This window comes from Pseudopodoces humilis, chromosome 1 (genome assembly GCF_049639895.1).
Source record: "Pseudopodoces humilis isolate 2021_Gansu_Grassland_sample_001 chromosome 1, ASM4963989v1, whole genome shotgun sequence".
Lineage (NCBI taxonomy): Eukaryota > Metazoa > Chordata > Aves > Passeriformes > Paridae > Pseudopodoces > Pseudopodoces humilis.
This window is the reverse complement of record NC_142200.1, coordinates 138,477,939-138,939,063: the sequence shown is the minus strand read 5'-3', so window position 1 is coordinate 138,939,063 and position 461,125 is coordinate 138,477,939. Positions and strand designations below refer to the sequence as shown.

The 461,125-nt window shown below is 38.0% G+C and overlaps 1 protein-coding gene across 14 annotated transcripts; it reads left to right on the top strand.

Moving 5' to 3' along the window:
* Positions 1-11,915: 11,915 nt before the first annotated feature.
* PARD3 (par-3 family cell polarity regulator) lies at positions 11,916-458,135 on the top strand. Of its 14 annotated transcripts, none has more exons than XM_005518684.3 (25): positions 11,916-12,073; positions 61,662-61,763; positions 163,567-163,747; positions 193,291-193,469; positions 208,317-208,448; positions 242,573-242,664; positions 245,611-245,694; positions 253,792-253,917; positions 255,291-255,670; positions 265,738-265,877; positions 267,374-267,502; positions 271,344-271,382; positions 283,776-283,964; positions 284,440-284,610; positions 294,556-294,706; positions 301,229-301,418; positions 306,177-306,325; positions 307,370-307,414; positions 313,339-313,566; positions 320,169-320,385; positions 342,517-342,627; positions 360,428-360,682; positions 443,079-443,199; positions 452,475-452,602; positions 456,044-458,135. In XM_005518684.3, the coding sequence occupies exons 1-25, from the start codon at positions 11,954-11,956 to the stop codon at positions 456,435-456,437; spliced, it is 4,053 nt and encodes a 1,350-aa protein (XP_005518741.1). In that variant the 5' UTR covers positions 11,916-11,953; the 3' UTR covers positions 456,438-458,135. The 14 variants fall into 14 exon arrangements, with proteins under 14 accessions (XP_005518741.1, XP_005518742.1, XP_014104051.1 ...); XM_005518685.3 differs by having other exon boundaries at positions 306,177-306,328; XM_014248576.2 differs by lacking the exon at positions 208,317-208,448.
* Positions 458,136-461,125: the final 2,990 nt, after the last annotated feature.

Genomic DNA, 461,125 nt, shown 5'->3' with positions numbered 1-461,125 from the left:
TCTGCCCCCAGGGAGGGCAGGACTACCTGGATGTGTGAGTTACTCCTGGGTAGGCAGTGTAATCCTCAGAGCAGATATTCAGATATGAATATGAGCTCAAGCCTCAGGACAGTGAGCCGAATTTTCCTGCAATGTGAAGGCAATCAGACTCAGGATGGATCCGTTCTACTCCACTGCGGATGATAAACATCATTTGGAAATGCGCTCTCTTATAAGTGAAGGGTGCTGGACTGAAGGCTTTGTCACGGGAACACTTTTACTGAAAATGACCACCAACACTCTGCTGTGGCTGATGAAACTGGTAACTCTGATGTGTCTTATATCTCACTTCAGAAAACCTTTGACTGACTGTTCCAAACAGAGCCAATGGCTGGATGGTGTTCTTTGACTGGTGGAAGCTCCAGTGCAAAAACAAATATATTCTTCTTCTGCCCTTCAGTAAAATCCCCAGAATTCAATGATACAAAAATATACTGCATTTCATCTATTTGTTTAAAGTTTCCACAACAATTATCAAAATACTGTGGGGCAAGCCAAGAAATAAATTATGTTTCAAATAACTATCTTGTTTCTGGTTAGTAAGATATCGCAATATGCAGTTTCCCCCAGGCCTTTCCGGAGTTTGTAAATATTAAAAAAAGTGTATTTTTCTCCAAGAAAGTACAACAGAAGACAATTCAGAGCTGAGTTTTTGCCCTCCACTAAGAAGCTAATGGTGTCCCTGGTTTGATGTATAAGAAAGCTTATTAATTTCCTTAGCTGTGGTACTAAAGATATATTGAATAATTTTGTGTGCATGGAAGTGCTGACTCCACAGCAGAATAGGCATACACCAGCAAAATTATGCTCTTAATCCTTTTGCCTCTGTACAGTACTGGTTCTGTGAAAAGAAAACTTTGCCTAGTCATTAGTGCTGCGAAACAAGTGTGCTAACAATTATTAAATCAACCCCCCTCCAGTCAAACCAGTAATGTTTTTTTCCACTGCGTTAGAGTAGACATAAAGCACTACACAAGTGAAATCTAAAGCAACATCTTCCATGTCTGATAAGTCTGGCACTTTTCACCATCACTAAAATTATCTCCAACCTCCCACGCACTAAAACAGAGCTTTACAATTAGTTCCACAAGTGCCAGTGAGAAGAGTCTCCTAATGATGCCAACAGCTACAGTCGAGTTTATCCTTCTGTATTTGCAGAGACAAGGGTTGGATCCTTCCTGCTTCCACTTGTGCAGCCTCAGGGAAAGGTCTCACTCAGCCCATATGTTCAGATATTTGGTTTTGTGTCCCTTCTGTGGGCACTGTGATTATAGGGGAGCTTTACCTTTTCTTTAGTAGCTGAAGAATTTTGAGACCACAGAGGACTGTAGCTTGCTGCAGGGATGGCTATTTCTCAGCTCTGGTGATTAGTTGCAAGAAATATTTAGAGAGGAGCAAACTGCCAAAGGAGAAAAAGGCTGCATTTAAAAAGATGAAGAGAAAGAGAAATCATGGCAGCGATGGGAGGCCAGAGCTGCAATGTTAGCAAAAAGAAGCTCCTGCAAGGGCTTTATGCACACAGCTCTCACATCCCTCAGCCGAGCATGTGTTTGTGCTTGTATTAGGGATGAAAAGATTTTTTTTAGTAAGCAGCTTTGAATTATTGAATATATCATGGATCAGTATACATAAAGAGGAAACAAAAATAGAAGAAGGAATATAAATATTGCATAAGCAATACAGAAAACCTGAAAAAATGTCAAAGGGAATAGGTGAAGTTATGATCTGATGAAACAGAGAAACATGCAAAAGTTAGAAAAGTCATCGTATCTTAAAAGCTTGAGACATTAAAAGAGACAAGAAAGTATATTCAGTGCATAGTAATTAAAAATGCAAGAATGTGCCGTGAATACAAAGCTGTTCTGTAAAGATGGGCAAAATATATAAAATATTTTCATGATGAACAGCAGGAATCTGAATTCCCAGTCATCACAAGAGAAGAGCAAATTCAGGTAATAGCTATATGCAAGACAGGGTGCCAGGCAGTATGGAAGAAGGAAGAGACCTACACATAATAGGTTTTTTCCTGTCTGAAAAAAACCCTAATCTTGAACAGGTGCATGAGCAGAAGGATCTGACTGATGATGGAGAGGATGAGATCAAACCAAAAAAGTCTCAGGAAAAAATCACTCCCTGCACATGTCTTTCTGATGAGGCTGTTATTTAACCAGTGGGCCTTGTGGCAGAGGTGCAATCCTAAGCAAATATTAGGAGTTTAAGTACTGACCTAAGTCACGTAATGTACGAGCAGTCACATTGACTACCTTACCTTTACCAGTTTGCCCATGTACATGGCATTAAAATATGCCCATGTATAGGCATTCAAATCAGCCATTTCACTGTTAAATTCAATGCTTACAGTACTGAGCTAAAAACCGTCAAATTATAAGGTAAATTTGTATAATACACCTTTTTCAATTTTTTGATACAACCTAGGTGGTTCAAGCACAGAGAGAGATCCAAGTATATGAAAATATGCTGAGACATATTCATTTCTGGAATTAATACACTGTAAAAAAACATAAGACATTTATACAATATTGTTAACAGGAAAAAATGTTCACATACATTGATTGTAATGGGGAAAAAATGAAGCAAACTTAGAGAACAGGTGGAAGCAGAAGTCAAGTATACACTAAATATGCTAAAAATTCCGACTAGATCTAAACCAGGTTGAGATCTACAGATAGTAAGTGGTTAATATTTAGTGTTTCAGAAAATTTGGATGGATAGACTCAAATGGATATTGGATAGACCCTCAAGCATTGCTAACACCTCTTTTGCCTGAACCATGCTATTCAAGGGGTGTGAAAGGCTCTGGCCGGGTCAGAGTGCCTGTCTGTAATGGCTCCCCACGGTGCTGAAAGAAGCAGGACAAAATATCAGAGCTATTAATCTTGGAAGACAAAACCAGACACCCTGGCAGAAAGGGCACCCTCACGGAACGGGCAGCCCAAAGCTGCAACTAGTGACTGCTCTGCCTCCTGCCATGGACAAGGACAAGTCAGCAACACAAAAAGCAGCTCTTGAGCTGCTCCAGTTTAGTAGCTGGGATTTTACTGTACGTTGGCTGTTCAGGCACCTTCAGACAGTGCGAGTGACACTGCTGTGATTCAGAGTGTGTCATCTGCCTGTGAAGTCAGTGACCTGCAGGAGAGAGGGGGAGAAATCCCCAGGCAGGATAAACTCTCCAGCTTTAAGGTACCTGTGTCCATTGCTGCTGCACTTTGCAACAGCAAGAGCTGAAAAACATTAATTCTCTCCAACTCCCTGCTTGGTAACTTTAGACTTTGAAATCTATTTCAGGCGGAAGAGTATAGAGAAAGCAGCATTCTTATTTCAAGCTGTGAGCTGGATAAGTATTGGATTCTGCAGGAAAAAGGTTAAAAAACTTAAGCAGTGTATTGATAAATCTTGCGAGAAAGAAAACACATTTGCAGAACCCCATGTCAAACAAATAGCCTACCATGTTACCAGTTTAACAGCTTAAGAGGAAATTGCTCTCCCTGATAGAAAATAGTTGTTTCACCCCAGCAGATTCAAAGGATTGAATTTTTGCAACAAACTGCCTATACGTAATTAAACTCTGTTGGCTTCCCTATGTGCTGGTTTTGGCTGGGGTGGAGTTAGTTTTCTTCATAGTAGATGGTATGGGGCTATGTTTTGGATTTGTGCTGGAAACAGGTGAAGTTGTAATTTCTGTGGTGTGAGAAAGACAATTTTTGTGTCCTTGAGAGCAATTACAGCTCTTTGGATATAATGCACTTGTGTACCAGTATCAGTGTTTTATTTCCGCTGTCTTTTTGTATGAAGCAGTATCCTGTACTAGTGATTCTCTGTACTTCAAGTCATCAATCTGAGACATAATTTATTAGTAATTTATTTGTAATAATTTTTTTTTCCAAAAGAGAAAATAAACTTTAGATAACTTATTGAGATATATATATATATATCACACTTATATTCCATATGAAGGAAGAGTTTTTAAACCTAGAATAAACTGAAATCCTAGAACAGATGACATGATAGATGGACGTGCAGCGTCAGCTGGATTAGTGTGGAGCCACAATGTGAACTTCTGGCAAATTAGAAGGCTCCTGAGTTGCTAATTCCAGCTGCAGGAAGATTGGTAGAGCTAATCTTGTCCATCTGATCTATCTGTTTTGGTTTGGATGTATGAATTAATCGGCTTTAAATTCTTCTCTCAAATCCGAGCACACAGCCCCTGCTGACGGTAGCAGGACCTGTGCTCAGGTGTGGTCCTGAAGACCATTCTGTAATTGTAATGTGTGGGAAATCTTGGTTTTTAAAGACTCTCCTAAGTGTTTCCTTGAGCCCTGGAATGTCAGTTGCTGAAGGGCCTTTTTGCCCAGTGAAACAAGACCAGACCTGAGAGAAGACTTCTTTTTGGCACTGAGCAGTGGCTCTCTATATAATAGCTGCTCTATTGCTGCTCTTCGAAGACACTCCTGCAGCTTGTTCTAGTCCATGTGTTACCGTAGTCAACAACAGATTAAACCCAAAAGATTCTTATCAAGTTTTTTGTTGTCCTTGCTTTCAGTTCTTCTCACCTGTTTCACCTTGATGGGCCTGATATCCTACCTCTGTCAGAGCTAGTTAGTTGACTTTGTATGGGAGAAGACAGCTTGGCTTTGATTACAGATTTTGAATCTATGCAGATCAATTTAAGCTTTTGAGCTTCTTCTGTGAGGAATTAAAACTTATGCTGTGTAATATTGTACTGAATTTTGGAAAACCTACTCATTTACTGTCATTTTTCAGTCTTGAATAAAATAGATTACTGCTGGCATGTCACAATCTGTCATGTATTTTAGCTCTTGGGGATTCTCCTATTTCATGTGAGTCTTCCTTTTTACTGATCTCAGCAGCTGCAAATACTTTTAAGCAAGACAAGGAGGGAAGACAATAAAAGGATGTGAGATGGAAAGAGAAGTGGGACTGAGTATGGAAAAGAGAATAAAATAGAGGAAGAGGAGGGGAAGAAAGGAGATTTTGAAGTTAATGAAGGGAAAATAAGAGAAATTAAAGAGTGAAACAGGTCACTTGTCACCTCTTTCTGATTACTTTTTCTTATTTTTTCTCCTCTAAGTCAAGAACTATCTTAAAAGCAGTGTTCAAATTTCAGCTGTCTGCTTTTGCCCCATTCCTCTCTCAAGTACTTGACTCTGGTCATAGCATGTATTTGGAAATTTTTGGAAGTTTTCAGTGAGTAGTTCTGCAGCAGCAGTGAAGGTAACCATGTGTATCCTGGTCACACTCCCTGCAAGGAAATGTGTAACTCATTCCCTGCTGGTCCTTCATGCTTTGACACTTGCCTGCTGGCCTGTGCCCTAGAAAAGGCTTTCTGCAGGTGCTATGGGACTTTGCTCTGGAGCAAATATTTATGCAGGAGTGATAGCATGTGTTTGCACCAGGAGTGTATTTAACTCCATGGGTAACAGAGATGAATGTATTCCAAGTACATGTCTGTATTTTTATCCTTCTAAATTCCTGTGCAATTGGAAGGTCTCTGCTGTAATATCCTTACCCCATGCAGTCCTCCCTGTTACCATCAACACAGGGAGAAGCTGAGCAAAGGATGTATTTACCTTCAAGCTTTATCAGTGTTTTCCTGTGAACATCAAGATAACATGCTTTTGAAGGCTGTGATACTATCCCGTGCACTTTCAGTCCAATGAGGATGAGAACAGGGTATAAAATTGAACAGAGATCCCTGAAGAGGAACACCAGCTGAGAAATATATTCTTAATATGTTTATAAACCACATGAATAGTTTACGTGGTAGAATATATGTTCTATCATGTTTTGATAGGCCTTTTGACTAACATATCCCATGGGTGTTCCTCTTCATGTCACAGGAAAGTATTTTTTCAAGAATGCTCATCAATAGATAAAACCTGATAGTGGCAAATAATTTGGCATAGCTTCTCTTCAGCAAATGGGTTCCTCTGGCAGTATCTGAATTTTTTCCAGCTCTAGCAAGTACTTGACAAATGAGCCCACTACTGTAGCTCTGTGTTGATATTGTTTATTCGTTATTTGGGTAGAGTAGATAAGGCCTGAGGGCTTGATTCAAAGCCCACAGTAGTCAGTGAAAAGACTCCACAAGCCTTTTTTAGTCACTGGAATTCTGTATTTCATGTTTCAGAGCTTGGAAATCTGTGCCAGGAACTTCATCAATAACTGAAAGGCTGGAAGAAAAGCAAAGAGCAAACTTCTGGACAGGCAGAATGAAAAAAGGAGAAGGAAACCATCCAATAAATTCATATCAGAAACAAAATGTCTCCAAGTAGCTTTTATAGGTGAGGCTTAAAAGTGAAGTAACCTCTGACATTTTCAAGGAAATACCAGGCTTCTAAAAATTTTAGGACAAAACTGAAATGGACATCCTAGAGTCTTAAAAACATATATTCTACAAGTACCCTTTAGTTCGGTCCTCTGTATATTAAATACCTAGATTTCTGATGCTGCTTTTAAATCTCTCAAATTCTGCTGTTTTTAACTGTTTTATTTTTACAGTTTTTAATAGTGGCTGGTAATTGAAAAGTTCCTGCAAGTTTAATTTTACTAATGATATGCTTATATGTTTGTGTTAAATATTATAGGGCTAAACAGCAATGACCTCTCTATTTAGATTATCTAGTATTTTCCATGGTGGAAAATATCGTGTTTAGTTTTTAATTTTTTAGTTGTTGGTAAGCTTTGATCACTGAATGCCTGAAGCAGCCCTTTGAAATTGGTCAGGGATAAAATTGTGAATCTGTATAAGTGCCTTTTCTTTGTCCTGTGAAATTATGCAGGGATTTTCTGGTCTCAGCTGCTGACACTCAGTGTTCCCGTTCTCCATTACCCTTTCCTCTGTAAAGCTTGATGAAACTATGACTGATGATGGACTTTGCGTATAACTAGCCTCACATCCCCAAAGAAAACCCTAGGTGGCTGGAGTCTGCAGGACAGCATCAGTGGCTGCAGAACAGCTCAGTGGCATGACAGAAGGTGACAGATCATTCTCCTCCCAGTGCAATCCCTGTGGTGGGCATCACTCATGGCAAGCACAGATCTACAAACTCTCCATAGCCCTAAGGGCAAATAAAAGGAGCTGGCCAGCTCCAAGGTGTGACTTGATATGTGCTCTACAGTACAGGGACATTCAGAACCCAACCTGTATTATTATGTGAGTATAATTCTGTTCAGCCCACAGCACAAATACAGTATGTGGTGTGAGAGCAGGCTACAGCAACTGGTGTGAATGTTTTCCTTAAGACATTGCATAGCTTTAGCACACACAAAGACTATTTTGGTATCTCCTGGCAATGCCGCTTGTGTGCTCTGGACACCCCCAGTAACTTTACTCTTTTCATACAGGTTATGTTTTTCACTTTTTGGACCTCTAACGATTCTGAGTCCTTACCTGTGTATTGCCTTGAAGGGCCCACATCAAGAAGTATCTCAATATATTTTAGTTCAGGCCTTCCCAGATCTCAGCTCAATATGCCATTAGTTGATATAAGTTAGAGAAAGCAATTCCAACTAAACAGTTCCATGATGGCTGAAAACCACCAGAGCATTATCAAGAAAACTGTTCAAAATCCTTGAACATAATTCTTTTATAAACGGCATAAGACCAGTATAGATACAGAAAAAAATAGTGAACTTATACTCATTCTTTAGCCCAAAACACCTTCCCACTACCCGAAGTTGCTTGAGCAAATGTTGGAGTCCTTGGAAAGGGTAACAGGCTTGTGGTTTTTCTTGAAAATCATACACTGTTCTTTGCTACAACTTCCTTCTTCTATTATACCACAAAGAAAGTTCTTGTCTTCCCAAATTTGTGTGTCTGCATCCCCTAAGTCTAACATTAATGTATGTGTGATTCTGTAACTATCTTTTACTGATGTGAGGGCTTTTCAGTCCCCAGATCCCAGACCCTTTTGAGAAGTTGTAGAAAATAAGTTTTTATTCAGTTTCTTTTATTTTTCTTTCTTTTTTTTTTTTTCTTTCAGACCAAAGGTAGCCACAATAACTTAATAAGCTTTAATGATTTTCTCATTCATAAAAGAAAATTATGGGAAACATTCCCTTAACTCCTTTGTGGAAGAACCAGCAGTATGGCAGGAAAAGAGTCACAAAATATAACAGCTGAGAAGTCAACCCACTCCTACAGCTAAAAGGTTATCCATGGAAAGAACTCAGTCACAGACATGTTTACTTTGATTAGATTTCTGCCTCAGAGTAAAATGTAAACAATTCAGAACTTTAAATTCAGATTTTTGAAAAAGCAGTTAAGGGTTTACCTAATAACTCAGCAGAAGGGTTACAGCAGGTAGCTATCTGAAATCATTAAAACCTAGTACTGTTTGGTATATCCCTAAGGCATTTTCACAAATGGCACTTTTTAAAAAAAAATGTAATTCTTCAAGGAATACTCTTGCTCTTCCATTTGACACTGGTCTTACTACAGAACTGAATGAACTTTACTTGGCTTAAGGAAATATCTATATTTAAAATAGAATAAACTTAAAAGATACTGTACATGGAATCGGTGCTTTCTCATGAAACCAGGGAATATCTGTATGCCATGAAAAGACTACTAAACCTGAGCACATCCAGAATTATTCCATAAAAATTCTTTGAGGTAGAGTATACAGGTGGGATAAACTGTGAAATAGCTCTGGAAATCAGCATCATTCCAGTGTCTGAATATTTTAACATTCACATAAAAAAGGTTTTTGATAATCTGCATTTAATTGCAAGATTCTCACTCCCTGCATGTTTGCAGTGTCTATGCAGGGGCTTTCAACTGGCTGGCTGTTTTGAACAGAACCTGACTAGTGATAGTTGCAAGCTCTGATTCCCTCCATCCCATGCTCCATCACCTACTTCTTCCCACAAGACAGATGATGTCTTCATGGAAATCCTCCAGCAATGTACCATTAATAAATGAATTGACAGGTTCTGTGGTATGTTAGCTCAGGAAAGCTCAACATCCAGAGCTAAATATGTGCCACCCATATCGTAGTGTGGATAGGAGTTGTATTTTTGTAAACCAGAAACTCTTGCCAATTCTTCTCCTGATTAGTATAATCCTTTTCTCATAATCTCTTATAATAATGTTTTATATTTCATTTATCTTACATAATTAGACCGCATACAATTTCACAGCCTTGTTACATTTGTTTTTTAAAGTTCATTCTTCCTTTCAAGGAAGAACAAAACAAACAGTATATGTGGTAAATTTTATTTAAAATGTTTCCAGAATGATGTATGTATAACTTGTGTATCTAGTGGGGAAGAAACTCAAATCTTGGAGGTTCTCATTCCTGTTAGGTCTATCACTATCCATGTTCTAGTCTTTAAGTTTTGGCCTTAAATAAGATCCCAGGATAGACTTGTTTTTGTGTACTTCATTACAGAATTTTCCCGTGTCACACATTTAACAGAAAAACTATCAATATTTCTTTCTAAACTGTTGGAGTTTTTTTCCAGGAGACTGTTAGAACAGCTGGGAAAACTGCCAAAAAACTTGTTAAAGACAGTAAGAGCAGGAATTAAATCACAGAAAAACATGAAAAACCTGTAGCTGTGTTTGAACAGCGGAACTGTTACTGTTGACCAGCAACAATATTAAGCTTTATAAATAAAGCAATATCAAGTTTTAGAGCAGTGTGGTAAAGCTTCTAACATGCAACATGATGTTTTAGCAGATAAATGCAAATAACAACTGAAATATAATGTGGAACATTACAAAGTCTATGCCATTGTAAAATTTTTGTTAAAAACAGTCTGGGAAGAGCCTCTTTTGACTTCACATTTTCACCATCCTTTCTGCAATTTTCTTAGGTGATGTATATTAAACCAAGGATTTATGGCTCTTTCATCCTTTCCCAGCAGCTCTTATGATCACCTAGAAAGTACAGAAGCAGCAGGTTAGAGTACATTTTCATCTTTTTCCAATAATAAACTTGATGAGCTATGGCCATAAAACTGCAGAGTGTACTCAGTTGTCTCAGTCATGAGCTGTAAACTGTTTACACCAGTTTTATTTCATTTCTGCCTTCCTGAACTCCCACATGCTGCTTTTATTCCACACAAGTGAATATTGGGGATATGACAAAATATAACATGCCAGGTGTGCTTGTTTCTTGCCTTAAAAGACAGACTATTTATCATATATAATTCAGATATATTAATCCAGATAACTCAGATGGCTAATGGTAATAAAACTGGCATCTAAGCTAAAAATTATCTGTAGGTCAGCAAATGGATTCTTTGATTTTGTGAGTGTCCCAAAGCTTTCCAGAACTGCAATTAATATAGAAGGTTCTATGGATTCCAGAGAAATTGGACAATATGCATGGAACCAAATTAATATAAACTGACTCCTCCATTTCTGTACTGGAAACTCCTAAGTAGAATGCAAAGGGTTAGGGATGCCATACTCACCCTTGACTTAACTGGGCAATAATTTTACCTTTGATGTTTTAAAAACATCATTAATTCTACTCCTTAGGTCTGTACCTACTAAACCGCAGACAGCTTTGCCATTTGTATCAGGTTTGAAGTTCTTAAAGTTACTAATGCTATTGCTAAGGGAACAAGAGCAGACTGCCAGCTGGGACAGCTGCTGAGCAGGGAGCACCAGAGGACACGTGCTGAGTTGTCCGGTGTTATAGAAGGATGTTGATATTATGTGCTACAAAGCTTACTTGAATTTCACATCTTTAGGGCTGTGTATAAGTTCAGGAAAAAAAACAAAACCTAACAAACCAAAAACAAAAAAAAAAAAAAGAAAGCTTCTTTCACTGCCTTCCTGTCCTCCAAACTCTGCTTTTACTCTAGTTAAATTGTTTCACCATTTCTACACAAAAGATATATATTGCCAGGCCACACTGAATGACCAATTAACTCTGCAATTCCATTGTCCTCAGTGAAATCCGTGGAAAAAAGTGAAAGGTATCTATAGACCCCTATGACTTCTGGCGGCTTTGCGGAGGAGACTGCTCAGCGGCTCCTTTGAAGCTGGTGTCACTGATGATGCACCAGTTTTTGCACAGTGTTGGTCCGGTTGAGTTAACAGATGCCCGACAGACCAGGAAGACCATCTGATTTCAGCCGTGCGCGGCGGCTGCGTCCCCGGACACCGGAGGAGCAGCAGACCGCCGCGGTGTCCTGCCGGGCACCTTCTCCGCGGTGCCATGCCTTGCTTTCCCGGGACCCGTGCACCTGAGGCAGGGCGACAGCAGGCAGCGCCCGGGCAGGAGCAGCAGCGGTGCCCGTTCTCCCCAGTGCCCGAGCCGGGGCCGAGAGAACAGCATTTCGCGGGGCTCCTTGTGCCGGTGCGACCCCGGCTCCGCATCCCCGGGACCCGGCGGGGCAGAGCGAGGCGGGGGCAGCCACACCCCCTCGGGCTCGATCGGGGCACTCGCTCCGACCGTGCGCGGGGCCCTCCGGTTCCCCCGCCCCGTCCGCGCTGCCGGCACCCCGCGGAGCCGGCCGGCTGCCCCCGCCCCGCCGCACCGCCCCACGCCTCCGGAGCGGGGGCCAGCGCCGCCGCCCCGCCCGCCGCCGCTGCGCGCCGGGGCAGGAGCCGAGCAGGTGGCCGCGGGCAGCGCCGCGGCATGTGAGCGGCCCTCGGCCCTCGGGAAGGCAGCACCGGCCCCCGTCCTGCGCTGCCCTCCCTTCCCCGCACCTCCCCGGTACGGCCGCGAAGCCGGGGCGGAGGTAGGGCGCCCGCAGCGGCAGCCCAGCGGCGGCCGGGGGCTGAGCGCCGCGCCCCGCCGGGGGACGGCCGTGGCGGAGGGCGGAGGGGAAGAAGAAGAGGAGGAGGAGGAGGAGGAGGAGGAGGAAGGCTGCGCGGGGCCGGAGGGACGCGGGAGCCCCCCGGCCGCGCAGGATGAAAGTCACGGTGTGCTTCGGGAGGACGCGGGTGGTCGTGCCCTGCGGGGACGGGAACATGAAAGTTTTCAGCTTGATCCAGCAAGCGGTGACCCGGTACAAGAAGGCGATCGCCAAGGTGAGGGGCGCGGGGAGCGGCGCCCGCGATCAATATGGCGCTTCCCGGAGTGGGGAGGGAAGCGAGGGGGAAAGTCCGGGCTGCCCCGCGGGGGGGAGCGGCGGGGGCGGGGCGGGGGGCGGCGGGCGGCGGAGCCCGCGGGGAGCGTGTGCCCGGCGCCGCCGCGGGGAGCGGGGAGGGGGGCTCGGCCCCTCCGCAGCGGCCAGCGCGGCCCCTCCGCGGCTCCCCGCGGGCCCCTGGAGGGCCTCGGCCCTTTGTTCGCCGGTGCCTGGCGGCCCCCGGGGGTGTCGGTGCGGGGGCCGCCCGCACGCGGCCGGCAGCGCAGCGCGGGGGGCGGCGGTGCCGGGTCCGCCCCGGGGCGGGTGGTGGGGCCGGGGCGCCGCGGGCCGGGCGGGAGCCGCCGCGGAGGGCTGGAAATCCAGCTCCAGGCTTCCCGGCCCTCCAGGCCCGGCGGGGAAGGCGGTGCGAGGGGACCCCGCCGCAGGGGCGTCCGGCGGCGCCCCCCGGGCCACCTCCGCGCCGGGCCAGGCTCCGAGCGGGCCGCAGCAGCGCGGCCGCCCGCGGCGCCTCCGCGCCCGCCGCGCCGCGGGGAGGCTGCGCTGCGGGACGGCCCGCGGTGCCCCGGGGTGCGGGGAGCGCCGGCCCGGCCCGGCCCGGCCCGGCCCCCCGCGGGGCTGAGCCCGACACCCGCCCGCGCCGGCCTCCCGCAGCTCTGTGTTGAAATCCCTGGCAGTTGCAGACTTGGCTTTCCCTCCACGGGCAACTTGTTGGGCTTTGGGTTTTTTCCCCTTACTTTTTTTTTTTTTCAAAATTTTCTTTCTCTCCTCCCCTCCTCCCTTTCCCCCGCCCTCTCCGTACTTTCTTGTTGCTGCAAACTTCTTTTTAATCAACTGGTTTGTTGGGCAGTATGACCATCGTTGGTTGAGAACTTCAGCAGTGCCGTTCCCCTTTCCTGTGCCTTATCGATTCAAGAAGTTTGAATGTGCTTCTCCCCCTTAGCCCTTCTGAGACATTTTACACTTCTGAGCCTGGAAGTTTTGCTTTGGCAAATGTAGACTTCTAGGCTGTCTTGAATCATGCAATGGAAGGAATATTGTGAACGGTTCATTAATTGGTTTGAAGTGATTCCTGAACAAATTTTTAAAATCAGTTTTTTCATAGAGAATTCTAGATGCTGGGAGGAGAAAAGTAACTGAGTAACCCTCCCCACCTGATTCCTGAAGAACATGGTTTTGAAGACAGCAAACATTCTGATTCTGGCTGGAAAAAGAAAAAAAAATTATTCTCTAGGATATGGCTGTGGCTGCATACCAGCTGTCATTCATATACAGCAGTTAAAGCACATGGCAGTCTACTTGCATATAGGATACTGGGGCAGAAAGTACCTCTCTAGTTAAGGTAAAGCAGTGAACAGTAAAGTGAGACTGTGGAACACGTAATGCCTCATTGGGCCATTCGGTGAGATGTGTTTGTAACATTGGTTCATCACTGTTGCAGCATTAAGAAAAGGAATTATTTTGATGTGTTTTGTTCCAAAACTGTGGCCCGTGTAACTCCTGTGGTATGGACTGCATCCTGGCTTCCAGCTATTAAGTCGCATTAAGGGATGGCAGTTGCATTCTGCAGCATAATGTTAAACCTGGGAGGGATTGAAGTTGTAACTGCAGGAGAGACACAGCACAGTCACTAGATAAAGGTTACATCATTGCAAATTTCATTTCAGGAAAAAAGTGGCCCAGCTGTGGAAGCATGGGAAGGAAAAAAAGTAGCTCTGAATGGCCATGCACTTATTAAAAAGGCAGTTTGCAGAGGGACAGCCAGACTTTGACTGGCCCTTGGTATCAAAGGCTCTGCATCCTGGATTAAAATGACATGGTGGTTTTATTTATTAGTATTTATATGGTGGTTATGCTAAATGCCACTGGTATGGACTTGAGGTAGCTGCAATTACTGAGATTGTTTCTATTATATGGAAATTCCGTGGTTGAAGACAGTAGCAGTGTCCGTGGGCTTTCTCTGAGTGTTTTATATGGTCACCGTCAAACCTTAGTTTTAACTTAAAATTGCTGAAGATTTTCTGTGGTGATGTCTAGTTAGTAAGGAACTGGATCTTATAGTAAGTAGGTTTTGTAAATAGGTGTATAGTGCAGTTTGCTGTGCTTGCAGTAGAGTAACATAGTAATTTTATGGTTTGGATGTCAGAATTACACAGATGACTATTTTTGTAGCAGTTAGATGGTTCCTTTCTGTGCTAGTGTAGCAGATGAGCAAATCTTCACTTCATAAAGCCACAAGAAAGAGGACAAAGTAATTCCTAGCTGAAAGGATTGAAAGTATATGTGCCCATATGATCTCAGTCTGGCAGCTTGTGTCAAGCTAACACTGAAATCTACTTCACCACCACTATGCTCTTACGGAAAGAAGTATATCTGGTGGAAGATTATTCAAAATATTTGAATGTAGTTTATGGTTTTCATACTTACAGGAAAACCAGCATTTCTCATCCTGCAAGAATGTGTGTGTCTACTGTATGAAGCAGTTCCCTCAGGAGAGCTCCTTGAGAACTGAGTTGTCAGCCCTTCCCAGGTTACCTCCCGCTTTGTCACGGTTTCCCGGTTGTGATTAGCAGTAAGTGATCTGCACAGTGCACTTCTGATGTCCCTGTGCAGTCGTAGTGAGGCAGCCCAAAACTGTGCTTGTGGTATGCCAGGAGTGAAAAACTTCAAAATTTGACCTCAGTGTTCTCGCTTAGTATTATTGAGGTTGAAGAGACATGTCAAGAATGGAAAAAGTACTTAGGGAGAACAATCCACGAAATAGTAAGGTTCTTCTCTCTGTAAAACTTTAGGAGTTCAAAACATAAAGATAACACAACTGCAGGTAACTGCAGTTAGTGCTGTGTGCTATGTCTTTGATCAGGATTCATAAATCTGCAAAAATGAATTATGGATTAACACCGCTGACAATGCTAAGCCTTTGTGTGTGGAATTAGTTATTAGTAGGACAGGCTGTGTTTAAAGGCTGGTGTAGGTAGTGTGTGTAAATTTTTCTGTTCTTTTGCTTTCATTCCAAGACAAGTTTTGTGTCTGAAATATGATGCATTCTTTTTGTAGTTTGTGTTTGTGGGAAATGAACAAGCAAGTGATAAGAGATGTTTGAAATGTCCACCTTGTTAAGGGCAAGTAGAGTCAGCAAAATCGATCATGCTTAATGAAACCCAGTTTTCATGGGGGCAGCTAATGGTGCACTTCTGTGTTGCTGGATGGACTGATGCAGCCTCTGGCACAATCTCTGCCTGAGTCTTAAAGGAGTACAGCTTGGGCAGGGGATGGCTGGCCAGAGGAATGGTAGATGCATTTTCCAGACCCTGCTGGTCAAGGGTTGTGAACATTTGGAGTTGGTGTAGTCCTAGCAATTAAATTAATGATTAAAAGCTTGCAAGAAGGTAAGAGATTTAAGAGGTTAGGTCAGCTGTATCTGAGTGGCTTAACATTGATGGCAAGAGATGATGGCCTGCACCAAAAGGGAGAAAGCAGACAGGCAGTTGAGATGAAACATGCTTATCAAATATTGAACTAGTGTTAAAAGGTGGAAAATTATTATAAAAATGATATATGGAAAGGAAGTAATTCTGCATCTTGTAACTTTGGTTTGATCTAGATGTAGCCAGAGATATTTGTGACTTTTTATGTTGACTTTTGACTGTCAGCATAATCTTTTGTGCTTTGTTTTTTGGGGAGGATATGGTAAGCATTTTAACTTACCTTCTTTTTCTTACAAGTAAAAATAGATATGCATAAGCAATGGGTAGATATAATTAAAAGAAAAAAAATAAGTGATGTAAACGAGCATGGTAAGCAAGAATACAAAAGAGGAAATCGTTGATTTGCTGGAGTTGTTCATTGTCACGTTCAGTCCCTAGAGGCATTGTTTGGTCTCCATGATAGTTCAGGCTGATGCCCTGCATATCATGAGCTTGTAGTGATGTTCCTAGACCTTATATATAACCCTCATTTTCCAGTTAAGTTAAAATTAACTTATTTTCCAGTTAAAATGAGTACATTAACAGTTTTCCTGCTGAATCCTGCTGATTTTAATAGAGGTCTTGAGACACCTTTCCCCTCTCTTGCCAAATGTTATAGGAGATGCAGTTTTGTGGGAGTTTTCATGTTGCATGGAACAATACTCTAATTGTTAATTTGAAAACTGCAATGCACTAATATTTGTGAAAAGAAATTGTAATCTGGTCTTTGATAGTGTTAGAGGCTGTTGCTGATAAGAGACCAGAACTCCAGGAAAGTTGGCAGTGTAAGCAAAGGTAACAGGTGTCAGATGACCATATTCTCATTTAATTTGTATGTTGGGGGCTTAGGCCACCCAGAGCTTAAAGTTCCATCTCTTTGGTAGGTCTGACATTCATCAGCAGGGAATTGTGAGGGAGGAAGGTTGTAGCCTGAGTGATTGTGTTTGTGAAGCTGGCTTTTTTTCCCCTGTTTTTGATTTTATTCTCCCCATTGCCAGCTAACGGGGATTATTTGCTTAAAAGTCAGTTCTCAGACAGCCGGTTCTCTGCCAGGTACACAAGGGCAGCGTTGATACAAGTTATGTTCTGCTGAGCAAACAGTTGCACAGTTCCTCATGACTGTGTCACTGGGGCATCGTTTGTAGAGCCTAATACAGGGGTGGGTTGGTATGAAAATCTGCTGATTTTACTTGGGCTTTGTATTGTTTTTGGCTCATTCCCTCCTTGAGCCTGACCACTAGGTTTTTGCCACGGGCTTAAATGGATCTGCCACAATGCCCATTCAGTGACCCCTTTGGCAATAGTCGAGGGCAGCAGTGGCTAAATTTAGCATAAAAAAGATTTGAAGTTCTTTTTGTACGTGCGTGTGGGTTTTTTTTCCTTTTTCAGATTTGGATTTCATTTTTCTTTATGTGCGAATCTCAAGCCTTTTTTAAGTAGAAAGAAATCTTACATGATTTTTACAGAAATTGTTTTACAGAAATACTTCCAGAATATACAGGAATCCTCCGTAGGATTCGCAGAAAGGAACCAAAACACCAAAAAATCCCTGTAGCCCCTGCTGCTCAGTTGGCTATCAGTTTAGTTCTAGCTGACACCCCCAGGATGATGTTTCTGGGCTCTGCATTCAGTGTTGGCTGGGTAGTATTTCAGTGATTTACCTGAGGTCAGCCAGGATTCCATGGGACTCCTGGTAGTTCTCTTGAGCTGGCTCTTGACCTCTTCGGTGGTGCTGGGCTCCCAACAGCGGCAGTGAAACCCAGCTGATGGGTTATTCTGCTGAGGTTTGGTAAGCAGCAGTGGAGAGATGGTAATTTAAGGAGGAAAAGTACTGAAATGGGTCATGATTGCTTCATATTTAGAAAGCTGCTGTGTGATCCTGCAGGTGTGGTGCAGGAAATGCGAGGCTACAGTGATAAATTCTCTCTGCTCAATATGGAAAACTTCCTATTAACCTCTTCTCTCCAGTTCCCTCTGTGTTTTCAGCCAAATCAATGGGTTTATGTCATTGGCTCATCTGGAAATACAGATGACTCTTGCACACATTGTAAGAGAAGTTGCAGGGTGAAGGTAGAAATGAGCCTTTGGAGCGAGCGTGGCAGTGGCTGCGGAGGTCCCTTGTGTGGGGACTTTGCTGTACAGCAGTGCTGTGCCCCAGGGCACCTGTGGCTTGCAAGGCAGGAACTGCACAAGCCCTGCCATGCCCTCTCTGCCAGCTCTTGCCCCAGTTCCGAGCCATCCCTGCAACAAGGGAGGAGGCTTGTCTTGAAAAGACCTGAGGGAGCTGGACCCCTGTGATTTGAGCAAGCTGGCACTTGGGATTATTCAAAGCTAATAAAGAAGACTATATTCTGTAGTGTTTAAAAAGAGGGTCTTGAGCAGTGGACAGTGTGTAAACCTTCAGCTTTGAAGATGATTTCAGGGAAGGATGTTTGTGGTACTGCTGAGGCTGCCTGGTGTGAGCAGCACCTATCTCCAGCTGGACAGGATGGCTTTCAGTTTGGCATTATGTGGTTTCTCAGTGTTTCACTATTACTTAACAGTGATCAAAGTGAAGTGTGTGTTTGTGGAAGAGTGGCTTGAGAGTGATTTCCCCGTTGAGCAAAGCACCATTCAGCTGCTGAGCAATTCCTGTAGCTCTGATGGGAGGGCTGTGGAGGAGCCTGTGAAAGTGCTCAGCACATTTGGGGAACAGTTCCTGGAGGCAGTCTGGGGTTTAGGGAGCTGCCAGCCTTTCTTCTCCTGGGCAATAGCCTTCCACCAGTGGAAAGCCATCTGATTCTCATAGCTTTTTACACTTGAACTTCACTTATAACAGTCACAGATGTTTTAGTTCTGTTATAAAAACACCACTGGAAGTAACACTTTCTCAGTTATACCAGACTATGACATCTTTTGGTTGTGGCACATTTAATCCGGTAAAGTAAGATGGAGTAAATGGGGAAGAAATGCTGGGGATCTTAGTTATACAGAATACGGTTCATGTAGCTTTAAAACAATTTCCTGGTTCTTCAAAGGAAAACAAACCTTTTCATCCAAATATAAATTGAATGGATAAAACATGCAACAATGCTGAACCAGTGCTTATGTATATTGAAAATAAAGTGGAATTCTTCTAACATCAATCCAGAATATAGCACAGATGTTCTCACTCAGAAATATTTTCTGAGCAGTAAGAAAATAAAAAGTGAAGCAAAAAGTATTAAAAAATTCTCGAACATACTTTAGGGCATCTGTGCTTTATTTTTATTTCCTCCTTTTTAATATACATTATATATTTTCTTTGTTTCTTTGAGGTCATTTTGATGTAATGCTCAGCAAGTCTGGTACTGGAAAATGGATAAAAAAATACCAAAAACCAAACTGCCTTTGAGCTAAGTTACATAATCCAGTGGGGCTGTTTAAAAAACTGAGAAAGTTAAAAACAGCAGCACAGACATACATAATACTCGTTGAAATGACTAATATTACTGGTGAAAGATATGAGTCAAACTTTAAATTGGGGAAAAATAATTTTAAATTAACAGCAAATATTAAGGCCTTTTTTGTTTTTGGGAGAAACACAGTTTTTCTTGTTACAATATGTCAACAGTGTCAGGGTTTTTTCTCCTGTGGGTATTAGTTATTTTCTCAAGTAAATCCCAGATGTTTGTTAAATTTTTAATAATTTTAATAATTTTTTTTTTTGTTTTTTGTTTTTTTTTTAAATCAGGTAGCAGGTACTTGTTGGCAACATTTTTCTACTTCAGTTTACAGTGACAAAGTGATGCTCATTAAAGACCATTTAGTCCCAAACAAGAAGGAGAAATGCATTCCTGCTTTCCTGCTAAAACTCTTGGACTGCATCCCACACCCTACATCTCAAGCCTGGGATGGTGCAGGAGAAGAGGAATGAAAACCAAAAGAGTTTCTGTGCAAGGGGATGATCCTTGCTGCCCAGGGGCAGAGATGAGCATCCCCCGGAGCTGGGCCCTGGGGTGCTGCTGTGTTCCTGCCAGAGACCATGTTCTGGTGCTGGACAAGTTGGCTGGGGTTGTCTCCTGGATTGTTGTGCCTCCAGGACAGGAGGCAGGACTTCTGTGTTAGGACTTCTGTGGTGACAGAAATAGGCCTGGCACAGAAGGGAAATGACTCTGGACAGAGGGATGGTCTTCTGTGGGGGTGGAAAAAAGGATGGGATGTCCTTGGAGTTTGGTGAAAGGAAATGCTTTTGAGGTATGGAGGGATAGCTATGACTCCTGTTGTTTTTTTTTTTTTTTTTTTCCATGTGAGTGGGAAATGGGAGTTTGCATGGAAGCAAGACACTAATGCAGTACATTAGGTAGAGACAAACAGAGAATGCCAAAGATGGGAAGAAAGGGTTAACTTGGTGCCCTGGAGGCAAGTGGTCCATTTAACAAGAGGATGAAAAATTGACCTCAGTGGCACAACAGATATCACCCAAAGGCTTTATTTTCAAAATAAACCTGTGGAATTCATTGTAGGAAACCTTTCTTTCTGGGCAACAAGCTTAGTGAAAGTAGTGTATCCCTGATTTGGTAAGGAAAATAGACTCTGTTTTGTAAGAGCAATGTCACATTTTTGGCCATACTCTCCACATTTGCTCATGCTCAGCCTGCTGCTGTTGCAGTGAAATTATGAGTTCGTTGCAGGAGGAGCAAGATGGTATATCATTAGCAGTTTTCTTTTTAAGTGGCAACATTTACAGGATTTTTTTTTTTTCCGGGTGTGCATGTCTTTACAGAAACAGAATAGCAATTTAAAATGTTTCTGGTGTTGATGTTGTATTACTAAGGAAAAAAAAAAAAGGTTATGTGGGTATAAAGTATTTTAAATGGAGATAGAACTTCTGGGAGTGCCTGTATGTTTGTGTGTGCACCCACTTAGGTGTTTTCATTTGTTTGAAGAAACGTAGCCGCATTTACTAAATGGAAAAGTAGTTTCACCTTACCCCATCTTTTTTGCATGTGCTTTCAAAGTTGTTGAGTTACTCTATCTTCCCCCTAGGCAAAGGCCACATAATGTTTTTTTTCTCCTCTGTTAAATGTCAAAAGCAATATCTTACTTGTGAGAACCTTGCAGCAATACAGCTCTTTGTGCGTGTAATGAGCAACTTCATTCCAAGTTCTTGAAGATCTGAACAGGAAGGAGCTGAATTCAATAAATATTGGAAAAATTACTTTTAGGGATGCTGGAGTGTCTCTGAGACACCACACATCTGAAGGTTTTGTTGCTGTAACAACTTAAATGACAGTTGAAAAACCCCAATAAATTGGAAGTTTTTGAACCTTTTGCTTCTTTAATAGGCTGCTAAATGAAATAACAAAGCTTGACTTAATTCAACCTCTCCAAGAACCTGTTGGACCATATGTTATTTGTGTTGTTTTAAGTGTGCATTTGTTTGTGCTGTCAGTTTGCCCCTCTGCCTTCCTGTGAAGAGCCTGTGCCTGCAGCTGTGAGCACCAGGAAAGCAGCCAGCCACCAGGTACCAAAGGAAGAGTTTAGACAGGAGGGCTGTGGTGACCAGCCATTCCTGGTGGATGAACTCTGGCCTCAGCACTGTGTGCAGCCTGAGGAGGGAAGGGATTGTACTCACCTTGAAATTGTCTCTGGCAGTAGCAGACTGCTGGAAGACTGCTAGCCTGAAGTGTTAGGCTTTGCTAAAAGTTAAAAAGTGTTGTGCAATTATAGTAATTTGGAGAGTATTACCATAGTAGGAGAGTAGTCATCTCTGTACACCTCAGTGATTCTGCTGGGTGTTTCTGGTTTTTGCTATAGAGATGGGTGCTGGGTAAGAGAAGAAATGCTGCTGCTTTTGCAGGGAGATGAGGGGAGGTAGCCCAGCAATGGCTGTGGCTTTCCTGGAGTGGGGGAGCGGCTTTTGCAGGGCTCCTGCGAGGGGTGTGTGTGCGAGGGGCTCAGCGAGAGGCAGCAGGTCCGGTTTGCATCAGGGTGAGGCTGTGCCCAGGGTTAATCCCTAACCTCTGACAAAACTGCTGCTTCTCTTGTGGCATTGTAGGAACGAGGTGCCTGGGGATGGGGAAAGGAGACCCAGCACGAGAGACTCCTCCACCCTCACTCAGACAAACTGAGTCCTGTTTTCTGGGAATGGTGCAAGTTCAGAGCATTGTTGCCAAATCCTGTATTGAACATTTTTTAATGTAATTAATAATACTAATTTGAGAAGATAGGTTTGATGGTTTTTGCTCTCACGAGTTTTTTTTAACAGGAGCAAGAGCAACCTCTTTTTAGTTTTTCTTCAAATGAAAAATAGCATAAATAAATGCTGTCTGTAATAATCCTGGAAAATTTGAAGTCTGCACTAAGAGATATCAAGAAAAAGTGGGCTGGCTGAAGTAAAGTAAAGCTTTTAAATTCAGAATACTGTGTTAGCATAGGCTCTCTTTGTAAAAAGGCCAGTTAATGCGATTTTAAATGACTATATGTATGTATGTATGTATGCAAAATATTTGTATATTTAAGAACTTCTATTTGATGAGAAAACTATATTTTCTGGACTTAACTAACCTGGCCTTAAAAGGAAATGTTATGCTCTGTAGGTAAAACAGGATATTTAACTTGTGGTTATGTTAGGCAGAGGAGTAGTCTCCTCACCCTATACACAGTGATCATTCAGGGACACAATCCTTTCTTTGGTAAACTAAACTCAGCTGTTAATGTGTGTGAAATGTTACTGTAATCAATGTCTTAAAAGTCTCTCCTTTATTAGCATGGCTGTTTGAAGTAAATTCCTGATGACCCTTTTGTTGATTTTGCCTTGCCATAAAATAGCTGTTGTTAGCTGGAAGCCACAGGTAATGAACATCTTGTATCGTATCTTTTGGTGTTTATGGAATATTTAGCTGAAAAGGCTTCTGGTCCTTACCCTGTCTCTGTGGAGGTAAGAAGTTTCTTTTGCTGGTGAAATTCCTTAGCTGATAAATGGAAGCAACAGTGTAGGGGAGTTAGCTTGCACAAAGAGCTAATTTGTGCTGAGTTAAATATTCTTTTGCTATTTGAATATGAGGTAATTAGCTTGAATGTACTGCTGTTTACCTTTTAACATCTGGAAAAATCTAAACAATCTGATGAAGGGAACTGTATCCTAAATCTACTTCCAAAAGATTTTTTTTTACAGTCATGTATTTCAGACTTGACTAAATCTACTTTTTGTGGTAGTGTTTTCCCAGTGGCCAGTGACCTGGGAAAAAGTGCTGAACTAAATGGTCAAGGAAAGGTTTGGGCAAGGCTCTAGTGCTGTCCTGTGGGCTATTCAGGGTAATCAGATAGATCCACATAATTGTCCCCTTTCTAAAACTGCTGTCAAGGTGGACCTGTAAATGCTTAGGCATGCATACTACTCTTCTCAGTTGCAAAAATAATCACAATATTTGCCAAATCCATCCACTGTACTTGAGTCCAGGTAGTATAAAATGTATTTTATTCTAAATTACCCCAATTTCATAGCTCAGAACTTGCTTGGTCTTATATCGGAACAAAATAAAAAGGCTTTTTAAATTTGCTTTATGTGAAAGTTATTAAACTATTTGGAATCTGTAAATCATAATAGCTAATTTTGTAAAATGTATGTCTTGTTTTCATGGAATCATAGAGTGGTTTGGGTTGGAAAGGATCTTAAAGATCACCTGCTTCCAATCCCCTTGTCACAGGCAAGGACACCCTCCGTTAGACTGGGTTACTCAAAGCCTGATCCAACCTCACCTTGAACACTCCAGGGATGGGGCACCTGCAGCTTCTCTGAGCAGCAGGGAAGTTGCAGATTTTATGGGTTTTACGGGTGGTCTGTGTTTCCCTTTATAAGACCATGTATTATGTCTGTGATTAGACAGTGTGTAAAGGCCGCTTTAGCTCTAGCAGCCTTCGCAAGCTGCTTCTGATTCAGTGAGCCAGTGTTTTGTTGCCTTCTGAAAGACTTTGTTTCCAAAGGTTGGTGGATGCCAGAGACATGGTGAATAGAGAGAATTAAGACACAATGAGTCCACATTTTTTTCTTGATCAGTCTTGGGGATTATAGTTGTATGTGATATTGGGAAAAAAACAAAAAGTTTGTCTGTAATTAATTAGTGTTTTAGAAACATGTTGTTTATAATTCAGAATTTTATGGTCACTTTTTTCAAAAAGTGTGCTGTTGTTTCTGAACTTCAGTGTGGAGTGTGATAATTCACTTTGTGTTTTGTGTTACTCTTCAGTGTAAGGTAGAAGCTGAGATAGGAAGCAGAGATCTGAACTGGGTTTATAATCAACAGCCCTTTGCAGCCTGCCTTTCACCTAATGGGCTGCTAGGGAAGCCAGCCTTTGGGGAAGATCACTGCCTTTGGGTTTGTGCACTGTGCCTAGATGCAATAGATAAGAGCGTCAGTTCTTTGCAATTGCAAATTGTGTATTTCTCAGCATGAACAGCAAATCAGAGACAGCCTGGTGCTGCTCACTTGCTTTGCCGAGAGGGAGGGGCTGTGAAATCAAACACTGAGTTCAAAGATGCCAAGGTCTGTCTGTTTTAGCTTTGTGGCTCCCCTCTCCCTCTTTCTGAATAAGTAGGACTACAAATACAGCATGATATGTAAAAGCAAAGCTGTGGAGCCTTCCCCCCCCCGCTTGCATCTTTATATATAGTTCATTCTGCAGATCAGACTGTCACACCTGCTACCAGCCTCCTTCAGAGAGCAGATTGCAGCCTTGCAATTTAAGTGCTCCTAACATATGTTGGTGATACACCAGCAGGAGGACAAGGCTTTTAGCTTTGATAGCTTTCCCAAACCATTCTGCTGGTTTGGGAATGTTGTTAAATGGACAAGGGAGAAACAAAATAACAGAGTAATTTTGAAAAAAATACTAAAGTAAAAATGCAGGATAAAGTGAACTAAAAGCAATCTGCCACTTTGTTTATTTTTTTAAAGCATGTATTTTAATACATATGCTTGGTATAGAACTCCACGAATAAAACTTTCCCCTTTGTGTGATGACTTACTCTGTTGGTCATTGCCATGGTGTTGAGTTTCCACATCTGTATCCAAACTCACTGGTGCTGGCTTGCTGTGTCCCATTGCCAGGCACCAGCTCTGTTACTGCAAGGCAAGCAGAGGCTCTGATTTATGATGAGGTTGGGCTGCCATGGTATATTCCACCCTAGTAGATGAATAGCTTTTATAACTTGCTTTCATTGTAGAATGAACTACTTCAAATATCCTAATTTTTAACATGGAGGTAAGGTTATGCATTCAGGTTGTGCAAGTTGTTACAAAAAACTGAATGTTTTGTGTCCCTATACAGTTAAAAGATTGACTAACTCAGCTCTAATTCAGAAGTCAGAGCATCTTCAGAGAAGTTTAATGTGGCTTGAGTAATACATTGTAAAAAAATGAGAGGTACTTTTTTTTTGTGAAAACTATTGCTTAGTTCATTTTAGCAAATTTCCTGGTGCACAAGAGCCCGAATTATAGAAAGAGATATATGTAGAAGTGAACAGGAGAGACTAAAAGTGTCGTGGTTCAGATTTAAGAAACAGGTACAGTGTCTTTTGGTTCCTTTCAGAAGCATTGGCTGAATCTTACAGTGAAGATACAGGAAATACCTGGTTATTTTTGCTTTCCTGATGCTGTGATTAGAGAACAAAAATGTATGTATCAATGCGCTGCTTCTTCAGGTATGAAAGAGGGGCACAGAGTAGAAGTGGGCTGCTTTTTATCACTGCTTCCTGAAGACAGGCCTGCATTAACTGGAAAACTGTGTAGGTTTATTCCAAATAAAGATGATGGTGCATGGGATTGCTCACCTGGGAGCAGCGTAGTGTATTCCCGTGGCTCATTCCCTACAAGGACCTCATTAACTGCATTTCACAACAGCACAATGTTAATTGCAGCAAGTGAGTACTGGCATAAAGTCCTTCTGTGGTTTTCTCTGCATCTTTCTTTGACCTTAGGAAAGAGAAAAATGCTGTACTGGTTGTCTGTGCTGCAGCAAAGCTGCGATGCACCCATCAGTTGTAAGAGCATGCAACTCCCAAACTATCTGCAAGGAGATGGCTCTTCAGCACCTACTTCTCTTAACAGGGCAATTTTCTTCTTTGCTTTGCCACATTTCCCTTCAAAAACAAAATTGGCAAACAAATGTCATAGCAGGAGATTGGCAAGTATGGATTTATCCCCGCAGGGTGCATAGAGAAAGAAGGCACAGGGGGTCACTGCCTGATCCAGGACCACACAAGCAGTTTGGAACCAAGTTGGAAATAAAGTACTAACCTGCTGACTCCTTACTTGCAAGACTGTCTTTGCTCTCTAGTAAGGATGTGGTAAAATGTTACTGTACTTAGTCCTTTTCCTATTCTGTAGCTCAGACACTGTATGAAAAGACACACCAAGCTTCCCAAGCTGGAAAGAGAGTAGCTTTTGGTAATTGGCTGTTGGGAAGAAGGTATTTTTGTTTTAGAAAAGTGTAGAGTCCGTCATGTCCTACTGCTTAATAATATCTGTTTCGTAACTAATTTTTTTTCAAATTTTGTTGAAACTTTCATATAATATCTGTCCTTGACAGAGTAGGATATTGATTCCAGTATTGTTTCAATGTTTGCAACTTAGAATGTAAGTAAAGGAAATGCTTATGTTTGACTTCAGTATGGCTATCTAAAGTGATTTATGAATACTGATTTTTTTTAAGTTCAGGTGACACACTGAAGCCAGAGGAGGTCTGTAAGTGATTTATTTGGTTTGATATGAGAAAATTGGAGAAGGGGGAATATTAATCCATGATAATACATTTTGTATCTGTTTTTAATTTTTTTTCCCTTCATTAAAGTTCTGAAGTATTCTCTTAATACAGAAGTGTTGTAAATAAAGTGGACATGGTCAAGAAATCTGGGCAGTTGGTAAGTGCTTTAATAGTGTTCAGCTGATGCTGGTAAGAAAGAAATGCCTTCATGCTTATGCATTTTTTTTCTTTTTAAGACTGATGGGGTTAATTGCCTTGGTCTCAACTTAGCTTGTAGACTACTGTGGTATAGATGGTGATTTAAAAGGAACTCAGTCTACCAAAACTTTTAAATCGCCTCTGCATACAGTGCTGAAGAAAGCATGTTTTCCCCTTGTTAGGTGTAAGCATTCATGATTATAATGTCACATTAGGATTTCTATATTATGAATAAGGAAATGTGCAGGGCTACAGTAGGGCCAGAGACAGCAAACTACTTGCTGTAGTACAAATTAAATAATTATAATACTAAACCCTGAAAATCGGGGTTTTGCAAATCGTATTCCACCCTAAACTAGTTCTTTTAGAATGATTGGTTTGAATTTAGCAAGTGATTTAGCTTTTGTATTTTAAAAAACATGCTACAGCATAACAGCTATTTATTAATACTGCTTTTGTTGAAACCCTCAGATTTTATTAACAGCTGTAATAGTCATTGTGTTATCTCCAGCATTCTGCAAAAATGTGGCTGGTGGACTATGCAATTGGGGGTATTTATGAAATAATTTTAGATGGTATTATAACTGTTTTTTATCTTTTTCCTCTAGAACCTGTATTTTTAAGTGACTCTGTACAGCTTTGATAACATGCTGTTATTAGGCATGGAGAACCTGATTTCCAAGAAATCTTGTAGAGTATCTTAAAGATTTACATGAATTATTTTGTGTTTCATGTTGTTTTGACATATCCCTCTTATTTTAGACAGCGCTCTGCAGCAGAAAGCCCCTGAGAAAAGAAAAGCTGCTTGTATTTAGATTTAACAGTCTTGAGGCAACAGTGCTGATGCTTTGCTTCCTTTGCTGCCACTGGAAACAACTGTTCATGATCTCTTCAATGGTATTGCTGTTCCTGGCTTTTTCAGAAAAATTCATTCTGTTCTACTACATTCTACCCTCTATTGTTGTCTTCTGGTGTTGTTTCTGATTCTTGCGATTGATTTTTGCACAACAAAGTCCCCTTTTTTTGAATGTGCTGCATGCACATCAAAGATGCTAGTTTAGGTTTCCTTGTCCTTCTGCATTTCTGAGTTTTATAACGATACTATGGAAAGAAATAATGATACTTTGGTACAGTACTTCTAGTACAGTATATGTTTTATTTTTAGGCTGTCCACTAGCTGTGTTTCAGGCTGTGTTTGAGCTTCTTTTTTAGCTGTTTTAAACTCAGTCTGTTCTCGATACCAGAACAGTAATCAAAGAACTCTGTATTGTCCTATTAATCTTGCTGATTAACTGATGAGTTGCTCCTTAGGGCATGCAGTAGCAAACAGAAGGGGTGGCTGGTGTGCAGGAATGATCACAACAGCATGCTTTCGCTCCCGACTCTCTCCTGCACTGTCCTCATACGCCTGAGCTCGCCCTGTGAGGAGGATTCACATGGACAGATTTTTAAGCTACCAGCAATACTGTCATGGGAATCCTACAAATGCTACTGAGTCAGGACTTTTAACAAAAAGTTGAGTTTTATTGAAAGCAACTGAATTGCAGTGAGTGGTGATAAATGGATGTATGGTGGTAGGGCTCTGCCAATTCAGATACTGCTTTTTTTGTTAGCCCTGTACTTTGTAAGTGGGATATGTTTCCAAATGAAGATTGTTCTGATAATCACTTAAAAGGCTATTTCTGTTTCTGTTACATCCCAGGTTGCACTTATATTGAATTTGTAAACCATTAAGTAACTTTAAAGTATTTATTTAAGAGCTAGTAATACTTTTTTCATGTAAACACTTTTACTTAATGTTAAGAGGGTGTATAGTCAGCATTTCATCAACAGACAGAAAATGCATTGGATGAGCTTATTGCCAAGCAAGCTGGATATAGAATCAATATTGGAAAAACAACCCCTGAAATGAGCAATGTGAAGTAGAGGAAATAATTTAGTTAGAAATGGAAATTGATAATTGGCTGTATTATATATCTGTATACTTTTCACTGAAGTACATCCGGTAAAATCAGGTATGTTCATCGATTTACAAATTGCTCAAACATGACTGTGATCTGAGTCAACTGAACTCCTTTCCTAGGAGAAACTAACATATCCTGAGGATCAGAAACCCTGAAGGACACTTCTTTTTTGAATCTTACGCTTCCAGGCAGAAAGCGAAATCCTTTCTTTTTTACTCCCCTCCCCCCCCCCTCAAATCTGGAATTGATTGTAGCAGTGGGCACTGTGCTTTCACAAGCACGCTTCCATACAATTGTGCTATTTGCTGGCTTCTTTATCAGTCCAGGGCAAACTGTTCTATCTATTTCTTAATGGTACTTCCTCTCTATTACACTTGCACAGTGCATAGGCATGGTTGATAACATTCAGCTGGATTTGTACAAAAGAATAAATAGGAGTCATCTCAGTTCTACTGGCCACTGAAATACCTTATCTGCTTTTCTGTTCTAAAAAGCTTATCCACATTTTCCCCTGTATCTCATCTACAAAGCATAAAATCTGTGCAAGCATCCTATAGTTTGTGCTGTATGAATCAGTAGAGAAAATAGTCTGCTGCGTGTCTGGAATTTGGTATTTACCTATGAAACCTGGAAGGTAGAGCATCTGTAAAAGAAAATTGTCTCAACCCTTCTTTTGCTGTACTCTGTGAGAATATTATGTTTAGTAAATATACTTTTGAATCTTGAAATGAGCATATATGGTACCAGGCCACTCAGGGAAGTGGTTACTTTGTTGTGGTGTGTTATGTGATCGGATTTGGTTAGAAATTGTGTAGAAGTATCCTGAAATCAGCAGAACTGTGTCCAGGCAAAGGGATCTGCCAGTACAGATACTTGTAAAATTCTGGAGCTAAAATCTTAGTGATACCCCTTTAGCACTTTGTGACTTGCAGTTTTTTCAGGTAGCAGCCCTGCAGCTGGATGCATACAGTGCCATGAAATGGCTGCAGTGCAGCTCCCCACCATGAGCAGGGGTGGCCTTGTTCCAAGAGTGGTCCTGTGCAGTTCCCAGCTCTGATCAAGGCTGGTGCTTTGTATGATGGGATCACTGGGATTACAGCAGGCAGTGGGGGTGGGAAGGAGAGGAGGCAGAAGGGTCTGTTTGTGTTGGGAATTCATGTCTGTAAGCCTGCTCTTTGAAAGTGGTGAATGTCACCGGTGTCACTTGCTTGGGTCACTGCAGTAGTGCTCGTGGAGGGAATTGCTCCATGGGTGATTGACATCCAGGGACAGAGGGAGCTGCTGTGTTATCCCAACTGTGTCATTACCCTTCCCAAGGCTGCCATGAGTGAGTGAGGTGCCTGACTAAGGGACAGCCCCTCCTGATGACCTGTCAGAGGTTGTCAGACTTGGCTCTGCTGGCCTTTGAAGGACTGCAAGTGAAGCTGAAGCCAGTGCATTTATAGGTAAATGGCTGAGTGAGGATGTGCACTGTAGTTTCAGTATGAATACAGAACATGACATTTCATTGACACAAGTCGATGTGGTGGGTCTTGGGTTTTCAGGAGTAGACTATCTTTGAATTTTCTGGTGGCATTGGAGATCCCCATGTATCAAATTTTTCTTTACATACGGATAATGGCAGGCTCTGTGATGACAATTATCCTTCCTGTTCTGGATAAATATTTTGAACTAAAAAATAATTGATATAGAAAACTGAAGAGAAAAAGGGTAAAGTAGTAAGACACTATGTTTGATCTTGCAATGGTTTATCTTCTGGATAACCACAGGATTGAATTTCATTGGATTTTAGTTACAGGAACGGAGTCCATAATTAAGGAGTTAAGTGCATATCCTGAGAGTCAGGTTACTGACATTTTGAGGAGTTACTTAAGTTAGCTTTATTTTTATTCAGAGGTGGAACTTTTATGGGTTTGTATTTATTTTGATATTTCTTTTATTGTCACCCTCACACTTTCTGCATACACAAAGATTGTTCTGAAGTAGAGTTTAGTTGCTGTTTCATCAAGAAAGAATTTGAATTTTGTCCTCACAAACCTCCACAGTTTCCAGAATGTGTTTGGAGTGGCTCCCTGAAATGCTTTCCAGTGACAGAGAACCTCTGCATGGGTAAGATTCCTCTTTGGTGGGGGTACATGGAAATGCTCAGTTATTCAGAAATGCCTCTGTAGTAGTTTGGGATGAGACTGAAGTTTCATTTTGGGGTGATGTGACATCAGTTGCTGTTGGTAGCCTGCTTCCTCTCATGGGCAAAGGTTGAGATTTCAGCTGTCGGGCAGTCTGGGGAATGTGGTTCCCAAGTGAGGGGGCTGCTCTTCAGTTGCTGGTAAATTGCACGAGTGTAAGGATCTGCTGGATTCCTTTCTAGCAAAAGAAAACCACAATGATGTAAACCAGTAACTTATGTGCAGAGTTTTGTTTTCTGCAGTTCTGCTGAACCTTGTTCATACTCCTGAGCAATGCATATGCTTTCTGAAGGGTCTTTGCCTGTGTGGCTTAGGGCTTACCAATATTACAACTCTTTGAGAGTAACCCATTCACTGGTGAATGGTGTTAGTGATTCAGATACCTATTTTCAAGGGCAAAAGAAATAACAGAAAATCTGAGCATGATTTTTTTGTTGTTTGGCAATCATTTTTCACACAAGAATTGATGCTTTTTTACCATTCATAAGCTAAAAAATGTCATAGAACAAGCTTTGATATAATTTATCATAATCAAGTACTGTCATATCTCATGATCTTTACTACGCACTGCTGGTTAAAGGTGTCTCCTTGCAGTTGGAAGGAACAAGAAATGGAACAGTGAATCAGCTGGGATGACAGCTGAGTCAGGCAGCCGCCCTGCTCACGTGATGGAGTGTGTGTGTGGACTCTGAGCACAGCAGGGCTGCGTTGAAGCTTCAGGTGTGTGTTGAGACAATATGTTGGACTTGGATCCTCATGCTGAGGTGGGGGTGTGTACCAAGGTGTCTGTGAGGAAGAACACAAAGGTCACATTTGCATGAATAAGGAGAATAAAGATGTTGAATTTTTCATTGAAAAGGCTTGTACTTGTCAGGGTTTAGTCACAGAGAGCATTTGCCACTACGAGATTTAATGTCACAGTGTGTGAGAGCTGTTGCATCTAGATGTGTATGCTGCTATCTCCAAAACCCTTATCCTTGGTTTTGTTTCATATTCTGTACTGAGAATTAAAGCCCTGTTTGGGAGACTTAGGTTGGTCTGTCTTACTGTCAGCTTCTTGTGGATGGTTTAAGACACTTTTGTAGCACAATTTCTTGCATTAAATGCTGTTGTTTTACACAGAGACTATGCACAAATCTCCAGTTGCAGCTCTTACTGATACTACAAATCGATATCCTCATATTTGGGTTATCTTCATCTCCTTCACCTTGATATGTAAGGCAGAGTTTATGTAGCCTAACTATTAATCTACAAGATTGGAGTCTGCATAAATTCTGTTCAGAGGCAGTGCAGAGAAGTAAGTGTCTTTAAGATGTGATTCACCTGTCCAGAAGTAGCCATGTGAAATAGCTCAGTTTTTAGATTTTCTGGAGCTGGCTGCAGCATGCTGCCATCACTTTGGCACGCACATTTCCAGTGTGGACTGTCCAGGTGGCTCAGGTGGGTCCCAATCATTCCATGTGTCCATGTCACAGGCTACTTTTACACTAGGATGTGATCTTGCTGAGTGGCTGCTGTGTGTAAAAGTAAATACATACATGGAAAAGCCACAGCTACCTCCCTGAAAATTGCTGCTAGGTCACTGTGTGGCCACAGGTAGGTTGCACTGTCCTTACATGGGATAGAAATGTTGATGGCTTGCAGGATGTTGTGAGGGCTAGACAATATCTGTATGAGATGATGCTTATTAACTCATTCCTGAAGTATGGACTTCCCTCTTAGCTGGGGACTGCTTAACTCCATGGAGCTGAGCCATGTTGAGAAAGGTTTCTTTGTTACTGGGAGGAGGAATTGGCACACTCCCACTAGAGGCATTTACTTCTATTCCATCAATAATTTAATGAATTATTTTTAAGGTCAGCATCTTCAAATTGTTTAGAAAAATCATGCGTATATTTTTCTAAATAAGCTCAGATGAACTTTCAAAACCCACAGGTTTAAAGAAAAGGAACATAAGATCCTGTTCATATCTATCATCTAATTTTTCCCCCTTACTGCTTCCTAGTTTTATAAAACTTCACACTTTTTACATGTTCCATTACCTAATTTGAAATTGATTATTTCAATCAAATAATGTATTGAATTGTGTTTCAAGATCAGTTTCCCTGCTCTTTCTGCAACTTTGAAAGCAGACAGCTAAGTGGTGATCACATAGAGGCAAATAGGTTTTGCACATGCCTTACTCTTACAGATGAAATGTGAAGTATAAATATTAGGAACTCTGGAAAAAGTGCAAGAGAAGTACCAGGGTTGTATCACAACTTTTGTGTAGTGAAAAGTGGTATCAGCCAGATGCATGGGCATGTTGCAGCACATCTAGAAGCTGTTTGAAAAGAAATCAGGGCCATTGTTCCTTATACTGTAAATATTTTGTAACTCTAATTAAAAAGTATAAGCAGAAGACAGTTGTTCCTGCAAGTAGGTTGTTGTTATATAGTGTGTTGGGGCAAACAAAGTGTATTGTTTGGCAATTTATATAATGTAACTTAAAAATGAAGTTTGTAGTGGAATGCCCTTATGGAGGTAGTCAGTGTCAGGTAACCCTAATCTACAGACAGCCTCTTACAAAGATAAGCAGGTCTAAAATATGCAGGCAGTTACTTGCACTGTTTTAGAGTAAAGTTGATGTTAACAGCTTGCCAGTGTTGGTAAACTTGGCAGTAAAACTTTTTCCAGTTCATTTCATAGCATGAACACTATCACACACAGGTTGTCATAGTATGCTGGATGCAGAGATACCATTTGTGCTCTTGAAGGGTAATGTTTCCACTTCAGGATGGGCAGGCATCAGGAGCTTGGTACCACTTCTGGTGTTCTTGAACTGAGATTTTTATAATCCCTATTTTTATGATATTTATTGCTTGCCATTGCTCAGCAAAATACTGAAAATTGTTTCAAGGCTGCAAACTTAGCTCTTCTGTTGAACAGCTTTAACTGCCAGAGCTGTTTTGTGTTGAAGTTAGAGGAATATGGAATATTCATATGGAATATGAAAATACATTTCTCTTGGTTGCTTTGCAAGTCATATCCTCGTTTATGTAAGCAATGGAAAACCCTTCTCCAAACTGGTGTTTCATAGCCTAGTGATCATAGAATATGTTTAGAAAGACTTTTTTTTTTCTTCTTTTTAATTAGGAGAACCTTCCACAAGAACCAGCTTATTTCTCAGGGCTGGGTACTGGTATCTTACCAGGGAGCCTTCTTCTTGTTTCTGCACTGCTTCTCACTGTAATCCTTAGTAATTCCCTGCTGTGTATCACTGATTTATTATTGCTATTATTACTGTTTTTCCCAGTGTGAGTCTCACCCAGTGTTTTTCCCTGCAGTAGTTAAGTGAGTGTTTGTTGGGTTGGCAGATGAAGGGCGGGTGCTGGTGGGCACTGGGCACTCAGGAGAGTGGGTAGTAGTGCAGAGCCCTGTGAGCTTTGCCAGTTCTTCTTCAGTTTCCATGTGGCATTTTCCCAGCCTTTCCTAGTGAACTCTGATACTTATACTTGCATGTACTGAAGTTCAGGTAGAATATTGTTAACATGTTGTGAAGCCAGAGGAGCTGCTTATGTGGTGGTGACACCATTAGGTTTTTTAATTTGGCACTGCTCTTGTACTTTAGGAAGATGGTTCACAGCTGGGAAATCTTGTTACTGTGAATCCAGGTGGGATTTCTCAGCATTTTATCTCTGCCTAGTGTGAATAAAGCATCATGAATAGCAGTTCCCATGAAACAGTAAAGCTGAGTGTGGTGAGTTAGTGATGAAGTATCAGAGAAACCATTGGTTCAGCCAAATTCTGTTGAAAGGTAGAAGATGCTTTGACATCTGCAGTGACCTGTGAAGCAGTTGGGTTGGTGCATTGGGTATTGAGGACAAAAAAACAAGCACCTTTTCAGTGCACAAAGCTTGTCTGATCAGTCCTTGCTAGCATGAGAGTTCACACCAGGTAAATCCTAAAATTTCTAGTTTATTACTTGAAGTTTTTAATTTGTCAGAATATTCACTTCAGACATTTGCACAAATTTGAGGTTCTTGAAAGTCCTGGTGTGCCAACATTGCCAGGCTGATACAAGTGGGCTTTGAACATCTTGATGTTAATAGTGGTTTGAAATGAAGTATTCAAATGAGAAACTCCCAGCCTTAAACCAGACTGCTCTAACATCTTTTATGTTCTGCATCGTGGATGTTCAACATAGAATTTTACTGTGAATTATTTAGAATATCTGTGCTCATTAGGTGCTGGTATCTGAGTGAAAGAAATAGGGCTATCTTGCATTGTAAAAATATATACAATTATCAACACTGGTCAGAAAAAGGAATTCTTCCAGGGAAAATGTATTGTCTCTTTCAATTGTATCTCTTTAAATTGCATTGCATTCAGATGTTGCTTATTCTACTGCAACTTAAAAGATTTTTTTTGGAAAAAACAATATGGGGAAACTCTGAAAAAAAAATGTTAGGAGTAATTGCATATTTCATCAGGGAGGTTAGTGTATACAGTTGCCTGTAATGACCATAAGTTTTGTCTTTCTCATTCCCACCATTCCTCTTTATTTGGAATGTGCTTTGTGCCTTCTCAGCCCTATAGCCAGGGTTTTGAATAGTGCTTTAAAAACTGCCATTGCTTTGTAAAATGGAGTAAACTTGCAGAACCAGTAGGTAGCTGGACTGTGAGGGATTCTCAGTTTTAGGGGTTTGGTGTTTTTTTTAAATGGATACCACCACTGATGCTGAAATCTATAGTAGTTTTAGGCTGTATGGATTTGTCATCCTAAACAGGTTTTTTGATCCTAAAACAAGACACACGTTGACTTATCACTTGTTCTTGGAGCCTATTGCAAGTTGAGGAGTTGACTCTCGTAGAAGCAGCAGTGCTTCCCTCCTTAATGGACATGGGGAGGGAGCTTGTGCGTGGGTGTCCCCCAGGGCTGTGGGGACATTGCTTGCAAGGGGGGTGAAGAGCCTTCTGCTGAGAATGTGTTGGAGCCAAAATGGAACTTTTTGGGTGAGGCAAGCAAGTGGTCGCTCTAGGAGAAGCTTTGGAAAATGTCAGTGGTAGCAAGAATGGGGAAGAACCTGATGAGCAAGTAGGTTAGCTCCCAAATAGAGAAGGGTAGCCAGAGGCAAGGAATAATAAGGCCAAGGATAATCATCCTTCTGGTAATGCCTGTACTGGAGAGGGAAGAAGGTTCAGTTATGGCCCTGCCAGCAACACTTTGAAGTGGACCAGAAACTTCTGTAGCCTTTGGACAAAATTAGTGAGAAAAACAGTTGTGAAAGAACTTTTTTTCTTTTTGCTTTTGCTTAAGAATTCACTGGAGAGGGCTGGGTGAAGGGAGAGCAGTCTGTGGGACTGCAGAAACACTTGTGTTGTGCACGAAAAAAGATAGGAACCAGGAAGGGAAATGTTTGTAAACTGCAAGTTTGCAATCATGGGAGAGCTGGAGGAAGGCAAAAGTTGTCTGAGTATATACACCAGGGTGAACTTGTTGTTGAAAGCAACATGCAGTCAATTCAAGTTCTTCTTGAGCTTTTGAAGGGATTACCATGCTGGTGCTGCTGGGGGTAACTCCAAAAAATTCATGACCCAGAAACTACCATTAAGAAAGACTGTCCTTTCCTGCAGGCACCTCTTTGTTTCATTTGATTCACATTTTTGTAGTGAGGGCATAAGTAACACCTAAGGCATTCTGGCAACATTTTTCTATATTTAAACACTTGCACATTTGTTTCCCCTCCCCTAGTTAATAAGAATGTTTGATATTCACATTCCTCTTTCTGCACAAAGGAAAAATTGGGGCAGCAGAATGCTGGTGCTCCTGCTTCAAGTACTGTGGACCTACAGACTCCAGTGAAATCAACGGGAGGAATATACAGAGGTTTTTCCAAATCCAAGCTGTGTGTTACCCACCTGCAATTCTTTTAACAAACATTGGAGCAAAAATTCCTGGTTTTTGTCTATCACTGTCCTCTGCCTTTCAGCAGCACAGAAGCTAGTAGATCTTCCCCTCCTCCCATCATTTATACTTATGTCTACTTCCTTATAAATTATTGGCATGTTCTCTAGTTAATTCTTTGATGACAACAAAAAGAAGCTTGTGTCTTGTTTCAGTAGAAAGCCATTTCCCTGAGGTGAATATCTCATTGCTTTTGCATTACTGCATTGGCTCAGCTTCCATGTTCCCTTCTTCTTGCTTTGTAAATTGATTTAAAAATAAAATCATGAAGGACAGAGACAAAATGTTTTATTTTGCTACAGGTATTGTGTTGCCTAAGTGATACAGCTGAAAATGGAAGGAGAACTACTGAAGGGACAGTGCAGAGGACAGGCAGCTGCAGAAACCTCTTTTCCACTATTAATGCTGCAGCCTGTCAGACTCAACAAATGACACCAAAACATGTCATTGCTGGATCTGTAAATAGGTCTGTGTCGTGGTTTTAAACTAGTGACTAAAAAAATTACTTATTTCTTGCTGTGACATATGGATTAGAGCAAGAGCAAAACAGGCTTAAAACTTAAAAAGGAATAAAGAAAGTTTATTAACAAACTACAAGAATAAGAACACCAGAATAAACTTCCAGTAAACCCTTTTTATCCCCTACTACCCACCATTCCCTTGTTCACATGACAACAGAGACAAAAAACTTTGGAACTTTGGTGTTTAAAACAGTCCCAATTCTTGCTACAGTCTTTTCATCAGTCTTCGTAGAGAAACAAGTTTTCTTCTGCTAATCTATGTAGTTTTCTACAAGAAAGCTATTTCCTGCTATAGCTTTCTATTTTCCTGATGCCAGCTGCCCTGAAATCTGTCATCAGAGTTTACTCCTCCCATTTCACATCACTCTGTGTTGTGTATGGGCCATGGGTCTAGGGATGGCATTTTAAGGATGAGTTATTCAAAGGCAAAAGTCTTCTTCATCTGTCTTTGTGAGCTTCACTGGAAAAGTTTTCTCATTGCCCCCCAAGGCTTCAAATTTTCGCTTCACTCTGTTCCAGCACTTCACTGTATCACAATTACTCTACTTTTTACTCAAAATCTACACTTTGAACACTCTATTCCTCCCTATATACTCTGTCATGAATTAAAGGAATTTTTTCAAGACCTTATTGTCCATCTCCATAGCTTTAACAGAAAAATATTTCAGCTTATAAAGCATCTCCTTATTCTCTACCTTTTCTGAAGCTTAATTCTTTTCTTTACTGTCTCTGATAGTTTATAAAGTCTCTTTACATGTTGATTACTCTCTTTTTCTCTCTCTGGATAAAAGGATTAATCTGCAAGTCTCATCTGGGTAATGAAAAGGTTAAAATCTTGCCCAGGCTTTGTAGATGGTTCTGTGATCTCTGCCGGAGCAGCGGCTGGAGTTGTCTGCGATGGAAGATTCTTCATGGCTGCTCTGGAGAGTGTGGTCACTGTCTCAGCACGCCGCAGGTCCAGAGCTTTTTTTTCCTTTCTTCACTCGGCAGTCTCTGGTGAATTCAGTCACAGCAAAACCTGCAGGGACCGGCCTGGCCCGGCCTGGGCCCGGGGCAAGCCCCACAGGCCCCATCTCCCCGCCGGGAGCCGCTGGGCCCAGCCCAGCCCCCACCCGGCCGCATGGGCTGGGCAGGGAACGGGAGGCCAGCCAGAGCTCTGTTACCTTTCACAGCCAGAAAACAAAGAGAACAAGAGAGCTCTGGCTTTACATCTTAAGGTAGGGTTCACAAGTTGATCTCACTTTTCAATGGTCAAAACTGCTGTCAATTCTTAGAAATGACTGATAATTGGTCAGGAGGAAAGACTCCCATCAGCCACCAGCAGTTTCAACTTCTTTAGCTCCCAAAGCTATCTTAAAGGTAAAGCCACCCCATGACAGTCTGCTATGATGTAAAAATCTGCTGTTTTCCAGGTGGGTGTTGCCCATCTCTCAGCAGTGCACAGTGGTGTGACTGCCCCTCTCAAAGTGGAGAGATGGGCTTTTGTTGCATGGTCCCACTGAAATGCACACACAGCATCTGAAAGGTGGGACCTCTCCCCATCCTCCCTGGAACTGTGATGCTTTGCTGTCCTGTCAATTAATAAATGCTCAGGTGTATTAACTTCATTTATTCTCTTGTTTATTTATTGACAGAGGCATTTAAGTGTAAACAACTACATTCAATTTCAGTGTTAGTTCTTCGAGGCAGTCTCACTATTTGTGAAGTTACCTGCAGGGGTTTCTGCTGCTCATGAGAAATGTCAAGATTGTGCTACTAAAATATTTTAGTATAAAATCAGCTGTTGTAAAAAGACTTTTCTGATGTGACTTTTTTTTCAGTGGAATCAGTTACCTTAGGCTGAGAGGAGATTGCTATTTCAACCACTGAAAAACTTTGAGAGAATTTTCTATATTTTTAATTTCTTTTTTTTATTCAGGAAAAACCAAAAATTGGTAAATCCTTTCCATGGAGTAGTATGGTTTGTTTTACCAGAAGTTTTATTGCATGTCAAGATTTACAGGTAATTACAGAAGCTTATTTGAATCCCATGGGGGCAGATAATGCAAGTGTGAAGGTTGCTCTTCTTTGTGCTTCACTACTTTGTTAGGGACACCTTGATGGAGAGAGTCCTGTGCCCCTGATCTCAATGCACCACGGGTTTCTCTTAACTACCCAGTGACTGACAAAGAACTGAATTGCAACAATACATAGAATTGAACCAAGGCTCAGGTTCACTGGGAAGGTTGGTAAGTGGTGCCTTGTCTTCTCTGGGGTCCTGTGCACCTGCAGTAGGTGCAGTTGTGGCTGTGGCCCCTCCATCTTCCCTTGGCTCAGTGTGTTGGGCAGTCAGAGTGCCAGCAGTGCTCCCTTACCTTTCACCCTGTACTGGACTGTGCCCCAAATCCCATCTCCCTGCTGCAGCATCCTGAGCTGAGTGTTGGGACTATTCATAGTGTTGCCACCTGACCTGCATTTGCAGATTTGTTTGATGTTTGGTGCCCAGAGCAGCTCCTGGCTGGGCTGTGCTGCTGGGAGTCACCACAGCACTGAAGATTATTGGTATTCGTGGCAGGTGGCATTGGTGTCCTTTTAAAGTTTGTCATGTGTTGTGAGCATCACTTGTACTTCTGCACTGGTACTGTATCTGTTTAGTAACCATGCACATGTCATTAACAGAGAAGATAAACACTATATATAAGAAACTTTTGGAAGCTTACTGAAGGGACAGAATTTAATGAAAAATTGCTTTGCGATATTTTGCTTATATTGCAAAATTCTCACTTGAGGTCATAAAAGTGAGCGTGTTGCTCCAAATTTTCCAGCAGCAGTATTCCCAACCCACTCTGTAACTACAGAAGGCACTAAGCATCCTGCCCATTTTGTTGGAACAGAGCTCTCTAGAGTTCTTGAGAGACAATTCTTACTTTATAAATACAACATTATGCTAAATGTACTTTGAAATGAAAAGCAGGTATTCCCAAGTCTACTGTTTAAGTACTGTTCTTGCAGAGATCCATTTTTCTCCTGAATCTTTTGGTACTTCAGGATAGCTGTGAAGTGAAAAAAATCCTTCCAACAGAACAACAACAAGAGGTTAAAGAAAAGCACAAACAAAAAAACATCTGAAAGAAATCCCAAGCCCCCCAACATGTACTGCCCATATCCTCTCCCCCTATTCCTACTGTACTCATATTTTATTTTCCTTCTCAAATGATGGAACTGTATTCTTTCCAGATAAGATGGGTGAAGCTTGCCCATAATTTTTATTTTCTACGTATGAACTTCTTTCAGTCTAAATAAATAAATAAAAAAATAATACTGAGAAATCCAATTGTTTACATGTATTTTGGTGTGTTAGGAAGTGCATGATGTATTTTTTAATGGAGGCAGGAATATGCAGAAAATGGGAGAGAGTGCAGAATGTATGTGGCTGTTGCAGAGTCCTTTTTGCAGTGCATCGTGGCACCAGTTCTGAACACAGTCTGTCTGCGTTTCAGAGTGAGCTTCCTTTTCCTAAAGCTCTGCACTGGAAATAATACTCTGTAAAGTATAAATGCACACTGAGGGACACCAGGAAGGGAAGCCTTGACCCCACTTAAGTGTAACGCACAGCATTGATTCCTGCAAGAATTGCTTAATCATAAGCTTTAAAAAAACAAAACAGCTGAACTTGTTTAAAAGTCAAGCTAGTGAAAACAAACCTCAGTCAGAATGTAGTGGAAGGCTTATAAATGTAACGATGATATATGGATGCACCAGATTTTTTTATCAAAGGAATAATTTCATCTTAAAGAAAGCACCTGGGGGAACAGAAGGGAATTGGAAGAGCAGAACAACTTACAGTCACCAATGTTTAAATTTCCTTTACCCATCCTTGCTGCCATACTTCAAACTGCATTTGCAGTGAGGTGTGTTTGTGTTCACAGTCCAGCAACTCTGGGTGTTACAAACAAAACTAGATATGCAGGATGGTTCTTTTTTTTTTTTTAAAAAAAGTAGTCTGCAGAAGTTTTTAAGACCAGAAAACCAGTCATCTGTAGTGCCAAGAGCCAAAGTGCAGATTGGATGCTCATGAATGCTTCACGAGGAGGGGAACAGTGCCTTGGCCCTGCTAGCTTTCTTGTTGGTTTTGAGTGACTATACTGGGGTACAACCTGAAATACAGCTGAATGCAAAATCATTTCCAATAGAATATGATTTTTTTAGCAGTGAACTCAATCAAGTCAAAGAAGCTGGTTTACATTCATTTTGTTTTTTACCATTTTTGTTATGATTTCTGTACAACATGACATAGCAGCTAAATTCTTGGGTATGGAGCAGCTATCTACACTGTGCAGCAGAACCTACATTTTAATGAACTGATAGCTATTTCTCCAGCTAACCTTTCCTGTTTTAAAGACTCCAATAAATCAGGTACTTTTTGCTATGCCTTTTGTGTAATTAGCTTTATAACTTGTGTATACAAAGCTATGTTAGTAATACTCTTAAAAGTTGAGGCAAAGCAGACAAAATATTTTATTTGCTTTGTCCACAGATTCACTTCCCATCATTGTTATTTGACAGTTGATTTTGTTACTTTCTAATATTTTTACCTAAGAACCCAAACAAACAAATAAAACCAACAATAGCAAAACAAAACAAACAGACAAAAAAACACCAAAAAACAAACTAAAACAAAAAATTTCTGTATCTTGGAGGACAGACGCATCATTTTGTAGAAGTGGCTGCTATTTATGATTTTGGGCATTTTAATTTTCCTTACTATTTAAGAAGGTTCAATATCAACAAAATGAGTAAGTTACCAGAGAAACTTAGTGTTCTCCTACAAGAAGTCTTGGTGTGAAGTGACTCTGATGCTGGAGCCCTTTGGTTTGTATGTGGTGAATGCCAAGAGATTGTAGCAAGTGTGAACAATTTGGGCAGTAGTGTTGGCAGGAGGGGGAACTTTGGAGCTCAGGTGTTTGGGGGATGCTTTGTCTTCAGGATCGTTGAAATAACTGGGTGCACATGACTGCGGAGTGAACTTCTTTAAGCCACAGGAGGACTGCCTTCCGCTTTGTGTTTCTTGCCTTCCAGTAATGATGTGTAAGGAGCTGGTCCATGCTACAGGCCTCAACAGTGCATTATGCTGGGAATAACTTCTTGTTCTCTCATATAAACAGTGGGGATTTAATGTACAGAAATGGCTGCTCAGCAGTAGCTGTTTTGCACAGTGTATTTGTGAGGATGTTGAAGACTGTGGCCTGGTTATCTGTGGTTTCCTGGTTTATGGTGGCTGTGGCATATGGGCTGTTTCCTCTCCCAGAGACAGGCAGTATGCATCCATGATTTCTGCTATGGTATCTTTTCCTTTGTCTGCATGGTTGTAAACCTTGCTTGGCAGAGGGCTTGGAAAATCTACATAACTTAGACTTTTTTGGTTCCCCCCCCCTCCAGTAGGAATGGGGAGGAAGCTGGGAAAGATCTTGTTACACTTTGCCAACCTACAGTGAATTTGTCTAGTGAGTCTCCAGTCCTCCCCTGTATGTTCAGTGATAGTTCTTAGTGAAATGGAGGGAGATCTCTGTGCCTTGCTGGTTTTGTTTATCTGAGGTGCCAGGTGCTGGCTCTGGCAAGAGGAGTAGCAGTTACCAAGCACTGTTGTTGGAACTGTTGGCCAAAGTGCCTGTGAGTTGAATTTGAGGCTATTTTATAGCTGCTGAAGCCAACGTGAGCCAGTGCTACTGCTGGCATTTCTTTCCCCACCCTGTTTTCCCTGCTGTGCTTTGTGTTGCTGCAGAGGCAGCATTTGGGAGTTGCTTACTTGCAGCCCTTGGAAAAGCCAATTAAGGAGAGAAGAAACAGCAAAAGGAAAGGCCCAGGCTGTACTGAGGGATGTAGGAGAGAGTTTGGGAAGACCTGGGGAAATGAGCTTGCTTAATGTGCTTAATTGCCAGGGACCACTGGTCACAGCATCCCTTGGGGAAGTCACACTGGCTGTGGGTCAGCATCAGGTGGGTTGAGAGCAGTGTCCCAGCAAGCTCTGGCTGGTATTTTATGCCTTGCTGATGCCATGCTGTCCTGAGGGGAATGTGACTCCTAGTCTAGCCTGTTGGGCACCTCTTCCTTGCCTCTAGCTTGGGGCTGTCCTGTTCCTCTACCCCATTCCTACAGTCAGTCACCCATGCTGCTGAAGGCCAGACTTCTGCAAGTGGTGGCAGCATGTGAAGAGATTGCCCCAAGTAGGCAGTATTAGAATTTTGTTTTGAAGACTGAATAGGTAAATACTAGATTATTGAACATGTCCTGGTTCTCCCTTCTCCTTTCTGAAAGCAGCTGAAAAAAAAAAAATCTGTATAATGGATTACAAAATAATTTCTATCTAAGTTTTATTTTTTTGAAAAGGAATGATTTTCTAATATTAATTTAACTACAGTAAATGAAACATTTTTTTTTCAATATAAACAGGAACAGAATAAGCAACAGAAATGTATATTAAAAAACCTTAATAGATGGGTGGCTCAGATCTTGGCCAGTGGTGTTTTTGCAGGGGCAGGAAGTACTGTTGTGCTGGGGAATGAAATATATGACTTCCAGTTGTTTCTGTCCTGCACGTCATAGCTGAGCAAACTTCTAGTAATAATATTACACTGAAATTCCTTTATTTACCCCTTCTGTCCTTGAAGTCATATGCAATATGTTTGAGACTTTTCCTTTAGTTGTTCTCTGATATAAACCAAATCTGTTCTCATCTGCTGAAGGAGGTGGTCATATAAACTAATGAGCTGGCTGTTGTACAGACATCTTTCATGTTATGACACACTTTCACTATTTATGCATATGTGCCAACAGCCCTGTGTCATAGCACAGTGTCTGCTTTATAGCAAAATGACAATTTTCCTCTTTGCACATTTCATGGATTAGGAATCAAATGTATTTCTGAACTTCATTTATTTGCTTTTCTTCCCAAGTGCTTCTTGCAAGAATTTCACTAGAATAAAACGTGATGCTCTATGCCAAGTTAAAATGTTTTCTGAGACTAAACTAGAAAAACAATGCAGATGTCCTATACATATCTTGGCAGAAAGCTAGGGCTTTTTATAGAGTATCTACCATCGCAGCTCAAGCTTGGCGAAACATTCCTGTAGCCATATGTATATGGCTTTTCAGGCAAACAGTAAACAGAGTTTAATGTGGCTTTCAGCACAGACTGAATCTCTCTGGAGTTGGGGATGCTTTCTTCTGACTTCAGTGCCATTTGAGCCAGACCAATTATGCGGTTGCACGTTTGTCTTGGCCTTTCAGGGTAGTCTCTTTTGGATTTAGTCTGTAATCAGAAGAGAATGTCAGAAACAGAAGTCTCAAATAACCTTTTCCTTTTGCCTGTAAGACTGAAACAGGAGAGACTTATGTAGGCAGAAATAATCTAAAGCTAAATACAAAGTAATTGCACAAAATGCTTATTATTCCACTGTTTCTGGGCTGCCCTATGAAAGTTTGAACTGCAAGTTGTAGTCCAAAGACAAACTGTGTTTTCCAGAGTTTGGCTGAGAAGATAATGAGTTTTTCTTTTAGAGAATGGAGATCTTTTAGAAATGACAAATTCTGAGTTTTCCCCACACCCTCCTTTTTTTATCTTTTTCCTGTAACGTTTCTGTGCTGTGCTTAGAGCTTCTTCACATCTTCAAAAGATGGATGAGCATCACCCACTGAAATGATCCTGTGCCCTCCCTTCTGCTTGCTGTAGCTAACCCATGCTTCATCCATATAATTTAGACTCCTAAGGCTTCTTGGTGTGGGACAAAGCCCCAGAGTCTCTAAGGGATTTGTGTCATTTTCCCAAAGATTGTTTTACTGCTGGTTAGAGTATACTAAAGTTTATTTTTGGTCTGAAGCCAAATATTCTGTATTCTTTTTTTGGCTTCAGAAGTAAAGGAGAAGAACCCTTCTGCCATGCAATGCAAGCAGTGTAAACAGGCATGAAGGCTTGTACTTTACTCCTGTCAGAGAAGTGGAAAGTGCTTCTCATTTAATTGAACTTGCACGAAAATGGGTTGGGTGTTCCAGAATTAAAAGTATCTAAATTAGCTCTGACAACTTATGGTTGCCTCCTACTTGTGAAACACCCCTGTCCACACTTTTCTCTGGAAATAATAAAATTAATTTTAGGAAATCTGCTGAGGTACATCAGTAAAATTTCAACTGGATCAACTGTGAGCTGTAAATTTTCTGAAGCAGATGGTCCATCTCTGGCAAAGCAGGACTCTGGTTCCTGCTGAAGTCTCTGGGTTCTGTGGTAATGTCAGTAATAAGGTGGGGTGGAGGAGGAGATGGCAGGGATCTTCCCCTGTGCGTCACCGCATCACCCGCTCACTGCTCACCTGCAGTTGAGCTGCCAGCAGTGCCGGCGCTGAGCTGGGCATGCTCTGCACACCCCACCCAGCTCTGCTTCTCTTCACATTTTTCACAAAGTACCTATAGCCTCACCTGGCTTTGATGCTCACAGAGAAGGTGAGCTCAAAAAAAAAGTGTTGCAGCTACATGTCTAATATTTGAGGTCTGAAAAATCCTAAAGAAAATGTCACTTTTCTTTTTTGCCCTATTGGATTGTCATAGTAGTGTGAATAAAAATGCATACACCTTTTTGGTAGTGACCAAGGTCCAGATTTTTCAACCTGAATATAGATCTCTGTGCAGACTGATATATGCAGTTGTAATTATTTATTGTACTGTTTCTGATATCTGTCATTTGTATATTGACTTAATTGTTTCAGTGGAACATTTTTCTTCTGAATGCATGTGAGAATGAAAGCTTAAGGACAATCTTTTCTGTTCGTTTGTTTGGTGTTTGGAAGAATAGCTGTTCTGAAAACATGACCTTTTTCCTGTGAATCTTGAAGGTGGCTTGTAGCTTATCAAAGGACAAGTGCTAAACTACTAAAATTTCAAGGAAGTCTTATTTTTAATAAAAAAAAGAAAAATCAGTAATCCAGAAAAGACTGATGTAAAATTCAAAGTTTAAGAAATTTTATTAGATTTATCATGGGGTTATAAATTACCACCTTAAAACATCCATGTGCTAAATTCAAATTGATTTAATTTAAAAGATATGACTTGTTCTGAATTATCATCATGAATGTGTCTGCTTTTACTCTTTCTTTACAGACCTGTGCAGAGAACAGCTTGAATATGTTCTATTGTATTGTGCAACAAGATTGTACTTCTCATAGGAAGCATGAAAAACTCCAGAGTTCCAGAGAATGTGTATTTTTTCCTTGTCTTTATATTTGAGGAGATTGTTTAACTATTACAGTATTGTTTGATCTCATCTGATGTAGATAGTCCAAAAAGAATGTTTTATACAAGCTTTATGATTCTAGAAGTTTTTGAGTCCAAGGCAGTTTAAATTATCCTTTTTTTTTTTCTTAAAGCTAAATGAATTTTGAAACAATCATGGTTTCAAGTAATAGAACTAGCTAGTGAATACATTTTTTGTTGTGTGAAAATAAGTAAGGTTTTTTTCCCCCAACATGGTAATGAAAGGGATAGCTTTCGTGAAAAATACTTCCTAAAATGCATCTGTGGGAACTGTTTCAGAGCCAGTCTCCATGGCACAGGGATGCTCAGCTGGGAGGAGAGAGGACTGGCAGCAAGGTCATACTTTGTAGAGCTTTCCATAAACCTGCAGCTTTTTCAACACAGATGTTGAATGTCTTAATCACTGACACTGAAGTCTGTTCTCAAAAAGCTTTGGATCAAAGAAAAGCTTTGAGTAAGCTGACATTTTTACTTCAAGTTTGGTTTGCACAAAGCTGGCGTTTAAGAAAGCTTTCTCCTCAGGGTGAGGAGGATTCCCAGTATCTCTAAGCTGGCTAAAATATTTATTTTTACAAATGGCAAAATTTTACTTTATTGCTAATTTTTGCATTTTACTTTGTGTTTCTTGATGAAAGGGAACTGCATTCCTAGTGTAACAACCTGCAGCATGTGTAGAAGAACAGAGGGAAATGACACCAATTTTTTTACAAAATCAGAAGAGTAGAAGGTGTGTGAACCATCCAGCTAAATAAAATGTTATTAAGATTAAATTTTACTGTGTGATGCAAACCTCCTTATGAAGTCCACACGTGTGGATTTGGAACAGAATTTGGACTAGCTGAGGGTGTTGCTGTGAGTCAGTGTCCGATTTCCAGCAGCTGGGAGAGTCCAATCCCTTCCTTTGTGTGCTGTGTTTGTGTCCCATCACCTACCTTATAGTCATGGGATTTATTACATGTACTCATATAAACAGTCTGGTTTGTAAATTGAGGCCTGCATGAATAGGTTTCTTGTCTCTCCCTTTTTCTCATCACTAATGCATGAAAATGCAGCAAAGCTTTGAGTCCCCTGCTTTAGTTTTAAAGGAGTTGAGGTCTGTGTTTTGGAAATGCTGCCTGTTTGGGGGACAGCAAAGACCCTGGCTGGTTTTATCATCCTCTTGCAGCTGGTACATCTTGCTCTGTGTCTTAAGCATTGAAAGTTCATGGCCTCTGTATATCTGAGCAGCTCACTATACAGACCAGCATCTTCCCTGGGAATTCTCCCAGCAGCCTGTCTGGTGCAGCTGTGGAGCAGCTCAGTGCCCAGGTGCTGTGTGTAACCAAGTTGGTGAGTGCAGTTGTTTGTCTCATGTTGTGTACTGGGACTTTAGTCTGTGCATGGCTTGGAGTGACATTTCTCTAGGAAAAAGCCTGTTAAAGCAGCTGTAAGACTTCCAAGCTGAGGAACCCTCCTTTATAAAGCAAAACTCCCTGTTTCTGGAAAATAAAAATGATTTTATTTAATGGAATAGTTTCAATTGTATAAGTATACATAATTATTCTTCTGAATCAAAACAGAGTACATGAGCAGACTGAGAATCCAAGTGAGGGAGTCTTCTTCAAGAACAGTAGTTTTGTCTTTAAGGACAGGAGAGTGGATTTCATATACAAGAGTGAGTGTGTGTATGTATGTATATATATGTATACACACAAGATTGTTATTTTGATGCTTTCAAGCTTCTATCAATCGAGACATCTTGATATTTAAAAAAGTATGAGAGGTTTAAAAAATAAAAAAATATTTCAGTTATTGAAACTTTCATTGTATTTTTAACAGTGCAGTTGCTATTAATATGGAAGAGACAAAACAAAGGCTTGTTGGTTGCTACAGGAAAACTGGCAAAGTTAAATTAATTTATTTGAAGTGTTCTGCAAAAGTACATGGGTGGAGACTTGTGTTTAGATGAAATGGTTTAAAACTTTGGTTGGCTTGTGCAGTCCTGGCTGTTGTTAAGTGTATGCTATCTAAACCACAAGCTAAACCAGTCCAAAAAAGATGCCATATTTTAGTCTCTTTCTATTCATTGAGGTATTTTCTTTTTGTTCTAGTCTATTACAGAAGAACACACAGTTTTTTCTCTGTAATGTAGTTTAAGGCACTATCTCCATGTACCTACCTGTAGCTTTGGTTGTGCTCTGATCATTCAAAGCTAGCTAGAGATAATACAACCACCTTCTTCTATCTGCATTTGGGCAGAATATCCATTGGAGAGATCCCCAGGTGCTTAATATAAACAGGTTTTCTGGAAGAAAAGTTGTGCAGCTTCTAAGAACCTGGGTTATTTTTGTTTTTTTTATCCTCTGCACCTTATTAGACAGGGTTTGTTACTTATTCTTTTTAGTCCACACTGTATGTGTTTTACAGGAGTTAATTACGAAAATAGAAGTTGCAGTGTTTTTAAAAATACTGCTTTTCTATGAACAGATGAGCTGCACCTAAATGAATCATAAGTTTTTTCTATTTTGTAGTTGTTAATCAATCCTGTGTGAAACTTATTTTTGCCATGACTTATGAATAGTTCTTTGATTCTCTGTATGTATACAATATAATTAGGCTGTTACACTGAAAACATTTTCAATAAGGCTCTGAAAGCACATAAAGAACTGGAAACTAGAGGTTTCAAACTCAGGTTTGACTAAGTAGAAGGTGCTCTCTAATTTATCTACCAGAAAAGAAGACAGATAATTACTTGGGTTTTGCCAGGTTTGAAGGTATAATTCTAGGTGGAATATTATGGTGTGCTTGAGTATATTTCTAACATTGTTCCTGTGTGTGCAATTGTAGTAATTTCTTCGTACCTTCTGTGAAAATGGACTTTGTTAAAATGATGGGAATTTCTAATTTAGACCACAGTATAAGTTATGACTGAAAACACCACAGTCATGTCATTCTTATATTAATCGAGACTTCTAGAGGTGCAAATTGAAGTGATCTGAGCTCAAAAAATTAAATAGTTTTTACGATTTTATATGTGATAAACTCACAACTCAGCTGAAAAGACTTGAAGGTTTACGTCTTGTTCAAAATAGGGCTTGGCATTGCTTCACTAATTTTAATAGTTATTTTTTATTGCTTTCTTTTCTGGTTGAGAAGACTAGCTGGTTTTGCTTCTCTCTTAATAAAGTCTTCTGCTTGAATTTTGACGAGTGCAGACATGCCGTTAGAGATTTAAGCGATTCTGAAAGATGTATAATGGGTTAGAGTTCAATGTACTGCTGTTAGCTGCTCCCTATTGCTGGAGGTGACAGGGGAGAAGATAACTAAGGAAGTAAAAGGATTTTTAGTGCTGATCACCATCTTCCTGCATTAGTGGGTTCATTCTTGGGGCTTAACGTGGCACGCGTTGCTGATGTTGATGCTAAAGCAGCTGGGTCTGGGAGGGGATTGCAGTGTCTGCTTGGGAGGAATGCTGCTGTGGTAAATGGAAGGGGCACACTTCTAAATAAGTTTTTTCCAATAGCTGTCATCTGTGTTTGCTTTAAGCTTTTGGAATGCTCTTTATTTTCTGCTGCTGGCCAGGTATGGAAGTGATGGTGAGTCATAAGGAAATGTAGGTGGTGATGGAGGAGAAGAGCGGGTTTTGAGGAGCAAGGGGGGAAGTTGTGGTGCACCTGGAAGCTGCAGCTGGCAGGTGATTTTTTTGTATTTGGAACTGGAAGTGAGACTGAGGGAGGAGTTTGAAAATGAAGAGAATCCTCATTAAGTCATGAGTAAGGTTCCTTCATTAGGGTTTTCCTGTTACGGGCTCTTGACTTCTCAAGAGTGTGGCAGCAGGATTCTGATTATACTGGGGCTAGCCTCAAGCTTAGACCTGAGCTTAGTTATTGATTTGAAAAAGAGGATTACTGCTGATTTGTGAGGAAGAATTGTTAGTGGTGATCTCTGAACAAACCATGGATGTGAATTAAAATGTTAGGAAAGGTAAAATGTGGAGTTGGTAGCAGTTAGCATTAGTTCTGCCTTTATTTTCCTGGTGAGGTCTGCAGCCATATATGATGCTAGTTTCTTTATTTAATATTAAACATGGGAATAACATACAGCATGGTCAGTCAGTAGGACTACAGCCATAGTAAACCTTAGGGTCAATTAAAAGAAAAGTATTTATCTTCAGAAGTAATGAATAAATTTGAAAACAAAACAATAATCCTTGAGAGTATTGTTTATAGAAGTTTAGTTTTAAGGTACTTCCTCTCCTTCACACTACCATGAAATTCTACATTGCAGATTCTGCCGTGGGTTAGCACCAATCAGAACCTTGAATTCAAAGAGAATTGCAGATCTGTTTTATTTAACCTTATAAAATAAGCATGATTGTAGTAGTTGCACTTATATAGTGATTGTTCTTGAAGTTTCAGAAAAGTATTGGGCATGTTTAGAAAATAGCGACTACATACTTAAATCAGTGCCACTAGAAGGAATTGAAATTACAGACCTTCAAAGAATATTGAGCAATTTGGAAAAGTAATAGCTAAACATTATTGCTCAAAATTGTTCCCTGCAGATTAAAATGAGACCTGCTTTGGTTAAAGTATCTTGAAAAGTATTTAAGAGATAAATTAATAGGATACCATGATTATTTCCACATTGCTTTTACAGATGCTTACTGGAAACCACTTTTCCTTGGTGGGTTTGACGTGGAGGTACCTGCTCATGTGTCCAGGAGTGTGTTAAACACAGATACTGTTCCACAAGGTGTCCCTTAGAGGCGAGATGGTGGAGTGGTGCTGTGTGGAGGTCCTGGCCTCATGTCAGCCTACTTAGGCAGTGTAGAGAGCTCTGTCCATGAGCTAGAATGTGCACAGAGGAGAGGAGGACACAGGTGGGGAATAAAGTCTTGAGAGCGGTGTTATAGATCACAGGGGAAAGTCCTGAACCTTTCACTATTAGCAGGGTTCTCCTACAAGGCAAATCAGTAGAAATGCTCCATATCTCTATTGTCGTGTTGATTTATTTGTAGGTGTTTTTCAGCATATGTTAGTTTGCTATTTTATTTGTTCCATTTACCAGCTTGATCCACCAGCCATAGGTGACACGTTACTCCTCCTCTGAAGCAGGCAGGGAATTGCCCAAGCACGGTGCTGCCTGTACGTGCTGTGGTGCAGGGAGTGTGGGGGATCTCCTCCCACGTGTACCCTGCTTCCAGCAACTGCAGAGGGGCAGGGAGATCTCGTGGGTACCCCTGTGCATGGCTGACAGGGTGTAAAGCACCAGGGATGCTAATAAATCCTATCAAAACCTATGATAACACAGCTGACCTAGATTGAGATAAATTTTTCTGTGATTCACATAACTTGCGCATTCCTTCAACATGGTTCAGCAAAGCTGTTTATATTGCAAAGCCCTACCCACCAACCCTTGAATTTGAAGTTCCCTGAGGAATAATATAGACATGAGGACAGAGAGTGGTATTTAATATTTTGTCTTAACTTTATATTTACCATGTGTTAGAAATTTGAGGCAGTGTATGTAATAATGATTTTGCAACTTTCTGTATATTAATAATTGTTTAGAGTTCACATGCTACACGATTGACTGTGCCCATTTGGGAGCATATGTCAGAACTGGTTGTTTTCTATCTTTTATGGTACTTGAGATTAATGGCCTGCAAATGAAAATCTTATTTCCAGCACATTGCTGAAATAAATTAGGCTCTTGCTCTTAAGATGGATGTCACTTGGATAGACAATTCTACCCTCTTAAATTTTCTCTTGAAACATTTTACCAGAATCACTTTTTTTTGTTTTGTTTAATCAGCATCTATCACTAGTAATAAATCTGTATGTACAGATATATATATGTGGTTGGTTATTCCAGTAAAACCCATCATTCTGGTCTAAATCTAGTAGTGTATTTGCAGAGCTGTTGTGGTGGCTGAAAAAAACAATGAACTACTTAAATCCAAGTAATGCTGCAATGATGGGTGGAGGTAGATGAACTCTTAGAAGAAACAGAAAGCACTTCTTTCATCAGATTCACTTATGGTTCATTTGTCAAGCTGCAATCCTAAAATGTTCTGCATTTCTTCAGTATTGTTGCCCAGATTCTAAATCCCCACATACAAGATTGTGCACTTGTATAATCAGTACATTTCACTGCATATTCATGAGCTATGGGTTTCATTACTGTAATTCGTACCTGTCATCTAGAGTTAATACTAATAATTAAAAATTTAATCAAGAAAATTTTGTTGCATTGTTTGTTGTATTTACATGCAGATTATGTAATAAATTCTGTGTTACAGAAAAAATAATCTGAAAAGGGCACATTTACCTTTCCTTACTTGTGGATTTACCACAGTTGGAGTTTGTGGCAGTGTTTCAATTGATGTCTTGGATTTTCTTTACATGGAATTGAAATAAATCCCATGTAAAAGCTTTATTTTGCAGTTTGGGCAGGACAGTGTTAGTTGGTGATCACAGCATGGACATAATGGAGTTCAGAGATGCAGTGTCATATTTATCTTCTTCCCCTTAGCAAACAGAACATAGTTGCTCACAGCATAAACTATCAGTAGTTGTGGTGAAAAGTGTGTTAGTCTTTCATGGCCAAATGTAAAGCTTTATTCTTCATTTAATGATTCTCAAATTTGGTTGCCATGTGCATTCTAGTGGCAGCACAGAGCAACTTTTCCTCTTTTGTGGGTGCCTGACTTGGTGCTGGTATCAGAGTGCAGGTGCTGACCTGGACCTGCCCTTTGGTGGTGGCACCTCCTAGTGGTTAGAGGGCTGTCTGCTGTGGAGAAATGTCGTGTCATGAGTTTTGACAGCGAGCAATATTTCCAGTGTAGTAGTTTTGGAATAGGCTTCCAGGAGACATGTGAAATGTGGCCAGAACCCTAGGACCTGGGAGTGTTGATCAGCAGCCAGGCTGACCATGAGCCAGTGTGTGCCCAGCTGGCAGCAAGGCCATTGGCATGCTGGCCTGTACCAGCAAGTGTGGCCAGCAGGAGCAGGGCAGTGATTGCCCCCTGTACTGGGCACTGGTGAGGCCACACCTTGAGTCCTGTGTCCTGCTTCGGGCCCCTCACTGCAAGAAAGACCCTGAGGTGCTGGAGCATGCCCAGAGAAAGGGAACAGAGCTGGTGGAGGGTCTGGAGCACAAGGCTAAGGAGGAGCTGGGATTGTTTAGCCTGTGGAAAAGGAGAGCCCTTAGCTCTCTACAACTGCCTAAAGGAGGTTGTAGCAAAGTGGGTGCTTGTCTTTTCTCCCAGGTACAAGCAATGGGATGAGAAGAAAAGTCCTCAAATTGCACCAGGAGAACTTTAAGTTGGATCTTAGGAAAGGTTTCTTCATAGGAGATTTATCAAGCGTGAAAAGAGGCTGCCCAGAGGAGTGATTGAGTCACCATCCCTGGAGGTACTTAAAAGATGTATAGTTGGATCACTTAGGGACGTGGTTTTGTGGTCAGCTTGGCAGTACTGGGTTAACAGTTGGACCTGATGATCTCAGAGGTTTTTTCCAACCTAAGCAATTCTATGATCCTATGTCTAGTCCTGCACTAGAGAAGGATCCCATGCAGTGCCACAGGCTGGGGCTGGGGACAGTGAGTGGCCAGGAGCCAGCCCTGCACACTGGCAGCAGGAAGTGTCAGCAGGGCATATCCAGGAGACAAAGGAAGGGATCATCCCTCTCTGCTCAGCATGGTCCCTGTCCAATTCTGGATTATCCTGAGGTTCCTTCCAATGTGAATTATTCCTTGACATTAAGTTATTGAGGCATATAGAGATTCTGTTCTATTTAATAGGTAATGAAATTATGCAGTACATAGAAAGGTTGATTTAAAGCAATTAGTGATATGATTTCTCATGGATTGGTATAGATTTCTTCTAGGTAAAGTGGATGAGTTAAATAAAAATTCCAGGCTTTCATGATGCATGGGGTAATGCATTAATAGAAAGAACTTGCATATCCTTGGAGGGTAGGAAGACAGGAAGTTCACTGCTACAGTAGATCTCGGACTACTTTCCTTACAGATTAGGAAATTAGAATTTCTTTTCAGAAAAGCAAGGATTTCATATATATATATTCAAAAGTTTATGTAAACTGTAAAGTGGCTAGCAGCCAAATTTACCATTTTTAATAGCGACCTTTTGCCACTTCAAGCAAAATTAAGTAGTTCCTTGATGCTGTTTTTTTGTACTCCAAAATAATGCAGTAGATAATGAGTAATGTAGCACAACTCAGTATGTAGTAGCGTTCCAGCTGACCATATTAGCTCAATTAGCGGCTTTTTGGAGGCATTTAATTGCTGAAGTGTATGACTATTTGGTTCATTTTTTTGGCTATCAGACTTCTCTACTGAGGACTGACATTGATAGTGTAATGTGATTAACTTTTAAGTAAATCTTTGTTGAAACTGAATACAGGATGTGTGAAAAGCCTAATATTACTTTTTCTTTGCTTCATAAACACCCTTTCTAACATTTCACTGTGTCAGGAAGAGTGATATTTGCCATATGTTCAGATTTTGTCTTGGATGGATTTCTGGTAAGCTAAAGCCCTTTCAGCAAGGCTGGGAAAGCATTGCTGAGTACAAAAGTGGAGCAAGATGCTTTAGTGATCAGGCTTGTGTGTTTCTCTCTTTTCTATAACTGGTTCATATCAGATCAGTGTTCATCCCTTGGTTGAAGAAGTTTTGTATAATGTATGTTTGAAAAAAGTTTAATCCTAGGCCAAAGTGTCTCTTTACAGCATGATGTGTAACCTTCCTGAATGTGTATTCCTCTTTCTCAGTAGTACAGAATAGCAAGAAATTAACTTTAGTGTGGTTCTTCTTCAAAACAAAGAGCAATTTTACAGGTTAAGGATCAAAAAGATGAAAGGGATAAGGCTGATTTTCTACTGTACAGCATTCAGCTATTTTCTGTTGTCATCTGTAGTCCTTTCTTTTCTTGACTTCATGGGACATGGGGCAAGTGTATATGAATGTGCTCTAAAATTCGTGTTAGATGCGTGATTGCAGGTATAGCGAGGTCAGAAATGGAAAAGATAACTCCCTTCAGCTCATCACCTGGTAACTTAAGAATTGCTACAGGTATCAGCTGCTTTCTGAGCCTTACTGGGCTGCTTTCATTAATGTTAAGTATTTTTGTGGCTTGTGCCCTCGCCGAGACAGTGAAGGTACTTATAGTGTGCCAGTATTGCCAGCTGTCCGTGCTGCAGCATCAGAGTACTTTAGAGAGCACAGTTGGCTTTGAAGCTGATTCTCCCATTGCTGCTCCTGTGTGTTATACAGCAGATCTTCGTGCTTGAAATTCGAGGAGACAGATGATGGGATGGGGATGCAATTTAAACCCGGGGACTTTTCTTGCTGGCTTCTCAGCCTGTGGAACGTAACTGGAAGCCAGCTGACGTTGCAAGCGCTCATGGCTGTCTTTTGGCACCCGAGTGCTTGTTTGGATGGTTCCTGCCTGCAGCACAGAGCTAGACAGGGAAATGAATGAATTTACTGGCAAATTTTCAGGCGTATTAGTTTTTTATTAACCATAGTTTCCTTTCAGACTGTTAACACGCCCAAGTGCCATATGCTGCTGAACAGACAAGTCCAGTACACACCCCAGCCTGGTGATTTAGTTGGTTTTTATCCGTGTGTATTCTTGCTACAAAGGCTTTATCTGTTCTCAAAATAGTCAATCCAGTGAAGATAGCCACACACATGGCCTTGTAGTCTTGAAATCCAGATGGTTTTAAGCAGAAACTAATAATATATAATCACTTTCTCTTTATTTCCATAATGACATACTTTGATATGCTTCTGCTCTGTCCTTTGTCCTGGTGGCGAGTCTGTTTTCCTTTGAGAGTTACACTGAAATACCTGTGCACAACAGTCCAGCTGATAGTGGTTTTTAAAAATCGTATAAGGATCTGTGTTAAAGCAAAAAGCTATAAATTATATATAAATGTATAATTTCAGTTCTAGAAACAAAGTCTTGATAGACACAGAGAGCCTCTGGGAGCTCAGCTTGGCAAAGCCAATCCATTTCCCAAGAGTGTTGTGTGGTAAAAAATAAACTTCCTATCTGGGCAAGAACAGATTAGAAAATATAGGAGTGTGAGGGGAAAGATGCATGATTTACTTGATTTCCAGATGTGCAACAAATTGTAGTGGCAGCTGGTCTGCACCAGCTGAAGGGAAACACAGTTGGGAAATGTAGGCAAAGTTAAGCACAAGGTTCTCTTGGGGTGAGCTTGTTGTCCTCCCCCAGCAGTGTTCTCTGCAAGGGCTTCAAACAGCTCACAAGAAATTACACGCACACTCTTCTGCCACCCCAGCTCCGAGTATGTAATTGTAGCCAGGCAGATTAATGTCATTTTCTGATGCTTCAGGACATCCTGCTGGTGACAGGTGAGATTAAATCTCAGTAGTGGGCACAATTAGTAAACACTAAGCATTGTTCATCAGGCTTTTAGGAGCCTGATTTTCTGCTTTCTGTTAAATAGATTGCGACTTCTCAGAGGTTTGTGGTACTGTCTTCTTGTAAGATAGGCACAAAGTATTTTATTATATTATTAAAAGAGTAATCTTGTTTACTGTTACTTTTAATGTTAAATATTTCAATATATTTTTGGAAAAGGTACATTTGTGAAAACGAAGACACATACTTAGATGTAAAGGAATAAAAAATCTTCCTATGCCATTTATAAGAACACATTGCTGTTTCCATTCTAATTTCTAGATATTGTTTTCCATATATGGTCCTTGTTTCCATTATGTGGGAACATGAAATTGTTAGTTTCAGAACACTGAATGATACTACTTAAACAAATGATTTTCTCAGTTTTTCCTTTGTGCTTTTTAGAAGTAATTTTATGTAATAAACAGAATCTGAATGGTTACATTCTACTGCCCTTGTAATGTGCCCTTGCTTCCAGTCTCAGTGCTGGTGTTCACTTAGCAAATATTTATCTTCCATTGCTGAGGATTAGAAAATGTGGTGTTCATGATCTTAAATTATGAGTACCTTTATAATTATCATCAAGTTGAATAGTTAAATGGGTGTAGACAGGAAACGGGAGATCTGACTTGCTTAGACTTGAGCTGAGTGATGCAATATTTAAATGAAGATACTATAAATCAGGTTTAGCGTTACTTCTGTCCTCGCATTCAATGAAGTGAACTTGCTGGTTCTTCTACATGAACTAGTGACAAAGGCATCTATGCACCTTTTTAAAAATAATTGTACTTTCCTAACTTACACATTGGTGGAGCAGCGAAGCTAGTGAATTCTCTATCACCGCTTGTTTTTCTGTCTAAATGCATTGCAGATTTGGAGAGTGCAGTACCCTTTTACACAATCACAGCAGTGAAAGAATATAAATGTGGCTTTGTTTTATTGACAAAATATGAAAATCTGATTCTATTATACAGACTCAGATTTTGAAACAACAGCATCATGTCTGACTAAACTGTAACTCTGAAGCAGGTTTCTTGAAAAACTTGTGGGAGAGTTTAAAAATTTTGTTTCATTTTTTTCCTTTTTTTTTTTTTTTTACAGAAACTTGAATTTTGTAGACTTGTTATACTTTGCATTTTTTTCTTTTTAATTACTAGAAGATATTTCCTTTTAGCTTGTCTAAGCGCCCTGTTGCACATGCCCTGAGCAGATTGCTGTGGGTAAGTATTGGTGGCAGTCCCTCGTTTTTGACATATCACTTGAGAGCCCTGCACTGCCACCCAGAGAGGGTAATCCCAAAGGTGTTCAGATGTCCTGAAGGAGTGACTGGACCACTTTGCCCCACAGATGAAGTTAAACTCTGCAGTAAACTCTGGAACTAGCTAATTTCCACTTCAGGAACTGGTCTAAGCCAAAACAGTGTATTTGACTCCTTCAGAAAATGTTTGAGCACTGTATTACTGCTATTGTGTAGGGAATTGTGTGTATCTGTTTACTGGCTGAGATTAAAAAATGCAACTTGACCAAGCCACGAATACAGATGCACTTGTAACATCCACGTAGGAGTACTTAAATTCCAATCTGTGTCAAGTCTGGTTCAGTCTCTTTCGTATTTAGCAGACAGTGCATATGAGCTGACTCTAATACAATGTTGTGTTAATTTTACATCACAGAATAGGAATTTAAATGTGAACATTTAAGCAGTTCTGTTTTTTCATGTTGTTTGGTTGAATAATATGTAGAAATAATTGCTAAAACTTAGAACCATAAATAGCTGTGGATTTTCATAACTTGGTATAATCACTAGTTTCAATGTTGTTTTCTTTTTTTTTTGTTTCTATTTCCCCCACCCAGTATGCTGTAACTAATCTCTGTACAATGTGAGTACTCCATTCCCTCCTAGACCTCTCTTCCCTTCCAGTCCTTCCCCACCAAATCCTTGATTTATGCAAAACCTTTAATAGAGTAGAAGGGCCTCAAGAGAAGACTGTTCTGATGTTTGGAGAGAGCTTTAATGAAAAGTTGCATTGTTATTTCATATTTACTTACCAAATCCCGCCAGAGTAAATTCTTGCCAAACTAGTTTTGTATATTTCTTGTCTGGTCTTGCTCACGTATTGTTTTGTATCAGGACCTTGTCTGACAGGAAAAGCGACCAGAACAGTTCAGGCTATGGCAGTAGTAATAGGTGATGCAGTAAAAATGAAGTCTATCTAAAACTTCTTATGCAATACTGAGAAACTTTTAAAGGAAGTAATTAGCAGAAGTCATGCAGCTTATATATCAAAGCTATTTTTAAGTAGATTGTTCATGCTGAAATAGCACCATAGTGATTTAGAAATGGCTGTTTCTCCTATTGATTCTATAATTTTGAATATTTTTTTACATTTGCCTTGGAGGGAGGAAATAGTTGTGGTAGGAAGCAAAAAACAAGGATACATAGATATTGAAATTGTAGTTTTAGCTTGGCTGCTGTTTGTTTTGACGGATGTAGTCCTGTCACTGAGCCAGTATTGCAGTTACTTGTTTTCAATGTTTCCATTCTTCATTAAGAAGAAGCATTTGTAGGAAACAAAATGGTGAATTGGGTGATGTGTGAGGGATCAGGCTGTGTTAAAGACCAAACTAGGTTTTCCATTTTCCATCTGCGATTTTGCAGTGAAAGCTGGCTTTATGGTTCGATTCTAGCTTAGCTTTGAGATTGAGAATCGCAGCAGAGGAAACCTGAGTCAAGTCCTTTATGAGTGCAAGGTGCTTCACAGCTTGTCTGTTTGATTGTCTATTCTATGCCTTGGTCTTTGCAAATGTGTTTCAGTCTTTGGTGTAGATACGAGAGGCAGAGGAGACTTTTTTTAATGGGCTGGAGGATGAGGAAAGATCTTTTTCCTTTTAATTTGAGAGCAGAATTTACAAAGGCATCTCTTGAGCAGACTTCCCTTTGAACATGTTTGTTAAGAAATGTTGAAAGATTCCTGGTGTACACAGGTGACTTTGTCCAGCCCTGTGTTATTTATTTGAGTATTCAGACTTAAAAGTTTATCCAAGTATTTGCATTATGTACCTTTTTTACAGAGCAGGTTTGTGTGTTAGCTAGCTATGTAGGCTGCTCTGTATGCATGACAGTGTAAATAATGTAATACCATTTTTAATTATTCCTTAATCTTTACTGTTAAAAAATGTATGCTATCTCTTGTAATATGCTACAGCAATAAGTCTATTTAGGGAAAACCCACATACTAGAAATCCAGTTAATTGTATAATAAGTGCTTGCTTAGAAGAAATGGAAGGTAATGTTATTTAATACTTAGAGAAATCAGAGAAAAAAGTGTGTAATTTAATTTTTGAAATGACTAACCTAATGACTGTAAAATGTAATTCTGGAATCTGATGATGATGACTTCCAGCACTATTTAAGGAGGATGTACTTATACAAACAATTAAGTTTCATAGTTATCAAATGTCTCCAAAATATTTGACCTATGCATATATATATAATGTGCAAATAATAGAGTTTTAGGATATTAAAACCAAGATGAGTATCTCTTGATGTTTTTTCATGTAGCATGTTCTGTCAGGATTTAAATGTATATATGGATTTAGATGAATTCTGGTAGTTCCATTTCTTGTCCTGCTCCATCTTTAAGAAATCAAAATATTTTCAAGCCTTTTAGGGTGGAGGTTATTTATTTATTTATGAGTTCTATTTTTAGTGTGGGTGGGTTTTTGTTTAGTTCAGGTTTGGCTTTGGTGTGATGTTTTTATTATTTTTGTTTGTTTGTTTTGTCACTTCTAGACACCATACCTGAAAAGGCTTATGCTAATTGCTATTTTTAGGAAGTCAGGAACTCTGCAAGTTGATGCAGGTTTGGGTCCTCCCAGCAGAAACTTCGTGGAGCCATGCCTTCTCAGTGAAAAGCAAGGAAGCTCTTTTCCTGTGGGGCATTGAACAACAGCCTGGGGTGTTGGGGGGTGTATTTGAGAAGCAGGATTATGTAGCATGATCAGGCTGTGTGTTTACAGGCAACTTTCCCCCATTAGGAGACAAATCCTTTAAGACTAGCATGTTGAGTACTAACCAGCACTTGGGGCATATGCTGGAGACACTGTGGACACAACTTATTCTCTGTGGCTTCCTTTGCTATCAAAAGTAATAATAAAGACTATACAGCCAGTCTTCCCAGTTATTGCTAGAGACATGTATCGACACAAAGCCACACCCACACATTTGTATGCATATATGTGTGCATGTATGTATCTGTGTGTATATATAATTTTTTATTTTAAATGTGGAAAGTGTTCTTAGTATAAGTTTAAGATACTTCATTTACCAACTCTAGTGAAGGACAGGTAGAAAGAAATTTGATGGTGTTTAAGTATAGGTTTGTGCCTTTTATATCTGTTCTGTGAAAACCTCACACCTTTTACAGCTGCATGTAACCTTTTGTGCCTGTTGACCACTGTCTTACATGCTTTATTTTGAGGATAATGTATGTTCATTTTATGGAAGGAATATTGGGAATATAATGTGCAGTAGTATTGGTAATGTGTCAGAATCCTATCTGTCAGGGATGGGATTGTAACTTGTGCAGGTCTGATAGAAGAGGGAAAACTACATATCTAGTCTGAGGCAATTTAAAAAAAACGACAACTTGGGCTTTGCATCTCAATTTACATTTATTTACAGAAATATGACCTAAATAGATGTTTGATGTCAAGCATTTGTAGGATTGCGATGCTCACCATATGGTGGAATAAGATTTTCCTGTTGGCATGCAGTAATCTGATACCATTTTCTTCTTCGTTTATGCAGGATCAAAACTACTGGATACAAGTTCACCGGCTGGAGCACGGGGATGGTGGGATCTTGGATCTCGATGACATTCTTTGTGATGTAGCTGATGACAAAGACCGTGTAAGTACAAATCGCTACAAATGTAGCATGGCACAAACTGTACATCAGCACATCAGTGGTGTGTGTTTCCTGCATGTGTCCCAAAGTGGGAGTCAACACAGAGACATTTTTTATGTAGTTTGCCTGACAGATGTGAGAAATTGGCTGCTGTCCTGGGGTTTTTTTAAAATTGAATAATGGGTTTTCCATCCTTTCTGGTTCTTTAACAGTTCAAATAGGAAAAGGGGGCTGCAAAGACAAAAAAAGGCCTCAAACAGTAGAACTTTAATGCACAAAAAAAAAAAAAGCATCTGTAAGGTGATGTTGTAGCTTTGTTTTACCACTTGAATATGTGCAAAAAATCATGCTGGTTTTAAACTTGAGTTTGGGTTTATTTTTTTGGGTGTTGAGTTTGGTGTTTGAGTGTTGGGTTTATTTTTTCAAAACTCGTTTTTGGAGGAACTGCTAGTTACACAGAACTTTAGACAATAATTATGCACTGCTGGGCCTTGAGTGCTTTTATTTTTTAAGTAGAGCTTTAGACTACTGTCAACTAAGAGGCTTTTTGTTTATTGGCTATTTGTTTGAAGTTATAGATAGAAGTATCTTTGAATTACTTGCTCAAATACCTGTAGGTAAGAAACACTGTGGCAAACTGTAAAGTCATGTAAATATGCCGCTTTTCTTTGGAAAGGCACAGGTGTTTGCTGAAGCTCTTGAAAGCATCAGAGCCTGATACAGACTTCAGCCTGGAAACATGTTTCAGGACCACACTCCTTCACAGAGAGTATCCTTAACTGCCTCTGCTGGAACAGGCGCTGTCAAGGCTCCTTGAAAACTGGCCAAATGATGACTCTTAGGCTAATTTTTCAGAAATAGATACTTTGCCTGTCGTTATTTCTTGTGACAAAACTTAATTGACATGGTTATTTCAACCAGGACTTTATAAAGAAAAATTATGTGAGGAGTCTTGGGACATGAAGACTCCTCACTGTCTGAAATGTTTGGATTACTCAAGATGTATAGAGTAACAGTGCTGAGTTTTCAGGAATTTCTTCCATAAAAATAGTGCCCAGATAAGATTTCATAAAAAGCTAATTAAAACCTCTAGTTGGTTATCTCATATTGAAAGTGCTCAGCTGCATGATTATTTTGCTTTCAGGCCTCAGGGAGGCTGGTGCAAATTGTCACTAAATATAAATACAAATATATATATAAATATATAGATATATATATACACAGACTTATTTGAATAATGCGGTTCTTAGCTCCTCACATGCTCTTCCCTTCAGAAGTTTGAATTCTGGTGACTTCAAGACCTTATTCTTTGGATGTTACCGTGCCTTGCTTCCTTCAAGTGGGGTAATTCCCCACAGTGAAACTCTGTGGGTGTTTTTATGTGCGTGACTAATAGTTGAAAAACTCTGACTGCAATTGAAGCAAGCAAAGTCATTATTATAATATTGTTTTTGTGTACAGATGGACAAGATGCTTAGCAATTGGTAGTATTTATCTCTGCATTTGCCAAGCTCATCTCTACTGATGGCACTTATGAGTTAAATTTCCTTTTTTAAAGGACTCTGTGGCATTGATTAGGAAGGTGCAATATAAACATGCACTGTGCTATACTGGTTTATATCCTTGAATTTGTCATTCTCACTTGACCTTCATGTTTGTGTCTTTTCAAGTATTTTGGTCATTAGTCATTGTTTTTTAGTTTCCTGTAGTGCATTTCATGGCTGACCTTCCTGGCTCCCTTTAGTTTTGGGTTGTTAGCTTTGCCTCCATAGCAAGTGTGTTGACTGGTTTTGTGTTGCTAGAACCGAATACAGGCCCCATTAATTCAAGGTTTGGAATAGATTTCCAGTTAGGGATATTTTGTAGCTGTACACTTAAGCATAGCTTGTAAAAAAGCATTTAAACAGATGGTGTCTAAACATGTAATTAAATGATTACTGAGGTCTGTAGGATTAGCTTTGCTTAAAATTAAACATTTGCCTATATCTCTCTTCTTTAAAATAGGGACAAAAATGTCTAGGATATTGGAAAACTGAACACTTAATGTTTTAGTGTTCATTTTCACAAGGAACTGCCTTATATTCTTGAAGAGAAGTTCTTTGTGTTATTTACTACCTGAACATCTGTATTTTTGAAAATCAATTTTCTCTTATTATGGTTCTTTAGACTTAAGGATCAGTAATAAATGTAGTTTTTGTCTTTGGTGGTGCTTTTATGCTATAATTGTGCAGTGTCATATCAGCACAATACAGAATGCAGAGCAGCTAAGGACCACTTGTCATCTTGATGGATTTACTGCTCTGTGTAGTCAACTGCTGTGATAAAATGAAACACTTAAGTGATGTGAAGAATATATTTACTCCTATTCCACTGTCTCCATGGAGAAAATGTTCTGTCCTATAACAAATATAAAGACCCTTAGAGCAGCTGTTCTGAATGGAATGAGAGAAGTATCTTTGATGGAATCCTTCATATTAGAATGCTGCATAGTAGGGTGGCTTCATTTAGCTGCTTCTGTCCCTGTATTTTGTTATTCTTTTGTCACTTACTAAAACAGAATGGATGAGTAAGGGGTAGTTAGTTGCTTTTTGGAATAATTCGTGATGCTCAGTGTTGTTCCTCCTTAAATAAAAGGAGCAAAACATGAAACAAATTACATGGAAAAACTGATTTTGCTAAGATGTTTGTTCCTTTGTTCCTTTCTGAAACAGCTTTTCTGAAGCCCTTTATCATAGTTCATTGAGAAAGTGCATAAAACACTCTAACTTAGCCAGCAGAAGACGTGGACATTTATATCACACAATATCAGTGCATATGAAGTTGCTTGGTTAATGCAGTTAATGGTAATAACCTTATAAACAAAAATTTAAGTAATGGTCATTTGAATTTTGTTTTTTTTTAGAAAACTTCTAAAAAGTTATTGAAATGTAATTTTTTCAGGTTTTACTGTGGAAATATGGATAGTTTTCAGTGGAAACATATCAGTGTTTTTTACATTTACCTCTGTATACACGAATACAAATGGGCTGACTTGTTACTGTTTTTGAAAAATATTTGGCTACAACAAATAAGATTTTATTTTCAGCTGGCATTTAGTCAGTAGTCTAACCTACTTCTATTATTTAAAAAATACAGGTTTCTTGTGTGTTTAGTGATTAGACCAGTATTTTAAAGAAAGATTAATAGCCTCTTTTGTTCGGATTTCTGTAACTTGCAAAAGTAGCCCTCTGTATGAAGACTCTCAGAAAACATATGTCATCTTGATAAGTTTCCAACTTGATGATAGCATACTTGATGACCTCAGTTCAGTTTTTAGTAGGCAGACGTTCTCAGCAGCAAAAGCAAATCCAACTGCAGAAAAAAGCCAGAACCCAACCATCCTTAACTGTGTTTTCTTCGGCTAGACTGAGGCACGTAGACACTTTAGTAATTCTCACACTTTGGGTGTAATTTGGAAGTGCTTATTCTGAGATCTCATAGACCCTTCTTTATCCATGAAAAAAATATTGAGGGAATTGTGGTGTAATCTTATTTAAAAAAAAAAAGCAACCAACAAACCCAAAGTATGTGTATGAATATAAGTTGCTCATATTTGAATTCTCACTGAAATAGGAATTTGTATTTTGAACAACTTGAAAAAAAAATTCTTTGCAATTATATGTAATTTTCTTATGAATACAAATGCTCAGGCTGTTGCTCAGTGGGAAGCTTTAGAGATTAAAATGTCTGTTTTTGGTGTAGCTATATTGCTGAAAAAATCAGGTTTTTTTTCTTCCCAAGAGAACAACAGGGATCTGCCATTAACAGCCACTGGTTGTGATGATCAGCTGGGCAAATAGAGCTACTTTGAAACAAGCATTTCATACCTTTGAAGGTATGAACCAAATGTCAGTTATTCGTAAATTCATTTGCTCCAATATACTTATTTTTTGCCATATTAGTTTGAGACTAACAACGTGTAAATGTTAAAGGCCTTGGCATCTTATAAATTCCTTTATCACTGTCCTGATAATTCCGCACTGGTTCTCAAAAATAACCATAGTAGTTTGGTATATATACTCAGATTTACAGCCTGGCTTTATTTCTCTAAACTAAGGCAGGCATGGGTTTTCTTTGCTTGACTTAACATTTTCAAATATTCAGTCAGCTCTTCACCCTGCATAATTCATGCTTACGCCCACTGAGTCCAGAGATAAGAACCAGAGGAATATGGTTTGGTCTTGTCTGGAGTGAAGTCTCACGCTTCCCACAGTGTTTGTGTGTGTGGTACTCTATCTGGCCCAGGTCACTGGAAGTTCAAGGTGATGTTGGTGCTTAGTGCTGCTTAGACAAACTTTGAACCTCCCAGAAAGACACACAAGAAGTTGCTGGTTTGAGTGGAATACTTCTGGTGAGAATGGGATGGAGATTAATTTCATGGATCTGTGCTGAAACGGAATTAGTAAACATTCATGAGCTGGAGTCAACTGTGTTAAGTAAGCAAACTACAGCTGAAATTCAGTGAGATCAATTGTGCTTCATTTGCATCTGCTTTTAAGAGACTTACAGAGATTCTATTAACATTATTATGAAGTTAGTGCCTACTTGCTTCAAGCGTGAAGAAGTGTGAAGTCTTCTAGTGGGAAAAAGTCTTTGAGCAGCTTCTTCACATAATATGAAGGCATATTAGGACCTTTGCCCAGTGTTGTGGAGAGGAAATGAACTTTTGGGTTTTGTGCTAAAACAGATGGTCAATTCTAAATAATACTGTTGTTTTGTTTACTCCCTCTTGGAAAGCTCTGTTGAGTTAGAGAGGCATGTGATACACAAAAATGTGGGTCTGGAAAGGATGACTGTATTTTGTTTGTAACAAATGTTAACTGGAAGCTTACACAGAAATAAGGCTATTTTGAGCAAATGCATTATAATGTTAAGGTTAAAGGCTAGCTAGGGACTGTAGGGCTGTGATTGCAGTATCCTACTGCTGTTGATTCTTGCTCTCTCACTCTTATTTTTTGAGCCAGTTATGCAAGACCCCATTTCTGTAGTAAATTCAGGGTAGGCCAGTGACAGCTGTTACAAAGACTGAGATTCTGGTAACCCTGTGCCTGTCCATTCACTCAAAAATGTTAAAGAGCTTTTGAAGTCAATGAAAGCTGTGCAGATAATGTTGTGTTATCTTCAGATTTCCATCAGCACATAATCAGAATACTCAAAGTAGTGTTGTTTATTCTAAATTTTGGGTATCTCTGCCCCATTTAAGCAAACTTGCAGCTGAATTTACATGTGACTTCTCTTTGATTCTGCAAGTTAAGAATTTAACCCTAAAATTGTGAATAAAGAATAACAACTTTTTGTGCTTGTTTCTGCCATTAACAGATTAACACCTGGAGTGAATGAAGAAACTTCTTCTCCAGGTCCCATGCAGCAAATCTGACAAAGCTTCAAAATTGCCAAAAAATTACTCAGAAATGTGGTTCTTAGTATTTACAAAACCATGATTGGTATACCCTTTCTCCCCTCAAAACCTTTCTATCAAATTAATTTTCAACTATTGCCATGATGATCTTCTGCCACAGTGTGCAGCTTCTCTCTTCATGTTCTGTGTCTTCATTCCCAGTATCCCAGGAAAACAGAATGACCTTGAAACAATTTGTTGTTACTCACAAGTGACTTGGCAAAACATATCCTGAGCATAAGGCATTCTTTTCTTGTAACAGCTTAAAATAACTGCTCGAGCCACCAAGCTTGGGAAAGTATTGATACTGGGAAAGAAAATCATCATATAACAACCCTATGATTATTTTCTGTTAAAAAACTTCAGTTCTGGAACAATGGGATCTTGATGTCATCTACTGTTTGGCAGTGGTTTTTATTTTAATTATGCTTTTAGGGATTGGCAGTTTTGTATTACTGAAACTCTGAAAAATTGGTAAAAATAGAATGTGTCCATTTAAACCAGGTGTTTTTGCATTAACACTATTGATTCATTACTGGGATGGCCACATGATGATTTTTAGGTCTGTCTTCCTGATAAATCTAAAGTAGACAGAGTATTTACACACCATTTATTCCCAGCTGCTGTTTAATGAAAACATATTTGAAAACAACATACTCAAAATATAAATATTATATTCTGACAAAGAATGAAATTTAAATGCTTGTAGTATTTCTAATAGTAAACTAAATTTTAATTTCAGTGTTCATGGATGAGACTGATATATAATCATATATCCATGGAAGTGAGGAAATAAAGGTCATAATACATGAATATTGGAACATGAATTTTTCTATCTCTAAGAGATATTAGATGTAACTAAATGCTGTCCCGTAACTGTGGTTCTTAGTTTTTCACCTCTTTCAGAACTGTTCATCAAATTGTTAATCTCATAATCACTTAGTTTTTTCTAGCTGTGTTGTGACGGTATTTTCATTCATGATTTTCTGTGTATTTTTGGGATAAATTGCAATATTCCAATTCCTTTCCTGTAATGCTGAAACAGTTGTATGGATGCACTAAGAACTCCCAGGTAGGAGAGGATGGACATCTGTAAATCCATAAATCCATTTCCATGGAGATCTGAAGAGCTGCAGGTAAATCTGACTTCTGAAAATTGAATATTTTGCTAAAAGTTGTTCTCTGAGGAGTAGCAGGCCCATGCATGAAGATGATTATACTGGGGAAGTTCATGACAGTGTTATCAAGAAAGTATATATATACATCTCACAAATGTGCCTGTATTCTCAGCAGAAAGACACACCTAAGCAACAATGACTGGGTTAGTACAGTCAAAAAATCCCACAAACTTGGCATGGAATAAGAGGGTTTTGTGGATCTATAACTGGTCGGGAAGATGGAAAATAGAGCATGTATTGTTCAATACATTGCAGTTGTTCTGAAGGAAGGAGAAGGGGAGATTTTAATACTGGAGTGACAAATTCCATTGTTGTGTGGGAAACCGGACATGGATGGTGAATGCTGATCATGGAGAGTTGCAGAAGCATTTAGGGAGTTGACAATAACATGGTGGGTGCAATATCATCTTGGCAGTGGTGATGTGCTTTTGGAGAGAGACTGCTTTAACTGAATATACAAACTAATGAGTTCTGAGCTTGCTCTTATATTTGGGAGAATGTTTCTGATTTTGCAATAGACCTCTAGACGCAGTGGCTTAAGTGCAAGGTACGTAACCAGATCTCAGGTGGCTTCCAGCAGTTTGCCCTGTCTCTGCCTCTCCCCGGTATTTTCATCCCAGTCCTGCTGCTTGGCTCTTGAGGGCTCTGGCATTCTTTGGATCCCGTCTCATAGCAGATTTGTTTACTCAAATGGCAGAAGACTCTTCCTTGCAAAACTGAGTATTTTTCTTCTATTTCATGAATATTTTAAGTTCACCAAAGGACCTGGCAAGCTGAGGAGGAAAGGGAGAGGGCTTTGCTGCTGGGAGTGGTTGAGGTATGAAGAAATAAGAATGGGAACATCAGTGGGATGAGACCTTGCTTTTCAGTGCAGCAAGGCTGCCAGTGGCTGTGGAGCTGCTGGAGTGGTCCCTGTGGTGCAGCAAGGGGTGCAGAAGAGAATGGGTGGTGGGATCTCTCTGCTGTGTGTGCTGGTGGTGAGCCCTCGGCCTCCTCCAGCACCAAACCAAACAACTGAAAAGGATTTTGCAGAAATAGGATAAAGCACAGAGCAAATGCCAACACTGACTCCAGGTACAAATTAACATCCTCCACTAGCAGTGTTTGAATGGACCAGGACCTCAGTCTTGACATTGTAAGACGCAAACCCTATAGATGGCTGTAGAATCAGATGTGATATTGAGAAGTAGTTCTTTGTTTTTTTCAATGCAAGATCTGGGGCATCAAGTGAAACTGTCATAAGAGTAGCTGTTTGCAAAAAGTTTGCAAACTTTCCTTGACCTTAATTTTCATCAGAATATCTGTGATGTTTATCAAATGCTGTAGATACTTCACGAAGTTTAGGAGAATATGTTTTTTCTTGAGGTGTTGTGGTTTGCAAGCACATAATACTGAATTCTCTGCTTATTTTAACTCTTCAAAAAGATGATACTTGTAAATCATGGAAACTGGTAATTAAGGTAGGATTTAAGTTTGTGAGAAAAAGTTTCTTTAATCTAAACTTTGGTGAAAACCACAGAATGTGTTGAAATGATGATGGTCTCAGAGTGTCTAATATTAGTAAGACTGGAGGTCAGTATGTGGTTACAGATAACAACTGCTACAGTATTATAAACACATCACAATTAAGAGAGATTTTGTACTAAAAATATTTAATAATAGGTTTTTTCTATATCTTGTAGTAATTGCAGATTAACTGGTTAGATACAGTTGTAGATAATATAAAGCTGTGCTTTTGAATCCTTCACAGTGCGAATCTCCACAAAACTGTGCAGTGAATCTAGAATTAGGCCATTATGGCTAATAAATACTTAACATTCTGATAGCTTTTGGTTAATTTCAGCAATATCACTGTGTCCTAGAGATATATTATTCATCCTACAACAAAGGAAGAAATTGCAGGAAAAGTTACTTATGGGGATTCATTAACACTACTCTCTTACTCCTTGATATCAGCAGGTCTTAAAGGCTGTTCCAACTTCAGAGATATTTCCTAACAGAGGTGGTGAGACTCATACACAAGAGGACTGACCCATATTAGAGCTTAATTATAGTAATGGATAATCCTGCAACTATAAATTATTCACAGTTGTTTTGTACGCGAAGTAGCATCATGAATAAAATAAGGAAAAGTTTCTGGAAAAGACTTAGGACAATGCTTGAATATGTCAAAGGTAGTTTTCCTCCTTGTCTTTCAACATGGTTTAAATGGTTTCTAGAGCTTGGCCCTTTGCATACGTCTTGCTTAATGGAAATCAGTAGCAGCAATTCTCGGGGCTGTACACCCTAGTAGAGTTCCTTAACTAATACTTTATGTAAGAGAAACATTCCTACCTAAACAGAGTCCTGGTACCAAAGTTGCAATCTCAGCTATCTGATAAGATTGCCACACTGCCACTAGGATGAGAATTCATTATCATCCTATCCATTGATACCAACAGGTCTTAAGAGACTGCTGTAACTCTGTAGTTATTTCCCTGGAAGGACAGTACGGTTTAGAGTCAGGTACTTTATTTTCTAGCTGACTTAGAAGTTGAAGTATCTCCTGGGTTTGTAGCATGAATAGTCTTACTGACAGAGAGAAGGGAATATTAAATTAGATGTAAACAGGGCCCCATATGCATTTATTGGGGTGGTTACTGCACGCTGAAGGTTTCTTCAGAAAGGGCCTTGCATCCAAAGAGAAGAAAATAATGCTGTCTTATTTTGGGGAGCTTTCACCAGTCTGAGTTTCCAGTTGACTTCCTAGCAGTAGCCCAGAAAGGAAGGAGTTAAGAAGATGCTTTGAACCCAAAGTCTTCTGCTTCATCCCCACACCCTGTTGGTGTACTTCCACACCCTGTTGGTGTGCTGGGAACTACCTCCCGTTCACCTTTAGCGTGCTCAGCAGGATAGTCACTAAGTTTTCAGATTAGCATCACTGCTGAAGCCTGTTTGAGTTTATACAGCGAGAAGGAGTTCTGCCTGCTCTTCAGTGACATACAGCATTGCAGGACCATCGTCTTTTTTCATTTCTATAACCTCTTGGAAGAACTGAAACTGTTCTTTGGTGGGCTCCATTCCTCGCAGGCTGCCAGATTTCCTGTAGGATTGAAGACTGTTTCATACAAGCTTGGTGGGAGCTTGATGATACTGAGTGTTTATTCTTGTGGGATGCTGTTTACTTGAAGGTGATCGTACTTTGGGTGAAATGGCAGACATACCTAAGAGGAAAATTACAAAGAAGTCATCGTCTTTTTCATATGATCGCCGGAGAGATTCAGTGAAAGTTAGGAGACAGTCCAAGTCTCTTAGCTTCAAGTCTGCTACATTGGGTGCTCAGAAAAGGCAGGCACAGAAAAAGCAGGTTTGTATTTGGATATTTCTCCAAAAAAAATTCTTGCTTTCTAAATTTTTATGGCGTTTTTAAATCTTGCTGTCTTAGTATGAAGTGGAAAGCAATCTCTGTGTGTGTGTAGGTAAAGCTGGATTTTTTTTTCTGTAATATTTCTTAAGAGCTAGATAGATTTATGGTGTTAATTTTATGCTGAGAAAAGTCTGCACATTTTCTGCTTTTAAGACATGATTTATGATTTCTGTTTTGTCTCAAGGAATTGCTCCTATAGTGCAATATGTGTCCTGTGAGCTTTGGTAGTGTTTATTGTGCTGAAAAACATGATGGGTGCTGAAACTTTTGAAATTATTATTCAGATTACAGCTGTTCCACTGCTCTTCATTGTTATTATTTTTTTTTAATGTTGAAATGTACCAGACTGAGAGCTTTAGGGAGTGAAATATCTTGCTTATTCCAGAACAGGTAATGCAAGTCAACAGAAGCACCTGTTCTGGTGGGACCAGTTCTTAGGTTAGAGGGCAGTTTAATGCCTTGGCAGTGCTGCTCTGCCATAGTAAAAGACTTTCATACACAGGTCTTTCTTTATATTTTGTTGCTGGGATCGAATTAAATAAAATTTCTCCAAAGAGAAGATGCAAGTGTGAACTGTCTTAAATGGAATAAAAAGTTCATGAAATGTCTTTGTATACTGATCCCTAACATTTAATCCAATATGGAAGGAGTATGGGGTCACTAACTCTGATCCCAGTCTGCACCTTCACTTCTTGAAAGGTTAAATGAACTTTACAGGAAATTTTTAATTAGCTGTGTACAACTTAAAGCACTTTGACACTTTGCAAATAGTGTTTCTTCAAGTGCCTTGAAATAGACTAGATTTTCAGTAGCACAAAAGTGAATTTCTTTCAAGCAAGTAGTTTTCAGACCCTGACCATTCCAACTGTGTCTAAACTTTGAGGGCATATATCCTTTCAGATTTAACAGAATGTAAGTTATTGTGTCCAGTCTAAACTTCGGTATGAGATTAAAAATATAATGTATTTTATGTGTTTGGGGTCATACTTGGTTTTATCACTATTTCTCTTGTTCTTGGAATGTTAAAATGTCTGTTTACATAGCAAGAAATTTACTAGTAAAATATTAGAGTACTCCAGCTTATTGTGATTCTTTAGTGTTAATTATAGGTATAGCTGAAGTTGTTTTGCTTGAATTTGAGTTCCAGAAGTTCTAATGAGGAAATGTTTGAAGAAATCAGGAAAACCTTCAAAAGCACTGCAAGCTCTAACAATCCTGCTGCACCCCCACCCATTATTTGATGTGTTTTTAGAAGTAAAAATAATAAATCTCAATTTTATGAAGACATAAAATACTAGATGACATCTCTGAACATTCAGGCTTATTGAATCTTTTGGGGAACTAAGCTACTGAAATTGAGTTCACAATTTCATTTGTGGGTGCAAATCAGTGAGTACCCTTGTATTTTAATTTTTGCAGACCTTGAGGTTCTCGAGTCCACTCATCTTTTGGATGTCTGCCATGGTTACTGTGTGACCTCTAGTGGTTAATGAAAAATATACTCAATTACTGAATTCAGGCTGTTGCTTGAACAAGTCCTGAATGTGTATTCATGTTGGTTTAATTATTTAATCTTCTAAATTCTATTTTTATTGAAAAGAAAAAAGTATCATCTTCTTTAGATAAATCTTTTATGGTGTCACTTAAAGAAAAAGTGCTTTGCTAAAAATTCTTATTCATTGGGATGTGTGTCTGAACTGCAGTACTCATAGATGCAGAATTATGGGAGTAGTTTTAAGAGACCTTTACTATTTTGGCGTGGTTACAATATGTCAGTGGGTGATACATCTGAAATGCAGCACTCTAGACAAAGGTCCATTTTGATCAATTTTGTGTATTGGAAAGATCTGAATAAGGGCCTTTCTTCCTCAAGAACATATTTTTTTCCCCTTCTAAATGCTTCAGTTAACTGTAAGAAAAGTTATTTTTTCATACAAGCTTGGTCTTGTTTCAATCTTCAGATCATTATAATTGAGACAAAGCCATTCTTACCTCCCCTCTGCCCTCCCCCTCTTCCCACAAGGGCAGCTACTTCTATGTATATTGGAAATGCTGTTGAAAACAAAACACAAATGCATTTGTTACCGTTGAACTTAAAAAATTATGGGCTTGAAGTTACCAGAATCTGGTCAGTTTTCAGCCACCCAGACCCAACTTTGCTCAGCACAGGGCAACTGGTGGTTACACAGACTCATTCCAGGCCTGGGTTATTGAGTGAGCACTAGTTCAGTTACAGCACCAGGAGAAATGTTACTTAAAAATGCTTTTCTTTGTTGATTGAGTTTCTTTCTCATTTTTTAAAAATCGTTTTTATAATAGATGTTTGACATCTGAGAATATTTAAGACTGTGCTTTGGTCTTTGCTGTTTTAGGAGACAATAGTAGACTTCGCTGCTCACAATATATGTGGTTTTACTTGGGTGGTTCCCTGGAGGAACAAGACTCTGCTTCTGCTTATACAGGCAGGCATGCCAAAACTATTTTTTAAATGTTTTGGTAGATTGATACCAATCAAAGTCTCTCAAAATCACAATATGTTGCAAAATCCTTTTCTGCTTCCTTGGCCTTAGTATCACTGACCTCCCTTTTTTGCAGTTTAATTTCTTATTTTCCTTTTTTTGTGGTTAAATTTCATTTTGGCCCCTCCCTAATGAAAATCATTAAATTACTGGTAAAATAGTAATAAGAATCTGAGAACATTTTTTTAAAAAACATTTTTTACATTTTCTGAATTACAGTAATGTAAGAAAATGTTAAGGCAAATTGCTGCGCATCTCTTGCTGTTCCTTGGGTTTTTCTGTTTGTTTAGCTAACTGACTAGAAATGGAAAATCATAAAGTGTTCAAACCCAACAGTATCAAATATCCTGTTTGATGTAGCAATGAACCTCTTTAAAGATAATCTTCCCATCAAATTATTTATTAGTACAGATTGCTTTCTATTCTATTGTTTTTCCTAGGCTTTTCTGTGCTGAAGTAGAAAATCTGATGGTAATTACATTCACTGGCTGCTGATATTATCATATTGGTTGATCTGGATAGAAATCACATTCCAGAAATATGTAGGCTGTTCTTCTTAGGTGTATAAGTATTATGCAACATAAGGTAAAAAATATTTGATAGTTTTAGGAGAAGTGGTTGCCTTTCATTATATTTTGAATGAAGTACAAAGTCAGTTGCATGAAGTATAAACTATAAGTAAAAATTTGAGAGCAAAATCCTAATGTGGAGGGGAACATAAAAAACAGATCCAGTTTTGATTTTAGTTGTTGTGTGAGAGCCTCTCAAATCTTATTTCTCTTTGTCATCACCAGCTGACTGATTACTGGGACATGGGCTGCAGCCTCAGTGAATTAATTAAGATCCAAAACTGTTTTCCTGATAACTATTTATGTGTTGCATACACCATTTTGGAACCTGGCAAAGTTCCATGCTCATAAAAGGCTTGCATGGACTGCAGATTTGTGGCTTATTCACTAATACTCCTGTTTTTCTTCCCTTGAGTGCTACAGAATTGAGATGAAAAACCTTTTTTCCCTTTTCTTTTAAGCTCCGTAATTCCTGAACCATGTGGGGTTCACTGCCCGCTATCCCAGATGTGGAACAATACATACAAAGAGGGTGTTGTTAGAAAATCTTCCAATCCCTGTGTTTAAATATGACTCAGTTAACAAGAGTGCTCCAGATCCCTTGTTATGAGCATCTGAGAGCAGGCAAAGGCCTATGAGTTATACTTTCTGCTGTCTTATTAGAAAGAAACACTGAGAGGAAGACTGGCACTGGGAAGGTTGGCGATGTGAGGGGAGGGGGGTTGCCCAAAAGGGTAATGGTTTTTCACTTCAATATGTAGTAGATGTGCCAGGGTCAGGACTATTGGTGCTCTGGTGAACAAAAAGCCATAGCACCAGTTACCAGCAAATGATTTGCAATCACTTAAGATAACTAAGCAGTAAAGAAAAATGAATTAATCTAATTTAATTTTCAGAAGTTATTTTTGAAAACCTTTATCTGTGACTGCTTTTCATCCTATCTTTTACAAGAGTTTGTTTTGAATTCTCTGGGGAATCTCAAATGCCTTCTCTGGGGAGAAGGAAATCAGCTTTAAGTGTGAGTCTGAGGATTTGTTTTGAAAAATTTGATCCTATTTTTAAAAAAATGAAACCAGACAAGCATGTAAAGAGGAAAAACATGTGATAGGTGTAACAGAGCACTGGGAGATAAGACTGTGTAGGTTCCTCTGGCAGCTGGGCTGCTAGTAGAAAGTTGGCCTAGCAAAACTTATTGCCTGTGGAGCCTGGCAAGCTGTTAACCATAGTGGTTAGCTATTATTAAAACTGTGGTTGCAACAGGGTGAGGCGGGTTGTAGCTGGTGAAGTAGGCACACCTTCAGTTAAACAGAGTAAAATCGAAGCAGAGTGAGAGGTTTAGCCATTGTGAGACTTGAATTCATGTTTTCCTTTTCTTACTGAGGCTTGTTTATGGAGATTGTGTTTGATGCGTGTGTTGGAGTTCTCCCTACAGCAGTGTAAAATCATCGTGCCTTGATGGCATTTGCTGTGGTGGTGTTGGTTAGTGCCCTCCTTGCTGCTGATTTCCAGCGCACTGAGAGAGAAGTTGTCCTCTTCCAGAGTCATGGGTTCCTTCTCTTGGTGTCTTGTCCTGGAAGTTATTATGGTATTACATACAGTCATACCATCTCAAGGAATATTTCGTTGTGGTGTTAAAATAACAGCATGTTGCCAGGAGGTTTTCAAATTTAATTGGTGATTTCTTTAATGCAAGCAAAATATTAGGCTTTATTTTGACAATTCAGAGGTTGATCTCTAAATTGAGCTATTATTTTTAATTCTGTTTGAGTAATTGTTGTTATAGCTCATGTAAGAGCTAACATGATTATCTCCACTTTCTGGTTCCTAAAAGTGTGGCTTTGCGGCAGATTTTAGCTGAGCTAAAGACTGAGACTCTGGTGGTGCTGCAGAGGAGTGTGACCTCCCACCTTCCCTGGCCATGCTGTGCTTCCCATCTCTCCCTGGCTTCAGCACTGGGAATTGTTGGTTGTGATGGGTGGGGTAAGTCTGCTGATAGCCCTGCCAGAAAAAAAGGACAGGTCAAAGGAGAAGGGGTAGTAAAATGGCCTCTGCTGCAAGGAGCAGTCTGGATGCTGGGAGAAGCTTTGCTGTCAGCAGAGCTCTGGATATTACAGGAGAGAATGAGTCTCCGTTAGCAAAGCTGGGTGAAAAAGGCATTCAGAGGTCCTGCTAGCCAAGGGAGCAGAATAGCCAGCTGGCCATTCCATTTGGCAGTGCATGACATTACCCAGTGCTGAGAGAGGAGGAGGTAGAAGGGAATTTGTTGTTGTCCTTGTTTCTTGCTTGTAGCCCACAAAGGGCTGGTGGTGACCCATGGAATACTGGGTTAAGTTTGGCCAGATGCAGCGTGCTGAGCTGGTGGGTTCTGTGCGTATTCACCAAACTTCTCACAGCTGGAAATACTCACCCTGCCTCGGCTGAATGCTTTTTATCTGCTGTTGAAATGCAGGCACTGAGGAGATTAAGAAACAGAGTCATAGAGCTACAGAATGGTTAAGGCTGGAAGGGACCTCTGGAAGCGTCAAGTCCAACCTCTTGCTGCAAACAGGTCCTGTGTGGCCTGGATCTGAGCATCTCCAAGGTTGCAGATTGCAGTCTATCTGTGCACCTGTTTCAGTGTTTGCTGACAAGGTGAAAAATTGTTTCTAAAGCCTCATCTGACTTCCTGGTGTTGCAATTAGCGTGACTGTTGCATCTCCTCCCATTTCTGGGTCACCTCTTAGAAGTTCCCAGCTGTTTTCTTTCTTCCCTCCCATTAGATCACAGATGACAGCAACAAGCTTCTCTTTTAGCCTCCTCTTTAGACTGATTAAGCCCAGCTTTCTTGGCATCACCTTGCAGATCCTGTGGTCCAGCCTCCACTGGACTGGTGACTGTCACAGGATGTTCCAGCTACACTTGTGCTGTCACAGCCTGGTCTGCAGGAGCTGCCTTCACCACGAGGGTACACTCCTCCCTCGCCTTCCAAGTGCCGCCCAGGAGGGATCTGCCCACCCTTCTGCACAAGCTCAGCATCCTGCTGGCACCCAGCCAGTACTGCTGCACACTGATTATGAATTTAAAATTCTTGGTGACATTCCCTGATTAGCAATGAAGCAGCATGCATGCATATTTTTTTTGCTGCTTATTGCTCAGCATTATATCCTCAAAATGGGGATGATGCATTTCAAAAGGCTCTTTTTTCAGCTGCAATAATACCTTTCTAGGATTAGCCATTTTGTTCCAAATCAGAGGGGAAAAGCCTGCCAAATACAAACTAGATGGGACTAAAAAAAGAAGAATGATTTCTGGATATATGTATCATAACACTCAACTTCAAAATGCTCATATTCTCAGCACTTTGACAGAAACAGAAAATTACAGTTTTAGTGTCCTCCAGTACTTAAAAGTACATTTTAAGTGCTATGCCACTGTTTTTGTGGAATGATGATGCTTGCATGGTATACAATGGTGGGAGTTTCCTGTGCTGTATAAGCACTATTTTTGCATGTATTTTGAACAGTCACTGGAGTTTTGAGTGAATGGTTTTCATTTTAATACCGTTAGAAGAAGTTGTGTTTTAATGTTACAGAATTTACTAATGCAAAAGGATTTTATCTCATTTCCAACTAGGATGTTGTCACTTTTGCAGTAATAGCAAAGTTTTCCCCCTGTTGTCCCTTACAAGAGTGAGTGAGCATTTGCCTTACAGCAGGTTAATTTAATATTTCTTGAAAAAAAGGAAGTAAAATTATTTTTAATTATCTAAAAATATGTCCCCTGGCTCAAAGTATACTTCTCAGATAGAAAGCAAGCAGTATTTTGCTTTCTCAGCAATTTCTGTCACTTGAAGTGTGAATTGATCATGGAGGTAATAGCACATGGGGAAAATCCAGTGGGAACTGTCTGATTTCATGTGTTTCAGTTCAAACACTTACGTTCTTTTGATTTGTAGACTGTAATTTTCACTGACAGTATTAGAGGCTTTTAGAAGAACAGCCTCTGACAGATAACATCCATCTAACCAGCTGCTGCCTAATCTGACTTCAGGCTGAATATTGTGTTATCTGATTAATTTGAAATACAGTAAATATTAATGACTGTTCATCTGTTATTTAAAATAAATAGAAAGTAGTGAGAGAGTGATGCTCCCATTTCACGCTTCTGCTGTAACTGGCTTCTTGTCATCTGTGACTGACAGCTTTTCTTCTAGGGTACTTTCTTTGCGAAAAATCGATGTTGTTTTAATTTTCTCTTTTCTCCCACAGGCTTTATTACTCTAGTTTTCAGGAGGGTCAGAAATAGTGAGATATCTCATGTGGTCTAAGTTTAAAACTGAAAAATCAAGATCTTAGTTTCCTTGTCAATCTTAGGAAAATTACCTTTTAGATGAATTAGATGGAGTCAAGTAATGGAAATAAAAAGCAAAAATAGTGAATTACTGATTTAGAATCACAGAATCAAAGAATCCTTTAGGTTGAAAAAAGCCTCTAAGATCATCAGTCCAACTGTTAACCCAGCACTGCCAAAGCCACCACAAAACTGTGTCCCTAAGTGCCACATACGCACTTCTTTTAAATACCTTCAGGGATGGTGATACAATCACTCCTCTGGGCAGCCTGTTCTCATGCTTGATAACCCTTTCTGTAAAGAAATCTTTCCTCAAATCCAGTCTAAAGCTCCTCTGGCCTAACTTGAAGCCATTTCCTTCTGTTCTAGCACTTGCTAGTGGGGGAAGAGACAGACCCCCACTTTCCTACATCCTCCTTTCAGGTGGTTCAACGAGTGATGAGGTCTCCCCTGAGCCTCCTTTTCTGCAGGCTAAACACTACCCCCAGCTCCCTCAGCTGTTCCTCCTAAGACTTGTGCTCCAGACCCTTCACCAGCTTTGCTGCCTCTCTCTGGACACACTCCAGCACCTCAATGTCCTTCTTGTGGCGAAGGGCCCAGAACTGGAAGCAGGACTCAAGATTCACCAACACTGAGTACAGAGGACAATCATGGCTCTGGTCCTGCTGGCCACACCATTGCTGATCTAAGCCAGGATGTCACCAGCCTTCTTGGCCACCTGGGCACAGGCTGGCTCAGATTCAGCACTCTCAGGTCCCTTTCTGCCAGGCAGCTTTCCAGCCACTCTTCCCCCAGCCTGGAGTGTTGCAGGGGTTGTTGTGACCCAGGTGCCATGTCCTGCACTTTGCCTTGCTGAACCTCAGACCACTGGCCTTAGTTCATTGATCCAGCCTGTTCAGATCCCTCTGCAGAGCCCTTCTGCCCTCCAGCAGATCAACTCTCTTGCCCAGCTTTGTGTTCTCTGCAAACTGACTGAAGGTGCCCTCAATCTCCTCATCCAGATCATTGATAATAATATTAAACATAGAGATAATAGAGATACTGTTGAGCCCTGGGTAGCACCACTGGCGATTGGCTTCCAGCTGGATGTAACTCCGTTTACCACCACTGGGTCTGAGCCTTACTGTTCAGCCAGGTTTTTACCCACAAAGGGCACACCTATCCAAGCCATGAACAGCCAGTTTCTCCAGGAGAATGCTGTGGGAAATGGTGTCAAAGGATTCAGTAAAGTCTAGGCAGACACATCCACAGCTTTTCCCTCATCCAGTAAACAGTCACCTTGTTATAGGATGAGATCAGGTTGGTCGAGCAGGACCTGCTTCTCATAAACCAGTGCTGGCTGGGCCTGATTCCCTGGTTGTCCTAGATGTGCTGTGTAATGGCACTCAAGACACCTGCTCCATGACCTTTTCTGGCTCTGAGGTCAGGCTGACAGACCTGAAGGTTCCTGGATCTTCCTTCCTCTTTTCTTTTTGCTCTAGGTGAGCATCACATTTGCCAGCTTCCAGTCACTCGAGACCACCCTGGTTAGCCATGGCTGCTAATGAATGATGGAAAATGGCTCTGAGACTTCCCCCAGCTCCCTTGGTACCCTTGGGTGGATCCCATCTGGCTCCATAAATGTGAATGTGTCCAAGTGGTTTAGCAGGTTGCTTCTGTTGGATTATGGTGGTTTCATTCTCCTCCTCATCCCCATCTTCCTGCTCAGGAAGGAAGCATGGGTACATGTAGAACTGCTCTTTAATATAAGACCGGGGCAAAGAAGGCATGAAGTACAATGGCCTTTTCCTCATCCTTTGTCACTATGCTTCCCTCTGCATACAGTAAGGAATGGAGATTCTCCTTAGACTTCACTTTGTTGCTAATGTATTTATAGAAGCATTTTTATTGTCTTTCATAGCAGTAGCCAGATTTAAGTGCTGGTTGGGCTTTGGGCCTTCAAATTTTCTCACTGCATAACCTCACAACATCCTTGTAGTCCTCCTAAGTGACCTGCCTCTTCTTCCAAAGGTCATAAGCTCTCCTTGTTTCCACCTGAGTTTCAGCCAAAGCTCTCTGTTCAGTCAGGCCCATCTTTCTCCCCAGTGACTTGTCTTTGAGCGTGTGGGGCCATCCTGCTCCTCTGCCTTTATGGTTTCCTTCTTTAAGAATGTTCAGCTTTCCTGGACTTCTTTGTCCTTTCTTCAGTACTGCTTCCCAAGGAGCTCTGTCACCCAGGCTCCTAAACATGCCAAAGTCTGCTCTCTGGAAGTCCAAGGTGTCAGTTCTTCTGCCTGTGACAGTTCTGCCTCTTTCATACATCTTCAAGAATGGAAAACTATAATTTTCTGATCTCAGTGCCCAAGACTACCTCCAACCATCACATCACCCATCAGTCCTTCTCTGTTTACAGACAGTAGGACCAACAGGCACCTTCCCTAGGTGACTTCCTCACCAGCTGTGTCAGGAAGGTCTCCTTCCATAAGCTGCAGTTGGCTCCAGGACTGTTTCTCTGCTGTATTTCCAGAAGACATCTGTTGAAGTCTTCCACGAGAACAAGGGCCAGAAACTGTGAATCTTCCATCAGCTGCTTATAAAATATTTCCTCTGCAACTTTGTGGTTAGGTGGTCGTGTGACAGATTCCCACCGGGATATCTGCCCTGTTGGCCTTCTCCATGATTCTTCCCCATAAACATTCAGCTCTAGCATCACCATCATTTAGCTCTGAGCAGTCAAAACTGTTCCTAACATATACAGGGCTGTCCGACTTCTCCTTCCTTGCCTGTCCCTTTTGAAGAGTGTAGAGTCAACCCCTGCAGCACTCCAGTTGTGTGAGTTATATTTCCATGATGGCAAATATGGCAGCTTTCCTCCTGCACCAATGGCTTTTATCTCCTCTTGTTTTTATATTCAAGTAGAGTGACAACTTTTGTAGGAACAAGAATGTTTCAAAAGTCTTTCCTTGAGTGGTTTCTGAAGCATAGAATAGAATTTGTGAGCAAAGATGGAAAGAAGTAGTGCAGAACAGGGTGGTGGTTGTGGTTATTCCTACTGGTCAGAAAAAAAATTTACACAGCCTCTTGACTTTAGATCTGCTGTATGCTATACACATTAAAGAGATGGTTAGAAAAGTTACTATAAACTTAAAAACACTTTAGTTGTTCCTGTGCTGATCATGTTTAAAATGAGTTATGGAAAGTTATCATAATGTAGTTTTCTACATCATTTGCTAATTCCTTAAAAAAAAAAAAAACCCACAAAAGAAAAAACTCATAAAACTGAAGAAATTCCACTGAATTTTTTCCTGAAAAGAAAACCCAAGAAAACTGAGGTAGCAATAACTCCACCATTGGTCTTTCATTGCTTTCATTCTGTTTTTATTGAGAGCAAGATCAAACATGAAGTGTTCGTGTTTGAGAGAACCACAGTGTTCCACAGTCTGTCACATTTGAAGTCAATTTGTTCATTAAGGGCTGTTCCAATTTTTACAGTATTGTAAACTTTAAATATTGCTATTAAACTGTCTTAGGTTCTCTTCTACAGTCCTTGCTTTACTGAGTTACTTCCTCTGTTAGTGCTTTGGCATTTTCAGGCAGACTATATCAATTTCTTTGTTTTGAATATTGTTAATCTTGTTGCTCATTTTTCATCAAAAATAGCTTTCATAAATCTGTCAGCTGTCAGAAATAGAAGTCAGCTTTGAAAACTTTTAAAATATTGCGATGCGTTTTCATTAAAACAAGTTGACAGCAGAGAACATGTTTTTTTTTCTTGATACCATCACAGTGCTTTGATGGATGACACTGGGCAGTGTTTTTTTCACTTTATGACATTGTTCAGGCACAATACCAGCATTGCAGATACAGACTGAGACTCCCAACTCTTCCCTATCAGCTCCTGCACCTGTTTGCTCCACAGACAAGCGATGGAGCATTGGCACCAGCACTTGCACACAGACATGGACAGATTTGCATTAGGGGAAACAGATACAGAGCAATGTTATAATAGTTTGTCTTCTTAGAATGACAATGATTTCCTGAATTATTACTAATGCTGATGCTTGCTGCTACAAAACAATTCACTGAACTGCAGTTCTGTACATGTAAAATATGTTCAGTTACTGAAATACAGTGAATTAATTTTTCTTCCTCCTTCCATGCTCCATCAGAAGTTAGGTGGGCTGAATACAGACACTTAACTCAGATGCAAATGAACTAAATAACTTGACCATTGCCTTTGGCCTGATGTCTTGGAGTCGGTATTTAGGCACCCGAACAGCTACGTGTGGATTACAGAACAGGGAATTAAACTTTTTTTCCCCCTGTTATACATCTTAAAAGAGAAATAGCTGACATCTACTAATTAGTAAAAACTTAAGACTTTAATCCTTCCAAGTGATAAAGTGGTGGTTTAGTAAGCAAATAAACTCTGTAGTAAATTATTTAAATCTTTGGATATGGAGCCATCCTAGCTTGGGAGTTAAAGGTTTGTGACTTTAGGCTGCAGGGTCCAACCTCTGAGCAGGGTAAGTCTTCAGGACATTTCTGTCTAGCCCTCTGCCTCTTGGCTCTGTTTTCTTAATTTCCATTCTCAGTCTTCTGAGGGGCCATCAAATGCAAAAGAGTGTAGGTATTTGCTAATAATGTGAAGGATTGTTCTGTAAAGGTGTTACAGAATGTGTGTGTGATGCTTGCAGGTTTAAAGATCAGGATAACCATCTTGATGTTCCCATTCATTCCCTTCCCCACCCCCTTCCTTTTTATGGCTTCCAAAAAGCAACTGTATTTTCATCTGCCAAAATAAAAAAAAAAAAATGGGCTGTTATGTGTATACTCACTTTTCTTCTATTGGGAAGTAAAATGTTTGATTAGCCCCTCTGAATGTATTGCATCCATCTTATGGAAAGGGCTGTGTTACCTTAGATTTCCATAGGACCTCCTAGATACTGTATGGATATTGAATCCAGGTTAAACAAATACTTGAAACTGCTCTTACCTGTTCTTAATAATTTCCAAATGTTACAGCTTGGTGATATGGAGCTCAGATAGGCTCCTTTTAAATCACTCCAGAAGTTGATAGGTATTTATTGATGTATTCAGTGAATTTATGTTTTGGTAACTTGCAGAGATTAACACATTAATCTTCTGCTGCACTTTAGTAAACACTTCATAATTCTCATTCCCTGAAATTGAAAACCTGTTGCAAATTCAAACCTAGCTTGTCTTTGCTCATGCTGTTTAGATCAGCATTTGGGTTGGACTCATAAAATGTCGCGGCTGTATCTCATGCTTTGATCAAACAAAAAAATACCTTTAGGCTTACTGATTTTGATTCAAGTTTCTCTGTTATAATCCTAAAATTGTACCATAGGAATGATAATCTGAAGAAAATTGTCCCTTTAAAAAACTTCTAGTTATATAAATTTCTAAAATGCAGCCTGAATTTTTAAGTAGCTTGTCCTTTCTGTTTGTTTTCAGGTTTCTTTTCATCACTACTTATTTTCTTAATTTTACTGTTAGGAAGCTGGTTTTACAGAGAGACTGAAGTGGAATAGCATATGGTTTTCTGTTGCTGTTGAGGGAATTATTCTTGGAGCCATGACAAAATTAATAAGAGAAAAAAGAGCAATAATTTTTTTTTGTTGGTTTTACTTTCTGCTTCATTATGTGTTTAGTTCAGTAGATAAATTAATAGCAACATCTGTAACACAGTGAATTAATTTAATAGAAAAAGTTTGGAAGGAGTAAATTAGTGACATGGCAATGAGCTTCAGTGTAGATGGAATTAAGACAGAACCTATATATATATATATATATATATATATATATATATATATTTAATGAAAAATTTTAAGATGATAGATGGTGGAAGAAAGTAGGAAGTCTATAGATTTTAAAAAAGAGCATTCCAGTACAGCATATAAACAGAATACCCAGAAATCCCAGTGATCTAACTGTGGAAGGAGAGAGGATAGATAGATTTCTCTTCTGGAAGTCAGCAGAACAACTGGGGGCCTCTGGGAAAAAACTGATCTTCTACTCATCCTGTAGCTGGCTGTGTTTTGACTGTCACAAACATCCTGTGTGACTTTGGGCAAGTCTGTTTTGGAGAAATTGTTGTTATGGTACACCTTGGTAATGAGAAGATGGAATGTTGCACAGCCAGCTCAGATTTCGTTATACAATACAACTGCGTGTAAGCAGGAGTGGAGTCTGAGTTGACAAAGGAGGAAACACAAAGGAAGATTTTGCAATTGGTTGTTCTTCTTACATCCTGATGTTTTTATGAATCTGATCTTGTCTCCACAAGGTCGATGTGTTTTCTAACTTGTATGTTTGTTAGTATAAGCCATATTTCATAAATCTCTTTGGGATACTCTGGTGGAATTAGGATGATCCATTATGGTATTTCTTACTTGGATTTGTGACAGGTGTTTGACAAGTTCTGTCCCCAAAAGCTCTAAAGACTTAACCGCTATGGAAAAAGGGACACGTTTGTCTATAGCTAACAAAACAAAACAAAAAAAAAAGGTAGGAAATAAAATGGAAGGGTAAATATCAAGGTTTTATTGTCAGCAGTAGAAGGTTACCAGCATTGTTTTTCAGAGGTGGCTGAGACTTGTGCTCTTAGACAGAACTGTAAATGAGCTGTAGAGGGAAGCAAGAGATGGCAACGCTGAGGGATGAACCTAAACTGTTTGGAATGGTAGAGAAGGCATCTCAGTTTCATGTCTGGTGATCAGAAGACTGTGTGATGGGCATTACAGTGATAGATGAAATAAGTTCAGTTAAATATTGTGGGTTTGTAGGGGGTTATTTTACCTCTTTTCAAGTTTATATCCAAAGTAATGAGCTTTGAGATAGCTGTTGGAACTAAGAACTAACTTGTGCTTCCAGTTTATAACTCCAAATATATCTGTCATTTGTAACAGGGGGTAGTGTAATTTTTTTTTGTTTCTACATCACAAAATTGATTCATTTGTAATGGTAACTTCTTTGTATAGGTTTTCTGTAGAAAAAAATTTTTTTGTTAATGATACTTTAGTTGTATTTAGCTTTCTGTATTGACATCGGTAAATGAATCTGTAAAGTATAACTTAATTTTTTAAAAACATAAATCTTACTTTCTACTTTTCTAAGATTGCAGTGCTGATCTGGATATAGCTATGTATTTTGCATGCTCAAGTAAAGATGTTATTTGTCTCTGGATTTACAGTACAGAATGATATTCAACACACTTTCATTAAGTGACTAGTTTATACAGTACTTTTAAATTTATATTGATATTTACAGTGGTGTGGATTTTTTATAGCTATTCAAATGTTTTTTTTTTCTACTTGTACTACACTGTAATTGTTATTAATAAGATGGAGAGATGTTTGTATCATCAAGTAATTTAGCAGCATGTAAATGTATTCACTGAATGTAAATATGAGCATTTGTTTGTATTCTGTCCATAATGTGATAGAGTACTTCTTCATCTAGTATATCTATAGTGAGGTCTAAGTGAATAATAAAAGAGGACTACAGAATTCCAGTTTCCTTTTTTTTTTAGGACTGAGAAAGTTCTGAAATAGTCTAAGCAATTATATTGGTGTAAGTGGATTCATGACCCAGTAAGAAGTACCTCCCTGTCATCTCTGTCCATTTAAAACTCAGTATATTTACCCCAACCCTGGCAGTTTTTAAAGCCAGCTTGGGTAATGCCTTGAGCAATCTGATCTAGTGAGAAGTGTCTCTACACATGGCAGGGTGAGTTGGGACTTGATGATCTTTAAGATCCATTCAAACCCCTTAATACTCTGTGATTTTATGGTTTGTAATATGCCTAATTTGTAGTATTCAAGACAATTTTCAATATTAGTAATTAAACAAACTATATGAAAACCTTTTCAGATATGTTTGCCTTGATCAGATGCTCACAAATGTGACAGTAACACGTCAGTGTGTGATGTCCCTCCCTGAAACTTGACTGTGACTAGTGTGAGGCTCCTCTCCTTGTTTTTGGGGATAGGTTTTGTCTCTGAATCCTGCTGGAGAAGCAGCTGTAGTTTGTGTCCCCTGACCCCTGCTTTGGTGGAGCCACTCTGGTTATTGGCCACTGAGGGAGCGTAGGCAGATTAGCAAGCGGAACTGAAGTCAGCTGCTGCAAAAGCTTTGTGTCCAGATGCTGTCAAAACTCCAGTTCAAAGAAGTGTCTTTAAAAAGGTGTCAAAGGGTGCCTAAATGCCTAAATCCCTTGACTTTGACAGACTCCAGACATCTTGCCCAGTGCTGTGAAGTTGTTTCGCAGAAATGATTAAATTGTAGGAGCATGCTTGTTACCTGTGCCTGCTTCTCTCTCGCATCACACTCTGGTAGCGAGCCTGGCCTCGGCCATCTCAGTGGCTCTTCTTGTTCCTCTTTGTCCCTGCTGGGGACAAAGGAGCCCAAGGAGTGCATGCAAAACTGCGGGATAGAATAAAGCAGTTTCCATTAACAGCGTGCAATTAAGTGGGGGATGATGCAGGTCCTGGCTAAGGGCTCCTGTTGCTCTGAGCCTTCTCTGTTGGCTTTCCAGTCAGGTTACCTGTGTTCTGTTTTACTTGAGTTCACGCCAAAATGAAATGGCATCCAGCTACCCTAGTTGATATTTAATCTCCTTCAGCCTATATTGTGTGTTCCAGGATTGGATTCCTCTGGTTTGTCTTGTCAAATAAACATCAGTGTTTAAGGATGTTAGGTGGGTAAGAGCACTAGGTGAATTACCTGCTTCTCCCTGTTAGCAGTCTGGCAGTTCACACAGGTAGTGCCAACACTGTCACAGGTACTGGGAAAATTGTGTTTTCCATTGAGTGGCTACAGCTATGTAGAAACTTAAGTGTGTTGAGCTGCTTAGGTTAAATATTTCACTAAATCTACTTAAGTTATTTAAATAAAATACTTTTAGAATGAATCATTGCTTCAGATGTTTTCAACAGCACCTGAAATGGGTACATTTAAAAAGAAATGTAGACTATAATAGATTTTCAAATTATGAAATGGATATTAGCTTATAATATTCTTTCCCTTTTAAAATTTTAATAATGGCATATTTTTCATGTGAAGTTAATGAGCCCTGAAAGTAAATCAGGACTGAAACTAAGGTCATAGTATCCTTATTTTTGTTTGAAGTAAATGTTGGAAACTAGTATAGTTTTAGCTTAGTTTTATAGCTGCATTTATATGTTTCTCAAAAACATGGTGCAGAATTAAGTGGTATGGGGATTTAATCTCAAATACACACTTATAGTGTATTTTTTTTCCTTCTGTGTTTTAGTATTTTCTGATTTAAGGGAATATACATATCTTTATATATCTGTGGTTTCTTATACTTCGGTAAATTTTATTCTATAGAGATCATACATACAATTCACAGCATACCATGCATTAAATGTTTTTGTATAGATAGCTTTTCAGCACGAAACATTGAGTGCTTTAAGATCTGTTACTTTAAGATTCTGAGTGGGTACTGGGTACTGAGATAACAGTAAGATGTGATTTGTTATGGCACTGAATATTACACATTACTGTAGCAATTGGCAAAATTTCCTTCACTCCGTTTATCCCATAGGAAATATCTTCTTGATAACAGCAGCATTTATTCAAAATAGAGAGTTCTACATGGTTCTTTGCATTGTTTTTGTGATAAAGGTTAACTGGTAGGTCCTAATATGAACTTATATGTTGAGTGCATTCATGTATTTTAAGAATGTTGGCTAAAACTGTGATCCTGCTGTTGCAGGGACATATCTGCCTTAAGGTTGCTACCCTGAAGAACAGATCCTAATCTGAAATTTATTTATGTGTGCTTATCTGTGTCTGTGTACACAGGGGAGAATGTTGCACCTAACTTGAGTAGAGACAGCTTCGATCCCACGCGTGTTTGTGAGAGGTTACTTGTTTAAAATTCAGCTGCAACTGTATCTTGATTAAGGAACTGTACCTGTAGCATTTACACACAGGCTTTTTTTTCTCTTTTGCAAAGGACAAAATGTAACATTAGAAAGGTCCTGGGTATTATTTTCTGATCCTTTGGAGTTCAAATAATAGGCAACGTGCAAATTGTATGAAAATGAAGATGATCTATATTTTTGGGCAATCGTAAAAGATCTTTATAAAAGCCTCTTTTTGGCAGCATATTTACTATGGGCAGGAGAGCATAAGCGTGGTGCTCTCCCAGCTGCTCTGCAGTGCCTGGTTTGCCAGCTGAGTGTGCCCCTGCCAAGGAGGTGCAGCAGTCAGGGGCAGGGAGCTGCTCCACCCACTTCAGACTTCTGCCTCCTGGAGTTGTCCATATGAATATTCTCTTTTGGTTCTCAGCATGTGTGTAATTAATAGGAGAAACTACTTGAGTGAGCCACAGACAGGTACAGGGCATTGTGGCTAGCTGCCTAATTATTGTCATTACGAATCATTGGGAAGTTCCTGGTGTGCATTTTCAGGAACCTAACAGTGAGGGAATATGTAGATTTTGATGGATTTGTCCGTTGTATTAAAAGATGATTAAAGTGATTAGATGTGCAGTGTTGAAGCATTAATTTTCTAAACATATTTATCAAGGAGAGGTAATAATTGTAGTCTACTTGATAATATTATACCCATCATACTCCTTTAAGCTGATTTTTTTCCTGCAACTGTGCCATATTTTAATTAACATATTTGAAAACAGGTATGAAAACTTGTGCATTTATAATTATACTTTCAATATCAATATCATTGTGTTTTCAAGGTGTCTTTACCATACAGAAAGGGCCTAGAATTAGGGTAAGTTTTAATGATCCTCAAGAAAAAACTGGGGTTATATGTAAAGCAGATGACATTCCTTTTCAGTGGGGGAAAAAGAAGCAGCCTGGATGAAAACTAACTCTTCTGTGTGGACTCAGGGCTTTGCTATGAAATGACTCAGAGTGAACAGGGTGCTTTCCACAGAGGTACGCCCAGAATAACCCACTCATTGCTCTCTATGAATTCTTTGAGCCCAGAAAAATCCCTTTGTCCATCTTGCTTTTAAGAAAACATATTTCATTGTGGTGGCTGTATTTGCCATTCCGTTCACTTTCCTGCTTCTGAGTGGAATGAAGAACACGGAGACACGAGCTACCTCTTGTGTTCAATCTGTTTAATTACACTCAGGGGCTTCTTCTGTTGTTTTTTATTTTTTTATTATTTTTTTTCCTTCCTCACAAAAGGCTGGGCAATTAGTTTTTATTCAGATTTCAAATAATTTTCTGAAAAATCAAAAATATCTATATAGTTATTTTGCTCTTATGCAGAGAGGTAGATGAGGCAATATTTCTACCTGTATGTCTTTTAGTGAGATATATATATATTTTTTTTAAGATCTCATTATGGAAGAGGTGGTCTTCATTTTGCATTCATGAAAATTAGTATACTTTAAAGTTACCAAGAATATGAATTTACAAAGCTATTTTTTTAAACTTTCTATTAAAATGTTGTAAAATCTGTAACTTCTTCAGAGACATGTAGGTCACTAAATAACCATAGGTGCAGTTTTATGACATACATTTTTTTGTGTTTGTTCAATAGACAACAAAAAGTGCATAGCAAATGCCAACAAATGACTGTGACTATTGGGTATGTTTTTTTCCTAAGTGTTTGGGAAATCTTTGTTATATTTAAAAACTGTTTAGGGAGGATCTGGCTGGCTAATTTATAATACTGGTGTATCTGTTTTGTCTTAAAGGATTCAAATATGATTATCTTCTGTAAAAGGAACACATAATGCTACAAGCTTTTATAACATATGATCTAAACTATCAAAATCATGTCATTACTTGAAAATTCAGAGTTCTCTCTTCTCTTCAGGAAGATGTTGTTACAGTGTATAGCTTTTTGGCCTTCTGGATTTGGGGACTCGTAGACATTTTTCTTTATTAATTCCTGAATTTCTTCTTTCAATTTCTTCACTTATTCCAATTATTGGAGACACATCAGATATATGAATCTATTTTGAATCTGAAATTAAGAAAAAAAATAAGAATTTCTATAATTTTTGGAGGACAAGGACTACTAATTCTGATTTGGGGTGATAACAGTATAATTCCAAAAGTAATTTCATAACATATTTGTCTCCTTAATCAGACAGTTTAAAAACTAAAAATACAGTTTTATTTCTAAATTAGTGCAGAACAGCAAGGTACCAGGAGAGTGACTGGTGTCAAGTGGAAGTTTATTACTTGAATTCCAACACTTGATCCAGATCAATAGAGCTGCAGATTTGTAAAACTGTCTAAATAAATACCTGAGAGCATGGTGGTGTGTTAAAGAACTTCCTCCTGCAGCTGGAGAGTAGCACATAAGAGAAAGAGTGAAATACTCTGTTGTTTGTAAATGTTGGATTTGGGGACTTCTGTCCAACTTTTGTGCATCTGCCTGTGTGTAAACATGTAGATAGGCTCTCTGTAACTCAGTAACTCTGGAACTGAGGTTTTTTCAGTGGATATCTAGTACCAGCTGTAAATGAGCATGCAAAATATTAACAATGTATGGAAGATAATCACAAGTATATGGACTTTTGAGTGCTTGACTGCAGTCTCCTCCATGATGATTTAATATGGATTAAACCCCGCAGTTCCTGTTTACGTGTGAGGTTAACTTCTCAGATGTTTAAAGCTGTCCCTGTTAATAGTTTGATCCCCCTTTTATCCTTAAATTTTTGCTCTTGGATGCTTTTGCTTTCTTGTTACTGACAGGTAGCTGAAGAATATTTTCATTTTCTTACTGGTTCATTTGAGCTCTGAAATGTTTTTGTTACCTACAGTGTAGCAGGAATATATGTGTGTATTTATATATAAAAATCCCAATATATATACATAAAAAGATACCCTGTATGTATACATACATATACAATATGCATATAATATATACATATTATACATATGTATATATGTACAATACATATATGAATTATGTAGTGCAAAATATTTCTGCTGGATCTTTCTGTGCGTCTTCAAATGGCAGTTGCTTGTAGAGAGGCATAAGCATTAGTTTGCTTCCCATTTCAGTAAACTCTTTCATTAAGCACAGTATTTCTTGGTTTTGCAGTCTACTTTCCAGTTCTTTATTTCTTACAGCATTTTATATGTGACAGGAGATTTATACCACTATGCAGGCTTGTATGTATTTCACATGGCCTTGGAATATGCTTTTAAGTGTTACTATTTTTCTAGATACGAATGCAGTTTTTTTCCCTTATGTTGTCACAAGATGGTGAGCCCAGGTGCCATTCTTGAGGAGTTTTGATTTTCTGGGATGGTGTATCCCTGGCTCCTACTGCAGAGTTCAGCTGGGGGTGCCGAGTGGAAGAGCTGGCTCACTTGTTAGTTTTGTCTGGAAACACTTTCCCACTATTTATCTGCTGTGCACAAGTTTAACAGTTAGTTTGTGCACAAAAGCCAGTGGAGATCCCTTATGAGATTTGTGGGTGAAGGTTTATTTAGATGAGGGGAAAATGGCTTAACGCTTGCTTTCAGCTGAGATGTGGAAGCAGCAAGCTTTCCTTTGATGCTCTTGTCCAAGTTCCGGCAGGGCAGGATGGAGACGCCTCCTGGGCTGACCAGATCATGCAGCTGCTGCTCTTAATACTGGTAAATGACACCAGTTTTACAACATACCCATTTTCAAATATACACATTTTCAAAATTAATGCACAGTGAACAGTTTACACTTGGATGTGGTTAGTTGTTTTTTTAAATACACTGCATTGCAGCCTTGAGTTTTTCCTAATTTAAGCCTTTCACTGAGTTTTTTTTGCTATATTCGGTATCTCAGTCTGAATTAAGGCAGTGGAATGTGTGGCTGCTGTGTGCATGTGGCTCTGGTAGGGGGGCTCCTGGCCAAGCCCTGCAGATAGCATTTATGTTACCATGAACCTGTCTCCAGTAAATGCTGCTCATCTCAAAGCAATATTTTACCCTGGAAGACACTATATTTAGTGCTGGACAAGTAGATAAAGACACTCCAAGGAGGAAGAAGTATTTCACTCTTGTTTTATATATTTAGGAAGCTGCTGCTGCTTTTTTCATTTCCCTCACTTTAAACTGTTTTATCTAATTCAGGATGTTTCAAGTTATTATTCTAGACAGTCACTTAAATAAAAATAAACAATTTAAAATACATCATTAAAAAGTATGTTGTTCCCAAAATGGAGTCAATGATGTGTCCCACAGGACCAGAAAATGAACCTCAGAATACTATGGACAATTTAAAATGGGCAGATTTAATTATAGCAGGAGTGTGCAATTACTGAATGAGGTATGAGAGACATGGGAAATGTTCCCATCTAAATAATGACCAGAATGTGCTTGTTCTAATAATATTCCATAACACATTTAGGGCCCTAAGATTACAACACTTTCAGGTTATTAGAAGCGATGATAATAGTGTGTTTTATTGCCAAATTACTACCATACTCTCTGAGGTATGAAGTGATATTAATGACCATTTTCAATAAGGAATAACATTTTGCAACATCAGTAGCATTTAACCATATTAAAATATGTTGTGTTGTGCAGTAAAGCCCTAGGGTACAGAGATGAAAACTAAAGGGTTTAATTTTGAGATGCAGTTGGGAAATTATTTGGATATTCAAAGAAGCTTTAAGGTGAAAATACATTAATGAAGTAAGTTTTTTTAATTATTTGCAATAAATAAAAAGTGCATATATGTTACCTGATTGTAATTTTGGTTTATAAAAATGTTAAAATCAGTGCATGGCTTATATTCTGTTCAGTGTGCTATATAAAATTTCAATTATCTACATGTCTGTTAAATCTAGAAATGAACCAATAAAAGAGAGAATTAGTACATATACATAAATGAATGCTGCTTGGAATGCATATTAAAAATATTTTTCATAACAGAGGAAGTTTCATAGAATAGGTGACAAGATAACATTCAATTTCTCTGGTAGCATATTCTCTTAATGAGGAGCTGTGTGTTCATACAATTTACCAACAGCCATTCTTTACAGATTTGTCTGCCTCTTTAACTGTAAATATTGCAATGTTTGTTTTGCCAAGGTCAGATGCTCAGACTTGGTGACATTATTGTCATTGATCTAATCAACTGTAACTCTCATACCATCTGGTTAAGTTATTATGTTAATTCCAAGTAAATAAGTTAATTCCAGTCACTCAGAACTGCCAAAGATGGGAATTTTTATGATGTCAAAATATGTCTCTGAAGCAAAATAAACCCTCTGTACATCTTGTGTGTTATGGAATGTTGTAAAAACTAAAGATGTATTTTCCTGTGGGAGCATCACTTTCATTTGCTTAAAACAAATCTGAGTTTTATTTGAGTTGTAAAAATAAGGAAATCATATTGTGGTTTTATAGTTACTGTAAAATACCATAAAATATTTCTAAGTTACCGTCTTCTGTTGAGTCAGCAGCTGAAGAGTTGCATATGATACACATTCTAATTGTATATGATATCATTTTATACTATACAAATACTGTTAAATGGGCTCCGTAGGATACATTAAAGATTGGTTTGCAGCCATGATCTTGCATTTAATGTCAGATCTGGAAGTGTCAGAATCACAAAGCTTGGCATGGACCTGTACAGAAATAATGTGAAGACCTTGCTGTCTGTTGACTTAGAGCTCCAGTTCTGCTTAGAGATATGAAAGTTAAATCTGTCTTTAATTTTGTGCTAGGTCATGGGAGCTTCAGTTCTGTTCTCCCTTAATGTACAAAGATCATGATCTGAGTGAAAATCCAAGAGGTTACCTTTTAGAAATCCTTGGAATTTGTTGGAAGTTCATCATGAGAGTGTTATTCTCATTATGACAATGTGTCTTCATAAAATGAAGAAGCATTCAGGGTTTAAGCTAGAATCTGTGTTTTGAAACTCTGGATTAGAATCACAAGATTCTGATGAAATATTAAAATCCTGAAATTTTAGTTAGGACTTGAATGAATCCAGGTTCAGCTGAGATTTGATGTGTATCTTTTCTTTCCATACTGTTTTGAGATGGTCAGTTTGTGGCTCTTGGGGCTATTATCTCACAATTATTTTGGCATTTAAGATTAAAATAAAAAGTCTTGTCCTCATCATAAACAAAATCTTGGTTAGGCCATGTCAGGATAATAAAATCTGGAATCCCAAAAGTCTCATGGTTTAGAGCTGTGGGGCACTGCAGAGGTGCTGTCTGGTAGCTTTGATATGGGAGCATGGCCTTGGGAGCTGTTGTGTCTGAATGAACAGAGTAATTTGAAGGGCTCACAGGGAGGTGTTAATGTTTGGGAGCATAATATGCAAATTATGTGCTTGGCAACGTGGTGTGTAATGCAATTTGAAATGGAGCCTTAACTAGTCCAGTTTTATGCATAATAACTTAAAAGCAATATAGAGACTTAAATATTAAGCTATTTATGTTACTCTCACAGTTTAATAAGGTTTATTTGACTGGATATTGTTTAAATAAAAGCAAGTCTGCATATGGAGGTTCACAAGTAGATTAAATGCTCTTTTAAGTAGTGATAATAACTTGTTTTTGGTAAACACTGGTAAGTCTGAAATGTATATATGGTATTCTGATGGCAGAAACAAGTAAATGAGCTCTTTTCTCCCATTCTGTATTCTGAAGTGCAGTCACCTGCTATGAAGTAAAAAAATTAGAGTGGTATGGGACATCTTCTATAAGCAAAATTTATTTAAGCTAGAAGAATATTTTTAATGCATTTAGTTTGGCTGTAACATGTCTCTGTATACAGGTTTTTCTCTGTATTTCATAAAAAAAGAGGTGTAGTAACATAGCAACCTTTTATTCATCCAGAAGGTTTTTAATGATCTGTCTCAGTAGGAAGAAGCCCCAGTATCTTCACAGGAGATGTGTGTGTGTGTATATGTAAATATTTTTAATGCACACCAAGAGGAGCCCCTTTTTCTGTGCCCCTCTGCGAGATGAGTGCACTGAGACACCTCTCCTGTTATTTCTGGGTCTTGGAGAAAATGCTCTGGGATATCACTGAACTATTTACTTTCTAACAGGAAAAAAAGATGGACTTAAATCTGAATAGAAAAAAGGAGTCCACCGGCAGAACATAGTTGCTGCCTCAAGACAGGAAGAAAATGGGAGCTATGGAGGGAGATGGAGCTGAAGTGATACTACTCCTACCAATCCTGGAAACAGTCCAGGAGTTCTTAATTTTTGTTGAACTTGTTGGTTTTTGTTATCCCTTGCTCCCAGATAGACACAGCTGTGGCTTGGAGTAGCAGTTGGGGTTCACCCACGTAGGAGGCAGTGTGGAATACTGTGCAGGGAGGAGGTGGGAGAGGGAATGCCCATCCCATTGTCTGTGCTGTGCCCTGTGGAGCCCAGGCTGATGGCAGATCATATAGCCCAGGGCAGCTCTCCGCTTATGCTGCTCTGCTGGGGGTCACAGCTGGAGAGAAGCAGCTGTCCAGTGTTGGCAGGGCTGGTTTGGACAACTGCACCTAGCCTAGGAAGAGGGGTTTGAGAAATAGAAATACTTGCAATAGTCTTAAGACTGTGTCAGACAGAGATTTCTGAATTTTCTCATTTATAAAATCAAAGTATTCTTAGTGTACTGCAGCCAGTACTGCTCTCATCACAGTCATTATTTAGGTCCTGGAAGCACAAGCAGCCTGCTGTTGTTTAATTTACTGAAATAAGTGTAATCCCATAGTGAATAACTGAAATTACTGGATGTAGCCAATAGCATTAGATAGCTCACAAAGTGACATATAGAGCTTTGGTGAAACATAATCCTTTTGTTTTGGCTTATCAGAAGATTCCTCTTGATATTCTGCATAAAATTTTATCTGTTCCATATCAAACAGAGCTGTGGGTTTTATAGCTTAAGCAGTGACATTTCTTTCAAAATGCTGCTTGTGTGACGGATTTGCACGTGCTGGGATTGGCAGCTCCATTTTCTGTGTGGAAGATGCACTAACTGTTCAGCAGAGGTCACTGTGAGTTTGTGCGTGAGACATTTTAATGCAACTTATCACAATGTAGTACTGAAAATATTAATATTATGACTAGGAAATTCTTGTGCCTGCATTCGCTTTGAAATGAAACTGTGTGAATTTTAAGAAATATCTTTCTTTTGTGAAGTAGAAAGTGCAGGTGATTGCAAGATTTCAAAGAAACCTGAATAACCTTAAGAAATGTGGCATGTGTCCAGAATTTAATCATCTTTAGTATTACTTATCAAGATTTTTCCAAATGATGACTTCTGTAGAAGTCCCTCTTCCTCCCCCTTCTTCTAAAATGTGTTGCTCCTCCAATCGCCCATGAACCAGGTGTGTCTGTCCCTTGCACAAATGTTTTACACCTTCCTGAAGCTCAATTTCCCTGCACTTAAAAGCCCCAGATGAAGGCAGAAAGGAGCATGGTTTTCCTGTTTCTTTGTTGACTTACTAAAGGCAGCATTGAAATCAGCTGTTATTTGCCCAACAATGTATGTTTTGTCTTGTTCCCTTCATCATCACAGTAAGCTTTTTAAGTTTATGGCAGAAAAATAACCTTTTGCTGTTGTTTTCCCTCTCAACTGTGTGCTCTGCCATTGTTGTGGGGATATCAGTAATAGCTCTCATCTGCTGCTGGAGAATGTTTTCAAGTTACAAACAAACTAAACCACTCTTAGAGCTTCTGAAAAATGCTGGTTTAAAGCTTTTTGTTTTCCTGCTACCAATTGCTAATTACAGCTGTGAAAACAAATCCTTGGAGAAATCTCAAGAGTCCCCCTTCTTCTAAAGACAACTTCCGATTCTGATTAACCAGAAGCTAATGAGGCTTTCAAGTCTTCTGGATTTTTCACTTGATCTTAGTTCTTCAAGGGCTTATGTAAGCTTTTTATGGAAATAGTGCCAACAGATGTTTGCAATTTTGCATCCGCTGCAGCTCTATCACTGTAAAGGTTTGGGAGACTCCAGAAGTTGATTAGCAGAGAAAAGCAAGTGGAGTTAGATTGGTGCTACATGTTTGGATGGAACAAGGAGCTCTAATTCCATTCAAGAAAATACAGGAAGGAGGAGTTCATTCGAGCATCGCAGGGTGGAAATGGATGTTTGTGAAATTTACTAGGAGTCTTTTGTTAGATCTGCAAACAGGGCCTTGTCTAAACATATATTCTCATTTTATGCTGGCCCTTTATCAGTTTTATTTTTTGTCATTGCAATGAGGTGAAGTAAACTGGAAACCCAGCATAGTGAGCCTAAATCATGCCTGTGTTTGTGACTTTGGAAACTACCAGTTTTGGTGGTTGCCAGAAGCAGGAACTGTATCATTAGTCACAAGCCTCTTGGTTCTGTGGCTTTTCAGTTGTACTTCGGTTTAGTCATAGTACTGTATTTTAAATACCAAAAGACCTCAAGGAGTTTCCTGAGGGTGGAAGGACATGTAGTGATGAATGATATTTGTGTATTCCTCCTGCACTCTCTGTGAAGTTTTCTGAGTATGCCTCATTCTCAAAGAATAACCTGGGGCAAATATAGATGGCAAAGGGGTTGATCTGTGCCCCACAGGACAAAGAACTGTGGCTCCAGCTTTGGCAAGGACTCAGAAACTCGGACACAATCTGCAGTTACAAGTAACCTCCTTGGACAGAGCCTATCTGTGCCCAGATAGGAGTTCGTAGCCAGCAAGTTGGAGGTGGAGTATGAAGCTCCCACTCCTTTTGAAGGAACTAGATACCACAAGGCAAATGTGTACTGCTATAATCTTAGCAAAAGTTCTGAAGCCTCAAAATGGGAGGTTTGAAAACAGCATTGCTGGTGTGACGTTCTCTCTGTTCCTTTCTCTGCAGGGTAATGAGGCTAAGTTAGCTAACACAAAGTGCAATAGCAGTCCTGGGTCAAACACGTATGTAAAATTTGTGAGCAGAATTTGAAAAATATATGTAAAACTGTCAGTTCCCCCCTCCCCCTGCAGTGTTTCTTCTCTGAAACTTTATCTGTATATTGCTATGTCTCATGTGAACATTGCATGGTGCCTTCCAGCTGGGTCTTCTGAAGATAAGCTGTACTAATTAGGGTAACATTAAGGTAGTAGCTGGCTGTAACTCAGTAAGATGGATAGTTTACTGTTAGACCACACTTTATCACAAATTTCCCTTTGACTAAAATACAAAATATAATTTTTGATTTGTCCTCTTGAAATATTCATGTTTGTCTCAGTAAAGATGAGGGAACAGAGGTAATGCATTTTTGGAGATGTCTGCATGGATAGAGGAAGGCTTTATGCAAAGCATTGATAAAAGACAAGGGTTTGTTGTCCACAGCAGGTTAGTCCATCCACAGAGCACCATTCTGTGGCAAGCCTGTGCTGAAGTATTCCTCAGCTTGTAATAGTTCAGATGTTGCTGTGCAGGTGCAGCTGGAATTCCTGGCACAGGTATTTCTGAAATAAATAACTGCAGCTGAGCAGATGCAAATAGCTGATCTTCCTCATAGTGACCTGACAAAATTTACAGTTTATGGCTTTTTTTCTGTTAAAGAACTAAATGCTCATTGGAGTCTTCATGTCTTCAGAATGGAAAAAATTTGGTCTGGCAAGCTTGCTGTTTTTGTTTTAATTTTTATTTTTTATGATTTTTTATTTTTTAAACTTAAAGTAAGAGGACATAAGGATTGGAAACAGGCAGCAACTCATCATATGGTCTGAGCAATGCTCACCTGCATGGCATCAGGGGCTCAGACAATGTGATCCTTTCAGTTATTTCTGTTCAGCTTTTGTCAGTAATCAGAACATTTTGAAATATTAAAACAGAAATTGCCAACTCATCCTCTACTTCATGATAATATCAGTGTATCAGTTTTCTGGTCTGATTCCCAAATCTGGTAAACAAAATAGAACCCCTTCACTTGTGCTGTATTTATGGAAAATAGCTATGATGTTAGGCTTTTCTGAATAAGATGGATAAAAGATCATAGTAGTTTAGCTTATTGATGCGAAGATATGAAGAAGAATATTGTGACAGGAATATAATTTTAACTCTGCTGTTAAAAATAAATTGAAAATGTTTCATGCACGACACAAGCGGTAAAGAGAATTCTGCTTGTTAGAGCTAGTACCTATTGTGTGTGTATTAGACACATCCAAGATATGAATAAGTTTGATAGAAGAACAGCTTGTAACTATCTTACTGAAATGTATTTTTATAACTATTAGTGCTGTGATGTGATTCTGCAGTCTTTTCAATGAATATCCATAGTTCTTAGACATGTATGTAGGTAACAGTGAAGGAAAACTTGAAAGTCAGCAGTAGTTGTGTGTTTCAAAGAACAGTCATATGGTTATTAAACAAGTGAATCCTCTTCCTGACCTCAGCCATGTTGTTACAGTCTTTTAACAAAGGTAAGGCATAGAGCATCTTCAGAGTCTCACATTATAGACATGGCATTGCAGTGACTTACAGCTGCTGCTGTTTGCACTGTGGCATGAAACATTGTTCCTAATCCCATTCTCCTCCTCTCCATATCCATGTAGAGAGTAAGTCATTATTATTGTTATTTATTTATTCTTATTTGTTTACAAATAAATTATGAAAGATAAAAATAAAAACCTCACCATCCCATTTTTTGGTGACCAGCTGCTGTGACCAGGATTCAGCTGAAGGGAAGTTGAGAAAAGTAATAGAGCAACTTCAAAAAAAAGGAGTCTTAATCCACATACTTGGTTCCTTAAATTTCCCCCCTACAGAACTATATGTTTCTTTCAAAACAGTGTGTTTAGTGGCCTTTGATATGCAAAGTATTGAAATGGTGATGAGCAGTGAAATAAATCTTTCATTTTATCTCTGCTTTGATTAGTTATTGACATTTTGTCTCTTTGTGATCCTCCACATATTAATATTTAATATGCAAAAGGCTAGGGAATTCAAAATCTATGCAAACCATCCATATTCTTCCCAGCAATAACCTTGCATAAGAAGAAATATGGACCAGTTATAAGGAGAAATAAAAGGGCAATTCCTCTGGGCTTGGGTTGGTTTTAGTTCTTTGTAGGTTAAGCTCCACTTGGTGATAGTACTGAGTGCTTTCTACACCTTTTCAAATGTAGATATTGAACTGGGAGTGAAGTTAACCTTCAAACAATTACATATTCTCCTTTTGCAACCAAGCATCAGTTTTATTGCTGCTTTGGAAATGTCTTTATTTATCTGTGTATATATAAGGATTTTGTAGCAGTTCTCAAGCAGTGTCTCAGCTCTGATTTTGTAGATAATTATGATCTTTTCTGAAATAGTCTTTTGAAAGAAGTTTTGGATGTTGCAAGTAGTTAGCTAAATTGAATAGAATTTGGAAAGTTTTTTTTTGGTCCAAATTTGGTAGGCATGTGAAAACTGCTTCCCAGCTCAGGATCACTAATCCAGTTTGTTGATTTAAAAGATAAGATTGCTTGACTGTAAATTTAATTTCGGCAAGGTCATTGGAAAAATTTGGAATCACCTAAACTGGGAAAAGGAGGAATGTCTGTGTGGAGTACAGGCTCGATCTGCTGAAATGAATTTTCTCAGTGGAGAAGGTAAAGGCTTTCTTTTATCTCATTTTTTCTTTTGAGGTTTGTTGCCTTACTACATGCATTCATAAGCTTTCAAAACAATCAGAAAACTGGAGATTCTTCTGAAAACCTACAAAGGAAAACCAAAAAGCTCTAAGAAAACTGGCTGATATTAGTGATTAATGTGAAAATTAAGATGGTAAACAGCTCAGCATTAAGGCTGCCTTAGGCTGTGGTAGTATACTATGGCAGCAATCTGTAAAAAACCCCAAAATACTCTCTTTGACAAAGAGCCACTTTCACTGAGAAGGCTAAACAATTTCTGAAAGTGTCTGCCACTCTATAATATGTACATAATCTTGTGTATTTGTCAGTGGTAAATGGATTTGCTTTTAAACGAACTAGCATATTTGCAGCTAAATTTATTTGTCCTCCTGCTGCCTCCTGCAATCAAACATCGTAAGTATGACTGGTTAGCATCATAAACTTTTTGATAGGAATGAGTTGACTGCTGCATTTCCTTTGGCTTGCAGGGTCTTGAAGCCATCAGTTACCTTAATGCAATCCACTGCAGCCTTGGTGGACACGTCTGTGAACCTTCACCAGAAGGTGGAGATTCATGTTCCTCCTCTGACTACTCTGAGCCACCATAGTAACCGCATGTCCAATGGCATTTCTTCCAGACTGGAAAGCCCACACCAGGAATGCTACAACATTTTGGACAAAAATTTGGTGCCTTCTTTATAAAAATAACTAAGGAGCATAATTTGACGTAAGGACTGAATTAGTGGGGATGAGAGCTGAGCAGATGGCTTAATACTAAGATTTATGAGTCACCTGATATGCTGAACATTAAATACATGCATGCAATCTTCCTATTCTTAGGGATCTGTACACTTCTAATTCCTCTACTACCCTTATTTTGGTGTCATCTGGCCTTTTGTGACATGTATTTTTATACAAACCCAGCTGAGTAATGAAATACTTTTGTTATAGGTTTGCAGATGGAGCGCTAATGAAAGGCCAGCTGATCACTGTAGAAAGTCCTTTCATTTGTGTTATCACTGCTCTTTAGGAAATGACAGCCTCTGTTAATTCCCTGGCCAGTGGAAGAAATCATGTAAGGACTTACCTGCTTCAGTGCAAAGCCAGCTGGCCTCAGTGCTGAGCAAGGGTGTTTGAACTGACCTGAGTGCCAAGGATCAGGTCTGCAAATCACACCCCAAAACTCCTGGCCTCAATGCTCTCTTAAATGTCAATTTAACTTTCTGAGTGTTGGGCCAAGATTTATTAATGACTTTTTGCTTTATATTTATTGCTTTCATTATTAGAAATTCAGTATATTAGATGCTTCAATTATTAGGATTGAGTTTAACAGAATTTTCATGTAATAGAAAAAAAATAGTAGTTTTCTGGATGCCTTTTTTCCCCTTCTTCTTTATACCCATGTCATGGCTTTTTATTTTGAGCAGGGTGTGGATATATTTTCATTTCTCTTGGCTACGTGCCTTTCCCACCCAGCCTCACGAACAAGAGGGAAGATCTTTCAATTTAGAAGTTGGCAAAAATAACGGAGCAGCAAAATTCTACCCTTGGGGAGAAGGTTAGGTGTTCTTTTAAGAATGTGAGAAAAGCAGCAGGTTTTGCCTTAAGGTACATGGGGTGAAAATTGTTATCTTTGCATGGGATCTTTCATTAACACAGAACAAAGGCAATGGATGGGAAGATAGACAGAAAAGTACTACTACTTGTAGGGAATATCAGCTTTCCCTTACTATGGATTTGGGGCATTTTGGATATTCCTTATGTATATTAACCTGGAGTTTTATAGCTGGTAATGAATGGTGTTTCTGCTTTTCTAAAATTCACTTTTCATCTTTACTACTCTTTTTCAGGAGCCCTGACATCGCTATGAAAAATTACTTTAATCCAATATAGTTTAAATTGAAAAATCATTCATCGGTGAGGAGGTGTGATAACAAAATGTATGGGAACAACTTCTTATTTTCATATTTTATGAATAAACCAAATACAATAGATAATTCAATTACGAAAGATCAGAGAGTTTTAGTTTTGATCAGAGGGTGCACTGATTTATGCCATTAACCAATTCAAACACTTGCATTTGTCACAGATCTACTGTGGCATATGGAGGATCCCAAGGGATATTTGCTGAAACCCAGTAGGAGCTAAAATGCAGCTTGCAATGAACTGGGCAGCAGCAGGAAAGTGTTGGGGAGAGCAACGTAAGAGGAAGATGAGCAGCAGTCTTGCATGCTGTGTTCTGGAGCAGCATGGCTTTTTGGGTCAAATAAATATTAGAGTTAATGCTTCTGTTGCAAAGTTTCTGTTTGGCTGCACTCTAACAAAGCATGTGAGACAAGTCTTGTCTGTGGGTGTTTGCAGATTTTGAATTCCAGGTTGACATGCATTAGACTTCATGTTTCAAAGCATCTATTGTGCTGAGGGCTCTGGTAATAGTAGTGAGTGTGTGTGTATTTCTGTGTATCTACTTAGACATAGTAGGGAGAACTCCTATCATGCTGTCTCTGACAGTAATACATTACTTAGCTGTAATTTCTACTTTGGTTTCTGGTTTATTGATTGGAGATGGTGTAGGCTGTTTCTAGTGGGAAATGCTGGTAAGTGCAGCAGGGGTTGAGAAATGGTGCCTTGACTGCTAGGATAAAGAAACCTGTATTATTGCAGAGGTCACTGAGGTTTGTTAGAAAATGTCTGCTTTCTGGAGGGTGTATTTATTACAATATTTAAGATGGGATATACTAACTGTGATGTCTGTATTCCCAGAAGAGCACAATATTCTGATGTTCTAATGTCACTGTTCCTAGTTAAGCTTTGTCATTATTTATAGGGCAGAGTCAGTGAGATCAGCACTTTAGTGAAGTTTCTGGTCACAGGAGTTTTCATTCTAATTATGTAATTAATATGAATTAATTTATTAACTTGCAGATGAATGAGGATTAGCAAAATGATAAAAAGTGAAAAAAACCCTATTAAACGCCTCTGTATTGTGCTTTATTTTTTATTGTATGCACAGACCTGGACTATACCATCCCATTTGATGGTTGTTTCACTGCAAGAATTTTCTATTTCACTGAATTTCCTATATGGATAAAACTATTGACCCTGGTAGGATGGAAGTAAAAAAAAAAAAAAGTTCTAAAAATAAAGCAAAGCTAAATGACATACTGTGATTGGATAGTTTTAAAAAATGAAATTTCAGGGGATGTACATAATGTATAATGCATATATTGGTAAAATATTTAACATCTGTTTTATATTACTTTCAGTGACACCACTACAGCATTTTCTCAAGGAACTTAAAATTGCTAGCACAATTACATAGCTTTGAGTTACCAGGCTGCTTGGGACTTGAACATCTGTGAAGTAATTGTTTCTCTGTGACTTTTAATTTTTTCCCTATTTCCTTGAGGGTTGGTTTTTGGTTAATTTGGTTGTTTTTTTGGTTTTGTGTTTTTGTGTTTTTTTCATAGTGACAGTTGTAGTTAGCTGCCTAATTGCAGAGTCATTGCAAGTCTTCCTTCTTGAGAGGCTTGTTAATGGCAGTAATTGATTAACGAGAAGCACGTTAAGGTGTCATTATATAACCACTGAAACGTTTCTTTCCATTTCATGGTCAGTGGCTCTTGTTGACCCTGCTGATTAGATCATAAATGCAGAAACGTCCTCCTGGAAGTTCTGAGGTTCAGCTAAGGGCAGCAAAGAAGATGCTTTTAATGCTGTATTATTGTCAGGCCATGTTCAAAAAGAATACAGAATTTTATTGATGCATTTCACATCTGTGATATAAATTGTTCCTGGGAAAAATATTGCTCGCAAAGGTAATTTGGAGTATCGGCACAGAAGAATATAGACATTCAATGTTTATTCTCTAATTTAAAGAACAGGTATTTGTGTTTCTCTTTCATAATACAGGATACATATGTATAAATGTGTGTGTATATATATATGCCTGAAAACTTCAGACTATGGCAGAATTAGTCTTTCACTATTGATTTTTTTGTTTGTTTGCCTCCTACACACAAAAGTCTCTACCTTTATGTGTAAATAATCCATAGGTACTAATAGTTAGAATGATGATAATTACAAAATATGACTAAAATAATTATATAACCAAATGAAGCACTTCCATGATGCAATGCTCGAATTAAGGCTTTTTATGTACATTTTAAGCTTTCACACAGTAGTTTACAAGATTTTTCCTTTTTGAGTGTAATTTCTTGTGTCTGTGAAATGCAAACTGGAAACCACATTTGGCTTCAGCTGATTGTGAAGAGCTTAGTTCTGCTGCCCAAAGCTCTGTTAATGCTGTATCAAGTAGAAGTTGAGTATTTCCTTCAATATTACTTTGCATGCAGGCAAGCAGGAAATAATCCTCGTGTTTAACCAGTGCTGTACACAAGAGGAATATTTTCAATTATTGACTATGGAAGAGCTCAAATGTTGGCTGATGAAGGCTTTTCTGCCCCATTCTACTGAATTTACACATATTCCACTTGCTCCCTTTCAGTCTCTTCCATTTTGCCCTGCTCTTGTCTTGGCTCCTTTTATCTGTGTAGTTCCAGTTCCTCATTCTTACTCAGGACCTTTTATCATCTGGTCCTAGTCTCTTCTTCTTTCTCATCTTTGGAAAGATTCTTTCTTTTATCTGCTTTCCTGTTGTATCAATTTGATACCGTTATTAGTAAAAGTGTCTGCTGTACTTGGCATAAGAGGGAAATAAAATCAACATGCCCCAGCAACTGACGAGACTTATGGGAAATTATAATCTAAGTTAAACAGTGTACTAAAACTTGCTTTTATTTCTAAAGAATCAGTTTCTATAGATTCTGTCAGATTTCAAAAGCATAAACATTAGAAGCCCTGCATATTCAGTCTGTTTGGTTTTATGGCTTTTGTGCAGCCCAAATGAAATGTATTCAGGTTAGCTGGTTCCCGTGTTGCCATCCTGTCTAAACTTCCGGGCTAGAAAATTGATAAGTATCTGATAACCACTGCAGAGACAAAACAGAAACATAAAGATCATATGTTGTGTAATCATCCTGATTACACTGAGCAGTACAATGCTGCAGGTTTCACTAATCAAGATTAATTGTGATGTAGGCTACCTGAACTGTCATGTAGAGTGGATTGTAATTAAATAAAAGTATAATCATTTTAACATTGTGCCACTAATATGTATTTACAATAGGTAGTATTTTTGAAAAGACTCTTTCTCCATACAGTGATTAGGAAGCTGAGTTACATTTTCTAACTGCACAGATGTTGTTAAAAGCTCATATTTCAGGCCATAAAGACTTATTATATTTGAGGTTGTACAGCAAGAGAAAAATGGTTTGTACATCTGTCAGCTATGTGAGACATTAAAACTAAAAAACCTGGAATGGTAGAGATGTATGGAAAGCCTCGCTTGTATGTATATATACATATATTTGTTTTAAATAGGTGGCAGATAATTTATAGAGGGGTATTGCTAAGAAAAAAAATGCTTTGACAGGTCTTGACAACTCAGAGGGAGAAAATATTTAATAAAGTGTATAATAAGAGAATCTCCTCTGTTTCAGCATTCTCAGCATGAGCTGACAGGTCTTAACTTGACTTCTTTCACATGATAGCTTTCCATTTTTATCTAGAATGGATTGTACAAATGCTTTTCTTTGAGGCCTAATGAACCAAAATATTTTGGGGTATGTATACTCAGGTTGTTTTGTGTAGGGGCCTAAATCTGTATTTCTGAACATTCTGTTGTGTATTCTGTCAACTAGAAATATAATAAGCTTAAATATTTCTTCTTTCCATAAGGAAAAAGGTGTGCATCCTAGGCAACCATACAAAAGCATAAAAATAAATTTAGCATGCAAGTGGCTTTCTGCCCATGTACATACAGAATGTTCTTGTGAGTGACTTTTCCCTCTGCTGCTACTGTTTCTGACTCTTGACCATTGCTTTTATTAGATACTGCTTTGTTGGGTGTCCATGCTTCCATCCTCGTGCCACTCAGCAATAACAGAGTACAGACACCTCCAAAGACCTCTAAACCTGCTGGCCAGGTGTGTTCTGTGCTGTCCAAGGCTCTGCCTCCCCGTGGCCTCCTGCTCAGGCAGGATATTACTTAGAGAAGGTTCTTTACTGACCTCACATGGGTTCATTGAGAGCCATGCTGGGCTTGGGAGGGTGTCAAACACTGGGAAGGAGATTGTACTGATGCTTGCTTGGGGAAAAGCCACGGTGTCATGAATAGAGCAGTCTTGTGCACTTAGCTGAGATTTTATCTGGGAGCACCAGCTACAGTGGGCTTTTTCTAAATGTAATTTTCTTCTAGAAGATTTTTAGGTTTAAACCAAAGGAAATTAAATTCAAATGTGCTCTCAGATATTATTGAGTCAAGCAAATAAGTGGATAAAAGCAGGCAAGCTCTTGCAATGTCAGAAATCTTTCCCCATCCCTCACAGGCTGTCCGGGTTGTCATGGGTGTGCTGCCTTTTGTGTGATCTCCAGGATCAGGTCCTGCTCTGTACTCTCCAGGCCTATATTACTCACTGGGCGGGCTTTAATGGAGTGACCCATAAGCAAACACTTGGTGGGGGTCCAGTTCTGCTTGGAGGGGACATTTGTGAGCCCCATTCCCAGCAGTCCCTTGTGGTGTGGCCACCCCAGCAGGTAGCACTCAGCTTTGGATGCAGGGTGACTCCCAGGGCTTTCAGAGAGCACCCTCTGTTTGCAGCCTCAGGCAGGCTAGAGGACATCCCTGTTACTCTGTCATTTAAGTCGAGGCAATGAAAATATATTTCCTAAATAAAACATCTCAGAAAAAAATTACTGTTTTTTAGGGAAGCATAATCATAATTAAAAACCACAAAGCATGTGGCGTTTTTTTTAAAGGCTCGTATCAGGAAAGACAGTATATTTTTTTCTCAGAGCTGGAAACATAACAGAGACACTTCTGAAATGGGTCGCTTTTATTTATTTGGTGTCTGTATGAAAATGTAAGTATCGTGCTGTGTGTCAGACACTACTGAACCTGCCACATGTCCCAGCTCTTCTCCTTGGGAGTGAGTAGCTTTATGCGACCTCTGAAAATGATCAAAACTGTCTTATTTTGTGGCTGACTTTGAAGATGAGTTGCTCTAAATTGCTTGTGCCTCAAACACTGCAGTGTCAGTGCAGGGCTCTAAAGAGGGGCAATTTCTCCCCCCATTCCTGAGCTGCTGAGCGGGTCAGAGGTGTGGGTTGCACAGCTGAGAGAGGTTGAACTACCAGATGGAAACCAGAAATCATCACTGTGATTAAAACCATCATTTATTCGACCTATATAACCACACATTGTCACAAATTTGTATTTTCCAAGCAAATGTGGAATGAGTATTATTTATCCAATCATAGTAAATGAGGCACTGTAAATTTCCCAACTGAATACAATTAAAGCATGTTATTAAGCCTCAGCAGAGGCTTAGTTCTGCCCAAATTCATGAGGCTGTGAACTTCGTAACTGTAGTTGAGTATTGACACACTGTGGACATCTAGGTCCTTTTATGCCTTCTATTTCTTATGTAATGGTGGATGCTTTTGGAGGGTACCCTGAAATGGTTGGCAGTTTCTGTACTCGTGCCTGCTCCTGCTGTCATCTTTTTTTCTTAAAGAAGACTTCCATGTATTTCTATATACATAAAACACATGATTTCCTCCCTGTAGACACAGTTCAGTAGAAAACCTGAACAAGGAACAGTTACATTCATTTCATTGCAACTATTTAAACTGAAATTTAACCTTGAGTATTAAATGCTTTGTGGAGTCTGGGTTTGAATGGGATGAAATGATTGCAGTAGGAAATGGATCCTTCTTGGCACTTTCCCAGGCTTCCAGGCTTGTAGAGGTGTTGCTAATTTTGTGTGTGGTTAGTCGTAGAGGGTTTTGAAACAGGAGAGAATAAAATCAACTTACAAGATAAAATGCTTCTTTTTTTTCCTATTTTCTCCTTACGGAGGATGACCAGATAGTTAAATAACCAACTTTTCCTAGCTCTAACTTATGGAAACTCGGGATTGCCAGGAAGTTATGGTATTACCAGTCAAAATAATAATTTGACCAAGCACTCATTATATATTGTTGCTGAATTCTGATTGTGGGGGTAAAGAAAAGAAAGACCTCATTATTTTCCATCATCCTATTTCAGCCTTTGTGTTACTGATGTTCTTCATTCATCTGTTTGACTCTTTTGCATTGCAAATGTCTCAATTCTGCTTCCTTTTAATGAAACTGGATGGAAAAGAAATCATAATTTCCTTACCCCTTATCTTTAAATGTTTTATGATTCTTTTTAATTGTTAATTTTGCCTTCTATTTGAACTGTTTCTTTTCTTGGCTTTTGTAATAACAAGGATTTCCTTACAGTTTCAAGAAAGCTTTAACTGAGCTAAACAAATGTATACAGTTTCCCCATGATCGTCAAGTTAGTGATGATAGTGTCTATATGACATGTACATATATAATTTGTACAGATATATACGCACACCCCTGTATGTTCTAACTTGGGCTATTGTCTCTTAAATTCTTACATGAACTGTTGGTTGACTTGTTCCTTGGAAGCTGATTTTCTTTTAAAGTGGAAGCCTTTCTAGGAGATACAGTAAAATGAGATTATGGTTAGATTTCCACTGAGTAATCTATATGGATTGACTATTGCTGAAGGCAGTTTTATTTCCTGTACAAAAGAAATGTGACTTTCTCTGCTTGGGTTTATTACTTTTAAATTAATGTGACTAGTGTAAGTCTGATAGGCTTAGTATGCCAAGTATAGTGCAGCTATTTAATACTTCAGTGAAATGTACTGGAGCAAGTGGCAACAAGGCATTTTACAAAAGTAATCATACTGCTGAAACCACCAAAAGTCTATGCTATGTGTTGGTTAGGCTTTGATTTTTGTGAACAGATGTTCTGGTCTTCAGAGATGGTTACCACTTATTTAAGAAAATTCCTATGTGATCTGACAGGGGGTCTCCATTTCAGCTCGGATTTGATATATTTTTTTTCTGTCTCTCTCATAGATTCTCTGCATCTTGCTATCAGTCCTTCTAGTAACATTGCAAGTTCAAGCAGTTAAACTGCAATAAGCTCTTTAATCTTACAAGACTAAAAGAAAACCAGGCAACATCCACATAATTACATATTAGGATAAAAAATTATGGTTTTCACAATAAAAATGCTTTTGGGAGTTGCCTCATTAAATTAGGCTTAAACATTTGGAGTTTGAGTTTGTGTGTAACAGCCTACCGAAGGGGCTTGGAGGAGGTCAGGTTTGAGCAGCAGCTCTGTTGTGCAGATGTTTATTTCAGCTGGAAGCAGCTGGCTAGTTTTAGCAGTACAGGACATGAGCTGGGGGCAGTGGGCACTGGAAGGGCTGGTGGGGGCTGAGTTAAACTGACTCACACCACTTTTTCCTACTGAGTTGCTTTACAACAACAGATATGCTGGAACAAGGGCAGGAAGGAAGGTGCTGCCCATCTTGGTATATGTTTGACTAGTAGGGGAAACGAGGTAATGAAAGAAGAAAAAAGATTTGAGGGAAGGGAGCAGTGGAAATAAACAGTAATAAAAATTTAAAAGAAGTTAATCTTGTCTTTCTCACAGAACTGTGAGAAAAACCTGCAATGATTTCACAAAAACCTTTGTTAGTCAAAAGTGTTATTTTTTTTCTCCTCCCTGTTCTCAGTTAGAGTGATAACCTTATTCAAAGTAGCAGTTTTGATGAAAATTATAATTTAATAATCTTTTGCTCACCTAGTAATTTTCCTGTACTGGAAAACTATCAGATTCCTGCTACTGCAGGGCTTGTAAGTCCTCTACAACTAAAAAAAAAAATGGCAAACTTTTCCTGTCTGATCAATTTTTATGGGGATGGCTGTTAGCCAAGGAGTAGATGAATGAAGCAGTGACTTATTTGGAATTGTTTTTACTAGTAATCCTTTTATAGGTACATTTTTGACAGTTGTCTGACTGAACAGAATTATGTAGTTGAATCAAAAGAATTTCAGACACAGACTCCTTGGTTTGGGAAGGGCTTGGTGTTCAGGAGGAATCCATACCTCCTCACTTTTGAACTGTGATCTGTTTGTGTTGTGATCTTTCATTTTTTTGAGTTGTGACCTGTAATGCTGGCACTTGACAAGGCAAAAGACAGGCTTCTTTCCATAGTTAGTAGAGGTCTAACTTTTTTGAATAGTGTCTTGTAGCAAAACAGCAGCACTTATTTAATTAAAATCTAAGTCATAACTGATTAAAGCATTTCACCCATATCTGTCTTCAGATGAGAAAATGTAAGGAAATGAAAGTCTAACTTTTCTCACCAGCTTGTTATAGTAATTAATCAAATTTTCTCTAATGAACACAGTAAAACTTCATTGCTACGATTTCCTGTAAGCTTTCTTAAATAGTTCTTTGGAGAAGGAATTTTAGAAGAAGCAAGATCAATTCAGCTGTAGTGCTGTTTTAAAGGGGAAGACTTTTCCATGATTATTCTCTTCTTATTGTTTTGTTTTTTTCCTAACAGAGTCTTTTGCACTATATATGAAGTCCTTTGTTTGAGAACAATTTGCTTTTTGCTTTAGAGAAGTGACAAGATTTAATCTCTAGTTCCATTGTGAGGAGAAAGAATTAATAGAAATTTCACTGGAAACACAGAACAACTGAAAATATGCCAGTTTTAGGCAAACAGAAAACAAAATGAAGCCCATTCTGTACTTTCATGTAGAGAAGTTCTTCTGTTGGGAGAGAAAATGAATGTTAAAATTTACCACTGATTTTGAAGAGATGTTTATACATTGGTAATATAGACACAAGTTTCTTGTATGTGAGAAATTGATACAAAGATCTTCTAGATGTAACTTTGTTTCTTTTACTTAAGGAAAAATAATGACAGATGATTTTGGGATAACACATAATTAATCATTACAGAATTTTGTTTTGTTTTTGACACAGAAAATGAAGAAAGCATTGTTAATTTCAACAAAACAATTTTTTTTATTCTTAACGATAATCTTCTGCATCACTGGCTTTACCAGAACACCATGTTTTCTCTCTTTACATACAATATGTATATACATTTGTCTGTATTGGCCTTAAATGATTTAAGCAGACCTCCACTTAGTTGTAAAGAATCCTTCACAGTGTATTCTAAAGTTTGCAAAAGAGGCGTGGCTTGCATCATTATTGTATACTTTATTGAGGCTTGTAAAAATGTTGCTTGGCTCTTTGGAGATGTCTTGCTCCTCTTCAGGTGGCTTACTTCAGAGTTTATAGACTTAAATTTATTTTTAATGCTGTGATATAGGATCTCTTCTTATTTTTACATGTTTAAATTTTGCCTTTTCCTTCCAAATACACTCCACTGCTTGTGACATCTGACTGTTTCTCATTGTCTCTTTATGTTGGTCATGTTGCTATCCACTGTGAGCTTGGCTGCTCTAAATACAACTTTCAGAAAAGGTTCATTATAGACACTCGAGATCAGAAGATGTAGATACTGTTTTAATCTATGTTTTACTGCATTTTTAAGTCATTTACAATAAATGTAGTTGTCCGCAAGCCTGGGCTACTGATACCTCACTTCTGTATTAAAATGCTGCTTCTTTACCTTCTTGTAGCAGGTGCTTGGACAGAAAAGTCTGACATTTTCTGTACAGCCTTCCTCTTGGGTGGGGAACTCTAACAGGAAGGGTTGCTCAGTGTGATTTAACATTTTTATTCTTACTTTGGGAGTGTGCGGGCATGAGTAGACAGCAAGCGGAGAGCACTGCTGAGGTGGGCTCTGAGCTTCTGTTCCCACAAGTTCATCTGACAGCAGAGGGAGCCTTGAGTCGCACACCTGAATTACATGCATACATTTCAATTATGCTGACACCAATTACAAGGGAATTTTTCCCTGGCACAAACATATTGGGACTGTTATGGAGTTGTGGCTGGCAGTACCTCACGTCAGCCACCAAATATTGAGCCTTCTTGCTTGCAGACTTAATTACAAATCCATGGTTTACTTTTGCAATCTGTTGTGCTCAACAGTTCTGGGACTGGTGATAAGTCTATCAGTTTTTACTAAGTCACTAACACATCACCAGCATTAAATTCTAAATGGCATCTTCTGTGTACACTGCCCAGGCTATCTCTGATAAAACATTAATCATTTCAAGGTTCCATTCAAACCCATTGATAGAAATTGCAAAATGTAATTTAGCTTTGAGAATAGAATTAATGTTTTCTAATAGCTCTAACCTATTTTATGATTTATTGGTTCCACTGCTTGAGGGTTTTCATAATCTAAATTGGTGATTACAGATGATATACAATATTGTGTATCATAAATAGGAATTACGTGTCTGGTGAAAATGATAATGGTTTTTTGTACCTTGCATGTATATTAGTATATTCAGTAGTATATTAAAGCCTGTTTTAGAATTGGAAGATGATTTTACCCACATATTTGCCGTTCCCATCCTGTTCAGTCAGTGAATCTGCTGCATCCTCTAATTTGATAAATGTGTTGCATCAGAACATCATAAAATTAAAGGTGTACTTGTGGAATCTTGTTTTCTATAACATACTCTTCTTTAAAACATTCTTCTTATTTTTTGCTTGTTTTTGATGAGACAATTAAGACTATAATACTGTTTATGATTCCTGAGGAAATTTTAGCCCAGTGTTCAATTGATTGGTGATGAATTTATTAACTGGTTATGTCTGGGAGGATTATTTTTGCATCGCCAAAATTGGATGGTCTTGGTAAACATGGAGAAGATGAAGTTAACATCTTTGTGGACGATGGGAGTTTTATATACTCTCATTAAAGATTTAATATGTGCTGTTATTTTTCTTTGCTGACCCAAATTTCCACCCTGCAGTGCAGATGGCTGGTATTGGGCTGCTCTTTCTCTCATCATGGGATTGGGCTCTACAGTCTTTGTCAACAACTAGTGGTTTTGAAAGGTGCTTGCTGTTGTAGAACTTAAAAATTCCTTGTCATGAAACAAAATAATAGAATCATAGAATGGTTTGGGTTAGAACTTTCAAAGGTCATCTATTCCAGCTCCCAGCCATGGAAAGGGACCTTTCACTAGACCAGGTTGCTCAGTGCCCCATTAAACCTGACATAGAACACTTTCATAACTTATCTGAAAGTGTGATACCTATAGGAAGTTGCCTGGAACAGCTGGCTTAAAACAGTGATCTGTAAATTCTTCCCTTAAACATTTGCTTTAATTTAAATATTATGAAGAATAGATGTTAGAATACCCCAAATATTGCTAGCTTTTCCTTTTGTTCTTTATAATGTGAAGATATGAGTAAAAGTTAATGTCAAATTTAAGTAAAATTAATGGTGGAGTGTTTTTTTGATAGTAAGAAATTGTACTTTTAAACAAGGTATTTCTTATTGTCAAACAGCACAAATCAGTGTGTATTTCTAATTTATTGTCTATACCTCTAATTATAGAGAAACTTGCTTTAGACAAGAGTTTCAATGAAACAAGGAAGTCATTTATTACATTCCTCTTAGAATCTGTAAAGCACTCAGCTTTCATGGTGATGACCATTTTTTATTATTTTTATTATATAAATACTTAGATAAAGAGAAATGGGTGCCAGCAGTGAATTAAGTAAAACCCCCAAACTGATCAATAACTCAATTTAGTTGAGAATTTCTTTAGAAAATACAGTGGTATTAATCAGGCGAGAACACTTCAAGTATAAAATTTGATTTTCTTAGTGGAAAATCAGTTTGCTTTATCAAAATCCTAAGGTCTCTTTTCCCCTTTCTCTCCCCCTCATGCAATTCTTCTTCTTCAGTAAAGCTAAATCAGATTTGTCTGAAGCAGTAATTGGTGATTATCTCTTAACTGCAAGACACAGTTGAGCCTCTTTGGTTAATCCTATCTTGCTTGCCATCTATAGTGAGTCACAGCATGGCAGGGAGGAGAGAGCACTGCCATGTGATTTCATTTTTCCTATGAGGTGTAATTTTTCCATTTTTCCTATGAGGTGTAATTATGTCCGAGAGCTCTGAATTGTGGGGAGAAGGACAATTGGACCTCACCAAAGAGGTGTGAAATGGTTGGGGTGGAGAATGATTTCCTGCCTCAGTGTAAGGTTCTGTGGCATGTGAGAGGGATCCCAGGTTGTGTTCGCAGAGTCACAGAAGCATGCTGAGTTGGAAGGGACCCTCAAGGATCATGGAGTCCAACTCCTGGCCCTGCACAGCACCACCCCCAACAGTCACACCAGGTTTGAGAGTATTGTCCAAACACTTTTTGAACTCAGTGTGGAAACGTAAAAACCCTTGTGGAAAAGTTTCTATAATTTTTAAAGCTTTCTTGTGTACTCTTGCATGATCTGTTCATTATTTGGACTAATGAAGTGTTGTGAAATGAAATTTACCTAATGGAAAAAATCCCTACTTTATTCTACACAGAAATTAAAAATGAGAAGTGAGGATTATTTATACTTATGCAATTTTCTATATTCTATTAAAAGCCTGGGTTTTGCTTCACACTTGAGGAAAGATTTATCTGCACTAAAGCATCGTATTATTATTGTTGTTATTATTAACAACGGGGTAGTCTAATAAAAGTTATCTATCACTTCAAATCCTGACTAGCTTGTTTTATTGATGCATCTTAACATCACTTTGTCAAAGATAACACAGTTTCTTGTAGAAGTAAGTCTCTTCTGAGAGATGTGTAGAACCTTTCAAATGACCCCTGTTGGAGCCAAAAGGGTGATTTATAATTTTATTAGCAGACTTTTCTCTTCTGGACAGCTTCATTAGATGTTTTATGGGAAAAGAAGTGTTTTAGAAATCGAGCCATTAGTTTGTTCTTTCACATTTATATCCTAGAAAACCTGACTGCACCCTTAGTGCCAGGTTCTTGGCTCCTTGGCTAGCGTCCCTATTGCTATCAGAACAATCCTGTCTAGCATGGGAAAAGCAAAATAGTAATGAGGTTGCAATTTCATAGTTTATGAATTCATTGTGCATCCTCTCTCTCTAGTCTGTGTTGCTTTCAATTTTGGAGAGCAGATCAATATGATAACTTACATATCAATCTCTAGATAATGTTGCATAAAACTAATAACTGTAAAGGAACTTTTTCATAAATTGCTGATATTTATGTCTTGTGCTCTTTTAAAGCTTTTTTCTCACAGTATTTTGATATGCGCTTTAGTGATACTGTGGTGGAAGGAAGATATTTTTATGTAGGTCTTTGATATGTAATTTTGTTAGTGCAAGTATATTTATATATATGTTTCTTCCAGAACTTCCCATTTTCAATTTACTATACATTTGAAATGATGTTTTAATATTCTAACATCAGCAGAATGCTTCCATATTGCTGTAGAAAATATACTGAAAATCCCTGCTACCTGGTAAAAATCTATTAGTTGTTCCAAAAAAGCATCTTGACAGTATTAGGACTGTATCTTGTATGTTTGTGTAATACAGTAGACTGAATTTTCAGGCCATGGGCAAATGTTGTGCATGCAAAATCCATTTTTAGCTACTTTGTGACTGTCCTTAAATCCTGTCTCTTAAAATGTCAGTTGAGCAGAAGCAAAGCTTCTAAAAAGGCTGTAGCGCAACATCTGTGATTTCAACAAATCTCCTGCTTCTTGTAATTGGTGCATTGCCTGAGAGTGCCTGAGATGCAGCCAGGCTCAAAGGCTTATGCAAGGTTAACATGGAGACATTCACATCATCAAGGATATGTTAAACAGAAAATATTTAAGAGAGGGGGGAAAATAGTTTATTTGTTAATAATTGTTATTAGCATTTCATAACTAAATAACTTCATACAGATCTCCCCTTCTCCGCTCTTCTTGAGATCAGCCGGTATATATAGTTAAATGTATGATATGCTTGACATTCCTTGTGAGTACCTTCTAACTCTGAGAATTCTGTGAAAAACTCTTTAAGATCTGCAAGCAACTGCCCAGTCCTTGTAGGGGAAGGTATAGCACCGTGAGCACCGACAGTGCTGAGATTCTCTGAGTAGTGCTTGCGCCTCGTCAGCCCTGTGGACACCTGTCAGGGAATTAAAGATCTCAGTTGCCTCCAACACTGTAAAGGCCACAAGAGGGAACTTGCCGTGAGATAAGCCACCACATCAGGAGAGTGAGATAAGTGTAGAAGAGAGGAATTTGCAACACAAAGGTGCTAATTCCAAACCTGGCAAGAGGTGAGGTTTGGTTTGCACATCCTTAATGCAACTGGACAAAAATTTCACACTGGCGAACTGGGAAAGGAAGCAACTGTTCCTATACATATCACTCCAAGTAATGGGAGTGGCATCTATGCTCTGTGGATCATATGAAAGTTGGACTGTATAGAGGTGGTACTCCTGGAAGAACAACTCTGGGACTGCCACCACCAAGAAGCTCAGGGTAAAAGAAGGACCAGTTGGATGCTGCTGGATCCATGGGTGGTGGTATCTTTCTACTTAATCTCTCTCATTCTCCTTTCTTTTTCTCTCCTTCTGGTATCCTCTTTGCCCCCTTCCACCTACTTTCCTATTCCTTTCTCTCTCTCTGCCTCACATTTACTGTAAACAGAAGCCATACTGTTGGCTTTGGCTTTTGGTCTTGTTTGCACCATAACTTGGGCAGAGTATTGTCTCCCAATAATTGAATTGCAACAGCACCATGATGTTCTGGCATAGGAATGAAAATCAGCCTACATGTCCTTAATTGTTTTATTTTCCTCTTGCTCTTCTTGCTTTCTGTACTTGGCAGTAAGATTTAAAATTCCTTTTCAGAAAGTGCTGAAACTACTGATGGTGTGTAGTTTGTTTTCATTTTGTCCTGGACAAATTGCAGTAGTAAAGAAAAGGTTGTAATTTAGGTAAAGTCAAACAAAGCGATTTTGTCCTTAAGAGACAAAATAGTAGTAACTGATACAGCTTTTTTAGGCCAAGGGGGTATGACAGTAGTCAAATTTTTCTTCTGATTTCTAGTAAGCGGGAAGCTGTCAAAGCTTGCTTTATTTTCTGGAAAAATGTTCACTTTCTTGTGAGACATTTTTAGTGCCTTAAGCAGCATAATTACTGCTCTTCTAAAGAACAAGGTTTTGTTTTGTTGAATTGCTAATTGCATAGTTTTACTGAGAATTAGTATTTGCATTTTCCTCCCATCCCCCCAACGGTTGTAAAAAGACACATGGGGTTTTCCTCCCCCCCCCTTACATATTTCTTATATATTAGACAAAATTTGGAGTGGGTGAACAAGGAATAGTGGGCAAATTTCTGACCTGTTACTCTTAATTCCTGCAAGTCTGTCAGAATGCAATTTCTGAAAATGGGTAACAATTAACGTAACTTCAAGCTACTTTTTGGGGCAGAATAGCAGTATGTTACTTCCAGCATTTGCATTTCAATACTATTGTGTGATGGCGCATGATGAACCTGGCTGGTGAGGTCAGAGCAACTAATTTCCTGCTGATGTGGGTTTGCTTTTCAGAAGTGGTGACAGAATTAAAATAAATTCTGTGGCCAGGAAATGTTGCCATCTCTGGTTGTGTGCTTGTAGATTTTGAGAATGTATATGTTCATGGATATTATGTGCTGCATATGAAATAAATAATTACCTGATTTGGTTGTTTGAAATCTGAATTTTTATTTCTTAGATAATTACTGAAGACACAATTATATTTAATTGGTTGAATTTTCAGTTTAATAAGTATTTTTGTAATTGTGGCTTCTTTTTGTTTCGTTCAGAATTCAATGAGAGATGAGATTTTTCTTTTTTTGGTTAGTCATTAGTATTCACAGCTCTATCAGACTGCAGTTCAAACTCTTCCCATGTTTTTGTCACAGAAGATGATGGAGCAAGGTTGCTTAGAAACACTGAGCCACACTCGCAATGGGAGATATCAATCTGTTCTGTGTATTCACCTGCACATGCAGGGCAGAAAATTGAGTTTTTCTGCACATTATATTAATTCATTGCAAGTTTGTTTTATCTGTAATATGCTTAAATATAGATAAACAGACATTTTGTTTCATTAGATATAGTGAGAAAATGTACACTACAGATTTTTTTTTTAAATGGTCAGTTCAAAGTATGAGAATTCAGATTTTCTTGCATGGCTTCCAAAAAGAAAGTGTTACTATTCCTGGCTGAGTTAATCAACTTGTCTTTTATTGACAAGTTGCATAAAATGGAGATTATTTCATGATCTATTTAAAACAATTTTTTAGAAGTCCCCAGCTTTAGTCTTCAGATCAAGAAAATACGTCTGCTTGACTACCAACAGCAATTACATTTTTCCCTAATCTAGTGGAACTCTTGATCTTTTTAAGACTGGCCTAAAAATAAACCAAGTCACTCAAGTTATACAATTTTTGATCTTTTCAGCTATGAGTAACTTTGCCTATTTTTAGATCAGCTGTAATTGTACACTAATGTGCTGGAAAAGATAAATGTAGCTTTTAATCACTCTAACTTCTAAGCATTTCAATTATTACAGTTATTAAATATGCTGAAAATGCATGTATTTTCTCCTGTGAGGCTGGAATAGACTTTAGTATATTTTCAAGAGGCATAAAATTTTTGTATCACTGTGCTCCTACCTCTCTCTTTAACATACAAGCCGTTGTATAGGATAGGTCATTGACATGGGACCTGCTGTATTTTCCTTACTGTGTGCTGAACTCATCCTCTTTACATCTCATGAGCAAGAAATCAGGTGAAAAGTTGCACAACAGTGCTTCTGTAAAGCTATTACATTCTTGTGGTTAGTTCATACTAATAACACAATAGAAAATTAATAGTATAACTATACTGGTACCAGTGTAGCAACAGACCAATTAAATGGCAAGTGTGAATAAGCAGGAAATAATTTAATTCTCAGATTAGTTTTCACTAAGATTTTAATAAAAATCAGAATGAAGTAATATAATTTATTAAAGCATGTTGCATGTTACTAATAATTTAATTGTTCTGGTGCCCGTAGACTTAGATATTTTTAAGCTGTCTCCTTGTCTGAATTTTTTGCATGCTTAAAGTTCTTGAGTGCGGCTTTTCATAAAAAATATAGGCTTTAGTAATAAACCAAATACAACCCCCAAAACAAAACAATAATTTATTATGACATACATCCTTTGGAGTTGTTACAGGAAAATATTTGGCAAACTTACTTTTTTTAAAATTTATTATGAACATAGTATAGTGTTAAGGAGGAAATATCACTAGGACTTTATGGTGCCATTGTCTCCTCTACCTTCTCTTTAGGTCACAAGAAAACAAGATCCCAGAACTATGGCGTTTGTCTTTTTACACTTCTGTTTTTTCCCCACATTGTACTGTCACAAACCTTTTTATATTTTTGTGTTGAACACTTATTCACATTGTTATAACATTGTTATATTCTTTTTAATTTGACTCTGCATTGATTTCCTAATCTGTGCAGCTGATTTCCTTTCTTTCTGTTGATGCAGCAGGTGGCTGTATGTTTGAACACAGATATGGATGAGTTATGCAGATATCTGGGCTATTTTCACTCCTGTAGTTTTTTACGAGGAAATAATATTTTGAACATATGTGCTTGTAATGCTACAAAGTCAAAACATCATCAAGTCAGGCAGGTAACTTGGCAGTGGTAAGGACTCAAATCTTTCCTGTAGGTAACACCATGGAGATGGGGTTTCAGGGGAATAGGTAAAGCGTACTCCTGTGTTAAGAATGGATGAATCTATTACTGTGGCAAAGTAAAATGTGCATTCTTCATTATACTTTTCAAGTTGTTCAGACTGTCCATGAAAACAATCCAGGATAGAAACCATCCATTCCAGTACTTGCTAATGCAACTTCCCTACAAGGCTGTGCTCTGAATGAAATCCCAGCAGAAAGTACAAAATCCCTATCTGTATTAATAAGAGGAATTCTCAGGGGAGAGTCTGTAGATTGGGTAAGGCAAATCTGTGAGGAAGCAGAGCCAAAAATATTCTCACAAGTAAAACTGAGAGGGAAGCAAGTTGAATATACTCTCATTTTCTTCTGAGTTTGTTCTCTATTCTTGCACTGTGATGAGTCCTGCCATTTCCTTACTGCAGGGCAGGAGCCACCAGCATTTTATAAAAGCAAATGTGCCCAAGCCTCTGCCTGCTGCCTTCAGGCTGCAGTGCAGAGTGTCTTTTTGCAATGTTTGCTATGAGCTGTTAGCATAATTTTAGAGCATTTGACACCAGATAATGAGGTCCAGTATTGCAGGTTGATTGTTTGGGTGGTAGGGGAAGGATGGGATTGGCATGCTGTATTGATGAAAATGGAGTTGGCTATTACTATAGACTCTTCCTGTGTATTTGTTAGTGAAGATACAGATAAAGCTGTAGAAGGAATGATGACTGCTGTTCTCATGTCCCTTACTCTCCGTAATGATTATTTGAATTCATATTTCATAGCTCTAGGGTAGGTATCTTTTTCACCTCTTCTGACATCTCTTACTGCTGACCCTCAAAAATCCCAGAACCACCCCAACAAAAAAGCAACAACAAAACCCTAGCAAAACCAAATAATCAAACAATCCCTTTAAGATGCTGAACAGCAGGCACAGAATTCAGTTTTTGGTATGACTGTGGGTGACAATGAGGTTGCAGAAGTATTTTTAATATACTTGAACAAGGTTTTGTTATCCATTTGGTTCTTGGTCTTAGTTTAAAGAAGTTAATACTTAGTTGTGGATATATGTTTGTAGCTTCTTATGGCTACAATGATCATATATAACTAAGGTAAAATTTAATGCTGCCTTCTCAACATGTTTACTAACGATAATTTGGGGGCTTTTCCTTCTGCTAAAATCAGAGTGTAGGAATTTTTGGAGTCATCATTTCTGTGAGCGCCTCTGGAAGATGAGTTGTAGATGGTACATGGGAGAGAGTTCTGTGTCTGTTTCAGGAATGAGAAGGATCCAGTGGTGAGAGCTCAAACACACTGCAGTAGGAAATGGGTGTACAGAAACCTTTTCTTTCTCTCTTGCTAAAGGGTAGGAATCAAGGGAATACATATTTAAGGTGGAAAGATTTTAAGATCTTAAATAAATTTTAAAGCTAGAAGGCAGCATTATGTTTAAATCAAAGTGGCTTTACTTTGTTAGGCAGAGGTAGTTGTTGTCTTGAGCCCCCAAGTTTTGTATGTGTGCTACAGAACCTCCCATTATCACTGGCACAGTAAGACTATCTTTTTTTCACTTTCTCTAATGCACAAGTTAGTTCACAAATGGAGCTTGTTTAAATGAGAAATTTGGTGTCATTATCAGTCAATATATCAATTGAAAGTGAGTTGTGCTTTGCTGATATTTGGGAGCTTTTATGAAAATAAAGGCCTCTGCCTCTATGCAAAACACATACATCCTTTATTGCCCAAGAATTACTTAATTCATTTTGTGTTTTGTGACATTTTACTTTTTTTCTTTGAGGAAAACCAATTGTTTTTCTAAAACAATGCATTGTTGCTGTTTTTTTCAAAGTTAGAGTGAATTTTTTTTTTATCCTACTTCTTTTGGACAGGGCTAAACCTATAAAATTTGCTGAAAATTTCTATGACATACAGAAAGGAATAATAACTCGCACATTTTCCCCGTATGCTATAAGAAAGATTTATGATTGTAATATGACCCTGTGAATTGAGCCACTTTCTGCAGAATGTTGTTTCAGCACCTAAAGCACCAGGAATTATTGGAATGCATGTTTTGCATTTTGATTTCCATCCTATAATGCTGACCTTTAGTTTCTCTTCATTTTTGTCATGTTTGCCTTCCTTTGTGCTTAATGGGTATCGGTGTTGCTTTTTCTTCATATTGATAATAGCTTTCAGTAACTTCTGTCTTTGTTCACTGGGAGAGATAAATAGTTTAAATCTTGATTAAATGCCATGTTAGATGTTGAATTATTATTAATAAACGCCCTGCTTTAAAATCATGTGTAAATCTGAGTGTATTCTTTATGTTCCTCTGGAACTGCTGACTGTGTTCAGTATGCATTTCTGGTGCAGCTTTGATTTCAGAGTGAAATGGAAAACATTGTGAGAAAAGGGAATATTGATTTTTCTTCTAGTTAAGCAATGGTTTTCCATGTGGCAGAGTTCAATTATATTATACTGGTTATTGGACTATTTAACATATGCTTTTTTAGTGAAGTGATTCTGAACAGTAATGTCCTATATCTTAATTAAACCAATATTTTGAGGGCAGTTGGATAGAATATACATTTGAAAATGTAAATGTCAAGTATATTGTACCAAGGCTTATCTGTTAAATACTGTGAGGTTACTGCCCAGATGAGGCTGCTGGGAATAGAAAAAATTGTTCAGCCTTTTCTTTTTCTGTTGATGTGTAATTGGATCATGATGTTTGTCCATTTGATAACTACTGTAAAGTGTAAATTAGAGTAGGTTGGAAGTGGATGTTAGAACATGTTATTTAAATTTTTAATTACTGAGTTGGAGTAGGTGCTCCATGGGAGGTCACTCTGCAGGCCTCTCCCAGAAGCCTTGTCAGAAAATTCCACTTAAAGGTAGAGAAAATGCTGAAGGAGAAGTGTCATCAATGGCAAAGACAGCTTAGTCATTTAAAGGAATTAAATACACTCTTTAAAGTAGGTGAGAAGCTGGCAGTGTGTAATGCAGGCAGGGTTTGTGTTCTATGTATACACTTCTTATTTTGAGGTATCCTGATTTTGTGCTGTGTGGGCATGTGTGTGTAGGGAATCAGTTTCAGTGGGTAGTGATACATCCATGGCCTGTTTGGGAAGCACTGTATAGATTTAGATAGGTGGGTTGCAGTTTCTATATTGATCTAAAGCCATTGCAAATAAAAATGAAATGAATGGCAATAGGATCTCATTAACCTTGTTGATTTATACATGTTAAAAGCTCTGAAATACTGTCTGCAAGGTCTTTAGCTTCCAGCTCTTTTTCCCTTTCCTCATCCCCAAGTGGGTACTAGTGCTGCCAGTGCCATGTGCAGTGAAATTAACTGTATCAGTGCAATGCAGACATGTTTCTCTATAGCTTGAAATATTTTGATCATTCAGGAAGAATAATATAATTTTAGATTGCATATTTCTGCTTCTATTAAATAACAAGGACAGTTCTGAGTTTTAAAAACTGATCAGGACAGTGATTCATGCTAAAAGTCCTGTAGGGACAATTCACAACTACTTTCAGAAATGTTTTCAGATTGGATAAGAGTATGGTGATCTATCTATCTATCTGTCTGTCTATCTATCTATATCTATCTGTCTCTATCATCTATCTATCTGTCTGTCTGTCTGTCTGTCTGTCTATCTATCTATCTATCTCTACTGGTGCCCTCCCAGTACAGTGTATCAGTATGACAGAAATAAATAGCCTGCATCTTAGATACTAGTGGTTTTGTATTCCACTTGTTTTTTTCCTATTTTAATGTAGATTCTCTGAACTATTCTTAAATGTAGAATATGAAAAATTTAAATCTCTTTGAAGTTAGCAGAAGAAAGCAACTTCTCAACTCTAGATAAGCAATCAAGATAAAAATATGATAGTTTTTGTTTGAAGGATAAGAAAGAGGCTGTCCTGGTATCTCAGAGCTTCTGTGTTGTTTTGCAGGATGTGACTTGAGCACACAGTGAGGATATCTGTAGTCCTGTTTCTTTCTTAAAATAATGCAGAGAGGCTGGGGAGAAGAACAAAAACCAAAGGCTTCTTCTAAAGTTTGGTGGCATTTCCCTTCATTCTAGTAGTACTTGATTGATAGCATACGTGTGCACACCATGGCTGCCAAATGCTGATGCTTTTGTTTCTCTTTTGGCTTTGGTGCAGATCTGACGTAGCTCAGACTTGGAAGGTTTTTGTTCACCTGGGTTAGTAAAAACTGCTGGCTGAGGGAAGCTTGTTGAGTGATCAGGAAATTGACTGTAAACCTGTTGTTTTGGGAAAAGATTAAAAAAATCAAACAAAAGCCACCACGCCTTACTTCATGAAGTTACTTGAGATCTTTCAGGAAGTTATGTTCTAGTCTATGTAGAAACAAATTAGCATTTCCAAGCAGGTTAAAAGGAGGAACCAGCAAGACTGTCTTATTTCAGAAAGATTAACTGAGGCCCTGGAATTTTTGAACATTTTGTGATATTTCTTGAGTTTCTTTTTTTTTCCCTAACTCGAGGGTCCCAAAAATGAATGCAGAAAGAAATATAGTTCCACTTGGTTGCTGTTGTATGATCATTCTTCTAAAAAAATGCACCTAAATTTTTGCCCCTTGCTTAACCTAGGCTAGAAAGATATGTCCTTTCTGTCTTAAAAATGAGATTAAGATCTATTTTAAGTATTTTGCATAATAAATGTAACCTACTGTCCTTTAAGCACATAGAGTTCCCATATTCACAAAAAAAAAGAGAAATATGCCAATTTAATTTATAACCAAGAGATTTTTTTTCTTTTGACCATCAGTACCTTTTGACCAGTGCCATTAATACTGACATTATAAGAGCCTGTGTTTTCTATATAACTACATGAGCAACTCTGAATGAACTAGGTTTCTTATGCTCTGACAGCTTTGTGATTTGCAATCTGCTTTGCTGTCTTCTGGTTAACAGAACATCCCCTCCTAAGCAAGATTCCCATTGATGTCTTGCTCCTCCAATGCACTTTGCACTGATAATGTAGCTCTGTGGAGGAAATACTTCCACACAGATGTTACATGAAAGACATGTAGGAAAAGTAACCTTTTAATCTGATCGATGTGTTGCTGTCCCACATGAAACCCAGGCCCCAGCTCTGTTGACCTTTTTTGCATGCCAGGAGCTAACTCTGCCAGGTGTCCTATTGAACTTAGGTGAATTTTCTGGGCACGTGAAATTGTGTGCCCACATACATTGGAAGTTTGTGCTTACTCTCTTGTGTTAGTCACAATTCATATGGCTGAGTCTTCTCAAGAGGGAGTTATTACAGATCTTGAGCTGAACCTTGGCTTCTGCAAAGCTAATATTCCCACCAGAACTGAAGTATGAAAGACTTGTCTTGTGTGTCTTGTTGCTGCTTGCAGCAGTGGTGGGCTTTGCTGTCTAAAAGCTCTTTTAACACTTCGCCTTGCTAACTGAAGGCAAGATATAGTATTGCAGCATTTTCCCAACAAACACTTCCTGGTTTTTGTAGTTACCTTTGCAGACCCTTCTTGCCCGTATCTCTGACAAGTTAATGCCATGAGGAGTCCAGCTATTGCCATCTTGATGGTAGAAGGGTGGTGCCTGGCCTGCCTGGTTACAGGGAGCAAGGCAAAGACAGCCTGTGGAGGCTGTGGGTTCATATTTGTCTCTGTTGGTGGGAAAAGGGAGAGGTTCTGAGCTGCAAATAGAGAGCAGAAAGGAGTCAGGAGAAACAGCAGGAATTCTGCTTGCTGTATTTTTCTTCAATTTATTTTTTCTTATCTATATTTTTTATTTCTCCTAAACATTACTGAGAATGCTGGACTGGTATTTCTTGAAATATTACACAGTTTGTTGCCTCTTTAAATTACAGTGGTTTACTTTTAGTCTTAATGACATTTGCTGTCTAGGGAGATTCTGAGAGTAAAGAACTAGTAATGCTGAAACTCACACGGCTGTTGATATATGGAGGTTAATGTCCTGTCTCAAAATTTATTAGACCATAATCAGTTATAAGGAGTTTGAGACACATGATTCAGGCATAGCTATTGAGGAAAATTCAGCTTTAAAGTGGAAGGAGTGTTCAGCCCTTCAGCTTCTGTGTGGACCGTGGCAATGTAAGTGCTGAGTCCTGCACTTGGGTCACACAAACCCTCCCCCTTGCATCACTGCAGGCTTGGGGAAGAGTGGCTGGAAAGCTGCCTGGTGGAAAAGGGCCTGGGGGTGCTTGTCAGCAGTCAGCTGAACGTGAGCCAGCACCTGTGTCCAGGTGGCCAAAAAGGCCAGTGGCATTCTGGATTGTATAAAATATGCTGTGATCAGCAGGAGCAGGCCAGTGATTGTCCCTCTGTACTCAGCACCAGTGAGGCCACACCTTGAGTCCTGTGTCCAGCTTTGGGCCCTTCACTACAAGAAGGACATTGGGGTGCTGGAGCATATCCAGAGAAGGTCAGTGAAGCTGGTGAAGGGTCTGGAGTGTAAATCATATAGGAACAGCTGAGGGAGCTGGAAGTGTTTAGCCTGGAGAAAAGGAAGCTCAGTGGTGACCTTATCACACTCTGCAATTCCCTGAAAGGAGGTTGGAGCCAGGTAGGGGTTGGCCTCTTCTCCCAGGCAACCAGCAACAGGACAAGAGGAAATGGCTTCAAGCTGCAATAGGAAATGTTCAGGTTGGACCTTAGGGTGAATTCTTTCACTGAAAGAATTGGAATGAGTTTCCCTGGGGGAAGGCGGAGTCACCATCCCTGGAAATGTTCAAGAAATGACTGGATATGACATTTAGAGCTAGTTTAGTTGACAAGATGGTGTTCAGTCAAAGTTTGGACTCAATGGTCTTGGAAGTCTTTTCCAACCTTAATGATTCTGTGAATTAAAATAAAAAATTGGTCTCAGTCCATGAGCTGTTGGGACATATGCCCTGATGTTGGCATTAGCTCCTTTCCATGAATATTCTTGTCTTGGCTTCACATGGGATTTATCTGGGAGATGTTTGGTCATTGTTTTGTTGGCCTTCAAATGTGAAAACCAGCCAGTTCAAGTAAAACATGGGGCGCTTGTTAGGGCAAACTAGAGATGAGCCAAGTCTTGTGTCTGACAGCAACAGGAAGACAGTTGTTTTAGCTACCATTCACTGGTGATTTTGCTGAAAAATTATGTACAGCGTTTCATAATCAGTTATGGTCTTTGAGAGATGCCAGTCTTTGGTAAACTTGTCCCCTTACTTTTTGTCTGGTATTTTGTAGTTATGTGAGGGTGTATTACTAGAAATTACTAGGTTTTTATTTTTCAGGCAGTGTGCTACAATTTGGGATACCTCTGTCCTTCAGTCAGTTTTCTTCTCTGTGGTACTGTTCTTGTCCACACAAATGCCTGACTTACTTGTGTCTTACTACTCTGAAGAAAAACCAGAGCAAGACATTCCAGCTCACAAAAACTACATTCTGAATGAGTCTGTTTCCAAAGTACTGTTCAGACCTGAGAGTGTCCTGGGAGTGCCACGTGTGCAGACTGGAGCTGGTGCTGGGCTCTTTGTTACCTAGAACACGTATTAACTGTATTTTATGTATAAAAACATCTTTGCATACATATGGCCAAGAGAACAGTTTATTTCTGAAAAACAGCTTAGATGTTACTGCTGCTTACTGATTCTGACCTAGGAAGTCTTCTTGAGGCCCAAATTAAAGTTTCTTTGGGCTTGTTTGTGCCTATGACATCATTTATGCAGACTGTGGGCTTCACTATAATGCCAAGTATGAAGCAGCATCTTGTGAAGAATTATTTTTGAACAGCTAATTATAACATTATAAGTAAAAAACATTCTGTATTCATTTTCAGCAGACTCTTCTTTAAAGTTTCTCATCAGTTAAATTTAATTTTATGCTCATATCAGCCCTGGTGGTAAATACTCTTTTCAACTATATTACTGCAACTTCTGAAAAAAATCTTGGGTTTTTGTTTCCCCTGTTCATATGATGATACTGTTAGGCAATTTTTCATCTCTTTACACAATCCCTCTGCTGGAAGTGGACTCTGAAGAACTGTCTTGGAGACATGTTTTGCTTTCTTCTGGTTAATATTTCCTAAATTTTCCTCACAGATCTTAAAAGAGGTCTTTCAAATTTTCTTAAAGGGTTCATTACTTGAAATCAGCAGGGAATAAAAGATATTGATTTGGAAATAATGACTGAAATTCCTCTGTACTTTTTTCGGGATGCATTTTGTATTATCTTACACAGTTTGAATTCTGCGAGCACTGTGACCAGCCTGAAGATAGAAATGGTTGGGCAGATAAGAAATACAGGGACCAAATTTCTGACATATTGGGGCAGGTGGTGCTTTTGAAATTGTGGTTTTAGGAATGTAAAAGGTGATGTCCCTGCTGAATAAAATGTAGAACTGGAATTGAAGAATGTAGGTTTCTGTTCTACATTTTACAGATTTCTGAAGTCACTTGCATGGGCATTTAGTCTCTTAATAATCTGTTACAGACGCTATGAAACATTGGCTTGCCTTGGAATGCTAAGTAATATAATTTGGACATTTATGTGGAGATGCAAACATACTATCAAGTAATTTTATATTAAAGCTTACTTGTCCAAGAGAGTCAGTAGGTGAAACAGATACCTTGGTAGTTTCACAGGCTCTGCCCTAGGGCTCTGTCCTTAGCAATCCATGTCTGTACCCCATTAGTGTTGAGGTGAAGTTAGAGTTACACTGGTGTGACAGCAATTCCAGTTATTGAGGAGCAAATATAACTGTGTTTCTGGTATCTTCATTTTTAAGATGAGCTGCAATGGGTTCTGCCAGGATTTGCCAGGTTAGGTTATTCATTAGAAAGTAGAAAACGAGACCATTTTTTTTTTAAGCATGATGTAAACACAAAGTTGCAAGGCCTTTCTATACAAACATTTTGTCATAGCCTTGTACAACGTTTTTTCACTTTCTTTGATTTGCAGAGACCTTTGGAGTGTGCTAGTGAAAATACAGACTTCCTGTCAGTGAAAACTTCCTGGCACATTAACACTTTCTGATTTTCATAATTTGTTTTTGCAGGCTATAGACCACCAGGTGTTCCAGACCTGGAGGTGAAAGTCTGTTGTTCTAATGTTTTTTTCTTGAGTGCTTCAGTGTTTCTATGGTTTTGCTAAATCCAAAAATGACTGAAATTTTGCTTCTGGAAGACTGGAGTATATGAAAGGAGAAAAATAAGGTTCCATCTTAGTATGTTTTCATGAAGTGATCAGCATACTTGGCATGTATGTCAAGTCCAAGGGCTTTAAAAAGTGTTTGATAACTATAGTATTGAAAAGGTCATAATACAGCAGTGTGCAAAAATGTAGCTAATCATGTACTCATGCCAAAATCTATTGCTGCAGATTTCCAAGTACTGGATTTATTATTAGAGAAGGTGGACTTAAAATGAACTCTGAAAGATGCCTTACGGGATGAAGCCAAATACATGAGGACTTAGAGAAGTAAAGGAGGAAGCTAGTCTTATTGTACACACACAAAGTCCTGTTCTCAAAGATGATGTATTCTTTTGACTTTTGTACATTATTGACAGAGAACATAGAATGGAATTTATTGGTTGATAAACTAAAAACAAAAATTCACTATAGCATTTTTCATGAATGTATGCCAGTGTTTGATGTTTGTTTTCCTTCCAATTTTGACTAAAAAAGAGTAAGTCTGGCATTAGGATTGAATTTATCTAGTAAAATGTTGGAATCCAAGTCCTATTTGTTTTCTTTTTGGCACCTTAAAAAGGTGCATGTTTTACATAAAAGTGGTATCAGAAATGGAGTAACTAAAGGCTTTTTATTTCAACATTTATTCCAGGAAAATGAACAGGGTGTAATAAATAGCCAGTAGGGAGAATGATAATGGAAGAGCAAGTCAAGGTATCATATTTAATGCTTTACATATAACATAATCTAAACTATTTGTTTTCTTGAATGCCCCTCAGGTCAGTGTTTGCCAGCTTTAACTGGCTAGTAAGCAAACCCTCTGAGTGGTTACCAGGCTCTGTGGACCTCATCATGTTTGGCTCTCCTTGTTGGTTTCAGTTTTAATTTCATCTAAGCTCAGAAGAACTTTTGAAGGGCTCTTGAACAGTGGATTGATGCAACCTGTGTCTGGGGAAGTATAATGGGAATTGCATTCTATCATCTTGCATAGGCTAAGGATAATTTCTTGCTACTTTTCTATGGATGGGAAGGTTCTGGGTGCTTTTCACCACCCTTGCACCTGATGGTGTATTTGTTGTTTAGTAATTGTGGATTTCAGCCTTTGTTTTACAGCTCTCAGCATATAATTTTCTTTTCAGAGAAACAAAAAAAACATTGGTTTAATAAAAACATTTTCAATAATTAGACACATTAATGCATGTCCTTTTTATTGTGATATTAATGACACATAACTCCCACTGAATTTTTCAGCCCCAGTCAACTATAAACTTAGGAGCTGTGATTTTTAGTGGAACATTTTGAAATATAAGCAAACTGAAAAAAATTAACTGCTATTACAAATCATATTTCTCTGCAGAATTGGTATAAAACTGTACTTTAATATAGAAAATCACACTGTGGATCATATGGACCATTTCTAAATGGTATCTGCATCTGTTGTGTTTTTCTGCTAGCAGCACTTCAGAAGTGCTTTTTTGTTGTTCATGTGTGGTACTTTTAGTTTCTGTAAGTGAGCAGGGTCAAATCTTACTGCTGTTCTGGGAGAAATTTTTTAAAAAAATCGTTTATCTGGATATTTTGGCGGATGGGTAAGAGAGTCTATTAAAGTATAGAATAATAATCTAAATTATAGTGCAGTTGTTCTGTTAGGTGCTGTAGGAAGCATATCCTTACAGTAAAAAGTACCCATTAAGTATTTTTGGAGAATGTATCATTCCTTTGTTGAACCCTGTTCTTTCATAGCAACACTGTATTGGTACTATATAATGAGCAGCAATCCTGTACTTCTCCCCCTTGTGCTAACCCAAAATAAAACATTAACCTGTGGGGTTTTTATTGCTGCATTATTTCTGTTACTTCTCACTCCATTAAGAGCATCAAGCAATAACCAGGCAGTGGTACATGCAGAGACAGTTGGCTTCTGCCAAGCATTTGAACACTAAAAATATTGCTTTGAAATTGCCATAGTTACATGTTTTCCATAAATGTAGACCAACAGACTTACAAACTTGAGAGAAAAACTTTTTCTGTTGGTGGCTGAAGCTGTTGCTCACGTAAGGCCTTCAGACATTACTGAATTCTGGAGGCCATGATTTTGCACCAACATTGGAAGGTGTGTGGACCATTTTCCCTCCTGTCATGGTGTGCTGAAACCACCTGCCCACGTTTTGTAGTTTGCTGCTTCAAGTGTCATCCCTGTAGACCCTGAGATGAGGGAGTCCTGGCTAATCCAGTAGCTGCAAGAGACATCGTAGTTATTTTGTTGAGCAGAGAGAACAGACAGATAAGACCCTGTGCTAATGCATCACCTCCAGAGGTCTAGTATTCATGCAACTCATTAAAATTAGAATACACATTTATGTTAGTGGGAGACTGATGTGGGAAGGATTGATGTGTCCAGATGTGTCCTTCTTTTCCAAGAATATTTGTACTGGCTTATGAAGTAGTTTACTTTTCTCTATAAATGTCGTTTCTATAAATTTACATGAACTGAATACTCTGAGGCTATGGAGTGGCTTTTGCTGGTGTCTTTGGTTTGGTTTGTCAGCAAACCCTTTTATCAGCTCTTATGTTTGTCAGTGCAAAATCGATTTACTTTTAGGGGAAATCAGCTGGGCTAGAGGTAAGCAAGTAGGAGAAAAGTTTAATTTGGTGAGCTTTGATGAATATTGTATTGCTGTTTATGGCCTGAAGCAAACATCATTCAACTTAATAAGACTCATTCAAGTGTATTGAGTGGGATGTGGTTGTTTCCTGTTTTGTTCTTTTAGAGACACACAGAGTTCAATGTGTCAAATTATATCTAAATTAAGGGCAACAGTCCTTGAAAAAAAGGTGTTTTTTTTCTTTGGACTTGCAAACATTTCATGGTTATCTTGCACTCGTCTACTTTTCATTTGCCTTTTGTATAAAATATTGTTTTCACCCTGGATTTCTTGGCAATTTTCTGTTATTAAATCACTACACTGAGATTAAAATCTATTCTTTATCTGAAAGATATATTTAGGTGGCACATGTTTTGTATTTTAGTGCAGCCCGTATTTTAAGATGAAAAAATAGTTGCTGCTTACTGTATTAAAAATGCCTGTTAATATTAGAATCAGTGGTGGGTAGGGGTGTTAGTAATTGGCAAATAACATTTCAGCAGATACAGAAGTGTCTGTGAATTATCAAATGAAATACTTTATTTTTAACAAAATAACTGGACTTATTATTTCTAGAAAGAGGGAGTAATAAAAAGGGGAGGCAAAATGTATTAATAATTTCCAAAGTTGTCTCATAGAAACATTGCTATATTTGATTGTTTATCACAATGAATGCATCAGATTTCTATTTTCAGACTTTTTATTCATTTCATTTTATCTGACAGTTGAAATAATTCAACTAGGAAGGATGGATACATACAGATGGACTGTTTGGCTACTCTTCATCAATGGGATTTCCATTTGGCTTGCTTGAAGTGCCATACTGAAAACTTTTCCAACATTTGTTTTGAGATTCCTGACTGCTTAGCTGTCACAATAGGATAGTATACCTAGAACAATACAAGATTTGAAAAAGTTCCTTATATTTTAGTAGTCTTACACATTTTAAAGCAAAAGAAAAACAAAAACCTGTGAAAAGATGTGGGCTGTGTTAAAATACCCAATTCAGTGAAAGATGGGTTTTCTTCAGGTATTACACTTTCAGAAATTTAGAAGTAGCTGAATTTTTTTTGACATTTCCCTTGTAAAAAGTGCAGGGGGCTTCTCCACACATGCAGGTATTCCTGGTTCTTGCTTACCTTTAAACATGTTTGTTCTGGAACAGGATGGCTGCTTAGATTCTTGCTAACTTCATCTGTGAGGTGGAAACAGGAGTATAAAACCAAAAGCAAATTATTTTTCTAGAGCTAGCATGTCACACAAAGAGCTATTCACAAACTCCTGTTGAGCTTTAAGTAGACTCCTGTGTCAGATCTGAGCACTAAAGAGCTTGACTGTAGATGAAGGCTCATCAGTTTTCTCCAAGTAAATGAAGCTGTTTGTATGGATTATTACTTTAGGACTGAAATATCAAATTGTTCCGTTGGGGAGAGGGAGGGCAGAAATTGCATGCTCCAAATCAAGAGATTTCAGTGTATGAAATACACAGTGGGTTTGTTCTCAGGATTGTTTTTTGCTTATCTGAAGAATTATTTGCTACAAATTGAGCAGACTTTGTTGTAATTTATAACTATATTTTTATATTTTATTATTTCTGCTTTGTCATTTTCTATCCTTTCTCATGTGAAAGTGTTTCCTGTAATAAAGAAGTAACCTCACATACTGGCTTATGCATGTGATGGAAACTAATGATATAATGATATATGCAAAAGTATTTTTTCAGTGTCACAGAAATGTGGAAAGAAATTAGAATGACTGGTTTTTTTTGCTTTGATTGTCACTCCCACTCAGTGTCATAGCTTCTACTAGCATTGGCAAAATCTGCAGCAAGGTACACGTTGCTAATTGCAGGGTTGGAAATAAGTAGATCGTAGGGACTAAGACTACTTGGATCTCAGCTTGGAGATAAAAATAGCTAGGAAGTTTTGGGGGATGGTGAAGTTGAAGACCTGTGCTCGTTCCTCATACCTGGAAGATAATCAGTAATAAGGAAAGTCCTGAAAGCCCTGAAGGTCACTGTGTACCACATCCATGTCCCTTGTGCCAGTACAGAGAGACAGGAAGCAAGGAAAGAAAACACAATGTTTTTTTCCAGGCTATTACCTTAATGAAATTATTTTGGGGAATTGCAGGGTAGAAATAGACTACTGTTAAGATTTACCCTCATGTTACTCACCTGTATTAAAAATCCCATCCTGTAAATGTAAGATATTTATTTAGGCCTTTCTGTTCAGACCTGTAGTAGTATTTGCTCTCAATAGACATAGATATCCACTTGCTACATGGCTTTCAGTGTGACTGTTGTTTTTATGGAGAATATTTTACAGCAAAGCTAGCAGGATTACTTTACTAGTGAGTCTTCATTTTTGAAGATTTCAAGGGTCCTTTTAAGTTTAAGTTTTCAAACCTGCATAATATGTGGACTTTCATAGTCTGGTTTTCTGTCTGTTTAACCCTCTAACAACCTATCTTAACAACCTCTAACTACCTATCTTAACAAGTTAGGTATTTCCTGAAAGGGTAAGTATATACTGTTTAGCTCTCGGGCTTTCATTTCGCTGTCTGAGGAGTATTTTCCTTAGCGTTTCAGAAAGGAAGGACTACGTAAGAGGCACGTTTCTCAGAAAATCAAACTTTCAGCTCAGGCAGCCTTTGCTCCCACACAGGGGAATCATACGTGTTTGTGTCCTCCAGGTGACTGGTGAAGAAGGGCCTTGCCCCGGTGTCTCCTGTGCCAAGTGCCTTTTGAATCCCCTCATCCTGGGAGCTGCAGAAGGGAGTTGTTGCTGCAAGGAGTGTACAATGCTGCCAGTTCCTTCCCTGCAAATCTTGTTTCTTCTTGTCAGTGCCATGCTGATCTTGCTCTGAACTAGCTGCAAGACTCCTGCAGCCTCTGTGCCCCCATGGGAGCTGCATAGGCTGGCACGGTGTGTGCTCCACATCGATGCAGGCAGGCATTCCCAACCCTCTCTAGGCAGGGTCTTCATTCTGGTCACAGACAGAGCCTGGAAGGACGCGATGCGCAGGGTGCTCTTCCTGCTGGCATGCCAAAGGGCTGAGGGCTTTTGAGAAATGCTAGTGGCATTGTTCTGTGCAGAGCTTTCTGAAGCCTGGACACCTGTTTGAAACCAAACTTTCTGGTGTTTCAGATGAGGAACTTAGTGGTGCTGATTCATTTACTTTACCATTAGACAGAGTCCATTAATCACCTCCGTCCTGAGGGCATGAGTGGGAAGCTGCCAGGCATGGGGACCTCTTCTCAGCTGTAGGTACAGTCTGGTGTTGTGTGGGGATCACCATCTGCACAGAGGCTACTCTTTGATGCAAACCTCGTTCCCTGCTATTTTTAATTAGATCTAGTTTAAAGTATAATATTCTTCTAGTGGGAGAGACAAAAGAGGATATTTTATTAGGTTACAGCATAAAAGTGCCATCTATCATGTGGCTCTGCTAAAATAGAATTAACCAAATTTTTCATGTTCCCGTGTCTGGCCTGTCTTCTGAAACATGGTATAGTTTTATAGACCTTGTTCTTGGTCACGTGGAGACTCTGTTTGGGTGGAATAATCATTCTTTATAAATATGAGATAGATTTGAAACCATTTTGTTTATTAATTGTGCATTTGTATATGTTAGGTGTGATAGATTAGCATTTAAGAAACAAAGAAAAAAAACACCTAAGGAAGTTTAAGCTGCTGGAGGGTGATGGGAGTTTTTCTCCTGGCCAATAAATGGCCACTTCTGAGAACTGACAGTAATTTTGACCATTGAAAAGTGGGATCAACCTGCGAACATCACCTTAAGACCTAAGCCCGAGAATTTCTTTGTCTCTTTGTTTCCGGCTGTAAAAGGTAGCAGAACTCCAGCTGGCCCCCTGGCTCCTGGCCAGGCCATGCGGCCCGGGCGGGGGCTGGGCTGGGCCTGCTGCAGTTCCCGAGCCAGGAGATGGGGCCTGCGGGGCTTCTCCCGGGCCCAGGCCGGGCTCGGCTGCAGCCTCCTGGGAAGCTTCCAGAGGGGTCCCTGGCTCTAAGCGCCGCCGAGCTGAAACCTGGCACCATGAACACCTGCGGCTTGAGCAAGACTTTAACTCTTTTACTACCCAGATGAGACTTGCAGATTTAATCCTTTTTCCAGGAAGAAGGCAAGAGAGAGTGATCAGCAGGTAAAGAGACAACATAAACTATCAAAAACAGTGAAGAAAGGAATTAAACTTAAGATGGAGAGAGAAATAAGGAGATGCTTTAATAAGCTGAAATATTTTTCTGTTAAAGCTATGGAGGTGGACAATAGCGTTCTGAAAAAACTCCTTTATTTCATGACAGAGTATATTGGGAGAATGAAGTATTTCAAAGTGTGGATTTAAGGAAATAGTGCAGTAGTTGTGATCTTATGGATGCTGGAAGAGAAAAAGAAAAGTGATAGTTGTGGAAGATTTATAGCCCTTAAAAGGCAAAAATAAAATTTCTGTTTCCAGTGATGCTCACAGAGACAGATAAAAGGAACTTTTGCCTTTGAATAACTCATCCTTAAAATGACACCCCTTGATTTCATGGCCCAAAAACCTACCTCAGAGTAGTGTGAAATGGGAGGAGAGGACTGATGACAGAATTTCCGGCCAGCTGACATCAGAGAAATAGAAAGCCATGAAGAAAATAGTTTTCTTGTGAAAAACTCCATAAATTAGCAGAAGAAAATTTATTTTTCTGTACAAAGACTGATGAAGCGACTATAACAAAATTAAGACTGTTTTAACCACCAGGTTTTTTTGTCTCTATGTTGTCATGTGAACAAGGGAATGGTTGGGTAATAGGGAAAAAGGGTTTCTTGTTGCAGTCCACAACCTCAGGATCTTGTCCAGGGAAGCCGCAGGGTTCTGGGGACCTGCATGGAACACCAACGAGACGGGCCTTTGTTCATGAAACCATTTATTCAGCATGGGAACAAACTCAAATCCAGAACAGAGAGCCCAGAACAGAGGCTGAGCAGGGGTTTTTGAGGGACAGAACTCTTGAGGGTCTCCACCTTTGAGGGTGGAGTTCAGGGTCAGGGACCACTAGAAACACAGCAAGGGAGAAACCCCCCAGTGACTCAAACCCAATCAGAACTCCTGGGCCGCCCTTCACAAGGGGTTTGGGGTGGGACAATGCTTATCTGAAAAGTAACTCTTTGTCTCCCTGGGGCACGTCGCAACAGTTTCTGGAAGTTTTTATTCTGGTTTCTTATTTTTGTAGTTTTTGTTAATAAACTTTCTTTGTTCCTTTTAAGTTTTAAGCCTGTTTTGCCCTTTTTCTAATCCATATCTCACAGCAAGGAATGAGTAAGTTTTCTAGTGATTTTTTTTTAGGTAATGCTTTCAAACCATGACATTAGGTCACCCTGATTATAGACTGGACCAGTGATGCCTTACTCATCTTGCTTTTTTATTTGTCATGCGTAAGGTTTGGGGGGAAAAAGCAGCAATTGTAACTGGTTGTGAAAACTGATTATAGTGTCTTTGCACTCAGTTCTGCCTTTTACTCTGCTTTCCTTCAGTTTGCTTTCATGCAGTAACATTGTTTGTAGTCACAACTTTTTTTGGGCTAGGTGTTGCTTTGCTCGGTTCTTAAGCTGGCCCTCTTTTCTGTTCCAAGAAGCCTGCAGTGGAGGAGGCTGGGGTAGCCATCAGCATGCTGGCCCTATGCAAGAAGTGTTGGACTTCATCTGTGGAGTCAAGGAGGTCTGGAAATAAGTGTTCTCATTTCCCCCTCTAGAACTTTAGGACTCTGTTGTGTGCTGATTCCAGAACAGTAGGGGAGGTAGGTGCATAATGTAGAAGCAAAACCATTGTGTCTAATTGTCCTAGAATCTTAATTTGAACTAAATATTTCTAGGACTTCTTGAGTAATTTCTATGTTTCTTAAAGAACTAACTGCATTTTAAACATTATTATTAATATGCTATTTCTAGGTAGTGTTGGGGAAATACTGTTAACATCATAACTTATGAGCTTCTGAGGTCTAGTGTATGTTTCTTCAATTTAATTTGGATTTTCCTGACTTGGCTCATTAAAGCCCCTGAGAGAGATTTACATCAAAATTAATTATATCAATGGTTGAATTGCTTACGTAACTCAGAGAACTCCATTTTGAATAGGTTTGTAAGATGCTGGTTAAATAGTATGCTTGGGTTTCATAAAATGAGCTGGTATAAACCCTATGGGTTCTCATCCAAGATAGCTTTAATAGAATCACAGAATCAATGACTAGGTTGGAAGAGACCTGAAAAAGCCTGAAAAGACTATGAAAAAATTTCATAAAAGCTAATTCAAGTTCTGTACCTGAATTTTATTTTTTTTTTCTTTTGTTCCTGCTGTAGTCTCTCTGGTTACTTTTAGAACATGGTACGTTTTTGACTTAAAATAACCATGAAGCTGTAAGTTTGGGTTTTCGATTTCTATCCCTCCCCGCTCCTTTCTGGGGCAATGTAGACCTATAAAATATGAATTCTAATGTGTAAGATTAAGTACCTGGTTTGAAAGGCATGATACAATTACAGTTCCAGAACTTTGGGCTTTTATAGAAAGATTCCTAATCATGTCATAGAAAGTGAACATGTAAGTCTTATTTATAAAGTACTTTGATATATTTAAATGGTTTTGAAATCTTATTTAGTTATCTTTTTTTTTTTTCTTCCCAGAAAGGGGCATAAAATACAATATAATATGATTTAAATAATGAAAACCAGAATTACTTAAAGAACAGAACATAATAGTATTGTGGTCCTGTTGTTTTATTTTACTCTAAACAGTTAGAGGCTAAAAAACTATTTATCACTTTGCAGTTGAAGGGAAAATACTTGATGATCCTACTGCTTTGTGAGTGCACAAAACTTATTTTCACAGAAGGAACTGTGTCCCTTTCACTGAATGTGCCTTGAAGTTCAGAGAAAACCATCAAAGTTGAGAGCAGCTCTTTATAACTTTTGTCAGCGCTTGCGTTGGGCACTGGGACTTTGCTGAAAGGCCAGGAGAGTTTTCCAGGAGGAGAGAGATGGGAGCATTGCAGAGATCTGTGTGCTGGAGGTGACCAGAGCTCTGAAGGAAACCTCAGTGGCTGGTCTGCAGTGAGAGTCTGAGGGTGAATGTTGAGTCTCTGGCACTCTAGCAGAACCAGAGCCGACTATTAAAATATGAAATATGGGAACTTTGAAGCTGATCCTTCAGGTGGCAGTTGCACCTCGCTGATGGATGACACACACTGTCAGAAGCTCCAGGGTTCTTTCAGAGTTTCTGTAACTCAGAAAAGGAAGCAGTGCAAAAAATTACTTTGTTGGTATAAGTAAATAGTCTTTAAATTTGAAAATACAGTGAAGTCTTTAGAGCTAAATAGGGCTTTTAGGGTTATTTCTGTGGATATCACATATGCTGGATATTCAGACTCATTTGAAACATATTTTGAAGTTTGTGTGGATCAAGTTCATACAAATTGTAGCAGAAAAAAATAGTGAAAAGCTTTTTAGTTTTATAATTTTGAAGTTTTGGGTTGAAATGCACTGCTTGAAAAGAACAGATCTGATCAGATCTGAACAAGTGGCATAAACAGCACTAAATCCCAGAGCCTGGATTTAGATAATTTTCAAAATATTTGTATAAAATATTTGTATTATAAATGTATATTTAATTTTGGCTTAAAGAGACTAAGAAGAAAGGCTGTGTGATTTAGGATGTCCTTGAGCTGCAGGTCATGAGAGAAGAGAGACATGAAATATTTTTGCCCTGTTCTTATGGCATCTGCTGTTGCAGGTTGTTAGAAGCAGAATACTGGGACGGGTGGATCCAGGACATCTGCCTGTTCGTTTTTTTTTTTTTTTTTTTGTGTGTGTGTTGTGGGGGTTTCAAAAACTCATTTAGAAAATGCTTAATTTTCTAGAAATGTTTTGAGAATTGCTTTTCCACATGGATCTATCTTTAATATACATTGAAAGTATCAGTGGACTTACCCACTCAAGTGTCAAAATGGCCTGCTGCTGAATGCTAGTACACAGTTAATTTGTTTTAATGCCATTTTTATGCGCATGCTGTCAAGGGATGTGATTTTATGATCAAGCAGTATGGATCCCTCCGGATGGTTCTAGGCAGTAAGGATGCTCGCAGGAACCCACTGAAGACAAGTGTCCTTTGGCAGCTGCTGACTGCAGCACCGAGTGGTGGGGGCTGCCTGGCTCCTCCCTGGGCGCCAGTGGTGCTGAGATTCGCCTCAAACCACACTGGATGTGTCTTTAAAACTGTAATAAGTACAATTTTCAGCTCAGTTCTTCTCTCACTAGTGTACTGGGAGAGATGGCATCTCACTGACTTTTACTTTGTGGTTTTTACCACTGGTTGAGTGTGCAGGGAAAATAATCTCCCTTTTCTTCACTGTTGCTCCGTTGTTCTATATTTTTCAGTTATTATGCAGAGGAGATTGTGCTGTCTAATTATAGGTGAGCCTAGTTAAAGTAGGCAGTCTCTGTATAGGGAACATTTCAGCCATGGTGTTTGTTGTTGGCTTGTTTTTAAAGTGCAGAGGTTTGAAAGGTGAATGCTTTTATTTAGTGCTTCTGGGTTTAACTGTGTTATCACAAATCTTACTTGCTGTGAATTTGCTGTGCACTGAAATGACATTACCTGTTTGATTTAGTGTGTATAATTTAAAATATTAAAGTAATATTAATGTTTTTCAATAACTGCTCTCTCATTTATCAGTATTTTGATTAATAAAAATTAATATCCTGCATCTTCCTAATGGAATAATTAGGATATTTCAACATAGCAAAAAGAAATCCAACTTAAACCTATTTCAACAAGAAGATAACCTAATTTTCCCACAAAAGCCTATAAAAATAGGGGAAATATTTTTCCTTCCCATTTCCCTTTCTAGCTTGTCTTCTGAACATCAGGCTAATAACTTCTTGCCATGTTCAGAATATTTCATTTGAGTTCTGACAGTAATAACCATGTTTTATTTGGCTGTCAGGGGCCCTGTAAGATGGAAAGATAATGTGTTCATTCTCTGTCCAGTGGGAAGAAAATACATTGACTGTCTAAAATAATATGAGAAGAATGAGAGCTAGTCAAGTTGATTTTAGGGAAAATAAAAGCAGTATATATATCTATTTTCAATGGTACATTGCAAGTGGTTGGTTAGATGGGCATGGGTAATTTCTTGGGATTTCTATAAAACAAACCAAAATAAACACAGCCATGTCTCTTTGTGAACACAGACAGCCACTTGCTCTGGAAGTGCTATCACTTTGAGATGCCACCCTGTTTCCTGTATTTTGAGATTTGAACCTTTTCTTCTCCATGTCATAGGAGATTGAAACTATTGCGAAGTCTGCAGTGAAATACAGCCTTTAATTGGGAAATACACTTCCTGGGACATGTGATTTAGCAAAACTGACTTGAGAAGTTCTGTTTCAGGGGATGTGGCTACATGTCCATCATGGTCACAGCACTGTAGCAGTAAGGCAGATGTGTCCTTCTCACCTCTTGCTGGGTTATGGCACGTGGAGAATGCAGTCTGTGTTTGCTTACTCTAATTTTAATTTTGTTTGCTTGTTGTCCAGTTGCTGAAAGTCAGAATATGTTCCTGATTTCTTGCCTGGTGGCAGTGGTGTGAAGAAAGGAACTGCTGCCCATATTAATACTGCTTTTCTTCTTTGTCACTCCCAGCTGCCTGAATCTGTTCTCCACATCAGTCACATAGTCTAATACTGTAATCTTTAATGTAAAATAGCTGATGAATGTGATTTTAAAGTGTTTGAAAAGATTCATATTTCACAAGAACACAGTAGGTGGATCATTAATAATGGACAGACAAATCTGGAATCCTAAATCTAAAGAGACACCTGCTTTTTCAGTCCCGTCTGTCTGCCAAAGCTGCTGTAGTGGCAGTTCTGCCCTAGTTAAGAAGTTCTTTCCTGGTTGATTGTCACAGTGTAAGTGGGTGGGGAATTCTACTAAGGAAGGCAGAGTTATACTTGGTTGCATTACTGGGTCGTATCTACAATGACCTGCAAACAAAAATTGGGCTGTGTTCCTTTTAAGTGCCTGTGAGGGGCAGTTTCAGCTAAGAGTTGCATGGGGCTTTGTTGCTAAAAATCAAATCGTCACTTTAATTTTCTGATTACGGACAATTTCAGGGAAACTGGGGCAGGCAGCCCCTTACGATTTTCAGCTCTTGTCTAGACTGCGTGTGATTCCTGAGGGTTAGCAGTGCTGTGGGCCACACTAGGACCTGCAGGCAGTCAGTGATTATAGTTACATATGTCATGTAGATGGTTCTGGGGATTATGAGTACCTTTAACAGGACTTTTTTCTAACTTGATTTCAGTGGTTTAATTAAAACGATGCTGTAGCTTTCCACGGTCCTCTGTGTGACACCAATAAACACTTGACTGATTGCCTGTCTGACTAATTCAGCTGGACACTTGTCAAAATAATCTAAGATCTTTTTGTATATACAAGAGTAAAGTTGTCTGACCATCCAAATTTTTGTCTCTAACACATGTATTTTTTCATTTGAGCACAGTCAACTCTTATTAGTTTGCTGAGTCAAAGATGGGAAAATGACCTATCACATCATTTTGATGCAGTTTGAACTACTCCTTCAAAATAAAAATCAGATCCTGGAATGGATGGTGTTATGAGCACTTTGTAACCTTTTGTTTCTTGCTTTTAGATAAGGCTAAAACATCAGACTTGGTCTGGGGAGCGACTGGTGAACACTATTAACAGCCCTGTCAATTTCATAAACTTATGTTTTTGTAGCCTTTTAGTCTATTGTTCCTTGATTTATGATCAAGAACAATAATAACAATAAGGAACAAGGAACAATAATGTGGTTAAGGTAATGCACTGCAGGCAATACTACTGTAGTTGTTCCTCTGAACATAGATTCTGTAGATTTATCCTTAAACGTTGTAAATGATACTTGGTGTCAGTTCTCGTATTTGTTAATGTCTAATAGTTTGATAATTGGAAGCACAACTCTTAAGTGGAATTATACAATGTTCTTTATGTTTATTATTATTTTCTTCTCTCCATTCTCATATGTCTTTGCAATTGAGTAACACAGGTGGGAACGTATGTTTCCTAATTTTAGGCATCAGAATTATGCTAAAGTTAAACTGGTATCCTCATGTATATATTGCTAGTGGAAGATAGCTACACCCTCCAGAGAGCCGTTCAGCATCAGGCACACTGAATTGCTGCTGGTATGCAGAAACTGGTTTCTCAAAACAAGAATCTACAATTGGTGTCTGAAATGATGCAATGCTTCTCCAGGAAAAAATATTACCAAAGGAATTTTTTTTTATGGTTTAATGTTAAGGTTAATTTGCAAAATTAAATCTGCTGGATCCTGCATGACAGGATCTAAATAGAGTGAGCTGAGTGTGTAGGAGACTGTTTGGTACCCAGGTTGCAGGAAATGTGTCTGGCTACTGAATTAGTACTTGGTGCTCCTTGCTGGTAGCTGTTCTGCTAGCAACCATGCAAAATCCCAGACTTTGGGATATCAGAAAAACATTTTCCAGAGTGTGTGTGCAAAGTCAGTACTATGGGTTTAGCTGACTTTGGTGACTAGGTTCTGGCAGGAGTGACTGAGGTGCCTCCCTGAAGTAATATAGTCTGAATACAGTTACAGTTTGGATCTTCAGAGCATCTTTTAGTTTGAACCACCAGTACTGGTTCCTACTGCAGGTAAATTACTTAACACAGAATGTAAAATTTATGCATAGTCTACATTTTCTTGTTTGATGAATTAGACCTTGACAAAGAGGCATGAGGAGGAGCATACAAAGGATCTCTATAACCAACCAACAGTAGCCCATGGTTTTAACTGGTAGCCCTCCTCTTTCTTCAGCTGTGGTATCACAGGTGGTATGTACAGGTGCTGATGTTGGCCAGCTCTCCTTACACTGGTTTGGAAGGGTGCACATGCTTCTGAAATCAGTGCACAAATTGCTGCACTGTGGAATTGTGCAAGTGTCCTGCCCTTCCCTGGGCAGTCAGGAAGGTCCTGTCTGGCTAATACCAAGCCAACAGTTGTGGCCTGTTTGTATGTATATTTTCTCAGACCAAAAGTTACCTGGTAGGCTCTGTACTGCCCACTAGCTCCATGCTGCGGGGCCCTTCTGGAGAAAAGTTTCTCCATCCTCAGTTTCAGGGGTTATGGTGGAAGGAGATCCAGTTCTGGATTTTTACACCAACCAATTCCCAGGTTTTGGGGAGCACAGCAGACAGATGATACATTGGTGTGAAATTTTTCACTCCAAAGTTGGTCACTGGTCTTAAATTAGTTTTTTTTTTTTACCAAAGGGGTCAGTGTCACAGCGGGGTTCTGAGACCTGTTGTCTGCATCAGCTGGTTTGAGCATGGGGGAATAAATGGGGATGGGTACGATGGAGTGCCCAGAGATATATTTTAATTACCACAGGGACTGTATGGTCTGAGGGGCTGCATCCGAAGACCAGGGGATGTGGTGAACTTAACAATAGACGGGGTTCCCTGGGGGCAGGTGTCTGTGACCACAGGACAGGGGTTTTGACCTTAAAAGTCTAAGGTCCTGCGTATTTTGGGATGACTCCATTAGCATCCCCCCAACACCCCGCCTTCCAAGGCCCCAGGTTTACTCCCTCCATGTCAGGAACCCAGTTCAAGGTATGACCTAACCCAGCTGATTAGGTTCCCACAGGTCAGAAAATGACAGATGATCTGGGCTTTCCAAAGAGGTATTTAGGGATTAGAGGAAGCAGGAAGTAGAAGCATCCCTTCAGGTTTCACCACCAAATGCCTTTTGCCAACAATGAAACTTGTACTGTTTCCTTGTCTGACTGTGTTCTGTAGGGAAACCTTGTAGGAGGAGTTTCGGAAGCTGGTCTCTGTGCTCCGTTTGAATGGTCTCTCCCTGACAGAGTTGCATGCAAGATATAATGGACTTTGAGTGAACCTCTTAGAAGGAGAAACCCTATTCCTAGTTTGATGTTATAAACTAAAAAATTGGGTCGAATGTATGTTTCTGATGAGAATTAATCACAGCTTGAGTACTTCAGTTGAGTGACTCTTTTAAGTTATGTAGGCATGGGGGTTTTTGTTGGTTTTTTGTTTTGGATTTTTTTTTCATTCTTCTGTATTACTAGATTTCTGGGATCAAAGTGAACATGGTGAAAAGGCAAGCATGCTGTTAAATCGGTGTGGTTTTTTTTAACAGGATTTAGAAACTGTTCTGACAGTTCGAATTCAGGGCTTTCTCCTCGGAAGTGTTTGCTGGAAGGTGAATGGAAAAGTACGTTGGATCGGCAAAGTGTGAATTAGATTCCAATGTACTTCCAGTGCAATATTCAGAGTATCCTATATTGAACTGTTGATTGCTTTTGCTCACAACTCTCAGAAGTTTTTTGGGTTTTTTTAAGGGGCTTGGTCAGTGATCCTGGCTGTTCTGTGCCTTTGAAAGCTGAGCACGCTTTGCTTTTCTTCACTCACCTTTCCCTGTGGTTTTCCACTTCTTTGCAGTCAGCTGAGGGGGAGCAACCTCCCCCTTACACAAACGTTATACATTCCCTTCTGGGCTGGACATGTACCATGGCCCCTGTTTTGGGAAGCGTGGAGTGTCAAGGTGCATTGTGTGAATCCAGAACGCAGGACATGTATCCAGAAGACATGACATGCACAGTGTTCTTGCTTGAAAGAGCAATGCAAAACACTGAATTGAGTTCTCAGAAACACTTGTCTTCTTGAACATCTGGTGCTTCATCTCTGCAGTGATTCACACTAGGGCCACAGTTTCTTCTCCAAGTTATGGGTAGGTTTACCCGCTGGTCCGTGACTGTAGGAATTCACATACTTAAGAAAGTTCCTTTACTCATGAGCTTTAGGGATAGGAGTGGAGTGAAACAAGCATGTAAGTAGTTCCAACTAGAGCTAAAGTTTACTTGTGGGAAGGATTGTTGGAAAATCAAAATAATGATGCTCAGTTGTTTTCTCAAAGGATACTTAACATACCAAAGCCTTGATTGTATCCTCCTGGCATTTTCAGGATCCAGTTTGCTAAATTAGAACTGAAAGAATATAGCTGTTAACAGGCCCGAAATAAACTCATAAACCAGACTTTATTCATGCAGGGCAGCAGATAAAGAATGAACAGAAATATGTATAAAGATCACAGCTTTCTGACAGTGATAGGAGAGTGAGGAGAGATTAGGCACAGTACTGCTACTGGGGGCAGAAGTAAGTGGCCTCAGAAGAAGTGTCTGTTGTGTCTGCTTCTCAATTTGCTCAATTTATCTCCTGAATTTCTGGTTTAAACTGATGGCTTCTAAATCCCACCATGAAGGGGTGGGGGAGGCTGCTTTTTGTGTGCTGGCTCTGAGATACATCGTTATTACCTGTTCTCTGGTGGTAGCATGTGTAAACGTGAATCATGTGCTTTAATTCCGGTGCTGCATCCACTGCATTCCTTCTGAGCTGGCCCTGAAATCTCCACTCCTGCATCCCATGCTATCAGTTTTCACTTTGCCTTGGCATTGCTGCCTGTGCTGCTCCCACCTCTGCCCTTGTTACCTTTTAATGCTGCCAATATACATGCTTCCAGAGAAAAAAAGTACATTACCTGTCCACTGCCTGGTGCAGGGAGCTGTGATACAGCTGTTTTTTATACCAATGCTTACACAATTCTTCCCGTACGAAAATGCACACATGTGTATTCTCCACTCACATTTGAGAAGCACCAAAGCATCTGAGATAATAAAATATCTGTATTGGACAATGCTAAACTATCAGTGCCAAAATAAAAAAAAGACATGTTCCAGTACAGAGTAACTTCTCTTGCCTCTCTAGTTTGTTGTTTGCTTTTTTCTTTCTCTTTTCCTCCTATCTCTCCTTGATGCCTGAATGTGAAAGGATGGTGGAGACAATCCAGGTGGTGCTTGCCTTTCCCATCTCAGAAATATCTGTACCAGAACATCCAATGTAGATGCCTAGTGGGCATAGGAAGTGAGTCCATCTTTGGAGCTCAATGTAATAATGGCATCCTAAGATTGTTGTTGTTACTGAGGTTAATTTTGAAAGACAGTTGTGATTGGCAGCACGTGTGGGTGGACTGGGCTGGGAGATGTGCAGCCCCTCTGCTCTTTGCCTTTTGATTTTGCTCTGCTCACTGCCAGGCTGAGGGAGAATTTGTGGGAGTTGGCATGTAGTGATAACTGCATTTTCTTTCTGTGTGATTTCTAAGGGAATTTAAAATTTCAGTTTGGATTGATCTTTTTACATGTTAGCTGGGGGCAAGTGCTTCTGCACGTCCTGGTACCAGCACAATGGTCTGACAGATTTACATTTGTTTACATTTTTAGGCAGCTGCACTAGTCCACCTCTGAGGAGTAATCTCCTTTTCTTCTGAATTAGTTATTTTGGAATTAAATGTAACATAGAAATATTACATGTTTGAAGCTTGAGGATTTATCACTTGGAGTTTTAAGGGCCTTAGCACAGCTCAAGTACTCTTGGTAAACTAATGTAATTTAAAATTTTAATTTAGATCAGCTTAAAGACAAAATGTTTTATCATTGATCTGTAAATTGTATTGGCTACAGCTCAAAATGCTAAATAAAATCTTTTCCAGCCATTTGCCACTTCTCATAAGGAATTTGATAATGATAATGATAATGATTATGGATATGATAAGGAGATGTATTGTGTCTGTTCATCATATAGTTTCAAGCCACTGCTTTCAAATATGTGTGCCTAAAGTTAGGTCTAACCAAAGTGTATTTCAGTACCTGTGGTGTTTTCTGAGGAAGATGTTACAGCCATTCTTTGTGTCCAAAAGTTGGATCACTTTTAAGGGCCTTGCCTGATCTTTACAACAGTCAGGTCAAGAGTGGCTGGTATTGTAGAAAATAAGAAGATACAAGGAAATGACAGTTCCTTTCCTCAAATTATTTTAGTATGTTGAACTTATATGTACACACATGGGCAGACAGAACAGGATATCTATGGTAGTTAGCTCCTTTTCCAGGGGCTGGTCTGGGAGCTGCTCGTTTGTACACTGGTAGTGCTGGAGCTTCATGACGAGGAGGTTTCCCTCCTCTTCCTCCCACCCTGGCAGCCAACTGTTCTGCTATTTTTCTTGCTCATCTCTCCATCAGATGTGCATGGCCTGCACACTGCCTCTCTCACACTCTGTGTGCTTTGCATTTTTGCATTATATCCCAATTTGCTCTGCGTTCTCCCCAAGACGTTTGGGGTTCCCATCTCAGGAATGCCTGCCAAGTTCTGATCTCAGCATCTGTTCCTGACATTTTCCAGATGCTCTAATTTTGGGGCCTTTTAAACCATGACTTTTCTGATTCTGTTTTTCTCTGAAACCCAAGTAACCTGATGCACAGATACGATCATGCAAGTGTTAATCTAATTGTTAAACAATACAGTTGTTTTGGAAAGGACACTTTTGACCACAAGAGTTTTTGCAATTGCTGGTATGTGCTGAATGTAAATTAATTCATTGTGCCTGGGATAAGGTTACCTATGTGTAGCTGTGGCTAGATGGAGCTGTCAGAATACGTAATGCAGTTTGATTTATGTGCAAAGGCTACAAGTGTTAGACTTTCCTGGTATGTGCTATTCATTTTACCTGCTATGGGGTTCAATGGTATTACCCTTTAACTGTTTTAGCATAGGTGATGTAATGTTTGGTAATTATTTTGGAAAGCAGAGAAATCGTCTGGGATACAACAGTTAGGAAGCAAGACTTAAATACCGTTTGCTTTCAGTGAGGGGCAACATTATCCTAAAGCAAGGACATTTGAAAAATTAACAAATGCATAAATGTTTCTGATTAAACATGTACTTTTTTGTTTTAGTGTGGGCAAAGTTCTTTTAATAAGTGAGTAGTCTCCAGTGAGGCAGGTAATTTAAAAGTGGTCTTGCACATGAGAAAAGGTGACCCCTAACGAAAACTGTAAAAACTGTTCTCAGAAGCCATGCCATCTCTCATTTTCAGTCTTTGCCTTTTAATAATAATTGCTAAGATGTTTTAATTAAAAGCAGATCTGGGAGGCATTATCTGCTTCCTCTGTTTAGTCCTTTTAAATGTTAATGACTTTTGACTGCATAATTTACTCAGCTACCTGTGTTAGCCTTATGCAATGTATCTGCTTTGTGTGGCACCAAAATACAAACTGCACCCCAAAAAGGCTTTCTAAAAATTCATAGAATTGCGAAAATTAAATGTGGCAGGAGAAGTGCAAAGAAAGAAGAAATAAATGAAGATTTAATGAGACAGTCAGAAAAGCTATTTCAAGATGGCTGGAGCTTCCCAAGAAATTATTTTTTTGCGAGAGGTAACCAGATTGAATTTACTTCTGCTTCTGCTGAAAGACATTTAGAGAACAGTGGAAGGTAGGAGGCAAGATTGGAGATAGCCTTGTAGCTTGAGGACAGTTTCTATCAAGCAGGATTGTTAGGTGCATGCAGAAGAATATGAAAAAAGAAAGGAAAGAACAAAAGATCTTGCCTTCCCCCACCCCCAAAATTGCAACCTTTAACTTATATTTGTAAAAATTAAAGGAAACTATAAATTAATCAGAAGAATTTCTTTGTCTGTAGGTTATAAATAAATAATCTTTTGCTACATGAGTCAAACAGCTTGTTTTGTGTGATGCTTTTGAATGGAGACTTTGGCAATCAGATTCCACGCACTCTTTAACCTTGTGCAAAATTTAATGAAAAACAGAGTTACTACTGAATATACTGTTTTGCCAGCTCGACAAAAGATGTTAAGTTCTGCATATTTTTGCATAATAAAGATGAGTGTTGACAGTGTAATGATCCATTTGGCACAGATAAAATCTTGAATGATTTTAATAACCTTACAACAATATTTGAAGTCGCTATGAAATATAGACACTTCAACCAGGGACAGGCCTGCTGGCCTGGTATGAGGTGTCAGCTACTTTTATAACCTTAATTTTTCTGGGAGAGAAGCGAGGAGAAATATAGGCTGGATGAGCCCTGAGGAGATGGTGGAACATTAGGGCACCTACAAAATGGAAGGGATCTGTTTTGAGATTTTCAGTGCAGTCCCTGTCCACAAGTTGCAGCTGATGGGTTTTGGCAATGCTTGTGTCTCCTTCCCTAGGCTGCACTACACTTTTATTATGTGTTGAAAAAAGCGTTTTACGGATATGGGGTGAGTCAAGGTAAAATGTAGGAATGATAGTCTGGTCCCAAGTTTGGTAGCTTGAAATGATGATGCATGCAACTGTAATTTTCTTTTGGGTATTTATTTATTTGCAAGGTGTTTTGTTTGTTTGTTTGTTTTATTAATCCATGTCATGTAGTTGCATTGGTCCCAGTTCCACGGTGATTTATGTTCCTATTTCTTTGGTTATAATGCGCTGCATCCCTATGTAAAGATGGAGCACTGCAAGGTGGAGGCTTCTGCAACAAGTAGTCAAGAATCACAGACCGATGCAAAATTATTGTTAGAGTAATATCAGAGACGTGCTTTACTGGTCATTTCTGAATTTTGAAGAAAGAAAAGCACTTGACTACCAGTGAATATGTTTTCAAGATGGATGTGATGGCATTAACCTGCTAGTTTCCTTCTGAGTTTCTCCCTTCTTACTCTTTCTTCCTGCTGCTTTTTTTTCCCATTTGTGTTCATAAGGACTTAAGAGGACAGATTTGAAAAGTTGCCAGGTGGCTTTTAAAAGAAGAATCTCAGAATTACCTGGGCACCTGATTTCTAGCAATTTTATGGGGAGAAAATAAATGGAATGCCCTTCCACAACCTTATCTGCCAAAATACTGTTGAAAAAGTGACTCCAGAATATTTTGAAAATGGTTTTGGCATTGGGAGCCCAGGTTTTAGTGAATATCCCTGGGGCTGTGCTACCAAGTCATTGAACCTGGTATTTTGTGGGAAATAAACTAGTGTGTGGTAGATGGAAATCCACCTGGATGTGGATGAGCCAGGCTTTTTTGAAATAGATACAGAGATCACTGTAATCTTCTTAGCCATAGAAAACCTAAAGGTGTTTAGGCAGATTCTCTCCTTTTCTGGACTATCAAATGTTATCTAACGGAGTGTGTTTTACTTAAGAGCAGAGCTCTGTATTTGGCATAAGTTCACATAATAATTGTGATGAGTCAAGATCCTATCTCTGGGGATTGCCACAGGATGGGACAACCTCCACAGATCCCCTGACATGTGTCATTTACAATCAGCCCAGTGCTGTTGGACAGCTACCTTTTATTCTTAATTTTGGATATTCTGAATTATGGATATATGAATTATGGATAGCCCTAATGTAAGTTAAGTTGCAGTGTTTTCACTATTGTTACATATTAAAGTAATAAAAACAGTCACAAGGGATCAAGCAGTCATTTGCATTTAGGATATTTTAGAACCTTATTTAAAGAAAGGAGGCAAGAATTATTGTCTAATGTGCTGGTTATTTTTGTCATTATACAAAATGAAGAATACTGTTATTGTTGTCCTAAATGTTAATGTTAAATGATTCTCTCTGACGTGTTGGTTTGTCTTTTTTTAAAATCTAGATAATGAAGTTAAAAAAACCCCATCATATCTCATTGTTTTTTCAGACCTCTGAAAAGTTAGGGGGGTGGGGAGGGTATGTGTTATACAAAAGGCATAAGGCACACAGTTTTACCTTTTGAACAGACCTTGACGTTTATTTAAAATAAGCCTAATTTAATCGGTATTGTATTGCACACTGAAGATAATTTAGGCTAGTGTCAAGGACAAGTGTTATCTATTCCTTTGTTGTAGTGAGGTATTGAAATAATGAGTGGAACAGAAGGGAATCAGAAAATGTTTGAAGTTTTTCATCTGTGTCTCTAGATGGGTATTTTTAATCACATTCTCCTGGCTTTTGCATGCAAATTACACTGAACAGCACACACTATGTAAAATGAAGAGCTGTATTTTACAAAGTCCATTTTCTTGAAGTTTAATAAGCTTGCAAAAATTGTCCTGTGCTTTAACTAACTAGTTACCTTTTTGTACCTCAGCTGAAATTAAAATCTTAGAATTTAATGCTGCTGTTTTGATCCTGTAGCAGAGCAATGGAGGTCTTTTTTTGGAGGTATCTGAAACCATTTCTTTTTCGGTACTCAGTGACTGCAGCTCCCAATGACAGATGAGACAACTGTTAAGATTTAATACATTTTTATTTCAGCAATATATCTTGCTATGTGACACCAGCCCCTCTAATAACCCAGTGTCTGGATTACTTACTGCATAGCGTCACTGCTTAACTGCTGACCTCTGTGGCAGGAATAAAATACTGAACTCCTGTACAGTCTGTGCTTTTGACTTGGAAATCTGCAGACCTGCAGAGTCATCCCATACCACAAGCTCAGTACATGAAGTACAGTCAGGGTATCGTTTTGAGCCTTGTCCTGTAAGAAGGCAGACTTTCATAGTGTGCTCTAAAAGTGTAAAATTGTTTTGAAGGTAATACTGACATCATTGTCCTCAGTGTGGTTCACATGTACTCATTTGTGCTGATGAGTCAAAAATGGAGGGGATGAAATTGGCTTATTCACACGTTCAGATGTGACCCAACTACTTCCCAAGCACATCACTCTCTCTTCTGAAATGATGTTTTCTTCATGCACCACTTTAAAGCCAGGATGGATAGAATTCTTTCCAATTTCTTTTTAAAATGAGCTAAGGAGATACCGTGGTAAATCATACATTGTGGTAATTTTGCAGAGTACGTCCTTAGCCGTGAACAAGAGGACTGTTGGTACAAAGGATTTTGGAAGAAATATTTTCTGTATAAACTGAGGATTTAAGAAAGTAACAGGGCAGCATATACAGAAAAGTATTGCATGTGCTTTCAAAGGAAGCAATGGTGAAGAAACAACCCATTAAAAAATACCGTGATAAAAACCTTGTGATTGAAAAACTATCCTATTTAGGACATTTATTTTCTCCAGCTGTTCTCATAGCCCAAACAAGCATGGATTTAAGCATTTTTGTACCTCTTATATGGAGGGCTTGTAACAATTGTGGGAAGCAAACCTCTACTAAGCATAATATCTTAATTTTTGCTGAGAAGCATAAAAGAAAAAAATTATTTAGAAGAAATTGGGATTATGTTCTCTCTTCTTGCATTCTTAACCATAGTTCTGCTTTTTGTTGGAAGCTGGGAAATGTCTTTACTCCATAATCTTAACCAAACCAGTTTTGCAGTGAGATGTGTCTGCAGCATTTCTCGTGTTTGGACTCCATGGCTGACTCCATCCTCCGTGAGGTCAGGGTGCAGTGATGGCACTGCCCACCCTTTCAGCAGGGTTTAGCTTAACAGCTGTGTGTTACCAGCTGCTGATGAATGTGTCCACTGAGAGGCTGGCATCAGTGGCTAATTGCAAGAGCTTGTGTAGTGTTCCTTAGCATGTCTACAGTTAACAGCAGAAATGCAGCTTTCAGAAGCATGACCAAAAGTGACAAACTGGGGCTTCTAGACCTGTTCCTGGCCAGGTGAGCGTGCCCTGCTGAAGAGAAACTCACGTCCTGGCTGCATTGTCATTCTGCCCGTTGTATCAGCTTCATGAAATGTGGGGTGTTTCTGCATTTCTGGGTTGTCTGTAAGAGCTGACCAGCATTGATGCCTTTGGATGGCCAAGATCCAGCCCTGGTGCTGGACTTGCTGTGTCCATGCAGTAAGTTTAGCCAGGTAAGCACGACAGAAGGGCTTTGCAGTATATTCTTTGTTTGCTTTGTCTGTCCTTGTGTTTGTCTGTTGGTCTGTACCTGTGGGCTGGCGGTTCAGCCCTCAGACAGTGCATTGTATGTACAAGTGATGTCTAGTACAGTCAAGGGGTGAGGTCATGGAGAGCCAAATCCATCCAAGCAAGCAGGCAGCTCACTGTCAGCTACTGCTACTAGTCCTTGTAATAATTTTAACTCTGTTCAGTTGTTGTTTTATTTCTTTGTCTAAGCCTCAGCCTGATTTACACCATGGAGGTCAGGTCAAGAGCAATTCAGACAGAATATACACAAATACCTTTTCCAGGGTGCCACAGTCACGCTTGCTTTTAGGCTGTTGCCCAGCCATAAGGAGAAGATGAAAAAAGGAAATATTTTAAATATCCATAGTATGAATTTAATATTTTAAATATTTTAACACTTTAAATATATTTTAGAAGTATTTTTAGTAGCATGGGAACTTACAGGATAGTACCTAAAACTGCATTTAATTCCTACTGGGAGAGGATTAGATTGCAATTTAATATTGATTCTAGAATTTCTCTGATCAAAGTGCCATGGGAAATGAATAATCTAAAGCAATGTTTTAATAAAAAGCGTGTATATTTACTTCAGAATAATTTCTTAGATTTAAAGAATCATGAAAGCAGAAGATTTTAAAACTACCTGTAAAATTAAAGTATCCTTCAAATCAATAGATGAGTTTAGATATTGCAGATATGATTTAACTTGGTGTGTTACGTTGAGTGTTTGAAAGCGAGGGGTGCTTACTTAGTCAGCAGGTTTGGGAATGACTTTCCCTGAGACCTATGATGTATTTTCCAGCACTGGTTATTTTATCTCATGAGGTTTTGAGGGAGTGGATTACGTTCAGCGTAGGTAAATGCAGAGTGCTGATGTGGTCTGGAATTACCCCTCTCAGCAGTATGGGCTGGGAGGCTGCTTCCTGTGGGACAGGCCTGGTGGAGAACCTGATGAATGTGGATCAGCAGTGCCCTTGTGGTGAAGATGACCAGCTCCACCCTGGGCTGTATGAGCAAGCCTGTAGCCAGCAGGCTCAGGAAAGTGATTAGGCTGGACCTGAGCTGGCAATGTGCACTCACAGCCCAGAAAGCCAGCCACATCCTGGGCTGCATCCAAAGCCCTGTGGGCAGCACAAGGGAGGGGGCTCTGTCCTGCTCTGGTGAGACCTGTCTGCAGTGCTGCATCCAGCTCTGGGGTCCCAGCACAGGAAGGGCATTGACCTGTTGAAGTGACAGCACCAAGATGATTAGAGGGGTGATGGAGCACCTCTCCTATGAGCAAAGGCTTAGAGAATTAGGATTGTTCAGACTGAGAATTTAAGAGTTTAAATTTTATGAGAATTTTAAGAGAAAGCTTAAGGGTGACCTAATTGCAGCCTTCCAGTACCTGAAGGGAACCCACAAGAAAGAGGGAGAAGGATGTTTTACAAGGGTATGCAGTTACAGGGCAAGGGGGAATGGATTCAGTCTGAAAGTAGGATTGGATTACATATTAGGAAAAAATTCTTTACTTCGAGGGTGGTCAGGCACTGGAGCATGTTACCCGAAGTTGTGAATGCCCCATCCCCAGGAGCATTTAAGGCCTGGTTGGATGGAGCTCTAGTGAAGGGTCCCCCTGCCCATGGCAGGGGGGTTGGAGCTGGATGATCTTCAAGGTCCCTTTTCACCCAAATAATTCTGTGATTCTGTGATTATTTTTCATGCAGTAAACTGATTGTGAAAAGTTCTTTGGCTCCCTTCCAGCTATTTTACTTTGAAAAGTTTTATGAAAAGCTAGTTCTGGTTTCATGGCTGAGGTGATTAATTAGGACAGGTAATGATTTTCTTGAAATTATAGAGGTTTGTTGTTTGTGCTATGGCTTATCCTAAATTGAAATGGTACTTGCCCTTTTTCTCCTTTAAAAATGCTTTGTGGTGTCTAGGTCTGTAGAGGGGATGCCCACATTGCACATCACACCCAGCACAGAATGACCCTAGATGCTGCTATTTTGCTAGTTGATTTTTTTTTTTTTTAATTATCTGTGGGTAGTAGTGTATTATTGTGAAAATACCTATTCTGTATTTTCTCTTACTAGCTCATTGAAGTGGTAGTTATATTTAAATGGGTTTTTAATGAGCCATGTAGAAAAGTGAAGCTCAAGGAATGATAAGAATTTGGGTCTGCCGTGGGGCTATTAAAGTCAGTTCAGTCATCAGAAAAACCTATGAATTGGTTTTGTATTTAGTTTCTTTCATTTCTAAATAATAATTGGCTACTCCCTTGCTAGAGATTTTCCTGAATTTATGTTGGTTTTTTTTTTCCCCTTACACTCATCTATTCATTCAGAAGCCACTTGTGTTTTGGGATGGTACGGAGTCTGAGGTGCTATTAGCTGAAATCTGATTTACTGCTGGGCCTTATTAAACAGCTACTCCTTCTGCATTGTAACATGGACTGAGTAATACATAGACTGCCTTGGGTATAAGTGGTTTTTGCCAGTCCTCAGGAGTTGCTAGAGAGCTGTGCTTATATTCTCTTTCCATCTCCCTCACTTGTGCTGTTTGCAGAGGATGTGTGTAGCCAGTTCTGTTGGTGCCTTGTTAGTTCACTGTACTGTCTTGCTTGAGACTAGAAATGCTTTTTGTGAGGAAAGATGCCATATTTAAATTGTTTGCCAGCCTTCTCTGTGTCCTCTCCCCAGTCACTTGCTGCATGTCTGAAAACGTATGGCCGTGCTGTGAGAGGGGTTGAAATCTCCCTTATCAGCAGCCCGTGGCTGTCACAGTGAGTGCAGACAGACTGACACAGTGGGACTGTGGGACAGGGCTGGGTTTAACCCTCTGGCATCGGATGTTGAAGGAAATGCTTGAAGTGGCTACTTTAGAGGAAGGTATTTTCACAAGGCTAATTTATATTTTAGAGTCTCTTTTGAACCATCAAAATCTATTTTTAAGGACCGTAAGTCCCCTGTGAAAAGGTTCCGTTTTTAAGCATAAACTGATAACCAGAATCATTGATACCATTGGTGCCTCACGAGAGGTGTGGTTGAGCTGCTCCATCACTTGGAGCTGTCTCAGGTCTATGCTCTCTGTTTTCCTGGAGTCAGAAAAATGTCATCTTGTGTGAAAGGCAGTTTTGTCCATGGATGGCCATCCTGTAGGAGAGCATAAATGCCTGAAGACCATAGCAGCTGTGAAAGGAAAGACCACATCTGGAAGTTGTATAGACCAGGAGAGGAAGTGCAGGGTTCAGCCAGGGGGATCCAGATACTGTGGGTTGCTAAGCAGATTAACTACTGAGCAATTGGCCACTGAACAGCCAGAACAAATTAGGAACAGTCTTGCATGAAATGATCTCCTAAGTGTCCTTCTGGTGAGAAGAAACCAGATATTTAAAATGGCTCCTAATGATCTAAAAAGGGTGAGTGATTTCAGTTTCACTCAGTGTTAAAAAGAGTGGATAAGAATTGTAGAGCCTCTGTAAAACACAGAGGGTATGAAAGCCGGAGGATCAGTTTCTGTCTTTCTAGCAGGAGAATGGAGCTGTAATCCTCACTGATAATAAAATAAATCTGAAATAATTGCTGGTGCCTACCCATGAGCCAGTATCAGATTCATCAATAAATATCACCAAAGAATTAGCAAATTTTGGACAAGTTCTTAGGAATATGCAAAATTCAAGTGATCTTTTTGACAATCTTATCATAGTGGTGGAAAAATACAGCAGAAGTTTCTAGCTTTGTGCATTTCTTTGAAATGGAGGATTTCTGGTTTTGTGGTTTGGTGCTGAAGAGAGATGACCTGATCAGAGCATTTGATAGTGATGAATTGGTTTATGTGATAGTAGTACTTAATGAAAATATAAACAGCCATTTCTGGTGGAAATAGTTTTTTAATCCAGTTAATTAACATTCAAGTGCTTAATCTAGTCTATTAATTAAGACTGCATATGTGTTTACTAATTTTTAATTACTTTAGAATAGATGGAAATTGTAATAATTAATGTTGGAATGCAGACTGCTGCTGCTGTGTCAATATTAAAATAAATCAATCTTCTTGCCTTTTATTTATTAAAGTAAATATAACCTGTTCAGCATCATGTGTGGAATCCCAGACAGAGCAATAGAGAAGCTCATCCTCTCTTTTAGAAAGAACAAGATGCTGGATTATAATTAATTCAGTACAGCCTGGTGTTATAGAGGGCAGAATGCAGTCATAGCCTGGAATGCCTTCCTCCTACCCCAGATACAAAGGTACCTCAGTAAAACTTTGTTTTGATATCTCAAGCTGTGAAATAATTTCTCTATAAGGCATTTGCTTTATGCAGCTAACATATTTATATATAGCAAAAAAAATATATTATGTTACTCTCCATTGTCTGTCTGGTGTGGAAAGACTATATCAGTCAAAAGAGAAGAGCATCAAGTTGCTGGTTTTTAAACTGTACTAATATATTTTTTTGTCTTCAGCGGATAAGGATGGCAATAAAAAAATCCCTTACACGTCTTGAAATACACAAATGATCACAAGTATGCTTTTTATAGGGATAATTGTTGAGTTTTACTGCAGTTTTGTATTTCTAAAAGAGAAAAACTGTTGATCAAACACTGAATGCTGTTGCTTTTTAAAATAATTGTATCTTTTGTTGATAATTCACACAAAATTGCTTGTATTTCTTGTTGTGAAGTTCAAAAAGTAGTTTATGCAGTTGACCATTTGAAGACTTCAATTCCATTGCTGAAATGGGATTAACCTTCCATAAATTATGATCCAAACAAAGCTGCTGTCTTTATATCTGAATGTATTAATAAATATTTGAAACTTATTTTTTCTTGAAAAATGTTGTATACATACATATATTAGGGACCAAACTCTTATATTATTCAAACTGATGACACTGCCTGTGCCATCTTACTGTGATAAATAATGATAATAAAACTTCTCACCTTCCTGTTGTTTTTGCCATATGACAATAAGAAATGTAAGTATGCTAACCTAAGTTAAGCTGTCGTTTATTAAATTTGTTTTGGGGTGACAAGTTGGTTTGTTTTTGCTTGATTTTATTTCCTATTTGCAGATTTTTAGTTCAGTGATTGAAAAATGCAGATAGTCCTGTTGCCTCAGGTGATTAAAAGTACTGTAACCTATTAAACCATATTCTTATGTCTTTGATGCATTCATGTTGAGGTCCCATGGAATATGGGGTGGATAAAATATAATTATTTACTAACTGTTGTTGATATGATATTTGGTCTGTGGTGTGGATTTTTCTTTCACAAAGGAAAATAAAATTAAACCAAATGGCATCAGCATTCACTGAATTTTGATGGAAGTTCTTTTAAAGAGCTGATAGTGGTCAGCTATCAGTAGCCATTTTCTTTATTAATGCATCATTATGGTTTGTTCAGTCCTTATCCTGTTCATTTCTGCATAAGAGTGGATGTTATGATGAGTTTCTCAGGTCACTGCAGGTGATGAGATCTGAAACTGAAGGATAGAGAACACAAGGCACAGCTCATTTCAGGTATGGAAATAATAGAGTGATTCTCAAAAGATTAGGGTAGCTTCAGTCATTTATTTCTTATTAAAGAAGAAAAGGATCATCACGGAAGCGGTCTCCTGCCAGTAAAGATGATGTTTCCAGAAAAGATAGTCATCTTAGTTCTCTTCTCTTGCTGTAAATCTGACATCTAAAGTCCAGCAAAATACCACAGACTTAAGGCTGATAAAAGCTGGTCTAGGAATGTGTGCTCCATTCTTTGCCAAATTAAAGACATCTCTGTGGCCTTGAAATGTGGCTCATCAAGAGGCTTTTTCCGTGGCACAGAGCAGTGTTTATCGCTGTGGATTCCTGCAGCAATGGATTCTTCATAGCTCCAGTGACCTACTCCTGTGGTTCCTTCCACATTGTGTAAGGTGTCTCTGAAAGTTTTTTGTTTTGTTTCTTGTTCTTGCAAGGACCATAGTCAAGGTGTGATCTGGGCCTCCAGCAGTACAATTCCTCTCCTTGAATAACCTCCTTTGATTAAAATAAAGGGTGTTGAAGAAATCAGAGATAAATGCTTGATATCATAATATAGTGCAAGATGTTTTGGCTGTCCTTGTTTCCCACAAGCTCACAGTCTTGTAGAATGGCATTCCAGGGTCTGGAAATCAAGATTCCAGAGTGTTTATTTGCATAGTCCCAAAGACTTTCTAGCTCATTATGAGGATTGAGCTACTGTAGTCCAGATGGCTACTGTACCATTGTAGTGCTGTTTTACAACAAACTTCCTAACCTGTGTTCCTAATGCTAATTAGATAATTTGGGGAAGACTAACATGGCTTGTGTTTCTTCATGCTGAAAAAATGTTACAACTTGGTATGCCTTTTAATGGAACTGAAGCCTTTTGAAGGTTTGATGCTGTCAAAACTGTGAATACCTGCAAAAAACCTATCAGATCAAAAGCTAAGCTTGAAATAAGAAACATTCATTTTTAGATGTTCTGAAGTTATAGATGTAGACTGTCTGGAATAGGCAAAAAGCTGGAGGCAGCTTAGAGTAGGAGATAATATATATGGAGATTTATGTGCACATACCTTTTTTGCATATATATATATAAAATTTATGTATTATATATATATAAAAAAATACTTGCAGTTGCATGCATGAAAAAATATTTTTCTATCAGCCTCAAAGGAACAAAATGTAATTGGGGGATTTATCTTGATACATGACATGCAAAGGACAAAAAGATTTGATGTTTCATGCTAGGATTCTTAAATGATTTGTCTTTTGTTGGAATAACTTACAGATCTTCACTTGTGGATTAGTTTATTTTCAGTTGCTGGAGATTGGTAATTAGCTTGCTATAAAACAGTAAGAGAGTTATGAGTAAAGTTTTAGAAGCATATTTTTGTAAGCAATGATATTTCATATTGTGTTAGAAAATTAAATTTCCAATACTCTTGAGCTACTGACATTTTGGTGTTGTCAGATCTCTTTTGTGTGTAGATTTCTCAAGCATAAAATAATGACTTTTATGGTAAAAACATGTTCCAGCTGTCTGCAGCTGCAGTCTGATTTTCCTGCTGCTACCTACCTTTCAACTAGCACTGGAGAGAGCATTGATCCTTTATCCATTACTAGTTTCTTCTTTCTGTTTTTTGCATGCCTGAGCCTAAATTTGCATTAGATACGGAATTATTGGCAGAAGTTTACTACTCTGTAATTTCAGAATGACTGGTGAAAAAGAGTAAATGCCTGAAGAGTACTTCCAAAAGCTGAATTCCCAAATGGTTTTCACTTGGACTTAGAGATGCGGTTTTAAATTTTTTTATTGATGCTTATGTAAGTTAAATTTGAGTAAAGGGACTATTATTAAAATCTTTTGGCTAAGATGGTGCTGAAATTGCTTTAAAAAAAAGAGAAAATGACCTCTGATGCTTTTTGGTTACATAAAGTTCTAGCTGTTGTGCTAACAGAATAAACAATTTGCAGAGACCAGGATAGGTTTAAGTTGATTTGCTCTGTTTACCCTACCAGTTTGGACAGAAGAATATAATGCTTTCTTGGAAATGTCTTTCAAATATTATATTATAGATTAATTTACAGGCTACAGAATGCTCCTATCCTTAAAACTTCTTTCTTCATCTTGAAAATTAAGTTCTAAAATGAAATGTGTGTAAGAGCTAGCATTATCTCTTTCACTATGTTACCAAGGATAAATTGGGATAAATTATTTGTTTCAAACAAATGCATGAAATCATCTATAGTGGAAAAATATCTCAGGTTTATCAAAAATCACTGTCGTGTTTTCCTATTTTTCTTGCAGCAGTAAACACAGATTTAGTAAAAATTTATTAAATTAGAGACTTGGTAAAGTTCTAAATGGATCTTGAGATTTCAAACTTTTCTTGGAGAAGTTGATGTCAAACAGATACAGAGTATCTCTATAAATCTGATTAAAGAAATTTCGCAAGAGAAGCCCACAACTTAAGTCGTAATAACAGGTGATAATAACAACTAACATAATAACATCTTAAGTCATAAAAACAGGATCAATAGGTGAAAAATTAAGAGATGGTGATGACTGATTGTGATTATAACACTTCTTTGGCTTTGCATTTTGTCTGTAGCTTTGTTGTGTGTATCAACATAACTTCTTGAATGTTTTTATTCTGTAAAACTGTGGTTTTGCTCATGATTTGACTGCAGTGATGATGTGTATAGAGGTATCTAAACACAGATACTGAATTCCAGTGCACAGGCATCAATCCACACTCAGTAAATTTTCTGCATTTCTGGGTAAGATGAAGTGGTTTGCTGGGGAAGGTGCAACTCTTGCTTTCCTTGTTGCCATTCTTTCTGTGGCTCACAGTAATAAGTTTTGCGTCCCATCAGAGCTGTTGACCCTTTGTAGTATCCACTTAATGTCTGCTTTTCCTTGGGCTGATGATGTTGTGGTCTAGGCATTGATCGGAGTCTCTGCTGATAGACACTTCTTGCTCTTTGGTGGGAAGAAATGATGAAATGCTGATCTGCAATGGCACTTTGATGGTGTTGAGTTTTTTTTTAACAGTAGATTAAATTGTCATTTGCAGCTCGTGGCTGTATTTGATGAGCAAGATCCACACCATGGGGGTGATGGCACCAGTGCCAGCTCGACAGGCACACAAAGCCCGGAGATTTTTGGCAGTGAGCTTGGCTCCAATGCGGCATCGGCCTTTCAGCCTTACCAAGCAACAAGTGAAATTGAGGTCACCCCATCAGTCCTTCGTGCAAGTGAGTAAATGTTCTCTGTATCTCAATGTGTTTTGTCTAAATATATAAAGATGCCAAGTGCTGTTACCCATCGATGCTGCTGGGAAAAATGATTCATTATCTGTCCTTATCGAAAGCTGATCAGAACTGAGAAACTGCGTAAATGCTTCTTGCATGCAAGTAAACAAACCTGTTCTGTTTTAATAAATTATTTATAAATTGCTTTTAGGAGCCATAAGCTCCTTCTATGCTGCCAGTTTAAAATTGTCCTCACACTGAAAATCACAGCAATATCTCCAAATGTACTTGCTGCATGGTGTAATTTTGGGTTTCCCAGTTCTGTTCCATTTAATGAACAAAATGGTAAAAAGAAGCTAAAGATAGGAGCACTTTCTATTTAACCTGTCAATGTTGCTAGGTTATGCTGTCACCTTTCCATAAAAACACCTGCTAAAATGTGCATTTACTATGTTGCAAAAATACAAAATACACTTTAAAAAGCAGAAACTACATCCAAAAACATCCCTTTACTTTGTTTATTTAAGTGTGGTGAACACTTGTTGGAAAACCACATAGCAGGAATTACTTTTTGCATTTCTTGCTCAAGAAATGAGTGGGTTCTCATTTCTTGAAAAGAAAGAAATTTCTTGCTCAAGGTGGGTTCTTTGAATATTTGAGCTTATTAAGAAGAAAAATTATGGAATGAAATTTACTGTGTAATTTTCATTGTTGTTAAAAGTACCATGCAAACAAGACAATGTGGATAAGGCATTGTGTCCTTTTATGTGTAGTGTCTATCATTTTGCTCACTGAACTTTTGAAATAGGGTCTCCACTCCAGAAAATTCTTAGCAGAAGTTAGTATTATCAGTCCATTGATATTTTACAGATTCTTTAAAAGAACCAGTGTGTAATTTCCAGGAGATTGATTTGGTGTAGTGTTTTTTTAATGGATAAAATCTGTGTTTAAGCAGTCAGGTAAAATGCAGATAGAAAAGTTACCACTCTGTTAAGTTTGAGGGGTTTTGTACTGGAATGTTTTCTGTAAAATTAGGGGAATAGCATTTAACAGTTAGCTTACAAAGAGCTGAATGTGTGTCTTTTTAAGCTGTAACTATGCTTCATTTCAACACAGAATTAAATTAGGGAGGGATTAATGGCAGAATAAAGAAGTATCGTGGAATTTCAGGACCCTTACATTTTGCTGTCACTAGAGTATGTCACTGCTAAATGCACATCTCATTTCCATGCATAAGCCAAAAAACTGTCCTCCTTGGTTCTCAACTTAGCAGGGGTTAGAGCAGGCAAATGCATACATATTTTCTCCTTTGTGTGATTATCCGGTGTATTATACAATACATGAATTTTAGCACATCAAAATCATATAGTACAGATAAAACTCAGTGATATATTGGACAGCTCACTTATCTTTGGTGTCATTCTGGAAAATACATGGAATGCTTGGCTAGTTCACTGGTTGCTAAGATGACCAAAAAGGGGTTTGAGACCCTTCGTTACAAAGGTCTTTAGAAATACCAAAGACTTCTACAACTGTTGGTAAGGATTATAGCTCTTTGACACTTTTTATAGAAACATGTACAAACAAAGTACGCTAAACAATTTGTAATAAATATGTTATCAGAAATCAGAAATGTTCTCCTATCTAATTCCTTTTTTTAAATGTTGACAGATACATTTTGGTTTTAAATGTTCCAAACCACAGGCTTGGAATCCCAGTGCAGTAATATTATCCCATATTAAACATACCTATTTCAGGAATTTCATTTAAATATACATTGAAAATGGAAATACTATCCTTATTGTATTTCCTTTATAACTTGTGAAGTGAAGCATAGCATACAAATGGTATTCTCAGTATTTCAAATAATTATCTTCTTACTGTGTAAGTTCTATTCAGCAAATAAAACCCATCCAGTTTTGCGGTAGATGCAGATCCTGATTATTACATGTTGACAAGGTCATATATCTATTAATTGGATTGGAGATGGGATACAAAATTGCTGTAATTATTGTAATTTTCCAGCTAATTGCAGGGTTGGCAGTGAATATTTTACTTCTAACAAATGAAAAACAGTATTCCATTTGAAATTGGTTTATAGCATTTGGGACGTTTTGTTTTACATCTCTGGTGCTTTTTGCTGTTGAGGCGGGCTCTACTCCATGGCGGTTCCTGCGTGGCCGCGCGCTTCTGTGCTCTGGTGCTGCTGCTCACCTGCACCCTCTGCTCCCAGGCAGCAGCTCCGTGCATTAGGCTGGGGCTCAAAGCCTGCTGAGATCCTCCTCTCTTTGTTCTGGTTGCCATGCTACCCCTTTTGTTTGTTTATAGATCACACCATCCCTCCTCTCCCAGCAAGAGAAAGGTTAGCTAGATCAGGTCCAGCTGGAAAAGTAATATTCATCTGGAGTCCCTCTTTTCCCATGCACAAACACAGCCACACAGCCTGTACTTTGCATGTTGGGGAGGGTGTGTGTGTGTCAAATCCAATTTTCCCATTCAATTTTTCCATAAACATGGAAACAAAAATGAGGCTGGCCCGTACCCCCCGTGTTGTTTTGCACTACACAATTCTTCAATACAAGCAGTTGATTTATTTATGTTTCTTATTTAGCTCTTTCTTTTTTACTGCTTTTCTGTTACCCAAGTTAAACAACTTCTTGTTGTATTTCATCACTTCAGCTGCATCTTTTTTTCTAGCATACAGTACACAAGGCGTTTTTTGTGTTGTGCCGGCGTGTTTTCTGGGAAGAGGTTGGAAGCTCACTGCAGAAGATTGTTAAAGCAGACTGATGTTTATTCCCTGCTGAAATAGAAACTGGAGGCGCAGGTGAAAATTGCCAAACCTAATGAGCAATTTGGCAGATAAGACAGGATGTCAGGCAGTGACAGTTCAGCAGCGGGTGCACTGCCTGTGAACCAGGTTGTTTGTTTCACAGTACTGCATTTAAATATTGTAAATAAAATCCCTTTTCAGCTTCATGGGATATTATGAAAAGGGTCATCTCTTTGTCTTGTTTTCCTTTTAAATTATTTAGCTTGCTCAAGAACTAAGACCACCCTTGGTTATTTGTCTTGGTGTGATTATGTGTAACAAGTCTCTCTGAATATTTTAGCAGTTACAGTGACAAAACATTTTTAATACATAACATTATTTGGAAAATATTATAAGAGAGATGGAGAGGTTTGAAGAGCTGATATTTTTTTTCCTTAAAGGAAATAAGGGGGTTTGGAGATCCTCTTTTTGCTTCAGCTGTTTAATGGAAGAATATTGAGAAAATGAAGCCAGATTCTTCTCACATAGGCACATTATTGCTGGAGAAACAAGCACAAGTTTCAACAAGGAAAATGCCAGTTGGAAATAAGGAAAACCATTCTCACCTGGAGAGTGAAGCAAGCTACTCAGAGAAATTGTGGCATCTCCACATGCTTGGAGATGGAAGAACTTGACTGAACATGGCCCTGAACAGCCTGGTCCACCTGGTCCTTTTTTGTGGACTGATTAAACCAAATAACCCCCAGAGATCTCATCCAACCTTTGTAATTCTGTGATTACAAATCAAATTAATAAAAGTAAACTATTTGCTTATTGAAACTATTTCTTGTAAAAGTGAATGATGTCCACAGTGATACATTTAGCAGACAGGTGTACAAGCATATTGTTCATATACAGCTTCCCACCCTGGATTGTATTGTACTGCTTTGTGCCAGTGTGACACAAATCAGTTGCCTGTGCATTTTAGAAGACAGCTGCTTTGTTTTCAGGATGTCTTGTAGGTGCTTCAGTTCCTTAAAAATGAGATACAGGGTAATTGTAAGGTTCTCCTAAAGGCTGGAGGGTCAACATCTCCCAGAACACTGGCCAGAGAGCTTAAGAAATTACTAAGAGCTAGCTGGTATTGGTGCACTCCAGTGAATTATATGCTCAGGTGATCTGTATAATATATTTTAGCAGGACTCTCAGGACTTTTAGCATCAATTTCATATTCTGGTCACAGAACCAGACCATGAAAAAAAAAATCTAGATGAGAATATCGTGAAGTGAGTGCACAGCTGGCTGTGAAGATATACTAGAAGTGCAGAGAAGCAAAGAAATCACTGCAGCTTCACATCATTGTTTACCCAGCAGTGTGGCTGTTGCTTTAAGGTTCCCTGTGTGCAAGTGTGCTCTTACCCTGCAATCAGCACAAGTCTATTCCTCGCAGGTAAGAGCATGCATGCAGACTTTGACTGGGAATTCACTGCTATAGTAAAGTTCCTGACCTTGCTTGCCTTTGAATTTGTGTCTCTTTTTCTGCTTTCTGAGTAGTTTTTAGTTGCTCATTGACAAATTAGTAGGACATAAGAAGTATTGTCCCTGAGGGCTTTCTTAGTTTAAGGACTGTTTAGTATTTTAAGAAATCTGAACTGGAATATAAAGTATTGCATAAAAAACTAAGATGGAGTTTCAGGCACAGCGTTTCATTTCAGCATTGACTTTTGATACATTTATAAACGGTTTTGAAATCAGTGAGATGGTCACTGCCACTGCATCTAGGAAGAAAAAGGTAATTTACAAGGCAGCACTAATGAACAACAAAGTTCACAATACTGTTAGAAGAATCCTGGCAATATGGTGCATTATTAACAGTGCAGTCGGGCATTGTGCTCTTCCATCAAAAGATCAAATGCACATGCTGTTGTGGGCTCGCTGTTGTGTGCAGGAAGACTTAATCTGGAGTGACCAGTTGTGGTGCCAGCCGTGGGGAAATTCTTAACAGGTTGGAGAGAGTCAAAAGAGAGCAACAAGAAAGTGTTGCTTTGGAGACTATAATGAGTTGGTAGGACTGGTTTATGTAGTTAAGGAAAGATAAAAACTGGTACGATCCAAGTCTTCAAATGTGTTGATATTTTTCTCTTATAAGAGAAGGAGAGTTGGTATTTCCTGGGCAAAAGCCATTTTTTGTAACCCATAGGGCTAAAAAAGATGTTTACACCTCATGTAGTGAGGCAGTATTTGTGGGAATGGTTCAGAGGTAGGTTCTGCATGCTGTCCTGTGATTTGAGGCAGGAGGGCTGCTGGGGACAATCTGTCCTGCTCCTGGCTAAGCCATTGGTTTGTTTGGTGACCCCAGGTGAGATGTTTCTTGCGTCCATTGTAACAATCTGTATGTCTTTGCATCTCCAATTTGAGTGTTCAAAAATCCAGTGCTAAACAAACCATTTAAAGATGGGAGTGCATAAATGTGTGAATTTCAAGTACTTTAAAATTGCATTATATAGGTCACTTCACTGATTTGCTACAAGTATTTATCTAGAGTACCAAATGTATATTCTAAGAATTAATATGTAAATATTTATAAGGTAAGGGTTTGGTTTCATAATTTGGAGCACTCCATATTAGTGTGTTGGCAAAGAGCTGCAGAGGTGAGGTCATATTTGTTTTGGTCTCAAAAATGATGATCATTTCAGCACTCTTTCCCACATATGGCCACTAGAAACTTTTTCATTCTTGTTTATGTCTTCTTGACTCCTAATTCAACTTCGAGTCATCTTTATGTATGGAAATAAAGATATTTTCAAATGTTGAAGAACTAAGGAATTGAGAGATCAGAAATGGAGGAAGAGAAAGATGAGTTCATCAAAACCCAGATGTTAGGAGCTTTATCAGGTCGAGTTATCTCTAGGATTAAATTGCTGATTACAAAATACAGAGAAAGTTATCCACATTTATAATGAAAGATAAGGGCTTTACAGACAGAGCTTGCTGAAGTCAGAGGGAGGTTTTCTACTCGCTCTGTGAAGTTTTGGATCAACTTAGGTTTCCACAGTGTATCTCCTTGGTCACATTCACTGGTATTCAGATGTCTGTCATTCCACTGAAGTTCCAGGAATGAAATACAAAGGATTTCCAAACCATCACTTCCACTGTTACTCCCTTGTCAAGTTCTCCTAGGTTTCTTTTATTGTGTTGCGTAATGCAAAAAGAACCTTGAACCAAGGCTTGCACCTCAGCTTTTGGCATCTGAATAAGGAAGGTTTCTCATGCATTGGAGTTTGAGAAGATTGAACAGAGTCTGTTTCCTCACCTTCTGATGCTCTCACCATTCAGGAATTCTTATCACATTTTATCCCTAAAGCTCTGTGAAGGATATGATTGTTTAAAAGCCAGAGTTACTGAATCAAAAAATCAGTACCAGGTGCTGCTTTCTTCCATGAGGCTAAATTTGATCTTTGTACAGCACAGTTCTGACTTGTGATCTCTAGTTGGTGTTTTCTCCAAGTGTAGTGCTCTGCTGTTAATTTGGGATTGTTGAGCAGTTTAAAAAACATGTGTTTTTGATGAGACTGTGACACGTTTGTAAAAACAAAGATTTTAAACTGCTTAAGTTTCTAAATTAACCTTTAAGATCTTCAGTCTTCTTGGTATACCAGCAAGCAAAATACTGTTGCTGCTAGTAGGATTAAAAAAAAAAAATCCCTGAAACCAATAAATTTTAGAACTTGCTGATTCTCTAGAGGAAACTTGAGTAATTGTGCTGCATTTCAAGATGTTATTCCATATGGTGAAGACTTCTATCTACAAGTACTAATAACAAGAAGTAATAAAAATACGATATTTTATCTGATACCTGGTTAGAGGTATCAGATAGCTGGAGAATATAGTACAAGAGAGATAATATGAAATATTACATGGATAATAATACGAAAATGTAAGTGTTGAATTTGAATTGTTTAAGAAGTCATGTTTGGATATTAGTCTAAATTTGATACCTTAAATAGATTTAATGATCACTTGAACAACAAGCTATTATGGAAATCAGAGTTATATTCTCAGAATATTTCAACACTTATGTGGTGCTTGTTGGGTTTTATTTTCCCTTTCTTTAAATGAAAGGAAACTTTTTCCTTAATGGAACTCTATTTTTGTGTATGCAAAAATATGATGCCATTTTATCCCATCAAACATTGCAGTGTAGCTGCTCAAGTCTGTCATATTGTGGTATCAAGGGTTTAATACTATTGAGAAAATGCTATATGTTTATTTAAAGAGTTTTTCATCACACATATCAATAAGTATTATATCAGTAAATGTAATAACTCCTAAAATAGATATTTTCTTGATTGCTTCTCTGTTTCTTGTAATTTCCTTATAAGCAAATGAGGAGCACAGTGAAAGCAAAGGAACATGAATTTGAAATGAGCAGGGAGTTCTTTCTCACAGTACAGACAACCACCCTGTGAACTAGTTTGCTTTCTGAAGGCATATGTACACATTACATTTTTTTACCCAACAGTTTCTGAAAACCTTATGCAGTATTTATAGATACTTGTTCTGAAATGTGATAAAGCAGTATGCTTCAAGGCATCCTTAACATCCAGAGCCACTGGATGCAACAGTAACTGGTATCCCAGTTGTGCTTTGCTTTGCTTTGAAGCGACAGGAATGGTGTTTGAATAGGTATGGCAGGGTGGGCAACTGACATTAATTACTCACAAAAAATCTTCCAGCAGGAGAGGATGCAAAGTTTATCAAATGTACTGAATTACACACTTGGTCCTAAGCAGGCTGATCTTGTGGGATTGGTGTTTTAGGGCTAATGAAGAGGGGTGTGTGCTAGGGGCTCTGTGCCGCACCGTCTGTGGTGCTACCGTGTGTTCAGTGCATCAGCTAGTGCATGTCTCATCCTGCAGAAAAACATGTGGATATTTTTGATCACAAGCCCAGCATTGTAAGGTATTACACTTAAAGTATATCCGTTATTATTACTGCTAATTATCATTATTAATTGTTCCTTATTATTATTGCTTAACTTACTTTAGTGTAAGAATTGTTGCTTGCTTTTGTTCATAATTCACAATGGATCTTCTTGCTCCCTTTCTTGTTACATTTGCAGCACATTAACACTCTTTTTTTTTTTTTTTTTTTTAGATGGGTATGTGTTTTGGAGATAGTCCATGTCTTTGGGTGATTACTGGAAAAAACTTGCTTTAAATTCTGTGTCTTTTGACATGTTCGTTTGAGGAGGATAAGAGAGAGACAGATGGCTACTGGTTGAATAGGGTTGTTTTTTATTTACTGTCCTGCCCTGAAAAGGGCTGAAACATGATATTGAAATAAAGGAGTGGGTGAGAAATAACTTTTCATTAATTTATTGCCTTATTTCATACTTGAAACAAAATTTGTTGTTTCTCCTAGCCATCTCTTGCTGTAAATCTTAAATGAGTTATGTAATTGAGTGCCAACTTCAGAATGGTGTGGGTTCACATTAGGGGCAGATGAAGCATTCAGGGTGAGAATTAAGTGTATGTATTTAGAAGAACTTTCCTTTTTTTGACCCCTGGCACTGGATGCTGTGGAGGTGACAAGCTCAGCTTGAGCCCATGGACCTGTTCTGGGCTGAGAGTGAGGCACAAGCCCAGCACCTGCTCTCCTGCGGTCACAGCTTGGCCTGGCTCTGTGTCCCCAGTACTCTGCAGCCAGGGACCCTCAGCTCAGCTCCCCTTCCGTGACACTGCAGGGACAGAGGGGATCCCCCTTCGTGACACAGTGCCACCTTGCTTTGACTGCCTGGACTGATGCCAGAGCTGGGCACTTTGGGGTTGGAGTGGATCTGAACTCGGGCTGTGTTCCAGGTCTGTGTTTCTAGCCTCTGTTACGGATTTAGGCAACTAATTCTATCAATAGTTTTGGGTTGACAGAAAGTAGAAATTATTGTATATGCAGACAGGGAGCTGGGGACCATGTGGGTTTACAAACAAAAGCAAACAGTGGTGTTTAGGTTAAAATGTTACTACTGCTTGCATGCATACGGTAAAGGGCTGTACAGAGTCAGCAAGAGCACGCTTGCATTAGCTTCCAAGTATTGTGTGTGTGAGTCAGAAATGAGGCTTCTCGAAGCAAACTTTGATCAACCATTAAAACCTTATCCCGAGGCATTGGATTTGATTCAGTTCTCTGTACAGCACTGTTCATATTCACAACTGAAAGTAAAATTGGACTCTTGGCAATTGCTGGGCATCAGTCTGATGAATCAAGCTGATTCAAAGCAGACGTGAGGGAGGAGGTTAATACCAACAGACTCCAGGTTCTGCATCTGAGCTAAATGCTCAAGGCAACACAGTATCTGATTCTTGGACACCTTAGGGTGTGCTCATCTGACCTGTTTTACAGTTTATTCAGGGTGAAATGCACCGCTGGCTACACTAGGTGCACTGGCTAATCTCTCTTGGGAGAGAAAAGGAGCTGAGCAGTTCCAAAATAAATGTCTGTGAATCCCGTTCTGCCTGTGATTTAGCTCACACTGTGAAAATAATTTATTACATGAAAAATTAAAAAAAAAAAAAAAAAAAGAAATCATCATGAAGTAGGATGTTGCCTTTGTTGCCTTAAAAAAAGGTAATTTGCAAATTTGGAAGAGAAATGTTAAATGGCATTTTTCAAGCAAACAGCTTCTCAGTTTTACTTAATGAGTAACTTTGCATGGAAAAGTTCTTATACAGCCCTAATTATTCTTGGGAAGTGTATTTGTACTGTGGACAATATGCCATGAATGCAGAAAGTCCCATGTTAAATTTTTTTTCAGAGTAAGATTGGGTTTGAGACACTTGGATGGAATTTTATGGTTAAACTAAATGCTAAAAAAATAAAAATGGGTTTAACCAATTTTATGGTTAAACAGTGCCGTCTGCCTTAGGTCTGTCACTGGTATCTGGTCACTTTGTGGTGCTGGTCCCAAATGCGTAAACCTCTGCAAAGGACCAGCTGTAGTTTTTCTTGCCATGTGTTCTCAGATGTTGAAGCACCACAGGTGCCATGTGGCACTGAAAGCCAGCCCAGATCTGGAGGATTAAAAGTGATGTGGAGTTAATGAGGTCTGAAGCACATGAGTTGTTTTCACTTCTCTATGCAGCTGAGTGTCTCTGTACCCTGTTCCCTCACACACTGTGCAGGTGTTACAGCCATCCTGCCTTTCCTGATGTTCAGGGTATCCTGGCTCCCTGTGGACTTGGGAAAGTTCTCTGCATACACACTCAGCCTCTGGAATGGGTGGCTGTGTAAAGGACCATCCCTCACATATAGACCATTAAAGGAGATGTGTTTGCAAGTTTACAGACAGAATAATGACGGGCAACAACTGTTGTAACTGTTTCAAATGAAATAATATTTGAAGCAATGCTAGCAGTTCTTTTTAGTAGATCATAGAAGAACAAAATTATGTTCACCAGTTTCTAACAAGTTGTAAAATGCACATATGTGCCTTGTTAACCAGCTTTATATAATACACAACTAAGTCTTTCAGTGTTTTTGTAAGTCCTGACTTGATCTTTCTGCTTTTGGACTTTTTTGAGGTTTTCTGCATATGAAAGCTTTCTCCACCAAATATAAAAATGTTAGCTTCTATTCCAATCCATTTTGAGCTCTGATGTTTAAGACTTTCATTAGATGACAGGGAGATTGTAGGTCAAACACTGCCTGACTTTCGCAATGATTTCCATCTCAAGGGTCTTACATTCTATAGTCTCTTCATGTTTTATTTAAAATTTTAGTTGGGCTCTTGACTCATGGAAAAATAAATAAAAATGAAGGTCTTACTGCAGTGAAAAACCCATGAAACTGCTCTGTCAAATGAACTGCATGACATTTATCCATGGGTAATATCCATTAAGTGAGTGAATAAAGTTACTGCTCTAGTTTGACATAGTAGGCAATATTTCTGTGAGTATTGTACATGTAGATGATTTACCTCTACCTCTGTTTTAAGTTCACCTTTAAAGTAATAAAACACAAGTGGGCCAAGTCTTCCCGTAATTCTGCTTTCCCATAGCTCTATGTTATGTTACTTAAAACATAACATTACAGTGTAATAAGTATTTTCAGTTCTTCCACCCTTAAAGGATGGGGGGAAAATCTGTTTGCAGTTAGTGCTGGTACTGAGATATTATTTCTGGTTTGTGCTTCGGCAGTGATGGGGGGAGCAGGATGTGCAGCTTGAGGAGAGGTCACTGCCAGGGTGCTGCTGCAGGAGCTTGAGGAGGAGAAGCCATGTGTAAGCAGCAGTGGAGGGAAGGAGGAGAAAATGGAATTGTTTAAAAACATATCGCCTAAAAAGTGAAGGGTGAAAAAGCTTCAGTGAAACTGCAGCTGGAAATACTCAATAAATGTTTGTTTACTGCAGCTTGGTCTGCATATTTCTTCTGTTAGCTTAAAAGTTTATCCTAAACTGTGTCTTGGCAGCTGCCGTGCAGTAGTGTGTCATGGTGGTAGCAAATCCAGAGAACCCATAGAAAATGGGGGCAGCAGAGCGGTGCACGCTTGAGCCGTGTGCCCAGTGGTGCAGGGAGTGAGCAGCTGCGCTCGGGGTGCAGGCTCTGGGTTTGCCGTGGGTCACTGGTGCCCAGAGCGTGCCCCAGAGCGCAGGCAGAGGGGCAGTGTGTGCTGTGCTGGGCTCAGGCCCTGCCGTCCCCGCTGCAGCTCACGGCTGCCGGGTGTGTGCCGGCGCGGTGAGCTCCGCAGGAGAGCCCTGCGTGCGTGGCTGATTTCACGGCTCCGTGGGAGCGCCGTGGAGCTCCCAATGGCTGTCTCTTCAGGGTACATTGTCACACAGCTGTTTATGTGCTGTTTGCCTGGGTGGCTGCTGGTGTACAAGCCAGCTTCTAGCAGTCTAGATTTTGTGCATGTGAATTTTTTGCATGGGATTCCTATTATGGGATGAATAGAATATTAAATTACTCCTCAGACCCTGAAGGCAGTACATCAGATTCACTCATCCTGAGCAATTTGTGCTATGCTGTATGTACCATATCCCAGGTTCAGTTTTTCAGTTTTCCCAGGGCTGAGATTTTGTTCCATTTGTTTCTATTTTTCTTTTTCAAAGTCGGAATGTTTTACTAAGGGTGAAAAATATTTTTAATGAAGTATTTTAATTTGCTCTTGTGTTGTGGGCTTGTATTCTACCCTCCCCTCATCCAGATTTTGCCAGATGTTTTAAATATCTTCTCAATACATCTGCTTTCAACGTTTTTCTGCAAATCCAATTGTGTTTAACAGGCACTGAGTCCTTGTGAATCCATGTTGTATTTTTCTCTACTTTATGCCTCTCAGATCTGGCAGATGTCTTGAGTTCTAGGGCAGCAGGTTTTCAGTGTTCTCTGTATGAAGGCAGATAAGATTGGTACATAGTTAGAATTTCCTCAAGGATCAGAGTTTCAGATATCTGTGGGAGGAAGGCATTTCGTTGATCACATGTTTTTACAGAATTTATTAAGTTTAGTAAGTAATTAAATCCAATAATTCATCTTATGCTCTATCAAAGGGGGTGGCTTTTGTAAGGAAAGTTGTATTTGTGGGGCTATTTTTGCATTTCCTTTTTTTTTTTTTTTTTTTTTGCATCCTTGTATATGTAATATTTAAACCAAATACAGTGTTTAAAGTATCTTTCCTTGGAAAAATTTCTTAAAGTCATAATTTTAGCTAGAGGGATGGTAATTTTCACCCGTTTATATATGTGGTTAATTCGGTTTTATTTTCCTTTTGATCAACCCAATTAAATACATTTATTTCATTTTAGTCATAACTATTTTATTACTTTCACTGCAATGTAAACTGTTTGCTCTGTGTCTCCTTCCTTGATGTTTTCCTTCACTATTTTTTCTGTCATTTGCTTGTAAAATACCTGAAGGGTCATTTTTAACAATGAAAAGTGAGGAAATGTCAAAGGTAGGGCTGCTGATGAAGGCTCTTTGTTTGCTCTGTGCTTTCTGTCTGTAGTTATTAAGCTGCAGAATGTGAGATGCTCAGCACACATGATGGGATAAGGCTTTAACCTGAGAGAAGGTTAGCTGGTGACTTGATGCTCCTTCCTTCTTTGTCCATTTGCTGACTTCCAGTTTGAGAACCTGGTGCATCTGGGTTGACTTGATGCCTCATGGAAATTTTAGAAAGGAGACAGCCACTTTGTATCGGCCTGTAATCAGAAACAGAAGGAGAATGGAAAAGAGAAGGCATGAAGAATTAAAGAACAAAGCTGCATGAACCAGGAAAGGGGAGGGGGGAGTGCAGGAAGAGGATCTAGGGAAAACTTACCTCCCAGGGGACAAATAAAAATACATAACTGTTTCCTTGATGTTACTTTGCTGTATAAACAGTTACCCTAGGACCCATGTAAATGATGTATGACTATGAGAGAAAGTGAGTAAGTTGCTGCTGCCCTCCCGCTCACCCTTTCTCTTTGCAAAACTCTCTGAAGAACCTAAGACCTGGTCCATGCCAGAAACTGAAGAAAAAAAAAGAAACAAAAATAAGTTAAAGACATGAAAAGGAAGGATAATCCCACATGATTACACTTTTGTTATTTCTCAAGTGTTAATCACAAAATGAAAAATGGTAGTGTGTAATGTTAGATTTGTGTAAGTGCATGATGACATTTCGAATTACCTTTCCTGAAACACAAACTGTGTATTGTCTGACATAGAAGACATTCACTGAATTGCGGAGCTTTAAAAATGACAGTCCTGGGGCTTTGATGGATTCTCTGTCTCCTGAAGTCTTGAAATTAAAGTCAATATTTTTCTGTATTTCCAACAGAAGTTAAAAGACTAAATGCAGACATTATTGCATGGTGTACCTGGGCTTATATAGGTGTTTGACAGGATGATCACAGGGTGTCTTCAGGATTTGAGTTATGAGTCTTGTTTGGAGTCTCACAGTAGTGCTGCAATGAGTGTAGCAAATGATTCTTTACATACTTGGACCTATGCTTTTCTCATTTTAAGATCCTTCTGTATTCGTTCTCTTAACTTTTTATTTTCTTATTTTTTTTGGTGCAGTTTTTCCAGCTGCATTCTCTCTCATTGTTTACATTGTCCATTCCAGACAATTCTGTAGTCTTCCCATCCTGTCTGCCACAGAAATCTGTATATACTGCTCCAATACCCGTTGCTCATGCAAACCATCCAGCAGCCAGGTTTCTCATTCATCCATATCCTACATTTTGTTTGTAGGTGGGGTGTGTTCACTTGGTTAGGTTTGTTTTGTCTTGCTTTGTTGTATCTTTTGTTGTTTTTATTTAAGGATAATAAGGAGAAAATTAATTCATTCTTTTTTTTGCATTTTGTTTTTGATTCAGCTCCTCCTTGGTGCAGAGGAAGTGCAGACTAAGGAGGATGGACAGCATCTCTTTGAGTCACCATGGCTTGGGCTGGTCATGTTCTCCTGTGGGACTGGCTAGTGAATTAGCTGTTACCCGGGAAACTGAGGCTGACAAAAATTCTGGATTAACTTTTAATGCTTTCTTGGCCCTTTAGCAGAAACTAATCTGTTTTGGCTCAGCTGAAAAAAAAAAGATGTTCTGAGCCCTTTTCTTCCCAGAGTATTTATTCTTTTTACTGTACTTTGTGGCCAACTGCTGGCATAGCTGTATTACAAAAAATTCCTAAGACTGTATTTTGCAACAATGGCTTCAAGTGTGCTCTGACTTAATTAGTAGGAAAAGCCAGCTTATATCTCTGGCTGTATTAGGGGCTTCACGCTGTTGTGTGTGACTGCTTATTGTTGAACATTTAATGCAGAAAACAGTTTACCTGACAGATGTGTGGGGGGGGGTGGTTTGAGAGAAAAATAGGTTAAATATCTAAGTCACCACATAAATGCTAAGTATGATTATAAAATGCAAAAACGATGATATAGAAATCTGTGAGGCCAGCCATGCAAGACTGCCTGTGGGCCTAGGATTTTAGTCCTTTGCTTTTACAGCAAGAGACTAGAAATGCTTATGCAATATTAATTCAGGATATACAGCAAATTGGCATTTGGAAGCATTCAATTTTCCTCATAATTGTTCTCCATTCACTTGGCCGATTATCAGTAATTTCAGGGAATTAAAGATGCTCTTTTTAGAAGTTTCTAGTGAACTCTTTAGAATTGTCAAACAATAACAAACCTGCCACTTAGGCAGCAATTTTCCCTCTTGCTGTCCTCACACTGATGTTAGATTGCTGTTTGGAAAGGCTAGACAAGCAAACTGCTGTGTAGTAAATCAGCAGGAAATTTTTTTCAGCCTCATGCTACTGAGTGAATTTTGTGTTTGTTTTCTCTGTACAAAGACTTTAATCCTTCAGTTTGGGAACAGAGAGGTTGGTTTTCTTTGATAGCAAATCTGATAAGGTGTATTTTGTTAAAGAATTTAGCATTATATTTTTGTGGATTAAGCTTGTTATCCTTCAGTCATCTCTAGGTGAAACCCACCAGAATACAATTCAAAGCATGTGATGTCCAGTTCTTCCCTTTTCCTCTGCTATAGAATGAAAAGGGAAACAAAATAATTAAAAACCCTCAGAAAAGGGGCTTGGGAAGGGCCACTTACTGAAAAGATGGCACTCTGTCCTCTCAGTCTGGGTCACAGGAACTCCTAAAGCACAAAGTGTGCACAGGGACAAGAATTGCAAAATGTCTGTGGCCAGAAAAGGGACTGTTTCAAGGTGATCTGTGACAGATCCAGTGACCCAGTGGAGATATTATGTACCTGCCTGCAGGCTTTGGATGTGCTGAGCATAATAACCTCTCAGTCCCATGATCTCTGCCTCTTCCTTTCTCCTGGAGTTAGCAGCCAAGGAGTCAACATCCCAGTGCTGTCCCTGTGACAGCCAGGAGTGAGGAATGTGGACATCTGAATGCATGTGGGCTTGGGTAGCTTTGGCTCCCATTTCCAGCCCTGCTGAGGTGTTGCTGCTGAAGAGGAGCAACAGAGCTCAACAAGATGTTTAACTGCTTTTCTTCTCAGATATGTGGAAACAGCAATAAACTCTTCACATTTGATAGGTGGTTTTGGTCCAGCATTTGTACTTGAGATAACCCAGCTGCTTCTGAGGAACATGAGAGCAGTCTTCCTTTGCGCAAATGGTTCTGGTCATCACAGACAAAGCACAAAAATCTGTCTGGTTTATTTTAATCTTCCCTACATTAGAATTGTCATACTAATCACACAAGAAAGTACAATGATGGTTGTATTCCAAGAGGTAGTAAAAACTGAGGGAAGTTAGTGTGGCCTGCTTGATGCTGGGCATGGAACAAGATGCAGCCCAACCTGGCCCCCTCTTGAGTGTTTTGTAATACCTGCAGCCAGGAATTGTTCTTTCGTGAGTGGTCCTTTGTCTTGTTGGCTTTTGTGTGATAAAAACCCCCACTTTTATTAGAAATGTTCAGTTGTGGAGGGGATGGAACACCCTCCATTATTAAGATTCAAGCTTCTTTTCCCACATATGTAAAGTCTTGGCTTCCTTTTTAAAATTGTTGGGATGGTTTGCATTTTGTATGTGTTGCATGACCAATGGCTAAGCTTCTCTCCTAAGTTTGAACTTGAGAATTAAAATGTTAAGCATCCTTTGGAAGTATGTTCAAAAGCTTGAAAAATACAAAAATCAAAATCTCATCTGACAAAAAAAAAAAAAAGTGAACTCTGTCATGAATTAATAACTTTAAAATAGTTCTAAACATTCCAGAGAAGAACACAAAGTAATGAACTTGTCCTCAGAAAACTATTTAGTTTCAGGAACATTTAAGAAGTATTTTTCATGTTTATGTGAATGGTATAAAAGATAATGTTTTAGTTTTTCTGCAGACAAAATCCCAAGTGAAGATAATACGTATCTGTATGAATACAAGTTTACTTTTCTGGAATGACTTTAAAACATCTTCAGGAGCATTCTCTGTTTTAGGTAGCCTTTGTATTTGTAGTGATGAATAAGTATCTTATATGTTATTTAATGCAGTAGATTTTTGATGTCTCATATGAAATATTAAATACACTAGCTTAAATACATATAGTTATAAAAATACTCTGCCTTCAGAGACTGCATAAACACAGGTAGCTAAACAATACTAACCTAATTTTCTGCTTTCTTATTTTACATAAAACACCAGATAACTACTTTTATTAACCAGTAAAGTGGTTTTAGTCAGAAACATCATTTTTAATGTAAAAATTATATAGAATGAGAATATTTTGAATTAATTTTCAGATTATTAAGTAATCACTTCAAAAAACAGGGATGGTTCCTGCTGGAAGCACATTGACTGTGTGGTGCACACTGCAGAGAAGCTGATGATCTTTGAGAGCCTATGGGTGTTCTTGAACTCACAGTCATTTGTGTATCTTCCTTATGTTTATTCTGTGAATGGCCAGGTGTTTTGCACAAGCCATAGTGATAGGAAGGTCTTATTACTAGGAAGTGAAATTCTAATATATTAACTAATTAACTAAGAAATTCTAATATATTACAAAAATTATGATAATAAGACTTACTTCCTAAACCTCTTTGCTCTCAGGGAGGTTAAAGTAGCTCAATCAGTACAGGAGATGGTTCTCTTCTTTCTGTGGCTTTCTTTTAGTGGCAATGCAAAGTAACTTTATTTTGAGGAGTGGAAAATTTTGAGGAATTGCATTCCACAGAGCCTTTGTGAAGAATTAACTTAAACTAAAATTATTATTACACTGAATTTTATTTTTGGTTATTAGATTTGGTTATTATGGATATGCAGGTACAGGGTGGGTAGAGGAAGCCCGTGGATGCTGAGGACTGGATGCCATAGTGCTCTTGCAGCTCTCCTTTACGTCCTGGCTGGTATCTCAGTGCAGCTGGGACAATTAGCTAGAAAAGTAGCTCTTCCTTTACACCTCCGTGTTGCCTGTTGTGAACAAGAGTGACCCTTCCATATTCCTGCTTTGCTCCTGGATGCATTTTCCTGTGGACTGAGGTTGTTAGCCTTGACACTGTGGGGCTGTGTCTGGGTGTGTGGCACTCAGGGAAGTGAGCTCTCTGTCCATCTGTCCACGTGAAAAGCAACCCTGGCCATGGGCTCATGGGAATTAGAACAGCTGCAGTTCCTTTGTTTTCCTGATTTTTCTTCTGCCCATCCTTAGATAATTTGTTAACTTGCAGTTTTTCTGGAGGGAGGTCTTGGGAGAGAGCGAGGTGCACAAGTGCACAAGGCGCTTGTCTGGGTTCAGGTGCAGAAGTTGCCAGACCAGTTGTAACAATATGTTTTCTTCTACTTAGTGTAGAGTGCAGAGTGTGGGAGGTTTTGCAGAGTACTCTTGTCCAGCTGACTACTTGCAGGGCATTTCCAGGATAATCTGTCCTGGGTTATTGATTTTCCTTGGAATCTGTTGACATTCTTCATGTTTAAGCAACAACCTCCAGTTATTCATGCTAATGGAAGAAGACCAAATGAGATATACTGGTAGTCCACTCTTTTTCTCATTTCAGTGTATCAATGTATTTTGGGCTGCAGAAAAAGAACTACTTTAATAATGTCCTTTGAAGAATGAAACAAAATGAGAATTCCTTAATAGCCTAAAATGAATAGTAATAATAGTAATAATAATAACAATAAGTACTTATAGATCTTGTAAAATAAAATTTGTCTACCTCATGTATCCTCTCTGCATGCAGATACTTGAAATTATTGTAGCACATTCTAGGATGAGACAAGAAGGGAGCCTTGTAGTGTGGAAACAGCTTGGAAAAGTTAGCTGCTGGGAATCTGACAAATTCTGGCACGAAGTATATACCATAGTATTTCAGTAAATATCTTCTGTTAGTTCTGGCTAAAGCTGTTTCTCCACTAAGAAAGATGATCTTCATCTCTGGGCTAGAACCAATCACAAACTCTAATGGAATTTGGCAACTGCAAGCATGAAAAGTCATTGATCCAAAAATTCACGAACTGTCTTTCATGTAGCATGATTTCCTTTTGAACCTCAGTTGAAGCTCTTTCTATTGGCTTATTCTTGGTTTTGAACTTTTAGGAATATTTTTTTACTCTCTTCAGATTTGGCAATGTGAAATTAAAAAATGGAGTGAGAGGCACGTAATTAAGCATGCAGCATGTTTCCAGGACTGTATAAGGAGAGGAATGGGGCGGGGGCAGAGAACACCCAAAAAGCAGAGGGGAAATACATTTAAAAAAAGGCAGGTGGCGAAAGACATTACAAAAGTTTTTTTAGGTGTAGAAAATATTCTTCATTTCCAAAAGAGAACAATTTATGCTCTCTGTTGTTTTAGGGGACTTTGAAAAGTACATGTAAAGAGGCTCAACTTTGCACATACTTCAAGCAGCACTAGTTTCCTCCTGTTCATTAGGCATGTTTTGAAACCGTAAGGGGATATTTAGATATCTAGAAAAGAATTAAGGATTAAGAATTAAGGTCTGTCATCCAGTGGAGAACAGCGGGCATTATGTGTTGTCCCATTGTGGGCATTGTCTGAACAATTTAACAACAGCTTCCAGTGTAGTCTAAATTGTCTTACTGTTTGGCTACTGGGAACATTGGAGTTTTCTGCAGGTGATCTTTAACATTAAGAATTAATGAGAAGATTTTAACATGTGTTGAAACTAGAGCTTCTTATTTCCCACTCTGTGTTTGGAAAGACCTTGTTGGGTCACCATTAGTTTTGTGTAATCACCAAACTTTGCAGGTTCTCTAGGTTCTCTGACCTACCCCAGTGAAAGGTCAGGCACAACATCACATGTACTTGCAGAGAGCAGCACTACCTGCCCTCCCATGTCATGCTCATGGCAGCTCTGCTGCTGTGTGTCCCCTGTGGACGAGGACGGTTGGTGGCATTTCATCTCATTACTTAAACACGCAAATGTTTGATTTGTCTGTAGGGATTCAACTTGATACTTGCAACTGAATGACAGAAAATAATATTCTTGAGATCTTTATGGTCTGTGCTTTGCCTTTGAGCTGTATTAGACCCTGCGTGCAGAAGAGCCTTCTGCTAAATATTATTTATCTGAACACATGGGGTGGCATGACATGGCCTTTTCCTACTTCTGCTTGAGATTTTTGCTCTTCTTGGTGATCAGCAGCAGGTAAGAGTTCAGTGGAACGTTAACTCACAGATATTTGATAATGAGAGCATGTTTCATGAGTGTACCAACATACTTCTAATAATCCTAGTAAATGTTTCTGTCGTGGAAACAAGAGCAAGTGCCATTAAAATTGCAGAAGCTGTTGGTAATTTTTTAATAGTTCAGGACTATGTTCACTCTGTCTTATTACAGATGTTAGCTGTAAATTTTGTTTGCTGGCTTGGAAAATCAGTAGTGTGCATAAAAGCTATTCCTTCTCACGTTCTATTTTTTTTGGTATTTTGTGCATGTAGATATGCACATATAATTTCTGTCCAACAACCCTAACCCTTTAAATGATTGTGGCCAAGTTTCCTCGGTTGTCATAATATACTTCAGTTTAAATCTGTGTAAATAATTTCTGTAATGAAGCTACCTGGATTTTGTGTAACTCAGTTTCAGATCCACCTCCAGGCACTGATATCCCCAAATCATTGCCTTCTCCAGCTTGACAGTGGCCTGTGATATGCAGGATTGTTTTTATATCTCAAAAAACCCCTCAGCTCAGTTCTTTATGACTCCTGAACTTCTCTGCAGTGGAGCAAGGCTGGAGCCAGCCATGCTTACCCCAGCCTGAAAAGGAGGGTTGCCAAGTGCCTGCTCAATGGCAAGGAACTTCTCCACACAAACATGGAGAAATAGCACATTAACAGCCAGACACGTCCAAAAATTGAGCATTCATCTGGTGGCTGGCAAAAAAATGCCTCCTCCCTTACTGCTTCAAAAATTTAATTTTTTTAATTAAAAATTTTAATTTTTGAATGACTTCAAAAATTAAACAACCATCATACGTAACTTTGTCATAATTCCTGTAATTAAGACACCAGTAGGATCCCTGCTTCCACCCTTAATTTACCATACCCTGTGTGCACACTAGACTGTTCAGTGATGGTGCCATCATGATGTCTTACTAATCCAGAAGTTTGGGTTTTTTGCTTTCCCCCATTCTGAACATTGGTAGAAATGCTGCAGGTTTTAATTTCCTTCCCAGGGAGTGTCTGGTGTGTAGGATTTTCTTCACTAGGCCCTTCCCACAGAGGGGATGCTGATGGACAGCCTGCAGGCTCTGCAGCCCTCTGGGCCATGCAGGCCTTTACTTTTCTGTCAAGTCAATTTGTGATGTAGTCCATGAGCCAGTGGATGAGGCATTAGGTTTTGATGGAGAGTAGGGAAGGAGAGAGATTCCAATACCAGCTTTGTAAGGACTTGTGTAGTGACAAATCTCTTGCTAATTACCCACATACCTGCTGATTGCCGTTAAGCATGTTTAACTCTTTGGCATCTGCAAACGATCCACATAGGAATTCTCTCTTCACACATGAGGTCATGCAGTGATGTATGAGGCTGTGTTGGCAACAGATGTTGAAAGAAACTTCATTGTCTGATAAGTCAGAAATGGACATAGACTAACAAGGAGTACTGAACCCCTCATATCTGGTGCTGCAGGGTCCTGCACTTCTCCCCACCCCTTTTCCTCCTCACATAAAAGCTCAGTGGTGGTCTGGGGGCCAGAAGGGGGTCATGACATTGGCAACCACAGCAGGTTTTCTCTGACTGAAAATCACTGATGAAAGAACTGTCCTGTGTATTATACACATTATAACATTCCTTGTTCTTCCCAACTGAGCTTTTCAAGTTACGATCTAAATCCTATTGTTGCATCTATATTTTTTCTCTTGTCTCCAGGAAAATGTTGCAAACGTCTTCCTTCTTTTCTGAGCCTACCCAAAGCATTTAGACCATAAACAATCAACAGTTTTCATAGCACTGCATTATGTTCAGCAACAGGAGGAATTTTTCCATTAAGTTTCAGGGGATGTTTCAAAGTTGTGGTAAGAAAAAATATCTGCCAGCTTCCTTCCTGACGTGCTGAAGTTTTATCAACTCAAAGCAGCCAGGAATTTGTTCCTGTCACTGTAAACTCTTGCTTGCAGTGCAGAATGAATGAAGATGTGTAATACAGTGTCTTCATTATAATATAACTAAATATCAATCATATTATTATTAGCTAAGCATGATCTTTAATGAAAGCAAAATAATTTCAGCAGCAGCAAAGTAGATGATGTTTCCTACTGTTACACAACTGTTTGAAAGAGTAAGACATAATTTTTTTGCAAAAATTTTGGCATCTGGGGGACCAGAAGTACATTTTTCTTACATATGTAGCAGTAGCACGAATGTAGGTAAAGAGGTAATCCAGCATGTTTTAAGGAAACTAAGAATGTACCCAAAACCTGAGACTGCAGCTCATTAAAATACACTGAAACACAATTTTTTGACAGAGATGACTAGAACATTTGTAAAATCTGACATTTTTGTCTTCTCTTTTGGCATGCAAAGATATTTGCATTTTAGAAAAGAGCCCAGAGAAAAGAGACGGAGAGGGTGAAGGTAATTAAATTTTAATTTCAGTTTTAAAGATCTTTCTCTAATTAGCTTTAAAAGTCAGTGTCTAAGTAAATTGAGTTTCAGGGTACAATCATAATTTTCTTCCTGGATCCTAGTATTCAAAAGTAAGAAGAATGAATATTAGAGAAAGAGAAGGAAGATTATTATTTTAAAGGCTTTTCAAGATAAGGATTTAACATTAACTCATTATTAAAATATGACTGTGGCAGGTTGTTTTTTTATTTCTGAATTTCAAAGTCATTGAGCAGTCATGATTGGGAAAATGGAAAACTTAGCTTCCATTAAAAGAAACTGAAAATTATACCAGGAAAGTAAAGACTTTTCTTATTTCTTCTGCTTTGTAACACAATTTTTTTCCGGTGGCTTGCTTGCGTTCTTTCCTCTGTTATCCATTCTCCCAGTTTTGATCACAGGCATGTTAACATAATGTCCTGTGTTTCTTAAAGGTGTGCTAGCGTGCAGTGGGCTTCGGTTTGTGTGTTTTACACAGCCAATTGTCTTTTCTCTCTACATTTCTGTGATGGCTGGGGACACAACCTGCTGCCTTCATCTGCCATCTGCCAGACCACACTGTGCATTTCAGCGCCGTGGACCAGCCTCTGCCCCACTCCTGGTGTGGCTGCCTGCCAGAGCTCCAACTGCGTGGGGCAGTGCTGGGAGGAAAACAGGCTAATGGTGACTTGTCATGGTTTAATGTGCAAATGCTTATAAACGTGCCATTTTAAAGCTAAAGATACAAGGAAACAGAGAGTATTTGATAACATTGAAAATATGTCTGTGAGAAGTACATAAGCTGTTGTTTGATGATGAATTGCTAGAAAAACAACTGAAAACAGTTGGTTTGTACATGAAGTAGTTATAAATATCTGGAATTGTGTGAAACAATGATTTTTTTTTTCTCTGTAAGAGCAGTGGAAGTCTTGTTATTTAACCAAGAGTTCTGAATGTAGAAAAATTAATTTTAGAAGTTGATCTTTTTATACATAAACATATTTTCAAGTAGAGAAATGCTAATTATTTAAACTGTGTCACCTTTCTTGTAATTCTGAAAGGGAAAGCCATGAATACAAAATACTTGGCATTTGCAGGTGAATACTATGTAATTCATGTAGTATTTGAAAATGTTGAAGCATTTGATAGAAATTTAAGTGTCTTGAAATGTGACCATTATCACTTCAGTATGGATTAAAAATCAGCATAGAAATCTTAAAAGTTGGAGGCAATCTTAGTCTAGAGATTGTTGTCCAGTACACCTCCTGTCACTTTTAGTTTTATTTAACATCTTTAAATCTGGGAGAATCAGTACTGCAAAGATATGTTAATTAAATTTCCAGACGTTAATAGGCTGGGAAAATAGGATAGCAGGAATGAAGGAAAGATACATAACCCAACAGATATGTACTACATGACTGAATACAGTTTGATTCAGCCTGAATAAATAGAAGCTAGTGTATAGGAACAGTGATCTAAACTGAACTTATACTTTAATTATCAAGACAGATGCTGAAGTGAGACTACAGAAGAAGTTTAGGATTTCTGTGGATGTTCTGGGTTGATACTATGACAAAAAAATACCCAAATATGATTACTGTTGACTACGTATTAGCATCAAAGTTCAAAAAAATGACAGGGAGGATTTAAACAGCGCTGAGGGTATTTCATAAGAGAAATACACTATTCAGGGTGCCTTCTGAACAAGTTAAGACTGGAATGATATTTACAAAAATGAACAGCAATAGAGACTTAAAAGAGGCAAAGGTTATGTGCTGTGTAGCAGTGTTGAGAGGAGAATTGAGAGGTCTGTGACATATGAAAAGAGAGTTTTTTAAGGGAAGGGGAGTAACTAGTGACAGGAGGATAAACTTGGGGAGAAAAGTACAAATAAACAAATTCTGGGGATTCTTACAGTTGGAAATGCTGAAAATTATTTTTTTTGGAATGGATTCCAGGAGAGAAAAAAACTGCTCTGGGCAATGAGGAGAAAATTGGTGGTGTGTGTATAAATAAATAAGTACATGAATATCCTCCTCCTTTGCTGTGACGTTCAAAAGTATGTTTCTAAAAAGATCTGCAACTGTTGGTAGCTTTGCAGTGCTCCTGTTCCATATCCCTCCCAGCTGCCGTCTCCCTATAGAGTGCCTGTTTTCTTCTGCAGGACAGATGGTGCTGTTTTCCCAGCAGTGGTTCTTCACCTCTTGGAATGGCTTAGGGGTTTTTTTTTCCATTTCTAATTCAAGATGCCTACATTTGATTTGCACTGTTTTGTTAATCTTGTAGAGAAGTGCTGGCTTATGTTAGCTGCTGCTAGGGTTTAATGTAGTTTGTAGATAAGTTCACAATCAGCTGTTTTTTGTCTCCAGCTGTTTTTCTTCTATCCATAGTCAAGTCTAGAACAACCTCAGTGGTCTTTGGAGGTTACCATCACCTTGTCTTTAGAGGTTTGCAAATATGAAAGTTGAACTGATACGGGGATTTGAGCTTTGGAATGTCATAAGAGGTGTTTGGCTCTTGCTGTGTCCAACTGAGTGGAACAAGGAGATTAACTGAACCTACTGAAATTGCAACCAGAACTCCAGAAGCTGTGCTGGAGTGTGAAACTCAAGGCTAATCTAAATATTTTTCAAGAGATATTTCAATTAAATATAGACAAAGCCTTAGTTTGTAGTTCCAAGTACTTCAAGGTGAAAGAAGCAGTCCTGCTTTCCTCATCTCCAGGATGACCCTAATTCATCCTTTCTCTTGGGCTCCAGATGAAGATTTGAGCAGAATGATGAGCTGGATGGGTGGTGGAGGCAGCAAAGCTGTTCAATTTCTATCTCCCATTCCCAGACTAGTTTTTTGACGTAGGATCTGTTTTTGTCTTGAGTATACAATGCACCCTGTTGTGCATACATATCTTTGGGACCACTTAATTTCAGGAACTCTGTCTAACCTTTTTTGGTTAAAAGCTGTTATTTCCCACAGAATTTTTTTGGTTTTACTGATTTTTCATTTTCCCAGAGATGTCTCCTAGAGTGTGGAGAGGAAAAAAAAAAAAAAAAATCCTCTTCTGCTCATCTGTCATGAGCCTGATGGTCTGTGTGAGATGGCCAGAAATCTAAGATAATTTTTTCATTTCTGTGCCTTAAATCCACTACACACCAAATTGCACAAACTGCACAGTGGCACAGGGGGGCTAAAGCAGCAGTTGAAACCTTCACAGAGTAAAATTTTTATGGCCATGCTATATAAATATAACTATGTATTTTTCTAGTCATGCTCTCCAAGCTGACATCCAAGAGGAAATTGGTATGGGAAGGTATATATTAGCTCTGCTCTGGGGGACCACTATCCATTGTGCTGAGTGCCTGCATGCAGGGTGACATACTCAGCTTTATGGATGAAATTTGCCAGATCCTCAAATACTTTCACTCGTGAGCATATTTGAAAATCAGAGAAGGTGATGACCCTTTTAAAATAAAAATGGAATTGCTGGCAGGAAGGGAAGGTACAACTCTGTGTTCCTTACATTTAAAGATGGTTATAAAATGTGTATTGGCTTTTTTTATAATTTATAGTGAAACTGCTGTTGCTTTTAATAAAATGAGACTTCCAGTCAGAATTTCATTATTATGAATGTGAGCATTTTGTTATACAGCTTGGATCTCTCCTACAAATAACCATTTTCTAGAAGAATTCTGGCTATATACATAACTTAATGGGATTCTCTGTCAACATAATTCTTTCTGAAGTTGACTCTTGGTTGAATACTTCAAGTCCTTGAATATGGCTCAAGAACTGAGTTAGTGGTAACTTTCAGGGGTTTTAATTTAATTTTTCTTTATTCCTTAGACTTTTAAAACTTCCTGTAATTCATTATTAGATTTACCATTTCAAGTGCTTATTTAAAAGGCACCTTAGCTGCAGAAGCAAATCAATATTTACAGTGCATTAGTGCCACAGAGAATTTGAAGCCTTGTGATTAGAGTTCATTGCTGTTTTATCCACTCTTCAAAGAAACCACAGACTTCAAACAGTATCAGCCATCATCCTGGAATCAGTGACATTGCATTGGTCCCATGTGTACTTTATCTTGTGGTTTAATTATTAAGTTCCTTTCCTTTGATTTTCCTTTTAATATTTCAAAGTATATCCTCTTCAAATCTATAAATTCTAGTCAAATTCTGTAAACTAGAGGATTGTAGCCAACAATATATTGGTTAAAAAAAAATCTGTTCAATATATTCTTTTATGTTGTTTTAATGGAGAGTATCAAACCCAGGTTAGAACAGTCTCTCAGAGCAGAACTGAAGAGAATGCAGGAGATGATGTTTACAGCTTGTGGTTAACATTGTGTGAACAAGATTTAGTTGTTGGATTAAGACCTATTGACCATTGCCAAGCAGCATGCATTAGAGCCAGCTCTGTGTGCCTGTCCCCTTTCAGTAGTAAAAAAAATTATGACATACGTTTAAATTTCTTGTTAATTTGGGAAATACGTAGATTAAACACACACAAGTTTTTGTCTTCAATATAATACACTTTATTGAAAAATTTGCTTAGTAAAACAAATCACTTTTCCTTAAGTATGGAACCTTTTCCATGAGAGTAGACTAGAGATCATTTGTATTTTTGTATTGACAAATACTCTTTTCTTTTCCTTAAGATTTGATGAAATGTTCAGTAAATGTCTGAAAACATCTTAAAAGCTAAACTTACTAAAATGAAACTAATCATACTAAAGGTGGCTCATCTGTGAGTCAGTTTTGTAGAGAAGCTTCTCATGTTAATGTTCTCTCCAAGGCATATTAATATTTGGGAATTCCATTGTATAATTGACTACATGTATTTTGAAGAGTCTCTACTCACCGTTGTGCAGACTGTGAAGTTTTCACTACAAAGCAAAAGCCAAGGCAGAGCTAATGGCTTGCTCCTCTCCAGAAATGCTGGCTTGATTTCCTTTCATTCTTTGTTGGCAATTTGGCTTCTCTTCTTGCAGAAGTTCACCCAACTGAACTTTTGTTTTGTCAAGCAATTTGAAGAAGAAGTGTAAAAATACAAGAACATTTTGCTATCACCGTGCTTATATATAGACATACAAGCATAAGGAGCAAGTGAACTCATGTTTGAAAATTGCAATTCTCTGTTGTGGGGTGGGTAGTGAAGGCAAACATGATAATATGCACGGGCTGCTGCTTGGAACAAATATAGATTGGTATTTTTCTTAAGTATCACTACATACTACAGAGCCCCTTTTTGGCTCAGGCTGATCTAATAAAGGAGTGTGTGTGTTCAGGGCTGTGCCAGCAGCACGGGCACTGCTGGGTAGGGGTCACTTCATCCTGTGTGCTGGGGCACTGCTGGGAAGGGGTCACTTCATCCTGTGTGCTGGGGCACTGCTGGGGCTGCAGCTGAGCCACCTCTGCTCAAAGATCTCCCGTGGTTTGATAAGGCACTGTTTGTGTGGTTGCCGTCAAGGGGAAGAGGAGATGATTTGCCTTCACCTGCTTCATGAAAGCTGAAGTATTGGAAACCAGGCAATCAAAGAAGAACCCTCTATTAGTGTCTGTGAATATGTACTGAGAAATCAAATTCTTAGTAGACTTAACTCTGACCATTAATACTTTCCTTCATGATTAGTGAATATGAAATATTCCTTGAATTAATTCTAGTTCCATTATGCACTTACATGCGTATCTATAAATATGTGTCTACATATTTATAAAAGAAAATGTTTTATTTGCTGGAAATTACCTTTTGTTATGAAAATTAAAAAAAAAAAGGAAATGAAAGCAAAGAGAGAAATATTACAACGGTTGTGGGGAAAAAAAACCACATTAATTCTTTGTTGTTCTTTTTTACCAGAATGAACATGAACTAGATTGACTGTTTTGGTGTTTGGTCATGTAACACTTGTTTGTATCTCAGCAGCAGGAGTCCTAGCAGATTAAAAAAACCTCACATGTTTTCATTGTGTGGCATGACTTACTGTATTTCTCAGTGTCTTCATAATGCCCTGCAAAATAAGATTCTTTAATATTATTAAATATAACATTAACGTGAAGCTATTGTCAAGATTGAGACAAGTCATTTAACAAACAATTCCTGTCGCTGTGTTTTCCTGTTAGTATTGCCAGGCATGCACCCTCAGTTTCCTTGGGAACTGTTTCATCAGAGCATTAAAACCTAAGTCCTGGTTTTTATTCTCAGCTGTTGCCCATTGTGCCTTTCCCACTGACTCAACTGCTTAGGTGCCATCGATTTCACCTTTTTTCTTTGCACTTTGCATTCAGACTTCCCAGTGCTGCAATAAAGAGAAATAAAACTGATAAATCAGAGCCTCACTGTTCTGATGCTGTGAGTGGGAGAGTACGAAGAGGTCACAAATTCAGGTAGTGAAACTTCTGTTCGGGCAAGGAGAGGATAGATGTGTGGGTATTTGCTATAGGATAATAAATGAAATTGGAAAGAATTAGGCTGTACTTCAAAAGAAACTAACTTTAATGTGCCATTAAAATTTCCAAAATAGATGAGACCTCTACATATATTAAGGAAAAAACCTTATTTCTTTCCAATCTGTCTATCTTCCTGCTGCATCATTTTTTACTAATGAAATATTTTTCTCCTATCAGTCGTGCCAGCTAAGGAAGGCTAAGGGAGTCAGGGTAAATCAGCACAGATCTTGTTTGAGCTGTCAGGAAGAGGCAAAGGAGGAATGCAGTCTCCTCCCTAAGTTTTGAGAAAGAAATGCAGAGTATATTTTAGAAGGTCAGGAGGCTGCCTTGGCTGGCCTGCAGCTTTCTGGCAGCACTTTGTGCCATCAGTGCCCAGACTGCAGCCCTGCCAGTGGGGTGGGGGACGTGTTGTCCAAGTCCACCCCTTACTTTGCCACCAGGCTTTGGCTACTCACTCTTTAAAATACCTGTATGCCACCATAACCTCCTGATTGTTCAAGTTTGTGTTGCATCTCTTTATTTTCCATGACACCCAGCAGATAGCTTTGTGCTTGGAAAGTCACTGAGCTGTGCTTGGTTCAAGGGGTTGGTTTTCCCTTCACTTTCTCCTTGTGCGGCCAAGCGCAAGGCTGTGGTTTTGAGGGAACAGACCTTGTCCTTGAGGAGCTATGCTGAGGTCAATAACTCCTTACTCTGTGAAACCACATTTGGTCGCAGCCAACCTTCCAGAGCTTGAAAAAATATTTTTCCTTTGTCAAAAACATTTTAAATCTAGTCAGTGTTTATTTACTGTCTGTTTTATTCTTCAGATATGCCTCTCCATGTCCGACGTAGTAGTGACCCTGCACTGATTGGCCTCTCAACCTCTGTGAGTGACACAAATTTTTCTTCAGAAGAGCCTTCCCGGAAAAACCCTACCAGGTGGTCCACAACAGCAGGCTTCCTCAAGCAGAACACCCCTGGCATGCCCAGTGCTCACGAAAGAAAGGTATATTTCTGTCTCCCTCTTAGTAAATAAATTACAAATGTGCGTGAATCTTGAATTGTTTTCTGCTTCCCTTATCTGCTCCTGGTTTAAACTTGTGTTTTCAGACCTTGTCCACCAAACTCTATTAGCAGCAGCGAAGTGTTTGAATGGCAAGTGTTCTGCCCTTTGTGGAATCTCAGTGGTAACCATAGCAGGGACTCTAAAAACTTGAATTTTGCCCTTCGCTGTAGTTGAATCTCTGATTACTCACTATTCTGCAACGTTTTTAGGTTTCAACTTTTTCTTAATGCTAGTAGGCCATATCTATAATAATTTGTGCTGATCTCTGTAGAAGGCCTAATGTCAGTGAATAATCTGCATGCCCACAGCTGGTCTGGTTTGTTTTGCTAACACAGCATTGCTAATTTGTACTTTCTGAGGCTCTACAAGTAATACAGAACACATATTGCAAATGAGTTCTCTCCTTGATAACAGTCATAAAAATAAAACAGTGGAATGTTGTGTATTTTTCCTTTCATTTTTTCAGTGATTTCAGTATCTCTGCATGAATTGCATTATTTGCTAGAGAAGTCAGCAAGAAGTGCTCCTCTCAGTGCAATATTAAAAAAATCAAAAGAATCATGCCCTTTTGTACAGGTCCTACATTGCCCATAATTGTGATGGTAACTTGCAGTCAAACTCAAAAAGAAAAATGTATATTTTCTAAAAAATATGAGTAATTTTAAAATAATGTTGCACTTTTGGTTGCCATTCTGACTACACGGTGCAAAGTCCTTGTGGAAAATGTGCAGCTTATTATAGGTTTTATTGTTTTCCCCTCATTCCTGTTAACTCTGCGTTGTATAAATGCAGACTAACTCTCAGCAGTCAAGATTCACACACCCCAAATAAAGAAGTCTTTATATACTGCTAATGAACCAAACTATTTTCACTGGGCCTTTGGTCATTTCAAAAGAATCCATAAAAGCTCAGTGCTCATAGGCATTGGGGTCCCTGTGTCAGTTTAACTTGGTATTGTTAGGTTTCTGCTTGATCAGGATTTCAGGCAGGTTATAGTATGTTTTCTGTCACTTGCACTGGTGTGGCACAGAAGTGTGTGCTGTTTTGTAAATATGTGTTTTATGCTATTCTGATTCAGAGAAGAAAAATTATAATCTAATCTGTTTGAAGTATTAACATTTTCAGTTAATTTTTGTGAAATGATAATGAGATAACACTTTGGTACTCCAAAGCATAGATATGAAGGGCTATACTATAATCAGATTTCTTTGAGTGTCTGAAGTTAGCAGAAATCGGAGAAAATTGAACAGCAGCTAATCTTTCACACTAGTCTTCTTGCATCATTAGTTGTTCAGCACGTACTTTTGATTTTTGTGAAAATATTTCATGTCTATTGGAGCATGGTGACCAAACTGGAAAGGAATGCATATGACGTCATGTAGGGATGGGAAGCAAGGCACCAGAGAACATTAAATCAAGAGGATTGGAAAGAACTGAAGTTACATTATAGATTATATTTTCTTTTATAATTTTGAACACTCTATATGTTGATAATTTGAATAGAGCAGATCACTGTTTTTAATAGATAAGATGCAGTAAACATCTGGAATTAAATAATTGCTTATGCAATGTGTGTTCTGAATTAATCCTGAGTTCATTTATGCTAGACTGATTTTTCTGTTTTCAGTGTCTTGATTTCTTCATGTGAGTCAAGATTTCATAGCCAATCCTATTTCTCTTAAGAATGGGTATTAAGAAATCTCATTTCCTTTCACAGTATTAGCAACAATTTCATTTGTGTTATTATTCTAATTGGCAGCATTTTTGAAGTCCCTGTCACCAATCTCTTACCAAAGTACTAACAACAAATTTTTACAAATGTATTTGTGTTATTTGAGCTATAACAAGTCCTTAGTACTTTTCTTATGTTAGATTGTTTTCTTCAGCTACTCGGATAACAAAAAGATGGCTGTGCTTTGTTCCAGACTGTTTCATTGATTATAGATGACAGAGACATTTTGAGAACAGCAATGAGAACAATCTTAATTTTCTGCTCAGCGCATTGGGTTTGAGCACCCATATATCTTTTGTGAGTGGTTGGCACTATGTAATGTTTTCACTGCAGTTCTCTTTCTTGACAGCACAAGAACATATGTTCTTGGGCTGAGATTTGCAGCACAGTTGTAGATTAGCAACTTTGCCCCAGCAGTATCTTGCAGAAACATGAAAAAGGTTTCTGGGAGAATTGCCAAAAGCTTCATCCACCTACTGACTCTAAGAAGTGACATTACTTTCAGCCCGTCACCTCTAAAGAGAAATAATTGACAGGTAGAAACCCTGTCCAATTTTTGGAGGAATTAGCACAGGGAAAGCTGTATGTGTCTGGCAGAAGGGATTTATTTCTCAGGGACAAGTGAGAGAGGACATCTTATTGTTGTTTGTTTCATTTTGGGTATGAAAAATTTGGAATATCAGGAAAACGGGCAGATGCCCAAGCTGAGATGAAGTGAAGGGGTGAGAGTGCTGCCATGCACAGAAGGCTGTGAGGAGCCAGGACATATGCCAGCAGTTCTGGGCAAACACAAAGGGAAAAGGGTGCTGGGGAAGAGCAAAAATACGGGCTGTTTGTAGGATCCTACTACTGTAACTGTAGTGCTGCCTGTAGTTACTAGAATAAATGAAATGAGACACCAGCATCTCTTGTGGCCCTAAGAAGAGAATGACCAGAGAGGGACAGAGTATGCTTGGAGGGACTTGAGTTGATCCTGCAAAGATTAGGATGTGTGTTGAACGTGAGATGCATTTCTGTTACAATAAGTAAAATGTTGTGATATGAAATCCTTGCCCTAAATGGGGTGTGCATTCTCATCCATTTTTCAAATCATCTTGTTGTAAAGAAACATCTTTTTTGTTATCAGGATATCATAATATGCTCTGTTTCATTAGAATTGGAATCTCTAATTTCTAATTTCTAATTTCTACTTTCTATGTTTTTCACCTCTAAGAGCAACTGGAAACCAAGTGGTTTTTTGTCCCAAGGTACTAATTTACTTGCAGAATTATTGATTATTTGCAAGTTATTGTAGTGCTGTTAACTGTACTTAGCTAGGTCATTCCTGAGCTAGTCCTTCCCATGAATGGTTTCAACCAAATGAATAGGTCTTCCTATCTGTGAAATATTCACAAAATTGGCTCCGGACCACCTCTAGTTGCAAATCCGCTTCTTGGGATTTATTATTTTAAAACTTAACATTAAAATAATTTTTTAGATACTTTTGTGTGTGTGAAAGAGACATGTCTGTATTACCTAGTCACACATAGCTTGACTTAATCCTGTCTCTTGCTACCTTGAGCCATTCTAAGGAAAAAAGACTAAATCTCTAAGTAGAAATCTCATCTCGGAGGCCTGGAGTAATACCTGATTTGCAACGTGTAATTTTGTTTGAATTGTATTGAACTGTACAGCTGAACAGATTGTACACAGCTGAAGCATATCATATGTGCTTTTTCCCACTGTAGTAAAATCTTTTTTGATATTCTTGTTTTCTGAGTAACTGTTGATTTGAATCACATTCTTAGTAATTCAGTACCAAAGCCTATTGGCTTAATTAGCTGTCCTTAATAGACGTGAGTGTATTAATGAAAATCATGTTTCATTCCCCTTAGATTTTGTGTTACAGTGTTGGAAGAGTGTAAATACAACAACCAGTTATATATAAGTTGCATCTTATAGTGACTGTGAATTAATTATCCCATATATTTTCAGTGTGGTTTTTTTTTTAAATTTACTACTCCATTTGTGGTGAGAAACGGATTATCATTACAAATTAGTTACCTGCCTGATCCTGCCTCTTGGAAAGACTGAAGGCTTGTCTAGTTAGCCTGCCTTGCTTAATGCAGGGATACACTGTTGATAACAGGCTTATGACAAACTTCCCACTGTGACTTTTCTGATTTTGATTCATATGTTGCCCTGTCAGACATAACAACATTGGTACAGCAGAAAGAATTGAAAATGTAGGTTAAAAAGGAGAGCTCAAGAGAGAGAAAAATGTTTGTGCATGGGCTTCTGTGCCTCTGGCTCTTGGGTTCACCCACCTGCAGCAAAGCAAATGGCACTCAATGTGCTCTGTGGGGTGGATCAGCAGCAGCAAGCACATAACTCAGTATACCTGGCACATCATTTTGTAATTGCTTTTTTCCTTTGCTTTTTGTCTTTGCTGTTTAGTCAACAGCCAATTCTTTTTCTTTTTTGTTGTTAGATGGGTTTGTCCCTATATGTATTTTGAGGTGGAATATCACTGTGCCTTGTAGGAATAATGATTTTTTCTGGGATATGCTTTCTTCCTACTTGGAAACCTAATTTTTTGGGCTCTGTAAATTGCAGAGAAAGAATTTGAAACTTCACATGAGTGCTCTAAGTCTCATCTAGCATCAATTACCTTACCTGCAAAACACTGTGTTTCCCACATCTCCTATTGCAGGAGTTTTGCTGTTCCCGTGGGTTGAGACTGATGAATACAAATTTTCAGATTGGTGGGTTGATGGGTTTTATATTTATGTGAAAGATGCAATGTTTTCTAATTCTTTTTGTAAACAGAATGAAAAAAATTCTCTAATGAAATACGTTTAGATAGGAGAAAAGCATGCATTTAAAAAAAAATTCAACAAGAATGGTATTTCAGTTTTAAAATGAAATTAAAAGTGAAAATAAATTTCATTTACTTTGAAGTCCTTTTAAACACACCTTAGTGTGAAGTTTGTTCTGTCACTGTCAACAAAGACATGGCATTTCAATCGAATTTAAGTATAATTCAGAGGATTGAAGAGCCCTGTATTAGAATTGTGTGTTGGTGTCATTTTATAGCCAGGAAGTTTAAATGGCAGAGTGTAAATCTATTAAATTAACTAGGAAAGGTTGTGGACTAAAAGACTGGGCATCATTCTGGGAGCCAGAGACCAAAGTGTTGCTGATGTTTCTTGGGAGCCTTAGTCTCTGCTTTTGACTCCTTCAGAAGGGAGGTAGTGTACCTGGTAAAAAATACAGATGTAATACAGATGTTTTAATACAGATGAATCTGCTAAGGAGAAGTTCAGGATATCTGCAGAAACCCTGGCATCTCTATCATGAGAGCTTTTAAATCCCCACATGATGAATACAGCTTACTGCTTTTGATGTAAAAATGCAATGTTTTAAACAGAAGTTCTGAGGGTTTCAGTAGCCATGAATATTTCTTCATCCAGGTATATTTAAGCAGGGTTTTTTTTTCCTATCCAATGAGATGGTCATGAGTTTTGTCATTTCAGATGTGATATTGCACAGACTGAGAGGGAGGGAGAATGAGTGTGGGTTATCCACAGGTGATGAAATAAAGTGTTTTAATATGTAAAATGTTACAGGAAAGTGATTAATGGAAAGTCAAGAAAATAGAAGTTACATACATCAGTTTTCTTCCTTTGTAATAGTAACTTGTTGCTGACAGCTTGTTGCATGGTAATTGAATATTTTAGAGGAATTGTACCCAAAGAGAGTGCAATATGAAACCAATATAGAATGTGTTGTTCTGTCCTTGGTTGTGTGTAAAATTCATGACTTTCACAGAATCACAGTTCAGCTGAAGTTGGAAGGTACCTCTGGAGATTGTTGAGTCCAGCCTGCCTGGTCAGAGCAGGGTCAGCTAGAGCAGGTTTCTTAGGTCTGTGTCCAGTCAGGTTTTTGAGTATATATATCTCCAAGGATGGAGCCTGCACCACCTTTCTGGGAAACCTCTTCCAGTGTACGATCATTCTCAGAATAAGAAAGTTGTTTTTTTATGTTTTGGTGGAATAATTCATATTTCTTCATGTGCCCTTTGCCTCAGGTGCTTTTGTGAATACCATGAAGAATTGTCTGACTGTCTTTAGCAGAGTAGCTGGTGATATTTTAATGCAATGAAAACTCTATGAAAGAGCTCAAAATTCCAGAATTTCAAAATGTGTAAACAAATATAATGTTTCTTATCTTCACTGGCAGGTTGGGAATAAGAGACATAAAGTGAAAATTCCTTGCCTAGTGCACAGACATAGCAGCCAGTGTTCCTCATTTGATGGGATGTTGTTTCGTTTGCTGAGGACTGTGTACATGGACAGGATTCAGCTGTTGGCATTCAAAAGTCAGTCATGACCACATGTTAAGCAGGGAAAAAGCCAGCAACAAAATCAATAAATCCGAAGTGAAGGTGTAATTTTCTCCATCTCCTTTGTTGTTTTACCTCTTTTTGCTCCAAGTCATCCATTCGTGGATGCCCATCTGTCAAATCTCCTCTCTGTTCCCCTAAAGAGACAGGTATCAGTGCAAGAGCTGAGAGCTGGTGAGTTTTTTCTACTTCTGCTCCCAGGCTGAGCAAGTCTGTTAAGCACACTGCCTTTGTTTTTCATCAGTAACGTAGGAAGGATGTGTGTTAGTGTCCCAGTGCGGTGCCATCCCATGCCTTGCTCCGAGTGATGGGTGAGGAATGTCTGGGTGAGCAATGTCTGCTCCATAGGTGGGGGGACATGGTGCTGCATCATGAGCTGGGAGTGCCAAGGAGGGTCAGGATGAGTGAGTCTCTTGCTTGTGATAAAGGAGCAGTGGAATGTGCACAGGTTGTTTGTCTTCAGTAAATGCAGTGTACAGCACCTCTCTGGGAGCCACTGAAAGCTATACTGAAAACACAAAGCTCTCAAGTACATGGTATAGGAAGACATATATTCAAGACATTTCCTCTGCCATTCTTCTAAGTGAGGGTGTACTTTGTAAATTCCCATGTTTAAGTGTTTGTCTCTATTGGTTTTAATTTTTTATGTTTTTGTAGCTCTCCCTTGGTTTGAGGGTGAAAGACTGGTCCTAAAAGAGTAGGTTGATAAAACATTGAGTAAGTTTAAAAAAAACTCCAACAGTTAGATGTTCAGGTTTAGTGGATTTTTTTATTTTCAAAGGTTAGAAGCACATGTATGTTCCTTGGTAATTGCTGTATCTGTGTTTTGACCTGCTTTCATCTATTTTGTTGTAACCTACAACCATGCAACCATATACATTTGTCATTCAAGAGCTTATGCAGATTAAAATATTTGTCTGTCTTGCTTTCTGATTATCAAAGTTGTGTATTGGTGCAAAGCATGTTTGGGTTTTGGCTGAATGTGTAGCTAGCAAGAAGAAATTTAAAGTACAATTCTGGTTGCAGGCTGGGCTACCCAGCAGTCTTCAGACATGAACCTGCAAGTTTTAAACAGTGAATATTTCATAATTTTTTGCTAAATTTGTTGCATTTTTAAATTAACTTATCTCATCTAGCAATGAATAAAGACAAGGCAACCAAGCAGTATAAGAATAAAATTCAGTCATATGTGTAACTAATCAGTGCAAAGGAGTAGTAAGGGTGGGGAGGAGATGTTAATCTTTAGTTAGTGGGGAAAATCAGCTCCAGTAAATACAGGAATTCATAATCACATTACTATTATTGTTATTATTATTATTGCTATTATTACTATTATTATTTATTTCTGTTCTGACTAATTTTGAGGCTGAAACAGAGGTCACTTACCCTGGTTTTGTTTCACAGCCTGGTGGGTTGATCATTGTGTGCTACCATCTAGTTTTATTGTCTCTTTATAAATGAACTCTTCAGCTTTTATATACAGATGTCCAACTTAAGAGCATTGCCTGCTGAGCATGTGAAGTAAATGAAACATGGACAAAAGCTAAATCCATAAGATTAAAAAAAATGGGAAGCTTTTCAGTGTGAGGAAGATCAGTGAGACTGCAAGTAGCCGAGGGTGTGTGTGCTGCTGTAAACTCAGATAAAAGAGAAACACTGCTACAAGCCCCTGGCCTGGTTCCTCTCTAGGCTTTTCTCCACAGATCCTGGGAGGAATTCTGGCCAATTCTGAAATGAATTGGCAAGTTGGATGAGGTGATGGATGCTTTGCTGGGAGCCCAGTGGAGTTCCTGGTCCATATAATCCCACATGGAGGAGAGCAGTGGTGTGGGTGACACTGAGGAATGGTTGGGCGTGTGTGAAGGTACTGCAGGTTTGGGACATTGCCTTTGTGCTTCTGACCTTAAAAACCCAAACCTGCTCTTCTCCAAGCTGGCCAGTGTAATGAAGAAAGGGGAAAATCCATTAGTTGTAGAAGACAGACTGGTTACCCCATAGCCCAGCCTCCTTTCTTCATTTCAGAACATCAGATGCAAGTTTCTAAACATACAGACAGCCAGTTGCAGCATTTTAGTGGTATGGCAAACTAAAATCGTCTACTCAACACTTAAAAGGCTACTGCTGGTAGTTTATAAGATATTCTAAATTTCAAGATCTAAATATAGGGTCTTCATGAAGTTTCCTATATCGCCTTGTTTCCTGTTTCTCTTAGCTTCTCAAGTATATTTAATATTGGCATTCTATTTATTAAATCCTATTTTCAGAGACTGCTTTGAAATTAATTAATTAGCAGCTTTTTTCCCTTTAATTTCTTGGCTCTCCCAAGAAATCAAATGAATCATGTCAACACTTAAAATAAACAAACAATTTCACAAACTGTATTTTCTCTAAATCCAAATTGGCATAAAACATATAAATTTGGGTACAAAAGCAGATATCTGGTGAAAATGGCAGGACTGTGCATAATGATATTATTGCATTTAAACAGATACCTATATCGATTCATGTATAGGTGTATATACATAAAAACTCTTCAGATGCCTTTAAAGTGGCATAGGAAAAGAGAATATTTACTTGAATGAAAAATAGTAGAAGAATGGTTTTCTTCAAATAATGTGTAGAGGAATCAGAGCTGTAGCTTCACGGCACTTTAACTTAACCGGTTCATTGGTTTTTCTTGAAAATGGAACTGTGGAAAGCCATGTCTTTTTAGTTACGCTTACAGAAATAAAAGCCAGTTTCTGAATTATAATTTCTGAATATAAACTGCTGCATATTATTTGAGTGTCTTTGCATTATCCCTTGTGGGGGTTTATTAGGAGATTAATAAGTAAAGAGTGAAAGGAAGAAGCAGCTTCTTTCCTGTCCCTCCATCTGAGAAATAAGAGTGCACACTGTTTGGAAACTTCCGGCTTTGCATGTGTATGTGCAGAGATCATGACATTTTTCATTTTTGTGTTGTAAACAAGAGAGATCAACAGAATGTTTTCGATAGGCAGTGTCATGTTTTTTAGTATACTCTTAATTTAGCCCATATTCTTCAACACTGAATGTTTACATATAACACCACTTGCACAGAAAACTGTTTATCATGGCCCATAGTTACTGCTTTTTTTTAAGGTCAGGCCTGGCTTGTCAGTCAAAGGATAACATGGAATATATAAATTGGAATAGCACAACTCTGGAAATTTCTGAATGTAAGGTGATAGAACTTAAGCCGAAGACTGGCTTTTCAATTGCTTTTTTCCTTGTTGGCATCTAATGAGCTCTTTTAGAAGCATAATACATTAATTCCTTTCATGGATCTATACACAGAGGGTCATTTCTGAGACAAGTCCAATTTGAAAATATCCAAATAAATATGGAGTGGTCATTCTTCTCATCTATTTTCAACATAAATAGGGCATGCAAGCTCTTTATTAGATTACTATATTTGTATCTTCTCCAAATCAGTTTTCACCAGTTGGAAATGACCCGTGTTCCGGGGTCAGAGCTGACAGAAGGCATGAAGCTGTGGTAATTCTTTAATGTGGGAGTCCTCTTTTACTGTACTCCTTGGAGAGTGGCCTCAGATCAAAGGTTTGTGATACTGGGTGACTGTAACTCATTCCTTCTCTCCACTAAATGGCTGGGCTGTATCTGCATTATTGCAGCTTTTGGGGTCATGTTCTTCAGTACACATCAGGAAAAGAGCAGCCTTGGAAAACTGAATCTACTGGGAATAAGAGGAAGCTCACCCAAGCAGTAGTGTCAGTTTCCTAAGACGGTGACTGGTACAATTAGTTGGGAGGTAAACTACTGACATTTGGGAGAAATTGTTGTTAAAAGATGCTATGTTAATAGAGAGAACAGTTCCAAATTTGACATCTGTGTAAGTAGGGTTTTTTTTTCTAATGGAATTTCTGTTCATGCAGTGTATCTTTTGGGTTTATTAATTTTATTTATGTAACCTATTTTCCACATAAAATAGACATTATTTGTGCAGCCTTCTTTGTTTTTTGGTTTTGGTTTTTTTAGTAATGCGGATCCATTTGGTCTTATCCCATATTTTTTTGTCTAAAATTCCATTGAAAACCAACCATCAAAACTCAACCAAATTAAAAACTCCAGGAATCTATTTGCTAGACCATCAGACAGCATGAAAAATGGGTGTGTATATTATTTCATTTATAAACAGATGTTTTCATCAGACAGAGTTACTTACATAAACTGTGTGAATGTTTTTGTAATTAATTACAGTTTTTAGCACCCTGTCTGAGAGTTGCACCAAATTGTTCAGGGTCTAATGTGGTCATAGTGGAGCATTAAAAGAAAAAAGGACAACCTTTGTAACCTTTACAGTGATTCAACCATAATTGCCCTTATTGACATGCATTTGCCCAAAATGTTTCAGGTGAAACAACCTCAAAAGACTAAAAACAGTAATTTTCTTCATTTCTTATCACAAATCCTATCTCAGTCTGAGGCCATCACAAGGAACTAAACCAAACAAACAAGCAGCCTTTCCCAAAATGCATAGGATACAAGGAGAAAGACTGGATAGCAAAAAATGATCAGTGCCTGAAATGATTTCTCTTAGTGACAGTCCTAAAGGACACATGGGTTGTTTGCTGTAGAAATAATTGAAGTGAGAACTTGCTTTGCATTTTTGATTTGTCTTTCAGAGAATTACATTGAAGAGGTCTTCAGTGTATTTTACCCCTGTTATAATGCTGTCTAGTGTAGTATTGTTTTAAATAAGCAACCAAAATTTGCCACGCTTTAGGCATTTAGGAGGTGAAGCAAAGGAAAAACCCAGTTTCTTCACTATTTGTAAAGTAGCAAATGGTTTAGTAGATGTGGAACTGTCACCACACCATGTGGGAAATGATGCTGTGGGTTGTGATGCTGGGAGTTTGCAGGGGTACAACTGTAAGTTAAAAGCACAAGTGAGTTTATGCAATGACAACTAGTAATTGACGTACACAAATCATCCTAATGCGTCATTTCGCTTACAAGCTGCAGAGTCTTTGATGAGACTCTTGTTACATATTGCAAATAAAAGTGTAGCAAAATTGCTTCATTTTTCCTGTCCCCTTTCACCCACTCCTTCAGCAAAACCCCACAGGGACACCATGCTGAACTAAATTTTAAAGTGTTAGATTATGTGTCCTCATTAAAATTACTCCAAAATGCTGCAGTCAAGTGTAGTGGTGGTATTATGACTTGGCAGTTTTAATATTATATTGATCAATTTCCATTTCAAACATGATAAAGCTGACGTGGCCCATGGTCCCCAAAGATGTTTGGGAAAGAAACTTCTTTTTAAAAAATTATGGCATTTAATTGTAACTGATGATGCACGTCAGCCCTGGAGGGCTTACAGCTTCATTTCCAGAAGAAATGGGGACTCCCCGTGTGACCCTGATGGCTTCTGTACCATGAAATCTTCCCCTTTATGGTATTGTAGCTAAAAGCGACACACACCTTTTTCAGCTGGATGTTGGGAGCGCATGCTAAAGCTAAAGCTAGATCATGCTGAAGACAAGTACAGCTTTCTGGATTGGCACTTGAATATTTTACACAAAAAATCCCAAAACAATATATACGTTAAATAGCAGCATCACAGCTGTCTCAGTAAATCCCAATATCTGAGCTGCAGCGATGTTTTTTCACCCATACCTTTATAGTTTGCCAGCACAGCTGTCTTTGAATTAGCTCCGGCAGTAATGGAAAGCCCTGCAAGTATGGGGTTACAGGTAGCCAGGAGCACCCTAAGGCTGTGTGGTGTAGGTGTCTGTGAGAAGGATGGTGTGTGGCAGTGCTGATCCTGCTGCTCCTCCTCTAGCTTGGTGCTTGTCCCAGTGCTGTCACTCCTGGGGTGCAGAGCTGTTTGCCAGAAGGCAGTAACAAAGAAAGGAGTGGAGGGCTTGTCTGTGGATCTTCCAATATTTCTCTGTTTGGCTAACACCAACATAACTGTGTGTGATTGCAGCGCTGGTATTTTATTCCAATCTGATAATAGCACTATTTTGAACCTCTGAAGAAAGGTGAGAGGTGAAAGTGCTGAGAAACAAAGAGTTACAGAAACTACATCTCTCTACCATTCTAGCTTTTATTCCTGCAGTCAGAAAGAATTGCTGAGAGACTTGGATGTCTTCTGTATAAAATGAGCTGATTTAAGTCTTAGCAGGAGAAAGGTAATCTTCTACAGAAGGGAGCTACAAGCAGAAATACTGTGGTAGGTGGGATGAATGTACTCTTCCTGTCAGCATAGATAATATTAGGCGTAAACTCTTGGCAAAATCCTTGACATTAGTATAGATACACAAAACAGAGGCCTAATTTAACTCTCTTGGCTTAGATAATTTCCCTGACATTGAGTGCTGTGATACTTGAGACTTTTTGCAGCACAGATTTCCAGTGTAGACTTTGTGCGATGTGACTGTTCATTTTGATTCTGAGACCTGGTGACTGAGTGATTTAAGAACAGCACATCACTACATGAACATCTTTCCTTCTCCTCTGCTCTTGCGAAACACTCCTGTGCAGGCACAATGGATGCTGTGTGGAGAGAGGTCTTTGTGTTTTATAAATAAAAATATCTTTCTAAAAAGTTTCTGTTGAACATTGTAAGTGGGAATCAATAAAAAATGGAATTATCTATAAAGTACAGAAATACAGAAAACATATTTCATAGGAAGAAATTTCTGTTCATTCAGACTAGGTGATGGTCTGTCAGGTACTGGGTTATTGTTAGGTGACAAAAACTCATGCACCAACTGTATGGGTGGTTTTGTGCATAAAATAATTTTTCATTATTTCTTTGTCAGATTCTGAATTTGTTGTTATATCTGCCCACCACTTTGAACAAGAGAAATTGTTCTTTTGGCTTATAGGAACTGTGCCACCCCTGTCACCTGAAGAGGAGAATTGAATAAGAGAAGCAATAGGAAAAAAAAAATCAATTTGTACACACTATTCCCTGGCTTTTATGGCATTTGCTGTACAAAGCTGACTTCCCCTTTCTAAGCAAAGCACTGAGCAAGTTTCTAGTTTGCTGTGTGGTTAACCAGCACTGGATTACTGGCTTGTTTTTAGTTGCTGAAAAACACAAAGTTTTTGCCCATTTGTGCAGAGTAAAGTAATTTATGATGGTTATTTGTTATGCTGGTTACCTGTGCAAAAATACTTTTACAAGGTTATCTTGTGCTGGATGAATTGAAGCTTTAATGTCTTGAAATGGAAGACTATTTTATACCACAGTGTCTTTCAAGAAAATAAGTTATTATAAATTAAGAAAGCTTAAGTTTAATATGTCTGGGAAAAGACTGGTCTTGCACAGGAAGCTTTTGAAAACTGCTGTATTTCACAGTTACACTAAGACCTGAATTTCTAAGCAAAGCCTCTCATATATTTCCAAGAAATAAAGTTGTGAAGGACAACTGTAAGGGAATTGATGCTGTATCTAGAATATTGGACTAATATTGTTCCAGGACAAAGAAATATCAGTATGGCAAACAGGGAAAGGAAATATTCATGCTGATGGAATGAAGTATTGATTTAAGAGGGGGTCAAAAATCTGCTCTGTGCTATAAATAAAGAAAATAATAACTTAGCTGCAAATGTGCACTGGTGTTTGTTTATTATTTTAGAGGGTTTTGAGATTCCAAAAAGCAGTTATATTGCAAAATATGTAGGACTACAATCCTGTTTTAAAAATAGATACTCTCTCTAAATTATCTGATTTGGCATGAAGATAGACAAACAATGACTGGAAAAAAATACTCTGTTTCTGAAGAAAGCATACTTCTATATATTATTGTGTATTTATAATTCTCTTTTGAAAAGCTAAGTAGAATTTTAGCTCCATGTATTATTTCAGTTGGAAGGAGCTAAGCTATGTAAGCTATCAGTAACACTGATTTTAAGCTAAAGGTAACTCCCGTCATTAAGAATCTGCCTCTATGCTTATGTTGGTTTTTAGTGATCAGACTGGCTAAGGACTAATAACCTTTAGAAGCTGAAGAATTTGTAGAGCTTGTAGGAAAGATGTGCAGACAAATTCATCAATTAAAAAGAAAGAGAAAAAGTATCAGTCTCAGTAGGATCAGTGTATCTCTGTCAGCACAACCTCCATCTGCTGCTGTTCTACAAATGTGACTGTGTTTGTATACCTTCAGGCAAACCAGGCAGAGCATTATTATGTGAAATAATAAATTCAAGTTTTGAACTCTAAAATTAATTCTAAAGGACAGTACCTGGAGCAGCTAGACTGCTTTGATTGTAAAATTGATTACATACAGAGACTTGGAAAAATTACATAGTGGCCACTGGATGGGCTCATTTGGTACATTTGCTCTCAGTGAGAATGAACTGAGGAGCATGATGCCCTGAAAGCCTTGTTGAGTATGTACTTGGGAATCTGTGCACTACAGGTCTGAGGTTGGAAAAAGAGGAAGGGAAGCATGAGTGGGTGGAAGATCTGCAACTCCACCAAGGCTTTCTTTGGGCGTCCCTGGCATTAAGGAATGGGAGCTCTTGCCCTTGAGTGGCCGAGCAGTCGCGCTGTGCATGGGTCCAGTCCTTGGGTCCAGTCTTCCTTTTGTAATAGTTTAATAACCAGCTGCATTGTTAATGTGCAAGGACTGGTTGTTTTTTATAAGACACTTTTTTGTTTCTTTTAAACTAGAAAGATGAAAACTACAGAAGCCTACCACGAGATTCTAGTAGCTGGTCTAACCAGTTTCAGAGAGACAATGCTCGTTCATCGTTAAGTGCCAGTCATCCCATGGTGGACAAGTGGCTGGAGAGGCAAGAACAGGTAATATATATGTATATATATATATATTACTTTATCAGTCTAATCTTTATGCTACTCCAAGCTATTACAAGGAAGTGTATTCTTACCTGACATAGGCTCCCTAAGCATGATAGAAGCACCAGCAGTATGCTGACTAAATTTGTATGGGATTCCTCCTGCATCAAAAAAAACCCTGCATTGAGACTGAAATGGACACCTGAAAATAATTTAATTTCTGGGTTCATAAACACATTCCTATAGTATGTGGAGTGCTGCTGTTCTTCACAACTGATACCAACAGGGGTATTTTAATTAGTATTATTTGGATAAATAAACACTGCCATTGAAATCCAATAATAATGCTACATGATAGCCAAATGTGGGTCAGTTTTGGCACTGCACTTTTAAATACTTGTTATTTTTAACACCATAAAACATATTAATTATAAATCTTGAGACAGTATTATATTTGTTTAGTGTATATTTATAATGCTTTTTATCTTAGGCTTTTTGGAGACATTTAGCAGTTCCAATTTGTGGTTATTTTTAATCTATTTATTTCCTAATTTATTGATAAGCTGGTATTCACAGAGGTTTAAAGGTCTGAAATTCAAATTACCTAGAAATCACTTCATGTCTTCGTATATGCCTGAAATTTTCAAAGAAGTGTCTTCAGATGTATACAGAAAATTCATCTTTAATATGGAAATTGGAAATACAGCAGCAAGCTCATATGTAGGGTAGTTCAGTTTTCATCTTTATGCTGTGTGCCATGAAAATCTGAATTTTTTGCATTGGACGAAAATGTACACATTTTCTATTTTACAGCAATAGGACATGAACCCAGAATTTGCTTTATACAGAAGAGCTTTAAAATGAAATTTGCCATTTGACACAGCCCAGGCTTTGTTACACTGTACTGTGTGAATGGAGGGAAAGGTTTATAATCCAGCATTGTGCTGGTGTCCTGGGATTTATCTCCTTTACCCCCAAATCCCTTACTGATATTTGAAGTTTGGCATTGGCAAATCATAGCATACTCCAAACATTCTTTATTCAAGCCCATTTTTAGTTTAAAAGGAGTTTAAATAATATCACAGAGCATAAAAAAAACCCTAAACCTTCTCCCAAATGTGAATTATTAACTACTTTTATGGCTCGTAATTATCTGCAAATTAATTATGTTCTATGTTCTGTGAGAAAATTCTGTCTTTAGTCTTTTTATTCTTTCCTCTGCACATTTAATGCCAGTGTTCCTTCCATTGCTGTTTTCCTCCAAGATGACAGAGCGTTAGGTTGGATGAAGAGAGCTGCTGTCTCTGTATCAGCCTGTGTTGAAGGGGAAAGTCAGTGTCCAGAGTTGAAGGCACCTCCTGTGTTGGTTCTGCTTGTTTGATGTTGAGGCGTATTTCCATGCATCATTAGATTTTTACTAAGGCAGTTAATGAAACTGTTGTCTCAGCAAAAGAAGTTGGATTAGAAATCTTAATAGTGATCATCTTGTAAAATGTTGGGTACATGAAATTTTAATATATGATGTTTCATATTAAGCTTTGTGTTGATTTTAGTCTCTGAACAGCTTAACTAGTTCAATTTGTTCACCAATTAGGTAAATAATTTGCCACTAGTGGTAGACTGGAAACATATTTGTTACCAGAGTTAACTGTTTGCAGTTTGAAATTGTAAATATGATGTTTCTTTAGAGCAAGTTCTCTGCTTTTTGTTTTTGTTTGTTTGTAGTGGTGTTTTTTTTTTTTATCGAGAGAGAGGCTTTATTCTATGAATATGTTAAATGATTCTGCATGTACCTGGAAGATCAGGATCCTTTTGCAGTTTCATATCAGCAGGATAATTAATTAGATTGAAACCTGTTTAGCAGGATACATACTGGAGAAGAAAGTCTGTTGGGAGAGTGGGATGCACTGTAGGGAAGAAAGGAAGGGCCTGGTAGGGGGTGGAGTAGCTGCAGACAGAGATATTCTTCCACACCTTTTGGCATTTTTAATACCTTCTTCAGTATCCTCTGTGGGATGTCGTTTCCCACTGGTTAAACCGTCACTTCTGAGAAGGGGAAGCTCAAGCAGCGAGGTTGCAATCTGGCATAATCAATTAATTTAGCAACTTCCAGTCGTATTCCTGTGTGCTCAGCAGAGCTGTGGAGGGCTGGAGTCCCTGCCAGGACGTGCATGAAGAGTTGCAGACAGCGCGTCTGGCACCAAGGGCAAGGCAGCAACAGGGCCAAGAAATCTCTAGGGCTGAGCCCATTACAGATACCAGGGGTATTAATAGTCCTGATCTAACCTGCCTTTATGGCTCTTCAGAGAAGATGGTAAAAAACATTGGGTTTATCTTGCAGATTCCAGAAACCTTCTGTGGGATGAAGGCTCTTCTGTCTGAACTCAAATTACTTCTCTCAAAGCTGACCTCATCTCTTTCTTTTGAATATAACACAAGAAAGAATTCCAGGGTGATCTTTGTCACCTTCTAGCCTAAATGAACATTCACTGGAATTATGTTTTGAAAGTCTGATGTGCTGAAGAAGTACAATTATTTTTGTGTGGACCTCATTTCCTTTAAACAGTACAAGAGAGCAAACTGTAATTCTGTAGCATCACAACTCATGCTGAAGATGAAATGAGAGACATTGTTTCTAGGAAACCATTATAAACCATTATAGCAGGGAGCAGAGATTAATAAGGGCATAGAATTAGATATGTTCAAGTAGGTGTTAGAGAAGTAGTTCTGTAAACCTGTCTGGGCTTTAGCACCTAAAAATGGAGGAATGTATGAAGCCCGTTAAAATTTCTGGCAGTAGTTACTTTTACTCATATCTGTTGAGTTTTACTTGGGCTCTAGTAAATTAGAGTTCAAATCATATCAAATATCCATCAAAAACCATATCAAATAAATGGAAAAGATTGTCTGGTTTATGAGTACTTTAAGGTCTTCTGGTTGGATGTGCTGGTTAGCTATATCTGCCTAGCAATTGTTCCCAGTTAGTTCCAGAGCCCTGTGGTTGTCCACTGGGCAAATGATCCATGTATTTCTCAGTAACTTCTGCGTTTTTCTCAAGCCCATGAGATAAGTTATATGAAACTCTCTACAAAAGAATTATTTCACCACTATGGAGCCAAAAATGCAAAATCAGTTTCAGAATACATTTAGAAAGATAAGGATTTTTAAGGAACTTTTTACAAGAGCACATAGTGATAGGCCAGGGGGGAATGGCTTTAAGCTGACAGAGAATAGGCTTAGATTAGATATAAGGAAGAAATGTTTCACTAGGAGGACAGTGAGGCACTGAAACTATTTGCTCTAATAAGTTGTGGATGCCCCATCCCGTCAGGTCCAGGTTGGATGGGGCTCTGAGCAACCTGGTCTAGCAAAAGGTGCCTCTGCCCATGGCAGAGGGGCTGGAGCTATAGGTGATCTTTAAGGTCAATTCCAACTCAAACTATTCTGTGATTCTATGATTGTATTTTTTATTCTGTCACTCAATTAATTCTTTTTTACAGATTTTCACAGATTTACTAGGAAAAAAAAAGTGCAATCTTTAATTTGATTTTCACCTATCTTTAAAAAAGAAAAAGCTGGTTTTTATTCTTCACCTTGCCCTCCACAACACCTTCCTTTTTCCCACAGAAACCATACTTTAAAGAATAGTTGAAAAATCTTATTTTCTCTGAAATTTATTCATATATGTGGTAATGTCTCTTTTATTTGAGAACTCTTTCTTCCCTCAGTTCATCTCAAGACCTGCTTGGGCCCTGATCAAATCTGGCCTCATGCTGTTTCATACCAGGGAGACATGAAAGGGAATGAGTGAAAGAGTTAAAGTTTTCACCAACTCCTTAAGTTAAGGTACACAGAAACTTTCTCTCAGGTGGTCATTTTTGTTTTATTAGCCAAAATCGGAACTGACAGCAAACAAGACACCTTGAATGAAACAGGATATTCCTTGCTCAGCTGGTTGGGAATGGGTGAGAGGACAGCAGGAGAGGAAATCATAAAACAGCCTCATTTAAGTATGAAGCAGTTGATCAGATTTGCAAGTACAATGAGTTTAGTATAGTTTACTTAACTATAATTCTCTCTCTTTCCCTCTCTCTATATATGTATTTATACATTTATGTATTTGGTGTATTTATTGGTGCATGAAAACAAGGTAGGAGATGGAGTAAAAATTTCATAGTTACTACTGAAAAACATGTCTGATTCCAAAGTGCCTGTAGCTTTCTGGTCCAGCAAAAGCCAGAGACTGGAGCAACTCAAATGCATTCTGAAATGGCAAGAGGAGCTGGTTACTACTGCTGTCTTCTTAAGCAGAGCTGTGCTGCATAGAACACTTCCCTAAGTTATTTTTGTTCATGACATCTGTCCATAGTAATCTGGTACAGTTTCTCTGGTTCCCGTTGCAGCAGGATCAGACGTGGAAGCAGCAGATGGGTCTTGTATCTCCAGCTGCAGAGTACCTACCTTCAGCTTGTATTTTCAGCAAAATAAGGCCTGCTTTTGATATCATTGAATATGCTCTCTTCAAACATTTGGATACTATAAATTAATGCATTTCAGCACTGTCAGTTTTAAAAAAAATATAATCAAAGCTTCAGAGGCAGGTTGGTGATTTAAACCACTAATTTCATGTGGATTTGTCAAATTTTCATGTAACACCAAACAACCTGTTTCTGTTTCATGCCTTAAGGAAGAAGGCAGCAATACTGCTCATTTATTTTGTTTATTTTTAAATGTTTTATAGAGTTATAGCTAATGTATATATTTTGTTTTCACTAGTGTACCTCTTCTGTTCCTCTCCTTATCTGACCAGGTGTATTTTGACTTTTTTTCCCCCCCTAAGTTTTATCTTTTATTGTGACTGTAACTGCAGTGGAGGGGTCTGTGAATTCTGTTTCATGGCCTGAAGATGGGGGAGGCTCGGGTTGAGGTTCTTACCTCAAACTCCTCACATGTAGAGGTTGAAACTGCAGTAAAAATTATTATAATTATAATTATAATATAGGAGTTATTGTATAGGAGTTGAGCTTTAAGATTGGAAAAAAGGGATAGCTAGGCTTCAGTTAGGGGAATCCGTTCTGTAGCGGAATTAGATTATCCATTCTGCTGTAAAATGTCAGGGTAGAGTCTATTGCTTTCCTCTCTCCAAGGACCATGGACTTCATAATTTGTCTCTTGTCGTAACAACTTCAATGAACATACAACCCTGGCAGCATATACATTATAAAATACAAAGATGGTTTTAAAGCTTATCAAACTCCCTATAAAGGATATGTATCACTAAAATAGAGAAATGCATGTGTTCAGAGCTCTAGGCATAATGCAGAGAGCTCTCTTTTTTGGGGGTCGTCAGTGGAGGTCCCACATGAAAAGAAAACAATGTGTGTGTGGAACCGTGAGGTTGCCCAGCGTTTGTGAAACTAGGCAAGAACACTGAGGCTGATCATGGGAGGAGTAAATGTAACCAAATGTCTTGTGTTAGCTTGTTTCTGGCTTGGCATATGATTTAATATTCAGCAATTGGGCATAGTTGTAACCAGTGGCAGGTAGAAGTGACCAGTGCACTGGTGGAGGATTTGCATAAGGTTTGTGTTAATCAAAGAGTTGGTTGGATGACCTCAAAGTGCCCCTGCACGAGTTCAAAGTCTCCCCATATCCACTTGCAAATAAAGGTTTTTCACTACTTGAGATGGGTTCTGGGTCCTGTGATCACACAGGCTTCCCTCTGATATGGCTGCCAACACCCTGACTACTACAGTTTTGCAGTTTGTTTCTTCTGTATTTCATACTGTGACGATGGTGAAAAGCTTGTTTTGGCCAAAGAATATTTTCTCTTAGCTGGTGCTGCTACAGGTAATTAGGTATTGACTGCTCCGTTTATTTCTTTATATTGGCAAGATATTAACTATTTCTGAGCTCAAATGTTCAGATGAAATGTAAGCTATCAAGTGCTGGCTTCTCAGCCTCCACTCAGCATGAACAGGGACAATTATAACTCAGTAAGGGCAGTGTTTTGAGGCAGCCAAATGCCCTGTCTGGCTGCCAGATGAGCATCCTGACATCTTGGAGCTGTTACTAAATACATATGTAATAATGTTTTCCTTATTTTTTTCTCCTTTTTTCTTTGTCTAATCACCCCATGGAATATTTTGTATATATAATATGGTCAAAATTTTTATGTAATTTCTAATAGCATTTGACTTCCCATAAGACTGTTGTGGTATTGGGGTGTCACTGGTCTGTGATAATTACCACAAGTAATTATTCTCTAGATTTGTTTCAGTGTTCTTCCCCATTTCTTTTATTAGATAGAAAAAAACTGGTGTGCATAGTGAGCTCCAAAATGAGAAACCTGTATTTCAGTGATCATAATGTGAACACTTACAAACCTGTATTTCAGTGATTATAATGTGAACACATACAAGCCTGTAGTTCTGTGATTATAATGTGAACACATACAAAAATGACCCAAACTCCTGTTGTTTACCACTGGAGTATGGATCCAGGCTGAGGTGTGCATGAGCTCAGCTGGTCACTGCCAGGCTGGATGTGCTGAGCTGCTTCCAGCAGCTGGTGATGGGCCCAGCTCCCACGAACCCGTCTCGACCTGGGAATTGCTGGAGTTGGTTCTGTTACTTATCAGAATGCTTGAAAAGAGGCAGCAAAGGAGAAACAAGCTCTTACGGTAGGCATGTAAGTTCTCTGTATTTATGGTTTCTGCTTTTAAGGTTAAAATATTCACCACGTTTTTCTGTGGTGAGAATCAGAATCATAGGTCTGTTCTAGGTATAGATCTGACTTGATTCAGATCCAGATTTCTAAATCTAATTGTGATTTCCATATTTAAAATAAATTTGGTTTTTAAGTCCTATCTTGATCTTTTTCTGAATTTTTTGTATTCCTACACCCATAGATGAGTTTTTGTGTCTCCCAAACTCAAAATAATATCTGTGTTTTCCTGCATAAACCTTAGATATGAGTATGTTAATACAGATGTTTGTTGAATATTCTCTGAATGTTTGTGTATAACCACAGAAACAAGCCTTAAAGAGAAATACTTCTTTTTATGCCGAATGCATCAGTATGTACAGAGATAGAATCAAATTTCAAGATACAGCCAAGGCAGAATGTATTAGTCATAAGAAAATATTAATGTGGAATTTATAAGTCTGTGCACTGTCATAGAAAATGGATATTTCTGGACATGATCATAATTGTATATTTTGGAGAGAGAAGACTCTTCTTATTTGTCTTGGAGTCATGAACAGATTTGAAATTGTTTTTCAGTGCTGAAGATTTCAGTTTATATGAGGTAGGAGGTTGGAATAAACAGCTTTATTGCTTGGGGACAACTGTATTGGTGATGCTTTTATAAACACTGTTTCATGCTGGCATCTGTCTTGTTCTCCTTTCAAAAATAATATGTCATTTCATACTGTGTATTAAATAGGTGAGACAGTTGGGGGCTACAGTCTACTTTCAGTTATAAGCTGCTGTGTAGATATGAATTCAGAGGCAGAATGTAACTCCATATGTGTCCACATTAAAAAAAATTAAAAATTAAAGAAAAGCCAAACGAAAGCCAGAAATGGCAATTTTACAAAAATACTCATGGTTTTTAATTATTATAGAACTAGACATGCAACATGTTCAGGTGTGTGTATCCTCACACTCAAACACTCACTCTCAAAGATGTTTAAGTATAAGCAGGCAGATGATGAACTGAAATATAAAGAATCAGCAGTCCATGTTGGAATACACCTGGTCATCTTGTCCAGCCTTTTGTGGGAAAGAGAGACTAGGTGAGACTACCTGGTACCCTGTCCAGTCCTGTCTTGACCACCTCCAGTGATGGGGACTGTATCACGTTCTTAGGGAGGTCCTTCTGGTGATGGATTGTTCTGATTATAACAAGATCTAAAAACCAAATCTGAACCAAGCCAAAAAAACATCACCACCAAATCTTCCTTGTATTAAGATGAAATCTTGCTTGAAGCAACTTGAACCTGTAGCCCCTTGTCTTCTCCTCCTGTGGTTCTCTTTGTGAAGAGCCTCTGTCCTCTCTGTAGCTACCATTTAAGTACTCAAATAATGTGATGAGGTCCCCCTGAACCTTCTCCAGGGAGAAAAGACTTAACTTCCTCAGTCTCTCTTCACAGTGAATGCTCACCAATCCTTTAATCATCTTCATGGGCCCCCTCTGAATCTTTTCCAGTGCATCCTTGTCTTTCACAGGCTATGGCAGCCAGAACTCGACACAGTTCTGCAGGTGCAGCCTGACAAGCGCTGTGTGGAGCAAGATGTCACAGCTTTGTCTCTGCTACTGTCTGCTATGAGACCCTCTCTGTTTTGCAGAAACTTCTTGGAAAGTGTTGTCACACATGAAAGGCATTTTCTGACTGGCTAGTAACCATAGACTGCTATTTTTCTGCCCTTTTGGGCCAAGCTATTTAAATAATCCTGTTGTTATGGTAATTTATGGTAATGAATGTACCATACCAGCAGTATAAATAATATTCTCTAAAATTGCAGAGAGATGCAGTAGGAAGCTTTCAGTTAATTACTGCTCTTAGTTTTTTGACTGTTTTCTAAATATTTTGTGGAACAATATTATCTGATTCTTTTTGGACTTCTGTCTGACCATGGCAGCAATGACATCTGAAAATCCATTAATGACCCTGGAAAAGCATTTTGTCAAAAGGATGCGTCCGGTGTTTTTTTTCCTTCTTTGATTTCTTTCTTCATGCTGTGTAAAAGGTTTGTCTTCTCATATGTTTACTTTCTACTCCAGGTGTATATAATGAATCCCCACTACTTGTTTATAACGAAAATGCTCTCTGTTTTCATAATGTGCTTGGTGGTGCTTCAGTGCTGTGTCTTCAGTAGTCCCAATGGGAATGTGGCAGGAGTCAGCCCCGTTGAGCCCAGCTTGGGGTGGTGATGGTCACAACTCTCCCCCTGCACAGCCCTCCCTGACTGGAAAGAGTGGGGAGAGTGGCCCTGGTATGGCCGAGGGAGCAGCACTGAGCAGGAGCCGCAATTACAGAGTGCCAAAGTAATGCAGAACTGAAATACATTAGTAAAATTAAAATTTGTCCTCATTCCCTCGCTGGGTAATAGAGTTAATGAAAATAGATCTAACCAAATTAAGATAATTTATTTCATTAGTTTACAGCGCTGTAAAACTTTTCAGAGCAGTACAGCCCTTCAGTGCAAACCTGAAATGGATGCAGTTCCACTGTTCACTTCAAAGACCACAAAGGTTAAAACTTTTAAGTGTATTAAAGCAATTCTGTTAATTGTGTCTATAGAGGATTCTCCCTTGCCCTTCTTGGTAAAGTATTCTTAATTTAAAATTCACATTATGCTCGTTCTGCATTCTAGCTTTTAACCAAAGTGTAAATATGTGATTACTTGTGTCTTCAAGGCTTAAAAAGAAATTATGCATTTTTGTTTCAGAAGGTGGTACTAGTAGTACATGATACTGATATTTTACCTTTTTTCCCCTTTCATTTTGTATTCTTATTTTCTCGGCTCCACCTTTCTCTTCTTCCAATGTACCTGCTTAATGGTTTGTAATACAAATTGCAATGGGACAGGATCCAATTCCTTGGAAGGAAAGAGGTGCCATCTCTAAGCTCCATTCCCTAAATCCCTTTTTTGTTTTATTCTGTGCAGTCTCAATGCTGTTTTTTTCTATATTCTATCAGAAAGACACCATTCAAAATTAAAAGATTATCCCAGATGCTGTATTTTTCTTATTTTGTGGTGTTTTTTGTTTTTGCTTGTTGTTTTTTTTTTGGGGCAGTTTGTTTTGTTTTGGTTTTTTTGGTTTTGTGTTTTGTTTTTTGGTTGGTTTTGTTGCTGTTAATTTTTCAAAGAATCACAGTGTGATTTGGCTTGGAAGAGACCTCTGCAGATCATGTAGTCCAACCACCTGCTAAAGCAGGTTCACCTAGAGCAGGCTGCACATGATCATATCCAGGCAGGTATTGAATTCCTCTGGAGAAGGAGACTCCACAAACCCTCTGGGCAGCCTTTTCCAGTGCTCTGTCACCCTCAAAGTAAAAAATTATCTTCTTGTTATTTTCAAATTATAAGAAAATCTAAGACTGATAATTTACTTGGTTTTGTTGTCAAACCAAGGTTTTATAAACCTGAATTAGAAGCCAGGCTGGTCTTAGATTATGCTACACATTAATTTAATTTTTTAGTTGACCTATTTCACACTGTAGAATTTTCTTGACATTAAATGGAAAAGCAGGTGCCTTTTTCTTGGTTTTTTTTTTAATACTCTAATTTTCTTCCTGATACAAATTTTCTTCTAAATGGCTTATATTACTTATTTTAAAGTAATATTTATATTATTGATTTGTAGTGGAAGTTTTAGTCCTTCCTACATAAAATAAAAACACTTCCTACACTAAAATAAATTTTTCTGGACTGGAACATAGATGTGAGAGCTCTTGGCTTCTCATTATAGTTTTTAGGGGAGGTAAAAAAGTTCAGGTAAATCACTGCTGAGAGCTGCAAGTCATGTAACTCCAAGCAGACCAAAAATAAAGACAAAGCGGTTATTTTGGGCAAGGGAAAAAGACAGATTTTGTATGAATGGGAAACATATCTTTATTTAATGTATTGAATAATAGCAGGATGATTTTCATTTTTTTCTTTCAATGAATTTTTCTTTCACCAATTGTGAGGAAGGAGCTTTCAGAAAAGGGCCAAGTCCTTTCTGTTGTGGAAGTGATAATTTATCTCCCATTGATGGAAATAGGAAAGGTGCTTCCTCTTTAAAATCATGTGTGGACAGGTCATTTTAATGACATGGTTGCACTTTGCTGTAAATGTGAATGATACCGTGTAACTTAGAGTTAATAACTGAGTTATGTGGAAGTAATTTGTCTGGGTTTTTGTTTTATTTTGGGTTTTAAATTTAATCTTGATTTTATTGCTTAAGTATGAGCATTTCATTATTGGATGTAGTACTCTCCGGCTGGATTAAGTGGTTACTGTAATTTATAGGATACTTTGAGAAATGTCATGATTCTCATGAAGCGACACAGCAAGATTTAGAGACTGCAGCAACTGAGTGAACGGAATTACGTAATGTGACCTAGATGATGTGAGATACCATAAGATTTTAATTTATTTCCACAATATAACTGGGTGAGAAATGAAGATAGTAGACCAGCCCCACCAGTTCGTTCAATGACTGATTTGAAAATAAGTCCATTCTAAATTGTTCTTGAAACTACTTGGAGTTGCATATGTAATGGTCAGCTTCCTATCCAGGGCCAGGGAAGGGGCATGCAGGGAAAACAGGGCTGTATGAAGAAGTTATTTACTTCTACATATGTCACATACAAAACAGAAAAAACAAAAATGCCTATATTTTTTGTAAATACTTTCATTTGATCTGATTTAATAAAGAATTAAAAATCTTTTCAGAAGACCTGCCAACTGCCTTGTGGCACTGGAAAGGTTTTTTGCTGGATCTCTGTGCCAAAGAAGGAACACCAATATGTAACTGATGCAATTACTCTGGATGAGGGAAGTTCCATACTCAGAATACCCAGAATTAAAGCAAATACAGCGCAACTAGTGTTTCCATGAGGAGGAAATCAATTGGATGAACAAAAAGAGTTTCATAATAAACAGCTTTCTGTAATAAACAGCTGTAAAGATTTTACTTAAAAAAAAACAAACTACCTTTCATTTTGATCTCTTGAATATGCTATTTTAAGAATAAGTATTGTCACCCAGATTCCATTTTAAGGTATTACTTTCATGCCATCTGCATGTGGTTACTTCAACTTCATTTGGATTGGAATTTTCTATGCTTCTTTTTCCAGCCAAGAGTTGACTATTTATGAATTTGAGAAAAATTAGTTGGCTGTTATTTTCATTTGTCATTGAAAATACTGCTTGTTTTCACAGTTTAAAAATCAGGGCAGTATTCATATAAAATTATTTCTGAAATGGGAGGGGAAAAAAATTGCCCTTTGGTTTGTGTACTGCAGGCTTTTTTACAGACTATGGAATAAACACATGAGGGAGGAGTGAGGTACCCAGTATGATCAAAACCTCTGGTTCTCCTACTATTTCTTCAAAATACTAGGCAGGAAGCCAGTGTTCAGTCACTGTTTCAAAGCTTAATTTCCTCTTACTTTTGTGATACCCTCATTTGTCTTAAGAAATCTTCAGTTTCCTAATGTGTAGGAACTCATAATTGCTTATAATTTCCACTCATTTATCCAAAGCACTGACTAAATTAAATGTCCTAAAAGAAAGTGGCCATATCTGTGAGCATCTCTGTTTAAAATTATTGAAAGTTGCATTGAGTATTCCATCATGCCATTTTTATTTATCTTGGTTTTCTAGGCAATAATTTTTACAACAAAGCACTGACTTCATAAAGCAAGCCCATCAGTAGTTCTTCCTTGTAGTTACACTTTGCCACTATAAATAGCTTTCTCTTTATGAAAGCTCTTTTAGCTCATCCTCTCATCAGAACTGATGGATTTTTCTGGTGACTTGAAGGTCTTTAGAACTGTTCTCCATGCACAAGACATAGTATTATATTTCAGTAGGATAGCGTGTATTATAGCATTATGGGTGGGTGAAATTAATGTAGCTCAAGGACTCTGACAATTTTTTTCTCTAAATTAACAGATGTCAGTCTTACAGAAAAACTGAAGATTGGGTAGGAGGCACTTCAGCTCCATACTGGTGTGTCAGAGGACAGCAGAAAATACTGGGATGTAGGCTGGGAAATATGTAGGAAAAAAAAAAGTTGATACATTAGAATCAATGTAAAACCACATATCCACCTACACCATTGCAACAGCTCCTTAATGATTGTTTAATTTTATGGCTTCTCATGTTTGAGACACTTTGTGCACGTAAAATAAAAGGAGGCACAGTTGAAGAATTGTGCCCTCCCATGCTGGCCCCTGGGGTTTTTGAGCATGTTGGTGTCAGGCACGCTTTGACTTGTCTTCCCCCAAAGCCAAACCTCAGAAACCTTGGGTGAAACTAGAACAGTGCTGGCATCTGCTGAGTGCAGCTGAGACTGTTTTGGGTGGTGGGAGTCACTCCGAAACTGCCCCTGGGGCTGTTTCAACAGAGCACACTGCAGCTGCTGGGGCTCACTCTAGCTGGGTGTTCTGCTGAGAAGTGGTACCTCACTGGGTCATCTCAGCCAGGAGACTCTACAAAAGATAAAGTTCATTTGATTTGTGATGCTATCCTTGTTTGCCAGTTAGAACACAGCAAATCTTCCTGTTCATTTTTATAGTTCAGCTTTGTTACTGCTCATCAGCATAAACATTGGAGTTAAATGAAGTGCAGGTCCATACTTGTTTGTATACTAGAAATACAGAGCAATTTTTTAAGTGCTCATCTTTAGGAACACTACTTTAAAGTGTTGTCATTGATGACATGCACATATATACATATATGACCTTCTGTAGGTTCACATGTGTGTCCGTATATAACTTCTACAACTTTTAAACAAAGCTTTTTCATGTAATTTTTTTTTTTAAAGCATTCATGTTTCTGAGTTTCCAGTTATTTTCCTTGTAGTTTGTGCTTACCTTGATAGCATCAGTAATTGTTTTAGATAAGAAAGTGCCCAGTGTAAACTTCTGCATACTGGAAGAGGTAGTAAATAAATATAATGTGGTTTTTTTTTTTAATTCGACTCTGTTTCTTAGCCTTACAAAAAGCAGTGGACTTTATAGTTATGTCTACAGCTAGCCTGAATTGACAGTGATGGCATAAGATGCTGGGTCTGTTCAGTCACACAGACCAGCATAAACTGAATTCATTTAATAATCTGGAAAATCAGTCTTACATCATGTGTTTTTAAAGTAATAATAGTAATTATTCAAATTTAGATTCTAAGAAGATCTTTCAAGAAAGGCTGAACTTCAAGCATATGCATGCTGCACATCAATTTCTGGATTTTCAAATCCTGGATTACTTTTCTTTCCCTGTTTTTATACCAGTAGTCTTAACTGGGATGGCTTTTATGTAATTGTGGTGATTAAAATCTAGGAAACCCTAAATAATATTGGGGGTCAGCAAAGCTATGAGTGTGGTAGTGTTTAACAACATGGACTCTGGGAAGCACAGTCCTCCTTGCATCTGGAGCAAGAAGCTTGAATATCATTTCAAGAAGGAATGTTTCAGAAATGCTCAAATAACCAGTTCATGTTCAGTTCTATACTACAATAAATCTGTAAATGGATTCTGCAAGTCACCTCTCTAATCTCAGTGACAAAGTTAATTTTTCCCCCCCGCCCTGAAGACATCAATTTCACAGTGTGGGATAGTTTAACTTGCTTCCCTTCTGTGTTAGTAGACTGGCAGAGCAGATATCACCGTCCCTTACACATCATTTTTTTCTCCATACAGTACAGTGTACTCTGGGGCTGTAGCACAGCAGTAGACTGGCCCAGGAATCACAATCTGGGATTATTGTCTTTGTGTATCCTCAAGGAGTAATATTTTAAAGTCACTGCATCTGTTGGTACTTAAGAGCATGATTTTTACGTTTAATTTTTGCCAGTTTTTACCATCTGTGTGTCTGTTTTTTGGCTCCTCACTTTAATTTTTCAGTTTAATTTCTCAGTTGCGCTGGGATTGCTTTCTCTTTCTCACACATGCTCTTTTTGAGTCATCCATGAACTTATATTAAAAAAAGAAATTATTTACAGCAGTTGCATAATAAAATTCTTGGCCTTCATATTTTGATTTTTTTAATGATCTCTTTATATTGAGACTCCTAGTAAATGCACGTCATTTTTGGAAGTGAAATAACTTATTAGACTTTGTTTAAGTTTTAAGAAATTACTTTTGGATTAAATTGAAGCATTTTGGCGGGAAAAGCTAGCTTGGTCACATTCAACACATTCTAGTCTTTCATACTCATTTAGTTTTTAATGCCCAGGAGGGAATAATTTTCTTGAGAAATCTGTGTTATAATCATAAACAGACATAATTCAGTAATTTTCTCATGAAACATTGGCTGAAGTTCTCACACTAATGACTTGAAGCTCACACAAGCGGGAAGTTTTTTGTTTAAATTCCAAGAAAAATACTAATGAAATACATTAAAATAGAAACAAAATATACATGCAGTATGTTACAGGCTGTTTTCAATAAAAATGATGTATCTTCATCAATTGAATGTCTCACAAATTCAGGCATGTTCTCGCATTTCAAGAATGTTCTGATAGTACTTAAGTCATTTTCTCTGCTTATCCCTGATAATTTTTTTACAAAAAATTACATTGTGCAAATAATTTTTTAATATAGAAGGGTAACTGTATAGCTTATCTATCAAATGTTTTGCTTCTGTATGTGTTTATGAGTACTGAAAACTCCACTGTTGCTCTGATCTTCTTCTTGACTTAGGTATTTTGCTTCTCACTTAAAATATAACACATTCCTTATGGTCAAATTTAGTGGCATTTTAAAAATATGATAGTTTCTTTTCTGCTTCTTTCAAATATTTGTAACTGAGTATTTCAGAGTTTGTATTTACCTCCTGGTGTACTTGCTTGCTCTTTAGTTGATTTTTCAAACCAGAATATGGACTTGCTTCCCTTTTGATCTTTCCCCAGCTTGGTTTCTAATGTATGTTTTGTGTAATGGTGCACAAAACACTGAGTAAAGATTACGTTAAAATACCAGCACTAGCAGGTAAAAACATGTTCCTTTTTGAATATGTGGCTCCTATAATCTATAGTGTCCCCTCTCTTTGTGTGGGCTGCTTTGCATTATTAGCAATACTCTAGATTATCAAAAGACCAAAGAAAGTAATACTTTGTTCACTCGAGAAACTGTTTTTTGAAAGGAAGTGTTGCTGTGAATTTTCAAGGAGCAGAATTAGATATCTTCTGTCTGTATACACCTCTAGCTTTTCCTAAAAACACTGTAGCCACCTTTTACTATGTTACAAAACTGGAAGGACATGGTGGTATTTGAGCTTTCATTCCTATTCAATTATTGTTGTGTCTGCTGTAAACTTTTTTTTTTTTTTTGTTATTGTTGTGTGTTCTGGTTTTTTTGGGGGGTTTTTTGTTGTTTGTTTTTTTAGAGGAAGAGGACTGCTAGTGCTTATTTTTAATTAAAATACGTAGTGATATTTTCCGCATTTACTAGTAGAGATTCAAACTGTATTTGAGTGGTACCAGAAATGATTAAAATTACACTTTTCCAAGTTTGAATTCCAAAATTTTCCCCAGCTCTAAGTGTTTTATTACTGCCAAGTTTGAATTCCCAATTTCCTGACAAATATTCTGTTACTGTAAGGAAAGAGAAAAGCTGAGGGAGAAAACAAGTATCCATTTCCTAGTGTACTGTGAAATGAGCAGTTTTTAGTACTCTGTAAAAAACATGGAGTTGATTTAGAGTTGATAATATGTAATCAAGAGACTGCTGATTATTTTTTATCCTGTGGCTTGACTCTTAAAAATTTGTGTGTTTTCAGTTGTGAGTATAAAGTGAGAGTAAGAATCAGGATGCTTTCCATACTATGATCTGTTAGAAAGTGCCAGTCACCTCTGCTGTCTTTTTTTCTTGCCTTTTACGTGGAAAACAAGTTGTCTCATATTCTCATGAGATGGAGCTGTAATACCATGAGAGCAAAACCATGCATTCATTGGTCTTTCCATAGTGTCAGTTTACTTTGGGCTGAGAGAATTCAAGTAGTATTAAGTATTCCAAATGCAATGATGAGAGCAATCCATCTGTTTTCAGCAGTATCCCCTCTGAACTGGAACCATGCTCTTACCTTGAATTTTAACTAACTGTGTAAATCTAAGGATAACCTATGTTTGAATGCTATACACTAAGCTGTGCTTTACTGTATATTTTAAAAGGCTTGTGGGAAGCTCGATGTAAACTTTCGTCTTAGGTAGTTTCCCAGCTGACTGGTATGTTGAATTAATTGAGAATAGGAAAGGCTGGTTCAATCCATTTCCATCCCTTGTATCTCAGTCATTTTCTGCAACGATGCGTAAGGATTGATTGCCATAGCAACAGTGTTTTAGCTTGTACTACTTTGAATGTGGTTAATGATAATAGAATTATCTACTCATTTTAAATCCTGTTATATTATTAGGTCATCTGAGCCATCCTCTTGCTATGTATTGAGTTATTCCCTGTAGCCTATCTTGTAGTTCTTTGTCCATGCTGCTTTTACATGTGTTGAGCAGTGGGGATTCTGCTTCTTCCCTTGGGAGACTTTTGAAATCTGATATATCACTCCATTAAGAATTTCTTCCTGGTATTTAGCCTCATTTTACCTTCATTCTTCCAGCTACATGGATTTTTACCACATGGAAGTTCTGATATTGTCTTCCCCATCCAGCATTTAATCCTTCTTATTTACCTGTATCAGAATATAACAGCTCAGTATTTGTGTATTTCCTATAGGATTTTCTTATAGGGACAAGCAGGTTTATAAATACATCCTTTGTTCTTCTTTACTACCTCATTTTGACAGGAAACTCTCGAGTACTCAGCTACTATTTAGATTACCTGAACTGCATAGACAAAAAGCCTCCAACTTTGCCATGTTTAACTCTGTTTGCTGCAGCATATACACCGCTGGATGGATGGTTCTTGTGTGTGCATCTGTGCCTCGCTCTGTCTGATGTTCATAGTGCTCTGTGGTGAGTGGGAAGATGTAGTTTTTGTCTCATAAAGCTGGAGGGATGTTCCTTCATCCTTGCTACAAGTCAGCGGAGCTCCCCTCTCTGTCTGTCCTTCTTGTATGGCCAGACTAGTGGTAGATGAGCATTGGTATCTCTGTTCCCCTCCACATCCACAGGTTGCACACTTTACTCTCCAGAAATTTACTGGGTTTCTAAATGCTTTCTTCCTACATGGTTTTTCCACCATAAAGAGAAATCTTTTCTAGTCATGTCCAGAGACTTACAAGTGGAAATGCAGTTGTCTACTCCACTTCAGGCATTTCAAACTCTGTGCTATGTGTAGATCAGGCAGACCAGGAATTAGTTGAAATTGAATAAAATGCAGTATAATATAAATATAAATATTATATAAAAATATTATTATAAATAATATAATATAAAAATTTCCATATAATGGGACTGTGGGTTGGCTGCCTATATATTGCATCATTGGCCCACTCTGTGTTTGCTTTCACGAGTGTTGTTGTGGAGCTGGTTAATAAGACAGAGGAGTAATGTAATCTTTCCAGTAATCTGTTGTTTTCACTGCTACTTATGCTTTTTGACTAATTTTCTTCATTAATATTTGATTTTATAGTGTTGCCCATTTTCTTTTGTTTTATTCATCTACAGTATAAAGAAGTACTTATTACATTAATATTCATCCATGCTACCCCAAGAGGGCAAAAGGCTAAAGGGAATTGCTATTTGAAATTACTTCTTGAGCTAAATTTGATGCAAAATTATTTCATGCTGCAGTTAAAACCAGATCTATTAAATATACCTCAGTATTATCGCAGACTAATTATTTAATGTATGGTTATTTTTGCTGGGTTTTTTTGTGGTTTGTTTTTGTTTTTGAGAGGTGCTACTTTTTCCAAGATTCTTACCTTTGAAGTTTAGGTTAGATTGCATTTCTCAGAATTATTTTCCATTTATTCGTGTTTCAGTCACCAGGTTTTTCAGTCCTCCAGTGAAATATGGTGAAGTCTCACAAAACTAATTGTGTTTTGAAAGATTGTTTTAAACCTAAGTTGTATTTCACTCGCAGATTTGATCACTTTGTTTTTAACTTACTCTTCCACTGTTTAGAGTACATGTGTACAAGATATTTATGTTTTGTTGTTTGTTTTTAGTTTAATCGAGCTGCAAAAAGATTCTAAGTATTAATACTGAGGAGTCATTCTGGGCCTGTAAACAGATGAGGATAGACCACAAAAAAGAACAGTCAGTAACCTGCTAATTATGCTAAATGAAAATTCGTAGGTTTTGAACAAATCTGTTTTGTTTCTCTGTATTTCCTCTTCAAATAATATAATCTTATGAGAGCCCTATGAGCTTTATTAATTTCAGTGAGGAGCCTTTGAGCCTTTGTCACAGAATTTTCTATTTTTTTTTTTCTAAATTGGTTTTGCCTTTATAGTAAATCAGTTTTAATAGAATAGAAGATATCATGGCCTTTACCTTGTTTCAGAGGTTCAGTCTCTGATTCACTCAAGTCCTGTAATGATAAAGCAGATAATTTTCTATTTCCCATCTAGTCAGTACTGGTAGGTCAGTGTTGTCCTTGCACTGCCCTCTGCAAGAGCCAGAGCTGGCCATAGCAAGGTGCTGGACTAGCCCAGCTAGATTGTCTGAAACTTGATGTGTTTTGGGACACTGGAAAGTGGAAGTGGCCAAAGATCTTGCCCAGGGATGTAGAGAAAGAAGCTTAATTTCTAAGGTCACTTCTTCCTGAAATCCCAGTATTTGCTTGTTCTTCAGGTTTCTTCAAGCTTTCCTTTCAGAGTTTGAAGAAAACAGCTTCAGAACGGGAAGGTCATAGGACTTGTTTCCATCTGGTTTCCTAAAAGTATTTTGTTTTCCAGGTTCAGAAAATAAGTGTGAAGAGTTAAAGCAAATAAACATTTCTTCTCAGAGGGCTTAGACTGGACTAGCTTAATTGATTGGCTCATCTGGGATTCAAATGTAATTTATGGGAAATTGACAAGTTCCTGTACCTTTTGAAACCTTCAATATGGCTTCAGCTAGTTTGTAACTGATTAAGTGGTAACTAAGAAAACCTTGTGTCAAAATCAGAATGTTTAAATGTGGGGTTTAACATTATCTATGCTTTTGGGGTTTAGCAGTGTCTATGCTTTTTAATCCTAATCAACAAATATTTTTCTATCTCCTTACTGAATTTTGCTCCCCCAAATTCTACTGTTTACCTTAAAAAAAGTGTTTATGTAGACATATGCATACACTTTATGCATAAAGTGCTATGACACTGAAGAGAAGCATTTGGGTACATGCTTCTCTAATGTGTCTATGACTTCTTTATTTTCACCTTTTTTTGGGGTGGGATGAATGAAGAAGCATTCAACCACAAGATGGGTTTTTTTTCCCTTTCTGTTTATGCGTCTCAACTTTTAATACATTCAAGGAATAGCATTTAAAAGAATAGTTGTGCCTCTGTCTTAATTTGGTTTCCTTTAACGATGACAGCAGAATTTTAGTAATTCATATGAAGTTGTTTAGTAAATGCTTATGTGGTGACAAATGATGTTCTGCCGTAGATTAGAAACTGGCAGGGAAAAAAACAAATTACATCAAATAGGTCAGCAGTGTTCAAGGGCAAGAGGGATTTATTCCTGGAAAGCCTGTTCGTTTTGAAAGAGGGGGAGCTGCTGATATAGCAACTTCAGCAAGCAAGACACAATTATTTAGGTTAGTTGAAAATAGGTAGGATTTTGAAGAAGGTAATAAAAAGAGGGATGATATTAAAAGAGAGATGGACATAGTGCAAGTTACTGAATGCTGAAATGAGTGCCTTGAGCTGTTTTTGGGACTGCATATGAGCAGTATCCTTTCAAACAACAGTCTGAGGCCACAGCAGTAGAGAGATTTTTAGTCATCTCTGCTGCTGAAAGAGGCAGTCTTGGCCATGCTTTGCTTCCTCCCTTGTGCCTCCCTAAGCTTTTATGAGGCTGTTAATTAGACTGAACTGGACCAGCCTGGGAAATGTAACCAATTAAAATTGTTTCTATTAAACATTAATTTTAATTTAGATCTTTTGTATAATGATACAAATGCTTGAATAAACTGAAAGGAGAAGGTGGACAGAGGGATCCAGTGCCAGGCATGACCATTTCGGGAGAGGAGGAGATTGCTGCTTTTAACAGCCCACATCTGTGGTTTGTGCTGGCCTTGCAGGATAATGAAATGCCAGGCTGAGGTGTTATTATGGGCTGCAGGATGGAAATACAATTGCTTGGAAATACACTACCACCATCACACATGCTGAATTCAGTCCAAACTGCTCTGACTTGGTGTGGAAAAGGAAGGGAAAAAATAGCAAATGGAAATAAGATCTCTGAGAAGTTTAAAAACAATTAATCTTTTTGAGGAGCTGGGATCTCTTCTATTGCTACAAATGGCATTAAATGAGTTATTTGTTGAAATGCCCTCCTTTTTGTAACAGGTAACTACCTGTTACAAAGTGCCTCTGGAGCTGTGGTCGTAGCAGTTGTGTGATGTCCTACACTTTGTTCCTTGGTACATTTTAGACAAAGAGGTTGTCTTTGGTGGTCCCTGGATAGCTTAGTGAGGTGGTGATGATGAAGTTTGGCTGTTGATCGTGTTTCATCACCTGTTGTGTAAGGGTTTTGAATAGGAGCTATGCATGTGTGTTGGTGCAGGCCCAGGACCAAAGTGCTCTGAGGGAGTCGGTGCTTTTCTCAGCCACTCTCCAGACAGCATCCTCCAAGAGGTGATGGGGCCTGTGGTGTGGTGCTTTTTTGGTTAAGTTCAGGAGTACATGTAAATATTTTACATTTTTTTGTAAAGCAAGGCTCTGTTTCAGAGACATCACTCAAAACTGAAAGCATCTAAGACTGGATATGAATCTCAAAAATAGGGAAAGAAATCTTTGGTTCCTCAGTTTCCTCAAATATATAATTTGGAGAATAACCTTTAATCTTCTTCCAGTGAGTGCAGTGAAGCTAAAGTCATTATTGTCCATGAACTTATTTTTCCATACTGTGCTGGAGGGTACTACTAAAGAACTGAGTAGTATTTATTTTAAATTTGATTTAATGCTTTTGATTAAAAAATGAATAAAATTGTCATAAACCAGATTGTAACCCTGTAGGCACTTGGAATGGAGCATTTGTAAATGAAGCATTTACTGAGAAGTTTGAAATTGTTTTTCATGTTGATTTCAACAAAACAAATTGAGCAAAGGACAATGAAAAATGCTATAGCATTTTCTGTTATTAAAACGGTGAATTTTTTTGGTGCCTAAGGTAAAATCCATGTTGTGCAAAAGACTGAAAAGGAAAATTTTACAGTGTAACAAGGAAACTCAGCTGAAGCAATTTTAGTGGAGTTTCTCAGTGGAATGAGGTGGAAAAAAAAGTGGAATGCAACTGTGAATTCAGCAAAAGAGAAGTAAAAGATGAAACTGCAAAATTATGAAATCTCGTCACTGAAAATTTCATAGGAGCTGAGAGCATGCTTGGGTGCCTTGTCCCTCTGCATCAAGGCCAGGTGTCCTGCATCACCACCACAGTGCTGGGGTTCCCTTCCAGGTTTTCATTCTCTGGGACTTGGGGCCAGAAGCTTGCCTGGCTTTGTTCTTTTAGGCAGGAAAGGGACGAAACAGTGAGACTTAATGTTAAGATATAGGCACGTTAGGGCTCCTTTAGCTCAGGTGTGTTTGTCCATCTACTTGATGCATAACACAAAAGACCTTTTGAAACAAATGTATAGGTGTTTTTACTTTTAATCAGTATGAATATAAATTAAAAAAGTTATAAACCAAAGCTCTGTTAGCAAATCCTAGCAAATCTTGAGAAGTGGAGATAAGTCACTGTCTAAATGAGAGGAAACCCATGGATTTTTCTTTAAGGAAGATGATAAGATATTAAAATACCAGTGGAATTGAGGGCACCCTCATTAAGTTTGCTGATGACACCAAGCTGTGTGGTGTGGGTTATTCTCTGGAGAGAAGGGATACCATCCAAAGGGAACTGGACAGGCTTGAAAGGTGGGCACATGCCAACCTCATGAAGTTCAGAAAGGGCAAGTGCAGGATCCTGAACCTGGGTTGGGGCAATCCCAAGCACAAAATACAGGCTGGGTGAAGAGTGATTTGAGAGCAGCTTTGAGGAGAAGGACTTGGGGGTGTTGGTTAAGGAGGAGCTGTACATGACCTGAAAATGTGCATTTGCAGCCCAGAAGGCCACACATGTCCTGAGCTGCATCCAAAGCACCGTGGGCAGCAGTGAGAGGGAAACCTCTTGATTCTGCCCCTCTGCTCTGCTCTGGGGAGATCCCACCTGGAGCCCTGCATCAGTTCTGGGGCCCCCCATCATAAGAGAGATACAGATCTGATGGGGCAAGTCCAGAGGAGGCCATGGAGATGACCAGAGAGCTGGAGCACCTCTACTGTAAAGGCAGGCCAAGAGAGTTGGGGCTGCTCAGCCTGGAGAAGAGAAGGCTCTGGGGGAACCTTATAGCACTTCCTAGTACTTAAAGGGGCTTTCACTAAAGCTGGAGAGGGACTTTGTAGAAAGACATGTAGTATAGGAGAAGGGGGAATTGTTGAAAAATGAAAGATATTATTTTAGATATTAGAAGGAATTTTTTTTTGCTGTCATAGTGGTGAGGCACTGGAACATCCAGAGAAGTGGATGCCCCATCCCTGGAAGTGCTCAAGAGCAGGCTGGATGGGGCTCTGAGCAGCCTGATCCCATGGCAGGGATTTTAACTTAATGGACTAAATGGACCATTTCAAACAAAACTATTCCATGATTTTTATGACTTTTATGGTTCTTTGGGCAAAATTAATGGGGATTGTTAATAACACAAAACCAAAAGCTTTGAAAGTTGCATTTCCTAAAGGAATACAGAACTCAGAGAATATGTCCTAAGTTTAAACTCCCACCAATGTGCAGACTTTTGCCCTATTGGAAAACAGATATTTTAACCCAATTTCTAAAAAGCCAAGTCTTCAGTGAGCTTCCTGATGTAATTTCTGAACAGTTGTGAGCCATGCTGAGAAAAAGATCCAGAATTGAATTTTGTTATTAAGATGCCTGTGTGAGTAAAATGATGTTTTGTGTGACGAGGAGCAGAGTGCTATACTTTTACCTTGCTTCTAAATTGACTCTTACGTTCAGTGCTCCAGGGGATTGAACTGTTCTGTACTTGGCTGAAGCTAGTGAAATCCTTGCATGCTGATACAGATCTGCAAATCAAGCAACAAGGGACCATTTCAGATTAAAAAAGAAAAAAAGAAATGAATAAGGATAACAGAGCTATGAGACCTGTTTGAAAATTGCCTAATGACAAATTCAAGTTGCTAAATAAGAAATGCTTTTTGTATCTTTAAAAAAAAAAATCCTCAGAAGGATGAAAATCACGGTCTTTGAAAAGGTGAGGTGAATAATAATATATTCAGGAGTGTTACAGGGAAAATGTGAAGTGATTAATACAGAATTGTCTCCTTTCCTTTGTCTCAGTATCAAGGGGAAACTATGTGACTTATCTATAATACATCTCTGCAGAAGTCTTTTAGATCTCTAAACTTATAGGTGGAGGCATGTACACTTGGTTTTCTGCAGGGAAAAGTGTGTCCCAATTTCATGTTTCCATTGTCATTTTTTTTCGGCCTTTAAAAATCACGCAGGACTTAATGATTTTTTTTTTTTCCTGGTGTCTGTATACAGCATAAGCTAACTTGTCAGATTAAAGGGAAAAGTATTTAAAATTCTGTTGCTCTACATTAGTTACAAGCAGGTGAATTCAGTGTGGATCTATTTATAGGAGAACTAATGGATGTGCCTAACTTGACCTACTTTAGACTACTCAACAGAAAGAAACAAAAACAATGTAGTTGTAGCACTGCCATGTAATCAGTTTTTTTCCTACCTTAAGAACAAAATAATGTCTTTGTTGTTGTGGCCTTCTGAATGCATACATCTATTTAGGAGCATATCTATCTATAACTATATCTGCTTAAATCTATCTATATGTGTATATATTTATTTCCTGGATGCCATAGTAACAATCCATGTTAGGAATATATTGTGGAGTTTTTGATAAACATCAACTTCTCTATATCAAATGAATGTTTCTGGTCCTGAAATCCCAGAACTGTATTTATTACCTGGCATTGTGGAGTAGGAGGAACTCAAGTTCTAAAAGAAGATTAGACTTCATTTTGTAAAAGTCACCCCTGTTGTGAAAAAAATTCAAGTGAAGCACCTTCTACCAAAGCAGGGGCAGTTTCCTCTCTCTGTGCAGGTATTGCATGAGTTAGCAAGGGGTGGTCTCTAGGAGCAGTCTATGTATCACTTACCATGATGAAAGGGAAAATAAATGGTATATGAAGACATCAACCAGAATGTGTTTGTTACATGCCAAGTGCCACACTTAAGTTGGTTCACCATGTGGGGATGTCTCTGTAATTGAGGTAATTCCTGCATTATGCAAGGTAGATGTTAACCAGGCCTGGCCTTTGGGCTGAACTTTGCAGGGGAATTAGATTATACATTGACCTATACTTGTAGCCTTGTTTCAAGTAACGCTGATAACTGTTTCCTCTAGAGATACTTCCCATGATTCTGACATCTAAGTAAGACTTCCTATTTAATGTGAACCCTAATATTTGTTTTATATTGGTGGTTTGTATGTCAGTCTGTGAATCGTATGAGAAGAATATAAAATTTCAGAGATTTGAACATGGAAATATTTTGTAGATAAGCCTTATTTAAAACAAACAAAGAACAGATTTACACCTGTGAAACAGGTATGTTTTGAGCCCTGAGGAAAAACAGAAAGTGGAATAAAGACAAAATGAACCCATTTTTAAGGCAGCAATCAGTTTGAAGTAATTTGTTATAGTTGTACGTGGGTCTGTGAGAGAGTTACTTCTCTTTGTAATACGATGGACATGTCTATAATTTGTTATTGATCAGATCTTCAGAAAGCTCTTTGGATGCTTTGCTTAATATTCAAAGTGTGACAATCCATGCTTTATATATTTCAAATATGTAGCACATGAGAGGTTAGTGCTTTATTGTTGCATCAAATCTTTTGGCTGATTTTATAATTACATTTGGTTTTAAAGATTAATTTTAGTGGGTTCCCCAACAGGCAGCACTGTAAGTGCTGGGAACCCTTGTCTGGTCCTGCCAAATCTCTTCTGGCTATTCTTGTTAGCTGTGGTTGGTTTTATTTACAGGTTGCTCTGTAAGTGAACTGTCTGACAAATTCATTATGTGATGAAATGCCTTGAGTTTCACAGTTCTTCATGTACTTGGCATCTAATAAAATATTTAAAAAGTAGGTTATGCACTGCAGGTGTTACTAGGTGCTAAGAAAAGGAAGAGATGAAACACATCTGGTATCCTTGAGCAAGAAGCGTTTTGTGGCTTAGTATCCTAAGCTGCTGCTGAGACATTTGAGATCCATTTTAATATTTCTGCTTTTCAAAGTGTCACATCCCAGAGTCTTATATTTGCCTTTGCAAACATGTAATATTATCCCCATCATGTTAATAAGGAAATGCACTTTCAAGTGGTTTTTGCCGTTATCATATAGCAAGTCAGCGTAGGAAATTAGAAAGGACCCAATATTGTCTTCATTTAAAGTCTCTCTTTAATGTAATGAATATATCATCAATGTGTTCTTGAAAGTTCAGTGTGGCAACACTTTACCCATTTGCCAGTGAACAGAAACTTGGGGCACTATTTTATAATGTGCTTATGAGTGTGTTACAGTGGTGCATATTATATATGGACTTAGAGCTGTTGCAAAATGAGTGCAAAAATAGTTTTGTGCTCCAGTAATACTTGAATCTTCTTTAAAATGTCTCTTAAATATGATCTGGTGGGAACAGCTACATATTTTTGTTATCCACTTAATACTTGCCATCTGTAGAGGAACCTAGATGTATGGATTTGTTCTGGTAGCTATCACTTTGCAGCACATCTCCTCCCTCTGCCTCCCACTCTGGATTGTCAGTGGTCCAGGAGAAGTCATTGAAGCAATCCAGACTGGGATGACCTCAGTCTGGGAAAAACGAACCCTGTAGTTTTCAGTCAAACAGCAAATACAGTCTGTGAAATAAAATTACAATGCACATTGTGAAATGTTTGGGAATTGGTGGTGCTTTAGACATTACTAATGGGCTATTTTCTTTCAGATCCCATTTGGTGCTCTTTTCCTTGCATGGGGTTGCCAAGTGGCATGTGTGTTTGCAGTCTTTGGCTGATATTTTTTTCCCTTTTCCTCAATATTCTTTTCTCTGCTGGTAGGCAGAGACTATTCAGATGCATGAATTAAGAAGCACATTTGATCAACAACAAAAAAACCTTTTGACTTTTAATGCATTTCTTGCTGTTTGTTGATAAGCTACCACTGTAAGGACATACCCAAGATTTTCTTTACTGTGAACAAGCAGAAGCAGCAAAATGTCTCAGGTTAAATTCACTAGCAGGAAAAACCTTCTAAACCTACTGAAGCTCCTAAAAGGCCCTCATACTTTTTTGGTGCTGTCTGCAGTGCCTACTGTAAAAATTACTAGATAGTGCTGCAGTTAGTTAAAATCTTTTTTAATGGAAACTCTGCTACATGGACAGGCAGGATTGTGCTCCTGCCACCAGCCTGACTTGCTGTTTGATAGAGGTGTGTGCCACCAAATCATTACAGAATATATGTGTGACATTTCAGTGATGCATCACAGGTAGCTGAGCCCCTGAAGACCACTGACTTGCAGGAAGCTCTGGATTGATACACACTGCAAAATAACTGAGGTACTACAGGACTTGTCCAGCTGTTATTCACATTGCCAGGTTTTTAACACATATTTTAAGAAGCCATTATGAATGAAAAAATGCTAGTTATTCGAAATTGAATGAATTGTCACATACATTGGCCAAAGGAAGGTTGTATCAAATTATATTCATTGCTCTCTCGTGTTCTCCTTTTTGGACAATAGGAAATCAAATTAATCTCTCTTTAAATCTGTAAAAACATTTCCTTTTAAGGCACTTCAAAACAGAAATAGTGCTATCGTGAAGCCAACCAGGCTTAAGGCTCAGCTTGATCAGTTTAATAAATGGGAAATAAGAGATGATTGCCTGTGATAGCAGGGAATGAATTTGATATTCATCAGAGACCTGAGAAATCCCTTCCATTCTGCAGTCCTCTATGTCTATATGATATCTATTTGACTGAGCAAGGCAAATTTCATTTTAGAGTAGTGAGGCATATAAAAACTATGTGAATATTGTCATTTCCAATTGCAGGGTGACCATCTTGCAGAAGGATGTGAGTAACATAGGGATTATTGAGATGTAAAGAGAATATTAACTTACATATATATATGTGTGTATATATATACACATAAGATTAAATAATTCCTTGCATGCTTTTTTTTTTTGTTTTCAAATGGATGATGATTTAATGTAAGGTTTCTCTCTCCCTGGATTGCTGATAATAGCAGTGCACCAAGTGCAGGGCTGTTGTGAATTACACAAAACTCTAACTTAATTATTTGTGCATATATATGTATGTTCAAGAGGGAACATGGCGTATTTTTCATATTCAATATTTTTTGGATTTTCTCCATGTTGTCTTTGTAACTGCTCTTCAGATTTGATTGAAAATTGCCATTCTCTGGAGATCTGGCCGGTTAATCAAAAAGTGAGAACATTAGCACAAAAGCCTGATGCTGGTGTATTTGTGCTAGTTAAGACACAGGAAAAGAGGTCCCTTAGGAGCTGTTTCCCATCAAGTGTGATCATACAGAGAGAGAGAACCTACTTTATGCTGCAAGAACCAAACAAACATTTATGAAGCGCAGCTGCCAGGAGACTAATAGTGAGTATGTCTGTTCTTCCATAATCATTACAGAGAAGTGCAAGAGTCTGAAATGGGAAATATGAAGGGAAGGGCATATTTTAATAGCACAAGCTTTATTTTATTTGTGTCTTGGCTGAGGAAAAAAAATATTGTCAGGAGCTTGTCATTATTGATAATCTGTCCTTTTCTGCAGTAAAATCTAAAGCACCTGTTGGGTGTTGGATCCTTTCAGTTTGTTATTTATTGGACTTGCACTCACTGTGCTGAAATAAAAAAAAAAAGGTAGAAAACAAACAACCCAGTATCCCTGGGGAAGCGAATCTCACTGTGATGCTCACTTGAGGTAGTGCTGTCTCCAGCCAGTTCTCAGGCCACACAGCCTCTACTGAGGAACTGAGCTGACTGAATACCATACTCATATATGGTATTAAAACAAGATACAGAAATAATGTTATCACAGCTTATCAGTATTACATCAGCTCAATAATATCTGAGGTTGAAATCGGTCACATTCTTGAAGGAGGAAGTAGGAGGAATTTCGAAATGCCAAAAAAAACCCCTCTCTCTTTGCTTTTAATTTCATTGAAGTCTGGGCATTGAAGACTTCCAGAAAAATCTGGCTTCTTGCATACTGCCAGCTCAGCAGGTAAACAGCTTTATGTCCATGCAAGTTGTTCTTTCATCATTTTAAAATATGCAAACAGTATTGACATCATATTTCCTTTGGATGAGTGTGATAAAAGCAATTCCTAATTCCAAAGAAAAATTACTTAGAAAAGTTACTTTGTAAAGATGATTACTACAGCAATAGTGACATATCAGTGCTTTCCTAATCATTATGGTTCATCTTGCCAGCTTCTTAAGGAGTTGGGAAAATGCACAAAACTGTAAAGGAGGCCCAGACAGAGCTTTCTGTCCTGCCCTTGTGCAGATGCATTTCAGTGTATCTCTATCTGTTTCCAAAATCAGTTCTTTAATCTTGAAGCACCTGTACTGCAGGCTGGCAGTGCTGCGTTAATGGTTGGACTTGCTGGTCGTAGAGGATTCTTCCAGCTGAAATGATTTGATGCACAAAACAGTTGCTGTTTACATTATAGGTGTACTGGTGGTCAGTGGAGCAGAGTCAAGGAATGCCAAGGAATGCTGAAGTAATTTGAAAGCAGAGCTTAAACTCTTTTATACAGGCATTATCACTAAAATATGCACGATAATAAATTAATTATTATATACCCCTGAATAAAAAAAACCCCAACCAAGCCACCCAAGTGAAACACCTTTACTTCCACGGTTTTTTTTTCCCCCCAGTTATTGGTAGAATGGAGGTGTTGCTGTTGATTTTGAGAGATGGGGTTAAGTGTTCAGAGAAGATAGATTTATACATAACCATTACAGGCCTTCCAAGCCCATTTCCTGTTGGGTCTGTCTCGCTTTCTCAGAGCAGGCACCTAGAAATAAAGGCAAAAATGAAACATGTAGAAATTTAATATTTAGACTCTGTGATTGCTATTGAGTTTTCTTTAGAAAATTGTCAAAAGACAAGGGAATGTGAAGTTCTGCTTCTGTTTTGGGGAGTTCATAAAAAGTGTATTGAACAGCAGAGATGAGTGGGAAGGTGCTTCTTTGAAGATGAAGTTGTGCATTAATTGGAAGCAGGAGCTCATATTTTGGTAATAGACATTAAAATTTCCAGTAAGACAGGGAAAGCATGGCTGGTTTTGAGCTTAGGAAATTACACTAGGCAGATTTCATTCAGAAATTTTCTGAGAAAGTGTAATTCAAAGAACTGTTTGGGTTCATATATATTGGATAAGGTTCTGTTGACAAGAACACTGCTGGCATTCCTTAACTCTGCAGATTTTGTAATCCTGAGTGGTGATAGAGAGACTGTCTTCAAAAATAAAAACCCAGTTTGCAACTTTTCATATGTATTTCATTAACACTGTGCAGGTGAACTGTGAAATGGACCTTTTTATAGGGAGAACTTTTAGCACTAATAGTCCATTTTGAGCAGTCAAGATAATTTTTCAGTTTTTGCATCATTAATTTTATTACAGAACTTAGAAAAATAATGATTTCTTTTTAGTTTTCAAACAGTGGGAAATTGTACACTGAGCACATCAAGATAGGGAGAAGTACATTGGAAGAGCTGCTTTAAATTTTCCTCTGTGCTGTAAAGATGAAAGGATCTTTTAATTACTCACTTCAGTTTTGGAAAAAAGCACATTCTGTCTTTAGTAGCTGTGCATTAAAAGCTGTATCTTTCGATATAGCAGGTATCAGTGGTTTTATATAGAGAAAAAAAAGCCTTACACTTTTGGGAGCTTGCTCAAATCAGTTATTTCTGAGAACTATCTGCAGTATGTGGGTTCACAGAAACGACTTCCATTCTTGCTCTGTTAAATGTCCTTTTCTTTGTTTACCTCATCCAGGTCAAATTTGCCTTTCAGAAGAAAACTGCTTTCCAAATAAAGAAATAATTGCTTGATGCAAAAATTTTCACAGCTAGTTAGTTATTTTTCATAGTAAATCAGAATTTTAAGTCAGATCCCTCTGCAGGTGTCCAATTTTTCTCTCTGTTCACTTCAGTGTAAATCAAAATCTGTGTTATTTTTAGAAGAAAAGAGAGTCTGATTACTGTCATATTAAAGATTTTTAAAAGGGTACATCATACATCTGTTGATCATGGTAGTACTACTTTCATTAGGATTATGATTCCTCCTCTAAGCACCTATTTATTGGCACATGCATGTTTCTGATCTGTCTGCTGTCCAGGAAAAGCCAGACAGAGGCGTGTGGAGCTGCTGTTTCTTAATTGCTTGGATAACTGACAGTCAGTGTGGTTCCAAAACTTGCCGTGTTTATGATTCTTGAAACAAAAGGCACAAAATATAGATGTAATGGTGCCAGATAGCATCTGTTTTATGTAGCTTTTGATTTGCAGTTTCTGATTTGCTATACCCCAATAATGAAAGGTGCATGGAGGCAGGAGGCAGATGAATTGGCTGTTTTCTTTGACTGGCTGCTCTCAAAGTCAGGCAGAGGAATGCTCCTCTCCGTGGCAGGAGAAACCTCTGGACCATCAGGTGGGACAGAAAGAAAGGAAACAGAATGTCCAACAAGTGGAGAGGCTTAGGTCTGGTGGGAATGAGAGCAAAGATACTTTGAGGGCTGGGAAGGGTGGGATGAAGGGTTTGTACAAGGATTTAGCTCAAGCATTGTGCAGGAGCTGTGTCCCAGGAGGGCACTGAAGGCAGGTCTGTCAAGAGCAAGTGCAAAGGACTGCTGCAAACACTGAGTGGGGCAAGGGAAGCTGTGGACTCTATGTCTAACTCTGAAACAGAGAGCCTGTAGAAATTACAGGCCACATAGCTCTCAGTCCTGCCTGAGAAGCTAGCCTGAGAAATTCATGGGAGTATTCAAAACAATCCTCAGAGACAGAAAACAGCCTTTCCAGGTGCTGTTTGTCTGTCCCTTGTTTTCTTTGCAGGAGAAAGTCAGGGGGTAGTGTGCACCACTGACCAATGATGGTAGTGTAGTGGTTTGCTGACCAATGAGAGTTTCCTTTCTGGACTTTCCACGTATCGGTCTATAAAACAGAGCTGAAGTAATAAACTACCAGATATTCTCCTGATCGACTCCAAGAGAGTCTGTGTCGTTCATTCCCAGCCGTTCCTAATAGAGCGACAGGAAGCTTTGTATGCAGACTTAAAGTAGTCAAGAGAAAAGCTTTTGGGACTAAAATGTGGTGTATAGGACCCAAGTGTTACTAAATGAATGATGCTTACATTGCACATATATAGATGTCTGCTAAAATGACACAGCATAAAGCCAGACATTTATTTTTTGGCAGAGACATCTACAAATCGGATATCATTTCAATCTCTTCTTCCGTGTATGTATATATATATATACACATTTTAAAAATATATTTATAAATATATATGTACTTGCATGTTTGCCTGGAAAAAACCACACATTGCCAAAAACCTTAATATTAAGGATGTCATGTTCATCTGTGATAATCTTTTGTCATAAGTGAGATTCAAAATTTGGTTTCATCTGCAACTCTGATGAAGCGTTCTCTTCAGGCTAGTAATAGCTTCAGTGCAATAAAAATACATAGTTTTCTACAACCAACAGTGTCCCTAACTTCAAACCAGGAAACCCATGGCAACAGTGATTTGCAAGATGCTGTATGAAACAAGATGTGGAATGCCTCTTTTCAGTATGAAACAACTCCAAATGTTCTGATTTTCCTTTATAAACTTTTTTTTGCATGTGACCTTAGAATTGGCATGGATATTTGAATATTTATTTAATTTTAAACTTTATACAGTGGTACATATAGAACTTTAACTGATACAAGTAGATACACAGTTCTAGGTTCAAGATGCTGGTTAACCTTTGAAATGTATTATTTACCTTGTGCTTAACAGAGAGAGAGATAAGGAGGTGCACATTAACACCTCTTGAGACACAGGATCATCCATCTCCCTAGTAGCCTCACAAAGCATGCTGCTTTCCAGGATGCACAAGGCAGATCCATAGCCCGTGGAAGCCTGATGCATCCAGCCTCCTGCTTTTGCAGATTCCCTGTGAAAATCTCAATTGGACATTACCAACTGTGTCTGCCTGTCTTTAACATCCTTTCAATACTTTTATAAAGTTGTCTTATAAACTTATATAAGTTGTCTCTGTGTGCTAAACACATAACCTATCATGTATTACTTCACTGACCTGATGGCTCTGGCTCTAGAGTCTATGTCTGAAACCTGCTGTTCACACTCTAATATTTTCTGTTTGATTACATGGGTATTTAAAAGTATAAGCTTCCAATAATTAACATGCATATGAGAACGGGTTTAGATCTTCTTACTGGAAGTCCTTGAATTACCCTGGTCTGCATTTGGAAGTACAGCATTCACAGCTTTGACATTGAAATTATACATTTGACGAAAATTGTATGTACTTTTCGGAAAGTGAACTAAAAATCAATTGGTTAGCATTAGATCCTCACGTAGCTATTTGATGTCAGCCTTCTCTGGCAAGCTATTAATAAAGGCCATGATAAAATGTTTAAAAAGCTCTTGGTACTTCATGGAGTTACAGAAGCTGCATTTTCTTATACTGTTTTTAAGTCTTTGCAAATGAGTCTCAGTGATCTGCCTTGTGTGTTCAGTCAAGCTCCCAGTAACCTGCCCAGGGAGATCCTGGGAGGAGTTTCACTGAACACTGCTGACCATCAGCTGATTTTGTGCTTTTGGTTGTCAACCTTTTAAAAAAATGCTGACTGGGATAGCTTCTGTAGCACAGAAGTTTTATAACTGTGGTAAAATTATGATATAACATTGGCCAAACTATAAATATCATTGCAAAAATGCATAAAGTGACAAATCCAATTTAGAACAGTTTCAGACAGAAGAGGAAAGATTTTTGTAGTTGTGGAAGCACAACATTTCCAGTGCACATGTGGTAACCCCAAAAATCTGAGAATGGTAAAATATCATTACTAAAATGAGTTAATAAAATTAAATGTAGGTTTAAATAACTTATATATTTTTTAATATCTAGGATGAAGATCGAACGGAGGAGGACAACAGCAGAGTTGAGCCTGTTGGACATGCAGACACTGGTTTGGAGAATGCTAGCAATTTTTCCCTGGAGTAAGTTACTGGCAGAACATATTGTTTTAACAAGTCTTAAGATTGAACACAGACTAGTGAAATACTCAGAATAATATGAGTGATACTGCTCTTAAGAAAATGGGGCAATCTTTTTTAGGCCATGTGTCATTTTGGTTTTAAACAACGGACCTCTTTAAAACAGATTTTAAACACTTTAAAAAGCTTATGTTAAAGATGAGCGTTGGAAACTTGACATTTATAAGTAGCTGATGCTACTGCCTCAGAAAAGATGCTTATTTGATGGAATGTTGAAAACTTGATAGAAGGAATAGGGTCAGTGCTAGTACAAGCTGATCAACAGGCAAGAATTTCAAAAGGGAAAACCTTAATTCCAGTCACTAGTTCACAGTCTCTAGGAAGATGTGTTGGAGTCACAAGATGTGTGGTCAAAAACCTCGTACTTCAAGAATGGATGAAAACTGGTGTTTTGTTAGCTCCACCTAATTTAAAAATACACTCAATGATATTTTATGTCATCAAAAGATACAGCAAACTTGACCTTTTGCATTTCATTGAAAACAACTGATCCATACCTTGTTATGGAATTAATGAAAAAATATCCCTTCTAGCCTTAGATTAAATATTTTAAATTTATTAACTTAAATTTTAAATAAAATTAAATCTTCTGCTTCTGTTATTTTTGAATTAAATTATGAATTAGGGGCAGAGGATTTAAATGTTAGATAAAGATCATGGTCACATCTGTTAGGCAGTAGAAACATGCATTTCGGTTCCATTTACAAAATCTGTTACATTGTAAATTCCAAATGCTGTTTCCTAAATAGAATTTGCAGAACTTCTGTCAAATGTAATGCTTCCTGGTGTTGCTTTTAAGTAACTTATTGACTTCTCATCATATGGTGCTTCATTTGTTTTGTTTTGATCTCTTACTTCTTTGCATGTTTGTTTGAAGCAGCTGGCCCAAACTTCTGAGAAAATCAGGAAGCCAGATTGAAGGAATCTCTCTTAGGAAGCGATCATTTCCACTTGTTTTCTGTTTTATGGAATTTAACATTTGAATATGGGGTAGTTTTTTTTAAATAAAGAAAAAGTGTAAGAAAAATGAGCGCTGAGATGTTAAATGTGCATTTGAACAAATGAAAAATGATGGACTCTAGCACTAGAACAAGCTAGTTGGAAAATAATTTATTTTTTTTTTAAATATAAGCTGTGTTTCCACTTACACAGTTCTAGGTGCATCACACAGATTGTCACTTGTATTTCTTAGCCCTTAATTTTCTTCTAAGCTAATAGCTAAGTCAGAAAAAAGTTGATCACAGAGAATCACAGGCCTACCAATAGGAAACACTATCTTATGGAGTTCCTTTTGGAGGTCAGAGCAGTTGCTTGAATCCTGTGAGCTGCTTTGCACACTAGTCAGTGAAAACTTAGCCTTAACATACAGTGAGAAGGAAATGAAGTCAGCCTATACAGAAACTGCACATGGAACACTATGAAATGCTGTATTGATCGCAGTTTTAAAACATTGGTCCATGTCTGAAGAATAAGACGTTTTTGGCTGAAGTCTCAGCTCTCCTGTTGTTCCACTGCTTTCTTGAGCTAACAGTGACAGTAAGGATAGAGACCTTCCATTTATGTTATTTAAAAATCAAGGTAAAATTCAGACACCAATTGGGGCATACATCAAATATAAAGGCCATCTTAAAAATATATTAGAAAGATTTAAGGTAGGAGAAATGTAAAACAAACTGTAACCCAGGATTTGTGTTGACTTCTAGAAAAGAATAACTTTTGGTTATTCTCAAATTGCAGATTAAGAACTGCAAGCTTTCATGATGGGCCACCATATGATCAAGAGCTTATTGAAGGAAGTAGAAAATCTTTTACTGCTATCACGGGGCATTTGTCTTGCTCTTTGCTCCATTTCGAGATTAAATTTTATTTGTGTTCTTATGAGGAACAAGCTTTTCAATGATCTGTGTGTATATATATCTAGTGCCAGGAAATATGGAAAAAATATGTAATACCAGAGAGAGGCATAAGCCACAAATTTAGATTGTGGCTTCTGTTCAGATCTCTCACTTCCAGTTTTACTGAGAGGTTTGGCCTTGGCGTATTATTTTCTCATTTGTGTATTTATAGCTCTTTATGCTTCATGGGCTATATTCCACCTTTCCAGATGTGGGCATGTTTCAAATGCATTAATAGATTTGGTCTAAATCTATTTCTACAATTTTTACATGTCTCTTTCTGAACCTGTATTTTCTTCTTCTGCTTTTTTCCTCAGTACAGCAAAAGTTATAATTGAAAACTAGATGCATGGTTGCTTCAGGGGACGTCTGGTTGGTTTTGAATGCTACAGTTAAATCTTACTTTGGAAACTTTGCTTAATAAGGAGATGCAGGAATCTTCTAGTAAAAATACACAGAATTACAATAAAACAGATTAATGTGTTTTAAAACTGGAAGGATTTAGCCAATTAAAAATTTAATAATTCTCATTTGGTTATGAGGTAGTTATGGGAAAGCTAATGTTAAAATGTAGTATTGGCTGTAAGATAAAAAAGTAAAAAATGCTAGTGCTATGATGAGCTTTTGGGTTTCTGAGGAAAAATTGTGTGTGGCATTTAAGGTATTTCTGCTCAATGTTCAGTTTAACTTCAGAGTAAGAAAGAAATAAAGCAATATGCATGCATTGATGATGATGAGACCTATTTTTATGTATTCAGCTAAATTTAAAAAAGAATTCTTTGATTTTTCTCGGTTCTCTTAATTGAACTATTTTTGATGATTGATCTCCTTTCATGCCATCAGATTAATCTTCAGGTACGTAGTATTCAACTGTGCTTTCATCACCATGGCTTGGTTTCTGGACTGGTTTTGTTTTTCTGTGTATGTTTGTGTGGGGTTTTTTGGTTCCTTCACAGTACATGTTCATATTCCCTCATTCATCATTGTCTCACAGTGATATGGTAAAGCTCGTAGAAGTCTCCAATGACGGCGGGCCTTTGGGAATCCATGTAGTGCCTTTCAGTGCCCGAGGCGGAAGGTAACGTATCGTGTAGGATTTTATTTGCATTGTAATTTGCTGTGCTTTATCTTGGTTATGTTAATTTTGGTATTGTGTGCCTTTGCCCTCTGTACAATATTGTCTGTTTTTCAAGAGGCAGTCTCACTGATTAAGAAAGGAAGAAATGCAAGTTTAGTGACCCTGCTTGCAATGGACTCTGTAGTTTAAAGTCTCTGCTTAGGAGTTAGAATTGGGAGTTGTAATCTTGGGGGAAATTGAAGGATAAAGACATTTGCTTTTGGACTCCTAAAATTTATAAACTTCTGCCCTAATTCAGGTGGATATTTGTGCAACATATCCTTGCTGACTGTTTAAAGCCACAAGTTCCCAAATAACAGCAGGAGTCTAAACCAGAAGCGTTCTGTGCTTCTGCTTGTTAAGAATAGGGGAGAAAACAATTGCCACGCATTCAAAACTTCATGTTGTCCCATCTGTTGGGGTTAAAGTGAAGTAGCAAAACCAGCTGAAACATTCTGTTTTGGGGAAAAGTGAACCTCTTTTACAGGCTCAAACTCCTGAAGTTTGATTGTTCACAAAAAACAAAAGCAAAAACCCAAAACAAGCAAGCCCCCCCACCTGCCCAACCCCTCAAACAACAAAAAAGGTGTAAAGAAAGTAGCTAACATAAAAAAATACAGGGTGGAGTATTAATTATTAATTAATAAATAATAATGACTAATATATTATTTATGTATTATTAACACATTATGAATGTATTAAGAAACATAATCTGTAATTCTTACTTTGCTAATGTAGAATTTTAGTGTTTAGGGTCATGAAGATAATCTCAGGAAGAAAAGCTAAACTTTTGTATTAATTAGTGGTAGATTTGAAACTTTTAAGTACCTTGAAAAATGATAATTTTTCATCAATATATGCAAATTTTATTTTTGTGTTGCATATTCTAAGTACACACTGTATTTTCACTCTTTAATGAGGAGAACAAATATATATATATATCTTAAAAGTAATCTTTGCACATGAAAAGGGGTGTTCTCATGTCTGTTGTCCCAGTAGCAATTTCAGTTTTAGAATTAAAAACTAACAAAATAACAAAACTAACTTGCTATACAGTTATATCTCTCAAATATTAATATGCTGTTTTCAGAAATACTAGAGTATTTTAGGTATTTTTCCTTCTATACTAAATACCTTCAAGGGGTGTTAAACACAGTATAAGAGCTTTATTTGCAGTTGTTACTTAAAACCCAATGCTTTCATAGTCACACTGACATTATTATGAGAAAATGTAATTTTTTTTTTTTTTACTTTAAAGCTACTTTGTCTGGAGACTACAAGTATTAAGAGCAGCTTTCTGTGGAGTGGGGAATTCTCCTCTTCATAATCTGAAATTCAGTAAATTCAGTGTAGGGATGGAAAGGGCATGAGTGAACAGTACTTCAAACATAACTCAGAAGTAAATCCGATAGAGTTAGAAATGGTTGAAATGTTCATACAGTTATCTGGGATTTTGACAGTGTGAAGGCCAAGGAAAAGACAAGAATGTCAACTGCTTACTAAGTAGTTGTTTAATAAAACTGATGTTAAAATATATATTTTGACATTTTGAATATGAATTTTAACTCAAATAAAATTCACTTCCAGCCTGTTAATGTGGTTGTCAAGTCTGAGGCAAAGCTTAAACTGTTCATACATAATGAGACCATGTTAAAGAAAAAAGCCATAAACACAGAAAAAAAATACGTAATTTTTTTAAAAAGAAATTTAACTATATCATGCAAAATTATATGATAAAGTTTTACTACAGGAAAGCCAACTTGGTGTTAAATTCCAGTTATGCTGTGTTTTCAGTTATTTTTCTTGTAGTTCCTTTCTTTTGCTGTTGAAAATGTTACTCAATAGCCAGTGGTTATTAAATCAATAACTTGAAAAACTGTAAAAACATATTGTGCAATTCACCTTTTTTTCTCTCTATACAATAAGCAGGAGCCTTCTTCAACCAGAAAATTCACACCAGAAAATCCCTCCCTAAGGAAACACTCCAAAACTCTAAAAATTATGCACCATAACTCTGCTCATTACTTCTATTGAGAAAATATTTGACTTTTTCATGGTCTTTTGTGGGTTTAGAATAAGAATCTTTTAAGTATTGGCTTTTGATCTTGAATAAAATCTGTAAAGGTCTCTGCCTCATCTATATAGATGCTACAAATTATTTCTGTTCCCAGTAAAACTGAGGCTTTTTAAATGAAAAAAACCCTGAATTTCTCTGGGAAAAGTGCTATTGGTTTTTAAAGACATGGTGAAATGTTATTCTATGTATATGTTTCCTTGTTATCCTTCTGGTTTTGCCTCTAGAAATATATCAGTCTTTTATTGGCCTGTTTGATCATATGATTTTGTTAAGAGATTTTGTTCACCTTATCAGAAGGGAGGAGGGTATACATATTCATCACCTTATGGTTGTGCATTTTTTAAGGATAAAAGTTTTGTTTGCAAACCGGCTGGCACATTTTTACAATGTCATCGATGCAGTGCTGAGCAGAAAAGGAGGCATGAAAATGAAAGTAGAATGAAGGAGGGAGAGAAGGCAAGTGGCAAAGTGTTCAGATAAGAGTAGAAAAAAAGAAAAATAATGAGAAAAATATGGAAGGAAAGAAAATTCTAGCTCTGTGCAAAATTGCCATACTACCAATCCTTTCTTCTTGTTAAGTGCTCAGAGACAGGAGCAAATAGCCCCTTAAGAATCTCATTTGAGCAGCCTGGATGATGTGGGATGTCATGTTGATGTTTAAGTGGGGATGCACCAAGTTCTCTGCAAGCTCAGCAGTAATTATATAATAATTTACCATTATATGGCCTCTTCTACTTTTGAAATCTTCTCAAGCTCCATACCCTAGCTGCTCTTCTGAAATCCTGCCATGTCTGTCTTTGGAAAGAGATTGAATTGACACAAGGAATATATGAGATAACATCAGAAATCTCTGTGAATAATGATGTGGAAGTTAGGGTCCCATAGTCCCAAGACTACTCTGAAGTCTACTTAGTAAAGCAGAATGGAAAAGCATTTGGATATTTTTCTGAAAACCCCACAATGAATATCCAACAATAAGTATCAGACATGTTACTTTGATACAGACAGGTATGCACACCTCTGCCAGCTTTTCTTCCTGTTGAAGTTTGCCACAAAATCCATTTTTAACTGTACATCTAAAACCTGCATCTAGAAACGTTTTTTTGTGACATATCCTAAATGTCTTAATATATTAGTAAGTCTCAAAAGAAAAGGAAAAAAAGAGAATTTTTGTCAGTTTAAAAGACAAATTCAACAGTTTTTGTTAAAAAGAAAGAAAAACCACAAATAAAGGTAGGCATTTAAGCATACACAAACCCAGCTACCCTTACAAAAAATCTAGAAAATTGAACTTTTTAAATACTTTTTCTATTCTTCATCTTCTAGAGTTTATAAATTCACCTCATGTGTCACTGTAAAAATTTTAGTCTTGCACTCAAGGTACAAAGAAAACTAAAGTAATATCTAATGGCCATTGTCTATACTGAGAGTCCATAATATTGCCTTCAATGTGCTTCTCTAATGATGTCTGATACTCTCTTTGATCAAGTAGGAGGTCCGTGCTGTCTGCCTCTCCGTTTATTCCTCTCCTGCATTTCCAGCCTTTTAAGTCTTAAAGGTAGCCATGGCTTTCAAGAACATATGTATGGGGAAAAAATTCTCTGTGGAGTGAATGTACCATTCCCTCACTCTTGTATCTGAATTCAAACTGTGTGATCTCAGCCTTTAAGAAGTTTTATAAGCATAATTTGAAGTATTACTCAAGCTAAAAAGCTGACGAGTGGTTACCAAAGATTGGGAATTGGTTCTGGACTTCAGGCATGAGATTTAAATGCCTCCACAGCAGTGCTGTGATGTCAATATTGGGTAAAGGAATATATGTGCAATTTAGCATTGAGTAGCTGCAATAATTTAACCTGAACAAACAAGCAAATTTGCCTACTCTGACCTCTGAATCTAGGAATTTTACACTGTGTTTATGTTATTGTAGAACTTTTCAGAGATCTTTCATAGCATGAAACCACTGCACATCAGCTTTTCAATCAATCCTTATTTTTGTACCTTAATCTAGTTTTTTGCCTTTTCATGTTAGTGACTTTACATAAACATTTAAATTGGCTATTTTCTGTTCTGTCTGATTTGATTACACTACAGTTAGCTTGCAGGTAAATAGATAAATAACTTCAATGTGTACATACAATGGGCCATGATGGCCAAATCATATTCTAGATGCTCAATGTCAGTTTTTATTTTTACTTATACTGTCAGTTTTTATTAAGATAAATTATCATCATTTCCATACATCTGGATGGCACGTGGAGAGTTTGCATTTCACAAACTACCCCAACCAAGTCAGGCAATTTAGATGTCAATAAAAAATTCACTGCTTATTTCTAGTTTTATCATTGGTTGTAATTTATACTGAGAACTGAAATGTTAACACATGTAGCTGAGTTTATTTTAATAGTATAATTAATGAACCTTGCAGAAATACAGTGGTGCAAATGCTAATATAATCTCAGCTGCTTACATTCCCAGTTAGGTATTTAAAACAAATACAAAGGTTGAGCTCTGTGCTTTGGCAGTTTCCCTTCTGTTTCTGTCTCAGCTAATGTTAGTCTAAAACATCACAGGTACCAAATTTATTTGTAATTATTGTTTCAACAGGATTTTAGACTTGCAGAGTGTTTTGTGAAGGTTTATGTGATACTTAATCTCATTCTTGAGAAAGTTGGAGTTTAAAGGATTTGTCATGGAAAAATTTGTATTAGAAACTGCGTTGACTTACTTTAACTGGACAAAATTAAGCAAATTCAAATATACCCATACAGTTGTATGCTACATGGTTGTGTTTTAAGAAAGTGTATATACTGACTTTGGTACTTCATACCATATGAGTTTAGATGCTTTCAAAATTTATATCTTCCTAATGTAGGGAACATAATATTGAAGCTATTGTAGTAGAGCTCCACTTTGCAGGATTAATGATGGTGGCATATGGCAGGGGGAAAAAATCTAATTTGTTTTTAGGTTACTGCATATTTGCAATATCAGGTCTGCTCTGTTTACCTCCAGTTTCTGCAACAACAAACATGAATTCCCATAAAGGTTTTTTTAAGAGTTGCATTCTTGCATCTAATCATAATATACTGAAGAAGTACTATAGGAAATTGGTAGGCTTTCATTAATTTTTGAAGAACATACATTTTCTGTAGTTCTAGTTTTCTCTGCTATGCAAACCCTCATTTGGGAAATTGTTTCTGGAATTGTGTTTAAAGGGATCTTTTTTGCCATGTGTTTATATAAAAAATTAAATAAATTAAAAGACACTGTGGAGAGCCTGGTTTCAGGTTCAACTCAGTCTGTTCACCCAGCCTTGAATTTACTCTCAGTGACTTTAGCTTTCTATGCCTTGGTTAACCTAGCTCTAACATTTGTTAAAAAGCAAAATCCTCATGAGCACCATATGCTGTGTTATAGATGAGCAGTCTTGCATTAGCAGAACTTGTAGCCTTTGTTTAATGAGATTATTTACAATTTTGACTAGTAGTTTATTTATCTGTTACATTATTCTACTATTAGTTAGGATTAGTAGTTTTTTTACAGATTTTAGAGCCTAGGTGGAATAAATTTGAGAAATGTCAAACCATGCATAAATGTGCATCTTGCATTAATAATTTGATATAGATTCAGAATGTAAGACAGTAGAAAGGAAAATTTCGAGAAAAATGCTATGTCAAAACTATTGAGAGAGCATTTATTTTGTAATCATAAGTACATGGAGACATTGGGATGAAATAACCACATTATTTTGTATTGTGTATTGTCATTGCACTAACTTAGATTGCTGTACTTTATGTAGATATTGTTTCGATATTTTGTTATTTTTTTATATTTAACCATATAAACCAAACACATGTTGTTACTGTGTATGCTCTTGTGCAAGCATTGCATGCACATCCAAATTCTGAATTGTCTTTGGACATTGCAGAGGAGTACACCTGCACCAAAGAGCAGTTAGGCATCAAGAGAAAGAAAAGGAAGAGTAGACACAACTCCTTCCTTTCCTGCTCAAGTATTTTGTTGGTTTTCTCTTAAATGTAGCATTCCCTATTCTATATTTGTTTTGCCTATCTCTTCCCCATTTAGTTATGCTCTTCAGTAACTTCACTTTGTGGCTCAAAGACAATCTTCTCAAAAAGAAATTCATCAACTCAAAAGTGAAGTCACAAACTTGTTTTCTAACACGTTTTCTATGTGTCAAAACTATAATTCTGATAAAAATAATGTGGCGAAGCCATACAAGTATTTTTCCATTTGCTGTTAATATAACTGTTTGGTTCTTCATGTGACTATAAACCATCTATAATTGCTTTATAATCATTTTTCAGTCTTAAAAATCTGAGACTGCCTTCAACACTTTTTTTAGTGAACAGAAAGAAAAAAGAGATTGAATCAATATTTTAAAGTTTGTTTTGTTTTACTTCCTGTGACTACAGAACCTAAAAATGATCAGAAAATTGTAATAAAATAAATGAAGCACAATATGGTCATTAGGTTAGTGTGCCACTGTTGTGGACTTGTAGATTTTTTTGTCATGCAAATGTCTGACTCAAGCTTCATTTGATGATTTGTGTTGTCAGAATGCTTTATGTTGTTTTTCTTCTCACAGTCTGTTTACATGTTTAGATCCTTTCAACATTATATCTTAAAGTCTCTAGGTGGTTCCAAAATGGAAATGCCACTAGGATCATTTCTCCTACTCCTTCATCTGTCTTGTAGGAGAAAATGTATGACTGTTCTGTAAAAAAAATGTATTTGTTTATGATGGTGGTAAATTGGTAAATGAGTAATTTAAAGTGGAAGAAATAAGTTAATTTTGCTTTTCAGACCCATTTGATGAAGTGCTCAAGTATGTAGGTAACTTTTGAGCACATGAGGAATCCTTTTATGCACCACTGACTGCTCATTTACTTTGGGGTATTATGTGTGAATGGAAGTGCTTGATCACTGAAAGGTTTTTGCTTAAAAGACATGTGTGGTCTTGCAATTCCTGCTGATTTTTCATGCCATGCCTTGAAATGGATTCTGAAAAATGTAATGCTTTTGACTTGGATGATGTGAGTTTGACCCACTGATACATCCTGTGGGATTTCACTGTATAGCTTCTTTAAACAAAAAGAAATTAAGTGCAGTGTCAATGCAAGAATAATCCTGAAGATTGAGTTTTCCTTTGGGTAGAGAGTTTAGGTATAGAAACATCACTGACTTTTTCATACTGTCCTGCCAGTACCTCAGAAGTCCATTCTTCAGGATGCTTGTTCATAATTTCAGGTTGAATATTTGTTTACCCTTTCTCTCTAAAAATGGCCTTAAGATACTGTAAGCATGAAACAGAGGGGACTAAGTCATTGCACAGAGACTATCAAATGGAAATTGTCTTCAGTCAATTAATTTAAGATTTTGAATTTAAAAAAAGCATTTAAATTTTTAATTTCTTTTTTATTTTATTAAAAGATGTTAAGATTTAAAAATAAAAGCATTTAGTTCACATGAAATTATAGAATTCTCTATCCATCCCCTCGTTACAGGCTGCTTATTACATGAGATGACCCCACTTTCACAGATGAATTAGTGAAGGCTGTGGCATTCTCTGACAATTCAGAAATTCAAGTTTTAAGTTGAACCTATTCAGCTTTAGTTAACTAGCAGAAAAGATGTCTTTTCTCACATGTATGATGGTTCTTGAAGCTTTTAATACACAGAAATCTTGGCCTTTTTCAAGAATGGATGTGCTGTCATCCCACAGCCTGTTCATTCTGACTTTTGACATATTTGTTCACCTACGCTTTTTGTTTTATGGAAAAGGGATAATAAATCAGGTAATTCTGGAAGTTATTTGAAACTGTGCTATCCTGCTTCAAGATAAAGATGGTTTATAATATAGTTTCTGTAGTGACCATGAAAAAATATTAAATCAATAGGATTTTCTATGTTGCAAATTATTCAGATAGTAATAATTTGTAATCCTAATGTTCCAGAACCCTGGGGCTGCTGGTGAAGCGATTGGAGAAGGGTGGAAAAGCTGAACAAGAAAACCTTTTCCGTGAGAATGATTGTATTGTCAGGATTAATGACGGAGACCTGCGGAACAGGAGATTTGAGCAGTAAGTGTTCTTACCACATGTTACATTGCATTATTTGATCTTTAACACTCCATCGTGGAATAATTTGAGGAAGGTAAGTAAACAACCTCTAAGCTTGTCTTTCTAATAACTTAGGGACATTAGTGGCCAGACTGAAAAAAAAAACCCCAACAAACCCCCCCCCCCCCCAAAACAACAGGATAATTATTGTCATTAGAGTATATATAATTCTCATTTGATTGTTTTTGTAGATTATAGATTTTTTTCTTCTTATATTGGTAATGGGTTTTTCCTGAAATTCCTGTATGACTTTTGCTCTTGTACCTGCAAGACACCATGTTCAATAGAAATGGACAACTTGAGGACTTTATTTTTCACATTTTAAAAATATGTGTTTTTTGATTGTCTGAGAACTAAAGGTGCTGTATATGCAGAAATTTCCTGGAGAAGTTTGAGAGATAGATATTTTCTTAGTGGTTGTCGGTACCTGGTAGAATTTTGAAATGAATCAGACTTGTAATAGGGAAATTAGATTGTAGTTCTCACTCAGGTAAGAGAAAGAGAAGAATAGAAAAGAAGTATGCAGGTAATGAATGAATTCATGGATGATAATATTGTTCTGAAATCTGTAGCATGTTGAGGGCCAAATATAATTTCTTCTGATCGTGTTATACTTAAAATATATTTTAAATGTGGTTTTAATTTCCATGACTCTAACCTGAATTGAAACATAACCCTGTACCATATGGTTGAAAGCAGCTTTTCTCTGCTTGTTCTAAGGTTCACAGTTTGTAAAGTCTGTGAAGAGACTTTGTTGACTTTGTATACTTTGGATTGTGACCTTGAGCCCAGTGTCTGTCTGTACAGCATTGAGCATTTTTTTCCTCTTTCTTAATGTTGTATTCTGATGGACTACTGGCTGAAAAAACCGGAAGTGTATGCCAGACTGGTTGCAAGGCTGCATATAATCAGAAAATTATGGAATACGTAGTCTTTTTATAATTAGTAATTTTCTTTCTAATAATTCTGTTGTCACTGCGGTAGCAGTTATCGCAATTATTGCAATTATCAAGGTTCAAAACAAAATGACACTGCAGTTCTGCTGTAGAACTGTCTGCATTTCAAGACTGTGGTTCAAATTTTTGCTTTTCTGAATCCAGTATTTGCTACATTAGTCGTTAAGCATATTTAACCATAGTGTTGCCCTAAAGCAGTAAACCTTAGCGAAAAGCAGACCAAATAGGCTGGCGAACAGCTTCAAGTTTTATGGTTTATGCTTGAGTGCAATGTGTCTGTCAGCTCGTGTTGCTTAATTAACATCAGTAATTATGCTTATAATGTCTCGTAGTCTGCCAGTCCTAATTCGCTAATTTTCTGTTCATTTTAAAACCTAGAGCACAGCATATGTTTCGCCAAGCCATGCGTACGCCGTTCATTTGGTTCCACGTGGTCCCTGCGGCGAACAAAGAGCAGTACGAACAGTTGTCCCAGAGTGAGAACATGTACTACTCCAGCCGCTTCAGCCCTGACTCCCAGTATGCTGATGGGAAAAGTATTAACAATTCTGGACTTCACACCTTACAAAGAATGTCTAGAGCGGGGAACCACTCCGATCAGACAGACTCCTACTCACAGCTACCTCATAGTGTGAACTCATCAGGGAAACCACCCTCAGGCCTGGTACCATCACCTCAGAAGGTTCTCACCTCCACTGCCAGCAGTGGCTATAACACCAAAAAGATAGGGAAGAGGCTCAGTATACAGCTAAGGAAAGGTAAGGCACCAGTGTGCTCCTCGTCCAGCAGGAGATGTGTGTGTAGGGGGTGTGTGCCACTGGCCTGGGCAGGAGGGCTGGCAGGAGCATGGGGGATGCAACGGGTTGGTTTTTGAAGCCAAGGCACTGAGTTGTCCCTGAGAGCAGGCCCAGGAGACCCACCCTGTGTTCAGCATGTGCAGCATGCTTGCAAAAGGCCATTTTGAGGAGTGCTTTAACACTATTTCAGCTAATAAAAATAGTGCAGTAAATGCCTCAAATTCTGTTGGCAAAGACCCAGGGAGTGGTGAATTATTTAATATAACAACTAAGCTAAAATGGCCCATGTTGTCTACTTCATAGTTATGACTTTTCAAATTGAGTTTTGCCTTTAGATTTTAAGGGTGTTTTGGATGCAGTTGGTAAATTGGACATTCTAATTTCCAGCTAAAGCTTTCATTTTTTTCCACTGAGATGTTAAAACCTTTGGTTGAGATGTAATGTGATACTTCCTGTCTTGACCCTTTTGCTAATATAATTTGAATGGGGGTGAGAGACACTATTTAAAGTGGTGTGTGCTTATCTCAACATCTGTGTTATATGTGCACATGTAGATGTGTAGATTGATTCATCCATGAAATTTTTATGATGTGAGAAAATTTGGTATTTTTTTTTGTAGTTAATGTGTAGATGCTTTTAAGATAGTTTGAAGTATAATAAAATGACATTTAGATGCCAGTATTCTTAGCTTGTGGGAAATGATTTTTTTAAAGGATTATACATACTGTAAGCTTCATGGTATTCAAATGAGCATGTTTAAGATTAGCTGTAATTTGGTCTCCAGCAACAAGAATAGTATTTACATTACACAGCAGAAAGTTTACCCATATGACAGTATTCTCCATGAACTTGGGGTACATTCCCCTTAAGAAACTATATGTGCTTAATGTTAATAATATTTATTAAGCAGTCTTTTTATTGAAAGACATTGAAGACGGTGCGTTGAATGGTAGAGATTTTACAGTTTCACAGGTACCAGGCTACTTGTCACATTATCATTATGCTTTCCTTTCTATGAACTTCGCATGAACCACCAGATTGCTTCTTTCTGGTTGCTGAATTTTAAGCTCTACAAACTTGGATGACATAAGGTTGAGTTGACAGTTTGCTTCTGTTGTTGATGCTCCTTCAAGAATTTCTCTAGGCCATCAGCTCAGATCAGCCTACTTGGAAAATCTTGCTGTTATTCCAAGTTGAGTAAGGAATCAGTGTGCTTATAAATATTCTCTCAGTCACTACAGTGATTTTTACCTGGCTTTTTTGTGTCTGTGGAAGTCTTCAGAAATATTACTTGGGCAGTACATAAAAGAATTCTCAGCCAGATGTGGAAATAAACATTTCATATTATTTAAAAAGCACCAACAAATAAATATATAATTTGGGACCACAATATTTTTGTGTGAAGCAAATATGGTATTATAGCTCCTCATAAGAAGCAAGAAGATAATTTTGGTGTCTTACAGATTTTTGACTGTGATATGATGTTATATTTGGTCATCTTGCACTGGATACTGAGTCAGAAATACTCCCCCCAATGCTATATTGTAATTTATTCTTGCTGGCTCTAATATCTTAGGTGGGTTTGGAGTAAAAAATGCTACCTGTTGATGAAAAGTGATCTCTAAGATACTTCAAAATCTAGTTCATACCTGAGGAGTTTGATGGCACTTACAGTAGTAAGAACTTTGAAATATATTTAGAATATATTTCAGAAGTTTAAAGGGGTGTTTATTTCTAACAGTCAGCTTATTTGAAAATACTGCTTATGGTGGAATGGCACCTAGCTCAGGTTATAGATAAAGGTAGAAACTGTGTTTTATGCATGGTAAAAATAAAGAAAAATGTGCATAAAGAAAGATGCTGTTTTATCATTGCTGTCTTTCATTTGCTAATATTCACTGCAGAAAGAACATGGCCTCCCATTTTGACTCACATTTGATCACTCTGACATACATATGGAGCAACAATATGCTTAAGGATGCCCCAAGTATTTTGTTGTAATTATCAGTTCAGTTCAGGGATGTTGATTGATTTTGATTCCTTATTTCTAAGGAAGGATGTTTTAATAATACTGGCCTTATAGATATTTAACAAATGTTCTTATTTGTAGTTGACAGGCAGTAGTTGTTTCACCAGTTAGCATCATTACTTTAAAATATCATTGTGGAGTGCATTAAGGCATGCAAGGTGTCATCTTGAAATTCAGTTTTCATTTAACCTGTACATTCTGGTAATGGATGTAGTATATGAGAATTGACTTTTTCAGTACAGACAGACCTTCTTTATTACAGCTGTATTTTTATATATTGCATAAGCTTTATGATATAGGATGACAATCTAGAATAACCCTGTAGTATGTGCTTCTGTAATTATGATTTCTTAATATTTATTGCTGATTTGGCATTTTAAAATAACCTGAACTTTCATAGGATTTAGCTATTTAATAAAATCAGAAGAGAAGGTCAGTCATGTGTTTTAGTCAATGCAGAATGTTTGTTGGCTTTTCTAAATGAAAATGGATATCTGTTTATCTTGCCTTAAAGGTCAAGGCCTGAACTTTTAGCATATAGATGTAGGGGTTATTGCTGATATTCTAATGCCATTAAGGCTGTATAGCAGTCTAGCTTAATAGCTCACACAAATTAAGATAATGCAAGACATGACAGTGAGCTTAGGTTTATATACATTTTGGTGTAAACTGATACACAGTAAGTATAAATAAATAAAAACAGTTCTTTGCAGCTAATGAATAAAGAAAATAAGACCACTGATACAACACCCGGAGTGTTAGGACAAACTTTGACCTTATATGCACCAGGACACTCCCAGAGTGTTCCTTCTTTGTCTGCAAGTTTTTGAGCCCATGCAACTGAGAGGAATTTAGTCCAACACTTAGAAATAATAAATAGCCAATTATACAGCAAATGACTCTAAGGCTCAGTTTTTGACCACTTAGTAACTCACAGCATTTGGCCTGATACTCACTAAAGCGTTCAAAAGACTGCTTTTCCATTGGATATTGTGCCACTCAGATTTTCGTACCTACTGCTTTTGATACTGCTGTACTAAGATAAGACTGAAGTGCTTGGTCTGGAAATTAGCTTAATCTTATTTGATTGCCCTTCAGTATAATGCTCATTGCATCATATGATTTCTATCTATAACTACATGCTTGTATAGCTAAATTAGATATAAAATTCTGGAAGTAAAATGTCAGCACTGAGCTCATGTTTCTTAAGTTGGTCCTAGTTCCACTAAATATTTTGCTATTTTTTTGTCTGAAATATATAGTGCATCAGGAGTTCAGTCCACATCTCCCCACTTCCCCACTAAGGGTGACATAGCCACCGACCCAGTGTTGTGATTATCTCTTCCTTTTTGGCCTCCCTCTTGCAAAACAAGAAAACAAAAGGGAAATAAATGAGTGACAGAACTGTCAGGAAAGCTGTAGCAGTTACCAAGTCCATCACAAACAGGACATAACAGCTCTGGTCTAGAGGATGAGTCCTGAAACAAAGGAGGTGCCTCTGCATAGTGAAGGAGAGAAAAATGGTTAAATTGTAGATGTGAGCAGGATTGTGACACTTTGCTCTTCAGAGTTTCTTGTGTTCCTGTTTGGCTTCACTGAGGTTAATAATGCTACATCTTGCATACAGAGCTGGTCTGAAACTCTGCAAGTCCCACCAGGGGACTGGGACATGGCACAGTGACACTCAGCCCTGCAGCACCCAAGTTCCTTTCTGCAAGAAGTTGTTAGAGACTCAAATAAGTTGCCATGGATAGTTTGGGAGTATGCTAATTTGAAATGTCATCGTATTTGCTCTGGAGTGGAGCACATCTATGGACAAGTACTTGCATTGCTCGGGTTTCTATAGGAGAGTGTCCAAGACAGAACCCTGAACTTGTCTGTAAGATATCCTGCATCATGTATCTGAAGTGTACAGATTTATATGCATTTTTCATTATACTCTCCTGTTTTCCCCACACGGTTTCTTGAGCCAGACTTTGAACTGACATTTTAAATTTTTGTTTAAAATTTCTTTTGAAGTGATATGTTTGCTTAAAATTCCTGTTCAGATGCAGAAAGAGTGTTTGTCACTTGAAATGAAGCATGTAGATGCCTAAATTACTTCAGTGACCTTGAGAAATGAGATTCAAAAGTGAAGCAAATGATTTTGAGCATTATTAGTCACTGAAGAAGCATAAACTGCATCAAGTTTCATCTTTTCATTTTTTAAAACCATTTGTGATCACTATTATCAGGCTGCAGCAAAAGGGGAAAAGAACATTTCTATTAGGTTGATCAAAGGTCTTCTTGAGTGGTCTGAGCTTTGCTTGGAGAAAAAAAACCTCACTAGTTCCAAACCATTCAACTACATAAAAATGGGCATGCAATTAGTCTTGATTGTGCATGTGGCTGCAGAAATTTTGTAGACAGCTGAGCAGTCAGCCTTCTGCACAGTCATTTGCATGTACAGTAAGTCTGACTATACGTGCACTAATTCTGAATATATGGAACTTAAACTAGGAGCAATTAAATGGTCTTGGTTAGTTTAGTGGTGCCTCTTACAATAAGAACATACTTGCTGTTCAAATCTTACATGAGATTCAGTCCTTAAAAAAAAACTGGTTTCCAGTGTGGAACACTAAGATAATTAGCTCAGCAGTTATCCATCTGTATTTGGATCTCCAGAATCTCCTCTGAAAAAAACAGGAGGTTGAAGTGCATGGAAGGACAGTGTCTGCTCTGACTATTGTCAGACAACATTTGGCCCTTTTGCTTAGTTTTATTATGTTATCTCTTTCCTTATTCTCCATCCAAGTATAATCTACTACTTTCATTAAGTGATTTCATTAAGTGCATTATTTTGTAATTTTTGTGTCACACACCTTTTCTATCTGCAACCAACCTTGGTTATCGTTTCAGGAAAGGGAGAATGTTCTTTGTTTTGCATGAAGGATCTACACTTTCTCCTAACAATCCTTTACTCTGTCTGAGGACTATTCACCCACATGAGTTTTCCTTGTTAAGGTTGTTCTGAAATGTTTTCTGCCTTTCTTGCATAAGCACTAAAAAAATTGCCCAATTGTCAGCTCTTAGACGTTTTCTATTGTTTTAGAAGTGACATTTTCTGTGTTTCTTCTTGTTGTTTGCTTGTAGTGGTTTTTTAAATGTAGAGAGATCTGTATTAAACTCCCTGAGAACTCATATGCATTTTCTTAAATTAGACTTGAAGGAAGAGCATGATTTACTTGTAGCACTGCTTACAGAGCTGAAAGGTAAGACAGCTGTAAGAGAAGTATCATTAGACCTTGACAGTGTAGATCCTTCAGTTCTTTACTGGTCTCTGAACCAGTAAAGTGTCCTTTTGAGAGGGATGAAAACACTGCAGAGGTGATCCTAGCTTTTTGTATCGTATCCTGTCTGTATTTCTACCCAGGAACACATTTTGCTACTAAGAATTTAGACCTGCAGTTGCTGCTGAATGAGGAATGCATAACTTTTTGTAAAGGATAGCTTTAGAAAGACAGAAATATTATGCCAGACACATTCTTTCCACAATCAAGAAGGTAATCCCAGCACTAGCAAGAAATAAATTAAACAGTTCTTCTCTGGGAGATAAGAGTCTAGTCACCTGTAGTAAAATTTAATAAAATTTTTAACATTCTGTCAGTTTATGATCAGACTGCTTCCAAATAAAATTATGATGTTCGTTTTGAAAATATGTTTAATTAAATTATAGGAATCGATTTCGTCTCCCCCTTACCTTAAAGCTACTGGAATTTTTTTCTTCTTAAACAGCAACTGACACATCAAATCTGCCTCTTTTCTGCTTGTACAAAATAGATCCTTTCCCATTGTAACTGCCCTTTTTATTCATTTAAAAGTACTTTGTCTTCACTTCGGAGCTGGCTGAGCTCTTGAGGGTAATGAGACTTTAGAAGGCGTGTTCAGCATCACATTCAAGAAAAAAAGGACAACTCTAACTTGTCGAGAGAGCTGCTGATTTATCAAAGAAGCCTAAGAATTTGAATTACACAAATTAGTGGGTAATTTTTAAATGTTATTATCACTTGGTGTAATTTGATCATTGTCAGAGATGACAGCTATAGAAGGAAGAAAATGTTTTCTACCCTTTCAAAAATTTACCCTTTTTAAAATCTAGAAGAGAGTAAGGTGAACATAGCTCAAAAAAACCTAAACACTGCATAGTAAAGCTCCTAGCTTTGTGTAGGATGACTTCTGCATTTTCTAAAATATGGAAATTTCTTCTGTTTTCTATTCGTTGTGGTTCTGCCTATATGTGTGTCCAGTCTCTCCTGTATTACTAGCATAAATCAGAGGAGCCTACAATATGCTTGCACAGTTCACTCATTATTATAATGCAGTTTTACACCCTAAGAACTGAAAACATTTTAGCAGCAGGAAGATATTAAGATCTCATATGTATTTCTATCAACAGAAGAATGGAAATGAATGGAGTGGAGAGAACTAAATCAGTTATGTGTATAAAAAAGAAAAAAAAATTAAAAGAAATTCAGTCACAGAAGTCATACTTTTTTTTGTCCTTTTGGTTGGATGTATCCATTTATTCCCGGTGTTGTGAACATCTAATTTATATATAATAAGCATAGTAGTTTATGAAGCTGTATCATCCAGCAAAGAGCAGCTATGGGGAGTGAATAGCCAACTGAAGCAGAGAAACGCTAAAAGGAAAATTACACCCAAAAGCTGCTTCATGCAAAGCTGCACAGAGCAGCACAGTAAAACGCAGCCCAGTCAAGGCCCCTTCTTTCCACAGAAACAAGTAATTAGAATTTTCTTCTGCTAATATCTGGGCTCAGTGTGGATTTGTGACATTCTGCAGGCTTTGGTAAAGACTTTCTGTAGATTTGACAGCAGAAAATGCCACAGTCCACATTTATATCCTGTGTGCATTTGTAATGTGAACATTTCAACTTCTGTTTTTTCCATGGGGGTTTGAAGTGCTGTGTGTGAACCAGACATCTGTAATGATGCTGTAATCAGGCAATAGGGATTAAGCTTATTAATAATGAAATATTGTCCTGGGAGTGCACTTGCGTTCTGATATTACTTTAGAAATTTTATTAGACAAAACCTGTGCTCAAACAGAAGTAGTCAGTGCTCATCCTTATAATAAGAAAAAGATAAATTCCATAAAAAGCTGAGATGTGACTTAAAAAAACCTTATTCAGATCATCTTCACATATTGCAGGGAATTAAAGAGCTCTATAAATGTTTGAAGCGTCATTAAAATTAGGAGGTCTCCTAAGTAAAATATGGATGTTATGAGATCTAGTATTTTTTTTTATCTCTGTGTAACAGCGCAGATGAATTTTATATTTGCCTGAAAGTGAATGAAGACTTTCAAATTTAAATGTCAACTGTCTTGAATGCTACAGAAGGAAGGGAAGTTGTCCCAAAATAATTAGCCTAGAGGAACTGATCTGTATTTTCTGAACAATAAGATCTACATGCCCTTACTGTGTATACAGGAGCACTTAGTTATATTCAAGATGAAGAAGATTTTAAAAACTAGTGTCACACCCAGTCCTGTCATCTGTGTCAGTTTACTTCTTAGCATGATTTTTGTATTGATAATAAAATATATTGTATTAAATTTTAATCAAATGCAGTTGTGCAGATTTCAGAAATCTGTATGTTGAGTACTGGTTTTTAGATTTGACTCCTACTTTCTTTTCCTGTTTGAATATTAATCTGCTTTCCAGGATTGTAGGTTTATCTATTAAACATAGGCAACATAATTAATTAATTAATTAATAGAAATTATGTAACATTGTGGTGCACGATGTTACATAACGATGTGGTGGCACGAGGTGCCCACCAAGCAGCTCTATCACTCCTCAGCTGGACAAGGGAGGCGAAACACAGCAAAAACCTTGTGGGTTGAGATAAGACCAGGGAGAGATCACTCACCAGTTACTGAAACCAACCTGACGTGGGGAAATTAATTTAATTATTGCGAATCAAATCAGAGTAGGGTAGTAAGAAATAAACGGAATCTTAAAATGTTCCCCTTCCTTCCAGAGTCATCTTTACTCACAAATTCTCTACCTCCTCCTCCCAGCAGTGCACAGGGATGGGGAATGGAAGCTGCAGTCAATTCATTACGTGTTGTCTCTGCCACTCCTTTCTCCTCAGAGTTTGGACTCCTCACAATCTTGTGTTGCTCCAGAGTGGGCTTTTTCCTATGGGAGACAGTCCTTTGCTGGCATCTCCAAGGTGAACCTTTCCCACAGGTTGCAAGTCTCCAAGAGCTGTTTCAGTGTGGGTCCCTTCCGTGGGGTCAGTCCTTCAGGAATGGGCTGCTCCAGCATCAGTCCCCCACAGGGTCACAGATCCCACCAGCAAACCTGCTCCAGCGTGGGCTCCTCTCCGTGGGGCCAGCAGGTCCCTGCCAGGAGCCTTCTCCAGTGCGGGCTTCCCATAGGGAGCAGCCTCCTCTGGGCATCTCCCTGCTCTGGTGTGGAGTCCTCCACAGGCTGCAGGTGGATCTCTGCTCTGCCATGGACCTACATGGACTGTGGGGGGACAGCTGCTTCTCCATCATCTTCTCTGTGGGCTGCAGGTAAATCTCTGCTCCCATTTCTTCTGCATTGTCCTTGGGATCTGCAGAGCTCTTTGGCTCTGGCTGCTGTTGCAGTTTTTGGTTTTTTTCCTTCTTAAATACATTAACACCTGAAATGGTTCTGTTGTGTCTTTCACACAGTTTTTTAAGCTTCCCAGAGCTTGTAGCTGGTGACTGTTCCATAAAAGTTTCTGTCCCCATGACATTTTACAAAGGTGTGTGCTGTGTAGCTTTTAGGGACCTACCTGGTATTACTGAGTCCTAACTGCAGTTTGACATTGTAGGTCAGCTTAAATGTGGGTTGGGCCTGTGTATGCCTAGCAAGGCAACTTGAACTGTAGATGTGCATTGACAACCTCTGAGAAGTCTAAAGTGCAAGCTGTAGGTGCTGGCACTGTGTTGGGGTGCTCTCCACTGGATGGCCAGCTACTTTCATGCTGCATTAAGTGTCCTGAATTGACTTGATATGTAATGTTGAGTGGTAGGCTTTTGTAGAGTTTTGGGGGTTGTTGGTAGCATTGGATAGGTTGTATCTAAGAGAGGATCACAAATGAGCTTTCTGTGTAGAGGGAAAGCTTTGTGTTTGTCCTCAGCCTGTGAATCTTGGAACTGATGGTATACTTAATTTCTCTGAAATACTAACAAGTCTCATATGCTGTACTGACTAGACTTCTGCTCTGGATATCCCCAGGTCACTTTAAGTGCCTCTGTTTTGCTTCAGTCTGTTTTGGCCGTGTGTAGTCAGTCACCGGGATGTACAGCAGGACCTCAGAAGTGGCAGCCTGAGTTTGCTCTCTGCCTGCATGATAGACAGTGGTGTGGAACCCAGCGAGAGTTGAGGTGAAGCCTGGGGACAGAGGAGCTGGCGACTGAAAACAGTCTGAGGTCCCCAGAATGGGAGAAATGCGACCACTGTGCCCCAGTGCTGTCACCTGCCAGTGTCCACAAGTGGGACACACTGCCAGTGTCCACAAGTGAGCTGACAGAGCCCCATGCCCAGCAGCATTGGCTGACTGTCACTGTTGAAAGAGCTGCAAAAGAGAAAGAAAAGATCATTGATGAGATCCAGATTGACAAGGGGGAGGACAGTCATAGGATATCAGATATGCTTTGTTCTGATTCCTTGTCACTCAGCTCATCTGAAATAGAAAGTTGGAAATATGGCAATGACTTGGAAGTCATCAGTACAGCAAGTTGCAAGGAGTGCCTGCTGAGCCACCTGTGCCCAGACTCAGTGCGTCAGCTACAGCTTTCTTGTAGATCTTTTGTTTTCTTTTTTTTGTCATGAAGTAATTCTTGCATCTTATATGTATTTTCATGGATTGTATCAGTGAGGTATACATACATTCTGCTTGGTAAAAATAATATGTAATATAAAATGTGCATTTTAACTAGTAATGTACGTTCTTTATGCAGGTACAGAAGGCTTGGGATTTAGCATTACTTCAAGAGATGTCCCAATTGGTGGCTCTGCTCCAATTTATGTGAAAAACATCCTTCCGAGAGGTGCGGCTATTCAAGATGGGAGATTAAAAGCTGGAGACCGATTAATTGAGGTGAGGAAATATTACATGTTCCTTGTCTGTGTTTTGGCATGAGCCCACACACTAGATCACTTCCAGAGGCTCGTAGCTTTTTATGTTATAGGAGAATTTTTCTCTCTTTTTCCTTTTTTTGGCTTTATTTTTTAGGTAAGAGATCAAGTTGCTGAGCATTTTCAGTACATAACTGCTTGAAGAGCTGGACCCAGACATACTACAAAAACATAAGTTTACCTGTCCTTATGTGAATACAGTGTCATAGTCTTGTGTTGCTGTTTAGGAATATAATGAAGCAAAGTGATTGTTACCTAGTTAGTAGAATTAAATCAGCATGGAGTGGTAGACCAGAAATTATTGAAGATATTGCCAAGGATGGGAGGCAATACCCTGAAAACGTTTAGTGAATTAACTGAAAGAGACATAAGAGGAAGGGAGTCCTACAGAGAATCAAGGCCACTTCCCTCCTGAAGTAAGGATGTCCTCAAGGGAACTAAATTTCACTTAGGTGCACTGCAGAGATCTTTCTGCAAATCTAGCTGGAGTGATATAAGATGTTACCACCCACAGCTCTTCATTGCTGTCCCTAAGCCAAATGACACCGGAGGTACAGCTGGGTCTGTAACTGCCTCTCAGTGCTCTAACTTCACTTTACTGCAAAATTGGCCAAGTCAGCTTGAATTGTTGCTGGAGGATAGCCCCCTATAATTGCTGTAATTCAAGGTAACCCAGATGACTTGAGTAGAAGGGGACTGAGAAACATTTAAGACAACAGCTATGACGTCTCGATTGTGTGAGCTGTGCTCTCTTATGAGGGAAGAAGGAAGAAGATGATTTGCTGACTTCTGAGCACCATGCTCCCTTGCTTAACACTGTTAGTTGATTTGCCTTCATTTCCAAAATGTTTTTGAGCAGGCAAGCCTAAGATTATTCGATCTTTCCCTGGCTACCCCCTAACTGAAGTTAGCTCATACAGTGGGAAATCCTGCACGTATTCCATACCTCCCTGTCCTGATCAGTGGCAAGTGGAGGCCGAGGGATTGGACCACTGAACAGGCAAGAGTAGCAACCCCAAGGTTATATGGGGAAAGAATTAATTTCTACTTTTGTCACAATTTGTTGTGCTAAATATATTTGGAAGGTATATATAGCACCAAGACACATGGAAACAGGACCAGTTTGGGATCATACATTGATTTTGCTGAAGGATGCTTGTGCAGATGTTCTTGTGAGAAATATTGGTAAATGGGTAGTTGGCTTTGGAGTGTAGGGGACTACAGCGTTGCTGCTGAAAAGGAGGGAAGTATAAATGTCTAGCTTGTTATTTGTATGGGAAGGATGACCATTTAGTTAGTTCTATTAAATGAAATCTGTAATGTGAGCTAATAAGCAGATTGCTCCAGTGAGAGTTTTTTAATAGTGTCCCGTATGATTCACATGACTTTTTGCTATAGGTGTCTGTTGGTTTCCCTGTTTTGGAGCCTTGCTGATGTCTAACATTTCCTTTTTTACAGGTAAATGGAGTTGATTTAACAGGCAAAACTCAAGAAGAAGTTGTGTCCTTGCTGCGAAGTACCAAGATGGGAGGAACCGTTGCCCTTTTGATTTTTCGACAGGAAGAAACATTCCATCCAAGGGAACTGGTGCGTAAAATAGAGAGCAGCTAAAAGATTTAGATGAGTATGAGCAAATGATTTGATCTTGTCTCCTGTTAGTAAACATGCATGGCCAGCACTGAATATAAGAAAAAGAATAAAAGCTATTTTCCTTTATTTAGATAATTTTTTATGCATGTTTTCTATTTTCTTCAAGATCTGCTAGCTATTGGAATTAAGTATTTGTTGATAATGTACAAGTGAGAGCTTTATTTTGAGTGAAAATGTTTATTGTAGGAGAAGCTATTGCATAGACTTTATTTGGATGCATGCAGACAAGTAGATTATTTCATATCTCTCATAAGGACAAATCTATGTTTGAAAGCCTGCCATTTGTCCCACTACCTGCTCACTAATATGTTCTCAAACATATAATATTATGCCAAAATAGGATATGTAAATACCTTTCTATCAAAAAGTGGAAAATATAAGAAGTAGTAGCCTTTTTTGAATATAAATGCAATCTCTGTGGAATGGAAACCCTGCAGTTATTAATTTAGCAGGGCAATTCAGAAGATATTTCTAAGGAATTTACATTAAATAGGAATAAAATGATGTTTCATACTGTACCTGCTCCACTTGCATAATGTATATTGATATTTTTCTGATAATTATTCAAGATAACTTCTGTTATGAAAGGGTAGACTCTGAATGTAGCAGTCTTACTTTCTTCTGTACTCAAACTGCTGAAGTTATTTATTATTTGTATTATTGTAACTATATACAACTCTAAAATAACTTACTTGGCTGCATTATTGTGAGAAGATAGACAAATATAAGTATGATGAATTAATAACTTCACTTTTCTATTGGATTTGTGTTATTCTGAATTGAAAGAAAATTAATTTTGCTTGGCCACTTCAAGATATTATACATTAGCCTTTTACTTTTCAAAACTACCATTAAACCTAGGAAGTCAAAGTGGCAGGGAAGGTTGCAAATGAACCAACTTTTACCTTAAAATTTTTGTAACATGCCTTGAAGTGCTGAGGTGAAAGCTGTCATAAAATGAAGAGAAATAAAAATTTAAAATCCTATTAAAGCCTACCTTATCACTGTAACAGTGAAAGCAATCTGTTTATAAGTTCCTGTGGTATAATTTTCATGGCACTGCTATCTTTCATAAAGGTGAATGAAAATGCTTTTTGAGATTTCTAATAAACTTAGAAGTAAGAAAATATCTTAATTTTGTGTATATTATTTCTGTCGTAAAATGAGGAAATTTTAATGCATAATTTGACATGAGATTTTGTTTAAATAACTGTAAATAAATATATGGTGTAAGTAATGCAGAGATTTAATAGCAATACATTATCTAGTTTTAAAATAACAGCAAGTCAGCCCGTTTGAAGGAGTTCAAGCAGCCTCCCTGCTGTGGCTCAGGCAATCCTCTCTCAACTACTTTAGCAGTCCAGCATAGGGAAGCCAGACCTTGCTGTGGCTGTGTCAGGTAGCAGGTGGGCTCTGCAGGATGCAATGCCATCAGATGTGAACCGGTGTGTTTTTCTGCAGCTCCAGTTGAACAAGTGGTATTGTGAGGATCTGACAGTACCTGTGTGTGATGATCCTCTGTTGCATAAGGATTTGTTTGTTTGCATTCTGACATGAAGAACTCTTAGGTTTGCGCTGCTGACTGCTGTCAAAGAGCAGGAGCAGAATTGCTGGGGAAGGAGTTGAACTAAAAGTCATCATAAAGGCTGTTCTTTCTTCTCTGGGAAGAAATAATCCTTAAAAAAAATAAAGCAAGTCTTTTCAACCAGCTCCTCTCACCAAGGACTTTTACTGGCTTTTTGAAAAAAAACCCAAAACAAATAAAAAACCCAACCAACCAAAAAAGCCAAGAAAAAAAGGAAAGTAACTTAATATTGAAGTAGGGAGGTGAATGACCTGAATCATGTCCATTCATTTTTTTCACATGCAGACATTCTCTGGCCAGTTAGGAACAATTTGTCTTCGCATCCTTCCCCTATATCTCTCATATTTTCTACATTTGTGTACTTTAAAATATTAACTGGATGAGATGTGTCTCAGAAACTGTATATAGAAAATCATGTTGTTTGATGTTTTCCACCTTATTAAGGGCAGGACTTGTTGTTTCTTACTGAGAACACTCAATATTAAAACCATTTTGTATTTGCCAGCGTTTGTATAGATAGTAATCCAAATATAACAGGTGTTTAGATTTTATGTTTTGGGTTATGGTTTCTTGAATGACTTTTGAAAAAAATTAAACATATTTGGGTTTCTTTTTAAGTAAAAGATATTAAACTTCAGGAAAGTTATGGAGTTTAACATTGTTATTATTATCTGTAAGGGGCTTATGAAAATGTGTAATTGTGGCTAAAACTTAGGGGATCATTAAGCTGAGCCAGTTTAGGTTGGTATGGGATCTCTGAAGCTTGTGTGGATCAGGTCAGGTACACACCTGATTGATGATCCAGTGCAGCAGAGCATGATAAAAGTGAGGAGAATGTGAAAGCAGGGAATAAAATCAAGTTGGCAGAAGTCAGCTTTTCTAATGAGTGAGATCTGGAGGAATGACCATGTTTCTCCAGAATACTGGGCATTTTACTCCTTCCACATTTACCTAATGCCAGATAGGTAAGAGGGGTTGTCCACACTGATGTGAGCTAATGACACATTATCTCTTAAAAGTCTTCCCTCCCTGCCCCATCTTACAAAAGGGCCAAGGATTGCTCCGGTTAAGTAGAGCTCCTGGAGTACTGTGGTTACCTCACATAGCTTGTGAAGCATTTGCTTAGAGCTGCTGCTGACTGTGTGAATCCTCTGAAGGATTGATTTAGGTTATTTGGCTTTTGAGCTATATTCCTACTACCAGCAGATACTGGCAGCATTAGTCTCCAGTACCTTAAGAATTAATATGCCCATTGGTACATGTGGAACCTTTACATTTTTCTTGTAGTTGTCTTCAGTTTTTTTCTTACTGGTGGTTGGCTTCAGGTTGAAGCTCACTGGATGTTTGTGTTACTGCTTTGCCACTACATTTTTGTAACTTATCATTTGATTCTCCTGCAAAACCAGCCTAAAGCAAAAGTGTCCAGTAAACCCTAGCGTTTCATTAGGGCCCAGCAGAATGGAAAGAAATAGCTGGTTGGCTATAGATCAGCCAGCCAGCACCAAGGTGTTTCCTGAGTTCTCAGATGGGTTTTAATATAGGTGGGTATGGGCTTGGAAGAGCCATAGTTCCTTATGTGTGTTTCCAGAATGGGTTGTGGGATGCATTTTCCAATGATGTGTATTTGCCTTATGTACCCCGAGACACAGGTGAGGAATGCAAAGTACAGGAGGGTCCTGTCTCTGGTGAAACTGAATGCATCCTCTTGTCCTGGGATATGCAGAGCTGCAGTTCTAGTTCATCCAGACAGGCTCAAAAGGGGAATCCCGTGCTAAAATGAGAGTGGATTTCTTAAAAAATAGGTACTCATTTAAAATATTTGGAAGAGTTCATCTGGGCTGCTGAGGTCATTCTCTGAAAACTTCAAAGTAGAAGGGAAAAGCCAGGAGGGAGCTTCCCTGAATGAGAACGTTCCACCAGACAGAAAATGGTGCAAGAAGTTGTGGTTCTTCTTTGGCCAGACAGTCACCACCCTCCTAGCCAGGTAGAGTCAGGTGCATGTATCGTAAGGACCCTGTAATTATTTCTGTTCATTTCTCATGTAGTGGTTGTTTAGCAAAATTTCAGTCAGGGGTGTGATGAACACCCTTAATTTTTTTTATTAGAATTAGAGCTCTTTGTTTATCCCCTTGCTGTTAGATAGTATATGTCATTTGTAGTTGTGTTCTTATTTATTTTTTTTACTTCCTTTAGAATGCAGAGCAAAGCCAGTCACAAATTCCAAAGGAAACGGTAAGAGCTTTGTCTTTTCCATACTGGAAGACTCCCGAATGTTTTTGAATTGATATGGCACTTCTCCATCCAAGTTTTACAGATCCTTCTTTCACCTTATATACTGTAGATGGCTCTCTGTAGCTTTACATTTTAAATGCATTTTTTAATGTAATTTCAAATGCTGTTTGAAAATTATACGCAATTCTTTTACTACGTATGTTCAAGTGCTATTTGAAATTACATCTCTTTTACACAGCCAAAGGCCTAAAGTTAAATTATAAGAGTAGAATTTAGCTTGGGTTACATATTGGAGCTTATTGTTTAAATCATGATTATATGACAGAAATGTGAGATACAAACACAGAAATTAGAGAATATAACAATAATATATTATCTTAAAGATATACTGGATCTTAATTAAAAACATACTTCAAGAAACTCCATTCAGTTAGGTACCTATTTAAAAATTAAATAATAAAGTAGATCATGGAGAAATTGAGAGGATTCATGTTGGGATTTGAAATGAGTTAGGCTGCTGAATAACAGAAAGAGCTTGTCTAGATAATTCAGAATGTCTTGCCATCAATGGCAAGATGGTATTTGGAATAAAAAGAAGGTCAGAACTAGGTAAAGATACATTAGAGCAAACTCAATGAGGTAATCAAGGGTATGATGGTTGATAATATTAATTTTTTAGGCCAATGGAATGTAACTGTAAAAATGGGAATTTAGGTTAAATGTTAGCAATATTGACTTCTATCCTTCTGGCTTTTAGTGTCCTTCTCTCTGAAAGTCATCTACTTCAGGGCTCTGCAAAACTGTGGGTGTATCATTTTTTCAGACGTGCCTTGCAGTATCTCTTCACTGCATCTCATTAGAGGATGTATGTTTTTATCTTGATACTTTCTTACCACGTATTGCTGATATGTAACGAGATCAAAGATCAAAGCCCAGGATAGTATTTCTATCTGTAATTGAATACCAATGAGAATAATTTGTGGGCGCAGCCTTATAAAAATATCCTGGGTTTAGGAGTTGAAATTCTAACCTAAAAGCTCATTAAGATAAAGCAGATTGCCTGCAAGGTGTTTATAGAAATCAGTTGCTCATCTGTTGCAAAGTTAATGTTTTGTAGCAAATTCCATGGTGAAAACCCTTCTTCAGCATTCTTGGAACCAACACCCTAACTTCATCTAAGGAAAGAGCGAAATAAAATAGGTATCTCACATTTGTTCTCTTTAGATATGGGTTAAAAATTGCTTGTTAATCAGGAGTTTATGCAGGAGGAGCAGGGAGTTTTTGGGTAGCTAGGGGTTTCTGAAAATCAGCTAGAAAGGCCTAGCAAGCCTTGAAAATATGGACGTGAATTGGAAAACATATGAAGACTGACTAAGATAGGGTTACTGAGAGAATGAAGCTAGAAACCTGGTCAATACCAAAAAATTTGCCTAATGTCTTCGGTTTTTCATTCATTATGTGTTGGGATTTTTTTTTTATATAAAGGCTCAGAACAACAGTGATTGATAGTGGGAACACTAGGTCTGTTTATATTTACTGACTCCAGTATGTGAATAAAAAAAAGGGACTAAATGTGAAAGGTTTCTGTGGGTATTTGTAATGCACAAGGCTTTTGCACTTATGTCCCTTGTTCCAACCTACTTAGCTTTGGATAAGTGTGATACTTCAATTTTACAGAACTAATTTTCCTGAGCTCCACATTAATAATACAGTCACACATTCTTTATTATTATTTTTGAAAGTATTTCTCATTGCTTTCCTTTATTCTCCTTGGTTCTGCCTCAATACCTATTTATTTCTCCTCTGTCTACTTTTCAGGTCTTTGAGATTTCTAATCTCACAGTTTCTATTTCTGTGCCTGCTCTGATCTTTGTGCTGTTAGTAGAGAGGTTTTAGTCTCCAAGTGTCAAGGACTTGATAGTAGAAAGCAAAGCAAAAAAAACCAACAAAAGAGCATGATGAAGGCAGTGAAGCTACAGAAATGAGAGAGGTGGAATGCAAGTCTGTTTTTCATTTAAAGGCAAAATGGTTGTGGGGTTTTTTTTTTGTTGTTATGTCTTTGCAGAGAAATAGAAAGAAAATGCACCTTTGAAATTAAAATAAAAAAGAAATGAAAAAAATAAACTCAACTCCCTTGAAAGTAAAAAGCCTGAAATAAAATCACAAAATATCAAGCCTAACTTACCATTCTTTTCTCAGGGGTTACCTTCATGTAACTGTTGCTTTGAAATGGTTTGCATAAATATTGTAGCACTTGGATACAGTAGTTAGTCCTCATAGAGGTAATAAAAGAACACCTTTAAGGTATTTTTTTCCTAATTTGTGGCCTGAAATCCTTAATAGAGTTATTTCTTACAACCCATATAAAAAAAAAAAAAGCATATGAATTCACTTTTTCTATGCACCATCACAAAATACAGATTCTTAAACTTCCATATGAGAGGATTTGTAATTTGATAGGCTCACACAATTTAAGCTCTGCTCTCCAGTTTTACATAAGAAATGCAAATTGCTGATGCAGCTTCAGCTTCTATCCAGTAACTGTGCCCTGGTGAAAACAGGACTGGTGTTTCTGCCTCCTGCTTTGCTTATGAACAGAGCCATCAATCTGTTTCCTCATGAAACAAGGAAGTCTCCTTATCTTGGTTGAAAGGTTGTTTCATCCAGCCATGAGTTTGTGCCATTGGTATAGCTGATGAGAGCATGGAACAGATGCACCTATTGCTAAACAGAGTGATTATTTGGAATGTAGGAGATTGACCGTAATATGGAAAACTAGTAATTTATCATTATTACATTTCTGTTTCTAAGCATAATTATCTTAATCCTGTTACAGTGCATTGAAATGAACTGTTAATTATGCTATGTAAAACATCTGCCAATTAATTTTTCCTCATACTCTTTGAAGGTTGATAGTTTTCAGTAATACTTTGTTTTTACAATAGTCATTCACTGTTTGTTTTCTGAATTCAGAAACAGCAAGTTACATTTCATGTAACCATAATGCTAGAAAAATAATAATTATCATATAAGTAAGTATTTTCTAAGGAGTGTTGTCTGTTGATAAGAAGAGATTCAGAGTTAGAATTCAGGATTTCATTTCATGATTGTTGCACTCAGAAGCATGGAAAAGCTTCAGTTTTCTGTTCTCATTTGTTTTTCTGTCAAATTGCTGTAAGTGAGCAGAATGTTATGAATTTGAGTGCAGGATTTGTAACAGTGACATAACAAGAGTGGCTGGTGTGTTAGAACAATATATAAATGATTAGCAGCACTGATAGAAATTGCAAGTGGGATTGCTTTTTATTTTCTTCTGAACTCAAACATTTGATATTGTAGTTATCTAAATTTCATTTTGATCACTGTGTTTTTTCAGATCCAATTGCTGTTCTTACCTTATTCTTCTGTGTGTGACTGAGTAAATCAGCTAGCTACCCTTTTAATGCAAAAATTCATTGCCTATGGGAAAGGAGTGATACTGTCAGAGGCATTTTGTAAGAACTAATGAATACTTACTTTTGTATGCTTTTTGTTTGTAAGTTTTCATATTGTGAGTATGAGAGGCAGTACTAGCAAATGCCTAGAAAATACATGATTTGTATTGATTATTGGATAGAAAATTCTTGTGGAAAAAAAACACGATCAGTGTTGAGCTTTAAGAAGATGTATTCTGAGTGCATGTGTGTTTGTCTTTTTCTCAAAAGCTGTTTGTATTACTTCAAGGTACCTAGTCACTAGGGATGTATCCATAGATGTTTTTTAAAAGCTGTAGTAAGTTCCCACCACTTCCTGTTTAGCACCTTTACAGAACTTCAGCTTGGTGATCCAAATGTCTGGACATTGAGCCAAGACCGTAGATGGACTAATGTCAGATTCTACCACCAGCAGTGCTGTTATCAACAGATACAGAGTTTTATTGAATGAGGATATCTCTGACTGATGATTAAGCTGATGCTGTTATTTCCTTCATGGTGCTTAGGAATGCTGCAGTTATATTTTTGTATTTTTTTTTGTCTTCTAAAAGAAGATAAAAAGTGTGTGTGAGGCACAAGTGTGATTGCAATGTGTTAAAAACATTTTTAGTGCAATTTTGAGTGGTTTCAGTTAATAATTTTGATAAAGTTTTGACATAAGAAACAGATTGCTGTCCATATGAAAGAAATAGGTAGTGAATGTGTGATTTCTGCAAGGTACTGTTGTGGTTTCAATCTTTTACCATAGCAGATACTCTAGTATTGCATGTTCTGGCACATTTATGACTGGAGATAAGACTTTAATTCCTAGTGAATAATTAATACAACAGTTAAGTGGCTGTAATCATGAGTGCATTTTGACCAGTCTGAATTTCCTGGAACATTCAGTGATAAGCCACATAAACTTCTGCATGATACTCTGCTTAGAACTGACCCTCAGGCTCAGTTTTGACTGTTAGCAGCCAGTGATTTACCTGGGATGTGGTGTGGCACATTTAAACTGGCTTTGTGCAGCACCCTTGGGCAGCTGTGGCTGCTTTCTGAGCACTGTCATTGAAGACACTTGCTGAAAAAGCCCCAGTTCCATGGAAGACAACATACGTGTCTCTCCACTGTGACAGGGTTGTGTCAGTGCCACCATTGCAGTCATCCAGGAGCCTCATCCATGTGTACAAACTTGTTGATTTGATGCAAACCTTGTTTTACTGCATCATTGCCTTTAGACTCTTGGTGTTGATTCTCCCTGGATATCAGATGCAGGGAAAATAGCGAGATGAAATGGTTTGCTATGGTTGCCTGAAAGTCAGCAGCAGAAGTAGGACTGAGACTCAGATCCTTCGAGGTGCTCCCTACTGTCATTACTTAGTGGGGAGTGTGCTTCTTGCCATAGATTTCTAAAAAGGCATTATTTCTCTTTTAACTTGTTTTTCCTGTCTGTCTTTTCCAGACACTACCTCTTTCTTTAGTCTTTCAGGTCTTGTAAATCCGATAGGCCAGGGAGAGAAGTATAAGGATTTTTAGGGATCTCTCTGTCATTAGGGTGTTGGGCATTGAAGTTTTTCTTGAAGAAGGGATAGTGCAGAGAGCTGTAGCTTTATGGGCTTCTTTGGCGGAACAGACACCTGCTGTGTACCTAATCCCTTGGTTTTCACTTCTCTAGGATAAGCAAAGTGTAAAGAAACGGGCTTAGCATTACAATCACATGTTTTAGTTTCAGGACATACAGTAGGAACACAAAGTTTGAATAGGAGCAGTTTTGAGCAGAGAATGTTGGCCTGAATAAAGTACAGTCATTATGGTACCTGCAACAGAATAGTCCCCTCTCTGGGGCTAGTTCTGAGAGTAAGAACTAACAGAATGTAGTTTTAATGGTCTGATCAATTTTTGAAATGTAGAATCTCATTTAATTAAACCAGTTTCTATGACAGCCCAGATCAGAGTGTTGACATTAGGGAGAGTAATGTAAGTATAGAGGAGCAATAGATTTCCTATAGACAGAAGTAACAAACATGTGGATGTACTTAAACATAGGCTTTTGCAGAACTTTGATTTCCATTCTAGATGAAAATCACATGCTAGATTTTTTGTGCTTTGGAAAAGCATTTAATTTTTTTCTAAATCATTTCTTAATCCATCCAAACCTTTAAACTGAAGTTATTTTTGAATGTGGAACAGCTTTTTTGATATTAAATTAAATCCTTAAAATGGACATAACAGGAAATACAGTGGGGCTGTTTTACAGTACTTTCATGAGCTAGCATTTTTTGCTTATAAATACTTACCAAAGTTAATCCACATCGAATACTCAAAAAACTGTTCCTTGATGGGATTAAGATTAAAGCAGAGCACATTTCCCATAAAATCTCAGTATTCAGATCTAGTTTTTGATATTTAGCAGCTGCTGTTTGATTTGAATGAATGCAATCTTTGCCAGATGTGACATATTTACTTTGCTAATATGAATAATGAGCAAAGTAAACAGGCAAATAAGATTCATTAGTGTTTATCTAACATATGACAGATATTAAAATTCTTAGTCTAGGAAAAGCTAAAAAAAGAAAGCAAGATAAGAATTCTGGTAGTTTAGTTGGCTTAAACCCTGTATAATTTTATAACTAGGTAAGTAGACGCTTTAGTTTCTCAAAACCTACAATGCAGCACAACTGATTAAAAACACAAACAAAAAAGGATAAATGGCCTTGTATTTCAGGCAAAAACTGGGTTGGAGTGTGCGTGCACATAACTGGATCATTAGGCAGGATCTTCTCTGCTGATTGGGTTGCTCTAGTTACATTTTTATTTAATGTCTACCCATAGTGGGATGAACCAGCTCTCAGTTAGATCTCCCAAGGAGGTGCCTCAACTGTTGTTAAGGAGGTGTGTTTCAGGCCACCTACATTGCTCTGTTTTCAGTACCTCCAGCAATAACACATTACATTTTTATAAATACTAAACATCACCCCCCCCAAACCAGTTGTTGACCAAAGAAGCTGTTTTGTTTCCTTAGAGCTGTTTGTTTCATGTATTATACATTTCTATATGTGATGGCATAGGGTGAGAGTGAGTCATCATTCTTTTGTGTATCTCAGTGTAGAGGGTGACCTGGTAAGACAGCAGTGTCACCCACTTAACTTGAAGGACAGAACAGTTTGAGTCATCCCTGATGTGAAGAATGTCTTTACACAATAACTAAGTGAAATCTCTCCTGCATATATCCTGCTGCATTCTATTTTGTGATACAATAATACAGAGACAAGTTTTATTGGTTTCCCCAGCTATAGGGCTTATGATTCCTTGGTATTGTGGGTACCGTATCAGAAAGAATTAAATAGTGGATGCTGCATTAAAATCTTCTAAAGACTGAAAATATCTTGGAAAAAGCTGTTGGGTTGGAGCTCTTACCACCACCAAATTCATCTTTTGAGAACTTCAGGTTTTGCATCTGGATGAATTGTAAATTTCAATTGTAAATCTACACATTTGTGAGGAAAAAGGTTGATAGATTAACAAAATAGTATTTAAACAGTGGCTAATACGGCTGTAATGTTAGAAGTCTGGACACAGAACTTGAGACAGGTAAGTTGAATAGTCAGTGGGATCATTCAAATTGTTAGGTAGTGTTTGTGTTATAGTTAATTAATCCTATGAATGCCATCATTGTGGTGTATATATGACTTGGAGATACAGGTTGCCCTTCAAGAGTGGAGATGCAAGAGTTCATTAATTGCCCGGTGAAAGGGAGCAGGAGAACATTTTTGTATACATAGTCACAAAGTAATGTGTACAAAGTAATGTATACAAAGTCACAAGTTTCAGTGACAGAGTAACTGCTGAGAAGGCAGCAGGTCTAAGCTTGCAGGAGAATTAACTTCGCTGGAGAGAATGCTGCCAGATTTGTAGCATATAGGAAACCTGTCCTAACTTGACTGAAAATTGCTTCTTCCCAAGGTGGGAGGAAGGTATTTTTTGCTGTTCAGTTCCTGTTTTCATGCATGTCATGCTGCTTACTCACCAGCTGAACCCTGACGAGGTCCTGCAGAGGAAGAAGTCCCAAGCAGCAGTGTGGAAAACATGAACCCCCAGAGAGAGAATTGTCCTGCTCTGCTCCTCACTGGTGCATCCTCCCCTTGGAAATCATGTGAAGCTTTGGGCACTGCAGGATAAGAAAGTTCTGAAGCTATTAGAGAGTGTCCAAAGGAGAGCAACAAGGATGGTGAAGGGTCCTAAGGGAAAGCTGTGTGAGGAGCAGCTGAGGTCACTTGGTCTGTTCAGCCTGGGAAGAGGAGACTGAGGGGAGACCTCATTGTCTGATCTCTTCTCTGGTGCCCAGTGACAGGACCCAAGGCAATGGCCTTAAGTTGTGTCAGGAGAGGTTTAGGTTGGATATCAGGAAAAGATTTTTCCCCCAGAGGGTGGCTGGGCACTGGAACAGGCTCCCCAGGGAAGTGGTCACAGCACCAAGCCAGACAGAGTTCCAGGAGCATTTGGACAATGCTCTCAGGGACATGGTGTGACTCTTGGGGTGTCCTGGGCAGGGCCAGGAGTTCATCTTGATGATCTTTGAGGGTTCCTTCCAACACAACTTATTCTCTTATATTATGATAAAAGTATAAAGAGGAGATGCTGTTACTAGTATGATGAGAAAACTAATGGTACTCTTAACTGTCAAAATCTGTTTTAATATTGTTTATAAAATTAAATCTGATTTTATGATCAGATCAGAGCTTATGTAGAAGATAATATTATATGGAAGAGAAAAGCAATTCTCCCCCTGATTATCATACGACTTTATTTAATCTCTGTATACATCAAAACACTGCCATAAGTTTGCTCTAGTCAGGAAATTTATCTTTAAATTTACAATATATTTATGTTGTATTTAAAAATTAAAAAAACTTATCTCAGATGTTGTTTAGCATAAATTGATGCTAAATATGATTTTGAAGCCAAAAAAGTTACCTACATATTTTATCACCAATCTAATTTTTATTACAAATTACATACTTGAGCAGCTTCATTCATCCAACTGAAGTTATTTCAAATGACCTTTTCCTCAGCAGCCTCTGTCTGAACAGAATATTGTTCTGCTGTTAATTGTTTTGGATATAGTGTGTGAAAAATCTTAAGGGAGTTGAATTTTGTTGTTCAGGGTTCACAGTACATAATTTTGCTTGAATGTTTACTGTTGGCCTGTCAAAATATATGATGGAATATATTTCTCCTACAGATCAACTAATCATGAAAGTAGTGTTGAGGTGTTTGATTGACATAGTGAAGCTGTTAATTTAGAGACTATCAAGATCAAATGGAAACTACTGCAATTAAGAAGTGACTTTGTTCTCAGCTGAAAATTTTTAATGCTGCATTTTAGATTTTTAGTGCATTTTTATGCTGTCTCATAGACATATTAGGGAATTTCTGTGATTTGTTACATTTAAATATTTAATGTTCAACACAATTTCAGTGAAAATTTTACTGTTTAATAATAGCTGCTTTTATATTGATTGGGGAGAGTTGCTGTGCATGTAATGTTTCTATACTCTAAAGAGCTTTGGAGAACAAAGGATTCAGTCATGAGATTTTGCTGGGTGTTTTTGTTTTGTTTTGTTTTTGTCTTTACAACTTTGGTTCAAAATATCATGATAGTAGGAACCTTCCTGCTCCTTTCTCTGTGATTGGCTCCTTTATGACAAGCTTAGAGGTTCCTTGTCACTATATGGTCCTGTTCCAAGGTTTGTCTTATGAAGTTTGATTCAATATATCATTATTGATATAATAATGTATATCTTATGTATAACATAGTATATCTCTCTCTATATATTTATATATATATGTATATACATATATCTTACATATAATCTTATATATATATTACTATACATGGTAAATAAGACCTTCTTTGATACCATGGTGTGGCTCAAATGTTAAGTTTGCTACTTTCATATCCATAGCCCTTGAAAGTTAATAATTCCGTTTTTATTGAAAGCCACATTTTTCACATTTGTTCTACTTTTTTTTTTTTTTTTAAACTCTACATTCAAGCATATGAGACTGACAGGTGTCACACAGAGTCTATAGGGCAAAAGGCTTCTTATGTCCTTAAAATTCCAGACACAAGTATTTTGGTAAAGCAAGTGTGCTTAGGTGGGAAAAACTGTAGATACCCTATGAAGTCCCTAAAGAAATTTAGCCATAGCCTAGTAATGATAATTTTCTTCTTTGGTTGAGCAATTTTATGATGCCTTGGGTACTTCTGATCCAGTGCTGAGGTGCTGTTTCTCATTTTGTCATGAGCATGATCTACTCGCTCATACAGCTGCTATGGAATACTTTGTTCCAGGTTTTGGCCTCACGTTTCACCTGCACACTCGGGTGTCTGTAGCTTGATACTGCCTTATTTCCTTACTCAAGATTGCAGGAAACAAGCAAGTGTTAGCCTCACATTAAAACCAGTACTGAGCTGATAATGCAGCTCTTTGGTCTCGCTGAAGAGAAGTAGGGTAGAGGCCATTAGCCAAGTCTTTGGGGATGCTTGTGAGATGCTCAGTCCAATTGACCCTTTGTCATACAGAAATGCACCTGACAGACTGTGCAAGGAAGTTCTTTAGTTCTCTGCCCTGGAAGGGAGACTGCTTTGCCTGAAGTTTTGGTGGATTTTTTTGAAGATTAGGAAATGCTGTAGGAAGAGGGAAATTGATTCTAAATTTATGTTAACAGTAGTAAAGAAAAATTCAGTAAGCATATCTGCTTCCTTGGATAAGCCATTCATCCTACCTTGGCCTTATCTCTATTTTTTGCTTGTGAGCTGTATTTCTACTACTATTTTTTAAGGAATATGAAAGTGGTCAGTGTTGCAGAAACTAAAATATAGCATGCATCTGTCTCAGATTGTTTTATTCTGCAGCCTCTCGACAAAACGTGGATTTAAATTTGTGCTGGAGCTAGTGCTTCTGTGAGCCAAGCAGGAAAATTAGGGTGGTAATTTTTTCCATAATTTGGGAAACATCTTTTAAACAGAGTGTTTTTCTGGACACAATACACCTTTCCATTCCTCACAGTTAGCACAAATCATGCTGTTTCGTGTGGCCAAGAGATGTGTTTGAATAGGGATTCACAAGCAAACCAGCTTAGCTATGGCACGTTGATAGGGGGTGTTAATTTTTTGGTTGATGGTTGTTTTTGTGGTATTTTTTGATTTTTTTTCTTTTTTTAATTGATGAACTGTTGTGCTTAGTTATAAACAAAAGGAGTCTAGTGCAAGGGGAAGGGCTGGTGAACACATGGAAGTTCACACTTTTAACCAAGTGGGAAAAGATAGAGCTCCTGTTTTTCTTCCCTCAGCTGTTGCGGCTCTCTCAGCAGTCTGACTGCCTTCCCACGTGACATTTTTGCACTGCATTTCTAGGTCAATGGTGACACAACTAGCATGCTTGTGCCCAAATTGATCATCTCAGTCTGCTGTACTCCACATGGCTTTCACATCTATCTTTCCCATAGGCTGTGTTTGCATTTCCTCAAGTCTTAAGAAACAGGGACAGCTCAGCAGACACATTTTAACTTCTCATATGTCTTTTCACTCATGTTAGTGAGCTTTGCAAATAGATCAGTGATGTGGGAAAAGTTGGTATAAAATCAGTGTCAGAAACAAAGGTGACATGTTGCTAAGATTATGAAAATTTGGCTAGATTAATTCTTTCAGAGAAGAACTGCCAATGCTGGACGTTAGTGTGTGAACCTTCTGCTGTGTGTTCTCTTACTCTTTATCCTTCATATGGAAGAAAAAAAAGGCCCAGCACATTCGGGTTCACAATCATCTTTTTGCAGAGAATTGCCTTTAAGGGCATGACTTTTTTCGTTGATTGATAAAATTATAACCAAAAGTGGTTATAGTCACTTCGTTGGATTTGAGAGAGGATCAGAAACAAGTGACCAGCATCTACTGTAAGGGATAGGGCTGGTGAACAGCCTGTCCCACCTGTCCCTCCTGTTGACCTGAAGTCCCTTGTGCATGAGCACTGCTCCTCAGGGCATGGCCACTTTCATCCCTTGTGTCCATGATGCTGCCCCATATGTGGCAATGCTCTGCAAGGCCTCTGGTCCCAGCTTGTTGCCACCCTGAATCTGGCAGGAGGTGAAGTGTGAGGCTGGTCACCTGTGCTCGTATGGCTTTTGGGTGCATGGAAAGGTGTCACTGAGCAGCTCCTTGCTGGCAGCTGTGGCAGGCCTGCAGCTGTAATTCAGGGTGCTTAAAACCTGGGATTTTCCCAGCCAAGCTAAAACTGGGTGTTGAAGACAACAAAGATCCAGAGAGGTGGGTAAGAGGACAGAGGTGAAGGGCAGAGCTGGGAAACTCAGGAAAACTGGCACTCAGAGCTGGATTTGATGATAAGCCTGGCAATAGCTGAGAGATTTGCTATTGTAGATCTCAGCTGTGTAGTTTTCTGGTTTTTTCCTAACACAGATAGTTTTAAATAAAATGAGGTGAACAAGTGATTTCTTAATTTAATTTTCTTGCACTAGTTTCTCCCTAAGACTGCAAATCTCCATAGATGATGATGGTATTTTAAAAATTATGTAGGTTTGCAAGTAGGAAAATACTTCTGATAAAATTGTCTTCTGGCTAATGAAATAGCAGCTTATATGTGAGTTAGTATTGATGGCAGATTCAGTAATGACGTGTGTTTCAATTACTTTACTAGAGAGAGAAGCACTTAGGCACAAATTTAAGATGTTTCTGAACCTAGGCGTCAGCTGGAGGTGATTGAAAATACACTATTTCTGCACATTTCTTCACATAATTACTGTGTAAAATATTGTGGCATTGTAGTAAAAAGCAGAGTTTTGAATGCTAATAGCTGTAGGGAGAAAAGAATTCCCAGAGAAATGCTATTCTATAATCCCATGCTAATCTCCCCAACAGAAAGCAGAAGAAGAGGAGCTTGTCCTCACACCTGATGGCACCAGGGAATTCCTGACTTTTGAAGTTCCACTGAATGACTCTGGGTCAGCTGGGCTTGGCGTGAGTGTCAAAGGTAACCGGTCAAAAGAAAACCATGCCGATTTAGGAATCTTCGTCAAGTCCATTATTAACGGTGGAGCAGCATCCAAGGTAAGAGAGAATACCTGTGTACTTTGGTCTTCCTCAGTTTTCCATAATAAGTTATTTTGAAAAATAACCATAAATCTAAGAAGAATGAGATCTCTAGTGTTCTCCAATTACACTGTCAGGGGTAACATTTAGATTTCTACTCACATGTTTGTGCGTCCCAGGATTTAAACAGCCAGAACCGATTCGGGAAAGAACGAGCTGTCTCCAGTACAGTTCCATTAGTATGCTGTTTGAGCAAACAGGTTATGATAATAGCTTTCAGTGCAAATCTGTAATTGGAATACACATTTCCTATAGTGGCTGCAATGGAAGCTATTATTGCAGTGTTCATTTGGCCATAAACCCTTAGGACTAAGTATAGTTGGTTGAATATTTTTCTTTTGATGTGTTTTTTTTTTTTTTTTAGTTCTCTCCAGTAGACAAAGCTTCCTTTGTGTGTGTTTTATGTAACTATCTATAATTTTTACTTTTCCAGGATGGCAGGCTTCGAGTGAATGATCAACTAATAGCAGTTAATGGAGAATCATTATTGGGCAAAACAAATCAAGATGCTATGGAAACCTTAAGGAGATCCATGTCTACAGAAGGAAACAAACGAGGAATGATTCAGCTTATTGTGGCGAGGCGAATAAGTAAATGCAATGAGGTAATAAGCTTTTGATATTGGGATTGGCAATTTTCACTTCTGAGGCATTTGTGTTTACAGGAGATGTCATGTTTCCTCTGAGACTTGAAAAATAATATCTGAGAAGCTAAAGAAAGAGAGAATTACAAAATGATCTGAATTTCAGTGTTGGACATGCTAACATTATTACTGATCAATAAAGTTTTTCTTTTGGTTATTTTTGTCAATGAAAAACAGGAAACACTGAATAAAACTATATTGATTTTGCAATTGGATCTCACTGTTTATGTGATTTTTGTTCAGCAGAGTTTTTTATAGAGGTCTATTAGATCTTTCATTTATAGACTTTGTGTTAACTGACTTGTTTCTTTCTCACTTAATATTTTAAAATAAGAGTAGAGCTCTTATATTTCATTACTATATATTATCTAAACAAAAATTTCGTGTATAGATTCTGCAAAACTTTATACGAAAAATTCAGTCATTTTGGAATTTAACTGTGTAGTGTCTTGGCCTTAATTGTGGGGAAGGTTGAACTCCTGAATTCAGGGTGAAGTGATTTTTCTTCTGATGATTTGCGACTTTTGTCTTCTCTAGTGCAATGTTAATGTGTTGATGTTTTGAAATACATTCATGATTTCCAATAACTTATTTTCTATTTAATGTAAGTAATGCTATCTAGTAGGAATATCTGGACATATACTGAGAAGGACTGTAGATGCTGTGGAGAGCTGAATTAGACTTCAGAACAAATGGGAGAAAGGACTGAGTTAAATAGGATAAAGCTGAATGGCATGTCAGAAAAGCATGTCTTCTTTAGAAATCTAAAAGTCAATTCTTTCACTCTTGCTAATATAGTTAGGTCTTATCAGGAATGTTATTTCTTGATCATCATGCTTCAAAAACGGTGTGCACAAATTGGTTTAGTATCGGTGCTCCTGCCTAGGGGGAAAAAAGAATGGTTTTCTTTTTAATGCATAAATCTAATCTTCAGGAAAAATCAGTCCATAGTGCATTATAAAATCATGTCTGAAAAAGACAACTAGGCTTTTTTAAAGTGTTAAGCTCGTCTTCATTAACTGCTTATACAAAGCTTTTGTACACACACATTTATATATGCACACTGCTAGAAAGCCAGCTTGAGTGTTTCTTGCTTAGTGTTGAAGGAATTCTGACCTTTTTGTATGTGATGAAGACCTTATCTAGCCCTGATTCAGACCGTCCTTTGGAGACTGTTCCTTATTTTTACCCAATTTCCGATGCTACTTCATGTTACTGCATAAAAAGGGTGAAATACTTTAGACTGTTTCTGTGTTTATTTTTTTTTCTAAAAGGATGTAGAAGATGATCCCTTTTCTCCTAGTGAAAATCTTCTCAATTGAATTAATCCAGACAGTGTTTGCAAACATGAAGGAGGTAATCTAGCAGTGATGAAACAAAGACATTTCTTCTTGAATCCAACACATTTTTTACTCATTCAAGAACAGCTTGGTCCCCTATATCTGCTTGACATTTAGTATGATTTATTTTGCAGAAATCATGTGCCAAAAGCAGCACAGCTGACTGCAGTATATGTGCTTCAAGATAGAACTGATTGTGGAAACAGATTTAAATACACTGAAGTGTACCTGCACAAGGGCAGGATAGACCCTGTCTTTCTGGGCCTCCTTCACCCTTTTTTGTGCATTTTCCCAACTCCTTAAGAAGCTGGCAAGATGAACCATAATGATTAGGAAAGCACTGATATGTCACTATTGCTGTAGTAATCATCTTTACAAAGTAACTTCTGTATGTAATTTTTCCTAGGATTTACTGCTTTTATCACACTCATCCAAAGGAAATTCAATGCCAATACTGTTTTTATATATTAATATGATGAAAGGATGACTTGCATGGACATAAAGCTGTTTACCTGCTGAGCTGGCAGTATGCAAGAAGTCACTTTTCTGGAAGTCTTGCTATGCCCAGACTTCAGTGAAATGAAAAGCAAAGAGTTTTTTTTCTTGGTGTTTTGCAATTAAACCCTATATCCTTCTTCAAGATTGTTACCAATTTAAATTTCAGGTATTACTGAGCAGATGTAGTACTGATAAGCTGTGATAATGTTATTTCTGAATGTTGCAGGAATACCATATATGAGTCTGGCATGCAGTCAGTTTCTCAGTAGTGCTCTGTGGCCCAAGAGCTGTCTGGAGACAGCATCGCCTCAGTGGTTGGCCATGTCATGCAACCATGGCTGTATTATGCTTAATTCAGCAACATAGATCACTTAGATGTACTGGAATACAAATTGACCCCTTGGAACACTCCAGTAACAGCCACCAGGAAAGATTTTTAGTATTAGAACACAAAAAGAAATTACATTTGACTGATGGCAAATTCAGCGGCTTGCAGATACGAAGCAAAAGCCTAAAAAGGGCAGACCCATATCTTAATAATTCCCACCTTTTATCACCGTAGAAGCACAGAATCATTTAGGTTGAAGATTATTGACTCCAACCATTAACCCAGGATTGCCAAGTCCACCCCTAAACCATGTTGCCAAGTGCCACATCTACACATGTTTTAAAGACCTGCAGGGATGGTGACTCAGACACTTCCCTGGGCATCCTGTTCCAAAGCTTGACTATACTTTCCACTAAATGTTTTACCTAATACCCAGTCTAAATCTTCCCAGGCACAACTGGAGACTGTTTCCTCTTGTCCTATCACTTGTTACTTGGGAGATCAACCCCCACCTGTCTAAATCCTCCTTTTAGGCAGCTGTAGAGAGCAAAAAGGTCTCTCCTCAGCCTTCTCTTTACTCCAGGCTAAACACTCCCAGCTCCTCAGAAATGGGAGTTTACTGGTTTAATTAAATATAAAAAGAATGTTCAACTTTTGAGAAAGTATATTCTGGTGTTTTCTATGCACTTCTCCCTCTTTTTGTTCTTCAGAGGAATCACCATAAAAAAACAGTAGATGTCTTGTTCAGCTTATTTCTTTCCTTTGTTGATTCAGCATTGTATGTGCCCACTTTGTAGGCAAAAAAATAGCTTTGTTTCATGTTAGTCTGAACTACAGTTAAGTGGAACTGTCTGGTTATATTCCCTTTTGTGTGTCAGCAAGAACAGTGTTTGCTCTGCTCTGTTCCAGTGTATGTCAGTCCTTGCCTGATTCCCTGCCATGCCACGGAGCACCCACAAGTGGCTCAAAAGGGAAATCTGTACGAGGGGTGATAATGCCAATGCAAAAATAATTGTGCTAAATATCTGGATCATAAAAGCAGTTGCTGTCTGGATGATAAAAAAATCCCAAGTCTTTTTTTCCCCCCCTGCCTTCAAGTCCAGTAATTGCTTTGCATTTGCAAAGTCAAACTGACTTCCTTTGAGATAGACTACACAGTCTGCTTCTTTCTTCAGTAAAACTGAGTTTGAATTGGGTTTTTAAGGCAGTTAGTGATATGAAACTGTTCTTTTGGTTTTAATGTCTATTGTCATAATCAGCCCTAAGAATTGTTTAGGAGGGAGAATTAATTTTGCAGCACAGTTCTGCAGATTGTTGTTTCTGCATGCTTCAATTTAGACTAAGATTTTTGTGTACTTTGTATATTTTGTTTGCTGTCTACAAGTGATTGACATCTCAACCTCTGTTGTCCTGGGTTGAGACAGGCAGGAACAGTTGCTTCTGATCTGCTGCAGAGGCACTGTCTTTGTCAGAGAGCTTTCTTTGGCATCTTGAACATGAAACTGCTTCAAAACTTTGTGAAGTGACCTTGGATACTCCTTTCCCATGCCATCATTATACTCAAACAGCTTCACAAGTTCTCATGTTGTAAACTAAGCCTTCAGAACAATTATAATAACAATATAAATGTACATAAACACCATAAGAGTATTATCTTGACTTCAGAGAAGCAGGGAGGAGATAATTTATATCATCAAGCTTTCCATAAATGTAGAGTCAAAAGAGACCACAAACTTCCCAGAAGGTAAAGAGAGATTGTGTGCTGCTGTGGTTTTGCTGAATATTTGCCTGTAGAAAGAATTTTCATTGACTCACCAGGAGATAGTGTGTAATCCATCCAGGTTTTCAAGTGAATTGTCTTGTAGTAAATATTGATATAAGCATGGAGTGTTAGTTATGAATGAACTCCACACCAAAGCTGTGCATCTGAGTTTTTCTCCTGTTTGCATTGGGTCTATACAGAGTACAGCAATGTAGAATTCTGCAAGCTCAACTATTACAAACCTTGCAAAACTGTGTTTAATATCTCAGCCACTCCAGAAAAAATCACACACTGAATATTTGATGGACGTTGTTAGATTAGTGTAACAAAAACATTTAATTTGGGATTTAGCTATATCTGAGGTACTCTTGCCCCCAGTTTCAAGAAAGTTAAACATTCAGTTCTGTTCTATGTTTTCAGTTTCCATCCTTGCTGTTAACTACTCAACTTTCCTGCATAAGCATGGAGAGACTAAGACACATTTCCAAAGCTGTGAAAACAGTGGGGAAAAGGGAGAGAATAACAGTAATTTTGACTTGATATTCATATATGGCCAGTTTTTAATACCTCATTTTTCAGAAGAAGTGGCCATCAGCTTTTTAGATCTTTAACTCAGGGTTGAAATTTTCTAAATTGCTCAGATTTAAGGAAAAACAGTGGAGCTCCTTGTGCTGTGTTCTGTTAATTAATGATGCTGTTATGATTAGCCTGTATGGGCAAACAGCTGGTGGCTGCATCTCCAGAACGTGCTCAGCACTCAGGCACGACTGCCAGGCACATCCCTGCAGCTGGCAGCTCCATGTGCTGATTCAAGAAAATAAAGGTAATTGTTACTTTTGGAATCCTGTGCTTTTCAGTCCTGCAACCTGGACAGCTTAGAGACACAGATGGCTTGTCCTCACTCTGTTCATGTCACAGGCAGGCAGCACTTGTCTGCCATTAAGTGAGAAATCATCACCATTTTCCTCAAAGTGAGAAATTTCAGGGGTTTTTCTTGTCTAGACCTCCCCTTTTTTTGGACAGAATGAATATTTTGCCAAACCTGCCTGAAATGAAAGTTTGCAAATGATCTGTGGATCCCCAAACTTCCTCATACATGTCTGTTCATTTTTTTTTCCATTTGAAAATGAGCAAACTATGACAGACCTTATAAGGACCTCATCATTCATGAAATAAATTGACTGATAGATCAGTGAGAGTCTTTGCAAATGTGTGGTTTCATTATAAAAGAAAGAAGCAAGCATCTTTTCTTTTCCAATATGTAGTATAAAATGCAAGTATAAAATATTCAGCATCATTTTCCCCTGCATGCATTACCTAACTACCTACATTGAAATTTATGTGACAGGTTTGTTTATTTCCTTCTCACTAGATTAGTCTTGTGATGACCTTTTGGAATTTAACTGTCAAAAAGTCTTTAGCATCTTCTCCAAACACAGTGATTTCCCTGTTCATTCCCATCTCCAACTCATTGATAAAGCTGTTTATCAACTTAAGCTGTTCCCAGCTCTGATTCCTAGGGGAATCTACAACTCTTATCCATCCTTAAGATCAATCTTTGTGTCCAGTTCTTTAGCCAGTTTTCAGCCCAGAAAATGAAAATTTAGTCCAGTCCTATGAAAATTTAGATTCTTTAACGCCTTTGATATTGATGCCTTGATATGGACTAGTAGTATTTTAAACATGTCTGTGTTGGAAAAGGAAACATCTTAACCACAGTACACAGATAAGAAGGAATAAAGAAAGCCTGGAGAATAATTCTATGTGACAGGAAGAGCTTCAGCATTCTGGATGCAGTGTCATATATGGCAGATTTGTATACTGATTTCTTTAACACCCATAATGCTTGCATGCCTATATTTGGATAATTTATTTTCTGAAGGAAAAAGGGAGTCTGATTCTTGTTTCATTTAAAAAAAAAAGAAAAAGATTGTTTATGCTTTGCATATTTTGGCACTCTGCTTGCGCATAAACTTTTTTCATATTTATGTACATAACTTCAGATAGGATGGATGGTGGTGTTTAAGTAAAAGGGACCATATTATTTGTCCTTTTATCATCTAGATAAGCAGCAGCTGGGCTAGCTAGTACAGACAGTGCTTTAGCAAACAGCTGGTTTTTATCTGAATGACAAAGGGTCAGGGTAGAGACCTTTTTTTATTTAAAAAAATTTTAATCTTGCTTCTCTTTTTAATTTAAGAGAATGGAGAGAAAAGAAGCTACAGGCAATCTGTAGTATGGGAGGTTTTATTGCATTTTTACGAATATGATCATTTAGTATAGATCAGTGCTGGGATCCAGAGAGGGAACTCTCTTTTCAGTCTAGAGAGAAGAAAGATCAGGGGATATTACCAGTCAGTGTTTATAAATACCTGATGAGAGTAATAAAAACGTATATAAAAAATACTGATCCAAACTCTTTTCAGGGCTGCCCAGTGCCGGGACAAGAAGCAACAGGCACAGACCAAAATACAAGAAATTTCTTCACACATAAGAAAAAAAACAGTCCTTCCTAGAGGCACTACTGGCATAACTTGTCCTGAGAGTTTGAGGAGTCTCTGATCTTGGAGATTTCAAAACACAGCTGGGCAGGGCACCGTGCAACCTGCTCTTACAGACTTTGCTGTGGGCAAGAGGTTGAATTAGATAATCTCCAGTGGTTTCATCCACCCTCACTTGGTCTGTGACTCTGAACTGGCACACCAAGGCGTGCTCCAGTAGCTGTTGATAGGGGGCCAGTTGCCATGCAGATTTCTTTCCTTGCCAGGCCTTTAATGAAGTTAGGAATTTGTATAACTTGTTTATATGACCCACTCTTTATCAGTTAATCAAATCAAATTACAGCAAAAATATATATCAAATTATATCAAAATTATATCAAAAGATAGCACTAAGAGTGGCTAAGAGAAGGAACTAGAATGTGTAATTCTAGCCCTATATTAGAAATGCATCATGAAGAACATAATCAATTTGAACTGCAATCTTGCTTTGGACCTTTAATTTTTCTCTTGCCTGCAACACAGTTTCCAAGTTCTATGGTTTGTTTCTTGCACAAACTTTGTGTTAACAATGTAAGGCAAAGGCATTTTGGGTTTTTTTTGTGACAGCCAGTTGTCTAATTTTTGGTGTTTTGTAAAAAGCAATGTATTTTCTGTAAAATATTTGTGTAGCTGGCTGTCAATGCCTTTGTTTAAACCCATCTTTTGAGATGCTAATTAGAAACAAAAGAAGTTTTACTCATGGAAGTCACGATTCACTTTACAAAACACGGCCATATAAATGCAACACTCCTGCTATTTCTTTTATTTACTCTGTACTTTACTGTATTACCACGAGTGAATTTCTTTATATTTCTCTGCATCTGAACCATCTTCTTGTCAGTGTCTTTCTGAAAATCTCTTGAGAGAGAGAAGCGAGCCTGAAAGTTGATGGCTTGTCACATGAAGAAGGACTCACTAAAAGCTGGACACTTGTTACATAAAGTCATCAATGTAGCACTGGGAGAATAAATCCCAAAGCACTTTGGTATTTTCACACCTTATTTAAAGTCAGTGAAATAAAGGGTAGTTCATAATTTAGTACCTTTATCATTCAAGTTTATGCTCTCAAGCAGTCTAATGTTGCTATGCTCATTTTTTCATATAGTGTTTCAGAAGTTAACATTTCTTTTCAAATGCGCCTTAGATTCCTTTATAACAGAGTCTGCAAATATTGTTTAATTTACTTTTCAGTAAAGCTGTCAGTTGTAATCTGCAATTTAAAAAAACTAATAAAACAAATCCTCATTTCACAATTTGAACCTTATTGAGTCTAATTCACTTGCACTGCAAGTTTATTATTCTCCTGCAGCTTGACGTGCCTCCAATTGTAATTGTGTTGACCCTCCGATGCAGTAAATCTCCTCGGTGCTTATCAAACTAGGAGAGATAAGTCTACAATTTGGAACTTCATTAAATATCTCATTTATATTAAACAGATGATGGCTTTGAACAGAAATAATAATTTTTACAGAGTCTGTGACCTCCCAATCGCGGTCTCCCCGACCGTAATGCGGTGTTTCGACACCCTCCACCCCTGGGCGCCAGCGCCCGCGTGTCAGAAGTCACCCGTCCATCGGGCTCACTTCAAAGCCTCTGCTGGAGGATGGGGCCAAGTGCTTTGTAGCCCTTGAAGCAGATTTTTTTAAACTCTTTCACAGCATACATTTCTTAGTTGTCTGGGGAGTGCGGGTGGAGTGATTAATAATAGGCAGCTGTTTCAAAAAGAAAAAACAACCAGCAAACATGTTGCTTGTTGTTGTAATTCCTGAAACTATGAACTACTTTTGTGCTTGCTTGGAGGTCAGTCAGTACTTGGAATAAGCATTTCCAGTGGCTTCAAATAGTTTGCATCAAGCTCAGTATCTTTCAGTATCTTGTCCCCACTGTATTTCAATATATATGAAATAAATGCTGTGGGATTTGTGTAAGGAGACTGTTTTTAAGATTTAACTATATGCTTCAAAATGAAGAGGCATGAAGAAGTGAGAAGAGTTATTGCTTTGATATTAAAGTTCGTACTACTTTTCTACAAAATACATCTATTTTTTAATAGATATTTACTTTTTCATAGAGCTGAATTCAGCTCACAATGTTTGGGTGAATTGGTTTAATGGTCTTGGTGAAGCACCTTGGTAGCATTACTGAGAGGACAGCAGGGTGCTGGAGCCCAGGTGAACCAAGAGCTTTAGGGGCAGCAGGAAGACTGGATGATGTGAGGATTGGGCCATGGTGTGGGGACTCTTATCTCTACAGGGAGCAGCTGGGCCCTTCTACACAGGGCATCCACAGACCCCTCTTAGTGGACAGATACTCATTCTTCTCGTTCTCAGGGGGCTGTGCTGACAGCAGAGCTGTGGCTGATGGGGCTGCTAAATCCAGGTAGATAATACCAAGTTATTTTCTTTGCTTCTCATGGGTAATGTGTTCTCCTGTGCTCTGCTTCTCTGGGGGTCACCAAGGAGAACTTGACTTTTTCCTATCCTCTTGAAAAATCTGAGAGGCAGCTGTAGGAAAACAAGGGATGACCAGCTTCTGCAAGCAAAGGCTGGGCTGGGAAGACACTCAGGGAAGTCTTCTGCAGGAGAGCAGCTGGGGTGGGCGGGAGGCTGTATATGCAGCCTTTCTGCTCTCCTGTGCACGTGGCCAAGCAGCCTGTGTCCATCACTTCCACCACACGCTTCAACTCTCTTGTGATGCCCTGGAGGGTCTGGTTGCAGTTGTGGTGGGCAGGGACCTGGCAGCTCCAGGGCTTTGAGGGCTGGGGTGGATGGCACCCCAGGTCTTGACAGTTCAGTTTTTTGTGTCTTTGCCTGGATGCTGCAGCAAGAGATCAGAGGAGCTTCCAGGCTGAATGAAGCATGTAAGACCTATTTACTCTACAGTCAGGAAAGACAGAGAAAAGAACTCAAAAATAAAATTATGGTGAAGTCTGACAACTTTTGTGTTTCTTTCCTTTTGTTCCTAACTACAAAACTTTGGAGTGTGATGATTTCATTTGAAAGCAAGTTGCACCACTATGGCAGCAGCAGCCCAATTCCAAATAAGAGCTCCTGTTCCATGCTCCTGACAAGGGCCTGGTTGTGTTCAGCTGTCAGTGTGTGGAAGATGGCCCAGCTGTCTGCTGATGGTATTGAAAACAGCCCAACTGTCTGTTTAAGAAATTATCCAACAAAGAGACACCAAAATTGAATGTTTTTTTTTTTTCCACCAATTTTCTGTTGAAGGCTTTGAAATATGACAGGGCACCGTGGGGGGTGCAGTGTAAAGGGGTTAGAAAGTTGGTCATTAGGCAGAGCTGTCATTGCAAATTATCTCTGTCCAGGATGAGAAGTTCTAGCTCATTTGGTGCTCAGACAGGTCTAGGCCTTAGGCGATTTGTTACAGTTCCCCCATGTGGTTAAGAGGACCCTGGGCACTAATTTTCCCCTCTCTTTGCAGTTGGAATCACCTGGGAGCCCCTCGGGGCCAGAGCTGCCCATAGAGACTCTGCTGGATGACCGGGAGCGGAGGATTTCCCACTCCCTCTACAGCGGGATCGAGGGTCTCAGCGAGTCGCCCACAAAGAACGTGGCATTGGGCAGGATAGTGGGTGAGGCAAAGCAGCTCTGCTAAGCAGGGCATGTTTTTATTTCTCTCTGTGATTCATTGAAGGGTGATTAATGTGTTATGTGGGAATTGGGAACACGGAGGTTGCACTGACCATTAAAACATGCCTTAAAATTCTTCTACGCAAGCCTTCTGGATGGTTAATGTGAGGAAGAAGGTAAAGTTGGATTCTAAAGTGAATTTTGTATCCTGTGATGGGTCATAGAATGAATAATAGTAGTATTTAACATGGGCTTTCAGTGTCTGATTTGGGACTATAAATTATTGGTTGGTCTAATCGCAGTGTTGCATCAAAGTCAGTGATTCATGAAAATTCACAATTTTTTTTCATCGTTCCTTCTTCTCTGTTTCAGTCCTATTAAAATACAAAAATAAATAAGGCAAACTTGTATCCATTTATGCTTATTAGGGGACTTATTAATTTATTTGAATTTTTGCTTTATAGGACACCAATTTTAAAATCTCATAACTAATTTTAAACATCCCTTATGTAGATTCTGGGCCCTACCTACTGGTCCCAGTGGATAATGAGGTTATTAGCGCTTGCTTTTCAGCAATTCAACTTCTGTACCTTCTGATGTACAGAGCTAGGTAAAAAAGACTTGCATTGACACAGGAGTGGTTGGATTTACTGACTAGGATGGGATTAGTTTGAAAGGATTTTCAAGTTTAAACACAAAAAGCAGCTTGATGAAAATAACACCTGACAGAAGACGTGACAATTGTTCGCCTGAGTTGCAAGTTTTGAAAAGAAGACATGGCTATTAAATCTAGGACTTTTTTTTTAATGTATTAGGTACACAGAATATATTAGAGTATGCTGCTGTAAACTTGATATGAAGCAAAGCTTAACTTCATTTTCATTTGCTTTAGATTAGTTTTCAGCCTCAGAAAATTAGTCTACCATTTAGGCTTTTCCAGTCAACAGTTTGTGTATATTTTTCACACTATATTTTTTTATTTGGATTAGGTTTGTTTGGGGTTTTTTTCCCACATTTTCTTTTTAAAATAATTTTTGTGTTTTGGGGTTTGCATTTTCTTTGTGGTAGGACTGTTGTTAAACTGTCTGAAAATCCACAAGTTTGCTATTTAGGGTATTTCTTTCCATAAGTCTTTTGTCCTTTTCTGTGCATTTGGGCAATAGTAATTAGAAACATATCGTATTCTATTCTATTTCATTTTGTGCAGCTTGGAAGAAAAAATGTGCACATGAAAATCAAGGCAGTGTGAAACCTTGTCACCCAAAGTCATATGCTCTTAAAGAGAAAAATTTAGAAAAAATTGTATTTGTTTGTCAACAAATTTATAGAGTGATAGAATAATTTGAAGTCTTTAGCGCTATTCTCCCATAGGAAGTACTAGTTCTTGTGGTGTCAAGGCTTTAGATAAAACATTTGCAAAGCACTGCCTTCTGCTTTTTCCATCAGTGCTGCAGAGGATTGACACACAGAGCTCATATAAGTGTTAACAAATTATCACTTGAACACGTTGTCCGTTGATGGGGAAAGGAACCCTGAGAGAATCTGGGTGCACATGTGTCAGCAATTCAGTTTCCTTTCACATCAGAGGAGCACAAGATTTGCCATGCCAAATTGAACTAGTAGTTCATCAGTCTGGTGTCATCCCTTTAGCAGTAGCCAGTAATTGATGTTTAAACTAAAAAAAAAAAAAAGTATTTTCAAGACTGTTAACATCTAATCCTTCATTTTCTAAGAGTCTTATAACCTGAAGTTAATGTTTTGATTTCCTGTGAATCATTGTTTTTCTGAATTGTTTTCAGGGACCAGGAACTATGTAGAAAATTGTTTGGTTGTGACTTTAATCCATTGAACCTTTAGTGGAAGCAAGTTAGTGGAAAATCAAATTGTGCCTGGACCTTGTAGTAAAGGTGACCTAGTGGTGTGTAACTAAAAACCAGCCTTTCCAGGACTGGACTGTTCCCTTCTACAATCACAGCAGCTTCACAGACCTGTGAAGTTTAAACCCAGTTTTTGGGGTAGGGTCAGTTTTCTAATAGACTATTTTTTCTGAATTAATCAGTGCCACTAAAATAAAACTGCAGTGTTCATAATCTTTTGCATGCAAGCTTTCTTGCAGTGTCATACAACAGAGAGGTATTTCCTATTGGGAGAGATAGGTACAGTTGCTTGTTTCAGAATAGCTAACATTTTTAAGACTCAGTCATTTTTATGCAGTGGAATCCCTGTCTTTTTTGGCATTGGTAATGACAAAAAAAGCAGGGCTTTTTTTCTTTTCCTGAGAATGTTTGTGTGGTGTTACATGATTCTTCCTCTCTTGAATATTGGCCTAAAAGTGAGGATTAGTCCTAAGAACAATCTGGCTGGAGAACACTGGAGGTCTGTACCTTCCCACACCAGTCCTGCCCATGGAAACAAGCCCAACAGAATGCTTTATGCAGCTCTGCTTCCCTTGAGTGCTGTCCCCAGAGCAAGAAGCCCTTTTTTGAGCTCTCTGAATCAGCTGATGTCTTCTGATTTACCCCTCAATGGATTCAACTGTGTAACTTTAAGTTCTCGGTACTTTTAGTGAGGAGATGACAGTTTGTTGTCACGAATGCAGTAGGTCTTCCTGCTGCTTTAGCTCTTGGATGGGTTTGAGTTTTCTTCCTTCCTAAGTTAGACTATTCAAAAGTAACAATCTCAAAGTCGGGAAAATGCCTGCTTGATTTAGTAATTGCTTAAAGTTAGAACAAAGATTTTAAGAGTGTTTTGTTCTAAATACCATTAATGTAATTTCAGGAAAGGTATTTAAGACAATTTCCTTACTCTTTCATAACTGACAAGCAAGAGCTGTCAGAGCCTTGCTGTGAGAGTGGGAATAAAATACCAATTTTGGGATGTGATTTAAATTATGTAAAATAATGTTTGCTTACTGCAATAAGGTTACATGAATATTTTCATGTTTTTGATGATTCTCATGTTGATGTACTTTTCTAAGTGGTTATTGCTGTTATATATTTTCTTATGATTTTTTATTTGATAATATTTCACTGAAAATTTCTGATGTAGAAAAGATAAAATTTTCTGTATTCAGGTTTTTGGTTTGGAAGAGATGGGATATTTTATTTATACAAAGTGGGTCTTTTAAGAATTAGGTGGCTGTAATAAACCCTTTATTTATATATTTTAACATTTCCAGGGTGCAAGTTATTCAGAATAACAACTGTGTTATACCCATTTGCTTGGCTCTAAAATTAAAAATTCAAGTCTTCTTGTGACATACCATTCTTGTATATCTTGCATTGTGCTCCTGAGTTTTGCAATACACAAATATATAGCTGCTGCCTATATAAATTATTCTTATTCAACAAACAGCTTAGTACAAAGTCCTCTTTCATCTCCTTCTTCTAGTTGCTGATATTTTTTTATGAATGTGGTGGGTTTTGTTGCTAACGGTGACTAAACAGAAGTTACTTATTGGGGGGGTTACACAGATTAACTCACACTTGCACTGAATCTGCTTTTCATCCTGAAGGATCCCCCAGAACATTGTAAAATTTGATGGTTCCTACACAACAGGAAATACTCTGTTCTCTACATAAATAATTGCTGTCTTAAGGATAGAATTAGGAGGAAGCACTACTGATAAAAATTTAGCTAGAGCTGTAGAGTGTGTGTCTCAGTGAAAGGAAAATAACCCTTTACAAGCAGAATGTAGTTCCTTGGCTAGGAATCTCATCAAAATGTGGTGCTCTTCTGCAAGAGTTGACAGGTCTGAGCACTTTCTTGAAATCCAAAGCCTGCATACAGTGGAAAAATTTTTGGTTTTAGTCATTCTCCAGGCATTCATTGTACTATTGGTCTGAATCCCACAGTATCAAATTGCTCATGAGTCATTCATAAGGTAATACTGGGTTTGGAACATGCGGTGAGAGTGTTCAACAGATTTTGTAGACCATCCTTTAAAGAGAAAGCAATAGTAAAATCACAAGGATGAAGCCAGAAAGAGTTCCATGACAATGCAGTGTCAGTATGGGAGCCAAGTTATCCTAGCAAACATATTAACCGAACTTCAGGGAATTTCAAGATTTGAAAGGACCTGGAGCAGTTTAGTTCTTCATAAATAAATCTGTTATTCATACTAGATACGGTACGTGCTCAGGGTTTTTTTGAAGTCCTTTATGTTGGTGCTTTTATTCAGGTACAAACTATTTTCTGGTGTATAATAGGTTTGAAGGTGTATAATATTTTTTGAAATATGTTGCTTGGCATATTTTTCCTTCTAGGATGAAAATCCTCGTATACTTGGAGACCAGCCATTTGGTACTGGAGCTCTGGAGTTCTTTTTCTGCATAGACAGATGGGAAACCTTTCTTGCCCTATAGCTTGTGGTCCTCAGGCTGTGTTTCTTTAGATTGGTAATTTGACCAGGAAATTTGAGCATTTGAGCATTGTCCTAAGATGAAAAACATTTGAAAGGGAGAATGTTTTACCTTGCTTAGTACAGTGTCCAAAATACTTTATGTTACAGACTATCTCACTGAAGTTGAATTAATATATGCAAAACTGGACTTGTAGTCAGAGTCTTAATTTCATAGTCTAAATAGCACTTTTCTAGCCTGAGGGAAAATTATTTTCTTGAAGAGGTTTGTAGACAGGCTGAGCAATGCCTTAGATTTGTAGATCAGTCAAATATACTGAAGATTACTGGGTTTGAAGTTTTTTTGATGTTTCCTTGTAAGGTTTCTCACAACACTTGTGGAATTAAGTCTCCAGGGGTATTTTCTGTCCACTTCAGCTTCTCTGCAGAGGATGGATTGAGTTCAGTGCTGAGGTCTGTCCAACCATCTGCTGGAGGTGAAGCCTTTCACCTGTTTTTAGCTTCATCCACAATGAAAAGCACAGGCACGTCAGATGAGTTTTCTCCTAAATTGCAAAGCAACTATTAAAATGTCAGTCTTCACCCTTGTCAGATATAAAGAAGGGTAGTGAAAAGTTAAAAGTGTTACTGAATTACTGTAGCCTCTCAAATGGGAAGTTCAATCTGCTGAATGCCATAAGGTTATACCTTTTCACAATCAATTCTTTGGAGACATTATTAACTACAGAGTTAACAGTCTTGTATAGACATTATATTTGGAAAGAAGTACATTACCAGGCTAAACATTAACCTTTCCATCAAAGGAACTATTTCTGGGCAGAATCAGCTGTTATGCAAACTGCATACATTCATTTCACTTCGATAGTGATGAGATGTTCACCGTGCAGTTCCTTTTACTTCCAGCCACTTTTTCAGCCATCTTCAATGATCTCTTTTGAACCCAGTTTTCCCATCTTTGGAAAGATTACTATATGTATTATCTAGTGCAGTGAGGATTTTAGCTGCCACTTTAAACATAGGGTTTTGTTTGTTTATTAATAATTGTGTGCAAAACTAGTGATGGTAACTGAAACCTTTACAAAAAAAGGGAAAACTTTATTTTCCCCTAATTATTCATATTTTTTTTCCATATCTATAGTGAAAGTAAAATGTGGAAATAATTGATATGTCCATAGAAGCAGTTTAAGTTATGGAAATAGAAGTTTTGTGATGCATTACTCTGGTGCATCATAGTTTTAGAATAATTTTCAGTGCTGTCAGATTAATGGTTGATTAAGCTAGTGTGTTTCTTCTCATGAGATGTGACAATTTTACAAATTGTTTTAGTAAGATCATACCATCTTTTAACTAGTACTCTCACAAATTTACCTGATGAAGTCTGCCACTGAACAGACTAATGCTGAGTCTTGATGTAGTCCCTATCATGTATGTGATGGCTCTTGTTTAAGGGTTTTAACAAAAGTGTTAAAACTTACTTGAATTTGTTGATAATAGAATTTGGATTTTTTTTTTTCTCCACATTTTGCATGTGTCCACTTCCCAGCATCACTTGAACAATTTCTCATTTCATGGCCACCAGACTGATCAGGAAAAGTGATGGCCTCTGATTCTTTGTTTCTACCAAACAAGGGGATATAAGAGGAGATACTGTGTTCTGGGAGAGGTGCTTTTGAACAGTTCCTCAGCCAGGACTTGAGACTATGGGTACAGACAGAAACATGGGAGGCTCCCTCTGAACATCAGGAAACACTTTTGCAGTGTAAGGGTGACCATGTTCTGGCACAGAGTGCTGAGGGAGGTGGTGCAGAAGCAATACTCAGAAGCAATTGGTTTGGAGTCCTGGGCACACGGCTGTAGGTGTCTGTTTGAATGGAAGGGGTTGGACCAGAAGAGCGGTCTCTTCCAAACCTCAACCTTCCTGTGACCCTGTGGTCTTGCAGTAGACCACAGAAATAGCTGGTGTGCATCACTTTTCAGGCCTCTGCACAGGAACATGTGCACAAAGTGAGACGTAGTTAATTTGATTATCTGCGTTGTGTCATTCCTGTCAGTAGCACTGCAGTTTGACATAACATTTTGTCATCTGTGATGTAATATTTTTCAAGGCAATCTCTGCATGCTGCCATTATTTAGTTTTGGGGTTTTTTTTCTCCCTTTTGTCCAGGTAAATATCAGCTGTCTCCAACAGTGAACATGCCCCAGGATGACACTGTCATTATTGAAGATGACAGGCTGTCGGTCCTTCCTCCTCATCTCTCTGACCAGTCATCATCCAGCTCCCATGATGATGTCGGGTTTGGCACTGTTGATACTGGTGGATGGGCTAAAGCTGCAATTAATGAGTCAACAGACTGGTAAGAGCATGGTTTAGTGGAACCAAAAAAAGAGAGAGCTGTAGTTGCATATTTTCCTTTAGTTGCATTTTTGGCTACTGTTAATTTTAATTATTTTTTCTTACATTTGAATTTTACTATTTTCAAACTGGTAATGGTCCCTGTTTCAGGGAGGAAGTCTGTACAAATATTTCTGGTTGCAGTTTTGGGCTGTGTTAAAGCATATTTGTGGAAATGTTACTTAGACAGTACATAGCTGTGTTATTTTGATGATCTAACTTTAATTTAATTGCTAACTGACCTAGCTTTTGTAAAAAAATAAACTTACCAAAATTTAAACACTTGAGTTTATGACAGATGAAAGACTGATTGGAAATTGTGATTTATAAACCTCACTGTAAATATTTCAAAGTTTATAAAACAGAGATTTTATTTTCATATTCCACTCTATATCTAGGAGCATCTCAGTACATCTGTATACTTCCTTGCTTTTCCTAATAATGTATTAATCTTTTAAAACTACTTAGAGGTCAAAGCTCTTTGTTTTTTCTCTGTGTTAATCCTTGTGCAAAAAGGGTTAGTTAAGATTTCTTCATTATGTGTGAAGAACTACTGTTCATATTGTTAGATGATATGCAAAGACAAAATACTGTAATAGCTCTACATTTGAATATATGGAAAGTAACATTTCCATGTTTAAAACTAGGGAAAGTAACTTTATATGTTTAACCTATAGTAAAAATAACTTTTGTGAGTCTTAGGTTGACTCTCCAATTACTTTAACACATTTTAACATAAGAGCCTTAATGAAAAATGTATTGAGCTCCATTATTGACTTGCTTAAGTTCCTGGCAAAGAAATACTGTTTATTGCTTAGTTAGTACAATTAATACAGATCTAAGATTTAATTTACAAGTCCTGTAATTATCTATAGTAATAGCAAAATAAAAGCCCACCTCTGTACGCTGCTACTTCTTGAAGCTAGATAATTACCACAAATAGTGTGAAGTACATGAATTTTCTTATTTTTCTTGTCTCTTGAGCCTGTTATGAATATGTCAGCAATATCTTAATAAAACAGCAATAGCACCTGCCAGCTGATATGCACCTGTCAGCTTCTTCTCTGCTTTAAACTAGTTTATTTCATCTTATATCCAGGAATTGAATGCTGTATTTTAAGCTCCATTTTAATGATCATATGAAAATGTAATTTTTTCATTCTCATTTACTTTTTTTTTGATGTTGCAGTTCCTTCTTATGGACAAGTCATACCCGTAATCTGGGTCCATGAAATGTCCACTTGTCTTTTGTAAAAGCTTTTAGAGCTGAGAATCTGAGACATTTAAATAGCATAGTACTCAAGCCTGCACATAATGGCTTATTTCTGAGGGAGTATTTTTAGCTGAATGTGAGCAAAATCCTGTGAAATAAGTTAAAGTCCATTTGAAAACTGCAGATGCTTTTGCATTGACTTCTGCAGTGTGACTTACTATTCATACACTTCTTTGTAAATGAAATTACAGTAAAAACAGGGATTAGATATTGTAGAATTTACCACACTCAAAAAAATTTTAAGTGTATGAGAAACTGTAAAGATCTTCAGAAACAATGGCACTTGAAAGAGTTAGATCAGTGTCATGCTTAGTAATAGTATCTAATGTATTCTATTTGTAAAAAAAAAAAAGTAAATAGCAATAGAATTAGATTGTTGCTATAATTTCCTGTTGCTAATGGATGAAGGAAGACTTGTAAAACGAAGGTGCATTGTATGATTTTGCTGGAAGGCACAAAGGGTAAAACTAAGAATATGGATGAAGGGTTATCCAAACAAGAATGGCAGCTGTTCTGAATCACAGAAGAAAATGTAAGCTTTTTCAGCCTCACAATATCTCCCTAATCCTTGATGAAAATGTTATGAAAACAAAGGGCCAATAAGACAGGATTAATAAATGGAATTTTAATAACATTGAGGGTCAGAAGACGGTTACATTCTTTTAAGGATCAGCTGTCATTCCAGAAATCTTATTTGTTAAGTATTCTAGAATATAGTAAATTGCATTTGGCATTGCTTAATGACTTGCACTAAATTCACCTCTGTCTTTTATTGATGTAGTTAAAAAGTATTAAAATAAGGCATTTTTAGGGGCATTAATTCCTGCTCTGTGCTCACTGGCTTTTCAAGTTGTGGCCCTTCATGAGGAATTTGAATACTTTTAGACAATGTAGGCACATTCAGACTCCTTTGATTCACTCCTTCCTTAATTACTGAAACACACTCTTGGATCATTAATAATAGAAGTAAAACAGGACACGAAAATTCAGAACTCTGCATAAAGCTCAAATAAATGCACTAAGTAGCACCTTTAGGGTGTAGGATACTGTGCAAACATGTAATAATAATTCCCTTCATTAGTATGTGTGGAATGGAGGTGAGACAAGGGCAGATCAGAAAAGCAGAAAGTTTCTAAAGGTGGTGTCAGTGGAAGTGCTGAGTTCCAGCCTCCCAAATTCCCAGTTGCTGATGCCATGTCCAGACCCTACTGCTCTCTCTGGGACCTGTGGTGTCCTTTTCAAGTTGCATTTGACACTCTAGTTTTAGTCTGTTCTTAGGACTTCAAGTTCAATATATAAGTGTGTGCTGTGTTTACTTGGAAATGATATTCTGCTCTACTAGAAGTTTTATATAAGTGGATCAAAGCCAGCCTGTATGAAAAAAGAAGCATACAGCCAAAACAAATAATTTTATAAGTTCACCTCTTTTGAAGAAAGTGTCACAGGATACATTTTGTTCAGCAAGATGAAGCCAGTCATTTTAACAAACGTGAGCCAGTGCTAACAGATGTTGCTGGAAAAAAATTCTCACTTAGTAAAACCACATTTTTTCTGGCCTTCAGAGACAGGGCTGACTAGCAGGGAGCTAGAAACTTCTGTGTGGCCTTGGGAAAATCAGTTATGATCTGGTTATGAAAGGTGTTGAAACCCTGTAAGTTCAGTTTGAGTCACTTTGGAGGACATTTTCAGATTTAGGGTCTTACTCAGCTACGTGTTGCACTGCCGTAAATGCTAGCAGTGTATATTGGCCTTGTCTGTTTTATCTTTCTATCATGTGGAGATAATTTTTTCCCTGTTTTGTGGGAGTGAATGTTAGGACTAAATAGTTATTTTTGAGTTTGGTCTCTGATTCATCAGAGCTTTTAAGCATATGCTTGAGAACATTGCTAAATTGCGCAGACATCTCTGAAATAGTTGCAGTAATTAAATGTAAAACATTATGAGCCTGAGCCAGAAACATTAGAGTCAAAAGGCACTTGACATTGGCTTTATTCACATAAGTTCTGATCCTGCTCACACTGAAGTATTATATGCTTTTCACAGGCACATATCTTATTATTTGTAAATCTGCTGTTACTAGACTGAATTTCTTTTTGGTTGCCTGGTAATGAGGACAGTGATTTTTGTCCTTTATAGTACTTTATGCCTTTGGACACTTTCCTTTACCTCTTTTTCACTGTTTTCCCTGATACCCAGGTGTTTCTTGATCAAAGATACTTCTGTAAATTAGAGTACATGGCATACATAAATATGTACATGTTACAGAATTTAGACGTATAAGTTGCTTTTTGCAGAAATTCACTATTTTCCTGTTTCTCACTAGGAATGAGAGGTGTATTATACTTAGCCCTTAGAGTAAAAATGATTCCTTAGGAACATGGTACTAAACTAAACACAATATCTTGAGTGGCATTTAGAGATCCATTTAGAGATCTCAGTGAAAAAATATTTAACTTTTTTTTATCTTGAAGATCATTTATATATAGGGTATCTATAGATAGCAATGGTCCAAAATACTGTTTTTTTCAGTATTTCATGCTTTTGATTTCTTTTTGTGCCAGCTGAAGTAGAGGTCTATATACTGTCCCCTTTTCTAGGAGCCAGAAGGTTTTTCTGGGAATTTCCTTTCATACTGTTTACTAGCAGCACGCAATCTCACCTTTTGAAAAAATGTTTTTAGCTTGCACACCAAATTTTGCTTGCATTCTTGCACTCGTGATTCTGCCAGTGTTTGAGCACCATTAATAAATCTATCTTCATCATGTTTCTGAGTGGCTGAAAACTTGACTCACTGAGCTGAGGTCACTTTAGAAACGTGCAGAAGAAACAAGAACCAAATACAGTTCCCCCATCTCTGATTCGCTTGTGGATCCATTGTGGCAAATACTTGCTCTGTGGGGAAGCAATGAGTAAAAATATGGTTGTTTGTCATAGCCAGGCTAAAAGCAGGAGAAGCTGTGAAAAATCTACAAGAAATTTCACATACGGAGAGAAATTTTAATGCAAAGTTTTTAGATTAGGAAGTTTAAAGCTCTGTGGGCTTCCGGCAGGACAGTTTCTATTTATGCTTTACTGAAACCATTTTCTGATAGAGACAGACCAGATAACTTTCTATCAACAGAATAAATTTGTTTCTCAGGAAGAAAAAAGAACTGTTTTATTCTCCCACAAATTATTCCTGTGTTGGACTTTATGTTCTTATAGGATAAGTGCACCAGTTGTGTATATTTTTCATTAAAACTGTGAGTGAAATTCTTGGTACTTTTTAACTAGAATTTCTTAATGCAATAAGACAAATCCATTGTGTGTGTAACTGAATACTTGGAGTGGTGTATTTAAAACTTAATCGTTGGTAGAAGTCACGTGCTAAATAAATGATTTTCTCTGAAGAGTGAAAGGTTGCGTGATCTTGATAAATGTTCCCATGATTTTTTTCCCTTCCTACAGCACTCTTAGTCCAGATGTTGATCCAGTACTTGCCTTCCAGCGAGAGGGTTTTGGACGCCAGAGCATGTCAGAAAAGCGTACAAAGCAATTTTCAGATGCCAGTCAGTTGGAGTTTGTTAAAACACGAAAATCCAAAAGCATGGATCTAGGTAGTGAGTGATGTTTTTTCAATTTTTTTTTTATTTGAACCTGATTTTCATGTTGTAAGTATATGGATTTTATAATTCCAAACAGATTGTGCATGTGCAGTAGTACTGCACATAATGTCTCCTTGTGGGTAGTAAAGTACTAACTTGAATGGCCAAGTGGCCTGGGTGTTCTTTGTTGTTTGTAAATGTCCATACATTCAAATATCATAGCCCTCTGGATATATGGTTATACCTAAATGCAGTAAACAGTATTTTTTAAAATGGAGGTGAAAAAGTCATTTACCAATCCATATAGAATAATTGTGTAAAACTGTACCCCGCGTGGTTCTGGGTAGCCGGGTTTATTATCAATCCATCATTATAATGCAGTTAGCCTTAAAGGTCCTTTGTAGCCTCTCATTTTGTAGATGAATTCAGAATTAGAAATTGGGACCTAGTCTGACATCTGTTTGAGACCCAAGTTTTAATATTTATATCAGAAGCCCTATAAAGCAGCAGCGGCTAAGACAGGCAATCACAGTGATCATTTTAACTGATAAACCAACTGAGAATAAGTAATTGCTAACAAGCCCATCAATTTTTCTGCCGTTGAATTCAGATTCTGAAGTGCAGACTCTAGTAACCTCAAACAGTGAGTTTTGATGGTTTAAACACAAAGAATTCCCTACGCAGAATAATAAAATATAATGCAATTCCCTCCTTTACATGTGAATGTCTTGCCTACAATCCCTAATTCACAAACTCCTCAGGCTGCAGTCAGGTTGGAGGTGTTGACTTGTCTCGACTAGTTGCCGTGTGCTAACGTTTCAATAACATACTGTACCTGCCTGTGATGTGAACATGACTGACACTGCATGAAGGTTACTAGTTTGCTGCCACTTCTACCCAGAATGTTTGCTTAATCCTGCAGTTTATTTGCATGAAGTAGGACATTTCTAAGGTCCCCTAACTTGAGAAGAAAATATGCAAACCAGAAGGAATGTTGAGTGCATGTGGGGCATGGGCACTAACTGGGCTAACCGTTATGCATTTACCTTTTAACAGTAGCTGACGAGACTAAGCTCAGTACAATGGATGACCAGAAAACAGGTAAGAATTGACAGTAAGGCTGTTGCTATAGAAACCTTGGTCAAAGCAGCTTACCACAATTACAGAACTGCCAGTCAAATTGCATGAAAACATGAATATTCCAGTATTTGCATGGCTGCCTTCTATTGTGAATAATCAAGTCCTACAGAAAAATAAGTTTTTTCTATAAAGATAAGTATCTAGGGTAGTATATTCAGCCAGGTCACGTATGTGATTGTAGGCAGACACCTGTTTCTACACTTTAAATTCATAAATATTCAGTTGTTTGGGGTTTTTGTCCTTTCAAAAAAAAATCTTGGAAAATCTCCTCCTAGCTTCAAACTGTAGTGCACAGAGAGATGATTTAGAAGAGTCGAGTGTTTGGCTATTACAGTGCTAACACAGTGCTTGAAAATAATTATTTTAATTAGAAAACTGCTGCCTTTGCCTTAAGTGGTCATCAGGTACATGTTGTGCATTGAGTTGAAGATTATTTGTGCAAGTTGATTTGCTTTTGGAGCTGAAACTTGAGCATTTTAACTGAGCAAAAGAATATGTAAATAGAATCTTTTCCAGATACCATTCATTGTAATGTTTCACAAAATGATAATGAGAAATGGCTTTCACAGCATATTTTTTTATCAGTAATTAAAATAATGCACCAACTGCAATTATGAACCTTTATAATTTATTAATATAAGTTAGCTTTTGACCTATGGAATGCTTTTGTAATTACGCTAGATCCAGAGGACACCATAACATTACTTAGCTCTAATTAGGAACAATTCACCTTTTTAACCTGAAAATATTATTTATTTTAGCTTGATTTGAGGAATAGTGCATTCCATACAGAATTTACATTTACTAATTCAGAACTGCATCTCTGATTAACTGGACTGTATAACATGAATAGGAATACTGAAAAGCTGTAAGTAATCAAGTGATAAAATTATCATTTTTATTTGAACAGATAAGTCTTCTAGCTTTTAAAACATTGCAGAATATGGCCACAGACTTGCAGCTTTGCAAAAAAAGAATGAGTAAACAAAATCAAAATATATTAATGTTTTGGGGGATTAAAGCCATCAGAATGTGAATGTATGAATTGTGTTAATTGTGGTAATAATTAGTGCTTAGGAACTGCCTTCACCTCTGAGCACTATTCACATAAAAACAAGTTAAAGACCAAACTCAAAATCTTTCTGAATTATTTTTCATTTTCTTATTAACCTGTGTAGTTGAATGGAATGTGGCTAGAATGGTGTAAAACCTGTGCTTTTTAGTAAAATACAATCCTTAGGTTTTAAAAGTGCATAGTGGTTTTGGTGGTATCAGTAGAGGGTGGTATGAATTGAGTGTAGTTTTCCTCTATGTGTAACACGTGGATTAAATTCCAAAAAAAGAGACAGATTGGACAACTTGGGTGAAAGAGCATGACCATGCCATCTGGACTAGGCATTTACATATTTTGTGCACAGTAAATGTGCTGGAAAAATTTTTCAATGGCTGGAAAAAAAGAAAACACCTTTTGCTGTACTTTTATTTTATTTATCTTGCGTGCTTTTAACCAGGTTTTGTATATAAACACTGGATATCTCCCATTACTGAAGATGGATGTCGCTGTTAAACAAACCACTTACTGTAGTTTGGCTTAAAAATTGTCTGGTTCTAAGGGAAAAAAAAAAAGCTTCAAATGTGTGGTGAGCTATGCTTTAATGGACTCTAGAAGCCAGAAAACTTCAACATGTATTTACTTTAGAAAAGATAAAAACAAACTCTGTTACTGTCACAGTTGGATTTAATAGTATTGGCTGAAAAGGAGAGCACAGAACTCTCCAGCCCTAGTTACTATTATAGTTTTTTAATTATTTTTCTTTCTATAGTTCACTTGAAGTACCTAATCCTTGCAATGTTTACAGTTCATCCTAGAGGTTAGAAGTATGTTCAGTAGCAATTGAGCATGGCTCATTTATAGAGTCTCAGGCATACTGTAGCTCTAGGTGGTTATTTTTTCATATGCATGTTATGAAAATGAAAAAAAAAAAAATCAAATAACATTTATTTAAATTATTTATTGACTTACTTTTACACAATGCTTTTTAATTAAGCTTTTATTAAATGGAATCAAAATTAAACTGGTTTTGATGCAGTTTCTTGCTTTATTCCTCCCCTGTCTTCCCCAGATGAAGTGTTAATCTCTTAGTGTCTGAATTAGAAATGGAAAAATTTATCAAATGTAATGGAGCAGATGTTACTAAGTAAATAGACTTACTGATAATGTCCTTCAAGAAAGTGTTTAGAAAGTAGACTTTACGCCTTCACAAAACTGGTTTAATAAAATCCAGAGAAGTTTTTGCCATCAGTTGCAGGTAGCATTTGAGTTGGCAGCTCATAAAAATAATGTTTCAGGAAGAAAAAAATGGTCATTTAAAATGATTTAAAAGAATGTGCTGATGAAAAATTTGCTTTATAGACTAAAATTAGCCACTGGACTAAGGGCTGGCCAGCTGGGGACACGGACTGGAGGTGCATGAGCGGTGGGCAGGGGCTGTGCTGGGCAGGGAGAGGCACTGCCAAGCTGTGAGGACAATGCAAGGTGCCAGTCACGGCAGGAGGAATGCTGGGATGCAGAGGGATGAATCTACCTCAAAGGATATTTGTTAAGAAAATCGTTGGAAAGGGAGATTTTGATAAACTTCAAATTTTAAAAATGATAAAAGAATCCCTTTCATCCTCAGTTATATAAATATGCTTTAGGTAGATGTGTCTTTTCCTCTGCTTTTTTCTACTTTAAATTCTGGTGTCAAAATAGAAGTAGAACTCATTCTGAGCAGATAACGCTTCTGATGATTACCACCAGTGCTGTAAAGGCTGGAAGAAAATGCTGACATTTTTGTATTTAGAAAACAGCGTTTTGATGTGACTCATAAATTTTAAACAGAATCCATTTTAAAGAACATTTGCTGGTTTTTACCAGATTATGGGTAAACAACTCACTTTCTGATTGGTGAATGCTAGTAATAAATTCTTAACACACAATTTACAGGGACACCTAACTGTATATTTTGATAATAGTAGATTTACTGTGAAGTAGCCATAGAAGATAGTGAAGGTATTAAAATATACATAGCTCTATGATCACACTGATAAATTTGCTTGTGAAAGGAAATTTCCCCATTTCAGATTCTGCAACTGTTCACTTTTGTGTTCATGGCCACCCAAGTTGAATAAATATTCTTATAATTTATGTGATCCACTATAAGTTTTACGGTACTCAACATTAGGTCATATCCCAGATGGGATATCCTTTGGGAAAACACAACTTATATAAATACAGTTCTCACAAAGGTCTGTATTGGATGTCAGGAAATGGAACTTTTTTTAATGTCTTTATTGAACACAAATGGGCACATAAATGCCTACTTTATAATTACTGTTTACAAAAAGAGCCACTCAGTAATTAGGAAAAGATATATGAGAATTTAATTTGAAAGGTTGCAAAACAGAGTGTGGAATAAGGAAGTTTACAGTAAGTTGCTATGTAAGAGGACACCCTTTCCTTTTATATATGAAATTGGATCTGTCAAACAGCTGGTTCATATATGATTGTCCCATTTCCTCTTTTTTCTCCAAGATGTAGCATTCATTTTTTTTTCTGTCTCAAAGACAATTTAAAATAAAATACAATCTTGAAAAGTACAAAGCAAAATAAAATCTCATTTCTTGTGTACTGCAGGCATTAGTGGAGGAATAGCAGATTTGACCATGGGCTAGAAAGTGGACGGTTTTATAGGGCACTGTCTGAATTGGAGTGCTTTTACTTGTCAGAATGTTCTGTAAAACACTTGCCTTAGACTTGAGGCCATTTTCAGAAGTTTGGTGATTCCAGACTACAGCATGTTTGCACAGCTGGGAAGCCACCAATCCTCCCTGGTCCCAGCTGGCCCTGTGCCCTATCCCCAGCCATCCTCAGAACCCTCAGCCCTCTAATAAGTACAGGCTGTGTGTGAGAGGGTGGCTCCTTCTAGGAGGTGGGAATTCATTAAGATAAAATTTCTCATTTATTGGGGTGCATTTATTTTTGACCAAGGGTCCAAGCAGCAGGACTGCAGAGTGCTGGGGGAACCAAACTGCAGGAGTTGTGTAGACCTGGGAGGGTATGAATTTTTTGTTTCTGTTTACAAGTTAATCTTACCAGTAGGGCAGCTGAAGGGAAATACTTTGACAGCTGCTGTTTGAATTTATTTGATCTGAGGGATTTCAGTTTAATGCAATTGCTCAGACTTTTAATAGCTGAATAGAAAGTTATAGCTTTCACTGCCTTTCTTCATCTCATACCAAGGTAACAAATGGTGGGGAGAAACTTTGCCATGCTGCTATTCAGCATCTCTTCTGTAGGGGCAAGCAACCTCCTTTCCTCCCCAGCTAATACTGAATAGTTTTAGTAGTGCAGTGGAAATTTTCCCCAATTTAAGGTAATTTCACATACCTTTCATAAAGAGCAGTGACAGATGCCGTTTCCCTTCTGTCTCCTGATATCTACCAGAATAGGAATCACTTCAGAACTTTGTATTACTCTGAGATAAACACTCAAAAGAGGTAGTTTTCCTTTATTACATCTTTATTCACACCTATGCTTACTAATGTACTGTTCCTAGTTTTGGAATTCCTGGGGATTCAAGCCTTGGCTCTGGCTCTCAGTGGTGGCTGGCTGTGAAATTTATTTCTGCCAGATGAGGATACTGATGTCAACTGGGTATCAGCCTACCACCTGGGACTGTTGTGGTGCCACAGCAATTCTCTTTTGTGCTCCCTTTGGATAGAGAAAAAAAGCAAATTTCATATTATAGGTGAGGGCTCTGGTATCATAATTTCAGGAAATGTAGCCATGATGATGTTGTCCCACCTCATCTTGCTTTGCAGCCCCAAGTTTTGTGGAAAATCTAGCTAAGACTGTTCTTGTGCTTTTGAATAAAATCACTTCAATAAAATGTTGTGGTTTTTTTCTTTCCCCTGAAAGATTCTTCCCAGTTTTAACTTTAGTATGAGATCTAATTGTGCAGTTGTGAGGTGATTTGCAGTGTGAGTGGTTGTCTGAGAACAAAGGCTGTACACAAACCTGAGAAGTAAAGTCTGGATGGAGAGAGGCTTTTGCAGAACAATGCCTGAGGCTTCCTTGGCACATCTCTGGACATGCTGCAGTGATGAAAGCTGCCTGCAGCCCCAGCTGTGGTAGTGCTGCCCAAACAGTCACTCCTCGTGACTGCCAGGAGTGTGTTTATTTTCCTGTGGGATAACTGGTATTGCCCATTTTATTGGGTCCTTTCCACAGATTATTGTTAAGCAATTTCACAAATTCTGAGCAAGTCAGCTGATACTTCTCAGAAGCATTTAATTATGAAATTGTTAGTAATTTGATGAAAGTCTTTACAACTCAGACAAACAGCATGTTCCTTGAAGCGAGAGGTCAGGCTACTTTGCAAGACTGTTACACTGAACACAGTAGGATTTATGCCCATAAGATGCTCTCTGTTCATCAGTTGCTAGTACAGAGGAAATTTTCTGCTCAAACTAAAAATAGGCAATTGTTTTGTTAGATGCTGTTAGATATGTGTCTGAGCTGGTTGTATGAGCTAAGTTTTTAAAGCCCCATGATTTCTTTTTAATTTAAATTGTGTAAAGTAATAGTAATGGATGTTGGTCTCTCTTCACTGGTTTGAAAAGCCAGACATTGCTAACATTGTCGGTTTCGTTGACTGTGACTTGACATACTCATTTGCTTCTGAGACCAACAAATCTGTGGAGAATTCCCTGCAGATTATTGAGAGACGATGTGAATAATGTTAAATGTGTCCCCAAAGACTTTCAGGATGGATATGCATAATCAAGCATGATGTTCTCAATATTAATTCTAATTACTTTTTTCCCCTCTTTAAATCACTAAGGTTCCCCAACCAGAGATGTGGGGCCCTCGTTAGGTCTGAAGAAATCCAGCTCATTAGAAAGTCTGCAGACAGCCGTTGCTGAGGTGACTCTGAATGGTGACATTCCTTTCCACCGCCCACGCCCACGAATTATCCGAGGACGAGGCTGCAACGAAAGCTTCAGAGCTGCCATAGACAAGTCATACGATAAACCTGTAGCAGATGATGATGATGAAGGCATGGAAACTTGTAAGTAAACTGTTATTTTACATAATGAGTGTTGATGGGATAGGTTAATTCCTTTAGAAAGTGGCTTAAGTGGTAGAGCGTAATTTTAGAATTTTAAAAGAATAGAACTAACTTTGTAATATTTAGTCTTTTTCCCTTCATTTGCTTTAACAGATCACCACACTCTACAGCTTTCTTCCTTTCCAAAATAAGAGAATAAGATTATTTGGAATGTGTTTACTTAAATTACTCTGAAAATATTCTCTAAGATGGCTAATTAATGTACTAACGTAAACTAGAAAAAATTTAGACAGAAAGGCGAACCCACTAAATCTATGTTACAAAAATATAGGCATCTAACTTTGAAATACTACATTTGTAGTGTTGGGGGAATAAAAAGAAATCACTGTCCTTTAATTAGAGTGATAAAGTTGGCAGATCTAATAAAATATAAAGTTAATGATCAGCTATTACCCACCCTAATCGGCATTCATTTACATTTTCAGTTATTTAACCTGAAGTATGACCCAACATGTGGAGAATGTCATTAACATAAAAGAATCACTTCAAAGCTAACCTTATCATTATTGAACTATGTAAGAATGGGCTGGTAAAATGACAACTCATATTGAATGAAAATAGTATGAATGGTAAATTACCTCAATCAGGGGTTGCTTTAAAATCATTGAATTTTTAACCTTCATGTTGCACTACTTTCAACTTGTCACACACCAGCAGAATTTTTTTTTAATCAACCTGCAGCTAGTTAGAAGTTTATGAATGAAGATGATGGTGGGAAGGTTGAACTAGTAAAGTATTTGGCCTGAATTTAATGGAGGCTTGAAAAGGAATTTTTAAAAATTCTTTATTTTTAAAACTATTTAGTTTCAGAAATTCTGTTTCGTAAGCATCATTCCTTAATATTGTTTTATAAGTTACTTCTGTAACCACTCTTTTATTTTTTAAAAACTCCTGGCCTTTTTTTTTTTAATCTGCTTCTTTTTAAGAGTGTTCTGAGGCCACAAGGGAGATTATTTTTCCAGTCACTTTTCTCAAAGGTAGCTATAGATGGAATTAATTCTGCTTTGCTTTTCCAGCACCTAACAATTCCACACAGCAGTGTGGCTAAATTCTGGTGTGGTGCTGCTGGCTGTCAATTTATTTCTGGCCAGTAGAAGAGTAGGTGTGGGAAAATGTGTAATGATCCTTCTCATTCATACAAACTGCATGCCTCTGGTCCTTTGGGCCATAAGACCATGTTTTTATAGAAGGCCTTGTTGGTGTGAGCCCAGTGATAGAAATATCCTGGTTTGAGGCTTCAGATATCCAAGGTTTGTCCAGAAGTTACAGATGGTTTAACTTCAATTGAACTAAAGTATAGCAAAGCTGTCGTTATGAAGCGCTTCCAAGGTGAGTATAGGTTTATGAGATTCTGGTAAGAGGTTTTGAGCTTTTGATGCAATGCATGGAGAGTAGCAAGGAAGTATTTGGAGCCCATTGGATCCTTCACATGGGAGCAGTGGTGTTGTGGCTTAGTTCCTGCAGGCAGCTGCTTGCTCACTCCCCCACCAGTGGGACTGGGGAGACAACTGGAAGGGTAAAAGCTGGAAAACTCATGGATTGAGATATAGTCAGCTTCATAGGGAAAGCAAAAGCCACACACACAAGCAAAGCAAAACAAAAAATTAATTCACTGCTACCCATGGGCAGGCAAGTGCTTAGGCATCCCCAGGAGAACTAGGTCCTTAATACACTAAGCATGATGCCATGTGGTCTGGAATATCCCTTGTTCAGCTGGGGTCACATGTCCTGGCCCAACCTCCTATACATCCTCAACTTCCTTGTCCCTGTGGCTGTACAAAAGGCAGAAAAGGCTTTGGCTCTGTGTAAGCAATAGCAAAAACATTTCTATATTATCAACCCTGTGTTCAGCACAAATCCAAAACACAGCCCCATACCAGCCACTGGGAAGAAAAATAACCCTACACCAGCCAGAACCAGCACTAGCAGGAATCAGACAGAGCCTTCTGGCTGAATTCAAAATGTCATGGGGTGAGTCTTTGCCTTCATCTCTGGATGAAGCTGTCTTGCACCAGTGGACCAAAAGCTACCTCGTGTCATGAGAGAGCAAGAGCAAGGATTGTCAGATGCCATGGTAAAGAAGGGCTGAGCAAAGTGTGACCAAGCTATATGTGTAGAACTATGCATTTTCTTGTGTTCTAATAGCTTCCACATATGGTAAGGAAACATCTAAGAGGTATTCCAGCAATTTGAAGTGCCAGATTCACAGAAGCAGATGAGAAGCAAAGCAAATATGATAAACTGATTGGACAGAATTCAGTCCTTGAGGATTTTTGCTTCTCATGGTGACCATGGGAGCTTAAGAGCCATTTCAGCCCTATGTTGCATGTCTTCCTGGGGATGTCTGTGTCTGCATTAAACCTCAAAGCACTGCAGTATGCTCCACTTCGTGTAAATTCTATATGGACTTCAGTTCTTCTTCATCTATAGTGTCTTCAGCTGGACAAAGTTTGGGCACATATGAATATGTAGGAGTTTAACAATCTGGTTCTAACGTAACTAATGCCTCACTGCTTCCATAACGATGTCTAAGGTTTTTTTAAGCTGTGTTTAATTATTCCATAATTGTTTGAAATTAGAATGTGGCTTTCTCTCATTACAAAACCCAGGCAAACATGCTGGTGGTCAATTTGCTGATGCCCTTGAGGTTGGATCCATTTGTCTTACTGGAGTTTTTTTGGTTTTTTCCAAGTGTTTCAGTGCTAGAAGTGTTTTTTTGTCTTCCAGACAGTGACTCACTTTGGATTAGCAAATAATAGCACTGCTATGTATTGTATAGAGGAATTCCTAACATGTCATCATTCCATATACAAAAGCCATAAAAAATACAGGTAGCATATGTGACAAAGGGGCTGACTCTTCCAAATGTCCTTGGAACAATGTGCTGTTAAATTACTAAATGTAGGATTAAAATCAGATGGCACTGACTGATTCTGAGGTAACATTTCAGTTATTTGAGAAGATGTGTGTGAGTTTTAATGGCTGTAAAGAAGGAACATTTGTGGAAAGAGGTGTGGATGTTCAGCTTTTACAGATCATTTTTTCTGGGTTTTTTTGTTTTGTTTTGCTTTTGTTGTTTTTTGGTTTTTTCCTTTTTTGTTTTTTCCTTAATACTTGAAAGAACTGACTAGAAGTAAAATGTTTATCTTTAGTGAGATGAAGAAGAACAAGGCATTTTGATTGGGAGAGATCAACAAAGCTTTCTAATCTATTGCTGAATCTTAATTGCTGGAATCTCGGGCTGTATTAAATATCACAATAAGAGGCCTAGAAGCTTAGCAGCAAAATAGTTTCACATTAAGTAGCTTTGATTCCTCATGTGCATCTTCTCCATTTTATGGGCTAATTAGGAGAATAGCTTCATAATACCTGTTTGTGTAGTACTCCTTAGTGCAGCGTGGTTCATGAAATGACACTAGTGTTCATTTTAATTGATGTTTAAAGTATACTCCAATTTAATTTTTTGGCTTCAGCATCCTGAATGGGGAGGCAGGAGGTTGTAGGATAAAAAGGAAATAACAGCACCAAAACAAATACATCCTGCGTTTTGCAGTAACCTAATGTCATTACTGCAACATAACAAAAATTAGAAGTTTCATTTGTAGCCTGGGTTTGAATGTTAATTGAGCAGCATTTGCATTTTTTCTAAACACTAGTAATTATGTGTATGTTAATTGCAGGATGACTGCACTGCATAAAAGTGAAACAAGCTTCTTCATGTTGGGTCTTCTTAAGAAAACTGGAAATCTCTTTAGTACACTAAAGAAACCAGTGTTTACTCCAGGACAACAGGCAACCCAGTTCACAGGCCTCAGTCTAAGCTACTGAGTTAATTGTGAGCAAAGCTATCATGTGTATGATAGACAAATATTAATTGCAACACAAATATAGAAAGGAGATAATGTTCTTCATGGAACGTGCAAAATAAATAGTAGTGAAGGCTTTGTGTCCTGGGTTCTGGCCAGGACGGGGTTGGCTTTTGCAGTAGCCAGGAGGGGACATGGCCAGGACCCAGAGGTTATTCCATACCACCTCACATAATTTTCCAGATATGGGGGAAGAGGTCCCTACGAACTCCTGTAGAGTAGTGGAGGGAGCAGTCAGGCATTGTCAGGGGTTCAAACTTCTGTGCCAGTCATTCTTGTGAGCTCTTTATTTGTAGTGTTGCTGTTACTGTTAGTTTTCTTATCTCATTGCCATTTCCAGTAAATTGTTCTCATCTCAACCTGTGATCTTTACCTTTTGTGCCTCCAACTGTCCTCTCCATCCTGCTGCAAGGGCAAGGGAAGGGAGGGGGAGCGAGTGGGTGGCACGTGTTTTGGAGAGTCTGAGTAGGAGCACCAAACTGGGGAGTACCCTTCCTAAACCATGACATACTGTTATGACAAGTTGTTCCACAATTCAGCATAGCACAGTAAACAATACATATTTATGATTTATTTAATGTATTGTTATATGAGTATGTACAAACATAGGTCAAAATGGATTAATCTTTAAAATTCTAGTAGTGAAGTTCCAAGTAAACAGTTGACTTCAGAATTTGTCAGAAATTCCGTACAGTTTTATATTTTTACTAATTATATTCATTTGCAAGTACAGTCTTTTAAATGTCTAGTTAGAACAGATTGTAGCTATAAATTAACATGTAAAAAATTAACATTTCTATTCCATCCAAAGTGTTTTCCACAATTCTTTTAATAATAACTAAATATCATTCCAGACACTGATTAAGAAATGCTGGAACCAAAAAAAGTACAAGAACAGCTAGTACAGAGGCATGTATAGGACCTATTAGTTTCCTAAAATACGATAACATGAATATTAAAACTGTTTCTACGGTTGAGAGCTGTATCATCTGCTTTACTCATAGCAGTCCTGAATTAAATGCCAAGGCCTGGCCACTCTGGTGGTTTGTACTTCAGAGTACTAGTTAAGATTCAAAAATAGTTACTAATGTTGAGATGTATCTGACATGGTATATTTTTCTTGAAGTATGTCTATGTTATCATCTAGGGCTGGAGAATATTTGGAAAACTTGATACTTGGGGAATAAGTACAAAATCTGTTGGACACATCTGTGGACTGTAATATTAAGGAATAAAGAGTATTTTGCAAGCAAATTTATGAGAGAGAGAAGACACTATATTGAATGGTTTTCAGTCAGTGATTTGTAGACTTTTCAGGTTCAATGATTTACTTGTGAGGTGAAGATGAACGATGACTAAGAAAAGCAAGTTTATATTCTACAGTAGTCTATATATGGGAAATTTATAGTATATATATTATATAGTATATATAGTATATATATGAATGTATATATATGAGAAATTTCTGAGGAATTACACTCTTCTATTGGCTGTAGAAGAGTTGCTGAGGTCTTGAGTAATATTAGCAAAATAATATTAAGAAGTAGTAAACATAGGTGAAACTAAAAACCATTTTTTTTCCTTCTACAAGCCATGACCATTTCAAAATCGTACTGAGTACAATTTTTTTTTTTTATTTTCCATTCACTGTGTATATATAAGGCAAGACTGTATTTTTCAAATTCTACTGCCAAAAGTTGTTTGGAGCTTTTGTATTCATTGGAACTACAGGAGGCAATACTAAGTATGCATCTGTGATCCTAATTGCTGCTTTGTGCAGTCTCTTGGAAAGCTGGGAGGTGGTTGGAGCCCTACTTAAATGTGATGATATAAAATGTTAGAGCTCATGGAAAGTCACAGCTTCACGAGCCATGCAGTGCAGTATTCTGGCTCACCAGCTTGAAGTGTTTTATTTCTTTCTTACTAAACTACTGAAGCAGTTTTGGGGTTTTCAGTGGATTTTTTTTCTTTTACTTATTTTTCTTTCAGACTTTCTGAAATACATGTGGGCTGTTAAATTTAACCTTGGGTGTGCTTTGGGATTTGTTCTGCTGGATGAAATCTCCCCACCTGAGCCCCCCAAGCTGCCCCATCTCAACCAAGAGTAACACCAAAAATAACAATCATAGTGCATGATGTGTTCTAAATGGCTTCAGGAAATGAAGAAGCATAAAAAAACTATTATGTTACTTACAGAAGAAGAAAAAGTATATTATGGCTTGTGTTAAGGGTTAACACTCCCTAATGACTTTCATATTTTTATGAGAATATTACTATGAATTTATGGACAAGGCATGCTGCACTGCTGTTGTTACTTCTTGCAAATATTTCTAAATGTCTCCTCAACTGATTTAGATACTGAAATAAAATGGGCCAATTTAACATCACTTTGCTAATCGTCTTTATTAATCCATACATTATCCAGAGTACCCATAAAGTGCAAATTGTGTTTTGCAGAATGGTCTGCAAAGGTGAATTCCTTGCTTTTATGAGTTTAATACTTCTAATGAACACTCTTGGAAAACCATGTGAGCAGATACTGATTTGAAGAAAAAAAAAAAAGTTTATTGTGGTTTTGCATATATCCTGCTTCAAAATACTTTATGGAATATACCAAAAAGTCTGCCCTTTTTGCTTGTTCTTATGTCATTGATGTTTCTTAATATGTGCTTTCAGTGGAGGAAGACACAGAGGAGAGCTCAAGATCTGGTAGAGAATCTGTGTCCACAGCAAGTGACCAGCCATCCCACTCATTAGAGAGACATATGAATGGAAGCCAAGATAAAGGTGACAGAAAAAAAACTGGAAAGGAAAAGAAGAAAGATCGAGATAAAGAGAAGGATAAAATTAAGGCAAAGAAAGGAATGCTGAAAGGCTTAGGAGACATGTTCAGGTAGGTACTTTGCAATCAAATGTAGAATGAATTATAAAAAGAAGTTTCTTTTTCTAATTAGTCATTATATTGTAAATTGTTGCTGAGGCCGTATTTTACTATGCAAATCCATACATGATATATATAGGCTGATCTCAATTTTTGAGCCTATGGGCGGTGTCATAAAAGGGAGGCAGCTCAGAATGGAAGAGAAGGAGATGGCTGGCAGGCCAAAGGACGGGAAAGGCAAAGGAAAAAGTAATTTTAAGCCACAGACTGCTTGGTTTTGAAAGAGTCTTTGGTGATGTCTTAAGTCATGCTCATATCCTTTGACAACTCAAAACATTTGGGTTTTTTTTTTTAATTTTTCTTCTTTAATACTGTACCCAAAGCTTATGTGTTGGTAAAGGAATGCTTTTCTTTGCTTTACTGTTAAGACTATTGGTATCATGGAGGCATGATGTGAAAGAGATGAATCAGTTTGAGATTGAGAAGCAGCATGCTCCTCTCAAGGAAGACAGGACCTAAGGTTGTGTGCTCTGAGAACCCACAGAGAATGGGTCAGTGAAAGGCCTGATTTACCAAACACTGAGTTCTTTTTAAAGGAGTCACCCCTCCAGCAGACATAAGTCATCCGAAAGGAGCACACTGCTGAGGTATCCCTGCTGTTGTGGGTAAATGTTGTAACATGACAAACATCTTTGATCACTTGTGGAATGGGGTGAGAGAGCAAGAAAATCCATCCTTCTTTTAGCTAGCTAGAGTAAATAAATATATTTCAAAGAAAACACAATATTAAGGCAGTGTTTGTTATTTAATTTTAAAGTGAGGTACTGGTATTATTTTAAATATTTATTAATGATTCTGCTCTGAAAGCATGTAAGGGGAGTTTCAGTTCACTTTCATCCCATTACTTTCTTTATCATGTAAAATATTAGTTTAATGTGTTGTAACTGCACAGGTTCTTGAGAATTGTTCTGTAACTGAGAATTATATTATGAGAGTAATAAATAGAAAGAGTGGTTAATTAGGGGAAAAAATGTAGTTAATTAGAAAATATTGTTTTGAAATCTGCTTTAGAGAACACTAAATAATACCAGACTGCTAGACAGTGTATGCCATAGAAAACAAGAAGAATTATAGGAGATAGTGCCACATGTCAAACAGGAGGAGAGTCATCCAGTCTGTGAGACCCATGGGGATGCCCTCATCCTCTGGACATTTGCCTGCCTCACTTCAAGCCTGGAGCAGAGCATTGCATCCCACTCTGGGAGAGTGTGGAAGGCAGGAGATGTGACATGCTGGCTGGTTCTTTTCTTCACTCTGTCATTTTTAAACAGAAGAAATGACAAGTGAAATTGAGGCACAATATACATGATAAATTCTATAGGTTCTGAGTATTAGCATCTTGGATACCTTGAGTGTTGTCTTGTGAGTTCAGTCAGAAAGTGTTTACAACATCTAGAAAGCTTGGGCAGCTCCGTAGTCCAGACAAGGTAACCTTTTCTGTGGGCTTGATGTAACACTTCTGAAGTCTAATCTGGAAAAAACACTAATTTGAGTGATAGGATGATCCAATGCTTTGTTTGCTCTTCATAACAGTCAACATTTTCTTGAGGTTTTTTCATTCACTACTATTTCTGAGTGAACTTTACTTTTCATTCTCCTCTTAATTAATGTGAGAGCAGTGCTATCTGGATATAGCTGACTCGTCCTGGATCTGTAAATTAGCTTGCACCTTGTCAGCCCACACAAGAGAGGTGTTCCTGGCAAGCAAGAAAATGCTGACTGAGAGAATTAAGCACTATGCCTCATTTCCACTTGGTGCTTGATTTGCTTTGTTGACAGGCTTCTCAATAATGTTTGAGAGATGGGCTTTGTTATGTCTGCAAAATAAGCTACTACTTCTACCTATAACATACTTTGTTTTTCTGTACATTTGACACACATCATAGATATCAAGTAATCACTGAAAGGAGTTGTGTGATAGAAAATAATGATGACAGTAACATTTAAAATTCAAACCAGGATCAAAGCATAATTGGATGTTTTAGTTCTGTACAACATTGTGATTTCTTTGTCGTTCTTTTCTCCTTTTCACTTTTTTCTTCCTTTTCAGTGCTCTATTCTTTAAATAATCTTTCTTCATTAGGTTGTATGGGCAAAAACACTAGTGGGATGAAATTGCTATTAACTGACACTTTATTCCAATGTCTTTATTTAGGCAAAAGGCTTTTCGTTGCCTATATGCAAACTGGCATCTCAAAAAGTAGTCTGTGTGATGTATAAAAATAAGTCTCCTTGTGTTCAGTTAAAATCTTAGGATTTGCTACTGGAATCTTCATTAAACTGTACTGTGAGATGGAAAGTCCCACTAGAGAACCCTATGTTACCTTTATCCTTCAGCATCTAGTCATCATTTTCAAGAAATCCCTGGATGATACAGATAAGAAGTTAAAATCATAAGTAAATCTTCTAAACACCTCCATTGTTTTCCTGCTTGTATCAAACATAGTAAAGAGGATTGACATAACCTTGGCAGAGCGCTGCAAACTGAAAACTGCAAAACTGCGTGGCTCTGAAACACACAGCTCCCATTATTTCCAGAGGATCTTTGCTGGCATTGGGCTGTGGACAGGCTGGAAGTTCACCCTTCTGACTATGACATAAATCTGTCTGAGCATGTGTGTATTTCTTTTTTCAAATCGACATTTCAGGACACAATGGATTATTTAATTATGCCATTTGGCTGAGAAGTCTCTTCACAGATTACAGTAGGACAGAAATTAGCCTAGAAAAGTGTCGAGCAGAAATACTGGTCTGTTGGAGGAGAGGCAGGTGCTGCAGTGCTTTCCTTACACCTGAATCTGTTTTATCTGAGTATCATTCTTGCCTTAGCCTTTCAAGAGGATCATGTGCCAAATCCTGTGGCCTGTGAAATGCTGTGCAGTTCCTCCTTCTCCAGTTAGAAGATGCCTGGATGGCCACTGCCAGCTGAGGAAACAGGTTTTGGGAAGCTGATACTAAGCTCTGCTAGTTTTTTGTTTCACTGCTGAGAAGCCTTCAGTGGATATGTTTTGACATCAGAAGTTTATAAAAGTCTGTATGCTTCTCCAAATGCAATATGAAATATGTTTACTCATTTTGAGTCTGATTTAGTTTATTTTTAAGAGAGTTTTAGTTTCTTGATAAAAATTAACCTGACAAAAGCAATCAGAAGTTGAAGAAGTCATTGTAGTGTTGCCTTAAGAAAGAGTCTTCACAGTTTCAAAGAGTGTGCCTGCAATTAGTGCTGGTAGATGTACATTAATTTAATGGGCCTCTCTGTTGTGCAATTCTTTGACCTTACTCCCTGAGAGAGAAAAATGGTATATGGTGCTTTTTTACCCTTCCTTTTGCCCCTGTCATATACAGACTATTTTTATCAAAGTGGATCCCCATAGGATATGAGAGAGGAAGATTTGAGATGTTATATTTGAGGGTTTTGGATGATGATGATGAAGTGACACATCTGCTGTGGTGCTGCTGATCACTTACAATCCCTTTACTTAATTCATGCTTCTTCCCAGTGTACAAGCTTGGATATAGTTGTTAGATGGGTGACTGGACTGATGAATATGTCCAGCAAGTGGTCAGTTTCAGGAAAGGATGTGTCTGAGGAATAAAATGTTAAGAAGAAAATGAACCTCCAAGACGTTGAGAATAATGAGAAAGAAGCAGTTCTGGTTTTCCAAAGGCAGGAAAGGGAATAGTAGGGAGGCCAAGCTAGCTAGTCATGTCTTGCTGAAAATATCTAGGGACAGTCAGTCACTGCCTGATAAAAAAACCCAAACTTACTGAAACAATTAACCCTTGATATGATTGGAGAAAAATGGCATTGAAAATTCATATGGTATGTTTAGATTTGTGTGAGGAGCAGATGATGATAACAAAAGATGGGGAATATGACTTGTACCTTAACCTGGGGTTTAAGCAAGAAATATCTACATCAGTTTTGGAGATTATTTATGGAATAGATGTAATATAATTTGAAGCATCTGTAGATAAGTGTGTTTATGAAGTAAATAAATTTTCTACCATAGGAATTACCTGGGTCCCACATAAACATGACTTTTCAATGGAGAACATAAGCACTGTGTGCTGAGCTTCACAGAGCAAGACAGTATGCTCAAAATTAATCATATGCATATGATTTTTGTATCAGAGGTTGAATATTTTAAGATCTGGCCTGTGATGTTGATAGAGATGTAAAGTCATAACGTATGGTAGCTGATCCTTAATTCCTATTTTAAGTGTTGTACCATATGGGTGGGTAAATCAGTGCACTGAATAACCAATGCAAATGTAATACCCCCAGATTACCATTAAAATCTAATCCTAATTAGATTTAATTACATTTAAAATGATTACTGGGAGCCTTGCAGTGTTGTATTTTCCAGTTCTGTGAGAGGAAATAGATAATTCATTTTGCAACCTTGTTTAGTTGAAATCAGATATACTGCTGACTATTTTTTCCCCCACACAGCTGTTTCCAACGTGCATTGGACATAGCCAGATTTATAAACATACTATTTGTAGCTCTGAATTGCATATTTCAACCACATTAGCTATCAGAGATCACTGACTAGGCATTTGGGAGAATAACCTACGTGAATTACTGTTGCTTATTACATGACTTCCTTGTATTGCCTATTCTGGTTTTCATGTCAGTTTTCTCATGGTAAAATCTGTGAGGAGATGAAAAGCAACTCACAAAGGTTACACCATTGATTTAGTAATAACCTTCTTTCTCTTTTATTTAATAGCAATCCTCAGACTTTTAACTAGGCACAATAACTAAAACCTGTCAGAATTGTATAAAATACTGTTGAATTATATCCTAATCAGCAAGACTGGCAAATACCTCAGACTTGATAAAACAAAATCTGGGGTCTGATTTCTATCATTCAGTAGTTTAAGAAACAGCAACAACGACATTTTCCTTGGAAGCATGACTAATAGGACTTTGTATTGGTGAATGACACTTACTGATATATGGACTTAATAGAAAACAAGGGAATGAGCTCTAAAAGTTAGAGGTTTTTTTCTTTAGTGCTCATGGAACAAAACACCATAAATCTTGAGCCTTGGAACACAGAGGAGGCTGCTTAAACACCCATCAGCTGCATCATTTCAAACTTGGAAGCCCACTGTGTGCACACTGAATTGTGCCTGGGTTTGCTAATGCTCATATAAGAAAGTTGCCGACAGCTTGTGGTGCTTGTGCTGAGACTTTCATCAGAAACACTGAGCTGGGTCGTTGGTCAGGTAAATGGAATGTGGGGCCGCTTGTGCTCTGGTTTTTGCCTGCTGCTATTACAAGCCAGCTGGCACAACTGTCATTAAGTCCACATCTGCTTCCCCCCTTCTGCCACCAGCTAGAAAATGCATGGCCTACTACAATCCTGGATGCAGGGTCTAAGCAGGATATCCTTTCAAAGTTAAGAGGAGAAACACCGAGCTCATCCTGTCTGCAAGTTGGATACTGTTGATGAACCCTTCCTTTGCTCTTCTGGGCTACTTGGTCCTGATCCATTTTCAAAGTTTCAGCTGGCCACTGGAACACACAGCATTAAAAAAGCCTTTCAAATGACATCAGCCATGCAGCAAATTGTCATCTTTGATGCAGACGATTACATAGGACTCTTACAAGGTTCTTTCAAAGCATTTTCATATTCTTCACTTCCTTCTTTCCAATTAAAACTAAATAAGGGACTGAAAGAGATAAGCTTGGTTGGAAATAACTTTTCTTTTTCAGAAAGGCAAGCAGTTTTCCTTCCTTTCTCTGTGCATTTCTTTGCCTTCCTGTTTCCTGCTGCTCAGTGGAGGCAGTTGCTTTGAGGAGAGGTGTGTTTCATTGCCTCCAGCCCCAAGCACACCAGCTTTTGACTAAGATGTCATTGGGGCAGGGGGGAGTGGAATGGCAAATTTACGTTTCTAAACCAAACAAGTTCACATAATCTGTCAGGGATTTAAGGAATGCAGCTTCATTAAGTGGTTAGTAAACTCTATGACTTTTAAACGAAACACAGAAAGCAGTGGTATGCAATTGTGCAAGGGAGATTTGAAGAGGGAGATTAACATAATTGTATGTGGCTTTCTGGTTTGTCACTCTGACAGAAAGCAGGGCTTTGCTCTATGTGTTCTTAACACTGGATTTTCCCAGAGTAAATCTTGAACTTATAAATCTGATGGTGGTATACTATATGGGGGTTTGGTTGGGGTTTTTTGTTTGTCTGTTTTGGGGTTTCTTTTTGTTTGTTTTTTGGTTTTTTTTTTTAAATTTCAGTAGAACCAGGGTTCTTGTTTCTAACATCCAGAAGTAAGTGTCGGGATGACTTGTTACTAGAGACGAGTTCATAGTGGCTGCTAACATATTCTCCCAGTGTTCTTCCTTTGCTTGTCAGCGACTTTAAATAGAGAACCTTTGACACCTTCAGCACTGCCTTTGCCTGCAAAGCAAGCGAGAGAGGCAGGCAGGGTGACAGCTGAGCCCTCCGCCATCCTGCCCGGCGTTCTGCGCGCTGCTCTTCCAGGCCTGCTGGATGAATATAGAACGCAAGTGTCAAGGATGACACCTTCTTTATAATCTCCGCAAAGCCAGCCTTTTCAGGGAAGAATTTGTTGACAGTTCAGAGATTCAAAGTCAATTTCATTTGAAGCTCATATAGAAATAGGATTTTTTCCTCCACCTCATGTGATAATTGAAGACTAAACAGGCAGTGTGCTAGTCCGTAACAAAGCAGCATAGATAAAGACCGTCTTGAGACATGAAGTATTTGTTAGGTGAAAAGCTCTATTAATGACATTTGGTTTGTTATCTCTTGGAAAGGTTCTTTGGAGGTTTAATTCACTACTGATAGCACCTATACATTGGTATATATTGTGGATGCTGTAGATTATGTTTTTAAAGCAGACATCTTCAAAAATCCTTTTTAAAAACAGGAATAGGAATGTTGACTTAGAGGAAAATGAATGCAACTTAATATATTTTTGTATCTGGGGTGACATAGGTGGTTAAGTAATATTTTCTTAAGGTACTTAAGTTGGCAGGTGCAGGACGGATGATCCTTTTAGAAAAGGCAAAGCTCCAACTTACTACTGCATTTCAGTTCCCAGGAGCAATGATCTGTATTTGTGGTGTGTTGGCAGGCTGATGCCTCCTGTTAAGATGTTTAGCATGTCCTACTGTTGTGCAAAGAAGTAGTCATTAAAGACGTAATTATGCAACCCTTCAGTGAAAATGGCAAAATGGGATTAAACCATTTTCTTATAATTTCTTATAATTTCTGGAATAGAATACACTGGCACATAATAGTTGGTGAGCACCTGTGTTTCCCTGAATGCAGCAGGAAAATAGTAGGTATAAGGCTTTCAGAGGCCTTATTTAGGCTTTTAAATAGTTATTAATTTAAATCCAGGGTTTTAAATTGTTACTTCAGGAAAAACTAAGAGGAACACATGTTTTGTAGAAAGAATAAGAGAGAAGGGAATATTAGAAACACAGTGACAATTTCCCCCACTTTGAATCTGTTGATGACTTCTGGAGGAAAAAACAATAATTAGGAGAAACTGAAGAGATATTCAAAATACTGCACTCTTAGTGATTTGGGCAAAAAATGTTTTCTGCTTGGTTCAGCTCCTACTCACAGCAGCCCAGCTTTAACTTCTCATCAGCTGATTGTCATGCCCACTTTAGTTTCAGATATCTCCAAGGATGGAGAGTCGCCAACCTCTCTCAGCAGCCTGTTCCAATGCTTAACCACTCTCCCGGTGAAAAGTATTTGTCCTTGGTAAGATAGGAAGAAGAGACACTGAATAATTGCTGGTACAAAAATGTGAATCAATCAGCATGTACTTATCCTTCTCATGAATTAAGAACATGTGGATGTACAATAAGATTTTCATGCAAAAATTTGACATTTTAAAGGACCTTTGTGATATGCTGTTACTTTCAGGGACTGCTGTTCTCACAGGACCCCAAGAGTATAGGAAGTAACATACCTGAGCCTGTATTTGAGACGCATGACATTCATGACATGCTAAATGTTAAGGAAGAACTTATCTATAAAGACACTTTTTTTCATTGTGCTTCCAAGCATCTTACTCTAAATTCTCTTGAACTGGCAACTATTATTATACTGAGCTGATTGGCTGATGTGGTAATAGTGTTTTAGCCACTGAGTTAGAAAGGGTGATTATTTTCTGTGGAACTGGGGAAGAAGCAGTTCGCAGAAGTCTTCCTTTTTATTTCATGCTACACCAGAAAATGCCACCTATTTTTTTTAAAATATCTAAACTTAGTGTTGTATTAATAGTTATACTTTTCATTTTCATCCCAAAGTACATATATTAAGTAAAACCTCAGGCATTTGTAGTTCAGCCAGTCATAAAAGGAGGAAATTTATTTTGCTTTTGGAGGGGAAGAAATGGTTATTTTTAAATCCACTCATGTTTGGTTGATTCCTTAGGATTTAATGTAAGAGCATAAGAATTTGGTCACACTTGAGTTAAATGATACCCAGGAAGTCCCTGTTTGCCAGTACTTTGACACTGAGCAGTAGTAGCTCCCAAGGGTGGGATACCAGAACTGGGTGACCATATACAGTTCTTCCTAGGTCTTCCAGACTTTCAGTGATCTGTAGCTCAGGGGTTTCTTGAGACAGTTCCTTTGTGCTGAAGTGAAAACACAGTGAAACACAGTGTGTGTGCATATTATGTTCCTGGCAGTTTGTCCTGTTATTGATAATTTGGGGTATATTTACCTAATTCTGAAATACTACAAAATTTGAAGTGTGCCATATACAAAAATGTCTTTTAAAGATTGTGTAAATGACTTCTCTATCAAGGAGCTGCTTTTGCATTTCAAGTGCTTAGACCTGATTGCAGTGCACTGCAGTAGATCTGTCTCATTATGTCAGCATTTTATGGCACTCAGGTAAGCATGTTTACAAAGTAGCTGTAAACCTTTTTGATGTGCAATAACATTTCAGTAGTTAATGTAGTGTTCCACCACGTATTAAATTTTACCACTTCTGTGCAAACTTACAATAAGCAGAAGTGCCAGAAAGGGCTGTAGATGTTTATAAAATAGACCCTGCTGGAATGAGTTCAAGAACTAGTTTTACAGTGTATGTTTGGTCTAGCTGATGATGTGGTTAACAGTAAATTTTGAAATGTTTGCTTTTGCAGAAGATAAATTCTTAGTTTCTACAAATGCTAACATTTTTTTCAGGACTTTGTTGCTATCAGTCTTGTAGCTCCTGGTCCAAAAAGGAAAAAGAACATAGTATAGTTTCATGAAACTACTTGGTGAACTTCACTAATTTCAATAAATGTAACAGCATACTACTGATATGGCTGTTTTAAAGAGTTTGTATTTTGTGTTGAAAGTATGTTGGAAATGCTGTATTGGTAGAGAAATTCTCTGTTATAAATAACTGCTTCAGTCAGTGTTAACTGACTATTAGCTTCATAGATTTAGATTTGTCAATGAAATCTGCATAGGTAGTCCTAATGTTTTTTGTGGTTGCAATACAAAAAACTCCTGGAGTTTGGCAAGCTGCTTAAACTTTCAAGAGGAACTATTTTCTCATTTTAAAAATAGGATAGTACCTGATCCATGCTAATGTCTCCAGGTCTAGGGTTTTGATGGTTTTTTTTTCCAGTATTGTATAAATATGAAATAAATGTGTGCTGAAAACATGTGCTAGAGCTCCTAGATAATGCTGTTTAGTTTGAAGGTGGATGAATGCTGGATGGATGTTGGATACATGAATCACTGAAAATATATGTAATTTCTCTTTCATACTATGCTGTTATAAGTAATGCTTGGTAAAAAAATGTCTAATCAGTGACAAAGTTTATGGATTAGCTTTAAAAGATCTGAAAAAGAAGATTAAATAACAAAAATGTATCTAGAATCTTATCATTATCAGCAAGTTTTAGTACTACAATAATATAAGGATATTTTTATACAGATTGTAAGTGCCTCTAGCATATTCAACACCAGGTGTTTAGTATGCAAGCTGAACTGCTATTACACCTTTCAACAGCAGCATACCACAAATAAATCTCAAATATTTCACAATGTTGTTATATATTGCTATCGTTGTCTTTAACACATAGTGCCAAAATCCTGAAATTCAGAGCACAACATGCTGGCACAAGCAGGAGTTTCAGATGTAGTGTGACAATTAAAGTATTTAATTCTTCTGATGTTGCTGAGTCGATAATGATACCAACAATATTATAATCTGTAACCATTAGGAGTCCAGGTATCATCTGTAGAGCTCCAAATATTTGCTAGTTCTGTTTGCCTTTTATAACCCCAAAGGAAGAAAACTGCTTGTGTAAGTTAAAGGAAATGTGAAGAATCAGTGCCATTTTAATTGTTGGGGGTTTTTTTCAAGATTTATTTTAGTCTACATTTTCTAAAGAAATATTGAAATGGCAGTGATGATTGCTGTATACTGTGTGCAGCATGGAGTGTGAGCAGAGCTGTTATCATTTGAAGAAGAACAAGAAGAACATCTCAAGAGCCGGATATCTTTGAAGTCAAGTCTGGGTTTATTTTAAACATCATCTGTCTGGATTTCTAAATAAATACAGGCCTAGTCATTTGCTTTCTATAGTGCCTGAGCATGTAGAAATGAGAACAAAAATGTCAGTGTGCATGGGGCTGGTCCAGGTCTTAGACTTTCTGTGCTAGGAGCTTATTTATATGGTGGCTGGAACAACAACATAAAAATCCACCAAAAAACCCCAAACAAAACAATTCAAAACAAAACAAAAAAACCCAAAACAAAAAAACCCTCCCAAAACAAAAACAAAAATCCACCCCACCCCCAGCCAAACCCAACTCACCACCTCGCATCTCTTGCTTATAACTAGTCCTGAGTAAGTCCTGCTTTGTACATATTTTGAATCTGAAAAAAAATCTCAGCTCCCAGATTGGCCCTAAAATAATCAGCAGCATAAATCATAATTGACACAGTTATTTCAACTGCAGTTACCATGAAGACAGCTCAAGCTCTGACTACTGGCAGCTACAGGATGCCAGGCATCTCCAGGGCTCCAGGTAGCTGTGGGCAAGCCCTGGAAGCAGCTGCTGCAGGGATGTGCTGTCAGACTGCTGTCCCAGCAATGATCCACCTGAGTCCTATTGCATCTGCTCCAGAGATGGTTTGTTCTGGTGCTGCTGCTGCAGTGCAAGGTCTTGCTCTTCATTTTCCACCCAGAAGATACAGCATGTGCAAACTAAATTTGCCTGCTGCAGGGCAGAATATCAGCTGGTAGAAGAGACAGATGTATGTGAAGCCAGCATTGGCATATTAATATTTATTACCCAGAGCCTTGGTTCAGGCTAAGTCCCTGTGCCATAGCCTTATCTTTGTAGCAAACTTTCAAAATAATGTGCCTGTTATTTTTTGCTCCCTGCTTTTTATGATAATGTAGATTCATAGAATCACAGAATGGTTTGAGTTGGAACTTGAAGACCATCTAGTTCTAACCCCTACTGAGTGGGCATATCTTCCATTAGATCAGGTTGCTCAAAATCCCATCCAACCTGGTCTTGAACGCTTCAAGGGCACTTAAATGAATTGTGTTCTAGGGTAGCTTGTAAAGGTGTCCTGTTGGCATTATTGATTTGGTTATAGAATTGAACTTGCCACAAGGAGACTTTAGTGGCATTGTGATACCCAGAATGAGACAGGAGACCCTAAACTGTAACCTAAAGCCATCAGCATTTGGGTGCTAGGGCTCAGTGAGGTGATTTTTGCTTTTTGGTGTTGTCGGCATCCTCTGAGAAGAGAATGACAGCTGCACACTTGTCTGGTTTCTGAAATATTTTGTTTAGACTTGTCCCACAGATCCTACAGTGTTGACTGTGGTCTTCTGCTGGAAATTGTCTTGCTTCTCTTCCTCCTGTAAGTGTAAATATGTGAATGAGAGGCTAAAGATACAGAGGCGTCACCTATTGCTTAATTTAGGCAGCAGAGGTTATTTTCTAGGAGTTGTGGATCAACAAAGACCTCTGGTAACTGACAGAAAAAGTGCTGACTGACATATTAACATTTCTAGGTAATGAGATCTTTAGGGAAAATATAATCTTTGGAAGGTTCCAGATGAACTGCAACTATTTTGATTAACTTTTTGTGTGTCTATGTTAACTTTTGCTGATTTTACACAGGGTAATTGCACAAGTGCAAGACTTAAGCTCTTGGAATAATGTTACTGCAATTTCCTGGTCTAACTAGCTTGTGTATTACATTTCTGTCCTAATTTCTCTGCTGTTGCATGTGCTTAGTGAGCATTTTTAGTGATTTTCATGTTGTAGCTCATGTTTACCTAAGGCAGGCCTATTAAGCAAAGCGTTTTGGTTGTAAAATAGAGCTGTGATGCTTCTTAGCATTACTGAGGGACTTTTTTTCCTTTTCTGGAAGGAAAGTCTTGAAGCAAATTTCCTTTGCAACTTTTTATTCTCTTTTTTTTTTTACCATCTCTTGAGTGCCAGTAAAATGGGTGGGTTTTTATGTTTCATTACCATTTCTTATAAGGTCTGCCTTTAGACCAGTACCCATTTTCTAAATTGTACTTCTGTAGGGTTTCAAAAAATCATGGTAACCAGATGCAGTATTTGTCTCTGGCCTGGCAAAGTGTTAGGTTTAACAAAAGAAGCTAATAAAAATGTTCAAATTGACCCTTCTCATCATTTGGACTTCTTGGAGCTCAGTCAATCACTCATTATTATCAGAGTTATTCACACAGCGGCAGAAGTGCTAGTGTTTCTCATAATCAGCCCTTGAGCCAGACATAATTTGCAATTTGAAGCATTGTATTTGGAAACAATAATGCATTAAAATGAACAGAGCAGGAATTAGAAGTATAGTTGTGGAGAGAACGCATTGCTGAGTAGCCATGGTTTAAATGCTGTCTCTAAGGATCCTTAGTGGACACTGGTAATTAGAGGCATACAATGTAGTATTGTTCATACCTAAATGGGTCCACAATTTTTACACTCCTCTGTGGAGTGTGACAAATGCAACAGCAGAGGTTGCCCAGCTTCTGCGTGGCTGCAGGGCAGCTGTGGGCAGGTGGGAACGCTGGGGTAAGGTGGTGTCACCTGTTTGGCACAATATGAGCCAGAGATGGGGCTGAACCTGGCACCCAGTAGGATGTAGGATTTTACTTCTTCACAGAAAAATTGCTTATGTTATAGAAGAGTGACTACACTGTACTTTAGGTTGTTAGGAACTTGTTAATAGTGGCTGCGGGAATTTTTTGTTATCCCTATGTATGGTATTATGTATTGCAAAGCAGAGAGTTGTTATGTGTGCTTTTATGTATGCTGTCTGGGAGTTAACATACTGCAGGCCTTCACACAGGCTTTTTCAGGAATCTTCTCTTTACTCTGTAAGTGAGGCTTTACTTTGTTTTTGCAATTTGTACTTACAGTCTTTCAGTTACTGTTTAGTAACTTACTGCCCAGTACTGCATTTTACAACAGGGCACTGCCATCTTGAAGGGCACATTCTGTGTGAGAGGGGTGACAGGAGAATTTCTAAGTATATTAAATCACAATATAAAAGGATATGTTGCTGATTGAGATTATATATTTATAAAATACATATTAATATATATTATATAAAAAGACTGAATTAGCTTGGCTGGGTCGCATGTATGAGCTACTTTCTTCAGTGACAAGTAGCACACTTGTAGCAGTGTATCAAATTTAAGACTGGGCCAAGTAACTGTGGTCAATAACTACTCTCTTTTTTGAATACATGCACAGCATTAAAGAATTCGGTCACAAATTTTAAAATGCTTAGACTGTTATGAAATGTCCATTAAAATGTCATGTACTGCTTCTGTGGTTGCTCCCATCACTGATGACTGTTAACAAAATTGTACTTAAGCAGAAGATTTTTTTGATATTCCTGACTCCTTCAGGGATGCCACAATCCCCAGTCTAACAGTTTTTGTCTGACCACCATGAATATGAATTATTTATGGTGACTTTTACTATGCTGTGGTATTGCTTACTGAGTAGATTTGGACATCTCTGCTATCTTGCTGCTTTCTTTCCAATAGTATAATTGTAAAATTTTTCGTACTTTCTTTGAACTTCTCAGCCTACATTTCAACTACAGTAGTTTGAAGTAGTTGTTAGGGCTTTTCTTCTGATTTCTTGTGCTTTATTTATTTTTTCATTTATTTATTAGAGTTGTCCATGGCTCCAACTAGCTTCAGGCAATCACGAGTAGCAATGCAAGAAGATTATCTTCTGTTTAGAAATTTGCAAACAGATGGTCTTTCCATAAAAGAAATCTGTTTTTAAAAGTTCCACCATTTTATGCTGGAAGTAAATATTACAAATGCTTAAGTTGTGAAAAGAGAGCGACTTGGTGTGAATAATATTCTGCCTGTTGTGTCATGCCTTTCAGGAAATGTTATCAAAACTGTTTATGAAAATAATTGAATGAAGCCTCATGACATGTCTCTAGTTTGGCATCTTACCCATTTTCTTTGAAGTTGGGATACTGGCTCACAAAGACAGGCAGATTACGTTTCACTGGCTGGAAGCAGTTATGGATCACATATGTTGTTTCCACTTCTTTCCAGGAAGTTGTTGTGGGAATCACCGGTGCTGTTGTACACAAAGTGTTGCGATAAATGCTCTGTCCTGTCTGTTCTTTTTGAGTAAACTTTGGTGAGATGTACTAGAACACCCCCTTGAACGGGGCTGAAAAATGGCTTTTTAATGTGTGGAACGTGATACAGAGGCTGCTGCGAGAAAATGTGGGAATAAAACACAGAAGACCTTCACATGCTTTAGAGTATTCAGGCCCAAGGTGGGCACTTCAAAGGGCTGATACTTTGCAGTAATAGCTACTTTGGTACTACTGCTTTAAATTTCTGTGTTTGTGGCTGAGCACGTTTCTTTATTTCTTGAAGGCAAACCTCACTGGCCTGAAGAAATACAGGTGTACTTTTTTAGAGTATTCTTCATTTTCAGGAGTTACTTGTGACCTTTTGTAATGTGCTTTTCTTGGTTTGTGACAGCAGAGTGCTCCAGGAGCCCTCCTGGCAGGGATCCTCTACTGAATGTTGCACCAGAAGGATTGCTGCGTTACCAGTTTTAACATAGGCAAGGAAATCCATGGAAAAAATGAAATTACCAGTGTCTGTTTTAATTATGCCCACAAGCTCCTGCACCAAGGTGCCTGCACATCAGTGCTTTTGTGTCATCTCAGGACAGTGCTGCTGCTGCTGAGTCACTCCATCAGTCATTCCACTCCCTCCCAACAAGTAGAATTGGATCTGCTAATTTGATTAGTAACATGTGATAACAGGCTATTTCTAAAATTCCATTGCCGATATGTAAATGTTGTTTACATTTAAAGACATGTTTTTAAAAAAAAGTACTTGCACAATTTTGCTTGGAATGGAAGGCTTCTAAACCTTCAGGTCATCACTAAGGAGGGTGGCTTTTGTTTGTGTGCTATGTTAAATCTTTGTTTTTGTGGGTTTTTTTTTTTCCAGCAACAGAATGGTTTCGTGTATCCCAATAATATGCTGCAGTACAAATCTTATGATTTTGCTGGTGCAGCAGGATGTAAAAGAAATTATTGCAAAATCATTCAAGCAGTGTTTAGGTTATGTGTGTTTGTGTGTGTCTGAATACTGTTTGTTACTATGGGAAAAAGAGCATGCCTTGAAGCTAGAAAACACTGACAAAATAGCTCAAGACACTTACCAATTGTTAATTTTTAATGATGGTCTTTTTTCTATTAAGGAACATAATGCTACTGAACTTCTGTCTCAATCAATTTTTGTGTTTTTTTCATTAATCAACTAATGCATGTTTCTTCTGTAGCTCTTTATTCTAATGAAATATGTGGATGATTTGGCAGACTACAATGATCTCATCAGTAACGCATCAGAGTAAAATCCATTTAGCAGATTATGCGAATATTATTTTTGTTGTATCAAGGATGCTGATATATAGTCTTTTAAACTGAATCTATTTTTGAGATAACTTGTAAATGTGGAATTTCTGTTGTTACTCATGCATCCTTCTTGCTTCACATGTTCTATCTGTATTCATATCTATTTATGCAAAATCATTTGCATGTTCTTTATGTCTTCATCTGTACTTTATGTACATTTCACATATTTTTTAATATATATGGCATCGTGTTGTAGCTTGAGCCAGTTCTTTAGATGTTGTTCTATGCTGTCTTCTCTGTTGAGCCTCATACTGTTCAGTTGCTCTGATGCACTGGCCCAAAGCCACTGAAGGCACCTGTTAGTCAGTGCCTCTCTGGTTAGTGTGATAGACTTTGGATTAGGTCACCTCCTAATGGTGACAGTCATTCAAGCAAGTAAGCTTGAAAGTGAGCCAGCTGACACAGAGGTTTGGGTATTCATTTTGGTTTGATTAGATTAACCAAAGTTCATGAGATTTCCTATTTGAGGGTCAAGCTTACAGGTCTGTGTTCTCATCTTCTCATTAATAATAATGTGACAAACCAATATCATGTGGTCTGAGGGTGGTCCTTTCCTCTGACGTGACTTGGCTGTTATGCACTAGAGATCGTACATTTAAAAGATGCTCCTCTTACAATTTTTAATTTATTCACTTACTGGGATTCCTGTTGTTGGCTGAATTTGAGGATTAAGTCTGTGGATCTGTGAATATGACTTTGAGCATTTACACTTGAAACTTTATCCAACCCTTAATGTAAAAGGAGAATTAAGAAGATATAAAATAAGTAGAACTCTGGAGTATCTTGGCAATTAGAGTGAACAAGATTTCAGCTGCTCTCTTTCATCAATTTCTCACACTCTTGGACAGACAGGGTATTTTTAATTTACAACCTGTATTTCAATAAGTCATAGAATTTTTTTCTTTGCTTGTGCAGCTACAAAATAAAATTAAACTTTTTAGCCATACTTTTCATAACAGAATTTAAATGCGAGAGCTGTTGAATAAACAAGCTGTTACATGAAGTAAACATTGTTAGTATTATGAAGAGATCATTCTATAACAATACAGTTCATGTCAAAGAAGTATTAAACTGTATCTGTGAAAGGATATTTATGAACAGAATGGTAACTTTTTTACTACTTGAGATTTGGAGGAAAATGTGCACTCCTTTTTTTCTCTTTTATTTTCTGCTCTGAGATAAAATAATCTGTGCTCTGCTTCTAAGAATTGAGATTGAGGAAAGTGGTGCTCAGGTCAATGTTGTGCTTCTGTGGCTGCAGGTGCGTCAGAGTAGCTGGTGCAGCTCAAACTTCAGCACCAGAACTGTTCTCCTCATGAATATGGTAGTTTGGGGAGGCAGCAGTGTGTGAGATTTGGTTGCACATCATGTAGTAGCTTGTGTCTGTGCATTGGTATTTTGTGCAGTGATTTAGGCTGGGCTTTTATAGCTCACAGTCAAATTGTTGGCACCAGACCTTGCAAAAGAAAAGAGCTTGGGGTTAGATTCTCAAGACTGTCTGAACATCAGTGCCACAGATGCTCATTTTCTGAATGGTTTTGGGTTTTAATTCCAAAGTTAGTAGTTTCTACCTTTGTTTTAAGCACTGTCCTCCTTTTCACTAATGCAAGGAGCATTGCTGTGCACAGATGCTGAGAGATGGAGTTTTCATGTCTGTATCAGAAGGAAAGTTGTCATTTCATTTGCATTTGTAAGAGCTGCAACAAGTATCCCAGCAGCCAGCCCCCCAGCAGTGAGAATGAGACCATCTCAGCTTCAGACAAGCGCCTGAAAATCACCAAGTGCTTGAGGCACTCTTAACCAGCTGCACGCAGCAGAGAACTGCTCCTGCCTCTGGGGAGGGAGCAGCGAGGGCTGGGATCACAGCACTTGCCTGTGTCCTCAAGGCCTTGCAGAAGTCTAGAGTCTCTCTGACACAGCACAAATTGATGATTTCTGCCTTACAAAGGAGATATCTTTGATTCCACTTTGCAAGTTTCAGTCTTAGGCTGTTCTCAGTAAGTGAGCAGTCACTTCAGAGGGAGAACTTATAATGTGGGTGTGCCAGGCCTTTCAATATATGGATTATGGAAAAAATAGTATTATAAGCAGTAAGGTTCCAAATTTGCCGTGGGTCGTATATGGGATGTACATCCTAATTCCACCTCTCCTTCCTCTTGAGTACTTGAGCAGTAAAGAGGTAAGATTCACAATGATGAAGCCTGGTGGCTTGCAGGGAAGGTGTCAAACACAAAATGTTCATGGGGCAAGTCAGGGACTAGACAAGTCGCACTTGAAAGGAGGTGAAACTTTCATATAGGTAAGCCAGATCTGTGTGTTGAGCCAATGTGTTCAATTCAGAGTGTTGTACATACCGGGAGTAATTCCAGGAACCTGATCCAGACTTTTGACTCACACAACTAAACAAGGGCCACCAAACAGCAGAAAGGGCTTTACCTCTGGCTGTGGAGACAGTGCACAGGCAGACACTGTGGGATGTGTATTTGGTGTTTCGAAGGGATATTACATAGACTGCTTGAATTTCAGTGATCTGAATAGTCTTATTTCTGTGTCTTGTTTTGGTTAATATTAATGAAAAGAAAACATCATTTATATGAGTAGGAAACATCTACCTGAAGAAATCAGGACAGGTGATTTTCAGTATCTTGACACCAGTGTAGTCACACCACAGTACAGCTGACAGAGTTTTAACAGCTGGCTTTAATGGTGTGCCTTAGCATTGCTGGATGTTGCATTTCTGTAGTTAAACTTAGCTTGAATCTGACTGTTAAATAAATAGTTTATAAATGTCTGCTATAAATTTGGTGGAGAGGATGCTGATTTGGGCTGTGGGTTTCATTATGACTGTAAATCATACTTCATGAAGCAAACACTTTTAATAGCAGTAAATAACAAACACAGTTATTACTAGCAAGAATAATCTTACCGAAGACTTAGAATTATGTTTGTAGTGGGGAGTGTTGACTGCCCCTATAGAAATAAAAGAGGTGTGTGGGGGTGTAAAAATGTATCTCCATCAGAGTTTTTTTCAGCACCTTTCTCAAGTGCTTGGTGGCTCTCTCAGCGTCTTCTTGAGATGCTGTCTTAGCATCTTCTCAAAGCTTTATGATTGTTTAGCCACAATTAACACAACTGTGCATTGAGCTAGAAACATGAAGGCAATGAACATGAAACAATCAGGGAGGGGGGAGGATGGTGTTTGCTTTTCTGGGTTCCAGTGTAGGGACAGTGCAGTTAATGTTGCTGAACTTGTTACAGGCAGTGGTGATTATGGCAGATAGATCACTTCTGCGGGTGACAAAGTCCAGAGAACACACCTGTGCAAGACCACCATGGTTCATACTCTGCCAGGCTGTCCACTGCTGGGATGACCACTGAGCTTGTCAGAGATGGGCACTGGGAAGTCTCCAGTCAGAGTGGGAACAATATGGCCATCCTCTGAAATGCCTGGGAAAGAACCAGAGCTGTCTTCCAGAGATCTTTATCAGGATGGTCCTCGGGGGCAGAAGGAACATTAATTCCCGGACGATTGGAAGAAAACCCTGAAAGAGAAGAAGGGTTGTTGCCACAACTTGCTCATGACTCAAAGCAAACTGAGCCCTGGTGCTGCTCCAAGTGCTCCATGTGTGATGCCCACCTGTGCCTCTGTGGGAATGCACATGAGCTCTGTGTGCTCTGGACTTGCGTGGTTGGATCTGCAAATTCAAACCATTGAATTCTGCTAGGTTTGCATTACATGTTAATGTTAGAAACACTCTCCTCACAATCATGCAGCCTGACCAGACATTTACTAGATTGCTTATAAGGATTACTAGAAAATTTCTGTATACTTTGTTTTTTTAGTAAGGCATTGATTTCACTATATATCTGTTCATACTTTTAATTAATTGATTTATTGTGGCAGAAATTCTGTTTTGCTGCCAAAACCTAATGGACAATAACTAATTCAATTTTTTTCTTCCCCCCTGCCATTTTTTTAAATCGTGATTTCTTTTTCAAAAATAAACTGGGTACTCCAGAATTTGATTCCTTTGTTTTGCCTGACATTTTTAAATGGGTTGAGGAAGGACAGGCGACTGAAGCAAATGTGAGCATCCCAGAGATGCTGTGCTAGAGTGCCACATATGTTGCTTGTCTCCTCACAGCTCTGCATGTTCTGTCAGTCAGACCCATGCTGCCACCTCAGGCACTCCCTGTGATTCAGGGTAGAGTGGCTCAGTTCCACTGTTTTTCTGCCAAAACTCCTCTTTGAGGTTTTAGGGCTATTTTAAATTAAACAATCTCTTTTGTCTGGTGTGCAACATCCAGAACTTGATTTGAATCTCTTGTGCCATATATGTAAATGCTTTGTATGATTTTGATTACTCTAATAAATAGGTGGATATTTTAAAAGACACATGTTGGTGTTTTGAATTTAATTTCAGTTTTATGAATTTAAATTCAGTTTGAATTTATGTCAGTTTTACATATAACAGTATAAAATCAGACACTTTAACTTTACACCCTATTTTGCATTTTTTAACCCCATCATGTCCCCTGCCTATCCCCTCTCAGGTGGTTATTAATAAACAGATTTAGTTTTCAGATGCCTGAGTTACTTTGGAAATGAGTAATCTGTGTGAAGAATGGGCACACACTTTAAAGTTTATGTACATGCTCCTATGCTGTATTTTTGTGTTTTGGTTTTAAAGAGCTGTCCTAAGAGTCATAAACATGATTATACAATATAAATAGTATCTCTTGATTGAATGGCCAGAAATCAATCATTCTGCATGGTTGCTGTGTGGTGTGTCTTCAACCCACACAATGGCTTTGTCCTAGAAAAAAAGGAACAAGTGGGAAAATATTTTAAATGCCTGGTAAACTTTAAATATTTTAAAGATATTAACAGGTCTGAAGGAAGCTTTAAGAACTCTGTGGTTTATTTCACTGTCCATGAGCATTTGTGGTGTCCTGTCAGCACTATTGCTAGACATGTTTGATTGTAAAGTGCTTTAATTACACTTTTGATGTGAACCTGAATGTGAAGTGCCAGTGTCAGCTCTTAGATAAGCCTTTGGTAAAAAAAAAGTAAAATTCTTACTGCTTTTGGTGTGATAAATGATGCCACATTTTTTAATTGGTATATATACTGTTTAACAGATACGCGTTAGCCCTTCTCCTTTAAATAGAAAACTTCCATCTAAAGTTTAGATCTATTTAAAGGTTATATTAAAGTGTTTGTTTGGTTTACTCTATATGAAAGTCATTCCTTCCAGAATAGGTCAGAAATGTCTTAAGAAATATGAATAATTTTGTCCTAATAATAACTGAGTATCTCAAATTCCAAATTCTTCACTCCCTGAAAGTTTAAAGAAAACAGTTGAATGTGCAGATATGGAAGAAACCTAATATATTTGAAACGTAGCCTTTAGAGGGGAAGAGGAGATGTGAAGAGGGCAAGGTCAGGGTTGGCAGCACCAGTCTTTGTCTAGGGCAGCCCAGACAGCTCCATCTCTCCCACACTGGAACACCCCTGGGGAAGGAGTCATGAGTAATAAAATTTAACTAAGAACCCCCGGTGCTAAAAAAGAATAAATTGGCAATTTTGAATGGTGTCCTCTGTGTGGTGAAATGGCCCCGGAGGGGTGTGGGGGGCAGTGCTGCCCCGGGAGCTGCCGGACCTGCAGTTCCCTCTCTCCCCTCGTGTAGCTGGGGAAGCCTTTGCTTAATGCAAACCTGGTCTGTGTCTTTGGGCACAGATAGTGCTCTAAAACACTGTTTGACTGTCTGTTTGAGAATAGTGGCCCCAAAATCCTGCCATAAAAATGTGGTCCAATTATTATTTTTTGTTTGTTCTATTCTCTAATGAGGAATTCTATAAACTTTTAAGAGGAGTGAAATGAAAATAAAAATTAAATAAACACCAAACCCTTGTGTTAAAGAACCACAACCCAGAAGCAGCCTGAAAATACTAAAAATTGAGATTCTGAGGACTTTGCACTTTCCCTTCCCGGTTTCCCAGCAGTCCTTCTTGGAGAACTCTCTTTGTCATGGAAGAAGGAAAATACAGTTTTGTTCATGTCACAAGTTAGATTCTTTTTTTGTGTGTTATTAACAGGTTTGGCAAACATCGCAAAGATGACAAGAGTGAGAAAACTGGTAAAATAAAAGTGCAGGAAGCTCTTTCTTCAGAAGAGGAGAGAATACGAATGAAGCAAGAACAGGAGAGGTAGACTTCAGTATTTGCTTAAACCTTGATAGAGAGAGTTTGCTTTTTAAATTAAATAACTGAAGTTCAATTTTCACTGGTGAAATTTTCCACATATTGATATGTTTATATACTTAAAATAACAAGACAAAGCTGGATTTATTTTGGACATTAGTATGAACAGCTCCTTTGGCTGTGTTAAGCATCTTTTATAGACACAGAGCTCCCTTTCTTATTGAGGAGACTGAAATAATAAAATGAAATGCTTTCTCTATATATTCTATAACTGATTTTACTGACATTTTCAGAAAACAAATATTTATATAGAATGAAGTATGTTTTGTATTTTTCTTCAGAGTTTTGCATATCTAGATTTTTTCATTGATAAATTTAGAAGAAGCCTAAAAATTATACTTACTAGTATATTTGTCACTGGAGTCCAGTCTATTTATGTGCCATGCAGTCTGTTTATGGAATGATATGTATATTAAACTGCTAATTGTAAAAATGAGTGGTGAGTACCTCTATTTTTCCTTGACAGCTTCCCTTAACATAAAAAAAATGATATAATATATATGTTATATGCTCTTCTCAATATTTCCAGTCTACTTTCCATCCTGTCTCTTGTAGTCCTAGATATTTGGGGCCTAGACTCTGGTGTCTCTCAGATCAATTTAGTCAAAATCTTGAAAAGCTTAGGTTATCAGTTAACTTATACTGGGAAATGTGAGTGGAGAGACAGCCTCTCGGAGCAGACATTAGTAAGGAGACAAACTTTACAAAGTTTGATTACTGAATGGTAAATAGATTCAGACACACTTAGCAGTAAAAGTGAACTATGCATTAGAATTATTTAGATAAAAATCATGCTATAGCACAGCCATACCTTTAGGATTGATGCAGAAACTTTTTTGTCCTTAGATGAGATATCACTAATTGGTCATAATGATCTCTTTAACCATTATCTCTATATGCACCTTAGTCTTCTGCAGATAAGAACAAAAGTTCGTGAATGGTGGCTTCATCATTAACAGCTCAGCAGAATAGAAAGGAATAGAAAGCCACAGTAACTCTTGTGTAGACTCCTCAGTTATACCTAAAATGATTTGCTTTCAATTCTTTTAGGGTTGAGTGATTCACAGTAAAGGCAGGCTGGGAGTGTGTGTTTATTGGTTTAACTTGTTAAACTCCAGAAACTTTATCATTTGTGACCATCTGTTTAGATTATATCATGGGATTTTTTTTTACTCTTTAGCAGATATATTATCATAAATCAATGTAAAAATTTATTCTTGTCTTTGTCCATCCATTCTGATTGTAGAAGGTGGTTGGATTACAGTGCCTGCATGTTTTTTTGCTAGCCTGATTGTTTTTTATTTTCTCTTTTTTAACAAAAGTGAGACAGGATCATTAAATTTGTTCCTGTTTTTAAAAGTAAAGTTCTTGCAGATTAAATGGTAAAGAGAAAGGCTGGAATTGAAGGAAACAAGTGATGAGGGTGTTTGTGCAGCCAACTTCCCTTCACATGGATAGAGCAGCTGCAGAGCTCATGCCAGGGGTGCAGAGCCATGGAAAGCTGCCTCGGTTGCTCTGCCCAGCTCAGGGCAGGGGATGGTTGGCCAGACAAGCACTGCACTGTGCCCTGGCTTCACACACTGCTGAGCCCCAGCTGCCCCTTACAGTTTCCTAGTAACATTAGGTTTCCAAAAAGTCAGCCATATACATTTATAAAAAGAAGACTTGACGCCTGAGTTAGTAACATTTTCTCTCTCTTCATTCTCTCTCTCTGTCTCTCTGTGTTTCTCTGTCTCTCTCAGTAAGAATGGTCAGAGTATAGACTGTCCATGTGATGATGTAAGAGAGGTTGCAATAGTCACGCTGGGTACCAAGGTAGAATTATGAAATTATTTGTATAGCCCCCAATGCATGGAGCAAATCCTAATCCCTGTCCATCAAGTTATGCTAACCAATTTGAATCTTTCCTGGAATCTCACTCCTCGTGTGTCATAAAAACAATTTTATGTGTTCACTGAAACTGCAGAAAATGCATGTGCCAGAACTTCATAACAGCTTGATGTTACAGTAACATGGGTCCTTCTCCTCCCATTATTCTCTTTCCCTGTGTATTTGCTTTCCTTTGTGTTATGTCTATAAGAGAATGCAACTTCTTTGGGGCAGTCGCATGTACAACTAATAAAAGATAATAAAATAGCAACCGAATGTGTGAGGTGCTTCCTTATGTTTCTAAAAAATTCAGATGTTGATTTAGTCCATAGAGACTAAACACTTTTGCAGCTAGATTGCAGAGTTTCCTTTTGATCCTGTAAAATAATGATGTTAAATACATGCTGTTAATGAAGAGTACTCTTGCAAATTAACTGAACAATCCCTCAAAATGCTTACTAGGAGACAGAGTAAAAATATTACTGTCAGTGTTGGCTCATAATGGCTGCTATTTTAACTTTGTTTTCTGTGGTTTTTTTTTCTCCTCAATTTTTTTAGCAGTGCAATTCACTTGTTCTATTTTACTTGGTATTTGATACTGTATACCTCTAAAATGATGCAATGCTTTGAGAGAATAGGTTGGATTTAATGAATTTACTATGTATGAGAGGCTAGGAGCAAAAATCCTTGGGGGGATCTGAGAACAAGTGAACAGCCCATTAAAAAAATCAATCATGCCCACAATTTTATGGAATTATTAATTTTAATAGTATTGTGCTTACAGTAGTATTTTCTTTAAAACTAGCATCCATATGGATTATGAGACAAGTAAGAAAATTAATGCTCTTCAATTTACCATGATTAAATGAATAAAATGGCCTTTATTAAATATATATATATTATAAACATATTATTAATAATAATTTCTTGATTCTGTGATTCTTTGGTTAAGGAGTGTATCTCTTAAGCTGTGACTCTCTTAATCTACATCCTATATATGTTGGATACATATATGTATATGGTGCATGTTTACTGACAATCTTAAAGTAATTTTGAATGAAAAATTAAGTTATCTAGTTGAAAATACATCCAACTTTCAATTACAAGGAATACTGGAACAATTAGGAGTGTACTTGAGGAGACCACCCACTAGTCTTACCAAAAATTCTGTAAAATGCTTGCTATGTGTAAATCCAAATCCAAATGTTGGAACAACAGTTCATCCAAGGCCATAGAACATTGCCCCATGTAACTGTGCTTTAACACTGGTTTATTGCACAAAAACAAATCTGCTTGCATTATCCTTGAGTATCTGCCAAGCACTGATCTTAAAATCTGGCTGGGCTGTGCTGTGCTGTTAGAAAGGGTTCTCCCCAGCAGTGGCACCAGTCAAAAACCTGAGGCAAGATGAGGCAATAGGTTTTCTGACTGTGGCCTTGAGTCTCCTAAGAGTCTGTACTAGAGTCTTGAGGAAGCTGAATAAGAACCAAATTCAGTTACTTCTGGTCCTGTGCCAGATCACAACTCTTTTACATATACGCTAATTTGGAGCTCCTCTTTGCTGTGTGGTCATCTTGTCTGTCTGTCACTTTACTGCTCAAAGTGGGTACCACTGAGATGCTACATTCACATGGATAGGCTGAGAAAACAGCCCTAGGTCCTTTGTGGTTTTGTTATAGGTATTTTATCAAATCCAGGGTCTCCTGGTGTACCTGGGGTTTGCATATTTCCTAAGATCCTTTGGATTTTGCAGACTGGAGATGTGTGGAATATTTTAAGCTTTTAGAGATGCTTCCAACTGCTTATAGTTTTGCACAAGCATTGCAATGTTGGATAGACTTAAAAGGAGATTTTGAAACTTTTGTCAGTGACCAAGAAGAATCAGTTCATATGGGTGGTCACCTTGTGCTGTGCTGCTGCATCTAAACCTCTAGAAGCCCACAGACCTTTCCAGTCTAGAAACCCTCTACATCTGGTCTTTGAGACCTTTCCAGTCTAGAAACCCTCTACATCTGGTCTTTGAGGGTCTTCCAGGGTAGGTTTGCTCAATATTTGGCCAGTGTGTCCATTGATATCCTGCAACCTGATTGCTCTGAAATGTTTTCTGAATTCTTAAAGGCCCTTTAGTGTAGTCTCCTTCTTAGGATATGTGAAGACATAATTGTTTAAAAAAACCTACTGCTTTTTTCTTCTGGTTGTTACTAGTATTTCTTGCTGGAGAGAGACATCCCTCCAAACAGCAGGTTCTGGTACCTTTGTTTCTCCCTCTTCCACACCCTTGCATTTTCCCCTCTATTTCCTTTTTTTTTTTTTTTTCCCTTTTTTCCTCCATTCTTTTTCTTTCCTTTTAAACTTTGTGTTCGTTACAGAATAAATTGTTAGCAAATCCAAAACCTTTCCAAACCCTTTGCCTGTGGTTTTCCCTTCTTTAGCACAGGCATGTGCAGTTCTTGGCACACATGGCAAGACCATGTGTGCTGCTGATCTTCAGCCTTGGACTGACTTCCTCCAGCAAAGAAAGTTCTCCCTGACCTGAACAACTTTACTCTTTGTACCCGAGTAGTAGATAACAGAGGAATGAATTAAACGTACCTCTTTGTGAAGTTTATAAGAAATTATCTGAATCCAGCATGCTTCACTGCTGGATAATGCTTAAAAGATGAAAGTTGCAATTCTCATGTAATCTCATGATTCAGAGTTCATGATCCATCTATGGGCAAACAGCGCTTATGCTGTAATCCGCCTCTAGAGGCAGTTCTTCCTCTTGGAAGCAAAGTCTAGAGGATCTTTTCTCTGTTTGGTTAATACACTGATTTAAGAGCTTTACTAATGTTCTATAAATCCCTGTGTTACCCTAAAAGTGTTTTAATCTTAGAATTGTATTCTTCCTCAACTTTCACTGAAATGGATGCAAAATCAAGTGCTTAAACACCTGTGTTGGGAGGATCAGTCTTGAGGAGATAAGGAGAAACCTTTTGGGAGAGAATTAAAGTGTTGTACTGGTGGAAGCGCTGTGGCAGAGGCTTCGGAGGTGCTGGGAGGGCGATAGAGCGGTCAGATGGGGGCCTGTGGAGCCGGGGGCTCGCTCTGCTCTGTCACGGCAGCTGCACAGTCCCAGCCTGTGCTGTGCTTGCCGGAGGACAGTTTTAACACGGCAGAGCGGTGCCGCGCCGTGTATGTGTATGCGCATAGATCCCGTCTGGACCAGAAACCACCTGCTGAGCCGGTTTCCCCCCTCTCTATTTTGGAAAGCGTGACCTTTTGTTCCTCTGGGTTACAAAGGGAGCTACATTTACGTGATTCTGCCGTCGCTGTGCCCCAAGTGCCGCCAGTTCCCGGCCGGGAGGTGCCTGGGGAGCGGCGGGGCCGGGAGGGGGAGCTGCGGGCTCGGCGCTGCCGGCCCGGCCCGGCCCAGCTCCGCCAGGGCCGCTCCGTGCGGCCCCGCCCGGCGCCGGTGTCAGCTGGGGACAGCCCTGCTGGGCGGCCGGGCTTGGCCGTGGGCAGCCTGGCATGGCTGTGGGCGGCATGGCATGGCTGTGGGCGGCATGGCATGGCTGTGGGCGGCCGGGCATGGCCGTGGGCGGCCTGGCTGTGGGCGGCCTGGCATGGCTGTGGGCGGCCTGGCATGGCTGTGGGCGGCTGGGCATGGCTGTGGGCTATGGGCGGCCGGGCATGGCTTTGGGCTTTGGGCGGTCGGGCATGGCTTTGGGCTTTGGGCGGCCGGGCATGGCTCTGGGCTTTGGGCGGCCGGGGAGGTTCTGGGTTGCCCGGCATGGCTGTGGGTTGCCCGGCATGGCTGTGGGTTGCCCGGCACGGCTCTGGGCTTTAGATCAGACGATGCTGCCGGCGCACGGCGGGGAGGGCGCAGCGCGGTGTCGCGGTGCCCGGGGAGGCGGGTCAGGCGTCTGTCCTGCTCTGACAGATTTGCTGTTGCTTTTGGAGCGCAGTCAACAGGCTGACAGCACTTTTTTCGTGCGGGTGTAAACAAGGCTGCGAGTAGAGTGGGTGTCGTTCACGCATTATTTGTCCTAAATTTAGAGGGAAACATTCTGCCTGCTCATTAATAGTTAAAATAAAACGGATTTTTTTCCCCTCCTTGAAGGATTTGGTTATTCCATAAAATGCTTCCTGTATTGTATTTTCCTAAGGGTATATGGGTCTTTATCTCTAACATGTAATAAACATTTCTTCATCCTTCTGTAGTACCATTAAAGCCACAAGCCCTTTGTTGTAAAAGTATACTAATGAATAGAAATGTTACAACAAGAACAGAAGTCTTGTGTTTTCCCTTCATCATGCATCATCCATTTTAATTAGACGAAAGGGTGGTGAGTACTGTGACAAGAGTCTGGAATTAAAATCATTAATTGATGTCAAGCTGACGAGAGACTGCTAACATGAATTTACTGACAGCAGGAAAGAAATTAACCTTATTACTTTATTTAGTACATTGGGACTATTTATTATATTTTCCTATGTAAGTTCAATGTGTTCTGTTAGTGATGATAGAGAAAGACAAATAATTTATAAAACCTACATAAAGTTTTATTACTTCCTATCAATGACATTGGGATGAAAACCACATCAATAATTTACAAAAAACAAACCCACCACATCCTTCTAATCAATGTAACTCATCAGAAGGGTTGCAGCAATATTTTTGATATTTATATAACAGGCTATGCTCTCTAGCCAAGCTGGATTGCAAAAGTGATTTGATTTAAAACTGTGCCTTAGTTTCTTAATGTCAGTGTTGCAAAAAATGAAACATATTTTCTGCAGCAATGACATTGATTGGAATAACTGTCTGGTTTGATCATCATTGGAAGGTCAGCCTAACAAAGATGAGTTTTAATGTTAAGCATCTTTATTCTTTAGATGAAAGAGTACAGCAGTGTCTTACAGAATGACAGCAGCATCCTATAGATAATTTGTGACCCAAAGGTCATAATAAAAGAATAGAGGGAAGGTCATCCTGTAGTAAAGGCCATCTGGAACTGTTAAAGTATCAGATGGAGTAGGGGGCTGAACAGCAGGGCACCCTTGGTGTCTTTCCAGATTTCCCAGAGAGACCATAATATTTTTATTGGAAAACCCCAACTTTTTTCCCCCTTAAGCAAAATATTTTCAGTGAGCAGTTTCATCTTACTTTAAGGAAAAAAGACAACATACTCTGATAAGAAAATGATTTTTGTTTCTTACATTGTCTAAGAGATATCTGTATTTTTGAAATAACTCAAAGTTTCACCTTTACTTTTGTTGCTGTTGTATTTTGATGCCACTTAACAGCTTTCAGAGAAAGTGTTACCTCCAAAACCATTATTACTGCAAACATTCAGAATATAAGTAATTTATAAAATTTTCTGTTAAAACTTTCACCTTCTTCCCATCATGTAACAGAGGAAAAACTCCTCAGTGATCAGAAAATTAGAGCAATATGTTTCTCATTCTCACTTATTTTGTGATGTGGTCTGCTTGTCTCAGTTTCATTGAGATTTGTAGCATTGTTTTTGGCAGTGTTTTTTTACATGATGGATAAGGGTCCAGGATGTGAAAAAAAAAAGTAAATGGCAGTAATTTTTGGAAGAGAATACAGAAGTGAAGCATGCAAATATTGAACTTTGGAAAAAACATTTCAGGCCAGTTCCACTTCATAAAAATACTGGCTTTGGGAGCTATGTAAATTGAAGTCTTTGTAGAATAATAGTTACTGGAGTAATTTTTCAAGCAAAACATGACATATTCTCTAGCTACATATTGCAATTATAGAGATTTTAAGACATCATGCTAAAAAGCATATTTTCTCTATTGTTTTTCTATAGTGATTCAACACATTGCAGCTGGGCAAGGTCTAGCCAAGTCCCTTGCAAGATACTGTAAAAACATAATTTAGGTGGTCTTTATAATATTCTGTGTTACAAATTAATTTAAGGTGTCTTGTAGATCATATAAATTCAGTGCTCTCTTAGACATACCAGTTTAAAGTAAGAGCACTAAAATGTTTCACTTTAAAATGCCAAGAACTTTAGGCTAAGGCAGCAGCGTGTCCTCTGATGTCATATGAACTTTCCTTTAGTGGCAGAGTCACTGTGGCAAAGATTTATTTGAGTATTAAAATAGCTGTACCATAGTTACTAACTTGCTGAACTTACTTTTGCTGAATTGAACAGAAGTCAAAACCTATCAGGTTTTCCACGCTGTACTACAGGACTCTGACAGTAAAACAAGGCATTAATCCTACTCCTTTTTCTAATTCTTAAATGTAGCAGCAAGTATTTGACTAGCCAGAAAGACACCTAGTGATACATACATTCATAACAGGCAGATCGATCATCCCTGCACACCACAGCTACAACCTTTATTTTGTAACCAGTTACTAGAACAAACTTTTTATGAGTTATGGGACCCCTGGCTCTGTTTCTGCCCCTGCTAGACATTTGTGCTCTCAGTACTGCAACCCAGAAAGGTTTTAGAAGTGAATCCTCAGAGGTGTTGCAGGTGTGAATTTGAGGGTCCTAAGCTAAGATATTGACTTATAAGCTATTTTATTTATTGGTTTGCATTTTTTTTTTCCCTTTTCCTTTTCTTTGATCTTTGGTGTATGAGCTTCACATAATCCTTGCTTTATTGTGAGGTTTTTCATTGGGGTTTTTTTTCACTTCATACTGTTTCATTTTCCAACTCCCAGATTAGGCTATTTTATATGTAGTACTCTAGAAATGCAGAAAAATGGACCTGAAATAGAGCTAGCAGCAGAGTTTTGTGCCCCTTTTGTTATTAGACTTCAGCTAGAGGAGCATGGCGGGTGGAGAGGCTCAGCTCAACCAACTGGTAACAAAGTATTGTAGCTCGACCTCCAGTTTCTGTCTGCAGTGTCTGGGAATGACTGATTTGATTCATGGTATATGGTACCATTTGAAATGTGGTATGCCTGTGTTGTTTGTTTCTTGCACACATGGGAGCAGCTGCTCCTTACGCATCTGACTGCAGAATTCAGATGTTACCTACCAGTGCTGCTTTCTGAAATTTTCTCCAGTTGGGGAAAAAATGTATGGGAAGAAATGGTCCAAGCAAGTCTTCAGGAAGGAGGAAACCAGAGCTCTTAAAGTGAGGAGGGATGAAAGCAGGAGCTTGTGTTTCAGCAGCGTTGTGTTTCAGCAATAGCTGAATATCATGATCTCTTCCTTGCTACTTCAGTCCAGCAGAAGAGCTAAATAGGAGATTAGAGCTAGAATAATCTAATGATCAGGGTCCTGTTGTCATAGGTGTAAATATCAGCCTTTCTGGCCAGTTTTGTTATGCAAAAGAGAAACTAATATCCATTTTTCTTTCAGACAGCAATGATGTTCTTTGATGCAACATGGTTCCCAGCAGGGTAACAGTCTCAGTTGCTCATTTGGGTGATCCTCCACTGTTGGGGTCACTGACCCTTGATTTAGACATGAAAATAAGGACAAAAAACTTCAGTCGAGGTAGTGATTGTTTTGTAGACAAGCAGACCTATGCTGACTGTTTACCTGCAACATTATCCTTTGGTTAAAACATACTCTTTAAAGAAAGCACAGCAGACAAACCCTCCACCCTAAAATGTGGCAGACCATTAACTGCAGAGTAGGCTGAAAGCTCCATTGAAATGTAAGTAAGATAATTTGTAGTTTTTTAAACTCAAAGTAAGTCAGGATTTTCACTTGTTTACTGCAACATCCAGGAAAGCAGGTTTGAGATACTCTGCTGGGGGGACGTGTCTTCACTTTGGAAAGACAAAGGGTGAATCAAGAAGGTCAGGTGATCAGGCAGGATGGGGGTGAAATATATGAGATTCCACAAGGTTAGAGGAAATAATTTTAATGTCTCCTTTAGTTTCATCAATGTCACTTGATTTCAAATTGGTGTTTGCACTTCACCTGCTCATATGCATAATATTTACTTTCTCTCCTGCATTTTTTCATTTCTTTACTTCTTCATTTGTATTTTGCTGCCTTCTTTAATAGCCTTCTTTAATATAACTCCTTATAAAAATGAGCATAATGTTCTCTCCTTAATATATTAGGGCACTTAAAGTAATCACCTTATCACCTTTATCCTTCACCTTTTTTTTCTTTTTTAACTGCAGCCCTCCTGGGTTGTAGCTCATTAAACGTTTTTGAAATTCTCATGCATCTCTTCTGATTTGAGGAGGGGGGATCTTCAGAGAGACAGTAAGTACTATCACATATTCTAATTGGCAGATAGGCTGTGATTGTTGAAGGAGAAAGAAAATTAAGACTGTCTGATTATGTAGATACATTTCTTTAATTTAGAGATGATGGGCAGCCTTTTTAAATAAAAAAAAAAATGTAGTCCTTGTTATATTTCTCAGCTGTTGTAGAACCAATAAATAGAAAATACATGTATGTAAAATTTCTATGTAGGTGCAGAATTACAGATCTTTAAGAGAGACCATGTCACTTTTTCAAGGTAGGATCTGCATGGTATGCCGTTCCTGCAAGATGTTTGTTTCATCCTGGTTTTGTTTTTTTTTTTTAAGTTTACAATAAACTCTACAGCATCCTATGAGAGTCTTCCACTGCCTTTTGTTTAGGAAGTTGCCCTGCTCACGGTATCTTAACTCAATTATTCTTGATTCAGTTAAATACCTAACACATTATTCTTTTCCTCTGGTATTTGCAGACTGCTGCTATGTCCCCACTCTGTCTTTTTCTTTCCCAAACAGCTTGATGTTGCTGACTCATATGTGTTACCAGTAGAACTTCCAGATCCATTCCTGAAAAAGCAACTCACAGATTTTGTTTCTCTACTTTTAATTGAGCGTTTAATTATTTTAACTATGTAAATTACCTTCTAGTTGCTGTTATTTAAGTTAATTCTGTTTTTGAGTTCTACGCTGTATTTCAAAAACAGTTGAAATGTTAATGCTTTCCTCCAAAGTTTGTTCATTTGGGTTTTCTGCAGATTCAGTTGTGTCCTAATTAATCATGAAAAACCCTGAGTAAATTCCATCTGTCCATTCTGGTGACTGTGAACCTATTCTCTAGGTACTCTGTAGGAGCAGCCTTGTTCAACCTATTGCATCCATCCCATAGCTGTTTTTCTTAGCCAGGGGAAGTTTCTGCTCTGTTCACAAGGCCATTTCCCGTGTTTTAGAAGGGAATCTGACTGACTTTACCACATCTGTTCTTGATAACTCTATGATGGCTACTGCTTGTCCCATTGTGCTTACCAGTAGTTTAGTAGTTTACTTAAGCAGGGATTGAAGTTAAACTGATGAGTCTTCTCCTCCTTTTCTGAGGTATGTTTGACTTTTCCTAGTTTTTTAGTATATTAGCTGTCCTCTACAAGTTTTCCTAGTTGCTGAAAAAGTCTGAGGCTGCCTCAGACAGTTTTGTGAGTCAGATGAGCTCCAACTACCTTAATCAGTTTCTAGCTACTTTTTTTGCTGGTATATTGAAGATATTTTTGTTACTGGTGGTAGTAGTCAATTATGCTGGTCATCTGCTTGCAGTCAACCATTTCAGTGAAGACAGATGCAAAGGGAAAACCATTAAGCCTTAGGTCTACTCAGCATCATCTGTCAATATCCTTCCCTCACTGCCACGCAGGGGAGCAACCTTTTCTTTGCTCTTCCTTTTACTGCTAATGCAATTACGCAATGATTTATTGTCATCTTTAAAGCTCCCTGCTACTTTTACTTCACATTATGCCTTAGCCTTTCTGATTTTGTCCCTGTATGCTTGTGCAAACTGACCACATTTTGCATGTGTTTCCTCATGTGTCTGAGGTCAGAGGATGGTCATATTTCAGTCAACTGGCCACACATGTGTATCTATAGCAGATAAGGCAGAACTGTTAATATTTTTCTTTTAATGACTTAAAAAGATGGGTCTCTAGCCTCTCAATTTAAAAATTATATTTACATAGCAGTATTTTCTAACTTTTTTTTTAAATGTGCTTAAGTTTTGAATTAAATGGGGGGAAATGAGGAAGAGGAGGTGTCTTATTTACAAGCTGTGGCTGTTGGTGGCCAGGATTATCCATTGTGCACAGTGATCCTTCGGAATGATTTTTCCAGGAAAGCAGATGGCTTTGCTGAGAGGTGGTTATAACTGTGATAACTGACTAGCTCTAATCATGGTAAGAAAAGCTAAGTGTCATATGCCGGTACAGAGTGAAATCACAGTAATGCCTATAATCAAGGTACCCTCATTACAAGGGTAGTTGTCAGAAAAATTCTGCTTGGCTCCAGACAAAGGTCAAAGGAAAATACAGGAGAGGACAAACTCCCATATTGACTTGATTGCCAGAGATTAGAAAAAGGGCCATTAAAGCCCTGAAGGCAGTTGAGGAGGTTGGGGGTGGAACGGTGAGACCTGGTGTGCTGTGCCTGCAAGGTATTTTTCACTAGCAAAGAAGGAGGGGACAAATTTGACAAGATCTGGCTGCTGGCCAATGCACTTTCTGACCTCTTTATTAGAAGCGATATCTGGCAAAAATTGGACTGAATGTGTTCATCCCTCTGGACTAACTTGAACAAGCTGACTGGCTTTATAAACGTGTTGTTGTTTTTCTCTGTTTCCAATCCATCATCCCAGCGCATGCCAGTCTGATGGTAGAAGAACTGAGAACTGGCAGCTGTGAATGGCTTGTCATTAAGCTTCTGTCCTTACACAATGCTGTTTCTATCCTTAATAAACATTGTCAGCCATCTCACATATGTGGAACTGCAAGTGTTCAATACTGATTTTGTAAATGAGTGAGTCTCAGTGGAAAAGACTAGGGTGTGGATTATCACTTGGGCAATAGCTGAATCTTGGCAGCAGCAGGAGGATTAATTGAATTGACCAAGCAATTGCACACCAGAAACAACAGCCAACTTTTTTTCTGCTCTTAGGGGAGGACATTGCTGCCATTGCAATGGTAAATGTAATGTACTTGCCATGAATATCCTTCCCATGCTGTGTTCATCAATTAAGATAAGTAGTGATTTTTTTGCAAGGACCTAAATCACTAATATGAAAAACTCCATACAAAGGAGACTGAAGGTCCCAGGGGATTTGGTATATATTTATATTTTACTCCTAACTTTAGATGAAATTAGGTTTGATTTCTTTTGATAGCTTTGCTTATTCACTTTAACCAACAATAGCTCATCCAGCTCCATAGACTGACTTTTCTGTTGCTGAAAAAAGTTAGTTTAGTTCAGAGAGCTGATGTAAACATATCTCAGGGTGGAATTGAATCCCAAATTAATACAATTACTTTGTACCCACATATAAGTTGCATGGCTAAAGGCCCTTTGGGTCAAGGAAGAGCTACTCAGCACATTTGGTAGAGCCTGAGGAAGGGTCTGGCTTCACCTTAAAAATGTCCATGTTGCAGATGTTCAACTGAACTGTGTGCTGGACCTTGCAGCAGCTGCTGATGTGACTGAATCTTGACCAGCTCTCCTGGGAGTTCAAAACATACCTTGACATCTAAATTTAGATGTCTAAAATGTAGTTGCCTTCATCTGAAAGCTGAATATCACTCACAGTCTTTAAGAGGGGAACAAGGTAGCTGCTGTTTGCTGGGGACAGACATGCAAATGCTTTTGCCTTCTTTTTGTGACCACCATTTCATGTGCGTAGGAATTGCTGTACAATGGGTATGTCTATCATTACTGGATTAGCTTGCAATGAAAAGCTCTTCTAACAATTATAGGAAGTTCTGCAGCTAACAATATTGTCATTTTAAGCAGTTATCATTAGCTTTTGAATTGAATGGCACACAAATGCATGAGGATAGTTTATACTGAACATTATAATTTGAGTCTCAAAAGTATGACAGTGCGTTGTTGACGTTTTCAGTATTAACACTTCAGCAGGAAGGGTTTAGAAACTTCTTAGGATAGCTTTTGTATTTTTAAAAGTTCAGTTTAAACACTGAAAAATTGATAGCAGTTTTTGCAAAAATTCTGTGACAATGAGAAGAGTTATGTGACTGTTAAGCATTATTATTACTGTTATTATCAAACCCTCACAAAATCCTTAGTAAGTCCATAAATCCTCAAAATTAGCTGATGTGAAATCTCAGACATACACATTTTTATTCTGCCATGTCATGAAGGAAAACAATTCAGTGAAGACAGCTTAATACACTTATCCACATTATGAAACCAAAGCACTGTGGTCAAACACTTCTCCAGATACTGGATTTCATTAGCGGGGGTGTTGCTGATTAGGGCTGAAGCACAGAGCGAGTTTTAGGTTCTCATCTGTGCTGCCTAGTGTGTTTACATAACCATTTTAATCTTCCCCACAACAGTCTGCACGGGCATTTCCCATATAGATACTTGATGTGGTGTATGCTAACAAATGATTTAGGGCTTATCAAGCATATACACACACGTGGACACAGAGGGACCAACACAAAATATAGCATTACATTAAGTTCAGGTCCTTATATAAAAATATATTCAGAGTTAAAAGCTATTATAATTCAAAAAGGATAGTACAGTATTCAGCTGAGAGCTCTTATTCTTTTCAAGAATATGCCTACATATTTTTCCCTAGTTGTTCCTTCAAGTTGAAAGACATAATGTTTAAATGTGGTATGTCTTTGAAAAGGAAAAGCCAAACATATTTTAAACAATATTAAAAAATATGTTAAGCAATCAAAATATTAATACTTTTGTCATGTGAAAGTGGTAGCATTTGCACACTGACTTAAATGTAAAGCACGAAACAATAATTAAGAGAAAAAAAAACCTGAATATTTTGGGTTTCACATTTGGGTTGGACATCTTATAACTTTAATTTTAGTGTTATCATTTGTTAAATGTTATTACAAACAGTTACTGGGTACTTTGCTTATAATTAACAGGAAGATTAATGTGTTTAGACTCTGATTTTTAATACTATGTAAATGTATTAATACATTGTATTAGCAATTGTAGAAAGTACTCTAAAAATTTTCCTGGTGGATGTGAGCATAATTACTTGCATAACACTTCAACAATCAGTTCTTTCCCACTTGAATGGGAGTAAGTATCCGTCATGGAGCCATGCATGGGAAAACCTGAATTCTCTGGCTGCAAATGGTTCAGTATCCAAACTATTAAAGAGCCAATAAGCAGATGCAGGAGGAAAGGTGGCTCACATGAAACAGGGAACACTCATGTCTGCACCTGTGAGGGGTGATGTGATCTTCATGGTCAAAAGTCGCAGTTCACTGCCCTCTCCCATAGCAGTTTGTGTAACAAAGGCAGATATCACCTGTAACCACCAGGTAATTTGTCTTATAAGCACTTCAATGTTCTAATTTAATTACTCTATGCCACATTATTATTATTATTATACTGTCTGATTTCATGCACTGAAATTTTAGTTATCTAAAATACATGGATTTTTTTCCCTTCAAATTGGTGTCAGACAGTGTTCCTTTATGTGATGATAAATTGTCCATTTAAAGGAAAATTAAAGCTACCAATACATAAGAAATTTCTAATTTCCTTTGCTTCTCCCATTCAGAGGACAAATATCAATAGAGAAATACATTTCTTCATAGAATACTTAATACTGGACTACAAACTGGGAGGTAAACTATAGTGAGAGGAATCAACATGGACAGGTGATTTTTCTCCTACATAGGTACCTTCCAAATGATTAAGGCTGTAAGACGTTTGGGTTATACGAGAGTTTTAAAGAGTTTTAAGAGTTTTTTAATTTTTTTTTTAAATTCTTTTTAAATAGACCTGCAGAAACCATGTTTGTTTGAAATGAGGTTTGAATTTAAATTTGAGTCCCTCTCCGCTGCAAATTAAACAAAAAACAATTCCAGTCTGATGTTGCTGAAACTACAGAGGAAAATTCTCTCACTAGTGTTATAGTTTTCACTTCCATTTTCCCCTATTAAAATAAAAATCAACCAGTAAAGAAAATAACTTTGTATTTGCAAAATTAAAAAGTTATGTTATTTTACATTGAACTTTTAATTTTTTTTTTCTTTTCACTGTGACTGAACATGGGGCATGTTAATGGGTCATTGAACTATCAATGTAGATGGCTCTGTCTGTTGAAGGTAATTCAGTCAATCAGTTGTATTCCAAATCACTATCTGTGGTCAATAATTTCAGGATTTGTGGGGGAAAACATGTCTGTGTATCCATGCCATCCCTGTATTCCCTTATTTTTCAGGGTGATCTTCGTTAATGTAAAGGAACAGTTTGTTTGGGACTCAGTCTAAGGAAGAGACATTTCTGATATTCACGTACCAGCTCAGGGCTGGATTCACATGCTTGAACACAGCTGACTTGTGCCATTTGGGCTGTCACAGTCTCTGAGACTTCAGCATGACCTGGAAGAGTCCTTCCCCAGCCTCCCCAAGTCCATCAGGATTACTTGGGGATGTCAGGTGGCCAGAGCTGCTTATGTTTGAGCAGCTCAGTCAAGGCTGGGTATCCAAGCTCCCAAGTAAGACCTAAGCAACAGTATCAAAAGTGTCTCTAAAGTGACTCCTTTCATTCTCTGACACGGGGATGGTTCCTAACTCTGGAATCTGCTGCCAGCAGCTCCTGGCCACTGCAAGGGGAGCCAGCACACGTAGCTGCTCTGAGTTCACCTACTGCTGGCACTAAGATCTCATGTCTTTATTTGCAGTCTGAATCCTACCCTTTGTGTAGCCCCTTTTGTTTTTGCAAATCTAATCTTGACACAGTCATTTTAAAATTTCCAAGAATGTCAAAGTTACCTAACTTTAAGGCTTTTCTATTTTCAGAAGAATCAAGTCTTGCTTTCAAAAAAGACAGAGACTTTGAATAGGCTGCTCTTGTCAAGATGTCTTTGGAAATGGCACACAGCAGATGCACAGAGCTGTAGTCTGCATGGATGGATGCTGTCACACTGCAGCCAAGGCTGTATTAGATGAAAAAGGAGCACATTTTACTAATGGAAGGGAGGAGACAGCTTCATATTGGGATGATGACAGAGCATTAAATTGGCCTGGGGTGGCAGTGTAAAGCGGGGGTGTGGTCAGTTCGCTGTGCTTGTATGTGTGCAATACATAAACTTTTTATAAAATACTGAAGAGACTTTGAAGCCCAGATCAAATTTTTGTAATAGCTTTATGTGCTTTTGAAAATATGACCTGTGCTCGATTTGTGCTTGTCAGATTCCTAAATGTCATCTGTTTCTATCTGTCACTTTTTATCATACAGCTAAATTAGTGCACGTAGATATAAGCCCTGTCCAGCATCACCTTTCATTTGTAACTTTAACACAAGGCACATGTTTTTACTTTCTGAGAAGATGCAGCCTGCTTTTGAGAGATGCCAGATTCAGTTTGTTTATATATTTTTAAAAGCATGCACATCTCAAAAGAATCATACAAGAATCTGCTTCTGCTGTTTACTGCATGCATGCAAACATAAATATATCTGTGTATCCTATCCCTACACAATATGATTTTTGTGGTATTAAGCTAAAAAAGTACATTAAAATTTCTCTCTAAATATATGCATTAGAACCTTTACATCTGGTAAGTTTTGATGGAGTGCAATACAATATGAATGGTGTCAGGCCAGGTAATAGCATAGGCATCCTAAGAAGCATGAAACAGTAGATTAACTCTGCTTACCAGCAGCTATGGGTAGTCATTGTTTAGCTAATAATGAAACAAAAGACAGTGGATAATCAGACATACTCCTTGAAATCCAATGTTGATTGTAGCTTTGTTTCAATCTAGGCTTCAATGTCCAAGGTAAACTTGAGACCTCATGACAAACTGAAAGTGGAAACCTTCACTGGTTTCCATTAAAATAGGCTACCTAAAGCGTCTGTAACTGCTGCTTTCAAATGCCTCAGGGGGGACATCCATCAGTTTCAGCCTTCTTTTAATTTTTCAGAATCCAAGCAAAAACTCGAGAATTTCGAGAGAGACAAGCTCGGGAACGTGACTATGCAGAGATCCAGGATTTTAACCGGACGTTTGGCTGTGATGCGGATCCAATGTATGCTGGGATCGCTGCCTACGACTCTCCAAACAGTGGCACAATAACGCTGAACACCCGACCACAGAGCCCGAGGGAAGGGCAGACAGTGGAAGCCTTGTACGCCCAAGTGAAGAAACCACGGAATTCAAAGTCTTCACCTGTAGACAGGTAGGCACCACACATCAATCAATCAATACACCCTCTCAAAATCTGCCCTTGTATTGATTTTGTCATGGGAGATGGTTGTCCACATCAATCGGATAGGCAGAGCTGCATTTTTATTAATGGCTTTTTAAAGCCTTTATGTAGAGCAGTATTGAACTTACTCAGACAAACCTGTTACAGAATGGGATAGGAAAGTTGTTTTCTGCTAAGCAATGACATTTTCTTCTCTTCAGATGGTTTGGAATTTTGGAATCACGTTGGGTATCACTAGAATTAAATTCAAATTTTTAATGTAATCCTGCTTATTTGTCAAAGCTCTAGCTGATATGTTTGTGGAATACAACATTTCCAATCTATTTACAGCTGTTACAAAATCTCTAAAAGGTTACTGTTGTTACAGCAAAAATGGGTAAAGCTTACATGGATTCCTACTCTAGTCCTGAACTTCAGTCTAACAGGTTGAGCTTCTTGATTAAGTATAGACCAAGTGAGAAAACTCTACACTTCACTCCTGAGTTACTCCTTGGGTTGTAGCTTATGATTTGTCTTCCTGCAGTTACATTATCTGAACTGTGTCTTGCTTGTTTTTGTGCTGAAACTGGGCAAAATTCTGATTTCTGCTGATGGAGTTCTGAGTTCATTTGAAAACCTGAAGCTAAAGCAGGCATGTAAATTAACATAAAGTAAAAATAGTGAAAGGCAAAATTCACAGGGTTTTTTGTGCTTTAACAGTGAAAATACACCTGTTTTATTTGCTTACTATTATAAACTTGTAGTTCTGCATTTTCTCAGTGCTACAAAAATTAGCACTAAAATCCTAGTGCAAGACATATTATTCACCCATTTGGAAGTTATTTATGTAGTTCTTAGTAAAGCCATTCATTTAGTTTTCTACCTCACTCTTTCCAGGAGAAAAATATTGAATTTTCAGTTAAATCAGCAAAGCAGTGTCTTTGTGTGCAGTGTTTGACATCTGTATAGCTGCTACATGAGCAGTGGCATTCACCTTGCATATTCTGTTCTAGATGGTGATGGGGTCATATATATTTCAGCTAAATATCTAGAAGTCTTTGAGGACTGAGAGTATTGTATTTGAGCCTCCACTTGATCTATTTTGCAAAGTTTATTTACATAATATTGATAAATATACATCCTCTAATATGACAAATAACAAAATCTCAGATGCATTGTGGAATGCATACATTTTTACTAAAAATCAGTTGCACAGCTGCCTTTTTATTTTCTCAATCACACTGTTCTTTTGCATTGTGTAAAAGGTCTACTTTTCATAGTAGATGAAAATAATTTATATATCGGGGATTATTTATTATTATTTATTATCGGTACATTATTTCAGTGAAGGAAGCAAAACAGTATTAAAAGATGACAGCTTCATCTGTGTCCTTGAAATTTTGTATTCCTTGGCCTTATATTGGCTGGCACTGGTATACCCAGGTGTCTGACATTTCAGCACTTTTGTGCCTTTGGAAATCAAGATAGCTTGGTTGGATATGTCTGCCACGTGGTGACTCTCATGGCTGTTTTTGTTAGACCAAAGGCAGTGTTTCATGCTGGAGTTGAATGGCATCAATGTCACATCAACAAAAAAAAGTTCTTTGATACAAACCTGGCACAGCAAAATAGGAGACCTGCGTGACCCAGCTAACTCTGTGTGGTGGCTGATAAAAGAGCCAGGAGAGAGGGAGTAAAGTGGAAGATAATGGAGTACTGGGGGAATCTGATGTTAATCAGGTGGGTAGGACTGAAGAGCAGTGCTGTAGTTTTGTACATTCAGGCTGCTCCTGGAGCACGGAGGGTCCTGTCTCTCACAGCTGGATCATGCTGTGACAAAAGGAAAGACCCAGCACACACAGTGGGCCTGAGCAAAGGGATAAAATTCAAGTAGGGTACTAGAAATGGGGCATGAAAAACCAACCCTAGTCCCATGATAAAGGGGACACATTTGACAAGAAACACCCAGAAAGAAATATTTAATTCAGATGTAAAAATATTATTATTTGCTGTAAGTGTACTCTGACATACCTGTTCAGGGGTCTGAGGCATGAAGGTCTGGTGTGCAGGGTTTTCTTTCCTCTCTCTCCTTGCATCTTTATCAACAGCCAAGCTGTGGAGATAGTGAATCCCAGCTGGATCTAGGCGACCTTCTGGGGAATGTTGCAGTGATGTGCACAATCTCAGGCTCAAAGTTACCCCTCCCAGAAGCTGAGTCTGTACTTCGGGCCTAGTGCTGAAAGAGCGTGTCACAGGATCATATAATAAATAGTTTGGATCAGAAAGGATCTTAAAGATCACCTGGTTGGGCGTGGAGGAGGTGTAACAGCTGTGAGGGAGCAGCTTTCAGTCATCCTTGAGGTGTGTGAAGGATGTTTGGGAGCTTGACCTTTGTAATGTTCAGCATGAGAGCCTGGATTGTGGCTGAGGTACCTTCCCAAAGGCTGCTCTGTCTTTTACAGGCTTTATCTTAGATAAAGTAAGAAAGCATCATCTGAACATTGTTCTAAGAATCAGCTGTGACCATGTGGACTTGCTTGTTAACTGTTTTGTCTCCTTATCTGTAGAATACCTGTCCCCTCACCCCATGTGCATTGCAACTTCTTTCTTGCTATCCCTTTCCAGCAGTGAGACCTTCCTCTTTCACTTGGCATCTCCTACGATGCCGCTTTTGACACCAAGCATGTAAGTGCCTCTGCTCAAGGCTCTTCTTCATGGAGCTCTCTTATCTGCAGTCCAATTTAGTCTGATAATGCTACAAGAAATTTGATGGGAAATAGTTGGTTGCAGTTCTGCATCCTTCAAATACTGTGTACATGAGTGTTAACGTGTGGTGAGTGTTATTTTCAGTGTTTTACTTCACCCTCCCATCCTTTCCTCTCTTCTAGATGTTTCAGAGGTTACCCAAGTAGAAACAGTTGCTTCCAGCCTTTGTGGATGGAAAGGGAAATCACTCAGTGTGTTACCCTCGTGCTGAACTGCCAGGAGCTGGTAATGGCCAGGCTGTCTCAAATCTTTAGCACGTTCCTATTAAAAGCAGCGTTGTTTATGTGGGAAATGTTATTTCTATTGAAGTTTGGTGCTCAGTGCCAAACAAAATTTGACATTTAAATATGTCCAAAAGGTTATTTAAAAGCCTGTTACAAAAGAGCCCATAACAAAATGTTCTATAATAGTTTGCATACCATTGCTGAACACTTATGACAAATTTTTTCGTAACTTGCAAGAGAATTACTGTTCCTGTGTGTGAGGCCTTGTCAGGGTTTGTTTTCCTTTAATATCCCCTCAACTTCTCTATTACTTTCATCAACACATGCCACCAACTGTTGTAAGTTCAACTGTATCTTGGCAAACAGTGAATAGCAAAGTGGAGGACAAGTATGTAAACTACTCATCAGTGCAGACAGATAGTACAAAATGGTAGGAAGCACATGGTTATTCCTTAAACTTTGTCTGTCCATTTCTATAAATAGAAAGTAGATCATATAATGTCAAAATACAGCAAAGGAGAAAAGGATGTTAACTCACTCATTCGAGACATGCACAGCTAGATGTGTGTAAGTGACAATGTTTTACCCAATTTTACTGACAATAGCTGTTAAAAAAAGCCCCAGCCTGTAAATAGTAAATGCTACTCAAATATATCCTTATAGGACTTGAAACTGGTTTAGAATTACTTTAATGCAGATTTGTATTGCATCAGAGTTCATTCATTAATGGATATTGGTGGGGTTTAGAGGGGAAAGTGTTGCTTGTTTGGTTGGTTTGGTTTTTCATGATTATATCAGTTAAAGATGCAGCACTAAAAAAAGTTGTTTTCTGTTCTTTATCCTAGAGAATCAAAGCAGATTGTCTTTCTTAACAGAGGAGTTTATTGCTCAGAAGAAAGGAAGCTCTAGCAATAAATAAATAAACAAATAAGTAAATATGTTGGAAGAGATTGATGATCAGCCTAGCACCATATACATGAGCTGCCCTTGTGACATCAGCTCCATCCAATGTGGTGATAGCAAAGAGACAGGCTGCTAAGAAGTTTTTCACTTCTATGTTAGGCATTGATGGAGGGAAGCAGAGGTGGAATGTATAATCTATGTTTATTTTACCATTCGGGACAGAGTTGTCTCAAGAACATAGTTCTTGAGAATAAGGCTTTCAGCTTAGCTGAAAAATGTCTCTAGTATGTTTTGCATCACAGAGAAGAGAAGCTGAATGACTGATCAATACTGCTTTTTATGTAGATGACAAGGATGCCATACAGTGGGGCTTTATGGCAATCACCTGACATCCATAGCTGAGCACGATGTAGAAAGACAACTCCTAATGGCTGTCACTCTGTAATCATTTCCCACCAGGAGTGCATTGTCCTGAAATAAAATTGAAATAAAATTGAAATAAAATTGAAATAAAATAGGCACTGTGCTGCTGTAAATCTAAATAGCTTGAAAATAGTAGGTTAGACTCCTCCAGCTTGCTGAGGACATTTTAATGGAAACATAAATACCATAATCATATGCTTTTTGCATGCATTTTGCCATTAAAAGAAAAAAAATCTTCATTTTAGAAGGGAGACCTTTATGAACTGGTTTATTTTCTATCAGGAGTGGAATCAAGTTATGTCAAAGGAATATCTGGGAACTGAAAATAACCCCACTTCCTTTAACTGTCATCTGCTCAGTGCAAAGAGGCAAGATTGTGTTTTTTCAGGTCGGGTCACATACTTTGCTTGCTGCTTTTCCAAAAAGAAAGAGAGAACATTTTATTAGGTTGTTAACTTTGATTCTCTGAGTAATATCTTTGTGCTTAAATTGGCATGAGAGTAATGAAACCTGGAAACTGCATAGAAACACTCTAATATAATAAAAGAATATGTAAAAAATGAAATAAGCAGACCCTGTCTTTCTAGTGTATATAAAATGACTCTTAGCAATAGCAGAATGGGTCATGAAAGCTATGAAATACTATATTGCTGTGCTTGGATAAATATTTGTTAAAAAAGCAGGCTCTTGTGCAGCTATATTAAACTTCTTTATTAGTCGTGTCAGTCACAGGAGTGTTCTTAAGTCTGTGGGATCATTTATGTGTAGGAATTTGAGCTTACTGCTAGGCCCACCAGAGATAGAGATAGGAGTTATTACTCAGGGTGATGCATCCTGCAAATGCTAGGATGTTTCTTAGATGAAGAGATTTTTGATGGTTCTGGAAGTTGACTTGAAGAGCACTTTCATGAAGGGAAAGGCCACGACACTGCAAACCATCTATCCAGTGACATTTAAAGCCTGCAGAGCTGTGCAGAAGGCTAACAATATATATTGAATAAGATTATGAGTAAGCTCTTCCCTCCTACTTCTGTTTACTTTTCTTTGCTGATCTGGAAGTGTTTTCCTGTCTCCTGGATCCCATGTTCCCTATTCGTCACCCTCTGCCATCAGAGCCCTGCAGATACCATGCTACAGGGGAAGGTACCACTCATGCAGGTAAATGTTGAGAATACTCGGGCATTTCAGAGCAGTGACCTCCCTGTTTTGCAAACTCCATAAGTAATCGGTAATGTTTCAGAAATGAATAGTCACAGGTTTTAAATCCATACCTTCCAGTCAATGTCACTCTTTTGTGGCATTACAAAGCTTCATTCCTGTGAGAATCTGACTTCTGGAAAGAGTTTCCTGGCCTAGGAAATGGTACACATACCATTATGGAATAATCAGACTCTCCAAGGCAAGCTGCCTGGAGAGCAGTGGGTTAATGAACTATTTGCAGTTCTCTAATGTGTAAAACTGAAAATAATACTTGGAAGTCATTGTGGTATTTTTCTTCCTCTGTCTGTTATAACCCAGAGAAGGATTAGTTAGAGCCTCTGTGAGACTCTTCATGGGGTTTAATTTCACTTTAGAGCTAACACATTGGGTTTTTTTGTTTCTCTACCCTTCATCCTATAAGCCAGTAATCCTTGCCCCCAGGACTGCCTAAAAATTAGCTTGGTCTCTCATAGACCCGTATATTTAGAACCCAATAGACACTATTAGCATTGGCATTTTATTATCTTAGGTTGGTTGTTTTCTTTTGTTCTTCCATCTTGATAGAATATAAGACAAGTTTTAATATAAATTCATGAGGATTTATGTAGGCTCCCTATTGTGAAAGTATGCGATTGCACTCCCCTGTTTGGGTTACCACTTTGGTGGAATAAATGGCAGACTTACAGTGAACTCTATTCAGGTCTCCCATTTTAATTACTTGAAAGTCCTGGTCTCTCTCTGAATAGATACCAAGCACTGATACTGTTGTGAGAACCACGTCTTTCTCCATTTACCACAGCCACAGCCTCACTGAAACCGTGGTGCTTGCTCTTTCCCTCTCCTCCGGCTGGCCTGCCACGCAGTCTGAAGTGCCACAGCTATTTGTTTGTTTTCACAAAAGCAGCTGGAGTTAGTAGCTCTGCAAATGGCTGCAGTGGGCAAATGCACAGAGAGATAAGAGAGATGAACTTCCCGCTCTGGGTTACAGGACCAGGAGGTGAAGAGGGGCCCGCCCAAAAGTGCCCTTGGTGCCCCTGTTCTGGGAGACTGCGGATGGGCTCCCGCCACTGGAAGTTGGGGGTATCTGCATAGCTGGGTGATTTTTAATTCCTTTAAGTGCAGATAAGAGAATGTTTATAAAAAGGGGGTCAAAACCTGTCACTTCAATACAATTTATTAGCAGTTTAAATACATTGTAACTGAATTATGCATAGTATTTTTGTTGGTATATTAGTACAATTTGTACACAAATATAGATCAGTTGTTTTGTTGCTTGGATTAAAAAAGAGAAAAACCTTTACTTTTTTTTTTCCCCAGATGGTAGAAGTTAATATTTAATTTTAAAAAAAGAAAGAAGGAAAAAGAAAACTATAATTATATATCCTAGTATGAAAAAAACATGATGCAAAATCTAGAAAAGACCTTGTCTTGGGCATCAAATGGTTATTGTATGGCTTGAGACTGCAGTCCAAAAACCCAGCTGTGTGTGTAACGTGCACATCTTTTTTTCCCACTAATGCCATCAATGCAACTTGAAGTTCTTCATCCTGAGAAAATTATGAAGAATATTTGAGTACACAAAGCTGAAAAAGCAAAGGCTTTCCTGTTCATTAAATCAAGTGCTTTGATCTTACCGGTGTAAACTGCTAAAATCTGTTCTTTGCAAGTCCTACTAACCAAAATTTGGATTGCAGACTGATGTTGTGCCTCACTTGAACACCATAATTTAATCAGTTTAATTTGTTGTTGCTGTTGAATGTGGCCCTTTCTAAATAGAATACAAATTTATGATCCTTTTGTCTTTTATGTCCCTCCAGTCAACCCATCTGTTCCTCTTTGGTGAAGGATTCAGTCTTCTCCTTTCCAAGCATTTGAAGAGCTAGGGTTTTTCATTTTAGATTTGTGTAGTTATGGGGGAGGGATGCACAGGAAGAGCTTGGAGAGAGTCCTCTGTTTTCATGGGATCTTGGCTTTTTAGTTACTAAAATTAAATAAGCAAATTAAAGTTATATTTTTAATGTAATTTAATGGATGTTCTTCTAATATTGGAGAGTTTGAAGGGGTTTTCTTTCTTTTCTATTTTTATGAATAATACCTCCTTTACAGATGAGACAAACTATATTTAACTACACTGTTTATCCTTATGGCCAGTCTTGTTTGTTTACATGACTTACAAATCTTCCTCCTTATGGTTAAAGTACATTGTCTCTGGAGGAAGTGGAGGAGTCTAATTGTGGGGAGGAATCCTCTGCAGTGAGCTTCAGGAAGGAAAATAGCATCACTTCATATAGGTTCCAGGGGGAAGTGGTTAATTCCTTTTAACATCTTGTAAACTCATTGAATGAATGTGTATGAAACATACCACACTGGCAGCCCTGGAAACTGAGAAATTGCTGAAAGATCTTGTTTCAGTTTGTTCTTGGTTGGAAAGCTGAAAAACAGTGCTTTTCCACTCATCACTCAGAAAACAGTGTATATTCTAACTGCCTTGTACTTTATGATATATTGTTAAAGAATTGGTTTATAAGGTGTTTGAAAACTTGTTCCTTAAGGCTCAAACACTGTGATGTGAAACATTGAAAGGTTTCTTGCATGATCTATTTTATATGATTAGGTACTTCTGAAGAACATCAGACTTATTTCTAAAATCAGACTTACTTGCCGTGATTTTTTTTTTCATTCTTTAAAATACTAGTGGCATTTAAATAGCTTTTCAATTTGATGTGTTTATAGCACTCTTTCTTACATGATGGATATATCAAATGTTATTATGGTAAATAGATGACATATTTGTAATGGATAGGTAATTTCATCTACCCGGAGTTTAGAAAGTGATATAACATATAAGGCTTAATTTATGGAAGGAAAAGCAGAGGAGCAGATTTTGCTTCATTTTAATTTGTGTGTATAGTTTTGTAACAATAATGCATGGCATGCCTGAGCTGCATTGCTTTCTGTAATGAAATGTGTTCTGTGTGCAACAATTCATTGTTGATTACAGCCTTCCCTCATTCCTAGGTTTCCATTTAAAAGGAAACACAGTGCAAACAGAGATGAAAAGAGAACACATAATTTCTACTCCCAACATTTAAAAAAAAACAATTAACATTAGACTTCAAGGGATGTGAGAACTAATGTCCCTCATTTCCACTTATCTTTGGGATGGGAAGAGCTCTGACCTGGCAAACAAAGAAAACAGAAAATATTAGCATTGGTCTTTATTTTGCAAGACATAGTTCATGGCTCATTAACAGTGGTAATATATGTTACTATGCTGCAGAGAAAACAAGCAGAAGTTGCCTGTTGTTACTTTGTAATTGTGTTAGTGGATATAATGTGAAAAAAAAGAAAAAAGGAAAAAAAGAAGGTTTAGCTGTGTATTATTTTGTACATCATCTTAAACTGTGCTCTGTCTGCCATCTTAAGATAAACTCTATGCATATTGGCTAAAATGTCAAATTAACCCACACATTTTTAGGATTGCTAAATGCCCATCAAGGAATGGAGGGTTGTGCTGAAGCTATTTTAATTAGTGAAGTGTGATTTAAAGGTTGCTAAAATCAAAAAGAGCTTATTCATTTTTCATCAATAATAATTTTTCTTAATATTTCATCAAAACCTGCTGATTCGGAGACCACCTTCTGGGCTTTGATTCATTAGGACTGCAGACATAATTTAATTTTTTCCCTTTTCCTCATTCTGTGATATGCTCTTTCATCTTTGAGACATTGTTAAGATGTTTCTAACATTCACAGATTGCTAATTGATCCAACTTTTTTTAAAACTGTACTTAAGACAGAGGCTTCTTTTCTGTGGAAACAATTTTCCGTGCATTTTCTCTTGTTAGAGTTTTTTTCAATCTCTGTATCTGATAAAGTATAAGTTCTCAAACAGACATTGAAAATGGAGGATGTGTATGGTTTTATATATAGCGAGTGAGGCAAAAATATTAGAGACATGACAGAGGGAATTTAAAAGAGTTGGTAGAGTTTTTAAGATTGTGCAGTTACTACATTAGGCCTTTATAGTTCATCTAGAACCAACCTGGTATTAAAACAGTGCTGTAAGTAATGTTTTTTTGTCTAAATCTTTGGGGGATCATGGAGAAGAGCAATTATGGGAATTTATGCAAAGGCATTTTGTGAAAGGATGTACAATTAAAAGAAATTGCTCCTTTCACTTTAGTAGGGCTGTTCACCTAAGTTTTGTCTACATTATCATACTCAGGTAATTTCCAGTCCCCAAATGCATTTCTGTTACTATTTTAAGTTGAGCTTCATAACCTGTTTCTTCTTGGAAGATTTCCCTGTAGAGTAGTATCAGGAAAGCTTTCCATTTGGTACCTTGTTAAAACAACCAGTGGCTGGTTAGTCAGCATAGTGGGTTGGAGCAATCCAAGTGCCGTGGGCTGTACCCTGATCCTTTTCTGTGAGTAGCTGGAAAACCATCACAATGTTCATTTTCCTTTGCTCATGTCGGTTGTGAAATGTATCACACTGGGTAGATGCACCTGATGCCCATTCTGTGAGGGCATAGTGAATTAGAGAAGGACCATCTTTTTCTTTTCTTCCATGAGGCCATTTTTCTCAATTCAGTCTAATTAGAATTTCAGAAACGTCCTCTACGTCTTGCTTAGCTGGCCACAGCTAAGTTGTTTGTCCTGTGACGCCACACTGAACAGTTCATGTGGACTGAATTTCATTAGCTTTCATTAGTTGCACTGTTCTGCTGTAGTTAAAATTGCTGCAGCTCAAGATGTCAGAATTTAGCAGGAAAATAGGTAAAGCCAACATACCGTTCAGTGTCAGAAATAATCCTACTTTATTGGAGCTCACACTTGTGTTTTTTATTATTCCTTCTCATGGCTCAGATGCCTCCATCTTTTATGTAGAGTGTCATATGTGTGTGTCCACATTCAGTAGAACACATGCCCATGTGCAGAATGAAATGCAGATACCAGAATGTGTTTAGCTGTCACACAGTTTTTATGTGCATGTGTTTATGTCTGTCTAAATGTTTTTGCATTTAGAAAATCTCTAAAAATTCCTGTGCTCTAGAGGAAGTGACCTCCAGAAGTCATCTAGTCCAACCCCCTGCTCAGAGTGGGTTTGGTCAGGTCAGGTAGCTCAGGGCTGCAGTTGTGTCCTGAATATCTCTGAGGATGGAGATTTCATTCAGCTCCCTGGGTGCCTGTTCCAGTATTTGATCAGCTTCATGCTAGCTAGAAAAATAAAGGCAAAAAGAAAAAGCTTTTTATATCAGAATTTCCTGTCCTGCTATTTGTGTCCATTTTCTCTCATTCTAATGCTATGCAGCTCAAAGAGGAGTTTGGTGCGCATGTGTAAAAAAATAAACAAAAAAAATCTTACCAAAATGAATGAATCACTTCATGTAATACTAGGAAAATGAAACAAGAGATTCAAAATTTTCAGGCATCAAAAGAAAATTTAAAATAATAGGATTACCTTACAAAATAATTGTTGTCATTGAACTTCTCCTTGAATGATTACCAATGTTGGCTTTTTTTACCTATTGTATTTTCATATTTCAGAATACACACCTAATTTCTCAGAAATTATTTTGAAAACATGTCTTTTTCTCTACTACACTCCCAAAACTTGAATAAGAAGTCTGAGAACAAAGTATAACTCTTGATTCTTCTTTAGATAAAGGAAGCTGCATAGGAAGTTGCCTTTTCTCTTTTAATTCACAGGTTGTGTATTATGGTTACAGCATTCATCTCCACCAAAAATGATGCATCTTAAAGTACCCTTAAAAATGACTCAGAGCTGTGTGTGTTGTTGGATTGCTCCTTATGCATGCTTAGTTCTTCTAGGGCAGGATTGCTGCTGTGTGGGACGTGTGGCTCTGACTGCCTTTCTTTTGCTAAAGGATTTTCTGTGTCTCTCTTTCAACACCGAGGTTCTGCAGCTCATCTGCACGATTTCCTTGGACAAAAAGAGATCATAACTCAGAGAAATGATACTGTGTTGGCAGTGACTTCTGAAACAAAGGCTTCCAAGCATTTCTCAAAGTCCAGCTTGCTATGTTCATTCTGGGCTAGAATTTGCAGATGGTGAGTGCATTGCAGGAATGGAGGCTCAGGAGACACAGGATCTCGTGTGGAGCTGCAGGGGCACACGAGAGGAGAGAGGAGGAAATGAAGCAACTCTCCTGTGGAGATCAGGAGCGCTGCAGGATGGAGATCAGGGAGAGGAAGCTACCTGCTGAGCTTGCTGGGACAAAGGAGAGCTAGCTATACTCTCACCTGCAGGAAAAAAAATAATAGAAAAATCAGCTGTCCTCTTTGTAAGCACACATGATGAATAGGATGGTCTGGACAGGGTTATCTTTCAGCTAGAGAGCATATTTGTAAGGACCCTGAAGAGCTCCATAACCTTTAAAGGGACTTGTAGTTAATATAACTACTCCTTCACCGAGGGGTGAAGCTGATCCCTCACCACTCCCTGCACTGACAACAGTGACACACTGTTGCTCTTTAATTGCACATAAATCAGGGCCAGAGAGTGGAGACAAGCCAGGACAGTATGGAAGGAGAATTTAAGTGTAAAAGTATAATTACCTGGGCTGGAACATGGCCAGGGCACCAAGGTTAACACCTGTATGCTTGTGAGAACCACCTGTTGATATTCTTCCAGAAACTTTTCTGCAGTTACAGAGAAGACCTTGTTAGTCACTTGGTCTGATCTCCTCTGTACACAAAATTGGTTCTTACTGTGGTGTATTCTATCACTTGCATAATGCACGTTGAAATGGGGTGTGTTCAACAGCATTATGTGGGCTCTTTCTCTTATAGCTCTTTTTTGAGAAGACAATTGCCTGGTATTTAATCTAAATGTTTTGTTTTATTGCCTCCATGTTCTCTTGAATGTACTAAGGTGTACAACAGAAATGCATAAACCAGTTGAGATTCACAGTATCTATCTGAGAGTGTCCCTTGAGATACTAAGGAGGAAAAAACTATTTTGATGTGTGTTCCTCAGTCACAAAACAGCAAGTTAACTGCTTGCTGCTGAGAACTGAACAAAGCAAGCTCATCTATCACCACATCTCACCAGAAAGGACACAAAGCATTACCATCTTCCTTTCCTTCTTTGTAGACAAATGCAACATCACTCCTTTTGTGTGCTTAGTTTAATCACATTTTTCATCTTTCACCCTCTTATTTCATTACTCCATCTTCAGCCAATTTATATTCTCTGGGTAGAACACAGGAGTGCCATTTCAAGCAAATCAACAGTCACATCCTTCATCATTCTTCCTGAGCTACTCAAACGTTCTCTTCACTGAGGCAGTACTGAGAGCAGAGCTGCCTCAAGTCATTCAAGAACTCTGAAAAGTGGTTTTCCATTTCTTTCTCAGTCAGGTATTTATCCCGTCTTAAAGTCCTCCATACTTTCATCTGAAGGCAACTATCTCTTGAATACTTATCTCCCTAGTAAGAGGAGAAATAAATTTTGTTCTGCTCTTGACCTTGTTTTTGATGGGTGTTTTTCATTTGTAAAAAACATACAGCATTTCACAAGGTTCTGCACAGTCTGTCCTGGTTTCATATTATGTCAGTGTTACCTGAGCATCTTTTTAGAGGAGGTTGACAGGACATTTTGTCTGTTTGTCATGTGGGGCTGAATGTGGGCATACAGAAAGAAAACTGTCATTCCTACAGATTGAACTAAATCTTGGTAGCTGTGGCTGCAATATTTTATTCCTTACAGACGAGCACTGAAAAGGACTTCTGCACATTCAGCAGCTGGGTGCACAATCTAGCATTCAAGTTAGGCAGTGTAAAATCAGATTTTTATTTTTTGTTGTTATTGGTTTTTTATAGTTGATAGCATAAGGATCATTAATATTTCACTAGGATTTATTATAAAAGAGAATTATATTGTAATGTTAGAGGGAAATGTTGAAACTTGTATGTGATTTAAAATTGCTGTGCATCCAGTCTGACAAATTGTGCTAGTGTACAGGAAATAAAAGAACTAAGAGAAGTTTAAACTCATGAGAGCAGAGGAAGGCAATTTTATACAGCAAATAAATATAATATTAAGAAGGATGACATGAGGGAAGTGGTTGATGTGAGATGGACATGTCAAAATAGGAGAAAATGAAAGTTAGAAGCATCAGGATGAGAATGACGTTGTGTGCCCAAGGCAAAAAGAGCTCCCAGACTTTGGACTTGGAGATGACAAGAAGATGAAGATGGGGATGAAGATGGTTATAGGAGGTAAAAAAAGGTAATAATTACATTTCATACATTTCAGTCCCTTATGTATGTCAGTAAGGTCCTTGGCTATGATATATTTCACACACAATTCACCAGAATACAACCAAATAAATTCTGCTGTAATACTTTTTCCCCTCATATGAGCTCTCTTACAGGATTCACCTGAGATTAGGCAAAGATATCTGAGCTTATTTATTCCCACCCTGCAACTTCAGCAGTGCTGCAGATACAAAAATGAAGCTTGACTGCTGCATCCCTTTTGATACCACATCAGAACAATTTAAAGAGGCATAAAACAGCAGGAGCTGCAATGTAGGTGTTCAGGTTCTTGCTGCTCGGTCACATTACTATCTTGCTATAACTGCAAGGGTGTTGCAAACTTGATTAAAAAAATTAATGATGAGAAACAAAGGGATGAGCAAAGAGCCCAAAAGAAAAAAGTGAAGAAACAGTGCAAGAAGTTTATTGCACGCAAGTCATCCAATTATCCCTCAGAGCCCACATCCCTTGTCTAATTGCCTAAGTTGATCCTTCTTCAGGACTGAATGGATTAAAAGAAATAGCAGGGCTGGTGGAAAGCAGCCTATGGGAGGCATTTTGTCAACAGGCTTGCATGAACAGCAGAATAGAGTTTCTATTTGCTTCTGTTTGTCTGGGTCTTCTGTTATCAAAAGAGGAGCAAAGAATGAAAAATATGAGGGCTTTTGATTAGGAAATAGTCTCTTTGGCTCGGAGTTGAGACACTGGGGGATGCTGGATCCTTTTTATGCTGTGCTAGTCTGTATAGTATATCTCTCTCTAGGATCATAAACTCTCACTTTACACTATATTAGGTTCATTTGAAGAACTGAGGGAAGAGGAAAACTTCTTCAGGATATCTCACTACAAATTCACTAGACACTGGAGAGTGTCAGGATTGAGCTGGCATTAAAATGAGTGTGAGTGGCACCCTGGATCCTTATCTCACAGCAGTCACGTGTGCCAAACTCACAATGGAGGAAAGACAGCTGTCAAGCTTAATGTACCTTAAAGGACTTCTGGTTAATACATTCGTCTGCAAACACACCAGATAAGAAATAGTCCTATCTCATAGCTTAGATTCTCACCCTGTTATGCAAAATATCTCCTGCAATTATCCCCTCTAGACAACATCTGTCCCCTTTCCTCCTGCAACATTAGGGGTGGAAATATTATGAAGAGAATGAAATCAAGAATATCCGAGAAGGAAAAGGAGAGAAAAATCAGTCTTCTTCCATCTTGTTTCCTGTTGCCAAAGCCTACAGTTTTGCCCAGTACATTGCCCTGTGAAAGAGAACATTTAGAGCACAAAAAAATCCTCAAGAGTGATGTTATCTTACTCTCATTTGTGCAGTTCCATAGAGTATGGTGCAGTATATTTACAGAGTTTGTAATAAGATCAGGTTGCCTGTCTTACAGCTGTTATGTGAAATGTTAAGATGTAACACAGCATTAGAAAGAAAAGAGGCTACAAAGATGGCAGGTGGTTCATTTGGATGTCCTCAGGTGACATCAAGCTTAGACATTAATTTCCTGACAGAAGCCTGCAGCAGAGTGGAAACATTATCTGAACTGGAAAGGGCTTAGCAGAGGGGGCAGAAAAAATGATGTTTTCTGAGCAGTCCTAGACCTGACTTATACCTGCTTATGCCTTCCTTACTTATACCCCAAATTTTATTTAAAAGTAATAGTTTTAAAAATTCCTATGCAGTTATTTCATCAAGACCATTTTCTAACTTGCTGTGTGGTGAACACTGAAATGATTCATGCATTCATACTGTTCTGACTGAATAATTAAAACATTTTGACAGGCTGAATGTACAATGGATTACATATGCTCCTCTCTCTAGATATATATATGTATGTATGTATGTATATATATATATGATGATTAACAGGACTAGGTCTTATGTCATATTATTTGATGGTTCAATGAACTGAGCTTTCATACTGCACTTAAGAGTGTTGATAGCATTAAGATAGTCGTGACGGTTTATGGATCTAGCTGTCAAATTAGAAAATTTCACAGAGTTAAAGAGAAAATGTTTGTAAAATATAGAGAACTTAAAGAAATGCCACTGGTATGTTTAGATCCAAAATTTTTCATTTTAAATTCTAGTCTTAGCTCCTGAAGGATGAATGGATATCTCTGAAATACTCTGATTTAATGTGGTTCCATCGGGCCCAAATCTGTTGGGATATGTCCCAGCCAAAGCTACACAGACTTATATAGTATCTCACTCACAAAAATATAATTCAAAGCTTTCAAAAGGAGCTTATTCATGCCTAAATTAGAAAGCAAAGCTATCTATACAGCCAAAGGAGAGAGCTAGTATCCTCAGGAGGACAATTCAGAGCATTGGAGTGAGATAGCTTTAGGCAGAGTTGCAAATGCTCCCTACCCATACATATTAATCCTGCCCTGAGGTCATTTAGTTACCAAGTTGATATGAACTCTTAAAGTCCAGAGTCAACCAAGCTTCCTCTCTCTGGGTATGGTTCAAATGAAAGTCCATTCAGTGAAGGCTTGGCCATCCGTAGCTCTCCAGGGCATTGTCTGGTTTGCTCTGATGATGTTCTATAATCCTGATGTTGTGGTGAATCAGCCTCACTTTTGCATCTGCCTTTACAATCTTGACATTCTTATTAAATGGAGGCACTGAGGAGGATGTTCACAGGATAGGTATTAAGAGAGAAAAATCTATATAGTGCATAGATAGAGATACCTCCACAGGGAAAATCAGAGCACTCTAGAACATGCCTTTCTCTAATGTCTGGGACATCTGCTTTTCATAACACGCATACTGAAAATTAGTCATGTGAATATCCCATGAAAGGCAGATGCAATCCTGAATGTAAATATTTGGAGCAACTTTGGATGTTCTAAAGGTCACAAATCCAGCCTATAGCTCCAGTCAAGAAGGATCTGCAGCTGCTATAGGTCCACTTCGTATTTGCTATTTCAATGGAAATAAGTCTTTTGGTCACTAAAATGACTTAGATTTCCATGTTTAGGTATGTGAGCTGATGCTACTCACAAAGTGACTTTTAGCTACAGTTACAGTAGTCAGGAGAAAGTTAAACCTGATTCATATACGTGCAAGATCAAGCTTAAAACCTATGCGCTTTCCTGCCCTTTCCTGTTAGATCAGTGTCTGTCCTCATTTCTGTGCATGAAAAGGCAAAGTATTATGTCTGAATTTGACAGCATCTGGACAGCTATTGTGTACTTTCAAATACTTCAATGTGCTTAAATACATGTAAATTCTAAATATTTGTATGTAAAACAAATGCTATGTAAAGGAATTAATTTCTAGGATTATAAGAATCAAGTACTTAGACCTTTCATTTGCATCACTCTCCTTTCATCATGAAGTGTTTTTTGCAGGGCAAGAATATATGCAAGAAAAAAGCAGTGAAGATTTAGCTTGCTGAATCTGGCCAGTTTTAGAAAGTTTCTGGGGTTGTATTCTTCTGAATACCCAAATATTGGCAATTAAATACTGCCCGTTTCGTGTTTTAAATGAAAAAACACTTATTTTTTCTTGTAAGGTGACTTAAATGCATGGATGTCTGTTATCTCTAACTAGCTGTCTCTTTTTGACGGGTATTTAAATATCACAGAGCCATAGATGTGAATACCAAATTGATAAATAACTGGGGTTTCATTTTTTAGAAAGGTATTGTTTCCATATTGTACTATAAAATTTTATATGCTTCAGTGAAAATAATGCCCAAATTGTTGAATTATGTCTGTTTGTAGCTTTTGAGTAAACTCTCCTGTGCAATCTCTACATACTTGAAGCTGAATTTAAAAACAAAATGTTGTTTACAGACATTTCCTCAGCAATTTCAGTTGCATGTGATAGCTCTAATTTGGCTGCTAGAGAAGAATTTGCCTTTCAGTGACTAAATAGCAATTGTATACAGTCATCTACTTTTACATGTTCCATTAATACCATTTACTCAAGTAAGGCAAGAACCAGTTTTATGATGTATTCTGAGAACCTGTAAGACTATAAGACTTTTTGCTTTATGTAGATAATATAATATATGATAGATTGGGGGAGACATTGTTCAAAGAATAATTTGAAAAAGCATATAAGAATTGTGATATCTCAGCAACTGTAATATTGCATAAGTAGTCATGGCATTATGTAGTCAATCCCTAAAAATGCAATAATAGATTGTTTTAATATTTGTAATGGAATTTTTCTCACTTGATTATTATAATTGGCTCAATAAGTAAAACATTTAAAAAATTTTATGTTGGCAGTGCCAGCATAACAAAGGACATTAACAGTATTTAACATGAGAGTGTGCAAACAGATGTTGTTCAACTTCATAGGCAATAATTATTCATGGAAAGATGTTTCATAAATGATTTTCAAAAGGATACACATCTTTTCAAGAGGTGATCTTTACTGCTGTCAAACTCTGAGACTCCCCTGATATGGTGTAATAGGTTTCTCAAAAGAAGGAAATAGTTTATTCTCCCTGTTTGCAGTGGATGGGACAAAAATACTGTATTTAAAGGGGAAGGTAAAAAGATGTTTTTGTCTAATGAGAAAGAGGATGAAGCACAGGAAGTAGATTACTTGTCAGGACTATGGATTTCTCCACCATCAGAAGTCTTTATGGTCACGTGAGATTGCCATAACCAGGTAAAGTTCATTTTTTTGAGAGCAGGACTTTCAGGTCCCTTTCAGCCAAGGAAAACCATTTGAATTCACTGAGCATTTTTGTATTGTCTATTATATGGTATTTTCCAGAGGCCCCAATGTAAACGTATTGATTTGACTTTTCTTTTAGTAAGGACATTATTATTTTTCTGCTAGTCATGTGAGATTATGTGATTTTTTTTAGGAATATATGTCCTGGTAAAATAATTTTTTGTGGCATGCTGTTAATTTTTATTATTAATAACATTATTAATTTTATTGTTATTTACTAGTAGTATTTACATAGAAGTTTAAGAGAATGTTTAGCTAGGACTAAGAGGAACAGAAAAGAACTGTTAGAGATGATAGCATGATCCTTTGTGCTAAATAGTTCAAAATATAGAAAATTACCTTGCCTTAACATAAGCTCAATATGTTGTAGGAATTTGGAAGTTCAAAGCTAATACTTTGAAAATTTGTACAGAAGTAGCTTTGCCAGAGAGGCAAATGTTTACTTTTTGTGTGTGAAATAGAAAACTATAACTACTATGTTTAAACTGCTGTTATAATAAATATTTTTAAATAAGTATATTGCTTTGGCTTCTTTAAGAAACACCTCATTATTACTGCAGTGATCTTCAGGGTGCTTTTAATCAGAAAATCATGTAAATTGGTAGACTAGTTGGCAGCTAATAGGCTTCAAGCTTTGGATGAATTATTTTGTGCTCATACAAGTAATAGGCATATTAAATCTGAGCATTTCATCATCAAATCTCTAATAAAAGTGAACACATTGAATAGTCATACTTAGCACTTGTAACGTGCTTTGCTGCTCTGAAGCATTGCACAGACAATTGCTTTTGGAACCCTGTGCGTTGTTATCGCTGCCTCAAAAAAATATTAAGCCAGCTAAAGCAGTCAGTAATGCACATTGCATTGATGGGAGGTGTGTATCAGAGAGGTTTCTTTATACATTTGTACTCTACCCTGGAATTTTGCTGTTACAAGGCATGGAGAGGATGGACTTTTTCTGTGACCCAGTCCAACTGTTTTTGTTTCTTTAAGATGAAAAAAAATTAGGTTAAAAACAAAAGGCAACCAAAAAAAAGGGCATAAATAAGAAATTTGTAGTTTTGTGAACTCATTTGCATATGCAGTTCACTGACTCTCTAACTTCTTGAATTAACTTGCAGGCACTTTGTGAAGCAAATAGGAATCATCAAGTCAAACTCTTAACCTAAAAGTCTTATGTATCTTAATTGACTGAGTGACACAGATATAGATGTCTTCATTTTATTAGGTGAATCCCACTCTCTGTCTGACTCCAGATACTCATGAAGTTGCCATTTAAATATGAGACAATGTATTCTCAGAGTCTTTTTCACCACTCTTGACTGACAGCGGTGAAAAAGCAGTGCTCTAAAACTGCTTGTACATGCAAGTACCCAAGTTTTATTCTTGGGGATGGTGGGTGGGGTGTTTCTATTAAACCGCGAATGAAGATAGGTGGTAGAAGATGAAGATGGACTTTGGGGTTGGCTATGGGGGTTACCAATTTCAGCAGCTGTGGTAAAAATTACCACCACTTGCAAGATGTCTATTTTTTAGCACCTGACTTACTGCTTAGTGTAGCACTGTTTAGGGCTGTGGAGGGAAAAGTGAATTATGCAGCTTGTATACTAAATTTTTCTGGCCAAATATTGTTCACTTCAGTTTTCTGACTGCTTCATATTAAACTTCTCTAGCCTCATTTTCAACTGCTTGCAGCACTTGTCTGTGTCAAGAGGAATATTCTCAAGTCAAACATGAGAAAAGCAGGGCATTCAAAAACGTCAACCACATCTGAGTCTTTTTCCCTGACTTTGCTGTGAATTGTGTTAAGGCTGTGTTGGAATCCCAGAGCTGAACACATCCCATGTGCAAAGGGTAGTTTTGAGCTGGGTACATTGCTGTTCCTGCTTCCTGCTTGCACCACAGGATCAGACCTGTGTCACACACATAAATGGTTTGTGCTGGTTTAGATTAAATTACATTCCATCAGTGCTCTAGATTTTATTATTGTCAAAAGAAACATTCACCTGCCATTTAATCTCCCCTCTTCCTCCTCTCCTATTCAAGACTGAGAACAAATGCTGAATGAAATTATTTTAAACCCACACATTTAAGATGTATTAAACTTAATCTTTCTTGTCCTAGGATGTTTAAAGTTGTCTGCTTTGTCAACTATCAGCATCCTGCCTTCTGCTGGACTTTATTCAATACTCTTCTGTTTCATTATAGAAAAGTAAATTAGAATTGTGGGTTTAGCATATATTTTCTCTCTTTTTATGCAGTCTTTCTAAGAAATGTAAGTTTTATGTTTTTGAATAGTTGGATTTTTAATCTTCAATTTAAAATTTGTCTTTTGACACAATGGCAAGACACATTTTTTTATGTAACTTTGCAATGTCTCTTCAAGACAATACACCCTCTACCCTAATGTACTGGTATCTATCTATGAGATTTCTCATATTAAATGGATAGGAATTATTTAATGTTTACTTTGTTTTTTTTTTTAAATCACGTATCTAACAGTGGGCAATGTTATTTTTCTTCTAAGGGCTTTGCTCATCCACCCACTTCCTTTTTTGTCATGATGAATTTCCTTTGTAGTTGATTTTAGTGATTTTCTGGTCTGACATTCCTCAGGCTCTGCCTTCTAAATCAATAAAATCAGTGAATGTTGTTGTGATGAGCTCCCCCCTATCCAATTTAAAGAATACTTAAGAATAACCCCAGTGAAGATTTTTTATATGTCAATTTACTTTCTGTTCTTATGTCTGTTTCTCAGTCAAATATAAATGAATTCTTGTCAAAAGGTTTCTCATTTTGTACTCTTATAAATTGCTACAATCTGGATTTTTGTTTTCCGGGCTGGCATTTATCTTTGTCTTGTAGCTGTCCACATTTTGAAGTATACAAATACCATAGACCCCTGATGTTCCTTCATTAAATGTATTTGAGGTGTTGACCAGATTATGGAAGTCATCAATTCCCTTTTAAGACAGAAAATGCATCTCAAGTTCTGTGGAAGAGGGGAAAAAATAAACTCTTTGTTTGCTTACTCATCTGGGAAACTACAGTCTGTTGCCAAAGCCAGTTATCATGAACTTTGATTAGAAACCAGCAAAGACAGCTGCTGAAAAACATAGTAAGAAAGATTTTATCCACTTAGAGAAGAGTTCCTTTGACTTTGGAAGAGCAGAGGGACATTGCTTAGGGAATATGAATATGCATTCCTTTTAATATGTAGATGGCTATGGATGTAGATATTCTGTTTTGCAGTGGTTGTTGTTGTTGCTCCAGTGTCACTCTGTCTTTCTCTCTCAAGACTCTTTTATGACCCGAGGGTACTTTCTTCTTTAATTTTAATTATTTATGTCACATCCATATGTGCAGACTTCTAGTATATCAGATTTTGCAAAATATGCCCATGAATTTGTTTGGCTTTAGCTGAGTGATCACAAGTTTGCTGGTTTAAACTCTTCTAAGCAGATGGAAGAGGAAATTCTGTACTGGTTTAGAGATACATGGTTAGCTGCTACATTTCTGAGTGGTTTTGTCCATGTCATTCCATCTATCTGGTGATTTTCTCTTCTCAACACAAAATTTCAACAAAAATTTTTTAATTGGGAATTGTAGATACTTTGCTGAAAAAGTTTGTTAACCTATGAAGCTTCTTGGCTAGAGCAATTTTTGAGGTTTCCTTCATTTTGCAGTTTTTCCGATTTACTAAAGGATTTTGTATACAGAAATACTGTGTTGTTGACAAAGTGAACCTGAGAATGTCACCACTTATGTTAATATTTCCATACAGAGGCACTTCCCTTTCCCAGAGCTCTGGTACTCTGCTTCTGTAAATAACTGGGCTGCTGTGGTGTCTCACAGCCACCAAAAAGAGGAATGTTTTGTTGCCTTTCCAGTTTCCTCTATTTCTGATGGCCTGACCTCCTCCCGGTGGCGGTTTGGGAATCACGGACCCATTTGCTAAGCCACATCTGCTCACTGGCTGCACAGAAAACTCTCTTCTCTACACAGGATAATTTTCTGTTGAGTCTGAGGAATCTCACAAAATGCCTGGTGCAGAGCACCAGAGCTGGACTTAGGTGAAATCATGTTATTTCATGAGCATGGGTGTGGTGAGGGAAGAAGTGCCCATGGAAGGGGCACAAACAGATTCTATTCTGTACAACAGATTCTGTGTACTTGGATGGCATCACCTTTTGGTCAACTGGCACTTCAAGGTGCATTTGTGTCATGCTGTGCCTTTCCTACTTCAAACCTAGAATGATACAAAGAGCTTCACAGTCAGGAGTCAGACCTGACTTCTTTCTGTCATAGTTCCATGATATTTGTACTTACTTTGTTATGTTAATATCTGACCCTTAAGTAAAATACAAAGTAATACTATTCTAAACCCTGTAGAGTTTTTCAGGTTTTTGATAGGATTTTGGTAGGGGTGATTAGCTCAGTTGGTTACAGCAGGATTCCAGTAACACCGAGGTTGTGGGTTTGACCCCTATACAGGCCATTTGCTCAAGAGTTGGACTCAGTGATCCTTGGGGTCCTTTCCAACTCAGAATATTCAGCGAGTCTGTGATTCATTCTCTGTCGTTACTGTAATTGACTAAGTAGCCATCTTATAAGGCTTGTTTCAACATTTCAGTTTAATAGCTCCATGTTTAGAATAAAATTGTCCAGTTTAGGTATTTAAATTTGGACTGACATCTATTTTCTATAATCCATTATGTCTTATTTTCAATGATTATCTATGATTTTGAAACATGTATCTGAGGTTTTCTGCATCTTAAATCTGGTGCCTAAGAGGAGGTCTCATCTGTGGAAAACGTTGACTGCGTAGAGCGCAAATATTGCTAGACCAGGATTAATATATACAGACACATGTTTATCCAAGGTGAACAAAAGGTGTTTTTAGCATTTGTGAAAGTGGATGATATGAAAAGAGAAAATGAAATTACATGGGAAGAAATAGTGTAGTAACTAATCATGAATCTTCTGATATTTGAAGTTACTGATACAGCACAATAGCAGTAAAATGAAAATATGAGGCTCAACTTTGACAGAATGACTAGACAAAAGCTTTGAGAAGGGTGAAGAGGTTATTGATACCCCAGACAAATAAGGGCAGCCTGAGCAATGTCAGTGACCCCAGTGGGAGGAGATGTAAAAGAGAGATTTTGGACACCTGAACCTGGGTTGCTCAGGCAGAGCAGATGTTTTTATTTTCACACCTGGCTTCTGCTCAGGAATGGCAGTGTCCATGGCATAGATGCACAAAATGACATGTTTTTATTCTTTTATTGTAATTGCTTGGTTTCCTTTACTCCTGCTTAAAACAACATTGTTTAGAGCAGAGCAGCAGTAGTTCAAATTCCATTTTTAATTTGAAAGCAATGGGATTAGGTTACCTGGCAAGAATTCAGTGGTCAGAGTCTTGACATTTAAAACCATTTTTTGCAGGATTAGACAGGTTTCTTTTTCATCTCTAGTAGTTGAAAAAAATAAGCACATTCCTTGCATTAACATAAAAACCACTGCCTATGGAAGTGTTCAAGTAACTCAGTCTCTTTTGTGGCACCCTTTAATTTTGAAGTTAGGAAGTTATGATCCACTTTATAAAAACATGTTTTTTTCAGAAATTGTAATAATTTCTTATATAATTATGTTTCTATTTCAGCTAATTTTCACACTGCCTTGCAGTATCATTGGCAAAAGCAAACATAAAATGTATTTCTTGTATCATAGTGAACAGAGTGTTATGTGCACACAGCACTCTGTTATTGCTGCAACACAGCAATGAATGCACTGTCAGTGTATTTTGAAGGTCAGACATAGTGTATCAGCTGCATCTGTGAGAGTACCTGACTGCAGGTGAGAAGAGCTTCTGGAGAGGAAAATGCTGAGAAATTGAGCAGTAAATTTACCACACTGTGTCCTCACATCCTGGTATACACTACCCTGTGTTCACAGAATGCGCAGGGAGACCTGAATGAGCCTTTTTTTGAATGGCTTTGCCTAGACCTTGCTAGTGTTTAATTTAACATGGATATTGGAGAAGCTCGTGTAGTACAAGCCCCAGTGTACTGGATGTAACTGTATAGGAAATAATTAATTTTGACCCCTTGCTGCTTACAGTTAGGGTGAGACAGAAGCAAGAGTAAAGCCAGAATGAGAGAGAAGGAAAAATACCAGATAGTTACAATTTTTATCACAGTTCATTTAGTGGAAGATTATAATAGCATATTTTATATTGAAGAATGTGAGTATATAAATAGGGATTATATATATTTTGTAATCATGGGATATGTGATGCATTTTGTTCTTTCAAGTATATATTAGGCATTAGATAATTATACAGCAATGATGCCAAATCTGACATTAAAATTAGTGCTTTGAGATTGATATTTTTTTTTTTTTTTAAGAAAAAATGATCTTTTGATTTAAGAAAGACCTTAAATAATAAGACCTTCAGGTATGTGCAGTGTTTACTGACTTGTTAGGGTTTAAGATGTTACTGTGCCCTTTCCTCATTTCAAAAGCTTAACCCTTTAAAATATTCTATTCAGCTCATTACTGTAGCAAGCTGTGACACTTAAATAAAACAAAGATTACATTCTCAGATCAATGACAGATCACACAAAAATGCTTTCTTCCATCCTCGCTTCTGCCCATATGTTTAAAAAGTCACAGGAAGCCAGCTTGTAATCTGTGGTTAAGAGTTTAAAATCACATGCACTTTTTGTGACACGTACATGTTGAGTGCTGTAATAGTTTGTATTAGCTCTACAGGCTCTGTGATTTGACCTTGACATCTGTCACATATCCTCTCTCACATACATCCCCACCAAAAAAAAAAAAAAAAAAGTAGGGAAGGAGCATTTTGGAGCTCACATATGTGTATATGAATTTACTTCCCTTAAAACTACTTCCCCCTGGTTACTTTGTATTTTAACTGCTGTTTTTTAAGGCCATCCACATATATTTTAGTGTTGTTTTCATGTGTGCTAAAATTTTACATATTTTGTATATGAATATTCTTTTTTTTTTGAATAATTTTGGTCTGAGAAGTCATATTTTCACACTGATTCGTCAATGCCTTCATCAGATAGTCTTCAAACCTGGAGTGACGCTTTAACTGGTAGCTTCTACATGGAGGTTGAACAGACCTCATGTAAAAATTTCTCATTAAATACTGAAGCATACAGCAAGGAGTAAAGAAAATTGTACAAAACAAGGCTGCAATACCTATAAGGAAATTTGAGGGGATTGTGTTAGTATCTGTGATGAATGTTGTCTCTGCAGCATTGCCCTCCATAGCATCATTACCAAGGCAACTTTAACCAACTTAAAATTGATTGCCTCAAATAATGGAATATCCATTCTCATCCTAAGAATATTTTGTGTACTAAAATGCATGTGAACTACCTGATTTTTTGAGGATGACTGTATCTGGCTTATTTTATTAGACAGCACAATACCTGCAAAGCTGCAGCAATCCCATTGAAATTATTTGTGGATAGATCTGCACATTCTGTTCAGGGTAGCCTGTTAGTGTTCAGAGAGAATTGTTTTGCAGTCATTTTATAAAGACAGAGAAGAGGGAGAGATGTCTGTAAATATTCTAGGCATAGTCCAATCTTAAGACAATGTCTTGACCCTTGAGAATATTCACTTGAAATCTCAATTTTTTAACTGTTCCTTTAGTCACTTGTATTTCAAGGATATTGGTTTCTCTGATTTAGCTGTTTGTGTAAATTTTATGGTTGGACTGCAGTGTCACGTAAATCGTCAGTAGTTTTTGGCCCTTTGATAGATAAAAATAGATAAAATAAGAACATTATATCTTACAAGAAATCTAAGAAATTTCAAGAAGTTTATTTGCTCAAAGAAAGAAGCTGATTTAACAGTGCTGTGATTTATATATCACCAGTGGGAGGTGCCATGTTTAATATTGTGTAGAAGCATAAGGCTTATTGTCTGTGATAGTATTTGAAGTGTACTTTTCCTTTCTAAATTTGCAATCCATAGCTATAGCAACAAATAAATATAGCAGTCACATTTACAACACAGTTATTATGTTTTACATTTGCTATAAAAGGTGTATTTTAAAATAATTCTCAGAAGATAGATTATAGCAGTTTTACATCAGGGTTAGCTTCCTAATGGGTCCTCAGAGTGAGAATGTGCAGCATTTGCTATTTATTAAAATGAACCACTAAGTTTTCTAGACCTGGTGTTAATGTTATGAATTACATTAGGAATTAGATTTTCAAACTATGCACGTGATTGTATTTCAGAATACTCTGTTCTTTTTTTATATCAATTATCTCAGGAATTTCATGGTTAACTACAGTTTGCCACAGTTATAAAGCAGGAACTCCTATTTATTGGTCAAGTACTATATTTATGTTTGAACAAAACACCTTTTGTTTCACTTTGCTTATCAACAACCACTACTGTTTTCAGCTAAGGTTACATTTAATAATTAGGTTTTCTAGGGGCAAGAAGTCAACTATATCTTTAATGAGTTCCGTGACATCACTAGGGCTGCTTATGCTCCTTGGCAATAGTCTGCTTTGTGTGAGCAGATCACATTAGCTTTAAGAGAGTAGCACAGATGCCAAGGTCAGGGCATTGGTAAGTAAGAGATCTTTGAGTAAAATAAAGGCCTAAAACTATCCAAGGGAAGGGAACAATGAACTGCTGTTCAGCAGTATGGTAGCAGCTCTCTTAAGTTATTTTGTTTCATGTTTGAGTGTTTCCTATGTGTCCTTTGCCTGTGACAGTTGGGTGAGGAGCAAGGAGGATCCTGAAGGTTTGGGCTAAAAGTGGTAAGAAGAAAAAGTGTGCTGATGCCATGGTAATACTGCTCTTTCTGCTATTTTTCATGTTTGAGAACTCCAAACATGGTGGCACCTTTCATCTATGATGAAACCCTCAAAACCAGTTGGAAATTTGCAAAAGAAGAGTTTGTGGTGGAAGTCTTTTTTATTACCTGCCTGCCTTTGTAGTTGATCTGTGCATGTGATCAATTTAGCATTGACAAACAGAAATATAGTACAAAAGGCTATTATCTCTGTTCAAAAGGTGAAATTGGCAAATTCTCATCCATTTGTACATCATATTCCTATAGATTGTGTATAGAAGAAGAACAGGACCTGCTTTTTGCCTGAAGTCAGAGAGAAGACCAGGGGACAGAATTAGTACCAAGAAAATGGAAAGGAAAGCAGTGGAGCAAGTCCCTGTAGGGAGTGAGAGCCAGTAATGGGTGTTATAGCAGGTAGAAAAGACAGGAGAAAATGCTGAAGAAAAAGAGTCTGAACTGGAAATAGCCTTCAACCAAAATCAGAGTGTTCACAGAGACAAGTGGTGGAATAATACACAGATATTTGTATGAGATTTTAAAATTGCACATCCCATCAGGCTGAGTAACATTCATCCATGTGTTGCATACTGTTGGAAATGTTAATTTTTTTCCATGGCACTTGCCAGCTTGCTCTCATAGATTCAAAATGCAGCCTCTACTGGTTGTGTTAGAACTAGCTGAAGAATAAACATGCCCAATTACTGAAATATGTCAGACAAAAAAGATGCCATACATAGAGTGAGGGGAATAGGAAGATTGCTTTTCCCTCAAGGGGATTGGCAACAATAACAGTAAAAGTTAACTATACTCATGCATTCCAAGTGATTTAAAAACTTAAAACGTCATAACACATTTTTTATGCGATGGCTTTATCTCATTGCCAGGGCAAGGTACCTTTACTGCCAGGATGTAGAGCTATGAAAGCAAGCACTTAAAGCCACAGCAAGACCTACCAGCTTGGAAGTTCTTTAATGACTAATGCCTGAAAAACGAGGTGCCTGGACTGAGGAGGAGGCTTCATGCTTAATTTAGGGCTGTTCAGTGCCCTGAGTTCCGCTTCTGTGCGTGACCAAAGCCGAGCTAATCCAAGTAGCTTGACATTTCTCTGCCTACTCCCATCTGTGTGCGCGGAGCACAGCGAGCGAGCACTGACTCAGCTGGAGGCCTTGCACAATGTGTTGCGGTGGCTGCTGAAACAAAGGGGAGCCAAGCTCATCCTCTGACACCAGAGTGGGTACAGCAGCATTTAGCAAATGAAAGATGGGAAACTGTTTTTCACCTTTTTGTGCCTCATTTCTTCCTTTGTCACAACTGTGTCATTGTAAAACAAAAAAGTTCCCTGGGACAGAAGAAGAGACTATGAATCTTTCCCTGAAGTGTATGAGATCTTGCTGAGGATTCCCAGCTGTTTATGCCCTTGCCTTTTTTTTATGCTGGCTGGTGACTCTTTTAATGTATATTGTATAAATAGATCTCCAAATTGTTTGAACTACATATTTTATTACATGAATCCCAATTCTACAAAGCCATGGGATGGCAGAGCTGAAATGATTCCTCCTGTCACGTAATGTCATACTCAGTTTTTCAGGTGCTGTTGCCTTGTATATTTAGAGAAACAGCTGGTTTCTAGGGAATGGGTTTGAGGCCTGAGGAAGAAATTGTTTTCCTCTAAGCAGGTTTATGGGAGCTAGTTTGCTGTGATTGATTGTGGGATTCTAGGTGTCTGAACACCAAAACAAAGGCAGGAAGAAAAAGGTGGGGGGAAAGGAAGAAAAACTGACATCTGAGAAAACAAGTTGTTCAATAAATACGAGCCCTAAGAGCTCCTTCATTCTGTATGCAGCTTGCTCAGGTTTCCATGAGAAAATCTTGCCAGTAGGAAATGGCAATACAGATTTTAATCTGTAGGGAAAAGCGAGAGTGCCAGATCAAATACAGGACAAATGCCCACACGTTGCTGTCTTCTGGCTCAGAGACCCAGGCACTGTCTTCACCCACTGCTCCCAGGTTAGTCCTCTCTGCCCATCTCAGCACCCTGTGCTTTCCCATGCAAACTTTGCCATCAGTGCTTTCCACTCCTGCTGGGATAATGCTTTTTTTCTATATGAAATACTAAATGGAACTGGTACCTTACATCCTAAACAAAGGAAAACAAACATCTTTGAGGCCCTCTCCTCATGAAGAAATCTCTGTTGATTAGCGTTATTGACCCAAATGTACTATCTCAGGTAGTCATTTCAGTGATTCTCCTGGAGCTCTTGGGATACTTTCCTGGAGCTTGCCACACATTAAGGTTTTCCTGCTCAGCGTTCTTTCCTGACAGAGCTCTCAATGTCCTGTCACTGACCTCGTTCCCTAGAAAAGCAATGCATACATGACATGCCTTGGGATTAGGAAGGAGCATTTCTGTGCTTTTGACTCCGAATCTAGTGTAACAAATACTCGGCTTGGACCTGTAACAATTGGCTTACAGGACACCTTGTTCATGCAGTAGCATTTAAATAGTACATCCATGAAATAAATGAAGAATAAATAAATGCTGCTGGCCCAGCAGACTGTTGCTACTATTTAATGAGAGCTCGGTGCTTCTCTGAAACTTCAAATCTCCGTAATGAATGTGTTATCAGGCATTGATATTAGATATCATTAATATCAGATATTAAATAGTGTAGTGTTAGCACCATGGGCATTCTTCAAAGCCTGTTCATGGTTCAGGCTGATGTTTTAACTCCAGTGCAGGGATTCCACTGCTGGACAAAGAAACCTCTTACTGCTGTGGCATATGTGCAGTAACTGCATGCCAGCCTAGGAGACCATAAATTTGTAGCAGCTATGAAATCCAATAAAAACTGAAATGCAGAAATTTGCTTGGTTTAGTCTCTTTTGGAGTATCAGGAGCTCAGATCTTGAAAACTTGGTGACGGATCATCCTATACTCTGCTGCTGAAAAGCAGCATTAAGAAAGTTGTTGTTTGCCAACTTTTCAGAAGTGTGCTGTCAAATAAACCCATATCTTATCTAAGATAGGAATTTCATTAGAGATCTCACTAAAATGTAAATTGGATTTTACTTCCTTCTAGACAGATTTCATTCCTTAAAGGTATTCAGAAGTATCCACTACAGGTATTTATTAGACCCTTGATCATAGTTTACCATGTCTTCCTTTATGTTTCCAGCTGCCCATAGAGTGTGGGCTCCCTGTGAAGGATCTGCTGCTGAGTTTGATGGGTAATCTCAGCAGTCCTGTGAGCTGTACAGGTCAGAGCTGGAAGAAGTTCAGATGTGACCAGACTAGCCATGTGTCACGGTACTTTATGCCTGCATATACTGCACCAAATGGAGTTATGCAATGGAGAAGAATATCAAAGATGTTTTGAACGTTGCAAATGGGTTTTATGGGTGAGAATCATCGTTTTTGTTGCTTACAAAGATGAAAGCGCTCAATTTTCACACACATGAAAAAAAGACTGTCAGATGTTTTAAATGTAAAAACTGCATAATGCGGCGTCTTGTCATATCTGTGGTTCCCTTGTGGATGAAAATTTTAATCAGATGGTTTTGTACTTTAAAGGCTTTTCATTTGATTTACAACTTGTAGGAGTGGAGTAGCAGTAAGCAATCAGGGAAAATGACATGAAGAGGACAAAAGGAAGGTGAAACACAGTGTTAATAATTTAGTTTCAATAACCTTAAAAGGTTTACCAGTCACTTTTAACCTTGTATCAGAAAAGAGAAGAGCACAGAAAGCAAGCTGCTGCAGTGAATCATAAAAATGTTTCTTTTAATTTGTTACTCATTTATCTAAGTCTGGATAGAAAGCAACCAATGTGTTTGTTAAACACAAGGGCCAGAAAGACACCTACCCATCTATTTGACTCAGTCCTTTTGGCAGGGCTGCCTGCCATTCCACCAGTCAGTAAAGTCATGAGCTAATGGTGATTGTGGCTATGGAAGTGGAGCAGTCTTGTGAGTAGTAGCCTTATGAGTTTCAGACTAGCCAAAGTGAGATTTTAAGCAGACAGTAGGGTTTTCAGAAGTGCTTAAGCAGGTTAGGCATGTAAATGTTATTGAACTCAGAGGGAGTTAGATACCAATTCAAAGCTTCACATGTTTCAGAAAAGTGGTAAGCACCCATGTTCGTGTTGCTTGTCTACTGATGTGCAGGGTTTGAATCTCTATCTGGTTGCATATAAGCCAGTGCAACATAAAAAGTGGCATCTTCATGTTGGTTATGTGGGAGTTTTAAAAAAGGAGTGTAGTTTTGGGTTTTGTTACAAAGGATCAGGACATCATAAAAATTTATGTGGCGTTTGTATACATAACTTCTCAGCTGAACAGTTGTGCCTCCATCTTTTGAACATGTACATTTCAAATTTTGCCGCAAATGTGCTACATGTTTTTCAGTTTTTGGCACAATACTTTGAAACCATCTTTGTAACTCTCTGCCTTCACGGTATTAGGCAGTTTGTACAATGCTGTTGAAAATGTTTCAAAGTAAAAAATTGAATTCCTGAGATTTGGGGTGGGGAACCCAACATTTAGGACCTGCTATGATCTAGTCTAATTTTAATAAAAATGGTCCAACACTTAAATGTCCAGATAGTGTATTTCTTGTATATACATACCAAATATGGTGCTACAATAATGATATTTTAATTATTATTTATTTATAAGATTTGCCATATTTTTTATAGAGAAACCTTAAATACCAATTTATCTGTTTTCTGTGTGCTTTTCCCTCATAAAGCCAAGCCTTTAAAACCCTTTAACATTAAGTATTCCACTCAGAACTGCAAGATGTGCTCTCCTTTTTTGTCGAGTAGACTTGTTGCCATTTGACAACAAGATTCTGCACATGCTTTTGTTTTGCAATTTGATGTTAGAGTTGGAAAGATTTTGAGCTCCCTGTATATTTTTGCCTACAGATCAGAGGGAATAATAATTTATTTGCACTGCAGAAATCATCAGTGACTTCACTTGTAGGTATAAAAGAAATGCATGTGAAAACAGTCCCCTCTCCACAAAGATTACATATTCATTTATATTGAGAAGCATCATGTAAATGTGCAAAAATAGTGATGGATATATAATTTTCACTGTTGCCAAAACTGATGATTGTAAAGAATCAGGTTACTTTTTTTAAATATATGAGCTGGTAAAATGTATTATTTCCATCTTGTGGCATTGTTAATTGGCTAATTACTGTTTACCACTGTACTGGCATTCTTTTTATGAGAAGTTGAGTGAACAGTGAGGGATGAAAATCCACAGTTTAATCCAGAGAAAGAGAAGATGTCATTAGAAAAAAGTTGAAATTACGAACACTGAGAAATCCACAAATGAAGATCTCCATGAGTGGGTTACTAGGATAAGAAATGTGTTCCTGTTAGCTGCTCTTGGGTATGATGGTCTCTGCTGAGACAGGTAATGGTGTATTGGGGATTAAAATAAGGTCTTTATAGTTTGTTTGCATTTTAATGAGAATGTAATTTCTTAGTCCTACCTCCATGTAAAACCTCCACACTGTCAGATTTGTAGGGATATTCATGAGTTTAAAAGGAATGGTAGTTAATTAGCATTTGGAATATACTAGAGCTTTGAAAGTGTGGACTGGGGGTGGGATAAGTTTGAAACCAAAATAGACTAGCACACTATAAGTTTCTATTTGAAGTGAACTAATTGAACTAAATTACTGGGTTCTACATTCAAAGATAGACCGTCTCCTGATTTTTATTATTTTTACTAAATTGCTCCTTATTAGAAATGGCTGTTGTTGAGTCCATGAATTGTTGACAAAAGAATCTCTTCAACTTTGGCTTTGATTATTCATGGCATGCTGTTGATCTTAGGAATAATATTCTATAGTTTAGGCTTTTAGAGCACAAGAGCAAAACTTTTATAAACTAAAAGACGGCAGGCTTGAAGAGATTTTAGGTCATGCATGCAAACTCTTTCCATTTAAGTCTTTGTCCAAGAGAGTTTTGTTCACAAATAATGCTACAGATATTGAGTTGATTTTAAAAAAAATTACTCAGAGGACCTTCATTTCCTCATCTGAGGTATGCAGTGTGTTGTAAGACTTCCAGTAGTAACCAACTTGTTTTTTGAGTAATGTACAAGTATATAAATAATAATTGTTTCTTTGCTATTTCTTAATCTTAGCCTCATCTGTATTGTTCCTGGAGTCTTTGCTAAATTTATTTCCGAGGCACTAACTCATGGGAGCAGTCCCATGATTTCAAGCTGAAAGACTTGAGTGGGCTTTTGTAACATTTTATTTATGGAGTTCATTTATTGACTTTTCTGTAGTGCTCAGCACTGTGGTGGCTGAACACCTCATGGACACTAATGCTTCAAGTATCTCAGCACTCCAGGGCAATTGGGAAAGCTTTATTTTATGGATGGGGAGTTGAAGCACTGAAAAACTGGCTGGCACAATCACCCTGGCACTTCGTAGCAGAGTTCAGGAAAGAACCTGTATAGCCTAATTCCCTCTCTAGCACCTTGAGTGAAACACCATCTTTTGTCTCTAAACAAGTTTGCACTTGTTTTCCAATGATAAATAGACGGTCAAAGTGGTTTAAAGGTCTGTCATGGTTGGAAGACATCAGCTGTGATTCCAAAGTTAACCAAGAGCTTAAATTTCCCCTCTGCTGGCGATGGCCATGGCCCCTTGAATTGCAGGCACCACAAAACCCCTAAGGATGCACCATGACTTTGTCATAGTTTAGTTGAAATTGAAAACTCTGAGTGTTTTGGGACGTGGAACAGGCACCAGTGAACTGTGAATTCTATCTATATGTATGTCTGTATTTTTGCAGGGAAATATTTGAAAATGCTGTGAAGGAGGAGGGAGCAACCTAACTGCTAAAAGAGAAGTGTTTCCGTGTGGGAACATCATCAGAGTGAAGGAGGGGTTGTTGGGAAAACTATCCTGATCACAAAAGTTTATTTGAGTTTGGTACATCTGTAGAAATGCAATTTACCTTTAAGTGTAATTGGCTGTCGTGTTAAGCTCCCTGTCCACTGTGAGGAAATCACCGTTATGGTTTTCCTATGGGAAGGAATTCAGGAGTGCCTTGTTTACATTGCTACCATTTATAAAACATTTAAAGCAGCTATTCTGCTGAATAAACATTCAAGAGCCTGAAGGATAAGCATATCGCTTAAACTTCTTAAGACTAAACTTTCCAAACCATTTCCTGCCAGAGGGACCTAGCAGTAAAATTGCAAACTCTGTGCTCCAAGATGAGATAGGCAGAATTAGATTAAGCAGCTTACTGTTGACATGTCTATTGATCTGGGTTCAGTGCCGTTTCCTGTCTCTGCTAGCAGTTAGATTGCTGTATACAATAACACAGTGGCCTGGTTTATGTGAAATTGGGGGACTCCGAGCATCAATTACTCCAGGAAGGCAGTGGCACTGGGAGATAAGGTTAAGCCGCTCACAGTGTTTAAGACTGCTGAAACCCAAGCAACATATTTACTGTCTAAATTGCTGCTTATAAATTTGACAGCGTTCCATTTATGTTGTTGATTTTTTTCCCCCTCTCCAAAGAGAGATCATCCTGTATTATTCTCTGCAGGTAGCAGTTTGGTTCTCATTATAAACATGCATTGTTTGTTAGCCTTCACTTCCTATCAGCCCTTTGTTAAAAGTTCCAAAACATCACCTGGATATTTGAATAGAAAATACTTAGACAGGAGAGAGAAAGGCACGCCACGTTACAGAAAATCCCCGTATTAAACTAACAAAATTTTCATGGTCATATTGATTCTGGTATTGCATTAAAGGTATTCTTTCTTTTTATTTTTTTTTCCTTGCTATTTGGAAACACAGCACTGAATAACAGTGGCAAAAAGGAAAAAAAATCTGGTACCCTTGAATTTCTCATTTAGTGTTCTGTTTTCTTCATAAGCAGTTCTCTCTTATGCTGTGTGACTTCTTTCTCTTTCTCAGAGACTGTTAACAGGATCAGTTAAAAGCAAAATGATGCTTTTCACATTTAAAGAAGCCTGTAGAGAATTGTTTCAGGGGTCTGCTTGTGATTAACTCATCCTGGATTTTTTTTCCTCTAGAAGAGGGTCATGCAGAAGAGGTTTTCTCCAGGGGGCACCTTTTAAGTCACTTTACAGGTGGCTATCTCAGTTTTATGCCACACACATTTCCATTGTCTTAAAATCAACCTTCCAAAAGAAATTCAGTATTCCCACAGAAGTACGAGCAAAGTTGTGTCAGTTCTGGCATTGTGATTGGAGATCTGCACTGTGAAACTGATGAAAGGAAATATTTTAATAGTGACATTTGAGTTCATTTATCATGACATTTTAGGGACTTGGTGGTACATATTTTTATCTTTGAACAATCTCCCAGCAGTCTACTGCCATTAAAGTGGGGGAGGGCACTCCTTCCACACAGAGCAAAATGCTATAAAAGTCCAAAACCATACAGCAGTCAGCTGTGATGAACTGAAGTAGTTCTAACTGGTATGTGACAAAAAATGGAATTGTCTCCTTTTATTAATTTTTAAATATCTTGACATGCTATAATTAACATTGCCCTATGCTAAAATTACAACAACATCTGAGCTTCTGTATATTGGCTTATACCTTGATGCTATAAATGAGTATAGGAATATGGGAAAGCTAACAGAACATATTTCAAGTATGTTTTAGCATTTCACTGGCATATTTTTGAGTTTTATTTTAATGAGTTACTGATTGATGTTCTTGTTGGCAATGCATAAGGGGCACTAAAGTAGTACCAGCAGGTGGGTACTAATAAATGCTTTGTATTGCTGAACATTATAACTATCAATACAAAACCTACTCCAATTATTGCAAGGAGGCTGAACCCAAAAAGTCCAATATCACTGAGGTTTATAATTCCATCCTCATCTAATGCTATTGTGCAGGTACATGTGTGATCTTTACAGGGAGTATCCACTTTCAGACACTGCACTGCCTCATCACAATAGGTTTCTGTCATTTAGTGATTTAAATTACATCCTTTTATTTTGTTAACTCCTTTAATAAGTGTTTTAAACTGCCACCTTTCTGCTCTTTCTTTCTCGCACCTTCTCCCTCCTGCAGAGTCTCCTTGCAGGCTTACTAATTCTTCAGGGGTTTTCCTGACACCTTCCTGTCCATCAGTCCTGTACAGTTAATCAAGGGAACCAGTGAGCATGCAGGGGTTACCCTGGAGCAGAGTTAATCGGGTTGGCTTTGACTTAATTGTGCCTATTGTTATAGGGCAAATCAGCACCTGGTGCAGGGGGCCAGTGCTGCTGATTGCTTGAGAGGCTCAGCTTGCACTACTGTGTACAACATGATGACTTGCCCCAGAGTTGCTCCTAGTTGCAAGGAAAGAGTTCTAACATTTTTAGCCTAGAAGGACATGAATCTAATAGCTTAAAAGTAGATAAGCTCATACCCTGGGAACTAAAATAAAGAACAAATGAATAATACCCATTGCAGCTAATCTTTTTGGCTGCTAAAATTGTATTGGAAATGAATTTGTTGTAGCACATATATATTTGACTATGAACACTTTCTAGCACATATGTACATTGTCTAGCATAGCCATATAGTAACAAAGGACTATAGGAAAGTGATGTGAGGTGACACAAATCAGAGTCTGAAGACATCAAAACCCCATGGTTTTTTAAGGCCCAACACAGCTTTATCACAGACTGCCACTGATTGTAGTTTAGCTCATTTCCCTCCAGAAAATATCAGAAAAACAAATGCTGGGTTCTCACTGAAAGTGAACTCATGTTGCATGAAGAACAGTTGCATTTGTTTCCTGCTTTGATTGAAAAGCAAGATAATAAGGAGATGTGGTCAAAATAAATCTTTTGATTGCTGACTTGCAGATACCTGGATGACTACAGACCTTGCTGTAGCTCTGCAGTTGTATCTTTTTGATGGTGTTGATTTTACAAAATGAGCTCTTAGAGAGTAAAGACACATCAAGCCACTAAAAGCCAGCAGAAAGCAGTGTAAAACCCAGGCAAATTAGAAAAGGATAGAAATTGTTCTGCAGATGCTGTCAGATGAGCTGTCACCCAATCAGGAGAATATTTCCAGTTCAGCCTTACAGGCCACATTTTTATGTCACAGATTTTTCATAGTTACTGAGTTCTCCTGTGTCGGGCTAAGATCCAGAAGCCGCATTTCTTTAGAGTAAAATTTGTCCTGTTCTAAGGACATGGAAGAATTGCACATATGACAGTGCTGTTTGTGCTAGCTTTGTGCCTGAAGCTCTCATGATGGAGTCATTTACAATTTTACTTCTTTATTGATAAGCCATTATCTCTAGACTGTTTGTACAACTGCAGGCTTTTGCACTTTGCCACAGAAGAGTAGGACTAAGTTCACAGCAATCTATTTCCCTAATTTCTCCATACTGCACCGTGACCTTTCCCAGGATGGTGTTTCTTTGTAGCAAGATGAAGAGGAAGAAAAATAAGAGTTTGCCCTTTCCAACTAATTAACCAATGTTTTGTTTTTAAGGCAGTGTTACCTTTTTAATGCAGTTGTTAAGTATATCATTCCTTTATTGCTTTGTTCTATTGACTCCTCCAATACTCTGGATTATACCATAACTGCAATCTAAAGCTTATTACGTAGAAATTACAAGTAGAGTTCTATCCAGTCTATTATTCAGTCACAATGCTTGCAAGTAATACCCTTGGTAATGTTTGTAACAATATGGTGATAACAATTGAAGTATTTGTAAATGAGAATTTGTTCTCTTAAGTTAGTTTTAACATTTTAATCTTTAAAGGATGTCCTATGGGAGGAGGAGTAGTTTTTCAAGCTATGTGTTATGAAAAAATGGGAAATTCTTTTATTTGTAGGAAATTAATTTTAAGAATAAAAGTTAAATATCATTCTATGAATAAAAATGTAATAACCTATAAGAAAACTTTGTGTGTTCTTGTGTTTTCATGAGGAAAACTTATTTTTGTAAAATGTTCTCAGGAAGATGTGTGATCTGGATTGCACAAGCAGCTATAAAGTGAGACTCAATGAAGAAATAAAGGCACTTTGCATTTACTGATTCTGCTCCCAAGCCATATGTTTTAACATGCATGGGGTTTGTTTTGCTGTTTCAGGGCAGAGAAGCAGTAAAAGCAAATATTCACATATACACACGCAGCAGATTCGAAATTCAGCTCTTTCTGAACATAAATTTGCTATCTTCCAAGTAGGAATGGAAGGTTCCCTGTGATGTGGCAGAAGCTGCAGCGCATAAGGAACAGCCGTACACTGGATAGACAGACATTCTCAATACGTCAGGCTTCTCCGTGCTCAATTGGAAAAGCTATTAAGCAGTGACTGCAGGGCAGTGTTTTTACTTTTTCCATGTCTTGGCTTGTTTATGTTAAATCAGACCACAGGAGGTCTGTTGCGTTTCTCTGGCAGTTATTGCAAGGCTTGCTGTGGCAAATTCTATTTATGACACTTGCTGTATCCTAGGTGCAGTGAATCTTGGCAGACAATCTGGAAAATTCCCCATCTTTGTACTTGCAGAATATAATATCTCAGTAATGGTGTGACTGTGGTGACTCACTGTGAAGGTCCTAAGTTCAACTACCACAGTAGCCAAAAAATCTAGACACATTTTAATTGCTGGCATGACATTTGAAGTATTTGCTTCACCACTGGATTTAAAATATTAAATTGAAACTCCTGTTTTGGCTAGAGTATATTCAAATTGAAGAGAAGATCCAAGAGCAGCATTTCAGAGGTGTGGGTTAATGGCTTCTGATCAGCATTTTTTTACCAATGTGATGGTCATGTCTATTAAGAGCAAATAATCTTACAAGTGTGTGTTTTGGCACTGCAGCTGTTCTCACTGATGTGTGCATTGCCAGTCATGTGATTGTCCTACATAAATAAGGTATTGATGATTACAGAGATCTTGGATTCTGTTACGGTCCTGTGGGAGTGTAAACAAGTTTTCAAAAATCATTTATCCATATGCTAAATGCCATTGGTTATTCCATTGTAAAGTCTCACTTTAAAACTGCCTACCAACTTTTCCTAACGCAAAAGTGAACCTTGTAAAATCAGAGACCATTGCAACATTTTGGTAATATATTTCATATTAACTTAGGGACTATAAAACTACTTGCAGTTTATTTACAAGCGAGTAAAACAACATGACAGTGAACAGTCACGCTCTGCTCAATAACCTTCTTCTGGGGCTTTTAGAATCTTCTGCTGCTTTTAAAACCTGCATCTCATGGTCAAACAGGGGAAAATTAATCTTCTATTTATAAAACAAACCAAGTTGTGGCCTCAGGACCCCATTCTCTAGAGTGAGAATGATGATTATATAGATGGCCATCAAAGGGCCAGTGCTCGTACGACCGCTGGGTGAATAATAAGACTTCTGTGGGGTTTTTGGTGTCTTTTCTTTGTGTTGGGCTGCTGATGCAGTTTGATAAATGTGTAGAGCTGGAGGATCCATGGGATAATTGGCACAACTGCCACAGATCTCTGGGAGGTTGCCTGGAGCATCTGCCCTGAAGCTGAGAACCCTGGCTCTGGCGATGCCACAGTCCTATTTGCCATCTTGCCATTAGTTTCCATGTAGTGACAGAGCACATGAGTCCACTCAGTTGCTTGTGGAGGCTACATCAGCATGGAAACATGGACTAACCTTTTCCTGGCATCTCTTTTTTTTGTGCCATATTGGATTTCCAAATTCTCATGCAGTTTCACGTCTGTCATTGGCATGGAAGTGTTGACAGCTGCTACATGATGGCAAAGCAAATGCATCCTTGCCTCCTTGCAGTCCTCCCACTTGTGACTCACATGAGGTTTTTTTAAGGGAGAGTATAAAGACTTTAAGGACAAAGGATTTTTTTCAGCATTTTGGGAAGCTTTTTCTTTCTTCTGCTAAGAACCATCAGAATAATAAATTTTGCAGTAGGGGATGTACCTGCGTTAAAAGACTAACACCTGTGGACTGCCATAATTAATGTGTGTAAAAGCAGTAAGAGAAGACAAAAGAAATGAAAGAGAGCTCACTCTTGTGCTTCCCAGCTGCTGATGCCGGTGACTTCAGGAACAAATGCCGATCATGCCAGAAATGCAAACAGCATGTGGACGGGTTTGTTTCCATTGTAAAGAGATAGGATACTTAATTAATTTCATGAGGCCTCTGGGCTGCTGTTGACCAAAAATGCTTACACCACAAAGTTAGGTTGCAGGTTAAGGATAGGGTTAGGGAAGGTTTGAAGTGCTGATCCCTAGACTCAAATTACCTTTAACATTTTCTTTAATGATACAGATACTCCAGTTTTGCTTAATTACACTTTGCTGTCTCAAGCAATCTTTCCCTTGAGTCACTGAAAGTTTTATTACAACACTTTAATCTGGTTATGGAAATTAATATACTTTTACCATCTTTTAATTTGCATGAGTAAAATATTTCTTTTCACATTTCAGCCAGATTAGAAATATATAGTAGAGACTTTTGAGTTTCAAAGTCTGAAATCTTCCAGTGCAATGTGTTATAAGGGAAATGTAAGAAAAAGCAATATGTTACTGACCTGATGGACATCAGTACAAAATTATTTTAAAAAATACTGTGCAGTTGAAATCATGTAAGTCAAATTTAAGAAATATATACCTTGAATCACCCAGGAACTTGGATGAAATATAGAAAAGCACATATATAAGAAAGAAGAGTGTGAAGAATCCTGAACAATGATAATGAGAGCCTGAAAATACACATTTTATTTCCTAGCACTTGTGTGTTTGGCTTTAGTTGAAGCAGAGTGTATAAAGTATCTTCCCTTTTACTGTTAGTTTGAGGCAGCCCTGCTCCTAGGATATTGGGCTATGTCCACAGTAACCCTGGGTTTTGCCTCTGTGGCCTGTGCCTGGGGTGGAGTGCCCCAGGTCCCCCTGTAGAGGTTTGAGCGCTGCCTCAGGGGTCACCCTCGCCTGGCCACCCCAGGAATGGGGTCACTGGAGGATGTGCCAAGCACACACTTCTGCTGCCTTCACTTGAGCTGAGCTTGAGCCCTTCAGGGATGAGTTATCCCTGATACTGCACTGTGAGTTACTGACACCAGGGATATGGTGAAAGCTGATACAAGTGTCACTGTGGCTGACAGTAGGATGTTTAGCAAATCTGACCCATGATTATTTCCAGAGACCACTTTTGCATTGCAGAATTTTCTAATGTGCTGCCTTAGAAAGCTCAGCTGTAGGATAGCATCTGCTCCATGGTTTTATCTTTCTTTGCCTTTTCTGAAGTTCATGGTTTTACTTGTGTGTTGCAGAGGCATGGGGGTGTAATGGGACACAGGTTGAATGTGATGGAGAAATAAACTGAGTTAAACTGTGTGCAAACTCAAAGGAATGAGAAGGCATTGGCCATCGTAATGCTGAGAACAGATATGGTTTAGTACCAGCTGATTAGGGGTACAGCTGGCAGCCAGAAGGGCTGTGGCTGCATATGAAAATGTATCTTTACAAGACTAAGAAAATATGCTGAATGTAGGTGTGAAATTACTGAGAATTTATTTGAACACGTTTTAACATCATCTGAGAGATAATCCACACACAGCACAGGACTTAAAAACATATAAATTTGTACATGCATGTTGCACCATTTTTTTCATTAGGGAATCTGTACTTTTCCCCTCCTAAACCTGGCAAAGACTGGGGCTTCGAAAATCAGTAGAATAAAAATTTAGAGACCCAGAATCTATCAGAATGGTGATTCACCTTGCTAAGAAATTAAATTCTCTTAGGGGGAAAAGAGGTTGCATTTTGCATCTCTCTATATCAAAAATGTTGTTGGATTGTTTTCTTAAACCTACTAGGTGAAAAAAGTCACCATTTCTGAGAAGTGACATTTGATATTTATGAAGATATTAAAAGTGATGTCGTAAGTAAAACAAAATAAGTATTCAACATGTTTCTTACAGAAATAATATTTTAATTTAAAGTCAAAATGATGGATTTCCTTACTACCCTTTTTCAGCTTTTTGTGCAAATTGTATGTAAATGAATGCAAATAAGCAGTCCTCACTACTAAGTTGCTTAGAAATAGAAAAAATGCATAAAATTAAGGTGTTCAGACAGATCTGTGCATCTCATTTATGTAAAGAATGTTTAAACTTAAATATTTCAGCTAAAAAGTGTTATTGTTTCTGGTAGTAAAAAGTTTTTTTGTGCATTACAGAGGAAGTGCCCAGAAATTATGTTACCTTCTGAAGACCTATTAGTGCATATGGGAGTTAGTCCTGTGTCAGCCAACATAACAAAACAAACAAGAAACAAAGAACTAACTAAGAGGTCAGCACTGCAATTTTGAATGTTTTCCACCCAAGTGTGGACTAAGTTCCACCAGCTTTCATGACCTGCTTTTGTCTTTCTGGTTAACACTTCTGCAGTGGGTAAACCTGAAACCTAGTGGAAAAGAAACCTTGAAAATCAGAACCACAGAAAATTTTCTTTTTCATTCAAACCTGCTTAAAACCTGGTGCTACAGCCAGCAGACTCCCCACCTGTCTCTTAATGGGGCTATGCAGCATGAGAAGAGAAAATTCAGCTTGATTTTCAATACGATACCAGGCTTGAGTAATGCCTGTGGTGCTGTAAGGGATTAACGATCTCCATGCTATTTATAATGAGGCAAACTAAATTGCAAATTTTAGAGAATTATTGGAGTTTTATTGTGCTGCCCAGCCAAATTCAGTGAGTAGGACTCATAAGTGTGTAAAACAGAGTTAATTTATACTGAGTATCCCCCATCTTTGCATGGCAGCTCTCTGTAAATCATCTTTTCTGGTCATTAATTTAGGCTGTTTGCATTTCCTTTGCTGTGGGAGCATAAGTATGAAATATTAACTAAACTTCCCTGGTGAAAGTGCCCCCTTATGCCTTATACTTGATGTAGAAAATGTTTGCTCTTCTTGCAGAACTCCCCTGTAACTGAAGGGTGAGAGCTGTGTTAGGCATTTGAAACACCTAGTGATAATTGGCATTTAAAACAAATTTCCGTAGCTCTAGAAACAGGAAACCAAAGTATCTCTAGAAAGTCATTTGATGAAGACTTCCGAAATATTGGGAAAAGTGTAGTGAATCTTTCAATGATTGATTTCATCATGATTGATCTTTGAGTTTTTTGAAGTAATTGATGGTATTTCTTTAGTTCAGTCCGTTAGTGCAAATAATTATTAATCAATATGCACTCAGCTCTTACTTTAAAAGATAATTTTAACACATGATTTATTCTGAACATTTCAATTGAACTACCTTTACAAGGAGAAAATCAATTGGCTAGTGGTCTAAAGCGCTTTAATTATCTGAAGAGCTATATTCCATTTTAGGATTTTTATTTTTTTTTAATACATTGTCCCGTTGTGATAGAATTCTGCTGCTGGGCTGTACTTTGCTATCCCCAGAAATACACAAAATCTCTATTTCAGGTTATTTAGTCTTAGAAATTTTCAATTCAATACTGAAAACACACTAGGATTAAACCCTAACACTGGAAATTAAATAATGTGCAAAATGAAATAAAATATAGCTTTTTCCACATGAGAAAACAGTTGGTTTGGTTTGTTTTTTGGTTGGGTTTTTTTGTGAATGTGTCAGCACATTTGTCGTTTCTTTAGATGTTTTCTCATTCATAGCAAGCATAGCAGTGGAAAATTACAGTTAATTTGAAATGATAGCGTGATGCCAGAACTTATACAGAGGTTTGAAACATTATAGGACAAAAGGTGAAATCATTAATTCATTTGCAGTGAATATTAAATTTCTGAAATATGCATTACTCTCTCATTATATTTATATTTATGTGTTTTAATATGCCTGTAAATATTATTGTGCGTCTGAAGGAGCATTTGTGCCGTGTCCATGAGCATGTCAATACAGCCTTTCAAAGTAATTTGCACTTGGGCTGAGGCATAAGGTTATGGAGCCATCTGTCATCATGAAAAATCATTAGAATAAGGAGTGTGGTACAATTCCACTCATGTTCATGATACATTGCATTTCAACAACGCCAGTACAAACACTTCTCTCAAATGTCCTTCATAGGCCTAACAGGAAAACTTGAAAATAGTCTTGTGAACAAATAGATCAAATGCCAGTGTATTCGCACCAGTGTAGGACTTCAGCCTGCAGACAGTCTTGTGGTGACTCTTTGGGATCTGGGGTGGGTTGCCCTGAAAGTTCCAGGGGAAGAGTTCCTGTCTCTAACAATAAAATGAGTTGATGTTCTTGAAATGGCCTGAAGTTAATGTTTGATTATATATCCATTCTTTATTGCATTTCTTGTATTTCTCCCAAATTGGACAATGAACATATAATCATAAACATCCAGTTTGCTGTTCAATGTGATTATAGCCATTGTTTTTCAGTTCTCATGGCTTTCTATAAAGCTACAAGAGATTAATCATTTGTTCTTTGGAGTAGTACAGGATTTTTATTTTTCTTGGTATACCAGAAAAGCTATATATCTTCAAAGTAGGAAAGTAGATCTTAGGGTTGTATTTTGCTGGAAACATTCTTTAAGAAGATTCCTTGGAGGATATTAGTAATGTAAGATTTTTAAAGAATCCAGTAATAAAGAGACAGCACTACAGTCTGAGGACCCAATTACTGAAACACTTGTACATATGTTTATTTTTAAGTCATTAAGTACTGTGCATATGGAAAACATCATGTCCTTCATTTCTGAGCCTTGATCTTCAAATGTAAGTGTTGTAGAAGCAGGGTTTTTGAATTTTATCCTGTTACGTGCTGAGTGCCTTATTTATTGTCTGATCTAGTGGGAGATCTGCCTGCTCTATAGCTTGTAGCAGGTAACTTTGTTATCCAGGCAATCGGAAAGGAAGGAGTGAGTTTGCTTTAGGGTGTAAAAATATATTTTACTTGATGTTAATTCCTACAGCTGACGGCATGACTGGCTCTGAATGACCTCCCAGAGGATGTCCTAGAAGGAATGCTGTGGTAGTGTGTATTTTCCTGCTAAGAGCCTGTGGCAGATGATCATACTTTAAATTATGTTTCGGATGAGACAGACAGAAGCAATAACAATGTGAATATTAGAATAAACCTTTGCTCATTTCAAGTGGATAATTAATGTTGTCAGTGGCTTGATCTGAGATCAAGATTTCTATAGGAGTAAGAGAAGGGTCAGACTTTAGACATATTTGCTGCTCTTGTTTGATGTCTGAGAGTCTGTGTGCTATCTCCCCTTCTGCAGAAATAGCAGCTCTTTTGTTTTCCTCTGTAATGATGTCTGTAATCAGAACTTTTGGATTAGTATGTGGAGCTAAAGTTATTAATGAGAATTCTGACCTGGTTCAAATCAACCAGCTTTTTTCCTTTCAGTTCAGTTAATGGCCTTTCTATTTTTTGCTCAATAGCCTGTTTGAAGAACAGCTTTTAAAAACCTGCGATTGGAAGCAATGCTATATCGTCTGCCTTATGAGAAAACAGATGAAGAAGATGTGTTCATGTAGCCAAATCAATAGTTTTTTAACCTGGCTGTTTTAGCTATATCTTTTTTTGAAGGTGATTATCTCCAACACCGGCTAGTCTGTCTACTGGGTATAGTAAAGGGGATCTCTTTTAGGTTATTTAGTTCCATTTCCAACAGAAGTGAACTATTCAGGAAGTGTATTTAGAAAAGTCTATTTTTCAAGAGTTCTGAGGCTAGAACAAAGGACAGGAGATCATGATGGTGTGCTGGTAGGGCTGCCACACGCACAAGTACAATAGTGAGCACCTCTGACTGTGGAGGAACTGTCGAAGCACTGTAAAATCAAGTTGCTGTGTGTGAAAGATCAAGCAGGTTAACTCCTGGGTTTTTTTTTCTATCAAGATGCTTTCTTCCTTCCATTCTGTTGCCTGCTGTCTTCAGAGCACAGTAGTATTGAGACTCTGCAGATTTAAAACATCTGTCTTTCCATCTCCATTGTACTACAGAAGGATAGCTCTCAATTTAGTCCTCAAAAATTTAGCTGCATGTTAGGGTGCCTTTCCTTTTAGGAATTTTTATCCTTCTTGAGGCTAAAGGCTAGGCAGCTATTTTCCATAGTATTTTTTATATCATGACTCTATTGCTATTTCTTAAAAAAGAGTGTTTTAGGCATTATTACAGAATTCAGGTCTATTCAATTAAGTCCAGATTAGGAACCTAAATTATTTTCTATTGCCCAACTGAGTGTTTTCTTATGTGTCTGAATTCTGTTTTTGAGAGGCACGAAAACAGCAGCAGGCTTGCTATTGTTGTAAAGAAAGAGTCCATAGTGTAATTTTAAAACAAATATGTAAATAGATAAATTTTATTCATTTTAAACCATGGATAATGCACTCATATAAAACACTGGAATTTTCATATTGTGATGAATTTGATTAATTTGGCTCATTGGGTACAAATAAGTATGAACTGAAAGTGCAAATACATTTAACATCATATGAAGAAGTGGGCATTAAAACTAGGTCTTGAGAAAAATTATAAAGTTTACTTTTTCAGGTTATATGATGCAAATACAATTATAATGTCTTTATAGGCACACACCACAGCCTTAATCTTTCAGGTTTGAACTCACATAAAACTGTCATAATTTATGAGCTATGTCACGTTAGTGTTGGATAACTAGCTAGAGGATAAATCTGTACTTAATTCAAATCTGTCTGAGTTGATGATGTTGAATACAATTTATATAGAAAGTATAGTTTTTTTGTGAGAAACAGAGCAGTTTTATTTGACAACTTTAGTTGTAGGCATGGTTATTATCTTCTACCTTTGCATATATTCTCAGGAACATTTTTTGCCTTCTGCACCTTATTTATCATTTCAGAATTTTCTTTTTTTACTTTCATTTTCTGCTTACTCACAGTGTATTGTTGTGCTCCAGTTTGGAGGCTTCTATTGTTTATAGCCATTTTTGTAATCATAAAATCATAGAACTGTTTGTGTTGGGAGGGACCTTTTAAAGGTTATCTAACCCACCTTCCTTGCAGTGAGCAGTAAAATCTCCAAGTAGATTGTGCTGAGATCTTTGTTTAGATCTCAGATATCTGCTGGTATTGAAAAAGGAGGAAGGAGCCCACTGTGTCTGGGGTTCATAATATAAGCAGCCAGAAATGACTCCACGATGCATTTTGGGAGGGCAGGACCAGAGGCTCATGGCTTATTTCAGAAGTCCTTCATTAACTGGATGTGGGATGAACCACTCTCATAACTGATTAGCATGGTACGCTATTCATAAATAACATGCAATTAGCATATGTTAATAATAAGCAATATTCAGCTGAAATGTCAGCATCCAAGCAGCTTAGATGACATCTGTTTGAGCAAGACATACAATACACATTCTAGCCCTGTTTTACAGAAAATCACTTAACCAAAATTCTTGGTTAACCAAAGTTTGCTTATCTCTCCCAGGGTTGTACAGCATGCAGACATTAGTCAGCTTTGCCGAGCACAGCCCCTGTAAAACTGGCATTTAAGCCAGCTGGCATATTTCTACTGTATTCTGGGACTGAGAACATGAAACACAGTTTGTTTGGAAGGAAAGGAATCCAGTGAGCCTTGGAAAAGCTGAGAAAATCTCTTCCTAACTGATCAAATAAATGAAATTTTAGCTGAAGGTTTTGATGGTCCCTCAAGACATTTGACTAGGCACAAAGATGCAGATGTAGAAATGTGTCACTGTGGCAAATCTGAAACTCTCTATGATGTATCTGTGTTTTCCCATATAAATACTGATATGTGGGTGAAAATCACATGAGAAATTATGAATACATTTCTAAATATAATATTCTGCCAGGATATTAAGTTCCTTTTTCAAGAACACCATAAGCTTCTTTGCACTAATAATTTATTTGAGAAATTTAATAACTCTGCTACATGTTTGTGGTCATGTGCAAATCACCTATTTTTTGTAGGGCCTGATTTCAAAGTTAACTTTTGTTTCTGATTTAAGACCTTCTTCCTCTTTACTGGTCAGTGTCCAAAGTATTATCTATTTATTATTATTGCTCAGGTCATGGTTCCATGGACTGGTAGCTCTTCTGCAGTCAGAAGAACAATTATTTTTGTTACCAAGCCTATTTTTCCCACTATTACCTTGACTTGAAGAATGGATTTGCTTCATTGTATTACAGAGAATATTTTCTGACAGCTTTTGAGTACAGATCATTAAAAAATTACCAGTTTGAAATGTTGACTTTTGTCTCTTTCTTTTTTTTTTGTCTCAAAAATAGCTTATTACATCTTTCAACTTTCTAAATAATTAAATCTCCTTGAAAACTCATGTGAATTCTATGTTGGATAGTACAGGTTGTAATTAAGCAGAGTTATTAATAATTTTGTTGTTGATAAATTTGGGCAGAACTCTGCTCTTGCAGATACCAGTTGACTTTACAGGTCTGATCTTCCTGCACAGAGAAAGACTGATGTACTCTGTGTACTGCTGACAGTTTTACACTGTTGTAAAACCAGAGTAGCAGAATACAAAACTGTGCCAAAATCGTGGTAGCTATACAAATAGTAGAAGATTTATGGTATCTTTAAATGCCCATTTCTTTACATTTAATGGCTCCTGTTTGTAAATGATGAGCTAGACAAGTGTTTTGCTGATACTTGACAATTGACACCTGATATAGGAAATTAATTATATTTACTCTTTTCAAATAAAACTGGAACTTTGTATACTCTGGAGTTTGTCCAAGTCCAAGCCATGCTAAAGACAAAGACAAAGTTCTGTTTAGGAACTGTATCTCTTGAGCAAAGGATGTCTTAGGATGCTTAATCATAACCATCAGTAGAAGAAAAGAGCATCACAATTTCCTAGCCATGTTCTTAATCTTTTAATAATGGATTTCCAATAAAACTCAGTGTATGTTTTTGTTTTGAGGTTTATCCATCAGCTACCTTAGAGCCCCAGATATTTGCATTTTGAGTTACTTATTTTTATTATCCTTCTCCCATCCCTGTCTTTTCTTCACTTGATCTGTCTGTATGAAGATCTTCCTGGTCCATAGTTGGTAATAGTGAATAGTGTTTTCCTGACACTGTTTAAGTGATAATATTTTGTAAAAGAGCGCAGCTGCTAATTTTAGTGCAGGAACATCCCTCAGTTATATTTCAATTTTAAGAGGAAGTAACCAAACCCAAGTCACTTCACTAGAGCTTTATATGTTACTTTATTCAAGCCTAAAATGATGCTCCTGTGACAGATGTAAGAAGCTGCAAAGATTGCAGCCCCTCAAATTTATATTTTTACACCTCGTATTTCTGACAGTCAAACCAGGCTACAAAACAGGACACTTTATATTTTTGAAGGTTTTTAATGCAGCAGAAATATGAGCTGTGCGTAGAAGAGCATGCTCACCATGCCGATTAGGTCTATATATATATATATATACTATATATATTAGGTTACCGAAAGGTAACCAGAGCTTCATTGTAACACGTGGGGTAATTCTTCATCCTTAACTTTCAGTATTGAATACTACACAGAAGTTATTCTTCCTCAGTTCTTTACTCAGGAGAGAAAGAATTTTGCTTCCCTAAAAGGCTGTTTTCTCCTCCATTGAGACCAGCCTGCTAAGGATATGGAATGGCCATTTTTGTGCTTCTGCATCATGCTGTCCTTATCCTGAGGCATTAAAAAAAGGGTTAGTGTAGCTCAAGACAGGAGTGTAAATACTAAATACTCTGCATGTGTTACTGTGAGGACAGAGAGGGACTACCAAAGTGCCTCTGCAGTTCCATTGAGCAGACTGACTTGCAATTTTAGAGGGATCTTGTTGTTCATGACATGCTGCTAAGTAGGTAATAGCTAGATTGCAGGTTAATGCAGGGGGCAGTTTATTTGCCCATTGGATTAAAGCTTGCAGAAAATAGATGAACAGAAGAGGAAAGATCAGAATTAGTTGAGGAGAAGAAGTGACTTTGGGAGCTTTTAATCATTTTGCCTGAATTAAAAACCATCTGGTATTTTTAATTTTTTTGAAATTCATTAGACAAAAAAAGAGTCGGTTTCTGTCATGGATTTATTTTTCTGCTTCAGCAACCAATAGGCTTTTATTCAATTATTTATAATGACATATCAGTAGCTGTGGAGGGTTCAGATTTAATATGGTAATGGCAGTATTATATCAGCATGCAAACTTTAAAATGAGGTGGAATGAAACATTTTAAAGTAATGTTTTAGTCTCTTCTTTCTATTAACCCCTCAATAGCTTCAGCTCTTCTGTGCAGATGTGAGTTTTTCTAAGGAGCAGTTGAATATGAGACTGTGGAGGTTTATTCTTTCTGTAGATGCCCTGTAGATAAGGTTCTCAGACACAGATTCATGAAAATTACAAAATAATTCTATCAAAAGGTATCAAAAGCAATGCAAGTCTATGTCCCATCTGTTCTGAGCAGTAAAGCAGGTATCTTTCTGATTCCCAATGTGTTTCACAGTGAAGGCGTAGTAAATGGAAGCAATTCAGACCCCATTCTCAATTCCTTGTTTATATTTTCTATGGGGAAATTCCCCTTCTGTATTTCTCCGAGCATTGCATCTCAGATGTGTTTCACTTTTAAACAAGGATTTGGAGCTGTCATCATTTTGATGTAACTTCTCACATCACGTTATCAATGCTTGCCATTCTAAGATCATGAGGGTGCTTACAGAAGTTTTGAGATAAAAATTTTACAATTCTTTAGATGCATGATATTGATTTTTCAGCCCTTAGAGATTTAGTGGCTTGTGTTTGCAGGCTTTTCTGCACCATTCATGTGAGTAGGTATTGCTTTAAAGGAGAAAAACTTGTATTTTTTTTGAGTAACAGAACTGAAAGTCTCTTGTCCAACAGATTTTTGTCCTATATTTTCTAAACTCTTTGTTTCCAGAAAGATATCAGATCCCTTCATATTACACTCCCACCTGAAAAAAAGGCACCAGTTGTGCAAAGTTCATCAAGTCTAAAGCTACACACATGCTGAGTAGCCAGGATAAATATCTTGGTCAACCAACTGGCAGTTCCACAGCGCTGTCTTAGAGCTGAGTTATGATCACAGTCCCACTGGAGCAGCCAGCAATTTCAGTTTCTGTCCTTAACCCAGACAGGGATTTGTATAAAACTATAAGGAACTTAATAATTTTGAATACTTTTATCCCTAACTGTATCTTAAATCAGGCTGTAGTTGGGAAAATATTCGTAGTTTGAAATACAGACCAGCATGATCACAAAAGCTTCCTTTTCTTAGGCAACTAGATTAAAAATGCAAGGGATGTGTAACTTCCATCACTTGGCGCTTTGGGAAAATACATAAATGTCATAAGAGTAAGGATTAAATTGTGAGACTTGGATAACAGAACTGTTATATTCTGCTCATAAACTGATCTAATTTCTCAGATATAAAATGTGTGATTGGGCTGTGCAGTTTTGAGAACATTTTTCCTATTTACCATGGCAGACTATTGGCAGGAGGAAGCAAAACTGCCTATTACATAGGCATGATAAAGCTGCAGAAACTAAATGGAAGTTGAGGTGGAAACTCAAAGACAGAGGACTTTCATTAGGAGAGTAACAGCCTCTGCTCTCCCCCAGCATTGCTATTCACTTCATATTGGTGATTTTATAACTACAGAAAGCTCTGTGAATTTAATTGCTGGAAGTTAGCTTTTATTTCTTTTACCAACATCCAAAATTCATGCTCAGGGGCACCAGTCAGTCAGGAAACAAATCTTTGCTCTGAGTTAGCTTTTGCAGGTGGTTTAAAGAAAATTTAGTTCCTTCCCACTTGGCCATGCCAGCACCTTTATCCTCTTGATGAGTTCAAAGTGAAAGTCTCCTCTGAGCTCACTGCCGGTGCTGCTGCAATTGATTGGCAAGACTGGGGTGCTAAACAGTTGTGCAGCTGGCAAGCTTTGCCCCTGAGAGGAAGCACATCACCTCTGTGCCTATTATTCTGCCTGAAAATACGTAACTGCACCTTTCCCAGAAGTGGCAGCAGTGAAAAATTGGACCACTTTCTGCATCAGCAATTTTAAATGCTAATTGTACATGCTGGTGGATAAACATGGGGGCACTTCTAACAAGAACATAATTTATCTTTTTATCCCTTCATCGTCATGTCCACAGTGTTCTAATTAATAGGTTTCCTGAAGTCTGTTGTGTGGTAACTTTATGATATTTCTACTGTTTGGTATATTTTCTACAGTAATGTGCAACTTTGTAATGTCTTCCTAGGTTTTCTTCTTCTTTCCTCTGAACATATGTTATGCCATTTGTCAAGTGATTTAATAGCGCCCCTTGACCTTAAAAGAAAATAAAGCTAGATCAGTGTATAAAACCATAAAAAACTTTAAAAGCAGACTGTACTGCACCTTCTCTCACTCAATCCAAGAGCCATGAGACAGAATCATTCATTACTTGCTGTTCCTGCAGTAGGTGAAATGACATGGTATGTCTCCTTATTTGTTGTAATGTTTAGTTTATATAACGGAAGGTTTAATTTTTGGTAAGAAGTCATTAAAAAAAAAAGGTACAAAGAAAGTGATCTGTTAAAGTAATGAATTATTTATAATATACTGAGCGTTAGCCAGAAACACCAACTACTTAGCCCATTGCAAGCACCTGTACCACTATCTTATGGTGTTCTTTATCACTGAACTTACAGACATCATATTTACATTAGTGCTTAAATTCAATGGGAAAAAAGAGTGTGGCATGAATTTGACAGATGTACTATAAGAACTTAAACACCTGTTTTCTGTTTAGTAATCTAAGAGCTTTGGAAAGCACAAGTACAATACAGACCTAGGGCATGTGTGATGAATATAATTTCTCTTTATGATTCACAGTCATCACATTAAAGTGATTTTAAAAAATGCTTAGTGTTTTTTTGCATTATTTCAACTTTAGTTTTTTGCTATTGTTACAGTGATAGTTGTTAGCAATATCTTAAAATTTGAGCAATTCCTCTACCATGCAGCATGAAATACTGCAGTCCTTAAATGCTTGACTTTCCCAGCTCAGTAATTTGCAGAGAGGGGCTGCTCTGTCTGCTCTTCAAAGGGGAAATTCTTTAGACCTATTTGCAAGTGTGAATCCGAAGTGATGTCTCAGAGGTCAATGCATTGCCATATGGAAGCATATTTCAGTCTACCTTTCATCCTTCCTGCTTGTGCTGGCATGGTCTGTATATGAGAAATGAGAGCAGAAAGAGGTAGGTGGAAAGGGGAGATACTATACTTACCATACCACTGATATCACAGAAGATGGAAATGTATAGTGCATCATTTTAAGAAAGGATACTCTGATCTATTTGCTGGAGTGGCTTTTGCTTATCATCTGAGGGACCCTTCTCTAATTCTTTGTGCTCTTCCATTACAATGCCACCTTCATGTGCAAGACACAATTTTTAGCAAAGTCATGGAGATTCTGTGGTCAAGTTCAAGAAGTTGTTTTCATCTATCTGTGGGTCATCTTTTTATTTTTATAACATTCCAGTTGGTAAAAAAACAGATTAGACTTGCTTGGGACCAGCTGTAATCCTGTGTCCCTGAGACAGCCAAGACCGTGGGATGCTTTCCTCCCTCCTCTCCTCTCCCCAGTACTTTCACCTGAAGAGGGAAGTTCAAGGGGAGTGACAGCCTAAGCAGTTTGGCTTGCTGAGGAGTCTGCCACACTAGACATAATTTCAATTTACTACTGTCCAGTACAAAATGGAACAGAGCTAGAGATCTGCCTCATGTCAGCTAGAGAGTTCTGATTCTAAAGGGAACTCTGCAGTGCTGCTGCAGTTGCACAGACTTAATTGTGTGTGTACAAATACGCAGCCAAACACATAGACACTAAGGAAAGCAATTACAAGGCATAGCCAACAAAACATTTTCATTTATTTTTTTTTTTAAGTATTCCTTTCTGGAGTTCATTTGTTCATCTAAGATAATACATATATTTCTTTTTGTAATGAGTGGGTATTATCATGCAAATTCCACAACTATTAGCAAATCTTTCAGCAAAAAGAATTAACTCTTACCTTACTACTATTCTTGATTGATTCATAGGGGAAGTAAATAAAGAGGGTACTTGCATAGTTAAGGGTCTCTTTGACTCCAGAAATTCTATGTTAGCATTTATCTGTTGTAGCTGGGAACTCTGTGACTGGTCCAAATTTTCCGAAGGTGAAAGTGCAGGGTGCATATTGCTTTAATCACTGTTACACAGAGTTGATCCAGCTTTGTATCTATTGTTACAATCTTGTTTACAATTTGGGTTTCAGTCTCTGATTGAGACTGCAGGATGCGTTGGTCCCTGCTAATGTCAGCTATGGTTTGAACCACAGTTTGAAATAGTCTCATTTAAAATACAATAGAACTAATGAATAATATTGAAATTCAGGAGATAGAATCAGTAAACAAGAAAAAACATGTGTTTATTCTCCTATTTTTTGCATTGAAATAATTTTACAAAGAGCATTAAAATTTATTTCAGCCCCACACCTCCTGTGAACTACAAAAGCATTATCGACACTGAAAGGATATTTTCCTCTGTGCAAAAATATATTCCCTGTGCAAAAAAAGGTTTGCTGGTCTGAATTTTCTTAATCAGTTCCTCTTTTCCTTGTTCAATGTAGTATTTCTAATCTATCTAATTTCAATTTCGTATTTCAGATGAGAGAAAAAATAACAGCATATACTGTAAATTATTCCAAAGGTTTGTCACTCTTACTGTATTTTCTGTTCTTCTATTAGACATTTAGTTGAAAGTGTGGTGACAGAAATTGCGAATTGCTTTCTTTTAATGTTATCAATGTCACATGCAGATATATGTGACTTTTCTGTTTCTACACTGCACATCCAGGTGCAAGAATCTGCTGAATACTCAAGCTCTCAGAGTCACTGTGTAAGAATCCATTTTCTACTGGTTGTTTATTAGGACTGCTAGGGTATTTTTAGTTATCACTTGTGCTCAGGATTTTGTTCTGAAGTATGCAGGTTTTCGTACATATCTTGAGTTCACTGTTCAATCCTGTTGGTTCTTCATAATGCACATCTTTGCAATCTCACCAAAGATACTCCCATTAGCTGTTGGTTCCCTATTTACAAATTGTTTTTGCAGATTCTCAATGATCTTTAACATGTTTAATATATAAGCCATGTTGATTTTGTGCCATTTTTTCATCAGAGATATAATAAGGAGAGATATTTATATAGAAATTAAAGCAAGTATTTTCAAAAGTTATCTGTCTACTGAATTTGTAATATCATCACAAAATGATATGAAATTTCCCAAGAAGACCTGTTTTCTATTAAACAGTGTTGATTGGTATTAATCACGCTACCACTCAATCTGACTGATTGCCTCTTTTAACACTATTTTCACAATTTTTCCTTACAATGAAGTCATGTTGAGATGATCCCATTTATTTCCTTGAAATGTTGACACATTGTGTTTTTTATAGATTTTACAATTTCTGCTGTATTACAGTAGATATTACACTTCAAAATACTTATCCAGAGAAAACTCTCAGACCATCCCTTAGAAATTGTAAACCACAAGTAATGTCCTCTTGCAAATTTGAAAAAAAAATCATGTAGATATTTTCTCTTCAGTAATCTCCTTATTTGCCATTCAACTGACAGCCTTCTTTCTCCCCAAATATATTAAAAAAATACTTCCTTTGTATTATTGCTAGTAATTTCTGTGTAGTAAGGGACATGAAGATAATTTTAATTTCTTATATAGTCTGTATTTTTTTTTTCATTAAAAATATCTCCCCTTTACATAATTTAAAACAAAAATTAAATGGAATGATGACAGAATTCTTATTTCTGTGCTTCCCTGAGTTTGGGATGTGAAGAATATTGCTGTGGAATACTTAGCCCATAGTAGAAAATGATGTTTGCATATTGTGAAGTTTAAAATAACTGCTACTTCATCATGATTTTTCTGTATTTCAATAAACCTTAATACAAAAGTGATCCAAATAGTTATAAATTCATATCCTAAAGAAAACTATGAGCATGAAGAAAGTGGTTCATATGCACTTTTAAATTATGTTGCCCAAAGTTTGGTAACAGTAGCAACTTATGTATTTCAAAATGCATGTATCTGGGGTACTGTTGGGTCTTTTTTGTTTTAAAATCCATTTGAGTCTACAGTTCTGCTTTTCTGGTTTCTTACATCTTTAAAATTTTGTTTTGACATTGACAAACTGAATGTACAAATGCCAAGAGAATTCTCATACTGTGTTGAGAAGATTTCTAGTAGCCCAGGCCACTGTTTGCCAAGAGTTTGAAATGCTGGAGACTATTTTTTTCCATTGAACAGAACATTTTCACACTCTGAAAAAATAATGCATAATTATTTTTTAGTTATAAATAAAAATCCAACATATTTGGAGTGTGCATCATAAATTCTATTTTCTTTCTCTAGCAAAATGACCATGAAGTTTTCTTCTTGCCTAGGTTAGAAAAGAATAAGTTATGTCTTTCTTGTTTGCATTGAAGAGCTGTCTGGATTTTGAAAAGGCAACACTTCCAATTGCCTGGTTTGAAAGAAAGGGTAATAATGCTCTTGTAGTATTGAAAAAATAATCAAGGGACTACTAATACTTGTTCTTAAGCTTGTTCCTTAAAGGAGAATTATATCCATACTTTGCAACATTTTGCCAGTTTCCTTAAGGCTTTTTGCAGCTGCATTGATTGTTGCTGCTAATTGGAAAAGTAATTGGAACATGCCTGCCTCTTGCATTTTACAGCCATGCCCTGTCATTAGCAAAAGTGATGCCCTCTGACCCTGACCGCTCTCAGAGGTCAAAATATATCATTATATTGAGTGCAGTATTTCATAACAAAGGGCACAGCAGTAGCATAGCTTAAACATTTGGGTGGTGTTTTTAGTGAAAAGAATAGCTTATCAAGGGAAAGAATGACCTGCTAACTATATTTATCTTACACTTTGAGTAACTGCTGGCAAAATACAGAGTCCTGAGACGTGCTGTGTAAATATTTTATGAAGGAAGCTTCTCCAGCAGAGATGTTAATAATTTAAAATATGATGTACTACATACTGAGTTTTAGGCATAGACATTTAGTAATAAATTTGTATTTTGTATGAAAGACTAGTAAATTACTCCCTTGCCACGTATTTTGTGTTACAACTGTGTTTGCATGTCTTCCTTCATAAATCATGCCTATGTATATATATGTCACAATAAACGTGGATTTTTCAACCAGACATGATTCCAAGGTCCATTTAGAAAGGATTATGAGTCACTTCTAAAAATTATGTAGCCTCCAAATCAATAGTGTCTGCCTCCAAGAATATTTTGTTGAAGTTGTACATATTTTGGTTTCCTTCTGAAACTTCCTATGCAATTCAAGGGAGAACAGTCTCCCAGACATGCAACTATTGGTTTTAAGTCAGGTTTTATTCTGTTAAGCATGGCTGCAGTAAGGGTAGCATTCCTCTTTGCCTTGGCAGTCAGTCAGTTGGAAAAGTTGGCCAGGAAACTGAAGACCTACTTTGTAAATACTTTTCTGTCCTCATCCAATTTAGGCACATAACTCCTCTGGACTGAGTTTTAAATGTACTTTGTTTAGAAAACTAATTTATGGTATTTGCATATGACTTGAGTGCTTTGGGTTGTTTCAGAATAATGTTGTGGTGATAAATATTCACATTATATTTCCAATTTTCACAGTATTCATGCTGGGCAAACAAAGTAGATAGACCACACAACAATAAATCAGTGTAAGGACAGGCTTATAAATGTGTCAGTCAAAATATCTTTTAATTCCTCAGGTCTAAAATTTTATTTGCCAGTTCTGCTGTTTGTATTGTACTCTTATCTTTTTGTCCTTAGTTGCACTTGCTATTTTATTATCTCATGTTTTTTTAATAGGAAATTAAGTCTATGTTCTGTGTAGAACCAGAGAGAGCATCCAGAGCACGCAGTTATTTTCCAGTTTGTCAGAATAGGTTTGCCATTTCATACATGTATGGTATTTATGACTGCAATATAATAAAATATTTAAAGTTCATATTATATCTCTTCTGTACTAAAATTCAGAACATCTTCTGTCAGGTAGAAATATTGCATCCAGCATTAACTGTCTCTCTGCATCAGATAATGCACTCTTATTTGTATTTGTTAATAAGTGCAGACATTCATACTTTAGTACCTGATGGGGATGTAAGAGACAGAATATAGATTTTTTTTTCCCTAAATTAGAAAATTACCTGAACAGATGGTTGATTAATAATCATTCTAAATTGAAGTGCTTTTATAAGCTACCATACAGAACCTCACTTTTAAAAAATCAATCTTTCAAAGCTGTCACTTTTGTCATTTTTTAAGCGTTTGTTGAGGAGGAAAGAGAATATTTGTCCTAATTCTGAGCTCCCTAAGCTGTGCCAAGAAAAAGAAAAAAAAAATTAGCCATCCCACTAATGCACTGTATTGCAACAGAGATTAAATTGATCAGTCTGCTTAGGCATTTCCAGGGTGTCCCTTGCTGTAATATCTGGGCTCTGTATTGATGTACTCCAACAGTGCACTAATAGCTAATAGAAAATACTTCAATAGCTAGCAATATATCTAATTCCACAAATGACTTTTACCATGGTGGATTATTGAAATCATAAGCCTGGTGTTTGAAAGGGCTGAGACTTTGGTGGAATGCTAAGAAGAAAGGATGAGCATATTTCTCAACTTGTGACAGCCTATTCTGAGTACGTGATGGCTCCGAGCTGGCCCAGGAAACTTTCCCACAGAGGTTTATTGCAGGGCTGGGGCTGAGAGTGAGGGTGAGAGACAGTAATTTATAAGAACTGATCCTGGATCTGTCATCGGCTTTTTGAGTGGTTTTAACACTGAATTCTGCCGCAATTTCCTCTTCTTAATGAGCCAGTGAGGATGAATCACTTAATGTTTGAACATATCTTTTAAAATGTTACAGGCTGTTCTTTGTCGACTTTCATTAAGCTTTTATTTTAATCTAAGAAGACCAGTCAAACACAAAAGACATGCTAAGTACTTCATATTTTGGCAAAGCCTGTTTAGAATACTGTACATGGATAGAAGGAAAGAGAGAAAAAGAGAAAACTGGATCAAAGTGCATTTAAGTGCATTCTCTGAGTTTATGTCTCCTGGTATGACTGACCTGAAATGCCTAATGCTGAAGCTCCTTGCAGAGAATCTGATCCTGGGTCTTGAACAACGTGCAGCACAGACGGGGTAGGAATTTGTAGTTTTGCTGCAGGTGAACTTCCTGTCATAATGGATGTGTTCAGTAAGCTCTAGTTATTGAATTTAAACAGAGTCTCGATTCTTAGAGGAATTCAAGAAGTTTTGAACACTGAGACTTTGCAAATGCCACTTTTGACCTCTTAATAAATTATAGATACATGACTCAAGGGCTCAGAGCATGGATGCATTGCATTTTCTCTCTCTTGAAAACAGGGAAGCAGACTCAGGGAAGGGGCACTCAGCTGTGGAGAATTGTTCTTTGTTACTTTCTTCCTCTGTAGGTTCTTTTATTGCCTTTAGACATGCTGTAAACAAACACCAATCTCTCTCATCTGTCACATTAACTTGCAGGCTGCTCAGCAGTCCTCAAAATCTCACAAAGGTCATAACATTTCTTTAATCATATCTAGTTTACTTTTCCTGTGACTGCCCATATTCCATGCTGTTGTCTTGAAAATAAAGTATGTGATATTAACCTTTGGATATTTGATTTGTTGGTATTGCCAAGAGGAAGTTGAAAGCAGACAAGATCACAGTTTATTGTTTGTATCTGTTGTTCTGAATTTATGGTGTATTTAATTAATCCCATGTTTCATGTCATCCATTAGTCACCTGAAAAGGCCAGAATTACTTTGACTTTTCAAGGCAGGTTGTTTGGGGACAGGGCTTTTGTCTGAAGTTTCAGAGCTTAATCATGTCTTGGGAAATGCTGTGGTCCTCATTGCACTGACAAACACTGCTCAGATACTTCTCACTAAAACTCGAGGATGGCCTGGACACCCCTTTTGAAGTCAAGACACATTTTCCTAATGCCTTATTGTTGGAGACCTCTATATGAAAGAGAAAGGTTTGTTTTCTTTGTAATGTGAAGTGTATTTCTCAAAGGAACCATGTAGGCATTTTATGTATCCTGTCTTGGCAATGCCTGTAGTCTCTGTATGCAGCACAATGAGTTTTGTAGACTTTTACTGTCTTTTGTATGGAGAGTTTTAATTTTTTCTCTCAGAGTATTTTGTAGCTTTACACTGTTCCTGGCAAGGAGGTGGAAAAGGAGGATTTTCCTGGAGTACAGTCTTGCTAAGCCTGAGGCTACAGGGTGCAGGGGTTGGTGGATTTTCCTGAACTTCCAGTCCCACACTGTTAGATGTTCATCTTCTGAAAAGGAAAAACTGCTTTTATGCACATACTGTTGTCAGACTACAACCAAAGGAGCCCTGTATTTCTAAGTATAAAGGCTACGATCTCAGAGGTCAAACTTTCTTTATTTCACTGCATACTCAGAAGTTGAATGAAACCAACTTGTATTAGATCTCTGCTCCTCAAATGTTTCTTTCCTCCATTAACTTTTCTGTCTCTGCACACTTGTGTGATTTGTCCAGTGGTTTGTCTCCTATCTACTTCTACCTCCACTTGCCTGAGTCTGGTTCTCACTCAGTTAAAACATTTGTCTTCACCTTCTTAGTCTCATTCTTGTAGGCTTGGGATTCTTTTCTGAAGTTTGGCTTCTACCAAAGTCCTCTTATATCAAGTAGAAAGAAACCTCTCTAGGGTTCATGTCCTCTGGGATCCCTAGGTATCTAAGGTAAATTTTACACCCATCATTCATAGTGTCTGTGTACTGATTTTTTTCCCTACAGTGAAAACTGACAAGCTTGCACTCAGACATTTATCTTTAAATATCTAAAATTTGAGATGATTCTCACATTATTATTTATAGCTTCTTTATAGAATTCCTAAGCCCTGTTCCTTTTTCCATCTTTTCCTAGCACCTTCTCCAGTAATATTGTCACATTTTATTATGCTATTCTCTATCTCCCCTTCAGATTTATACATAAGTACTTCATCAACCTTTAAATCTCCTGGTATCTCCATAAACATATGTTTGTTCCCCTTCCCTCCTTGAAGTTCCCTTAGCTCTCCTCTATTTTAAATTTACTTCTCAAAAAATTGTTTTCTCCCATATAAGGTCTTCACAATCTTTTCCACTCATTTCTTTAATAGCTGGTTTGCAGAAGAGAATAAGAGCTGAGAGGCAGAGGTGTCTTGGGTAATGTCCTCTTTCTTGCTTTTGTGCCAGCTAAAATAGGATTAAGGAGTACTCAGTTGGTTTTCACTGCTGTGCTCTCCTTGCTTTTTCCCCTCTCCAGCATCCTCTGAACCCAGTTCCTTTGACTTTCTTCCTGCAGAAGGCAGGTGGTTGGATGCCCTGAAAGGAAAAACCATGGAGCTAAGCTCTTGAGGAACAGATGTGTGTACTGACCTGCAGTAATAGCCTAAAACCTCTAGAAGTCCTTTCACTTTACTCAGAAACAGCTCTTTCACACTATGGTCATTAACATTTGCTTCCTGCAGTGGCCTGTTGTTGTTTAAATTCTCTGACACATAAAACCAAAGTCTTTGGGAGAAAGTAGGTATGGGGAAAAATATACATTCCATTCAGCAATTTTGATCTAGTACCATATGTTTTTTACTCAGCAACTTCTTTTCCTGACTTTAAACTCCATTGTAGCAGCAGCAGCACCTGCCTCTCCCAGACTTCTCATGAACACTCCTAATCATCTGTGCCTCACCTCCCCCTCCCTCTCAGACACCCTTTGCTTGCTAGTGGAGAATGAAGCAGGAGGTTAAGTGTTTCTTTCTTGTTTCTCATCTCCCTTACATGCATTTTACTTGTACAAAACTCTCACATTTCCCTTTGAAGAGAGGAAAGGTCCTTGTGTATGAACCAGGTCTTAAACAAGTTTCTTCTCTAAATTCTTCTTACCAGCCACCAGCTTCATGGTGCTCCATGTGCCATCTGAGATGAGGGTTGTAGTCCTTTAATTGTAACACACTTCTTCTAGCAATTCAGTCAATAAATGAATGATATGAAGGGTCAGGGTTTACAAACTACTGAACTCTGTTCTTGTGTACTATTATTCTCTTACTTGCTTTCCCCATTGAAAAGTAATTGCTTTGAGCACCAGAAGTGATTCCAGAAGATGACACCTTTATAACCAGCCTTAGGATCTTGCTCGGAGGGAAAAGCCAGCCTGCAAAATGCTGTATACCTCACCCAGCAATTATGCTGTTGTAGCTAATTTCAGAAAGCCCATTATTTCTGAAGAAGATAGGGTTTTTTTCACCAGTGGTACTGAAAGTGGATGCTTTTCCAATGGATTTTTATATGGCTTCCACAGAGTTGTACAAATAGGAAGTACATTATTTCTTTTTATTTCTCACAGGTTTTTTTTCCTTAATTTAAAGCTTTATTCTATTATAATAAAATTTGTTGATGAGCAAAGTTTAGTAAACCCTTGGAACCGCCTAAAATATAGGTTTTAATTTTTCTGTATTAAAAATATTTCATTCTGAAGGTGTAATTGTAGCATATGATAATTGCAGATCATGCAATTCAATCCACGATAAAATATTTTAATGTGTTAAACATTTTTTTTTCATGTTGATACCAAGATGTAGCATGGATATGGTCTTCTGTGGCAACTTATTACTGAATGTTGTCTCCCATAAGTCAATGTACTCTTACTTCTGCTTGAATTTTTGTGTGTACATCATGAAATACCTATTTTTGCTGAAAAATACATTATTGGAGAATAATAATGCACTTCAGCTGCAGTCCATGAGAGCCTGTAGCAAATAGGGAGCAGCACAGGTGTTTCTTGAAGTGATCCCAAATCGAACATGTACAGTTCAGGTGAATCAAAATGAATGCTAACATTTAAGGAATAATGAACTATTTCATTTTGGTAGATAATTTTAGAGCAATTTTTTCCACCATTTCTGCACCCTAGCTTTTTCCAAAGCTGTTTCTTTCATAGAAGAATTCAGTATTTGACATTTCACCCAAGTCTGAATTTTGTACTTCATAGAAATTCCAGTTCTTAACTGGTCTTAGAAATGAGTAACCTCCAGTGCATATTTCAGAGGCAGGAAATGTATTAAAAACACTGTCTTTAGGAAAATGGTATGCGTAGCTCTCAATATGATCTATTGTTAACACAATGTCTTTTTGAGAAATTTGATTAGATTATGCAAAAGAAGTTCCCTTAAATTATTAAAACCAACATAATAGATGTTGGATGAAGAAATGGTGGGACAGTACTGAAATGTATAGTATTCTGCCCTCTTCCATATCCATGTGAGGACATAAAGAAGAAAGAATTTCTCTTCAACAGAATGCTGCTCCTGTTTGTAGTGCTCTAGGGTGGCAGAGACCATCTCACAGAGACTCACTGTGTTCCACAGGGAAACGAGCCAGATTCAGGATGTCCTGGTGTATCTTCCACCACAGGCACTAAGAAACCACAAAGCAGGCTGATTCCATTCATCACTCTTTGCTTCTTGGACCCCGGCTGAGTGGGTCTGACCTCAGAGATTGTGGTAAAGCAGGAATTTGAGGGCGTGGTAGATTATTTGCTAGATAGGCTTATTTAGATAAGAGGCACCTTTGAGTCTTTCTAGATGAAACTAGAATAATTATGATGACATTTGTTTTACTGTGCAAAGTGGTCAGTCTGTCTTTCATGGAATATTAAAGGGAGAAGACAATGTCAATTTTCAAAGCAGGTCAATTTGGACAGCAGTCAGATCCAAACTACTAGGAGAACAAGAAAATTAAATTGCAGCTAACTGTAAGGGACCATTGTGTTAACATTGGAGAAAAAGCGGTGTCTGAAATGGAATGGTGACTAGAAAATTCTTGGATGACTGAATATCTGAACAGTTGAGCACAATGTGAGCAAAAAACTTTGTGTTCCACATGCCAAAGCCTGATTTTATTTTAAAACAGAGTGCAATGATTGTTCAAGACTTTCAGCTGTCTTCATGTGACAGGCCAGGTGCATATGCTCGTTCATGTATGGCATTGTGTATTTCCTACATAATTGTTGAGATCATCCCATTTGTTGGATCCCTAACCCCATACTCCAACATAATAAAAGGAGAACTCTCGGGGTGGGTGGGGGGGGGGGAGTGGAACTGAAAGAAGTGTATTCCTCTCTTCATAAAAATAAAGCCACCTAAGCTCAGTAGGGCTTCCTTAACAAGCATTATTAGGAACTGACTAATCAGCAATACTACTCACTTACATCTGGCATTGAATTTCCCAAAGATATAGCTTTTTCATTATCTTAGGGGAAAAAACAGCAAAAGCTCTGTATGCTTAGAGGGCAAATCCTGCTCCTTTAGTGCACTGTTCAATTGTTGAACATATAATATTTTCTGTCAACTCTCTATGCTGCAGCATTGGATGCTATGGCTCTAAAAAGTAAGTGCCTGAACCAGAAAAACAGAGAAATATAACAGATATTTTCCAATGTAGCCAGTGCCTTACAGAGTAATTCAGTTTTCAGTTAATACACAGCAGCAAAGTACAGATGGACAAAAAAATACTGGAATTGCATGTACTCAATCACTGTGAAATCCAGAAGAATTCTGGCTGACCACAGATGGAATCTCTGAAGTCAGGTGTATTAAACAGTTGCTTTCACAAGCTGGGGGGACAATGACTCCTGATTATAGAAAGAAGCAACAAAACGCCTGCCACTTTTCTCCCAGTTCCCTTATGGAACAGGGAAGAATCAGGCAGAACCCGTGAAAAGTGACAGCTCGTGTGAAGTCTAATCCTGCTGGTTTACCACTGAGGATAGTTTTAATTTCCAACTGCCAATGGCATTTACTGTTCTGTTTATAAAATTACCCTTAGCTGGTATTTTTTGACTGCTGATGAGCTTTATTCAATTACTTTCTGGATACTCCCAGCTCCTGTTGGCTGCAGGGGGCACTGGGGACACTGCAGCTGTTAAAAAGGGCTCCTCAAAACCTGTAAATGAAGGGATGTGAGTACTGGTTCCCCTGCACTGCTTGAAGTCAACTTATAGCTAGGTTGGTTACCTGGGAAACAGCTGTCAGCACAGTGGAAAGGAATCTATTTAGTGCGGTGGATAGGTGACGGTTTTCCAAAAGAAAGAGAAACAGCAAAAAACCCCACCACTGCTCCAGAATTTAGGTTTTTAAGTATAGTGTGAAAGAAATAGGAGATAGAGCGTAGTTTTAAAGTTTGTTAAGAATGAATTATTCCCTGAGCTAAAGAGTCTGGAGCTGCAGAAATTTTTAATTACTGGGAAGAGTCTTTTTATAAGGGATTTATATTTTAGTAGTAGCTCAAATTTTGTTTGTAACTGGAATACTAAAAATATTTTTATTTGCCAGTTACCTTCAATTAGTATGCTGCAAAGATACCAAAATGGAGAATAGTTAGTTAGGTTGTTGACATTTTTATCTTCAGGATTCTTCCAGAAGCACTAGTCTTTAGATCAGTCCTCCACTGAAGTTAAATATTGTTGAATTTTTCAGATAGTGTTTCCAGCACCTGCATCAGAGAGAGGTTAAGAGTAGCTTCTCCAAAGTGGTGAGAGTTAAGAATTCCTGGCTTATGTGCTGTGATCAGATTCACTGACCCATGTCATATCTCAAAGACAAAAGCAGAAAAGGCAGTCAAATGAAAATGCTGGGTGTCTTGGCACCACTTAGGCATTTCTCATGGCCTAATGATAACAGCACCATCAAAGCTCAAGTTGTCACCTGTATTGTTGTGCAGTTTTCCTCTTTTTAGAGGGGATTTCCTGCTGCTGTTTCAGCAGAGGATAACCACATCCCTTTGAACTGTAAAATGGATAAAACATACATGCCTGCCTATTTTCTTTGTTCATAAATTTTTGCTTTACCTGTTAACGTTTCAATTTGAGAAGGACACACCACTGATTTGTCTTCCTTATGTGGCCAAGTGGATTTCCAGACTCTCACTGCAGAGGTACTTTCTTAGGTTCCTCTTCTACCTTACCCTGGCTTCCTTAAGGCTGTCTGAGGATCTAAATACCTCTTGTGCTGATACACAGTGAGTATAGGACACCCTAGGGACCAATTTCCATTGAAAAAGCCATACTCCTGCCTTTTCCTCTGCTCTACATCGTGTGTCCCTGACTGTGGTAGAGCTCACAGAGGGACCAGGTCACTGATCTTCCTGAAAGCAAGTCAATTTGAAGAAAAAAAACAGAAAAGAGGAAATAACATGGTTTTTCATTCAGCTTTTTGATTTGGAAAACTGTAATTTCATGAGTGCTTTGTGGCTCAAAGGCTGGGACAGGAACATTCTGCTCAGAGAGCAGAACTTCAACACCAGTTCAGAGAAAGAGTGAAACACACTGCAGTTGTCTTAGACAGTTTTGAGAACCTTAGCCTAAAAAAATCACATGGTTATTTTATCATAATAATCTCCCTTTCACATAATTTAATCCCATAGAAACCCACGCCTGTACCCCTTAATATACATAGTGAAACTCTGATTATTTTTTTTTTTCAGGACTGTCTTTTGAAAAACTCCATTTAATCTAAGCACTTAGTCCATCAGCTGGAAGATTATCACGTCTCAATTACCCATGTCCAAGATCAAATATTTCTCAGGCTTCCAATATGCTACAAAAATGTATCAAATTCCATTAGTTGGGCAGACCACTGCTCCATAATACTCAGTTTCCATTGCTAGTCTTGCTGATCAATATCCTTAAAACCACAATCCTTAGCTTAAGTTAAATATAATTGTTCTATAGGAAAGATAGAATGGAAGGAAAAATATCCTGGAAGATATTTGAAGGCAACTACAGCTAGCTGGGAGCAGATGATGAGAGGAAATGATGCTAGATGAACACAGCTTGTTCCATGAGTTCATACTTTATGGTTCCAGAAATAAAAGTACTTATCCCAAACACCATGTATATGGTTTTACTTTGGATCGTTTTTTTAAGCAATCTCATGACAGCATTATTGCCTCAAAACAATTAAGCCCTCCTAAAGGAACCAGGCCTAGACTGTATCTATTCCTGCTGAAGGAGAAGCCAAATTAAGCACAAGAGGTATATATGAATAAAATGACATGGCATGAAAAGGTTCCTCCTCAGAAAAGGAAAATTTCACGTGGTTGTAAGCATACGTTTATGTTAATTAAGGACACATCTAGGGTTGGAAGGCTTGAGAAATTGATACTACTGTACAGAATACATATGATCACTCTTAAGTATGTTGTGCCTGTAACTGCATATTACTATATGCTCCACACTATACTTAGCAAGTCTGTCTGTCAGAAAGCTCTAATTGCTTTATGTGTGAGAACATTAAGCTGCAATAAATTTATATACACAGCTGTTCCATTACTGTGGAACAAGTTTTATCTTCTAATAAATTGATGTTTCTTTTTAGTGTCAACTCAAACCAAAATTTACACCCAAGAAGGTGAACCTTAACATCACATAATTAGTTCAGTGACACCAGTGGTAATAGAGGGTATACACTGTACGTCTCTTAAACATATTGATGGAAAAAAGTTTTGACTTCTGTTAATTGTTTCTTGAAGGCTTAATTGTGAGTAAGAGCAGCTTTAATTAGAGAAGGAAAAAAGAATCACGACCTTTAAACATACACTGCAAATAGCATGTCTGCATTTACAAGGAGTTGCACCATAACGGGGAAAAAAACTAAAAGCCTTCTTTAAAATAGAGCAGGGGAAAAAAAGGCATTGTGGTTCTTTGTGGAGTCACATTTAGGTTAATGGAACAGAAGCTTAGACTGCCCATGACTTTTGATTAATATTTAATTAATCATCTGTGGAAGACTCTGATTTGAATTAAACTGGGTACTAATAAAGGAACCAATTCACCAAAGAGTTCACATAAATTTGACCTGCCATTATGAGAATTTAAATTAAAATGGCCAAAGTTTTGTTTTCTGCACATTTTATGCCTAGTCTACATCAAGTGCAAGTAATTTACTGGGAGTGATGCAATTGAAAAAATGCAACCAGAATTGGTTACTAGTAATAGAGCCATAGCTAGAATATGACATGCCACGGTTTGTTTTAAGTAAGTACCATGAGCTAAAGAGTTGTATTGTTGTCTCAATACCAGCTTTTACAGCTGGAAAACAAACATTTAGCTGTACAAAACAAAGGGAGGTATAATTTGATTTTTAAAATGCCTGGAATGTTTTTTTGGGAATTGCTTATACTTTTACATTGTCTCTTAATCAGAGTGGCAGTAAAAATGATGCAAATGAAGTCAATTCCCCAGGTGCTTTGACTTCCTTGACCTCCCTTCCCGTGAGTGTAGGGGTGGCTGGGGTAAGTACTGCCTTGTGAAAACAGGAGGGGTTGAACTGTCTCAAGAAGGATTCTCCTTTCTAACAATCACGATCGTAAAAAGCATCTACTCAACCTCAACATAGGAAAAATTAGTTTGTAGTCACCTCACTCATAGTTTTTCTGCCAGCTCTATTCATAGTCAGGGTAGATACCATCACCTTCTTGTGTGCTAGTCAGCTTCTGACTTAGTGAGCAACTTTGACGTGACCCTCTCCAGTAGTTTGGATGACACCTAAATCCCACAGAATTCCTTCAAATATCATTACTAGGTTCTCATTCAGGTACTCTGACTTTAGCAGCCTGCTCTAATATCTAATTCATCTGGTTTTAGGTGTCTCCAGGGTAGTCCCATACAGCTTGGCTCCTTTTGCAGTCAGTCAGTCACTGAGCTGAGCCCTCACTGCATGCATTTGTTCTGGGGAAAAGGAACATTTCACAGATGTGTGAGCGCCTCCATTGTGCAAGAGCAAATCTGTCCTAAAACTGAAATCTTTGGCTAAGGACTGGTTATAAGCAGTCTGTGCAGTGTCTGCTGCAGATAGAGTCCTGCTATTTGAGTAATGCTTAATGATGCAGAAATCCAGCAAAAATAATAAAAAACAAATAGCAAAAGTGCAACAAAATCAGATCTTTGTGGGTCCTACTTACTAAGGACATTTATCATTCTTTCCTTACATAGCCTCTAATTCCTGGTTTTGGTTTCCCTGGAAAGCAAATTACTGTGTAGCTCAAATGGGAAATTTTGTGGGAACTGAACTTAATCTGAGCTAGCATCATAGCAACATGAACTGCTCTCTGGAAGTCATGTCTCGCCTCACTTCTTTTTGAAAATTCCAGTAGATACTCATGGAGTTTCCTCTTACAATTTGTATGGGAGAAATAATTTGTAAAGAAGGTTGGTGCTTACACAAGTGATGTGCAATGTCTAGTACTGCATCTCTCTTTACAGGATCATGGCAGTCACACATGACAAAAAAAAATAGTGTGACCTGTTACAATATAACCCATGAATTATGAAGTCAGTACTACATTATGAGCTTATTTCAGAGATTAATCTTAAATACCAGTGCAGTTTTGTGCTGATGTTTCATTAGTCTGTCACTTAACAGCTCATTGTGTTAATAAGCCTCATTGTATTGAAAAAGATTTTTAAGAAATTAATTGCAATTCTTATTTTTTCAGATAATTGAAGAAGCTGCACTCAGTTTTAAAACTGAGGCAGAAAAAATAGTTTTAAAACCTTCTAAAAATAAATGTATTTGTTAAAATTGACATAGTTTTATATATGTGCCTCTCAGACATTTCAGCCTACTAGTATTTTGCCTTGTGAAGAATGGTCGATGCCAGTAGAAACAAGTCTATAATTGGCATTAAATGGAACTGGCTTTGCAGTAATGCTGATGGTAACAGCTGCAGTTACTTGCTTGTAGTATCTCATCATGTCTTCTGAGAGCATGAAAGAACATTTTTTAGGTATGTATCAAATTCTTCAGGTGAGTTGGGTTCATAGTTATGTAGGCTCACAGTTCTGTAGCTTAATTTTCTTTTGTTGGCAGAAGCTCTCCTTTGCTGGAAATACCCAAAGGAAACACTAAAAAAGGATGCGGAGAGTGTTGGAATGTCAGGGTACAACTTAGACTTCTGTTACCTCTTAAATATACATTTTCTGGTGTTATAACAATTAATTCCTTCTATTGGAGAGTGGTTGTATATGAACTATAGGTGGCCTGATCAGCTGTTTCTCTGGAATATAAATTTTTACCATCAGTTGTCTGAAAAATTCTGTTCTTATCTCAATGTGAGTCTGTCATGCCATCAATGCCTTCAGAGTCTTAATCCTGAAATAAGAGAGGAAGGAAGAAAAGTATCTTAAATAATGAGTTGCAATGGAATTTTTTTTGTGTGTTTTGGGGGCTTGCTTTTCATAGATATTTGTTTACTGTATAGATCAAATGCTTAGTGTGTCCTTTGACAAGTACAGTCCATTAAATGCTTTATTCATGAACTGGGATCAAGGGATTGTCTCAGTTCTAGCCTGCTCTCTGAAATAAGATAATACAAGCAATTTCTGTTAAGTATTATGGTTTAGGAGAGTGCGGGGAAAAGAAAAAGTTCTTTAATCTCTTTGATCAGATTTGAATGGCAGAAAAATCTTATGCATTAATGCTTAAAATTAGAGATTTTATCAGCAATCATTTTAGTAAGTTGAACTTGAGCTGCTGTGCTGAATAAATATGCTTCTCAGAACATGTAATGTGTTGATTTCCCTGGAGTTGCTCTGTAATTCATTGTAGAGAAAGAATGAAGAAATAGTAAATAAGAAAAAGAAGAAACTGAGTGATATAACTGTAAGTGGACATGTTCCAGTTGGTATGATGTGCATCTTTCTGGCAGACAGGGATAGCTTACCAAATAATTCTATAGCAAATTGTTTTAGAATTAATCCCTGAATTTCATACTGGTAACAAGAAGCTTGGATCTGAAAATTATTCATTCTTTCTTTCCCCAAAACCTTCGTCAGATCTTCACATGTCCATAAATTCTGAAAGCTCTCTTGGATTCAGTGGGTCTAGACAGGCTTGCACTAGTTAAAGCTCAAGGCCAGAGATGCATTTTACAGCTCTGTACAGGAACTGGTATTGCTGTTCTTTAGTTAGAATCACATATGTAGCAATTTCCATTTCAGCAAGGCTTACGAATTAGAAATCTCACTTTTTTAATAGCGTTCAGGAAATATTTCTGGTTTCTGTACAGGGACCCATGAAGTGAGTGCACGTCAGACGCTCCAACGGCAGCAGAAGGTTCTGGTTTACAGCAGCGTTTTTGCTGCTGGGCCTCCTGCCTCAAGTGTCTGAAATAGAATTACAGTACAATTTATTATATTTATTATCATGCTGTAGAAGAAAAGGCATTTTCATGTTTTATGATCTGAGGCCCTGTACCATGTGACTAATCTCTTGTATTTTCGGATATCTGGCCAGTGCAAGTTTGAGCAGCAGTAATGTGTGCTACACAGTCATGTTTGATATCTGCAAAACTTTTTTATAACACTTGCAACTTGGACTGAAAGCTTTCTGATTAAAGATGTCAGAAAAAAAGCAGTATCTTAGAAATCCAACTAGGTAATGATGACAAAATAAAGTGATATCAGTTTGGATATATTTTAACATGATGTCAAAACACATTGTCATCAAAATCCCCAGAGACACCATTATGGTGTCAAAATGAAACGTTATCAACCTAAGGCTGACTACAAGAATAACAACGAGAAATAATACTATTGTAACTTTGTAATGTACTGCCAATATCATGCAAAATAAATTTGATGCGCTAAGTGGAATTACTTATTATGTATGTTTCATTTCTTCCTGTTTACTAAAAAGTATATGGCAGTTATGTTACCCAAGAAAATCTTATAGCATTTGCATGGCATTTACTCAAGTAATGTAAAAGCTGAGCTACAAATTAGTCATTGTGATAAGACCTTGACCACAAAAACCATTGTGTTGCAGTCCTTGGCTTATCTCAGGCATGCCTATACACTTCTATATGCTTCAGAAACTAAGAAATGTAGGGCCTTTTAATTTTTTTTTTCATAAAAGAGAATTACAAACAGTAGCATAGTGTACTCTATAAAGAATCCTTAAGATTATACTGAAGTAAATGAGATCAGTTTATTGTATAAACTTTATACAGGGCTTTGAAAAAGGTTTTCGCCCATTTGAGGTTTTATGAATGCCAACACAGAGATGCTGAGCGTCTTAGTTTTGTTCTAATGAGTTTTTCTGCCAAAAGATTAAAGTGTTGGGTTATACTGCTATGCCATTTGACCATCACCTCCTACCAGTCATTTCTAGTACCAGATTTCTTAGGATGATTCGTTTTCCACCTACCTTGAGCACAATTTAGCCATCTGGAGTGGATTCGTCTGCCCTAATATAATTGTCAAAACTATCCTGAAGCTTCTACTCTTCTTTGTCAATGAAAAAGGTAATGACCTCCTGAGAGTAATAATTGCATCCAAAGACAAGTATGGTGATTGCCCTCTGGAATAACTTATTTCTCAGTATTTCCCATAGAAAGGGTTCAGATGAGTAATTTGAATTACATATTTGCCTTTTAAATTATTACACTTGGTTGCAAAAAATCACATCTTCTCCTGGTAAATAAATTAGTTTTCCTATAGCTTTTATCAGGCTAATTGTCTTGGCAAAATATTGGTGTTATAATTAAATATTTTATTTTGTCTGTAGTAAGAGAGATACATGATTTTGGGTTGCTGAAAATCTGCACTTGGGTTGAGACTAAACAGCCCAATGGCAGGAAATATTAGAATTCAGGATTTCTAATTCAGTGTTTCAAAGCATAGCAAGCAATTACTGTGCATCCTGCACTATGCATCTGACAAAGAATTCCTGAGGAAAAGACATATTTAGCATTCCCAAGAGGAAAAATAAGTGAAATAACTTGAAAATATCTCAAGTAGTAAAAGTTAAGTTTCACCTAACTCACTAAATAACCATATGAATTTTTGGATAAATGGTAATTGCCGTTTTTTTTCTGTCCTTATCTGGAATTGACTTTTTTTTTTTTTAATACAATTGTAATTTCACAGCAATTTATAGTTTTCAAGTCAATCAAGACAGTGTGATGGTAAATCATGATTAAAATATCTATTTACTAAGATATTAATTTTTAAAGTGCAATGCTGAAAGGATTTATCCAGAAATCATTTGTTTTTCAAGGTATAATACTGAGATCTGTTTCTGCTCTCCATATGCATCTAATATTTAATTAAAAAAATCTTAATTAGTTTTTATGCTAATCAGTGTAAATCTTAGTGATAAACTTCATAAGAAGGCAACAGTCGGGTGAATTTAGGCATCAATTCAAGTAATCAATCTTAACTTTGATTTTATTTTTTTCTTGGTTGATTCATATTGTGTGCACAGGCAATGAATGATGAAATGCTTAACAGTAAGTTCAGATTAAAAGTTTAATTTAGAAACTGCAAGTTATCTAGTTTGAAAAATAAAACAATTATCCCACAATTTTCTGTGTTTTTATATAGAGTTTCTAATCTTCTCCTATCAAAGAGAGTCTCCTCAAGTTTCACCTAGATTTGATATCCTTAGGCCAAGTCATTTTTGATTGTTTGTTTTTAATGGAAATTTTCTCATTCTGCAGTTTGAAATTAGCCTATAGTTAAAATAAGATATAATGTAAAATCAATCAAAATATTATTTGAAGATTTATAATGCAATAGCCCCTCTGTCAAAGTACAGAAGTAATTATACTGTAATTTTGTTAGAGGCTGGTAAGGACAGGGGAAGACACATGAACTTGGTGTAATGTATTATCTTTTTAAATGTACAGGCATTTTAAAGAGGTGTCTTAGTCCACAGATCAGTGTTTGTCTAGCAGTGTATTGCTTAATACTATAGTTTAATGAATACTTAAAAAAAAGATGTCATTTTTATTAAGGGTAAGTTCACAAGAGTCAAAAACATTCTGTTTTGTCAGTTGCAACACCCTGGTACCTATTTACTAAGTGTTTTCTGTAATTAAAGAGAAATAAACAAGACAAAATATTGTTTAGGTTTCTAGTATAACTTATGTCAGTGCATTAAGCAAGATCTAAATACTTTTAAAGTGAGGTTTTGCACTGAAACAGAGCTAAATTTCATCATTTGCACTACATATTTAATGGTGCATTATTTAATTTTTTTTTTTCCAAATCTGTTTTCAGATTTGGAAATTTGAAAAACTTGAATAATTTTAATATCCCTCTTGGTTTGTCCTTCAAATGGTGCAACCAGGATTTTTTTTTTTCTATTTTTTAATGTTGCTAGACACCTCCCATGAAAAGACACATGCTTTCTCTGCACTCCAGTGTTGGCTGGATTGGGCTCTGAAGCAGATTTTATAGCATAAAGCACAGTGTCAGCACAGAGCAGAAGCTGAGTCGTGTAAGATGTGCTGGAGGCAGCTGGGCTGTACCTACATCACAACATTCACACCTCACAGGTGGTGCTGGCCACGGACAGATGTTCCTTTTTGCAAATCCTGCTGTGCTTTAAGAAGTGGCTGCTCCCTAGCTGCTTCTGCTGCCCCTCTGCTGAAAGTTTCTGCCCCCATGTCTCATCCTGAGAGATCAGAGGGAGCTCTTCCTAAAGAGCTTCTAGCAAAGCAGCTGGATTAGCTTAAATGGAAACAAAGGCTGACATGGCCTGAAGCCTACTAGGGATCTTCTAGATGATCCCTTCTGCTGGCACAGGAATGGCCAGATGGGTCCAGGAGGGGATTTCTTCTCTGTGGTCTTTGTTAAATGTCTTCGTATTGCTGTGCCAGGCAGCTCTCACATTGACACAGAATAGTCTGTGATGCCTAATTGTGGATGTTCATCAGACCTAACAGCTCTGGAGCCATCACTGGCTGTTCCAGTTAGCATAGGAAGATTCTTAGGTCAGAGCCTATTTCTTTCCTCCTGACTTTGAAGGAATTTTGTATTTAATTTAGAATCAAAACTGCAAATTTCTGTCTTGCTTGATCACTAGGATTTTTTAACTTTTCTTCTTTTCATGATTTATTAAACCTCTCTCCGTGTATTTCTGATATTTCTTTAACATTCTCATAAGAAATTCACAATGAGATGTATTGTATTTTCTTTTAGGTTTTGTGGCATTCTCTTTTTTTCTTTAACGTTTTTTTTTTTTCTAACTTGGAAAATGGAATAGCCTATGACAACAGCTCTAACAAGTTGTGTGTGGCTGAAAATTGGCTTGGCTTATATCTGCAAAATCTAACAGCTCTAAAGTAAGGCTTAGACTGTGTGATAACCCAGTAGCTGAGTATCTGTTTTCAGATGTTTATAGCAAGCTCCTAAAATCTCTGCTTTTCCCTTTAGTAGAAGAATTCCACTGAAAAGTAAGACTGAGTTTCAGTCTCCGGTGTGCAGGCTCTGACAGGCTAATAAGGAAGAGTGATGGTGGCAATAAAAAGGGTCTTGGGTGCATTCTTCGTATTTCACTGGCTGTAAAATGATGGCCCTGCTAAAGAAGGGCCACAGAGGGACTAAAAGTGAAATCTAGTCTGGAAACTTTGAAGAGACTGTTGTGGAGAAGTGACCTCCCCATCAGCCCCACCTCTCCACTTTGTTTATGGCCGTTACATCAGAAGTGAGTGCCGAATTTAGATCATTTGAGGTTACCTTTTTAATCTGGAGAAGAGAGGTGTATCTTTTTAATTTTTAATTATTTACTCTGTTGAAATTGTGTAAAATTGTCATCTAAACATAATGCCAAAATCTGGAAATTAATTTTACTCACTAAAGAAGAAAGTGAGTGTGTTTGGAGCCTTACATACTTCATGATACTGCAGTTGATGAACTTCCACTGCGAAGGTAAACTGGAATGACACTAAAATTCCCAGTGAGCTGATTTCACATGCATACATATTGACATAAATCCTAATGGTTAAATCCTGTTTTGATGGAATTAGTATGCTGAAGTGTGTAGGTATGTGTACAGGTGACATGCTATATCTTGCCTGTCACATTAAGCCAATCCCTGAATTTAACTGCCTTTAAAATCTGCAGACTTTAAAGGATATATAATGCTCTCTGTTCATTTAGCAAATATGAAATGGCAAGAGAGGATGAGCTTTATAACCATGTGAACCGTAGAAATTAGCCAAAATTTAAAGAGATCTGGGGAAAAAAAAAATCTGGTAGAATGTATACCCTTCAGCATGCAAGAAGCTGCCCTTGTTAGAAACTAACTTTGCATGCATAATTAATTTGAGCTGCACATTTTGTTTCTTACAACTAGAAGAGAAATTGAATTCAGGTGTTTGGTGAACATATGGGGGATTTACTGTGAATTTATGACCTGTGGTTTGAGTGTAAAAACCCAAGATACTAGCTGATAAAACTTAATGAAGCTTGTGCAGAGAAACTATTTTTATTTGCAGTTTTGTAATTCATACATTTTTTGGTTTTTAACACCTCTCCCCTACCTTTTTATGCCTTACTCCAAATAAATTTTTGACACTTAGGAAAAACAAAAGTAGTGTGGAATAAGGCTTTTTATGCCTCCTTCAAGGTTACAACCACAGTACAAGTACACTTGTAGTCTAATAAATTTGATCCCTTGCTCAGCTAATTTTTTTCTCAGATAACTGTAGTAATTCTGTAATCATGCAATAGCTCTTTTATACAGTACTATCCATGGTAACTCCTGTTTGTGTACCATGTCTGTATGTGTTAATATCCATGTGTTCATGAAAAATCTATTCCCTGATGTCTCAGAAAAGTACCATATGTAGGGCACCAGCCAAATCAGTTACACTAACTTAAGCCTGAGGAGTGGCATTTAGATGTCAAAAAATAAACCACAGAACAAAATACTAGGAAAAGACCAACCTGCTCTGGCAAGCTGCTGGCAGGAAGGAGACGGTACAAAGTGTGCTGCTGCTCAGCCCTCATCACCCTGCACTGTGTGGGCACAGTCATCTGTGTCACTGATGATTAACAAACCTGCTTAAAGTGAACAAACTAGCAGACTGTGCACTGGGACATGGTGGTAACTTCAAGGCTGGTAAAGGGCACACTTTCATTTTATTTTATGTCCATGACTTTTTGAAATAACTTGACAGTTTCTGCTTATTCACCCTCAAGGGCCATCCGAAACAGACAAATCCATCTGCTTGGGGTTAAGCACTGCGGCGAGAGGGTGCTTGAGTTCCAGTAAATGTAGCAGAAATTTCTATATTAGATTATCACCACTCTGCTTTCTGTTGGGCTGTTTCATCATGCTAAAGTGATGAAGAAAGGGGCCAATTTTGGAGACATTCAGTTAGTCCTGTACTTTGGTTAGGATGTGTGCCACCAACCATGGCATGGCCACATTGTCAGTCCTCAGTGTGATGGAAATAAATTTGTTGCCTGCTCCTCTCTGTGTGTAAACAGAGGTAGATACTAATTCAGACCTTAATTTTTAATATGACACAAGCAATTTGTTCAGAGGAATAGGAATTTATATCATACAAATGGGTGATAGTTATTTGCCAGCTTGAAGCAAATAAGAACCCATCTGTGTTTTATTACTGCTATCCAGAGATCTAAGCAGCTGGTCAGCCCAGCGAAGCCCCAGCAGCTCAAATGTGTGATAGAAGATTTCAAGGTGTAAAGAACACTGTTTGTTTACTAACCTTTTGGTTATTCTAGTCAAGTTGCAACTGCCTGGTGTTGTTGTTAAGACCCTTTTCCATGCTTTTTCACGCCAATAAATTTTTTTCCCAAATCTTCGGTCATCCCTTTTTAGTGGAATGTTTGTATCTACTTTATCTCACTGAAAATCTGATTGTTTTGAAAGGAATACAGCTTTGCACATCAGTGCATGACATCACACTGAGACATTGCTTAATGATCTGAGACCCTGATGGCCATTGCTGCAACTGCTTGTTTCTGGAAATATGTGACAGCCCTGGCCTATTTAAGCCCTGCTTACCATTGCATTTTTAGTCTGTGCTGGTGGTGGTGTGTTTTGAAGCAGCACTCACAAAACAACTGATTGTGAAATGTGCCATCTGCAGATGGAAGGCAATGGGATGCCAAGTAGAGCTGTGATACAAGAAAGCACAGATGCTTTGCAACCCAAGTAAACTTTGGCCCTAAAAGCCTTTCCTTGAATTTTATTTATTTTAAGAACATTTAATATTGAGAGCACTTTGTTAGAAGAACATCACTGGTATCTGATGCTAGGAGGTGCTAATTGTCTTCTGTAAATTCACAGCCATCTTGTTTTTAAGTAGGCATAAGGGAAGGCTGTTTGGGCAAGCTGTGGTTACTGTAGAGAGTTATAATTCCAGTTTTGCTAAAAATTTTAAAGCCAGCATAGGTCAAATCTTCAATAGACTTTAGATGGATTTCAAGGTCAACTCCCTCCTTCCTGCTAATAGTCCTGAATTCTTTGAGGTGGGTCTGCCTTCAGATTTTCCTTTTGAATGAAGGATTTAAACAAAACATGGCACATTTAATTGAATGTTTGAGGACTTGCCCCATACTCCCACAATGGGGAATTTAAGCAGCAAGAACACCTGCAGCCTGCATCCTAGTAGTCTGTTGATATGACCCTATCTCTCTTGGGTCAATTAATCCAATAAGTCAAAATTCATTTTGCTTTAGACTGGCTAAGGACACTTCACACGGGATATAATTTGTTTAGCTCTGCCCCAAGGGATAATAATGTGACTTACATAAAGATTTGTAAATAAAGGAGAACATCTTGGGACCTGAAAAGGAATAAAGTTAGGTTTGTGCTGTTGACTCCAAAATTTTATTGGTGACAGTGTTCCCTTGTGATTATGATTTTTACATTTCCCTCCTTCTAGAAGTACTAACTGGGAGTTGAATGAGATATCAAGTGGGTGTACCTAGTGTTCCCTGAGTGCAGAGGGAGTGCAGTGGGAGACATAAAAAACAGCAAAGAAAGCACTGATGATAAGAGCAACTGCATGAAGAAAGGTGCAAAAAGAGATGACAGCATGGCAGGCCAGGACAGCGATGTGCAAGCCCTCAGTGGTGAGAAGATTAGGGCAGCTATAATTTAACCCAGAGAATCAGAACAAGGTTGAAATGAAAATGGAAACCAAAGGAGGTGAATCTAAGATATAGTCTAAGCCCTCAAATAATATTTTAAAAATTGTATCTTAGTGCCTCCTTAGCTGTCTGCCTTTTCCTTTTCTAAATAAAAATATTTAATTTTTTAACTATTATAAACCCACTGACTTGATCTCACTTTCTATTTCTTAGAGACTTGGAGCTCAAAGAAATTTGAGTAGATACAGAAATGCCTTTTTCTAATTTTGCTCTTTCTTTTCTGTGAAATAGTCCTTTTTATAATTCACTTCTTTCGCAGTTTTTCTAAATCTGAGTCATGTCCCTTGCTTTTCAGATAAAATAGAAATATTGTTAAAAGATTTATCTTCTCTGTCATTATCAAACCTTTAATAAGTTTGAATAACTTTTCTTATATCAGCTTGACTTCTTTTTTCTTTTCATGTTTTTGTAAGGTTTTTTTTGGCATTAAAATAGGTTCTTAGGTTTGGAGACAAGTTGATCATAAATCCCAGGATTCTCCTTGTCCTTTGTTATTCCTCTCTGCAGTGTGGAGAGTGTCAAATTCATACATTTGCTGTTTGGGAAAAGACACAATTTGGCTCCATGTCATGGACACTATTCATTTTCTTCCTATTCCTCTGATAATATAATTGTTTTAATAAATAACTATCACAAAATGTGTAAAAGCCCTCAGATCTGTAATAACCCTTCCAGTAACCCATTTTGGGGCTGGTGCAGTGTATACTGTATGATGCACAGGGTTTAGTGCAGTACTTTTGGGGTTTGCCTTCTGTTTGCCATTGGATGAACTGCTTCAGTGTCACTTTTGCACTATGATCCTAAAACCTGGAACAACCTTGATTATGGAACACATTGTTGACCCATCATCTTGAATACCACAAGGTATCTATGGATGGCACTTCTTTAGTAATTTTTGCGCAGAAGTTCAATGACTTTCAATGATATTTTCTCTTTCAAACATACATTCTTATGCCTGAAATATTAATATTAACTATATTTTTTGGTTTTTAAGTGCAATTTAACATGCAGAAAAAAAACACTTGCCTGTGTAGAAAGCAGTGGACTACTTGTTTGTTGGATTAACAATACCAGTTAATCAACAGACCATTAAAAACTGTTTTGTATGTCTTGTATTGGATTGTGATGAATCCCTTTAAATTGTGAAATGTATAGCAATGCATGGAGAAAAAAACAAGCAGTTGTATAGTAAAGCTCGGCAGAATTTGACAATGAGGAATAAATTTACATAAAATAGAACTGTAAATGGAGATAAGCTGTTTCACAAAATGAAGTCGAAGTAAGGAAATAAAATTAGCAACACACCTACAATGAAGTGGAAATTTTGAAAATACCAGTGTTTCATTTCCACCTGTTCTAAATTAAGCTTTCTTTTAATTGTACTTTTCAAAAGGGTAATTTTCACATAGAAATTGACTTACCCTACAAATAAAGCATTTCCTAAAGCTCCAATTTGGGTTTAAAAAAAAGCATGAAAGAAAACACTTCTCTAAATTCCTTCCTTTTTCTTTTTCCTTTTTTTCAAAGGCAAAGGCCTTTGGTTTCAAATAAATTAAAAAAAAAAAAAATCAGCCCAAACCACTTCAAAAATTAGCCTTTGCCAGAACCCTACTAATTTTGCTGTCTGGCCAACCAAGCACTGATAAACTCTATTTATTGGCACTGAAAAGAGTGGGAGGTAACGTCTCAAACATCTACAGCCTCCAATCCCCTGCACCTACCAATCCTGAAAGACATGGGAAACAGTCACAAATGGACTCTAGAATTGTCTCTTTTCACATGAAAGAAGACACAGGATATAAATTCACTGTTTTATTGTACCCTGTGTCCAAGAAAATAAATCTATGGAATTGCTTTCCATTGTCTCTCTGCAGATTTCTCTTTGGAAATAAAGTAATAGCTGTCCATTCCTCATCAGCTCATTTGAAATAAACAATGAAATGCAGGGCACAAGAAGCCCACAAGAAAAGATTAAAGTGCTTCTGGTTAGTCTTGATATAACATATTTGTTTGTCAGGCTTTCTGTGATTCTCACATTAACATGTTTGAAAGAGTGGAGTTGTAGGGTCAGGTAGGAGCTGCACAGCTGGAAAAATGTCACCAGGATTAATAAATACCCACTTTCCCCCTTCTCCATGAAATAAGCCTTTCCTGTGCATTATGTTTTCACACACTCCTGCACCATGGAGCGTGGATTACTGGGCAAAAATTTATGGTTTTGAAGGATTGGAGGTTCTGGGTGTGCTGGTTTGTACCTCTGGGACCGAGCCCTCCCCAGCCCACAGTGTCTGTGGGGCCAAGTGAAGCCAGCTCTCACCTGCTGCCCAGATCCATTCCTGCCTATGGCCCTGTCAAATGGATGGCTTTTTACTGGCCCCCAAGCCTTTTAATGCTCTCAGACTGATCAGTTAAAAAGACTTGTCAAAAACAGAACTAAGGGATGACAGGCTCTTATTGACTGGGGAAAATAACCAAATTTTATATAGGTAGAGCCTCCAGACGTAATTAATTTGATGTGAATAAAGATCGGACAGTACTACAGTTTATTGATTGGGGAAAAGTATCTTTCTTGTTTATTCAGTAGCAGAGATCATTAGACTTTTAATTTCCCTTTATGTTAAGTCTGACACTACTATATCTATTCCTCTTCATTCTCTAGGAGTGACATAGACTGGAAAGGTGCCAACAACTTGTGATAACTTTTAGAAATATTCTTATTTGTCTTGTCCTTGCAACGTCTGAAATTTCTTTATAAGACAAAAAACATTAATAATCTTTAAAACAATGAAAGATCTTTGTACTCAATGCTTGTAAATTATTTTTAGGTCTGTAGTCCTGCACTGCAGTAGCAATTCCAGTCACAGGTGGCAGTTTCCAAGTATATTGATCATTTCCATCTTTCCTCTTTTAGTAACAGATCGACCCCCAACAATCACGACCGGATACAGCGCCTGAGACAAGAGTTCCAGCAGGCAAAGCAAGATGAGGACGTGGAAGACAGGAGACGCACTTACAGCTTTGAGCAGCCGTGGGTGAGTGTGCAGGGCCTGTCAAATCTGGGAAGCTTGGCTGACTCCTGCTGTTCCTCGGTGGGTTGGGAATGGACTAAAAGGGTGCTCTGCCTCCACACTTCTACCCTTGCTATGATCCCATTTTTGGTTCATTGATATTTAGTTCATTTCTAAACTTCTTTAGCCATCTGTCATGTGTGCAGATAGCATTACTTGCTCCATGGTTAGAGCCTTGAACTCTGTGAGTTACTGCTTGGATTAGTATCAAAGGCATTGATCTGAAATTTTCAGGGAAAACCAGAATAAAATACATACTAACAATAAATAATGAAAGATTGTAACCTTTTAAATGGTATTTTCTCTGAATCAATATCACAGTGTTTAGTTATTTTCATAAAGGCAGAGGTATGTCTTTTCACAGTAAAAAAGAGATGTGACTGCTTTACAATAGTGCCACTCTGACTCTTACATTAGCTAAGACAGTTCTGTATTGAGATATATGTCCTAATTGATCTTTTAAATCCTGTTCAAACTGATCTAGTAATGTGATACAATTATTTAAATACATGTGCTTATCTTGATTAACATAATTGAATGAATTAGTGCTGCTTTTTAATCAATTACGTATCCTAAATTAGGATCCTTTAAATATGGGGCAAAAACTAATTTTGTTGAAAATTCCATGATAAAGATTTGTGTTCCCAAAAAGATGGGAATGGTGTGATGACAACAGTTGAGTCTCTCACAGCTTCCTCTGAAGCAGGTGAGGGTGTTGAGTTATTGCTGCTCAGCATTGCTATGCACACCGAGGCTGAGGTGAGAACAGCTGAAGAGCCACATGTCTGTGTATGAACTCACTGAGAACAGTATCAGGGTGTAGGCTTCTCTTTTCCTCTTAGAAAACATCTAACTTCCTCTTGAATAAATGCAAACTTTTTTATGACCAGGTGCTTTCAGTTTGAGGTAGGGAAGATAATGTGGTAGCCCATCACAGGGATAACTTAGCAGTTTGGGGTAGGTTGGGGCTGGGTGTAGCTGATACCTTCTGTTACCCATATCAGCTACTGTTTGGTTTTCAAAGGAGAGATTTGAGCAACGTTCTTGGGAAAAATGTGTATGAGAAAAGCTTGCACTCATGAAGACTTGGGAACTAAGCTACTGAAGGTCATGGGCCAAATTGTTGTATATCTAAATGCCATAGCAACTTTAGACAGTCAACTTGGCTTTTATTATAGTTTCTTGTAATGAGTGAGAAGGGAATTATTTGGATGACAGGCTGATTACCTTAGGAATGGAATAATTTCCTAAATTCTGGGTCAGAACATTGACCTTTCTATTTTCTCTCATGCAAACAAATGGTATCTCTCTGTTTACTCTTCTTCTACAGATCATGCAAATGAGTTCAAAGTGACTAATTCAGCTTAATGTATTAATATTAATTAGGAAGCTTATTGTTGTTTTTGTAGGAGCTGCTCTGTTGTTAAATACATAGGTGACCAAATGTTTTATTTTAGATAAGTACTTTAAAAAAAAGTTTCCCAGAGTCTATTTGAACTTACAATTTTATTTTTCCATCATGTACTCCAGCCTTTCAAGATCACAATGCTTGGAAAGGATAGAGCAATGATCTCATCCATTTCATCAGTTCACAGTCATTTCAGTTTTAAAGAACCATAACCCTCTTTTTCTTAGGAGTGTGTTTTACTACTTTAACATGTTAGTCTAAAATGATGAAATTTCTTAAGACAACCTCTCAAAACAGATCCAGATGTATTATTAAATACCAATGACACATAAAAAAATGCAGAATTGGTTTATAATACATGTGTAGGAAAATACTTAGATACATTCATCAGTGTCTTTTCAGTCTTCTCCATCTGTGAGCTGTTGGTTCCAAACCACAGCAGTGCAAAGTGCAACTGTATGTGGGCCATTGTTGAAAAGAGTGTTTTCACCTGAGGGAGATGGGTTGTGCAGCCTACATAAACAAAAGGCTTTGCATACAGAGAAGCCTCTGAGCTGCAAGACAACAGCCAACTCTGACCTGGTTTGGATGGAAAGAGAGGCAAAACCCATCCTTGGAGAAGCGTGTGCTACGAAGTGATAAGTAATTTGCCTTTCTTATTACCAAGCTGATGGGATGGTTGAGGATAGGGAATGAAGTGCTGATGTGATGTGGGACTGTTGGTTACTTTAAGGAAGTATAAATGAACATGGAGTTTGCAGTGGAAGTAATGGGTGCTGATAGAAGTCTGCTCCATCAGCTCTGAGGATATTCAGAGGAGCTCAGTGCCTCAGAAACGCACTAATATACTATTAAAATAGTCCTGTAAACCTCACCAAATTAAAACCCAGATTATTAATGGCCTGTGACACAGGGGTCCAGTTACCTGTGAAAGATACCTTCAGTCTCCTCCCTGGGTGGGAGGCAGATCTCATTCCACGGAGTACAACATCACACTGGCTCTGTGTGGTACCTGTGTGTGTGCCTGGCCCATCCCTTTCTGCTGGGGCCCATCAGGTGAAGGTCCTTTCTCTGTACTTGAGCAATGCAACTGCACTGGACTTTTTGCCCCACTGTGTTTGTCCTGCCTGTAAACAAAGTACTTGACTACCTGTGAGTGTTCAACAGCATCAGGCAGCTTAACAGGCACAAAAAGTGATAGTGCTGGAATGAGATGACACCGTCTATTAAGCAGCATAACATTTCTGCTCAAGGCCATTTGAATGACACACTGTTAGGGTTTAAATAACTGCCTAAATGTTGCAACATCAAGCCATCTCTAAAATTCACTCGACCTGCAAGCTGAGTCAAAGCTTTATAGAAGAGAATTTTGCATTTGTTTATTTTAGATGGCTTTCTCAGGCTTCATAGCTGTTCTTTCTTTTTGCTTTTCTGTGGTGCTTTTTTTGTCTGCCTATTTCAAAAAGCGAGGTACAAGAAGCTTTCAAGGGCAATACTATAGGCCTGATGTTGCATGGAAAAAAAAGATAAAAATAACATAAAATTTGATTAATCCATTTTAATCCTGCTGGTGTTAATTCAGTCAAAGTTTGCAGAAATATGTATCTGGGCATGCAAAATTGTATGGAATTACAGTGTGTCTGCTAATATTTAATGCCCTTGGTGTTGCTATGACACTTTTATACCAATGAGGATTCTTTTGAGGATGATTTTTCTGTTTGGTACCAAAGTTGAGCCTCTGTTTTCTGTGCATTTCTGCATTGTGTTAGGACTGCTGAAGCCTACCTTTGCAGACTTTGGGGGGACTTCATTGTGATTTGTTCCACATCTCATATTTTTGCCTGGTCACATCTTGATTAACATACCTGCCCCTTCAATAATAAAATTACAGTTCTGTAGCCCTAAATGCCACAGGAGTGAGCAATCCAATTTTAAAACAGAGCATTTTGAAACCATGGAAAATACTACAGCTGCTTGCCAGTCCTGCTTGTGGAAGCACACCAGTGATCCAAAAATGCCCACAAAGATGCTTGAGGGACAAAAGTTGGTGCTTTATTTCATCATATTCAATACAATAATTGGTACTGAAAATGGGAAGTAACAAATTCTATTCACAAATACATTAATTTCCAGTTATTCTGGATCTATTTGAATGATGGGAAAAAACTGGCATTAAGAGAGCTGCTGAGGAAAATGTACTTTAAATATTTAGGAGTCAAATAAAATGATACTTTATTTTCTAAAGATAAAAGCTAAGTAGGTCATAATATATACACTACCAGACTTGTTTGAGTATAGCTTTAATTCCATGCAAAAATTTGTGAAAAGTAAATAATTACATGAATTAGAAAAAAAATTAGAAAGAGGAAAGACTCCAGGAGTCCTAGTAATATGTTTATACATGGCCTGATAAATAAAGGCTTAGAAGGTCTGGGGACTATGTGTGGGTTTTTTCTGCTGTTTGTTGGTTTGTAGTGCTTGTCTCTACAGAAGAAAAAAAAAATCTTTTTTTCCTGTTTAAGATACTTGTTTCTTATCCCTGTATTCAAGTCCTTGACCTTCTCAAAGCCATACTAAGCTTTAAATAGTCTAAAATTCTTTAGGAGAAAAAAAAAGCCCTATTTTTATTGCTATAACTTTGACCAAAGTATATTAATATTACTTGAAAAAAATAAATAAGACTTTATTCAATACAAACATTGTAAAGTTTATATCAGGCTGTAAATTATGTAGAATTACTCAACACATAAATGAGAAAGGCAAGTATTGTAATAATTCATTTTATTATTAATCCATTTCAAGCATCTATTTTAGGATAGTTTATGCAAGATATTAGGCAATATCTAAAGGAGTATTGCAGTAGACAAATACCTTAAGCTGAATTAAAGTTTAGCTAAAAAAAAAAGCTGAATTGCAGTTTCTCCTATCCCACAATCTGTTTCAGAGAGGAAAAAAAGTTGTGCAGCAAAGTGTCTCCACAGGTATTTTCTTTTAGCTGTGTGGTTAATAACCATTTTAAATATCAAATCTGCAAAGGATTTAATAAAATGCCAGCATTTTTTGCTAAGGTTTAGGCTCCAACTTGAATATTTTTTTATTTTTAACTTTTTTCTTACCCCCTAGACTTAATCTATTAATATATTTGAAATTAAAAAGTGAAGATATAAGATTTTAAAATGAAGTTAAGTCATTCTAGTTAGTAAAAAGACATATATACAGCTCACTGGCATACGATGAGTATAAATACCTCCAGCAGAACTTCAGGGCTTAGTGGTTTGTTTCTGCCATACTGAAGATTATTTTTCTGCTGCTCCTAATACAGAACAGAAATCATTGTTCTGTACTGCTCAGCTTCCTACATATACACCACAGAAAGGGATGGGATTTTCTTATTACATGTTGCCTAAGTTAATAAATGCACCTGTTGGCAATTTTTAAAAGACTGAAAGACATACTGCTACATGTTCTGTTCACCATAGCAACATAAACACAAAGATGGAAGTAAAAACAGTTTTCAAGGACATCTCCCAGAGACACTGAATGTTTTTTATCATTTTGAATTTCGATATACACAGTTACTAGATTGTCTGTCATCTGTGCCAAGTACATTTGCACATAAAGCAGGCAAGGTCATTTAATCTTATCTATTTCTAATTAGTGCTACACTATGAGAACCATGGGCTTTTGGTCCTTGTGCCTGCCAAGTCCCCAGGTGAACTTGAAACTTCTTGGTTAAACACAGAGCTTAATGTGGAAAAAAAAAAATATAGCACATTTCTTTTAATAAAATAATGGTATTTTTTAATAACTGGGAAAATACTGGCTTGCTCCTTTAGTAATCTCCCTGCTAACTATTTGTTTATCAACCCAAAGAGTTCTGAGTCTCAGTAAGCACTTCTTCCAGCTTGTCCTTGTCAGATAGGTATGTCACTGTCACTGGTAGATCTGTCACCTGAACTAGTTGGATCTCCCTGAAAAGCCAGTGCTCTTCTTGGTCCCCACATTCTCCTGTCTGTAATTTGGTGGCAGCTGTGATCTGTGCCATTCCTGGGGGATCCATGCTGCCACCATGCAGAACTACCCTGTGTGGGTAGAAGTGCCGCTGTGCAGGGACAGAAGTGTGTGGGCAGCCCCTGGGATAAGTAGGAGAAGAGAAGAGGGACCTTTGTCCCCCAAATAAGTTGTCCTGGACTGCTGATAATGGTCACTGCAACATGAGCCATGGTGGTTGCATGTTCTGTTACAGAGCCATTCTCTGTAACATGAAAACATATTTTTGCATAAAGTGAGAAGGAAAGAACTTTTAACTTTGCAGCCCTGGTTTTGAATTAATGCATCTTTGGGAAGAGAGCTGTGTAATTTCATCTATCTTAAAGCACAGTTTTAAGTGCTGAATATTGTTTAACAATGCTGAATTCACTATCATTGCCACTTAAATGTATTGTGGAAGACAGGAACATACATTTATTTGTATAACTCTGCCTTGATTGTTATTGTGGCCTTGACCACATCCTAATTTAAAAGGTCAATGCTTGTCACACATCGCATTGCAGGAGAGGCCAGGGTTCTTATCAATCTGTTCTGTGAGGAGCGAGCTGTTGCCAGCTTTGTTGGATGGTTTCAGGTTGTTATGATTGTCCTTAGCCTTGGGTTGATATCAGTGTTATAATTACTGTGTTACGTGTGCTCCTTGTACATGTTTTTTTGCTGTTGAAAAATCTGAAAATAGTGCAACATTTTTTTTCCTTAATTTTCACCATTTTATGGTAGCATATATGGGCTAGGCATTTATACAGATGTGTGTTTGGGAATGTATTTTATTAAAATATATGTGTATAAAAGTGTACTATGAGATCTGAGACAAAATTACCAATTAGTTTTTGAAGACTAAAGTTTAATAAGTAAATTTGCTTATTAAATAAGTATATTTTGTTTAGTTACTTTAATCAACAGCACATTGAAAATTTATATCGCTGTATGGAGGTTTGCATTTTACTGAGCACGTTAAGGGTCCAAAATGGAACATATTAAGCCTTTGTATCATCATAACCACATATCAAGGGCATTCACAATGGTATCACTGAGGTTTTGAATGAAATGTTTTGAAAGAAAAGCCTTTCCGATGGCTGAATGTACCTGACTGTGTGTATATATGTTATGATATGGAATATGTGATTACATACAAAGGGAGAATTTTTATATCTCATGGACATATTTTTTGATACTTGAAACAGGATAATAGATTTAATTATATGAACAGCTTATTGTAGATGTGAAAAACATTCAGACTAAATAAATGTCCTTTCCAGTTTAGTTAAGTATTGCAAATCCTCTTAGTTGAACAGGGCATATAGGTACTCATACCTTCAGTAAATCAGATAATGGATTTGAGATGTTTGCCTTTAGACCCATCAAATTATAAATGTCGTCCATTAGATGAGATTCTTTGTGAACTGCAGAGAATCCAGACCTGAATCCTCAGATCCTGTCATTCTGGGCATGCACCACAGCAGGCAGACAGGAGTGACAGCTCCTGCCTCTATTGAACCATTGGTTCCTCTGTGCATTAAAAAGAAATATCCCTGAAGTTACATTTTGATCTTAGTCCATTCATACTCCATTAGGACTTTCAGAGCAGAGCCTCTGTCACTTTACTGCAGGCTTCATCTTTCCTCACATGTGTGTGTGCTTTCTAGATGATGCATTTTATTGGCTTGTATAAACCTAAACTGAGCAGCAGCTCAATGCTATCTCCACCTGTTTGGTGATTTAACCATTCTCTGTATTGTCAAATTCTTTAATCCCTTATATTTACAGCCAACTGAAAAAAGGGAAACTGTTTTCAAATAAAGAGAAGCAATTCTGATTTCATGTCTTATCTGTGATAAGTACTTTCTCACATATGACATAATGTAGCTGCAAGCATTCCAATGCTGTTGAAGTGAAACCCATGAAATGAGGAGATCAGCTGTAAAATCTTAGTTTAAATGTTTTATTCTTTATGGGGAAGTTGATATGGGAACTTTAGAGTTTCCCTCTGGTTCATTGTAAGCTACTTATAACCACACAGGAGACAATCCACAAATAAACCTTGTGATTTTCAGGTAATCACTCCCTTCCATAAGCTGAGCCCTTCAATAAAATACCAAATGTCAGAAGACTCTCAATAAAGTCAAGAAAGTTAGAAATGTTGACATATGCAATAACTGAAATGCTGCTCTGTATGTGTTGCCCTTATTTAATATAGTAGGAAATCTCTGTGGGGGTTGTTGGTTTGGACGTACATATGTACAGCTTATTCATCTCTAAGAAAATTTCCCACAAGGCTGACACATGATTCTGTTTTCTCAATTTCTTGCTTCATCTCACCATTCCTAAAGCATTTTTCATTAGAAATGCTGTTTTACTGAGGTTTTTACAGAGTAAACCTATTCTGAAAAAGACATTACTGTTACATTCAGGATTCTCTTAAATGAGTTCACTGTTATGCCTAGTGCTTTCACATTCTGATTCTTTCAGCCAGTAATCTTACAATGGGAAAATTTTATCTGTTAAATTCTGAGCTGAGACTGATGCTCTGTCTGAAGTGTATTCTCATTGACAACAAAGTTTCTAAAAGTTGTACACCTGTTTAAAACTTGTTGTTTCTGGCTACCTGCAGGTACGTGACTATAGTAAGACGCTTATGTCACAAATGACAACTCTAGTTTCTAAAACTTGTCTTCTACGTGCAAAGCTTTTGAAAAGCCTTTTATCTTACATATATTTGTGAGCCATTAGGATCTCTTTTCTGCTGCAGAAATTGTAATGGAAAAAAAACAAGAGATGTTTGTTTTGAGGAAAAGCAGAGATAAAAAGGCAAAACATGCTTTTAAAAGTAAGTCTTAGACAAGCTATTTCAGTCCCAGGCTCAGACAAGTGGTTATGCTCCCTAACCTCCCCATATTTAAGCTTACATATTCTGAATAGTACTGGTAATTTTAAGGAGAAAAAAAATAATGCTGTTTCTTTGTAGGCAAAACTTTATTAGTAAAACAAGAAAAGCCCATAGCATTCTTTGATTTTTTGCGACACTCTATTTTGCAAAATGAAATTACAAAATCTGAAGAAAGTGCTAGGGTAAAGTGAAAAGTGGTATCTCTACAAAAGTAAACTTTTCCATGTTCCAAAGTTTGAATCCAGCCATTCTGTCAGATCTTGACCTGTAATACTCTATTCCCAGAAAGATCATCCATTTTCACTTGCTCTTAGTATTGGCTTCAACGTTTCAAATTGTCACCTTATTAAGATCCTACTCAGAGATACAGGAGTCCTCACTGTCCCCAAGAGACTTGCTGAATTTATCTGAATTTACATGATCATATTCAACCAGAAAATGTTTTCCCCATCTCTGGGCCAACTGCAAAATAGGATGGTTCCACTAAAGGAGAGCGTCACTCGAGTGTATTGGTGAGGTTCAAAGGAGCTGCCCTTCTCCTTCCCACCTTAAATCCTTAGGGGGGTGGAACTTAGCTTTACCATGGATAGGGTGACTTAAAGAGTCTCAAAATCTGTTCCACTGACTTAATTTAAATTACAGTGTTGCCATAAAAGCATAACCCATTCTGGATGATTGTTTGCCTCATACGTCTCAGAAATGGTAGATCACAAACAGAATTTGTAGCACTGGCCACTGTTACGGGTCAGAATTTTACCTAATTATTATGAAAGAGCTACTTGAACTGCATGTTGAAACAAGTATCACTGTAACTGTACAACAGCAACTTAAATGGTAGCTCTTTTGAGGGCATTTTTCTGCTTTGTTTACGACACTTTCATGTTTGTTTTGCAGCCGAACACCAAGACGTACTCACAGAGTGGCAGGCACTCCGTGTCCGTAGAGGTCCAAATGCAGCGGCAGCGGCAAGAAGAACGAGAGAGTTTCCAGCAAGCTCAGCGCCAGTACAGCTCCTTGCCCAGGTATGGGGACTGATACTGGTCTGAAGCTGTTCCATGTGTGGGAGGTTGGAGCTAATTTCATTGGTGGAGGAAAATGTCATACTTCGTGCAGACAGTTTTGTTCAGCGTTGATATTGGGTGGAATGTATTCACTGTGGAAGAGGCATAGAATTTCTTAAGTGAGAGCATGTGGTAGCTGAGAATTGCTTCAGAGAATTTCTTCAGAGCTGATTTCAGGAAAATTTGATGACATTCAGCACCCAATAGAATTGAAATATTAAAACAAACCTCTTCTTTGTGGGATACCATCCAGTTTAATTTTGTACAATTACAAAAGTCTCCTGAGCATGACATGAGGTGTCCCCTTTTGACATGTCAGATGTTTTTTTTTCTGTTGCCTAATTCCTTACTGGGTAGAAATTCTATCTTTGAGATGTTAATATGGAAAAAAAATTAAAAGGGAAAAAAAATTTCAAGACCTCCAACAAAAAAATATGGAACTGAGAAAATTATGCAAGAAATCAAGGGTCTTCAAGTCTATATATATATACATTTTTAAATATATATGGAATGCTGAAAATTAATGCATTTTTTTGTGTAAACAAACCTATGTTTTTTTAAAATAGAAAACTTTTTAAAAGATTAGTTGTTTGGGCAAGATGTTTTTACTTGATATTTAAAGAATTAATAGAAGTTTAGCCAGCTTGTACTGCAAATTAACTCATAGTTAAGCATTATGCAAATAGTCTTTGCATTTTGAAATATCAGCAGCAATGGTTGAATGGAGAATAATTTACACCGGAGCTTGGTGTCAAATTGCTTTCCAATAAGGCTGTATTATTTGTCATGACTTGTGTAGAAATGGTGTGGAAAAAAAATTTGTTGTGACAAGAAATGTTTTACCAGGTATATTATAACTCTTTTTTTGGAAACAAATACAAGCCTTGTAGCAAAGTTCTCTATCCATGAACTCTTATCTTAGCAACATCTTTGAAAATAAAACAGTTTCAGATTTTCAAATGTTTTAGCACCTTTCAGTGTAGAATTTTTCTGTTAAGTTTGGAAGGTGGTAAAGGGAAATGTAAAGTCCCTGTGTTTTCTGAGATCATTAGTTTCTCATCTTGAAAATCTTTATATCCCCTCTTCTTTTTATCTTTGCCTTCCTTTGGAAGTTACCACACCTATTAATGCCATATTGTTTCTCCTGAGAAATTCTCTTTCAGTTATGCTAGCCCCACTCAACCACGTTTATTTAGTTTTAAAACTATGATTCTTAAAACTTACTTACCCTGTTCACAATCTCTGGTAGCATTTAAAATTTGGAATCAGTTGCAATGCTGTTCAGTGGCAGAAATTAAAAACTCCAAGGTGAAAATTAATCTGCAAGAAATATGAAAAATAGATCACAGAACAGCTCATAGAAATGCTTGTTTTGAAAAGAGTTACTGAGAACTTTACTCAAGGTGGTTTTCAACATGAGAAATGGCTAGCAATCTAGCAATGCATTTTACTGGGTAATTAATGATAATTTAATGGCTTAGTTTGAGCTCCCTGGGTGTTTCAGCTGTGCTGAGAGCAGACAGAACTGCAGTTCAGCACTGTAAATACCACAATACTCCTATAACAACCTGGGGCATCTTGTTCTTCAGCTTTACAAACTGTTCCTAATGCTGTGATTGATCTTTAAAGAAATCTTGCTGTTACTCTGAAACCTGGGTCCCAAGCTTTATGTTGCAACCATGACTTTGTAATGACTGAAGTTTGTACACTGGCTTAATTCTTGAGCTTTGCTGCCTTTTATCCTGCGTATTCTCTAAGAGCCTCCTTTTTTTTTCCCCTTTGTGCATTCAAATCTTTAGTACTGAAGGCAAATAAACTCCTGAGACAATTTTAAAGGAACTTCCCAGAAAGACAGGGAAAGTGTGCCAACTAATTTTGAACAAGTACCAGAAAACAGTCAGTAAACTAAATTGGTTCAACTAGTCATCCTCTTGTCCCATGTGAAACTGTAAGAGCAAGGTTTAGCTCCACGTTAATTTTCTAGTAGTTAAAGTTTATCTTGCTCTAGATCAGGAACCTGACAGTTTCGTAGCCTACAGAGGTTCGTTCAATTTGCTCTTGTTCCAGGGAGTGATAAAACATGACTCAGAAGCATTGTTGCTTTGGCAAAGTTGGATATGAGAATGCCAATAACAACTATTAAAAATTTTGTAAGAATTTACATTATGTTGTAATTTTTGCTGCTGTAATTTACATTCATCTTGCATAACATTTTTCATCCAGAGGTCTCAGAATCAGTTATGAAATAAGGTAGATATGGTAATTTTCAAATTATACATGTGGAAGGAAGATTGCAAAAACATTGGGTGACTTTTTACTTTTAATAATGGTAGAAAAATTTTCCAGTTCTCTTTCCGTCTCGCCTGCATGTTTGTTGGATGAGGCCACACTGTCATACGTGATGACATGTGAAGCCATATATAAGCAACTAAATTATTTTCTTATTGATTTATGTTGCAATATATTTTTATTTTATTGCTTGATTCTCATACTCTAATTTTAATCTCAAAGTGGGTATCTCTTTTGCTGCAGCACAAAATTGTTTTACTTTATCACCACCAATCTTATTTTAAATTCATACAAGCATCTAGCAGTTTGATAGTAAATTAAAGTTATTTCAAAACCATAATCTGTCTTCAAAATAATGCGGTGATTTATTGTGTAAAGAGATAAGAATTTGTAATTCCTATGTGTATTTGGCCTATTTATCTACTCCCTGGAGCCAAAAAATGAGCAAAAAAGGTTATCTCTGCCTCTTCTTTTATGAAAGCTATAGCAGACTGGGAAACACTCCTTATTGCACAAAATTCCTTAGTTCTGGAAATGGGAGGAAGAAACTAAAACTACCTCTCAGTACTGAGCTTTATCTTCTGACTTTGTGCAGTGTTAGGGCAAGTGTTTTAAGGATGTGCCTGTTGCATTTTTAATTGAGTGTCAGTCTAGATTCAAATCCTTCATCAGTGACTTTGCAGTTGCTGGCTGTTACCTACATTCTTAGGAAGCACAGCAACATGTATGGTCTTTCCTAGTCTGCAACTGAATTGTAACACTTTTTTCTTGAGAACATGAAGTTAATTGTAGCTGGATGGGTTTTGATGGCATATTCCTACTTCAGAGACCTAGAAATATAGTTCAGATCTTTAGGAAATGTTCTCCCAGCAAAAAAGACAAGATAGCATTTTGGGGCAGAAGAGAACTGTGACTCTAAAAGTGACTTCTAGAGAACACCATAGCTGGGCAAAAGCTGTCTTAGCTATGTCATAGAATATACATAGAATGATCTAGAAGCATGTCCATAGCTGGGCATGGCAGAAGATGCCTTCTTTCCAGTGATCATTGTCAGTAACAGTCACTGGTAAGCCAGAACATTTGTCTAAAAAGCTTTTTCATTTTTCTTTTCAGGCAAAGCAGGAAAAATGCCAGTTCTGTATCTCAAGACTCCTGGGAGCAGAGTTATTCCCCTGGAGAAGGGTTCCAGACTGCGAAGGAAAATCCCAGATATTCCAGCTACCAGGGATCAAGGAATGGCTATATGGGGGGACATGGCTTTAATGCCAGGGTGATGCTAGAAACACAAGAACTGCTCCGTCAAGAGCAGAGGCGGAAAGAACAACAACTGAAAAAAAAAACTTCTTCTGAAGGGCCTAGCAACTATGACTCATATAAGAAAATTCAGGACCCTAATTATACCCCTCCCAAAGGTCCTTTCAGACAAGATGTACCACCTTCACCATCTCAGGTAGCAAGGCTGAACAGATTGCAAACACCAGAAAAGGGAAGACCATTTTATTCTTGAGGTGAAGAAAATGAAGATCAACTTACCATGCAATAAGGAACATTTTCATATAAAGACTTATATTTTGAAAACTTTTTACGCTGATGGTACTAAGGAATATATCCATTTTCTATTTCAGTGCCTTTGAAAATATGGGCAAGGCATTGGTGGGCCTTTGCCCAGGTCTTTGGTGTTCTGTCCCAAGTGTTGAATCCATGGAAGGACATTCCACCATTTGACAATCATATTGGAAGTGAGCAGTGCCACCCCTGCGTTCCGAGTTCTGTAGCCCAGCCCTGTAGCTGTCAATGGCTTTTTGCTAGGATTTGTGGTAATGTGTTTTACTTTGCAGTGACTTGTTACACCAACGTGCAGCTTTGTGGCATAAAATTAATGAATTTGAGTTTGAAGGAAGCATTGACATGTCCTTTATTATTTCTCTCGGGTCAGAAGGAGGTGTACATATCACTCTTGAGTGGATAAGGCTGAGCTGTACTCTGGATTGCAGTTGGAGTTCTGATATGTTTTATGGTGGAGTCATTACCAGTCTTTGTTGATCAATATTTAAGTGTCTATATGCTGAAAAACTATCCTTCTTCTATTATGCACATATGCACTCTTTTTTTTTCTCTCTCTTCCCACTCTGAGCTTATTAAAAAAGCCTTTATCCTGACTCATGAGGAAAACAATATTAAGCTTTCAGTTATCCTGAGAATTCTGTTCGAATTGCCTTATAATCTTAATGCACAGCCCATTACAAATGAAATAACTGGAGAGAGATTATTTATATAGACACAGCCAAACCTTTGATAAGTATATTTTACTATTTTATTAAAGATGGGAAATTATGAACACACATGCAATTGAGTTCTGCTTTGCTTTGCTTTTAAATTAATTTGGTCATATGACACTTGTATCTAGGAAGAGAACTAGGGAGGGTGTCATGTCAGTTCATTTGTCTTTGAGCAAATTTTGGAGATAGCTCAAAGCAAGAGCAGCAGAAATCAAAGTTTTTCTTTGGATCAAATAGCTGTAAAGAGAACAATTCCCTCTTTTTAGACATTGTGAAGCTTTGTGGACAATTTCCTTTGTGCTTCCATATACCATACTGTTGCATCATGATGCTAGATTAAAAAGAAACCTTTAAGCAAATGAATGAGAGATAAGTGGAGACAAACTGTTACACATCATCCTGAAAACATGTCAGTATCCAAAAATTACTAAAGCAAAATGATTGCTCTAACAGAGAATAATATTTAAATGTGCATATGGGATATGAGAATTTCTTTTGCAGCAGCTGTTTTTATGTTTGTTGGTCTGAAGTTCATGTATTGTAAAAAAAAAAGTTGAGTTGCTGAAGTGCCTGCAAATCCTGATGTGAAAAGGCTTGAGAATGGATCTCAGCATATTGTGTACAAAAAAGAGACACAGCAAAAAAAAAAATCATGTATTGTGTGATTAAAAAAAAAAGCCTATTTTTTTTTACTGGCACTTTTTTTTTTTGCGCCAACTTGTTTCTAGAATGTATGTGAAATATCAGCACACATATCTGTGTCTTTTAAGCCTGTTTGTTAACAGTTTTTGTTGTTAATAATGTACTCCATGTTTAAAAGTTCTTATTAGTATAAGCACAGTGACATTGGATGACAATAGGTTTTTTTTTTACGCAGAATTTACAAAACTGTGTAAAATGGCTTTCATTGTACATATGAAATTTAAAATAAAAGGCTGTTTCCATCCTTGTCTTGGTATTGTCTGTAGACCCCTATGAAAACTGCTACAGACACTGAGCTTTAAAAATACTTAACAGATGTTTTATACTATTCCTAATGGTTTGTGTGTGTCATCCTGTGAACACGAGAAGAGAAGAGAAGAGAAGAGAAGAGAAGAGAAGAGAAGAGAAGAGAAGAGAAGAGAAGAGAAGAGAAGAGAAGAGAAGAGAAGAGAAGAGAAGAGAAGAGAAGAGAAGAGAAGAGAAGAGAAAGAGAAGAGAAAGAGAAGAGAAAGAGAAGAGAAAGAGAAGAGAAAGAGAAGAGAAAGAGAAAAGAGAAGAGAAAGAGAAGAGAAAGAGAAGAGGAGTATAAAGCCCAGCTGAGTACCTGAAGACTATCCACAGAGGCAAAACCCGCATTGCTTAATGTGTTGTGTTATTTTAGGCCATACCTATGACATTTAAGAGCCATATTTTTAAGACTAACCTCTGTGGCAAAAATCTTCCGTGCTGTAGCATGGAGTCCTCTGCCCAAGGAGATCTCTGTTAGGATATCCACTGCAACCTGGCCAAATCCAGGTATGTGTTAGGAACCCCCTCTGCACTTTGTGTGTGTTTTGGGGTCTGATGGGAGCTCTTCACAGATATGTTGGCATGGTGAAAAATGGGAGAAGGCAGATTTATGAATAAAGCAATATTTACAGTGCCAATGATAGTCTGTTTCCCCCATTAGTATTGGAGCAGAGTCTGGCTTTCTCCTTCTTCTCCTCATTTCTCATTCAGTTGGTTACTGCAGGAATGTCAATCATGATTCTGTGTATGCATGACATCAAGGTGTTTCCATGGCAATAATAGTGTCAAATTATTCACTGTGACTTTAGTGTGAGATCTCAAGGGGAAGAGTAACAGGAGCTGTAGGGTGGACAGGCAGCTTCCAATGCCCAAATAAAGTAAAGGCAGGATTTTCCAAAATACTTAAATTGTAGTGTCTTGCATTTGCGCATGGGAAAATAATTGCATTTGCAGTTTTGCGGGCCTTGCTGTCTCATCTCCTGACTGCATTCCCAGATTACATAGTTTGACATTTCTACAGATTTATTTGCACTGGCAAATAATTGCAAGCACTAAAAAAATGCATCCACAGGAATAGAAAACAGGTTGAAGTCCTTTTCAAAACAAGGCCTTTGATAAACTGTTGTAGGAAAAAGGGCATGTGTAAGGAAAAGTATGAAGTACAGGATGTTTTATGTGTGAGGATGGCATATGTTAAAGTTTACTCTTCTATGAAACTCCTCTTCAAGGTGTTAACAATTTACCATAATTAGATGTGTTCATGAAAGAAGGCAGATGTTCTCTTTGGGCTGTGTCTGTGTTATGTTAGTAAAGAATAAGGTCTTTTTCTGGCTTCGTCATCCTGTCTTCTTCCTGACATAGTGTAGACAGGATTTCTAATATTAACTCCCATAAGTTACAAAGGGTGATAAGGAAGTGGGAGGGAGATATTTTAATAGAAAATGACCTTTAGTTCTGCCTAGTGAATAGATTCAAAAGTTAATTGAGCTAACCGCATTACTACAGTAATTTGTTTGTGGACGCATTACCATTATGAGATTAAGTCTGTAACATTAGTATCTTTGAGAATGGTCACAGGACAGACTGTAAGGGAGCTTACAACATCGAGGAGTGGGTGTGCAGCTTGCACATTTTGCTCTGTTGAAACCCTGAGAAAACCATCTGCAAAGCCTCCTGTATTTTATCAAAATAATTTGTTAATGCTATTGAAATTCCTTGGGAAAGTTTAATATTACTAATGCGGAATACTGCTGCTTTTCTCAAAAAACTTATTTTCCCTCTTCTTGTGGGCCTCCTTGGAAGCATGAGTGCAATCCTAGTGAGTTATTGCATGGGCCAGATAGTTTAATGCATGTCTTTGAGAACTCTGCCATCAAAAACAGCAAAAAATGGCATGGAGCCCAGCTGAACATGGTTGGAAAGTACAATTGCCATTTATTGCTGGCAAACAGCTGGAAGAACAACAGAACAAAATTTAAGCCCATCATGACTGTAGATATGTGGCCATGACTGTAGATATATGGCCTGCCTTTCAAAGCTGCACTGATGTTTTGGTCACGTTCTCTCTGTTAATGAGTATCTGTAACACTGCATTTATCTGTTCTGGCCATTTTGAGAAGGGAAGGGTTTGGCCAGACAAGGAAGAGATGTGCCAGACTAGCAGTGTTGGCTAAACATAGGATATTCTTGAGTAATTCAAACCTTTGAACTTGGGTTGTTGAGACTTAAAGTGAATTTGGCTATTGCATGTCCTGGCTTGCAAGACTGTTTTCAAAATATTTCCTAATTCTATTTGCTGTGCCTGACTGTTTCTACATCTTTCTTTCCCAAGTCCTCAGTCTAGTTAATAATAAGCATTGTGAGGAATCTGTCAGGAATGCAAACTCAAAAAAAACCTCACCTATTTCTTATGCTGCTGTTGTACCACTCCATCCTAGCCTTCCAGACTCAATTTAAAATTCAGCTTTAGCATGGCAGAGGAAGGTTGAGGGTCAGAAATCCACAGTGGGGACTGACTGTGAAAGTAGGGTTTGTGTGTGTGTCAGTGTACATGAAAGAGGCACAGACTGGGTTAATTTGCCTTTAATTCATGTCCCTCTTCATAGAATTACTTGTAGCATTTCTTCAGTGTTTTTCCTATCCATGCAGAAAGCAGCTATGATTTGGTGCATGTGGTCATTGTTTCACGTCTCTTTGTAATCTCTTGTATTTTATATCAGCATCACACTCTCTTTTACATCTGCTGATTAATTCTGTTGCATTTATTTGTTTCTCTAGATGACATGCAATTCATTCATATCCTAGGCTACTTCTTGCCTGTGATTGATTTTTCTCTCTTAGATTTGTAAACCTATTTTAATATTTTTCTGTCCTTGGGAGTAATATTATCTTTGTAATTTACACCTTAATCAATTTTAAAAATTGA

Bases quoted from the DNA above. Each gene is read 5' to 3' on its own strand.
- PARD3 (XM_005518685.3), top strand. From the start codon at position 11,954: ATGAAAGTCACGGTGTGCTTCGGGAGGACGCGGGTGGTCGTGCCCTGC. The intron at 12,074-61,661 runs GTGAGGGGCGCG...TCGTTTATGCAG, and splicing joins ACAAGAAGGCGATCGCCAAG to GATCAAAACTACTGGATACA. The intron at 271,383-283,775 runs GTAAGAGCTTTG...TCTCCCCAACAG, and splicing joins CACAAATTCCAAAGGAAACG to AAAGCAGAAGAAGAGGAGCT.